The sequence below is a fragment of the Staurois parvus genome, unplaced genomic scaffold (genome assembly GCF_062004578.1).
Source record: "Staurois parvus isolate SC_StPar_1 unplaced genomic scaffold, SC_StPar_1.0 ptg000131l, whole genome shotgun sequence".
Taxonomy (NCBI): Eukaryota; Metazoa; Chordata; class Amphibia; order Anura; family Ranidae; genus Staurois; species Staurois parvus.
In genome coordinates this window covers 4,385,952-4,929,771 of record NW_028317927.1, presented here as the reverse complement: position 1 = coordinate 4,929,771, position 543,820 = coordinate 4,385,952, and the positions used below count along the sequence as shown (strand labels likewise).

At 41.7% G+C, this 543,820-nt stretch overlaps 7 protein-coding genes, 2 long non-coding RNA genes and 2 pseudogenes across 11 annotated transcripts; 4 read left to right on the top strand and 7 right to left on the bottom strand.

The window, feature by feature from the left end:
* Positions 1 to 15,593: 15,593 nt before the first annotated feature.
* Positions 15,594 to 22,584, bottom strand: LOC149466349 (putative serine/threonine-protein kinase DDB_G0277449; annotated as a pseudogene).
* Positions 22,585 to 26,788: 4,204 nt separating this feature from the next.
* Positions 26,789 to 31,027, bottom strand: LOC149466348 (serine/threonine-protein kinase SBK1-like). The gene is made up of 3 exons (XM_089672640.1): positions 30,910 to 31,027; positions 29,856 to 30,058; positions 26,789 to 27,490 (listed from the first exon to the last, which is right to left on the bottom strand). The coding sequence occupies exons 1-3, from the start codon at positions 31,025 to 31,027 to the stop codon at positions 26,789 to 26,791; spliced, it is 1,023 nt and encodes a 340-aa protein (XP_089528766.1).
* Positions 31,028 to 71,232: 40,205 nt separating this feature from the next.
* On the bottom strand, positions 71,233 to 78,219 carry LOC149466347 (putative serine/threonine-protein kinase DDB_G0277449; annotated as a pseudogene).
* Positions 78,220 to 82,558: 4,339 nt separating this feature from the next.
* LOC149466346 (serine/threonine-protein kinase SBK1-like) lies at positions 82,559 to 85,178 on the bottom strand. Its single transcript, XM_089672639.1, has 3 exons — positions 85,061 to 85,178; positions 84,007 to 84,209; positions 82,559 to 83,260 (listed from the first exon to the last, which is right to left on the bottom strand). Exons 1-3 carry the CDS (start codon positions 85,176 to 85,178, stop codon positions 82,559 to 82,561), a joined length of 1,023 nt encoding a protein of 340 aa, XP_089528765.1.
* Positions 85,179 to 94,708: 9,530 nt separating this feature from the next.
* On the top strand, positions 94,709 to 117,626 carry CCDC195 (coiled-coil domain containing 195). The gene is made up of 3 exons (XM_089672646.1): positions 94,709 to 94,952; positions 107,936 to 108,200; positions 116,944 to 117,626. The coding sequence occupies exons 1-3, from the start codon at positions 94,709 to 94,711 to the stop codon at positions 117,074 to 117,076; spliced, it is 642 nt and encodes a 213-aa protein (XP_089528772.1). The 3' UTR covers positions 117,077 to 117,626.
* An 11,999-nt stretch (positions 117,627 to 129,625) lies between these two features.
* LOC149466344 (putative guanylate cyclase soluble subunit beta-2) lies at positions 129,626 to 212,386 on the bottom strand. Of its 2 annotated transcripts, none has more exons than XM_089672574.1 (16): positions 211,481 to 212,386; positions 206,759 to 206,832; positions 199,746 to 199,840; positions 189,797 to 189,957; positions 188,614 to 188,713; positions 188,097 to 188,269; positions 182,903 to 183,029; positions 182,156 to 182,259; positions 177,513 to 177,729; positions 169,450 to 169,770; positions 144,278 to 144,426; positions 144,007 to 144,153; positions 141,410 to 141,564; positions 138,427 to 138,644; positions 137,447 to 137,548; positions 129,626 to 134,702 (listed from the first exon to the last, which is right to left on the bottom strand). In XM_089672574.1, the coding sequence occupies exons 1-16, from the start codon at positions 211,481 to 211,483 to the stop codon at positions 134,653 to 134,655; spliced, it is 2,196 nt and encodes a 731-aa protein (XP_089528700.1). In that variant the 5' UTR covers positions 211,484 to 212,386; the 3' UTR covers positions 129,626 to 134,652. The 2 variants fall into 2 exon arrangements, with proteins under 2 accessions (XP_089528700.1, XP_089528699.1); XM_089672573.1 differs by having other exon boundaries at positions 129,626 to 134,706; positions 211,481 to 212,383.
* LOC149466343 (uncharacterized) lies at positions 209,035 to 268,593 on the top strand. The gene is made up of 3 exons (XR_016312078.1): positions 209,035 to 209,141; positions 267,191 to 267,267; positions 267,688 to 268,593. It is a non-coding gene; the product is annotated as an uncharacterized LOC149466343 (long non-coding RNA).
* Positions 239,339 to 362,699, bottom strand: XRN1 (5'-3' exoribonuclease 1). Of its 2 annotated transcripts, none has more exons than XM_089672571.1 (43): positions 362,563 to 362,699; positions 350,881 to 351,113; positions 347,143 to 347,240; positions 343,600 to 343,709; positions 343,401 to 343,511; positions 341,609 to 341,694; positions 338,686 to 338,773; positions 338,439 to 338,607; positions 330,938 to 331,005; positions 329,785 to 329,916; positions 314,268 to 314,328; positions 313,850 to 313,952; positions 309,677 to 309,766; positions 299,384 to 299,540; positions 299,184 to 299,303; positions 295,634 to 295,803; positions 293,520 to 293,640; positions 292,304 to 292,402; positions 292,101 to 292,204; positions 289,471 to 289,602; positions 286,999 to 287,161; positions 286,802 to 286,915; positions 284,236 to 284,334; positions 280,241 to 280,356; positions 277,600 to 277,746; positions 273,256 to 273,345; positions 273,043 to 273,178; positions 272,615 to 272,671; positions 272,254 to 272,386; positions 271,991 to 272,060; positions 271,673 to 271,898; positions 270,118 to 270,198; positions 269,618 to 269,704; positions 269,422 to 269,533; positions 267,564 to 267,625; positions 265,516 to 265,614; positions 265,270 to 265,398; positions 263,677 to 263,800; positions 254,445 to 254,620; positions 249,118 to 249,231; positions 248,153 to 248,270; positions 244,867 to 245,009; positions 239,339 to 242,394 (listed from the first exon to the last, which is right to left on the bottom strand). In XM_089672571.1, the coding sequence occupies exons 1-43, from the start codon at positions 362,635 to 362,637 to the stop codon at positions 242,098 to 242,100; spliced, it is 5,220 nt and encodes a 1,739-aa protein (XP_089528697.1). In that variant the 5' UTR covers positions 362,638 to 362,699; the 3' UTR covers positions 239,339 to 242,097. The 2 variants fall into 2 exon arrangements, with proteins under 2 accessions (XP_089528697.1, XP_089528698.1); XM_089672572.1 differs by having other exon boundaries at positions 269,422 to 269,521.
* Positions 362,569 to 374,319, top strand: LOC149466341 (uncharacterized). Its single transcript, XR_016312077.1, has 2 exons — positions 362,569 to 362,798; positions 373,951 to 374,319. It is a non-coding gene; the product is annotated as an uncharacterized LOC149466341 (long non-coding RNA).
* A 161-nt stretch (positions 374,320 to 374,480) lies between these two features.
* Positions 374,481 to 499,859, bottom strand: ATR (ATR checkpoint kinase). The gene is made up of 47 exons (XM_089672570.1): positions 499,693 to 499,859; positions 492,240 to 492,331; positions 490,170 to 490,319; positions 487,189 to 488,072; positions 485,944 to 486,134; positions 485,241 to 485,435; positions 482,005 to 482,207; positions 475,661 to 475,813; positions 473,680 to 473,878; positions 473,178 to 473,425; positions 472,698 to 472,888; positions 470,033 to 470,133; positions 469,487 to 469,658; positions 469,137 to 469,307; positions 468,833 to 469,027; positions 462,130 to 462,315; positions 461,952 to 462,044; positions 460,744 to 460,874; positions 460,515 to 460,658; positions 460,171 to 460,264; positions 459,385 to 459,510; positions 454,888 to 455,094; positions 452,741 to 452,854; positions 450,217 to 450,332; positions 445,508 to 445,628; positions 444,296 to 444,433; positions 442,852 to 443,053; positions 440,775 to 440,956; positions 439,138 to 439,302; positions 438,593 to 438,684; positions 435,888 to 435,979; positions 433,945 to 434,122; positions 433,296 to 433,472; positions 432,064 to 432,223; positions 425,979 to 426,143; positions 422,208 to 422,350; positions 419,233 to 419,330; positions 417,769 to 418,001; positions 412,212 to 412,346; positions 411,405 to 411,611; positions 402,788 to 402,931; positions 400,239 to 400,389; positions 393,519 to 393,675; positions 392,526 to 392,679; positions 388,441 to 388,592; positions 383,571 to 383,676; positions 374,481 to 375,236 (listed from the first exon to the last, which is right to left on the bottom strand). Exons 1-47 carry the CDS (start codon positions 499,752 to 499,754, stop codon positions 375,063 to 375,065), a joined length of 7,944 nt encoding a protein of 2,647 aa, XP_089528696.1. The 5' UTR covers positions 499,755 to 499,859; the 3' UTR covers positions 374,481 to 375,062.
* A 13,333-nt stretch (positions 499,860 to 513,192) lies between these two features.
* LOC149466339 (speedy protein A-like) lies at positions 513,193 to 525,197 on the top strand. The gene is made up of 4 exons (XM_089672645.1): positions 513,193 to 513,327; positions 518,650 to 518,726; positions 524,298 to 524,445; positions 524,965 to 525,197. The coding sequence occupies exons 1-4, from the start codon at positions 513,223 to 513,225 to the stop codon at positions 525,178 to 525,180; spliced, it is 546 nt and encodes a 181-aa protein (XP_089528771.1). The 5' UTR covers positions 513,193 to 513,222; the 3' UTR covers positions 525,181 to 525,197.
* Positions 525,198 to 543,820: the final 18,623 nt, after the last annotated feature.

Below are 543,820 nucleotides of genomic sequence, written 5' to 3'. Positions count from 1 at the left end.
GGGCACCCTGATGCTCCCCCCCCCTTGTGAATGAGTAAGGGGGTACCCCTGCACATTCATTAAAGGGTTACATTCAGTAAAAAAAAAAAAAAGAGACCAGTCTTTTGAAAAATACCTTTAAATTGAACAAAAAAACAAAATTGTTTTTGACAAGTCCTTTAAAAAAAAAAAAAAAAAAAAGAAAAAGCGGACGCCCACTGACCCCTCTGCCACTCGCCACTGCAGTTAGCTCTGCCCAATTGTTTACATCTTGCTGGCAACTGTCAGACCTGTTATATTGCAGCAAGTACTCAGCTGACTGGTATTGGCTTTTGAAAAAAAAAAACAAAGAAAAGCATACATGACCTGTCAAAAGCAGTTTTATTTTTTGTTCAACTATTTTCAAAAGTCTGGAGTCTATTTTTTCAAAATTTACCCCTTACTCATTGCACAAGGGGTGCAGCAGGGTACTCTGATGCTAATGACCCCTCCTGCCAGGGTTGTGGGGAAGAGGCCCTTGTCCCCATCGTCCCCATCCCCCCCTTTCCTGTCAGGCCTGTGTTTTGGTAGGAATTTAGGGGGAACCCCATGCCCCCCCCCATTTTTTGGTGGCGGGGTTCCCCTTAAAGGTCCTACCAGGTCTATAGGCCCTGGTAGGGCTTTTGGGGGGAATCCCATGCACTTTATTTTGAATTTTATTACAGCCGGGTCCCTCCTAACCTTTCTACCAGACCTAAAGGGCCTGGTATGGATTGTGGAAGGGGGGGTGGACCCACAATGTTTATTTCTTTTTTTTTTTTAAATGTAATTTTGTTTTTATTTTGGGGAGAGTTTTCTCACCTCTGTCTTCGGCAGTGTCCAGGAACACACTGCGTAAGGCTGCAGTAGAAGCAAAAGTGTGCAGTGGCGACTGTGCACTAAGAGAGGGGGTTTGGCAGGCGAACAGTTGGTGCTGCCTTCACACCGTAACCTTTAGAGTCATTCTTGATCAGTGCAGGATTGGACCCTGCTCTACAGCTGCTGTTGATCCAGGACTGATTGATTTTGATAAATGTCAGCCGGTCAATGGAGTCTGTGGACAGATGCACCCTTTTATTCGTCACAAAACCTCCAGCAGCACTGAATGTCTGTTCAGAAAGCATGCTGGTTGCAGGACAGGCCAGTAGCTCAATTGCATATTGAGCAACTTCTGGCCAGTGATCCATCCTCAAGTAACCCAGTGGATCCTTAGTTGAAAAGGTTTCCAAGTCTGCTCTTGCCACTAGATAATCCTGCACCATATGATGGAGACGCTGCTGATGGATGCTTAAACAGCCCTAGGTGCTGAGGATGAAATAATTCTTTAAAGGCATTCGTCAGCCGGCCGCCTCACCAGGCAAATTTTGCTACCCCAGTTGCTGAACCGTAAAAAAAAGTACATCAGAATCGGTCAATGTTCAAACATACAGTATCTCACGGAAGTGAATACACCCCTCACATTTTTGTAAATATTTTACTCTATCTTTTCATGTGACAACACTGAAGAAATGACATTTTGCTACAATGTGGAGTAGTGAGTGTACAGCTTGTATAACATGTAAATTTGCTGTCCCCTCAAAATAACTCAACACACAGCCATTAATGTCTAAACCGCTGGCAACAAAAGTGAGTACACCCCTAAGTGACAAGGTCCAAATTGGGCCCGGTTAGCCATTTTCCCTCCCCGGTGTCATGTGACTCGTTAGTGTTACAAGGTCACAGGTGTGTCATTTCTTCAGTGTTGTCACATGAAAAGATATAATAGGATATTTACAAAAATGTGAGGGGTGTACTTACTTCCGTGAGATACTATATACAATACTTTGTAGACACAAACAAAGAAATAAACACTGATTAGGATGTTTTACCAAAGACATGTAGCAGAAAACATTTTGGCCTGAAGAAATTCAAGTTTTTTTATTTTTTTTCTTGGCTATGTTTTATAACAGAATGTGATAAATATTTTTTTTTTCAAAATTCTCTGTCTTTTTTGTATATATATAAAAAAATAAGAAACCCAGTTGTGATAAAACACCACCAACAGAAAGCTCTATTTGTGTGAAACGTGATATAAATTTTATTTGGGTGCAGTGTTGCATGTCCGCACAATTGCCAGTTAAAGTAGTGCAGTTTAGTGCTACATAGCAAAAAATTCCCTGGTCATGAAGAAGGTGAAACCTGGAGCTCAAGTGGTTCAACTGAAGGTCAAAACAGAATGGTACAATCATAATGTCCTCCCTGTGCCTGCTTGGATTTCCTCTGGGTACTCCGTTTTCCTCCCACACTCCAAAGACATGCTCCAGCTTGGCAGGTGCTCAGCATTGGAGTGGAGATCACTGGAGTAATGATGCCTACTATAGAGATTTCCAGTCTGGGGTCAGGTATTGCATATACATAGTTACATTGATCTGAGCTGATGTAAAATACCCGTACTTGGAATTCAGCTCTAGCTACAAAACACCAGAATCAGAGCTGCTACTATACAGTTGCAAGAAAAAGTATGTGAACCCCTTGGGATTACGTAGAGTTTTGCATGAATTGGGCATAAAATGTGCTCTGAACGTCATCTAAGTCACAACAATAGAAGAACACAGTCTGCTGAACATAATACTACACAAACATTAGATGTTGCCATGGTTTAATTGCACATAACATGTAAACATTCACAGTGCAGGGAGGAAAAAGTATGTGAACCTTTGGACTTAATAACTGGTTGACCCTCCTTTGGCAGCAATAACCTCAACCAAACGTTTCCTGTAGTTGCAGATCAGACCTGCACAACGATCTGGAGTCATTTTGGACCACTCCTCTTCACAAAACTGTTTCAGTGCAGCAATATTCTTGGGATGTCTGGTGTGAATCGCTCTCTTAAGGTCATGCCACAGCATTTCAATCGGGTTGAGGTCAGGACTCTGACTGGGCCACTCCAGAAGGTGTATTTTGTGCCGTTGCAGCCATTGTTTTGTTGAATTACTTGTATGCTTTGGGTCATTGTCCTGTTGCATCACCCATCCTCTTCGGAGCTTCACTTGGCGGACAGATGGTTGTACGTTTTCCTGCAAAATGTCTTGATAAACTCTGGAATTCATTTTCCCATCAATGACAACAATCCATCCAGGCCCTGAGGCAGCAAAGCAGCCCCAAACCATGATGCTCCCTCCGCCATGTTTTACAGTGGGGATGAGGTTTTGATGTTGGTGTGCTGTGCCTTTTTTTCTCCACACATAGTGTTGTGTGTTCTTCCCAAACAACTCAATCTTGGTTTCATCTGTCCACAGTATATTTTGTCAGTAGTGCTGTGGAACATCCAGGTGCTCTTTTGCAAACTTCAAACGTGCTGCAATATTCTTTTTGGACAGCAATGGCTTCCTCCGTGGTGTCCTCCCATGTACTCCATTCTTGTTTAATGTTTTCCTTATTGTAGATGTGTCAACAAAAATGTTAGCATGTGCCAGAGATTTCTGTAGGTCTTTAGCTGACACTCTGGGATTCTTCTTTACCTCATGCAGCATTCTGCGCTGTGCTCTTGCAGTCATTTTTACAGGACGACAACGCCTAGGGAGAGTAGCAACAGTGCTAAACTTTCTCCATTTGTAGACAGTCTGTCTTACCGTGGACACATGAACATCAAGGCTTTTGGAGATACTTTTGTAACCCTTTCCAGCTTCATGCAAGTCAACAATTCTTGATCGTAGGTCTTCTGAGAGCTCATTTCTGCTAGGCATGGTTCACATCAGACAGTGCCTCTTGAAACCAGTAAACCCAAAACAGGTGTGTGTTTTTTAAGGGCAGGACAGCTGTCAGCAACACATCCAATATCATCACACTGATTGGAGTCAAGGTTGGCTCACTCCTGGCTCCAATTAGCTCTGGGAGAAGTCATTAAGCTAGGGCCTCACATACTTTTTCCTCCCTGCACTGTGAATGTTTACATGTTATGTGCAATTAAACCATGGCAATATCTAATGTTTGTGTAGTATTATGTTCAGCAGACTGTGTTCTTCTATTGTTGTGACTTAGATGACGTTCAGAGCACATTTTATGCACAATTCATGTAAAACTCCACGTAATCCCAAGGGGTTCACATACTTTTTCTTGCAACTGTAGGTAAAATACCACTTAAGGATAATACTATAAAATGATGAAATAAAACATACTGTAAATAAAAACAAAGATTTGGTAGGAGGAAGCTTTCATGATTTCATTTATTTTCTCTGGAGCAAATTGGCAGTCTCATTTTAATTGCACGGTGTAGTTGTCCTTTCAGTATACCTCTGTCTTTTTTTATTATTACTAGGGGTAAAAATAAACAGCATTTGATTCAGTGGAATACACGAGTCAGCTCTTAATTCAGGCAAAGTGATTGTCGATCCAATACTCGCAATGGGAACTTGCATATGATTCAGTGCTGCAGCCACATTCTGTCCATTATGGGGAAATCTTAGAGCTTCTAGAGGAAAACATTGGGAGATGCTTAGGCTGGCCATAGACGGGTCGTTTATCGGCCGAATTTTTGGCCGATAAATGAAAAATCGGTCGTTGCTGGCAGTGATGCTGCCACCAATGTCCACGTAAAACGGCCATTGTTCGTGGATTTTCCAGCATTATCAATAATACTAAATGAGAAAATCCACGAAAAACGGCCGACGGGTTGGCCCCACTAACGGCGTGAATATCGGCCGATTTTTCCTGCGACGAAAATTCGATCGATAAACGACCCGTCTATTCCCTGCATTAGGGGGAGATTTGCTAAAACGGGGCCACACAGAGTCTGGTATCCAGTCGGCTTGCACGTTTCATTGTCCAGGCTTAACTGAACAAGCAGAAGTTAGAAGCTGATTGGTTACTATGCACAGATACACCAGGTTCTGTGTGGCCCAGTTTTAGTAAATCTCCCCCCTAGAGCTGTGTATTATCTGTGTTACCTGTTAATGTATGCACAAAATTGACAAAGCCGTACTAAATGCAGGTACAATAAACAGATAAAATCTGCACTGAAACAATTTACTATGATCCAAGGAACAGATTAAACTGTGCTATCATGTACTGCATACAAAAGTGACATATTATGTATTATTATGATATGTAATGATAACATTTCATTAACCTCTTCCCTCCCGTTTCGATGTCCCTTTAAAAGGTTCTGCATGCCTTGGGTGCAGGGAGTTTAGGTGACCATGTGACTAGTGCGATAGGCTGTCACAGTGGTCACATGATCGAGAGCCGGTCCTGACCAGTTACTGATCGTTAGTGGAAAATGTCTTTGACAACTTGGTCTCTGTGCTGGGATTGAGCTTTCAGCATAGAAGCATTGGCCACCCAGCGATGCATTTGTGTGGAGTGTGGACATTAACCTCCCTGGCGGTAATCCTGAGTGTGGCTCGGGGTTGATTTATAGTACCAAAAGTGGTAACCCGAGCCACACTCGGGATTACACTGTAGTGCTTGTCCTGCGATCCCCTGATGTCCTCCCGCTGTGTCCTCCGGCCGATGCTGGCATCCGTCTTCCGGGTTCCCTTCCCTGCGAGCGTCGGGACGTAGGGGGGCAGAACCGGCAGGAGATTCAAAAAAGTAAAAACATGACATACACACAATACATTGTAATCTGATAGTATTACATTACTGTATCAAACCATTTCACCTCAGTTTTGTCCCTAGTGCTTTGTCCTGTGCCCTGCCTGCCCTTTTACCGTTCTTTCTGCCTGGAAACTTGAGAACGTCCATGGCATCCAAAAAGCATCCCTTTAGGTCAAAAGCGGTTTTAGACCAGCTAGAAAACAGCGATATTGAATTAGAATCACTTGCAGAATTGAGCGCTAATGATTTGTGGGGAAATTCGTCATCAGACCCTGAAAACGATTCTGTGACAGAGCTCAGTGATGTGTGAACTTGGCTCTCTATTTCAAATTTCAGTGTTTTTGGTTTGATTACATTATTGAATTAAATTTATTATTATATAATCATTTTTTATAATTCAAATTTTTTATTGTATTATAATTTATGATTTTGTGTTTCAAACTTTATCAGGATAATTACTAGAGACTTGTTTGGACAGATTTAAGTGAGTTATTCCTAAGAATTACTGGCCTACAATATAAAACAACAAATTTGCATGCAAAACAATGTACCGCTTTGACATTCAAAAATATTGACATAATTAGACCACCAGGGAGGTTAAAGACCACCCTTTAGCCACTGCAAATATTGTATGTGTTATGCAGATGGCAACAGGTTAAGGAGAATTTATAGTTACAGTTTTTAGACACACTCAAGAGAAAACAAATATTTTTCAGTGTGTGTTGGTGAGAGATTGAAAAACATTGCTTTTATGTCTAATTTAACCTCTTCATGCCGGCCGAACGCAAATGCGCGGCCTCCCGGCATCTGGGCCTAGACGCCGAGCGGCCGCACATTTGCGTTCTGTTAAAAAAAGACATATGTGCCGAGAGCGCGCGCCCTGTGCGCTCCCAGCACACATGGCCGGTACTCACGGATAGGTCCCGATCTCCTCTTTCGATCGGGACCTTTCCCGATCATGTGACCGCCATGATGACGCATCACGGCGGTCACATGGCCCTAAACCCCGCCTCCCGGCTTCTGAAACTCTTAAAGGGCCTGGAGGTACCGGCGTGAAGGGGTTAAAATTTTATATGAACACGGGGGAAGTCATATTTGTTCATTACCTATGCAGAGTCTTCTTCCTGCTTTGCTGTGTTTGTGATTTAGCCTCCATTCACATCCAGTAAGTTCTTATGGAAGTGCTTATACAGGAGTTTTTAATTGGGCATTTTTCAAGCATTATATTTAGGGTTTTACCAATATTGATATCCATATCGGTGCCGATACTAAGCATTTGCAAAAGTACTTGTACTCATGAAAATGCTCCAATACCTAAAACCGATCCTTCTTTGTACGGTGTCATTTGAGCCTATACAGGATCAAGGGCTCAAATCAATTAAGGGCAAAGAATTGCAGGTGGTTTGAAAAGGAATGTAGTGGGATTTTTGTCCGAATCACATGTGATTTCCCTACAGGTGCCGTGCGATTTGAGCCAATTCATTTTGTATCTAATGGCCCCATTGCAGGAATGGAGATGAATAGTCTGTGAACTTTAGTTCTGCTTTAAAATTGTGTTTGCAAGGATGGGGAAATCTAGGTATTGCACGGCCCTGTGGTGCCTATTATTTTACAGGACATTAAAATTAATTTTGGCCAAAATGTAATCTGCCACCTGTCTTTGGTAAATTAAGTGTATGTTAATTGGTTTGCGTGAAAATTATAGTGTCTACAAATGATGATATATAAACTGGAATTATTTTTGTTTTATTATTTTTATTACTAGCAATGGCGGCGATCAGCAAATTAGTGGGACTGTGATAGTATGGCGGGCATTTTGACATTAAGTAACTGACACTAATATGACCAATGACACTAAGACTATGCTAATAAAATGCACTGATACTGTACTAATGACACTGGGCAGGAAAGGGGTTAACATCTGGGGCGATCAAAGGGTTAACTGTATTCCTAACTATATCTGATCTGTGTACTGTGTGCTTTGCAGGGAGACAAAAACCGGCTCATCCCCCCTGTCAATAGAGAGATCTGTGTTGTTTACCAAGGAAGTTCTGATATCCTATTTGTTGCAAAGTGTGCTGGAAAGGGTATATGGCAGTGTTTTCCAGAAAATAGCCGGTGCAGTCTGGGGGCTCCAGCCCATATTAAAAAAAACTGCAGCTTTGTAAAATGTTCATTCATGTTATTGTCATAGCGGTAGGCCATTTGAGCTCCTCAGAAGCCTCGGCTAAAAAACTCCCAGTTAGCAACCCTCATGTCCGGACTGTTGCTAGGATATGAAAACCGTTGGATGATAACTGCCGGCAGTACAGGAGCAAAGACCAACAGTTTTCCTGTGCTAGCAGCAAGGCAGGATGTGGGGGCCCCTGACTGGGGTTTTTCCAGCCAGGCCTCTGAGGGTCCCAAATGGCACAGCAGTGGGTGAGCTCAGCAATGTGAGAGAGAGAGAGAGAGAGAGAGAGAGAGAGCGCAGTGTACAGTCAGGGGGTTCAATGAGGAGAACGTTCTCTCCTGTGATGCTGGGGGCGAGTGTCCATTGATTGGAGCGTTCTAGCAACAGGACAGGATGGGGCACAGCTAAGGCCTACAGGTAAGGCTTCATAACTAATCCCAGTATATCAAAGCTGCGCAGTGTTTTTGATCACACTGGGGCCCATATTGGGGCCCCTTGACATTTTTTATTGAACTAACTCCTTCGGACATAATGTGGCCCTCTTGAAGATGTTGTCTCGGTGGGGCCCCGTGTTTTTTCTGAGTGTGACATGCCTGTCCTAGACTGCCCAGATGTCTGTGTAATGTCCTGTTATGTAATCTGCCTGTCCCTTTATTATGTGACATTTCTCTAATGTATGTATACAATGATAGATTTCACTCTGTATATATGTATATATTTGTCATATTGGGGTCTCAGGGGATGTATTCTGGCTGCAGTGGGCTTGTGAGGAAATGGTTGTGGGTAACCTAGCAACAGGAGTAGCCTGAGATCTGTGTATAAGTGGAGGGCTTGGGGGTACAGGGGTGTACAGTACAGTGAGCTGTCAGGGCTCAGCGATTGGGGTGTATAGGTAGAGTTTTGGAGTTCCGGGGTGTACAGTACAGTGACCCCATCAGGGTTCAGAGATCGGGCTGTGAGGGGAGAACTCTGGGGGTACAGGGATGTACAGTACAACGACCCTATCGGGGCACAGAGATGGGGGTCATAGCAGCACCTGAGTGTGCGGAGGGATGTACAGGACATATAGAAGGATATTTATATGAGGAGATCCAGAGGTGGCCTGAAGTGACAGGAAGAGATCATCTCTTCTTCCTATTGTACATTAGAGGCAGAGGGTGACTACCTCAAATGAAGAGCAGGAGCGGCATGGAGGCCGGGGACAAATAATCAACCCCTCTGATAGCTCCGTGTTCAGAATTTCTGGCTGCAGTGGAAGATGAATGCTGCTGAGTGGATGACAGGTAGCTTACTTGCGATGCTTTGATTTCTATCCTGCTGGCAATGTTGGGCTGGTGTTGGCAACTTGCAAAGCATGGAGAACGCCTCAATTCATGTGAATACAGGGACCCTGCAAATGCTTTTTGATGGCATTTTGTGTGCAATTGTGAAGCACTACAGAAAGGTTCTTTTCATATTCTCTCCCCTCCAGCCCCTTCCAAAAAAACAATTAAAAGACAGGTGTTGTAAGAGCTGCAAAAACACTTCCTAATAATGTAAATGTACACTATAGGTGGTTTCGGGGCGTCCCTCTGAGCTGAAACCCCCAAACCATGTTTGAACATGTTTTCCTGTAAAGTGGGCCCCAACACCTCAAGGGTTCAATGCTCAGGATGTCTCGGGGTACAGGTAGAAGGTGTAATGCTTCCTTTATTCCTCTTTCTGCCAGACTCCACCTGTGTGACCAGTCTCCTGAAGCCTCTTCTCCAAGGTGATTTGTTTGGGAGTCGCAGCGTTAAATGCATGCGTTTCATGTTCTAGAACTATAAACAAAGCTCTGATCCCCGCACAGCAAACAAACATTCAAGCAGAAATTCTAATAACTAGGAGCAGTGTCACACATAGGCCTCATTTTTTCAGCATGTAAAAGCACCTCTATGTTAATCCTGGTTCACACCTCTGCGATTTTCTGTGCATTTTCAGTTTTGCAGAAACGTCGTACAGTCCATTTAACATGGTTTCCCATGGGTCACGTTCACATCTGTGCGTTTTCCACCGGTGCATTGTCTGGAAAGGATCAGGAAGGTTTCTTCCTGCAGCAGGTTGCAGTTTTTGTTCCATAGATTTCAATGGAAATGCAGCAGAAACGCTTTTAAAAACGCCCATAAGACAAAAGACACCTGCCAAAGGCACAAAACACATCAAAAACTCATTAATATGTCACGTGAAAAACATGCAAAATGCATCAACTGCAACCTGTACAGGCGTGAACCCGGCTTTAGGATCCTTCCAGGCACAGCTCAAAAAGATATGGGGCCACACCAGGCTCTAAATGGTCAATTCTCCTCCATAGCAGTCCCTGCACAGCTCCATAGAGCCCCTTTCACATGGGTGTTCCAATCAGGCCCACCTGCCAGTTTTTTAGGCAGACCTGATCGGAAGGTCCATGCAGCCCTATAGACAGGAGGATGTAAACTGACTTGTGTCGGTTTGTAAACCCGCCTACCTTCAGGTCCAGGAAAAAAAAACGGAATAGCACTGCGTTCTTTTCTTTTTTTCCCAACCAGATTGGAGATAGTCTGATGTAAACTGACAGCGCAGTCTGTTTACACCTGGCTGCCCATAGAGTTGACAGGGGTCCACCCTTGTCTGCCGGGCAGAAACTGAAGGAGTACAGGCGTCCAAACAGTGCGGACTTCGCTCCGTGTGAAAGGTGTCTGCAACATAAATCGTCGTGCCTTCTATAAAACCAGGTTTATTACAATAAAGGGTTAGTAATGCTTGTGGTTTCATAGGCAAATCGATGGCTCACCAGGTCTCCATATAGCGTTCTCTATTTGGCTGATCCAGATCGATTCTACTTCCTCAAACTCCTGGGAACACCCCAACAGCTGCTGAAACCTGGGATTGAACCAGGGACCTTTAGACATTCAGTCTAACGCTCTTCCAACTGAGCTATTTCAGCAAATTTAGGGGCGTCAGTTTTATTAGTTCTGTATTAACAAGTTTGCTTGGAGGTGGGATATTGTGGATTTTGGAGAGCTGCACTTCTTTCATTCATTTGTTTCATGTATTTGTCAATAGATTTCTGGACACTTTTGTGTGCAGAGGGAGCTGCAGGTGCTGCATATAACCTGCCATACAAGGGAATATATTTGTAAACGCTGATACTTCTTTACATCAGCTCTTATCCACACATGCATGTCCAACGTATTTTCCCAACACGAGGAGGCATTGGCGTTTCCATGAGTGCGGCCACGTACAGCCATTTACTTGTATGGCTGGCTGCATGTAGCACCTGGAGCAGGAAAGCACCCAGAAATGTACACTAGGTGCATAAAATGCCTACAAAAAGCTGAGTGACTGAACTCTAACGTGTATGTACAGTTTGTATAGTTTTCTTTTTAATTTTAGAGCAGCGGTTCTCAACCTGTGAATCGCGACCCCTTTGGGGGTCGAACAAACCTTTCACACGGTTCGCCTAAGACCATTGGAAAACACATATTTCCGATGGTCTTAGGAACCGAAACACCGCTCCTCTATCCGTCTCCAGGCGGGTCTGCCCACATGCAGAAACGCCCACATACGAGTACCCGGCGCAATGACATCATCGCACCAACCCCATCACATACAGTGCAGGCAATCGCTGACTGTGCAAGCAGCTCGCCATCCTGCCAATGCACTGTATGGGCTGAGCAGCCGTAGCCTGGAAGGAAGTGAGACTCAGGCTGGGTTTGTCCCCTTGGACTTCCTGTTATCTACCGATCCATGGTAACCCATCCTTCCCCTTGCCTCAATTTCATGCCGCCTATGCTACTTGGGCTCAACAAGGTTTGAAGCTTTTTGCGCAGTTATTTGACACTATCTCAGGCTCTGCCCTCCCCTTCTCTCGTATTAGTGAGTGCTACCAACTCCCGCCCCATCACTTCTTAATGGTTCAGCAAGGCATAGATCATATCTCAAGCACATGCCGGAATAGACCAAGAAGATTCCAAACGTCTATGGTGGATATATTGCTGAAGCGGAAAACATTTAAGATCTCGAACATTTATAAACCACTGAATCTATGCCTGTCTAAGTCCCTGTATTCCTCCTCTACCATCTCCACCTCTCCAGATTCAAAATAGCTGCCCCCTGTACAAATCTCCACGACCCACATTGCTAGACAAGTTGTGGTATTGTCCATTCATCTTGGAATTTTAGAAACAACTGGAGACATTCGCTGCTTCTGTCACGGGTTATTGCCCGACACAAGGTCCCTTTCTGCTCATATTTGGCAATTTCCCCTCTACACGCCTGGAGCAGTCCAGACCTCAATTACTAGCTATACAACTCAATAAGGCTTGGCTAGCCACCTGCTTCATGATTGCGCGACGGATCATTCTCAGAAAATGGCTATCCTCCGCTCCGCCTTCAGTTCCTGAGGTCAAGCAAGATCTATTACATCTTCTTCGTAGAGAAAAACTTGACTTAGACTTGTCACTAAAAGCCTTGACGTTGCGGTTCCAGAAAAAATGGGGCCTCTTCATATCAAGGTCTCTTCCCCCTCTGGAGCAGAGCACGTACCTCCAATAGGCCATATGGTTATCCCTATCCACATTCCTCATAACTCTTTTGATTTTACTGTATTGTATATCTCAAGGATGTTTTTAATTGGTGTCAGTCACATGATGGGTCTCCATATAACCAATTCTTTATTACAGGATTGCATAATGGCTCTGCAAATAGGTAACAACATGCGTTCTTCCTGTTTTGTGCTTTCTGTGCCGGGATCCCTTCCTCCGTGGGGAGCTCTCTTTTGTTTGAGCGTCCCCATGCAGGGGAGGAATCTCCAGTTCTTCCGTTTGGGCCTATACTTAAACCCCCCCCCTTTCTTTTCCCCCTTTCCCTTGACTACTAATTATGGTTTGGTATGGTTATAGTAAAGATGCCTTATTAGGCGTGGGTTGCACATGTCTCCATCTCTTCATTATTCTAGGCCACTTCTTGCTACTCCTGTGTCTGACAAGGATCCCACAGAGGCACCGACCACCCTGGGGACCTCTGTCATTCTTCTGGCTTTAGCGGATATGGCTTGGAAGGCCCCACTGGTTCTAGCCTCCCCCCCTTAGTTATCATCTTGTTTATTACTTTGAAACCTGTAATATGCTCATTGAGCTTGATTACATTTTTTTTTTTACCTATTCTTTTGTAAGTTTAGACCACTTCTCTGACTCTGAGTACACTGTTGCATCTACTGTATTGTTGTTTGAAACCCCAATAAAAATATTATTAAAAAAAAAAAAAAAGGGCAGCACTGGGGATCTGAAGACTAGCAAAGGATCAGCCCAGTTGAAGATAGCACTGGACTCATGCATCTACAGCAGTGGTCGGCAAGCCGCGGCTCGCGAGCCACATGCGGCTCTTTACAAACTTAAATGCGGCTCTCCTGTGTGCCGGGCGCCCGCTCCCCTCCCTCCTCTCGGGCGGGCGGGCGGGCGGCCGGCCGCCCCCTCCCCCCCTCCTCTCCTCCTCTCCCCCTCTCCCCTCCCCTCCTCTCGGATGGCCGCCCCCCTCCCTCCTCTCGGGCGTCAGGACTCTGCAGCTGTCAGGATGTAGGCGGGGCAGCCAGGATGTAGGCGGGGCAGCGTGACGAACTCTTCTCCTCTCACAGTCCTCCCTGAAGACCAGAACGGCGCGGGAATACGAGAGGAACGCGCGGAGCAAAGGTAAGTGAATTGACACAGGGGGGACTTACTATATGGGGAATGAATTACTATATGGAGGACTTACTATATGGGGAATGAATTACTATATGGAGGACTTACTATATGGGGAATGAATTACTATATGGGGGACTTACTATATGGGGGACTTACTATATGGGGAATGAATTACTATATGGGGGACTTACTATATGGGGGACTTACTATATGGGGGACTTACTATATGGGGGATGAATTACTATATGGGGGACTTACTATATGGGGAATGAATTACTATATGGGGAATGAATTACTATATGGGGGACTTACTATATGGGGGATGAATTACTATATGGGGGACTTACTATATGGGGAATGAATTACTATATGGGGGACTTACTATATGGGGGACTTACTATATGGGGAATGAATTACTATATGGGGGACTTACTATATGGGGGATGAATTACTATATGGGGAATGAATTACTATGGGGGACTTACTATATGGGGGATTAATTACTATATGGGGGATGAATTACTATATGGGGGATGAATTACTATATGGGGGATGAATTACTATGGGGGGGATGAATTACTATATGGGGGATGAATTACTATATGGAGGATGAATTACTATATGGGGGATGAATTACTATATGGGGGATGAATTACTATGGGGGATGAATTACTATATGGGGGATTAATTACTATATGGGGGATGAATTACTATATGGGGGATGAATTACTATGGGGGATGAATTACTATATGGGAGATGTATTTTCAGTTTTAAAAATGTGGCTCTCAAAATAAATTTCAATCGTGGTTTTGGCGAGATTTGGCTCAGTTGAAAAAAAAGGTTGCCCACCACTGATCTACAGTATATAGCCCGTCATTCATGTCGTCCAGCAATGTGTCATGTCATTCCCGATGAATATTACATAAGTGGTGATCTGCCGACATGGCAAACCACTGCTCCTTCCAATCCTCTCGTTGAAAAGGGATGGGGTTATGTTCCATTGTATAAGTCATCTTTGCTTGATCCCGATAATCCTCCTTTCTAGTACAATTTCTCCTTAGTCTGACAAATTGTCCTTTAGGGACATTCATAAGCCAGGAGGTGTGATGACAATTGTTCAGGGGTATATAACCATTGCGATCTACCGTCTTGAAGAATGTTTTTGTTAGTAGAGGATCCTGTTCCTGCATAATCTCCAAATCTAAAAACTTGATAGTCTTCTCACTTATCACCCAAGTAAGAACAATATTCTTACTGTTAATCTTTTTTCTTTGATCCATGTCAATCACGATGAATGATTCACATAGGTGGTGATCTGCCGACATGGCAAACCACTGCTCCTTCTAATCCTCTCACCCAAAAAGGATGAGGTTGTGTTCCATTGTTTAAATCCAATGTAATTCATGTCGTCCGGCAATGTTCATCCATATCAATCACGATGAATGACGCACATAGGCGGTGATCTGCCGACATGGCAAACCACTGCTCCTTCTAATCCTCTCACCCAAAAAGGATGAGGTTATGTTCCATTGTATAAATCCAACGTCATTCATGTTGTCCAGCAATGTTGATCCATATCAGTCACGATGATTGATGCACATAGGCGGTGATCTGCCGACATGGCAAACCACTGCTCCTTCTAATCCTCTCACCCAAAAATGATGAGGTTGTGTTCCATTGTATAAATCCAACGTCATTCATGTCTTCCGGCAATGTTGATCCATATAAATCACGATGAATGACGCACATAGGCGGTGATCTGCCGACATGGCAAACCACTGCTCCTTCTAATCCTCTCACCCAGAATGGATGAGGTTATGTTCCATTGTATAAATCCAACGTCATTCCTATCATCTAGGAATGTTGATCCACTCACGATGAATGACGCATAAAGGTGTTGATCCGTGGTAAACCAACTGTCCTCTGATCTTCCGGCAGTTTTTTTATCTTGATGTGAATTCAGTTTCATTCATGTTGTCCAGCACTGTCGATCCATGTCAATCATGATGAATGATGCACAAAGGTGGTGATCTGCCTGCTATACACTGTAATAGCCTGCTATAAGCTGACTCTTTGCCCCAGGAAAGCAAAAGTTAGGTCATTCCTGTGACCCACAAGAGAAGTATGGTCTAACCTTGTGGTGATCTGTCCAAAAGAACGTGGCTCAATGCCGATGGTGCGAATGAGCCCTCATTCTTTCATTTCCTCTCCACCATCCTTCTCCATTTTGTGCTTATGAAGCTGAAGCCATCGAACAATCTCTGTTGCTCTTTTGCAATTTTATTTTCTGTATTTCCTGTGTAGGGAATCAGTTCCTTCACATCAATTTGCTGATTTGTGTCGATTTGTGAGCGCAGACTTTCTTCTGGCATCTTCAATGGTGAGGTGGCCTTTCCTTTCTCCAGCTTCTTCCAGTAAATGGTACTGAAGAAGGGATGTTTTCGCAGTTGTTTCACTGCCTGCCGGCGATCGCTCGGATTTATTTCAAGAAGCTATAAAGAAAAAGAAATGAAATTTAGCATACGGTAGATTGTCACTAACAGAAACTGATCAATCAGCCAGTTTAGTGTCGGCTATTTCTTAAAAATAGAAAAAAAAACACCTCAGAATGTCATATTTTAATTCCTTGGTGTAGTTTTCAGTGAAGATATATATGTCTGTTGGAAGGATCAAAGTGAACATTTCTGAACCAGTGAATGAGTTCATCCAAAAGCTCATGGATAGTTCCTCTATTATTCTGACTCCCTGTGTGGTGAATATCTTGCTATACCGTGTGTATATAACACTTCCAGAAGTCGGATGCCCCCTGTGTGCTTTCTTACACCTGGTGATGTACTGGATACTAGAGAACGTTTTGCAAGCTTCTCTCATAAAGAACACTACACTAAGGATCTAAAGCTTTTGCATAATTCTAATTGTAGAGTATACTTACTCTTTCAATGACATCTTGAAGTTCAGGATCCATGTCCCTCGGATAGAAGTGTCTCCTGAATCTGGCTTCACCTGGATGTGCTCCTGTGGCCATTTCGAATAAGATGACACCCAGTGACCAATAGTCAGACATAGCATCACAGGGTTTTCCTTGTAGAACCTGATAAAACAGAGAGTAAGATTAACCATAAAATAAAGCACACGATGAGCTGCACAGAGCAGTAATAATAGTTAACAATGGTTGGTGGGAATGACAGGTCACAGTGGGCCTCCTGTTGTTTTTTAGGTTTTTTGAGTCACCATCATTGTGGCTCTGCTTCTTTCATCTCCAAAATTCTTGTTAGGTTCATAGATATTATAAGATAAAGATGGGAGCAGTAGAGGGGAAAAACAAGGGTGGTGTTATACTTACTTCTGGGGCCATATAGATTGGAGTACCGGCACAAGTAAATACTTTGTCGGATCCAAACACGTCGGCTTCTGAAAGGCCAAAGTCTGCAATTTTGACATGGCCGGAGCTGTCGAGCAGTATATTCTCGGGTTTCAAGTCTCTGTAAAAAAAAAAAAAAAAAAAGGAGAGAGTTAGATTTACAGATCAAATGTTTAAAACCGTAATTCAACCAATACTAATAGTTCAGCTTTCAAGGGGTGCCAGCGGGTTAGATCCCCTTCTAACTTTCTGCACTGCTTTACGAATGGTAAGAAGAACCTCATGACCTTGGCTGTCAGCTTACTGCAGTGTAAGAAACCATATCAAATCACAGTTGGTCATTCTGCAATGCTTCAACATCTTTATTGAAAAGAAGGGAGCAGAAACACTCCGCAGGCTTTCTTCCTGCGTCACCTTTTGCCCTTCTAGTGGGGGCATGATTACGTCCCACTAGAGGGTGATAAGTGTTAGAATTAGGCAGCCTGGGGAGTGTTTCTATCCACGTGTCTTTAATAAAGCCATAGACTCATTTCAGATTGACGGAGTGCACCTCAATATTGTTTCTTCTGCTGGTTTACGGGGATTGATGGGACCCAGAGCAAATTTTGCACCTGTGGCTGGTTTTGCTCAGCTGCTGAATGGGACATGGCACAGTGTTAGAACAGGACATCTACAATTGCAAATGTATGTAATATGGGGAAGTGAGACTCCCTTACTTAGGCTACGTTCACACTAGCGTTGTGTGCAGGCGGCAGAGAGGCCTCGGACAATTCTGCACATTGCAGCACATGGTGCTGTTCTAACGGGAGCGTTAGCGTCGCGGCAAAACGGACGCCCCTGGTCGAGTCAGGAGGCGTTGAAGCCTCCTATTCTAGTCTACGGTGCCGCTCCGCAAACGCCCGGCCGGCGTTTGCGGTGCAGTGGCGACACGGTTGCGGGGCGTTTGCGGAGCGGTAACACCATTCAAACTTCATTATAGGCGTTTGTAACGCTCGGCAAAGCTTAGCAACCTCCGCTAAACCGCGCATGCGGCGTTTGCGGAGCGTTAAAAGATGCTCCGCAAACGCCGGACCAATGCTTGCCAAACGCTATAGGGGCGTTTGGCAAGCGTTGGTAAAAAGAGTCAAGTGTGAACGAGCCCTTAGAGTCACAAAAGCTTCAGCAGCAGGGGACAGAACTGGCCATGGGCAATTCAACCCTTGTACACCCATCCACAACTAAAGTATTGGGTGGTGTTGTACTTTACTGAAGATTAGAAGATATGGAAGATCATGGTGGAGACACTTACCTGTGCATTATTCCTTGGCGGTGCAGATATTGCAGCGCGCAGAGAAGTTCTGCAGCAATAAATCTGTAAAAAAGGAGAAAAGGTCTACGATTATTGCACGTCTCACAGCATAAGTAAACAAATGATTAAGAGGTGATTTCTTCCAAGCCTTGCATGTCATAAGCAGCAATGTATTACTGTGATAATGACAGGCCCTGCTCTTTTCTTGGGTTACTTTGGTTCTTAACCAGGGATTGGATCATAGTCACCTGATCTGTGGTAGCTGACAACCATTGGCTAAGACCTGTGGGGTTGGAACATTGCTTGTGTGGGGTTGAAGATACAGCCTTGCACGCCAAGATAAACTAGAGGATATAACCGGTGTTTGGCAGATATCACATTAGGCTCGTGCTATGCAGGAGAGTGTTAGCAGATCAATGGTGCTACTAAATTTGCTGGTGACCAGTCACTAGGAGTAGCAACTGATCATTAATCAGCTTGGACAAATAGCTCCCTATGCTATACAGTTAGCATGCTTTAGAATCTTGTAGGGATTAGTTGCATCTGATTGAAGGAGTGTGTGATTATGTGAGATTGATGTCTACAAACTGCATTACAGAGTACTTTGCTGACGGCTGAAAAAGGCTAGGCTAGGGGGTAAACGGAAGATGAGTATGTGTATGGGGGGCAGTGAAGGTTCTTTCCTGATAAAGGCTTACTGAGGTGGGTCGGTGTGGGTGATCTTTTAGTTTAAATGAAGAGAGCAATATAGGAATTCATTTTTTTGTTAAATCATACTTATCTAGGTGCGTGCAGCATCAGTCCGATGCAGCATCTGTCTATGGCCGGTTTTAAGGGCGAGCACTCAACAATCACTTGACAGCTGATTGCGGAGTTCTCACTCAGTCATCGCTCACTCCGAACAGAGAGCGGTGACTGTCAGTCAGCGTTTCTGCTCTTCCCCACCCCGCCAACTTAATGGAGCACTGGATTGTGGAGTGGAGGGAGCAACTGGCTCAGGCTCTCAACGGATCGTTGAGCTGGGTGCCGCTCCAGATTTTGGGGCAGATCCTTATTTTAAAGTCGGGATCTTTCCCCAGCCTGGACCGGCTGAGTGACATCAGCCGACAGCAGGCTTCAGCCCGCTGTCAGCTGAAAACGGGTCAAGGAGCTTTGTCTGTACTTCTCCTTTAAGATTCATTCTGTAATTACTATATGCAAATCCTTCATCATGACTGTTAACCCTCACCCTTCTCTTAGGCCATATTAACACCTTGGTGTTCTGGGAAATGCATGAAAAATGTGCTAAGATGCAAATCACACTTGTGGTGCCATTAATTCTTAATGGCACTTCAAATGCGGGTAGCAGTTGTGTGGCCAAACGCACCAAAATGTACATTGCAAAATTGTGAGGCTCGCGGACAAAGAAAAGTACATGAGCTACTTTGGTGCATTTGTCACGCATAAGGCAGCTCACGTAAGTGAATAGGCTGCCCTATGCTGTTGCACGACTAATGTGCAAAAAAAGCCCAAAATAAAAAGGTTGAATGGTGCGGGTATGAATGCAGCCTTAGACGGAATCTTTGTAAGTCTTACCTTATGGTGTTAGTTGGTAATGGAGCAGAAGACTTGATCAGGTCGCGTAGTTCTCCTCCTCTCATGTATTCCATAACAAAGAAGAGATTTTCCTGTAAAAGAAAGAGAAAAATAAGTCGGTTCCAAAAGGTCAAGTGGATGTGAAGTTTGTGTTTTGGTGGAAATGCAGAAATATAGGGATGTCTGGACATGGTAGACGGTTCAGGAGTTTAACGCATCTTCAAACTCAAGAATAAAAATGTCATCTATTTCAGCTTACACCAGTGCTCAGCTATGGAGGCTGTACTAGTGTTCTTCTTTTCAGCATGTCTTCCTTTATTTTCCCCTTGTAATCCTACCACTAATCTACTTCTTGTCCTAGGGTGACTACGCTCACTTACTATTCTCTATGTCTATGGAGGTGCCGTATTGTCATCCTAGGACAATAAGTATGCCTCTCCCCATCCTTAAGAACACCTCTCCCCATCCTCATCTCTATAACATACGGGGAGCTGTGTTGTAGTTCACAGAGGAGAAGTGAGCGGGGCTGATAAGACTGCTTAGGATGACTCAGGACAGCGCTGGAATTCTGACAGGATCACAAGTGTTTTTCTGCACTTATTAAACAGATATAACAACACGCTCTGCTTGATCTATTTAATAGACCAAGTGTGAACAAACAAGAAATGTTCAGTATTGGCTTTCCATCCACTTTAAGACTAAGTTAACGCGATGCTTGGCAGGAACTTTCAATGTATGGTGAACGTCATTCCTCTGTGGGTAAGCAATATATAGAAGCCATTAACATGCAAACATGTTGTGACAGGTTCTATTGAAGTGACTCTATCATGAGAGAAGTTCAAGGACTATACCTGATCCAAGTCAGTGACTCCGACAGCAAAGCCAAAGTAAGAGCAGGACGGCTGGGGAGAACCAGAATTCCCCAAATTCTGCATTGGCAGCCACCATAACTCTCTCATGTCTTAGCCTCTTTGAAGCTGGACCATCCCTCCTTTTTTTCTGGTTTTGGGATTTATTTCTAGGTCTGTGCTGGACTTGGAGTCCAAATGGATAACATGGATGTGATTTGATGAGTGAGTGATTGATAGGAATGTGAAACTTACTTCTGTTTGGAAGGTTCCATAGGCGTGTGTACAAAAGGAACTCCGTCCAACTTTTTCCAGTATCTGTCTCTCTACGAGGACACTTTTCGGTTCTTCTTGCAGTAATTTCCTCTTCTGTACCACCTTGACTGCCAGTTTCTTGTTGGTGGCAGGATGGGATGCCAGGGCGACCTAAAAAACACAGGACACAAATGATTAGAAGCAATTCAGCTCCGGGTTCTGAAAAGGTTACCTCTGGGTCCAGCAGCAACCCCCCCAGCCTGGCTACGATTGTTAGTCTTAGTTTGAAAACAGTTTATAGAACGGGGAGTCAGCAGGATTTTGTGCAAGTTTTCAGTGGTTTTGACTGTTAGTCAGTAACTTCTAGACTGTTAGGGATTGGGGATAGCTTTCAATAGGCTTTTAGCAAGCCGCAGTAGGCTTTTAGCAAATCACAGCCAGCGCTCACTCTGAAGTCTGTATTCAGCGTTCATAAATTGGGGCTAAAGGCTATGAAGCTGTGCAGCCAAACGTTATGCAATCTGCTATATACAGTTTAAATGTACGTCAGCTTATTTCCTTATATACCAAAGGATTTGTAATTCTGTCTTGCATCTTTTTGTGTATTACACCCCCGACAGACAGTACACCACTAAACATGACTTAGTGTGTAAGCCTGGATTCACTCTACTCGCGTTGCATCCATGTAACACAGTAAACGCACTGGAGATGATGTGCGTTGGCATGCTATTTTTTCATCAGTGGTGTAAAATACCAGTATTGTAGCTTTCTTAAAGCACATTGCATTTACATGCATTCTATTCCAGTGTCACCGAGCGCCAACTAATGTATCACACTGGTGTAAACTGGTCCTATGGGGAAAGCATGGATTTCAGCTTGGCATTGAGCAGCACAGCTCAGTGTGTGTAGTGTAAATGGGAAGCGGTAAGGAATAGAGTGGTGTGACCTCCACCTACGACCTACTATTTGCCGACTGGCAATAATAATAACCACTAACTCGCAGTGCATTAAACCCTCTGTTCATAAATCTTTGATTACTTACCTTTCCGTAACTACCTTGACCAAGTATTTTATGAAAGATAAAGCTGTCAAGATTAAAGTCGGCTGGCGGATGCATTTCTAATTTGGTGCCAGGCACATCCCTGACTACCTTGTTGTCATTCTCACCGGCTGCCCGGTTGACTGGTTGTCTGACAGCCTCATCGACGGGCTTGCTAACAGCCTCATCGACTAGCTCGCTGACAACCCCAACAACGGCCTCGTTGGCTGGCTTGCTGACAACTTCAGCGACTCTCTCGCTGACTACCTCGCCGACTATATCGCTGACAACCTGGTGAAATCTATCGCTGACTACCTCGACGAGCTGTTGATCATTCTTGCTTGTCTCATCAGCAGCGATCTTCCTTTTCTTATTTGGAGGTGCAGAGAAAATTGGATCTGATGCTGGCCTCTTGTTATTCCTCTTGGGCAATATGACAGCACATGGTGTTTTGGCCCAACTCGGTGCTTGACCACATCGTCCCTGTTTTGCTGGTCTTTCTTCCTCAGCAGATTGGTTGGATCTGCGCTTCTTTCCTCTGTTCATGGCACTCTCCTCTTTGGAACTCTTTCCCTCTCCAGAATTCTTCCTCCCATCAGAGTTCCCATGTTTGCTTTCCCGATTTTTGGGGAATTGCTGAGGTGTCTCCACCTTCAACCCACTATGTGATAAAGTGGGCTTATCCAAATCATCTACAAAAGGTCTCCCTATGATGGTATTCCAGGTGACCTCCTGTCTGTTCTTATATGGATGATATCGGAAACGTAGTTTTGGCCTGGTCCACTTCATTATAACACGTTATAATGAGATCTCACAGAGCACAAAAAAAGGAGTGTGTTCACTATCACTAGCAGAAGCACACTGACTGTCTGTGGCTGCGCTGCCTGTGGACTGAGTTTCCGTGGTTGCTAGGATACCAACCGGAAACAAAATTCAAATGATTTTTCTGCCAACTGCCGTTTTCCACAGCGAGGCTCCAATTTTTTTGTAGCAGAGTGACAATCACAGAGCTCAGTATTCTGTCCTGGATATATGAAATCCAACACAAAGAGAAATCTGTGTTGCACCTAATACACAGGTATCAGTATCAGTGAGCACCATTGGGGATCAGTGTGCCTGGTTAGAGCCAAACTCAGCCCCGATGTTTGGTGTGTGTAACATGTGTGTAACATGTAACCAAAGACAAACCTTTTTCTCTGGATCATACAGTACAGGACACAGGACTTGTATTCATAGACCATGAGATCTATTTTGGGCAGCCTCAGGTCAGGGGTTGTTTACAAGAATGCCAACTGTCAGTGGTGAGGGGTGAGGGGTTAGATCCACTGTCATATTTGTATTGCTGGCTGTATCCCCATTAGAGAAATGGACTCTCTCTCATGATTTCCATAAAGAGAGATTCATAGAAAATGTTTCATCCCAACTCTTATCATTGCCCACAGCAACCAATCAGCTTGCAGCTTTTATTTTTCCCCACACAGGTTAGAAAATGGAAATGTAAAGGCTAATTGGCTGTGCTCCAGTGAAGACTAATTAATCCCCCCCCCCCCCCCCCCAGTATGTCACAATTCTGAGATATTGACCAATTAACAGATGGAAGGAAATACATCATTTTTAGTGGAAATGTTGGCACATTTTCCATGTGCCAAGTCAACCAAATTCTGTATGCCTATTTAATTAGCGCTTGCTGTGACAACATCATAAAAGTGATTCCTGCCATTTTATTACTTGCTCTTGTGGGGGTGTTGGGGCGCCAGATCCAAGCATGCTTATGTTGGCGCACGGGAACGGTCACTGAAGTATAGCACTTGTCATGTGATTTGGCGCAGCTGGTGCGACACCACATAGAACTTGTCTTATACCATTCCACAATTTAGAGCACGGAATATGCAGCAATATTCTCACCACAAAACCGGCGTATTTCCCCTTTTTTTGTAGTTCTCCCGGTGTGACCCCCTTGAAGATATTGTCTTTGTGGGGGCCAGTGTTTTATCTGAGTGCGACATGCCTGCCCCAGACCATCCAGATGTCTGTGTAATGTCCTGTTATGTAATCAGCCTGTCCTTTTTTTATCTATGTAACCAAGCAACAGGAGATGCCTGAGATCTCTGGATAGGGGGGCTTGGGGGGATTACAGTACAGTGGCTTGTCAGGGCCCAGGAATGGGGTTGTGAAAGGAGACCTGTGGGGGTACACAGGTGTGAACAGCACAGTGACCTGTCAGGGTTCAGGGATTGGGGTGTGAGGGGAGAGCTCTGGGGATACATGGGGTATAGTACAGTGACCTGTGGGACTCACAGATCAGGGTGTGGGGGCAGAACTATATGGGTACAGGGGTGTAAAGTACAGTGACCCTATCGGGGCACTAGTTCTAGTGACACCCCATTTTTTCATCACTTTGAGAGAGTTTCTCTCACTTCGGGTATTGGCTATGGGACAGGAAGTGAAGGGAAATCTCCCTATGGGACACAAATGGCAGAAAAACCACCTGACAGGTGTTCTAACCTTCCCTTACTCTATCTAAAGTGAAAAAAGAAAGTTTTGTCTTAGATTTACTTTAAGGGCTCATTCACATGGGCACTCAGCTCCATACAGCAAGAAGAGGCATTTCTTAGGTTTCCTGCCCCAGTGCTGCGCTGTGTGCAGGCACCCCATACAAAGTGAATGGCCACACATTGGCTGTATGGACTTGCGCAGTTTGACAGGTATGAAGGGCCAGGTGCAGCTCCTGTGCGTCCGGGTGCGTTCACCTTTCAAACTTGGCTGTGCTGGTGAGTCCATACAGCAAACAGCTCAGAACTAGTACATAAAGTAAACAGATGTTACTTGACGAGCGCCTATGTGATTGAGCCCCAAGGTTTACAGTCTTTTCTAGTATATGATGACCCCTCACAGTGCATGTTATGAAGGAAGTAGAGAATCTACTCAGTGGCCCTGCATTGTATGCAGTAAAAAGAAGCTGAGGGGATAAAGGCCGGTGCGAGTATCCTGCGACCCAGGTTGTGGTTTAGAGGACCTTTGGTTAAGTGGGGGTCTTTGTTCAGTCTTCATACGTAGATTTAGGAGACGTTATGGCGGTCAGTTACACTTTCACTGTATTGCTTATATTTGCGGTGACTTGTGTTCTACATGCTGGTTCGATGTATAACCTTCCCAGTGAGGATAAAGGCCTAGTTCACCTTTACCAAAAAAACTAGCTATGTAGATAAAAACAAAGTGTTCAGCTCTGACTAAAGTGAAATAATACCCTTGCTATAGATGTGGGCCATTTATGTACCTTATCTGCACGGGCATGTTTTTTTTGGTAAATGTGAAGTAAGCCTTTAATGACTTGGAATATGCTGGATCTTCACGTAGGTTGCCATTTGACCCTAGGCCAGGCATGGTGTGGTATGGGCTGGTTACCTTTTCCAGAAAATAGCCGGTGCAGTCTGGGGGCTCCAGCCCATATTAAAAAAGACTGCAGCTTTGTAAAATGTTCATTCATGTTATTGTCATATTCTTCTCATACTTATGGACTATGGTTTAAGTCTATATGGACATTTTGTTACTGTTTTTGAAAAATTTCTACTAACCTTTATGTATATTTGAGGAGTTTTTTTTTCACATTGAGATTTGACCTATCCTCAACCTCGATCACTCTTCAGAGGTGTGAGGGTCTTCATAGGGCTCATGGATAATGCATGACATTTTAGGTTAATTTGACCACATATAATGGTTTCTTACACGTATTTATGATTACTGCACTCAGTTTATTCAATTAATTTTTTTCAAATTTTGATCGCCCTTCAGAGGGGTGAGGGTCTTCATAGGGCATATGTATGTAATTATTTAGTGTTTTATTTTCAATTTTTGATCGCTTTTTAGAGGTGCAAAGGTTTCTATAGTGCTCACAAAGTTTTAAGGGTTCACCTAGCACAGTATCCATTTGAATTGGTCTTTTAAGAGACAATATCCTCATATACTTGCAGCTTTGTGACTTCAGTTGATTGGGGATTTGCGCAGTTTACATAAATAATGTATTGTCAACGTTAAAGTGTTACTAAACCCCAGACCCTGCATTCACTATATACGGTCTCCCACAGTACACTAAACATGGAAATCCAATTATTTTAGTAAATATAAACTGCTCATCAGCAGTTAGAGCAGTCTTTTGACTTCTATCAGTGTCCAGCTGAGCACTGATTAAAGCTTGTAGGAGGAGTTTTGCATTTTGCTTTAGGAGGATGCAGAACCCCTGACCTCTGTCTGGACAGTGCTGATTGGCCCTGTTAATCACATGCACTCTCCTAAGAAAAAAAAAAGAACCCTAGTAATACATACCAAACTGAGCATGTGCAGAGTGACTCCGCACAATGTCTTAAGAGGGGGACACTGAAAGAAGGAGAGGATCAGAGAAATCAGGATCAAACTACATTTTTACACAATGCAGAGGATTAACCCCGTAGGTTCCACAGGGAGTATAACAAGCATGCTTTACTGCATATACAGACTGATTTTACTGTTGTGGGTTTTGTAACACTTTTTCAATCTGTGTTGAAGGAGAAATAAGAGGCAGAGCAAAAATAGATGAATTACACGATACAAAAGGTATAACCAGTACTTAGAATTTATTGCATTCTATTCCTGGTGCAGTGATTGCATTGACACTATAGATACAAACGCATGGAGACGGCAACATGAATTGTAGTTGAGGTAGTTGCTTTTCAAAGAGGTAGTGATGAGGCCCGGTGACATCACGGTGCAAAGTCCACATCTCAGAAAAACCTTTGAAATAGTCACAAGATAAATGCTTGTCCCTGTTCCTTCTATCTCACCACTTCAGTAATATTTTTGAGATGACGGTGATGGTTTGAGCTGGGCAGAGAAGCTCTGCAACTATTCTCCTCCTTTTAGGACAATAATTGGGGTCCGTTTAGACTTCAACTTCAGAGCTTAGGTACTGCTGGTCTCTTTCAAAAGAAGCACTGCTGAGATTTTAACTGCAGCAAATTCAAGAGCCGGAATAATTGATAACAATGTATTCAATGTCACCGTGATTTTCTATTATAATTATTTCCTCTTCACTCTCCAGCACAATGACTTCTACCTCACTGTCCTTTGCTGCAATATCCTCCTCTTCCTTCTGCTCCACAAGATCCATGGTTTCTTGGGTGGCAACTTCAAAGTTCCAAGGAAAATGAAGAAAATCTAGAACAACTCTGACTTGGTTCCTGCAGCTGGGGTCTTGGGCAAGAAGTATGTGAAATAAATCTTGAGCCCTCCTGCTGACATTCTCCCAACCACTTGGTGGTGGAACATGGTCAGAGTTGTTCTGCCAGTAAATAAACCTTTGAAACCATAGATCTTGAGCTGAAGCTGTTTCCCATGGATAGTTTCCAGTGAGAAGAACATACAATACAATACCAAGGGCCCAGATGTCAACACTAGGATCCACGACAATTGACTCCCTGTGCTCCAGTTCACAAAGTTCCGGGGACATGAATGTGTTGAGGGGTGCCATTGATGGAACAACTGTACCGGCAAACTGAGTCAGTCCAAAGTCACTTAATTTCACATTATGACATCTCTTGTCCATAAGTAAAATATTGTCCGGCTTTAGGTCCCTATGCACCAGGTTTTTGCTGTGCATATATTCAAGAGCCTGGGTAAGCTGTAGTGCACACCGTTTGACCAGCTTTTCTGGAATTCCCATCTGGAAAAGTTAAAACAATTAATTATATGATATTTGGCTTTAAAATAACACTATTTTACTAAAAAATAATATTCAATAATATCAAATTCAATACAACGTTGGTTACTTTTTAAATCTGCAGATGGAATTCTATGTGAACATCAGTGCAACCGATCTCCAACTACTTCAGCAATAATTGGGCAATGAAGGAAATATGGGAGGTCTAACTGGTTTTAAATTTTACCTCTGGCTTAAACACCAGACTAACCTTTAATATAGAATGGTGAAGGATCACAACCTGTATCATGATTGTTATCTATGTGCCCACTAGGAAGGGAGGTGGGGAAGGAGGGATGTAATCTCTATTTTTGTCTTTCTGCTTTTAAAGACAAAATTAATGGCGAATGCAAATTTTACAGTTGTCACAGAACAAGAGATGAGGGGAAATCATCCAATGGGGACAACTGTTTAAGAGGGGAATTCCCCTAACGTTGTAGACTTCCTACAGTTGTGACCAAAATTATTCAACCCCCAATGCTGTAAAGGGGTTTAGGGACTATAGTGTACATTTGGAATTGTATTCAGAATCAAATCCTACAAGGACGTTGTAACTACCCAAATGCAACTAAAATGACATCAATTGTTTATGTAATACAGTAGTAAATGGTTCTTATGTGGTTTCTTCATTGCCACAATTATTCAACCCCTTAAAGACTACCACTCTGAAGAACAGAGGTTCATACAGGTGCTTTCCATCAGGTATTGAAAACACCTGTGGATGTCACCGAGCAGCAATCAAGCATAATAAGCACCAATTAGGCAGCTTTAAAATGACTGTGATACTCAGCTCCTTCTAGACATTTACTGGTGTGGTTACAAACATGGTGAAGGCAAGAGAATGGTCCAGGAAGACAAGAGAAGAGGTGATTTCTCTTCACAGGAAGGGCAATGGCTATAAGAAGATTGCAAAGATGTTAAACATACCAAGAGACACCTTAGGAAGCATCATTCGCAAATTCAAGGCAAAGGGCACTGTTGAAACGCTACCTGGTCGTGGCAGAAAGAAGATGCTGACTTCGACTGCTGTGCGCTACCTGAAGCGTAGAGTGGAGAGAAGTCCCCGTGTGACTGCTGAGGAACTGAGAAAAGATTTGTCAGATGTGGGTACAGAAGTTTCAGCCCAGACAATAAGACGCACACTGCGTAATGAAGGCCTCCGTGCCAGAACTCCCAGGCGTACCCCCTTGCTGTCTCCAAAGAATAAGAAGAGTCGACTGCAGTATGCCAAAAGCCATGTGGACAAACCACAAAAGTTGTGGGATAGTGTTCTGTGGACTGATGAAACAAAATTAGAACTGTTTGGGCCCATGGATCAACGCTATGTTTGGAGGAGGAAGAACAAGGCCTATGATGAAAAGAACACCTTGCCTACTGTGAAGCATGGTGGAGGGTCAATCATGCTTTGGGGCTGTTTTGCTTCTGCAGGTACAGGGAAGCTTCAGCGTGTGCAAGGTACCATGAATTCTCTTCAGTACCAGGAGATATTGGATGGAAACGTGATGCAGTCCGTCACACACCTGAGGCTTGGGAGACGTTGGACCTTTCAACAGGACAATGATCCCAAGCATACCTCCAAGTCCACTAGAGCATGGTTGCAGAGGAAAGGCTGGAACATTTTGGAGTGGCCATCGCAGTCACCAGACTTAAATCCGATTGAGAACCTCTGGTGGGACTTAAAGAAAGCAGTTGCAGTGCGCAAGCCTAAGAATGTGACTGAACTGGAGGCCTTTGCCCATGAAGAATGGGCGAAGATACCCGTAGATCGCTGCAAGACACTTGTGTCAAGCTATGCTTCACGTTTAAAAGCTGTTATAACTGTAAAAGGATGCTGTACTAAGTACTAAGATTGAATGTCACTTGGGGGTTGAATAAAACTGATAATGCTGTGAGCACAGAAAAGACATTTGTGGTTATTTCATTATAACTGTTATGTTATATTTGTCTGACCTACAAGTGCCTCTTTAATGTAAATGTAAGCAAGATGACTGAATGATCAAAAGCAATGTCAAACTGGCCAAAACACTCAATTTCAGTGGGGGTTGAATAATTTTGGTCACAACTGTACTACCTCCTGTTCCAACTTCTTGATTGGATTAAGGAAAATCTTGCCCAGATGGTGCAGAGAAAATAGCTGACTGGGGATTTTAGCCCTTCCTTAGTGTTCTCCAACCAGGCCAACAATATTTGGTATAAATGCATGCAATATATAGAAAGTATCATCCATGACAAAACACCAGTTTCTATTAATCTCCAGGATCCCTAGGACAAATTTATAGAATTAGCAAGCAAATGCTAAAGTGTCAGCTACTTCATTAGCTTTACTTACCCCTGGCTGGATGATGGAGTGAAGAGATCCAGCAGGTGCCAATTCCTGGCTGATCATATAACAGTCTGAGTTTTCCAGAATTCTCGAATGGGTAGATATTATGCCCTCGTGTCCAGTAGCAAAGAGTGACATGCAAACTTCATGAAGAAAGGCCTCTAGTCTGGTTCGCTCCTTTTTTACCTTTTTTAGGGCAACAAGGCTACCTGTTAAAGAGGAGGGAAAAAAAGTTGATTACAATAAGACTTGGACATCTAAAACTCTGGGTGATGTCCAATACTTGAGCCCATTCATTTTACATAGACTGGATGCTTTTCTTCAAAATGTAGCCATCTTCTCTAGGCCCTCGCTAGCAGTGAGATATGTAGCTGCCCATGCAGCTAGATCTATTGTCCCTTCCCATCTAAATGCCAAGTGTCTAGGTTGTGCATAGTGGACCATCAGTTTATAGTCAAATCTGTTACATACTTAGCTGCCTATGACCCACTATAACTGTGTGTGATCATCATGAATCTGTCATGAGAGAAAAAGGAAGCCTGCTTTTGGTGAGCTCTTCTTCAAAATGCCAATTACCTGGCTGCCATATTGAATCTACCCAATTGAATTTATAGAATCCCTGACCTGGAACCTGTATGCAAATATGTACTTTTGTAAAATATCAAGGCTTGCTCTGTGGCATAACAACCAGTAGCTAGCACTTTCAGGAGGAGTTCAAAAAATGTGGCCTTCATGTTTTACTCATGGCAGGTTGTTAAAGATATGCAAAAGGACCAACTCAAGAAATTGATAACAGGTGGAAAGGCTTTTGTTTTCTGTAGGAACAATGCCAGCTGCCTGAATGGGATTTTGCACTGTTCAACCAGTTTTTATATTTTGTTAGTGCTGAATTAGATCTTTGTGCATCATGGTCTTTTCCCCAAATTTATGCAACAAAAACCCCTACCTCTAATAAGGTCATTTAATCAGTAAAGATGCTAATGTTTGTGCTATCTGTTCTAGATGTTCAAGAGGTCTGCAAATTAGAAATTTTTTTGTAATTATTTAAGAATTCACTTACCCAGTTCCCTGTCAACAGCCATCACAACTTCTCCATAACTACCCTCGCCAAGATGTCCCAGGATTTCGTATCGCTCTTCTCCAATTGTTTCATTCTCACAAGTTAGGTGGGCTGCCATTGTGAATATAGCAATATCAGATGTTCTGTGCAGAAATCGGTATCCAAAAGATCTTGAGGACCCTAAGAAGATATGTGAGGTCCACAAACTATCTTTTGTCTTTTTATAGAGAAGTTGAGCCAGGATTCAAGCCAGGAAACCACAAACCTTCATTAGAATGCAAATTGAGGCATCACTTGAACTTAACCAATCAAGGTGATTCCTTTCTGTTTGTGTCTACAGGTTCAGGTCACAATAGGTAGTAGGGAGTGGGCATGTCTTTATTGTCCCAGGTTTTAGATTGCTAATGTTGAAATGTGGGCCTCTGAGGAAATTTGACATGTTCAAATTAAAACTTGGCGAGATTAGCTCTATGCAAACTGGTGTTGTAGAGGATGTCAACTATTGGTTGGAAATGACCAATTCTCACTACTCTGGTCTTGGTATTAAATATCTTCTGTTCCAATGATTTATTGGAACTTTTAATTTCTTTAAAGTTTCATAAACCATTTTATGACTATAGTGTCACTCCTAATATAGTGTACTACAGAAATCTAAGTAATATCTTGGTCAGAGCTCCAATTAGCCTGTGTACTGCTGGTTTGTTGGGTTGTACAGGGTTTTTATGCAAAACCTTGATATTCTAACAAAAGGTTATTCAAATATATATCTGAATGATTAGGCTTCTACTGATTAGTATCAACACCTCATCCCTACTACAGAACATTTACTAACCATCACACATTTTATAATTTTTATTTTAATGCAATGCTTGAACAAAAATGTACAAATCTAAATAACAAAGTATTGTTCAATGGTGTGTAACAAATATATTAAATAAAATGATCTCCTATACAGTGAGGGAGCCTTGCTCAGTTCTGTAATACTAGAAGTTTTTTTTTTCTTTTTTTAAAATAGAGCAAAACTATTTGGGGGGGGAGGGGGATAGAGTAAGGCTACCTTCACACGTATGCAGGTTGAGTTTCTCCATTGCATTTTGTGTTTTTTGCACCTGTGTTTTTGATGCAATTTTGTTTTATTTTTCTTGTAGCTAGGCAGATTTAAAACTCATCAAAAATGCACTACATGCTTCTATGCAGCACTTCCATTGACATCTATAGAACCAAAAAACTCAACTTTTGGATTCCCAGATAGAAATGATAAACTGACAAATATCCGAACCTTCTTTCACTCTATCCAAAATAAACAAAAGTTTTGCCTTTCAGTTATTTTTAAATTGTGTATACACCTTTGGCTACTTGGTGAAACAAGGGCTTTAGTTTAGCCATTTATAGGCTATTAAATATCTAAATGGTTGCATATATAAGATTATGATTTGCATATTAAGGTTTTTATGTAATTTTTAATTTTTGAAATTAAAATGAGTGGTATTTTGTATTGAAACTGCATGGGTTTGCATGGTTTTATTTCCCAAGATACAATAGATACAAAAGATACTCAGCTGTCAATTGAATTGAGGATTAGATGTGAATGGGAATATCATTCTGCAACTCTTGATTGTTTTGCAGTCTCAGGATAAAATATTAACTTTGTGATAAAGTGTTTAAAAATTGAATTACCCTTAAAGCAGTAAAGTTGATTTTAAAAGCACTGCAGCTAACATTCTGGCCTTTTTTCACCCTATTCAATCTTCTAGTAATACACAGGTCTAACAACAAAAGGTCTCCCCTGTCTTTCCATATCTATTGTTTAATGTTTGTTTACTAGTAAAACCTGGAGATGTAAATGGTAAAGTTCTACTACTTTATATGCATGCTCAGTAGTCCACCCAAGCACAGGGTAGAGCAATCTAATCAACTTTTGATTTAGTTATGTAGTTAAAAAGCTGTCTAGGTATTGTTTGCTAAGAATTGCAGCAAATACAGAACTCCTCCCTTTCTGGGACACACCTAACACAGAAAAGACCACAGTGTTTAGAATCCAATTAGCAATGACAAGGAGGGGGGGGGGGGGCTTTACTAAAACTGGAGCCTGCAAAATCTGGTCCAGCTCTGCATAGAAATCAATCAGCTTCCAGAAACTGAAGTTTGAAGCTGATTGGCTACCATGCACAACTGCACCAGATTTGCACTCTCCAGTTTTTGTAAATCAAACCCAAAATTACAATCTTTTGACCACTAAAAGGCTCCTATATAGTTCATTGGTTTAGCCATCTGCCTGGACTTCATTTTTACTATCATTGCTCTTTTGATAAGATAAAATTCTGGTGCAAAAAAAAGGTAGAGGGCGTGTACACAAAAAATGATATAAATTAAACGATATTAAAAACACTGCCAATGGTGTGTGTGTGTCTATGTGTAGATAGAGAGATATTAATTTCTACATATGGCACATCCTTCCCTCCTTCCCTTGTCTTTATTGCTCTTTGGCACTCCTATCAATCAAGCCTGAAGGTCCTCATTTAGCAATATTTAATTGTTTTCTTTAGACTTGGTAACCTACGTGACCACAAACCCCTTCTTTATGGCACAACATGTCTGTCATCAAGTCCGGAATTTACCATTTACTGGAGCAATGTAGTATGGGGCTTCATGCTAAACCAAGGTAGCAGGTCCACCCCTTTACAGAAAATGTTGCAGGATCTTCGCAAGTAATTAGAATCCTACATATGGGGGCCAAAGTTCATTACCACTAATAGGTTAGCCTTCAAAGTAACTAACACTGGCCATACAAGATTAGAGTTTAGTTTGAAAAGTGTTAGGTTTTGAAAGTTCAGTTGTCTAATGGTTAATGAGACCAAGCTTTTACATTTCTCACAATTCTATCCTACTGAACCATGTCACTGGGAGGGAAAGAGGGTGAATCTCCACAGTTAACACAGAAAGAATAACCTGATATCCTTCCCCCGCACTATATAAACAAACATACACACTGTGGTGTGTATGCAATAACATGAAGCCTTGAACCCAAACTTGTAATGCACATTACTGCATATACTGTAGACCTAGTAAGGGTATGGCTGCAGGGTAAGAAGAGATATACTTTTATTCATATAGTTTTTTTTACAGTGGAAGTAAAGCCATTTTGGTATATTTTACCTACAGATAAGTCTTTAATAAGGCTTACCTGTAGGTACTGTGAATATCTCCTAAATATGTCCTTTAGGAGTTATTTATTGTAGACGCACCGGTGATGTCACTGGTGCACGCTAACTGTGCCCTCAGTGGATGGGGTGCCATCCATTGAGAGAGTTGTGCCGCAGCTGAAACTCCCGTGTGCATGCGCAGGGGTGTAAGGACATCGCGGCTCGGCCGATCAGATGGCCACAGCTTTCAAACCCAGAAGGAAGACCAGGTGAAGATGGAAGCCTTGGGGAGCTGTGACAGCACTCTGCTGGAGGGCTTTGTTTTCCAGCAGGTCTTTCATAATGTGCTAGTATGCATTATGCTTTTAAACTTGCAGGGAGAAGATTTTTTAGAATTGTTTGGGCAGTTTACTACCACTTTAAAAATTGGTGTTAAAAGCCCCAAATAATGTAAATATTTGGCCCATTACTTCACATTGTACTGCATTTGGCATCAGCTAAAAGCTACCCATGGTGATAGCAAGCACGTTAATGCGGTTTGAAATTTATATCCTGTATGCCAACTTCCCACCCAGCAACCTTGGGACCCTCCTGCACAGCCTAATGACTCACCACAAGGAATAGTGAGACCAAAGATGGCGCATTGTGGACACCCTTACACCATTTGCACAGAGGAAGGAGACAGACACAGAGGCATAACAATAAAATACCATTTTATTAAACTAGTCAAATAAGAGGCATCAAACATGAAAAATAAATAAGAATAATAGAACTAAACTGAGCAAATTTTATAGATCTAATTAACCTAAAAAACTGATTGCGCTTACATTAGCAAATTTAAGTTTCCATACCTACACAGATCTTACAATTTGATTGGGAAATTGCAAATTGCACATCTCCTTATTATTTAGGATTTATATAGTGCCAACAGTTTGCTCAGCGCTTTACAATATAACGAGAGACGATACAGCAACAATACAGTTCAATACAAGAGGGTTAGAAGGGCCTGATCCTGGGAGCTTACAATCTATTAATGTTGGTCTCACAAATGTTTAAGAATGTCTCCAAGCTTTGGTTAAAGGGCTGTATGAGGTCTGATTACCTTAAATAACAAAGGAATGTGATTATCTTAGATTGTAAGCTCCAAGGATCAGGCCCTCCTAACCCTCTTGTATTGAACTGTATCGTTGCTGTATTGTCTCCCGTTATATTGTAAAGCGCTGAGCAAACTGTTGGCGCTATATAAATCCTGTATAATAATAATAATTTGGACAAGGCAGACCACTGCTCTCCTTTTCTGTTTGCATGGGGGGTGAGTTGTCGATTGCTTACACACAAGTCCAGTATATAACACACAGCTAGACTGGAAATATTTGTCTCGACTCAGAGCTTGCGTTAAGCATGTGTCTGTGCTGATCATCGGCCATGCCATATAATGGAGGGACCCATGGCTGAAACAGCATCTTTAGTTAAGTATTCTTTTCACATGTCGAGTACAACCCCAAAACCCTAACAAAACACAATTGATGGTTTTAATTCTACCTATAGATCACTTACAACATTTTGGGGCTCAGCATTCTTCCAAATATGCAGCTAGTATAACGAGAACATGTCAAGACAAACTGTGGAAGGCACTATTGCAACTAAATCACAAAGCTAATAGGATACCCCGGAGATTGCTCCTTTAACTGCTTCCACATGCCCACCCTGATAAATTCCCTTTACGAATAATAATGTAGGAAAAAGGGCTTACTAACTTTTGCCTAAAAGTGACTTGTCTAGAAGAATTGCCTAGCCAATGTTAAATCTGTATTGAAGTGGAAATAAAGAGGCAGAAATAGCGAAAGTAGAATTACAAATGGCAGCTAGCTTTTCTATACAAAAAAGATATAAATCAGTACTTAGAATTTATCATATTCTTTACCTGGTGCAGTGACCACAAGACTATATATACAAAATACAGAAGATAGCATTATGAGGAGAGCTCAATCATCTTTTCATGTCAGACTACATAAAAAGAGGTTTAAAAATCACGCAACGCTTTTGGATAGAAATCAGATCCCTATGTATTCTGCAGTGTCATGCAATTACAATGTGGCAAATGTGCCCTATGGTAGCCACACAGCTGCATTTATACCAGATACACAGTGAACAAATTAAAAACAAAAAAAACGCAAGCAAACCTTACATGAAAATATAATTGACAAGGTCAATTTGTGTCAAACAGTTACAGCAACTTCTGTGTGTCATCACTGGGTCACACCTTCTTGCAGCAGTGTATCTGAAAATGTTCTCCCGCATAGTGCTGAATTTGGGGTACTTTGCTTTCCAAGGAGGTAGTGGTGAGGCCCAGCGGCATCACCAACACAAAGTCTGCTTCCAAGAAAGACCTTTGAAATAATTGAAGGTGATGAATTGAATGGACAGAAAGAAGCTCTGCCAACACCTTTAATTTAGGATTAATGGTTGTCTGATCCGGCCAACCTACATGCACGCAGAGACGGCACTAGAGCCATAAAAAAAGGATGAAAATTGCAACCTGAAATTAGTCAGCACACTTGCTCTAAAAATAACTTGAAAGGTAGACTGTCACTTCAGAGCCTATGGAAAAACTTCAGAGCCTATGGAAAAACTGCTGATGGTGTCCAATAGTGATGGGCCAAGCACCCCCGTGTTTAGTTCGCAGTTGAACATTCAAAAGTATTGAATAGAGATGAGCGAAGAAATGAAAAATTCGATTCGACTGATTCGGCGAATTCGTGGACAATATTCGATTCGAGTCGAATAAATTCGCTGTGAATTTAACTTAAAAAAGGGTGTTTCTAGGCTTCAGAGAGACTTAATATTAGTGCAGAACACTGTACCTTTAATTTAAATGCCCTTGGAGTCTGCTGGGGAAGAGAAATAATACTGTCAGTCAGTATGACATGCAGATGAGTGCCGTCGATCTTAGAATCACCGCACACTTCACTCATTTGGGCAGTCACGGGGCCAAAACCAGAGTGTGGAGCCACAGTGTGGCGGTGGAGGCAGCAGCAATGGGAGGCCATACAGCACCCTATGACAAAAATGGAAACCACCAGCAGTGTGAGGAGACCTGAAAGTGGCACATGGCAGAGTGTGGCGATAGAGACAGCAGCAATGGGAGGCCGTACAGGGACCCATGACACACTCTGGACCTGGCAGCAGCATGAGGAGGCGGTACAGGGGCCCATGACAGATTACGGGCCTGGCAGCAGCATGAGGAGTCGGTACAGGGGCCCATGGCAGATTACGGGCCTGGCAGCAGCAATGGGAGGCCGTACAGGGACCCATGACACACTCTGGACCTGGCAGCAGCATGGGGAGGCGGTACAGGGGCCCATGACAGATTACGGGCCTGGCAGCAGCATGAGGAGTCGGTACGGGGGCCCATGACACACTCTGGACCTGGCAGCAGCATGAGGAGGCGGTACAGGGGCGCATGACAGATTACGAGCCTGGCAGCAGCAACTTGGACAGGAGGACGTTCAGCTTCTGCACCGTCGGGTGCGTGCTCGCAAACTGTTGTCTCTTGGAAACGGATTCCAAGAAAGACTGCTGACGGAATCCGTGAAGAGGAGTAGCAGGAGAAGGAGCATCTGAACGAGCGGAATATGCCAACAAGCGACAACAGTGGCCCATGACAGATTACGGGCCTGGCAGCAGCATGAGGAGTCGGTACGGGGGCCCATGGCAGATTACGGGCCTGGCAGCAGCTATGGGAGGCCCGTAATCTGCCAGCACCCTATGACAAAAAATGGAACCCACCAGCAGTGTGAGGAGACCTGAAAGTGGCACATGGCAGAGTGTGGCGATGGAGACAGCAGCAATGGGAGGCCGTACAGGGACCCATGAGAGACTCTGGACCTGGCAGCAGCATGAGGAGGCGGTATAGGGGCCCATGGCAGATTAGGGGCCTGGCAGCAGCTATGGGAGGCCCGTAATCTGCCAGCACCCTATGACAAAAAATGGAACACACCAGCAGTGTGAGGAGACCTGAAAGTGGCACATGGCAGAGTGTGGCGATGGAGGCAGCAGCAATGGGAGGCCGTACAGGGACCCATGAGAGACTCTGGACTTGGCAGCAGCATGAGGAGGCGGTATAGGGGCCCATGGCAGATTAGGGGCCTGGCAGCAGCTATGGGAGGCCCGTAATCTGCCAGCACCCTATGACAAAAAATGGAACACACCAGCAGTGTGAGGAGACCTGAAAGTGGCACATGTTTGGGGCATGATTCATGGCGGATTTAGTCAGTTGTGTCAGGAACTGGTGGTTTGAAATCCAGACTAATCCACGCCTGATTCATTTTCACAAACGTGAGTCTCCCCACACTTTGGGTGGACAGTCGTGTCCTCCGCGGAGTTGCAATACCTCCTGCCGCACTAAACACGCGCTCCGATGCCACGCTACTGGCCGGGCATGACAGCCTTTCAAGGGCAAATTCAGCTAGTTGGGGCCAAAGGTCAAGTTTCGTTGCCCAGTAGTCAAGGGGATTGTCTACCTCGGTTGGCAGGGTGCTGTCCAAGTAGGCCTAAGCCTGTTGTTTGAGGTCCTGCTCCAGGTCCACCTGATGCTGCTGCTGCTGCTGCGGCTGGTTAGTAGTTTCCTCACTGCGCTGGTGAAGAAAGCTACTCATCATCGACTGCAGACTGAGGCAGCCGCTGCTGGTGGAGCTGCCACTGCTCCTACCACCCCACCCCTCCCCTGCTGCCATGGCAGCGGAACACGAGCGCACAGGGCCCACAGTGTCTGAGGATGGACGTTGGCGCAGACAGGCAGAGACCAGCTGACTACATAGGTGTTTTTTATAGTACGTTATTTTGGCCTCCCTCTCAGCAGGTGTGAAAAAGGCCACCATTTTTGAACGGTAGCGAGGGTCCAACAAGGTGGACAGCCAAAAGTCATCCCTCTGTCTGATGGTTATTATTCGGCTGTCGCTACGCAAGCAACCGAGCATGCTATGGGCCATTTGTGCCAAGGAATGCGAGGGACTCCCTGCCTCCATCTCCACAGCATACTGCCACGGTGCGTCTAGGTCCTCTGTCTCCTCTTCCTCCTCCTCTACCAGATGCTCCTGCTCCTCCACTCCTGTCCGCTGAGTGGAAAAACCACCCATTTCACTCAATAATTCCTGAGCACCAATGTCCTCCTCTACCTCCTCCTCTTCTTCCAGTCCTGCCCCCACAGGGGCCATGTGGCGTTGAGATCTGTGCGCCACGTCTACCGCACCCTGACCAGCCATTGTTAACAGCATTTGTTCCAGGACGTGCAACAGAGGAATGACGTCGTTCATCCCATAGTCCTGCCGACTCACGAATAGCGTGGCCTCCTCAAAGGGCCTGAGCAAGCGCAGGTGTCACGCATGAGCTGCCAATGGCTGACATCTAAGTTACACAGGGAGTACCTTTATCTGCTTTTAACATCAGGAAATCTGTGATGGCCTTTTGCTGTTCGTAAAGGCGGTCTAACATATGTAGGGTTGAATTCCACCTTGTTGCAACGTCACAGCATGAGGAGTCGGTATAGGGGCCCATGGCAGATTAGGGGCCTGGCAGCAGTTATGGGAGGCCCATAATCTGCCAGCACCCTATGACAAAAAATGGAACACACCAGCAGTGTGAGGAGACCTGAAAGTGGCACATGGCAGAGTGTGGCGATGGAGACAGCAGCAATGGGAGGCCGTACAGGGACCCATGAGAGACTCTGGACCTGGCAGCAGCATGAGGAGGCGGTATATAGGGGCCTACGGCAGATTAGGGGCCTGGCAGCAGCTATAGGAGGCCCGTAATCTGCCAGCACCCTATGTCAAAAAATTCAACACACCAGCAGTGTGTGAGGAGACCTGAAAGTGGCACATGGCAGAGTGTGGCGATGGAGACAGCAGCAATGGGAGGCCGTACAGGGACCCATGACAGACTCTGGACTTGGCAGCAGCATGAGGAGGCGGTATATAGGGGCTTATGGCAGATTAGGGGCCTGGCAGCAGCTATAGGAGGCCCGTAATCTGCCAGCACCCTATGTCAAAAAATTCAACACACCAGCAGTGTGAGGAGACCTGAAAGTGGCACATGGCAGAGTGTGGCGATGGAGACAGCAGCAATGGGAGGCCGTACAGGGACCCATGACAGACTCTGAACTTGGCAGCAGCATGAGGAGGCGGTATATAGGGGCCCATGGCAGATTAGGGGCCTGGCAGCAGCTATAGGAGGCCCGTAATCTGCCAGCACCCTATGTCAAAAAATTTAACACACCAGCAGTGTGAAGAGACCTGAAAGTGGCACATGGCAGCAGAGTGTGGCGATGGAGACAGCAGCAATGGGAGGCCGTACAGGGACCCATGAGAGACTCTAGACTTGGCAGCAGCATGAGGAGGCGGTATATAGGGGCCCATGGCAGATTAGGGGCCTGGCAGCAGCTATGTGAGGCCCGTAATCTGCCTGCACCCTATGTCAAAAAATTAAACACACCAGCAGTGTGAAGAGACCTGAAAGTGGCACATGGCATGAGAGACTCTGGACCTGGCAGCAGCAGGAGGAGGCGGTATAGGGGCCCATGGCTGATTAGGGGCCTGGCAGCAGCTATGTGAGGCCCGTTATCTTGCAGCACCCTATGTCAAAAAATTTAACACACCAGCAGTGTGAAGAGACCTGAAAGTGGCACATGGCAGCAGAGTGTGGCGATGGAGACAGCAGCAATGGGAGGCCGTACAGGGACCATGACAGACTCTGGACTTGGCAGCAGCATGAGGAGGCGGTATATAGGGGCCCATGGCAGATTAGGGGCCTGGCAGCAGCTATGTGAGGCCCGTTATCTTGCAGCACCCTATGTCAAAAAATTTAACACACCAGCAGTGTGAAGAGACCTGAAAGTGGCACATGGCAGCAGAGTGTGGCGATGGAGACAGCAGCAATGGGAGGCCGTACAGGGACCCATGAGAGACTCTGGACCTGGCAGCAGCAGGAGGAGGTGGTATATAGGGGCCCATGGCAGATTAGGGGCCTGGCAGCAGCTATGTGAGGCCCGTAATCTGCCTGCACCCTATGTCAAAAAATTTAACACACCAGCAGTGTGAAGAGACCTGAAAGTGGCACATGGCAGCAGAGTGTGGCGATGGAGACAGCAGCAATGGGAGGCCGTACAGGGACCATGACAGACTCTGGACTTGGCAGCAGCATGAGGAGGCGGTATATAGGGGCCCATGGCAGATTAGGGGCCTGGCAGCAGCTATGTGAGGCCCGTAATCTGCCTGCACCCTATGTCAAAAAATTTAACACACCAGCAGTGTGAAGAGACCTGAAAGTGGCACATGGCAGCAGAGTGTGGCGATGGAGACAGCAGCAATGGGAGGCCGTACAGGGACCATGACAGACTCTGGACTTGGCAGCAGCATGAGGAGGCGGTATATAGGGGCCCATGGCAGATTAGGGGCCTGGCAGCAGCTATGTGAGGCCCGTTATCTTGCAGCACCCTATGTCAAAAAATTTAACACACCAGCAGTGTGAAGAGACCTGAAAGTGGCACATGGCAGCAGAGTGTGGCGATGGAGACAGCAGCAATGGGAGGCCGTACAGGGACCATGACAGACTCTGGACTTGGCAGCAGCATGAGGAGGCGGTATATAGGGGCCCATGGCAGATTAGGGGCCTGGCAGCAGCTATGTGAGGCCCGTTATCTTGCAGCACCCTATGTCAAAAAATTTAACACACCAGCAGTGTGAAGAGACCTGAAAGTGGCACATGGCAGCAGAGTGTGGCGATGGAGACAGCAGCAATGGGAGGCCGTACAGGGACCATGACAGACTCTGGACTTGGCAGCAGCATGAGGAGGCGGTATATAGGGGCCCATGGCAGATTAGGGGCCTGGCAGCAGCTATGTGAGGCCCGTTATCTTGCAGCACCCTATGTCAAAAAATTTAACACACCAGCAGTGTGAAGAGACCTGAAAGTGGCACATGGCAGCAGAGTGTGGCGATGGAGACAGCAGCAATGGGAGGCCGTACAGGGACCCATGAGAGACTCTGGACCTGGCAGCAGCAGGAGGAGGTGGTATATAGGGGCCCATGGCAGATTAGGGGCCTGGCAGCAGCTATGTGAGGCCCGTAATCTGCCTGCACCCTATGTCAAAAAATTTAACACACCAGCAGTGTGAAGAGACCTGAAAGTGGCACATGGCAGCAGAGTGTGGCGATGGAGACAGCAGCAATGGGAGGCCGTACAGGGACCATGACAGACTCTGGACTTGGCAGCAGCATGAGGAGGCGGTATATAGGGGCCCATGGCAGATTAGGGGCCTGGCAGCAGCTATGTGAGGCCCGTTATCTTGCAGCACCCTATGTCAAAAAATTTAACACACCAGCAGTGTGAAGAGACCTGAAAGTGGCACATGGCAGCAGAGTGTGGCGATGGAGACAGCAGCAATGGGAGGCCGTACAGGGACCCATGAGAGACTCTGGACCTGGCAGCAGCAGGAGGAGGCGGTATATAGGGGCCCATGGCAGATTAGGGGCCTGGCAGCAGCTATGTGAGGCCCGTAATCTGCCTGCACCCTATGTCAAAAAATTTAACACACCAGCAGTGTGAAGAGACCTGAAAGTGGCACATGGCAGCAGAGTGTGGCGATGGAGACAGCAGCAATGGGAGGCCGTACAGGGACCATGACAGACTCTGGACTTGGCAGCAGCATGAGGAGGCGGTATATAGGGGCCCATGGCAGATTAGGGGCCTGGCAGCAGCTATGTGAGGCCCGTTATCTTGCAGCACCCTATGTCAAAAAATTTAACACACCAGCAGTGTGAAGAGACCTGAAAGTGGCACATGGCAGCAGAGTGTGGCGATGGAGACAGCAGCAATGGGAGGCCGTACAGGGACCATGACAGACTCTGGACTTGGCAGCAGCATGAGGAGGCGGTATATAGGGGCCCATGGCAGATTAGGGGCCTGGCAGCAGCTATGTGAGGCCCGTTATCTTGCAGCACCCTATGTCAAAAAATTTAACACACCAGCAGTGTGAAGAGACCTGAAAGTGGCACATGGCAGCAGAGTGTGGCGATGGAGACAGCAGCAATGGGAGGCCGTACAGGGACCATGACAGACTCTGGACTTGGCAGCAGCATGAGGAGGCGGTATATAGGGGCCCATGGCAGATTAGGGGCCTGGCAGCAGCTATGTGAGGCCCGTTATCTTGCAGCACCCTATGTCAAAAAATTTAACACACCAGCAGTGTGAAGAGACCTGAAAGTGGCACATGGCAGCAGAGTGTGGCGATGGAGACAGCAGCAATGGGAGGCCGTACAGGGACCCATGAGAGACTCTGGACCTGGCAGCAGCAGGAGGAGGTGGTATATAGGGGCCCATGGCAGATTAGGGGCCTGGCAGCAGCTATGTGAGGCCCGTAATCTGCCTGCACCCTATGTCAAAAAATTTAACACACCAGCAGTGTGAAGAGACCTGAAAGTGGCACATGGCAGCAGAGTGTGGCGATGGAGACAGCAGCAATGGGAGGCCGTACAGGGACCATGACAGACTCTGGACTTGGCAGCAGCATGAGGAGGCGGTATATAGGGGCCCATGGCAGATTAGGGGCCTGGCAGCAGCTATGTGAGGCCCGTTATCTTGCAGCACCCTATGTCAAAAAATTTAACACACCAGCAGTGTGAAGAGACCTGAAAGTGGCACATGGCAGCAGAGTGTGGCGATGGAGACAGCAGCAATGGGAGGCCGTACAGGGACCCATGAGAGACTCTGGACCTGGCAGCAGCAGGAGGAGGCGGTATATAGGGGCCCATGGCAGATTAGGGGCCTGGCAGCAGCTATGTGAGGCCCGTAATCTGCCTGCACCCTATGTCAAAAAATTTAACACACCAGCAGTGTGAAGAGACCTGAAGTGGCACATGGCAGCAGAGTGTGGCGATGGAGACAGCAGCAATGGGAGGCCGTACAGGGACCATGACAGACTCTGGACTTGGCAGCAGCATGAGGAGGCGGTATATAGGGGCCCATGGCAGATTAGGGGCCTGGCAGCAGCTATGTGAGGCCCGTAATCTGCCTGCACCCTATGTCAAAAAATTTAACACACCAGCAGTGTGAAGAGACCTGAAAGTGGCACATGGCAGCAGAGTGTGGCGATGGAGACAGCAGCAATGGGAGGCCGTACAGGGACCCATGAGAGACTCTAGACTTGGCAGCAGCATGAGGAGGCGGTATATAGGGGCCCATGGCAGATTAGGGGCCTGGCAGCAGCTATGTGAGGCCCGTTATCTTGCAGCACCCTATGTCAAAAAATTTAACACACCAGCAGTGTGAAGAGACCTGAAAGTGGCACATGGCAGCAGAGTGTGGCGATGGAGACAGCAGCAATGGGAGGCCGTACAGGGACCATGACAGACTCTGGACTTGGCAGCAGCATGAGGAGGCGGTATATAGGGGCCCATGGCAGATTAGGGGCCTGGCAGCAGCTATGTGAGGCCCGTTATCTTGCAGCACCCTATGTCAAAAAATTTAACACACCAGCAGTGTGAAGAGACCTGAAAGTGGCACATGGCAGCAGAGTGTGGCGATGGAGACAGCAGCAATGGGAGGCCGTACAGGGACCATGACAGACTCTGGACTTGGCAGCAGCATGAGGAGGCGGTATATAGGGGCCCATGGCAGATTAGGGGCCTGGCAGCAGCTATGTGAGGCCCGTTATCTTGCAGCACCCTATGTCAAAAAATTTAACACACCAGCAGTGTGAAGAGACCTGAAAGTGGCACATGGCAGCAGAGTGTGGCGATGGAGACAGCAGCAATGGGAGGCCGTACAGGGACCCATGAGAGACTCTAGACTTGGCAGCAGCATGAGGAGGCGGTATATAGGGGCCCATGGCAGATTAGGGGCCTGGCAGCAGCTATGTGAGGCCCGTAATCTGCCTGCACCCTATGTCAAAAAATTTAACACACCAGCAGTGTGAAGAGACCTGAAAGTGGCACATGGCAGCAGAGTGTGGCGATGGAGACAGCAGCAATGGGAGGCCGTACAGGGACCCATGAGAGACTCTAGACTTGGCAGCAGCATGAGGAGGCGGTATATAGGGGCCCATGGCAGATTAGGGGCCTGGCAGCAGCTATGTGAGGCCCGTAATCTGCCTGCACCCTATGTCAAAAAATTTAACACACCAGCAGTGTGAAGAGACCTGAAAGTGGCACATGGCAGCAGAGTGTGGCGATGGAGACAGCAGCAATGGGAGGCCGTACAGGGACCATGACAGACTCTGGACTTGGCAGCAGCATGAGGAGGCGGTATATAGGGGCCCATGGCAGATTAGGGGCCTGGCAGCAGCTATGTGAGGCCCGTTATCTTGCAGCACCCTATGTCAAAAAATTTAACACACCAGCAGTGTGAAGAGACCTGAAAGTGGCACATGGCAGCAGAGTGTGGCGATGGAGACAGCAGCAATGGGAGGCCGTACAGGGACCCATGAGAGACTCTAGACTTGGCAGCAGCATGAGGAGGCGGTATATAGGGGCCCATGGCAGATTAGGGGCCTGGCAGCAGCTATGTGAGGCCCGTAATCTGCCTGCACCCTATGTCAAAAAATTTAACACACCAGCAGTGTGAAGAGACCTGAAAGTGGCACATGGCAGCAGAGTGTGGCGATGGAGACAGCAGCAATGGGAGGCCGTACAGGGACCCATGAGAGACTCTAGACTTGGCAGCAGCATGAGGAGGCGGTATATAGGGGCCCATGGCAGATTAGGGGCCTGGCAGCAGCTATGTGAGGCCCGTAATCTGCCTGCACCCTATGTCAAAAAATTTAACACACCAGCAGTGTGAAGAGACCTGAAAGTGGCACATGGCAGCAGAGTGTGGCGATGGAGACAGCAGCAATGGGAGGCCGTACAGGGACCCATGAGAGACTCTAGACTTGGCAGCAGCATGAGGAGGCGGTATATAGGGGCCCATGGCAGATTAGGGGCCTGGCAGCAGCTATGTGAGGCCCGTTATCTTGCAGCACCCTATGTCAAAAAATTTAACACACCAGCAGTGTGAAGAGACCTGAAAGTGGCACATGGCAGCAGAGTGTGGCGATGGAGACAGCAGCAATGGGAGGCCGTACAGGGACCATGACAGACTCTGGACTTGGCAGCAGCATGAGGAGGCGGTATATAGGGGCCCATGGCAGATTAGGGGCCTGGCAGCAGCTATGTGAGGCCCGTTATCTTGCAGCACCCTATGTCAAAAAATTTAACACACCAGCAGTGTGAAGAGACCTGAAAGTGGCACATGGCAGCAGAGTGTGGCGATGGAGACAGCAGCAATGGGAGGCCGTACAGGGACCATGACAGACTCTGGACTTGGCAGCAGCATGAGGAGGCGGTATATAGGGGCCCATGGCAGATTAGGGGCCTGGCAGCAGCTATGTGAGGCCCGTTATCTTGCAGCACCCTATGTCAAAAAATTTAACACACCAGCAGTGTGAAGAGACCTGAAAGTGGCACATGGCAGCAGAGTGTGGCGATGGAGACAGCAGCAATGGGAGGCCGTACAGGGACCCATGAGAGACTCTGGACCTGGCAGCAGCAGGAGGAGGTGGTATATAGGGGCCCATGGCAGATTAGGGGCCTGGCAGCAGCTATGTGAGGCCCGTAATCTGCCTGCACCCTATGTCAAAAAATTTAACACACCAGCAGTGTGAAGAGACCTGAAAGTGGCACATGGCAGCAGAGTGTGGCGATGGAGACAGCAGCAATGGGAGGCCGTACAGGGACCCATGAGAGACTCTGGACCTGGCAGCAGCAGGAGGAGGCGGTATATAGGGGCCTATGGCAGATTAGGGGCCTGGCAGCAGCTATAGGAGGCCCGTAATCTGCCAGCACCCTATGTCAAAAAATTCAACACACCAGCAGTGTGAGGAGACCTGAAAGTGGCACATGTTTGAGGCATGATTCATGGCGGATTTAGTCAGTTGTGTCAGGAACTGGTGGTTTGAAATCCAGACTAATCCACGCCTGATTCATTTTCACAAACGTGAGTCTCTCCACACTTTGGGTGGACAGTCGTGTCCTCCGCGGAGTTACAATACCTCCTGCCGCACTAAACACGCGCTCCGATGCCACGCTACTGGCCGGGCATGACAGCCTTTCAAGGGCAAATTCAGCTAGTTGGGGCCAAAGGTCAAGTTTCGTTGCCCAGTAGTCAAGGGGATTGTCTACCTCGGTTGGCAGGGTGCTGTCCAAGTAGGCCCAAGCCTGTTGTTTGAGCTCCTGCTCCAGGTCCACCTGATGCTGCTGCTGCTGCTGCGGCTGGTTAGTAGTTTCCTCACTGCGCTGGTGAAGAAAGCTACTCATCATCGACTGCAGACTGAGGCAGCCGCTGCTGGTGGAGCTGCCACTGCTCCTACCACCCCACCCCTCCCCTGCTGCCATGCCAGCGGAACGCGAGCGCACAGGGCCCACAGTGTCTGAGGATGGACGTTGGCGCACAAAGGCAGAGACCAACTGACTACATAGGTGGTTTTTATAGTACGTAATTTTGGCCTCCCTCTCAGCAGGTGTGAAAAAGGCCACCATTTTGGACCGGTAGCGAGGGTCCAACAAGGTGGACAGCCAAAAGTCATCCCTCTGTCTGATGGTTATTATTCGGCTGTCGCTACGCAAGCAACCGAGCATGCTATGGGCCATTTGTGCCAAGGAATGCGAGGGACTCCCTGCCTCCATCTCCACAGCATACTGCCACGGTGCGTCTGGGTCCTCTGTCTCCTCCTCCTCCTCCTCTACCAGATGCTCCTGCTCCTCCACTCCTGTCCGCTGAGTGGAAAAACCACCCATTTCACTCAATAATTCCTGAGCACAAATGTCCTCCTCTACCTCCTCCTCTTCTTCCTGTCCTGCCCCCACAGGGGTCATGTGGCGTTGAGATCTGTGCGCCACGTCTACCGCACCCTGACCAGCCATTGTTAACAGCATTTGTTCCAGGACGTGCAACAGAGGAATGACGTCGTTCATCCCATAGTCCTGCCGACTCACGAATAGCGTGGCCTCCTCAAAGGGCCTGAGCAAGCGGCAGGTGTCACGCATGAGCTGCCAATGGCTGACATCTAAGTTACACAGGGGAGTACCTTTATCCGCTTGTAACATCAGGAAATCGGTGATGGCCTTTCGCTGCTCGTAAAGGCGGTCTAACATGTGTAGGGTTGAATTCCACCTTGTTGCAACGTCGCAGATCAGGCGATGCTGTGGAATTCCGTTCTGCCGCTGCAGCTCAATGAGGGTGTTCTTTGCGGTGTAGGAATGGCTGAAATGCATGCACAGTTTACGTGACATTTTAAGGATGTCTTGCAGTGGGATGGTGGATTTTAGGAACCGCTTGACAACCAGATTGAACACGTGAGCCATGCATGGCGCATGGCACAACCTTCCTTGACGCAGAGCAGACACCATGTTCTTTCCGTTGTCAGTCAACATGGTTCCGATTTTTAGTTTGCGCGGAGACAGCCATCTGTCGATTTCTCTGTTCATTACACTCAGCAGTTCCTCCCCTGTGTGACTACGTTCGCCAAGGCATACCAGGTGCAGCACAGCGTGACACCGTTGCGCCCTGCACATGTGATATGCCGGTCGGGTAATGGGACTTGGCACGGGGGTGGCGGCTGAGGACACGGCGGAAAAAGAGGTGGTAGAGGCGGACATGCTTGCTGGACCAAGGACGTGCAAACGTGGAGGCAAAAGCGTCGTGACCTGTCCAAGTTGCTGGTGCGGCTGTGCCGGCACCACGTTCACCCAGTGGGCCGTAAATGACATGTACTGTCCCTGACCGTAGTTACAGCTCCACACGTCGGCGCTGCCGTGCACTTTGGCAGAGACCGACATGCTCAAAGACTGGCCCACCATCTCTTCTACATGTGAATGCAGGGCTGGCACTGCCTTTTGGGCAAAGAAATGACGGCTTGGCACTCTCCACCGCGGCGCGGCACAAGCCATCATTTCTCGGAAAGGTGCTGAGTCCACCAGTTGGAAAGGGAGGGACTGCAGCACCAGCAACTTGGACAGGAGGACGTTCAGCTTTTGCACCGTCGGGTGCGTGCTCGCAAACTGTTGTCTCTTGGATACGGATTCCAAGAAAGACTGTTGACGGAATCCGAGAAGAGGAGTAGCAGGAGAAGGAGCATCTGAACGAGCGGAAGATGCCAATGAGCGACAACTCCCCTCAGCAGAGGTGTTGGAGCCTTGACTGGCTGATAGAGGGCGATTGACGACGTCGGGTGACGGAGCAAGTAACGGAGCGGGTGATGGAGCGGGGGCTGGGGCAGGCAGAACCGCCGTATGTTTATCACGGTTTTCCCAGGCCACCGAATGGTGACGCTGCATATGCTGACGCAACGCTGTAGTCCCAACATGGGCCCCCTGGCCACGCTTGCATTTCTGGCCACATAGTCGACATACGGCTACGTTTACTTCCTCGGGCGGCTTGAGGAAAAATTGCCACACCACCGAGTAGGAAACTTTGCCCCCGCTACTCTTCACTGGCTGACTGCTACTTCCTCCGTGCGCACCGGCACCACTACTGGCCGTGGTGGTAGGCTGCAGTGGAGCTGGTGCTCTACTCCGTGGACGTTTGGCTCCACTGACACTGATGCGACCCTGCTGCTGTCTCCTGGGCAACCCACCGACTGTTTTGCTCGCTGCCAAGCTGCCACCCTCTTCTCCTGATGATGCGGAAGAAATTGCCTGATGACGACGAGGCTGCCAAGTGCGATCAACCTCCTCATCATCAAGTAGGGTCTCCGCCTCACTACTAGCCCCCTCGGCTGCGTCTGGGTCAGGAGACAGACCTGTCTCTAGACCGGCTACCGAGCCACTCTCCTCGCCAGTACTTGTTCGCTTGGCTGCTGAAAAGGCCGATGTCTCCCCCCGTTCCTGACCGCCCTCTGTTAGCTCTTCCTCACTGTACAGTGGGGCTGAGCCCACAGCATGCGATACTTCGCTTGGTGAGGGAACAGCAAAGGACAGGGGCAGGTAGAGGACACGTGATTTCAGTGGGCTTGGTCCCGGGCCATGCCAACTAACGGTTGTGTCTGACGTACCCACCGACCGTTGGCTGTAGGTGTCAGAGGTGACCTGGGAAGAGGAAGACGACCGAGCCAACCAATCAATGACGGCAGGGTTGTCGGTGGAGACACGACCGCTGGATGACACCGGGAGCACTGGCCTCTGGCTGCGAATACTGCTGCCTCGACCCCTTCCTCTGCTGCCACGTCTGCTCGCTCCTAAAACATTGCCTCCTCTGCCACTCCTCTGCATGTTGTCTGACATACTATTTAATTCAACGATTAGGTGTCCCTGAGTAACAATTCTCTGGCACTCAGTAACAATTCTGTCTGTCCCTGAGTATGAATTCTGTGGCCCTGAGTAACAATTGTGTGTCTGTGCAAGTAACAATTCTGTGTCTGTGCAAGTAACAATTTTGTGTCTGTGAGAGTAACAATTCTCTGGCACTCAGTAACAATTCTGTCTGTCCCTGAGTAACAATTCTCTGGCACTCAGTAACAATTCTGTCTGTCCCTGAGTAACAATTCTGTCTGTCCCTGAGTATGAATTCTGTGGCCCTGAGTAAGAATTCTCTGGCACTCAGTAACAATTCTGTCTGTCCCTGAGTATGAATTCTGTGGCCCTGAGTAACAATTGTGTGTCTGTGCAAGTAACAATTCTGTGTCTGTGCAAGTAACAATTTTGTGTCTGTGAGAGTAACAATTCTCTGGCACTCAGTAACAATTCTGTCTGTCCCTGAGTAACAATTCTCTGGCACTCAGTAACAATTCTGTCTGTCCCTGAGTATGAATTCTGTGGCCCTGAGTAACAATTCTGTCTCTGTGCGAGTAACAATTCTGTGTCTGTGCAAGTAACAATTTTGTGTCTGTGAGAGTAACAATTCTCTGGCACTCAGTAACAATTCTGTCTGTCCCTGAGTAACAATTCTCTGGCACTCAGTAACAATTCTGTCTGTCCCTGAGTAACAATTCTCTGGCACTCAGTAACAATTCTGTCTGTCCCTGAGTAACAATTCTCTGGCACTCAGTAACAATTGTGTGTCTGTGCAAGTAACAATTCTGTGTCTGTGCAAGTAACAATTTTGTGTCTGTGAGAGTAACAATTCTCTGGCACTCAGTAACAATTCTGTCTGTCCCTGAGTAACAATTCTCTGGCACTCAGTAACAATTCTGTCTGTCCCTGAGTATGAATTCTGTGGCCCTGAGTAACAATTCTGTCTCTGTGCGAGTAACAATTCTGTGTCTGTGCAAGTAACAATTTTGTGTCTGTGAGAGTAACAATTCTCTGGCACTCAGTAACAATTCTGTCTGTCCCTGAGTAACAATTCTATGGCACTCAGTAACAATTCTGTCTTCCCTGAGTAACAATTCTCTGGCACTCAGTAACAATTCTGTCTGTCCCTGAGTATGAATTCTGTGGCCCTGAGTAACAATTCTGTCTCTGTGCGAGTAACAATTCTGTGTCTGTGCAAGTAACAATTTTGTGTCTGTGAGAGTAACAATTCTCTGGCACTCAGTAACAATTCTGTCTGTCCCTGAGTAACAATTCTCTGGCACTCAGTAACAATTCTGTCTGTCCCTGAGTATGAATTCTGTGGCCCTGAGTAACAATTGTGTGTCTGTGCAAGTAACAATTCTGTGTCTGTGCAAGTAACAATTTTGTGTCTGTGAGAGTAACAATTCTCTGGCACTCAGTAACAATTCTGTCTGTCCCTGAGTAACAATTCTCTGGCACTCAGTAACAATTCTGTCTGTCCCTGAGTATGAATTCTGTGGCCCTGAGTAACAATTCTGTCTCTGTGCGAGTAACAATTCTGTGTCTGTGCAAGTAACAATTTTGTGTCTGTGAGAGTAACAATTCTCTGGCACTCAGTAACAATTCTGTCTGTCCCTGAGTAACAATTCTCTGGCACTCAGTAACAATTCTGTCTGTCCCTGAGTAACAATTCTCTGGCACTCAGTAACAATTCTGTCTGTCCCTGAGTATGAATTCTGTGGCCCTGAGTAACAATTGTGTGTCTGTGCAAGTAACAATTCTGTGTCTGTGCAAGTAACAATTTTGTGTCTGTGAGAGTAACAATTCTCTGGCACTCAGTAACAATTCTGTCTGTCCCTGAGTAACAATTCTCTGGCACTCAGTAACAATTCTGTCTGTCCCTGAGTATGAATTCTGTGGCCCTGAGTAACAATTCTGTCTCTGTGCGAGTAACAATTCTGTGTCTGTGCAAGTAACAATTTTGTGTCTGTGAGAGTAACAATTCTCTGGCACTCAGTAACAATTCTGTCTGTCCCTGAGTAACAATTCTCTGGCACTCAGTAACAATTCTGTCTGTCCCTGAGTAACAATTCTCTGGCACTCAGTAACAATTCTGTCTGTCCCTGAGTAACAATTCTCTGGCACTCAGTAACAATTGTGTGTCTGTGCAAGTAACAATTCTGTGTCTGTGCAAGTAACAATTTTGTGTCTGTGAGAGTAACAATTCTCTGGCACTCAGTAACAATTCTGTCTGTCCCTGAGTAACAATTCTCTGGCACTCAGTAACAATTCTGTCTGTCCCTGAGTATGAATTCTGTGGCCCTGAGTAACAATTGTGTGTCTGTGCAAGTAACAATTCTGTGTCTGTGCAAGTAACAATTTTGTGTCTGTGAGAGTAACAATTCTCTGGCACTCAGTAACAATTCTGTCTGTCCCTGAGTAACAATTCTCTGGCACTCAGTAACAATTCTGTCTGTCCCTGAGTAACAATTCTGTCTGTCCCTGAGTATGAATTCTGTGGCCCTGAGTAAGAATTCTCTGGCACTCAGTAACAATTCTGTCTGTCCCTGAGTATGAATTCTGTGGCCCTGAGTAACAATTGTGTGTCTGTGCAAGTAACAATTCTGTGTCTGTGCAAGTAACAATTTTGTGTCTGTGAGAGTAACAATTCTCTGGCACTCAGTAACAATTCTGTCTGTCCCTGAGTAACAATTCTCTGGCACTCAGTAACAATTCTGTCTGTCCCTGAGTATGAATTCTGTGGCCCTGAGTAACAATTCTGTCTCTGTGCGAGTAACAATTCTGTGTCTGTGCAAGTAACAATTTTGTGTCTGTGAGAGTAACAATTCTCTGGCACTCAGTAACAATTCTGTCTGTCCCTGAGTAAGAATTCTCTGGCACTCAGTAACAATTCTGTCTGTCCCTGAGTAACAATTCTCTGGCACTCAGTAACAATTCTGTCTGTCCCTGAGTAACAATTCTGTCTGTCCCTGAGTATGAATTCTGTGGCCCTGAGTAAGAATTCTCTGGCACTCAGTAACAATTCTGTCTGTCCCTGAGTATGAATTCTGTGGCCCTGAGTAACAATTGTGTGTCTGTGCAAGTAACAATTCTGTGTCTGTGCAAGTAACAATTTTGTGTCTGTGAGAGTAACAATTCTCTGGCACTCAGTAACAATTCTGTCTGTCCCTGAGTAACAATTCTCTGGCACTCAGTAACAATTCTGTCTGTCCCTGAGTAACAATTCTCTGGCACTCAGTAACAATTCTGTCTGTCCCTGAGTAACAATTCTGTCTGTCCCTGAGAATGAATTCTGTGGCCCTGAGTAAGAATTCTCTGGCACTCAGTAACAATTCTGTCTGTCCCTGAGTAACAATTCTCTGGCACTCAGTAACAATTCTGTCTGTCCCTGAGTAAAAATTCTGTGGCCCTAATAACGTTTCTGTGGCCCTAAGTAACAATTCTCTGGCACTGAGTAACAATTCTGTCTGTCCCTGAGTATGAATTCTGTGGCCCTAACTAGCGTTTCTTTGTCCCTAAATAACGATTCTGTGGCCCTCATTAACAAGTCTGTGTCCCTGAGTAATGGTTCTCTGTCCCTAAGTAACTTCTCTCTGTCCCCAATTCTCGTTTCTGTGGCCCTAACTCTGTCCCTGTCCCTAGTACAGAGCGGTCTGCCTCTGTTCAATGACTGCAGGCAAATGAAGATTTCCAAAATGGCCGCTATATATACCTCGACCATTACACAGTGCTGGCTGGCTGGCTGCTGATTGGCTGATGCGATCACATGTCGTTGAGGAATGCATTATGGGGCAGCGCGCCTTGTCTGCGCGCCTTCCCCGACATCCCCGCTCCGTCGCCGCACATGTCAGCCGCCATTTTCGGAAAAATTTCGATTCGCGCGTCCGAATTAGGCTGTTTTTCGGATTCGGCACGAATCGAAATTTTTCCGAAATTCGACTCGAATTCCACTTCGGATACTTCGATTCGCTCATCTCTAGTATTGAACATTCGACCACATACTTCAAACTCAATACAAGTCTGTGGGACTTGAACTTGTAAATTCAAAAGTGTCCATTTTGAAGGCTTATATGCAAGGTATTGGCCAAAAAAGGGGCATGGGGATTTGGGTACTGCCTTGAAGAACATGAACCAGTGAAAAAAGAAAAAAAAAAGAAAGTTTTTAAAGGGCTAGTCATTTTTCATTGCTTAACCTCCCTGGCGGTATTCCCGAGTGTAGCTCGGGGTAACATTTCAGTACCAAAAGCGGTAACCCCGAGCTACACTCGGGAATACCATGCGGCGCTGCTCCGGCATGTGTTCTTCCCTTACCTTACCCTGCGCTCCCACGATGTGTCCCCTGCAGCGTCCCCGGCCATCTCCTCCGGCCGATGCCGGCATCCGGCTTCTGTGTCCTGTCCCTGTGACGTCGGGACGTACGGGCGCCGCCGGCGGCGGGAAATTTAAAAATTTTAAAAAATGTCATTTTTTTTTTTTTACATTTTACACAGTAAAACATTGCTGTTTCAACCTATTTCACATACATTTTGTCCCTAGTGCTTTGTCCTGCGCCCTGCCTGCATTTTGTCTGTTCTTTCTGCCTGGAAACTGAGAAATGTCCATGGCGTCCAAAAAGTGTCCCTTTAGGTCAAAAGCGGTTTAGATCAGCTAGAGAACAGCGATAGTAAATCAGAACCACTTGCAGAATTGAGTGATAATGATTCGTGGGGGAAATTCGTCATCAGAAACTGAAAACGATTTTGCGACTGAGCTCAGCAATGTGCGAACTTGGCGCTCTATTTCACATTTCAGTGTTTTTGGTTTGATTATATTATTGAATTCAATTTTTTATTATTTTTATATTATTTTTATGATTATTTATTAAATTATAATTTATGATTTTGTGTTTCAAATTTTATCATACCCGGGATGTTTACTAGACTCTTGTTCGGACAGATTTCAGTGAGTTTTTCCTAAAAATTACAGCCTACAATAAAAAAAATACATATTTCCATGCAAAAAAATGGTACCGCTTTCAGCACCAAAAATCTGAAATAATCATACCGCCAGGGAGGTTAAAGTATTAAAAAAAAAAAAAAAAAAAAAGGCCTTTAGGCCTGGTAGGGCTTTTAAAGGAAAACCACGCACCTCAATAAATGGTGGAAAAAAGTGTGAGGTCCCCTCCAAATTCCTACCTGACCCTTGATCTGAGCACAGGCCTGGTAGGGTAGGTGCCCCCCCATGGCTTACCAGGCCACTTGACCTCGACATGGAGACAAAGGCCTCTTCCCTACAAACCTGGCCTGGTGGTTTGGGGGGTCTGAGGGCAGGGAGGCTCATTATCTGGGTACCCCTTTAAATTACAGGGCACCCTGATGCTCCCCCCCCTTGTGAATGAGTAAGGGGGTACCCCTGCACATTCATTAAAGGGTTACATTCAGTAAAAAAAAAAAAAAGAGACCAGTCTTTTGAAAAATACCTTTAAATTGAACAAAAAAACAAAATTGTTTTTGACAACTCCTTTAAAAAAAAAAAAAAAAAAAAGAAAAAGCGGACGCCCACTGACCCCTCTGCCACTCGCCACTGCAGTTAGCTCTGCCCAATTGTTTACATCTTGCTGGCAACTGTCAGACCTGTTATATTGCAGCAAGTACTCAGCTGACTGGTATTGGCTTTTGAAAAAAAAAAACAAAGAAAAGCATACATGACCTGTCAAAAGCAGTTTTATTTTTTGTTCAACTATTTTCAAAAGTCTGGAGTCTATTTTTTCAAAATTTACCCCTTACTCATTGCACAAGGGGTGCAGCAGGGTACTCTGATGCTAATGACCCCTCCTGCCAGGGTTGTGGGGAAGAGGCCCTTGTCCCCATCATCCCCATCCCCCCCTTTCCTGTCAGGCCTGTGTTTTGGTAGGAATTTAGGGGGAACCCCATGCCCCCCCATTTTTTGGTGGCGGGGTTCCCCTTAAAGGTCCTACCAGGTCTATAGGCCCTGGTAGGGCTTTTGGGGGGAATCCCATGCACTTTATTTTGAATTTTATTACAGCCGGGTCCCTCCTAACCTTTCTACCAGACCTAAAGGGCCTGGTATGGATTGTGGAAGGGGGGGTGGACCCACAATGTTTATTTCTTTTTTTTTTTTAAATGTAATTTTGTTTTTATTTTGGGGAGAGTTTTCTCACCTCTGTCTTCGGCAGTGTCCAGGAACACACTGCGTAAGGCTGCAGTAGAAGCAAAAGTGTGCAGTGGCGACTGTGCACTAAGAGAGGGGGTTTGGCAGGCGAACAGTTGGTGCTGCCTTCACACCGTAACCTTTAGAGTCATTCTTGATCAGTGCAGGATTGGACCCTGCTCTACAGCTGCTGTTGATCCAGGACTGATTGATTTTGATAAATGTCAGCCGGTCAATGGAGTCTGTGGACAGATGCACCCTTTTATTCGTCACAAAACCTCCAGCAGCACTGAATGTCTGTTCAGAAAGCATGCTGGTTGCAGGACAGGCCAGTAGCTCAATTGCATATTGAGCAACTTCTGGCCAGTGATCCATCCTCAAGTAACCCAGTGGATCCTTAGTTGAAAAGGTTTCCAAGTCTGCTCTTGCCACTAGATAATCCTGCACCATATGATGGAGACGCTGCTGATGGATGCTTAAACAGCCCTAGGTGCTGAGGACGAAATAATTCTTTAAAGGCATTCGTCAGCCGGCCGCCTCACCAGGCAAATTTTGCTACCCCAGTTGCTGAACCGTAAAAAAAAGTACATCAGAATCGGTCAATGTTCAAACATACAGTATCTCACGGAAGTGAATACACCCCTCACATTTTTGTAAATATTTTACTCTATCTTTTCATGTGACAACACTGAAGAAATGACATTTTGCTACAATGTGGAGTAGTGAGTGTACAGCTTGTATAACATGTAAATTTGCTGTCCCCTCAAAATAACTCAACACACAGCCATTAATGTCTAAACCGCTGGCAACAAAAGTGAGTACACCCCTAAGTGACAAGGTCCAAATTGGGCCCGGTTAGCCATTTTCCCTCCCCGGTGTCATGTGACTCGTTAGTGTTACAAGGTCACAGGTGTGTCATTTCTTCAGTGTTGTCACATGAAAAGATATAATAGGATATTTACAAAAATGTGAGGGGTGTACTTACTTCCGTGAGATACTATATACAATACTTTGTAGACACAAACAAAGAAATAAACACTGATTAGGATGTTTTACCAAAGACATGTAGCAGAAAACATTTTGGCCTGAAGAAATTCAAGTTTTTTTATTTTTTTTCTTGGCTATGTTTTATAACAGAATGTGATAAATATTTTTTTTTTCAAAATTCTCTGTCTTTTTTGTATATATATAAAAAAATAAGAAACCCAGTTGTGATAAAACACCACCAACAGAAAGCTCTATTTGTGTGAAACGTGATATAAATTTTATTTGGGTGCAGTGTTGCATGTCCGCACAATTGCCAGTTAAAGTAGTGCAGTTTAGTGCTACATAGCAAAAAATTCCCTGGTCATGAAGAAGGTGAAACCTGGAGCTCAAGTGGTTCAACTGAAGGTCAAAACAGAATGGTACAATCATAATGTCCTCCCTGTGCCTGCTTGGATTTCCTCTGGGTACTCCGTTTTCCTCCCACACTCCAAAGACATGCTCCAGCTTGGCAGGTGCTCAGCATTGGAGTGGAGATCACTGGAGTAATGATGCCTACTATAGAGATTTCCAGTCTGGGGTCAGGTATTGCATATACATAGTTACATTGATCTGAGCTGATGTAAAATACCCGTACTTGGAATTCAGCTCTAGCTACAAAACACCAGAATCAGAGCTGCTACTATACAGTTGCAAGAAAAAGTATGTGAACCCCTTGGGATTACGTAGAGTTTTGCATGAATTGGGCATAAAATGTGCTCTGAACGTCATCTAAGTCACAACAATAGAAGAACACAGTCTGCTGAACATAATACTACACAAACATTAGATGTTGCCATGGTTTAATTGCACATAACATGTAAACATTCACAGTGCAGGGAGGAAAAAGTATGTGAACCTTTGGACTTAATAACTGGTTGACCCTCCTTTGGCAGCAATAACCTCAACCAAACGTTTCCTGTAGTTGCAGATCAGACCTGCACAACGATCTGGAGTCATTTTGGACCACTCCTCTTCACAAAACTGTTTCAGTGCAGCAATATTCTTGGGATGTCTGGTGTGAATCGCTCTCTTAAGGTCATGCCACAGCATTTCAATCGGGTTGAGGTCAGGACTCTGACTGGGCCACTCCAGAAGGTGTATTTTGTGCCGTTGCAGCCATTGTTTTGTTGAATTACTTGTATGCTTTGGGTCATTGTCCTGTTGCATCACCCATCCTCTTCGGAGCTTCACTTGGCGGACAGATGGTTGTACGTTTTCCTGCAAAATGTCTTGATAAACTCTGGAATTCATTTTCCCATCAATGACAACAATCCATCCAGGCCCTGAGGCAGCAAAGCAGCCCCAAACCATGATGCTCCCTCCGCCATGTTTTACAGTGGGGATGAGGTTTTGATGTTGGTGTGCTGTGCCTTTTTTTCTCCACACATAGTGTTGTGTGTTCTTCCCAAACAACTCAATCTTGGTTTCATCTGTCCACAGTATATTTTGTCAGTAGTGCTGTGGAACATCCAGGTGCTCTTTTGCAAACTTCAAACGTGCTGCAATATTCTTTTTGGACAGCAATGGCTTCCTCCGTGGTGTCCTCCCATGTACTCCATTCTTGTTTAATGTTTTCCTTATTGTAGATGTGTCAACAAAAATGTTAGCATGTGCCAGAGATTTCTGTAGGTCTTTAGCTGACACTCTGGGATTCTTCTTTACCTCATGCAGCATTCTGCGCTGTGCTCTTGCAGTCATTTTTACAGGACGACAACGCCTAGGGAGAGTAGCAACAGTGCTAAACTTTCTCCATTTGTAGACAGTCTGTCTTACCGTGGACACATGAACATCAAGGCTTTTGGAGATACTTTTGTAACCCTTTCCAGCTTCATGCAAGTCAACAATTCTTGATCGTAGGTCTTCTGAGAGCTCGTTTCTGCTAGGCATGGTTCACATCAGACAGTGCCTCTTGAAACCAGTAAACCCAAAACAGGTGTGTGTTTTTTAAGGGCAGGACAGCTGTCAGCAACACATCCAATATCATCACACTGATTGGAGTCAAGGTTGGCTCACTCCTGGCTCCAATTAGCTCTGGGAGAAGTCATTAAGCTAGGGCCTCACATACTTTTTCCTCCCTGCACTGTGAATGTTTACATGTTATGTGCAATTAAACCATGGCAATATCTAATGTTTGTGTAGTATTATGTTCAGCAGACTGTGTTCTTCTATTGTTGTGACTTAGATGACGTTCAGAGCACATTTTATGCACAATTCATGTAAAACTCCACGTAATCCCAAGGGGTTCACATACTTTTTCTTGCAACTGTAGGTAAAATACCACTTAAGGATAATACTATAAAATGATGAAATAAAACATACTGTAAATAAAAACAAAGATTTGGTAGGAGGAAGCTTTCATGATTTCATTTATTTTCTCTGGAGCAAATTGGCAGTCTCATTTTAATTGCACGGTGTAGTTGTCCTTTCAGTATACCTCTGTCTTTTTTTATTATTACTAGGGGTAAAAATAAACAGCATTTGATTCAGTGGAATACACGAGTCAGCTCTTAATTCAGGCAAAGTGATTGTCGATCCAATACTCGCAATGGGAACTTGCATATGATTCAGTGCTGCAGCCACATTCTGTCCATTATGGGGAAATCTTAGAGCTTCTAGAGGAAAACATTGGGAGATGCTTAGGCTGGCCATAGACGGGTCGTTTATCGGCCGAATTTTTGGCCGATAAATGAAAAATCGGTCGTTGCTGGCAGTGATGCTGCCACCAATGTCCACGTAAAACGGCCATTGTTCGTGGATTTTCCAGCATTATCAATAATACTAAATGAGAAAATCCACGAAAAACGGCCGACGGGTTGGCCCCACTAACGGCGTGAATATCGGCCGATTTTTCCTGCGACGAAAATTCGATCGATAAACGACCCGTCTATTCCCTGCATTAGGGGGAGATTTGCTAAAACGGGGCCACACAGAGTCTGGTATCCAGTCGGCTTGCACGTTTCATTGTCCAGGCTTAACTGAACAAGCAGAAGTTAGAAGCTGATTGGTTACTATGCACAGATACACCAGGTTCTGTGTGGCCCAGTTTTAGTAAATCTCCCCCCTAGAGCTGTGTATTATCTGTGTTACCTGTTAATGTATGCACAAAATTGACAAAGCCGTACTAAATGCAGGTACAATAAACAGATAAAATCTGCACTGAAACAATTTACTATGATCCAAGGAACAGATTAAACTGTGCTATCATGTACTGCATACAAAAGTGACATATTATGTATTATTATGATATGTAATGATAACATTTCATTAACCTCTTCCCTCCCGTTTCGATGTCCCTTTAAAAGGTTCTGCATGCCTTGGGTGCAGGGAGTTTAGGTGACCATGTGACTAGTGCGATAGGCTGTCACAGTGGTCACATGATCGAGAGCCGGTCCTGACCAGTTACTGATCGTTAGTGGAAAATGTCTTTGACAACTTGGTCTCTGTGCTGGGATTGAGCTTTCAGCATAGAAGCATTGGCCACCCAGCGATGCATTTGTGTGGAGTGTGGACATTAACCTCCCTGGCGGTAATCCTGAGTGTGGCTCGGGGTTGATTTATAGTACCAAAAGTGGTAACCCGAGCCACACTCGGGATTACACTGTAGTGCTTGTCCTGCGATCCCCTGATGTCCTCCCGCTGTGTCCTCCGGCCGATGCTGGCATCCGTCTTCCGGGTTCCCTTCCCTGCGAGCGTCGGGACGTAGGGGGGCAGAACCGGCAGGAGATTCAAAAAAGTAAAAACATGACATACACACAATACATTGTAATCTGATAGTATTACATTACTGTATCAAACCATTTCACCTCAGTTTTGTCCCTAGTGCTTTGTCCTGTGCCCTGCCTGCCCTTTTACCGTTCTTTCTGCCTGGAAACTTGAGAACGTCCATGGCATCCAAAAAGCATCCCTTTAGGTCAAAAGCGGTTTTAGACCAGCTAGAAAACAGCGATATTGAATTAGAATCACTTGCAGAATTGAGCGCTAATGATTTGTGGGGAAATTCGTCATCAGACCCTGAAAACGATTCTGTGACAGAGCTCAGTGATGTGTGAACTTGGCTCTCTATTTCAAATTTCAGTGTTTTTGGTTTGATTACATTATTGAATTAAATTTATTATTATATAATCATTTTTTATAATTCAAATTTTTTATTGTATTATAATTTATGATTTTGTGTTTCAAACTTTATCAGGATAATTACTAGAGACTTGTTTGGACAGATTTAAGTGAGTTATTCCTAAGAATTACTGGCCTACAATATAAAACAACAAATTTGCATGCAAAACAATGTACCGCTTTGACATTCAAAAATATTGACATAATTAGACCACCAGGGAGGTTAAAGACCACCCTTTAGCCACTGCAAATATTGTATGTGTTATGCAGATGGCAACAGGTTAAGGAGAATTTATAGTTACAGTTTTTAGACACACTCAAGAGAAAACAAATATTTTTCAGTGTGTGTTGGTGAGAGATTGAAAAACATTGCTTTTATGTCTAATTTAACCTCTTCATGCCGGCCGAACGCAAATGCGCGGCCTCCCGGCATCTGGGCCTAGACGCCGAGCGGCCGCACATTTGCGTTCTGTTAAAAAAAGACATATGTGCCGAGAGCGCGCGCCCTGTGCGCTCCCAGCACACATGGCCGGTACTCACGGATAGGTCCCGATCTCCTCTTTCGACCGGGACCTTTCCCGATCATGTGACCGCCATGATGACGCATCACGGCGGTCACATGGCCCTAAACCCCGCCTCCCGGCTTCTGAAACTCTTAAAGGGCCTGGAGGTACCGGCGTGAAGGGGTTAAAATTTTATATGAACACGGGGGAAGTCATATTTGTTCATTACCTATGCAGAGTCTTCTTCCTGCTTTGCTGTGTTTGTGATTTAGCCTCCATTCACATCCAGTAAGTTCTTATGGAAGTGCTTATACAGGAGTTTTTAATTGGGCATTTTTCAAGCATTATATTTAGGGTTTTACCAATATTGATATCCATATCGGTGCCGATACTAAGCATTTGCAAAAGTACTTGTACTCATGAAAATGCTCCAATACCTAAAACCGATCCTTCTTTGTACGGTGTCATTTGAGCCTATACAGGATCAAGGGCTCAAATCAATTAAGGGCAAAGAATTGCAGGTGGTTTGAAAAGGAATGTAGTGGGATTTTTGTCCGAATCACATGTGATTTCCCTACAGGTGCCGTGCGATTTGAGCCAATTCATTTTGTATCTAATGGCCCCATTGCAGGAATGGAGATGAATAGTCTGTGAACTTTAGTTCTGCTTTAAAATTGTGTTTGCAAGGATGGGGAAATCTAGGTATTGCACGGCCCTGTGGTGCCTATTATTTTACAGGACATTAAAATTAATTTTGGCCAAAATGTAATCTGCCACCTGTCTTTGGTAAATTAAGTGTATGTTAATTGGTTTGCGTGAAAATTATAGTGTCTACAAATGATGATATATAAACTGGAATTATTTTTGTTTTATTATTTTTATTACTAGCAATGGCGGCGATCAGCAAATTAGTGGGACTGTGATAGTATGGCGGGCATTTTGACATTAAGTAACTGACACTAATATGACCAATGACACTAAGACTATGCTAATAAAATGCACTGATACTGTACTAATGACACTGGGCAGGAAAGGGGTTAACATCTGGGGCGATCAAAGGGTTAACTGTATTCCTAACTATATCTGATCTGTGTACTGTGTGCTTTGCAGGGAGACAAAAACCGGCTCATCCCCCCTGTCAATAGAGAGATCTGTGTTGTTTACCAAGGAAGTTCTGATATCCTATTTGTTGCAAAGTGTGCTGGAAAGGGTATATGGCAGTGTTTTCCAGAAAATAGCCGGTGCAGTCTGGGGGCTCCAGCCCATATTAAAAAAAACTGCAGCTTTGTAAAATGTTCATTCATGTTATTGTCATAGCGGTAGGCCATTTGAGCTCCTCAGAAGCCTCGGCTAAAAAACTCCCAGTTAGCAACCCTCATGTCCGGACTGTTGCTGGGATATGAAAACCGTTGGATGATAACTGCCGGCAGTACAGGAGCAAAGACCAACAGGTTTCCTGTGCTAGCAGCAAGGCAGGATGTGGGGGCCCCTGACTGGGGTTTTTCCAGCCAGGCCTCTGAGGGTCCCAAATGGCACAGCAGTGGGTGAGCTCAGCAATGTGAGAGAGAGAGAGAGAGAGAGAGAGCGCAGTGTACAGTCAGGGGGTTCAATGAGGAGAACGCTCTCTCCTGTGATGCTGGGGGCGAGTGTCCATTGATTGGAGCGTTTTAGCAACAGGACAGGATGGGGCACAGCTAAGGCCTACAGGTAAGGCTTCATAACTAATCCCAGTATATCAAAGCTGCGCAGTGTTTTTGATCACACTGGGGCCCATATTGGGGCCCCTTGACATTTTTTATTGAACTAACTCCTTCGGACATAATGTGGCCCTCTTGAAGATGTTGTCTCGGTGGGGCCCCGTGTTTTTTCTGAGTGTGACATGCCTGTCCTAGACTGCCCAGATGTCTGTGTAATGTCCTGTTATGTAATCCGCCTGTCCCTTTATTATGTGACATTTCTCTAATGTATGTATACAATGATAGATTTCACTCTGTATATATGTATATATTTGTCATATTGGGGTCTCAGGGGATGTATTCTGGCTGCAGTGGGCTTGTGAGGAAATGGTTGTGGGTAACCTAGCAACAGGAGTAGCCTGAGATCTGTGTATAAGTGGAGGGCTTGGGGGTACAGGGGTGTACAGTACAGTGAGCTGTCAGGGCTCAGCGATTGGGGTGTATAGGTAGAGTTTTGGAGTTCCGGGGTGTACAGTACAGTGACCCCATCAGGGCACAGAGATGGGGGTCATAGCAGCACTTGAGTGTGCGGAGGGATGTACAGGACATATAGAAGGATATTTATATGAGGAGATCCAGAGGTGGCCTGAAGTGACAGGAAGAGATCATCTCTTCTTCCTATTGTACATTAGAGGCAGAGGGTGACTACCTCAAATGAAGAGCAGGAGCGGCATGGAGGCCGGGGACAAATAATCAACCCCTCTGATAGCTCCGTGTTCAGAATTTCTGGCTGCAGTGGAAGATGAATGCTGCTGAGTGGATGACAGGTAGCTTACTTGCGATGCTTTGATTTCTATCCTGCTGGCAATGTTGGGCTGGTGTTGGCAACTTGCAAAGCATGGAGAACGCCTCAATTCATGTGAATACAGGGACCCTGCAAATGCTTTTTGATGGCATTTTGTGTGCAATTGTGAAGCACTACAGAAAGGTTCTTTTCATATTCTCTCCCCTCCAGCCCCTTCCAAAAAAACAATTAAAAGACAGGTGTTGTAAGAGCTGCAAAAACACTTCCTAATAATGTAAATGTACACTATAGGTGGTTTCGGGGCGTCCCTCTGAGCTGAAACCCCCAAACCATGTTTGAACATGTTTTCCTGTAAAGTGGGCCCCAACACCTCAAGGGTTCAATGCTCAGGATGTCTCGGGGTACAGGTAGAAGGTGTAATGCTTCCTTTATTCCTCTTTCTGCCAGACTCCACCTGTGTGACCAGTCTCCTGAAGCCTCTTCTCCAAGGTGATTTGTTTGGGAGTCGCAGCGTTAAATGCATGCGTTTCATGTTCTAGAACTATAAACAAAGCTCTGATCCCCGCACAGCAAACAAACATTCAAGCAGAAATTCTAATAACTAGGAGCAGTGTCACACATAGGCCTCATTTTTTCAGCATGTAAAAGCACCTCTATGTTAATCCTGGTTCACACCTCTGCGATTTTCTGTGCATTTTCAGTTTTGCAGAAACGTCGTACAGTCCATTTAACATGGTTTCCCATGGGTCACGTTCACATCTGTGCGTTTTCCACCGGTGCATTGTCTGGAAAGGATCAGGAAGGTTTCTTCCTGCAGCAGGTTGCAGTTTTTGTTCCATAGATTTCAATGGAAATGCAGCAGAAACGCTTTTAAAAACGCCCATAAGACAAAAGACACCTGCCAAAGGCACAAAACACATCAAAAACTCATTAATATGTCACGTGAAAAACATGCAAAATGCATCAACTGCAACCTGTACAGGCGTGAACCTGGCTTTAGGATCCTTCCAGGCACAGCTCAAAAAGATATGGGGCCACACCAGGCTCTAAATGGTCAATTCTCCTCCATAGCAGTCCCTGCACAGCTCCATAGAGCCCCTTTCACATGGGTGTTCCAATCAGGCCCACCTGCCAGTTTTTTAGGCAGACCTGATCGGAAGGTCCATGCAGCCCTATAGACAGGAGGATGTAAACTGACTTGTGTCGGTTTGTAAACCCGCCTACCTTCAGGTCCAGGAAAAAAAAACGGAATAGCACTGCGTTCTTTTCTTTTTTTCCCAACCAGATTGGAGATAGTCTGATGTAAACTGACAGCGCAGTCTGTTTACACCTGGCTGCCCATAGAGTTGACAGGGGTCCACCCTTGTCTGCCGGGCAGAAACTGAAGGAGTACAGGCGTCCAAACAGTGCGGACTTCGCTCCGTGTGAAAGGTGTCTGCAACATAAATCGTCGTGCCTTCTATAAAACTAGGTTTATTACAATAAAGGGTTAGTAATGCTTGTGGTTTCATAGGCAAATCGATGGCTCACCAGGTCTCCATATAGCGTTCTCTATTTGGCTGATCCAGATCGATTCTACTTCCTCAAACTCCTGGGAACACCCCAACAGCTGCTGAAACCTGGGATTGAACCAGGGACCTTTAGACATTCAGTCTAACGCTCTTCCAACTGAGCTATTTCAGCAAATTTAGGGGCGTCAGTTTTATTAGTTCTGTATTAACAAGTTTGCTTGGAGGTGGGATATTGTGGATTTTGGAGAGCTGCACTTCTTTCATTCATTTGTTTCATGTATTTGTCAATAGATTTCTGGACACTTTTGTGTGCAGAGGGAGCTGCAGGTGCTGCATATAACCTGCCATACAAGGGAATATATTTGTAAACGCTGATACTTCTTTACATCAGCTCTTATCCACACATGCATGTCCAACGTATTTTCCCAACACGAGGAGGCATTGGCGTTTCCATGAGTGCGGCCACGTACAGCCATTTACTTGTATGGCTGGCTGCATGTAGCACCTGGAGCAGGAAAGCACCCAGAAATGTACACTAGGTGCATAAAATGCCTACAAAAAGCTGAGTGACTGAACTCTAACGTGTATGTACAGTTTGTATAGTTTTCTTTTTAATTTTAGAGCAGCGGTTCTCAACCTGTGAATCGCGACCCCTTTGGGGGTCGAACAAACCTTTCACACGGTTCGCCTAAGACCATTGGAAAACACATATTTCCGATGGTCTTAGGAACCGAAACACCGCTCCTCTATCCGTCTCCAGGCGGGTCTGCCCACATGCAGAAACGCCCACATACGAGTACCCGGCGCAATGACATCATCGCACCAACCCCATCACATACAGTGCAGGCAATCGCTGACTGTGCAAGCAGCTCGCCATCCTGCCAATGCACTGTATGGGCTGAGCAGCCGTAGCCTGGAAGGAAGTGAGACTCAGGCTGGGTTTGTCCCCTTGGACTTCCTGTTATCTACCGATCCATGGTAACCCATCCTTCCCCTTGCCTCAATTTCATGCCGCCTATGCTACTTGGGCTCAACAAGGTTTGAAGCTTTTTGCGCAGTTATTTGACACTATCTCAGGCTCTGCCCTCCCCTTCTCTCGTATTAGTGAGTGCTACCAACTCCCGCCCCATCACTTCTTAATGGTTCAGCAAGGCATAGATCATATCTCAAGCACATGCCGGAATAGACCAAGAAGATTCCAAACGTCTATGGTGGATATATTGCTGAAGCGGAAAACATTTAAGATCTCGAACATTTATAAACCACTGAATCTATGCCTGTCTAAGTCCCTGTATTCCTCCTCTACCATCTCCACCTCTCCAGATTCAAAATAGCTGCCCCCTGTACAAATCTCCACGACCCACATTGCTAGACAAGTTGTGGTATTGTCCATTCATCTTGGAATTTTAGAAACAACTGGAGACATTCGCTGCTTCTGTCACGGGTTATTGCCCGACACAAGGTCCCTTTCTGCTCATATTTGGCAATTTCCCCTCTACACGCCTGGAGCAGTCCAGACCTCAATTACTAGCTATACAACTCAATAAGGCTTGGCTAGCCACCTGCTTCATGATTGCGCGACGGATCATTCTCAGAAAATGGCTATCCTCCGCTCCGCCTTCAGTTCCTGAGGTCAAGCAAGATCTATTACATCTTCTTCGTAGAGAAAAACTTGACTTAGACTTGTCACTAAAAGCCTTGACGTTGCGGTTCCAGAAAAAATGGGGCCTCTTCATATCAAGGTCTCTTCCCCCTCTGGAGCAGAGCACGTACCTCCAATAGGCCATATGGTTATCCCTATCCACATTCCTCATAACTCTTTTGATTTTACTGTATTGTATATCTCAAGGATGTTTTTAATTGGTGTCAGTCACATGATGGGTCTCCATATAACCAATTCTTTATTACAGGATTGCATAATGGCTCTGCAAATAGGTAACAACATGCGTTCTTCCTGTTTTGTGCTTTCTGTGCCGGGATCCCTTCCTCCGTGGGGAGCTCTCTTTTGTTTGAGCGTCCCCATGCAGGGGAGGAATCTCCAGTTCTTCCGTTTGGGCCTATACTTAAACCCCCCCCCTTTCTTTTCCCCCTTTCCCTTGACTACTAATTATGGTTTGGTATGGTTATAGTAAAGATGCCTTATTAGGCGTGGGTTGCACATGTCTCCATCTCTTCATTATTCTAGGCCACTTCTTGCTACTCCTGTGTCTGACAAGGATCCCACAGAGGCACCGACCACCCTGGGGACCTCTGTCATTCTTCTGGCTTTAGCGGATATGGCTTGGAAGGCCCCACTGGTTCTAGCCTCCCCCCCTTAGTTATCATCTTGTTTATTACTTTGAAACCTGTAATATGCTCATTGAGCTTGATTACATTTTTTTTTTTACCTATTCTTTTGTAAGTTTAGACCACTTCTCTGACTCTGAGTACACTGTTGCATCTACTGTATTGTTGTTTGAAACCCCAATAAAAATATTATTAAAAAAAAAAAAAAAGGGCAGCACTGGGGATCTGAAGACTAGCAAAGGATCAGCCCAGTTGAAGATAGCACTGGACTCATGCATCTACAGCAGTGGTCGGCAAGCCGCGGCTCGCGAGCCACATGCGGCTCTTTACAAACTTAAATGCGGCTCTCCTGTGTGCCGGGCGCCCGCTCCCCTCCCTCCTCTCGGGCGGGCGGGCGGGCGGCCGGCCGCCCCCTCCCCCCCTCCTCTCCTCCTCTCCCCCTCTCCCCTCCCCTCCTCTCGGATGGCCGCCCCCCTCCCTCCTCTCGGGCGTCAGGACTCTGCAGCTGTCAGGATGTAGGCGGGGCAGCCAGGATGTAGGCGGGGCAGCGTGACGAACTCTTCTCCTCTCACAGTCCTCCCTGAAGACCAGAACGGCGCGGGAATACGAGAGGAACGCGCGGAGCAAAGGTAAGTGAATTGACACAGGGGGGACTTACTATATGGGGAATGAATTACTATATGGAGGACTTACTATATGGGGAATGAATTACTATATGGAGGACTTACTATATGGGGAATGAATTACTATATGGGGGACTTACTATATGGGGGACTTACTATATGGGGAATGAATTACTATATGGGGGACTTACTATATGGGGGACTTACTATATGGGGGACTTACTATATGGGGGATGAATTACTATATGGGGGACTTACTATATGGGGAATGAATTACTATATGGGGAATGAATTACTATATGGGGGACTTACTATATGGGGGATGAATTACTATATGGGGGACTTACTATATGGGGAATGAATTACTATATGGGGGACTTACTATATGGGGGACTTACTATATGGGGAATGAATTACTATATGGGGGACTTACTATATGGGGGATGAATTACTATATGGGGAATGAATTACTATGGGGGACTTACTATATGGGGGATTAATTACTATATGGGGGATGAATTACTATATGGGGGATGAATTACTATATGGGGGATGAATTACTATGGGGGGGATGAATTACTATATGGGGGATGAATTACTATATGGAGGATGAATTACTATATGGGGGATGAATTACTATATGGGGGATGAATTACTATGGGGGATGAATTACTATATGGGGGATTAATTACTATATGGGGGATGAATTACTATATGGGGGATGAATTACTATGGGGGATGAATTACTATATGGGAGATGTATTTTCAGTTTTAAAAATGTGGCTCTCAAAATAAATTTCAATCGTGGTTTTGGCGAGATTTGGCTCAGTTGAAAAAAAAGGTTGCCCACCACTGATCTACAGTATATAGCCCGTCATTCATGTCGTCCAGCAATGTGTCATGTCATTCCCGATGAATATTACATAAGTGGTGATCTGCCGACATGGCAAACCACTGCTCCTTCCAATCCTCTCGTTGAAAAGGGATGGGGTTATGTTCCATTGTATAAGTCATCTTTGCTTGATCCCGATAATCCTCCTTTCTAGTACAATTTCTCCTTAGTCTGACAAATTGTCCTTTAAGGACATTCATAAGCCAGGAGGTGTGATGACAATTGTTCAGGGGTATATAACCATTGCGATCTACCGTCTTGAAGAATGTTTTTGTTAGTAGAGGATCCTGTTCCTGCATAATCTCCAAATCTAAAAACTTGATAGTCTTCTCACTTATCACCCAAGTAAGAACAATATTCTTACTGTTAATCTTTTTTCTTTGATCCATGTCAATCACGATGAATGATTCACATAGGTGGTGATCTGCCGACATGGCAAACCACTGCTCCTTCTAATCCTCTCACCCAAAAAGGATGAGGTTGTGTTCCATTGTTTAAATCCAATGTAATTCATGTCGTCCGGCAATGTTCATCCATATCAATCACGATGAATGACGCACATAGGCGGTGATCTGCCGACATGGCAAACCACTGCTCCTTCTAATCCTCTCACCCAAAAAGGATGAGGTTATGTTCCATTGTATAAATCCAACGTCATTCATGTTGTCCAGCAATGTTGATCCATATCAGTCACGATGATTGATGCACATAGGCGGTGATCTGCCGACATGGCAAACCACTGCTCCTTCTAATCCTCTCACCCAAAAATGATGAGGTTGTGTTCCATTGTATAAATCCAACGTCATTCATGTCTTCCGGCAATGTTGATCCATATAAATCACGATGAATGACGCACATAGGCGGTGATCTGCCGACATGGCAAACCACTGCTCCTTCTAATCCTCTCACCCAGAATGGATGAGGTTATGTTCCATTGTATAAATCCAACGTCATTCCTATCATCTAGGAATGTTGATCCACTCACGATGAATGACGCATAAAGGTGTTGATCCGTGGTAAACCAACTGTCCTCTGATCTTCCGGCAGTTTTTTTATCTTGATGTGAATTCAGTTTCATTCATGTTGTCCAGCACTGTCGATCCATGTCAATCATGATGAATGATGCACAAAGGTGGTGATCTGCCTGCTATACACTGTAATAGCCTGCTATAAGCTGACTCTTTGCCCCAGGAAAGCAAAAGTTAGGTCATTCCTGTGACCCACAAGAGAAGTATGGTCTAACCTTGTGGTGATCTGTCCAAAAGAACGTGGCTCAATGCCGATGGTGCGAATGAGCCCTCATTCTTTCATTTCCTCTCCACCATCCTTCTCCATTTTGTGCTTTTGAAGCTGAAGCCATCGAACAATCTCTGTTGCTCTTTTGCAATTTTATTTTCTGTATTTCCTGTGTAGGGAATCAGTTTCTTCACATCAATTTGCTGATTTGTGTCGATTTGTGAGCGCAGACTTTCTTCTGGCATCTTCAATGGTGAGGTGGCCTTTCCTTTCTCCAGCTTCTTCCAGTAAATGGTACTGAAGAAGGGATGTTTTCGCAGTTGTTTCACTGCCTGCCGGCGATCGCTCGGATTTATTTCAAGAAGCTATAAAGAAAAAGAAATGAAATTTAGCATACGGTAGATTGTCACTAACAGAAACTGATCAATCAGCCAGTTTAGTGTCGGCTATTTCTTAAAAATAGAAAAAAAAACACCTCAGAATGTCATATTTTAATTCCTTGGTGTAGTTTTCAGTGAAGATATATATGTCTGTTGGAAGGATCAAAGTGAACATTTCTGAACCAGTGAATGAGTTCATCCAAAAGCTCATGGATAGTTCCTCTATTATTCTGACTCCCTGTGTGGTGAATATCTTGCTATACCGTGTGTATATAACACTTCCAGAAGTCGGATGCCCCCTGTGTGCTTTCTTACACCTGGTGATGTACTGGATACTAGAGAACGTTTTGCAAGCTTCTCTCATAAAGAACACTACACTAAGGATCTAAAGCTTTTGCATAATTCTAATTGTAGAGTATACTTACTCTTTCAATGACATCTTGAAGTTCAGGATCCATGTCCCTCGGATAGAAGTGTCTCCTGAATCTGGCTTCACCTGGATGTGCTCCTGTGGCCATTTCGAATAAGATGACACCCAGTGACCAATAGTCAGACATAGCATCACAGGGTTTTCCTTGTAGAACCTGATAAAACAGAGAGTAAGATTAACCATAAAATAAAGCACACGATGAGCTGCACAGAGCAGTAATAATAGTTAACAATGGTTGGTGGGAATGACAGGTCACAGTGGGCCTCCTGTTGTTTTTTAGGTTTTTTGAGTCACCATCATTGTGGCTCTGCTTCTTTCATCTCCAAAATTCTTGTTAGGTTCATAGATATTATAAGATAAAGATGGGAGCAGTAGAGGGGAAAAACAAGGGTGGTGTTATACTTACTTCTGGGGCCATATAGATTGGAGTACCGGCACAAGTAAATACTTTGTCGGATCCAAACACGTCGGCTTCTGAAAGGCCAAAGTCTGCAATTTTGACATGGCCGGAGCTGTCGAGCAGTATATTCTCGGGTTTCAAGTCTCTGTAAAAAAAAAAAAAAAGGAGAGAGTTAGATTTACAGATCAAATGTTTAAAACCGTAATTCAACCAATACTAATAGTTCAGCTTTCAAGGGGTGCCAGCGGGTTAGATCCCCTTCTAACTTTCTGCACTGCTTTACGAATGGTAAGAAGAACCTCATGACCTTGGCTGTCAGCTTACTGCAGTGTAAGAAACCATATCAAATCACAGTTGGTCATTCTGCAATGCTTCAACATCTTTATTGAAAAGAAGGGAGCAGAAACACTCCGCAGGCTTTCTTCCTGCGTCACCTTTTGCCCTTCTAGTGGGGGCATGATTACGTCCCACTAGAGGGTGATAAGTGTTAGAATTAGGCAGCCTGGGGAGTGTTTCTATCCACGTGTCTTTAATAAAGCCATAGACTCATTTCAGATTGACGGAGTGCACCTCAATATTGTTTCTTCTGCTGGTTTACGGGGATTGATGGGACCCAGAGCAAATTTTGCACCTGTGGCTGGTTTTGCTCAGCTGCTGAATGGGACATGGCACAGTGTTAGAACAGGACATCTACAATTGCAAATGTATGTAATATGGGGAAGTGAGACTCCCTTACTTAGGCTACGTTCACACTAGCGTTGTGTGCAGGCGGCAGAGAGGCCTCGGACAATTCTGCACATTGCAGCACATGGTGCTGTTCTAACGGGAGCGTTAGCGTCGCGGCAAAACGGACGCCCCTGGTCGAGTCAGGAGGCGTTGAAGCCTCCTATTCTAGTCTACGCTGCCGCTCCGCAAACGCCCGGCCGGCGTTTGCGGTGCGGTGGCGACACGGTTGCGGGGCGTTTGCGGAGCGGTAACACCATTCAAACTTCATTATAGGCGTTTGTAACGCTCGGCAAAGCTTAGCAACCTCCGCTAAACCGCGCATGCGGCGTTTGCGGAGCGTTAAAAGATGCTCCGCAAACGCCGGACCAATGCTTGCCAAACGCTATAGGGGCGTTTGGCAAGCGTTGGTAAAAAGAGTCAAGTGTGAACGAGCCCTTAGAGTCACAAAAGCTTCAGCAGCAGGGGACAGAACTGGCCATGGGCAATTCAACCCTTGTACACCCATCCACAACTAAAGTATTGGGTGGTGTTGTACTTTACTGAAGATTAGAAGATATGGAAGATCATGGTGGAGACACTTACCTGTGCATTATTCCTTGGCGGTGCAGATATTGCAGCGCGCAGAGAAGTTCTGCAGCAATAAATCTGTAAAAAAGGAGAAAAGGTCTACGATTATTGCACGTCTCACAGCATAAGTAAACAAATGATTAAGAGGTGATTTCTTCCAAGCCTTGCATGTCATAAGCAGCAATGTATTACTGTGATAATGACAGGCCCTGCTCTTTTCTTGGGTTACTTTGGTTCTTAACCAGGGATTGGATCATAGTCACCTGATCTGTGGTAGCTGACAACCATTGGCTAAGACCTGTGGGGTTGGAACATTGCTTGTGTGGGGTTGAAGATACAGCCTTGCACGCCAAGATAAACTAGAGGATATAACCGGTGTTTGGCAGATATCACATTAGGCTCGTGCTATGCAGGAGAGTGTTAGCAGATCAATGGTGCTACTAAATTTGCTGGTGACCAGTCACTAGGAGTAGCAACTGATCATTAATCAGCTTGGACAAATAGCTCCCTATGCTATACAGTTAGCATGCTTTAGAATCTTGTAGGGATTAGTTGCATCTGATTGAAGGAGTGTGTGATTATGTGAGATTGATGTCTACAAACTGCATTACAGAGTACTTTGCTGACGGCTGAAAAAGGCTAGGCTAGGGGGTAAACGGAAGATGAGTATGTGTATGGGGGGCAGTGAAGGTTCTTTCCTGATAAAGGCTTACTGAGGTGGGTCGGTGTGGGTGATCTTTTAGTTTAAATGAAGAGAGCAATATAGGAATTCATTTTTTTGTTAAATCATACTTATCTAGGTGCGTGCAGCATCAGTCCGATGCAGCATCTGTCTATGGCCGGTTTTAAGGGCGAGCACTCAACAATCACTTGACAGCTGATTGCGGAGTTCTCACTCAGTCATCGCTCACTCCGAACAGAGAGCGGTGACTGTCAGTCAGCGTTTCTGCTCTTCCCCACCCCGCCAACTTAATGGAGCACTGGATTGTGGAGTGGAGGGAGCAACTGGCTCAGGCTCTCAACGGATCGTTGAGCTGGGTGTCGCTCCAGATTTTGGGGCAGATCCTTATTTTAAAGTCGGGATCTTTCCCCAGCCTGGACCGGCTGAGTGACATCAGCCGACAGCAGGCTTCAGCCCGCTGTCAGCTGAAAACGGGTCAAGGAGCTTTGTCTGTACTTCTCCTTTAGGATTCATTCTGTAATTACTATATGCAAATCCTTCATCATGACTGTTAACCCTCACCCTTCGCTTAGGCCATATTAACACCTTGGTGTTCTGGGAAATGCATGAAAAATGTGCTAAGATGCAAATCACACTTGTGGTGCCATTAATTCTTAATGGCACTTCAAATGCGGGTAGCAGTTGTGTGGCCAAACGCACCAAAATGTACATTGCAAAATTGTGAGGCTCGCGGACAAAGAAAAGTACATGAGCTACTTTGGTGCATTTGTCACGCATAAGGCAGCTCACGTAAGTGAATAGGCTGCCCTATGCTGTTGCACGACTAATGTGCAAAAAAAGCCCAAAATAAAAAGGTTGAATGGTGCGGGTATGAATGCAGCCTTAGACGGAATCTTTGTAAGTCTTACCTTATGGTGTTAGTTGGTAATGGAGCAGAAGACTTGATCAGGTCGCGTAGTTCTCCTCCTCTCATGTATTCCATAACAAAGAAGAGATTTTCCTGTAAAAGAAAGAGAAAAATAAGTCGGTTCCAAAAGGTCAAGTGGATGTGAAGTTTGTGTTTTGGTGGAAATGCAGAAATATAGGGATGTCTGGACATGGTAGACGGTTCAGGAGTTTAACGCATCTTCAAACTCAAGAATAAAAATGTCATCTATTTCAGCTTACACCAGTGCTCAGCTATGGAGGCTGTACTAGTGTTCTTCTTTTCAGCATGTCTTCCTTTATTTTCCCCTTGTAATCCTACCACTAATCTACTTCTTGTCCTAGGGTGACTACGCTCACTTACTATTCTCTATGTCTATGGAGGTGCCGTATTGTCATCCTAGGACAATAAGTATGCCTCTCCCCATCCTTAAGAACACCTCTCCCCATCCTCATCTCTATAACATACGGGGAGCTGTGTTGTAGTTCACAGAGGAGAAGTGAGCGGGGCTGATAAGACTGCTTAGGATGACTCAGGACAGCGCTGGAATTCTGACAGGATCACAAGTGTTTTTCTGCACTTATTAAACAGATATAACAACACGCTCTGCTTGATCTATTTAATAGACCAAGTGTGAACAAACAAGAAATGTTCAGTATTGGCTTTCCATCCACTTTAAGACTAAGTTAACGCGATGCTTGGCAGGAACTTTCAATGTATGGTGAACGTCATTCCTCTGTGGGTAAGCAATATATAGAAGCCATTAACATGCAAACATGTTGTGACAGGTTCTATTGAAGTGACTCTATCATGAGAGAAGTTCAAGGACTATACCTGATCCAAGTCAGTGACTCCGACAGCAAAGCCAAAGTAAGAGCAGGACGGCTGGGGAGAACCAGAATTCCCCAAATTCTGCATTGGCAGCCACCATAACTCTCTCATGTCTTAGCCTCTTTGAAGCTGGACCATCCCTCCTTTTTTTCTGGTTTTGGGATTTATTTCTAGGTCTGTGCTGGACTTGGAGTCCAAATGGATAACATGGATGTGATTTGATGAGTGAGTGATTGATAGGAATGTGAAACTTACTTCTGTTTGGAAGGTTCCATAGGCGTGTGTACAAAAGGAACTCCGTCCAACTTTTTCCAGTATCTGTCTCTCTACGAGGACACTTTTCGGTTCTTCTTGCAGTAATTTCCTCTTCTGTACCACCTTGACTGCCAGTTTCTTGTTGGTGGCAGGATGGGATGCCAGGGCGACCTAAAAAACACAGGACACAATTGATTAGAAGCAATTCAGCTCCGGGTTCTGAAAAGGTTACCTCTGGGTCCAGCAGCAACCCCCCCAGCCTGGCTACGATTGTTAGTCTTAGTTTGAAAACAGTTTATAGAACGGGGAGTCAGCAGGATTTTGTGCAAGTTTTCAGTGGTTTTGACTGTTAGTCAGTAACTTCTAGACTGTTAGGGATTGGGGATAGCTTTCAATAGGCTTTTAGCAAGCCGCAGTAGGCTTTTAGCAAATCACAGCCAGCGCTCACTCTGAAGTCTGTATTCAGCGTTCATAAATTGGGGCTAAAGGCTATGAAGCTGTGCAGCCAAACGTTATGCAATCTGCTATATACAGTTTAAATGTACGTCAGCTTATTTCCTTATATACCAAAGGATTTGTAATTCTGTCTTGCATCTTTTTGTGTATTACACCCCCGACAGACAGTACACCACTAAACATGACTTAGTGTGTAAGCCTGGATTCACTCTACTCGCGTTGCATCCATGTAACACAGTAAACGCACTGGAGATGATGTGCGTTGGCATGCTATTTTTTCATCAGTGGTGTAAAATACCAGTATTGTAGCTTTCTTAAAGCACATTGCATTTACATGCATTCTATTCCAGTGTAACCGAGCGCCAACTAATGTATCACACTGGTGTAAACTGGTCCTATGGGGAAAGCATGGATTTCAGCTTGGCATTGAGCAGCACAGCTCAGTGTGTGTAGTGTAAATGGGAAGCGGTAAGGAATAGAGTGGTGTGACCTCCACCTACGACCTACTATTTGCCGACTGGCAATAATAATAACCACTAACTCGCAGTGCATTAAACCCTCTGTTCATAAATCTTTGATTACTTACCTTTCCGTAACTACCTTGACCAAGTATTTTATGAAAGATAAAGCTGTCAAGATTAAAGTCGGCTGGCGGATGCATTTCTAATTTGGTGCCAGGCACATCCCTGACTACCTTGTTGTCATTCTCACCGGCTGCCCGGTTGACTGGTTGTCTGACAGCCTCATCGACGGGCTTGCTAACAGCCTCATCGACTAGCTCGCTGACAACCCCAACAACGGCCTCGTTGGCTGACTTGCTGACAACTTCAGCGACTCTCTCGCTGACTACCTCGCCGACTATATCGCTGACAACCTGGTGAAATCTATCGCTGACTACCTCGACGAGCTGTTGATCATTCTTGCTTGTCTCATCAGCAGCGATCTTCCTTTTCTTATTTGGAGGTGCAGAGAAAATTGGATCTGATGCTGGCCTCTTGTTATTCCTCTTGGGCAATATGACAGCACATGGTGTTTTGGCCCAACTCGGTGCTTGACCACATCGTCCCTGTTTTGCTGGTCTTTCTTCCTCAGCAGATTGGTTGGATCTGCGCTTCTTTCCTCTGTTCATGGCACTCTCCTCTTTGGAACTCTTTCCCTCTCCAGAATTCTTCCTCCCATCAGAGTTCCCATGTTTGCTTTCCCGATTTTTGGGGAATTGCTGAGGTGTCTCCACCTTCAACCCACTATGTGATAAAGTGGGCTTATCCAAATCATCTACAAAAGGTCTCCCTATGATGGTATTCCAGGTGACCTCCTGTCTGTTCTTATATGGATGATATCGGAAACGTAGTTTTGGCCTGGTCCACTTCATTATAACACGTTATAATGAGATCTCACAGAGCACAAAAAAAGGAGTGTGTTCACTATCACTAGCAGAAGCACACTGACTGTCTGTGGCTGCGCTGCCTGTGGACTGAGTTTCCGTGGTTGCTAGGATACCAACCGGAAACAAAATTCAAATGATTTTTCTGCCAACTGCCGTTTTCCACAGCGAGGCTCCAATTTTTTTTTAGCAGAGTGACAATCACAGAGCTCAGTATTCTGTCCTGGATATATGAAATCCAACACAAAGAGAAATCTGTGTTGCACCTAATACACAGGTAAAGCTTAAAGAAGCCTGCTTTTGGGGTCCTTTCCAATGATGTAGGCAGGTGTCAATAGTGCTGCTTGTAACACACTGAAATACATCAACAAGCTAGGTTTGTTTTTTGAATATGGGCTCATTTGTAATGTCTGTGCTATCAGTATCAGTGAGCACCATTGGGGATCAGTGTGCCTGGTTAGAGCCAAACTCAGCCCCGATGTTTGGTGTGTGTAACATGTGTGTAACATGTAACCAAAGACAAACCTTTTTCTCTGGATCATACAGTACAGGACACAGGACTTGTATTCATAGACCATGAGATCTATTTTGGGCAGCCTCAGGTCAGGGGTTGTTTACAAGAATGCCAACTGTCAGTGGTGAGGGGTGAGGGGTTAGATCCACTGTCATATTTGTATTGCTGGCTGTATCCCCATTAGAGAAATGGACTCTCTCTCATGATTTCCATAAAGAGAGATTCATAGAAAATGTTTCATCCCAACTCTTATCATTGCCCACAGCAACCAATCAGCTTGCAGCTTTTATTTTTCCCCACACAGGTTAGAAAATGGAAATGTAAAGGCTAATTGGCTGTGCTCCAGTGAAGACTAATTAATCCCCCCCCCCCCCCCAGTATGTCACAATTCTGAGATATTGACCAATTAACAGATGGAAGGAAATACATCATTTTTAGTGGAAATGTTGGCACATTTTCCATGTGCCAAGTCAACCAAATTCTGTATGCCTATTTAATTAGCGCTTGCTGTGACAACATCATAAAAGTGATTCCTGCCATTTTATTACTTGCTCTTGTGGGGGTGTTGGGGCGCCAGATCCAAGCATGCTTATGTTGGCGCACGGGAACGGTCACTGAAGTATAGCACTTGTCATGTGATTTGGCGCAGCTGGTGCGACACCACATAGAACTTGTCTTATACCATTCCACAATTTAGAGCACGGAATATGCAGCAATATTCTCACCACAAAACCGGCGTATTTCCCCTTTTTTTGTAGTTCTCCCGGTGTGACCCCCTTGAAGATATTGTCTTTGTGGGGGCCAGTGTTTTATCTGAGTGCGACATGCCTGCCCCAGACCATCCAGATGTCTGTGTAATGTCCTGTTATGTAATCAGCCTGTCCTTTTTTTATCTATGTAACCAAGCAACAGGAGATGCCTGAGATCTCTGGATAGGGGGGCTTGGGGGGATTACAGTACAGTGGCTTGTCAGGGCCCAGGAATGGGGTTGTGAAAGGAGACCTGTGGGGGTACACAGGTGTGAACAGCACAGTGACCTGTCAGGGTTCAGGGATTGGGGTGTGAGGGGAGAGCTCTGGGGATACATGGGGTATAGTACAGTGACCTGTGGGACTCACAGATCAGGGTGTGGGGGCAGAACTATATGGGTACAGGGGTGTAAAGTACAGTGACCCTATCGGGGCACTAGTTCTAGTGACACCCCATTTTTTCATCACTTTGAGAGAGTTTCTCTCACTTCGGGTATTGGCTATGGGACAGGAAGTGAAGGGAAATCTCCCTATGGGACACAAATGGCAGAAAAACCACCTGACAGGTGTTCTAACCTTCCCTTACTCTATCTAAAGTGAAAAAAGAAAGTTTTGTCTTAGATTTACTTTAAGGGCTCATTCACATGGGCACTCAGCTCCATACAGCAAGAAGAGGCATTTCTTAGGTTTCCTGCCCCAGTGCTGCGCTGTGTGCAGGCACCCCATACAAAGTGAATGGCCACACATTGGCTGTATGGACTTGCGCAGTTTGACAGGTATGAAGGGCCAGGTGCAGCTCCTGTGCGTCCGGGTGCGTTCACCTTTCAAACTTGGCTGTGCTGGTGAGTCCATACAGCAAACAGCTCAGAACTAGTACATAAAGTAAACAGATGTTACTTGACGAGCGCCTATGTGATTGAGCCCCAAGGTTTACAGTCTTTTCTAGTATATGATGACCCCTCACAGTGCATGTTATGAAGGAAGTAGAGAATCTACTCAGTGGCCCTGCATTGTATGCAGTAAAAAGAAGCTGAGGGGATAAAGGCCGGTGCGAGTATCCTGCGACCCAGGTTGTGGTTTAGAGGACCTTTGGTTAAGTGGGGGTCTTTGTTCAGTCTTCATACGTAGATTTAGGAGACGTTATGGCGGTCAGTTACACTTTCACTGTATTGCTTATATTTGCGGTGACTTGTGTTCTACATGCTGGTTCGATGTATAACCTTCCCAGTGAGGATAAAGGCCTAGTTCACCTTTACCAAAAAAACTAGCTATGTAGATAAAAACAAAGTGTTCAGCTCTGACTAAAGTGAAATAATACCCTTGCTATAGATGTGGGCCATTTATGTACCTTATCTGCACGGGCATGTTTTTTTTGGTAAATGTGAAGTAAGCCTTTAATGACTTGGAATATGCTGGATCTTCACGTAGGTTGCCATTTGACCCTAGGCCAGGCATGGTGTGGTATGGGCTGGTTACCTTTTCCAGAAAATAGCCGGTGCAGTCTGGGGGCTCCAGCCCATATTAAAAAAGACTGCAGCTTTGTAAAATGTTCATTCATGTTATTGTCATATTCTTCTCATACTTATGGACTATGGTTTAAGTCTATATGGACATTTTGTTACTGTTTTTGAAAAATTTCTACTAACCTTTATGTATATTTGAGGAGTTTTTTTTTCACATTGAGATTTGACCTATCCTCAACCTCGATCACTCTTCAGAGGTGTGAGGGTCTTCATAGGGCTCATGGATAATGCATGACATTTTAGGTTAATTTGACCACATATAATGGTTTCTTACACGTATTTATGATTACTGCACTCAGTTTATTCAATTAATTTTTTTCAAATTTTGATCGCCCTTCAGAGGGGTGAGGGTCTTCATAGGGCATATGTATGTAATTATTTAGTGTTTTATTTTCAATTTTTGATCGCTTTTTAGAGGTGCAAAGGTTTCTATAGTGCTCACAAAGTTTTAAGGGTTCACCTAGCACAGTATCCATTTGAATTGGTCTTTTAAGAGACAATATCCTCATATACTTGCAGCTTTGTGACTTCAGTTGATTGGGGATTTGCGCAGTTTACATAAATAATGTATTGTCAACGTTAAAGTGTTACTAAACCCCAGACCCTGCATTCACTATATACGGTCTCCCACAGTACACTAAACATGGAAATCCAATTATTTTAGTAAATATAAACTGCTCATCAGCAGTTAGAGCAGTCTTGTGACTTCTATCAGTGTCCAGCTGAGCACTGATTAAAGCTTGTAGGAGGAGTTTTGCATTTTGCTTTAGGAGGATGCAGAACCCCTGACCTCTGTCTGGACAGTGCTGACTGGCCCTGTTAATCACATGCACTCTCCTAAGAAAAAAAAAAGAACCCTAGTAATACATACCAAACTGAGCATGTGCAGAGTGACTCCGCACAATGTCTTAAGAGGGGGACACTGAAAGAAGGAGAGGATCAGAGAAATCAGGATCAAACTACATTTTTACACAATGCAGAGGATTAACCCCGTAGGTTCCACAGGGAGTATAACAAGCATGCTTTACTGCATATACAGACTGATTTTACTGTTGTGGGTTTTGTAACACTTTTTCAATCTGTGTTGAAGGAGAAATAAGAGGCAGAGCAAAAATAGATGAATTACACGATACAAAAGGTATAACCAGTACTTAGAATTTATTGCATTCTATTCCTGGTGCAGTGATTGCATTGACACTATAGATACAAACGCATGGAGACGGCAACATGAATTGTAGTTGAGGTAGTTGCTTTTCAAAGAGGTAGTGATGAGGCCCGGTGACATCACGGTGCAAAGTCCACATCTCAGAAAAACCTTTGAAATAGTCACAAGATAAATGCTTGTCCCTGTTCCTTCTATCTCACCACTTCAGTAATATTTTTGAGATGACGGTGATGGTTTGAGCTGGGCAGAGAAGCTCTGCAACTATTCTCCTCCTTTTAGGACAATAATTGGGGTCCGTTTAGACTTCAACTTCAGAGCTTAGGTACTGCTGGTCTCTTTCAAAAGAAGCACTGCTGAGATTTTAACTGCAGCAAATTCAAGAGCCGGAATAATTGATAACAATGTATTCAATGTCACCGTGATTTTCTATTATAATTATTTCCTCTTCACTCTCCAGCACAATGACTTCTACCTCACTGTCCTTTGCTGCAATATCCTCCTCTTCCTTCTGCTCCACAAGATCCATGGTTTCTTGGGTGGCAACTTCAAAGTTCCAAGGAAAATGAAGAAAATCTAGAACAACTCTGACTTGGTTCCTGCAGCTGGGGTCTTGGGCAAGAAGTATGTGAAATAAATCTTGAGCCCTCCTGCTGACATTCTCCCAACCACTTGGTGGTGGAACATGGTCAGAGTTGTTCTGCCAGTAAATAAACCTTTGAAACCATAGATCTTGAGCTGAAGCTGTTTCCCATGGATAGTTTCCAGTGAGAAGAACATACAATACAATACCAAGGGCCCAGATGTCAACACTAGGATCCACGACAATTGACTCCCTGTGCTCCAGTTCACAAAGTTCCGGGGACATGAATGTGTTGAGGGGTGCCATTGATGGAACAACTGTACCGGCAAACTGAGTCAGTCCAAAGTCACTTAATTTCACATTATGACATCTCTTGTCCATAAGTAAAATATTGTCCGGCTTTAGGTCCCTATGCACCAGGTTTTTGCTGTGCATATATTCAAGAGCCTGGGTAAGCTGTAGTGCACACCGTTTGACCAGCTTTTCTGGAATTCCCATCTGGAAAAGTTAAAACAATTAATTATATGATATTTGGCTTTAAAATAACACTATTTTACTAAAAAATAATATTCAATAATATCAAATTCAATACAACGTTGGTTACTTTTTAAATCTGCAGATGGAATTCTATGTGAACATCAGTGCAACCGATCTCCAACTACTTCAGCAATAATTGGGCAATGAAGGAAATATGGGAGGTCTAACTGGTTTTAAATTTTACCTCTGGCTTAAACACCAGACTAACCTTTAATATAGAATGGTGAAGGATCACAACCTGTATCATGATTGTTATCTATGTGCCCACTAGGAAGGGAGGTGGGGAAGGAGGGATGTAATCTCTATTTTTGTCTTTCTGCTTTTAAAGACAAAATTAATGGCGAATGCAAATTTTACAGTTGTCACAGAACAAGAGATGAGGGGAAATCATCCAATGGGGACAACTGTTTAAGAGGGGAATTCCCCTAACGTTGTAGACTTCCTACTACCTCCTGTTCCAACTTCTTGATTGGATTAAGGAAAATCTTGCCCAGATGGTGCAGAGAAAATAGCTGACTGGGGATTTTAGCCCTTCCTTAGTGTTCTCCAACCAGGCCAACAATATTTGGTATAAATGCATGCAATATATAGAAAGTATCATCCATGACAAAACACCAGTTTCTATTAATCTCCAGGATCCCTAGGACAAATTTATAGAATTAGCAAGCAAATGCTAAAGTGTCAGCTACTTCATTAGCTTTACTTACCCCTGGCTGGATGATGGAGTGAAGAGATCCAGCAGGTGCCAATTCCCGGCTGATCATATAACAGTCTGAGTTTTCCAGAATTCTCGAATGGGTAGATATTATGCCCTCGTGTCCAGTAGCAAAGAGTGACATGCAAACTTCATGAAGAAAGGCCTCTAGTCTGGTTCGCTCCTTTTTTACCTTTTTTAGGGCAACAAGGCTACCTGTTAAAGAGGAGGGAAAAAAAGTTGATTACAATAAGACTTGGACATCTAAAACTCTGGGTGATGTCCAATACTTGAGCCCATTCATTTTACATAGACTGGATGCTTTTCTTCAAAATGTAGCCATCTTCTCTAGGCCCTCGCTAGCAGTGAGATATGTAGCTGCCCATGCAGCTAGATCTATTGTCCCTTCCCATCTAAATGCCAAGTGTCTAGGTTGTGCATAGTGGACCATCAGTTTATAGTCAAATCTGTTACATACTTAGCTGCCTATGACCCACTATAACTGTGTGTGATCATCATGAATCTGTCATGAGAGAAAAAGGAAGCCTGCTTTTGGTGAGCTCTTCTTCAAAATGCCAATTACCTGGCTGCCATATTGAATCTACCCAATTGAATTTATAGAATCCCTGACCTGGAACCTGTATGCAAATATGTACTTTTGTAAAATATCAAGGCTTGCTCTGTGGCATAACAACCAGTAGCTAGCACTTTCAGGAGGAGTTCAAAAAATGTGGCCTTCATGTTTTACTCATGGCAGGTTGTTAAAGATATGCAAAAGGACCAACTCAAGAAATTGATAACAGGTGGAAAGGCTTTTGTTTTCTGTAGGAACAATGCCAGCTGCCTGAATGGGATTTTGCACTGTTCAACCAGTTTTTATATTTTGTTAGTGCTGAATTAGATCTTTGTGCATCATGGTCTTTTCCCCAAACTTATGCAACAAAAACCCCTACCTCTAATAAGGTCATTTAATCAGTAAAGATGCTAATGTTTGTGCTATCTGTTCTAGATGTTCAAAAGGTCTGCAAATTAGAAATTTTTTTGTAATTATTTAAGAATTCACTTACCCAGTTCCCTGTCAACAGCCATCACAACTTCTCCATAACTACCCTCGCCAAGATGTCCCAGGATTTCGTATCGCTCTTCTCCAATTGTTTCATTCTCACAAGTTAGGTGGGCTGCCATTGTGAATATAGCAATATCAGATGTTCTGTGCAGAAATCGGTATCCAAAAGATCTTGAGGACCCTAAGAAGATATGTGAGGTCCACAAACTATCTTTTGTCTTTTTATAGAGAAGTTGAGCCAGGATTCAAGCCAGGAAACCACAAACCTTCATTAGAATGCAAATTGAGGCATCACTTGAACTTAACCAATCAAGGTGATTCCTTTCTGTTTGTGTCTACAGGTTCAGGTCACAATAGGTAGTAGGGAGTGGGCATGTCTTTATTGTCCCAGGTTTTAGATTGCTAATGTTGAAATGTGGGCCTCTGAGGAAATTTGACATGTTCAAATTAAAACTTGGCGAGATTAGCTCTATGCAAACTGGTGTTGTAGAGGATGTCAACTATTGGTTGGAAATGACCAATTCTCACTACTCTGGTCTTGGTATTAAATATCTTCTGTTCCAATGATTTATTGGAACTTTTAATTTCTTTAAAGTTTCATAAACCATTTTATGACTATAGTGTCACTCCTAATATAGTGTACTACAGAAATCTAAGTAATATCTTGGTCAGAGCTCCAATTAGCCTGTGTACTGCTGGTTTGTTGGGTTGTACAGGGTTTTTATGCAAAACCTTGATATTCTAACAAAAGGTTATTCAAATATATATCTGAATGATTAGGCTTCTACTGATTAGTATCAACACCTCATCCCTACTACAGAACATTTACTAACCATCACACATTTTATAATTTTTATTTTAATGCAATGCTTGAACAAAAATGTACAAATCTAAATAACAAAGTATTGTTCAATGGTGTGTAACAAATATATTAAATAAAATGATCTCCTATACAGTGAGGGAGCCTTGCTCAGTTCTGTAATACTAGAAGTTTTTTTTTTCTTTTTTTAAAATAGAGCAAAACTATTTGGGGGGGGAGGGGGATAGAGTAAGGCTACCTTCACACGTATGCAGGTTGAGTTTCTCCATTGCATTTTGTGTTTTTTGCACCTGTGTTTTTGATGCAATTTTGTTTTATTTTTCTTGTAGCTAGGCAGATTTAAAACTCATCAAAAATGCACTACATGCTTCTATGCAGCACTTCCATTGACATCTATAGAACCAAAAAACTCAACTTTTGGATTCCCAGATAGAAATGATAAACTGACAAATATCCGAACCTTCTTTCACTCTATCCAAAATAAACAAAAGTTTTGCCTTTCAGTTATTTTTAAATTGTGTATACACCTTTGGCTACTTGGTGAAACAAGGGCTTTAGTTTAGCCATTTATAGGCTATTAAATATCTAAATGGTTGCATATATAAGATTATGATTTGCATATTAAGGTTTTTATGTAATTTTTAATTTTTGAAATTAAAATGAGTGGTATTTTGTATTGAAACTGCATGGGTTTGCATGGTTTTATTTCCCAAGATACAATAGATACAAAAGATACTCAGCTGTCAATTGAATTGAGGATTAGATGTGAATGGGAATATCATTCTGCAACTCTTGATTGTTTTGCAGTCTCAGGATAAAATATTAACTTTGTGATAAAGTGTTTAAAAATTGAATTACCCTTAAAGCAGTAAAGTTGATTTTAAAAGCACTGCAGCTAACATTCTGGCCTTTTTTCACCCTATTCAATCTTCTAGTAATACACAGGTCTAACAACAAAAGGTCTCCCCTGTCTTTCCATATCTATTGTTTAATGTTTGTTTACTAGTAAAACCTGGAGATGTAAATGGTAAAGTTCTACTACTTTATATGCATGCTCAGTAGTCCACCCAAGCACAGGGTAGAGCAATCTAATCAACTTTTGATTTAGTTATGTAGTTAAAAAGCTGTCTAGGTATTGTTTGCTAAGAATTGCAGCAAATACAGAACTCCTCCCTTTCTGGGACACACCTAACACAGAAAAGACCACAGTGTTTAGAATCCAATTAGCAATGACAAGGAGGGGGGAGGGGGGGGGGGGGCTTTACTAAAACTGGAGCCTGCAAAATCTGGTCCAGCTCTGCATAGAAATCAATCAGCTTCCAGAAACTGAAGTTTGAAGCTGATTGGCTACCATGCACAACTGCACCAGATTTGCACTCTCCAGTTTTTGTAAATCAAACCCAAAATTACAATCTTTTGACCACTAAAAGGCTCCTATATAGTTCATTGGTTTAGCCATCTGCCTGGACTTCATTTTTACTATCATTGCTCTTTTGATAAGATAAAATTCTGGTGCAAAAAAAAGGTAGAGGGCGTGTACACAAAAAATGATATAAATTAAACGATATTAAAAACACTGCCAATGGTGTGTGTGTGTCTATGTGTAGATAGAGAGATATTAATTTCTACATATGGCACATCCTTTCCTCCTTCCCTTGTCTTTATTGCTCTTTGGCACTCCTATCAATCAAGCCTGAAGGTCCTCATTTAGCAATATTTAATTGTTTTCTTTAGACTTGGTAACCTATGTGACCACAAACCCCTTCTTTATGGCACAACATGTCTGTCATCAAGTCCGGAATTTACCATTTACTGGAGCAATGTAGTATGGGGCTTCATGCTAAACCAAGGTAGCAGGTCCACCCCTTTACAGAAAATGTTGCAGGATCTTCGCAAGTAATTAGAATCCTACATATGGGGGCCAAAGTTCATTACCACTAATAGGTTAGCCTTCAAAGTAACTAACACTGGCCATACAAGATTAGAGTTTAGTTTGAAAAGTGTTAGGTTTTGAAAGTTCAGTTGTCCAATGGTTAATGAGACCAAGCTTTTACATTTCTCACAATTCTATCCTACTGAACCATGTCACTGGGAGGGAAAGAGGGTGAATCTCCACAGTTAACACAGAAAGAATAACCTGATATCCTTCCCCCGCACTATATAAACAAACATACACACTGTGGTGTGTATGCAATAACATGAAGCCTTGAACCCAAACTTGTAATGCACATTACTGCATATACTGTAGACCTAGTAAGGGTATGGCTGCAGGGTAAGAAGAGATATACTTTTATTCATATAGTTTTTTTTACAGTGGAAGTAAAGCCATTTTGGTATATTTTACCTACAGATAAGTCTTTAATAAGGCTTACCTGTAGGTACTGTGAATATCTCCTAAATATGTCCTTTAGGAGTTATTTATTGTAGACGCACCGGTGATGTCACTGGTGCACGCTAACTGTGCCCTCAGTGGATGGGGTGCCATCCATTGAGAGAGTTGTGCCGCAGCTGAAACTCCCGTGTGCATGCGCAGGGGTGTAAGGACATCGCGGCTCGGCCGATCAGATGGCCACAGCTTTCAAACCCAGAAGGAAGACCAGGTGAAGATGGAAGCCTTGGGGAGCTGTGACAGCACTCTGCTGGAGGGCTTTGTTTTCCAGCAGGTCTTTCATAATGTGCTAGTATGCATTATGCTTTTAAACTTGCAGGGAGAAGATTTTTTAGAATTGTTTGGGCAGTTTACTACCACTTTAAAAATTGGTGTTAAAAGCCCCAAATAATGTAAATATTTGGCCCATTACTTCACATTGTACTGCATTTGGCATCAGCTAAAAGCTACCCATGGTGATAGCAAGCACGTTAATGCGGTTTGAAATTTATATCCTGTATGCCAACTTCCCACCCAGCAACCTTGGGACCCTCCTGCACAGCCTAATGACTCACCACAAGGAATAGTGAGACCAAAGATGGCGCATTGTGGACACCCTTACACCATTTGCACAGAGGAAGGAGACAGACACAGAGGCATAACAATAAAATACCATTTTATTAAACTAGTCAAATAAGAGGCATCAAACATGAAAAATAAATAAGAATAATAGAACTAAACTGAGCAAATTTTATAGATCTAATTAACCTAAAAAACTGATTGCGCTTACATTAGCAAATTTAAGTTTCCATACCTACACAGATCTTACAATTTGATTGGGAAATTGCAAATTGCACATCTCCTTATTATTTAGGATTTATATAGTGCCAACAGTTTGCTCAGCGCTTTACAATATAACGAGAGACGATACAGCAACAATACAGTTCAATACAAGAGGGTTAGAAGGGCCTGATCCTGGGAGCTTACAATCTATTAATGTTGGTCTCACAAATGTTTAAGAATGTCTCCAAGCTTTGGTTAAAGGGCTGTATGAGGTCTGATTACCTTAAATAACAAAGGAATGTGATTATCTTAGATTGTAAGCTCCAAGGATCAGGCCCTCCTAACCCTCTTGTATTGAACTGTATCGTTGCTGTATTGTCTCCCGTTATATTGTAAAGCGCTGAGCAAACTGTTGGCGCTATATAAATCCTGTATAATAATAATAATTTGGACAAGGCAGACCACTGCTCTCCTTTTCTGTTTGCATGGGGGGTGAGTTGTCGATTGCTTACACACAAGTCCAGTATATAACACACAGCTAGACTGGAAATATTTGTCTCGACTCAGAGCTTGCGTTAAGCATGTGTCTGTGCTGATCATCGGCCATGCCATATAATGGAGGGACCCATGGCTGAAACAGCATCTTTAGTTAAGTATTCTTTTCACATGTCGAGTACAACCCCAAAACCCTAACAAAACACAATTGATGGTTTTAATTCTACCTATAGATCACTTACAACATTTTGGGGCTCAGCATTCTTCCAAATATGCAGCTAGTATAACGAGAACATGTCAAGACAAACTGTGGAAGGCACTATTGCAACTAAATCACAAAGCTAATAGGATACCCCGGAGATTGCTCCTTTAACTGCTTCCACATGCCCACCCTGATAAATTCCCTTTACGAATAATAATGTAGGAAAAAGGGCTTACTAACTTTTGCCTAAAAGTGACTTGTCTAGAAGAATTGCCTAGCCAATGTTAAATCTGTATTGAAGTGGAAATAAAGAGGCAGAAATAGCGAAAGTAGAATTACAAATGGCAGCTAGCTTTTCTATACAAAAAAGATATAAATCAGTACTTAGAATTTATCATATTCTTTACCTGGTGCAGTGACCACAAGACTATATATACAAAATACAGAAGATAGCATTATGAGGAGAGCTCAATCATCTTTTCATGTCAGACTACATAAAAAGAGGTTTAAAAATCACGCAACGCTTTTGGATAGAAATCAGATCCCTATGTATTCTGCAGTGTCATGCAATTACGATGTGGCAAATGTGCCCTATGGTAGCCACACAGCTGCATTTATACCAGATACACAGTGAACAAATTAAAAAAAAAAAAAACGCAAGCAAACCTTACATGAAAATATAATTGACAAGGTCAATTTGTGTCAAACAGTTACAGCAACTTCTGTGTGTCATCACTGGGTCACACCTTCTTGCAGCAGTGTATCTGAAAATGTTCTCCCGCATAGTGCTGAATTTGGGGTACTTTGCTTTCCAAGGAGGTAGTGGTGAGGCCCAGCGGCATCACCAACACAAAGTCTGCTTCCAAGAAAGACCTTTGAAATAATTGAAGGTGATGAATTGAATGGACAGAAAGAAGCTCTGCCAACACCTTTAATTTAGGATTAATGGTTGTCTGATCCGGCCAACCTACATGCACGCAGAGACGGCACTAGAGCCATAAAAAAAGGATGAAAATTGCAACCTGAAATTAGTCAGCACACTTGCTCTAAAAATAACTTGAAAGGTAGACTTTCACTTCAGAGCCTATGGAAAAACTGCTGATGGTGTCCAATAGTGATGGGCCAAGCACCCCCGTGTTTAGTTCGCAGTTGAACATTCGAAAGTATTGAACATTCGACCACATACTTCAAACTCAATACAAGTCTGTGGGACTTGAACTTGTAAATTCAAAAGTGTCCATTTTGAAGGCTTATATGCAAGGTATTGGCCAAAAAAGGGGCATGGGGATTTGGGTACTGCCTTGAAGAACATGAACCAGTGAAAAAAGAAAAAAAAAAGAAAGTTTTTAAAGGGCTAGTCATTTTTCATTGCTTAACCTCCCTGGCGGTATTCCCGAGTGTAGCTCGGGGTAACATTTCAGTACCAAAAGCGGTAACCCCGAGCTACACTCGGGAATACCATGCGGCGCTGCTCCGGCATGTGTTCTTCCCTTACCTTACCCTGCGCTCCCACGATGTGTCCCCTGCAGCGTCCCCGGCCATCTCCTCCGGCCGATGCCGGCATCCGGCTTCTGTGTCCTGTCCCTGTGACGTCGGGACGTACGGGCGCCGCCGGGGGCGGGAAATTTAAAAATTTTAAAAAATGTCATTTTTTTTTTTTTACATTTTACACAGTAAAACATTGCTGTTTCAACCTATTTCACATACATTTTGTCCCTAGTGCTTTGTCCTGCGCCCTGCCTGCATTTTGTCTGTTCTTTCTGCCTGGAAACTGAGAAATGTCCATGGCGTCCAAAAAGTGTCCCTTTAGGTCAAAAGCGGTTTAGATCAGCTAGAGAACAGCGATAGTAAATCAGAACCACTTGCAGAATTGAGTGATAATGATTCGTGGGGGAAATTCGTCATCAGAAACTGAAAACGATTTTGCGACTGAGCTCAGCAATGTGCGAACTTGGCGCTCTATTTCACATTTCAGTGTTTTTGGTTTGATTATATTATTGAATTCAATTTTTTATTATTTTTATATTATTTTTATGATTATTTATTAAATTATAATTTATGATTTTGTGTTTCAAATTTTATCATACCCGGGATGTTTACTAGACTCTTGTTCGGACAGATTTCAGTGAGTTTTTTCTAAAAATTACAGCCTACAATAAAAAAAATACATATTTCCATGCAAAAAAATGGTACCGCTTTCAGCACCAAAAATCTGAAATAATCATACCGCCAGGGAGGTTAAGACGTAGCAGCAAATAAAGGCATATAAAACAATCCATTCAATTATTATCTGTACCACTGTCTTCCAGAGAAGCCACCAAAATGTTTTGTGATTTCTCTGCACACCTGAAGATGACAAACCTCACTCACTCAGCACTACATGATGCATCTTGGGTTATTTTAAAGAATTTAGTAGGCCAAGTATAGCCTAAAAGAAGAAAGGATTAGCAAGTGTACTTATACAAACAATCAATAAGACATAAACGTTACTCTAAGAGATATGGTTAAAAACCTGCGTTATTCCGACTATCAGCAATTAACAGAACTGAACTGCATTTACCTAGTAACAGGATATAAAGACAGTCCAAAATTGTAAAACTGTCTCCATTTTGTCACGCTGGGCAGAGAATGATGAAAAAGAAAATAAATAATTGGCCGGAAAAGTTGGGGTCCTTAAAGAAAGCGCAACAGTTACGAGAAAACAAAATAATAACTTGTAATATTAGTCTCCTACCAGACCCAGGGCACCCTCTTCTGGGTCTCTGGACACATACTCTGATTCAGTAAAAATCAAGTTCAAGTCAAACAGCAATAGAAGTGTCTGTGACCTCTCTCTATCAATCTTGCCAAGACAGCAACCCTTTTCTTTCCTTAGAAGTGGTGGGAGTGCTCTCTAGTACAGTTTTAGTAATCTAAAGAGGCACTGGATTGTTTCCAAATAAAAAGGAGTTAAGAGAACCCTCTAGGGCAGAACTATTTCATGGAACCAAGAAACAAGAAAAGACAGTTACCAAGAGGCCGCTCACCACAGAAGGCCCTCTTCAAACCCTTAGGCAGTTCCATGTAGGTTTGTGAAAGGATCCGCCCTCACAAGCTAGCACCCAGCAGTAGTAGTCAGAGGTCCTCTCTTGATAGTCAGGGGTCTGCTGATAGTCACAGTCACTTACCACATCCAGCAAATGAAACACACCCCCAGTGCAGGCTCTCAGGATTTAGGTTCCCTCACATATAGCATTGCATAAAGTATAATGGCAGCAGCAGCAGTTTCAGGTCAGCACTCTTCTCCTGGGCAACAAAGCATCTGGTAGCTCCAGAAAACTCTGGAAACACACCACTGTTCCCCCTTCACTACATCTTTGTGGTGATCTCTCCCCTTTCCTCCTTGCAGCCTACACACTACACTTCTCCTTGCTTTGTTGCATTAGTCAATTACTGTCCTCCAGACCCAGCCAGGGTGGCTGTCCCCTTCACTGGAGACACTCTATAGATGAGCATTGCAAAGTGGTGTTCTAAAGGATGGCTGCTCCACTTCTGCATTAATGAATATTTTGTTTAACCCTGTCCACCCTGCAGAAGGATAATACAGCAGAAACAAAGGAAGACATTCAAAAATAGTTATCAGCTACAGTCCAGGTTAAATATCCAATCACAAACATTTGTTGGTAAATGTATAAGAGATCCCAATTAGATTTTGAGGCGCATAGTCAGTAGGTGGTAGATGCTGTCCTTAACAATCTGCAATCCCCATTACGAGGAATTCAAATGTCACAAGTTAGCCTGCAGCCTCTTGTTTGTTTATTCTTACCTCCTGGCTGCTCCTGATTCCTTCACATGTGTGTTTGTCTGTGCTTCTATGGGTGTCGTCTGTTGTCCTCTGGGTTTTATTTCCTTCCCTTCCATCACTTCTTGTCCCGCCTCCTTGTCTGCCTGTCTATATAAGATGTGCTCAGACTAGGCCACTCTGCCTGAGCAACTTCTTGTTGTTGGAGTTCCCATGTGCTTCTGCTGTGAATCCTGTGTTGTCTGTGTACCGACCCCAGCTTCGTTCCTGACCTTGCTTGTTTTCTGCCTGTCCTGACCTCGGCTTGCCCATTGGATTCCCTGTGTCTTCTCCCATTGTACCCTGCTCCCGCTAGTGGTCTCCTCCACCTCAGCTGGGTGTACCTGGGGGCCACGACCTGATCCCAGTCTGCTGCAAGTCCCTCCCCACCATCAGGTGCCCTGGTGAACAAGCAGGCTGGGGCTTAGACTCCGTGCACTGGGGAACCCCAAGCTGTGGATCTATAGAGCTCACTACCATAGATGTTGACATCAAATCTACAAGCAAAAATAGGATTTGGTGCTGGCTAGTTTGAATCTACAAATAACCATGCAAATGTTGCAAGCAAAACTTATATGAAACAATGACCAGATGGCTATTATATAGCTATTAGTGTTAGTAGCAGCAGTATTTTTTTATAATTCTGTGAAATTCGTCCTTTAACGAAAACATTCAATTTACAGTGTAGACTATATAGAAATCATACCATGAATCACAACACGCTGGTGTTCTGTATGCTGAAGTACGTCCGTTGTAACCCAATCTTTAAATACAAAGCCTGCTTGCTTCTGCTGACTGCTTTTTTATTGTAAAGGTGGTAAGTTCGTAAAGCCGTATAGCTATTTAAGGATTAATCAGTCATGGAGGCATTAAAATGAGCTCCTCTGTCAGTTATAGACATTGTAAAGTTTCACGGAAAGCAAAAACCATGCAGGTTTGAATAATTAAAGGCCTCTTGTCTAAACGCTTAATCCAAGCTCACATCCTGCTGAAAGATGACCTAGAGCTGAGCATAGGGCTGCCTGCTATTGTTCAAGTCATCATAAGTAAATAATGCCACAAGCAGTTGATTTGGTGACTCTTGCAGTATCTACTGGGTCACTGCACCATCCTGAGGAATCACCGAACTGGGGAAAAAGGGCATACTGGAGGACTTCCTTCATGGAGGGAGACACGCAACTATTGCAGGTGATCAGAGAAATGCGCTCAGAGATCAACAAGCTAGAAAATGAAAACAAAGAGCTGCGGGGAGAATTGAGCCTAACTGGACACAGCACAGTTAATGCAAAGGAAAGAGAGGTGAGACCCGGAATCACGCGTGAGCAAAGTGAGGAGGTCACATGCAAAGGACTTCTGCGCAGGAATGTCTCCATCGGAACCAATGACATAATTCAAGAACAGACAGGTATTATAACTTATGTCCACTTATATTAACTAGAGACAATACTTCCCTATGGGAAAATGTAAATGATGGTACATCATGACACAAAAGAGCCACAAAATATGTAATTGACCATGTTATATCATACTACCAACAATATAATATTTAAAACCACAATGTGCTAAATAAGGCACTGATCGATTTACACTACATGAGCAGTGTCAGGACATACACAAAGACACAAAATGTCAGGGCAAGCATACACACAATATCATGGCAAACACACAAATGCCTAAATACAATGTCAGGGCAGAAACACACGCATGCACAAGAATCCACATATATGTACAAAGTGTCAGAGCAAATACATACACATTGCCAAGGCAAATACACATATAGTCAGTCTCTGGGCATCCACACATACAGTACAGGTGTACCTTGGTTTACAAACGCCTTGGTTAGCATAATTTTTGGTTTACGAATGAAAATCCATTGAAAATAATGCCTTGGTTTACGAATTTAAAAAACAAAAATCACAATACGAAGTGTATGTCAGTGCCAATTTTTAAATGCAATTGCTGGCTTTTTTTTTCTTCACTATAGCTCACAGAATTAGCTCACAGAATTATCTGTCACTTTCCAGGAGCTCAATGATACTTTGTTTCTTTTGCAAACAAACTAAAAGGAAACATTGTGTCTTTCTTTTAGCTGCAGGGAAAGTGACAGCTGATTCTCTGAGCTATAACGAAGAAAAAAAAAAGACGGTAATTACATTTAAAAACTGGCCTATAGCAACAGCGACTTTTTTTTACTTGTTTCTGACCTCCAGAACGGATTAATTGGTTTTCAATGCATTCCTATAGGAAATCACGTTTCGGTTTACAAATTTTTTGCAATACGAAACGCCCTGAAGAAACGTCCCGAGGTATACCTGTATATACAGTACATAATGTCACGGAAGCCACACATACACTATGAGGTTTATTTACTAAAGGCAAATATACTGTACACTGCAAGTGCACTTGCTCTAGATCTCAGGGGAAGCTCTGCTGTTTTCTATCATCCAACAATATGCAAGCAAAAATATTGTTTTTATTCTCCTTGCATGTGATTGGGTATTCTTTGCAAAGTAACACTTTACCTCATTTACTAAGCTCTGGAGCAAGTGCACTTGCAGTGCACAGTATATTTGCCTTTAGTAAATCAACCCATAACATGTCTGTACCCACAAATACACAGTGTCAGGATAGACACACATACATATACAATGGGGTAGATTTACTTTGTTACTTGTGCAGCTGTGCATGGTAGCCAATCAGCTTCTAACTTCAGCTTGTTCAATTAGCTTTGGCAATAAAACCTGGAAGCTGATTGGTTACTAGGCAAAGCTGCTCCAGATTTTGCATTTGTCATGTTTTAGTAAATATCCCCCACTGTCAGAGCAGATACACATACATATACAGTGCCTAGGCATCTATACATATTCAGTGTCAGGACAGACACTTATACACAGTACTAGAACAGATAAATGCTCTCAGTGCCATGACAAATGTGTGGGTGGGGCTCAATGAGCCCGGTGTATGTACAGGGCCTGTGAACTACTACTCTCACTAACTACGCCAAAGTTGCGGGCGGCACCCATGGTGTGTGTGTGCTGGGTCATTACCCTCTTTCTCCCTGGTGCCTCACTCTACATCAGAGCAGATATTCAGATGAAGAGCAAGCAGCCACTACACCATTAACTTACTACCTTCCCTAGCTAATTACATTCGGGTTTGAGAACCGAATGGGAACCTCAGGTCTACATCCCACCAACAAGCTGTTGTGCTCTATGGGGGAGAGCTGCGGTATGCGAAACTTGCATTTAAAGTGACATTCTGGCCCAAGAGCACAGAAGTAACACTTTCACCCATTGACAACCCATTGCTAACTAACTTCATGGTTAACACTATAACCACCACTACAGGTTAGAGACAGCAACTCACAGGCGCACAGCATTTAGGCTTGGTTCACATCTGTGCGGGTGGTGTCACTGCGGATCTGCACAAAAATCCACACAGAGGAATGTGGACCCACGGGCGGGTGCCATTATTTCTAATGGTATGCCACCCGTACTGGAAATTGCAACCGTACTGGGAAACTTCTTCCCTGCATATCCAGGGGCAAATGAATGGGCTCTTGTGCCCGTAAAAAATGCGGACCTCAGGAACGTGGATATGTGAACCAGGGGTAAGGGACTGAACCACAGAGCATGTCCCAGTCATCTCACTACCAGTGACATGCCAGCAAGTTGCTAATGGATACAGGATAACTCATACACCAACCTGAAATTACATGCTTGTACTACTCCAGAGGCCTCTATACCTCTCACCCATGACTTCCCAGGCTAGGTCCCAAGGTACTCTGTGCTGCAGGGCTGGTCCCACAAATGGGAGAGCCGGGTGCTAGTGAAAGGGCCAAGCATAACACCACTTCAATACCAGAGTGACTGTCACCCTTGCCAAGTCATCCCCTGCTGGTTGGCTGTCTTAAGCAAATGACAAAGTTCCAGCAATATAGCCTACACTAGACAGCAGACCCATGATGGAACTTGTGTGTAGTGCCTACTTTGACCTAAGTCCCCTTAGTTACAAGCCTTGGTTCTTTAGATATGCCATGTATTACACCACTTAAGAGAAAGACTTCAGACCTAGCAATAAACAGGAACTTTACTGAAGTAAGGCAGTTATACCCGAACAATCCTTGTAGGCAATTCTTGTATATATAATCCTTTTACAGAGGTGCTCTAGTGCTCAAAAGGTATCATACCCATGTGGCAGCAAAAAGTCCTCAGAGTCCAGAAAAGGCAGAGTTCATGATTGGGAAGTAATCCACAGGAGGTTTCAAAAGTCCCAGATTCCCAGGCCCACAGGGAACCCCATGTGCCCCCTCCCCCATGGGGGCACCAACTGGCAGAGTAATGGCCTACATCCTGGCAGTGGTTTTCAGCAGAACTCCCTGGGGTACAGGAGCTGTTTTTTACGTGGCTCTGTAGAATTTTGTCGGGAACATCCAGCCAATCAACTCCTCAGATCCACAACACATCTACATTGTAACAACTTCACAGGACAGGCTACCTATTTTACCCAGATAGCTGCAGGACATGGGTCAGCATAAAAAAAAAAATCAACCCTTCTGTAGGCACCTGCCTACAGACATACATACAGTCATTGTGACAGCAGTATGGGGAGAAGTACCAGCTATCACTTTTTAACAAGAGTGTGGCAGTGGGCAGTGTGGGGCTCTGTCCACACAGCCACGTCATTCATTCACAGTGTTTTGTGAATGAATGAACTACAAGTCCCATTTTTTTACCTGCAGAAAAATGTGCATACATTATTTTTGGTCAAAAGGTGAACTTATACTTTAAGCGTGTTGCGGTATATGTTGTTGAAAAGTATGGATGGATTTTCCTGTTTTAGGTCAGCAAGATGAAAGCTGGGATCTAGGCAATTATGGTGGCATGGGTGGGGCACAAGCCACAATATTTCACTTTATCAGGTGTGTGGAATACCTGGAGGGGATACCACACATCTGGAAATGTGGAACATTTACAGTAGCTGGTGAACACTAAGCAGTGGCTTTTCAAGCCAAGAACCACTGGAAGGGTAAGTATATTGCCTCTTTTTCAGCAGGTATGTTAGTATTAAGGAGGGGCCCTGTGTTGCAGATTAATCCAAATACGCTAATGGACCACAAACATTTGGAGTTGGCATTAAAGTGGTTGGAAAGGCTCAATGTTTTGTTTACCTTCATGTATTCTATTAATGTCTTTGGTGATGTCAGTGGTAGTCAGTTCCCCCCAGCGTCATTTACTGTCAGACTGTCTGCCCCACTATTGCAGTCCCATTATGAGTCTCTGATCACTGCCATTAGTAGTATAAAAAAATTTAAAAATTAAAATTACAGTATACAGTGCTGTGAAAAAGTATTTCCTCCCCCCTACCCCTTAAATCAGCCACATTGGAAGGTTTTTTTTAGTAATAACGGCCTGTTTAAGGTCATGCCACAGCATCTCATTCAGATTTAAGTCTGGACTTTGCTCAAAAGTCTTGGAGATAATCAAGATGTTTTAGGAAAATGGGAGATGAGCCTTTGTGTTCTTTTTGGTCAGCAGTGGCTTTTGCCTTGGATGCCATTTTTGCCCAGTCTTTTTCTCACTGTTGAATCATGAACACTGACCTGAGACAAGTGAGGCCTGTAGTTCTTTAGATGTTGTTCTGGGTTCTTTTATGACCTCCTGGATGAGTTGTCATTGTGCTCTTGGGTTCATTTCAGTAGTTTGGCCAGTGGTTCACCACTGTTCCATAATTTCTCCATTTGTGGCCAATGGTTCTCACCCTGTTTTGCGGGAATCCAAAAGCCTTAGAAATGGCTTTGTAACCCTTTCCAGACTGATACATGTCAATTACTTTGTTCCTCATCTGTTCTTGAAATACAATAGATCGCGGCATGATGCGTTTATTTTTTTAGATCTTTTAGCATGCTTTGCTTGTCAGACAGCATCTGTTTAAGTGATTTCTTGATTTTATGTGTTTGGAAGTAATCTGGCCTGGGTGTGGAAAGTGAAATTTAGCTCAGCTTTCCAAAAAATGTGGTTAATCACAGTTCATTCATGATTTAGCAGGGGGGTATAGTGCAGTGTGGTATAGCAAAAAAATGGCCTGGTTATGAAGGGGGCAAAATCTCCCGAAGCTCAAGTGATTAATATCCCTATAAGCCCTGGTTCACACCGAATGCGATTTCAAAGTGGTGCGATTCGGTCCCATTTAAAGCAAGCTTCAAACTAACGATGATATACTATAGACACAGGTGCAATTTCAATGCCATTAACCATCTAGTCTATGAGCGTTAAATCGCACTGCAGTGGTGAAAAAGTAATTCCGAAGCTATTTTTCAAATTGCGCTATTTGAGATCGCACCTAAGACAGTGCCATAGCAATATATTAGATGGAAAAACTAAAGATAAATATAAATAGAAAGAGCAGGAAGCTGCTATCACCTTTCTATATACCTGAATGCGTTTACAATCATAAAAAGAAAAAATGGTGTTGCGCTTACATATACAGTGCCTAAATACACTTAAAAGGCATAATTATTGCATCAATGTAAATCTCAAATGAATTCTAGCAAAAAATGATATACACATCAAAAAAAGACAATATTGTGTGAAAATGTGCAACCAATATATATATATATATATATATATATATATATGTAAGTTTTGCACTGGCTTGCTATCTGATCCTCTTTTTTTTTGGTCTGGGTGGAGGAACCAGGAGCGCTGGTGGGGGACCAAAAGAGAAGAGGATCAGAGCTGCTCTGTGCAAAACCATTGCACAGAGCAGCTGAATGAACTGATCCTAGGAGACACCAGCGGGAAGCTGCATGTGTACAAGCATGATGAGAGCAAGTCCTGGCTGACCCGCTGCTGTACTGGCATGTTGGCTGCTTTTATCATCCTGCCTAAAAGAAGTTTGGATATCAGGATTGGTCATATCAATTGCTCCACAGGGGGTATACCACCACTACTGCTAACCTGGATCTGTATATGCTGATTGGTCATATTGCTATATCTTTTATTGTGAAGGCTTATTGGCCCTTTGGGGTCGCTGCATGAAGGTAAGGGGGCAATCCAGCCGGTGACAGATCCCAATTTGTTTTCACCTATATCACCTGTATTACCGTGGAATTTTCCACTTGTTTGAAGAAATCACAAGGGGACATTTGTTGCTTATTAATATTACATTATTTAGTGGCACATTTGTGGCATTACGTGGCTTAAAAGGTTTTTTGTTTTTTATATTTTATTTTCATTTTTTATATTTATTTATTTATTTTTCAGCACATTGTGATAAAGTGTTGTAACACGTTTTTTGTGTTTGTGTTTACACAAATTAATCTCAATAGGGATTTAATCACATGAGTCATACAATATATTTTGTCACTTATCACATTTTTGTAGCACGTTTATGTGGTAGGACTTTGTGTGGTCCAAAAGTTGTGTTTGGAGTCAGGTTTCATCCTGACAATCTCACTTGAATTTATTCACGTCAGTTGTGACACGGCACTCTTTTCCAGGCATAATTTATGCCATTGATTTATCACTTTATTTGTGACTGATTTAAGGGATGCATGTTTAGTGTCTCACTATTTTCGTCAGTGTGTGATTTGTCGTCTACACACATACAGTATATATATTGGTTGCACATTTTCACATGATATTGTCTTTTTTTGATGTGTATATTATTTTTGGTTAGAATTCATTTGAGATTTATATTTATGCAATAATTATGCCTTTTAAGTGTATTTAGAGTACAAGTGTGCATTCTGATGCACTGCATTATTTTTGCTAGCTGTATTCCAGGATCAGTAAATGATAAATTATCAAAAGGATGATCTACTAAAATATGACACAAATTAAATGAAAGTAAACACCCATCTTGTGTGCAGGGCATAAATAAAAGAAAACTTCCCCTGTCCATGATTTGATGTTTTTTATTGGAAGCCTAGATTTACTTTCCTTCCATTTACCTCACTTTACCCTTTAGTAAATCAGGCACTAAACGCACCATCAGCTTGGAGGGAATAGGATGTGTAAATGTTTACGGTGTTAATCAGGGCTGGTTCAAATTTTTGGTGCACTTTAAATGCATTTTGCGTGTTACCATTGAAGTCTATATAATATGCTTTTTCATGAAAGTGCATCAAAGATGCAGCAAGCATTGCATAGTTACATATAGTTACATAATAAATCAGGTTGAAAAAAGATGCAAGTCCATCCAGTTCACCCAACAGAGAAACAAAAATGCAAACACAACACACACAAATACAAAACCCCCATATATACTTCCCTATACCCACAGTTGATCCAGAGCAGGAGTCTCCAAACTTTGTAAGCAAATGGCCAGTTACTGTACACAGATCCATCATCAGCTGTGTCAGAGGGATACAGCCGGTGACAGATCTCACCATAGTGCAGCCCCGCGGGCACGTGTGAGGCACAATCCGGGAGGATGTCATGTGACGCCCACCCCAATCGACAAGGGTCCTGCTCGGTCATCATTTTGTCATTGGCCGAGCAGGAACTGGTTAAAACTGAACACATTAATGACCCAGGTTCTGTAGTTGATTAAGGTGGTAATTAAACTTAGTGCCTTATCTGCGTTAATTTGCCTCAGAACCGGTGTAGCAACCCTATGGCCAGAACCAGCTTTTCACCAAAAAAGCACAGATATGAAAAGGGCCTAAAATCAAGAATTGCCCTGAGAAACAGCAAAGCAATAGGGGGCAAATGCCAGGACTGAAGCAGCTCACAGATTATGCAATTTTCCTTCCTTCACCATGAGTGGAAAGAAAGAAAATTGCTCGTTTTCCCCATCAACATAGTCAGTGTTGATGGAGGAATCTCTTCCACGGTGCTAACAATAATGGTGTGAACCTCGTGCGCTACTATACTAAATAACTAAACTAAAAAGGAGAAGCTGCCAACATTAAATCATACACTCATGATCCAAACTAAACCAATATCTAAAGGAATGTGGCGCTACTCATAAATCCCAAAAAACACATAGAGTGAATAATAAATGGAAAGTGCCACACTAAACTGACCTCTATATAAAATATAAAAATCGTGCAAGGTGACACGTGAATCAATATAATAAATCTACTGTGAAGGTGAATAATATTCAAGTGGTCACAGTATACTATAATACCTCTATACATATAACTATATAGATGTAACATAAAAGAATGTGCATAAATCCAGTGTATTAAACATGAAAAACAATCATATATTATACCAAATCAAATATAGGATAATATGCCAAAAAATCAAAGTAAAAAAATTCTCAATTGTATGAACCTCACATAAGTACAATATAAATACAAACAAATAAATATATGTGATAACACGTGCAAGTACAGTGCAAGTACCACACTGATTAAATCAAACTATCAACGTTTGATCTGTGCTAAAACAGTCCAATAAGTGGGTGACACCACTACTGCAACTCCAACACATGTGCCAATAAAGTGAAGTGACTCCGGGTGCAGAAAATCGAACCAACGGCTAGATTAGCCTCTCACCTCCAGACTTCGACCCGTGAGGGTCAAAGCGTATAGTGGGATCAAACCCTCAAATCCTTCCAGCACACACTGGTCTCCACTGGTCCGCTCTCCCTGCACACAGATTTCCCTCTCAGGGGGTCAGCAATCAAGCAGCAGCTCCTCTTATGGGGTTTGGGTATGTGCCCGTTTTATAAGCGCTTCAGGGTCCATAGTGCTACTGTGTTCTGCTGCCTGTAAAAACACAATGATCACTACTGACAGCTATAGCCGCTGGCAGTGACTGCATTAAAAAAAATCTGACAGGCTGGTTGAACTGAAGTTGATCGATGGATCGACTTCAGTATAACCAGCTTGCTCATAGATGGATCAAGTCTTAGCCAGTCCCTGCTGAACTGGCCAAGATTCGATCCATTTATGGCCGGCTGGAGCTGAATGTCCCTATACACATATGCACTATGTACAAGGTCATTTATTGTGGAGCTCATGCAGAATAAGTTGATACCAAAAAGTCATCAAAACATCACAAAGCTGCAGCAATCCCGATGCATATCAAAAGAGATTTCCGGCTGACAGCCACTCAGCATGGTGACGTCACGTCATGTGGATGGAGCCTGATGTGAAGTCAACTTATTGTAAGTGCAATATTTTTATTAAATAAATACATTTTTAGAACATACTGCACTATTAGTTTTTATATATTTTATATACCACAGTTGGTGGAGAGTGAGGGTTACAGCGGAGCCATAGGATTGGAGTATCACCATACAGCATGGATGTGTTGTGTGATTGATCCCTTTACGCACTTTTGGCTTTTACTTAAAATTGAAGTCCCAACATTTCCAGTAGGGGTTTACTCACCTGTGATTACCAGAAGTATCCTTTTAAACTTTTGTAACAATACATTTATTAAATTTACTGTGTTTGGAATTCTGTTAAAGTCCCATTTATTTCTTGAATGGTTTAGTTGTAACTTTTGTAGGTTCATTCTCCCCAGATGAATACTTTTAGATGTGACCACATCAATGTGTTGCTTCTTATTTGCACATTAAATTTATGTTGTAACGTATTGCTCATTTTGTAAGCATGTATGTTTGACACATTTGGGTAGATTTGCTGACTAGGACATATTCATCATTGCCTTTCTGTTTTGCTCTTCCACAATCCAGGGGATCTGTGTGTTTGGGATCCATGGACCACAGATGTAATTGAGACATTCATGTTATTATTCCCTGATAACTTACAATGACATGGATTGTAGGCTTTTGTATTTTGTATATATGTGTGTGATAATTACAGCTTTTTTGCAGGTTTATACATTTCTGTTAACACCTATACAGAGGAGGGTGAGCTATAGTATATGTCCTTGGTTGTGTTTTTTAAAAGGATAAGTTCACCAAAAATAATAAATGCACACTTTTATGCAGGTATAAAAAAGTGCATTTATTATTTTTGGTTGCAGGTGTCTGGAAAGCATTGCAGCAGCGACCAGCAGATCGCTGGTGCCATGCAGGTCTCCTGAAGACCTGCCAGTATATCTGCTTGCCCATACAGGAATTACGGGCAAGTATACAGACAGGAAGAATCAATTAACTACCATGGCCGGCGCTCCGCAGCTCCGGGGTAGTTCATTGAGAACTGCAAGCCAACAGCTGCTAAGGCTGTTGGGATTTGTAGTTCATTCACAAAACACTGTCAATGAATGACGCTGCTGTGTGGCAGAGCCCTGCACAGCCGCACTGTTTTTACAGTGACAGCTAGTAGGGGGAACTTCTCCCAGTACTGTTGTCAAGGGGAGGGGGGACAGCAGGCAGTGTCTGTTAGATGATCCACCCTAAAAAAGGGGAACTTATCCTTCGTAGCCTAAGCAGGGGCGGACTAACAACTCATGGGGCAATAGGGGATCATGGAGCCCCTGTGTCCTTGCCTACACTCAATGCACACCCAAAAAAAAGCCTATAAAAGGTACCAGAGGCATTTCATGGGGCTCCCTACTGACCCCGGGCCTTCGAGCAGTGCTCAAATGGTCAGTCCGCCCCTGAGCCTAAGCCTAAGTTTAGTTTTTGTAAAGCCTAGTTTAGCTTCCATTAATGAAATGCGATCTATAAATGGAAGACAGCTGGATATGTGAAGGGTTCTCCTCCTCCATTCATAATAGCTTTTCATTCATGAAAACTATAGTACATTTCTGTGAATAGAGGAGGGGGCAGAAAGGGTGGGCATAGATGGCACTCCTGATGAGTGCATATAACAGATTCCTCAGTTCTTTTAACCCCTGCCACACCAGAGGATTACGGCAGTAGGGGAGGGGGCATCGGAGGTCAGGAGCTCCAGCCAGCAGCACAAGAGACACATCACATGTATTGTAAATAATGTCCCTTGTGCTAAGGATCTTTAATACCTGGTCAATCAGCAGACTTGGGAAGCCTGCTGGTGCATGCAGAGGGTGTGAATAAAAATCTGAGGGTTATTTAAAGCCCAACTGCAGACAAAAATGAAATGTAAATAGTGTATTCTGCATCAATTACCTTGTTTCTTGATTCCAAACCATCCTGCAGGGTCATGGATCAAAGTCACAGTTTCCACTACAAGCCAAGCTAATGTCCTACCTTAGGGACCAGGCATTTTTCCCAGCTCACTATTATTTTGGGCACTGGTCCGCTCACCACCCCAATGAGTTCTCCTGCCTTTTGAGCCTATCAGAAAGGACCCAGCTGCCGTATGTGTCGCTTCCACCAATAGGAGATGTCCACATCATGCAGGCAGTGATGCACCATTAAGCTATGCTTTATATTATGCATTATGATAATGCAGTGTTGTCTATAAGTAGTTATTTGTTATCTACACTAAATGCCAAGAAAATGTACCAGAGTTCTTCTTTTCAACATTAACTTACTGTAATAATGAATTTTTCAAATAAAAGTTCTCTGAATCATACCTGCTATGTGGCCTAGCAATAAAGATGCTCCTCTAGGCACTGGAGCGGTGAAATGAAGACAGCTTAAAGTTAAATATTTATTAAGTTCATTAAATCTCTCATTCATTTGCATTCATGACTTCGATTCCCCAACAGACAATTCCTATTGGCATTATAACATTTTTATTTGACACATTTAATTGACCCACATCATGAAGCAGTCATGTATAATCCTCCCAGGCCATAGCACCTGACCTGACTGCTGCGGGAATGCACAGAGGCAATGCTTCCATGTACAGTATAGTAGCTCTCATGTGGCACACTGCTAAAGCATAGCCTGCTTCCACTCCGTTTGAACTCCACATATATATCAAACTATTCTCAGGTGACAGAGTGTTTAATGTATTAAAAATGATTTCTCTGCATTGGGAATAGATTTCATTATGTGTATGTAGGGTCAATCTGGATAAAAGATCTGCTACAGTTTAAATGCAAAATCCAACTGTAGTTTACTTCAGTCTTGCAAAATCGGTAAACTGAGGATATTTTATGGAATGGCTGCTTATGAAAAAAAGAATGAGTGTATTAGAAAAGCAGAATTTTGCTTTAAAAATGACATCTGGAAAGTCAGCGATTTCCATTTGATGCATTTCTTCATCCCAATAAATAAGGCACTTGGCTCACATTACAAATGTATTCTTTGTTATCAAACTACACTGCAAAGCTCAGCACTTGCATATTTAAATAGTGTGGAGAAAAAATAAATGTGTAAACATTCAGCAGTATACAGAAAGCCTAAAAGTCTAGGAAATAGACAAGGTCAGTAGCAGTGAGCCAGAAAAACAAAATTCCAGGGCATATCATTAAAATCCTAAGGGTGAGCTGTAAAAAATTGGGCCAAATTATAGTGGACCTGATAGTCTGCAGCATCTAAGCCCTGTGTGGTAGCCTCCTCTCCCCAACACCAAAATATTGGAAAAAAGGAGGTATAATACTTACTGTAGACTCAAGCTCTCAGTCTATTCACTTAGGCCTCATGCACACGGAATGTTATAAAAGCACCAGTAGCATTAGCTGCAGAATGCCGCATTACAAATTTGAGTTTTATCACATTTTTTTGTGTTTTTGCATTCATGGTTTTTAGCATATTTCAGCATTTGCAGTTTTTAGCATTTTTTAGCAAAACTATACTCCCACAAAAGCTTGAGGCTCAAAAACACTCAAAAATGCTGGATAGCCATGTTTTACAGCATTTTACAGAGTTTTGTAGCGTTACAGTGTTTTACAGCTAAAAAAATCCTTTTCAAATGTTGCACTTCTGTTTTTTTTCAGCCTGAAAATTCCCCAGCCAAAAAATGCTGATAAAAGCCTATGTGTGCATGGATACACATGGGTGACATCATTCACTGGAACATTTAAAAATCATTCTCATTGTGAGAAAGTACTCCTAAAATTGTTATTTCTGGCAATAGTTTTTTGGGAGATTGCTTTTTTGTTAGGTTCCTGCTGCCAAATGCCATTCATATCCAAACTCCAATGACCAGCGCTCATCATCATTGTCCAAAATAGAAAAACAAATTTTTTTAATATCCAGGAACATACAGTACAAAGAATTAAAAACCTGGTTGACATGTTTCAGTCATACCCAGCCTTGGTCATAACCACATTTTAGCACAATACAGAGCTTCCTTTAATATTCACTCCTATTGCATACAAGGACAGAAGTGGACAAAAATGATGTACAAATCAAGGAGAGCTTGGCTCAGTCAGGGAGAAAAAGGAATTTTATGGTTTACTTTTTTGAAGTTGTGCATCTCATAGCAACTGGATTGGGTACTTGTTTAGACTGGAGCCTTTAGCTGTTCTTTAATGTCAGTACAGATTGTATAGCAAGCACTGGAGAAATTATTAGTATTAAAAGAACAAAATAAATGGTAAATTGAAGCACCAGATTAATCCTTAGAACAACATTTTTCTTTTTTAGGTGCTAAAATGACTGTCCGTCGATATTCTATGTCATCTATGTCATCTCTACACTCTGGTGTTGGCTACTACAAACACAATGCACATATTAAAAGACATTCTAGCAGTGGAACACTGAAGATTAATGGACCTATACAAGACATGGAGTCTGACACTGGAAATCAGCAAGCTATAAACAAAGACACTTCAGAGGAAATGCCACCAGAACGCCTAGTGAACAACATCCCCAAGACAAGATCCTTTCAGGAATATATGCATAAGTGCAGGTAAACAGCAATCTGCTGTGTTATTTATGTAATAAACAAAAGGTAGTTTATATGCATGCTAATGCAGAGAAATAATATAAATGTTGGGTGTAAATTATCTGATTGTTATGTACAGCATATGTATATATACGAATTCTGATGAGAACTAGGAATCAGCAGATTAGTTTGTTTTCAGAAGGCCAAAGGTGCACCCTCTCCTGTGTCACCATGCATGCTGGTTTGATCCAAGTGTGCAAGGTAATAAAACAAGCCATGACTGATCCCATCAGGAAGTTGTCATCTGTACTTAGCCAATCATATGAAGCCAAGGCATGCCCCACCCTAAAGCAGCACTTATGCAGGGGCCTGCATATGTGGACACCTATGATTGGCCAAGTACAGATCACAGTTTCCTGGCAGGATCCCTCAAGTGGGTTCAGACTAAGATTAAAACACACCTGAGCTCATTCCTATTTGAAACCATTGTTTGGTCGTAGGATCAGGCTTGCACATGTCATCATAATTTAATGTTCATGGCTGATTTTATTTATCAGGAATCAGGTCACATCATTGTCAGTACTAAGTAAAATACGATGCCATCAGGGGCGGACTGACCATTTGGAAACTCGGGCACTGCCCGTGGCCCCAGGGTCAGTAGGGGGCCCCATGAGATGCCCCTGGTACCTTTTTCATAGGCTTTTTTGAGTTTGGGCAAGGACACAGGGGCCCCATGATCCCCTCTTGCCCGGGGGCCCCATGAGTTGTCAGTCCGCCCCTGCATGCCATCATTACAAATAATCATTTTTCAGTTTTATATATAAAGTATATTTTACAGTTTTGTATTTTTTCAATATTGACTTCCTTTGCAGCTCTGAACATTCAGTGGCATAATATCTCAGAGCTGCAAAGGAAAATGATTCTGGAAGACATCCCTCTTCAAGGAGGACCTTATCCAATAAAGGACATGTTTGCTGGAACCTACTCCACATGCTATGGTTTATGTCAAAATCAAAAGTACAAGTAGATCCAAAATACCAATAGATATGCTGGCATGCATTGATCAACACAAATGCATTGTAAAATCAAAGTATGTAGGAGCAGTCCACACCAATGCATTTCACTGATGTGCACTGCCCTGTGCTGAAAAATATGTAGAACACACCCTACATTTTTTCAGTGCAAAACTATGCAAAATGTGCATACACATGTAGGCGCACCACAATGCCCATAAATGCATGAGTCATCACAGTATGTTAAAGTTTTCTTTACAAATAAAGCTTATTGACGCTTTAAACATTTTTTTTTTCAAGTATTGCAGCGTAACACAGCATATGAATTCATGTCAACGCAAGTGCATGTATGTGACTTTAACACACAGTTTCCATTGTGAATGGGCACAAAGAGAATGGGCATTTCTAGAAATTTAATTCCTAACTATGAAATTGTGTAGTAATTCAAAGGCCCCATGCACACTACACATTTAGCCCCGGTGCATTGGGTTCTGGTGTTTAGCTATGGGCAGATGGCACCATTGCCCTGTTCAACCCTGCTGCTAGCATTCTTTTAAACTATATGAGAGTCCAACAGCTGCTGAAGCTGGATGGGACTGGGTGGTGCACTCCATTTAGAAGCATGTGTTCCAGGCCTCTGTCCTTGGCCACAAACTATCCTAAATATCCAGTGTGCATGGATCTATTCACACCGGCGTTATCATTTCAGTTCTGTCACATTTTGTGCTAAGAAAAAACTGATAAATACTGATCCAGGTTACATCAGTTTGCACATCTGTCTTTAGTTCAGCTCAGTTTATATCTGTTTACATCCACGAAAACAGAAAAAGACTTTCTATTTTGTATTATTATTTTCTTCCGCAGACATAAATGGACTCTTACGTAAGTGGATGTAAATGAACGCATTATTAGCTTTCCCTTCTGAGCATGCTTGTCCTTGGCTCTCATGTGGCTCTTGTATCTTCAGTGCTTCCCAGGTCATTGGCCTGAAACAAGTATGCAGATACAGTGTTCCTATCGTTAGCTACTGCATACCATGGAGAAGCAGACAACAAACATTTTTAGAAGAAGGCCAACAGCTGCCTACATATTTCTCTCTGTACAGGTTAAAAAAAGGACTTAACCATGTTTACTGGTTTAAGCTGCACTAACTAAACCAAAAAATACTATAAAGGCAGTCATAAAAGAAGAGGATTTAGGAGACTCAATGATCCTTCTCTGTAATGTAGAAAATAAAATTGCTAAATATCAGCAAAAACACCAACATTCTCTAGTGTTAAATGGTGCAGGAGATGAAGTGGAACTGCGAGGCTGTTAAATTGATTATTTGTGCCACCTGTAGCTCCAAGCCCCCAGTGAGAAACAACAGGCAGCTTCGTAGGCCTTTTATCTCTTATTTTAAAATGCTGTTTATTTCAAATACATTTCTGGTGAAACCAAGCGAAAAAATGGTCAGTTGAAATGCAAATGTATGAATCGCAAGTGTTTTCAGGCTAAAAGCAAGAAAAAACTATTTTACTTGCTTAACTAAATTACTTCATGGTGCTTGTGTGGTACCTGCATATTACAATAAGAGGTCATTAGCAAATGGTTCATGTGCTGTAAGTGCCAATAAGGGCTCAGCAGCATATACAAATTTTAATCACTGAATAATAATAGATTAACCCTCTGTTACCAGTTTATTCCATTTGCATAGAAATCAATGTGCTGCATAGAAAACTTTCACAGAACAAAGTTAATTGAATGCTGTTAAGCAATTGAAATTATGTGTAGATGAGCCCATCTTTAGGATATTGGTAATCTTGCTGATGTTCAATTCGCATCAACCTTTTTAATTGGTTCAAAACAACAGTGAGACATTAGAATGGTGAACCTGTGAAGAATAAGATGGAATTATGGAAGCTGCCTTGCTTACTGGTTACTTAAATTGACAGGTAGGGATTATTTAATTTAAAATACCTTGAAATTTAAGTGAAAATCAGGAGATTTGGGCAAAATTTTACAATTTTGGCAAAATGCTTTGGAGTAAATAAGGGAGACAGAATTAAGGTAGTTTTGGTAGTACAATGGGCTTTATATGGCTCATAGGAGGTTACGGGAAGCCTCTTTTGACTATCATGGACCTGATCACTCAATGAACAAAAATATGGTACATGGAGTCCTTTGCAGTGACTGGAGGATTTATTAAAATAAAAAGCACACCAGTACAAGTACAGCAGGTCTCAGCTAAAGACACAATGCTTTAGCAAGAGAGGACCTGTTGTACATGTGCTATTTATCTTCCTGTCCTTCCAGTGTACTTTTACAGCCCTGGCAAGGCTAGTGTACTGTTGACCAGCACTGCATGAATAGATCCTGGATTCTCTGATGGCATTATTGCTTTTTCTTATATCTCAATATCTTGAACCTGTTCTTGTTCCCAGTGACGCTTCATTAGCTCCTTACTTAACTTTTTTTCACACAGAGCATAAAAACAGACAAGGGAAAAGGTAAATAAAACATTTAAAGCAATAGCAAGAAAACATAGCCAGGTGCTTGGCTAGAGACAGACAGCAATTGAAGACACTATATAGGAGATTTACTAAAACTGGTTGACTCAGAATCTTGGGCACCTGTGCATTGTAGCCAATCAGCTTCTAACCTCAGCATGTTCAGTTAAGCTTCAGCAATAAAACCTGGAAGCTGATTGGTTTTTATGCAGAAGTGGACAAGATTCTGAGTCAACCAGGTTTAGTAAATAAACCCCTATGCTGCAGTGCTCTCCGATGTGCTCCCAATGGACTTTGGCTGAATGGAATAACACTACCTCACCTCTCTCCACTAGAGGGAGATGACAAGCAGAGGGAGCTCAAGAGACTAGACCAGTGATCATCATAACTGTGGCCCGGGGGCTTTTATTTGGCCCTTGGAGCATTATTTCCTCCACTGATACTAGCAATAGGGCATAGTTCCCTCCACTGACACCAATGAATAGGCACAATTCCTCCCAATGACACCAATGATGGGACACGATTTCTCCTAATGACACCAACAATAGGGTCCAATGCCACCAATGAAGGGACACAATTCCACCCAATGGCACCAATGATTGGACACAATTTCTCTTAATGACACCAACGGGGCTCACTGACACCAACGATGGGGCATAATTCCTTCCACTTACACCAACAATGGGGCACAATTCCTCCCAATGACACCAAAGATGGTATCATTGTTTTTTCCCATTGACGTCGGGACCTTTTCTACTCTTACTGGCCACAGTCCAACCCCCCTAAATTCTGAAGGACAGTAAACTGGCCCTTTGTTTGGAAAGTTTGGAGACCCCTGGACTAGACGGTTGGCAGCATTGCAGTCTCATTTACACATGTGTGCATAAAAACTGATGAAAAAAAATGTGCAGATGTCACTTGCAGAGACACAAGTTTACATCAGTTTTCTTGCATCCTTCAGTGAGTTCTATACACGTTGCAGATTCCTGTGCAGAAAAGATTTGCACGATACTAGTGTTGTGCTGTGAACAGGACACATAGAGATCAATTGTTTTCTTTATGCCTTGAAGAATGCGTGCAGAAAAATTCATATCTCTGCACATGGTGTGAATGAGGCCTGAATCATGGTAGATGAAATTCGAGAAAGAAACTTTGCTATGGCAGGCTATGGACCATTGGACTAAAATTCCCAATGCAAACCAGGTATAAGGAAAGAGATAGAGTTATAATTTCTCTGGCTGTATATGGAGGAACTGTCTCTTTGCTGTGAGGACACCAAGGTGTGCACATCATTGCTCTTGTCTTTACATCAACCTGCCACAAGCCTGTGGCCGTGTGCTGATGACCGGAATAGATCCAGAAGTGAGATGACATCTCAACAGTGAGACTCCTGTTGTTGTATCACTGGGATTGGTGAGAGGACACTGCTGTCATTAACCTGTGGCCATTAGCAGAGACTGAGCACATACATAGGGACTGGCCATCTAACTAGTAGCATTATTTACTGCATGCAGACTTTACCGGGAGTGTACTCATGTGCACCACCGTAAAGACTGAGCCCTAACGCTAGCTGGCTGAGTAACTAAGGCTAAATACTGCTCCCTCAAACAGCTGCTTCACAAGAACTTTGCCTGCTGTCCATAGTAAGAGGAACATCTTTAGGGAGTTTTACAGTTCTTTGCTGCTATTCATGTAGCGTGCACTCTAAAGTGGATATAGCCTACTGCTTACTGACCTAGGCAACACAAAAATTGTGTGCCCCCCCCCCCCCCATGAGAGAATGAGAGAGTTCAATGGTCAAATGGTCGTGTGTGTGTGTGTGTGTGTGTGTGTATATATATATATATATATACACATGGTCATTGAACTCTCTCTCTCACGATTACATATAGTTCAATGATCATATATATATATATATATTGTTCGATGATTATCAATGACATGGAAATTGTTCAATTTTGGTAATCAATGTTTGTCAGCATTCCCCCCTCTTAGCACACATCCTCCCCAACCCCACTCCAAGCACAAACATGTCTCCCACACACATCCCCCCTCCTGGCTCAAATCCCCCAAACCCTCCTACTAGCACATATTTCCCCCATTCCTCCTCTAGGAAATACCACTGCCCCAAATCCCCATTACACTTCTTAGAAAAGGTGGAGAGGAAAGAGCCAGGAGGAGGTGTGCTGTGGTGTGTTCTCTGGGCTCTCCCTCCTCTCAGAACAGCGCTCTTCCATGAAGCACATGAAGCAGTATCACTGATAGATCGCGGGGGACTATACATACACACACAATATGATTACTGCCACCAAGGGCTGCTCCTCTCTGGGCAGCAGGAAATGTGGGTGGGGGTGGTAATCATACTGTGTGCGTGTACAGTCCCATAAGATCTATCCTGTCTCATGTGCGGCATGGACGATCACTTTTTTAACAAGAGGGAGAGCCCGGAGAACACAACACAATGCACCTCCTCTTGGCTGTTTCCTCTCCGCCACTTCTCCTCTCACTGCTTCAGGCTTTCCCCTGGTCCCAGTACGGGCGGGGGAAGGAGCTCAGCGGCCACTCAGGAAAACTAGGGCACCCCCTCGATCTGGCCAGGTCTGTCTCTCCCTCCAGCAGCAGAAAGCCAGTGGGAGGGAGAGAAACTGGCTTTCAGCTGCTGGAGGGAGAGATACACAGTGCATTGTTCTGCAACTGCCCTCACACCACACCGATCCTCCTGCTGCCCGGGCCACCTACAGAAGTACTGTAGAATAAAAAGGAAGTTGAAAGAAGCCAAATAAAAGGACACTGATTGCTACTCCTCTGATGGCGGCCCTGCATGGGTCAGTCCACTGCTGGTCACCAGGTCCCTTCTTCCAGTGGAGGGGGGGTGTGCCTCCCCCTAAATATTGCCACCGTAGGCAAACGCCTTGTTTGCCTCGTGATAAATATTACACCGCTGGCAGTATTAACTATCATTGTTGTTACTGTTTTCTAATACCATTACTTGTTGCTGAGTTTGTGGACTACCAGGTTTACTGTAATTTAGCTGCATACAACTCCATTCTATGCTGCTATAGCCTAGTAAACATATTATCTAGTGAACTATGAGTGATCTAATCCTTTACTCATTTATGTGCATACTGCTAGTTACTGCAAATGTGACAATATATCAAGTTCATTCACCACTAACCATTCTGATGTTAGCTTTTTTATAGTGAACTGTAGCTTTTTGCTTAATCTGGTGTGTCTGTGGGACTGAGGTTGTTCTCAGAGTCAAGGCAAAAGAACAAAGAACCCAATTTACTCCTGGGGGGTAGCGCTACACAAATACACATATAAAATGAGAAAAAACACAACCATAAAGAACATTAAATGAAATAAAATAAATATACAGTACCTCCTATAAAATACTCTAAATAAAGCAGCTCAACTAGCAAAATGGAGAGTTTTGCTTTGGTTTAACTCTGCCAATAGCAAAATCAGTAACTTCATGGCAAAATTGGATTTCTGTATAGGGTGGACTTAGGCTAGAGTCTTAGCACTGATGTCACGTTGCTGCTGTTGGATACTGAGCAGCAGCATGTTTTGTGAGTCTGTTTTGCCTTTATTGGATTTTGGATACTTTTATTTATGTACTGCTACTACGTTTGGGTCAAATATCTTTTTTTATTTGGACAAATACCAGGGTACAAACATACATGAGGACATGAGAGACTTTCCACAATATGTCACAAAATCAATGACGAGCATACATGAAAATGAGATCAAAGCTGTGCAATGGAAAGACAAGGCATACAGTACCCAAAAACACAGTACAAAATAATGTATCACAAAGATCATCCATGTCTGACGTCCACAGTGATAAAGTCAAACAGCACTTTCCCTGTGATTTGGGTCACAATCTTCCAGCAGTCCTCCAATGCATCCAGAAATCTGCCTTCATACAACTCTGTCACTCTGTCCGGACTCCAGCCCATTCACCAAAAAAGAAGAAATATGCCTCTCATGGTGTAATATTAAAACAAACTTATCTTTTAATAAAAATAGAAGAAAAATTACTCATACATAAAGTGCACTTTCCAATCCAGTGCGCAAGATAGTATCACCTTTTTGAAAGATATAAAACACATGGTCCTCTTAAGAAAAGACGTCAGTATAAGCACATGCAAAGATGGCCAACTTCCTGCTTCCTGATATGTTTCATCACATGATCAGTGGCTTCCTCATAGGACCTACGAGGAACCCAAACCCCCAACTATGGGCAGTGGGGGAACCCTTTGAGCTGAAGAGGATTTGTCTGTATTTTTGGTGGGATTTCGGAGCCCAGGTATGTGCTATGAAAGAGGGCTCCCGGCTTGGGTTTGGCCTTAGAGGCTGAAGCTTTGGAGAAATGAAGGGGGTTGAGTCTTCCAAACTAGGCCTAGGCTTCTTCTGTTGTGGTAAATAATGTAATCATTACCCCCAGTGACATTATTAATGAAGGTGACAAGGGCAGTTCCCTCTAAGAATATGAGCAGCAACTACTTTTTACATGCTTTCTCCACAGCCTAACATTTCAACCAAAGACTTCTCCACTGATAGGTGACTCATACAGGAAATAAAACAGGAGACATTCACTAACCCATCTACACATCAGTGCAGGACTGGCACATATGTCAGTATGAGCTGTAAGTACTCAACAACTGAGGATCAGGGAGGAGGGAAATTGGAACCCTTCTCATGGGTTTATTGCATTCCTATAGTGTTTGAAAAACTAGCATCAAAGCCATACCAGGTATAAAAGCAGTGCCTGCAAGAGAAAATAAGGTTTTGAGGGCCATGCCTGATGTAGCTAAGGAAGGCTCTGAGGAATGTAGAGATTGAAACAGGGAAAAATGTTACAGGTTGTAGGAGTCAGGTCCTTAGAGGGAACACTGCAGGCCTCAGAACTGTTATTAGATTGTGAGCCAGACTGACCTGATACAGCAGGACTACTCCATGTGTGTTTGTGATCTGACATGTTGCACCTCAAGCAGGAACAACCTAACTCAAATATAAGGTAAAACCTTGGATTCTTCCAAATTGGCTGCTTATACTTACCTGCACAGAGCAGGTAAGTATAAATCTTTATTATTTTAACTAAAAAAAATGTTCCTTTAGAAACGCTTTAAGGTGCTATTACGTGGAGTTATTTGAGTTTTTATCATGAATAGATTTCTCCTTCAGCCCACCAATAATTCCATCTGTAAATGCTTGATATTACTGTTGTTATGATAGTAACATGTTTTTTCTTTATTTTAGGGGCAGAGTAAAGGTTGTCACATTTTTGTTACCAATGGATATGCAGGCATATGCTGAAAATCAAAAGACCTTCCAGACTCCAGAAAATCAAAGAGCAAATCACTTGAGCACGATAATTGAAAAGGATCCATGACCTGGTGAATTTTTTAAGACCCTCTGACTCATTCTGATGAGCCGACATTAAAATGATAGCTGGCTCTAGGGTTACATTTTGTACACAGTACTCTGGCAGGCTGCCTTCTCATATGTACAAAACAATTGCTGTGGGTCACTGGTCCTTTGTTATTAGAAACCTGAGGCCGCTGAAAATTGTATTATGTTGTGAACTTACATATAGCTTTTCTTGAATCTAACTTTTCTTCTGTTTCACCAGCTAGTTAATTAAATATACCAGTTGAGCGTACATGGCAAAAGTAGGTCAGGTCTTATAAATATACAGTACATTTCTACATGACGGAGAATATCTGAAAATATAACAAAATATGTAAATTGGACAATGATTAAATATGCTTAACCTAAATTGATATTGAAAGTGGTTCACCTGCAGACCAATAATGTCATGTTTTCTTTTAATGTGCCATTGCTGACTATCTTGCCTAAATGCAAGTTTCTTGTCTGTCGTGATGACTTTTACTAACCCAGAATAAAGTTGGCCATAAAGCCTTTCTAATGAACCCACGCTATATTTGCTTATTGGGTGCTATTTTTGTCCCCTCCCATTCTGCATTCTTCAACTGAAAAATTGAAGGAGTCAGGCATATGATTGTTGACCAAAAAGTGGTTGCATCCGATCATATGCTGTTCAGGTATATTGAGAGACGCTGTCGGCAGCTATCAGAATACAAAAGTCCAGCAGGGGTATTCATCCGTCGACACTGTATAGTGTGGATGGAGGAATCTGTTAGATCTTTATTTCAGTATACCGATACCCTTTTTTATCGGCAACTAGGAGTACCGATACTTTTGGTCATGCACTCGCCTATACCGAATATCGATACTTTGCGGTGCACTTTGTGTACATACAATCTCTTGTTTGTCATACAATAGGAATGGGCGCAAATCACACTGCAAAGAATAGCATACAATTTGAACAGGAATGCGGTGCGATTCCTATCCAAAAAACATGCGTTTTCCCCACCGCTACTGTGTGAACCAAGTCTTCTCATGCGAGAAACCTCTCCGCACCGATCCCATGCTGTAACACAATGAAAAGCCACATCAAAGGTCTGCGGACTTAAAATCTTTTCTCTCTTCTCCTTGCAGGGATTACACTATGAGCTAGACTGCTTCTGATCAGAATCAGAAGCTGTCTAGCCTGCTGCAAGGAGAGAAGAGAAAGCCATGGGGATTTCAAATTCCCAGATCTGTGAAGCTGCTTTTTGTTGTGTAACAACATGGGATCGGTGTAGGGAGGTTTCCTGCACCACTCCTGTGTATATGACAAGCCTGGGTTCACACATTCCTGTTCAAATTGCATGCTATTCTTTGTGTATTGCAGCCATTCATTTTCTATCGGGTATCGGGAACATTTTCAGGAGTACTCGTAAAAATACTCGGTATCGGTGCATCCCTAGTGTACAGGCTGAAAGAAAATTAAAAAACATTGAGCGCATGGCTAACAAAGTGGTTGTAAAGCTCAGTCAAGAAATCTGAACAAAGCACATACTGTGTATCTGTAGTGTTTACTTGTCTTTCTTCAAAGCTGTAAGTGTCCATTTCTCTCATACTTTTATCAGTATGTGTCACTTTTGAAAAGCTGTCCTGACACCAGAGATAAAATGGTGACGGGAGGAAAGCTCAGCACACAGCTTGCCTATTCACACCACAGTTCTGCATGGTTCCTTCGTTCCTGTGTTGTGTGTGTGTGGGGGGGTGTCCCTTTCCTCCAATCAGCTCTCACACACTGTACAAGAGCTCTAACTGCAGCTCCCTGCCCCCTTCTCTGTGCTACTGACAGATGCAGAAGGATTTTATCTAAATTCAGCAATTTTGAAAGGATGTAGAAAGAGAAGACTGCAGATAAACAAGTAAAGCTTATGTGGGAGGATTTGTTTCATGTGTAAGATGTGGAGGATTTATGTATCATCTGAGGCTATTCACTTCACCAGGTATATGAGGGGAGTAACATATAGCAAGATTTGTCTGTGTATCTGTAGGTCAAGGGCACCACATCCCTAATAGTAATAACCATAAAGAATCATGTTTAATGGGAATTTAAAGGTGCCAAATCACGAAAACAAATCCAATTGCATAAAACTCCATATTTATTGACAACAAATCATTAATCATTAAAATCATTACAAAGCTTCCATCCATGTCATGGTGTGGCAGACAGGTGAATCTATTTTTTCCTCAATTTAAATATTTTATTGTTTTGAAATCATCACACCAAATGTACAAAAGCTAATAAAACAGACAGTATACATTATCCATTTCTGTCATAACACTCCCCAGAAAAAAACGTATTCTCTGTGACCTTTTACCCCTCCCCTTACCTATTTCCCCCACCCTTTGATTATGCATTTTTAACTTCATTCTAGAAATCCTGAACCTAGCTATTACTGGTATTATACTGTACTATATTTATCCCCTTTCCCTTCTTTTCCTTATTTCACATATTCTAGGCATACCTCTGAATTTTTAAACTGTACCCACTTTTCCCAACTTGTATGAAATACCTCCATTTTATCTTTCTCCACATGGCAAAGTTCCTCCATTCTATATATCTTCTCCACCCTTTCTACCCAATCCTTTATTTTCAGTGCCTGTTGTTTCTTCCAAAACTTGGGTATCAGTCCCTTTGCTGCATTTAAATAATACAATAATACAGTTTTTTTACATTTTTTAACCGAAAACTTGGTACCAAAAAGAAGGCAAGTCTCAGGATCCTTAGGAATATTTACCTCTGTTATTTCCTGAATTATATTCACTATGCCCTCCCAGTATTCTTGAATTTTGCGACACTCCCACCATAACAACAAATCATTAATCATTAAAATCATTACAAAGCTTCCATCCATGTCATGGTGTGGCACACTGGTGAATCTATTTTTTATCTAGAAATGTAGTCGCTTGATCTCTATATGTTTGGCCATTGTCTTGTCTTACTCAAGAGATATATTGAGTGCTACGTAGATTAGTTCACTATGAAATAGAAAGAAAACAATACATTCTAGGAACATGAGGTCAGTATTACATAGTATAGCAATCAGAATATTGTTATATGCCTACAAACAAAACATCCTACAATGCAATTATAACACTCAATACAATACAATTATATTCAAATGGATGTACTGGAGGGCTGAAAAAACAAAAACAAGGCAAAATTCAAACTTTGTAAATATAATGATTATAGGCAGATTCACAATCTATTCAATAGGTTCCACTCCCCCGAGAAAAGGCAGTTCTAGTAAGCCATATGAGAAACATATGGGTCCTGAGCAACTTCCAAACAAGTATTCTTATTAAATATAGATATAAATCTAACACATTGTAAGGTATTGTAATTTAAATGATAAATATACCGCATACATGAAAGAGGATTATGTACACCTACCCAATATATAAGTAGGTTCTTCCAAGTATCAGTCATTAAGCAATGACTCAGAGTCAGTCACTGAACAGTGACTCATAGGAATATCCTACTAACATCTACAAATAAATGCAAACATATAAATAAAATATATATAGAAAAATAGTACCAAAGCTAACAGTTTAGTGTCAGATGTTGGCTGGGTGGGAGGGACATAAAAGGGCCACTGAGGGCAGCCATTGTACACATGGCTTGTCGATGGACATCTTAAAAGACTACAGGAAGTTTGGTATGCAAAGATCAGTTCTTCAGACTTATGGGACATACAGTATTTCACAGAAGTGAGTACACCCCTCACATTTTTGTAAATATTTTATTATATCTTTTCATGTGACAACACTGAAGAAATGACACTTTGCTACAATGTAAAGTAGTGAGTGTACAGCTTGTGTAACAGTGTAAATTTGCTGTCCCCTCAAAATAACTCAACACACAGCCATTAATGTCTAAACCGCTGGCAACAAAAGTGAGTACACCCATAAGTGAAAATGTCCAAATTGGACCCAAATTGTCAATATTTTGTGTGGACACCATTATTTTCCAGCACTGCCTTAACCTCCTTGGGCATGGAGTTCACCAGAGCTTCACAGGTTGTCACTGGAGTCCTCTTCCACTCCTCCGTGACGACACCACGGAGCTGATGGATGTTAGAGACCTTGCGCTCTTCCACCTGCCATTTGAGGATGCCCCACAGATGATCAATAGGGTTTAGGTCTGGAGATATGCTTGGCCAGTCCATCACCTTTATCCTCAGCATCTTTAGCAAGGCAGTGGTCATCTTGGAGGTGTGTTTGGGGTGGTTATCATGTTGGAATACTGCCCTGCGGCCCAGTCTCCGAAGGGAGGGGATCATGTTCTGCTTAAGTATGTCACAGTACATGTTGGCATTCATGGTTCCCCATAGCTCCCCAGTGCTGGCAGCACTCATGCAGCCCCAGACCATGACACTCCCACCACCATGCTTGACTGTAGGCAAGACATACTTGTCTTTGTACTCCTCACCATGCTTGACACCATCTGAACCAAATAAGTTTATCTTGGTCTCATCAGACCACAGGACATGGTTCCAGTAATCCATATCCTTAGTCTGCTTGTCTTCAGCAAACTGTTTGCGGGCTTTCTTGTGCATCATCTTTAGAAAAGGCTTTCTTCTGCGACGACATGCCATGCGTACCAATTTGATGCAGTGTGCGGAGTATAGTCTGAGCACTGACAGGCTGATCCTCAGAGAGTTCTTTGCCATGAGCTGCCATGTTGAACTTCCAGTGACCAGTATGAGAGAGTGAGAGAGATAACACCAAATTTAACACACCTGCTCCCCCTTCACACCAGAGACCTTGTAACACTAACGAGTCACATGACTCCGGGGAGGGAAAATGGCTAATTGGGCCCAATTCGGACATTTTCACTTATGGGTGTACTCACTTTTGTTGCCAGTGGTTTAGACATTAATGGCTGTGTGTTGAGTTATTTTGAGGGGACAGCAAATTTACACTGTTATACAAGCTGTACACTCACTACTTTACATTGTAGCAAAGTGTCATTCCTTCAGTGTTGTCACATGAAAAGGTATAATAAAATATTTACAAAAATGTGAGGGGTGTACTCACTTCTGTGAGATACTGTATTTTTGTTCACTGAACTGTTGGCTTTGGTACTATTTTTTCTTTATATGTTTGCAATTATTAGCAGATGTTGGTAGGATATCCCTATGAATCACTGTTCAGTGACTGACTCTGGGCCATTGTTTAATGACTTGTCCTGGGTAGAACCTACTTATATATTGGGTAGGTGTACATAATCCTCTTTCATGTAAGCAGTATATTTATCATTTGAATTACCATACCTTACAATGTGTTAGATTTCTATCTATATCTAGTAAGAATACCTGTTTGGAAGTCATTCAGGACCCATATGTCTCTCCTATGGCTTACTAGAACTACCTTTTCTGGGGGGAGTGGAACCTATTGAATAGATTGTGAATCCTCTCATAGGTAATCATTATATTTACAGTTCTTGGGTTTGGCTTGTTTTTGTTTTTTTCAGCTCTCCAGTACGTCTATTTGATTATAATTGTATTGTATTGTTATAATTGCATAGTAGAATGCCTTGTTTTTAGGCATAAACAACTTTGTGATTGCTATACTATGTAATACTGACCTAATTTTGCTAGAATTTATTGTTTTATTTCTATTTCATAGTGTTCTAATCTGTAGAGCACTTAATTTAACTCCTGAGGAAGCCAAGACAATGGTGAAACATGTAGAGATTAAGTGACAACATTTCTATATAAAAAATGGATTCACCTCTCAAGGAGCCACTGAGAGCCTGAGCCAGCCACTCCCTCCCCCTCCACAACCCAGCGCTCCAGTGAGTTCAGGGGGCAGAGCAGTCAGCAGTCACTGACAGTGGCTGTGAGAACTCCGCAATCAGCGGCCATGTGATTGTTGAGTTCTCATGGTTAGAGCCAATAGGGAACAGATGCTGCATCCACCTAGGTTAGTATAAATGGGTGAAAAAAAAGTCCACACTTCTCTTTTAAAAAAAACACACACTGTATTTAATATTTTGCTAAAACAGAGAGTATATAAGAATATAATAGATGTGACTTTACAATCACTTTAAGTATGCAGATTAGGAATTGTGTAGAAAACATAAGCACTTACCTTTTCAGGATCAGTGACTCAAAGTTTTGAAGCAAGACGGTCACTATAATAGCAAAACAAAGAGAATTTTTGAATGAATGTTTAACAATGGTAACCTCCATGTTTTGCTATTATTGTTGATTTTCTAAAAGTGAAATATGGAGCCAGTATATTCAATACAAAGCTGGTACCAAGAGGGTTCTGCACATGCCTTTGTTTTCCAATAAGTGTCCATCGATGCTTCTTGGGAGCCAGCAACCCCAGGCGCTTAATATGCAAATGCAAAGTACCATCTCAGAAGATGTTGTTCTGACACACCATACCTACAATTGACACTCCTCTACTGGTCAGAGAAGCACAGCATATTGCCTTGGAAGTTTCGAGAGGGATGTACAAGAGCTCTGAGTTTGTTTGTTTTTTTAATTTAGGTCAAGAAGAAAAGAAAGCATTGTAGTCTAAATTGTTACCAAGATTTGAGGGCAGTTCTTTTACTTCTTGTGGGTACTCCCAGAATCAGGGTATTGGTAGAAGAAAAACTAGCCAGCTGGAGAGAGTACAGTGCAGTAATGACCTACACACACTCATATGCTCTGCCAACCCATCATGTGTTCTTCTGGCCAGACTTATTTCAAGGCAGATTTCAATTTCCATTAAATGACAATTTTCAGACGTTCATCTCACACATGAAATAAAAGATTTTTATAAATTACTCTCAAATCTTTGATGCGCTGCCTTAGCCAGCAATAACCACGGTGGAAAAAAACAGTTTCTCTAATTTTGTCATTAAATGTCATTAGATCATGGAAACTGGTATTGTTTTCATGTCATTTTCTTATAATGAAGCAATAAAATGGGCAATCATGGATATGAAAAAATGATTGCCTCTTCACGGTCAATAACTTAACCTCTTGTAAGTGTTGAACTGGATCTCATTGCTGTGCTAAAATGTGTCTTGTTTGACCCCAAAGCACCCAGATAGTTTAAAGAGGTATTAAACCCAAAAACAAAAAATTATATATTACAGCTTACCAATTCTTATATGTGATGGCTGCATTAATTTTCTTATTTTACACTTTTTATTTTATTTACACCTGGTAATCAGTAGCCAGTAACATTCATCCCATCTTAGGGTGTTTCCAGGGCCATGGATAAGGGGGTACCACCAGTCCTCCTATATGGGGCCCAGGTGACTGGGTGAATCCGATGTGAGCAGAGAGGGTGATTGGCATGGCGGGGGGGGGGAGGGTAATCACTAGAACCGATCCCCTGTATGGCTCTCTCTGCAGCAGCTGAAAGCTATCTTCTTCTCCTCTCCCTCTTGCTGGCTTTCAGCTGCTGCAGAAAGCCATACACAGGATCAGTTCCAGTAATTGCCCCCTTCCCTGCTGCACCCATCACTTTCCCTGTACACCATATGTTTCCCTCTGCTGCCCAGGCCCCCCGGTGTGCCTCCACCCCCAGAGTACTTCCCTCCACTGCTTTCCACCGGCAGCTGCAAGCACACAATAGGATTCTTCAGGATGTAGAGTGGGGAATAGTCCAGTAAATATGTCACATTTACCAGCCCTTCCTTTCCTGAATGAACACAATGAGTGATTGATACCGATCACTCACTGTGCTCATTCATAACAGATCCAGATAAAACTGGATTTCTTTTGGGGGGGGGCTGTCAGATTGGCTGTTAGGGGCCCCATGGTTTCTAACAGCAGCCCTGGGTGTTTTCACTCAGGACATCATCATTGTCAATCTAGGGAGAGGGTAGTGTTAGATGCACTAGCATATTTAGTTGGACTTGACTAACAAATTAAAGCTAAACTCCAGTTTACACATTTTAAGCAGTTACAGCAAACAGTTTTATCCTTTTAGGATAAAGGTTTTACGTAAATGAATAAAACCTGACCATTGTAAGCACCCATCAGTGTTAGGGCTCTTTCAGGGTGGTGGCTTGGAGGGGTAATAACACAGTGGGCCTTGGTTTTACTGCCCTCCGGCCACCTACCATACTGTCGACACACATCCAACACCTCCTGCATTCAGGGACCCAGATCAGAAGAAGGTCAATCAAATAAAATGATAAATGTTCATCCAACACTAATCAAAGGTTGTGCGGCTCTAACACAAAGCTGGGGAAGCTTGATATAGTCTGCAGTAGGGAGCAAAAAACAAAGCGCACCAACCTTGAGCATTACCTCAGTAAGCAATTCATAAATTTATTGATAAATTATACTCACAAGAGTAGCAGTAAAAAAGGCATATAACATCTAAAACCAAACACAGGGTTAGGAGGAAGAAGGGACCCCCCCCTTCGAAATGCATCAGCTTGACCAAGAGTTCATCTCCCTTCCGGATGGAACTTGCACATGTCTCCTAACCCTGTGTTTGGTTTTGGATGTTATATGCCTTTTTTACTGCTACTCTTGTGAGTATCAATAAACCTACCATATTGTAAAAATACATCCAAACAGGGATCTACACATGTTGTGGCTATGGCATTTTTAACTCAGGGTGCAGAGTTTGACAGATTGCAAAGCTTGACATACACGTCGATTGAATTCAATGGGACCCACAAGCCAAATACTCAGCTCGCAGTTGCAGCATGGTCCCACGTGTAAATTTGCCATTCAGCAATCTAAAAATAAAAACAACAGGCATTCAGAAGGTGGCAGTAGTGCAAGTCTGAAAAAAGCCTTAAATGGTATGTTTCAACCCTCTAACTGCCACTTTTGCTGGACAGCTTGGTTTGTTAAAGCAAGTTGAAAAGCAACAGATTTACTGGCCAGATCAACAGGTGAGAATAAAGGAAAAATCCTTAAAAAGAAAACAAATACACCTAATCTAAGAATTGCTAAGCTGCAATATTATATATTATGTTTTTTGTGTTTGGAACAGGAGCGGACTGACAACACATGGAGCCCCCGGGCAATAGGGGATCATGGGGCCCCTGTGTCCTTGCCCAAACTCAAAAAAGCCTATGAAAAAGGTACCAGGGGCATCTCATGGGGCCCCCTACTGACCCCAGGCCCTCGGGCAGTGCCCGAGTTTCCAAATGGTCAGTCCGCCTCTGGTTTGGAATACTGATTTAACAACTTTTGAACTTTTTTGTAGGCATTTTGCTAAATATGAAAAGTGTTAAAGTGAGGACTTTGTCCAAGGCATGCTATAAATTTAAACCAAATCTGCTGCATGAACTTGTTTAAAAAGCAAAATTCACCATTAGCACTGTTTTAGTAGTTTGCTTCAGTTTGAAGGTGACTCATGCTCCCCTGTAGTTTGTAAAACTCTTTTTCTACAAGTTCTCATCTTTTACTTCAGGTGAAGAAGGGAGGGTAATCAAGTTGACAATTTTATTAGTAAGGAAATCTTGGAAAAAGCCTAGTCAGGAAATCAGGAAAACTGTAAAAGCATATACCTTCTTTTTTCAATAAACATTTCCATTAAAATAAAAATTGTGTAAACGTGTGACAAGAATGAAAAGCAGGCAGATTTATCGAACTGTAGATGAGTCCTTGCAAAATTTGGAACTCACTGATATAACTTGATGCTGGTTCTCAAAAATGATGGATGGGCTCACAACTTATGGTGAGGCGGAGAAAAGGGAAGTAACTAGACAACCGATGACTTTTTTTCTCAAAGTCAGTATTTGCATAACAGAACAGTGGAGTTTTGGGGTTCTAGAGAACTCAAGAGGAGACTGAAATGTATGTGGTGGTCTGAGTTTGCCTACACGTTATTCCCATTGCAAAAAGGCACTATTTATCCAGTACAAAAGTGTACTTTTACATTTCATAGCTGTGACAGTCCATTTATTTATCTTCCACACCAGAACAATGGCATAAAAACAATGCCCATGTTTCTCCTATTACAAAATGTAATAATTCAAGGGTAAAGTGCTGCACCGGTAAAGAAGGGAATGAATGCAGGTTCACCGCACTGTACAGAAGGGGGCAGGTTTTTATTTTCTGTTAAAATAATTGCTACTATGTTGTGGACATTATGTTGGTCTGCTTGACTGTTCTGTGGGCATTGCTGTGAGTTTACGTGACAAAATCTGCCAGAAAATAGGAAGAAGTAGGAAATAAAGAATACTTAATATGCAAGATACATATAGAGTGTTATGAACACAATGAAAAGCACCTTGGAAAAAACATTGCATATTTATCAGCCAATTGTTGCAGTGATCTTTCCTTCCTGGGAATTTGTGCCCCACTGCCCCTACCCAATCAATTGACAGTATGGCCATGCCTTGACTACTGACTTTTGTAAAAGCAAGAACAGAAAGGATTAGCTGTTGCAAGAAAATGAGGCTTGAGCAGGAAATGCAGATTTCCAGTCAAATGATTGCTCCTTGCAGTTGTAAAAATCCCTGTTTATTAGATAATGCAGACTCCCTTAAATAATATTGTTCTTCTGCATGGGTTTCATACAGCAAAGTAGCCACTGCACAAAATGAGTGTCATTCCTTCTGTGTAGGCTCCCCTAATAACAACTAAAGACTTAAGCTGGCCATAGATGGATTTGTTTTCAAACAGTAACCAACAGATTCCTCCATCTACACAACTGAAGTGGATAAAAAGAATTCTCTTCACTGAGACATTGTATTCTGACAGTGGGGATTCTCCCATTGGCTGTATCCATTGATCAAGAAAAAGTTTCCAACAAGCCCATTCATCAGAGGTAGAATGTTACATTAGCGGTGTGCTAGGGGGCTGAGCATCTGCCAATCTGGATCCCAACATTATCCTCAGGATCCCTGCAGATCCTGGACCTGCTCTGTGATGTGCAAACTAAATGCACTCCAGTGATCCACAAGTGAAGTATGGTGAAAAGGGCTTTGGCCATACTTCTCCTTTTAGAGATTGGCCAATCCCCAGGGATGGCAGAGTTTTCCATCCCCCTTGCTGTGTCCCCTTCACTCCCTTTTCTCTTCCCCCTTTTCACTAGCCTTGTTCTAGCACTCTTCTACACTTACTCCTTGTCTTTTCTCCCTTTAAGTAGTGTAGTTACAGTCAATTAATACATTGAAACTTGTCTTGTCCTCTTGAAGGCCACTCCTAGTTTTATATTATTGAATATTTAAAGCAGTTTCAAGTTCTAGTTTAGCATACGTAACAGCTGCCATGATTGGGACGGTCCGGACTCCCTATCAAGTTATGCCTATATCCTTTATGTGCCAATTTGAGAAAGGTTGTATATTATTGTATTGTCTCGTAATTGCTCTGTAGACCTTGTATTGACAATGCACTGCTGAACTGAGTGACTATATGCACGTATCTACATTGCTTATCTGTGTCTGTCAAAACCCTAATAAAATTATTAAACAAGAAAAAGAGCAGCCAAGCTTTAAAGCGTAACTCCACTTTTGTTAAGAAAAAAAAAACATTCCCCTCTAGGTGATCTATGTACATTGCAAGGTTTATAACACACTTTGTTGCAGATTCCTACCTTATGTTATTCTGAAGATAGAGATGTTTGTTTGTCTGTGTCCATGTACAAAATGAATAGGAATGGGACTGGTCCCCAGTTATCAATTAACTGCTGCACTTGCAGGGCTCTAATGAGGAAAATTGCAGGGTCAGCATCCCTTTAGACAGGATTTCCCTTTGGGAATATCTCACCAAAAATTACAATTTGTTGCAGGGGTTGCCTGAAATCTGACTTGTATCTTAGTTCAGACTTCTGGGAAAATCAGCGAGGCAATCACACAAGCAGGAAATTATGTTTCTGTGTACAGAACGCCTCCAGGTAGCCATATTACATTGCATTTTACAGAGAATTCTAGAGCTGCAGATTGAAAAGGAATGGTATTTTTTTTATTAACATTCAATTACAATATGACTTGTGTCACAATAATATACCCAATGTTTGTTTTGTTTTTTAATTTCCATTTTTTCCCACAAAAGTGGAGGCACCCTTTAACACTACCAGTAAGTGGTGGGCCTGTCCCTTCAGGAATGGCCCGGTAATCAGCATGTTAAGGTGCTTGAAGCCCCTGCATGTATGCTCATACATCTTTAAGTTCCTGCATGTTTTATCTGACATTTTCTTTCCTGACAAAGTTGCTTTAAAAATGTTTAACTTCAGCTGTGGTGTTCCAGTTTTTAAACTAGAACCTTCAGCTTGTAGGTTTTGCTTCAACTTTGAATCATAAAGGCCAAATGGAGTGCACATAACGGTTCCTTTAATAACCTCATGCTATTGATATACGTCATACACATTTATGCAGATCAATGCATCTCAACAAACATGGTGTGAATGAATGCTAAGTGGTACGATTTTGTGACCAATCAAATCTTGTCAGACCATTAGATGGTACAATACAAAATATCCTTCATTTTTCGAAATAAAGGTCTGTGACTTTTCCTGCTTTCATCCAAACACATATATTTATAAAAAATCTTTCATTTCAATGCATAGCTTGGTTTAAACACAATGGATAATAATCTTTATGAAAAAAACTGCCTTTAATAAAAGAATGACATATACATATATTATCCACATACTGTATACATAATACACACATAGCATTAGCTAAAAATGTTCCATAAGAAAATATATTTACACTTTGAAATGCTGCACAGAGCTTAGGAATGACACAATAGACAATCAAATAAAGCATATTACTTTATCACACAGCATGGAGGACTAGTCTGCAACATCTCACAATAAACAAGACCAAATTCGAGCAGAATGTTTTATAGGTTTAATTAGTTTGAAATTAAACATGTTAATCCTCTCCAAAATGGTGTAAAATGCATCTTGGGAGCTCATTTTCTTCTGTCAATGAGATGAGATTATGGGTACTACTTTGGCACTATGCGCAAACATAGACCCCTCCAATCACCTATCCAAGTCTGTACCTCTTGAAATTAAATAAATGAATGTCTGATTTTATTTGGCGTTTCTAAGTATATTCCATCATTTGACTATTTTATGATGAACATTTTGAGCAAGTCTGCCCAACAGTAATTAAATCCAGAAACCACACAGTTGTGCAAAAATGGTAGCATAAAGTGTTACTAAACCCACAACAGTAAAATCAGTCTGTATATGCAATAAAGAATGCTTGTAATACTCACTGTGGAACCTAAGGGGTTATTCATCTGCATTGTGTAAAAAGGATGTTTGATTCTGTCTTATCCGATTCTCCTCTTCTTCTACTGTCCCCAATCCATCTGCTGATAGAACAGAGCCTTCAGGCAAGCTGCACATGCTCAGTTTGGTGTGTATTGCTAGAGGGATATTTTTTTTCTTGGGAGTGCATGTGATCAGCACTGGGCCAATCAGCACTGCCCAGACAGAGGGTCAGGAGTTATGCAGGCTCATAGGACAATCAGGGGGAATGAAAACTCCTCCTACAAGCTTTAACCAGTACCCTGCTAAACACCGATAGAAGTCACAAGACTTCTCTAACTGCTGATGAGAAAAGGTATTTAGCAGTTTATATTTACTAAAATAATTGCATTTCCATGTTCCGTGTACTGTGGGAGACGAGCTATAGTGAATGCAAGGTCCTGGGTTTAGTAACACTTTAAACCATATAAGCACATACTTGTAGCACTCTTCTAGTTAGGGTGTTAGGTAAACTTTGTTTCTTTTTTGGCTCCTTTTTAATCAGTGGAGCAGTTGTTGATTGTTTTGGACTGTTCTGTGTTTTACAGACTGCAGGGTTGATTTCTCTTCCCTGCCCTCTGGAAAGTTCTAGAATATAGGAGTGGAGCAAATCAGATGAGCAGTCTAGATATTTATGGAGCCTCAGCCAATCCTTGGGGAGGTGTGTCCAGTAGTTTCAGGCTGAGAGCAGTCTTGTCTTGTCCTGGAGGAGAAGTTCCGAGCCTGAAGGGGATCTGCCCCTCTGGGAAGATTGCTGGTGTTTGCTGCCTGATCACTGAGGCCCCAGCTATGGCATAGCTGAGGGGCCTAATTCTATAATTCTTGCTGAGGTAGGATCTGGTCTGGAGACCTCATGGAAGAGTGCCTGGTGGAAGTTGAAATGAGTTCAGCTGTTCTGATGCATTGTGAGCTTTAACCTCTCCCCACCTGAACGTGTCTGGTGGATACAGGGAGGAGCCATCCAGTGATCCTGTGATATTGTGAGTACTGACTTGAGCTCAAGCTCCTAGTGACTGTGTGCAATTTTCCTGTAGACAAAAGTGTCAATGGTAGCTCTAATTGAGCAGTTCTTTCAAGGTCTACTGTCTATGTCTCCCTTTGCTCTTGGCAAATAGACTGTAGAGAAAAATGTAGGACAGTGAAGTGTGTCTGTTTAGCAATTCTGGAGCATCCCATATCACCCTGCACCCTATCTATGTTTATTCAGCAATAAATACTAAAAAGACATCCCTAGACTGATTTCTTAACCAGAGTGAATGAACTGTTGCTGTGTTCCTGGCTTCCTCCGCACTAGTTTTGGGAAAGAACCAGTTATTTACAGCGGTTCCTTCAGGGGTAGCGCTACATGCTGTATGTCTTCATATGAACAAGTGGGCCTGCTTCCTTTGGTAACCAGACAGTTTTTCAGGCTAGCAAATTAGAATCTGATTGGTTGATATGAGCACCCCTCTATTTTCATCAAGCTTACATTATTTTTATACTTTAATGTATACATCCTTTACCATTTTGAATAGAGTAGGGGAGGGTAAGTTTTTTTTCTGTTTCCCATTTGGACGATTTCCTTTCGATTGTCATCCTGTAGACAGCTGTTATAGGAACAAGTGTCCTCATTAGAAGATTTCTTCTCTGTTCCTGTTCTGATGGCAACTCATTCCTGGTGACACTGGTGGATCAGAAGTAGAGAGAGTGAATCTCTCTGGTGGGGAAAAAAATCCGGACAGAGATCTAACCCCTCACCAGTCTGAATCCAAAGCAAAAGGGTTTTGCCTTTAAATATACTTTAATTCAGGAACCTGACTACTGTATGTCTCTTTTTAAATCTGAAAACTAAAATACTAGAAGATTCCAGAGAAATAAAAATAAATATTTAGCCACTTAAATGGATCCAGTCAAAAAGCAAAACACCAGTGTGAGATGCCTTAGATAGGAGCTTCTAACCCCTTGACCCAATCTGTCCAACTGTCTCCTGCTCTATCCACCTTTAGGCAATCCCTGAAAACCCATCTCTTTAGAGAAGCCTATTCTACCTCCACCTAACAACTGAACTTTTTTCTCCATCAGCTCCACCACAGGTATTACCTTGACTTTCCCATATAGATCGCAAGCTCTATAGAGCAGGGCCCTCTGGTTCCACTTGTACTGAATCATATTATAACTGTACTGTCTGCCTTCATGCTTTAAAGCACTGCACAAACTGTTGGAGCTACATAAGTCCTGATTATTATTATTATTATTATTATTATTATTAATAATAATAAAAATGTGCATATTAATTCCAGGGCAAAGCCAGTACATAGCCCAAAAGTCAGAGAATTGCAGCTTTCATTGCAGGCTTCTAAGTATTTTACTGTAAGACGGATCCTCTTTAAAAGAATTGCACAATCTGGCATACTTTGTTAAGTAGAACTCCTGGTCTTTCTAAATCTCTTGCAGTGGCTTCCTCGGACAATAACAAATCTTCTCCCACTCAGTACTGTATTTATTGAGGTAGGAATTATTTAGAATTTTAACAAATACTTGCCCCTGTAGCTATAGATTGGCTGGTCTTTCCATGATTACTTTTATTGTTATACAGTATATTTCAGTCAGCGGCTTCTACCTGCTGAGCAGATATTTGAAGGTTAAATCTTGGAGTTTGCCATGTATTATTCATTAGGCTTGCACATAATCTAAATAGGAATAGTGAAAAGCCATTTCAGTACTGTCAGTCTGTCAGTGCCCAGCAGACCTGTAATTTGTAATCTCCTCTACCAGCTGTTATCTCACGTTAGCCCAGCTCACAGCAGCAATGGGATACAAGTACACAGCAGCACCCTCTCCCTCACTACTGAAACAATGTTCTTTAAATAGCATTAAGGGAACCTACAGTACCATTTAAGAGTTGGCTGATTTGGACTGTGATTGTAAAAAAAGTACATTTAGACAAGACTCACAGAAAGATCATGTCAAATGATCCACAATACACTAATTTAAATGCAGTTATTACGTAACATTGATCTGACTCGCCAAAATCGTATCCTAATCCTCTGTGGGAATACACCAATAAAGAATAAGATGAATCCTTCACGTCTTCCCTGTTACCCAGATTAGTACCCCTTTATAATTGAACACAGTTATTTTTCAATTTCTAGAACGTTTGTTGTAAAATGTCTCAAAATAGCTCAAAAAGTTTACACTTTAGCCATGAAAGTTTTTAAAACCTATTCTATAAATATCAACATGCAATCGATCTTTGTTGGCCCTTGATTAAAGCTGAACTTCAGATATAAAAAACATATACTTTACTGTATTCAAAATGAATATATTTTTCTAATTGCAAATAGAGTACCTGAATTTGACCTGGTATCAGCATATTGTAGATCTTTTACAGCAATGCCCAGACTGAAGGAGGAAAAATCAGCACAAAGAGATTTGTGCTGCATTGAAAGTAGCATGTTGATAGAAGAGGAGAGCAGGGTGAGAGGGGTGAGCTCATCAGTCTGCTGCTTCTTTCTTGAGTATTCAGTCACAGGGTGCAGATGGTGAGCAGAACCGTTAGTGTTTCTCAACTGCAGAACAGAAAAATCAAGTCTCCTCCCCGCCAGACAGGGATATGCAGTGTGGCACAGTTGTATAAATCTCAGGACTAAATGGTCAGAAATACCAATCCTTTAGCAGGTAAAACAGATCAATATATATGTACTTCTGTTGATCTGAGCAGAATTAAACCTACAAAAAGTTAAAAAATGTTGACATGTCTGATTTTTGTGACAGAACCCTTCTCCCTGCCTTTTAGCATTTACATACACTGAACCATGCAAGTGCAGATCACTGTATATTTACGGCACTACTCTGTGCTGTGAGGATGTGACTGCAACTGTGCGCATGTCTGGAAGTGATGTGATCGCAGCCCTGCCAAGCAAGTGGCCAAAGAATCCAAACCTGGAAATAAAACCAGGAGAATATGGAAGCATCTGTGAAACCTGAGAATGCTGACACTGCAGTGCTGGAGGGGAATGCTTGGCAGGCAAATCAGCCCTAATGTGCCAATATGCTTTGCATACTAGTACATTACAGCATAAAGCTCCCCGTTGGTTCAATTTTTTAAAATATTTTTGCAGAGGTTTAATTCCACTTTAAATTGTTTTCCTGAAGTTCACCTTTAAAAATGTTTACTTCTGTTCACCTAAAATAATACCCTTGATCAAAATACAGGAATATGAGAATGTGGACAAGGTATGCAACATACAAAATACATTCTGTGTGTTTGTTAACATGGTACATAGAAAAAACATTACAGAATCACACAAAAGTGGGATCTGATATGATCATTCTGGGATTCCTGCTTTTCTCTTGATACTTTATTGACTTGACTGTCTTCTACTCGGTGGACATTGCAGAGACTCCCATTACTTCTTTCATTATACACTCTGCCTGTCAAAGACACGTCGTTCTGTCACTCTGATGTAATACAAGCCATCATAACAAAAACTGCTGAAGACAGCTCATAATATTATACCACAGTATAAGCATAATGTGGTCATGCATGAATATTGCTCAACTACCATCATACATTTTCATAGTGTATGGCAGTGATCTAGTGTTACAAGTGTCTCCTTGATCCTTATGATGCTGCTTGGTGGCCATAAACCCATGCTTTTTATGAGACAGATACGCACACAGAAATACAGACTCATATCTCCACGTATATATATCACACAGTGTATATCCAGAATACCATTAGTATATCTTCCAATTTAATAATATTTATCAGTAAACAATGAACCTGAACATTCAACATGGCTGATCAACTTTTAGGTCTCATGCAAACTACAAAAGCTAAAAAACTGCTTTAGAAACGCCGAACAAAAAACGCTTTTTTGCCAATGTTTAGCAATGTTTAGCCTAGTGTGTAAGCTACGTTTAGAAGTTTCAGCATTAAAAAAAGAGAGGGCCGGGAAGCTGGCCACCACCTCCTTAACAACAAATGAGTTAAGGAGTTGATAGCTAAATGTAAAAAAAAAACATTGCCAACAGTAAAAAAATGTGAAAAAAGCGGCATGAGGGTCCTTCCCCCCAATCCCTACCAAGCCCTTATCCAAGCATGGTCAGGAAAGGGGGGATGAGCAAGCGCCCAAAGCAAGGTTGCTTTGGGGCAAGGGGGGTCACCCCCAAAGCACCTTGTCACTGTTAATGAGGACAAGGGCCTCTTCTCACAACCCTGGCTGGTGGTTGTAGGGGTCTGCGGGCAGGGGTCTTATCGCATCTGGAAGCCCTCTTTAAAAAGGGGGGCCCAGATCCCCGCCCCCCAAAAAAGTATAAAAAGTAAATAAAACCACCACACAAGTTTTAAGTCCTTTATTAAAAAAATTAAAAATGTAAAAAAAAAATGTCCCCTGGTGTAGATCCATCATCAATCACGCTGCCTGCCGCCACCACTGACCCAAAAAAAGACCCTCTGGTCCGGAAGAAGGCTTCTACCCTCTGGCAGCTCCACTGTCTGACAGCGCCTAAATAACTAAGGGGCGGGGTCTCCCAGTGACGTCACTGGATGGCCCCGTCCTTTAGTTATTTAAGAGCTGTCAGATGACAGGAGCCTTAGTCAGGACCAGAGGATTTTTTTTCTTTTTTCAGGTTGGCATTGTGATTGATGATGGATCTACACTGGGGGATATTTCTTCCAGATTTCAATAAGCCCCCACAACCAACGGCCAGGGTTGTGGGAAAGAGATCCTTGTCCTCATCAACATGGGGGCAAGGTGCTTTGGGGGAGATCCTCCCACACCATAGCACCCCCCCCCATGTTGAGGGCATGTGGCCTGGTATGGTTCAGGAAGGGGAGCGCTCATTCATTCCCCCTTTTCCTGACCTGCCAGGCTCCATGCTCGGATAAGGGTCTGGTATAGATTCCTCTGTACGTGGGGATCCTCATGCCATTTTTTCATAATTTTTTATTGCAGGCAAATATTTTTTGCATTCAACTGGCAGTGGGGAACCCCGGCTTCCCGGCCCTCTCCTTAACAACCATTGAAAACAAAACTCATTTAGTAGAGTTTAGAATAGTTTAGTAGAATTTAGGAGCTCTCAGCGTGTTTTTTCTACCAAAATGCTGCTGCTCCAGAATGCACTGGCAGAGGGTTTTTTTTTTCTGCCACTAAACCCTTCTGTCAGAAAATGCTGCTTAAAGCCTATGTGTGCATGAACACATAGTATAACATGCAGGGGCATTTAGAGGCACTTAAAAAAAAGTCTGACGTCCAAAACAGCAGCTGTAAAAACGCCTAGTGTGCATGAAGCCTTAAGGATCAACAGTGATGTGCCTTTCTGGACAAAGATATACAGTATAACAACAGAATCAGTAAAAGCAGCCTTTCTCAACCTTTTTTAACATGGAGGTACCCTTGAAAAAACATAGGGAAAGGTTCACAATATATTACTGTGGTAGTCAGAAGAAAGCTCCTTATATTTCTAATAATTGTGAAGATTCGCCCACCCTTTACAGACAGCTAAAAAAACAATGTTCATAGCGGTTACTCATCTGAGAGGCAGAAAAGTTGCTCACTGCTTAATCAACCCCTAGCAACTTCTCGAGGGACCTTTGGGTTCCAGGGAACCCTGATTGAAAAAGGCTGATATAAAGTAAAAAGATAGAAGTGTCTGCACATCTTTTCCTTTGCTGATTATCTTTAGTCTATGGTTATTTAACTGTTGTTATTCTACGTGACATATTGTATATTCACCTCAGGCCCTGTCTTCAAGGAGCTTACAATTAAATGTCTCTATCTCACATGCATACATACATGTACATGAGCTAATATAGACAGGAGCAAATTAACCCTCCAGCATGTCTTTGGTGTGTGGAAGGAAACCAGAGTATCTGGAGGAAACCCAGGCAAGTACAGAGAGAATATGCAAACTTCATGCAGTTAGTTTCCAGGTTGGAATTCGGACTAAGGACCCCAGTGCTGCAAGGCAAGGGTGCTAACTTCTAGGGATTAGCTAAGGTTCGGGCTAGACTCAGTGTGGGGTGGGGAATTCCACAGCTGCAACTTACTGGGCTGAGTTTGAGTTTGGCCCTAACCTTAACTCATACTTGATAATCACTAAGCCACTGTGCTGCTCTGGCCCAAAGTTAATTGCAATTTATAATGAAACAAAATTTAAAAAAACATACTTGTGAGATCTTTGGGCACTTCCTTATTACAGAAAACTGGACTGTCATCATAGTTCATTGGTATTGGAGGACATGAGTTCTGGATGAATTCATCTTGTGTAGCTGCAGAGGAAAACAAACTGCATTACTGCATCTGAGATACCGTATTTGCCAGTGTATAAGACAACTTTTTATACTTAAAAACATACCCCAAAAATCAGGGGTTGTCTTATATGCGGGGTATACAATGTGAACCTTTAGATTGTTTTGGCCAAGCTGGCTCAAAATGAACATCCCTAATCTGTCACTCCGCTGGATGTAATACTGTATGTACGGTAGCTTTGGCTACATACAATATACCGCGCTGAGCCAATCACATCGAGTGATGTATTCTATTAATGAATACAAAGCCTGCTCGGATTTGCAGAGACTGTGACATCAGCCCACCTTTCTTACACAGCCCATCCGAGCAGGCTTTGTATTCATTAATAGAATACATCACTCACCGTTATTGGCTCAGCGCGGTATACTGTATGTATACTGTATGTAGCCGAAGCTATCGTACATACAGTAGTACCTCACATCCAACAGGCTGACAGATTAGTGGGTGTATTTAAAGAAAATGGCTGGTAGACAAGACCCTATCATGGCTCCAGCAAGAAGAAGGAAATATGAACCCAGTTTTTAAACTGAAAGTTGTAATGTATCACAATATGTCATTGATGAACTTGTGATGTCAGAGGATGAACATGATGAGGATTTTGAAAGATTTTAAGTACTGGTAAGTCATAACGATTTTCATTAAAATTATTTAAATCAAATCTGATGTTTTTAAAAGGTGTTGCCTCGGAAGCGGGGTAGTCTTATACGGCGAGTATAGCCCAAAACCTATGTTTTAACTGGAAAATTAAGGGGTCGTCTCATACACCCAGTCGCCTTATACGCTGGCAAATACGGTATTTAGCATTAGAGCTATAAATTACTGCTGTAAATAATTTTACCTTGAGGACAAGCCATTTGTAGGCTCCCCTTGTTGAGGTCATCATGCACAGATTGGGAGGATTCCCTGCCTGAGTCCGTCTCCTTCCCAGGTCTACCTAAAATTTCATTTTCCTGTGCTGTTATGTTTCTCATTAGGAAATAGGTGCACATTTTCCCTTTGCCTTTTACTTCGATTTCCCCCCGTGCTATTATTTCAAATTCTTTATCTCTAAGACATCTAAATTGAGAAAGACACAAAAGACAAGAAACGATTATTTATAGAAGTCTCTAGGGCAGCATTAACTCATCTGTAGAAATGAAAAAAAAAACAATTGTCATATTTTTTTTCTTCCTATATGAAACATTGCTCTTATATTTTCAGTTTACTACCTGGAGAAATTCAGAAGCTCTGCAGAGGTAAACACATAAATATCTGTCATGGTCATGGCAGCTCTTTCTAGTTTACACACTACTTCTAATCTCATGTGCCAAGATCTGCACAGCTGTCTTCCAAGGATGACTGCCAGTAGCTGATAAGTGCACAGAAGGATTTATATTGAAGGACCCTTTAGGTCAGTAAAGCCTACATGGAGAACCAAGAAGACATGTGGCCTTCCTGGTATACTTCTGAGACCTCTAGGTGAAAATAAAATAGAGAAGGAGTGGCCACTAAAATGGGGCACCATATCATCATTAATATCGCTATAACAGTATACCACTGTAGCATTGTCTTTTCTTGTTTGATGATACAAAAGCTCATTTAGTTGTTTGTGTTATTATGGTAGTTACAATTGATTTGTTTTTCCCACATAGCTCCCCTCCCCAACTGACTCTCTTAATAATCCTTAATTTTCTGTTTAAATGTTGCTCTTTTTTTTAATCTATACAAAATATTTATACACACTATATTCTTTAGTTAGTGAATGTGACTTTTGGGGTTTAGAGGTCACCATAACACAGTTGCTGCCACGTAAGCTATCTGAAAACCTTAGCAGGAATGTTTGATCCCAGCAGAATATATTGCTTGTTTTGTCAAACAGTACATCTAATACTGGCAAACCTCCCCTTATTTCATGGTTCTGTATGCTGGTTTCAGTAGTGACAACCAATCCTAAAAAGCTATTCTTCTGTCTGGTCTCCCTCCAGCCTGCCACATCACTGCCCCCCTTGCTGATATCATCATGTACAGTGCAGGACTAGTGGCCACTGACGGTCATGGATTGTACAGGATGACATTGGAGTGCTCATCCTCATTTTGGTGCGGCATTGAAGAGGACTGGAGCACTGACTGTGGAGTAAGGTAAGTTTTATTCCGTTATATCCTCCCCAAGGCAAAAAGAGCATTATATTCTGAAAAACCTGGGTTCAGGTGCAACTTTTATACTTTATTATGAGTTCTGCTTTAACTACAGGCTTACAGGGCAGCACATGTAAGAGTTCAGGTGACCTCTCAACCCATATTTGCAAACTAAACAATCAGCATGTGTATACAATAGTATTAAGGGTCAGAGACCCTCCACAGTAAGTGGATATCACATATAAAATTAGCATAAAAAGATAAGACACACATATATACAAAAACAGCAGACATTAGTGTTCAGTATACAGGGTCTCTAAACTTTAAAACCGTTGTATGCACATGCTATTGGTTGTTGTATCACCAATAAGATAATTATGATGCTGCAGTTTGCTGTTACTGTTTCGTGATGCACATCATATATAGAGTCTATGTGTATAGCAGCTTTTGTGAAATTATAACATATGTCATTCCATACTTTTTTGTTGTGCTGACTAACTCCTTATACAATATATTGTGTTAGTAACACTGGAAAGTGTTGTAAAGAGCCTCTCACACCCCTCCCTACCTTTATGCTATTACCCTTGCCTTCTAATGTTAGAGGGTGATCACTGAAAGTTTCACTTAGGGGCATGAAGTGTAGGTTCCCTCCTCAGAGTGCTCAAGCAATGAAAGAAAAGTGTGTTCTTGTTGCTGTCACACATTGCATCAAAGACCCTGAGCAGATGATACTAACAAACAAGTGGAAGAGAACACATCCTGCATCTACTATTTGTGTTTATTTGTGTTTAAAATTCACCCAGCTGTGGTGGGGTTTTTATTTGCTTGCTATTATCTTAAGTAGAGCTGCAGTCCATAATTCAGTATGTAAAGTGGTTGTAAAGGCTCAAGGTTTTTTTTACCTTCAAGAATTCTATGCATGAAGGTAAAAAACTTTCTGTGTGCAGCAGTGCCCCCAGCCCCATCAATCCTTCCCTGAGCCCCATCGAGATCCAACGATGTGCACAACAGCCTTGGCTGTCCCAGGTCTCTGCCTCCTCATTGGCTGATATAGCAAGCGGGAGCCATTGGCTCCTGCTTCTGTCAATCACAGCCAGTCAGCCAATGAGGAGAGAGGGTGTGGGGCTAAGCCTTGGCTCCGTGTGTGAATGGACACACGGAGCAGCAGGTGCCCTCATAGCAAGCTGCTTGCTATGGGGGCACCCAACAGAAAGGAGGAGCCAGTAGAGCCTGTGGGTGACCCAAGAAGAGGAGGATCCAGAATGCTCTGTGCAAAACCACTGCACACAGCAGGTAATTTTTTTACAAAAACAAAATAAAGAACCTTTAGTATTGCTTTAAGTATATAGCATAATTTACTAACAGCAAGTAGGCTGATCACTTTGCAAGGGAAGTTGCACTTTACAAAGACATTTTCCCCAGAGGTTAGTGAATGTGATGACATTTCACTTTGCAAAGAATACAGTCATGCGCATGAGAATTAAAAAAAAAAAAAAAATTATTTGAACCTGTCTGGCTGATGGCAGTCAGCAAAGCTTCACCTCATTCACTGAGCACTGGGGAAAATTCCCTTGCAAAGCTGAAAGTCTGTTTGCCTTTAGTAAATCGACCCATATGTATTCCACACTATCCCATCAAAATTATCATCCCCTGGTTCATTGCATTTACACCTGCAGCACTGCTATTGCTGTTAGTAAACTATTTACCTGTAGGCTTCTGGGCTGAGGTGAATTTTATTAGGAACACCATGACTCTCCATCCGTGAAGCTGTATTTACTGTATCACCAAACAAGCAATATCGGGGCATCTTTTCACCTACCACTCCAGCTAGCACTGGACCAGTGTGTAGGCCAACTCGTATCTGCAGGCAAGATTGCATACATTATATTAATTGATAGTTGGAATGGATGCAAAAAACAGTGCAGTCATGTAATTCAGTATTTCAAATCATCAGTGTTATATTCATTACTTTTTTGGAAATGTCTTAGTTGTGGCTATCGTGGGGAAGGATTAGAAGTCTTGACAAAGTCTCTTTAAGCAAGCAAAAACATGATGGGCCTGCAATCCCATTGTATATCTGTAACATCAGAGGCCCATAGTTCAGCCGTTTCTGTACTGATTGACAGCGGCTCCTGTCCAGTTCTTTTACTTGTGCAAGGACTTGGCTCATAGTTCTACAGAAGAAAAAGTGTCCTCCTATTTGTACATAGTTTTGGAGTATCCCACTCAATTCCCTATCCCTATCCAAGTTTCCCAAAAATAAAACACAAAAAAGAATTCCCCTGGACTGTCCATTGAGCCAAAGAGTGACAGTGACCGTGTGCCTGGCTGTGGACAAATATTAGGAAAAGAACTCTGGGCATCTGTCAAGTGGCTCCTGTGGGGTATGTGCTACATTAGTGTGTGTATCATGATTTGTGTAACACGGTTTTTGGTCTCAACTAGAGGGTTTTTCCAAGCTCATGTGATCGTCTGCTTAGAGACCATAGTTACCTATAGTAATAATTTTAAGTCAGTTAGAGTAAGCTCCTCTGGATGTTTATTTAGCTACGCAGTACAGAGATCAGGTGTTAGGGTGGTCTGAAATAAGGTGGATGATATCACAAAACTAAAGACCAGTATTTTTGGACTACAGGGCATGTGTATGTTGGATAGGTGCAGCATGGTGTGGCGGCTAAACACACAAAGGTTCAGAGTGCAGTAACCAATATATTGAAGAACTTGCAAACAGTACAACAACCCGGTGTGGGAGCTCACCTGACCGGGAACTTACAGTCAATGCAGAGGAGAGTCAGTGGTAGTAGGCCTGAACTGAAGACAGCTCTTGCCAAGGGGAGTGGAATGCGGCCTAGCTGGTCCAACCAAAAAGGGAGCTTGCTCAAATGCAAAGCATGATAAAGTTTCCCCCAGCAGGGGAAAAAAAATCCTTCCTGATCCCCCAAGAGGCAATCGGATATTGCCTGGATCAACCTTACCCCTAAATATTTGTATCCAGTTGTACTATGTACATTTAGAAAATAATCCAGGCCTTTCTTATAACATTCTACTGAGCTGGCCAGAAACAGCTCTTGAGGAAGTCTATTCCACATTTTCACAACTCTTACTATGAAGAAGCCTTTCCGTATTTGGAGATGAAATCTTATTTCCTCCTGACATAAAGAGTGCCCCCCTTGTCTTCTAGGAAGATCTCAGGGTGAATAACTCTACACCAAGTTCACTATATGGACCACTGATGTATTTATACATGCTGATCATATCCCCCCTAATCTCCTCTTCTCAAGAGAGCATAAATTCAGGTCAGCTAATCTTTCCTCATAGCTGAGCTCCTCGATGCCTCTTATCAGTTTGGTTGCCCTTCTCTGAACTTTCTCCAGTTCCCAAAATGCTTTTTATGAAGTGGTGCCTGAACTGCATATTCCAGATGAGGTCTTAGTAATGATTTGTACAGGGACAAAATGATGTCTCTCTCTCTCTGCGCTCCATACCTCTTTTAATACAAGAAATGATTTTGTGTGCTTCTTTTCCTCTGGATTCCAATCAGTGTGTTCCAGGTTGCCATTCAGTAAATATTAACAAAGGCACAAGCCATCCTGACCTTGCTCAAACTGTGCATGAGTGATTTTTAAAAACCACAATCCAAATGGCATATGTGAGTGTGACCAACATATAAACCTGCCAAATGTCACCTGCTTATCTGATCATTCACAAAAGTCTATTTAGAGATTATCTTTTTACAGATCTTTACAGAAGAGTGCTTATATATGCAGCAATTCACTGATTAGATAAAGTAACACATTTCTGTCAGTATCCAAATAGGAGTTATAACGTAATACAAAATTCACTTTTCAATCATTTACTGCAGGTACCGTGTTCAAAGGGCAGACTCAATTTCTAGTGTTTTGCACTCTGTTAAATAGCATTCAGCAATAGCTAGATTTAGATAGAAGGTGGCTGCAAAGAGGCTGCAGGTGATCAGAGGCAACGAGATGTAGCAATGCCTAAAAAGGTGTGAAAACAAGTATAGTATTGAAACCATGGCAACTGGTTAAGTTACACCATGCTGTTGAAAACCAACATTTAATTTAATGTTAAAGTCAATGAGATCCTTTTAAATGCTGACTTCATTGTCAAATTAAACTTCACCTTGCCAAAGGCCATACTTAAGAGATAGCAAATATTAATTGCAATGAAGGCTCACTGAATACTGGAATAAAAAAATGATGGTCAGATATAGTATGAAGTGAAAAGCACTGAATATCTTGATCATTTTATATCCAAATAAAATATGAAATATTTGCCAAACCTGAATAGGATTTCCTGTGACTGGATTTTTTACTTCTCTTGCCATAAGGATCATTCCTAGGGCAAAATTTGCAACTCTTTCTGCATGAGTAGAAACAGGCACGGGCACACCACCCACTACCATGTAAGCATCTCCTATGGTTTCAACCTATAAAATAATATTTGTTGTTTTTAGAGTTAAAAAGAGATGTAAAGTCAAAAAGAGTGATAGATTGTGGAAACAAGGCAGGTCATATACTGCAATTTTATGTACAATAATGAGAGTGAATTACCTTATATACATCGTGAACTGTTGTTAGTCTGTCAAAGCGGAGATACATGGAATTCAACATGGCCACAATCTGGATGGGTTCACATTGAGCACAAATATTGGTAAACGTTACCACATCACTAAATAATATTGTGCACTCCTTGAATTCACCTGCAACAAAAAATAGCAAAGGAGAAATCTGGTAATAGCCTGAAATAAATTACCAGGAAAATGTGCAGACAGCTGCATAGCTCAAGTTGAAATTTATACGTCAGAGCAGTGACTCATTCCCATATCTTCCCTTCATAACTCTGTTCAAAAGTTGCAATTAAGACTATCAGTCAGCGACAGAGAGTCTGAAAGTTAGTAGCTTCTGCTAGGTTCTCTCTTAGGAAAACTCATAATGCTGTGTGACACCAGTGTCAGATTTGCATTTATTTTAATAGTTATTTCTAAAACAAAGATTTTATATCAATAGGAAACTAAAATAATAAAGCATATGTAAAAGTTATAAACTTTAACAATTTGTGAAATAAAATTGACCAAAATCATTGTTCTTTCCCTTTGTGGAAATACTAAGGCCTTTGTGGTCCTTTTCAAGACCTATGTAGCCTTCAGCCCAAATCAAAGGTCTGCCCAGCCACCTGTGATGACACTTTATTGCCCAAACCAAGAATGTGTTTGCTGAGCTTGGGTCACTGTAAATCCTTGTCACTTTCCTATGTGAATATTGATCCAGGTTCTAGGTTAAAACTTTGACTCTGCCCCCTTTCATTTCTTAAACCCCACTGCTGGCCACCTATAATATAATATTTTATTTGTTATTTTTTGTTATTTTCACAGTTAAGTATATGTGAACCCTAACCTTGTAAAACAACTCATTTGGTTTAAAATAAAAATGGAAGGCAAAACATGTGTGTACATATATAAAAAAAACACTATAAATACATAAAAAAAAGTGATCACATGACCTCTGTTTTCACTCACATCTTTAATCTCTCCCTCTCTACTGGCGCATTCCCCTCCCCTCTGAAGCACGCGCACATAACTTCCATACTTAAAAAACCCTCCTTGGATCCCACCGACCTAAACAACCTTAGACCCATCACTCTGCTGCCATTTACATCCAAACTCCTTTAGCCCTTAGTCTATAATCACCTGAGTTCCCACCTCACTGACAACAACCTCCTTGATCCCCTACAGTCTGGCTTTCGTCCCCTACACTGCACCGAAACTGCCCTACTCAAACTCACCAATGACCTGCTAACCGCCAAAGCTAATGGCCACTACTCAGTGCTCCTACTCCTCGACCTCTCCATGGCTTTCGACACGGTCGACCACCCCCTCCTCCTCAAAAAACTATACTCTCTTGGCCTCAGATACTCCGCTCACTCCTGGCTCTCTTCCTATCTATCACAACGCCTCCATCAGTCCCACCCCGCAAGCCAGAGTACTAGGTGTCATTCTAGACTCCAATCTGTCCTTCCAGCCCCAGGTCCAATCGCTGACAAATTCATGTAGACTCCACCTCCGCAACATCTCCAAAATACTTCCGTTCCTAACCCCAGAAACTACTAAGCAACTCATTCACTCCCTTATTATATCACGACTTGACTACTGTAACTCCCTCCTCACCGGCTTACCTCATCACAGGCTATCCCCGCTTCAGTCTATCCTGAATTCTGCGGCCAGACTCATTCACCTTACTAACCGCTCCGTGTCCGCCACCGCCCTCTGCCAATCCCTCCACTGTCTTCTGATTGCCCAACGCATAAAATACGAATTACTAACACTGACGTACAAAGCGGTCTATAACACTGCCCCAAATTATATACCACCCAAAACGTACTCTCCGCTCCTCACAAGACCTCCTACTCTCTAGTTCCCTGGTCTCCTCCTCCCATGCCCATCTCCAGGACTTCTCCAGGGCTTCCCCCATCCTCTGGAACTCACTACCCCAAGCCATCAGACTGTCACCTACTCTCACCTTTAGGCGCACCGAAAACCCATCTCTTCAGGGAAGCCTACCCCGCCCTCACCTAATTGCCGATCTCCTCCACTCTTCCTACCACTCCATTCCCCACAGCTATTTCCTCCTGTACCACTATCCCCTCCCTCCTAGATTGTAAGCTCCAAGGACCAGGGCCTTTGAACCCCTCGTGTATTGTACTGTATTGTTACTGTACTGACTCGTGTACTGTCTCCCATTATAATGTACAGCGCTGAGCAAACTGTTGGCGCTATATAAATACTGTATAATATTAATAATCTTGATTTCCACTAAAGTTATGGATACATAAATCAGATCTTTGATTTGAAATTAAAATACCTAGTGTTTGACTTTGCACAGATCAATATAGGCCATGTCCTGCCACTAAGATCAGTGGTTCCCAAAGTTCTATAGTCCATGGAGTACTAACTCAAAGATGTGGTGAATCAGTTAAACATGGACAACACTCTTGCAGCCTTTTTTCCCACTCTGCCTTTATTGACTCTTGACACCTTGATGCCACTTTCCTTCAGTGCCTCACATACCTTCGCTCTGTATTTTCAGGCTTCATATTCTTTGATCTGTTACTACTTTTCACCTCTGTTTTGCACTTTTAATTTTAGCACATCCTACTATACATTGATTACTAGGCACCACCTGACATATGTCCTTGGGCCACCAGAAACCTATGGATCACAGTTTATGAAACGGTGCCCCAGATAATATTTATTATAGTAGAATACAATACAATATCAGATCAAATACACATTTATATTGTCAAACATTGCTGTGGTTCAAGGATTGTTTCCATAACCCCAGTTACCATTTACAAGAATCATTTCAGTTGCCGAAGGTAATTGAAATGCTGAACTGCTCCAGCATGCTGAAATCCAGCAGAGCAATTCAAATCAATTTTATCTTTCACAATCTCTTGTTGGTAATCTTTACAAAGATGGTAAAAGAATACTATTATCTCTAGCATGTACAGTCATTACTCGACATGTTATGTGACAGTGTGTGTCAGTATAATGCCTGGTAGGAATGCTGTTCAGAAAATACATACAGTACAGTAATTAACCAATGCTGAGATCTATTTTAAAAATGCTAGTTGATTGGCTGTTATCTACCTTCTGATTCTCTAATTTAGAGCAAGTATGTAAATTTGAAATTCTGATTTTTTTTTTCTGTCTACACAAGCTGCTTGCTTGTTGCGGGTTAGTGACCACAGATAACCAGGTAACGAGCATTTTAAAGGAAGGTCATCTATGGCAGTCTCTATATTTTATAGTGCAGGTTTTTTTAAGATAACAGGGTCATAGTCAAGGTTCCCACTCAGGAGGAAACACACACACACGCAAGCACATATACATTATCTCATAGAAGTGAGTACACCCCACACATTTTTGTAAATATTTTATTATATCATTTCATGTGACAACACTGAAGAAATGGCACTTTGCTATAATGTAAAGTAGTGAGTGTACAGCTTGTATAACAGTGTAAATTTTCCATCCCCTCAAAATAACTCAACACACAGCCATTAATGTCTAAACCGCTGGCAACAAAAGTGAGTACATCTCTAAGTGAAAATGTCTAAATTGGGCCCAAAGTGTCAATATTTTGTGTGGCCACCATTATTTTCCAGCGCTGCCATAACCCTCTTGGGCATGGAGTACACCAGAGCTTCACAGGTTACCAATGGAGTCCTCTTTCACTCCTCCATGACGACATCACAGAGCTGGTGGATGTTAGAGACCTTGCGCTCCTCTTTAGAAAACTGTTTGCGGGCTTTCTTGTGCATCATCTTTAGAAGAGGCTTCCTTCTGGGATGACAGCCATGCAGACCAATTTGATGCAGTGTGCGGAGAATGGTCTGAGCACTGACAGGCTGATCCCCCACCCCTTCAACCTCTGCAGAAATGCTGGCAGCACTCATACATCTATTTCCCAAAGACAACCTCTGGATATGATGCTGAGCACGTGCACTCAACTTCTTTGATCGACCATGGCGAGGCTTGTTCTGAGTGTGACCTGTCCTGTTAAACCGCTGTATAGTCTTGGCCACAGTGCTGCAGCTCAGTTTAAGGGTCTTGGCAATTTTCTTATAGCCTAGGCCATCTTTATGTAGAGCAACAATTCTTTTTTTCAGATCCTCATAGAGTTCTTTGCCATGAGGTGAGATGTTGAACTTCCAGTGACCAGTATGAGAGAGTGAGAGCGATAACACCAAATTTAACACACCTGCTTCCCATTCACACCTGAGACTTTGTAACACTAACGAGTCACATGACACCTGGGAGGGAAAATGGCTAATTTGTCCCAATTCGGACATTTTCACTTAGGGTGTACTCATTTTTGCTGCCAGCGGTTTAGATATTAATGGCGATGTGTTGAGTTATTTTGAGGGGACAGCAAATTTACACTGTTATACAAGCTGTACACTCACTACTTTACATTGTAGCAAAGTGTCATTTCTTCAGTGTTGTCATATGAAAAGATATAATAAAATATTTACAAAAAAAATGTGAGGGGTGTACTCTCTGCAGTGTAACACACAGTAATGTTACCGGAGGACAGCCTCTATTGGAGGGGTGGTAATATATTGTATGACCGTGAAAACCTCTGGCACTGGAAACTGCCTCCTGTACTATCCCTGCCCGCCAGGAACCTTTTCCTTTGCTAAGTCCCTAAGCAGTGGGCATTTCCTTAGTCTGCCACTTATCCAAAAGCACACCCGAATGAAATGGGATCCCTTATATAAAAGCCCCTCATCAAGATGGCTACCTGAACACTCACAGGAACTTGGCATAAAGTCAGACACCTACCTTCCAAGAGATGACTAACAGAGTTCAAAGGGGACAATTTGCCTTTTCCCCTGTAACATTGGTAAAGTGCCATGTACAGGTGGGAAGAATGTCTGCACCTGCCTACAGAGGCTGTGTTAACAGGATTTCATGTAATGTTTACTTCTTTCTTCATGATCGCACTGATCTGAGAGGTGTAACCAATAGCAGTGGCTTTTCAGCAAGCTTACAGGAGTTGATTTACTAAAGGCAAATAGACTGTGCACTTTGCAAGTGCAGTTACACTGCACAAGTTCAGCTGCTCAAGGCTTAGTAAATGATGTAAGGCTTCACGTTACAAAGAATACCCAATCACATGCAAGGAAAATAAAATTAATCTATCTTTTATACAGCAATATTGTTTTTTGTTTAAACATGTGCAATAAAAAAGCATATAGTTACATAGTTACATAGTTAGTCTGGCTGAAAAGAGACAAAAGTCCATCCAGTTCAACCATTAAAAAAAAAAAGTTATAATCCTATACCCACAGTTGATCCAGAGGAAGGCAAAAAAAACCCCAGCAAAGCATGATCCAATTTGCTCCTGCAGGGAAAAAACATCGTTCCTGATCCCCTGAGATAAACTTTACCTATAAATGTTAGTAACCAGTTATATTCTGTGTATCTAAGAAAGAATCCAGGCCTTTTTTAAAGCAATCCACTGAGCTGGCTAGAACCAACTCGCTCACTGTGAAGAAACCTTTCCATGTTTGGAGATTAAATTTATTTTCCTCCAGATGTAAAGAGTGCCCCCTTGTCCTCTGTGATGACCTCAGGGTGAATAGCTCTACACCGAGTTCACTATATGAACCACTGATGTATTTATACATTTTGATCATATCCCCCCTTAATCTCCTCCTTCAGTTCCTCTAATCTTCCCTCATAGCTGAGCTCCTCAATGCCTCTTATCAGTTTAGTTGCCCTTCTTTGTATTTTCTCCAGTTCCCCAATGTTCTTTTTGTGAATTGGTGCCCAAAACTGAACTGCATATTCCAGATGAGGTTTTACTAATGATTTGTACAGGGGTAAAATGATACCTCTCTCTCTGGAGTCTATACCTCTTAATACAAGAGAGGATTTTGCTCCCTTTAGAAACCACAGCTTGGCATTGCATGCTATTATTAAGCTTGTGATCTACCAAAACTCCCAGATCCTTCTCCACCATTGATTCCCTCAGTTGTACTTCCACTAGTATGTATGATGCATGCATATTCTTAGCCCCCAAGTGCATAACCTTACATTTATAAACATTTAAACCTCATTTGCCACATAGTTGCCCAATTAAACAGTGCATTGAGGTTGGCTTGTAAATTGGAGACATCCTGTAAAGATGTTATTCCACTGTACAGCTTGCTGTCATCTGCAAAGACTGAAATGGTATTTTTAATCCCAGACCCTATATTGTTTATAAATATTTTAAAAAGTAAGGGTCCCAACACTGAACCTTGGGGTACACCACTGACAACCCTAGACCATTCAGAGTATGAATCATCAACCACTACTCTTTGAATACGATCTTTTAGCCAGTTTACTATCCATTTACATACAGATTTTTCCAAGCCCGTAGACTTTACCTTACACATTAGCCATGTGTGGGGAACTGTGTCAAACGCTTTTGCAAAATCCAAGTATACCACGTCCACCGCCACCCCTCTGTCCAAGGTTTTGCTCACCTCCTCATAAAAAGAAATCAGATTTGTTCGACAACTTCTGTCCTTCATGAATGCATGCTGTCTGTTGCTTAAACTATTTTTTTCCAGCAAGAATTCATCTATGTGGTCTTTTATTAAAATCTCCAGTATCAACTATAGAAATTAAACTAACAGGTCTATAATTATTTGGTAAAGATTTTGACCCCTTTTTAAAAATTGGCACCACATTGGCCTTACACCAATCTAGTGGTACTATGCCAGTCATTAAAGAGTCCCTACAAATTAGAAACAATGGCTTTGAAATGACAGAGCTCATATTCTCTACAATGCTCATATCCTCAAATAAAAATTAAACATGATTCAATAAAGTGTCCTTTGTGCTTCAATAAAGTCTCTCTGTGCATATAAAGTGTTCAAGTGCTTTCAGTTATTCACAGTACAATGCACAATGCCTTCAAACTTATTAAAGTGTCCATGCTCAAAAAAGTGCTCCATTTCCAACAGTCAGTGCCATAGTATTCCTGAAATCCTCCACCATAAAACACAGAACACTCACCAGATTTATATGACTATCACAGGTGAGTCATACAGCAGTAAGGTGTCCGTTTGTGAACCAGCGGTAATAGATCGCTGCTCAGTTCTCCGGCATTCTCGGAGAACACAGTTCTCCTGTGAATGCAGTTTATGAAGCAGTTCTCCGAACGAAGGGAGAACGATCTCCAAACGCTGGATAACGGTCTACAAACTCTGAAAAACGGCTCATTTTACTATAATCTCGCAAGATTATAGTAAAAGGTCAGTTTACTAAGCAGAGGTAAATTATCTCTGCTTAGTTTTCGGTCCCTCTGATTCTCCAGCTCTGGGCTGGAGAATCTGGAGGGAGAACACAGATCTCCAGAGAAGGGCTGACATGATCTCCTGAGTGTCATAAACTGTGAATGACCAGAGAATAGCTGAGATCTGTTGAATCGCAGCTATTCTCTGTGTCATAAAAGGACACCTTAGTATCATGGATAACCACCATTAGCCTTCTCCTTCTTGGACCAGCTGCACTCTTTCCTTTTAAATGTCTCACACAACATGTAGTAAGAGATGGAGGGAGACTACCATAATGTGAAATCTTTAAAACCTTTTATTTATAAAAACCATTTCCATAATGCCCACTCACATTGCTAGGTGCACCAGGATAAAATGCATGTTACATAATAAACATAGGGATAACACAGATCTGGCTCTAGGCTCTCTCACCGCCACCTTCTCCTGAAATAACTACTTCTGGTGTCACTGTGTGGGATGATGTCCCTTCCTGCCACGTAAAGGTGGGAAGAATGTCTGCACCTGCCTACAGAGGCTGTGTTAACAGGATTTCATGTAATGTTTACTTTTTTCTTCATGATTGCACTAATTTGAGAGGTATAACCAATAGCAGTGACTTTTCTGAAGGCTCACAGTAGTTGATTTACTAAAAGGCACAGACTGTGCACTTTGCAAGTGTAGTTGCACTCCACAATTGCAGCTGCTCCAGGCTTAGTAAATAAGGTAAGGCTTCACTTTACAAAGAATACCCAATCACATGCATGGAAAATAAAAATAAACTCCATTTTTTTTGCACATGATTGAATGATGGAAGTCAACAGAGCTCCCCCTCAATTACTAAGCTCTGAAGCAACTGCACTTGCAGAGTGCAACTGAAGTTGCAAAGTGGAGAGTCTATTTGTCTTTAATAAATCCACCCCATAATCTCTTTCCCTGGTGTGAATGTCCAAGTCTGTTACAATAATCAAATCATATTTGCAGATACATGGGTATTCTTCAATCAGTTTCATTCATAATTAAAGGATGACTCCACTTTCATAAAAATAAAATAATAATATAGCATATACAGATGCTACATAAGCCATATTGTAATTTATTGTTATTAAAAATGGCATTTCCTTTTTAATATGCAGCACTGTAATTTTCTGTAAATGTCAATGAAATATGGGAATGTGGAGGTGCTCTGTACCACACTGGTGTATAGACTGACCCCAGAAATGTCATTTTCTGCTTATGTGATTGGCTCACTGGATTTTCCCAGAAGTCTGAAATAAGTCAAATTTTAGGCACCCCCTGCAATAGAAATTTCAGTTTTGGTGCCATATAAAGCTATTTCCTGGTGCATCACAGCAGTATATACTGGGTTATGGCTTCACCCTTCAACCTGATAGGACTGGTAAACTATAAATTTGAGGAGGATCCATCAAGCAGCATTCTCTTTTTGTCCTCACCATTAGGACTGGACTGTTCCCTTACTGCTCAACTGTCCCAGCCAGGTTCAGCCTTTCCTGGGTGGTAGTCCCTTCTGTCCAGTCTCTAAATAATCTATATGTAGGGAACCACATTCTGGTAATCTGAAGGTCATGTTAATGATGTGACATGGTGGCGCAGGTTCCTAGAATTGTTTCCTCTTTCCAAGATGGTGCCGGCTGGCACATGTGCTGCAGTGGCTTCCAGCATTTCATATATGTTGCAAGGCCTCTGCCTTGCGCATATCCATGTGAATACCTTGATTCACAATGGTGCCCATAGTCACGGTGCATGCATGGTCATGTGGCTCCTGGAGGACCTTTGAGGATTCACTGCCAACTTTATTATCAAACCCACCGTTCCCACTGCTAAGGTTCTGATTTCCTTATTTACTTACAGGTTTGGAACAATGTCCTGCTCATGGAGACCCATTTGTCATTTCCCCATAAGGGGTCTACAACTGTTGTCCTATTTCAGCCTGCACAGTCTACTGTTCCTATCCTCCCTCATGGAAAACGCTGCCCAATCAGATCACCAGATTCCTGTAAGGTAAGGCATTAGGTAAGTAAAAAGCTTGTAGTTTAAATGCTGTCATAACATTGACAACCCTACAAGAACCTCAAGATCATCAGTGTCAATGTGCAAAGAGCCCCTTAGGAGTCAACACAGGTCGCCATCTCAGCGTAGGTTCAGGCAAGGTTGCTTTAGGTCATCATGACACTAGCGTTATACCCAACATTTAGGTTCTTCTGCCACGACACTCCTCATCTCCAATCCATCATGGGCATCCAGCTAGTAATAGATACTGGATCTGCAGAGATAAAGCACTTCCTGAAAAACTAGTGTGCCAGTCCTGCTTTGACAAAGCCACAAAATAAAAGGAGGTGGGTGCAAGAGAGGTGACAACTTTAATTTAGGATTCGGTTAAAGAATCAATTTTTAAAGCCTCTACTCTTTAGTTAGTAGCTCTTATACCCAGTATATCTCTTCAAAGTCAGCCAGCTGCAACGGAGTCAGAGAGTTCCTTAAAAGATGAAGAGGTTATGGGAGCTTCAGGCTTTGACTTTTCTCTAATAGCACCTTTTGCAAAGGCAGTGAAAGGAGTGATCGGTTGGAAGGAAGTGGAGGAGATTCCTCAAAAAGTCAGAAAATATATCCCTTATCTTAAAAAGTAACAGGTGTCATTTCCACTTAAAGAAAAAAATTGTAGCGTTAATTCAGGAGGCAGAAGCCTAAGAAAAATGTATATCAAGAATAGGTTAAGCAAATTGTAGCCCCTGAAGAAGCCAAAGGTTAATCCATTATGTTTTCCTCCTGTAGAAGAACCTTCATTAATGAGACTAGCAAGACATGTTACCTTGGCAATGGAAGATGTGCTCACATTTAAAGAAGCCCTGGACCAGAAAATTTGAAACACACTTATGCAGAATCTGTAGGTGCGTGTAGAACTACAATCACCTTTGAAGCTGTAGGAAGAGCAATATCCAGCTGGACAACTAATATTGAAAGAGCGATTTTTGCTGAGGTGGAGTGAGACAAGATAGTAACAACCCTTTAAGAAGGTGATTTCATAGCAGAGGCCTCAGTAGATGTTAATAGCTGCTCAGTAAGAGCAATATTGTCTACAGTCAAATCAAGGAGGGCGTTATCATTAAAACCTTGGCCAGCAGATCCTGTTTCAAAATCAAATTTGTATAAAATTCCTTATGATGGCTCAAATTTATACAGAAGTCAGCTGGATTCAGTAATTTTAAAGATGATGGGTGGTAGATCAGGCCTTATACCATCAGATAGGAAGTAAAAGAATCAAAAGGGCCCACTATACAGATGCCAGCTCCCAGACAGGTACAGAGAGGCTAAGTCCTATAAACTGAGTAGAGACTACATGAGGAGTTGGAGGGGCACTCTTCTCTATTTAAGCTTCAAAAGTCTATGACCCCTTCCTTTCTGTGAGACATTGATGGAAATTCAAAAGGGGGAAAGCCTCAAATCAGTTTCAACTAACCAAGCTTCCAGATTCTGCAGAAAAATGAATTCTGGTGCAATACATGATTGACTTATTACAGAAACAGCTAATAATGGAAATATCAAACTCCCAGAGGAAGAGGCTATTATTCAATATTATTCCTAGTAAGGAAGAGAACAGGAAATCTATGCTCAGTGCTGCACTTGAAGAAGCTCAACAAGTTCATAGATGTTGAGACTTGCAAAATGGAGTCCCTTCAGTCAATTTGGTTGTCAATAAGTCTGGGAGATTGTATGCTATTTACCTGACAACTACTGGATGTTCCAATTCATAGAGTTTCAAAAATACCTTCCGCTTTGTGATTCATCAGCATCATTACCAGTTCTGAAGTTTTCTGTTTGACCTCTCAACCTCTCCCAGAACATTCACAAAGGTTCTGTAGTCTGTCTGGGGGAAAAAGGTTTAAGGTCACTGACTATGGAAACGGAATCCCTGCCAGCCAGGCAGTGTCTAACTGTCCTGGGGACCTTACTGTCTAGCATTCCCATGATTCGTTTGGTGTAATGGCATACTTGATTATTCCAGTTGTCTTTCCTCCGGCAGTGGGAGGATGTATCACTGTAACAACCAATACATATTTTCAGGTTAATTAAAGCATCTCTTTGGTCGTGGACACACGCAGAGAATCTGAGGATACATTGCCCGATTGTGGTATCAGGATGGAACACAGTTACTTCAGATGCCAGCCTAAAGGGATTGGGTGCTCACTACAGGGATCAAGCCACACGGCCATATTCTGACACTCTGAGTGGCATTCAAAGCAATGGTAGTCTTCAATCTATGACTGGTAGGATTAAGAGTTCTGCTACGTTGAGACAACACGGTGGCGTATATAAAAACAAGGAAGAACAAGGAGTTGAACCTTTGTGATGGATGTTCCTCTATTAATCAACTGGGCTCAAATCAATATGAAAGATCTGAGAGCAGTATACTGTATATTCCAGTGACTCACAATCAGCTGGTTGACTCACTAAGTCGCTGTTTCTTGTTGAACAATGAGTAGTCCTTTAGTCCTTCAGTTTTCAATCAGTTACCCCTGAAGTGGGGACACCCCAAACAGATCTAGTTGTGACTCCCTGGAATTCAATATGTGTCCGATTCTAGCAAGAACTCCATACCTGTTGGTGGACGGAGTGGACTTCTTACACTGTCAATGGAGTTTCCAACTCGGTTACATCTATCTCCCAATGCCCCCGATTTCCAGATTCTTAGCCAAGCTCGGACATATCTCAGTGAAAGGGATTGTGATTATACCATTTTGGCCTCCAATTGAACATCGAGCTGCCAGTGGCACTACCATTGACATTGGACCTACTGTCTCACGGTCAGTTTTTCCATCCAGCTCCCGAGAAATTATATCTGATGGCTTGAAAGGTAAGAGGCTGAGGCTGTTGAACCACAGGTGCTCTTCTGAGGTAATTGCTTCCTTACCTCCTGCTAGAAAGGCCCCGGTAAACAAACCTACTGAAAGATATGGTCAATGTTGCTGGATTTTGTGGCACACAGGACCATGATCAGCTTGGCCTGGACAAAGGCCTGGGGTCAGATAAACTAAAATTACAAGTCTTAGCTTTATCAGCACTTACAGGTATCAAGTGGGCTATAAACCCCTTAGTAAGCCAGTTCCTTAGAGTGCGTATAAAACTAAGACCAAGAAAACCTTTGTTTCCCAAGTGTATGCTTCCATGAAGATGCCCAGTGAGAGGAAAATTACAGAAAGGTGAGTGTACAATTTTCTGTTTTCTCCAGAAGAGAAACAGGTAGGAATATGCAACAACTTTTTTTTAAAGCCATGCAATGTACATTGGTACCCTGGGGGTCAAATAAAGAACCAAGTCAATAGACAAATTGGAAAATGGTTGGTCGCTTCCAACCAAAATTAGAGTATTGCACAACTGAACAATATTTTTTATAACAATGCAGGAAAACAATAAATCAAATAAGGATGTTGGAATCATAATTTAAAACAGCACACGTGACAGTGAAAACACTCCTGGATGCAGATATAAAAAAATCTAATCTTTTTAAAATAACATTGAAAATTTGATGCTGGTGTGGCCAACCAGCATCTTTATAAGAGTGCTGCTGGAAAAGCTGACAAGAAACTAGTTCAGTGATTGACAGAAAAGGGGCACTATGTACCAATTTTAGTGACACCTCTGAAAAAAAACACAGGCTAAAGTGTAATCCAGCAGAATCTGACAATGTTACGCTTGCTCAATTCCTTAAAATTCTCAGCAGATCTTTCATCTCTAAAGTCTTCTGTTGTTAGCACTAACTACATTTTAAATAATTATTATCAATCCTAAACATTCATTTCCCCTGCAGCAGAATCAGTTGTCTGCAAACATTTTACATTTAACATTCTACTTATAAATTAAAATATTCATATATTTCCCTAAATTGCACATTTCCATATTAATGGGCTGTTCTGAAACAGTCTAATTAATATTTCATTAATTAATGACTTCTGGCAACAATGTGTCCATTTATGAGCAAATGTCTTTTAACTAAAGTTAAAGTATTGTAAAGTGATCAGTCAACCATGAAATATATTTTTGCAACAGTATAAATTGTATTGATCTAATTTATTTACCTAATTCACAATCACATCAGGTTTTCATTTCATGTAAATTAGAACTCATTAAAAGCTCTGTTGGTATCTGCAATAAACACATTCTGCCTCTATAAAAAAAAATGGCAGAAGTATACAATTTTTTATCTATAAATATAAACAGTTTCTGGTCACCCTGAATATAAACAGTGTTGGTCACTGTGGATATAAACCAAATACCCCAATGTTCAATATAATGTTGCTTTTTCAATATAAATCCATGTAAATAAACCAAAAAATAAAGTGCTCCAGGATTCTGCTGTCACTACAAGGTCAGCTATCCTTCCTATATTGTGAACCCGTGCCACGCCAAACTTGAATAAGTGGTCAACTTCCTCCATGGTCTGAATAATAAAGCACCTGTCAACCCATATACCTTACCAGATAGACAGGTAATCCAGGCTTGACTCAGACAAAATAAGAAGGCATTCTCATTGCGGATTCGGAGTACTGGTAGCAAGAGTCAAGCCTGGATTACCTATCTGGTAAGGCAGAGGTGTCAAACTGGTGACCCTCCAGCTGTTGCAAAACTACAAGTCCCATCATGCCTCTGCCTTTGGAAGTCATATTTGTAACTGTCAATCTTGCAATGTCTCATGGGACTTTTAGTTTGGCAACAGCTGGAGGGCCACCAGTTTGACACCTGTGTGGTAATGTATATGGGTTGACAGGTGCTTTAATATTAAGACCATGGAGGAAATTGACCACTTATTCAAATTTGGCATGGCACGGGTTAATAATATATGAAGGATAGCTGACCTTGTAGTGGCAACAGAATCCTGGAGCACTTTATTTTTTAGCATGCACCACCTGTTGATTTGGTACTGTGTATAGATTGACAGGTGGCACACTTGATTGATTGCACTGTATGACCACTTTTTGCAGTGTGGCGTGGCACATATTCACTGTGTTTAAAGGAGTGTGGAACATAATGCATTTGTTCATGATTTTGGGCAAGGGGAGGAATCTTATCACTGGATATATAGGTGATCACGGTGATCCTGATTGTGATATACACCAATATCATTTGCATCTAAGGATAATGCACTATGTTTAGTTTATTTGCTTTGAGGTATTATGAATAGAAGAGGACGTATTGGTTTGATGAACACGAAGAATTGATGGAGCACTAAGTACTGGTGGACTATATGAAGATTTATTAGTCTGCATGGCTTTATATTGAAAAAGTAACATTATATTGAACATTGGGGTATTTGGTTTATATCCACAGTGACCGACACTGTTTATATTCAGGGTGACTGGAAACTGTTTATTTATTTATTTCAGGTACTTATACAGCGCTGTCAATTTATGCAGTACTTTACATATATATTGTACATTCACATCAGTCCCTAACCCTCAAGGGGTGTACAATCTAAGGTCCCTAACTCACATTCATATACAAGGGCCAATTTAGACAGGATCCAATTAACCTACCAGCATGTCTTTGGAGTGTGGGAGGAAACCGGAGTACCTGGAGGAAACTCACGCAGGCACAGGGAGAACATGCAAACTCCAGGCAGGAGGTGCCATGGCTGGGATTTTAACCAACGGCCCTGGTACTCCCAGGCGGAAGTGCTAACCATTTAGCCACTGTGCTCTGCCCATGTTTATTGTCTACTTCCAGGGTGGAAGGATATACTGTACGGTCAAAGGGACTATATTTTTTGTAGGTTGGTGTGGTTTATTCTACATATTTTTTATCTATATCTGCAGTGGGACTTCTTTACTAAAAGAGCAGAGACTGTGCATATGTGAATGTTCCCTTTGCAAAATGTATGCTCACTTTACAAAGTAAATGTTAGAAAAGGGAGTGACCCTTTGAATAACCAATCATTTGCAGGGGGGATAAAATACACAAGATTTAGTATTAAAAGTGAACAAAAACTCACCTTATTTACTAATAGCCACTTTGTAAAATGAATATACTGTATACTTTGAGTGCTGGTTCACATATATGCGGATTGGATGTGATTTGAACCAATCCATCCAATTCGCACGACACGTGAAATAACATTGCTTCCTATGGAGTCTGTTCACATACTGTATATCTGGTGCACTGGTGGTGCGCATTCAGTGTGGTTTGAAAAAGAGTCATGTCCAATTTCTGAGCAGTACGGTCAGGTTCAGGTGCAGATTACAGGCTATTGACTTCTATGGCAACCGTTTATAAACCACATATGTGTGAACAGGATAATCCTGAGAGCTAATCCTGTCCTGAACCTGATGTAAACCTGACATGAACTGGTGAACAACTACTGTATCAATTAGTTGTGAAACCTAAGCTTCAGTCCGCACTGCACATGCAGAGAGGTATTTGCCATGAGGCAAATGAGGCATTTGCCTAGGACGGCTTTTTTCAGGGGGCGGCGCCACCCCTGAAAGAGTGAACACACATGGCAAGTGATTGAGTATGGGGACCGTCACCCGGAGAGGCACTGCATGAGCTCTACCAGTGTATTCCACTTGGAAGAAATGTCCGTCCGGGAGAAGACAGTGATAGTCCGATTGTAGCTCATTCTTTCAGTGGACTCATGAAACTGAAAGCTGCTACTGAATACAGCTCACACATCTTCCTCCTATCCACCAAGCCCACTTAAGCCTCCAGTGCAGCGTAGTGCCTTTCCTTGCTCTCTGATCTACGCTACACAAATGTTGTAACCAAACCCTGCTCATGGGAACCTGTGTTACCTGATGCTCACAGACAGGATACCCAGCTTGTGGAGCATACCAATACTATGCAGAGAGGACCAAAATCTTCACCACACCACACCACTGATTTTATAACTTTCTATCACGATCTTTTTATTTACAGTGAAGGAAATAAGTATTTGATTTCCTGCTGCTTTTGAATGTTTGCCCACTCACAAAGAAATGATCAGTCTAAAAATCGAATGGTAGGTGTATTATAAAACTGAGAGACAGAATAGCAACACAAAATTCAAAAGAAATGCATGTCTAACAAATTATGTACTGATTTGCATGTTCATGTGGGAAATAAGTATTTGATCCCTTATCATTCAGCAGGATTTCTGGCTACCAGGTGTCTTTCATACAGGTAACAAGCTGAGATTAGAAGCAGTCTTTTAAAGGGAGTGCTGCTAATCTCATTTTGTTACATGTATATAAGACACTTGTCCGCAGGACTCTCCACCATAGCAAAGACCAAAGAGCTGTCCAAGGATGTCAGGGATGAGATTGTAGACCTACACAAGGCTGGACTGGGCTACCAAACTATCGCCAAGCAGCTTGGTGAAAAGGTGACAACAGTTGGTGCAATCATTCTCAAATGGAAGAAACACAAAACAACTGTCAGTCTCCTTAGGTCTGGTGCACCATGCAAGATCTCACCTCGTGGAGTGCAATGATCATGAGAACAGTGAGGAATCATCCCAGAACTACACGTGAGGATCTTGTCAATGATCTCCAGGCAGCTGGGACCACAGTCATCAAGAAAACAATTGGTAACACACTACGCCGACAAGGATTGAAATCCTGCAGTGCCCGCAAGGTCCCTCTGCTCCAGAAAGCACATGTCCAGGCCCGTCTGAAGTTTGCCACTGAACGTCTGAATGATGCAGAGGAGGACTGGTTGAAAGTGTTGTGGTCAGATGAGACCAAAATCGAGCTCTTTGGCATCATCTCCACTCACCATGTTTGGAGGAGGAGGAGGAATGCTGCCTATGACCCCAAGAACCCAAACCCAACTGTCAAACATGGTGGTGGAAACATTCTGCTTTGTGGGTGTTTTTCTGCTAAGGGGACAGGACAACTGCACCGCATCAAAGGGACGATTGATGGGGCAATGTACCATCAAATCTTGGGTGAGAACCTTCTTCCCTCAGCCAGGGCATTGAAAATGGGTCATGGACGGGTGTTCCAGCATGACAATGACCCAAAACACACGGCCAAGGCAACAAAGGAATGGCTCAAGAAGAAGTACATTAAGGTCCTGGAGTGGCCTAGCCAGTCTCCAGACCTTAATTTGATTGAAAATCTGTGGAGGGAGCTGAAAGTTCGAGTTGCCAAACGTCAGCCACTAAACCTTAATGACTTGGAGAGGATCTGCCAAGAGGAGTGAGCCAAAATCCCTCCTGAGATGTGCGAAAACCTAGTGGCCAACTACAGGAAACGTCTGACCTCTGTGATTGCCAACAAGGGATTTGCCACCAAGTACTAAGTCATGTTTTGTGAAGGGGATCAATTACTTTTTTCCCTCATGAACATGCAAATCAGTGCATAATTTGTTAGACATGCATTTCTTTTGAATTTGTTGTTGCTATTTTGTCTCGGTGTCTCAGTGTTACAATACACCTACCATTCGATTTTTAGACTGATTCTTTCTCTGTGAGTGGGCAAACATTCAAAATCAGCAGGGGATCAAATATTTATTTCCCTCACTGTATTACTCAAAATAAGATTCTGTAGAAATGAACTGCAATCTGGCCAGCGCATTCCATCGGATGGGAAAAGGGTCATACCATTTGGCACTGTCTCCCCTTGCATAGACTAAGAATCCTCTGGCTAGAAAGGGTGCAGATATTAGGAATATCTGGGATAATTTATTCTGCTCAGACCAGAGGGAAAAGAGACATCACCCAGCAAACTATGCAGAAGGTACAGGGTCTGCTGATGGTGAAGAGGGTGATGGCACCAGCTTTATTCTAGGGGGAACAGGGGACAAGGGGACATGCAGCGCCAATGTACTATACATATTATACAGGAGACATAGCTATGTCATCTGTATGATTGATGGGTGACTGACAAACATTGATTGGCACTTTACAACTGAACAATTTCTATATCATGGATAATCTTTATACAATATATATATATATATACAGTATATATATATATGATCATTGAAATATATATAATCGTGAGAGAGTTCAATGATTTTATATATATATATATACATACACACACACACGATCATTGAACTCTGTGGCTCTCTCATGGGGAGGGGGGGGTCATACGATTTTTGTGTTGCCTAGGGCAGCACAAAACCTAAATACACCACTGCGCACATGTGTGAATCAGCTTTTAGTAAATCATCTCTAGAATGTTATGCCACTAACTGATATACACCTATAAAGATTTTACATCTATTGCTTTATTGTGTGGCCACTCCACATCCAGCGCTCCATACTTTGCTCCTGTGTGAGCACAAGCAGCAAAGTAGCTTAACCTTACTTCTGCTCCAGCATGGGGGCAAGGGGGTAACACAATTCTAGAAACCTCACTCGATTGGCACCTTTGAGCTTTAGGATGCTGAATAAGTAGTCATAGGCACAAAGGGGCAGATTTATCAAGTATCCTGTGCCAAACATTGAGGCCAATTAATGCAAATCTCATGCAGAACTGGCAGTGCCTGAATACCAATAGGCTGAGCCTTGACAACCATAATCTTATGCAGAGCCAGTCCTGGATCATTCACAGAGCTGGAAGAATACAGCATACATTTTCAGTAGTGTGACTGTGCTTCATGCCACTTTTTAAGTATAAAACTGGCACATGTTAATAAAATGGTTCATAATGAGATGCTTTATCTTGACATACAAAAATGCTAGTTACTGATTTTATAGGAAACTGTCATGTAAAATATAAACTATAAATTAAACATAAAAGTATTAATATATTAGGTATTTCAATATCGGGTAATTCAAGGTATGTTGTTACCATTTATGTTGTTTTGTTAGTGTACCCCCTCTTTTATTACTTGATTTGAGCAGCAGTTTCTGCAATCTTCTGATGCCTATTTCAAAGGGTTGTACTGAAAGTCATCTAATTTTGTTTCCATTTCACGCTCTTTTGCCTTAGTCTAAATGGGATCAGCATAACTGTGACTTGTTATTTTAGCAGTATTTATTCATTGTGCATTTTCAGGGAGTACTAAAATATGTTTAACTCAAATAAATCCTTCATGAGATACATCAAAATTTTTCATCCGAAATAATGTTCCAGTAAACTGAAGAAGCTGCTTGGATAAACTGAGAAATGTCTTCAATACAGCAAGTCCAGTTGAATGTGACTGCTACCAACTTTGTGAATAGGTACTGGAGCAATGCTAATCTTAACATTACAAGGAATGTGGCTTGAGTTGGTTACATTTATCTTAAGGCTACTTTCACATCTGGGAGTACCCAGGGGAGTAGATAAGGGAGGGTCAGGGGGGTTCAAATGCCCCCCTCCCCAGAGAATCCATTAATACAGCAGCACCTAGGCTAGAGTAGCTTCGGGACTAAGCACTGTGAGAGCCGAACAGCCTGTGTCCTGTCACAGATGCACCATGTCTCCTACCTGTCACTTAAAATACATGCCCCTGGGACTTGGGGGATCCTGGGTGATGTCAGCAGGGAGGGACCTATGAGGAAGCTTTAGGTACCCATTGGTTAAGGAGGTAGAATGGGGCAGTGCTGTCTGCAGTCTTCCGCTGTCATAAGCCAATGGGTATGCAAAGTACACTTTGCCTTAGGGCGCTTGGATGGCAGGGTTGGTAAAGTGCTTCCATTGGCCCTGGTAGTGATCAATTGATCAGTTATCAGCTTGGTGTTTCTTCACACTTTCAGAGCCAATAAGCAGTCCCAAGGTAGAGTCTCATCTAGAGGGATGTCAGGGCTGCTCTCCACTTCAATCAGAGCAGAAGATCACCAGAGGGGTATGATGGTGGGCGGAGCAAACTAGTTCCCCAGGAATCAGCCTCTCATCATCAGCCTGGTGCTGGCTGGAGCTCCATGAGGACCAGAGGAAAGCAGACCTTGTATGTATGAGCCTCTGAGTTAAAGGAGACTACACTCCCTCCCCCTGCTGGTTGTCACTTGCTGATGCCAATCCACCACCTTGCGGTAAGTGTGAGCTGGTGGTCCTCTCTGATCTGTGTACATGTCTGAGTCCTCCCAGTACAATCTGTAACTTTTGGAATTGGGGGTCACCACTGTGTAATGTGTACTAATGAGGGTCGCCCCTGTGTAAGCTCTGATTGTATGCACCCACCTATGTAGTCTGTACCACATGATCATACGTGGGGGTCCCCTCTGATCTCTGTGTAGATAGCATACAACTCATCGCTACAACTCATCCCTGATCAGGTTTGTATGCTTTGCTGTCCTTTGCTAAATTTGGGGTTCCTAATTTGTTATATGGGGCTCTGATACCCTATGAGAACATCTATATGTAGTGCTGCATTGCAGTTGCACTTTTTTTTCTGCACTTTGCCAGAAGGGCAACCTGTGCATTTCAATAAGAAGCCCTATGCATGGCAGAAGCTCATGTACCCTTTTGGCTTCACTGAGGGCTTGCTCACACTATGAAGTGTGTCAAAGAGCGTGTGCTTTTTTGGCCATTCCTACATGTTGCATTTTAGAGAAGCCCTTTACTATCAATGGACTGCCATGTGCATTTGATTCACACAATTGGAGACACGATTTTTAAAATCATAACACACCAAACTGCATGGTGTAGTGTTTCCATGCATTCTGGCAGGCACCAATACACGTGCATTTGTTACATATGTGGAAGTGTCAATTAATGGCACCCATACACATCTGCAAAAGGCAGTGTTTTTTTGTGCGGTGCAAGAAAATGTGCAATTTTACAAGCATTTTCCCACACTGCACCTGGTGTGAACAAGCCTCCACATGGGTGCTGAGCCCTGTACAGAATGAAGAGACGTTGATGTTTTTTGGTGCAGCGCTGAGCTGCATGCATGGAGACACAGCGGTTGTTTGGACGCGCCTGTACTGAGTTTGGAAGGGATGGGTACATGCAGCCTGCATTCAGAGGTACATATCTATCCGTGCAGCTGCTGCATTGCCATTTACTTACATGGACAGCCTGCACACAGCTCAGTGCTGGGAAAGAAATGTGACCCAACAGTTCTTCACGCTGTATGGGGCTCAGCTACCATGTGAATGAATACTTTCATCTTCACTCATTCCACATTTTGAGGGCTCGTGCACATGTGCTTTGGTCTTTGAAGAGCAATCTGTGTTCAGATCCAGAGCCGACGCCAGCAAAAGGTTTCTTCGGCAGCCACCTTAGGGTGCCAGCGGGGAGGGGGGGGTGGTAAGATGCACCTTCACCTGTGTAAGACAAAGATCCTTGTACCGGCCCTGAGTGCAAGTAAATCCCACGGGCTTCCTGAAGAGAATTCAGTGCATTAGCAGCCTAATTTGAGTAGCGGCTCTGATAAGGGAGAAGTCTGCTCTCATGAACCTGAACTCTGCAGTGAAGATCCTCAAGGTGAGGGAGAAGTGAGCACCAAAGTGTTTGTCCAAATAGAAATACAGGAAACACAGGGAGCTGTTAGAAATGCCTGTGCCCCCCTTTAAAAACAGCCATTGTAATGCCACTTATATTCCTGTCCTTTTTAACAGGGTGAATAAAGTAAATTGTGCAGCATAGGTGTTCGCTTACTGTCACCCTGTTGAAAGGACAGGAATATGGGTGGCATTACAATGACTGTTATTAAAGGAGGGAACAAGCACTTCTAGCTCCCACAGCGGATCGCTTTTCAGAGTGTGGTTAAGTGGCTGCTGGCTGGTGTTCAGGAGGTGATCCTGTCACCCCTTGAATGCCTGTTTTTTTTTTTAACAAATGGCAGTATACAGTATAATGGTGTATGGCTTGCAGTTGCAGTGCAGCCCCATTGACTTCGATGGTTTGATAGTCAACATGCCATGTTACACTTCTTGCAGCCATGGCATGTGAACAGCCTCCCTCAGCTGTAATTTAGACCTTAGCTCAGTGGCCAGGGGGCAGTAAAACTGGGGCTCAGCTCACTCTGTACATTACATACACCTCACATCTGTACTCTGTGCATACATACTTCTGATCCCTGTACATAGGCTTACGTTTTAAGCCCCTTCTACTGTTAACTCAGTTTTGCCACACCTGCATGATCCCTCATAATCCTCCTCTGCGTGCCCAAGAGGGGGTCCTGGCAGGTAGTCTGTACAAGGTCTCATGATTTCTAATGGCAGTCCTGCTGATAGGACACTGCAGAGGGAGAGGAGAACTCTGATTCACTGCATTGGCAGCCTGATTTGGCACTGTTCACTGGCAAGAAGAAAGCGCTGGGGGGGAAGTTTGAGAAAATAGAGGTTATTCATAGGACCCACAGGTGGGACAGAATGCTGGTGGGAGCCTACAGAGAGAGCCAGAAGAGACTGGCGAGCAATCGGCCTGCAGTACAGGAGACGTTGTGTTGGGAGAGAGAACTGCAGCAGAGAGTGCTGTGTACAAAACCAGGTGAGGCATGAAGAATGTGAGCCCCCATTCATAGCAATGCGATTTGACAGTTCAAAATCAAATAACAAGTCGCACCCTATTTGTGCCTATGGAAATGTTCAGATCGGTGCAACTCCGACTTTGCAGTGCGGCACTGATTTTGAAAAAGGTTCCTGTACTAATTTTGTCAACTTCATGTGCGACTTGCATAGACATCTGGGCATGAACTTGAACAGATGTCTGGAAATCCGCACATGAAATCGCACTGATCAGCGGCTTTGAAATCATGCCATGCCAGGTTTGAGAGAGAGACCCAGAGGATTGCTGACTATTTCTTGCTTGGTTAGGACAGAATAGGAGAGATTGATCACCCCTCTCACTGTTAGCGCAATTTTGCCAGGTGCACTAATTATTGTCCTCTGAGTGCCCAAGGCTGAACCCCCCCAGGAAAAAAAAAATTATCTACAGCCCTGGGAGTACTGTTGTGTTTTAATGCATTATTGGCGCAACAGCCCATTGACTTGAATGGGCTGCTTGTTGCATTAAAAACAGGCCAAAGAAGCTCAAAGACCAAATTTTGGCACTAAGCCAAGCATATCTGGTGATGCATGTTTTTGTGTGTGGAAAATATATCACAAAATGTGAGAATTCCACCTGCGGTCGGGGTGCCATTAGGAAATAATGGCACCGTAAGCGCATCATGCATTTTAGCATCATTTTTGAATGTTTGTGAAAACCCAGTCAGAAAAGTGCTTTTCTGCCCACATTGCTGCTACTATCAGATGCAAATGGGGCCTAAAAGGCCCTCATTTTTACATACAAAGGCCAAGCCTATCACTGGCTGGCCGAATATTCAACATAACTACTCCACACATTACTTCCTAGATTCATTTAAAGCCAAGTATTAGAAATTTCACACATAATTACTAGAACCAGCTTCCAGGCATAATAGAAACAGTAGCAATAACAGAAACATGTCCGTGGAAGAAATAAGGATGATACGTCTAACTGTGAATCTTTCAAGAACTCATTTATACCACTAACCAATAAATCAGATGCAACATCTTTAATAAAATATTATTTGTAAGGGTAGATAAACAATCCAAAATATATAAGCAAGCACACAGCAAGTATTGAACTCCATTAGCTTCTGAATAAATTATATTAGTGAAGCACCACATTAAATCCTATAGCTGGACAGACCCTTTGCAGACTGAGGCTCCATGTACACAGGACGTTTGGAAAACACTTCTGAATGATGGAAACTGACTGCTGGAAAACGTAGGTTAAAAAACGTCTGTTTAGCCACGTTTACATACCGCGTTTATGAGTGTTTGCGTTTAGAAGCATTTTTTAAGATAACCTCAGGAGACCTTCCAAAATGCTCAGACTGCACTGAAAAACAGTGAAAAATTATCTATTTCAGGCATTTTTAGAGAAATAGAGAGAGCAGAAGCAGAGAGAGCAGTATTTGTTGAGGTTAGCTTTTTTTTGCTTTTTGTTTTCTTTTGTGGTGTTTGGATGTGTTCCAGCTCATTTCTGTGCAGAAATTATTGCAGCAGTGTCTAACATATTTTCTTTCATGCAAAACTTTGCTTTCATGAGATACTTTAGTATGGTGTACCAGGTCCATTTGAGTACCGGGAAAACGCTTTGCATGCATTTTTCATGATGAAAAAAGGCTCTGAACAGCATCTGGAAATGGAAGAGTTTCAAATTTCCAAACGCAAATGCGGTTAGCCACGTTTACACACACTTGCAAGCATTTGGCGTTTGAAACACTGATAAAATCTACTCCTGAACGCAAGTTTGGTGTGTTCAAAAAAACGACTGTAAACGCAACTGCCTGTAAATGACTGTAAACAACATAGTGTACATGGACACATGGGAAAACATTAGGGTGAGTTCAAGGGCTGCTGAAAAAAACGCAGAAAAGCTCCTAAACGTGAGTTTATCAGCTGCAGTGTACATGGAGCCTAACTGTGGAAGTGCCCAAAGCTGCAAGCAGAGGATAACGGATTACTCCCATCACCAGTAGTGCTGCTAATCTTTTTGTCATAAGAAAAACAACAGAGGGCACACCTAAGTGCGGTACAATTTAAATTTTTTAGTAAAAAACACAATGAGTAAAGTGCCTGTCATATGAACTCAGATCACTAAGGCACATATCAGCAGAAGCCATCCAGTCCAGAGACTCTGTGCATTCATTGACTCTGAGATGCTCAGGGAGTCATGTATGCCAGTCAGACAGCTGGAGGAAAGTCCTGTGTGACGTCAGATACTGGAGAGCATGAATGGGGCATGGCTATGCATTTCAAGGCTGCTCTGCCTCTTTATCAAGCTGTGCAACAGATTGAGAAAGTAACAGTAAATACAGTCAGTAAAAATATGTCATTTAAAGTATAATATTATTAGTGTGATTTCAGTTTGGCTGATAAATTCCCTTTAAGTGTGATTATATTGCATGTGGAGTATTTTAGATACATAAAATCAGAATATTATTTATAAGAATACTATTTATAGGCTCTAAATTATACAATAGCGGGTATACCTACCAGCTTCCACTCTCTTGCCCTCTTTTAGCTGGTTGGCCACGTGTTTTGGAAGCATGGCATAGAGAAGAGCTTCAGTCTTCTTCTTTTCTTCTTCTAAGTGTTTGGACAATATCCTCAATTCTTCCTTCTTCCTCTCAAGCTGGTTAGATAACTCCATCTCAGCCAGCCTCTGTTGATTTAGCAAAATGAGGTCCCGCGTGACATCATGTGGTGCTATATCCGAGATGTGCATCTGTCTCTCCTCCAGTTCATGCAAATTACGTAATAGAGGAGAGCACAAATACAACATGCATTCCAGAGACTCCATCCATATCATCTGACCTGAAGAAAAAAAGTATACTGTCAGGATTATTTAGCAAATATTTGGGGATAACTAGGGGAATTAGGAGAAACTGTTTAGAGGGGTATAAACAACCAATACTGTCAATACTATGATGATGTCCAAAAATAGACTTGGGTAAGACTCTTCTCCCCTCCCCGCCCTTTTTTTGTCATTATTCCCTAGTGTTATGGACATTTAATTTTAATAATATTCATTTTTTTATTTATGTCTATATTAATATTGGTAATTATATGTTGATTTTATGTTGAATACTGTATTACATACATTAGTATATACGTCTGATGACATATTGGGGTTTATTTACTAAAGCTGGAGAGTGCAAAATCATACTCCCTTCTGGATAGAAACCAATCAGCTTCTAACCTCAGCTTGTTCAATGAAGCTTTGGCAATGAAACCTGGAAGCTGATTGGTTTCTATGCAGAAGTGAGTCTGATTTTGCACTCTCCAGCTTTAGTAAATAAACCCCATTGTGTTTACCTTTCAGAGCAATCACTCTTGCTGATGGTCAAGAAAGACAATATGGGATTTATATACTAGAACTGGAGCGTGCAAAATCTGGTGCAGCTCTACATAGAAGCCAGTCAGATTCCAATTTTTTTTGTCAAAGCTGACGTTAAAAGCTGGTTGCCTACCATGCACAGCTGATTTTGCACTCTCTAGTTTTGGTAAATCAAGAAGTGACTTTGTCCACGAAACGTGTAGACAAAAGACAGTTATGATCACCTCTCTTAACTGTTACAAATTATGGTTTTGAGGAATTGTGATTTTTTTTCTACCCATGATTGTACATCTAACTTGCTTTATAATAAAAAATATGTTTTTAATAGAACTTCTGAGTATTTGTTTACATATGAGCTCCCAGTTGACAAAGTCCCCTGTCATCTCCCTCTGTTCTTTGGTATATTAATTGGGAAGATGTCCCTGGGATGCCATTCTTTTCTTATGATCTAGTTCCCCCTACTTAATTATATGCTCTTTGGAAAAAAGGGCATTTTTGCAGCCACTTTTAGGGGCGTCAGGCATTTTTTTACAGCTTTCATACACCCCTCAATGTTGTCCTATGTGCCCATGCACACATAGACGTTTAGAAGCTTTTAGTGGCAGGGTCTTTTAAAAGCTGTAAACCCCCCCCCCACTACCAGTGCATCCAGGAGCAGCAGCATTTTGGTAGAGAAAACATGTGTTAACGCTAGGCGCGTTTAGTGCTTGAGTGTTAATTAATTTCAATGGGCAGAATAAATTATTATTGTGCCAATGAAATTAATTAATACCCAAGCGCTTGATGCCTGTAAATGCACCTAAATGCTTGTAAAAGTGTTAGACACTTTTACAAGCATCAGGCATTTTTTTCTGCCAAAACACTGCTGCCAAAAGGAGCAGCGTTTTTAAACCATTCTGTGTGCATGAGGCCTATCTAGTGTGCTTGTATTTTGCTACCTTTTAAATCTGGAATGCCAAGGGTGTCCCCTCTACTTCTACTAGAATTTCCCACATAGGTTTATATTTTGTTCTTTTATGTTTGTTATGCAATTGAATACAATGACTAATGCACTGGTTTATTATATGCTTAAGGCACTCCAATTTGCTATACAGTGGGGCAAAAAAGTATTTAGTCAGTCACCAATTGTGCAAGTTCTCCCACTTAAAAAGATGAGAGAGGCCTGTAATTGGCATCATAGGTAGACCTCAACTATGAGAGACAAAATGAGAAAAAAAATCCAGACAATCACATTTGCTGATTTGGAAAGAATTTATTTGCAAATTATGGTGGAAAATAAGTATTTGGTCAATATCAAAAGTTCATCTCAATACTTTGTTATATATCCTTTGTTGGCAATGACAGAGGTCAAACGTTTCCTGTAAGTCTTCACAAGGTTGTCACACACTGTTGCTGGTATGTTGGCCCATTCCTCCATGCAGATCTCCTCTAGAGCAGTGATGTTTTGGGGCTGTCGCTGGGCAACACGAACTTTCAACTCCCTCCAAAGGTTTTCTATGGGGTTGAGATCTGGAGACTGGCTAGGCCACTCCAGGACCTTGAAATGCTTCTTACGAAGCCACTCCTTCATTGCCCGGGCGGTATGTTCTGGATCATTGTCATGTTGGAAGACCCAGCCATGTTTCATCTTCAATGCCCTTGCTGATGGAAGGAGGTTTGCACTCAAAATCTCACAATACATGACCCCATTCATTCTGTCCTGTACATGGATCAGTCGTCCTGGTCCCTTTGTGGAGAAAAAGCCCCAAAGCATGATGTTGCCACCCCCATGCGTCACAGTAGGTATGGTGTTCTTTGGATGCAACTCAGCATTCTCTCTCCTCCAAACACGACGAGTTGTGTTTCTACCAAACAGTTCTATTTTGGTTTCATCTGACCATATGACATTCTCCCAATCCTCTTCTGGATCATCCAAATGCTCTCTAGAAAACTTCAGACGGGCCCGGACATGTACTGGCTTAAGCAGGGGGACACGTCTGGCACTGCAGGATCTGAGTCCCTGGCGGCGTAGTGTGTTACTGATGGTAGCCTTTGTTACGTTGGCCCCAGCTCTCTGCAGGTCATTCACTAGGTCCCCCCGTGTGGTCCTGGGATTTTTGCTCACCGTTCTTGTGATCATTTTGACCCCACGGGGTGAGATCTTAAGTGGAGCCCCAGATCGAGGGAGATTATCAGTGGTTTTGTATGTCTTCCATTTTCTAATTATTGCTCCCACAGTTGATTTGTTCACACCAAGCTGCTTGCCTATTGCAGATTCAGTCTTCCCAGCCTGGTGCAGGTCTACAATTTTGTTTCTGGTGTCCTTCGACAGCTCTTTGGTCTTCACCATAGTGGAGTTTGGATTGTGACTGTTTGAGGTTGTGTCTTTTATACTGATAACAAGTTCAAACAGGTGCCAGTGATACAGGTAATGAGTGCAGGACAGAGGAGCCTCTTAAAGAAGAAGGTACAGGTCTGTGAGAGCCAGAAATCTTGCTTGTTTGTAGGTGATCAAATACATATTTTCCACCATAATTTGCAAATAAATTCTTTCCAAATCAGCAAATGTGATTGTCTGGATTTTTTTTCTCATTTTGGCTCTCATAGTTGAGGTCTACCTATGATGCCAATTACAGGTGTCTCTCATCTTTTTAAGTGGGAGAACTTGCACAATTGGTGGCTGACTAAATACTTTTTTGCCCCACTGTATGTATTCTTTGTTGCTTAAATTGGGTCCCATTCATTGTTGTGTAGTAAGGATCACAGTATACTGAAGGTAGCTTTTTTGAAAATTTAGAGCTCTTGTCATACCAACATGCATCTTTCCTGTAAGTTATAGAAAATGTGATTAAACCAAGGTACTAAGTCTTTCTGATACAGTGACTCCAAGGCTCAGTTGATTTACTAAAATTGGAGAGTGTAAAATCTGGTGCAGCTCTGCATAGAAATCAGCTTCCAGATGTGTTTGTCAATATTTAACCACTTGCCTACCGGGCACTTTTACCCCCTTCGTGCCCAGGCTAATTTTCAGCATTCAGCACTCTTGCACTTTGAATGACAATTGTGCAGTCATGCAACACTGTACCCATATGAAATTTGTATCATTTCTTTCACAAAACTTTTGGTGGTGGTATTTAATCGCCACTGGGTGTTTTATTTTTTGCACTATAAACAAAAAAAGAACAAAACATTTGAAAAAAAAAGTTTTTCTTTGTTTTTATTATAAAATTTTGCAAACAGGTGTGCATTGATGAGGCTGCACTGATATGCAGCACTGATGGGCACTGATAGGCAGCACTGATGAGGTGGCACGGATAGGTAGCACTGATGGGCACTGATAGGCTCCCCTGATGATGCTGCACTGATATGCAACAGTGATGGGCACTGATAGACGGCACTGATTGCACTGATGGGCGACACTGATGGGCGGCGCTGACTGATGGCACTGCTGGGCTGCACTGCTGGGCACTGATGGGTGGCATTACTAGGCATTGATGGGTGGCACTGCTGGGCACTGGTGAGTGTTACTGCTGGGCACTGGTGGGTGACATTGCTGGGTGGCACTGCAGGACACTGATCATCTGTGCTGATCTGCTCTGGGACAGCTGCCGGTTATCAGCAGTACTTTCCTCACGCTGTGACAGCTTGAGGAAGGTGCTGCCGATAACTGATAAATGTATTTACTCAGTGACCTGCTGTGTCATTGGACACAGCTGATCATGTGGTAAAAGGCTGCTGTGATTGGCCTTTTACCTCATCACATGATCAGCTGTGTCCATAGGAGACAGCGATCACAGAGATTGCCAGGTGCATGCCGCTGGGGGCATGCAGGAGGACATGTTCTGGGAGGACATCCTATGACACCCTCCCAGAACTAGACAACCGCACTGTAGCAGTCATTCGGCTATAGTGCGGTTGGCAAGTGGTTAACTGACCACACAGCTGCCCCAGATTTTGCACTCTCCAGTTTTAGTGAATCAACCCCATTACATCATATTCAAGGACACTCAGGTAAAGGTTTGCTATTGTGTTGCAGCTCCAAAACTTTGTTTCAGGTTATACCCTATCAAATACAACTTGCGATAATCTGGAGAACCTAAACATTTACTGTAGGGTCCCATTTGAGGTTCTGATGAAAAAGTTGCTGCATCAGTGAAAAAAGAAATGCAAAGACCAATCAAAATCATCCCTTTTCTGAGCTTACTGCAGCAAACTTAAAGCTGGCCTCAGAGCAAACAGTTAAATATGCAGTTGGGATACATGACAGGTTTGTAATGATTTCACACTTGTGTGATTAATTCACCTCTGCCACACATCACAGTCAGGGAAGAGTGACAGCACTTTATCTGTTACAGTTTAGTAATATAGTGGTATCACCTCCCCACCTGTAGCCCGCTGATTAAACAGTAAAGCCTCAGCAACACATACAAGGTGGTATCAAAACGTTTTGAGACTAGTTTTGTAACACGTCAACAGTCGGCAGCACAAGGTTGCATGCACAGGGAGCACCGATCTTCATAAATTGGTGTGCCAAAAGATGTCGTCCTGTGTACATTATAAGCTGTGTACAGTTGCAAGAAAAAGTATGTGAACCCCTTGGGATTACGTGGAGTTTTGCATGAATTGGGCATAAAATGTGCTCTGAACGTCATCTAAGTCACAACAATAGAAGAACACAGTCTGCTGAACATAATACTACACAAACATTAGATGTTGCCATGGTTTAATTGCACATAACATGTAAACATTCACAGTGCAGGGAGGAAAAAGTATGTGAGGCCCTAGCTTAATGACTTCTCCCAGAGCTGATTGGAGCCAGGAGTGAGCCAACCTTGACTCCAATCAGGGTGATGATATTGGATGTGTTGCTGACAGCTGTCTTGCCCTTAAAAACACACACCTGTTTTGGGTTTACTGGTTTCAAGAAGCACTGTCTGATGTGAACCATGCCTCGCAGAAAAGAGCTCTCAGAAGACCTAAGATCAAGAATTGTTGACTTGCATGAAGCTGGAAAGGGTTACAAAAGTATTTCCAAAAGCCTTGATGTTCATGTGTCCACGGTAAGACAGACTGTCTACAAATGGAGAAAGTTTAGCACTGTTGCTACTCTCCCTAGACGTGGTTGTCCTGTAAAAATGACTGCAAGAGCACAGCGCAGAATGCTGCATGAGGTAAAGAAGAGTCCCAGAGTGTCAGCTAAAGACCTACAGAAATCTCTGGCACATGCTAACATTTTTGTTGACACATCTACAATAAGGAAAACATTAAACAAGAATGGAGTACATGGGAGGACACCACGGAGGAAGCCATTGCTGTCCAAAAAGAATATTGCAGCACGTTTGAAGTTTTCAAAAGAGCACCTGGATGTTCCACAGCACTACTGGCAAAATATACTGTGGACAGATGAAACCAAGACTGAGTTGTTTGGGAAGAACACACAACACTATGTGTGGAGAAAAAAAGGCACAGCACACTAACATCAAAACCTCATCCCCACTGTAAAACATGGCGGAGGAAGCATCATGGCTTGGGGCTGCTTTGCTGCCTCTGGGCCTGGACAGATTGTTGTCATTGATGGGAAAATTAATTCCAGAGTTTATCAAGACATTTTGCAGGAAAACGTACAACCATCTGTCTGCCAACTGAAGCTCCGCAGAGGATGGGTGATGCAACAGGACAATGACCCAAAGCATACAAGTAATTCAACAAAACAATGGCTGCAACAGCACAGAATACGCCTTCTGGAGTGGCCCAGTCAGAGTCCTGACCTCAACCCGATTGAAATGCTGTGGCATGACCAGGGGTGGACTGACAACTCATGGGGCCCCCAGGCAATAGGGGATCATGGGGCCCCTGTGTCCTTGCCCAAACTCAAAAAAGCCTATGAAAAAGGTACCAGGGGCATCTCATGGGGCCCCCTACTGACCTCGGGCCCTCGAGCAGTGCCCAAGTTTCCAAATGGTCAGTCCGCCCCTGGGCATGACCTTAAGAGAGCGATTCACACCAGACATCCCAAGAATATTGCTACACTGAAACAGTTTTGTAAAGAGGAGTGGTCCAAAATTACTCCAGATCGTTGTGCAGGTCTGATCTGCAACTACAGGAAACGTTTGGTTGAGGTTATTGCTGCCAAAGGAGGGTCAACCAGTTATTAAGTCCAAAGGTTCACATACTTTTTCCTCCCTGCACTGTGAATGTTTACAGGTTATGTGCAATTAAACCATGGCAACATCTAATGTTTGTGTAGTATTATGTTCAGCAGACTGTGTTCTTCTATTGTTGTGACTTAGATGACGTTCAGAGCACATTTTATGCTCAATTTATGCAAAACTCCACGTAATCCCAAGGGGTTCACATACTTTTTCTTGCAACTGTAACTGGTGCTATTCTGACCACATGCCTTACCATGTCTGCTATTACATCATGGATAGCAAGTTAAAACAAAGAGCAAATGTGAAATTCTGCGTTAAACTGGGAAAATCTGCCATAAAGACCTTTGACATGATTCAGCAAGTTTACGGCGATATTGAGTGGCACATGCGCTTCAAAAGCGGAAGGACATCACTCGAAGATGATGAGAGATCAGGAAGACCTTCAACGAGCTCAACTCCAAAAATGCACTCATCCCAAAGATGAAGATCCAGCTCAAAGGTCGCCGTTTTGACAACATTGTGGAGATCCAGCAATTTGCCCAGTTTCATGCAGAATTTCATGTTTGCCCTGTGTTCTAACTTGCTGTCCATGATGAAATAGCAGATGTGGTAATGCACGTGGTCAGAACACCAGTTGCACAGCCCCCGATGTACACAGAACAATATCTTTTGGCACACTGATTTATGAAGGTCAGTGCTCCCTGTAAGTGTGTGTGCAGCCTTGTGCTGCCATCTGTTGGCACGTTACAAAACTAGTCTCTAAATTTTTGATACCATCTCATAAATAAACTATGCATGTAACCAATGATTTTACTGTATGCTTATATTTTAACCTGTCAATGTTATCTTTACATTATACTATATATGAATGCATAGAAAAGTGTAGAATATAAGATCTAACGTTTTCATACATCTACTCAAATGAGAATCATTAAGTAATTGTTGTGGAGATAGAATGAAACAGGCACCTTTTCTAAGGTCACCTTTCAGAATGAAGCTTGGTCACTTTTGGGAAGGAGTGTACAGTATATGTGTGTTGGCATCCACTCATTAATAGCTATATTTTATCTTTATAAGAAAACGAATACCTCTCAATTCCAACATTGGGCGCTGCCTCCACGACTCTGGCATCATCTCTCTCTTTGTTCTTAACACAAATTGACTGTTGATGAACTTTCTAACATTGGTAATGGTCAGCGTGACCTCAGGGTGTACTGTGCTGAAATAGTCATCCACCCGAATGTCCATAGTCTGTAGACCAGGAACAATCCTCTGTATGCTCACCCCAGCCTGCTTCACTCTCAGCTTAAAGAAAAAAGAAGAAAATTCAGTGTTATTAGAGTGAGTAGGATGCATGAAACACCTATCACACTTAATAGGAACGGCTGAAAAGGATTCTGTTCTAAAGATAACCACCTCTGTCAGGTAGGGTGACCATGTACAGGTTTCATAACACTTAAGTTGAATCTGTTTATGATATGCATATGCGGTGCAAAAAAAATGGGTGCTTGTTTTTTTTTCATTTTGGAGAGTTTGGGAAAATGTTGAAACCCGCAAGGTTTTAACTGCTTTCGGCATCTCTGTGAGAGACATTCACTACCTTTATTTGTCACAGTCACCATTGTTCCTGGGACAGAAAATAATGCAGAATTCAAAGTTATACTGGTGTCACTTATACAGCAGATGAAAAGAAAATCCTCCAATTGGGACTGTTCATGTGACAATTTTCTAGGAGAGGATTTTCTCTCACCTAGTAGATATCCACTTGAAGACTGCAATACTTATAAAACGTTGCGGTTTTCAAGTGGTTTACCGGAGTTATGGCTAAAGAAATCAGCCATAACCCTGGTATTTTTTTTCAGCCCACAGTCAGCTTTCTATTGAAAGTAGTCCTAGCGGGTCTTCAGCCTTTGGATCCCTTTCTGTAGCCACGGGATGGAACGCCCCCCCTTCTGCCACTGCCAGTGTTTCTCAGGCTTACTGTTAAAACCAGAGCATCCAATGTTCGCAGCACACATGTGAGATATCGCCACAAACATTAGAACGAGATCAATAATTCTAGTGCTAGACCTCCTCTGTAACTCTAAAAAGGTAACCTGTAAACATGTTTAAAATGTTGCCTTTGGAGAGTTTTAAGTACAATAGTTTTTCGCCATTTCACAAGCACAAACAATTTTAAAGCGTAACATGTTAGGTATCTATTTAATCATCGTAACATCCTCTTTCATATTTTACAAAAACACTTGGGGTATATACTGTAGGTTTTTTTCCAAAAAAATTGCATTTGAAAAACCACAGCGCAAATACCATGTGCCATTTCATTCCCAAGGTCCTTTGCTAAAATATGTATACTGTAAATAATGTTTGGGGGTTATAAGTAATTTTCCAACCACAAATATGGATTTAAACTTGTAAAAAAAACTTCCCAGAAAATGCTTGGTCTTCAAGTAGATATATTGCCTGACTTCCTGTTGTGTCTCCAGGAATGGAAGTAAAGGCAATCTTCCAACTGAATACAAACAGCAGTAATGCTACTGTATTCACTACATAAATCTGAGTCTAATTCTAACTAATAAAATCATCTAAAACAGGGTTTCTCAACCAGGCTTCCACAAGAGGACCCCAAGGGTTCTGCCCTGATCTACCCATCAGTCACAAACAGTGGGTAGATTGCATGTTCACTGCCAACACATGCAGCATTAGGCAGGGAAGCAGCTTTGCTAGCGCTATTTGATTGTTTTTTTTGGACTGTTGTCTGAATGTCACATTCATTTATTTATAGTTATTGTTTCACATGGTTAACACTTATATTTATGGAAGAATTATCTGATTGGACTCTATGACCTTTTCTTTGAATGTCACATTTATTTAGTTATAGATATAGTTTTACAAGTACCTCCTCCTGTTATGGACCAACCAGCGGTAGCCGCTAGCGCTCCACAGACCGTGATTCCCCAGGGTGCGGAGTCTAAGCCCCGACCTGCTTGTTTACCAGGGCCCCTGTTGGTGGGGATGGACTTGGAGCAGGCCCAAACCAGGTCGCGGCCCCTGGGTGCAACCAGCTGCGGTAGAAGCACTTGCCGGTGGTATATAGCAGGTGAGAGCCTGATGTGAGGAGGTGGAGTGAGCAAAGTCAGACAGGCCAGGTCGGTAACGGTGGAGGCAGGACGGTACAAGCGGCAGGCAGAAGAATAAACAGGTCACAGGCCGGGTTTGGTAACGGGAGATCAAACGTGCAGGATTAGGCAGGAGAATGGTCAGACAAGCCAGGGATCAGAGCAGGAGACAGTCAGTGAATCAGGGTCAGGCAGGGTCAGCAACAAGGCAATCTCAGGAAACACAGGATACAGTTAAAGACCATATGGCAACTTGAGCATAGACATAGCCTGTTTAAATAGGGCGCCCTGCGCCCTCATTGGTTCCAGGCGCACGATCGCGAGTGCGCATGCGCAACCACCATTGCAGGCGCCCCTGGTCCTAACTCCCGCATGCTAGTGCGCCCCGGCATACCGCGCATGCGCAGACCCGTGCGCCGCGGTAAAGCCTGGGGTCCCTGACACCTCCACTCCTGTCCATTACAAGTGCTTGTATGTCACATCACCTAGCATGGTCACAAGAGGAGGAGGGGCCAGCAGGAAACAGAACTCCACAAGAGGACTGATCACAGCCGCTTCCCTGCCATGCCCTGCATATGAAGGAAATTGGTACTGTAATGTGCCATGCTGTGTGCTCTGCTCCCATGTAATGTTCCCTGCCCTTATATAATATGCACTTCTCTCATGTAATGTGTCCTGCACTCATGTAATGTGCCCTGCTCCCATGTAATGTGCAGTGCCCTGCCCCCACGTAATGTGCCCTACTTCCACGTTATGTGCCCTGCTCCCATGTAATGTTCCCTGCCCTTATATAATATGCACTTCTTTCATGTAATGTGGAGTGCCCTGCTCCCATGTAATATGCCCTGCCCCCACATAACGTGCCCTGCTCCCATGTAATGTGCCCTGCTCACATGTAATGTGCCCTGCCCTTATATAATATGCACTTCTCTCATGTAATGTGTCCTGCACTCATGTAATGTGCCCTGCTCTCATGTAATGTGCAGTGCCCTGCTCCCATGTAATGTGTCCTGCACTCATGTAATGTGCCCTGCTCCCATGTAATGTACAGTGCCCTGCTCCCATGTAATGTGCCCTGCTCCCATGTAATGTGCAGTGCCCTGCTCCCATGTAATGTGCCCTACTCCCATGCAATGAGCTCTAGTCCCATGCAATGTGCCCTGCCCTCATGCAATGTGCCCTAATCTTCTTATGTAATGTGCCTTGCTCCCACATAATGTGCCCTGCTCCCATGTAATATGCCCTGCCCTCATGCAATGTGCCCTAATCTTCTTATGTAATGTGCCTTGCTCCCACATAATGAGCCCTGCTCTCATTTAATATGCCCTGCTCCCATATAAGCTGCCCTGCTCTCAAGTAATGTGCCCTGAACTCATATAATGTTGTGCCTTGTTCCCATGTAATGTGCACTGCTCCCATGTCAAGTGCCCTACTCCCATGTAATATATCATGCTCTCATGTAATGTGCCCTTCCCCACATAATGTGCCCTGATCCCATGTAATGAGCCCTGTTCCTGTGTGATGTGCCCTGCTGCCATATAATGTGCCCTGCCCTCATGCAATGAGCTCTGGTCCAATGTAATGTGCCCTGCTCCCATATAATATGTATTGCTTACATGTAAAGTACCCTGCTCCCACGTAATGTGTCCTCCTCTCATGTAAAGTGCCCTGCTCCCATGTAATGTACCCAAATCCCACGTAATGTGCCCTGATCCCATGTAATGAGCCCTGCTCCCGTGTATTGTGCCCTACTCCCATGCAATGAGCTCTAGTCCCATGCAATGTGCCCTGTTCCCATGTAATATTCATTGCTTACATGTAAAGTGCCATGCTCCCACGTAATGTGTCCTGCTCTCATGTAATGCACCCTGCCCCTTGTAATGTGCCCTACTTCCATGTAATGTGCCCTGTTCCCATGTAATGTGCCTTATTCCCATGTAAAGTGCCCTGTTCCCACATAATGTATACTGCCCTCATGTAATGTGCCCTGCTCTCATGTAATGCACCCTGCCCCTTGTAATGTGCCCTACTTCCATGTAATGTGCCCTGTTCCCATGTAATGTGCCATGTAAAGTGCCCTGTTCCCACATAATGTATACTGCCCTCATGTAATGTGCCCTGTTCCCACGTAATGTGCCCTTCCCCCACATAATGTGCCCTACTCCCATGTAATCTGCCCTGCTGCCCCCATGAAATGTGCCCTGCTGCCCCCCCTATGTAATGTACCTTTCTGCCATGTACTGTGCCCTTCTGACCCCCTGTACCCTACCCTGCTGCCCCTATACACTGTTTATCTCAAGTAGGACCCAGAATTGCTCATATCTGCAGAAAAAAACTGCACAAATTTCACATTAGATAGGTACATTTTAATATTGATTCCATTTTCAATGCTATTTCTAAAAATAATTGTTATATAAACAGCTCATTGTTCATACCAATGTTCCATGAACTGTAGATGTGAACATTATTTCAGGGGTTCCCTGAGAGCTCAAACATTTTGCCATTGGTTCATCCAAGGTAAAACAGTTGTTAAATCCTGTTTTGAAATGAGTTTAACTGAATGTAAAAAAACTAAATAGCTAATTTTGTCACTTACTTACTAAAGTGTCACTTACCTCTTCATCAAATACTATATGAAAGGGGAGTACATTACAAAATGTTTTAATATCAACCCAGAGGCTCTTCGGATACACTGGAATAAACCCCCTCAACATTTTACCTGTAGAAAAAATAGATTATTTTTGTTAACAATTATGTGTACAGATGTTTGCATCCCAAACTTCCCATGCTAATTAGATGTTAGAATACTGTAATTCAGAATTTACTTGCAATGGGAACACAGGTAGAACATGGTTCCAAGTCAGCCAATAGGCCACGCTATACGCAGCAATAAAGCAAGACAAGATAGTGGAGGTTATTTACTAAACTAGAAAGTGAAAAATCTGGTGCAGCTCTGCATAGAAACCAGTCAGCTTCCAGGTTTTATTGCCAAAGCTTAAGTGAACAAGCCGAAGTTAGAAGCTGATTGACTACCATGCACAGCTGCACCAGATTCTGAGTGCACCACTTTTAGTAATTCTCCCCCATTCTTTATCTACAGATACAAAGTAAAGGCTATCATTTTTGGGTAACTAATATAAGCACAACATATTATTTCACTAGAATCATTTGACTTTTTCAGATAATTTTCCATAAAGTTTTAACATGGCATTTAATGCAATGACTAAAACAAAATAATAATAATAATAAGCTAATGGAAACCACCCTAGTTTTCAAACTCAAATTATTTGTGTTTATCGTAAAGAAACTTTATATCGGGAAATAAATACAGCAATGTAGTACAAGACATATTAAGGCAATACCTCTCCCAAACTGGACAATTCCTCGTATAGTTCCCCAGTGATTCTTCTTTTTAACAGGACACACAGACACTTGGTTTGCTCTGTCTCTAAGTTTGTTAAATGCATTTTCAATGTTTTGTGGATTGACCTGAAAAATTGAAATCAATAAATTATTAGTTATCCAGGGATGCTTGCTGAATATTCTAATGTCAGATTTTGTTCATGCAGCACAGAGGTCACTGCTGAACTACTGAAAAATGTTTCGGCTTTCTGTATGTGGTCTCACCTTCTTGAGAAGTGTAAAAAACAATAATATAGGATCAGAACCCCTGCCGGGTTTTAACTGCTTCATTTCAGTACAATCCATCCAGCACCATGACTTTATAGCCCAAAAATAGGTTACCCAACCAGTCATGATACCACTTTACAGCTTATTCAGAAAAACAGAAAGCTCACCAGCAAAAATTAAAAAAAAAAAAACAGTTGTTCCATTATAAAGAGATTTCATTATAAAGTGTAAAACTGTATAGTGTAAGTAAAAGTGCAAACAAAAAAAATATGTCAACTGATGTTTTAAGGCATCAACACACCCTTTTATCATGTCTGTCTCCCTTGATAAAGCAGGCAGATGAGGACATGTTTATTTTTGCACATCACCTTACATATGAGCAGAACATCAAGGAGGGTTTGAGAGGCACACCTCCGACCACGTATAAAAAACAGTGTAAGGCTAGAGTAGCATATCGTCTGACAATATGATAATACCAAAAATGTAAAACCCCAGGCTATAACCAGCTTAAGGAACAGATGGTACATTTTACACAAATTATTCTTCTAAGATTTCATAAAATGAAAGTTGCTAGTCTGAACAGAATCTGTAGGAGTCTTCCTACTATACCTCAGAAAATCTTTTCCTTTTTGGTATAAAATACATATTTGATTTTTGCTTAGCCTTCTTGTACTAAGAACATACTTTAAATATAAGCGGGTACATATGGTAAAGACAAACAGTGCTCAGAACCTTTGGTAAACACTGGACTGGAAAAAAAAAACATATCTACTCACAAATAACATAAGGAATGGGTCCTTATAATTCGATCCTGTTTTTGGTTTAGACGTTTGGATAATAGCAGGTGATTGAAAAAGGGTAAAGTAGGATATTACCCAGTAAATCATTTTGACTAGTAACATCCCTAACAATCCTAATATCATGATCACTGACGTCATGCATAGGCTAGCAGTCTGACAGCTGTGTATTTTATAGGCCAGGGTGAGTTTCAAGGCTCCAGTCAGGCATGCCTTATTAGTCAAGAAAATCAGTGGATACTTTCCATTTAGCTCTAAATAACATCATTAGGTAAGCATTGGTGCAAGTGCATACAAATATTTACATAGTGATCAAAGTGATTGTTAATAGGGACAGGAGTCAAAGCTAGTGCAACAGTTAGACCCTGTATTACCGTTGTTGACCATTTATTTATTTCAGGTACTTATATAGCGCCATCAATTTGCGCAGTGCTTGACATATATATATTGTACATTCACATCAGTCCCTAACCCTCAAGGGGTGTACAATCTAAGGCCCCTAACTTACATTCATACATATCCATACTAGGGCCAATTTAGACAGGATCTAATTAACCTACCAGCATGTCTTTGGAGTGTAGGAGGAAACTGGAGTACCCAGAGGAAACCCACGCAGACACAGGGAGAACATGCAAACTCCAAGCAGGTGGTGGCATGGTTGGGATTTGAACCAACAACCCTAGTACTGCCAGGTGGAAGTGCTAACCATTTAGCCACTGTGTTGCCCCAAACTCATTAGCAAGGCTCTTCATGATATAATGATAGCCAGAAGGTGAAACCCATGTTGGGAGAGAACAGAACCTAGGATGAGGCTTTTTATTTGTGTTTAAACTTGCAGTTATAACTTGTACTTTGTTTTACATTATGTCTCAGTCTGCTCCATCTGTCTTACACTACTTTGCAGCTCCTGTATACCTTTTGCCTGGACTAGCTAAGGAGGAAGAAGGTTTGGGTTGAGTGGTTGGGAGCAATCACCTGGATCTGTACCTTCAGATCTGTAAATCATAGGTGGGAACAGCATACATACACTTGTGTGGTTTTATGGATATAATCTACAGCTGTAAATCAAGAGTCCATTTATGAGGATTTCTGACACAAACATAGAGCATCTGGAGTAAGTAAACAGTGTTTTTTTATAATCTGAGCAATAAGATTGCGTATAAGGTGGATATGACTTTTGCAGGCTCCAGATTGCTTGCTGAAGCTCTGTAATGACCTTGTGCATTCACATTGCCTTTTATGTTAAGGATATTTATCATTATTAGCTTTTGTATATTAGCTGTAGGAAGTAGTAGTTACAATTGTTGCTAGCATGGTGGTAATAATAGAGAGTTTTTTATGTTTTGAAGGCATGGCTGATCTCTTTACACTGCATCTTTCCAGTACTGCCTGCCACATTTTTTTATTATGATGATTTTGCCTCATTCCTCCATTTTACTTCAAGTCCCAGAACCAAATACTGAAAAAAAAATCAGTGGTGAGATACTGTATGTGTAATAATCCACTGAAGCCTGCCAACATTGACTGTTCCTTTGTTCATAGCCAATGCTGCATTCTCTTCCAAATCCTTTTTTTTTTGCAGCTAGAATGTTGAGCACTCTATACTGCATTGACTTCTCCTTATACATGAGGTGTAATCTGTATTGAACTAAATATAATACTGTTTTCTTTTTCCATTTAAAGGCTCTGTTTAAGGTCATTTGGTCTGGTAATGGATTTTTATGAACTATGCAGCCTAATGAAATCTATTGTGTAACTGATTGCTTTTATTGCCATGAAGAAAACAATGCAATTACACTGAAGCTTGTTTGTGATGGGTCAGAAGCACAAATAGAAAATGAATGGACCCAGGTGCGATAGGTTCTCCACATTGCTCAATTGTTTGTTGTGATTTGAAGCATGTTATAATGTGCACAGAACAACTGTTCAAAGCATCTGCTTCCTGTGTTTTTCCCTACATTACAATAAAAATATACTAACAGATGTATTTTAATTGCTACAGAACTATTCTGCCTGGAAGTGTAATTTACTGTATTTGGCTATAGAAGAGCTATGGAGCCTGAAGGGTTACAAGGTGCATCTGTAGAGGAGTTCAGAATAGATTAGGATACACAAACGTTACCCCCATGGTAATAACCCTGGGCGTGAAAGTCACCATTTGAAGGTAATGTCGTGGGCTCTAATTTAGGAATTCATTTACTTGCCAGTCTTCCCCAAGGTAGAGGGTTAATGCCACTACCCATGCATCCTGCTATGTTACAAATGGCATCACAAATGGGGAGGAACCGCTTTTGGGTGCAAGAGTAAAGAGAAAAAGCAAGACCTCACTGCCTTTAAAGCTACTTGGCATCTGGGCAAAATACCCATGCATCTGTTATGGAGTATGTCTTGGACACAAGCTTAAGGTTCAATACAGAGAGCATCAGCATGAGTGACCTGGATTGCAAGTCTAGGATGCAGCCAACTGTTGGTGGAAACCACTGCTTGGGCTCAATGTATTTTCTGCCAGATGCTGACTTACTGAGAGATGGTGCAGCAGAGAGAGAGGAGGCCAAGGGTGCCACCAAACTATCAGGTTGAGCCTGAGAACATGCCCAACCAGGGATGGAAGAAAGACTCTCCACTGCTCATGTTGCCAGACCCAGAGCAGTAATCACCAGCTGGGAGCGAACCATGATTCTGGACACAGCGCATTACTGAACACCATGAGGAGTTCCTCACACAGAGTGGAACTGGATGATCTCATCCCTGCACTAGAGCATTTGTCTATTTAAAAAAGGAATGTGATTCCAGGCAGAGGAGATTGTGGTTGCAGCTGTTTGCAGTGTAGATTCAAATCACTGGGTTTATAAAATGCATATACCTCTATTTTGGGGGTCTTCTTCTGGTGAATGTGTACTTCACTTACAGTATTCTAGTGATGGGATCCACATCAGGAGATCTTTTTTTTACTTGATGAAAAGTTTTTTGGTTACTTTTTGAGGTGTCAAGATCAATAAATTATCATACATTGGACTATTTTTAGTTAAGCTGTTTTAGATTTTATTGGACACTGGTTGTTCACACAGAGTATTTTATTGTTTATTTAGACTTATTTCATTGGCACTGCAATTGTATTTTTTATTTATATGGTATTTATAGATATTTTCCTATTGTTAGCAGCCTAAACTCCTTCTTATCAACTAGCACACACATATCCTTTATAAATATGAGCAAGAGCATGATGTGAACCAAAACAAGTCTGTTTACATCTGGCCACCCATATTGCCATCATGGGTCAGCCAACATCTTCTGTAAAAATGTGATAAAAAAATAACCACAAAATTCACAGATCCTCTACTGAATGGAGTGGAACACGTCCATTTAAAAAGGACCTTAAAAGTGAGGCCACAACTTAAAACCTGACTTTTGTCTGATTGTTTAGACCTTTGATTATTCAAGTGTATTGTTTGAACTGTGTTTGTACTCTACTTGTCTGTGCTTAAGCCAGCTATAGATGGCTTGAAATTCAGCTGGTTCAGCAGGGACCGGACAAATTTCAATCCATCTAAAGGCAGGATGGTTGTCAAAATATATCTGCCTCGAATGTGTGGATGGGGGAATCAATTCCTCATTGAATCAAATGAATCATGTATGGCCTGCCTTATCCTGAACATTGGCCTGTTATAATTCTGTTATTATCTGCCATTGCTCTGTTTCTGTACCTGTCTGGAACCTGGATTATGTTTGCTTTCACTTGACCATTAGCCTGCCGATTCAGCTACTGCTTTTGCTCTGATCATTCATCTGAGGACTTACACTGCTATGGCATCTGACCTGACCTGTCAGCTGTTGCCCCTGGCAACACAGAGAGTCTACCAAACCCCATGACATTAGGTTTTCTATTTAGCTAATGGTTGCATTTAGTATGAATAAAATATTGCTTACATTGTCAAATGAAAGTCAGGTGTATGACCATATATGCACACTTTCCAAAATCATCTATATTATCTAAAAGTTCTTTTATAGCAGCTACTTATTTTAAGGGGCATTTGCATATCAGAAAGGCTCCATCAAAACCTTTTTTCCAACTGTCCCCATGCCCCAAACCACGTTAGAAGCCCAATGTTGAAACTTAAAATGGACAAACCGGTTTCTTCTGTTGAGAACTTTGCCTGCATTTTGGTGGAACAGTTGACCTCTGGGTGACAAGGAAAACAATGTGTTCTTTTTTCCCAGTTCTCTCTTCTTCATCTGACTGACTAATTATTTCCATAGAAATTTCTGTTTTAAAAAAATCCATTGCTACAGCACCCATGATACCTAAAGGACAGAGGAAAGTAGGAAATTATTTTCCTCATACATACGCTATGAAATCCACATCACATTTCCTTGTAGCCTCTTGAGAGCAGATGTTTGCACTTTACATCATGTGCATTTTAGCTCTTGATTTAAGCCAACAAATAATTCAACTATGTCAATATAATTGTAGGATTTATGTTTGGAGATTATCATTTGGTAGATGTATCTCAGGAATACAAAATGTATATCAAGATTCCTGATCATCTCTAACTAGGAGTAAATGGACTCCAAAGCATGTCTGTAGATACTGTATGCTTATGTCATAAAAAGATTCACAGTGAAAGAGTTTAGACTGAATACCTTACCTGGAACAATATGGCACAGGCCTCTTCTGTCTGAATAATAGTGTAAATGCATTGACCCATCATCATTCATCTCCACCCTGAAGGAAGGAGCATTCATGGCCTGCAGGGAAATACACACATGTAAAATAAGTCATATACACAATACCAATTTTAAGAATGCCATTATTATTTTATAACACTGGATTTAAAAGTGCCAATAGTCTGTGCAACACGTTTGTTAGATTTTGATTCTCCTGAATATTTTCAAGATGATTTTTTTCACCTTAGAGACTCATGCAATATAGAAACCCAGGCAATACTGATCTTTAAATTGTATAATCCTATGCAGATATTTATATGTTCAAGAGGATTAGAAAACATTTGCAATTCGTAGATTCACTTGAGTTTCATTTATATGTTTCAGAGGATAAAAAAAAATTTGCAATTTGTAGGTTCACTTGACTCTCATTTCTACATTTAAGACAATCAGAAAACTTTTGCAAATTATATATTTACCTAACTTTCATTTCTATGTTCAAGAAGACAAGAAAGTATTTGCAATTTGTAGATTCACCCAACTTTCATTTCTATGTTCAAGTGGATGAAAAAAACATAAGCAATCTGTACATTTACCTGACTTCCATTAATAAGTTGAAGAGGATGAAAAAACATTTACAATTTTTAGATCCGTCTGACTTCCAATGGAGTTTGCTCATCAAGAATCATATACCAATATGTGTTCATCTTAGAATGAAGAGCAATCAATTTGTGATGACAGGAACATGACAAAAAAGGATGATGATGGTAGCAGTCACCTATGAGAGATGATGCTGGATGGTAGATTGGGGTCAGGTATAGGGATGAGTAGCAGAGAGGACAGATCTTTTACAGTACTGGTGAATAGAATTAGGTGAGTTTCATGCAAGTAATTACTGTTGGGCTCCCTCATGAGGATACTTTCAATGTATTAAATAAATAGCATTGAAAGCAAAACATTATGACAATATTAAATACACATACTGTACAACAGATATTATATATATTCACAAATAAATACAGTCTATTTGTCTGATACCATGAGGAAAGAAAACCATGAAAACAAGGCTATAAATTGTATATAAAAGGGTCTATGGAATTGTGACTTTGACCTGGCTCTTCATGGCTTGCTATCTTTGGCTTGTATCAGACGTTGATAATATCTCACCTGGTAGGAGAGTGATAGATAGCTGTGTAAGGCATCCAGGTTAGCAATAAATTCATACAGATTTCCACCCAGAGTTCTCAGCATGTGATCATATCCTGACCTTTTGCAGAACTCAAAGAAATACTCTCCAAACTGTTGCAGTACAGCCTCCGGAGAAACATCTAGGGAACAATAGTAAATTGTGTGTCAGCATGCAGTATTGACGATATAGATTTAACAAGAGCTTAAGAGTTTTTCATACCACAGGATAACGTGGCAAAAGTACAGGTGAAGATGGCAAAAATGTTTTTATAAGTAACATGGAAAATATCTGAATACCTTATACAGTAATATATATACAGTCAGGGCCACTTTTAGATATCATGGGGCCCTGTACAGCCTACCTGACAGGGCCCCCACCCCCACCCCCAGAGAAAATATCAAAATTATATTTATGGTAAAAATACACTAAAAACGCTATTAATGGACACAATCCCAAAAAATTCCTGTTAAATCTACATGATAAAACTGTACTGATTTAATAAAAAAAGCTGCGTGTGTAATTGAGGTCTTGGGGCTCATTCACATGGGTGCTGTGGCCTGTAGCGTGTGAATCGGTGGTTTGTTTATGTGGCTGGAGCCGCTTGGAGCTGTTTGCTGTCAATCTATGTTACACTATGCAGACGCTGCAGGTCCTAATGTTACAGGTATATGGGTGCGGGTGTACAGCCCTGCACACAGACAGTGAGCATTCAGGGCCACTTCCCCACACCTGCACACCTGTCAGATTAAAACCCGTGGTCATACAGCTGCTGTGTCCCCATAGTGTAACAGGTGGCTCCAGCCACATGAACAACCCACTCATTCATGCTGTACAGGCCAGAGGACCTGTATGAATGGGGCATTTTTGACAATTTTTCCTCAGCCCATTATTCACTTGCCCTCCTGAGGATTTACCCCCCTTCCTGACCAGGCCATTTTTTGCGTTACGGCACGGACAATTTTAACTGAATTTAACTGACAATTGCGCAGTTATGCAATGCTGCACCCAAATGAAATGTATGTCCCCTTTTTTCACACAAATAGAGCTTTCTTTCAGTGGTATTTGATCGCCTGTGCGGTTTTTATTTTTTGCACTATAAAAAAAGACCGACAATTTTGAGAAAAAAACATTTTTTACTTTTTGATATTAAACAAGTCCAGTAAAAAAATTAAAAAAATCTAATTTCTTCTTAAATTTAGGCCAAAATGTATTCTGCTACATGTCTTTGCTAAAAAATATGTGAAAGTTATAGCAGTTACAAATGGCGGTATAGATACTGGAACTTTTTTTTCTTTTTACTAATAATGGCGGCGATCAGCGACATATAGTGGGACTGCGTCAGGCATTCTGACACTGGGGGGGAACTGACATGGTGTCACTGACATCCCCAGTGACATCAATACAGTGATCAGTAAAAAAAAGCAATGACACTGTACTAATGGCACTGGGCAGGAAGGGGTTAACATCTGGGGCGATCAAAGGGTTAACTGTGTGCTGGGAGTGTCTTACTGGGGGGCGGTGTGTTGGTGCTTCACTATAAGCACACTGCTCTGGATGGCTGTGATGTGCACAGCCATCTAGAGCAGTGTGCCCGAGCCGACAGGGAGGAGGACTGTTAGTAAACAAAGCAGCCCTCCTCCCCGTCGCAGATCCTCGGCAATCACTGGGCCAGGACCTGGCGAATGACAGCCATGGCTGCGAATGGCGGCGCACCCCCTACCCAGAAATGCAAAATCACATATATATGCATGATTTTGCGCACCCCTGCCGCCCTGTAGCAATATATCTTCTATAGGGCAAGCAGTTCATTTCAATGGGCTGCCTAACGTCTGGGTACATGCAAGAATACTGAAGGCATATTATTTTAAAAGTGTGTTGCACCTAACCACACAATAGTGTGGTACCATGAGTTTGGTGGCTGTGAATGCATCTGTGTTTACTAGATGTGTGGAGGTGCAATTAAGTATTCATGGTACCTGCACACATCTGCAGAGGGCATTGCGTTTCTTTGCTGTGCAGAAAATGCATGCGTTTCTGCACCACAAATGGTGTGAACAAGTTCTAAGGGCCGATTCACACTATAGAAACGCAGTCTACATGTGTTCCATATGCATTTTTTATGCGTTTTTAGCATGTTCCGATGGGTTTTGATGCGTTTTTGACGCATTCCAGTGTGTTTTTTATGCATTCTAGTTCATTTTTCCCCTCTTTTTTTCTTCAATTTAATTAGGGACATTTGCATTCTAGTGCATTCCGATGTGTTTTTGATGCATTTTACCACATTCCAGTACAGTTCTGTGCAGAGAAAATGCAGCCTGTTCTACTTTTCTTTCTGCAACTGGAACGCACTGGAACTGCAAGCATTGATATGAACTATGACATTGACAACCAGATAATCTACTTTCTGTGGGTTTTAGATGCACAAAAAACGCAACTGAAATGCATGTAGTGTGAACTAGCCCTAAAGGTTATTATAGGTAAGGGAACGGGACTGACCAGGAATTGTGAATGCAATCAGACTAGTGGTGAGATACAAATAGGAATCTTATAATACTGTGAGATTTGAGCTGTAGGTGATAGGAAATGAGACACATTAACTAGATCAGTAAATAAATAGTTAAATAAAAAGAGTTGAGCAGTGATATATAGGTTTACAGAGGGAACAGGTGATGACAGTGGGGGTGGGGTGGAGGGGGTCAAGTTGTATAAGGAAAGAGAGGTTTGTAGCAGTGAGCAGAAAGGGATCAGCAGTCTGGAGGAAAGGAGAGAAACAAAGTTGCAATTAAATGTAAACTGAAGGAAACTTGAAAGTGTCAAACTTGTGGAGCAGAGCAGGAGCGCCTCTAACATCACAAAACTGAGGACAGGGCACATTATCCTGCTGACAGAGGCCATTACCATCAGGGAATACAGTTTCCATGATGGGGTGTACTTGGTCAACAACAATGTAGTTAGGTGGCACAAGTCAAGATACGTCCATGAATGGCAGGACTCAAGGTTTCCCAGCAGAACATTGCCCAAAGCATCACACTGCCTCCACCAGCTTGCCTTCTTCACATCACATGATGTAACAGAAAATGTGATTCATAAGACTAGGCCTCCTTCTTCCATTGTTCAATAGTCCACTTGTGATGCTCATATGCCCATTGGTGGAGCTTTAGGCTGTGTACACGGGTCATCATGGGCACTCAAATCGGTCTGCAGTGATGCAGTCCCATATGCAACAAACTGAAATGCTCATCTTTCCCCTTTCAACACATCAACTTCAGGGACAACATGTTTACTCACTGCCGAATATATCCCACTGACTTCTGGATGCCATTCATCTTACTGCTCATCCATATGCATCCAAGGCTGGACCGGCATAAGAAAGCAGCCAAGACATATCAGCCCAGATGGCTGGCTCATTGTTCAGTGCTACAGCTTGACAAATTTGGCAAACAGTCTTTGTACTTAGAAGGTTCAAGTTAAGCAAAAAACAAGGAAAAAAGATGCATAGATGTATGGATCACAATGTGTATGTGACATAGTGAATTTATTTATCAAACCTTTCTGAACTCAAGACATCCAATGGTTGTAGCCTGTAATGAAATGTTTGGAAGTCAGTACCAGCTAATAATATTAAAAGCCCAGTGGAAAACTCATGGCTTTTTATCTCTTTATGGTTCTGTAACATGCTTTGTATGATCTGGTACTGATCTGTGTTTGAAAATGCTTTAAAATACCTTTTTCTCTCAGTGAAATGCTTGTTCCCGCTTCTCTGCAGTGCTCTATACTAACATTGCTGAGTATCAGCTACACCAGAGGCATATCTATGGAAAACATCACCTATGTCCAGCGCTGTAATTGTGCTTCTGTCCAAACATCTTACACCAGTATTTTAAATAACTTTACCAGAAAATCAAATAAAACATGCAGGCCTAACTTGGTAATGTTTTATTAACAATATATTCATAACATGAGTGGTTGATACACTAACCCACAGCACTGTATATTGTGTGATAGTGCAGTCACTCCATACTCTGGACAGTTATCTTAGTAATGCTCACATTGCATTGCTGTGAGTGTCACAACCATGTTCTCCCTTGTCTCTGCAGTGTCCATGAATTGGTGAATGGTCACTTCAGAAGCCCTCTTCACATTAGGAGCCCTCTTCACATTATGCTTCCGTCTTTCACATCAGGAGCCTCCTTAACATCAGAATCCTCCATGTTCCCTCACACTAGTGTTCCCAGTACCCCTCTTACATCATTGTCCTCAGAGGCCCCCACACCCCAGTTTCCTTAGTGCCCCACTCACATAATTGTCCTCAGAGCCCCTTCACATCAGTGTCCTCAGAGCCCCACTTACATAATTGAGACCCCTACGCCAGAGTCCTTAGAACTTACCTTACATCAGAAATAAGAAATGTCTCTGATCAATTCCAAATAGCTTTACACATTTGCAGTATATAATCCAGCAGGTGGTAAAGGGGTGTGTCCACACGAATACCAAAAAATCTGAATGAAACTTCTGCACATTGCTATACACCCTTACACATTTCTAGCACACTTTACATAAAAAGAGGGATTTATGGTTCACATACATTGCAATACATGTTTAAGCTTGCCAACTGTGTCAAAGAAATCCCGCCCTGGCCAGTCCATACTCTACTCTACAAAATGCAAACTACTTACCTGTCTATAGCTTACATTGATGAACTTATAGCATCAATATGGGACAGATAAGACACAGTTGTAGGAAAACTATAGACTCAGGTCTGGCCATTGACCTGCGCTGCAATAAAAATAAGTTATTGTATGTCTGTGCTGAAACCCATATAACTTTACATATATATACTGTATAGATACATATGTATATATTCCATCAGGTGCTAAAGGGGTGTGACCACATGAATACCAAAAAATCTGAATCAACCCTCTGTACACTGGTATACATGCTTATACTGAAATATGCTGTAATTTGTATTTTACAGAGTAAGGTAGGGACTGGCCAGAGAGGAATTGCTTTGATGCAATGGACCAGCTTAAGCATGTATTGTAATGTATGAGAACCAAAAATCCCTTATATCAGAGTCTCCTGATCCCCCAAACCCCTTCATATTCCTCAGACCTCCCCTCACTGCAGAAGTTCAGAACACCCTCACATTAGTGTCCTTAGAGCACCCTCTCAGCAGTCCCCTCAGAGCCTCCTCTCATCAGTGTCCTCAGAGCTCCCCTCACATCTGTGTTCTCTAAGCCCCCTCACATCTGTGTCCTCAGAGGCCCTTCACATCAGTGTCCACAGAGCCCCCTCACATCAATTCTCCACAGAACCCCTTCACAGCAGTATCCTCAGAGCCTCCTCACACGAGTGTCCTCAAAGCCTCCTCACACCTGAGTCCTCAGATCCCTTTATATCTGTGTCCTCAGAGCCCTTTCACATCAGTTTATTTACAGCCTCCCTTACATCAAAGTCCTCAGAACTCCCCTGAACTGAAGTACTCAAAGACCCCCCCCCCCACACCAGTGTGCTCGGAGCCCTCTCATGCCAATGGCTCCCTCACATCAGGGTCCTTAGAGCCCCTCTCACATCAGAGTTCCAGAGCCTCCTCACATCAGTGTGCTATCTTCTAATCAGTACAGCAGAAGCAACATGTCAGAGGGCAGGAAGAGGGGCAGGTCTGGACAGATGTGAAATTCCATCCTCTTCTGAATGTTGGGGACAGTGTTGGATGCCACCCGCCCTGGATCAGTGTCATGTGTTTCCATAATGCAGGTGAGCCTGGTGCCTGCGTCATGGACACACATAACACTTGTGCTGCACCAATAAATAGAGGACTCTGGAAAATCCAAGATTTCACAATAAAATAAGGGTGTTTTGTGGGTGTTAGCAGTATTGTTGGGGAGTTCTATAGCATACCCAAGCACCCCCCTGGTGCTGCCTCTCTTCATGTGCCCCCTGGAATCGCCTCTGAGCTACATCCCTCAGTACAAGCTGCTTCAAACAGACTTGTATTGCAGGAGGAGAGGGGTTATGTCAAACCAGACCTGCTACTGAGAGCTGATTACAGAGTGCAGTGGGTTCTAACTGTTGTTTATTGGATTCTACAAACATACAGTCAGGTCCATAAATATTGGGACATCGACACAATTCTAACATTTTTGGCTCTATACACTACCACAATGGATTTGAAATGAAACGAACAAGATGTGCTTTAACTGCAGACTGTCAGCTTTAATTTGAGGGTATTTACATCCAAATCAGGTGAACGGTGTAGGAAGTACAACAGTTTGCATATGTGCCTCCCACTTATTAAGGAACCAAAAGTAATGGGACAGAATAATAATCAGAAATCAAACTTTCACTTTTTAATACTTGGTTGCAAATCCTTTGCAGTCAATTACAGCCTGAAGTCTGGAACGCATAGACATCACCAGACGCTGGGTTTCATCCCTGGTGATGCTCTGCCAGGCCTCTACTGCAACTGTCTTCAGTTCCTGCTTGTTCTTGGGGCATTTTCCCTTCAGTTTTGTCTTCAGCAAGTGAAATGCATGCTCAATCAGATTCAGGTCAGGTGATTGACTTGGCCATTGCATAATATTCCACTTCTTTCCCTTAAAAAACTCTTTGGTTGCTTTTGCAGTCTGCTTTGGGTCATTGTCCATCTGCACTGTGAAGCGGCGTCCAATGAGTTCTGAAGCATTTGGCTGAATATGAGCAGATAATATTCCCTGAAACACTTCAGAATTCATCCTGCTGCTTTTGTCAGCAGTCACATCATCAATAAATACAAGAGAACCAGTTCCATTGGCAGCCATACATGCCCACGCCATGACACTACCACCACCATGCTTCACTGATGAGGTGGTATGCTTAGGATCATGAGCAGTTCCTTTCCTTCTCCATACTCTCTCTTCCCATCACTCTGGTACAAGTTGATCTTGGTCTCATCTGTCCATAGGATGTTGTTCCAGAACTGTGAAGGCTTTTTTAGATGTCGTTTGGCAAACTCTAATCTGGCCTTCCTGTTTTTGAGGCTCACCAATGGTTTACATCTTGTGGTGAACCTTCTGTATTCACTCTGGTGAAGTCTTCTCTTGATTATTGACTTTGACACACATACACCTACCTCCTGGAGAGTGTTCTTGATCTGGCCAACTGTTGTGAAGGGTGTTTTCTTCACCAAGGAAAGAATTCTTCGGTCATCCACCACAGTTGTTTTCCGTGGTCTTCTGGGTCTTTTGGTGTTGCTGAGCTCACCGATGCGTTCCTTCTTTTTAAGAATGTTCCAAACAGTTGTTTTGGCCACGCCTAATGTTTTTGCTATCTCTCTGATGGGTTTGTTTTGTTTTTTCAGCCTAATGATGGCTTGCTTCACTGATAGTGACAGCTCTTTGGATCTCATCTTGAGAGTTGACAGCAACAGATTCCAAATGCAAATAGCACACTTGAAATGAACTCTGGACCTTTTATCTGCTCATTGTAATTGGGATAATGAGGAAATAACACACACCTGGCCATGGAACGGCTAAGAAGCCAATTGTCCCATTACTTTTGGTCCCTTAACAAGTGGGAGGCACATATGCAAACTGTTGTAATTCCTACACCGTTCACCTGATTTGGATGTAATTACCCTCAAATTAAAGCTGACAGTCTGCAGTTAAAGCACATCTTGTTCATTTCATTTCAAATCCATTGTGGTGGTGTATAGAGCCAAAAATGTTAGAATTGTGTTGATGTCCCAATATTTATGGACCTGACTGTAGCTAGGCACGCTGCAGAACTACTATAATGGGAAATTGGAGGTAACACTAAGAATGTAAAGGTTGCTGGTACAATGTATATGAGATTGCATATCTATTCCTGTGATTTCAGATGGGCATTAAAGGAAAACAAACAAATCCTGCAATGCCAGTTTAGCTACGTTGTTTAAAATGTCCTTGTGTTTATAATCCTGGGGAATATATAGGTTTTTTAACAAACTGCCATTTACTCAGTAGTTATCATTCATAGTTAGGCGAGCTGTGATTTGCAGGGGCACTTTAGCCCATTCATTTGAATGGACTGCTGAGCTTCCAAATTGCAGGAAAAAGGTCCCTGCAGCATTTTAGAAATTAAAGCCCACACAGGAACTGCAAGTGCAGTGGGGATTCCAGTGTGGGAATGATTTCCAGTGTACCATTAGGATTAATGGCATCCACACACATCTGCATTTTTCTGGTGGTTGCAGCTGTGGAAACAGGTGCTGTCCCGCAGCAGCAATCACCTGCATAACCTAGTCTAAGGCTAGGTTCACACTTATGCAGTTTGTGTTTGACCCGTGTCTGCATTTCATTTTGCATTGCGTTTTGCATTTTTGCACCTGCGTTTGAGATGCGTTTTGTGGTTCTTTATTTATTTTTGTTGCTTGGCAGATTTAACCCCTTTGCGCATGCGTCTCCCGGCCCTTTAAGAGTTTCAGAAGCCGGAAGGCAGGGCTGGGGTGTGAGTTTGACCTGTGTCTGCATTGCGTTTTGCATTTTTGCAACTGCGATTGAGATGCGTTTTGTGTTTTTTTTATTTTTTTTGTTGCTTGGCAGATTTTAACCCCTTTGTACTGGTGCCTCCTGGCCCTTTAAGAGTTTAAGAAGCCGGGAGGCGGGGCGGGGTTTTCATGTGACCACCATGATTCACTGCATCGGCAGTCACATGATCGGAAAAGGTCCCGATTGCAAGGGGAGATCGGGACCTTTCCGTGAGCCATGGACATATGTGCTGGCTGCGCGATCTCAGCACATATGTATGTTCTAATTATTATTATTATTGTACAGGATAGTTTGCTCAGCGCTTTACATTATGGAGGGAGACAGTATAGTAACAATACAGTTCAATACACGAGGGATTAGAGGGCCCTGCTCCTTGGAGCTTACAATCTAGGCGTAATTGCATGCAAATATGCGGCTGCTCGCTGTCAAGGCCCAGACGCCAAGAGGCCGCATATTTGTGTGCGCTTGGCGTCTAGGGGTTAAAATGCAAAACGTATCAAAAACACAGCAAAAGTGCACTACATGCTTTTCTGCAGCTTTTCCATTGAAGCTTATAGAGCCAAAAACGCAACTTTTTGCATTAAATGAAGTCCCAGACCCTTTCCAAAAAATGCAGAGATGTGAACATGTTCCATAGGAAATCATGTTAAATGGACTGTAATGCGTTTCTGCAAAACGCTGCGGAAAACACTTAGGTGTGAACCTAGGGTTAAAGACTAAGTTCAGCTTTTCCGGAAAATAGCCTATGCAGCAAAAAGGGTCCCAGTAGATGTTACAAAACATGGAAATAATGTTGATTCGTTTTAATGTCATACCTCTCTAGGTCATTTGAGCCCTCCCAGAAGTCTAGATAACAAGGCTTGGGAATTGCTAAATGGGAGTTTTTCAGATGGGCTTCTGGAATCCCCAAATGGCTTACGGGTATGACACAAAGATTAATGAACAGTTTACAAAGCTGCACATTTTTGTACTGGGGCCCTTTGACTGCATAGGCTATTTTCTCAAAAAGGTAAACTTAGCCTTTAAAAAGAGAGACCACATGTGAGGAGATGTCTGTTAATGTCCTAGCATTGGACCTGCTTCAGACATTAAAAGGGGTTCAGTGCCATATGTCTCTTAAATTACATTTCAGCCAGCTAACACATTTACATTTCATTCCATTCTTCCAAAAAAATTAGAAAAACAAATTGAATACAGCAATGTTTTGGCACCCTCATGTTCCCTGATTAGGTGTATATTTATTCCTACTGTGTATATACATGATTGAAATATTGTCAAAGCAGGTAATCATATGCTTCCCTGAGGTACATATTAATCAAGGCATCCCTTTCATCCAATGTCATTCAGTCAGACTGTTTAACTATTACCTCCATTTAATAGAAAATAACGTGAATAAATTGGGTTTTGTATATGCACGTACCCAGCATCTGGCAGGCTTTTTCCACCAACTGCAACGTGATGTCGTCTTTGTAAACCTCGTACGTCATGAAGGTGTCCTGAACTCCAGTTTTTATTCTGTGGAAGGGACACACATAAATCCTGTCAGTAAACAGCCTTAGTACCAGCGCATAACGGAAAACCTCCAGCCGGGCTACAGCAACATCACGCAGTCTGCTGATAATTAAACCGATTTTTCATATGTACAGATACATTGCTGTCTTCATTTCCTGAGCAGCCAGAGAAAATCGGCTGGCTACCTGTAATAAGCTCGGTAAATTTCACTTCTTCCGTTTGTGGAACTAGAACTGCCACTAAATTGTGAGGTAAAATGTGAGTGATGACTTCCTTGTATGTCACACAAATGAATACCTCTTTTTTTTTTTAAGAGCAAAAAAATGGAGGTAAATGCACACTGCATGTATGTGAATTGGGTCTATGAAGGTTCTCATTTGTCCTAGGCATGGAATGGCTAGTAATAGTTAGCCACTACTGGGATTGTAGAACACATTTAGTTGAATGTGACTACTACTACCTGTATATGTGAACTGTTTCCTTGGTGTGTTTTATACACCTTGGCATCAAAATACATCCAGGCAGTGATATCTGTGATATACTGGGGGGGGGGGGGGGCGAGTATTGTTTAAATGAGGGAAGTGAGTGAGCAGTACATAATGGCAGGATAGGGCAGTATATAGCGGCAGGGTCAGTCAGTGAGCAGTATATAGCGGCAGGGTCAGTCAGTGAGCAGTATGTAGTGGCAGGGCAGTCAGTGGACAGTGTGTAGTAGCAGGGCAGTCAGTGGACAGTATGTAGTAGCAGGGCAGTCAGTGAGCAGTATGTAGTGGCAGGGCAGTCAGTGGACAGTGTATAGTGGCAGGGCAGTCAGTGAGCAGTATGTAGTGGCAGGGCAGTCAGTGGACAGTGTGTAGTGGCAGGGCAGTCAGTGGACAGTATGTAGTAGCAGGGCAGTCAGTGGACAGTATGTAGTAGCAGGGCAGTCAGTGAGCAGTATGTAGTGGCAGGGCAGTCAGTGGACAGTGTTTAGTGGCAGGGCAGTCAGTGAGCAGTATGTAGTAGCAGGGCAGTCAGTGGACAATGTGTAGTAGCAGGGCAGTCAGTGGACAGTATGTAGTAGCAGGGAAGTCAGTGGACAGTATGTAGTAGCAGGGCAGTCAGTGAGCAGTATGTAGTGGCAGGGCTGTCAGTGAGTAGTATGCAGCAGCAGGGTCAGTTAGTAAGGAGTATGTAGCGACAGGACAGTCAGTGAACAGTATGTAGTGGCAGGGCTGTCAGTGAGTAGTATGCAGCAGCAGGATCAGTCAGTGAGCAGTATGTAGTGGCAGGGCAGTCAGTGAGTAGTATGTAGTGGCAGGGCAGTTAGTAAACAGCATGTAGTAGCAGGGCAGTCAGTGAACAGTATGTAGTGGTACGGCTGTCAGTGAGCAGTATGTAGTGGCAGGGCAGTTAGTAAACAGCATGTAGTAACAGGGCAGTCAGTGAACAGTATGTAGTGGTAAGGCAGTCAGTAAACAATATGTAGTGGTAGGGCAGTCAGTAAACAGTAGGTTGTGGCAGGGTGGTCAGTGAGCAGTACATAGCAACAGGGTAGGGCACTCAGTGAGTGGTATGCAGCAGCAGGACAGTCAGTGAGCAGTATGTACTGGCAGAGCAGTCAGTGAGTAGTACATAGGGATAGAGTAGGGCAATATGTAGCAGCAGCAGCACATCTTCAGCTGCCACATCAGCCAGTATAATCAGCAGCTGTGAGAGAAGCGAATGAGGTGGCTACACCCCTGTCCTGCCCACTACCTCCAGTAGCCATAGAGAAGCTGCTTAGTGCCCTTGGATTCCGGGTCCAGGATACTCTGCACAGGGTGCAGGGGTCAGCATGAACTCCAAGAAGAGGACAGAGCAGCAAGCAGCCCCAGTTGGGCCCCTCTGCTGACCCAATGCTCAGGCCCAGTACGAGAGGACGGCCTGTACCCTTATCGGTGCCCCTGTCCATGTGCAGGTAATCCGTATACCCCTGTGCAAGCAGTTCCATTGCTGTCAATTGGGACACAGTGAGTGCATGGACACAGCCTCTGCTCCCAATGTGACATCTGTGCAAGTGAATGGATCTAAAAACACCCAGGAGTACGGATTCATACACCCTGTATGAACAAGGCCTAAAGCTGAAACAGGACAGTGTGGGGTCATGTACTTAAGGTGTGTGTTTACCTGCTGGCCAAAAGTTTCTGATAACGTACTCCAAAATGAATACATTTTCAGGCAGCCCTTATGACCATTGCCTACATGTACAATCCTCTCTTTTACAATTCGTACTCAGCTAGTCCTAGCATGCACCTCGTCACTGGGAGTTGGAGTGGTTTCCAGTGCCTCTATCTGTGCAGAGGCACATACTGCATTTGGCCACTGGATGGCACTAAGTATCACAATTCCTATAATATTTAGCACCATCTAGTGGCCAAATGCAGTATTTCCAGTATGAACTCCTGCCAGGGCCATTTTTACATTTTTTAAAAATCATTTTAGGCCTGAAGATTAGTTATAGCCCCCAAACATTTATTTTCTGAAAACAAACATAATAACATTCAGAATAAAATAGTGGTAGTTCTAATTTTATATGTCACGTAATATTTACATAGTGGCACTTAAGTTAATTTTAGGGCACACAAATAAAGACAAATAAAAACAATAAATTACCCAACTTTTGGTGAAATATAATAGATTAAGTTGTGCAGAGGAAGCAGATACCCAACATGTCAAGCTTTAAAATTGTGCACACTCACAAAATGGAGCTAAACTTCAGCATATTTTCCATAGGTGAGTTTTTAAAAGCCCTTACAGATACACACTTTAAAGTTAACTATGTATAATAAGCTAGAATTATTCTTCTTACTTTGGCGTGTGTGGCAATGTGTAATTCATGTATCTAAAGTGATGGGTTTTTTTTTTGCAGGGGTCCCTTATTGTTGCATTTATGTTCATATGTGCCCATACATGGGGAAGGGGCGAGCTAACATTTTTGGGGGGCTTTAAGTGCATGGATGTGTTATTTTTATTTATTCATCTTTTTTTGCTTTCACCAAAACTTTATTTATATCACACATTTATATCAATTCTTTGTGATAGCTTCTTTTTAATCTCACCTGCCTTCCGGTGAAGCTAATGGAGTACAGATCCACTCCAGGGGTCAGAGAAAATGACTGGGCGGCCATGCAGCCGCCAGATCGCTTTCATTAGAAAGATGATAGTTTGTTTATGGAGGGCAGCTGCAGTAAAGATTTACGGTGGTGACAGTAGAAGAGATAAATCAATGAAAAATATTCGATCAGCACAGGAAATAGCCTAATAAAAAATGTTTTCCCATTGGCACAGAACAAATGTACATGTACTTTCAATGGTCGAATTGCTATGATAACATTTTATAAATATAAAGCATAACTTACAGGGTTAATTTGTAGGGTGTGCCACTCTATGAGCTCCACACCCAAAACATTTACAAATGGTAAAGGTGACAGATGAGATAAGCAAGAGTAAAGCTCATGCCTGTATTAAGACAAAGTAAAAACCTCCATAGATATATAAACTAGAGAACAGTATTACAACTTTAATACATTTAGTGATATGACTGTTATATGTTACACTATTTATATTTCTAAATAATATTGAAATAAGGACAATTTTGTGCATGGTCACCTTAAGAATATGTTTAATTGGTTACAAAATACTGGCATAGAATCTTCTGTCTACTGCTGCTATACACACTCTGCTGGGACAATAAAACACACATAATCTGTACAAATGCTCTATTTTCATCCAATAATGAGCTATATTTCTGCATCAACGCAATAATTTCACAGCTCACTGATCATGAGTCATTTATTTGCTGCAAAACTTCCATATGTTTGTTCATAGATATGTATACAATAATTGTTAATTACCCTGCTTAGGATATCCTATAATAATGATCTCTCTATTCCTGGACACATAGTTTAAAACATATAAGAAAATTGTATTATTTATTTTTATATTATTTGTTTAAACGTATAACAAATTGTATTATGTATTTTTAATAAAGGTGATCACGAGGAAAGCATGGATTGTACTTATATTCCAAAAAATGTCCTTAGTGGAATACTGGTGTATTTATGTAACAGTTCATTGTGACAAGTCACTTGTAATGACCTACAGGACACTATGTGGGAGATTTACTAAAACTGGAACCCAAAGAATCTGGTAAAGCTTTTCATGGAATCCAATCAGCTTCTAAATTCAGCTTGTTTTATGAAGCTTTGACAATAACACCTAGTAGCTGGTTGGTTACCATGCACAGCTGCGCCTGATTTTCTGGGCTCCAGTTTTAGTAAATCCTCCCCTATATGTCCTCAATTTGCCAAATATACAGCACTGGTATATTAGTGGTACAATATTCCAAATCTGATCTTGTCCAATGTTTATGGCACAATATACCAGTGAACAATTTTCCAAATACCCTTGTGATCACCTTTACTAAAACATTTTCAGTATACATACCTCATTGACAAATGTTTGGAGGAGTCATATTTGATATATAATGAACAAAGACATAGATATAGTTTTGAGAATACTAATGATAACTGTTGTTATGCTTTTGATATATTTGCCATAATGTGAACTTGAACTGCTTGCCTATATGGTTTGGGCCCTATTCACACTAATGTATAGACTGGTGAGTAAGGACCAACACCTTTTGCCATGTGGTTTAATGTATATGTGATTTGAACATACTCTAAACCAAATGAGATGTGAAGGTATTTGTGGCATTCATTGTGTGGTTAACAGAGTGGAATGCATTCTTGCAAGGTCACCTTCAAGTAGGGTTGCCACCTCATCCCTTTAAAACCGAACACATATTAATTACAGGGGTTTTAAGGCTAACTTAATGCAGATAAGGCATTAGGTGAATGTAATTACTACATTAATCAACTGCAGAACCTGGGTAATTAATATGTGTTCGGTCTTAAAGGGATGAGGTGGCAACCCTACCTTTAAGCAGTTTTTACATAAACAACCCTGTTTACTTTAGCTTTTCTGTATGGCAATGCTAATGTTGAAGTGTGAACAGTACCATTAAATCTAATAGCCAGATATACATAACTAGAACTTTAACTGTAGTGTTACATAAAAGTAAAGTTTGTTATGATACACATTTGTATGTACCTCTAGTTTTACATTTTGGTTATTGTATTTCATATGTAGCTCCACAGCACCATGGTAGTTCATTGAGAACTACAAGCCGACAGAAGGCTGTTGGGACTTGTAGTTCATTCATTCACAGAACTGTGTGAATAAGTGATGCGGCCGTGTGGGCAGAGCCCCGCACAGCCGCACTCTATTCAAAAAGTGACAGCTTGTACAGGGAACTTCTCAACGTGCTGCTGTCATGGAGGGGGTATCGAGTGGTGGCTGCAGCATTGGGAATATGTTACATATTCCACCCTAAAAATGGGTGGAGCATGTAACCTGTTCCCAAAGGTGAACTTATCCTTTAAAGCAGAATTCCAGGATAACCCTAAATACTAAAACTATCCCCTCCCCCTCCTAACCCCTATGCTTACTAACCTGTGTAGGAATACTTACCTATTTTCAGGTCATTCCGGTTTGATCATGTGATCTCCCATTTGTCATCCAGCGCCAACTGCAAGGGAGAGGAGAGAGCACTGGTAATGCCTGGAAGTGTGACATCACTGAAAGGCTTCATTGGCCCATCCATTGTCGGCGCTCTCCACTGGATCCCTGCAGCAGCTACTGTATGCCTGAAATAGGGAAGCTGGATCACATGACTGTATCAGAGTGGCCTGATAATAAGTGATTATATACACCTTTCTTTCACAGGTTAGTAAGCAAAGGTGTTAAGAGAAGGGCAGTTTTAAGATTAGTTAGAATTTCACTTTAATTTTCCTTTATATAGACTGACAGTCAGGTCAGATTCAACCTATATACTTGCACTGAGAAATAAGAGCAATGAACCGAACCTCATGTTTTACGTCTCTGGAGTTATTTTACATACGTTTATCTGAAGAATCCAGAGAGGCAGGTGACAGAGTAGCTGGTCTGTAGTGGATCATCCATAGAAATATACAGTATAGATAATGCACTCCAGAGGGAAAGAGGATGCTCAGATTACTGCAATGCTCTGACAGTCACCAGAACAGAAGTGATGGGAAATCTCCTTAACGGAGACACAGACAGCAATAAAAACTTGACATACACAGGGCTTTATTTCAGAAGAAATGCGGGTGAACGCAACTCCGGCACCTCCAGCACTGAATGTGTGTAATGGAAAGGGGTGGTGGAGTGTGATGGAGGGTCTACTGTTGCTGGGGAGGTCTATTGTTGGGGGATCTATTGTTGGTGGGGGTTATATTGTTGCTGGGGTCCTTTGATGCTGGGAGGATCAGTTGTTGCTGACAGAGATTGAATGATTGAGCATTGGATCTATTGTTGTTGGGCAGATCTATTTTTGTTTGGGTGGGTGTCTATTGTTTCTGGCTGTAGGGGATCTATTTTTATGCTTTTCTTGTTATCATTAACAAACTCCATGCAAATTACTTAGCACCACAAAATAGGCAATGAACAGTGCTGGGAGATGGGTAAGGGGTGGAAAAGGGTACCTACACCGATTCTCTGAGGAAAAAAGCCCTGGACACACTGTGAACCTTTCCTCACGCCAAATAAAACTAAAAAAAACTGACCTGGAGATCCTCAATAATGTAATTCTTAGTTTATAAGCTGGTTGTTACAGGCTTATTTAATAGTGCAATACAATGAGCAATGATTGTAGGATTGTGCATCTAGTTAGTATCACATACCAAATCAAATTTCAGTTTCCTGATCTCAGATCAGTGGAAAGGAGATTCTGGTTGTTTGCTATGGGTTACTCTTTGCATTCAGCGAGTTACAGTCATGTAATGTGCAGTGTACAATACATTGGTCACACACAATCACCTTAATAAGTCCCATGTCTCTTCACCATATTTCTCAATCACCAATGACTTCAGGCAGGTGTTAATGAATCCATACTGGAAGAAAATACATAGAACATTTACACAAGTCATTTAGGTTGGCAAAAATAGACAGGAATGTACCTACATCATGAAATGTGTCGTATAATAATTCATATGAATTAACTGCTGCGTTTCTTGAAACATTCCAGAGCAAAGATGACATTTTTGGTGAAAGCTGTTTAAACACCGATTATTCACCAAGTGTAGTCTTAATTGTGTACAACTCTATTGGCCGTACTGAACCCTAAGGCCTTTACTTCTCTGGACATAAGTACAAATGTGTGTCTATGATTTGTGCTTCCGTTCCCAAGTACATATACTCAGATACTGCATGTATCACATGTGCAACAGAACAGCAACGCCTGCTCCTTAAGTGTGGATTCACACAGGTGCATTGAGAATTGAAGCTCTGTTTTCACAGCTAATTGACAAAGTAGTTGTTCAGCGGTTCATGTCAGGTTTAGATCCGGATCAGGTCAGGATTTTATCCTGTTTACAACTGATGACATGTACGATTCAGAAGGGTTCCCCTAGAAATCAAAGAGACTGAATTTGCATCTGAGCCAGACCACACTGCTCAAAAAACTGGCAGGACTCTTTCAATTCACACTGTATCCACACAGCGTTTGCACTGCATAGATGTGAACAGGCACAATAGAAACCAATGATATTTCATATGTCATGTGAACTAGGTGGGTGCAGTTCAAAACACATCCAATTCACATATATAGTGTATGTGAACCGGATCTAAAGGTTTCCACTCTTTATTTCAGGCAGTCACTGAGAGGCGTCATTGCCCATGATCTAGTACAGTCCAGTGGATGGATGTAATATCTCTTTCAGCTACTTGTTGCTGACTCCTGTCCATCATTCACATGAGCATATTTGTATTTTTGCAAGGTTCTTTCTGGCAGTGCTAGCAGAAGAGCCTGCATAAATTAGGCACCAAAAGTACTCACTTTTAGTTGTGTTTAGATGTACAAAATTGTTATTTCATTCCAATGAATAGCTACACATGTACACAAGTATGCACATAAACTCTGCAGATCTGTGCAGCCCTGTGTAATACTTTTTTCATGCCCAGCTAAATGCATTGTAAATGCAGCTGTATGTATGGGTTCATTGATTACTATAGTGCTCCATTTACATGCACACAAAACTGTACACTGTGAGCATCTAAATTCAGTGTTGGTCCTGCCCGTGTGAATGAGTCCTATTTCTTACTGCTCATCTGGACTTGAATTTGTTTATGAATTATTTCCCTGATCCTGGCTTTAGGCCTGACCCTGATTTCTCAGCTTGTGGATTGCCTGGTTTGGCACTTTCCCTACAATTAGTGTGACTTCTTATCTTAGGTGGTGTAAGTCTATGTGTAAGTCAGCACCTGAATACAAGTCAGCATATCAAGGCTTAATTGAAAGTTGGTTGCTAAAGGTAAGGCATGCAAATAGGACAGTCATATTATCTTTAAAGAGTAACTCCACTTTTGTTGAGAAAAAAAAAATATTTCCTTCTGGGTGATCTATATACATTGTAGGGATTTTAACAAACTTTGTTTCAGATTCCTACCTTCTGTAATTCTGAAGAAATGCCTGTTTGTTTGTCTGTGCCCATGTGCAGAGTGAATCTGTATGGGAGTAGTTTTATATATCGGTCAGCTGCTACACCTGCAGGACTCTGAGTAAATTGGCATGGTCAACAACCCTTTAAGCTGGCCATACATGGGTCGAATTCCGAATTAATTTTTTTTCGAAAATAAGAAATTTTGTGGATTTTGTAATCCAATGGTGCCACCATTGATTTCAAAATTTGACCAGCCAAGCCTTCAGTTTCACTTCATGTTGTTACAGAAAAGAAATTTCATGGCTGGGAATCTTCTTTTCTTTCCAGGTCACGGCTCATTTGCATTTCTTTTTCGATTATATTTCTCACATGATTCTCCCATCATTGATTAGAAATTCGTTTGAAATTCATTCGTTTGATGGCTGCATGAAAATCAGCCATTGTAAAATACAAATGAGAATTCATAATTATGATTTTCAAATGAAAATTCATTTGGAATATGACCCATGTATGGCTTGCATAAGACGTGATTTTCCTTTGGGAGTATCTCACCAAAAATTACATGGTTTTGCAGAGGATGCCCAAAATCTGACTTGTATGTTAGTGCAGACTTCTGGGAAAATCAGTAAGCCAGTCACACAAGCAGGAAATGACATTTCTGGAGGGGCGATCTGTACACAATCTGTGTACAGAATACATCCAGATAGCCATATTTCATGCACTTTACAGAGAATTGCAGCACTGCAGATTGAAAGGGAAAGGTAATTTTTAATAACATTCATTTAGAATATGACTTGTGTTGCAATTGTACATGATATATCTATTTTTTTCACGTGCTAATTTTTTCCCACACATGTGGAGTTACCCTTTAACTATTCCTTTACATGAAATACACCTATGAACAGTTAAATGTATATTTTATAACTATATAATTTGACCATTTATCTAATTTTCACCATTATAATAACCATAATGCTAAATTTCACATTGAGACTTTTATTCATGATCTGACAGAAGGAAGGTGTAAGCATAAAATGATATTGTGGCTTTTAGTAAATTCTGATATAGCTCATCTGGCCAGTCACAGAAGGATTGGAATGTAGAGACAATCATCGACTTGGATGAGACCTGTTGGGGAATACCACCATTATATTCTTTGATGACGTATTGTGGAGCTCAGGGTTGAGTCTGTTCATCTCAGCTAATGAACATCAGATAGAAAATTCTAACCCACTCAATACCTGTTCGCACTGCATACAGATTATATATATTCTCAGGCTTGACCCATATACAGAGGAAACAGAAGAATCACCACACCTAAGGTCTAAGAGTCCAAAATGATGTTTTCCTAATTAAACAGTAGAAAGCCAACACATTGCATAGTTTATTTCTGTTAAACAATAGTGTACCTTTAGTGTACACAGACTTACACTGCACCGGCTACCAGTAGCAGAAATGTGTTGCATGTTAGTTACATACTATACAACTATTGCTGCTTTTCAGTCCAGTCACATTTGGAGATTATACCTAACACAATCCCTGATGAAGTGGAATTGTCTGAGCCCCCAAAGCACGTTGCTTGTTTTCTGCTGATCATTTAAAGAAAAAAAAAAATTTAAAGTCCCTTCTTTATGGGGAGGCTTTATGGGAAGCCTAACAGACGCAATGTAGCTTGATCAATAAGATGGTCTTTTACAACACCAGATACCAATAATAGGAGACCTAGAGCCTCTGCTTGTTTGTATTTTGATACAAATATAATCATATCAAAATCCCATGGGAAAAAATATTTTGTTGTCTTTACTGATGCCCAGACTATCCATTGTTCCCAAAGGGAAATCTTAAGATATTGCTTCAGGCCCACGAAAACAGGGAATATTTAAAACTTTTAAATTGGATGGAGATGATATTTCCCAAACCTGTGCATGCACAGAGGTTCAAGGCTCATGATAGTGAGAGATGGATGCTATGTGTGTGTTTGTTCTAGTACAATACCTTCTAGCCACTTGAATAAACTTTCGAGCAAAGTATCCTTGTACAGAGGTATAGTGTTGTATATTTTATAACCCTGAAAGAATTTTGCTCTATCTTGCATGAACACAGATGGTTTGAGGTCACTTAACAATAATGTTTTTCTGCACCTGAAAACTAATGTTCCCATTAGAGACAAAATGTGTTCAAGAAGAACATCTTGTGTTGGAGAATCTACACCTCAAAGCTATTTTCTAGTCATTTCCATGATCAGGTTTATCATGCAGAGGTGCTTTAGGATAATACCAATTTTACTTTATTTCTACTGGAAAGAAATTATTGGCAGGTATGTCTTAGGAAATCTGCATATGGACCTAGAAGTGCAGGAATCATGCGACATATGATTTCTAAGAACTATACCACACTGCATAATTATCCTGCTTGGTTAATGGCTTCCTGACCACAATGCTCCTTTTCAAGTCCCCAGTGTTGTGAGAAAGTAGATGAACATTGTAGCAGAGCAGTAGGAATGTTCACCTGAGCACAGTCCTACTTATTTAACCCTGCTGTCAAATGGATAAATTAGTCAAAAGGTTATTGTCAAGTTGACCAATACAGTCCAATGCTCTACATTAGATATTGACATCTAAGCTTGAGTACTACCAAAACTGTCTTTTTTTAGTCATGAGTAAACAATGGTAGGCTGGGACACCTCTCTAAAACCTCCATCTGCCCATAGCAGCTCCTAGCTTAAGGGATGTGTTATCCCATCCCTACTTGTATTTCTCTTGTCTCTTTTACATAGAAATAAAATGTAGTTTAATCAGTAAAGGATGTAGCACATAGATGAAATGGGAATGCTGCTACCAAGATGTCAACATCAGAGTCAAAGGGATATACCAAGCTGATCCTTCTTATCACCATCCATCCATGACCATGATGCCATTGCTGAGCATTCTGACCATAATATTAACTAATTAAAAGAGCTACAATGTAAAATGTGTCACCATGCTTCCCTAATAAATCTGCTCCAGCAATGTGACTCTACTCTGTACATTATGCCTGTTGATATATTAGATAGATATGACATTCCTTTGAACAAAAGACACGTCCAATGCTATTAACTTACCATTTTGGGGGTCGTATTTCTTTTGCTATTGCCCAGTTTGAAACCTGAAAATTACAGATGACCGATCCCTCCAGTTAAAAAAATCTTTTGAGTCTTCTTGCCATAAAGTTATCATCAGATACACAGAAAACCATTTCCATTGAAAGTATATAGAAGACACTCCGACACACTAGCAAGGCTGATGATGGTGCTGGTTTTCATAATCCGGGTGAGAACAGGCTCTGCCAAGCATGCACGATTTGGAATCCTCTGATATGAAGCAAAATTAGAGGTATTGTCCAATGCAATTCTTTATCTTCCAGATGAAACTTCTACCATCAGCTAACATCCCAGAGGTCATATGGTAATGAGATGGATCCAGCAGGTTATAGAGAGTTGGGGCTCCTGATGGCAGGGATGGTTTTTGGGGTGACCTTCCAGATGATTAGCATTGGTGGGGAGCTGTGGAAGGCAGTGCTTGTCCTGATTGCCGGGGCTGCTGTCCATGGCTCATGGTGCTGATCCCATCCTCAGCAGCCCGATGTGCATGTGTCTGCAGACACCTCCTGATCCCCTTCACGGTTGTGCTCCTCATTCAATTCCAAGCCATTTATGCAAGTCACAGTCTGCTGGAGAGCTTTGACACACGGATAATAATGTATTCTCCCAGCCTCCTTTCACTGCCAATTGTAATCACAGGCACTAATAATCATTTATTTGTAGGAGCGCCGGCAGCCAGGGCGCTGTAGTAATTGTGATACAGCCGTGCAGGCTTGTATAGATATGCCAAGTGATTACTAGTTATCAGATGGAATACAACGTGCTAAGAAAAACCCATAATCCGTGCTCCTGCTGCTCCTAACAATTCCTCCACCATGTATGACATTGAGGGACTGAGACACATTGAGGTTATGTGCGACTCTTCAGGTCCTGCCAGCATTGCCAATTTTAGGGGAATTGGTGTCACCCACTGAGCCCTCCTTACTGTATCAGCCTCATATTTCCTACTAGCAAGTTTAATTAGAATGTATCATTTCCTAGCAAAGAACTCTATTTAGTATGGCAGAACTGTTCCCTAAAAGGCCAAATAACTAATATGCCAGCAAGAGCAATCTGTCTTCATAATGGCTTCCCCAGGCAGCAATAGCATGTTCCTAATCATTTAGGTAAATGATCTACAGATATCACCCTAATTCAGGTTCCTCTATGTGACCTTTCCAGCTCAGCATGGCTGTTAGAGATGAGCGAATTTCTCAAAAATTCGATTCGGCTGATTTGGCGAATTCCAGTATGAAATTCGATTCGATGCGAATTAATTCGCTACGAATTTAACTTATTAAAAGGGTTTCTAGGCTTCAGAGAGCCTTTAAATTAGTGCAGAACACTGTACCTTTAATTTAAATGCCCTTGGAGATGAAAACAAATGGAAACAAATAGATACAATGTTTCAACTGCTGTATGGAGTGAGTGTCCCAGAACTGTCAGAAATAGTCTATTTCTGACAGTTCTATGACATTCCCTCCATACAGCGGTTTCAACCGCTGTATGGAGTGAATGTCCCAGAACTGTCATAAATAGTCTATTTCTGACAGTTATGGGACATTCACTCCATACAGCGGTTTCAACCGCTGTATGGAGGGAATGTCATAGAACTGTCAGAAATAGACTATTTCTGACAGTTCTGGGACATTACCTCCATACAGCGGTTTCCGGCAAAAAGTGTATGTGCAGAGTTCCTCTATTCTGCAGATACACTTAGAGGAGCTCTGCAGATACACTTAGAGGAGCTCTGCACATACACTTTTTGCCGGCTTGGAATTATTCTTATTTTCATCCTACTTCTTCTTCTTCTTCATCCTCATCCTCTTCTTCTTCTTCTGAGGATGAGGATGAGGATGAAGAAGAAGAAGAAGAAGAAGTAGGATGAAAATAAGATTAATTCCAAGCCGGCAAAAAGTGTATGTGCAGAGCTCCTCTAAGTGTATCTGCAGAGCTCCTCTAAGTGTATCTGCAGAATAGAGGAACTCTGCACATACACTTTTTGCCGGCTTGGAATTATTCTTATTTTCATCCTACTTCTTCTTCTTCATCCTCATCCTCAGAAGAAGAGGATGAGGATGAGGATGAAGAAGAAGAAGAAGAAGAAGTAGGATGAAAATAAGAATAATTCCAAGCCGGCAAAAAGTGTATGTGCAGAGTTCCTCTATTTCTGACAGTTCTCTGACAGCTTCTTCACATGTACAGCGGTTGAAACATCTGTATCCTAAATGGAAACTAATAGATACAATGTTTCAACCGCTAAACATGTGTTCCTTCTGTCAGAGAACTGTCAGAAATAGCGGAGCTCACTGCAGGGACACTTTTGCCGGCTGATCGGGAAATATTCGATTCGCGCACCCGAAGTAGGCAAAATTTCGGATTCGACGCGAATCGAATATTTCCTGAAATTCGACTCGAATTCCGGTTCGCCTGGTTCGATTCGCTCATCTCTAATGGCTGTCATAGCTGTTCTTGTATAAGATCAGGAAAAAGGCACACCTCCCATGGTGCAATAGGAGCTTTTCCTGCTCTGATCCTGCATGAGATGGGTTTTCTGTCTGCTTGATCTAAAGGAGAGATGTGTCACGTGTAAAGGCGACACATTCTGGATTTGCATTGTAGCAGTGGCCCAAGGGCAATGTTTAGTTGGTAAAGGTGTTTTCTGATATGAATATGTACCAGGGGCGGACTGACCATTTGGAAGCTCGGGCACTGCCCGAGGGCCCGGAGTCAGTAGGGGGCCCCATGAGATGCCCCTGGTACCTTTTTTATAGGCTTTTTTGAGTTTGGGCAAGGACACAGGGGCCCCATGATCCCCTCTTGCCCGGGGGCCCCATGAGTTGTCAGTCCGCCCCTGATATGTACTATTTTACTTGTTAAAAATGTCAATTCGGCTTTCTGTAGCAGAAAGTGCAATTTTGAGGAGGGATAGATGATGGTGGGATATGGGGGAGCTATCTTCTGCTTCTGTTGTGGCATTGGAGGATTGGTATTAGACTTCTTTTTTTATTACACATAAAAATAAAGCACCGTCCATTTACGCAGCAATTCACATGCACTCACTTTATTAGGTACACCTTGCTACCCAGGGTGGGCTTCTGCTGCTGTAGCCCATCTGCTTCAAGGTTCAATGTGTTGTGCATTCAGAGATGATACTCTGCATACCTTGGTTGTAACGAGTGGTTTATTTGAGTTACTATTACCTTTATATCATCCCAAACCAGTCTTCCAATTCACCTCTGACCTCAACAAGGTATTTTCGCCCACAAAATTGCCACTCACTGGATATTTTCTCTTTTTCGGACCATTTTCTGTAAACCCTAGAGATGGTTGTGCCCACACAATTGCCACTCACTGGATATTTTCTCTTTTTCGGACCATTTTCTGTAAACCCTAGAGATGGTTGTGCCCACACAATTGCCACTCACTGGATATTTTCTCTTTTTCGGACCATTTTCTGTAAACCCTAGAGATGGTTGTGCATGAAAATCCTAGTAGATCAGCAGTTTTTGAAATACTCAGACCAGCTCGTCTGCCACCAACAACCATGCCACATTCAACGTCACTTAAATTCCCTTTTTTCCCCATTCTGATGCTCAGTGTGAACTTCAGCAAGTCATCTTCATCATGCCTAGATGTCTGAACACATTGTGTTTCTGTCATGTGATTGGCTGAATAGCAATTTGTGTTGCCAAGCAATTAAACAGTTGTACCTAGTGGCCAGTGAGTGTATACTGTACATTCACATCAGTCCCTAACCCTCAAGGAGCATACAATCTGAGGTCCCAAACTCACATTCAGACATACACATGTAAGGGCCAATTTAGACAGGATCCAAACCCACACAGGCACAGAGAGAACATGCAAACTCCAGGCAGGTAGTGTTATGGTTGGGATTCAAGCCAATGACCCTAAGGCTGGCAGGTGGAGATGTTATCCACTGAGCTAAGTGAAACATAGAAGATGGATTTGAGTGTCAGAACTGAAACTAATGTGCTCAGTAGAATGGATTGTAGGGGACACGGGAGGTCAGTCAAATATAGACATTCAGCTCACTTCCCACCATTCTGTTTATTCTTCTATAAATTAAAATACTGACTTTTAAAGTGGAAATTCACCCTCTCAGTCAACACTGACTTTTTCATTTTTAATTCTTATGCTGCTAATATTGGTAAATTGATAGGAATGTTTATCATATTTACTTGTTTTTTTATACAGTTCTTCAGTTACTATCTGGTTTTCATGCCTAGACAAATGATGTAATGCATCCCAGGAATCTTCAGGAGGGGAGGAGGGTTTTTTTCAGCTAAGCACACCCTCCTGTCTGCATGCCTGAGCTAAGGGCAGATGGATGCCAGGAAGTAAATGCTATATGAATCATTTGCCCTTACTCAAGATTGCCACAACCAGATATGCTAGGGGGTTCTTCTGTAAGTGATTTTCCAGAAAAATAAAGCATGAAGACATATATGGATGGGTACATTTGTTTTAAATATTAAAATGAATTAAACAGTGTTTTAATTTGTGATGCTCAGATGCAGTGAAATTCCACTTCATTAAGTAATAAATTATATGTAAAATAAAATCTTTAGAGTAGAATATAGTAAGATAGGGTAGAGTGGAGTACTTGTAGAGAATTTGTAATTGGAGTTCTAAAAATGTAAAGTGAATGTGGAGAATCAATGCATGTACTCTGCAATGCAATCCAACAACAGACTGCTGCCTGAAGATGTATGGTTGTATTGCTCGTGCATTGCACATTTTTTCCGACAAAGGCAGGAAAGAAAGTATTTTCATCCCCCTCTGTCCTATTTTAGGCCCCTTTAATACGGGGCAGATCCAATTTGTTCAGCAAAGTATCTGCCCATTGATCCCTTGCTGAGTAAAGCTGGTGAATGACAGGTCCGTGTCCACTCAGTTTATGCAGAGCTGACACAGATCAAGCCCACTCTGCCCTATGGGCAGCCAGGTGTAAATGGACCAGCTGTCTGTTTAGATCTGACTACCTCCAATCCGATATGCCTACACAGAGGAGAACAGATTCCTTTCTGTTTGTTTTTAGTGGACCAGACCCAAGGTAGGTGGGTATAAATGGACACATGTCCATAGGGATGAATGGACCGTTCAATCAGGTCTGCCTGAAAAACTGACAAACATGTCTAATTGGAATGGTTGTGTGTAAAGGGGCTTTACCCCCAACAACTGGATAAAAACGAATGTTATTTAGCAAGGAACAAACATTCCACGTGAATAATTATGCTACCAAAATGAGTGTTCTGTAAATTGCCTCCAGCATTACACCTGTTTCTTCTTCCTGGAGGCTGACATTTTGCTAAAGCCTAGAGCCCCTGAGAAGCAGTAAATCTTTAGGCTGTTAGCAGATCAGCCTCTACATTTTGGGCAGTGCCAAAAAATAGAGAGCAACTTAACTGTGCAGAGCAGGGTGCATTACTGGATTTAAAATAGAATAGGTACTTATTTTTAATGTTTTACATAACTATACCTGCCAAATGGGCCAGCCTGAAGTGATCTAGCAGGAATTAATTTAAATAAAGTTCCACTTAAAGAGAAAGCAACTGTCTGAAAAGTGAGGGGGACTAGTGAATAGACATGAAGAAAATGACTCGGTAACAATGTCTTATGTGTGTGGCCACCTTCACAAATCCACTAGTTCCTGTAAAGGGGAAGAACAGAGAATACAGTATTATAGCAAAACTATATATTTTTGTAATTAATATATACAAGATGTGACCATTTAATTCTTGAAATGGACCAGTAATAACCCTATCAAACACCTCTGCATTTTTCAAAAGAGGAGATGAAATTTGAAGACAACTTTCTAGTCTTTTGTCAAGATTCAAGGCACCATGTTTGCGGAAATAGTTTTCATTCCCATATCCTCTGTTAGAATCTACGGCACTGTTTTCCTGTTCATGTTCAATTCTTCTGCCATCATTCACACACTCAATCTTTGATCTGAGCATAGGATGGTTCACACTCTGTCCACATTTGCATCCATCCTTTGCGTTTTTGGCTGCCCACTTCTTGCATCATTGTGGACATCTTCCTGACCCTCTTTAAAACACCTATGCCATCCACAAACACTTGATTTCTTTATGGAATGTTCACCATAAACCTGTTGTAACAGAGCTAAAAGTTTCACTCGCAGTTTTGCCAGTTTTCACACAAAATTTGATGTTAATCCACTGCTCCAGATTCCTGTCACTCATTATCCACCACCAGCTTGAGGCATACATGTGTTATTTCTTCTACTACTCCATAAACACTGATTCAACTGGTCTGTGACCTAGGCGAGTGCAAGTTAGAACATTGAAGAACACGCTTGAGTGCGAATGGCTGTATGACTCACCACCATAATGTTACACTATAGGCATTCCAGGAACTAAATTGTCACTGTATATTAGGGATGGACCCATACCCTTTTTTGATCGGCGAGTACAGTATTGATACTGTTGGGTTTACCGAGTACCGTTACATTGTAGTGTGATTCACATCAATGCAAAATGTATGGATGCAAATTGCACTACAAAGAATGACATGACATTTGAACAGGAATTTGATTCCTGTTCAAATTGCATGCGGTTTCCTCTCTGCTCCTGTGTGAACCCAGACTTGTCATCCTCATGACACCAGTGTGCAGAGATGTCAGTTTTTATGCATGCGTTCTGCAAGGGCACAAGGAAACCAATGGTTCTCTATGTGCCCTGTTCACACCACAACACTAGTATCACACAGAGTTTTTCTGCACAGGAACCTGCAACATGTATAAAACTCACTGAAATGCGCATGGAAAATGCTGTAGCCTAGGTTCACACTTATGCAGATTTCAGTGCATCTTTCTGTTTGCAGAAATACATCACTATTTATTAATATGATTTCCTATGGATCTAGTTCACATCTGTGCTAGCAGATGCAGATTTTTGAAAGGGCCAGGGACTTTTTTCCCACAGCAGATTGCGTTTTTGGTGTAAGAGAGTTCAATGGATCCTCACCAAAAATACAAGTGTTGTGTTTTTGATGTTTTGTTATGCATGTTGCATCATGCGCCGGGCGGCCGACTCCTTAATTTATTTAGCAGTGGGGAGCCTTTGGTGGGTGCAAACCTCTTTTTTTGGGGGGGGAGGTCGGCTGATCTACACCGGGGGTGGACAATTTTTTTTTAATAAACTACTTGTCAAAAACAGTTTTTTTACTCACTTTTACCCACTTATTAAAGGGGGCTTTCAGATTCCAATAAGTAACCCCCTGTACCCCCACAACCACTGGGCCATGGTTGTGGGGAAGAGACCTTTGTCTTCATCAACATGGGGACAAGGTGCTTTGGGGAGAAAGCCCCTCCTACCCCAAAGCACCCCCCCCCCATGTTGAGGCCATGTGGCCTGGTATGGTTCATGTGCCAGGCTGCATGCTGAGATAAGGATTTTGGGGGGGTCCATTGCATCCCCCCCTAATTTTAGCATGGGGATCCCCTTAAAATGCATACCAGACCCCAAAGGCCTTATATAGATTAGGTGGGAACCCCATTCTGTTTTTTTTTTGCCTGCAATTTATTCATTTACATTCAGCTGTCAGTAGGGAACCCTGGTGACAGCCAATGACTCATCAGTTGTTAAGGATGCGTTGGCCATCTACTCCTTAACAACCATGTTGTTAACTGGATGCTAGGGACACGGACAGCTGCCCACTCCTTAACAACCATTTTGTTTACTGGTTGTTAAGGATTCTGGTAGCTGCCTGCCACAAAAGGCTCTATACATAAAAAACTCAGTAAAAAAAAAAACACATTAAAAAAATGTGAAAAAAAGCAAACTGCATCTGGAAAATGCATCAACCGCAATATGCATAGATAAGAACCTAGCTGTAAATTTGTGCCTCTGCAAGCAAAATCTTCATGTTTTTTCCATCAGTCTTTCTGCACATATGGGGTGAACGAAGCCTTAAGGCTCATGTCAGGCAAAACATATTTAAAGTGATATTAAACCCTCACTTGTTTGCATAATTATGTTCCTGAATAATAGAATTATACAGTGGGGAAAATAATTATTTGATCCCCTGCAGATTTTGTAAGTTTGCCCACAAAGAAGGGTCTATAATTTCTATTCTAGGTGTATTTTAAATGATAGAAACAAAATATTAACCGGAAATCCAGAAAAAAACACATGATACAAATGGTTTAAATTGAGTTGCAGTTCAGTGAGTAAAATAAAGTATTTGATCACCAAGTAAAATATGGCTTAGTACTTGGTGGAGAAACCCTTGTTGGCAAGCTCAGTGGTAAGACGTTTCTTATAGTTAGTTCAGGTTTGCACAGGGCAGGAGGGATTTACATTATGCCCAGTCTTCTTTACAGATCTTAAAGTTTCTTGGCTGTTGCTTGGCAACTCGGAGTTTCAGCTCCCTCTATAAATTTTCTATAAGATTAAGGTCTGGAGACTGGCTAGGCCACTCCATGACCTTAATGTGCTTCTTCTTGAGCCACTCCTTTGTTGCCTTGGTGGTATGTTTTCAGTCATTATCATGCTGGAAGACCCATCCACAACCCATCTTCAGTGTTCTGGCTGGTTTTCATGCAAGATTTTACAATACATGGCCCTGCCCATTGGCCCCTAAAAGCAGCAAAGTTTGCATGTACCTTTATCAGATAAATAGCCGAAAAGCATAATATTTCCACCTCTGTGCTTAACTGTAGGGATGGTATTCTTAGGGTCATAGTCAGCATTTTTCTTCCTCCAAACACAGCGAGTTGAGTTAATGCCAAATAGCACAATTTTGGTCTCATCTGACCACAGAACTTTCTCCCAATCCTTCTCTGAATCATTTAGATGTTCATTGGCATACTTCAGATGGGCCTGTAAAGGTGCCTTCTTGAGGAGGGGGAACCTTGTGGGCACTGCAGGATTTCAGTTCATGACGGTGTGTTGTGTTACCAATGGTTTGTTTGGTGACTGTGGTCCCAATTGCCTTGAGATCATTCACAAGCTCTTCCCGTGTGGTTCTGGGCTGATCCCTCACTTTTCTCATGATCATCCTTACCCCATGAGGTGAGATCTTGCATGGAGCTCCAGACCAAGGGTGATTGATGGTTATTTTGTATTTCTTCCATTTGCGAATAATTGATCCAACAGTTGTCTCCTCACTTAGCTTCTTGATGATGGTCTTGTAGCCCATTCCTCATGCAGGTCTACAATCTTGTCCCTGGCGTCCCTTTGACAGCTCTTTGATCTTGCCCATGTTTGTGAAGTTTGATTGGAAGAAAGAGATTCTGTGGACAGGTATCTTTTATACTATTGTTGTTAGGAGCACCTTCTTGACAGGACTAATCTGTGTACCAGAATTATTGTTGGCTGGTAGAGGATCAAATACTTATTTTACTCCCTGAAATGCAACTCAATGTATAACATTTGTATCATGTTTTTTCTGGATTTTTGGTCGATATTATGTCTCTAGCATTTAAAAATCACCTATGATAACAATTATAGTCCCTTCATTTCTTTGTAAGTGGGCAAGCTTACAAAATCTGCAGGGGATCAAATAATTATTTTCCACACTGTATGAGGAGTCTAACCTTTTGTTTCCTTTTCACTTCCAAGTTCTTTTTTTATGGCTCAGTTTTCATCATTTTTGGCTGTCTTCTTTGCTGGGTGCCCTCATGAGGGCACCCAGGGCATGAGGGCACCCATGAGTGCGTGCTCACACTTATGGGACTACAGCCATGCATAGGAATGCTGGCTTCACCTGCACTCAGGATGTCCCGCAGCACTGAGGACACTGTAGCACCACCTCCCAGTAGGGAAGAAGGTGGGTGTGCTGTGGAGGCTGGAATGGGCATGTCTGCTGGGAGGAGCATCTGTCAAGCACTCTTCAGCAGTCACTCAAGAACTCAGCGTGCCCTCGAGCAAGCGGGCATGAAATTCAAGGAAAGCGCATGTGCCATAGAGAAAAGCATGTCGGGACCTGTAGTCCTCAATGCTTTGTGATATAACGGCTGAGAAAACGCACAGGCAAACGGAAGCAGCAGGGACATAAACCAGGAAGAGGCTGATATCATTTTGTTTTTAAAAAAAAACATACATGGAAAAGTTTTCGGGCAAAAACAAGCTCATATACAGTTGTGACCAAAATTATTCAACCCCCAATGCTGTAAAGGGGTTTAGGGACTATAGTGTACATTTGGAATTGTATTCAGAATCAAATCCTACAAGGACGTTGTAACTACCCAAATGCAACTAAAATGACATCAATTGTTTATGTAATACAGTAGTAAATGGTTCTTATGTGGTTTCTTCATTGCCACAATTATTCAACCCCTTAAAGACTACCACTCTGAAGAACAGAGGTTCATACAGGTGCTTTCCATCAGGTATTGAAAACACCTGTGGATGTCACCGAGCAGCAATCAAGCATAATAAGCACCAATTAGGCAGCTTTAAAATGACTGTGATACTCAGCTCCTTCTAGACATTTACTGGTGTGGTTACAAACATGGTGAAGGCAAGAGAATGGTCCAGGAAGACAAGAGAAGAGGTGATTTCTCTTCACAGGAAGGGCAATGGCTATAAGAAGATTGCAAAGATGTTAAACATACCAAGAGACACCTTAGGAAGCATCATTCGCAAATTCAAGGCAAAGGGCACTGTTGAAACGCTACCTGGTCGTGGCAGAAAGAAGATGCTGACTTCGACTGCTGTGCGCTACCTGAAGCGTAGAGTGGAGAGAAGTCCCCGTGTGACTGCTGAGGAACTGAGAAAAGATTTGTCAGATGTGGGTACAGAAGTTTCAGCCCAGACAATAAGACGCACACTGCGTAATGAAGGCCTCCGTGCCAGAACTCCCAGGCGTACCCCCTTGCTGTCTCCAAAGAATAAGAAGAGTCGACTGCAGTATGCCAAAAGCCATGTGGACAAACCACAAAAGTTGTGGGATAGTGTTCTGTGGACTGATGAAACAAAATTAGAACTGTTTGGGCCCATGGATCAACGCTATGTTTGGAGGAGGAAGAACAAGGCCTATGATGAAAAGAACACCTTGCCTACTGTGAAGCATGGTGGAGGGTCAATCATGCTTTGGGGCTGTTTTGCTTCTGCAGGTACAGGGAAGCTTCAGCGTGTGCAAGGTACCATGAATTCTCTTCAGTACCAGGAGATATTGGATGGAAACGTGATGCAGTCCGTCACACACCTGAGGCTTGGGAGACGTTGGACCTTTCAACAGGACAATGATCCCAAGCATACCTCCAAGTCCACTAGAGCATGGTTGCAGAGGAAAGGCTGGAACATTTTGGAGTGGCCATCGCAGTCACCAGACTTAAATCCGATTGAGAACCTCTGGTGGGACTTAAAGAAAGCAGTTGCAGTGCGCAAGCCTAAGAATGTGACTGAACTGGAGGCCTTTGCCCATGAAGAATGGGCGAAGATACCCGTAGATCGCTGCAAGACACTTGTGTCAAGCTATGCTTCACGTTTAAAAGCTGTTATAACTGTAAAAGGATGCTGTACTAAGTACTAAGATTGAATGTCACTTGGGGGTTGAATAAAACTGATAATGCTGTGAGCACAGAAAAGACATTTGTGGTTATTTCATTATAACTGTTATGTTATATTTGTCTGACCTACAAGTGCCTCTTTAATGTAAATGTAAGCAAGATGACTGAATGATCAAAAGCAATGTCAAACTGGCCAAAACACTCAATTTCAGTGGGGGTTGAATAATTTTGGTCACAACTGTATAAGATGTTTATACACGTTAAACTTTGAAAAAAAGCTGAGGCTTTAGAACCACTTTAAGGCATTTCATGTACCCCAACAGGTAAACAAGACTTCAATGGTATTTATCGCCATTAAGAAATCCTGGCCAGGCCAGCATAATAAAAATTGCAGTGTCTTTAAGCATCTCTATATATGCTTTGCAGCAGAGTGCGCACTAAATAATCTGGAACAGCCCTGTTCTTGTCCTGCTGGAGGAGTTCCTATCCTCAGGGGCTGCTGCCCCTTTGAGGCAGTTCTGCTGGAGTCTGCTGATGTTCATTAAGGTTTCAGCTATAGCAAAGCTGGGGGCCTATTCCTAATTACCTTTGGAGCCAACTGAGCAGTTTCATCTAAAGATCTGCTCTGCAGAACTCACTGAAGAGTGCCTGGTGAAATATGGAAGGTGTGCCCTGGGGCACTAAGAGCTCTGACCTGAGCTCAGAATCCTAGTGACTGTGTGCTGTTCTACTTCTGGAGTGCCAGTGGTAGCTCTCTCTATCAGACAGCTCTTGACAGTGTCTCAGGCATGACCTTTCCCTTTCTTTTTGTTCCTCTTTGCCCCTTTTGTTTCTAGCTTAAAGACTGTTCAAAGAAGTTCCACCTAGTGAAGTGTGTCCTCTTGTTACAAGTAAGCATTTTTTTTAGCATCCAATTCCATCCCAGCCCCTCCCCTGTTACAAGTTCTACAAGCAATAAATCCAAAAAGGCATCTCCTAGATTATTTAATGGAGCCAGCGTGAATGGAATGTTGCCTGTGTGATTGGTAGCCTTTGCACTGTTTGGGGAAGAACCAGTTAAAATTAGTGGTTCCTGTGGGGTTATCGCTACACCTACAACTCTCTGCACTTAATAAAAGAAAGATATAGAGTATTTGTGATATAATGCTAACTGACATCAAAAGTTACTTTACCATAGACGCTGCAATAATATATTTACCTTTAACACTTATTGGTGCAAAAGGTTTGCTAAAAATAACAGGCAGGTAAATATACAGTATTCTCCAAGGAATAACCTCCAATTTACAATTTAAATAGGCCATATGGCTTTCTATGTGATTTGAAAATACAGACAAAATCAGGGCTGAACTTACCATCAGAGACTTTGGATCAGTGCCTAAGGAAGTAGGGTAACAGCTATATCAAAACTTTGCTATTTGTGCTTTATTTTATTTATTTCTCCTGGCCTCTGCAGGACATTTCCAGTTACCTTCAGCTACAGCCAAATGAAAAGAAGGAGTGCAGAGCTATTGAGAGGAGTCAAAAGGATCTTTATATCTCAAGTAACAATTTTGCTTTGCTTTATTTTTATAAGTTCACATACGAATGGTGGACTTGCAGATAAAGCTGGAAGCCATGCTGTGTCCAAGAGTGCATGCCCATTTACAGATCACTTTACCAAGGCAGTGTGTTTTCTAAGTATAACCTTGAACATAATAGAGTTGTGAGTACACTGTATCTCACCCAGTGTTTAAATTACAGTTTTGGTTTAATAGACATTTACATGTACACAGAGTCAAAGCATCTTCAAAAAGGGCTAGAAAAATAAAATATATAACACAGCACTTGCGCTCAGATATTAAACCACAAAGAAAATAAAATATAATGTAATAAAACAGAATAAAAGCAGCTTGCACATAGGTAGGCAGTGTTACAATATAAAATGAAAAAACTGCAGCGCTAATTATGAAATCATATAAAAGTTAAAATAAAGTCCATGTAAGGATTTCTACTGAGGATCATTTACTGTATTGATGTTATATCACACTGCGCTTGCTGACCGGTTTTATACGGTCAAATTAGTAAGAGGCCAATTTATTTTGGGTGTATGGTGACGGTTTTTGGATCAAAATCTCTTTATGCACCTGGTTCCATTCATTTGGGGACTTATATGGACTTTATTTTGACTTTTATATAATTTCATAATTAGCTCTGCATGTTTTCATTTTATATTAGAAAAATAAAATGCATTTGTTCATAGAGGATATTGTCATGTCACGTAAGAACTCATGTACTCCCTTAACTTTAATGTGCTACACACTGACTGGTTGGACAGCTTTTAGATTTCTTTCGTACCTTCTCATTATAACCTTTTTTGGCTATACTGTCTCAGTGTGTCCTAAGCTTTAATCTATAGAAGCCATAGTTTCTATACACTGCACTGATGGCCACCAAAAAGCCTGAAACAGCTATATGTAGTTTGGAATAAATAGTTCTATATTAGACTATAGTTGCACTATATAGCAGCAGTTCTGGATGGGCATCTGGCTGATGGGGCACAAAGCAATGATTTGCATGGTTCTGCTGACTGTCCTGAAATAATAATAGTAATCCCCTTATTTTTGAGACATGTGAATACCTTCTGTTCTAAGAAGGCTTTACTGTGCTACACACTGATTTGGATGAAGGACTTTTAGATTGCCTCATTTCCTTCTCACCATAACCTGTATAGGATTTTGTTGGGTCCCAAGCCCTACCCCATAGAAACCATAGTTTCCATACACTGCACTGATATTTGCCAAAAAGCAGAAAACAGCTGTATGCCCGTCGGATATTAAGCTATAATTGCACTACACACCAGCAGTTCTGGATGTGCATCTGACTGATGGGGCATAAAGCAAAGATTTGTATGAAACCATCCACTGTCCAAAAATGATCCTCTGATTTCTGCGATATACGATGGGATGAGATATGTGATACTCTTCTGTTCTAGGAAGGTTTTACTGCTCTACACACTTATTTTGTGAAATACTGTGCTGGCCAAGCTGTCATCATATGCTCAATGGTTGTGCACTAAGAGGAGCCATTGTCAGACAATGTTAAGTGAGTTGGAAGAACTATATTAAAATGGGACTGGGAGAGCAACTCATGTCTTCTCAGTAAATATCAGACAAGATTCTACCTGAATCCAAGGCTCAGTTATTTTTCTGGGAATGCAGGGATCAAATATTTTGCTGTAACAGGCCAGTGAGGAAGCAGCTTTTTAGGACAAAAGGAACAACATAAATTAACAAATTGGATTGCTAAGAACTTAGCTGCCAATTTACAAACTGTGGTGCTAGAAGAGACTGGTATAGAAGTCTGATGAGGTGAAGTATGAAAGGATTGATTTTCTTTATCCCCTCAGAGACCCCGGTCTGTGGAGAGATTCCTGGTTTATCAGCAGAATTCTGGGAACACCCCTTGAACAAGGAAATAACGGCAGCTTATGTTCAGAGATGTTCAAAGATTATTAGACATTACTAAGATTATATAGGATACCGAAAAAATAAGGGAGGGGGGGAGCGAGTTTCAAAACTGTAACTTGTAAGTTTCCATCATGAGCTAACTACATGAAACATGACATATACATTTCTTGGTATAAACTGTTTTTTCTAGCTTTCTGAGAATTAGCAGGACCAAGAAAATTTCAGGGTCATGTTATCTTTTGTTTATACATCCTTGAGCAACTAAAACAGTTTAATTAAACTTCTAATATATCTGCAAAAACCAAATTTAATACTTAAAATGGCATACATCAACAAAATGGAGGTTATCTAGATCCTTTCAATCCCCTCTTAGATCATGAATATGATCTCAATTCTTTACCTCATTCACCTTTCTGTACATAGCCAGATAACCTTCATTTGTATTTTGCGGCTTGGTAACTCTAGCAATGCAGTATAATAAGCATTTAAAACATAGATATAAAAATAAAACAAAAAACAATATCATGACTATGCTTACAGCGATACTTTTCATCCATGAAAGGACGGAACGAAATCCTGATCCTAGCCAATCAAAGGACTCCATCCATCTTTTCCTATAGCTCTAGCTTCTTCCATTAAACCATCTACCTGTTCCCTGTGTTGCTTTATTATTTCATAATAATCTGGAACAGTCATTGTGGTATTATATATCCAAGTACAACATTCATAATCCTCTGTCATCTCACACAAACCTGTCAGAGCTGCACTCATGCTTTCAATAGCTAATTCTTGCATCTCCAGCTGTTTTCTAATAGCTCTGGTCTCTGTATTTAGCAACCCTATGTCCTTAGAGTTCCTCTCCAGTATATCATCAATAATGTTTGTGTAATTATTTATTTTGTTCATGAGTGTTATTCCCCATCCTGTATATCATCAATAATGTTTGTGTAATTATTTATTTTGTTCATGAGTGTTATTCCCCATCCTGTATAGGTAGGGAACCATGACCAAACCTTATCACCTGTAGAGAAAAGATCTACCTTTTCTTGTTTGGTTTCCCTTCTCTGTCTCAGAGTTAGTTGGTGTTTGGGGTATGTACTGGCTTTTACCTGGTGTTCCTTTTGGTTTATAGCTGCCATGATTGGCACTAATTGGGCTACACAGCACCAGCCCTGGACATTACTTGGTATCCAAGGGTAACAGATCTTGCCACAACAGATATATGGTATTGTTTCCCAAGGAGATTGGTAATTTTTGTATTGCAGAGCGAAATTCAGGGGAGACAAGTGTGAAATAAAAAAGAAATTTTCCAAACAGTTTTCCCCACATTGTCTTGTATCCCTTCTAACTTTCATTCAGGGCTCTACCATCTACTTGCCAGAGTTTCACAGAAGACGTTCCATCCCTCCTTCCAGGATCAGATATATTTAATTTGCACTGAGAGCACATACCCTTTCCCTTGTGGGAAGTATTCCGCAGTCTAAAACACCAATCGGGGAGTTGAGTGACTCCCAGAGTTGGAAAAGATACTTACATTCCCTGTTATTAACAAAAATATTTTGACTGGAGCAGCCAGAAGAGGAATTTCATATGTGCTAGGATGTAACTTACTACATATCTAACATTTATCATAACCTGACTTTTGAGCATAAGCATATTTAAACTGCATCATCAACATTTTTCCTGAAAAAGGATTGTTCTCTTCAAAACTTCTTTTTGACTTTCTTTCACTTTTGGCTATCTGGGTCTCATTTAAATCTAGTCCTTGACCACAGATACCTTTTATTAGGCCCAAGCCCTCAGGGTGATAAATACAGTTAGTTATGATCCATACTGGCAGGAAAAAGCGCACAGTCAGTGTGCCCAATAGGACCCAGATCTTCAAAGCACGATGAGGGGCAGTAAAGAATGTCATCTTCAGGGTCTTTTTCACTTACTTCACCCACTCTTCTAGGATTTTCCTCTTGTACTTCACCTCCTTTTTCCATCTCGTATTTCTCAGGTGTTTGGTTCACCTTCTTCACTCGACTAGCATGAATCCAGGACTGGGAATTCTCCACCAGAACAGCCGTTCTCCACCAGAACAGCCGTAGTAGGTGGTCCAAAAGAGTAGCCTTGCTTCTTGTCTTTAGTGAGTTGGCGGACCACTACGACATCTCCCACTTGGAAAGGGTGTGTTGGTTCCTGAGAAAATAAAGGAGAGGTGCGAGCAACATTTCTTTCAACCTGATCTAAAGTTTGAATCAATTTTCTCACATATTCTTGTTGTACCAGCTCAAGGTTCCCTCTAACATAAGTGGCTGTCTAGCCCAAGGAGTGGGGAACGGTCTTCCCATTAATATTTCAAAAGGAGATAACCCTGTAGTCTTATTAGGTGTCATTCTTACCTCTGCTAGAATTGCAGGTAACATCTTCTTCCAGTGGGTATAGGTTCTTCCAGTGGCCTTCCTCAACTTATCCTTAATTGTCCTGTTCATCCTTTCTACTATACCCAAACTTTGAGGATGATAGGGAATATGAAATTCCCAATCTATCTTAAGTACCTTTACCAGGTCTTGGCATACCTTGGTCACAAAGGCTGGTCCGTTATCAGAATTTATCTGCAGCAGACATCCCCATCTGGGTATTATCTCCTGTGTAAGAATTCTGACTACAGTCTGCACGTCCTCTTTATTAGTGACAAATGTTTCCACCCATCTGCTAAATATATCCACCATTACCAACAAAAACTCTTGCCTCGGTCCTGTTTTTGGCATGTGGGTAAAATCTATTTGTAACTGGGTGAAAGGTGTAGTTGGGTACACTAGATGCTGGTGTTGTGGTTTCTTTGGGTTCTGTGGATTGTTCCTTATACATGTAATGCACCTGGAAACATATTCTTTCACCAACCTAGATAAACCTGTAAAAATCTTGCAATAATGTTTCACATGTTGTTTTCCATCCTCTATGTCCTAGACCGTGGTACTGTGCAATGAACAATGGGGCACTTGACATGGGAATGCATGGTTTCCCCTCTAAGCACACTAGACCAGAAGCTGGATCTAGTTGTTCTCCAGAACCATTCCAGTCTGCTAGATCGACTTTTGTAGCAAATTTTTGTAAATCTGCATACATCTGGTCATGTGGTGTGGTTGTGACGCCTGAAGTGAGCATAGACATCTGCTCACTGGCCACCTGTTGTAATGCGGCTTCCTTTGCTACCTTATCTCCCAATGCATTTCCGTTGGCAATATGATCTCTGTGATTTGTATGTGCCCTGCAATGAAGAATGGCTAATGTTTTTGGTAACTGTATGGCTTTGAGTAGATCAGATATCAAGGAAGAGTGAGATATGGTTTTGCCATCAGCAATGAATCCTCTTCTCTCCCAAATGACACCAAAATCGTGTACAGCATCATGGGCATACTTGGAGTCTGTGTAAATGTTGACATCCTGTCCTGCAAATAATTGACATGCTCTTGTAAGGGCAATCAGTTTGACTGCCTGGGCTGACTGATATGGAATTGGCTTTGCCTCGAGTATTTTGTCAGGAAGTTGCACAATGGCATATCCTGCATGGTAAGTATTATCATTTGGCCTAGAGCAGGAGCCATCTACAAACACATCTGGTGCCCCATCAAGAGCCACAGCTGACATGTCGGACCTAGGGGAAGTATCTTGCTGTATGTGGGTTATACAATTGTGTTCTGATGCCACTTCATCCTGTTCTCCCTTTAGCCCCAGTAGGGCATTCAAAATTGGAGCAGGGCCTGAATTTGCTGAAGAATATTTAATAATCCAGTTGGGATCAGATAGAAGAATCACTTCATATCCGCTCAACCTTTGTGCTGACATGTGTTGAGTGTGTATGTTTTTCAGTAGTAAGAACACTTGATGCGTGGTGTGTAGGGTAGTTTCATGTCCCAATGTGAAACAAATAGCCATTTCCACCACCATTACACAGAATGGAAAAACTCTGACAAACAAGCATGCCCTGAACCTGAGTTGGCACTACTTTGGAAAAAAAAGCTACAAGGCGGAACTTGCCTCCATGTTCTTGAGCCAGAACCCCCGCCATGGTTGTACAATTTTCCCTAGCATACAGATGAAACATTTTCTTATAGTCAGGTAGTCCAAGACCAGGGGCCATTACGATAGCATTCTTCAGGTACACAAAGGCATCATCCATTTCATTTGACCATATGAGAATGTCAGGTGATTCTGAAAGTGTGGCAGACCTCAGAGTGTGATCATAAAATGAACAATCAGGTATCCATTGGCGATAGTAACCAATCATACCAAGAAAAGTTAGCATGTCCTATTTTGTTTGTGGGCGGGGCAGACCCACGAGAGCCGCAGCTCTTTTGTGACTGACATTCCTTTCACCATGACTTAAAGTAAAACCAAGGTATTCAACCTGTTTTTGTCACCATTGCAGTTTCTTTTTAGAAGCTTTGTGACCATTCCCTGACAACCATTCTAACAGAGACCAACTATCCTCCTGACTGGCCACCTGACTTGAACTACAAATCAATAGGTCATCCACATATTGTAGGAGGACCGAACCATTGGGAGGGGTCCAGGACCTCAGTGTGGTCTGGAGGGCAAGTGAGTAGACTGCAGGCGAAGCTACAAAGCCCTAGGGCATTCTACACCAGCTCATCTGGCGGTTTCGGAACATAAATGCAAATAGCGCCCTCTTCTGGTGGTCCACAGGAAACGAAAAAAATGCATTTGTTAAATCAATCACTGTAAAATATTCTGCATCGGATGGAATGGAGGTGAGGAGTGATGGCACATCAGGCACTATTGGGGCTATTGGAACCATCAAATTATTTATGGCCCTCAAATCTTGTACAAACCTGTAAGAGCCATCTGGCTGTGCTTCCAGAAGCACTTCTTCCTGAACCATGGGGTCCCACTGGTCTTTCTACTATCCCTTCTACCTTTTGGCCTTGGGTTCCTGTGTTTCTTTTTACCTCCCCCATACCTACTCTCCCAGGACTGTAGGAGGCCTATTTCTATGGCACCTGTTAGGATTTAAGCAGGTGGTGAGAGAGCTCAGTCACTAACCAGCACCCTCTGTTTTTTAGGTTTGCTAAGCCCTGTTTGGTTACCCTTGGCAAACAAATCATCTGAGATTACCACCACATTCTTCTGTTTATCATCAACAGCAACATTGCACAGTGCATTACTCAGCTCATTATGGTCACCATCACACGGAACTCTTGTCCCATTGTTTGCTAGGACAGTATCTGATGAGGGATCACATACAGGCCAGCAGTTCCAATGGGACCTTCCCAAAGTTTCACGTTGTGTACTCTAGATTGCAGGTGTCTAACAAAACCCAGACACAGGATTGAATGTTCCGATCCAGAGCTGCAGAGTCCAGAGAAAGCCAAATCTGTAGCTTTCTTTGCCCAGAAACGCTAGTCTGTAATGTCGCATTCACCTTAAATATGAATCCTGTGTCACATTTTCCTATCTTCTCACAGTGACAGGGTCTCGTCCTGTCACAATATAAATATACACACACACATATGTATATATTACAGCTGAGTTGTACCCAGAGGCAATAACTCAATACTTCCTGAACTTATCTAATAAGAGTGTAGCCAATCTGATTCCAGTAAACTGAACTCTGCTTGACTACAATGTGATCATTGTACTGCCAGAAAGTATCTAAATTTGCACTGAGATACTTTAAAGGAAACCTATGCAAGAAAGCTGGAGGCTGCTACTGCTGACCTAATTCTGAAACTCCTAGTTGCCTGTCTATATTTGGCTATAATACATTTAGCCTCTAACCAGAAGCAAGAATGCAAGTATGTTGGGTAAGAAAAGGCAGAACTCATGATTTCCATACTTTTTCTGGGTTAGTAAATTAAGGTACTGACTCAATTCTGTTTCGATTTTTTATGAGTATGGGTTTCTATAATAACCTTAGGCAATGGAGGGGGACATTTGTGATTCAACTTTAGGTTTGATTAGGGGCCTAGACACACTTTTGGGATCGGGTGCCTTGTGGTAAAGAGCACATTACTGCAACACACATTATGTGCGTTAATGTGTTGCATTGCCATTAATTTGAATTGCACCCTAAAGCACTAAGGCAACACAGTTTGCTGAAACAAGCCTCAGTGCATGGCCTTCTACTACCTTGCGTTATGGTGCACTGAATTGGAAAAAAAACCAGAGGTTTTGAGCTGTCTGGATAATCCTTATCTTGGCGTAAATTGCAGGACACATGGTCTTAGACCATGGGTTATGCAACTACCTTCAGTTGACAGGACACTGGCATACAAGACTGGTACGATAGGCCTAGCTTAACCTCATCTATCTCCCAGCAAGCCTCAGATTTGTAGCAGGTAATAATGAGTGAATCATAGGAACAGATGAGTTAGACCTGTGACCTTAAATGTATGCCAAGAAAAAGATTTTACAAATAAGCCAAAAATCCTATTTTCTAAATTTTTTTATTATAGGACACTGCTTAGTCTTAGACCATGGGATGTCCAAAAACAACGCAATGGATGAGTAGGCAACATAGCAAAGCCAACAGGCTCACTTAACAAAAAATGGGCAGAGAGTTCAAAAACTCAGTAGCCTGAAACACTTTATCTACACCTGAGGTGCCATGAACAGGCCAGAGAGGAGGGCAACAAACTGTGGAAATCAAGGATGCCTACTTGCACATCCCCACATTACCAGAGGCTAGGAGTTGCCCTGACTGAAAGAAAGCAATGACTGACCTTACAGACTCCTGTCAAGAATGTTCAGATCCAGAATGGGGCCAATACCTCACTTTGCTTTGTGTTCAGGGAAACCACAGTCTTGCTTGAGGTGGAAATGTGAGCCAGCCTTAGACTTGGACCTGGAGGCCTGAAAAACTAAAGGAACTCTTCCTTTTCACAAGAACTGAAGGTTTGCTTGCAGCAGCTTTTGCGTCTTCCTCTTCTGGGGTAAGAGATTACTCTTACCATCTGTGAATTCCTTGACGTAGGTGTCCAGAGAGTCAGCAAAGAGATGTTCCCCTTCAAAAGGGCATGATCACAAGGTGCTTCTTGCACAGCTGTTCCTCTAATCCACAGGGTCCTTAAAAATTGGAATATCCTTAAAAGGGACCATTAAGGTTTTGCTACAGAAGGAAATTGCTGGGTCCACGACAGTGACTGCCCATTTCTTTAGGAAACCCTCCTTAATAGGGTATTGCTGTACAAAGTGCTATGGTTGGGATGAAAAGTTTTTCAGGATGACAAGTTAGACAGGCTTTAACCACTTCCAGACCGGACACTTTTACCCCCTTCCTGACCAGGGCAATTTTCAGCTTTTAGCGCTATCACACTTTGAATGACAATTGCGCGGTCATGCAACACTGTACCCAAATTAATTTTTTACCATTTTTTTGAGATAGATAAAGCTTTATTTTGGTGGTATTTATTCACCACTGGGATTTGTATTTTTTTTGCTATGTAAATGAAATGTCCAAAAATTTTGAAAAAAAAGTGTTTCTTTTATAAAATTTTGCAAATAAATAATATTTCATCATAAATCTTAGCCAAAATTTATTCCGTTATCTTTCTAGTAAAAAAAAAAAAATCCAAATTAGTTTAGAAGCAAAAATTATAATTTTTAAACATTTTTTTTTACATTTTTATTTTATTTTTTTATATTATTATTTTTTAATTTTATTTCTTTTTTTTTACATACTGTCACCCTAGCAGTACAGTGTCACCATGGTGACACTGTACTACTTGTGAGGGGTGATGATTTTTTTTTTTTTTTTACACTGATTGCTTTTACACCCATATAGGATGTAAAAGCAATCATTTCTCTTTCTCTCTGTGTGCATTCTTGCACTCATTGAGAAGAACTGAGTGAGCTGTGATTGGTCACAGCTTGTCACATGGTACAAGGCTTTTGTGAATAGCCTTGTACCATGTGACCTCTGTGATCATTCACAGATTTCACACATAGTAAGCAATGATGTCAGAAGTGACATCTTGCTTACTACTTTGCATGTGATCACTGATTGGCCAATCAGTGATCACATGATCGGGACCTCGTACAGAGGTCCCGTCCGACGATCGGTGTTTCACTGTGTCCTGAGGACACAGCGGGCACCGGATCGCGGTGCTGCGCGCTCCCAGGGAGCGCGCACAAGCAGGGTGCGGGGAGGCCGTTTATAGACGGCCACCCGACCCTGCAGTGCCACCGTCCGGCCGTTTATATACAATGGCCGGTCGGGAAGTGGTTAAGAGCTTGTGTAAATGGAATATTTTGATAGGCCAAGGCATTTTTTAAGGAACCTAGTATGATGACCCTTGGTCAGGCCAGCACAGGCTACTCCAACGCAAGACATGTGCACATTAAATCTATCTATCTATCTATATATATATATATATACACACACACACACACACACACACACACATATACATACATACATAACCATGCCTGGATATTAAAGCAGCCAGCACAATTTGTTGACTACAGACCCAAATGTGAATATGTAATATAAAGTGCAGAGCTTTAAACTAAAATAGGTGAACAAGTAAAGTAAATGACAAATGAAACTGAAAATTTAGCAGTCCCACAAAAGTCCAGACTTTTTTCTGTAACCAGTAACTATTGGCAGTGGGAGCCCAAAATGTCCAAAGATCGCAGAGGCACTAGCCAGCTACGCATGCATGTTGACAAAATGGCGTACACATGTGCAGTGAATCTCCCTGATATGGAGGCAGCACAGGCACAGTGGTGGCTTTCACCAACACATAGGAAGCAAAGAAAAATGAGGTCGATTTCAAATATTAAATGTGACCACAGGCAACCCCTGCCACCACGTGCCATATTAATCATTCAATGGCCGTAGCAGACAGCACCCTGGACTGACTTAATATGGCAGTCTTGTGGTCCCATCAGCTGAGAACAGATGTTAGGTCCTAAGCCCCATCCAGTTTTTCACTCTCCCTGTAAGCATACCTCCAATAGGGACTCAGGGATGGGGTTCCACCAGCAGATGGACCATGGCCCTGGATCAGTATATAGCCCTGCCGGGAGCAACAATAAAGGCTGGTCTCATATATTCTTCCTGGTGGGCCCCAGGTATGACCCTCCCAAGGCACAGCAGAGAAGTCAACCAGTGTGGAAATGTTTGGATGTGGCTGGCTTGTACTGTGGTCACTAGATGCACCATCCTTATTTTGGAGAGAACTGGATTCACAGCGTTTTACTTTCAGTATCTCATCTTGCAAGTGTTCTGGTTGTTGAGGTGAAATCATCCATATTGTCACTACTAGACTTATTCCAGTGCTCCATTTATTATATGTTTTCATGGCTTTACACCATCTGGCTGTGGGCACTTGCCTTTCTTTTTCCTTTTACTATCCCATATAGACAACTTGGTTTATGCTAGGAGCACCAGTATTTGGAATTTTTTCTCATTGGGTTTTGTGTGTGTGTATATATATATATATATATATATATATATATATATATATATATTACCCACTGTGGAAAGGTGAAAGCCACAGTGGATATGTAGCAGCTAGTAGACTTACTAAATGATAAAAGAAAGGAAAAATAAAATATCAGAAAAGTATGCCTCTCTCAGAACAAAGGAAAGATGTCTGTTCACATAGGTATACTAGCAAAAAAGAAGGGGTTATTCTAGGGCTATCCTTATAAACTTTGTCAGTGCACAACTTGATGGTAGCTGCATAACCCAATGGTCCAACATTAAGACCCAGTATCCTGTAATTTACAATAAGGATAATGCTGCATGCCTGTTTTTTGGTCCGTTTCTGTGCATTGGCAGCTCATTCAAAATAGGCTGCCCTTACGGAAAGCACATTAAGGCTACTCATAGGAACAGAGAATTGTGAATCCAGCCTCAGTTACGGGTCTGCGCTATCAGGTGTGGACAGGACCTGCAGCTAACATTCCTGTGGGTGTGCATGGACTGGAGTCCCCAGGAACTAAAATAGTTCACAGTTAATTCAGCCCTCTAGACTCCATATAAAAACAAAATTCCACTTACTTTAGGTGGAACTGAGTCTTTTAAATACAGATACAGAAACCTTTTCTGAGAATATGTAGGCTGCCATTACTGACCTATTCTTTTAAAATGTTATTTTACCTATCAGCTTACTGCTCCAAGTGATTTAATACATTCTGATTCACTGACCAAGAACAAGTACATAAGTGAAGTACTCGGACTTTACTTCTTAATTCACTTTCTGCATGCTTGACCCTGGTCAGACACTCAAAACTGAAACCTAAGGCAGTCAGACAACTATCATTTTAAAGAAGAATGTCTGAGATGTCTGAGGGAAGCCCTATATTTCGATTAGTGTAGGTTTCTTTTCAAGTGTAAATCTAATCCAATCCAGAATGGGGTTTTTTCTTTAACTCTTGTAGCAAGAAACTGTTTTTATTACCTCCTGTGACATCATCATCAGGCTTTTAATTTTCTTTCACGGGCAGCTGCTTGGAGAAAGGATCAACAGGAGGCCTCACATCAGCTCCTATTATGGCAAGAATGCCCCCAAAACTGTATCTCCAGAAGCCCTTAAAAACCATTAATAGTCAAACTCTATATTGTGTGCTCAGCTCCAAGGTGAGATTTAGGATGACTGTAAAGATGGAGGTGTGACAGAGATTAGGAGAAGCAGTGTTTGCAGGGCAGCAGGGAAGAGCTAGGTAGGGCTGACAGGATTTGATATTTTAGTGAAGGAAGGGCACTGTGTTGTAAACCCACAATAAGAAGTTAACAGCTCACTGGATTTCTTAAACAATGTATTTCTGTGCAGTTTTTTTTATTAGTATATACGAAGGCATACACTTTGATGGGCATCTGGTGATTTAAGAGAATTACTTTTTTTAATAAAATCCCATTTGAGCAAAAAGACAGTTGCGGCCAGAGCAGAGATCCTTTAGAAAGGTTTCAGCAAGGCAGGTTGACGCACAAGAGCTCTGACTGCTTTATGGCAATCACTTCAAAACAAAATAGGTGGAGATTAATTGCAGACAATGTAAGGACGCTCTCTGAGATGAAAATAGTTTGGAAAAACTTAATATGACATACAGTGGTGAAAATAATTATTTGATCCCCTGCAGATTTTGTAAGTTTGCCCACTTACAAAGAAATGAAAGGTCTATAATATTTATCATAGATGTATTTTAAATGATAGAGACAGAATATCAACCAAAAATCCAGAAAAAAACCCATGATACAAATGTTATAAACTAAGGGAGTTCAGTGAGTAAAATAAGTATTTGATCCCCAAGCAAAACATGACTTAGTACTTGGTGGAGAAACCCTTGTTGGCAAGCACAGAGGTAAGACATTTCTTGTAGTTGGTTACGAGGTTTGCACACCTCAGGAGGGATTTTGGTCAACTCTTCTTTACAGATCTTCTCTAAATCCTTAAGGTTTCTTGGCTGTCGCTTGGCAACTCGATGTTTCAGCTCCCTCCATAAATGTTCTATAGGATTAAGGTTTGGAGACTGGCTAGGCCACTATATGACCTTAATGATCTGCTTCTTGAGCCACTCCTTTGTTGCCTTGGCGGTATATTTTGGGTCATTGTCATGCTGGAAGACCCATCCATGGCCCATCTTAAGTTTTCTGGCTGAGGGAAGAAAGTTCTCATCCAAGATTTTACAATATATGGCCCCACCTATTGGCCCCTCAATGCGGCAAAGTTAGCCTGTACCTTTATCAGAGAAACAGCTCCAAACACAGCGAGTCGAGTTAATGCCAAAGAGCTCAATTTTGATCTCAACTGACCACAGCACTTTCTCTCAATCCTTCTCTGAATCATTTAGATGTTCATTGGCAAACTTCAGATGGGCCTGCACATGAGCCTTCTTGAGGAGGGGGCCTTGCAGGCACTGCAGGATTTCAGTCCATAGTGACGTATTGTGTTACCAATGTTTTTTTGGCGACCGAGTTCCCAACTGCCTTGAGATCATTCACAAGCTCCTCCCGTGTAGTTCTGGGCTGACTTGTCTCATGATTATACTTACTCTACGAGTCGAAAACTTGCATGGAGCTCCAGACCAAGGGTGATTGATGGTTATTTTGTATTTCTTCCATTTGTGAATAATCGCTCTAACAGTTGTCTCCTTCTCACCAAGTTTCTTGTTCATGGTCCTATAGCCTATTTCAGCCTTGTGCAGGTCTACAATCTTGTCCCTGACATCCTTTGACAGCTCTTTGGTTTTGCCCATGGTGATGATCAGGTTTGAATGGAAGAAAGATTCTGTGGACATGTATTTTATACACATAACGAGCTGTCATTAGGAGCACCTTCCAAAAGCGATTCTAAAGATTTTTTTTTTTTTAAATAACAAACATGTCTATACTTACCTACTGTGTGCAGTGGTTTTGCACAGAGCACCCTGGATCCTCCTCTTCTTGGGTTCCCCACAGGCTCTCCTGGCCCCTCCCTCCTGTCGGGTGCCTCCACAGCAAGTAACTTGCTATGGGGGCACGCGCTGCTCCGTGTGTCCATTCACACACTGATGCAAGTGTACAATCCTAACGCACACGTTCCTGCGTTAAAAATTGTTGTGCGTATAAGTGGGTGCTGCAGCAACCGTCAGCTGGAACTGAACAGAATCAACAAGGGAGAATGTCACCAGCACACCGAGGATCACCAGTATGGGTCCAAAAGCTTTAATGAAATTTAAAGTTACAGCAAGGCAACATTTCGGAGTCTCGCAGGATCTCTTTATCAGGCATTTGGGCAAACTTACAAAATCTGCAGGGGATCAAATAATTATTTTCCCAACTGTAGCTATTGATTCCAGTTTTCATGAACAACCAAAGTGTGCCAGACTGTACATATTGTATACAGGAAAGTTCTAAAAATATTTTAATTGCTCAGATCATGTGATACAAGTAACTGTTGTGTCATACCATTTATTGATGTTCTATTAATGACCACTGTCCAGGTGACTCAGTGCAATGGAAATATATAAAAATATAAATCAAAGCAAAACATAACATTGCATATACTTTTAATTTAGTTGATGTACAAATTTGCAATCAACATTTTATTTAAAAAAAAAAAATCAAAAACATGTCCATTGTGCAGCACAGCTCCATGCCATGAATCTTGAACTGCACTGCACTGTATATAAAACACACAGATAACAGCACATGCCACTATGAAACACCCTCACGCTGTACTGTAAATACAGTGATAGACACATTTTTAAAAGCTTATAATCTAGGAAAATGAGGACATAAAAATCTTCCCTTTTCATAATAAAATACTGTTCTCTATAAGATCCAATGAAAATTTCCAGTACTTAAAATATAATCAGGGAAAAAAATAAAAGCATTTTGCAGACAAATGTTTGCAAAATTTGAGAAATATGTAGATACACAGTAAGAATGAGTTTATCAACCTATTGGTGGAGGATATTGGGTGGCATGTTGTATCTAGAAAATGAATATACAGAAGAAAAACAAATGAGCCTTACAGCATTGTACAGAGAAGAATGATGTAAAAGGAACACATTAGCAACCAAAGTTATGAGCAGTCAAGAGTTCTCACTGGAGAATAATGATTAAGGTACTACTTATTTCTCTGTGCAGTATGAAAAGCCCATAGTAGAAAATGGTCCTTTTGGCAATACATGACAATTAGAAGCAAACTTATAACAATTATACCCTTATACAGCAGCACTGGTTCATGATACACAACAGCAGATGACAGATGCAACAAAGGTGATTTATAAACAAAGTGGAAAAGTGAACCAGAAACAATCTGGCAGCTTTCCTTAGGCTACCAGGCTGATTGGTTTGCAAATGGTTACCAAATACTGTACAACAAATCCCACGGTATTTTCTAAATGAGAATTTTTGGAAAGGAAGGAACTAATTCACCTGTTGCTAATAGCAGTGTAAACTAAAGAAACAACCATGTGTTAACATAAAAGGATTTCAAACATTAGGATGTTTTAGAAAACAAACAAATGCTCAGTGCATCAATTTTAATTTGTGTGGGTAGAAGGCAGGGAAGGTCTGGCCAACCCATTTTAACAGGTTCCTCTACACAACAAAACAAAAAACGCTGAATATAGTGCAAACCCTTTCCCCCCCAAGCACCTGTAAAATCACTCCATGTTAGGCTAGTGGATTACACTTACCACTCAGCAGAATTCAGCACACTGTAATAAAATGTCAGTCAGCAGAATCAACAATGACTGATGAAGTGAGAGTCTACATAGGCACATGTAGATCTCACACTACCAGCTGTTTTCTGCAAGACATCTGTTTCTGTATGGTCATCCTAAGCCAAGGTCACGATATGGAGACTCTTAAAGGGTATTTCCAATTTTTTAGTCAAATTTGATGAAACCCAACATTTGTTATGTGTTCCGATTCACGCAGCATGCCCAACATTTTAAACATACAAACGCAAGAAGGGCAGCCCCTAAATCTCTAACCCTTTGTATGGACAAAAAGTGTTCAAATCTAGTTAAAATTGATCATGAAAATCTGCCTGCACAGTAAAGACAGGGATAATTATGGCAAATATAGCTGCCCAGCCCCATTACAAAGAGAACTATATAGCGTTTTACTTGCTGGAGTATCTAGAATAGAGTATCTACAAGGCCAGGATTATATCTGTGAGGGTGATTACCGCTGTGAGAATGCACCTGTTCCCACAGCCGCAACCACCCACACAGAAAAACACAGATGTTTGCGGGTGTTAATAATGCTAATAGCACGCCACACTCACTGGAAGTCGCTCCCACACTGAAAACCACACTGCGCGTGTGGTTCCTGTGCGGGCTTCGATTTGTGAAATGCTGCAGGGACCTTTTTCCTGCGTTTCAGGAGGAATGGCAGCCCATTCAAATAAACAGGCTGACATGCCTATGTAAACCGTGGCTAGCAGAGCCACACAGATGTGAACCTAGCCTAAAAGGTAAGATGCAATTTTTTTTTTTTTAAGCGATGCGAATAGGAACATGTGACAAATATGTAGGCGTTATCCCAATTTGGTTGCAAAAAAGTGGAAACACACTTTGTCCGGGAGAACTGTCTGCCCTATATTGCCCATGGACAGTGCATAGCCATTTTTTTTTTTTTTGAAGAACCGCTTAAATAGGTTAATGCTGGAGTGAAGAAATAATTTTCTACAAACCACACATTGATATCAATGTGCAGACTATATAAATCTTCATAAATCCAGTCTGATAACAGAATTGGCCTGTATGATATCAATAACTAGCTTTGGGTGTAATATATTTAAAAAGGACATACAGCTGTGTGGGATGCGCTCTAATTCATGGCAGCCAATCAAAAATAGCATGTGTTTGATCATCCTGGTTAAAACGAAATTGTTTACTATGGCTTAATACACTTGTTTGCACTGTGCGAACTTGATGCAATATCTGGCCTTCAGCAACACAGCTACTACTTAAGTAAGCTGGAATGCTGACAATTTTCTAATCATGGTGAAAAGTAATTAAAATATAATTTTTAATTTAAACAAGAGGCATAAAGTGTACTAGTGTATTAATATGTAAAATAAACAATAAAAATAAGCTCATGATTTAAAACAGTAGACAGCAGCTCACACTGTGTGTACACAGCAATGTTAAGGCGATATTACAGATGAGGGAAATAGACTTGATAACAGTCTGCTTTATTCTGAAGCTTTTGGAACGCTGAAGTTCACGGCTAATTTCCGAGGTTTCCGCCTGCCGCCTGAGCCTGGGGTGGGCTTAGCTCGAGGAGCTGAAGAGCCAGTTGGAGCAGACTTGTCTTTCGTTGGAGGCTGATGGGTTTGTGGAGAAGTCACAGGAACATGAGACCTGTCTGAGGGAAGCTGACTGGCCACATCAGGAATCAGTCTCTGCTCGGCACTTGAATTACCTTGTGAAGAACCTGAGGGCTCTCGGACTTCAGAACTCCTATTACCAGCTGCTCTTTGCTTAGTTACCTTGACAAAAAGACAGTGTTTCATAAGTACACGCAATAGGGTCGATTCACTAAGATGCACAAATAATTTGATGGAAATCACTAAATTTACTAACTGCAATCATTAATTTACCCTGCAGTAATTTCTAATTTTCTCATGAAAATGTTCCAATCATAAACACCCTGGGGTAACACTAGTTTTATTCCATATGAAGTCAATATTTAGCCACTGAAATTCTCCATTTCTGATGAACTGGTATTTTATTTCATAAATCTGCATCACATTTACACCTCAAATGACTCTTTCTGCTCTCTTTGAAAGGCACCTCACAGAACCTCAAAATTATTGCCAGGCAGAAGCTAGTATTATTTTAAGGAGTGATAATATGTAAGAAAAACTTTATTTAGCCTTTTTATTAATTTTAGGGAAATAGTGTTACACAAATATCGTTCAGGTAAAATACTATAATGTGTTAACATAAGGTTTCCCCTTTTGCATTAGCCAATCAAGTCATGTGATGAAAATAACGCAAGGTTGTATCGGCACCAAATACAAACCTTTCAAGTAAAAGGGGCAATGCCGAAAGTGCACGCAATCCACACTGATGTGGCACAGTGACACAGTGGCTTTTCAGGATTAAAACAGGCAGTGAGGAGGTGACGTACTGTATAATCTCTGAGCTGCCTGTCAACTCCCTGCTGAAAAGTAATCCACTGTGGATCACTGTTTAGAGGGGACAGCAAGAGCTGACGTGTTAAAGTGGTTCTAAAGGCAGGTGTTTTTTTCCTTCAGCATTTTTTGGAAAATATCCCCCCCACGGTGTAATTTTAGCAAGTTACTTTTTACACATAGCATGGACGCCCCGAAACACAATCTGCTATGCCTCCTGAGTATGGTGATACCAGGTGTGATACTTTTTCACAACTAAGATGAATAGAGGGGCCCACAATCCAAGAAGCACCTTCAAACAGCATAAGTTGTGCTTCTAATTTCCTGACTACCTATCACATTTTTTGGAGGCCATGGAGCACCAAGACAATGAAAACACCCACAACATGAGCCTATTTTGGAAAGCAAACACTCCAAGGAATGTTCTGAAAGGCATAGTGAGTCTTATAAAAATGTCACTTTTTGCAACCAGTTTTTGGAAAATTCTGGAAAGAAAATGAAAATGTATTTTTTTTATACAAAATTGTCAATGAATATGATAATTCTAACACACATCATAGGTATACTTAGAAATACATCCAAAAACACATTCAGCTACTCTTCACCAGTGTGGTCATACCACATGCATAAGACTGTTTAAACAGCCAAGCCACACAGAGAGGCCCAAAATCCAAGGAGCACTTTCAGGCTTTCTAGGGGCATAAAATAAATCTAAGGGGCAGAAATTAAATCTAAAAAATGCATGCTTTGTCTTTTGAAGACTTAATTTTTTTGTCAAATGTTTTTGGAAAATGCGGAAAGAAAATGAAAATAATTTTTTTTCACAAAGTTGGCAATTTTCTCACACACAGCATGGGCATAGTTAGAATAACACCCCAAAACACATTCTACTCCTCCTCCTGAGTCTGATGATACCACATTGTGAGAGACTTTTTCAGTGTCTGGACTGATTATATATCAGCCATTGTATCGTGTGTATCACACAAATCAACCAATTATGTCAAAACCAATGTACTGTAATGGTCACCTCTATATGAGTGGTCAGGAAATATAGCTTAGTATAGTGTCACCTATAGCAGTCCCAGTTCCTATAAGCTAAGCAAGGCTAGCCTAATGGCATTCTTGAGGGCAGTCGCATACCATGTTCACTAACTAGGAAGTAAAGGAAGCTGAAGAAAGAAACAACAAGAGTTCCCAAAATGACTGGTGTGGTGGTGACTGGCATGGTGCTGGCCACATGCAGTGCAACTGGTGTGGCGGTGATTGCAGACACCTTAACTGGTGTGGCGGTAATTGCAGACACCTTAACTGGTGTGGCGGTGATTGCAGACACTGTAGCTAGTGTGGAGGTGATTGCAGACACTAACTGGTGTGGCGGTGATTGCAGATACTAACTAGTGTGGCGGTGATTGCAGACACTGTAGCTAGTGTGGAGGTGATTGCAGACACTAACTGGTGTGGCGGTGATTGCAGATACTAACTAGTGTGGAGGTGATTGCAGACACTGTAGCTAGTGTGGAGGTGATTGCAGACACTAACTGGTGTGGTGGTGAAAAAAATGTTTAAATATATACTGTCACCATAGCAGTACAGTGTCTGAATTACTCTGGGGGGATGATCAGGAGGTTTGTTTTTTTTACACGGTGATTGCTTTTACAGCCATGATGGCTGTAAAAGCAATAATTTCTCACTCTCCCCAGCTGCATTCCTTCTTCTTCTTCTGATTTTTCATTCAACATGCCTTCAACATTACACACATCAATCATTGGTTTGATGAAATAGTAAACTTTCTTCAATCATTTTCATTTGAGCTTTATTTCTTACCTGCAGTGGTATGAATTGGTTGTGACTCCCAGCAGGCATATGCCCTGGATATGTTCCTTGGTAGTAGGGTTTATTAAGAAGTGGTAAAGGCGGCCGCCAGGGAACACCACTGAAAACATGGGGTGCTGGAGGGATAACATTGGCTATAAAAAAAAGAAAGTTGCATAATTTACACAATGTTGTAATGCATTTGAGTCTTGTGCTTAAAGTGTATCTCCATGTTTGATGAGAAAAGCAATCCTCTTTGGGTAAACTATGTATATTGCAGGGAATTTATCAAACTTTGTTACAGATCTCAATCATTTTCTGCTCTGAATAAAGTTTTGCTTCCTTTGCACACTGAGTCTGAATGGGAGGATTTAATTCATTATAATCACTGTGTGCACTTTCAGTGTTCAAATGAGAAAAGCTGAAGTGTGAGCATCCCTTTAGAGGTAATAAACCCTTGAGGAGACTCTCATCAATGCAGAAATTTCTACAGCAGGGGATACCTAAAATGTGACTAGCATCTTAGTGCAAATTTCTGAGAAAATCAGTAAGCTGATCACCCAAGCAGGAAATTATATTTCTGGTGGTGTTCTGTACACCAACAGTGTATAGAATGCCTCTAGGTTGCCATATTGCATTACATTTCATAGAAAATTACAGCAGCTGCAGACTGATGGCCTAGGGTATAATATGACCTTGTTGTTGTGTAGTAATGAGGAAGGGCTCTTTTCAAGAAAGAGCTGCTAGTTCTGATAGTTAAAGTTCTAGAACAGAGAATTGGGCAGAGAATGCCTTGCAGGACGTAGCCATTATACCCAAAACTCTCATGATGAATCTCACTGTGGGATTTCCTTAGGAAATCTCAGCTGTTGAGAATAAGCTTAAAGAAAAAAGGTTCTTTTCTGGAAGAAAAACCTTTTACAGAGACATACCTAGATTTAGATACAGATACTCAAGGCTGGAAAGCAGATTTTCTTTTTCAAGTTCATCACCCAGCTAAAGGCCGTTGAATCGTTTTTTAGACATTCTCTGAAAGTTGAGAAGGAGATGCATGCTTCATGAGCAAGCGTGTCCAGATAGCCTGTCACATGGATGCTCTAAGTTCTGAGAGGTGGCAAGCAAGCAGAGGATGGGCTGAAAGGCAGTGCAATAAATTGAAAATGGTTGTCTGCTACAGCAAATTGTAGACAATGCTGATGTGGTGGGTAAACAGAAACACGCAGATAGGTATCCACCGATACCTTGCTGACTCCATATACAATTTTGTAATGTGAAGTTATTTGTTGAGGGATTTTAAGTTCAGGATAGGACAGAAACAGTATCTCTGTTGGGTTTTCGTACCATGAGCAGGTTTGAGTAGAATGCTATGAACCTGTCCTGAAGTAGTACTGGTACAACGACTCCCTGGGACAAGAGGAGGTTCAAGACCTTTTGCAAATCAGCCCCTGGACAGTTTTGGGTTGATTGAAAAGAAGCAAGCAGTGAGGAGGTAGAGTTTTGAACTTTATCTTTTATCCTTTGGACACCACCAATTGAACCAACAAGGCCTGTCTGTGATCCAGAGAGATGCAAATTGCAACAGATGTCCACCCACTCTTAGGAGTGAGGACACCCCTTGATTGTGAGGAGGGCTTTGGGGAAGGATTGGTGGCCTTTGTGGGCCAAGTATTGAGCTGAAAAGAAGGGCTGAACTTAGGCTTTGAACTTGAAGCCTGAAAAGAGCATGGGGGTGCTCTAGGTTTCATGGAGCTAGGAGCAACTGAAGAGGACTATTTTGTTACCTTTCTTTCAGGAATTATAACTTTTTCACCCTTGAATTCTTTAATAAATTGGTCAAGTGCCTCACCAAACAGGCTTTTTCCATGAAAAGACATATGTGTGAGGGGTCTCTTACAGACAAGTTATGCTGTCCAAACTTTTAGCCAAAGAATCTTGCATCTATGAACAGAGATAAGAGCCATTCTGGATATCTGTCTCATGATGTCTTCTCGGATACTGACACAGAAAAGAAGAGCAGATGGAAGCTGTTGTAAATCACTCTGCAACATCACGTCCCTGAAGAAGGGGGGGGGGCGGGTCAGGTCATTTGTTCATAGCCCTGATCAAGTTATCTACAGTCTGGCAAACTGAAATAACAGCAAGAGTTGGTTGCAAGGCTTGGCCTACCGACGTAAAGCATCTCAAATTTTCTGTTGCCACAATCTATAAATGACGGAACATCTTCATTGGGTACAGTGTAATGTCTGTCTGTAACAAGGACAACAGGGTCAACCATGGGAATAGCCCACTGCTTTGTAAAAGGAATAGAAAATAAAAAATAAAAATCTCGGGGGGGGGCGAGTGTGTTAAGTAAAAATCATTTTTAGGAGTGACACAGTTGTCATAGATTGTAGATTACATATGTTCATGAACAGGGAATGTTTTGCAAGACTTTTGGATTCCTTTTTGCTATTAAACATGTCCAGCGAAAAAAATGTAAAAATCAAATTTTGTCATAAAAATAGGCCAAAATGTATTCTGCTACATGTCTTTGCTAAAAAAAAAAAAAAAATCCTAATACGTGTAAACAAAATAGTACTTATATCGGGACTGCGGCACAGCGGAGGGCATTGTGACACGGGGGGGATGAACTGACAGGTGTCACTGACATCCCCAGTGACAACAATACAGTGATCATTGCTAATAAAAGCACTGACACTGTATTATTAACACTGGGCAGGAAGGGGTTAACATGTAAGGCAGTCAAAGGGTTAACTGTGTGCTGTTTTTACACTGTGTCCTGTGTTTGTGCTTCACTGTAAGCACACTGCTTTGCATGGCTGTACTATTTTGTTTACATGTATTAGGATTTTTTTTTTTAGCAAAGACATGTAGCAGAATACATTTTGGCCTATTTTTATGATGACATTTGTTTTTTAATTTTTTTTGCTGGACATGTTTAATAGCAAAAAGTGAAAAATATATATATTTTTTTTTTCAAAATTTTCCGTCTTTTTTTTATAGCACAAAAAATAAAAACCGCACAGGCGATCAAATACCACCGAAAGAAAGCTCTATTTGTGGGGAAAAAAAGGGATGTAAATTTCATTTGGGTGCAACGCTGCATGACCGCGCAATTGTCAGTTAAAATTTAGCAGCTCCGTAACACACAAAATGGCCTGGTCTCATTACATATATATATATACACACACACACATAGATAGATATATATATATATATATGTATATATTACTAAGCACTGCTATGGTAAATTGCATAAAATCATCCAAGGAATAAAACATTCGCATTGGGAGCTTACCTGCTGGTTGAGGAAAAACCACTGGCAATGGCCCAGTAGGTACCCCTGTTCCAAGAGGCTGATAATTCGGAAAAAGAGGTGATGGTGTTTGCAAAGGGAAGTTTGCTCCAACCGAACTCTAAAATGAGACAAATTTACAGAATCTTTGAGTAGACCAAAGGCAATATCTACTGTGGCCCCCTGCCCAGGACAGACTTTTATTTGGTTGTAAAAATAAAAATTATTTTTCTTTCACCAAAAAATATCACACTCCTTGCATCTTAATATAGCATACATTAAAAGAGAAATATAGGAATATATTTTTTTTAATCATACTTACCTAGGTGGATGCAGAATTGATCTGATTCTACATCAGTTGCTCACCAGCTCTAAGGGTGAGAACTGAGCGATCAGACACCGCTGATTGCTCAGTTCTCCCTGCCACTCTTAGCAGAGAGCAGTGACTGTCAGTCACTGCTCTCAGCTCTGACCAACTCCCTCCCACCCAGTGCTCACTGGAAAGCTGGGCTGTGGAGGATGAGGGAGCGGCTGGCTCAGGGCCTTAGCGGCTTGCTGAGAGGCTGAGCCAGGTACAAGTCCAGGCTCCTGGGTGGAACCCCGACTTTAACGTCGGGATCTTTTCCCGGCCTAGACCGACAGCAGACTTTAGCCTGTTGTGACTGAACACAGGTCACAGGAGTACAGAACAAACTGCACTCCTGTGATCCACAGGAGAAGTACAGCCAATTAAACTTGGACTGTACTTCTCCTTTAAATGCCGCTTAAGACGCAACGCTCATGAAATAGGTTTACAACAAGCAACAGAACAATCAGGGATCCATCAATACAAACAAACCACAAACATAACTATAGTCAGGGTGGTTTTAAATGTAAAAAAAATTGTTAATCATTTAATGCTCATGTGTTCGCAGTGCTAAAATCCTGAGAAATAATTTAAAGGGAAGAAAGAAAAACAGTGTATTTACCAGTCTCTGCAGTGCATACAAGGCAGCTTTCTCCTTTGCATCATTTTCAGTATGACATGGAGGTCCTTGTATGGCCAAACCATTTGACAGCTTAACTTGACAGAGTGTCAAATTCTGCAACAGACAAAGAATTATACAGATACATCAAACTACTGGGAAAAGACATACAAAGCTGACTTTGATCCAAATGTATTTCTTCTTAATTCTTTATTTATAAAACATAGTTTATTCAATCATGCATAGACAATTTATTTACAGATCATACATAGTTGAAAAAGCAAACAGGCTAAATAAAGAAAAGATGTGTGTACATATGTTTCTATTAATCTGGGCTAGTATTCTATAAAAACATGCTTCAACATTGGAATGGGTAATATTTATTAAATGATTATGCTAAAATTAAAGCATTTAAGAAAATTATCATTTTTTTAAATGGAAATCAAGAATAATATCAAATTGAACTTCTATTCTGATTTCTATCCTATTTTAGAAAACTATTAGCTGTACTTTTTTTTGGCAAAAGGTTACTACAAAATGACAGTTAAGACAAAACATTAGGCTTAACAGCAATGTTAGGCAATGCTACAGTGCCTTGAAAAAGTATTCATACCCCTTGAAATGTTCCACATTTTGTCATGTTGCAACCAAAAACATAAAATGTATTTTATTGGGATTTTATGTGATAGAGCAACACAAAGTGGCACATAATTGTGAAGTGGAAGGAAAATGATAAATGGTTTTCAAAATGTTTTACAAATAAATATGTGAAAAGTGTGGCATGCATTTGTATTCAGCGCCCCGGAGTCAATACTTTATAGAACCACCTTAGGCTGCAATTACAGCTGCAAGACTTTTGGGGATGTCTCTACCAGCTTTGCACATCTACAGAGTGACATTTTTGCTCATTCTTCTCTGCAGAATAGCCCAAGCTCTGTCAGATTGGATGGAGAGTGTCTGTGAACAGCAATTTTCAAGTCTTGCCACAGATTATCAATTTGATTTAGGTCTGGCCATTCTAGCACATGAATATGCTTTGATCTAAACCATTCCATTGTAGCTCTGGCTGTATGTTTAGGGTCGTTGTCCTGCTGGAAGGTGAACCTCCGCCCCAGTCTCAAGTCTTTTGCAGACTCTAAGGTTTTCTTCTAAGATTACGCTGTATTTGGCTCCTTCCATCTGCTCATCAACTCTGACCAGTTTTCCTGTCCCTGCTGGAAAAAAACATCCCCACACTACGATGCTGCCACCACCATGTTTTACGGTGGAGATGGTGTGTTCAGGGTGATGTGCAGTGTTCATTTTCCGCCACACATAGCGTTTTGCTTTTAGGCCAAAAACTTCTATTTTGGTCTCATCTGGCCAGAGCACCTTCTTCCACGTTTGCTGTGTCCCCCACATGGCTTCTTGCAAATAGAACTTCTTATGGCTTTCTCTTTCAACAATAGCTTTCTTCTTGCCAATCTTCCATAAAGGCCAGATTTGTGGAGTGTAGGATTAATAGTTATCCTGTGGACAGATTCCCCCACCTGAGCTGTGGATCTCTGCAGTTCCTCCAAAGTTACCATGAGCCTCTTGGCTGCTTTTCTGATCAATGCTCTCTTTGGCTGGCCTGTCAGTAGAGGTGGAAAGCCATGTCTTGGTAGGTTTGCAGTTGTGCCATACTCTATTTTCGGATGATGGATTGAACAGTGCTCCGTGAGATGTTCAAAGCTTGGGATTTTTTTTTTTGTATAACCTAACTCTGCTTAAACTTCTCCACAACTTTATTCCTGACCTGGCTGGTGTGTTCCTTGGCCTTCATGATGCTGTTTTGTCACGAATGTTCTCTAAAAAACCTCTGAGGGCTTCACAGAACAGCTGTATTTATACTGAGGTTAAATTACACACAAGTGGACTCTAATTTTATAATTAGGTGACTTCTGAAGGCAATTGGTTGCACTAGAATTTAGATTGGGGTATCAGAGTAAAAGGGGGCCTGAATACAAATGCACGCCACACTTTTCAGGTATGTATTTGTAAAAAATGTTTAAAACCATTTATCATTTTCCTTCTACTTCACAATTATGTGCAACTTTGTGTTGGTCTATCACATAAAATCCCAACAATACATTTACGTTTCTGGTTGTAACATAACATGTGGAAAATTTCAAGGGGTATGAACACTTTTTCAAGGCACTGTAGCGATCTCAGTTTCTGAGAATCTTTATGCATGTATTTGTAAATCTTCCTTACAGCTTTCATGTTTTAGCTCAATTTCTGCAAAATATGTAGTGAACGATAAACGGTCAAATTAGTATGGACTCAACTATTGATACAGTGGCATATGACCTGCTACCGATGTCACCCCAGATTGGAGTGCAATATAAAAGCTCTCATTTGAGAAGTTACTCTATGAGCTGAGATTGTGGGAAGGCCTGAACACAATCTGGATTGAAGTAGGGGGTTTCCCCACTAGCTTGATAAGTGATTTTACATTTCTAATGACACACAAAATCGCACCACTGTAGGCTTTTGATGGAACAACTAACAGAATCATATTAACATACAAAGACAATGGAAGAATGCACATTTTTCTGAACCACCCAAGCCTTTTAAACAAGCATTTCAAACAGTATTTCAGCTCAATGCTTCTTTAAAGCCTAACTGGACACAACCAAAAACCTTATGGTGGGAGCCCTTCAAACTGCAAAAATGAACTTCATTAAAGCAAAACTCCATGCTTTATTTTGCAGAGAAATCACTCTGAAAGACACCCCCTGGCATTTCTGTCTGTGGTCATCTCAAAGACAGATAATTCATGCAGCATTTACAGAGGTTGGACAAAATTATGGAAACACCAGGTAAAAGAATGAAATGCATAAATGTGTATCAGTACCCGCAGAGATGCCAGAGGTGGGAAATGAGGCCTGAACTTTGTTCTCCATAATTGACCATAGAGGTTCTGTTATTGAGGTCCGGTGACTGCGGCACCCACGGAAGGTGCACGAGTTATCTCTTGTCAAACCATGATTTGACAACACCAGCTGTGTGAATCGGAGCATTATCATCTTTGTAAATGGTGCTGTCTTTGGGAAACTATGTCTGCACCATGGGCTGCACATGGTCGGCCAAAATTTGTATAGTCGCTGGCTGTGACTCTACCTTTGAAGGTGATGATGGGCCTGCAGAATACCAAGAAACTGCTGCACAAACCATGATTGCACTGCGACCATGCTTTATCATTGACACAAGACAGTCCTGGTTATATACTTGGGATGGTGTTTGCCACGCGTAAAACACGTCCGGGGGTTGGGAATAGTGTGAAGCTTGATTCATCGGACCAGATTACAGTCTTCCATTGATTGACAGTCCACAATTTATGGGTGTTGCATCACTCTCTCCTCTTCTGAGCATTAACATCAGTCACTAGTGGTTTGGCAATTGCAGTTCGCCCATGAATATTTTGCTTATGGAGTTTCCACTGCACAATTTTTCTTATCCCAGCTCACGATCCTGTGCAATGTCCTTTTGTCCCTTTTGGTCAGTTGACCATGTCGACTGCACTTATGCTTATCAGACGATGTTTTCCTGGAAACTGTATATGCCATCATAACCTTTAATAATATACCTCACGACACAGCAAATACATTGGCAACTTCAGTCACAGAGGCACCAGCTAAGCAATCTACAATCTACCCTTTTTGAAATTCAGCAAGCTTTGACATGACTTTGTATTACAAGTAGTGCACGCAGTGTAGGACAAAAGTGAGGCTTCCCACCTGCTAGACAGGTGTCTCAACACATAGAAGCAAGAGTGTTACATCACTTCAGCTTTCAATGCGAAACATGTTGTCACTTTCACACCTGCAAATCATGCTGCTTTTCCATATTTTTGTCCAACCTCTGTACTTCTTGGAATCCATCTGCCCTTAGCTCAGGCATGCATGTGGGAGGGTGTGCTTAGCTTCTCCCTTCTCCCCTCCTGGAACGTTACAGCTTTGCTAGTCCTGCACTGTAAGTGAAGGTAAGTAATATAGCACCTACTGCAACTGCCTAGAGCCAACAAGCTTTAAAAGATAAGTTCACCTTTTAGACAAAAATAATAAATGCACTTTCTTTGCCGGTAAAAAAAAAAGTGCATTTATTATTTTTGTCTACAGGAGCCTGAAAAGCATTGCATCAGTGATCAGTGGATCGCTGATGCCATGTAGGTCTCCTGCAGACCTGTCAGGATATATGCTTGCCGTACGGGATGTACTAGCAAGCAGATATTGTAACAGGAAGCTTCAATGAACTACCATGGCGCTCTGCAGCGCTGTGGTACTTCACTGAAAACTACAATCAGACAGCAGCCAAGGCTGTCGGGACTTGCAGTTCACTCATTTACGGAAGTCCGTGAATGAATGATGAGGCCGTGTGGGCGGAGCCCTGTACAACCGCGCTGTTTTAGAATTTGACAGATAATACAGGAAGACTTCTCCTGTACTATCTGTCAAAGGGGGCGGGGGCAGCTGCTGCGGCTATGGGAACATGTTGCATGTTACACCCTAAAAGCGGGTGGAACATGTAACATTTTCCAAAAGGTGTACTTATCCCTTAAACCTTGCAGTGCAGGGGAACCTACAGTGAGTTTGATTTTTGTTCTGCTAAGGGTTGGGCTTTAGTTATGAATTTTTGGTACTATGACCATAATTAAAATTTACTGTATAAGTGTATCTACAGCCAGAACCATTTTTTTTTAATGTAGCATGGAAGGGTTAGACTTCCTTTCAGGTTTTTTTTTTTATTTATTTATTGCTGCCTGTGTCCCCACTGGTAAATATAAACCCTATCCAGTCCTGACTACCACTGCTCCTGGACAAAAAGTGATATGAAATTAAAACTTTTACACTTCAATCTTGTATTGAAAAAATCTGTTTCAGAAACAACTGTCTAAGAGGGATCCCCTTCTCACTTTGGAAGTTTTTTCTTCATTTCCTGTTGTATCTCCAGGAGAGGCCATGAAGGGACATCTCCCCAATAGGGATGAACTCAGGTTTGGTCTGAACTTGGGTTTGGGCTGAATCAGGAAGGAAATGGTCACTCCTTCCTGCTGTTAATCAACTGAAGCCAGGGGAATTCCTGCTGCATATATATGAAGGGATGGGGATGCTCATTACATTATGTGACCTTATGTGGCCACATGCTCATTCCTAATCCCCAATGGAGCCAAAATGGGGTGGGGGAATCATTTCTGGCTTTTGATTCACTTTAATATTGAATGCAGCATATCCAGTATTTTATTTAAATATACCTTTGAGCATTCATGGAAGTAATGCAGTTGTCAGATACGATGTTCTCTATTTTACCTGTGGTGTTCGCATTAGTGAAAATTCCGGTGCATGCATTCCAACAAGGGAGCAGATACGACAAAGTTCAGAAACTAGCGTGACCAGAGGTTGTGGAAGAAGAGGTGGGCGCTTTATTTCTGGGTTAGGTACATTGAAAAATGGTCCTGCACCCTGTGCTCTGTTCATATGAGCAGCTGCAACAGAACACAGAAATTAACAAATGATTTACCACCCACAAGCTCACAGTGATGCACAAAGAAGACAGCACAGGTAAGTAATGCTCTCATATTTTACTTCAACTCAAATCTCACTTTTACAGCTTGGAAAATGAGAAAAAAAAATAATGTTGATGCACATGATTCAGACACATTTTGTTTTGCATCAAACGTATCCCATGCTTTAGTACACAATTAGCAGAAGACAACATCACTTTGTTTCAGTGCTGCAGCTTCCTGTGCCACCTGCCTGCTCATTTGAAAGTCAGCATCATCACATTAGTATGTCACAGTCCAATAACTAGATAAGAGGACATAGGATGCTCTAAAGTTAAAACAGCATAAAGTGCACCTGCGTGTCTAAGGAATGTAGCAGAGATGAATGAATTACAGGACTGTCTAAACCTTTTGTCAGGTTAAAAAAAAAAAAAAAAAAAAAAAAAAAAAAATCACAGATAGGTATTCCAACAGTCTACTCAGAAGTTTGCCTGGAACTCTTATTTAAGCAATAATCCTGCCACTAATTCCGTTTTTTTTTAAAAAGATGAATGCATTGTTCTATATATCGTTAACTAAACAAGCCTTTATATCAGTGATATACAGTGAGGAACAGAAGTATTTGAACACCCTGCGATTTTGCAAGTTCTCCCACTTAGAAATCATGGAGGGGTCTGAAATTCACATTGTAGGTGCATTCCCACTCTGAGAGACCGAATTAAAAAAAAAATTCAGGAAATCACATTGTATGATTTTTAAAGAATTTATTTGTCTTGCACTGCTGAACATAAGTATTTGAACACCTGAGAAAATCAGTGTTAATATTTTGTACAGAAGCCTTTGTTTGCAATTACAGAGGTCAAATGTTTCCTGTAGTTCTTGACCAGGTTTTCACACACTACAACAGGGATTTTGGCCCACTCCTCCACACAGATCTCCTCTAGATCTGTCAGGTTTCGGGGCTGTCGCTGAGCAACATGGAGTTTCAGCTCCCTCCAAAGATGTTCTATTGGATTTAGGTCTGGAGACTGGCTTCTGGAGATATGCTTCTTACGGAGCCACTCATTGGTTATCCTGGCTGTGTGCTTCGGGTCGTTGTCATGTTGGAACACCCAGCCACGACCCATCTTCAATGCTCTGACTGAGGGAAGGAGGTTGTTGCTCAAAATCTCACAATAAATGGCCCCATTCATCCTCTCCTTAATACAGTGCAGTCGTCCTGTCCCCTTCGCAGAAAAGCACCCCCAAAGCATGATGTTACCACCCCCATGCTTCACAGTAGGGATGGTGTTCTTGGGATGCAACTCATCCTTCTTTTTCCTCCAAACACGATGAGTGAAGTTTAGACCAAAAAGTTCTACTTTGGTCTCATCTGACCACATGACTTTCTCCCATGCCTCCTCTGGATCATCCAGATGGTCATTGGCAAACAGGCGGGCCTGGACATGTGATGACTTGAGCAGGGGAACCTTCCATGCAATGCATGATTTGGAACCATGACGGCGTAGTGTTCTACCGACAGCGACCTTTGAAACTGTGATCCCAGCTCTCTTCATGCCATTGACCAGCTCCTCCCTTGTAGTTCTGGGCTGATTCCTCACCTTTCTTATCATCAGTGATACCCCACGAGGTGAGATCTTGCATGGAGCCCCAGTCCGAGGAAGACTGACCGTCGTCTTTAGCCTCTTCCATTTTCTAAAAATTGCTCCAACAGTTGATCTATTTTCACCAAGCTGCTTGGCAATTGCCCCATAGACCTTTCCAACCTTGTAGAGGTCCACAATTTTGTCTCTGGTGTCTTTTGACAGCTCTTTGGTCTTGCCCATGGTAGTATTTGGCGTCTGACTGACTGTGGGGTGGACAGGTGTCTTTAAAGAGCTCAGACAGGTGCTACTAAGTTAGATTAATGAATGGAGTAGAGTTGGACTTTTTAAAGGCACAGTAACAGGTCTTTGAGAGCCAGAATTCTTGCTGTTTCTTAGGTGTTCAAATACTTATGTTCAGCAGTGCAAGACAAATAAATTCTTTAAAAATCATACAAATGTGATTTCCGGATTTGTTTTTTTTCTACTTCTGTCTCTCAGAGTGGGAATGCACATACAATGTGAATTTCAGACCCCTCCATGATTTCTAAGTGGGAGAACTTGCAAAATCGCAGGGTGTTCAAATACTTCTGTTCCTCACTGTATAAAATAATTGACCCCAGATTTACAACATAAAAATTAAGGGTAGGAGCATATGGATGATTTGTAGTATTGATAGTGTAGATACACCAATAACATTGCCAGTTATTAATCAATAAGAGTAGCTGACCCCTCACTGTGTATGGTGCCACTTACTCTGTGTGTTGACCAAGGTATACTCTAGTGATTTTAATAGTGCAACTGTGCTACAAAAATTGTTCACTAGCTTTACTATGTCAATTAACTAAGGTATTCTGCAACAAACTAAATTTATAGCATAACTGCGCTCTACATGAAAAGCACCTAATTGTAATTTTTAACTCCTTTTATTGCAATCTATTGTGGTACAAAGGAAGTCTTGAAACATTCTAGTTATACTGTCACCTACAGAAAGATCAGACACTGGGGTTGATTTATTAAAACTGCAGAATTCAGGATCTAATGCAGCTGTGCATGGTAGCCAATAAGCTTCTAAGTTCAGCTTGTTCATTTAAGTTTTGACGATAAAACCTGGAAGTTGATTGTTTTTTTTATGCAAAGCTGCACCAGATTTTGCACGTTTCAGTTTTAGTAAATCTTTCCCACTGTCGACAAAAAAACAAAAACCTGTAGGCCAGACCAGGATTTAACCCCTATTACTACCAGCATTTGTAGCAAAGCAGTACCAAGAGCATGATCTAAACAAGGTGTGTGTGGATGAGGGAGTACCTGTGTTCCTCAATGGACTCCAAGAAAAGGATTTTATGATTACTAAAAAAAATCCCATTTTCTTTCCCGTCCATTGAGGAACAATGGCGTTCCAAAATCTTCAAAATCAGTCCAAATAAAGGGTGAACAACAGCAATTTCTAACATGTTCAACTTAACAACAAAAACTGAGGACTGTCAACAGCAGAACTAAAAGGATGTTAATAAAAACTGTAATAAGCCTTCCGATTGCCCCTAAAGCTGAACCTTATTAATACTGTAAGCCAAGAGTATTGAATTACAGTCCACGGAGGTCCGGTCGGTAACATTTTCTTGGAGCAGAGGTCTGAATAACATATTTGTACGATTACACAGATCCATCGCAGCCCCCCCCCCACATTTATATCGCAGTTCCCTTCTTACATCAGTGTAATCAGTTCCCCCCTTAACATCACAGTTACTCCCCCTTCATGTCACAGTCCTCCCATCACAGTCCCCCCTTCTTTATGTCACAGTTCCTCCTTCACATTAATGCGACCCACCCCGTTTGCCACCCCTTCATAGCACTGTTCTGAGTCCCTCTTTATAGCAGTGTCCTGAGCCCATTTTTATAGCAGTATACTGAGCCCCTCTTTATAGCAATGTCCTTACCCCTTTTTATGGCAGTGTCTCATCTCCCCCCTTCCCTTTCACAGCAGAATTTCAGTCCTACCTTACACAGGGCAGGTCTGGACAAAGGGACAGAGCTGTCCGACTTTTCTTGTTAACAAGCTGGTGACTGGTTGCTAGGACTGCCCAGCGTCCTAGCAACCAATCTCCCACTTTCAGCTCCTGCCCTCCGTCCAGAACTGCCATCTCTCCTGCAAGGATCACAGCACGGCAACTCTGCAGAAAGAAGCTGCAGAGGGATGTACGTGGTAGCCGGGTCAGAAAGAAAGACAGACCCTGCTCCTAAATGGCAGGACCTTGACGGTCTGAATGGGACTGTCACTTGGTCCGGATGTGGACCGTGGTCTGCCATTTAATGATGTCTGTTTTAAGCTATATCATATATAGAAACGCATCCTCTGTGCATGTTATTTTTTTTCATTTCTGGTTCTGTGCACCTGTGCTAGATCTGCAGGCGCATGCAAAGTCAAACAGGAGACTAGATCGCAAAAACTACATTTCCCAGGTTTCTCACTCCTGTGCTGTAACTATACAGGATTGATCTTATTACAAGAACAAGCCTCCTGTCCTGCCACTTGTGTATACAGCTTAGGATTCTCTCTATGAAAGAAAGCGGGTGAAAATTGTCCCGCACGCTTCACACAAATTAGAGACTTATGCAATTCAGAAGTGTGCCAAAACCACACCCACGAAAAATCCCTTGAGGAGGAAGTCCCTAGAGTCACATCAGGCAACATATCCCGCCAAAGTCTGATGATATATCTTGCAGAAAATGGATTTTACAGCCTTAAACATCGTAGGAATCACAGGCTCAGGGATGCCCATCTAGAATCTGGCTTCAATATCCATGCTGCCAAAGCAAGCAAGCAGGAATCAGGATGGGTCAGTAGCACCTATGGTGTGTCCGCTAGAAGTCTTACCAGGTTGGCCTATCACATCCGCACAAGTCCATCTTAAGCAATGAATATCCTCTATCTTGATGCTGTAAAGCAGGTGAGAACATTTTTAGGCAACAAAAGGCATAAAACAAGGTTGTTACACAGGTCCTGGAACACCTCCAGGTATAGAGACCATAGTTCCCAGGTCCAGCCACTACCAGTTGAGTAAATATGCCTCCCAAATGTCTATGCCCATAGTGAGACACAGCTGACAAGGCTAAAACACAAAGTTCTGCCCAGGAAAGGATCCCCTCTACCTTTCTTTCTGCAGAAATACTCCTGGTTCTTCCCAGATGACTGATGTACATCATTGCTGTGACATTGTTTGACTGAATCCAGATGAAAAGGCCCTGCAACAGGACAGCCCAATCTCCTGAAGTTCCAGACTAAATTTTTGAGCCACCAAACCAAAGAAAGCCTTGTCGTCAACTGAATCAGCCTGTCCAGAAACCACATTGATGTGTCCCACAATAACAGAATATTGTGTTGCAGATGCCTGGAGCGAAAATGGGCAATAACAACCATTCCAAAGGATGCTACCATCAGCTCTAAGACTCTCATGAAGAAGCTGAGAGTCAAATGGCTTCTAGAATGAAGAAAAGAATCCCAAGTCTGGAGAGTCTGAAGCTTATCCTAAGAAAGGCTCACTATGGCCCGCAACATGTCCAGGGCTAGACCCAGATACTCCAATTGATGAGTTGGTACTCAAGTGCTCTTGCAACTGGTAACATCCTTGAGGAGAGCATTAAGCACTGCTCTACAGAGGAGCTGTTCCTTGAAGGCCATGCAGATCAAACAATTCTAACAATACAGTACCACAGTCTGGCACTTTAGCCAAAGTGCCCTACACGCATGTACTAACAGAAGACACATGCAAGAAATAAGGAAGGAGCCTTCTAGTTAACCATCACAACTGTGTTCAAAGAGCAGAGGGTCAAGGGTGGCAAGTTCCCTTTAAGGGATTTTGCCCAGTCAGATATGGTTTGACAAAGTAAAGTCATGGCCAGAATAGGGTGCAGGGCGGGATATGTCAATAAAAACGTCCTTAAAAGCACACGCATCCACCAGTAGTATAGAAGTCACCTCGTTAATGTGGAACATGGTCAGATTTACAATGGGCATTTCTGAATAAAATCCACACCAAACAGATACCAGGCCAGCAAACACAGCCTATCAGGGCAATTCCAATCCTCGAATAGCAACAGTTGGAAAAAGTCTTAGCAGTCTTAGGGGCCCAATACAATCCAAAGCTGAAAGCATCATCGGCAGAAGTGACAGGCTGATCCACTAGCTGCAGGGTGGTGTGCAACTCATCAATAAAAGACAAAATGGTGTCCTTTAACTTGGGAATAATAGCAGACGTCAACTCCTTAGTGGTAAGCTCATAAGACAAACATTTGAGAAACTCAGAATCAAGAGTATTTTAAGCCGATGGCTCAGAAGCTGCCAAGGCTTGAGGGTAAATCAAATAAAGAATCTGCTGGAAATGGTCGGGGAACATGCTTGTGGCCTTGCAGGACCATCGTAAAAACCACAGTTGAGAGGGCAGAGGACCAAGCTTTACCTAATTGGGCCAAGGAGGACTCTGAAGACAGAAGACATTAACAGAAGAAAGAGGAAAGCATGACTCCAGGCTGTAGATGTCTGCAACATCAATAAATGCTCTGCAAAAAGTTCCTGACCAATTAGTACAATTAGGCACCCAGTACAGCAGGATGGTCTTACCCATGTCTAAATGTACAGGCTCAGGGTAAGACCTCAAGCACTCATGAAACACAGACAGCTGGTAGCAGGTGAGGGTCAGTGATCAGAGGTTCGGATTGTCAGAGGTGACCAAAATCACTGTAGGCAGGCAGAAAGAATAGATCAAATTTCCATTTTGCTCTTTACAAAAACAGCACCAGGGAGAGGCTTCCACGATGCTGTATAGCAAGAAAGAGAGTGCGTGTGGGGGAGGGAGCTTCCAGTGCTTGGCCTAGCCAGCCTATGCCCCAAGTGCATCTTTTGAGACAGGGCAAGCGCAGAGGCAATGCCCATGGCTCTACAGCAGAAAAGTTCTCTGCAGCTAACTTAACCAGAACTGAGCCTGAAAGATTCTCCACACAAAACCCATTGCCTGAAGATCAATTCCAGACACAAACCACAACACCTGGTCAAGTGGGATCTGGATGCGGTACTTCCAAAAGACAGGTTGAGGATAGCCACATCGAAGAGTTGCAAATCAGAAGGGACACCATCAGCAGCCGTGTAGAGATGAGTCTTGAATGAAGAAAAAAAATTTAAATAAAATTGCTACCAAAACACAGATGGTCTTGAGGTAGTCTACAACAGAGCTGAAAAAAGATGTCCATTCTCCTAGGACACCAACAAACAACTGAAGCATGCTGGTGGTAGGAGAGGGTTATACCCTGGACTTGCCTGCACTTTTTTGTTGACCCATGTCCAATCCTCCTATAGGTATAACCTGTATAACCTGAAGGTTTAAGACTTCCAATGTTATGCAACGAACAAAAAAGAAATACCAACCTAAAGAAAAACTAAAGTCAAACTTTGTTATTTAGTTTTGGATAGTGGACTTGGATTAAAACAGCTCTCAGGTTTTTACTGCTATCTGTGTGTCTGTTAAGAAGATTCACCCTCTCTACACCCTGTTCCAAATTATTATGCAAATTATATTTTTCTCATTTACCTAAATAATTGATGTAAATAACAGTCAGCATAATTCTCATGTTATCAACTATTAAGAGTACAATTCACATTTTATTGAACAAACCTCCTCATAACAGTATTTTTTTTAAACATAAACTTACAATACACTGTTCCAAATTATTACGCACAGTAAGTTTCAAAACACTTTATAGGTTGTAAAGAACTGAAAATTGTCATTTGTTGTGTTTGCAGCATATTTACTGAAATCAAAAGCTATTTCAATCAAACTTTTAACAACATTTTAACTTTTTAAACATTTTAACAGGTCACGTTACATTTTAACATAGGACCCCTTATTTGATAGCAGCTTCACAAGTCTTGCATCCACTGAACTTGTGAGTTTTTGGACAGTTTCTGCTTGAATTTGTTTGCAAGATTTCAGAATAGCCTCCCAGAGCTGCTGTTTGGATGTAAACTGCCTCCCACCCTCATATGTCTTTTGCTTGAGGATGCTCCAAAGGTTCTCAATAGGATTGAGGTCAGGGGAGGATGGAGGCCTCACCATGACTTTCTCTCCTTTTATCCCCAAAGCAGCCATTGATGCAGAGGTATTCTTTGCAGCATGAGATGGTGTATTGTCATGCATGAAGATGATTTTATTATGGAAAGCATAGTTCTTCCTTCTGTACCAGGGAAGAAAGTGGTCAGTCATAAACTCCACATACTTTGCAGAGGTCATCTTTACACCTTCGGGGACCCTAAAGTGGCTGACCAGCTCTGTTCCCATGTTTCTGGCCCAAAACATGACTCCACCACCGTCTTGCTGACGTCGCAGCCTTGTTGGAACAAGGTAGCCGTCCACCAACTACTCCATCCATCTGGACCATCCCGGGTTGCACGGCACTCATCAGTGAACAGGACTGTTTGAAAATTAGTCTTAATTTATTTTTCTGCCCAATGCAGCCGTTTCTGCTTGTGAGCATTGGTTAGCGGTGGCCAAATAGAAGGTTTATGCACAGTTGCAAGACTCTGAAGGACTCTACACCTTGATGTCCGTGGGACTCCAGAGACACCAGCAGCTTCAAATATCTGTTTGCTGCTATGTAATGGTATTTTACCAGCTGCTCTCTTGATCCGATGCATGGATCTGGCAGAAATCTTCCTCAATGTGCCTTTATCTGCACGAACCTGTCTGTGCTCTGAATCAGCCACAAATCTCTTAAATGTGCGATGATCACGCTTAAGTTTTCATGAAATATCTAATGTTTTCATACCTCGTCCAAGGCATTGAACTATTTCACTCTTTTCGGCAGCAGAGAAATCCTTTTTCTTCCCCATATTGCTTGAAAATGGTGCTCTGCTTAATAATGTGGAATGCCCTCCTTTAGTAGTTTTTCCTTAAATTGGGCTCACCTGCCAATCTAATTATTACAGGTGTCCGAGATTGTTTTCAGTGATCAAAAGAGCCCTGACACACAATGCCATCCATGAGTTAAACTGAGAAACAAAATATTTAATCTTTGTGACTTAAATAGAATTTGCATAATCATTTGGAACAGGATGTATATCTGTACTGTTCATCAATATCAATGAAAGTGAAAGCTAAAAAAAAAAAAATCCAAAATTTTGTGTTGTCACCAGACCAGGAGACCCTGGTGAAAATAAGGGATTCTCTCTCTTTGGAGGGAATTTCTCTCTTGATTATAGAACAGGAAGTGAAGGGACATCTCCTTAATTGGACAGAGATGGCAAAAAACCTGACAGGAGTTATAACGCTCCCTTATTCCATCCAAACTAAAAGTTTTGCCTTTAGTTCTACTTTAATAGTAATGGTTTGTGGCTCCTATATGAACATCCTGCAATATCGGGAAGATGTTTCTTGACAGCTATTACAACATAATGTGATGACGTACCCATCTGTTTGGTTTGCTTGTGCTGTCCAGGTGTTGTCACAGGATCCTTTCTAAAGTCTTTTTGCTGACTGGAACTGTCATTGGTGTCAATCTTCAATATTTCCTTTAGCATTTGGGTTCCTTTCTAATGGTGTAATAAAAGTACAAAAATACTATATTATTGCAATAATTCGCAATTGTAAAGGCTTTTTCAGATCAATCATATACCGTATTTTTCCCTCCATAAGACAAACTTCCCCCCCCCCAAAAAAAATGGGGGGAAATGTCTGTGTATCTTACGGAGCGAATATGGAGTGGCCGGCCCGGTATTCCCGCTGCCGCCATGTTAGAATACCGGGCTGGCCGCTTGGCTCTTCTGTGCAGCAGAACCTGCTCCTCGGTCCAGCGGTGTCCTCACCGTCTTTTCTCCCCGGCATCTTTAGTGTGGGCACCCGGCTGTGACAGCTTGCAGCTTTACAGCTGGGTGCCCACTGTGCAAGCGTGAGAAGCTTTGTGAATGGTCCAACAGTCTTCTGGGACCTGTCACGTGTCCCAGAAGATGGGGAGGGAGGACAACTCTGAGGAAGTGGGTACCGGTCAAATTCGGGTACCCGCACTCCCCCCCTTCCGCTCCCCAAAAGGTCTGCAGTTTCTGGTCATCTCCTGTACTATGTCCGCAGTCTCTGGTCATCTCCTGTACTATGTCCGCAGTCTCTGGTCATCTCCTGTACTATGTCCGCAGTCTATGGTCATCTCCTGTAGTACGCCCGCAGTCTCTGGTCATCTCCTGTAGTACGCCCGCAGTCTCTGGTCATCTCCTGTAGTACGCCCGCAGTCTCTGGTCATCTCCTGTAGTACGCCCGCAGTCTCTGGTCATCTCCTGTACTGTGTCCGTAGTCTCTGGTCATCTCCTGTAGTACGCCCGCAGTCTCTAGTCAGCTCCTGTAGTTAGCCCGCAGTCTCTAGTCAGCTCCTGTAGAACATCCGCAGTCTCTGGTCATCTCCTGTAGTACGTCCGCAGTTTCTGGTCATCTCCTGTACTATGTCCGTAGTCTCAGGTCATCTCCTGTACTATGTCTGCAGTCTCTGGTCATCTCCTGTACTGTGTCCGTAGTCTCTGGTCATCTCCTGTACTATGTCTGCAGTCTCTGGTCATCTCCTGTACTATGTCTGCAGTCCATTGGTTCAGAATATTTTTTTTCTTGTTTTTCTCCTCTAAAACCTAGGTGTGTCTTATGGAGCAAAAATTACGGTATGTGGGAAACCTTTTTGTGTGTTTCTTATGCAAAGGGGTGGGTGCTATCCCTCTAGTCAATGCAGATCAGAAGAATTTTGAGGTCAGTGGGTAGAACAGCCTGAAGCTGTGTTGTTCAGGTAAAACAAGGGCAGCTATAAATAATTGGGTAGCATTACATGTGCAGGTCCCATCTGAAATGTTCTTTGGTAGGTGTCTGCCGACAATGACTCCAGCCATTTACCACAGGTACACAGATTAGTGGTCTCCTCTCTAAATAAATACAACTATGAGGTTGTAATTTGCAGGAGGTTGAAGTACAATTCTAGTTAACACAAATTGTAAAAGAAGCAGAACATTTGGCATTGGCACATACTAACCATTGCAAAGGACTGTGGTGACAAATGCTCTTCTGTGGTAACATGAACCTCTCTGCTGGGTGTGGCTGGGGTTTGATCCTGTCCAGACAGGTTCAGTGATGCAACAAATTTTTCAAACTCATTGTTTTGCTGAAAGCAAAAAAACACAAAAATCGAAGTAGAACCAATCAGTGACTGCACTTTTACAATGAAATACAATTTCAATTTGATCAAGATTTAAATAATTAATGGTGAGAACAGAAGTACCTTTGCCTCTAAGATGCTGTCACTGCTGTTTATCTGTACCTCATTAGGAAGGTCACTTCTCCTCAAAAGCTTGATTTGTGTTACAGGCTCAGAGATATTCTGCAAAACATACACATCTATAGAATGGCCCATGCTAACATATATACAGTATATGTACATACATGTACATAAATATAAAATGCACTTCACAATGAACTCCAGGCTCTTACATTTTTTAAAAAAAAGTAGCATAACTTAGAGGCACTAGGCTGTAACAGAAACATGCATATAAAAAAAAAAGTGTAACTTACTGGTTTAAAGGCTAAGTTCAATAATATTTTTGCCGGTAAAAAAATGCATTTATTATTTTTTTTCTTAGGCAGCTGTAAAGCATTGCACATGTGGTTAGCAGATCACCGGTGCAATGTCAGGCTCCTGCAGACTAACAGTACACTGCACATGGCCTGACTGAGTTGCTTGACATATGCAGCCAATGAAGAGTACAGTGTGCCGTATTGGAAATAGCTGAGAGGCAATAAGGTCCAAAAGGTGAAGTGGAAAAGGGCAGTTCCTACATCAGGCTTTTGTTGTTTGTAAAGAAGAATACCGCAGGTTTAGCAGGCGAGCAATCTGGCATTGTTTTTATCTGGACTTAAGCTTTAAGAGATGTAATCCCTTGTTAAACCTGCTTTTTCACCACATATTTTTTACCATACAGTTGGCCCTGAACCTACTCTTCTGGGGTCCCCCACCAGTATGCTCTGCTTCTCGTCTTCTGTGTCTGCCCCCATAGCAAGCGGCTTGCTATGGGAGCAGATGTGGGCTTGCTCCCGAGCCAGACTGTTTGTGTCCATAGTCACACACACAGAAAGGCTTGGCTTCACCCCTGCTCCCTCCTCACTGGATTTGATTGACAAAATAAAATAAAAAAGGAGGTTTATACTTACCTGCTCTGTGCATAGGTATAGCACAGAGCATCCCCGAATTTCTTCTTCTGGGTACCACCACCAGTGCTCTCTGTTTCTCCTCTTCTGTGTCTGCCCCCCATAGCAAGTGGGTTACTACGGCAGTAGAAGTGTAGGCTCGCTCCTGACCTGAGCCGTTTGTGTGCATAGACACACACAACATGGCTTGGCCCCGCCTCTCCTTACTGGACCTGACTTGACAGCAGCAGGAGCCAATGGCTTCTTCTGCTAATAATCTGCCCTATGAGACCAGAAAGAAAGAGGATTAATACAGGACTCGGTAAGTATTAGGGAGAGGAGAAAAGCAAACAGGTAGTGAAAGGTTTTTTGTACCCTAATGTAGGTAATGCATTAACAATTTTGTGTCTTCGGAGCAACTTTAAACTCAAATTTAAAGTGACATTGGGCCTAAGACTGAACATTTACCAGGTACCAGTGCACAAAAATAATATGTTCATTTTAAAAAGCACTTTTTTTTTTAAATTAAAACATTGTCTAGGTCATTGGCCTAGTTACCACTCAACACTGGCTTCTTGCACCACTAATGAAAATCCAATTTCATTCAAAGTAATATTAGATAAAGGTCTGGGAGCCCTGCTATAAAATAAGAGCTATGCAATAAAATATATACTTAAATCAGACTTAAGATCGGAAGTTCTGCTTATCCTACTCCACCATCCCTCCCTCCTCCCTGACACTAACGCAAACATTTTATAGCCGGCTTTTTGCAGTCAACATTGCGGCGCTGGTGACACGAAAACCAGCGAAGAACTGGACTGGGTGAGGACAGTGCTGGTTCCCTAGACTGGTAAGTGTGTGTTTATTAAAAGAACGGCAGATACAGTATTTCTAGCTGATGACTTCTAATTTATTTTTTTTAATTAAGATCCTCTTTAGAATTGGTGCGTTTTAGTTTGTGTTCTGTGTAACTAAGTAAAATTTGCACTTTTACCAGGAATGTCAAAAGTTCAAATGTTTTGCCAAAAACTATAAATAGGTTGTGCTGTAAAAAGAAACACTATACTGTACTTGTTTAGTATTAACTCACATGAACAGTCCACAAATGAAATGTGGTTTCTTCCTTTTGACTGGAAATTGTCCTACCTGTTTAGTTAATACATCTTGATGCTGGTTCTCTTGTTTTGAATATTCAAAATCTAGCTTTCCTAGAACAAGTAAAAATAAGTATTACATTTAGAGGTGAATCTCAAAAGTGTGTATTTTACAGATTTCTAAAGAACGTCAAGCAAAGACAAAAACAAGGCACTTTCTTAAAATAAACTTTATATAAAAACAGAGGGGTCAGAAATGATACAATCTAGGTTTGGATTGTCAGAAAAGGAACTTTTTCCCCAAAAGTAAATTCCTTGGTGACTTGAACTAATTGAACAAATTTTCCAACAATCGATTGTGATCGTGAGAAATCAATCATCCCTGCTGAACCGGGCAAACGTCAATCCATCTATGGCCAGCTTACCATAAAAGGAACGCAATGGCTATATGTGTAAACTGCATTCTGGAGTAAAGAAAGGGAATGTTCAGCTACAGTACTCCTGCAAAAGTAATCAGAAGAGGAGAGCAATGGGAAAATCTTTCTGATGAGGAACTGGGACACAGACAACAATAAACATCTAATTTATGATTCCCTCCACTCTAATCAAAACTCTTTGGCTGGAGTTACAATTTAAACACCTCCAATTGCAAAATAGTATGTGATACTATCTACTTCTAAAGAATCTTTACATCTAGATATTAGGACACATGGTGTGGCCAGAACACAGCGTGGGTGTACTGCATACATGACCAGAAGGTGTAGTCCTTTGTAGCACAGTCTCTACCGCCGTTACAAAGTACAGTAGCAGGCCGAAGTAGAAAGAAAACTAATAGCAGCTCAAAAAAGCTCCAGACATAAAAACTAGACATGTTCATTTATACCCTCCACTCCATAGAGGAGAATGGAGGGTCAGATCAGGTCCACCTGAAAAACTGACAGGTGGCCCCAATCGGTCTGCTCATGTGAAAGGGGACTAATAGGTTTTCTGGATGGCTTGGACCTGTCTTAGTTGACTATCTGCCCTTTAGTTGCTAATGATCTGAAAATAAAAAAAATGGATAATAAAAGTATTCTATCAAATGTCTGTACTCATGTTCTGTGGTAACTTTTCTGCAAACAAAATACATACATGCACATTGCAAAATACATACATGCACATTCACAAACTTGTTTTTTTTAACAATAATGTGGTAAAGTACAGGGGTTGGTTTAGGAAGTAAGCAGGGACTGTTCACTTAGCAAAGTGAATATTTACCCTACAAAAGTGAATAGTCAGAGATTGGAAAATAAAGTGCATCTGTGGTCACTTTAATCAACCAAGTCTGCAAAGAATGTTGCTCATGCAATGGCGTGAGTGCCTTTCTGTGCCTCCAGTGGATAGGAGCATGATAGCCTAGGCTCATAGGAAGTGAGGTGAACAATACAAGCTGTCATTCAAAGCAGAAGAGCAGAACCATCTTGAAGGAGGGGAGGACTTTCTGTGAAGGACAGCAGAGCATTGTAGGTGAATACTGTAGAGCTGCTTTTTTACATTTACTACTTCTGGACATTCTTTCTCCATTTATTTTAAAGCGTTCTTCTTTAAACGCCAGTTCACACCACAAAAATGCATTCTGGATATGGTATTGCTTTCAGTTCACACCACACTCTATTATGGGGCAGTTTTGATGCAGTTTGCTATGCTCCAGTATGGTTCTATGCAGAAAAAAATGCAGCATGTTCTATTTTTTTTTCCGCACCGGAAACTGACGGGAACTGACTGCACTGGTGTGAACTAGGGCCATTGGAATACATGGAAAATACCATGCATGCATTTTTGATGAAGAAAAACAACACACTGGACTGCATCGAATGTGAACTAGTCCTAAGTCTGTATATAGTGCAATGAAGTAACAGTTTAATAAATACCTTTTCGTGTGGAATCCGGCTTCTTTTGCTGGCTTTTTGAGGTATTTTCACCAGAACCTGGTTTGTGAAACTGATGGGCATTTTGGCCAAAGTTCTTTTCCTGAGGTAGACACTAAAACATATTTACACAAGAACATTTAAAAGGGATAAAGAGTTAAAGGGCACCAAACTGCATGCTACACTTCTGTCAATGTACCTTGTCATTCACATTTTGTGGCACTTGTGTTTTCCCAGAGGCTTGCAACATCTGCCACACATTGCTGAACTCATCATCTTGTTTATGCTGAAAATGAACACATTATACGCAAGTTATGTTCTGCAACAAAATAAAAACTCACAAAGTTTATAAACGTGTACTTGTGGCATGGAAAATGTTAATTTGATTTCTAATCAAACATATACAATGCCTAAATTTAACACTGTCATTGGAAGTATGCATTACATGAAATATTTAACAGCAGGCTAGATTATTTTAAAAAAAAGTTATGTGAACTTAAAGCAGCCAGACTGCCACTATGGTCAGCCTGGCTACACGAACCAAAGCTGATGTTTGGTTGCTTACAGCAGTGGTTTACAGCACAACAGTGCTCTTTGCATATTTTGAAAAAATATACCCCAAGTACTAGTAAGAAAAAACAGATCACAGAGGAAGATCACGTGAAAATTATGTCTTGCGTGTTCAATAAACTGGATTACCTTCTGCTTCTGATTTCCTGGTGAATAACCTTTGTGTGGTGAACTGGTATTTCCCTGATATTGCTGCTTTCCACTAGGTTGCTAAATTACATAGACAAAAAAAAGTAAATGTTATTAAAATATATTTCAAAATGAACAAAACACACTCTGTCCCATTATAATGATGGATGGCTCTTTTCTGATTACTGATCAACATGTAAAGTATATTTGGGCTAGGTACAAGTGTACATATATAGCATTTAGCAGGAGACATACCTTTATGTGCTTCATTTGGCAAAATGCATGCACCACACTTTATGTAAATTTCTATATATTCATAAGATGTGGCTCATAAATTGCTGCTCTTGCAATAGTATTGTGACATTTTAGACATAGTTGTTACAGTTGTATTAGTATGAAGGCTGAATAATTAATGTTGCAGAAGTGTTTTTGTGTCTGCCAGCCCCCAATGTGTCTAGTCTGGTGCTCCAGAACTGATCTCTAGACAAATTTATTTTTAAAAGGGGCACAACATCTGCAAAGTTTTTATTGCTGTATTCTCATTAAAGGGCATTTCTGCTCATGTCTAAAGCAGTCCACCTCTCCAACAGAGGCACAAAAGATAAATAAAATCTAAAAATAAATATTTGAAAGTACAGTAAAGAAGGGTTAGATACACCGTCCGGTATGTACTGCTTAAAACCAGTACATGGGTGGCACTGAATCCCCAGAAAGGGCACAGTTCCAGGAAAAAAGTGGAGTAGATAAGATTGTTGAGTATTTGCACTAAGCAATCAGATTGCAAATACAGAAGAGTCTTAGAAGCCTTTAATGCTGAAAATAGAAAAAAAGCGAAGGAGCACCACATTTGCAAGTTAGTTTATTGTATATTTTATTGGAAACCATTTTTTTTTAGTACTGTTAGTATTGATTTAAGCCCTGATGAAGGGGGCATCCGCAAGCCCAAATAATGCGTTGGCTATGCCTGTGGAATTTAAGTGGAATATTTAAAGTAATAAATAAGTTTTAGACTCATTTTTGAGTGTGGTGCTCCTTTTACTTCAGATTTATACTGCTGTCTTTGTCCTAACTGTGGGGAATTCCCCTCACTTCGGGTATCAGTGGCGGAGCGACAGTATGTTACCAGAAGTGGAATGAAGGAAATATTCATTCTACTACACACATAAAAGAACCCTAAAACGCTTCACTATCTACAACAAAACAAAAATATTTTTTTTTAGATGGAGCTAGGTTTTAAATGTGCTTTCTGTATACTAACATTTTTGCAAGACAGATGAGGTTTACTTTTCTTTAAGTAAATGTCCTTCTATAGTTGATGGGAGTGACATTTTGCTGGAAGGAGAACTGTCATGAATGAAATTCATAGGCTGCCATTGCTGACCTGTTTCTGAAAACACTACTTTCTTCAGAGGAGTTAGAATTCTACATCTACACACGTATTCCAGCTCAGTAACTCGGAAGGAGTTAAAGTCAGAGGAACAGCAGCACAATTAGGCAACTAGCATTTTCAGAAGGAAACCAGCGATGTCATCTATCTAGTCATCAATGATCTTACCCGTGTGGGAACAAAGAGGGAACGAGGAGAATGGTTGAGGGCACCCAGCTGTCCTTTTTGTGATCCTCCAGCATATAATTCAGAAGAATAAGAAGCATGGTGATTAGTGGACGATTGCGGTTTTACTGTAGCGGTTAACTTCTGCCCTCCATTTTCTGTGCGAACACCATGAGAAAGGTTAATTAAGGCACTGGTTGGCATACGATAACCTTTAGACTGGGAACATCTGTAAGGACAAATGACATTGGACCATAAATGAATAAAGGAACATTGCATTCACAATGCAAAAGTATTAAAAAAATGTTGGTACATCAATACCTTATAATCAAGCCTCCAGGAAATTCTTCATCAAATAATACTTCAAGCAGGACATCTGCATCTCTTTCAGCTGCAAGTATATGAAATTGTAAAATATAATACCCTACATCTAGCAATGGCTATACAATACTGGTGAGTAGCATCAAGAGGATTTGGATTTTCTGCTTAGGATTCAATCCAAACTGGATTTAACTGTATGAACACAGACATCACACAAAACAACAGACAGCATATAACAGTTAGATTTACAATGTCCTACTTACCTCCTTTAATGCCAATAACAGTGCCCCTAAGTCCCACTGGAACAGAAAAGCTGTCCCGCACATTGACAATGCGGTCAAAAAGTCGAAACTCGGCATCTCTGTCTGGAAAAATCCCATGCTGCTGTTCAAGAGGCTGCCAACAGGAACAACAGCACTAAGCATCAAATGGCATAAAACATCTAACAATATGTATCTAAATATAAATAAATTATTTTCACAAATACAAAGAAATGCTAAGAGTTTTGGTAGTAATTTGTTTTGCGTTTTACTAGGTGTTTAAGGTTTGAAGTGAAGTTAAAAACTGTAGCCTGCATCTGATTAAATGTACAATAACATTGCTCTGAGACAGAGAATAGCTTACCCGAAACAATAAATGTGGTTTCACAGTCACTCGAACCTTTTTATTGCTCTTCTTGGTCTGAAAGAGAATTAAAAAATGTGTTACAGCTCCTATTACAGCTGTGTTACAGTTCCTATGAAAAGTATTCCCCTCCCATGGAAGATTTTATTTTTTACCAGTGCCACCCATCAAACACTGAATTGAAGCCAAACTACAAGCAAATCCCAAAAGACTGAGGACGTCCTGTAAATGCAGGGTGTTGTAGGCCCAACTAAACTGCAAGGATGCAAAGAGTGGCCCCAATATCATCATGTTATTGCTCTCTGCCTCACTGAATACTTTTTATAGGAACTGTAAATCACAAAACAATGGACTTGCTCTGACCAGCTGAAATATTAATTTCATGAAACAATCGGAGATCTGTTGTTTCCAAGCATGTTTAGTCCTACCTTACAATTTGCAACCTCCTCTTCAATTTTCTCCACAATGGCAGAATCTAGAATTTGCAAATCACATGACGACCGGGAGAGCATGCTGACAGGATGAGCCTTTAGCCAGGAGACAATCTCCTGAACTTTCTCTGCACTATGCACAAAAAAGCATGTGTTACACTTCAAGGAAGGTAGATTTTAACTGCAGCTCATACACTTTATTTTACTAACCCATTTTCATCCTCTCCTGGCCAGATATCATCCTCATAGAATATATCATCTTGGCTGTTTTTTGAAATGTATGTAAACAATTCAGGATACCTGGGGGGAAAAAGGATACTATCAGTCCACATGGAGAAACAAAATCAATTCTAAAAGTCTAGATCTAAAAATTGCTGCACCACAGATACATCTGTGAAACAGCCTAAAAGTATTAAAAAGTTATAAGGGTGCCCTGAAATGCCTTGAAAAGTGACCCTCTTTCCCCAAAGTGTCAAACCTAACCAAACTGTTTGCAGACAAAGTTAAACCTAACCATTTTTTTTTTAAATCTCCCAGGTATTATAGAAATATTATAGTTTAGAAAAAGCAACAGGTAAAGTGGGAACCTCCCTGCTGCTGTGGAAGAAAGACTACACAAACACAGAGCCACAGAGAACATTAGTAGGGTTAATCCCAAAGAAATGTCCCCATTTAGCTCAAATACGAGAAAAATTGGCAGTTGAAGAGTGGAAATTTAAAGTTTCAAACCTACTATTAAAGTTGAACTCCAGGTTTATATTGACTGTAAATAGTGTGGGCCAAGCTGGCCCAAAATAACTATTTCCTTGACAAATACGTGCGCCTGCTGGAAGCGATGCATAAACTTTATTTAATAACAGGTAATGCAGTATACAGCACTGTGTTCCTGCAGCAGGACAGGGACCTCCGTTCTGTTCCAAGAACAAAATTGAGTCAGACTGAGATTGTGACATCATCTGTGCCTCTCCCCACCTCAGCCAATCCGAGGAAGCCTTGTATTCCTTCATAAAATACAAGGCTTCCTGTGAATGGCTGAGCAGCACTCGGCCCGACTCAACTTTGTTCCAGGAATGACTCAGGAGTGCCTGTCCCACTGCCAGATGACGACATTGTACATGGATGCTGATCCTAAATACAGTTTTGTACAGCTCTCCCAGTGGACATATCCGTTAGTCAAGGAAGTAGTTTGTTTGGGAAGGTCATCGTAAACCTGAAGTTTAAACTTTAGGCTGTGGGTGGTTCTGTCTTCCTGCCCAAAATACTTCAACTGCAAAACTGAAGGAGCCATGGGAAAAATTGTTGGTTTGACAGTGGCTGCACAAAATCAGATACTGCCACTGTTCAGGTTTTCTGACTGCTGCTGGCGACAGCTGTCAGAATACAACAACCCAACAGAAGGGATTCATCCAACCACACGGTTAGCGTGGATGGAGAAATCTGTTACATTTCGTACTGAAAAAAGAAACAAATTAATAGTGTATGGCCTGATTTACAGAGGCAGATGCTATGTCATCTTTAGCAGATAACGTACAGGTAACAGCAGAACAGAATGGACATGCATGTTTTACAATAGTGTACATAGCTCAGGGAGAGTAATCCTTATAAGTACCATCATCCCTATTACAAAAATCAAAGAAAGTACACAAACATTGGACTTTTATGTCATTAAAAGTTTACTGAACAAGAACAATAATGCTCCCTCTACAGCTGACCCATTCTGCCATATGTCACATAATGTGAGCTCTAAAATGCCTACAAATACAGTGACTGTCAAAACAGATAATGATCCTTGCCTATATTGAGAATCTCTGGATTTTCATGTATCTGAAATCTTTCCTTAGGAAATATAATGGAAGGATGGGGCAATTGTAGAGGGAGCATTGTTGTTAAAGGATATGAATGTGCAGGCCAGCCTTATATATTATAAGGAAAACCTTTTAAAGGCCAAGTTCCCCTCTAGCACCATGTTACATCTGTATTTTGAGTGCAACATGGTGCAAACAACCCCACACCCACACCCTCACACCAGGGTTCTTCTCCCTCGCAGCACCTGTCACTTTTAAATTGTGAGATAGAGATCTGTGAGATGAACTACAAGTCCCATCTTCCACAGTGAGAGAGAGACGTGTAGCTCTCAATGTACTTTGAGTGCTGTAATCCATGCATTTGTAGTCCACTGATACGTCCTCCAGCTCAAGGAGGTGGAGGAGTGGGCAAAGAGCTGAAGGAAGAGTTTGCAGAAGCCTGACGTTGCACCATGAGTGCAATAGTTTGCAGGCTCCTGTAAAAAATACTTTTTTTTTCCTGAAAAAAAAAAATACAAATTTTTTTTTAAAGGTGAACTTAGGCTTTAATGAAAAAATATAAATATATGAAATGTTAATATATCTGTATTGCATTGGCAACTGGAAAAAGTCCCACCTTTCTGCATTTTCTATCAGATTTTATTTTTGAAAATGTTTCCCTTTTTCAATATCAAACATACACAAAAAGTACACAACAAACAACAAAAACCAAAACCAAAATTCCTTACCCCCTTTTTTCTGCCCTCTCCTCTCCCTCTTTAATTCCCTTACTAGTCAGTTGATCTGATAAAACGTTAACATCAGCAACACGTTTAATTCATTATTATTTAGTATTCCAAAAGTATTCCAGGGCCATCGATACACTATGTAGAAAAATTGGGAAAGACAGGCCAGCCTATTCTACAAGAACTACCTCTCTGAGAGCGTAAACTAGGTGCATGGAGCATCTATCCATTTTTGGATCCAGTCCCCAAGTGTAGGAGGGTTGGGTGAGACCAGTGGGAAATTAGCTTACGAGCCATAAAAAGTGATCTCATAATGGTGACTACCTGATTGTATTCTACATTGTTAGGGTTTATATACCCTAGGAGACATAGAATGGGATCTGGAGTCAACACAGTATTATAATAAACAGAGTTTATCATATCTATCACATCCTGCCAGTACCAGTGTAGTTTTGGGCACCTCCAAAACAAATGAATAAAGGAGCCAGAAGATTCAGTACATCTTGTGCATTCAGCGTTTGCCTTCCTGCCTATCCTGTGTAGCACTTCTGGGGATCGGTAAGACCTATGTAGGATAAAGAGTTGAGTGACTCTGAGTTGGAGACAATGAAACCAACTGAACATTCTTTATTATTTGATCCCATATGTCTCCTACAGCCATATCAACATCCATCTCCATCCCTGATGAAGTCACGTGGTTCGTGACAATACGCATGGGGAAGAGCCAGGTGATGTCAGAGCTGGAACACTGCTAGCACGGTCAGAGACACTGCATAGTGTATTACAGCTTTTGTCACACTGCGTTTTTTTTACTACTGTAACATGCGAGTGCATTTTTTAATAGACTAAGGTTTTAACAAACATGCTGCAGTATGGTCACTTTATATGGTTGTGAGTTCTACCCACAGAGCCAGGTATACTGCTAAAGGGTTTAATTGGAGGATACAGAGACCATATATGAGAGGCGGATTACCCACAGAGGAGAGGATACTATTTTACCCCCATTAGGAAGGGAGATGCCTGCTTGACCTGCTTTACATACAAGTCTATACATGAAGGTGAGGGTCCACCTATTTAATATGGTCACCGTGGTGATGCACATCATTTAAAGATTTACAGCACCGGGAGGCTTATTCTCCAGTAGGAATACTCTCTTCCCACTAACATTTGTGAATTTTTTCTTTTCCCCTTTGGACTTAAATTGTTGAGTTTTTCACATTTTTGGATTTATTTGTATGTTATGCTTCAGTTTCATTCAGCAGCGCAACACTACACACTGGTTTGACATCTCCAAATTTCTGCCTACATGGGATAAGAAATCTAAGAAGTGAGTTATATAGCAATTGCATGTAGACGTTAGAAAAAGGGCCCTTGTATTATTAGCTTGGAATACACTGTCCAAAGTGGGGGTTAAGAAAAAAAAAAAAAAGGTGTTAGGGGCCAAACTAATGGAATTTCAAAGCATGTCTTAATTGTAGGTATTGGAAGAACCACCTTCAATTCCGACTGTAGTCCATACAAAGCTGCTAATGTTTTCAGCAATCTGTCGGCGTACAACTGCATCAGAGTAACAATCCCAGCACGTTCCCACCTGGACAAACCTTCCAGCTGGGACATTTCAGGGAGTGCTCTATTTGACCATAATAGTGTAAATCTGGTGTGACCCTGAGATACCCAGAGTTTTTTTTAATGGATTGTCAGATGGTATAGATCAGGTACAATGCAGGATAAGTATACTGATTAAAGGGTGGAATAGAAGAGTCCAAAGCCGATAAAGGGCTGCCATTGTGAAATAGAGAACTAAGTATATTATAGGAAGATACATGCAGACCACTTTTTTACCCAGCCTGCAAGATGTTGAAGTTGAGCTGCAGTGCATCTTCTTTCAACACATGCACATTTTAATGTGTGCTTTCCACAGGTAGGCCAATTCTGATCTGTGAAGCAACAGCCCTGAAAGTTTGCACTGCTAAAAGATATTAGAAGATACAATGATGGATGAAGATATTTACTAACTTCCTTACCTCTCTATATATTCACCCAGAAGTTGTTCCACAGCAGAAGAATATGTCCATTCAGTTCCAACTTTCTTGGTATAGCCTGGAACCTCTTCATTCTTTTTAATGAATTTTAAATTCAAGCCTACATTTGCTTTTTGCTCTCCATGGGGACTAGAAGACAGGACACAAGGCTGAATAAAGTGAGCATGTCAATGAATTTCATAGCATTTCTCCTTAAAATTAGCAGTGCAGTGCCTGTGCATTGAGTGTCATAGTTGTATATCATCCAAGGTTCGGCAGACTAACTGCTAGTCTCACCGCATTGGAGTGAGATTTGGTGCTCATTGTTCCCCTTTTTGGATAGGAAACTGTATCTTTGGATCTGCAGTGCAGATCCACTTCTGCTTCATCCATTCTGTGGATCTGCATTTCCTCCACCTCTCCAGCTGTTTTTTGATTATTCTCCCATCATCAGGGAGGCAACTGTGACATGAGGAAGAAAAGCCCTGCATCTACCAAGATGGCTGCCTCTACACGGAGAGGCAGTACAGAACTGCATTTGTCAACCAGGGTTTTGTGGACCCCTAGGGTTCCTCCAGAGTTTGCTAGGGGTTCCTTGAACTGTGACCATTTAGTGATGACTGCATAGTTCTGCAGCATATGCTACTCACCAGAGCCAGCAGAGTGACACCAATGGTCTTCTTAGCTCTTTGTAAGGGTGGCACTATGATCATTAATGTAAGGGTGGAATTCTTCTCACTGACCACCAATTTAAGGAGCGTTCTTTCCAATGACTGCCAATATAAAGTATATTCTTCCCGCTGATCACCAATGTAGGGAGCATTCTCCACCATGACCATCAATGTAAGGGACATTCTTCCCACTGACCACCAAGGTAAGGAGCATTATTTTAACTGACCCTCAATAAATTGGTTTTAACAGAAAAGAAAAACAGCAGAATTTACCTAAAAAATATCTTAAGGGTTTCTCTGGGACAAAAAAAATTGAAAAAGGCTGGTGTAAAACAATCTATGATAAGTCAGTAATGGGGGAACGATCAGCTACAGGGAGCCTATAGACCAGTTGTCTCCAAACTGCAGCCTGAGGGCCAGATGCGGTCCTTTGCTAGCCTTTATCTGACCCTTAGAGCACTTTTCTTCCCAATGATATGAGGCACTATTCCTCCCACTGACACCAACAGTTGGGTAAAATTCCTGTCACTGGTACTAATGATGGGGCATTATTTCCCAACTTGTATCAATGGTGGGGCACTATTCCTCCCACTAGTACCAATGATGGGGCACCATTCGTCCCATTAGTGTAAATGATGAGGCACTATTCCTTCCACTAGTATCAATGATGGGACACTATTCCTCCCACTGACACCAAAAATGGGGCACCATGTCTTCCACTTATACCAATGATGGGGTACTATCCCTCCCACTAGTATCAATGACAGGGCACAACTCCTCCTCCTACTGACCACCAACACTGAGGCCATGTTTGTTTTGACAGATGCTGGGTCCAAGACATTTTCTACCCCCACTGGGCACAAACCCCCCCCCCAAAGTCTGAAGGACAGTAAACTTGCCTTTTGTTTGAAAAGTTTGGACACCCCTGGTTTAAAATATAACTAAACATGAAATTTTATTTTTACTTTTGGACATTGTGGAGATTAGAAAACTTGCTAAGTTTATATTGTTGTCTATGTCAAGGAAATTCACCCTCTCAGTTTGTCATGTTTACCATTACCACTGAAAGTTAAATAAATGAAAAACTTGAATTCTGGGTTGTTATTGCTGAGAAAACTTGCAATGTGGATCCTAGTTTTGGTGACCCTGGTGACAGCCAAGGATGTCCTCACTTTGTAGATATTTCCTCTCACTTCCTGTTTTGACTATGGGAGAGGAAGTAGATGTAAATCTCCCCAATGGCACACATATGGAAAAAATTAAACCAACAGGGCCTATATCCCTCCCTTAGTCTTATCTAAAATGAAAGTTTTGTCTTTAGTTCTACTTTAAGATTTTTCCATCTGAAATTCATCAGCGAATGTTAAAGGCACATTCTGTGCTGCCTGGGTGTGCAGGCAGCCATAAAACTACACTTTCTATCAGCACTGGCATGAGAGAGGTGAGGCGAGTGTTTCCCATGTAGGAATCAAAATCAGTATGTTGTCTTGTAGTCTAGCCACAAACTTCACACGCAGGGCTGACAATGTTGCATTCTATTTCAATGCATTGTTGACAGCACTGTGGGCCAATGAAATGAAGTTTGGTACAGCCTGCATTTCCTGCCAGGATCACCAGGTATCTTTTACAATGAATAGTGGTCTGACAAAAAAAAATAACAGGGGCAATGTACGCATGTCAGCAAGCTCTGGTATGTTTAGAGTTTTGATTTTTTTACCACACTTACAGTTTAAAGATGAGAACAAATGTACATCATACAAACTGAGCTAACACCCCTATATCTACTGTGTCTTCTCGTAAACACAAACAAAAACATAAGCTGCTATATATAAACTAGCAAAATGTAAGTGTTATTAAGGTGAGCTGTAAGTGAAAGCAAAACATTATCAGATAACAGTGAAGTTAATGTCGTACTTAAGAACACAAATGAATAATAGAAAAAAAAATCAATTTTTGTGATTATATTAACTTACTTTCGCTTGGAGCCTCTGCCAATAAAAATGCTTCCTGTAAACCTGGAAACAAGGTATCCATTCACTCCAAGACGACTTGCCAAAACATATCCAGGGTTATATTTTACAGCAAATTTCTAAACAAAAGGCAAACAACATTTAAAAAAAAAAATCAATATATGAGACAACCTAGCAAAATAAAAACTAAAAAAACTACCCACCTATATGATTTTTAAAGTTGAAAGGCCCCAGAGGGTTAATTTCAAATTGTTACACACTAATCTGGGTAAAAATCCCCTGGCTATGAAGACGGAACAGGAAGATATTTTCCCTCCTATATTTTGGTCTTGCCAGCAATTAACAATAGACTAATTCAACTGTATGTTATTAATCAAACATACTTGTTTCCAGTTCCGTGGCATAAAATGGGACATACAGCCACCCAAAACTTTGTAATGATGTACTGAATCCCAGGCAGATTGGCTGGATCATACTAGAATATGTCTAAGAAACATTTATGGCGTGCAAAGCCAAAGCTATTAAATGATTGAGTCCATTCTACCCTATAGCAACCCAGTTTAAGTCATTAATCAATCAGATTATTCCTTAAAGTGGGACTAAACACTCTCAATCAACATGAACTATTTTTAATTCTTATGCTGATAGCAATAATAAATAGGAAGGTATAATATATTTTCTCATTTTAACTTTTTTTTTTTTTTTAATTCTTACATTTCTTTGGTTGCTTTCTTGGTTTCTAGCCTAGGCCAAAGTGATATCATACATCCCATGAGTCTTCATTGACTTTTTCTGTCATCTGGAGGAACAGAGGAGGGGCTTTCTTCCCTAAGTATGCCCTGCTGCTTCCATACTAGAGCTAGGTGCAGATGGATTCCAGGAAGTAAATGCTACATGAATCAAATTTCCTTACTGAAGATTGCTGTGGCTAGAAATGCAATGGGGTGTTTTTCAAAGTGATTTCTCAACATAATCAAGCTCTCCCTAGACCTCCTACATTGAAGCAAAATACATTCTGGCCTCCTGTGGAATCCCTAATCACAGTAGAACCAAAAAAACTATGTCCTTTGAAGGCCAAGCAAGTCAGATGGACTTTGGACAAGCATCAACATCGCACCTGTGTAAGCTTGCGCTCTGCACATCTATATGGACATCAGACCCTTGCAGAACATAAGCTTAAACCATTACAATTGAAGCCTAAAGTTCCAGATATTTCTTATAAGCCTCAATTAAATAGGGGTTTACCTGGTGGTGGAAGAGATTGTTTTGAGGAATCTGACCCAATCTGTCACATTTGACAGATTAAAGGTACTGCCAACACATGATGAACCAGCCAGTTCAAACAGGGACTTAGTGAAGGATTGCAGTTGCCAGGCAGTAGAATTCCTAAAAGATAAGCAGACCTTTTACCAGTCTTGTAGGTTTCCTGTTAAGGTGGGTCACTGGAAGATTCACAGTGAGAATAGACCACTGTTTAATAAATTCCCTCTCAAGGAGGAACAGCTCCAAAACTCTCTCAGGTGGGGTCCAGCACCCTTTAGGGTTCTTCCAGTTCACAGAGGAATACCTTGAATAGCGGGTGTGACCTTCCTCACTGCATCAGGCCACCCACTAAGCATGGGACCTGGAAGCAAGTGGAGATTACTGAAGTACCAGTGTCTACATCAGCGATTTCCAGCTTCCAAGGGCATTAGCCAGGTAAGGTATATATATATATAGTTACATAGATCTAAGCTGGACCAATGTAACTATGTAAATATACACCATGCCTGGAGCTCTTGTTTATCCATATTCCCCTCTAAACAACGTCCAATATGCAGAACCTTTTTTACTCATGTCCAATTTTTGCCGCAGCATGCAATACTAGTGGACCAACTTACCTTTCGCCTGTGGGCGCTAGAGTTCCAGTCTACCCCTAGGTTCAGAGAAAAGGTCATGGCAGTTGTAGAATTTCAGAGGGCCAGTTCACACTACATGCGTTTCAGTTGCTTTTTTTCTGCATCCAAAATGCACAGAAAGTAGGTTATATGGTTGTCGATGTCATAGTTCACATCAGTGCTTGCAGTTCCAGTGTGTTCCAGTTGCAGAACAAAAAGCAGAACATGTTGCATTTTTTCTGCACCGAACTGAACTGGAACGTGGCAAAACGCATCAAAAATGCACCGGAACGCACATGTCCCTATTTAAATTGAAGAAAAAGAGAGGGGAAAAAAAACTGGAGTGCATAAAAAATGCACTGGAACGCATCAAAACCACGCATGCAAAAACGCATCCAGAACGTATCTGGACTGCATTTCTATAGTGTGAACCGGCCCTAAAAGACCCAAGGCTGGAGGCAGAAGCCTGATCCTCCAAATGCAGGGTAGTGTGCACTTCATCAATAAGGTCTGAAACAACCCCTTAAAATTCTGCAGTGATGGCAGGAAACTACGAAGGTCAGTCTCTTCAGGTATAGACTGTAAACTGGAGTTCGAGATTGTCAAAGCAAAGGTAGCATGGCCTGCTCTAGGCTAGGACCCCACCTGTCAGGGTGATTGCTGCTGCGGGACTGCACCTGTTTCTGCAGCCACAAGCACCTGCACAGAAAAACACGCTGCCGCTCAGGAAATCCGTGGGGGTACCATTATTCCTAATGGAACACCCACTCACTGGAAACCGCAGCACAGCTTCCTGCACTGGGAACCACACTGCACTTGCATTTTCAAAAATGGTGCAGGGACTTTTTCCCTGCATTTTCAGGAGGCAAAGCAGCCCTCAAATGAATGGTCTGCCATTCCTGCGAAAAACGCAGCTCGCAGAGCAGCACAAGTATGAACTTAGCCGAAGGCATCGGGAAGCTTAGAGATAGACTCTGAAGGTGATGGTGCAGGAGGACGAACGTCTATGCTCAGTTTCCCCAAGACATTAGGTAAATGTGGCCAAAAAGCCAAAGTGGACATGGATGCCCGTTGATGACAGAGAAAAGGATTCAGCCTCACCTGATGGAGTGGAAGGGTATTGAGATGATTTAGGCTCTATAACTACAGGATTCTAGATTGCAGATATTAGTTCCCTGGGAGGACACCAAGTAACTGCCCCCAGAATCACTAGTGCGAGAGGAATGGACAGGGGGAGTTACACAGAAGATTCCCTGTACAGAGCTCTTAGTCAAATAGTCAGAAGCCAATATTCTCTTAAAAGGATTGAAAGGACAGAAACCTGAACACTGTTATTGCCAAGAGCAAAATTCTGGTCAAGACCCAGCTGAAGGAAGGAGAGGATCTGCCAGATGAATAAACTCCTGGGGTGGAATCCATGAGATTTACACCAAATTAATGCATTCCACAACCATTGATTTACCTTGCGGGAAGAAGATGTCCTAGCTTATAGTATTGTAGGAATCACAGACAGAGATTCCCCAGTCTTTTAGAAACTGGGCTTCAACAGCCATGCTGTAAAGTGGGATCGTAAATTAGATCTTGGGACAGAAGATCCTGGCAATATCCATATAGGGTCTGCCAGGACTGTGCCAGGTCGGTGTACCACATTTGCCTGATGTTGATTTGGAGATAAGACTTCTCTGATGGCCAAATCCCCTGCAGTCTAAGTACATGTGCTTGTGTGGATCCTATTGCTCCCTGCATAATGGAGGAGATGTGCCGACAGCACAATTCCTAACATCTAGCCCGATTTTTGAGGTGCCAATAGACCTAAACGGTAGGACTGGCCACTTCCAATACAGATAAGGAGCTCGGCTTTTGTATCTAAACACATTTTTAACTAAATTAATAATTACAGTTATTAATAAACCTATTGGGAGCTTCCAATATTTGCTATAAATTCTGTGGAAAACACACAGGAAACTATAAACAAAGCTATGAAAAATAACATGGTTACACATCACATGCAAGAAAAATAGAATACATAACAGCAATCCCTTATCAATAAAAACATACATTAAACTGGAGAGCATTCACCACAAAGTAGCGAGTATTACTAAACTGCAACAAACAACTTACATGCTGATTCTGTATTAAGGCATCTAGCTGCGGTTCACAAGGAATGGTAAATAGAACACGGACTCTGTTCTCACTGAGAACATCAGACGAGTCTTGAACCTATAGAAGCGCAGGCAAATCAAGATATATTTAATGAAGTCATAGCATTAATAAATAAAAAAACAAAATAACTAGTGTTGTACTGAAAATAAAAGATGTGTTAAGCCAAGAAGACATTCATTTGCAAGAATGAAAAACTTGTATATTAGCTAGCACAACATTAAAAATACTGTTACAACAAACATATCATTTATTTATTCTCTATATGTTAAAATCACCTAAAGGATAATCATTATCCAAGCCAAAAAACAAAACAAAAAAAAACAACAATATTTTGGCCATACAGAGAAACACACAGCCACCCTTGTAAGTGAAAACTGCTCCCCCAGGTTATCGATTGAGAACTAAAGTACAAGTATAGGTTTCCTGCAAACTGGCTAAAAAATAAATGTGAAGTACTGGTACACAAAAAAAAATATAATATTCATAAATATAGTGAAAACCCACATAAAATGTTTTTGTAAACCGCTCATGAAATGTTGCATACTACAGATCAACAAACATGCTTATCTCAATATGCTAGCATGCAAGTGCAGAAAAGTAAAGGTTGGCAGCATCCAGGTAAAATACAGATGAAAAAGTTGCAAAAAGCTAAAAAGGGCAGACAAAGAGGTGCACAAAGCCAAGCACTTTGGCTGAATGTTTCAAAAAACTGAGGCATTGAGGAAGTAGGGATCCCAACATATTACCTTAAACAGGTAAAAGGGGAATTTAGCAGATTCCTGCGGGCTTACAAACAACATAGGCTTAATTAGGTACTTCAACCTAAGTCCTGGAACAGTACTGCATTTCCCATCCAATTAAATATCACTGAGAAGTCCATATGAGCTATATTTTAGACCAGTGTAAACAGGCATCCATAAACCGATGGGTGTGCAACTGGAAAAAAATCGATGTTTGATACCCTGTTGGTGGGGCCTCCCTGGCTCTTAAATTAAATACCCAAGCTGATATATAGTCAGCCTTTGATTGGGACCACGCTTAGAATATTGAAGTTAGACAGATGACCTATTCAAGCTGAACATATGCCAGCGCACATGACTCCAATAAGAGGCCAGCCACAATTCAAACCAAAGATGAACAATGGAGCATTTTCTGCTCTTCTCAATGTCAGGAAATTCCAATTACACAATTTCTGAGCTGAGGGTAATTATCGATCCTTTTTTGATATCCAGAACACTTGTGAACCCCAATATCTTTGTGGAGAGTGATGCAAATTTGCCATTTTCGTATGTACACCTGGGGCAAGTTTCTGTTCTTACCCCCACTCACTGAGTTTGAGGCACTCTGGACACAAATCCAATCAGTCATGGGCTCTCCCAATTGTATCACATCCTATCTCATCTTCCAGAACCATATTTGCCAACAAACTTCTCTATATGAGAAAAAGAGTTTGAGAACACTTTTATAAATCAACAATTAAACAGGGTCCTACGGATGATCCACATCTATATTCAGCAGGATCCAGCAAATAGGTTTTAAAATCCTTTTGCATTGTTATAGGGTACCCAAAATTCTTCACAAGCTCCTTCCACAGTGCTTACCCCTTTGTTGGAGATGTCAATAAAGAGAAGGGTCCCTACTACATATCTTTTGGTCCTGCCAAGACATTAGGGGCTTCTGAAACCAGGTAAACACCATTTTTCCAATGGACAGTTATCCACATGACGGATAACCTGGCAGCTTTCCTCCGCCATTTGACACCGTTACCAATGAAACAATACAATCTCTATTTCTACATTTACTGAATGTGGCTAAGATGAGCATCTCACTTTATTGGAAACAAAACATACACCAACAAATAAGCCTCTGGTCCTCAAAGGTCAGCAAAATCAATTAAATGCAAGAATTCATGGCAGTTGCTAGCTATAGGGAAGAACAATTTTGCAAGACATGCACGAGGTACTCCTCTACAAATGGAGAACACAAATGGAGATGGGGCAATGCACTATACAGGCTCACCCAGTAGGGAACACAGTTACTGTAGTACCATGTGATCAAAAGTGGGCAAATGCACGGTGTTTGTGATCTGCATGAGGTGACGTTAGGAATACATTCACACCAGCAGCAGACTGCACACCCAGTGTGTGTTCAATGCACTGCAGAAAACTTGTACGGAACGCGGGTTTCCTGCACTGCGTTCTGGTGTGAAAGGGCATTGACTGCAGTCACTCAACAGTCCAGTCATTAACCAGAAACACCAGAGTGTTCATAATCATGTTTGTGGCTCTCTTGAAGATGATAGAGGAGTGTATGTGGAATCACTTAGAAACACTGCTCTTTTGTAATCCTCTTCTTTGTGTAAATGAAATTGACTGTACTAATATATTTTAATAGAATAATATGTGCAGTTCTGATGCTTTACAGGAATGTTTAAATATAAATACTGTTGAGCGAATAATAATTTGCCTCATATTTACCTAAACACACAGAGGTGTAGTGCTATAAAGCTCTAGCAAAAACTCACCTCTCCCATTGACCCATAGTAGGGTATGCCGAGCATAAAGACTGTACTCCCTGGTGAGTACAGCTCTCCAAGTGTCTTAAAATGGGAGAAACCAGAATCAAAGGCGGTTATGTCCTGAAGAGAAAAGCAGAAGTTAATTTGCATTCATAACAACACATACTAATAAAGTGCAAGTTGCTTATTAATACTTTGCTCACCTTCACAACTGCCTGGTATACGAAGGGGAGTACCTGCTTGGACCACTGCTTCTCCAGGTAAACCTCTCCATTTTGTGTTATCTGATACCGACGTCCAGTAAGCAGCTGAGCGTACAACAGCACTGATGTGTCATTGATGACAACTCCTTTTCTTCTTTGGTATCTTATAATAAAAAGCATGAACGGTATTGAAAAAAAGCAATTTGGCTATAATAGCAAAAGTGTGCCTGTTCCAGAACCGGAAAGTTTTTCTCTAATAACTACTGTATGTTCTTATAAATGTGTCAAATTAAAAATCCATTGAAGTTTTCTGTATTACTGTAATGCACTCAAGATACTAAACAGCGATAATTGGGTAGTTTTTTTTCCCATTTTTAACAGAACTTTTTGTTGTAAGCAAGGATTAAAATCATTGGCATACCCCAAACCCAGTAGCTCAGTCAACAGCACCCACACTCTGAGCAATTAGACCATTGTGCTCTGTTAGGCAGCAATCCAGCCCTCTAAAATGCTGCTGGCATAGGTATTTTTACCATTTTATTAACCTCTTCCCATCCAGCCCATGTCGATAAACGGCCAGACGGGAGTGCTGCCGCTGCAGGTGGATGTTTCTAAACATCCCCCTGCATTCATTGCCTGTGCACGTTCCCTGGGTATAGATCGCTGTACAGGACCTCTGTGTGAGGTCCCGATCATGTGATCACTGATTGGCCAACCAGTGATCACATGAATAGTAGTAAACAAGATGTGACTTCCTGACATCATTGCTTATTACTTGTACCATGGTACAACAGCCTTGTACCATGTGACAAGCTGTGACCAATCACAGCTCGCACAGTATTTCTCAATGGCTGCAAGAATGCAGCCATAGAGAAGGAGAGATTATTGCTTTTACAGCCTTTATAGGTGTAAAAGCAATCAGTGTAAAAAAAGAAAAAAAAAAAAATCATCATCACCTCCCACAAGTAGTACAGTGTCACTATGGTGACACTGTACTGCTAAGGTGACAGTATGTTAAAAAAAAAAAAAACATAATAATATAAAAAAAAATTAAATAAAAATTTAAAACATTTTTTTGAAAAATTATAATTTTTGGTTATAAACTAATCTGGGTTTTCTTTTTTTATTAATAAAATGGATGAATACATTTTGGCCAAGATTTATGAAGAAAGATTATGTGCAACATTTTATAAGAAACACTTTTTAAAAACTTTTTTTGGACTTTTTCATTTATATAGCAAAAAAATAAAAACCCAGTGAATAAATACCACCAAAATAACGTTTTAACGGTCTCAAAAAAATGCTAAAAAAGTCATGTGGGTACAGTGTTGCATGACCACGCAATTGTCATTCAAAGTGGGACAGCACTGAAAGCTGAAAATTGGCCTGGACTGGAAGGGGGTGAAAGTGTCCAGACTTGAAGTGGTTAAACAATAAAAAAAAAGCTCACAATTACAGTTGCTGCAGGGGGAAGATTTGGCCTGTCAGGCACTGGAGCCGGAGCAGAGCGCGTGAGTGAGAGTTGCACTGTTGTAGTGATAGTAAAGTTACCAGGGACTACAGGAGTGGAGGAGGGTGAATAAGCATGGCATTGCACTGTTGCATTTGGTGGTGAAATTTCTGAAATTGGCTACATAGCTATGCCTGCAGGGGACATTGCATGGAGGTGGAGCAGTGAGGAAGTGATGTACAGGGAGGTGTGTGCAAGGTGTAATCTGGCATATAGCTACAGTTGGGGGTATTGTGAATGTATGTTGAGCCATAGGGAGCATTGTACAGTGCAGAGAGATAGAGCTGGAATAGCAATGTTCCGGGTATACAGTAATTGGTTAGTGGAGTGGTAGTGTTTGGAACTTGACTTTAAAGAAGCAAGAACTTGACACCTTAGCACTAAGAGCTCCCAGAGAAGCAGAACATGATGTGTAGGTATAGTGGCCACTCTGCAACCGGACTGGCTGATCTAAGCGTTGCAGCCCTTTTAAGGTTGGGGAATCCTGTATCCGTACAAACAACAAAAAAAACAAAGGGCGCAAATGCCTAGTGCATTACCTCCAACACTTTATTATAGATCACAAACCCATTGTGGATAAAAGGGCACCAAAAAATGCAAAAACCGGAAGCCAGCCCTGTAACGAGTTCCATAGGTTGAGATGGATGAAAATATCAGCCTATGTGTCTCAGGGGACAAGCCCCCTTCATCAGATTTAAGGAGTTCATATCTCTGAGAAGATAATGCACTAGGCAATTGCACCCTTTTTATTTATTTATTTATTTTTTTAAGTATTGGGAAGCCTGTGAGAGGAAGTAACATTTATTTGGTCTGCTTATCTACTACTGGCAAAACAAAACCCAGAATAAGGTATGATCTCTAAAGGAAATTCAAAAGTGTAGTGAAAAACCCAAAAACTGAGCTTTTACATTTTTTACATTTACAATACTAATAGCTAGACTTTTTTTTTTTTTTAAACTCACTGTTCTGAGATCCCTTGTACTTCCTTCACCCAGATGTTCCTCTCTTTGTCAGCAAGATAGACTAATTTTGTAGGTGGTACAGCTCCATCAGTGTAAAGCTTCTGAGTTCCAGGAGGTTCTTCCAAATAAAATCTGAAATCAATGGCAGAAAAAAAATATATATAAATAACGTATCTAAATCAAGAAAATTCAAAACCAAAGCCATCATCCCAAAAATCTGTGTTATGATTTTAGGCCTGTGTTTTGCAAACTCTTCTTTGGGGAGCACTAACAAGTCATGCTTTCTACACTATATGTACACCCAAATTTCATATTCTTGACAAGTGCCTGCTGTACCATGTACTTGTATGAAAAAGTATCTGGTTTTCTTTGTATGGTTTTCTTTCTTTGAACTCCCCAGTGTTCCTGCCAGTCCCTCTGCTTTCCCAATAAAAACGGACCACAATGGGCAAGAGAAAACAGTTCGTGGTCAGTTCTCTAGCTATGCTGAGAACTCTGTGAGCTCTCCTCCAATGGTCAGAATTCTGCTGACAGCCCCCCCCCAGCACAGCCATTCTCTTGGAAGATCAGTGTCCTGCTGTTTCTCCTCCCCTAGCTCTTTGCAGTTGAGAACAGAGTGTATGTGATCACTTATAAGAAAGTGGAAAAAAAGTGTATATAATGCTGATTTATAACTATACACAAAGTGTCACGATCGCGGTCTCAGACCCCAGACCTTCTCACCAAACTCGTGACCGAAGGACTAGCCGATCTAAAACTGCGAGGTCACGTGCGTAACAATGCCACACCCAGCTGCACCCTGCACAATGATTTTCCAGCTAATTGGACCACAATCGATGAACCGGCAGCCTGAGCGATTGTTACTGGGTCAGGTTAATTACGCGATTAACCCTTCACACTGCCACCACCTCCTTTTTGTACAGAAAAAGAGGAAACTCGGCAATATCAGCTAAAACACTATAATGGTTGAGATAATCATCTGCATAATACGGTCACCGCAGGCCGATTATGCAGAGAGTTAAACAAACACAGTAGCGTCTCTTTAGAGGCAGGAATTCGTAAATTGCAATAAAGCGCTATATAAACAGTTCAACACTTACAGAAGGAAAGATTTATTACTAAAAAGGTCAAACGGGTGCATTAAAAATATTTACAGAAAGGATGTAACTTAGATATATATATATATATATATATATATATATATATATATATATATATATATATATATATATATATATATATATATATATATAAAAACATACAGAGACCAAACAGCACAACAAAGAGATATCAGAGAGAGGTGAAAGGGTTAAGGTACTTGCCAAAGTCCTGGGTTAGCAGATCCAAGTTTCAGAGTAAAAGGGCACGGGTCTCCCCAGGTGGCATTGATGTTAAAATGGGAGACGTCTTCAACTCCCACTCTTAGGCCTGACAGCCTATTTTGTAGTCCCCAGCAGGGGGTGTCTCTGAAGTCAAGGACCAATACCCCGCTTAGGGCGTGAAGGTAGGGGTGGATACCTCAACTAGAGCCAAAATCTCCCGTAACTCATATTTTGGCCCATAACTTTCCAGCTGCACAAGTGACATTCCACCCGCGGGTAGATTATTATGCAGACATGTCTGAGGATTGATTAGAGATGAAATATGTAATTCTATACTTAACGGTTCACGAGATCTTTTTTTCTGCTTTCCTATGTGACCGAGACAAGGCAAGTGACCCATCAAACTGTTTGCCTGCTCATTGCCCATCTAACGATATGCCTGGTTTTTATGCAAGTCTCTCATATGCCAAGATATGAGACATAGGGGAAAGATGGATTTTAACAAAGGTTATCTGATTATGTCACCTACGCTGAGTTAGGTTTATTAGGTTGGAATCTCTTGAACTCTGGGGAAAGCTTGCTTTATCTCTTCTGAGGTGTTAAATTGCACAGGTTCTTTGGACAGCTAGGCCCTGGCTCAGAGAGGTGTTTTATAGCTCTGGGCTCCCTGCTGGCTCTAGCCTGCCAGTGACCCACAACCAGATGTTGCTGTGGCTGAACAGAGAGGGAAGGGGGAGAATGAGGGACAACATGGAGATTCTTAACAAAATGGCGGACTGCGTCAGTCTCTGGTGCGCACGTTTGCAACACAAAGGTTTTGTCTTTCATTTCTATTTTAAGGCAAAGGTGGGCAACTTCACTTATTTGCACCTTCAGACCATCCTAAAAGCCCAAAACTCAAGAGTGCACTATTATGTTGATATTAACCACAGCTTCTGTATTCAGTCTGTGGCTTAATTCTTCCTGTCCTTTGAACCTTCCCATTGGTTAGTGCATTGGCTAGAGCTGCCTATTCTATGAAACTGAGGACACTTAACAAGGTAACAATAGCCAACAAACTTGCTTTACCTAAAATCATTGCAACAAACCAAGTTTCTATCCTCTACCCAACCACAATTTTTATATACATTGTCTTTGCCCCTGACAAGGCAGGCAAATCCTGGAAGACCTCTTGAAAACTAAAATAACTGTTTAACAAATAATAAGCATTTGGTACAGATCAGTTATACTCCGTAATACATTTGATACTGCAAAGACACAAAAAAGGTTTATCATGATGAATGCAAGAATTGTCAAATATTCACATACTTCACTTCTCCATCTGACACTGCAACAACACGTGCTTCTTCAAGGTGAGGCCAGTTAACAAATACAGATTTCCCAAGAACTGCTGAAGCCACAGATTCCACGTTCTAAAAAAAAAAGGCACATGGGAAAATAAATGCCATTTTAAAAGTCATAAAAATATAACATTCAACATGATTAGGCTGATATACACCACATATACTTACAGTATTATCAGAGTCTTCATCAACCACTATCTCCAATATCATATTTTCTCCTCTACTACTCTGCTGGAAAACCTGCACTCCTGATTTCCTCAAAGAAAACTGACAAAAATAAAATATATATCTTACTGTTAACAAATTTTTAATGATCAAGGCTAAATTTATCACACAAGTAAAAAAAACTCTAGCTATAAACAAGTCTTCATGCAGAGAAAAGACTGGCCGAGAACAACATTGAATAAAGCAGTGGTCACTAAACGGCGGGCCACGGTACGGAACCAAACAAAGGGAAAGTCCCGTCCGGACTGCAGCCACGCCACCCCTGGGTGCCCTCCCTTGGGGCAAGGTGCTGCAGATCAGGACCAAGGGGCGGGAGCTGCCCAAGCCACCATGTCAACAAGTGGGTTGGCCCCACATCAAGTCACAGAGAGCAGAATTCCCCACACACCAACAAGCCAGCAATCACCAGCTTCCTCCCCCCAGTCCCGACCTGCAGCCTCCACACCCCATCCATCGCGAGGACGACATCGGTGGCTGCGTGGGAGGCGCGGAAGAGGACACCCAGCAGCGGCATGGCCGAGGTCTGGACAGGACCCCCACATCTGTGCCACCTTGAGGATGACACTGGTGGCGGGCTTGAGGCCAGGAGAGGACACGCCAGAAGGATTAGTGTCTCTGCCCTGCCTAAGGTACCAGGGGAAGGCTTGCATTAAAAGTGGCTTTGTGTTGTGTTAGGGGTGCTGCGTTGTGTTAGGGGTGCTGTGTTGTGTTAAGGGGCACTGTGTTAGCGGCACTGTTTTGTTAAGGGGGGCAGTGTTGTGTTAAATGGTGCTGTTAGGGATGCTGTGTGTTTTAGGGGTGCTATGTTGTGTTAAGGGGCGCTGTTTTGTTAAGGGGGGCAGTGATGTGAAGGGGAACTGAGGATACTGTGGGACTTCTTTAAAGAGGGGACTGTGATGTAGAGGGGACTACAGTGTGAAAGGTATGCTAAAGATCATAATGTAGCGGGGGGACTGTGATATGGTATAGCTAATGAGAGTTGGACCTCTGCTGGAAGGAAAATTTGCTGACCAAACCTCCGTAAATTTAAATTCAAGACCCCTGCAATAAAGCATTCTTACAAGTCACCCATTAACATATGTGGAATAAGATCATGAGTCTAGCTGATCGATAGCTAAACCACAAGAAATGAAACGCCCATTTTGTTGGGATGACTTACTGTGTGTTTGATGTGCCTTAGAGTTGGGAAGCCACAAAAATACAGTGCGCTTTTGTTTACTTTTGTGATTTTGTTATCAACCATATTCACGTGCCATGCATCCAATGAAATACTCTTAGACCTGCCAAGAAAAGAGGAACAAGATAATAACACTAAATTACCACCTGATCATTGCACCTACAGTTAAATTCATATATATTTGGACACAGGCACAATTTATTTACCAAAACATATTCAGGCTATAGTTATATAATGAATATGGGCTGAAAGTGCACACTCTCAGATTTAATTTGAGGGTATGTACATCCAAATTGGAGGAAGGGTTTAGGAATTACAGCTCTTAAGATTAGCCATCCCCCCTTTTTCAAGGGACCAAAATAATTGGATAATTGAATCAAAAGCAGTTTCATGGCCAGGTGTGGGCTACCCCTTCGTAATTTCTTCATCAATTAAGCAGGCAAAAGGTCTGGAGTTGATTCTAAGTGTGGTATTTGCATTTGGAATCTATTGCTGTGAACCTACATCATGTGTTCAAAGGAGCAGTCCATGCAAGTGAAACAGGCCATTGTAAGGCTACAAAAACGAAAACAAATCCAGCAGAGAGATAGCAGCAATTATGGAGCATTAGGAGTAGCCAAACCAGTTTGGTACATTCTGAGGAAAGAAGAACACACTGGAGAGCTCAGCAACATAAAAAGGCATGGATGTCCATGAAAGACAACAGTGGTAGATGATCGCAGGATCCTCTCTATGGTAAAGAAAAACCTATTCACAACATCCAGACAAGTGAAGGACACTCTCCAGGAGGTGGGCGTATCATTGTAAAAGTCTACAATCAAGAGAAGACTTCACAAGAGCAAATACAGAGGGTTCACCACAAGGTGCAAACCATTCATAAGTCTAAAGAACAGAAAAGCCAGATTAGACTTTGCCAAAAAAAAAATCTAAAAAAGCCAGACCAGTTCTGGAAAAGCATTCTTTAGATTAACCTGTACCAGAATGACGGGAAGAAAAAAGTGTGCCAGTAAAGGATTATCAACAAAATATTAAAAATGAACATTTTATTTATTATTATATTAATCTGTCTAATTACATTTGAGCCCCTGAAAATGGAGGGACTGTGTATAAAAATGGTTGCAGTTCCTAAAATTTATACCTGATATTTATGTTCAACCCCATGAATTAAAGCTGAAAGTCTGCACTTCAAATTAATTTGGATTGTTTCGTTTTAATTTATTCTGATGGCATACAGTGCCAAAAGTATGTCAATTGTGCCAGTGTCCAAATATATATGAATCTAACTATATATGAGCTTGTTGGACATCCTAGTCATAACAAAGATTTTGGGGTCTGTTAGTAGGAAATTGTGCTCATTCAGCCAAAAGAACATTTGTGAGGTCAGGTACTGATGTTGTTTGAGAAGAGCTGACTCACAATTGGGGGTTTTAGTCTTTTTCCAGTTAAAAGGGCTGGGGTCAGGGCTCTATTAAAGGCACATGCAAGTTTCACCAACATAACTAGTTCACAAATGTGAACAGGGGACAGTCATGTTGGAACAGAAAATACTCTTCTCTAAACTTCTGCTACAAGGTTGCAAAAGCAGAAGTGTCCGAAAATGTCTTTGTATATTGTAGGAATAAGAGTATGTTTCACTGGAAACATCTGAACTTAATTTTAGGGGTGTCTACATAATGTCTGAAAACTAGGTGTGATGGCCAGGTGTCCACAAACTTTCAGCAATATAGTATAGGTAATAACACATTTTAAGATAATAACAACGCAAACACGCTACCAGAAGGAAACAGTCAGGTCACAACAAAACGGTTGATAAAACAAAAAGGTATTTACATCTGTAAAGTTTCATCACAATTCGTGAAACATATTCCTATAAATAAAATCCATGGGTTTATGCATTTGTAATAAAAAGGACAATCAAAACCTCTGTTTTAGGAAGGTAGTGTTGTAATGTATAAAAAATTAGAGGGCCTATTTGGCTGCTTTTTAATCCACTTTACAGACCCTAAATGCTTGTACTGTCAGGGTCTAGTAGTATTGTACATTTGTACCTTTGTACATTCTCTGTTCACTCAACTGTATAGTGAGTGCAGTTTTACCTTGCCTGGCAGCGCTCGACGCTCTGAAATTTCTCTGGCCAGGGAGAGCTGTATTGGAAGTCGGCTTCCTTTTCAAACCAGTACATGAAGCATTCACTATGTCTATTGCGCATCTTCTCTTCCTCAATCAGCCGCTTATTACAGGCCTCCATGGCTTCTAGCAGTCGAATCTGCAGGAGAGGAAGATTCACACATACAGTTCTACGTTACAAGGGCATAATAAATATTAACAAGCCTTAATTACCAAAATGTAAAAAATAAGAAAAAAAAAAAATCTGCCTTTCCCCTCCCTACTTCTCCTGTGGGTCACAGGCGTGCACTTAGTTCTGCACTCCTCTGATCCATTTTTAGCCAACAGATGGCTAAAGGCTACTGTCAGCTGATGTTACAGAAGCAGGTCCAGGCTCCGGAGGGATCCCAACGTTAATGTCGATATCCACCCAGAAGCCTGACCGGCAGCTGGCTCAGCCTGGCTCTGAGAGCCTGAGCCAGCTGCTCCTGCCTCCTCAACAGCTCAGCACTCCAGTGACTGACAGATACCAGCTCTCTGCAGACTGAAGACCGAGAACTGGGTGATCTGCAGTCTGATTTCTCAGTTCTCTGTGGAGAGTCAGTGGGGTACAGGTGCAGCTGGGATCAGTGCTGCAGCCATCAAGGTGAGTATAATTTCTTTTTTTTCAGTTCCAAGCTTCTCTTTTAAATCTGTGCTAGAACATGAAAGCAAGAATCTGGTTGGTTGCAAAAAGGAACACAATTCTTTTTTCACACATTCAACACATGAAGCCCAGTAAGCTATGTCAATCAGCAAAGAGCAAATGCCAGGTTGTTTAATACATTTTTATGTTATTTTATTTAGAGACTGCTAGATTTCTCTATAAAACTCATTAAAGTTCTTGATTTAAAATAGTAAACCTCTAACTAAAATCAATGGCCAAGCAGATAATGACACAACTAAGCACCAGACAAGTGTTCCAGCTTAAAGGATAAGTTCACTTTTCATAACATGTTATACCCATGTTCAAAGTGTAACATGTTACGAATGGACCATCCCCCGTTCCCCATTGTGAAAGCTAGCAGGGGATCTTCTCCTACCCGCTAGCTGTCACGATTTAAAACAAAAAACTGCGACCGCGCTGGGCTCCGTCATTCATTCAAGGTGTTCTGTGAATGAATGAACTGCAAGTCCCGACAGACTTTGCAGCTGTCGGTTTGCAGTTGTGAATGAGCTGTGGAGCACCGTGGTAGTTCACTGATTCTTCCGGTCAGTATATCTGCTTGCCCATACATCCCGTACAGGTGTGCAGAACACTTGCATGGCACCAGCTATCTGCTGATTGCTGGTGCAATGCTTTAGAGACTCCAAAAACCAAAAAAATAATTGCGCATTTTGTTACCTGCAATAAAATGTGCATTTATTGTTTTTTGTAAAAAGGTGAACTTATCCTTTAATGATGGAAGTGGAGAACCTGTGGGGGCATTAGAGGATCTGTAGCAACTGTCTATACTGGCAAAAACCCAGTGCTGCTATCAATTGGATCATTTTAATGGAGAAGTAAAGCAAAAGCTATTTTGGCTATACTTCTCCTTTAGGTCACAGGTGTGCACTTCTTTCTGCAATCCTGTGGCCCAATAAATCTCACTGTTGGCTGACATCACTCAGCCAGTCCCGGTCTGCAAAGATCCCGAAGTCCATACTTCTCTTTTAAGAAAAGAAACAGGTAGGACTCTGCTACAAAGTTTGTTAAAATCCTTGAAATGTACATAGATCACACAACAGGGACTGTTTTTTTGTGTTTTAAAGGAGAGTTACTCATTAAAGAAAACCTTGCAACTCAGTAAAAGGGTAACTCCACTTTAATGAAAAAATAGAACACATAAAAAAAAATATAGCATATACAATTGCTACACAAGTCATATTATAATTGTATATGATTAGAAATTATACAAATATAAATTGACTCAACTCCCAAAATTTGTATAACCATAAATACAATGTGTATAATAATGTGCACAACCCCTGGTCACCAAAAAATCCCTTCCTCCACAGGAAGTCCAAAATAAAAATGTTCCTCAGCATCCAACCAAAATCAACATCCTCAATAAATGTCCAAAAATTACTTCTTCATTATTCAAGGCTTATATGTTCTCAATTTATAAATCTTCAAAGTGATGTCTTCTTCGTTTGACGGCACTTACTGATGCGTTTTGTCATTACGTAAAAGTCGTAATGACGAAATGCGTCAGTTGCCAAGTGAAAGTTGTGCAGTGGCCATTTTGGAAGAGGTCCAGTCCATAGATTGTATACAAACGCTGATGTACATCTTACATGTGTAAGCGCTTTTTCACCTAATAAATTTGACTGCCTTGATAAGCTATGAGATGGTTGCCCATTCTTTTTTGATATATGTATTGGGATTGTGACAAAAGTGATAAGAGCGATATTGGTTGGAGAGAATCCCATCTGCTTAAAGCTTGTTTTCTTTGCAATCAAGTAAGGTGCATTGACTGTAAGGTGGTGGAGTATTTTATTATCTCACGTAATTGCTGGTCACTGGTATGGTATTAACGAAGAACTGAGTGTCACGATTTGAAAGTTATGTACAATATCACACTATTTGAAATTCAATTTCTTGGAGGGAATGGTGGTTCATGAGGAAGAATTTTTGTAGGAAAAATTCACGTGCTGAAAATTCATTTTGAGCGAGCGATCTACCCCTAGAGGGTAAGAGTAGGAATTACAGATATCACATCTGGAATGACACCTGGTGGAGTTTTTGCATGTATTCAGCCCTTTTATGTATTATTATTATTATAGAGTAATACATTATATGTAAGTGTTTTGTAGTTTGGTTATCACTATGAGACAAAGGTAATGCACTATGTGCAGTCAATATAAATTGGTTTTTGAGGGTTAAAGAGAAAGAGGAGGACGACGTCACTTTGAAGATTTATAAAACATATAAGCCTTGAAGAATTAAGAAGTCATTTGGGGACATTTATTGAGGACATTTATTTTGGTTGGACGATGAGGAACATTTTTAGTTTTATTATTAGAAATTGCCTTTCCTTATCAATCTGCAGCACTGCAATTTTCTGCAAAATTCAATGCAATATGGCAACTTTGAAGCATTCTTTACAGTTGATGTACAGCACTTTCCCAGAAATGTAATTTCCTGCTTGCATGAATGACTTACTGATTGTTCCAGAAGTCTGCACTAAGATACAAGTCAAATTTTAGACATCCACTGCAGTGGGAATTATATTTTTGGTGAAATACTTCCTAAGGGTGAAATTACTTCTAAAGGGGTGCAGGCACTGCAGCTTTCCACATTAGAATGCTGAAAATGCCTCAACTGATTAGAATGAACACAGACACTCCAGTTCAAGAATAAGAATTCCAAAGACATAGTTGAACACACAGCTTTTTCTTAAGTGTAAGTGGGACTGTCGGAGCATTCACTGACATTATTTTTCGCACTTCTGAAATATATATACACACACTACACACACACCCCAATAGAGATAAAACACATCTAGGAAAAAAGCTTACCTCATCAATAAATGGAATTAATACTACTGCTTCCCACTCTTGCTGTTTTCCATTGAGGTCAGTTTTAAAATCTTGAGGATAATAATCTATTATGGGAGAGTCTTGGCTAATCATTAAGCTCTGTGGAAAAATGCACTTGTTAAAAATATGCATAGCTAAAAAAACTGAAGCCTAGTCTAGGGTTACTAATAAACAGCTACCTGATAGGCCTGTGGCAGCAAATCCTTACTAGCAGCAGGTAAGACAGCAAGCAGCTGCTCAAATGGCATGAAGGCTTTTCCCAAATCAAATTTCAGTTTCAAGTGACTGATGTTCTGAATATCAGATAAGTATGGTGCATAATGGTAGGGGTAATACCTTGAAAAAAAAGGGAAAAATAATAACAGTGATACGTACACAAACAGATAAAAAAAACAGCATATTACAAATAACTGAACTTATTCTTGTTCAATGTTTGAAGATGAACAACATTCAAATCAGTCCAGAGCTTATCCTAAGGCCTCATTCACACAGCCGTAAAAAAAAAAAAATGTACTGATAATATTACACGTGTTTTCTAGAATAAATGTTCCTGTGTAATGATCAGTAAAAAACCTGCGTATAGATGCATTTAAATATGTAGAAAAGCGTACCTGTTCCTAATAATTTATTTTTCCCCTTTGTTTGGGCTTAATTTACATGCTTACAAATGTGTATACATGCATTTATATGTGTAAGCTCGTAAAGCGCATGTTTTTAGAAGCAGATTTTCAGATTCTGTGTTATGGATGTGAAAGCAGTGCATGTTTATGCGCAACTGTGTGAATGGCTCTAATGAAAACAAAGCAGCTGTGTTCAGATCAATAACACAGGTCTGTGACTAAAAAGCTATTTGATTATTTTCATCTAATTTCCAAGTATTTTGGTGTGCTGAAAACAAATAAAATTTTGAAAAAACTCCTAGACGTCATGATTTGCCACAAAATGCAAAATTGTCTTCAAATTTATCAAATGTTTTTAATTTTTGGTATTTTTTTTATATTATGGGTTTTTAACCAAATTTAAAGTCCAAATTACTATTAATTAATTCACATAAGTGCATTTAAGATATAAAATGCCAAACAAACCTTAAAGGGGGTTGTCCGAGTTATGTAAAAAAAATATAGCACTGTAAATTTGATGGTCAGCAATATATACATAAGCTAAGCAAGTTTTAGGGGGAAAAATTTTTTTATTTCTACATTTCCCTAGTTCTCTTCTGGTCCTTTGTTGTTCTTTTCAGGTAAACAATCTCTGCCCCTCCCCCCTGCAAAGGGGGTGAATACAAGTGCTGCTCTGAGTGACATGTCTGACTACTGGGATACTCAGCAGCATGCTGTATGTGTAAGCCTCAGCCCTGAGTCTGTGCTTCTAATGGTAGAAGCGGTTAATCATTCCTGAAGAATCCAGTGGGTGGGATACCAAATACCCTTGTTTTCTGTGTCTATGGGACAGTCGATATAATAGTAGGGGGTTCAGTGAGCGCTAACTAATACAGCAGCTGATACACTAAAAAGGAAAAACCATAAACCTTAAAACTGACAACATAACATAGATAGTGCAGCGCTAAAAAATACATATGACTGCACCAGTGCTTGTAAGGTAGTGCAAAATTCCTTGAATCTTATCAAATAGTATAGGCCACATATGATGTGTGTGGCCTTCCCAAACAAAGATGAAGTAATGGCGTGTACCCCACACGCCTTCACCTCACCATAAAAACACACAATATGAATGCACAATAAAAAGATAGTCCAATAAAAGTCTAGTGATCAAAAAAAGGCCACAGATAAAGTTTTGACAAGATCCCGGTGAGGTATATAGTCCGGCGTTGTGCAGAGTTCAATTTTCTCTTTTAAAGCCTTGACCTTCCTCACAGCACATGGGACGTATTGCTGCATTATAGCCGTGCACACAACACTGCCTAGAACACACTGCTATTTGATAAGATTCAAGGAATTTTGCACTACCTTACAAGCACTGGTGCAGTCATATATATTTTTTAGCGCTGCACTATGTTATGGGACAGTCGAGACCGACAAAATCACCGGACCAAGAAGAGTTGGCAGCCGAGGGTGCTAACAGTCGGTGAAAAAAATGTCCTCCGAGAAACTTTGGTACCTTCCCATAAAGTTCTTCTACCACCTCTCCACATAAAATTGGGAAGGATGAATGCTTCAAATACTTGGTCACCAAGTTTCCAGGCCTGTCGGAGGCAAAATTGAAGGAAGGTGTGTTCGTCGGACCAGACATTAGAAGGCTTATAGTTGATCAAGAGTTTGTCAATACCATGACGGATCCTCAAAAAGAAGGGTGGATTGCATTTAAAGAAGTCGTACAGAAATTTCTAGGCAATAACAAAGATCGTCGGACGAATGCTGAAAGCATTTCAAGCTTTAGGTTGCCTGATAAGTTTGAAAGTGCATTTCCTCCAGCCCCAGCTTGACTACTTTCCTGAAAATTTGGGAGCTGTGAGTGAGGAACAAGGTGAATGATTCCACCAAGACATTAAAGAGATGGAAAAGAGATACCAGGGAAAATGGAGAATTACAATGATGGCAGACTACTGTTGGATGCTTCAGAGAGACATTCCAGATGCTACTCACAAGCGTAAATGCACCAAGAGGAGCCTCACAGGAAGAAGAATTGAGTTTAGTGTGTGTAGGTGAGCTCATTTCAGTTCAAAAAAGGATTTTCATGAAAAAATTGCAATAAAACTTTAATTTTATAAGTCTATTTCCATTTATTTTGAGGTATTGCCTTATTTAACATAGTGACCTAAATTTTCAGGAAACATGATGTCCTATTACAAAATGGAGGTAATTTTCGGATTCAGCGAACCAAAAAACAAAGATTACGTGGAATAACCAAAACAGCTCTTGAAACAAATTTTTTTGCAGACCTGTGTATAATTAATAAACACTTGTACATTCTTTTGTTTTTCCTTGCAGCTGTGTGAATAAAGCCTAATAAATGTACACTATATTGCCAAAAGTACTGGGACGCCTGTATTTACAGGCACGTGAACTTTAAAGGGCATCCCTGTCTTAGACCGTAGGGTTCAATATTGAGCTGGTCCTCCCTTTGCAGCTATAACAACTTCAATTCTTATGTGAAAGCTTTCCACAAGGTTTAGGAGTGTGTCTATGGGAATGTTTCACCACTCTTCCAGAAGCACATTTGTGAGGTCAGGCACTGATGTCGGGCGAGAAGGCATGGCTCGCAGTCTCCGCTCTAATTCATCCTAAAGGTGTTCTATTAGGTTAGGGTCAGGTCAGGCCTGGCCAGGCCAGTTAAGTTCCTCCACCCCAAACTCGCTTATCCATGTCTTTATAGACCTTGCTTTGTGTACTGGTGTGCAGTCATGTTGGAACAGGAAGGGGCCATCCCCAAACTGTTTCCACAAAACTGGGAGCATGAAATTGTCCAAAATGTTATGGTATGCTGGCGCCTTAAGAGTTCCCTTCACTGGAACTCTTAAGTGGAAAGTGGAAAGGGGCCAAGCCCAACCCCTGAAAAATGACCCCACGCCATAATCCCCCCTCCACCAAACTTTACACTTGGCATAATGCATTTAGGCAAATATCCTGGCAACCGCCAAACCCAGACACATTCATCAGACTTCCAGAGAAGCGTGATTCATCAAAACAGAGACCACGTCTCCACTGCTCTAGAGTCCACTTGCAGCGTGCTTTACACCACTGCATCCGATGCTTTGCATTGCACTTGATGATGTAAGGCAGGGATGCAGCTGCTCGGGCATGGAAATCCATGCTCTACGCACTGTTGTTGTGCCAATATGAAGGCCACACAAAATTTGGAGGTCTTTAGCTATTGACTCTGCAGACAGTTGGCGAGTTGCTGTTGTTCCCAGTTGCTTCCATTTTGTTATAATACCACTAACAGTTCACTGTGGAATATTTAGTAGCAAGGAAATTTCACAGATGGACTTATTAAACAGGTGGCAACCTATCATGGTACCACGCTTGAATTCACTGTGCTCCTGAGAGTGACCCATTCTTTCACCAATATTTGTAGAAGCAGTCTGCATAAACAGGTGCTTGATTTTATACACCTGTGGCCATGGAAGTGATTGGAACACCTGAATCCAATGATTTGCAGGGATATCCCAATACTTTTGGCAATATAGTTTATGTTCCATTGCAGGAGCTTAAAAGTATATACTACCCCAACATTTCATATTCCTGATATGTATGTTGTACCATATACTTGTGTTAAAAAGTATCCTGTTCTCTTTTTATTGCTTCCTTTGTGTAACAATACCTGGTGATCCCACCAGTCCCCCGGATTTCCTATTTTAAACTGAACAAACCAGGTCATGGAAGCACATCCATCCCAATGTAGGCCGTTTATTTCTTTGCATTCTCCTTGGGAGCACATTGCCTGTAATCCAATGGTCACACTTGTGCTTACATGCCCTCCCTTCTTCATTAGGCAGGTCAGTGTACTGCCATTTCTCTGCCTCCTGCAGACATGTTCCCCTGCAGCCTCCACCCTCACTCTCCAAGCCCCTTATGCAACTTAAAACAGAAGTGTAGCTGAAAACTGAGGCTATGTGATCACTTATGAAAAAAAAGTAATAAGAATTTCTTTTATACATTGGATATAAAAAGTCTACACACCCCTGTTAAAATGTCAGGTTTCTAAGATGTAAAATATGAGACAAAGATAAATAATTTCAGAACTTTTTCCACCTTTAATGTAGCCTATAAACTTTACAACTCAGTTGATCAACAAACTGAAATCTTTTAGGTGAAGGGAATTAAAAATAAAAAACTAAAATAATATGGTGTGTGTACACGCTTAAACAAATAGTTTGTTGAAGCACTTTTTGATTTTACGACAGCACTCAGTCTTTTTGGGTATGAGTCTATCAGCATGGCACATCTTGACTTGGCAATATTTGCCCACACTTCCTTGCCAAAACATTCCAAATCTGTCAGATTGCGAGGCCATCTCCTGTGCACAGCCCTCTTCAGATCACTCCACAGATTTTGGAACGGATTCAGGTCTGGGCTCTGGCTGGGCCATTCCAAAACTTTAATCTTCTTCTGGTGACACCATTCATTTGTTGATTTGGATGTATGCTTTGGGTCGTCGTCATGCTGAAAGATGAAGTTCCTCTTCAAGTTCAGCTTTCCAGCAGAAGCCTAAAGGTTTTGTGCCAATATTGACTGGTTATTGGAACTGTTCATAATTCCCTCTACCTTGATTAAGGCCCCAGTTCCAGCTCAAGAAAAACAGCCCCAAAGCATGATGCTGCCACCACCATGCTTCACTGTGGGTATGGTGTTCTTTTGGTGATGTGCACTGTTTTTGCGCCAAACATATCTTTTGGAATTATGGCCAAAAAGTTCAACCTTGGTTTCATCAGAACATTTTCCCACATGCTTTTGGGAGACTTTAGATGTGTTTTAGCAGAACTTAGCTGGGCTTGGATGCTTTTTTTCATAAGAAAAGGCTTCAATCTTACCACTCTATACCATAGCCCAGACATATGAAGAATAAGGGAGATTGTTGTCACATGTACCACACAGCCAGTACTTGCCAGATATTCCTACAGTTCCTTTAACCACTTGCCATCCTGAGGATTTACCCCCTTTAATGACCAGGCCTTTTTTTGCTATTCGGCGCTGCACTATTTCAACTGGTAATTGCGCGGTCATGCAATGCTATACCCAAACAAAATTTTACATCCTTTTTTTCACACAAATAGAGCTTTCTCTTGGTGGTATTTGATCACCCGTGCGCTTTTTATTTTTGCGCTATAAACAAAAAGACCAAAAATTTTGGGAAAAAACGATATTTTTTACTTTTGGCTATAAAAAATATATAGTAAACTCAAAGTTAGTCATAAATTTAGTCCAAAATGTATTCTGCTACATGTTTTTGGTAAAAGAAAATCCCAATAAGTATATATTGATTGCTTTGTGTAAAAGTTATTGCATTTATAAACTATGGTATAGATACTGCAATTTATGCCATTTGTTGCTATACAGCGCTGCACTAGTTTAATTGATAATTGCGCGGTCATGCAAAGCTGTACCCAAATTAAATGTATGTCCTTTTTTTTAACACAAATAGGGCTTTCTTTCGGTGGTATTTGATCACCTGTGCGCTTTTTATTTTTTATACTATAAACAAAAAAAGACCGTAAATTAAAAAAAAAAAAACAGCCAATATTTTCTCGTGTCAAAAAAATCCAAAAAAACTCAAATTTCGTCATAAATTTAGGCCAAAATGTATTCTGCTACATGTTTTTGGTAAAAAAAATCCCAATAAGTGTATATTGATTGCTTTGTGTGAAAACTATGGTATAGATAATGGAATTTACACAGCTTTTACTTTCTGACTGACAATTACATTTCTTGAGGTGCTAAAATACCAGGATGGTACAAACACCCCCAAATGACCCCTTTTCGGAAAGTAGACAACCTAAGCTGCCTGCTGAGAGCATTATTGAGTCCATGGAAGATTTATTTTTTTCTACAAGTTTTTGGAAAATTACGTTTTTTTTTTTTTTTTTTACACGAAGTTGTCATTTAAATGATATATTGCTCACACAAGCCATGGGTATATGTGGAATTACACCCCAAAATACATTCTGCTACATCTACTGAGTATGGGAATATCACATGTGAGACTTTAAGGGAGCCTAGCCACATACAGGAGCCTGAAATCCAATGACCACTTTGAAAGCCTGAAGGTGCGTAACTTCCTCATTTCACTTCCTCACTACCTTTCACAGTTTCTGAGGCCATGAAATGCCAGGATAGCACTAAACCCCCCAAAATGACCCCTTTTTGGAAAGTAGACACCCCAAGGAATTTAAAAAGAGCCATGGTGAGTATTTTGCAGAACTCATTTTTTCTCACAAGGTTTTAAAATATAAAAAAAAGAAAACAAAAATATGTTTGTTTTTTTTTCTTCATTTTCCAAAAGCTTGTGGCAATAAACGAGATCTACAAAATACTCAATGCTTCTTATCAAATTCCCTGGGGTGTCTACTTTCCAAAAATGGGTCATTTGGGGGGGTTTGGCGCTGTCCTATCCCAATTTTCAAATGGCGCTGTTTATATCCTGCGAAACTGAAGTGATGAAATGCTCGTAGTTTCTAATTTCTTAGACTATAGAGATGACTGGCACCATTCCAGTCTCCAATCAGCTCTGTTGTCAGGTGGCAGAAACACCGGCTGCATTCTCAGGTTCCCCCGATGGCATAGGACTGCCCGAGAAGGCCATGGAAGACAGCGAGGGGGGGGGCATCTTCTCCCACTGCAATCCTGCAGCTAATTAGCCACTAGGATTGCTTTTACATGAAAGCCTATCGCTGGATGAAAAAAAACGATACCAGGATGATGCTTGCAGCTGCAGGCATCATCCTGGTATAACCACTCAAAGTCCAGTGATGTACCAGGCCGCTGGTGCTAGCTAGTTCACCAAAAGGTAGAGCGCCACTAGTACTGGCACTCTGCTGCATACAAAAGTCATCATACGTTTCTAACATTTCAGCAAACTGGGAATGGGGTCAGGTATGCCTGATCTTAGCAGGGACCTCTTCTCCATCGTCTGAGCTATCTGTCAGGGGGCAGCTGCTGTCTACAGGTCTGCATTCTGAGCTGGATTCTGTCAGTGAGTCTTCCCCTTCGCTCTCACCTGACATGCTCATAATCCTGTAGGCCTCTTCACTAGTGTACCTTGTGTTGGACATTTTGGCCACTAAACGTATAGGTACGTAGTGCGATTCAGGGGAAAAAGAGCACCTGGCTGTCAGGGACTGCTTGAACCACTACAAACAATTTATCGGCAAGTGCTAACAGAGATCAGGCCTGATTCTGCGAACACTGCGGTTTTGTGTGCAATGTACCAAGTGACAGTGACCTACTGACACTGCATTTGCTGGGGGAGAAGGGGAAGGGGGGTAAGAGTAGGAGCTAAACATAGGTGCTAGTAGGTGCCAGGGCTAATCCTGCTAACACTGTGTTTTTGGGAACACTATACTAATGTGAACGCTGGTATAGTGCTGATCTGATCAAAGATATTGATCCGTTCACACACTATACTATCAATGGAGGTTTATTGCAAATGTGAGTGTGTTCCTGGCAATCAAGGGGTTAAATGTGATTACTGGTGTACTAACGGGCAATCCAAAGCTATCTGGGAGGGGCGCTGAAGCCAACGTTATCTAAAGTTGCGAGCCACACTAATACAGTGATCAGCAAAAACATTTTTACACTGTATTAATGACACTGGTGACAGGGCAGTGAAGGGGTTAACTGGGAGGACTGATCAATGGGTTAAATGTGTCCTAACTAATTGTGTGCTGCTTTTACTCACGTTTTGTGCGGTTTCTTCTCTCTCGGGGATGGAACCTGCCCAGAGAGAATATTTTGTCACTTCCTGTCCTGTGTAGCTGTCAACACAGGACAGGATAGGACAGGGATCGATCATCCGACTTGGGCCAGACATCACTGGCCTAAATCGGATTATTGATCCTTCGAGAATCAAATAGGGCCACCCCGCTAATCATGGTTGGCACGTGATTTTGCGCACAGTAGCCGCCCTGCAGCAGAAAATGTACTGTTGCAGAGCCCTAAGCGGTTAATGTTGCTGTAGGCCTCTTGGCAGCCTCCAAGACAAGTTTTCTTCTTGTCTTTTCATCAATTTTGGAGGGACATCCAGTTCTTGGTTTTGTCACTGTTGCGCCATATTTTCTCCACTAGGTGATGACTGTCTTCACTGTGTTCCAGGATATATCTAATGCCTTGGAAATTCTTTTGTACCCTTTTTCTGACTGATATCTTTTAACAATGAGATCCCTCTGATGCTTTGGAAGCGGTCTGCGGACCATAGCTTTTGCTGTAGGATGCAACTAAGAAAATGTCAGGAAAGACCTACTAGAACAGCTGAACTTTATTTGGGAATAATCAGAGGCACTTTGTACTGACTCCTATTTAACAAGATTTTGAATGTGACTGCTTAATTCTGAACACAGCTACATCCCCAGTTATAAGAGGGTGTGCACACTTATGGAGCCACATTTTCTTAGTTTTTTATGTTTACCCCCCCCCCCCCCTAAAAGATTTCAGTTTTTCAATTGAGTTGTACAGTTTACAGGTCACATTAAAGGTGGAAAAAGTTCTGAAATGATTTATCTTTGCCTCATTGTTTTACCATTACAGAAAACTGACATTTTAACAGGGGTGTGTAGACTTTTTATATCCATTGTATATACAGTACACAAAAACACACACAAATATTTTCCTTGCATTTCTATTCTAAACTGAATAGGTTGTGCACCTACCAGATTAGAAGGCATTAGATTACTATAAAAACCAGCTGGACAACTTACTGTACATTTGTATAGTTCTGAGGCTGCATTACAAACAGCACTGCAGCACACTTAAAGTACATCTAAAGGTCAATGTGTGACAGTCTTAACAGGTCCCAAATCCAGTTACTATGTGATATACAAGCCTGGTAAAGTTAAATAAAAAGCCCTTTACCTCCTCTAAGTGAGCCAAAGTTAGGGGTCTGGGTGTGCAGCTTTCAAAGTATGTCCACCTCTTTCAGCACTTAAGGTATGCAAGTGACACTTTTTTGGTGTTGAAAGTTTAGAGCTGAAACTTGTGTACCTAGCACAGTACTGGAACTAAAATGGAAGCTCAACAACCTGTTTATTTTCCTACAGGTTGTATATAAAACTTTCTATACACTGTACAAAACATACAGTATTTTTTTCCAACAGCTGCTACTGACAGTTTAGTATAGTGGAGTAATACTCCTCTCCTGAGAAAACAATGGAAGTTGTCATAGCGAACGCGTCTCCAAAAATGCTAGTTACCTGGCTCTCTCTGCTATCACTTACCCACACCTGTTGAAAGCCAGGAGCTCAAAGACCTGGGAACAGCATGACAACCAGGAAACTAGCATTTTAGGAGGAGATGTTAGAAATGCGGGTGGCCATATTTCTTTAGGTTTTCTTTAACATCAATATACATGTGGGGCTGTTAAATACAAAGTTATAGGTTTGCAAGAAGTAGAGAGCATAGGAAATTTTATTTCAGTTAAAACTAAGAACTTCAGGAGACCCAAAGATGAAAACACTGAACGTTACTTCATTATTTAAACCCATCCTGGCAGAACCCGCTCATTGCATTTTTATAATATGCAAAAACATAATCGCCTTTCACTTCAAAGTGAAATACTCTGCATAGAATATTAGAGAGAGAGTGAATAAGCCCTTCTATAATATAAGGGCGAGCAGAGAAAATGAGAGTTAATCTCTTCATGACTGTGTGCTTCCATCAAGGAGATGAGAGCAGACCAGAGATCTCTACATTCCAATATACTACATATCCATGGAGACTACACTAGGTCTTTTCTCTATGTGTACTAGACACACACATGACTGCAAAAATTGCATAATTCAGAATAAAACTTTTTCTACTCACCAGCTCCAGGATTGGACCCCATGGTAGTAATAGTGCAAAATCCACTGTATAGCCTGGACATAACATTCAGCTTGTTGAGCCAGAAACTCACTAAAAGTGTAATAAAAAAGTACTAATTTCAGATTTACAAATTTCTATAGGTTCATAAATTCTTGTGTTCAAATAATGAAATAGCACAAAACAACAGCACACAGGTTCCCACGGGAGCTGCTAAGCAGACAGACTATCTGGTGGAGCAGACTAATGCCATGTAGAATAAGGTAGGGTTGGATTATAAACATGATGAAGAAGGTAGAGCACAGCAGTGCTCAGCAAACAAACTGCACTGATAACTGAAGATAAAAAAGCGATACGAAGACCAGCACTTGCCCAGGGAACACTCCACATCAATAGCCAGCTAGTTCATCACTAACAAATGTCCAGTGCAATACTGCAGGGAGCCATTGTAAATGCACTATGGCAAGCCCAGAAAGAGCAGCTAGATTCTGCTCCAACTGCTCTCGTTCCATCCACTGGCCTCCTACATCACTGCTGTGTTCTGTAGGATGGAACCACAGTGCTCAGCACCTGAAACTACCAGAAGTGTTGTATATTAGCGTCTAATGGAGGGTGCAGTGCTGGAATGCAGGGGAGGCACAAATTGAAAGCACAACTTTTGTCTGACATTTAAACATTTAATTAGGACCCCTTGGAAATGTCTGACTGGACGGCACTACTTGGGTGGCGTTTCAGTGTTGACATCACGCTGGGTCGTCAGCAGCTCCCTCAGTAAGTTATTACTGTTTTTTCACTTTCACATTGTTTTGTTTTAACTGGATGACTGGCTCTCTTCTACAATAAACATTTATTTTAATTACTACACTATCAGTGGCTTTCTGTTGGCTCCTTAGTGAACTCTGCCTGTCCCAGTGGGAGTTGCCTTTTGCTGCAGCCTAAGAGGAGTGATTTCAGAGCAGAAGTGCATACACCTGGAGAAGATGTGTGCCTGAGAAACATGCAGTGTCTGCTGTACCTGTTACAGCTTATGGTTTGGTAATTGTGCATTTGATTAAGGTACTGGCACTTCGTGTTTTCTTTACACTACAAGGATCTGCTGGATGGTGAAAGATTTTTTTAATCTGAATATATATTTATTACAGGTACTTATAGAGCGCCGCAAATTTACACAGCGCTTTACATATACATATGTATATTTTACATTCATATCAGTCCCTAACCTCAAGGAGCGTACAATCTAAGGTCCCTAACTCACATTCATACATGCACATACTGGGGCCAATTTAAACAGGAGCCAATTAACCAACCAGCATATCTTTGAAGTGTGGGAGGAAATTGGAGTACCTGGAGCAAATAAATTACTTCGATTGAAAGTGGTAGTAAACTTCGTTCTTTAAAAATCTGCTAACAGACAGGGTTTTTGTAACAGAAAAGAGTTTAGAGGTCTAGTCTGTCATAAATGCCCCCCTGCCTGTCAGTGGGTAATGCGATCTAAGCCACGCATGTGCAGCTAAGGCCGCACTTACGTCCCACTCTGCGTGCCGCTGTGGTATGACTCCCGTGCGCATGCGCGGGAGTGATGTCATCGCAGCCTGGCCAATCAAGCAGTTGAAGGTTCAGAACCCAGAAGTAGAGCCTGGTTAGCATGGAGGCGCCTTCGACTCTTTGGGAGCCATGACAGCCCAGGGCTAGAGGTCTCCGTTTACAGGCAAGTCTCTCATAATATACAGTGCATACTACCACATTATGGCCTAAACCTGCAGGGGGACACATTATTTCAGTTTCTCATAGAGACTTTACTACAGCTATAAGAGAGACTTAATGTGTGCCACATTCATTACAATACATTTGCTTAATACACGGCAAAAAGATCCCCACAACACTATGGATTAGATAAAGCACAAAGCAAAGCATATTAAGCTTGTTTTTTAGCTCTGGTTGTCTTAACACAACCTCATACTGAACAGTTTGATATGAAAACAGTCACTGATGTGATGGCACTCTCAATTTTTTTTTTTTTTACAGTGGAACGTCAATTATTTTTTCTGCATTCTTTTTTCTTTAAACTATTAAAAAATGCCAAACTCTACATATCTTCTCCGCACTCCAAGGCTAACCCCAGTTTCTTCCACCATCCAGCACTACTGGCCTTTTTTTTAGGTTGAAAGACAGCATATTTCTACCCATTTCTTGTGAGCTCAGCTTCTCACTGAAATACTCCCCAGGAATGCATTATGCAACCTTGGCTTACGGTACTCCAGTGGCACCCACAACAGCTGAGAAAGAGGAAGGACCTTTGTTACCAGATCTTCTAGAAGATAATAGTGAAAATTATAGGTTTGGGGGTATTGTGAAAAAAAAAAGGTCTAGGGGAACAGGTTTTCAGTAGTGATGGAGGACAGTTGGAGTTCCGAAGGAAGGAGGGAGGGAAGGAAAGGGACGAAGGAAAGGGAAGCAAGGAAGGGACAAAGGAAAGGGAAGCAAGGAAGGGACAAAGGAAAGGGAAGCAAGGAAGGGACAAAGGGAAGGGAAGCAGGGAAGGGACAAAGGGAAGGGAAGCAAGGAAGGGACAAAGGAAAGGGAAGCAAGGAAGGGACAAAGGAAAGGGAAGCAAGGAAGGGACAAAGGAAAGGGAAGCAAGGAAGGGACAAAGGAAAGGGAAGCAAGGAAGGGACAAAGGAAAGGGAAGCAAGGAAGGGACAAAGGAAAGGGAAGCAAGGAAGGGACAAAGGAAAGGGAAGCAAGGAAGGGACAAAGGAAAGGGAAGCAAGGAAGGGACAAAGGAAAGGGAAGCAAGGAAGGGACAAAGGAAAGGGAAGCGAGGAAGGGACAAAGGAAAGGGAAGCGAGGAAGGGACAAAGGAAAGGGAAGCAAGGAAGAACCAAGGAAAGGGAACAAAGGAAGGGACAAAGGAAAGGGAAGATTGTGTGTTAAAATAAAACTGGTCATTATTGCCCAACACTGCCAATAAGATTCAAGCTGTCTTTTTCCAGCTGTCAGAACAGAAGTCACACTTGTGCAAACAGGCAGCGGACACAGTTTTTTTTTTTTAACCCATATTGATAATGCATCTGTGGTACAAATACTATTTTATTTGGCCTTTAACCTCCCTGGCGGTATGATTATTTCAGATTTTTGGTGCTGAAAGCGGTACCATTTTTTTGCATGGAAATATGTATTTTTTTATTGTAGGCTGTAATTTTTAGGAAAAACTCACTGAAATCTGTCCGAACAAGAGTCTAGTAAACATCCCGGGTATGATAAAATTTGAAACACAAAATCATAAATTATAATTTAATAAATAATCATAAAAATATAAAAATAATAAAAAATTTAATTCAATAATATAATCAAACCAAAAACACTGAAATGTGAAATAGAGCGCCAAGTTCGCACATTGCTGAGCTCAGTCGCAAAATCGTTTTCAGTTTCTGATGACGAATTTCCCCCACGAATCATTATCACTCAATTCTGTAAGTGGTTCTGATTTACTATCGCTGTTCTCTAGCTGATCTAAACCGCTTTTGACCTAAAGGGACGCTTTTTGGACGCCATGGACATTTCTCAGTTTCCAGGCAGAAAGAACAGACAAAATGCAGGCAGGGCGCAGGACAAAGCACTAGGGACAATATGTATGTGAAATAGGTTGAAACAGCAATGTTTTACTGTGTAAAATGAAAAAAAAAAAAATGACATTTTTAAAAATTTTTAAATTTCGCGGCGCCCGTACGTCCCGACGTCACAGGGACAGGACACAGAAGCCGGATGCCGGCATCGGCCGGGGGAGATGGCCGGGGACGCTGCAGGGGACACATCGTGGGAGCGCAGGGTAAGGTAAGTGAAGAACACATGCCGGAGCAGTGCCGCAGGGTAAGCCCGAGTGTAGCTCGGGGTTACCGCTTTTGGTACTGAAATGTTACCCCGAGCTACACTCGGGAATACCGCCAAGGAGGTTAAAGAATTGAAAGTACAACAAACATGTTTGATTTTACACTAGGCATAATTTTGCATTTGATTTTGCTCTCCTTGTCATCAGTATGAGTTTGCGTGGTGAGTAAACAACTGTAGCTCAAAGATAACAAATACTCATTGCACTAAAGGTTGAGGAAACAAGTGTTCTGGGTGGGATGGACATTTACTATTTAAGAGTTAAAAAGCAAAACTTCATATACTCACTCTGACACAACCTCCACTCCCATTTTTGTCATGTAATAAGTTCTTTTGTACTGTCGAAACTCAGTCTCAAATATATCATCATCTTCTGCATCCTCATCTAAACCTAATAAATCAGCAAAAAAGCATACACAAATAGGTAATGTATTAAAAAACATGGAAAAAGACCACTTTTTTGTATGGAATTTGAAATTGTAGGTTCCAGTTTTAAAATAATAAAAACAAAGACTATTTGGCTGCAAGCCAGTTTTCAACAGGAACAGTGTTATAATACCACCTAGCAGTCAGAATTAACACTTTACTCAAATGACAAACAAAAATCTGATTGGCTGAAGCATGGCAACAAACACAATTTAATTTAACCATTCATCATATAGGACACAAGATTTAACAAAAAAATAAAAAGGCAGGATTTACGTACATTTAGAATCATCTTCCCCATCGTTTTCTAATGCAATTAGACAGAGAGAGTCATCGACAACCTGAGAAGACAAAAACCCTATTCTTATAAATATACATGTTCTCAAAAAAAAAAAACAAGCATTTAATGCCCTTTTCACTTACATTTGCAACATTTTGGCAGAGCCCGTAAAGTTGCAGAAATCTGTACTTTCTCTGCTCAAATGGACTGATTACCTGTCTGACTCCTCAGGGGTACGCATCTATCTACAGTGCCTTGAAAAAGTATACCCCTTGAAATTTTTCACATTTTGTCATGTTACAACCTAAAACGTAAATGTATTTTATTGGGATTTTATGTGATAGACCAGGGGTAGGCAACCCGAGGCTCTCCAGCGGTTGCAGGACTACAAGTTCCCTCATGCCTCTGCAAGTCATAGCTGTAACTGTCAGTTTTGTAATGTTGCAATGCCTCATGGGAAATGTAGTTCCACAACAGCTAGAGAGCCGCAGGTTGCCTACCCCTGTGATAGACCAACACAAAGTGGCACATAACTGTGAAGCAGAAGGAAAATAAATGGTTTTCAAAATTTTTTACAAATAGATTTCTAAAAAGTGTGGCATGCATTTGTATTCAGCCCCCCTAACCCCACGCCTTCATGATGCTGTTTTGTCAATAATGTTCTCTAACAAACCTCTGAGGGCTTCACAGAACAGCTGGGTTTATACTGAGATTAAATTACACACAAGTGGACTCTATTTACTACTTAGGTGACTTCTGAAGGCAATTGGTTCCACTAGATTTTAGTTAGGGATATCAGAGTAAGAGGGGCTGAATACAAATGCACGCCACACTTTTAAGATATTTATAAAAAAAATTTGAAAACCATTTAGCATTTTCCTTCCGCTTTGTGCTACTTTGTGTTGGTCTATCACATAAAGTCCCAATAAAATACACTTAAAATTTTGGCTGTAACATGACAAAATGTGGAAAATTTCAAGGGATAACAATACTTTTTTCAAGGCACTGTATAAGCAGTTAACTTCTCATGAAATATTTGTATACAAAAAATAATGAAATAGTATACAGAACTTCAGGAACAAAATAGTATTTATTACTGTATTTTTTTCTGTGTGCATATTATAGGAGTGGATAAGTGTATTCAGGCAAAAAAAAATATAAAGTTTTAAAAGAAAACCCAGTATAACCTTAAAAAAAAAAAAAAACTTATAAAAAAGTATACTCCCAACATGCAGGCATCAGGTGAGGTCAGAACATCCACCTGATAGAACTTAATGAATGTGTGAACAAAAGACTAAGTAACAGCCTTGCAAATCTGAGAAACAGAAACCTGATGCTGAAAAGCCCATTAAGCACCAACTAATCTAGTGGAATGTACCTTTGTGGGTCTTGACATTCTTTTTCATCTCTGATGTGCCACTTTATCCTGCCGTTTCACTGTTCATTCATTTGGTGTTTGCCCTCCTCCTCCTCTGTTATCCTTCTTTATTTTTTTCATCACTGGTGGTGGCAAAGCATCCTGACAGCATGGATTTCCCTGGTCGCTAGGAGACAGCCTGTCGTAATGCACATGTGCGGCCAGCACACCATACTGTTAATGCCCACCAAATTTGGATGCATTGTGCCCAATGATGTCAGGCCCCATTGACTGTATTCTTCTGATCAGGCTCATCTGGCAGGTGTGCCTGATCAACAAAATGACCTTGGAATTTTAATTTATGCACTATGGCTATGTCCCTGAACAATGTGGATTACATGTCCATATGGGACATTTTGATTTTGGCAAGATTCTGTGAATATGGAAGCAATTGTATTGTCTGTTTTATTACGTTTACTAGAGCATTTTCGTAGGATCTATGATGTCATACTACCGATGTCATAGATGTGATATCTCTTTAATAAAAGTAGTTTGGACTTTATCTGAAGACCCATGGTGTGCTGGCAAATATTTACTTTGTTTTGTGGGAAAGGGGGACTTTGCCACATCTATCCAAACCACATACAAATCTGAGAGATGGTAGAACAATGTCCTGGGTTACGGTGAAAGGAAGAAACCCCCTTGAGAAGAAAAGAGACCCTGGGTTTCAAAACACTCATATCCTTGTAGCACAAGAAAGGGTTCTTTGTAAGTTAAGGCCACCAACTTAAAAACTCAACTTACAGAAGTGATGACAAGAAAAGCAACACTTCGAGTAAAGATAGACAGCGGAAAATCCCTGATAGGTTCAAAAGGGTGGTCTTTGAAGAATCAGGTTGAGATTCCATGGATTAACTGGGAAAAACCATGTGTCAGACACCCTGTACGAAGGCCCTCAATAGGGAATGAAAGGCATGCTAAAAAAGGACCACTAAGGCTAAGATTTGACCCTTGATGGTACTCAAGATCAAACGTTGATCCACACTAGACTGGAGAAAAGACAAGATTGTTCCCACTAAGAACTTCCTAGGATGGAATACATAGACTCGTATTTCATGTGAGTGAAATACGTTTTCCAAGTATGATGGCAGGCATTGTGATAAGTCAACTTCCTAGCTTTCAAGAGCAAAGGCATGACCAAATCCAACAGGTCCCTGTCCCTCTGGACATGGGCTTTAACAGTCAAACTGTTAAAACCAGTGACTGAGAAGCAGGGTGGTAAACCACTCCTGGGACAGAAAGTTTGGATGATCGAGGAGGGCCCATAGAGAATCTGTGCATAGCCAGACAAGTGGTACATCCTCCTGGGTGACTTTAGCGCAACAAGAATCACTGGGATGCCCTTCACCTTAAATCAAGCAAGGAGCTTCAGAGCTGCATAAGCGTAGATCAGGTTAAAACTGATTGCCCCGAAAGTTAGCAGGTGCCTGGATCTGGAGATAAACCTGCTCAATTTATTGTTGAATCTGGAGACCCACCTGCAAAAAAGGTCTTGAAACAGCTCTGGGTGAAGAGACCATTCTCTGGAGACCTTAGAGCAAAGACACGGATGACTATTTATCGCATACCAGGGATCATGAATCAGTTTGAATACATCAGAATACTTGGAGGTCAGGCTGCCTTATGCTGAAGAGGAAATGCCCTTGAAATGAGTGTTCCAACAAGACAACGACCCCAAACACACCAGTAAACATGCAACATCTTGGTTCCAGACCAACAAGATTGACGTTATGGAGTGGCCAGCCCAATCCCCGGATCTTAATCCAATAGAAAACTTGTGGGGTGACATCAAAAATGCAGTTTCTGAGGCAAAACCTAGAAATAGAGAAGAACTGCGGAATGTAGTCCAATCATCCTGGGCTGGAATACCTGTTCACAGGTGCCAGAAGTTGGTTGACTCCATACAACACAGATATACAGCAGTTCTCAGAAACAGTGCTTATACAACGATGCATTTGTGTGTATGGAAATAAAAGCTATTAGAAGGATTTTGAGCTTTATTCACTTTTTTCAACACACTGCTATTATTTTTGAACACAACTGCATATCCAAAGAGGATCTGCTTTCATGCCTGTCTCTCCCACAGTCAAAGCAGCTGCCACGCCCCCCTGGGCCAGGCCGGCTGTTTTGACCGACAGTGGAAAAGAACAGAGTGGCTGGGTGCAGTACACCGATTATGATTGCCGCAGGAACACAGAGATCAGGAGCAGCACCCACCGGAATGATTTTCTCCACATTATCGAGATGATACACAAGCAGGGTGACTATTTAAAGTGGAAGTAATATTCTCATTGGGTCACTGCTGCTCGCCTCCAGGGGATATGCAATTCAAAAGGTCCTCCAGGGGCTGAAAATACTCCAATATCTGACATCAGATGCCATGTACCCAACTAATGTCTTCCCCTACATCATTTGTTTGTATGATGTCATAAATGCCCACTCCCTTAGCAAACTGGCATAAAGAAAGGCCATATGGAAGGCTGTACAGTCACATAAATGCCATATACAGGTGAAACTAAAAAAATTTGAATATCGTGCAAAAATTCATTTATTTTAGTAATGCAATTTAAAAAATGTGAAACTAATATATGAGATAGACTCATTACATGCAAAGCAAGATAGTTCAAGCCGTGATTTGTCATAATTGTGATGATTATGGCTTACAACTCATGAAAACCCCAAATCCACAATCTCAGAAAATTAGAATATTGTGAAAAGGTGCAATATTCTAGGCTCAAAGTGTCCCATTCTAATCAGTTAATTAAGCCATAACACCTGCAAAGGGTTCCTGAGCCTTTAAATTGTCTCTCAGTCTGGTTCAGTAGGAATCACAATCATGGGAAAGACTGCTGACCTGACAGTTGTGCAGAAAACCATCATTGACAACCTCCTCAAAAGGTAATTGCTAAAGAAGTTGGATGTTCCCAAAGTGCTGTATCAAAGCACATTAATAGAAAGTTAAGTGGAAGGGAAAAGTGTGGAAGAAAAAGGTGCACAAGCAGCAGGGATGACCGCAGCCTGGAGAGGATTGTCAGGAAAAGACCATTCAAAAGTGTTGGGGACTTTCACAAGGAGTGGACTGAGGCTGGAGTCAGTGCATCAAGAGCCACTACACACATACGGATCCTGGACATGCGCTTCAAATGTCGTATTCCTCTTGTCTGTTGCTCAGTGGTCCAAAGTCCTCTTTTCTGATAAGATAAACTTTTACATCTCATTTGGAAACCAAGGACCCAGAATATGGAGGAAGAATGGAGAGGTACACACTGCAAGATGCTTGAAGTCCAGTGTGAAGTTTCCACAGTCTGTGTTGATTTGGGGATCCATGTCATCTGCTGGTGTTGGTCCACTGTGCTTCATTAAGTCCAGGGTCAACGCAGCCGTGTACCAGATTTTGGAGCACTGCATGCTTCCTTCCGCAGACGAGCTTTATGGGGATGCGGCTTTCATTTTCCAGCAGGACTTGGCACCTGCCCACACTGCCAAAAGCACCAAAACCTGGTTCAATGAACGTGGGATTACTGTGCTTGATTAGCCAGCAAACTCGCCTGACCTGAACCCCATAGAAACTCTATGGGGCATTGCCAAGAGAAAGATGAGAGACATGAGACCGAACAATGCAGAAGAGATGAAGGCCGCTATTGAAGCATCCTGGTCTTCCATAACACCTCAGCAGTGCCGCAGGCTAATAGCTTCCATGCCACGCCGCATTGAGGCAGTAATTGCTGCAAAAGGGGCCCAAACCACGTACGGAGTACATATGCATGCTGACCAGAGATTCAGGATGGCCACCAGTGGTGGCTAGATGTCCTGATGCTGTAGCCCCCAGATGTCCAGATGCTGTAGGGGGGCTACAGCATCTCGACATCTAGCCACTGCTGGTGGCCATCCTGAATCTCTGGTCAGTATTGTTTTTTTACATACCTACATTGGAATAAAGTTCATCCATACAATATCACACTATGTGGTGTCCCTTATTGGGCTCTCTTCATGAGTGCCACCCTCCGCAGTGCCTGCCCTAAGAGGTGACCCCGGATGTTGTGATTTACTGATGAACCCCAGAATCCTGTTGCGCTGGTGACTAGATAATAGTGAATGCAGCTTCACCGGAATACGGATGATCTTATGTGTACCTGATGATACAGGAGACCGCCTTTATGTATATTTAATACGCACTTCTGGTGAGTGCGCATTCTGTTCATTAATAATTATCTATCACCTCTGGATCACATATTCACACCATAAGCTGTGACTCTACAGGATCCCCACGTCTCTTTATTTGGACGCTTCATTTGATTGCGATTACCATTAGTGATATCACGTATTGTGCTTTGAAGGACGATTTTGCACACTGCATGTTATATTTGACTACCACTTGCATCTTATTGCTCCTATCCCCAGCGCTGCACCTTTATTGTTTAGATATATTCCTGGAAGGTGCGTTGGTTACCTTTTTGGTGTTCTAGGGGCTCTCTACATATACAAGTTATCTCATTCTCTAGGTAGCGCTCGCTAGACAATTTATTATTCATATTTAAGCTATAGTTATATAATAGATATGGGCTGCAAGAGTACACTCTCAGGTTTAATTTGAGGGTATGTACATCCAAATTGGAGGAAGGGTTTAGGAATTACAGCTCTTAAAGAGTATCCACCACCCTTTTTCAAGGAACCAAAAGTAACTGGACAATTGAATATAATCATAAATAAAATGTTCATCTTTTCCTTCAAAATCTCCTGGGTTGCTTTTGTAGTGTGTTTTGGATCATTGTCCATCTGTGCTGTGAAGCGCCGTCCAATGAACTTTGCTGCATTTGGCTGAATCTGGGTGACAATATATCTCTAAACTGCAGAATTCATCCGGCTGCTTCTGTCACATCATCAATAAACACCAATGACCCAGTGCCACTGGAAGGCATGCATGCCCATGCCATCACACTACCTCCATCGCGTTTTACAGAGGACGTTGTGTGCTTTAGATCATGAGCTGTTCCAAGCCTTCTCCACACTTTCATCTTCCCTTCATTCTGGTACAGATTAATCTTAGTTTCATCTGTCAAAAGCATGCTTTTCCAGAACTGGTCTGGATTTTTTAGGGTTTTTTTGGCAAAGTCTAATCTGGCTTTTCTATTCTTCAGGCTTATGAAAGGTTTCACCTTGTGGTGAACCTTTTGTATTTGCTCTCGTGAAGTCTTCTCTTGATTGTAGACTTTGACAATGATACACCCACCTCCTGGAGAGTGTCCTTCACTTGTCTGGATGTTGTGAATGGGTTTTTCTTTACCATAGCGAGGATCCTGCGATCATCCACCACTGTTGTCTTCCATGGACGTCCAGGCCTATTTATGTTGCTGAGCTCTGCAGTGCGTTCTTCTTTCCTCAGAATTTACCAAACTGTTGATTTGGCCACTCCTAATGTTGCTACCATCTCTCTGATGGATTTTTTTGGTTTTTGAAGCCTTACAATGGCCTGTTTCACTTGCATGGACAGCTGCTTTGAATGCATGATGTAGGTTCACAGCAATAGATTCCAAATGCAAATACCACATTTAGAATCAACTCCAGAACTTTTACCTGCTCAACTGATGAACAAATAACAAAGGATTAGCCCACACCTAGCCGTGAAACAGCTTTTAATTTAATTTCCAATTACTTTTGGTCCCTTGAAAAAGGGGGGATGGCTACTCTTAAGAGCTGTAATTCCTAAACCCTTCCTCCAATTTGGATGTACATACCCTCAAATTAAACCTGAGAGTGTGCACTTTCAGCCCATATTCATTATATAACTATAGCTTGAATATGTTTTAGTAAATACCTGAAAAAAATCCCACCGATGAAGGAGGCCGTTTGGCAATGATCGGTGGTGATGGGGAGGATTCTTCGGAAGAAGAGCCAGGTTCAAGTTTATCAATGCAAGAAATAAAGAGTGGAAAGAAACAAAAGTTACGTTGGAAAAGACATTAGACCAGATGCAGCAAACTCTGGCTGCTCTGTCGCCTAGGACCAAGAAGGAAAAAGGTAAAAAAGGCAAAGTAGGAAAAAAGGCAATGAAATCAACAGAGACATCAATGGTAAGAGAGCAGACAGTATAAGAGAGGGACGCAGCAAGTGAGGAGTCAGAAGATTCAACAGGAGAGATGTAGAGGTAAGTCAGCAGGAGCAGGATAATTCAGAAGAATTCGGTAGGTATCATTTGAGGTCCAGAAAAGACGCAGGAGACGACAAGGGAGCCACCCAAGCTTACCCCTACACCATTGTGGGAAATGATGTGGCGATAAAGCCAATGGAAATTACTGAAGTTAATCGCATTATAAAGGGTTGTCCTGATCCTCAGAGAAAAAACCCCACTGCTGTCATTAACTTCTTCAAAGAGCAACTCAGGGACTACGATGTGCACAACAGGACATGAGGATAATCATCGACGGAATTTTGGGATATGATACGGAATCGGGTTGGATTTAGGCCAACGTGCCTAATATTTCTGATTTTCATGAACCGCTTAAACCGGCTGAAGACTATGAGTGGAGAACTGTTGCGGGATAGGAACAGATGTGGAAGGAGTTAACTGAAGAGATGCAAAGTTTATGGAAAGATAAACAGTCACTAGCTACAGCAGCTGCTTGTAAGCAGGACAGTAAGAAATCAACTACAGAGTTCCTAAAAAGATTTAAGAAGATCTGAAAAGAAGATGCAGCATTAGATCTGACAACGAGGGAATTAGGAATTAAATATAGGCAGGCAGTTATGCAGGGGTTGAAACCGGAGATTTCACTACTGATCAAACAGAGTCGGAGTGGACAAACATGGATGCTAAAACATTTGAAGCCAGAGTAATGGAGAAAGATTCAGCGGGCTGTTTTGATTTTCCTAAAGCAAGTACAAGTTCATTTCCAAGGATTACAGCATTGTGATCCTAGAAATGCCAGACCGAGGGATCACATGGGACAGTTTAGGAGAAAGACCATAGGGCGGGGAAGAGAACGTTTTCAATCCCAGGAATGACCACTTATTTCCTGTGGCCAGCTCGAACATTTTGTTGAAATTAGTGCCCAAATGTGACACCACAGAATCAGAATATATCAAGTGTGTCTTCACAAGCTCTTTCACCACAAGCACATGTCTTCATTCCTGCTGCACAGCCTGCTGTGAAATATCCCCTCCAATGGCAAAATCAACAACAGTAGGGCTGCCCAGAAGGTGTTCCTGTCATGCTCCCCTAGCTCTCTTCTGAATACGCTGAACAACCATTTATCTCTTTTGGTAGGAGGTGTGGTGTTATTTTTCGTAACTGGTACGGCAGCTACCCGTTCATGTTTAAGGTTAGTGTGTTATAAGGGTGCTGTACTGGAGTGTGAACCTTATATGAGAATAACTGGGGTTTTAACCAAAACTTGGGAAACTCCACCGTTAGAGGTGAGCAATCCCTATGGGCGAGGTCACATTGTAAATCATTCTTTTAAGGTCATCCCAAATTGCTGCTCTCATTTTGTTACCTGTATAAAAGACACCTGTTCACAGGTGCAATCAAACAATCAGATTCCAAACTGTCCACCATGGCAAAGACCAAAGAGCTGTTCAAGGATGTCAGGGACAAGATTGTAGACCTACACAAGGCTGGACTGGGCTACCAAACTATCGCCAAGCAGCTTGGTGAAAAGGTGACAACACTTGGTGCAATCATTCGCAAATGGAAGAAACACAAAACTACTGTCAGTCTCCCTAGGTCTGGAGCACCATGCAAGATCTCACCTTGTGGAGTGTCAATGATCATGAGAACAGTGGAATCATCCCAGAACTACACGTGAGGATCTTGTCAATGATCTCCAGGCAGCTGGGACCACAGTCACCAAGAAAACAATTGGTAACACACTACGCCGACAAGGATTGAAATCCTGCAGTGCCCACAAGGTCCCTCTGCTCAAGAAAGCACATGTCCAGGCCCGTCTGAAATTTGACACTAAACATCTGAATGATGCAGAGGAGGACTGGTTGAAAGTGTTGTGGTCAGATGAGACCAAAATCGAGCTCTTTGGCATCAACTCCACTCACCGTATTTGGAGGAGGAGGAATGCTGCCTATGACCCCAAGGACACCATCCCAACTATCAAACATGGTGGTGGAAACATTCTGCTTTGGGGGTGTTTTTCTGCTAAGGGGACAGGACAACTGCACCGCATCAAAGGGACAATGGACGGGGCAATGTACCATTAAATCTTGGGTGAGAACTTTCTTCCCTCAGCCAGGGCATTGAAAATGGGTCATGGATGGGTGTTCCAGTATGACAACAACCCAAAACACATGGCCAAGGCAACAAAGGAGTGGCTCAAGAAAAAGCACATTAAGGTCCTGGAGTGGCCTAGCCAGTCTCTAGACCTTAATTTGATTGAATATCTGTGGAGGGAGCTAAAAGTTTGAGTTGCCAAACATCAGCCACCAAACCTTAATGACTTGGAGAGGATCTGCCAAGAGGAGTGGGCCAAAATCCCTCCTGAGATGTGTGCAAACCTGGTGGCCAACTACAGGAAACGCCTGACCTCTGTGGTTGCCAACAAGGGATTTGCCACCAAATACTAAGTAATGTTTTGTGAAGGGGATCAAATACTAATTTCCCTCATGAACATGCACAGCAGTGCAGAATTTGTTAGACATGCATTTCTTTTGAATTTTTTTTTGCTATTCTGTCTCTCAGTGTTACAATACACCTACCATTCAATTTTTAGACTAATCATTTCTTTGTGAGTGGGCAAACACTGAAAATCAGCCGGGGATCAAATACTTATTTCCTTCACTGTAACTGGTTTATTTTACATGCAAGATGTTTCCTTGGGATTTAAATTCTGTTATCTATGCACACACTTCTTTTCTGGGAATTGCAGAAATTACTACTCTGTTGCATTTTTGTTATGACTAGCTATAGAGTAGTTTACTGAAATATTTTTTATGTATTCTGATTGGTGCTTTATGGAAACCACCTGAAATATGCAGTATTATCATTTATTACTTAAGGCCTGATCAATAATAAAGAAGTTGAATTCTGCATCACACATCTAGTTATTTGTGTCGCATTGTTCCCAAAGTACTTTGAACTGTATGTTTGTTGTATGGAGAAGAGGGCCCTAAATTAATATTCCTAACAATGGAAAGATCCCTGTGGAATTGGTACCATTTGTATGAAAATAGAAAATATGCAAAATACGTGTGCACAAGGTGTCAATGTATGAAAGTGTTTGTTCATCAATGCCAGAAGTCTGCCAAGCAAAATAGGGGAGTTTGAAGCTTTGGAACATGAACAGAACTATGATGTAATTGGTATTGCTGAATCTTGGCTTCATTCTTCACATGACTGGGCCAATAATATTCCTGGCTATGTTCTCTTTCAGAGAGACAGAGTAAATAGGAAAGGTGGTGGTGTCTGTGAGAAGTGATGTCAGAGCGAGTGTGAAAGAGGACCTAGTTGATGGAAGATGAAGTATTATGGGTGGAACTGCACATGGGGTTGCATACTACAAAAGGTAATCACTGGAGTTTGTTATAGGCCTCCAGTGTAATGAGGATGTGGAGACTAAACTCCTCGCATAGATCGAAAGGGCTGGGACAGTGATAATGGGGGATTTTAACTACTCAGAAATTGACTGGAGTAATGGCACTGCAGGAACAGTTAAAGAGCAAACATTTTTAAACCTACTACAGGACAATTTTATGGTACAGTTCATAGAGGCCGCGACTAGGAATGATGTTCTGTTGTACCTGGTAATCTCAAACCAAAATAGCAAGCACATACGGGGAAAAAAAAAGCTCAATTTTAAGAGAGCTAATTTTCCAAGGCTGAGAGCTACGGGCTTGGAAAAATCTGTATATAAATGGGTAGAAAACTGGCTAAAAGATTGTATTCAGAGAGTAGTGGTTAATGATTCATACTCTGACTGGTCTAGGGTTGTCAGTGGTGTACCCCAAGGTTCAGTGTCGGGACCCTTACTTTTTAATATATTTATAAACGATATAGGGTCTGGGATTAAAAATCCCATTTCAGTCTTTGCAGACGACACCAAGCTGTGCAGTGGAATAACGTCCTTACAGGATGTTTCCAACTTACAAGCCAACCTCAATGCACTGTGTAATTGGGCAACTATGTGGCAAATGAGGTTTAATGTTGATAAATGTAAGGTTATGCACTTTGGGGGTAAGAAAATGCATGCATCATAGATACTAGGGGGGTACAACAATCAATGGTGGAGAAGGATCTAGGGGTTCTGGTAGATCATAAGCTTAATAATGGCATGCAATGCCAAGCTGTGGTTTCTAAAGCGAGCAAAATCCTCTCTAGTATTAAAAGAGGTATAGACTCCAGAGAGAGAGATATCATATTACCCCTGTACAAATCATTAGTAACACCTCATCTGGAATATGCAGTTCAGTTTTAGGCACCAATTCACAAAAAGAACATTGGGGAACTGGAAAAAGTACATAGAAGGGCAACTAAACTGATAAGAGGCATGGAGGAGATCAGCTATGAGGAAAGATTAGAGGAACTGGATTTATTCTCTCTTGGGAAGATGAAGGAGGGATATGAGAAACATGTATAAATACATCAGTGGTTCATATAGTGAATTCTGTGTAGAATTATTCACCCTGAGGTCATCACAGAGGAAAAGGTGGCACTCTTTATGTCTGGAAGAAAAGAAAATCTCCAAACACAGAAAGGTTTCTTCACAGTAAGAGCTGTGAAAATGTGGAATAGATTCCCTCAAGAGTTGGTTATGGCCAGCTCAGTGGATTGCTTAAAAAAAAGGCCTGGATTCTTTTTTAGATACACAGAATATAACTGGATACTAACATTTATAGGCAAAGTTGATCCAGGGAATATCTGATTGCCTCTCGGGGGATCAGGAAGGAATTTTGTCCCCTGCAGGAGCAAATTATTTCATGCTTTGCTGGGGTTTTTTTGCCTTTCTCTGGATCAACTGTGGGTGTAGCATTATAACTTTTTTTTTTTTATTGGTTGAACTGGATGGATTTTTGTTTTTTTTCAGCCAGACTAACTATGTAACTATATATGGGCCTAGCTGTATAACTAAACGCATAAAGTGTACACATATACTTTAAGTATAGTAGAGAAAATGAAATCACACACAGCAACGATGTTAGGATTAGAACAGCGACTAAATAGACTTACATATTGTTGCGCAGAAAACACAAGTTTAGACTTTTCCACATTTGCCTGATTAATGTCTTAAAGTGTTACTAAATTCAGAACCCTGTATTCACTATATCTGGTCTCCACACAACATGGAACTGCAATTATTTTAGTAAATATAAAGTGCAAAATACCTTTTATTTCCAGCAGTATATAGCAGTCTTGTGACATCTACAAGCTTTAACCAGTGCTCAGCTGGACACCATTAGGAGGAGTTTTCATTCTCCTCTCACTGTCCTATGAGAATGCAAGACCCCTGACCCTCTCTCTGGACAGTGCTGACTGGCCCTGTACTGATCTCATGCACTCTCACAAAGAAAAGAAAACCTCTCTAGCCATACACATTAAACTTAGCATGTGCAGAGTGACTTCTAGAGCTCTGTATGATCAGCAGATGGAATGGGGACAGAAAAAGGAGGATCACAGAAGACAGGATCAAACAGCCTTTTTACACAATGCGGAGGATTAACCCCTTACTGCATATACAGTGAGTTTACTGTCGTGGGTTTGGTAACACGTTAATGGATATGTCCTTAGCAACTTTCACCCCCCCCCCCCCTCCAGTGTTATAATTCAAATTTACATAATATGCACATCATCAACCCAGTACCGCAGTTCAGGTATCACTTTTTGTAAAAATGCAGGGGAAGAGTTTGGCCCAAAACAGAGGGGACTTAGAAAGTGCCTATGCTTTAACCCTAGAGATTACAATCAGCATGCAATCGAGTACTGACACATTCCCGTTTCATCCTACAATTTGGATGCAGTGTGTAGAGACACTGATTGGAAATAAGGTGGGGTAGTTTGCAATCAGTAAGGAACAACAGAAATGGGCAGGACAATGGCAGGCAATGTGTTTTCCAGGTGAAAGAGGCTTGTTGGAGACTACTTGTTTATGTGTCGCTACAATTTTCTTGACACATCTCTGCGCCCTGTTTTTTTATTTTCTGTATTGCCTGGGCCAGTTGGATCCTTTCCAATCCTTGTGAGGAGCTGCAAGATGTCTTAACCCTTGATGAGCTTCAGGTCATGTCCAAGATGTCAGTTGTATTTCCCCTGGTTTTCAGCCTTGAGGTCTACACCTTAATTTAACAGCAGACACTTGGGTAATGGGATAATGACTTTTGCATATTATTCTAAATGGAATGACATTTTTTTGCAGTGTGTATTTATCCCTGAGGTTCTGTATATTATTTCTCACTTTTTGCAGGCAGTGTTTTTTTTGTTTAAGGAACAAGCATCATTTGGAGTCAGTAATATACATACAAAACTGGCAATTTGTCGACCGGTTTTAGCAATCTCAGCAATTTCTCATTAAACACTTTTTAAAAGAACCCTTCTACATTTAACAGTATACTGAAAAGGAACAAGGCTGATTTAAAAGCAGATATAAATTACCCTCATTTAATCCAGCTAGGATTCATAAAAAATATTAACTTCATAGAGCAGTGAACAGACAGCATATGTAACTTTAGAAGGTGCAACAAGAGTGTTACTTTCCTGGCTATGCCTCTTGAGCACTGTAAGAAAACCATTTTTTTTTTTTTTTAAACAGGAAAAAAAAAAAAAAACAGACAACTGGTGCTCCTAATACAAAGCACAGTTGTGGTATCAGGTGCAACTAAGGGGTTTAATTTACTAAAACTGGAGAGTGCAAAATGTGGTGCAGCTGTACATGGTAGCCAATCAGCTTCTAACTTCAGTTTGTTCAATTAAATTATGAAAAAAAAACAAAAAAATGGAAGCTGATTGGTTTCTATGCAGAGCTTAACCAGACTTTGGGGTTGATTTTGCTAAAACTGGAGTGCAATGTGTCAATTCTTCTTTGTACTAGAAGCACCAGTTGTTTATTTTTTCCTGTTAAAACAAAAACTGTGTTCTTACAGGTCTCAAAACTCCAAGTGAAACAAACACACAGTAGAAGCAGAGAGACTCCTTCCCCTCTTTATCATTCTTTTTATTAATTAATTCCTGCAATTCACAAAATCCTTAAAAAAAAGGCATAGCCAGGAAAGTAACATCCTTGTTGCAACTTAAAAGCTACATATGCGGTATGCTCACTGCTCTATGAACTATCACCACACTGAGAAGTCTTTTTATGCTTTCCTCTTGTTTGCCAAAAAAAATAGACTGAGAGCATGATAAAGCATGGTTGGCTTACAGTGCATAACCTCCCATTCTTAGTCCGATTTCTGCTGTACAAGCGATCACGAAAACATATGAAGCTAGCTTTAATGTAAGTAGACTTGTATAAATGAATACCTAACTACAATAAAGGATACTTTAACATAATCTTGTGTATTGTTAGGTAGAAATGCTATTAAGACAGTGAAACCCATTCACCTCTTTAGCACTGGTAGCATGACATGCATGCTGTGTATTATGTTTCAAGGCACAGCAATTATGATTTACTTATCTTAATTTGCTGCAATCCATGGATTGCTACATAACCTAATTTTCAATTAAGGAGGCTGTTTCAGTTTAGGTTATACCCAATCTGGAAGAAAAAAAATACTTAATAGCTGGTTTAGTATTTTAATGCATTTTTCAGGGTGCTAATAAAACAAGAAAATCATCTGCCTATATAAATAGCACCAGAAGGGGATTTTTCAAATCTGTATATACATAATCATGTCATCAGATTAAGTCAAAAGTTTTGCTGCAGGAAGATAAGCCTATATACTGGGACAGGAGCCAAAAGTTGTACAGAGTTGGCGAATGCTTCATCCCATCATTGTCCAGTTAAACGTTTGGTGAAATTTACCTATATCATAGATGTGAAAAGTTCTGCCTGGATACGTGTGTAAATAATTTTCTCTAAGAGCATAAAATATTTGAATGTTATAAACCAACATCTGGGTAACTACAAGACGACTTTTATAAATAAAAAGACTAATACGACAGACCTTGCTCTTCTTCTTACAGTTTCGAGCTTCTTCAGCAGCTTGGCCTGCAGCCTCATTGAGGTATTTATTGCCCACTTTGCTTTCAAACCATTTTAAGTCAACAAAGACTTCATTGAAGTGCTCTCGGTCGAACTACACACAAAAACAAACCATAAGCGAATGTGGTAGGTTGCAATAAAAGATAAAGTTTATCGAGAAAAATTACATTAAAGCATTATCTTATAATTTTTTTATGTTAAAAATGAAGCTGTTGCAGCAAACATGTATTTTCTAAGTTTGCTACGTAACATTTCCATCACATTAATAAAGAACTGTAAGAACTGTCTGCTAATTACTTTAATCATCTTGTTTTTTCTGCCTTAAACCAGCATATTGATGATGTGTACTCACTGTCCATCGTTAGGGCTCATTGGGGGGAGCTAAAAACGTGCGAAAGAGCGATCGAATACGATCACTTATGCCGTGTTTGGAAGGTAGTAAGTCCATCGAATACAATCCATTCAAGTGAATGTGGAAGCATTGGAAACGCCGCGCAACGGAATGCAATGCACATGTTTGCGGCACAATGGAGCAGCAATTATGGGGTTAAAAAAGGAAGCGAGGAGGCATCACCTCCTCACAGCCTGTCAAAGGCCTCTTAAAAATAATCCAAACACGGATCTCGTTTTAGAAGTGTGATGGTTTAAATGCAACTATAACCCTCGGTCTTTAGTTGTGTACTAATGAATGTCACAGGGTGAGAACCAAAGTAAAATTCAAATGCTTCGCTGCTATGATTTCACACTACTGCTCCCCACTGATTACTGATAGCTGCAGTTTATTACAAAGCCAACCTCCTGTTCCATCTGCTGCCTCCCTGTGTTTACTGTAAACTCAGCTATATATAAATGTTAGGGAACATGCACATGGATCTTTGCAGATGCAAGGGAGGTCCAACATAAAACTTCCAGAGGTTTTCCACACCCAGGGAGCCGCAGGTACAGGCAGTAGAAGATTCACATTTAGGAAATACGACATATGTGCATGTAGTGTGGCAAAACATTGGGAGTTTTACACTAGAGCTCCCTTATATTTGCTAACATCTATGTTCATGTACCCTTAATCAAAACCTACATGACACAATTTTACAATTTTAATATCCAAATACACTTACGGCAGAAAGTTTTGTGAGATATTTCTCAAAGTGGACTAGGTTCAAATACCCATTCTCATTAATGTAACCTGGAGGGAGAAACATAATTCACGTTAGAATGGTGGACCTCTTTAACAACCTTTAGAATGTTATATCATTATTTTGTATTACTTGTTTACAGATATTTCACGACTTTGTTTCACACAACTACAGTGGTACAGTTTTACTTGTACTCATAATACATACATAAACAGAGTTAAATTTTATTATTTCTGTGCGAAAACCTACATCTGCAACTGGTCAAATAGGGATCATCAGTCACCACAGTATTGCACAATATATAATATAGATAAACTATAAAATTAATCAAAACTGTGCAAATGCTTATATTAGAAAATAGACAAAGCAGCAAACACAGTAAGAGAATATCTTCTCTTAATATCAAATCTAGAAGTAAATATCTGGTGTTGTGCTAAAGGACAATAAAGTGATATACATAAAAAATAGTGCATAAATGTGCAACTGTAAATACAGCATTGTTACAGTTTTACATTTGAGCACTTTGTTCACGGTTTAAATTTGTACATTTAAGAACTATTTTTTATTTTTATAGTACTTTAGCGCAACACCAGATATTTACTTATAGATAGAATATAGATTATCCAAACACAAATTCAAATTCAAAAAGTACAGCAATATCTATTGTTTAAAAAATTCAGACCCCCTGATTTAAACCTTTAGGCATCTCCCTCCCACATACAAATTTCTAATGCAAACTGAAGTAGGTTTCATTTGTACAGGCTGGATAACTACATCTGCCTGTGTGCAATTAAAGTATATGTGAATCCTCACCTTGTAAAACAACCCATTCAGTTTAAAAGAGAAATGAAAGGCAAAACATTTGTGTATACATATTGTGTCCTGCCATGGAATAAAAAGAGGCTATGACCCAGGATTCTCATCCAGATAGGTTGAGGGGCTCCAGGGGTGTTGCTTAATGAGAAGGAAACTGTTTTTTCAGTTTCCTCATCAGCTGGTAAAACTTGGTTTGGGACCTGGAACCCAGAGATTTATTAGAGATTTGGGAGGGATGAAATCTCCAGTCCAGGCTGGGTCAGGGTTTTGTAAACAACCAGCACACAGATTGCATAGGTGTGTGCAGTGTATTTTATAGTGACCTGACCATGGTTCTGGGCTCCACCCCGGCAGACAGAGAAGGTCTTTGCCCAGGAGTCAGGAGGACTCCACCTAGGAAAGAGGTGGGAGCCAGAGCAGCAAGGGGCAAGTCCAAGTGTTTGAAAAAGGATGGTCTGTAGGAGACAGACAAGGGCCTGAAAAGTATGTCCAGAACTGCAATAATGTATGTGTAAGCCAGGAGGCTAATGATCCATTGTTTTACAAACCCCTGCAAGGAAAACATGTTGATCTTTTTACTGAACTTTCTTTTTTAAAAAAATTGGGCAAGAAAGACCCTTAAAAGGAAGAAAGCGAGTCCTTAAAGTGGAACTTCACTTATGCTGCTAGCCTAGTAAATAGACAGGAAAGCATATATTTTGTTTTAAACTTTTTTTTTTTTAATTACATTTCTTCAGTTACTTCCTGGTCTCCATGCTTAGGCAAATGCTGTCATACATTCCAGGAGTCTTCAGAAGAGGAGGGAAGGTTTTCAGCTCAGCCTATGCCTGAGCTAAGGGCAGATAGACTTCAAAAAATAAATGATACATGAATCATCTGCCCTAACTCAAGATGACCACAGCCAGAGATGCTAGGGGGTGTTTTTTCAAAATTATTTGAAAAAAGTAAAATAAATTATAAATACCTTTTTTCCCCTTTTTTTTTATAAGCGATCACATAACCTCTGTTCTCAGCTGCATAAGGAGCTTAGAAAGCTGGGGGAGGAGCAGCACGCTGGTCTTCCCAGTGAATGACTGTGCAAGAGGCATGTCAGCACCAGTCTGATCATTAAAGGAAAGCAGGCTGAGCTCCCAACACAGCCAGAACATGGACCAAGCTGTGCTCTCATGCCTATTGTGGTCAGGGGCATATCTACCACAAGCGAAACAAGGTGTTTGCCTTGGGCGGCATTTTTAAGGGGGTTGGCACCATTTTTCAATGGCATATCATCAATAGGTGCAGGGTGTTCACTGAACACAGGCCTCTAACATACACTGCACCAATGGATGATAATGTCAGGCATTACAACTGCAACAGTGGTTAAGTGTCCCCGCATGCAGTGTGTAGTTTGCTGGCCCCGCCCCCTCCTGCACCATCCTTATCCCCTCCCCCCTAAGCTTTGTCGAAGCCTCTTCCTGGTGATCTGCTGTTTCTAAACAACCTCCCTCTCCAAATCTCCACCGTAAACAATAACCCCCCGCCCGTCCTCTGAAGAGGTGAAGCTTTAATAGGAAGAGCTGGAGCCTAAAGAGGAAGGGGTGGAGTTTACAGATGAAAGGCTGGATTTTAACCATTAGCCGCCCGGCCAATGGCCGTTTGGCGGCTTCAGAAGTGTCTCTTCATTCCGGGTGCACGCCATTTGGCGTGCTCTCGCACATGCGCCGTTTGCGCTAATGCAGAGTGGCGCAGCAGTGCGATCTGTCACGGGCCGTGCACCTCGGACACGGCCGATGACAGATCCGAGTACCGACTCCCGTTGCTGGTACCATGTGACCTGCTGTGACCAATCACAGCAGGTCACATGACAGTTGTATACAATGGATGGCTTCATTCATGATGCCATCCATTGTATACTAGTGCCTAGCTGTGAATGGTCACAGCTAATCACATGCACATGTCATGTGATTAGCTGTGACCAAATCACAGCTAAGCACAAAAAAAAAAAAGAAAAAAAAAAAGCTGAATGAATCGATTTCATTCAGCTAAATGCTTGCTTATAGCAAAGTAATTCTTTGCTATAAGCAAATTGTGTAAAAAAAAAAAAAAAAAAATACTGATCACTTCCCCAAAGTAGTACAATGTTACTATGGTAACATTGTACTACTTTGGTCATTGTAAAATATGAAAAAAAATCTTAAAAAAAATAAAAAAAAAGTAATAAAAAATTAAATATAATAAAAAAATTAAAAAAATTAAAAAAAATATATATATATTTTTTTTCATACTGTCACCAGTCAGTGTCCCTGTTCACCGCCATGCCAGTTATATGATGACGCTGTACTGCACTGGTGACAGTATGTAAAAAAAAAAATAGTGAAAATAATTTTTTTAATTTTTTCATTTTCCGAAAAATTATGACAAAAAAATACAATTTCAAAAAACTCGCCATGCCTCTTATAAAGTACGTCGGACTGTCTACTCTGCAAAAAGGGGTCATTTGGAGGATATCTGTACTATTCTGACATTCTTGAACCTCAAGAAATTAGATTGGCTGTCAGTACTTCAGGATTGATCAATATTCAGATCTATGCCATAGTTTGTGAACTCTATAACTTTCCTACAAACTAAAAAATACATCCTAATTTGGGTTATTTTCACCAAAGACATGTAGCAGAATACATCTTGGCCTAAATTTATGAAGAACAATTATTTATTTGTAAACGTTTATAACAGAAACAAAGAAAAATGTGGTTTTTTTCAAAATTTTTGGCCTTTTTTTGGTAATTTAGCAAAAAATAAAAACCCCAGCGGTGATTAAATACCACCAAAAGAAAGCTCTAGTTGTGTGAAGAAAATGATAAAATTTTAGTTTGGGTACAGTGTTGTATGACCACGCAATTGTCATTCAAAGTGTGAGAGCGCTGAAACCTGAAAAATGGCCTAGGCAGGAAGGTGTAAAATTGCACGGTATTGAAACGGTTAAACAGGAAAGAGTGGGACAAAATTTAGATGGGGGAGTGCATGATTTTAGCCATGCCTGGGGAAGCAGAAAACCAAAATAAAATACTGATTGTGGTCACCTTTTAATAGAAAAACAGAGGAACTGGCAGGAACACCAGGGATTGTACACAACAGATAAACGACAAAGAAAAAAGGATACTTTTTCATACAAGTAACATGGTACAGAAGACACATATCAGGAATATAAAATGTTCAGTTTATATTTATTCTTTAAAGTGATATTAAAAGACAATCTTTTTTTTTTTTTTGTTTAAAATAACATACATGTCATACTTACTTGCTGTGTTCAATGGTTTTGAACACAGCAGCCCGGAACCTCCTCTTCTCGGGTCCCTCGCCAGTGCTCCTGCCTCTCTCTCCTGTTGACTGCCCCCACAGCAAGCAGCTTGCTATGGGGCACCCAAGGCTGTTGCTCTGCATGTCTATTCACAAACGGTGCCACGGCTTTGCTCTGCCGCCTCTCTCTCCTCATTGACTCACTGGCTGTGATTGCCAATGGCTCCTGCTGCTTCCTCAGCCAATGAGGAGGGAGCGTCCCCGTAAAAAATGTGTTTTTCTGATTGGGCAATATGGAGAGGTGGGGTGGCAACTACTATCTTGATTCTCCACTTCCACAGCAGTCCCAAGCTTGGACATTGGTCCAAGCTGGACTAAACTAACTATGCAATATAATAGTTACCTCGAATTGAAGTTGTAAGAACCGAAATATGTAGCTTTCATTACTGGCTTTCTTTTTAAAACTGCAAGAAATCCGTATCAGGCCACTTGGGTCTGGAGATGATTACCAATCTAAGTGTGGGTCATTATTAGGCCTTATACATCTGTTTACAAAGTATTTAAGCCCTGTATGCTTTAGAATCTGGTATTGTTGGAGCTCTCCTCTCCTAGCTTTCAGAATTTACTAACCATAGTTAAATAGTTAGTCTGGCTGAAAAAGACAAAAGCCCATCTAGATCAACCACTATGAAAAAAAAAAAAAAAAGGCAAAAAAAAAAACAGCAACGCATAATCCAATGTGTTCCTGCAGGGTAAAAAATTCCTTCCTGATCCCCCGAGAGTCAATCGGTTATCCCCTGGATCAACTTTACCTATAAACGCTAGTATCCAGTTATATTATGTGTATCTAGGAAAGAATCCAGGCCTTTTTTTTTTTTTTTATAGCAATATACTGAGCTGGCCCGAACCAACTCTTAAGGGAGTCTACTCCACATTTTCACCACTCTCACTGTGAATAAACCTTTCCGTATTTGGAAATTAAATCTCATTTCATCCAAAAGTAAAGAGTGCCACCATGTCCTTTGTGATGACCTCAGGGTGAACAACTCTACACCAAGTTCACTATATGAACCGTACATGATCATATCCCCCCTTAATCTCTTCTTCTCAAGAGAGAATAAATTAAATTCCTTTAATCTTTCCTCATAGCTGATCTCCTCCATGCCTTTTATCAGTTTGGTTGCCCTTCTCTGCACTCTCTTTAGTCCCCCAATATTCTTTTTGTGAATTGGTGCCCAAAACGGAACTGCATATTCCAGATGAGGTTTTACTAATGATTTGTACAGGAGTAAAATGATATATCTCTCTCTGGAGTCTATACTTCTTAATACAAGAGAGGATTTTGCTCGCTTTAGAAACAGCAGCTTAGCATTGCATGCCGTTATTAAGCTTGTGATCTACCAAAACCCCCAGATCCTTCTCCACCAATGATTCCCCCAGTTGTACTCTCCCTAGTATGTATGATGCATGCATATTCCTAACGCCCAAGCGCATAACCTTACATTTATCAACATTAAACCTCATTTGCCACATAGTTGCCCAATTGAACAGTGCATTGAGGTCGGCTTGTAAATTGGAGACATCCTGTAAAGATGTTATTCCACTGTACAGCTTGGTGTCATCTGCAAAGACTGAAATGGAATTTTCAATCCCAGACCCTATATCATTTATAAAGATATTAAAAAGTAAAACGTCCCAACACTGAACCTTGGGGTAATCCACTGACAACCCTAGACCATTCAGAGTATGAATAATTATTCACTACTCTCTGAATACGATCTTTTTTTCCAGTTTTCTATCCATTTACATATGGATTTTTGCAAGCCTGCGAGCTTTACCTTACACATTAGCCATGTGTGGGGAACGGTGTCAAATGCTTTTGCAAAATCCAAGTATACCACGTCCACCACCTTCCCTCTGTCTAAGGTTTTTCTCACCTTTTCATAAAAAGAAAACAGTTTTGTTTGACAACTTCTGTCTTTCATGAATCCATGCTGCCAAGAACTCATCCATATGATCTTTTATTAAACTCTCCAGTATCTTCCCAGGTATACAAGTTAAACAGGACTATAATTACTTGGTAAAGATTTTGATCTCTTTTTAAGTATAGGCACATTGGCCTTACGTCAATCCCGTGGCACTGTTCCAGTCATTAAAGTGTCCCTAAAAATTAGAAACAAGGGCTTTGAAATGACAGAGCTCAATATTTTAAGGACCCGTGGGTGTATGCCATCCGGTCCAGGTGCTTTATTCTGTCTAAATATTTCTGGATCATATCAGTTGTGAGCCAATGTGGATCATCTGGGGCTGTGTCAATACCATGCCCATTATGGACAACAGCTCCCCCCACGCTCCTTTGTATACACAGAGCTAAAGAAAGTATTTAATAAATTTGACTTCTTTGTCCCCAGTCACCCACTCTAGATTATTTTGTAAAGGGCCTACATGCTCGGACCTGACCTTTTTACTATTTATATATTTGAAGAATTTTTTGGGGTTGGTCCTGCTATCTTTTTCAATCTGTTGTTCATTTTCAATTTTGTAATGTTTAAACGATGATAGCATTCCTTCATTTTTATATTTTATAAAAGCTCTTTCTTATTTATAGCTTTTTTAACTTTGGCCGTAAGCCACATAAGTTTCATTTTTAGCATTTTAAACTTGTCCATGGGAATATATTTTGCAGTGTGTTCACATATAGTCTTTTTGAAGGACTCCTATTTCTGGCCTGTGCTCATCGATGCCAATATTCCCTTGCAGTCTGTCTTGGAGAGCAGCTCTCAGCCTTGGAAAATTAGTTCTCTTAAAGTTGAGTGTTTTTATTTTCCCCGTATGTGCTTGTTGTTTACAGCTGACGAAAAACAAAATCATGTAATGCTCACTGCTACCCAGATGTTCAGAGCATCATTCCTAGTTGGGGCTTCTATGAACTGTACCATAAAATTGTCCTGTAGTAAAAAATGTTTTGCCTGTTAACTGTTCATGCAGTGCCATTACTCCAGTGAGTTTTTGGGTAATTAAAATCCCCCATTATTATCACACTGTCCCAGCCCTTGCAGTCCTTTGGATTTGTGCAAGGAGCTGAGTCTCCGCCTGCTCATTAACACTGGAAGGCCTATAACACACTCCAATGATTACCTTTGTAGTATACACCCCCATGTGCAGTTCCACCCATAATGCTTCAGCCTCATCACACTCTCCATCAACTAGGTCCTCTTTCACACTCTTTGAGATCACTTAGAGACAGACACCCCCACCTTTCCTTTTTACCCGTGGGATGTAAGGAATATGACAGATATTCACAAAATTATCTTCAACTTGAGCTTGCATCTGCAAACACAGGCCCTTACCAAACAGGAAACATAACAATAACATATTTTCAGAGACATACCTCCAAGTTCTGGTAAGACACTAATATATGTTCTGTACAATAGAGGCAGTGCATCGTGGTTTATATGCAAATGAGGTAGATGAGGAATAAAATCATTGCCCACAAGAAATCCCATTAAAATCCAGTCATCAATTATTCTTTCAATATCATATTCAAAAGAGATCTTGTTCTAAAACAAAGAAAGTGTTTAAATATGTGTAAGAAAATCAGACACTTACTTTTACTACATTTAAAGGACATTACTTACTTTCAGGGATGAAAATTCATAATCAATATATTCTCTCATTAGAGACAAGTGAAGGAGGTGAAATGTAGTTTCTTCTGGTGCAGAAACTCTGGAACACATTAAAAAAATCTGATATACAACTTCGTACATTAAAAATGATTGACATGGATAACTGAACATTATTTTAACAAAACACAACAGTCTTCACACGACAAGATTTTCTACTCTACTTTCACTTTAGGTACGAGAGGGAGAATCTCACTGTTGTAACAGTAAATTTTCATTCAAATGTTGTCAGGAATTACGTCCTGGAATGTTTACAACAATCAACTTTATACTCTGCAGACTTATTCAGTAAAGCAGTGGAAAGGGCAGCAGTAATGTGTGAAGAGCAATAAATGCTGTATATTGTAGCCACATTGGCTAAGAGTGGAATTTGGGAGGTGTTACTACTATGAGTTACTACACTTTGCATAACTCAATTGCTATTAGCAGTGCCTTACTGAATAAGACCAACAATGTCCTATGAAAAATTTAAACAGGAAGCATGTACACTACACATAGAATAATTTAAACATTATTTCAACTGAAATGCACTTAATGGTAAAGCAAAAAGTCATGGATTGTCATTTGAACCTGAAGTATATGAAAGCATTCCATAACACCCCTTACCAAAAACATGCAGGCTGGTAACTTTTTTTTTTTTTTGGAGAAGATTTCTGTAACTACTGTTTTAAAGTGATCCTACCACTTTGGGTAACCATAGTGCTGAAGTGCATCCACCGGGTGCCTGCAAGTGCCTGAGTTAAGTTAGCCATAGATGCTAGGATGAAGTCACTGCTCCTCTGACAATTTTCAACCTGGTTCCTTCTAATCTAATCAACTTTTGTGGAGACAGATGGTGCTGACAGGGATGTCCACAGCTACATTACGGTGTATGGTCAGCTATAGTGTTCAGATCAATAACTTTGTGCACATTGGCGCCCCTTAGTTGATCCCTGCTGTATGCAGGGCCTTAAAGTGGTTCTAAAGACAAAAGGTTTATTCCCTTGATGCGTTCTCTGCATTAAGGTAAAAACCTTCCAATGTATTTGCCTCTCCCCCAGCCATACCTAAGCACTTACTTGAGTTCTCTCTCGATTCAGTGCTGTTCCATATGCAACAGCGCTGCTCCTTTCTTTCTTTCACAGGCTCCTGCAGCTGTCAGTCAAATCCTGTGAGGAAGGAGTGGGGGCATGGCTGAGACGCAGTGTCTGTCTATGAATGCACACAGCCCAGCATGGGAGTGCAACCATACGAGTGCCCCCTCAGAAAATGACTTGCTAAGGGGGCACTGAGAAAAGAGGAGCCGAGAGCACCGGTGGGGGACTCCAGAAGTGGAGGTAGGGGACCGCTCTGTGCATTACTACTGCACAGAGCAGGTAAGTATAACTTGTTGATTATTTTAATATAAAGAAAAGTACGCTTTGACAGGGGACAACGCTTAAAGTGTAAACAATGACCTTCTCTTCTTTGCTCCCTTTCAGTCTGTTAAATACAACACCAAAAAGGGTTTTGTTATATCTGTTCAAGAAGTGCAAAAAACACCAGATGATTTTGTTAGAAATGCAGAAATGTCCTGTGTACACTTCTAGTGTTATTTCAAGGAGTCTAATTATCACTCTTCGCTCGCATGGACTACAGAACATCTATATAATCCTTTCTACAGTTATTCTGTATTCCATAATGAAAGCTAGGAGGGATAAGTGTAGAAAATTTAGTGGTTATTCAAAAACCAATTGGGCAGAGCCCACACAATTCAGTCCAGAAAAAAGCTGTATGTTTATTTTGTCAGTCCCCAACAAGTAATCAGAGCCAAATGCATACTTGCAGATCAACAAGTCTTCTCCATTCTTCCTACATCTTTAAATAAATAAAACACTGGGAAATGTGCATGTATAGCAGAGTTATACTGCATATGTTTTGACATATACTTTAATTTAAGCACAGAGAGAAGTTGAGGCTCAGTTTAGGTTTCAGTACAAGGGACTCCACATGGATCAGTTTCAAGGCTAACAGAGGCACGTGCAGGTAACATGTAATATTTTTTATTTTTCTGCTGAATGAATTATAGCGGATATTCAGAAGACATATATAAATAAAAACCCTGTACAGATGTAATATTGGGGCACCTAGGATGCATCCGTTACAGTGCTATATTAAAATGAATGCAGTCAAGACAGTCTGTCAACATCAATACTACAACCCAAAATCTCTTATTCCGGATGTTGAAGCTGCTGCAGAAATGTTAATATGAGCATGAAGGGTAGAGTGTATTGCCACAGTTTAGGTATGTACAAGTTATAAACAAAGTCTAACCAAAAAATCTGAGCATAACTCTGTTGGAACAGAAAACCACCACTGAATGTACAGAATGTGGGATTATTTGCAACTGCTGTTTTTTAATCGTGAGACAAAGAGATGTAAGCACATTGATACTATAGTTCACAAAGCAGCACCTTCAAGATGAGAAGATGGTAGGTTTCTAAGTATATTTATAAAGACATGCATGCAACATTCACCAAAGATTTATGGCAGGTGGATCTTCCAGATGTGGATGTTTTAAAATTACAGTCATTTATTCAACTGCACTGAATGTTTGGTGAATATCACATTCACTACTTTATAAATATATATAAAAAGATATACAACAAATTCACCATTTAAACCAGCACCATATTTCCACTTAAAGGACAAACAGACCTAAAAACTGGTTAGGCTAATGTTTTATATTGGTGAACTGATAATTTAATAACCAGAATATAGTTTTATAGTAAATGTATATCACACTTCTGATTTGTCTTCATATGCAGCAGAACTTTAATAGTATCACACCCAGAATGAAGACAAAGCTTGTGATGAGAAAACGATCCTATATAAAAAGTTTGCCACAGTGCTCATCTACCTTTTTTGATTCTTCTTTCCACCAAAGCGAACCTCTTCTCTTAGAAGAGAAAAGTGAACTTCATGGCTTGTTAAACCAAGCATTATCTGCAATAAGAACAGTATTTGAAAATTACTAATCGATAAGCATAATATATACAGCTTCACTGTCATTTAAAGTGCCCCATGCACAGTCTATGAAAAGTCAACTAACTACAAATTCTTGACCAGCAGTAAAACTGGTTTAAAACAAGCCATCACTTCTAGATCCTCAAAGTTCACAACAAGGACTCTAAAGTCGTGTTTCAGTCAGTTTGGTTTAGGGTGTGTGCCGCTGTTTGGTGTGAACATGTTCTGCAGTGCATTGTTATAACACACTGCAGTGCCGCTTTTTTTCTTTTAACTTTGTGGCAGGGCAAGGCCATGACACTGTGCAAAATAGCAGTTTAAGCCAGGTTTAGCAGAAAACAGGCACACTAATGGCATAAGTGTGTTCTAGCTTTTTAGGAGAGACAGGATTAGAGTTCAGTGCTCCTCTTAGGAGTAAGAGTGTGTTGCAATGGAGCAGAGAGAGGTGCATGTCTGCACCGTGCTATCAAGTACAGGAGAGGACAGACAGACAGACAGAGAGATGCAGGAAAGACACAGAGCTGACAAAGGTACAGCGTTTGTGCATGAGCACTGGGAGGTGTGATAGATGGTCTGAAGGACCAAGGCACAAGGCCTGAGCAGTAGAGCTGCAAAGAATATTGTTACTTTCCGTATTGATGGTGGAAAGCCCCTGTATGGGAAGCAATTTGATTGTGAACTGCTTTAAATAAAAGTGGGCAGAAAAATCCCTAAAAAGCACACCTGAAGTGGACTGGACTCACTGTTATGTGCTACACATGAGCTAAACAAACCCCAAGTTGTCACAATTTTCATCCAAAGCTATGCGTTGCAAAGTATTAAAGAGTGTTGGATCACATTACACAAAAACAGAACATGTCCTATTTTTTTTTTCAATGGACACCAATGTGGAACTGTACTCACCTACCCTCTAGCAATACAATGTCCAGAAGCTCCCTCGCTGGTAACAACATCTTCGCCGGGTATTCTTTGACTATCTTGATTGTATACGCAAGATAGTTCATCCCTGAAGCTGTTGGAATTGTACACTGAGCTGCACAGGTTCTCCCGGGTGGGGGGCAGGGGTGTTGTTGGTCAATGTCAGGCTCTCTCTGTGGGAGGGGGAAGGGGGAGGGGGAAGGGGGAGGTGGTGTTGATTGGCCTGTGGGGGCAGGCGATTTTTGTGTTGCCAAGGGAAGCACAAAACCTAAATACACTACTGGGCACACACTCCCTACCCAGAACTGCAAAGAGTGTGTGTGTGTGTGTGAGATTTTGTGCAGTCCTGCCGCCCTGTAGCAGTACTTCTACTATAGGGCAGCAGGCAAGCGGTTAAGCTTTAGCTAGTGGTTTAACATTGAGCCCTGGTTCACACTGGATCTGACTCTGAACTTGAAGCCGCACAATTTCAAAGTTGGATGGCAGTGGGACTTCATAGTCATCTGTGCAACTTCATGCACAGAGGTCTATGGAAGTCGAACCCCAATTTGGCAAAAGTAGTGCAGGAACTATTTTCTAATCAGTGAAACTCCGAAGTCAGAGTCACACCATTTAAAACAAACAAACAAAAAAAACACAATTATATTTAAAAAATTTTAAATTGCCTGCGGCTTTTAAACTGTCAAACTACTGCATCTGTAATTGTTTAAACTGCACAGATAGGAATCAGAGAACAAACAAGTCAACTGGCAATAAAATACACATACCAAATCTGCATCTAATCCATAAAGGCAGTGCCTTGTATTTGGATCATGGTCTGGTTTAGTTTTCTCAGACCGTATGAACTCCATGATTTTATGTTCTCCTTCCCCTGGAGTCTGTAAAACAACATTGTAGAGAAATATCAGGAATAGGAGGTAATTATTGGTGTAACACAACAAGTAAATGCAACACACACACACTGACCTCATGACCAGACAAGTATATAGCTACACCTTGCCATGTCTTATCTGTGGAAATCTTCATATTTACAAAATACTTCAGATGCTCATGTAAGCGAGCCATAAATTCAGTTCCTAAAAGGAGCAATGAAATTGGAGAAAATTAATATTTACCACATTTTATTTCCTTCTAAATACAGCAGTGTTTTTAATGCATGAAAGCACTGATTTTATTAAACAATGCGCCAATATCCCATTCTGTATTCTATGTTACTTGTGCAAGTACTGACGCTTGCAAAGAAGAAACAGCTTTATCAAATGGAGACTACATGCTGGCAAAGGTTTGTCCACTAGCCAAACATATCCAACAGCAATCATCTAGGTCAGGGGTGGACAACTGTGTCCTTCCAGCTGTTGGTGAACTACAAGTCCCATCATGCCTCTGCCTTTAGGAGTCATGCTTGTAACTGTCAGTTTTGCAATGCCTCATGGGACTTGTAGTTCGACAACAGCTGGAGGGCCACAGTTGCCCACCCCTGATCTAGGTAGTAAAGTGAATATAATTAAAGAATGTAACAATTAAAGTATATATGTAAAACACTGAGTGTGTACATATACTGTACACAAGAATTACATATACATGCAGCACAAAGCTTATAAATGAATACATATACTTTAGATAATTTTACAATAATGTCCAGTACGTACATATATAGAGCAAAGTCCTCTGACTACCTGGCCCATAGAATTACACTACAAGTTGTAATTGGAAATAAAAAGGACAGTCCCACTAATTTGGTGCACAAGGCTGCTCTGCTCTGTAAAAAAAAAAAAAAAAAATGCTGGTGACCTGGTTTACTGCAATGCCCAGTTCCTGAGCCTAAAAATGTACAGGCCAGGGGAACTTCAAACACCCAGCTCCTCCCATCTAAAAACCTTTTGGGGGCATATATCATAAGTAAATCTCTAATTCTGCATGACCTGATCATTTTCAAATAAAATTATTCATACCTCAGGTCTGGCCCTACATAGGGATATTCAGAAAGCAGTATGCAATGTAATGGCTAGCGTTTTTAAAAGTTGGCCAGCAATGGCAGCTTCCATATTGCTTTCATGGGGTTTTTTTTTTTTTTAAATCGTATGGGTGTTTAAACAGATTTTTGTATGTGACCTCAACGATCTCCCTTTAAACAAATTTTGCTTTCCTTCTGGTCCTTGCTGCCTGTTACAAAGACACTGAGCTGCACAGTCACAGAATATCATGCCTTAGTCCAGAGGGATAGCCAGTATTCTGTATGGCCATGCAGCCTTCCATTTTTTATGGCTGTGCAATGTGCATGCACATCTTTGTAGCAGGAACTGAGAGAGCAGAGGACATAAAAGTGTTACTTAAAGAGGCCCCATAGAGAAAATTGTGAGGGTAGTAGGGACTAAACTCTGATAATGTAGTTGCTTGTGGCCATTGAATACAGAAGAGGGACTCTATGAAAGTTATGCAACCTTTAAAAAATACTTGGCAAAAAAAGCTTAGGAGTCACAATTTGTGCATGAATGTGTCACACAAATGTATTTACAGCACCTATAAAACATATGTAGGTAAGGGGGGTCAGTAGATGCCCTTTTCTGCCACACTTTCACCTTACCCTGTGTAGGCATGGTAGCTTATCCATCCAGCAAAAAGCATGGGTTAGGGAAGCACATTCAGCACACTATCATCCAGCAGAAAACACTAACCTAAAACACAGGCATATTACTGGATGCATTTGGCCAATTTAGAGGTCCTTATTCATTAAAAATGCTAATGCTTACAGAGAAATTGCCATGGTATAAAGGGTAATACTGTGGCATTTAAATTACAGTATTTTTATGTTATACATATTTTGTAATCACCGTGTACTCACTTCTGTGAGATACTGTAACTACAAGGTTGGTGGGTAAGGTATGTGTTTTTGTTGAGGACACAGGAGGTATGCAAAAAGGTTAACAGTCCCTGGAGGTGACTAACATGGAACATTGTTTGGCATTGCTGGATGATTTCTCAAAAGCAGAGGAAACTGCAGTTCAATGTTTCTAAAAGTAAAAAGTAAAATGCACCTAGGGAAAAAGAATCCCTTTACGGTGTTCAATATTTGGGGTATAGTGTTGATGCATCACTAGAGGGGTCAACAGCCGGAGGTCCTGATTGCCCTATACAGATTTTTAGTTAGACCTTATTTAGAATACTGTGTCCAGTTCTGAAGATCTCACTTAAAAAGAGATATTGATCATTTAGAACAAGTAGAGATGGGGCAAAAAAAATAGAAAAACAGTGGCAGAAGCAGCTGCCAAGCCCATCTTCGGCCCAACAATGCCCTCAAGTGAAAAACCAACACCACCTTTGGAAAAAAGAAGGGGGAGGTCAAAGCACCACCTTGTCTTTGCGTAAAACCAGGTAAGGTGGCTTACAGGACAAAGCCGCCAACTGACACTTTCCAAGCAAAAGCATTAGCAACCAGGAAGGAAAGTGAAGCCCCGCAAGGGAGGCCGATGGCAGAGGCCTCGCAAGGGAGGCCGTCGGCAGAGGCCCCGCAAGGGAGACCTGTCTGAAGCCCCCCACTTCCTGCAGTACAAACAGGTAGGAAAACTAAACATGTGCCTGTCACGCATGGAACATAGCAGCTCCCCCTTTGGCAGGAGCCCATTAAACAGCACCTGGATATAATACAGCTGGTGCCACAAACCCAGGCCATATGTAGCTACAAAAGGCCAGACCCAAGTGGCGCTGAGAGGGCATCAGCCCACTGTCACGGAGAAGGGTCGTCATCCTGTTCATCATCAGCAAGAAGCAGCCAGCAGGAATGGGGGCACCAGAGAAAAGAAACCCAAGCTTCCCGCTAGCTAGATCCTGCAACCAGCCCGTCGCCCAGCTTGAGTATTGATAGAAGATCTCTGCAGGAAAAGATCCCCCAAAAAATTTAAAAAAAGCTATAGGACCACAAGTCCCAGCATAGAAAAAAAACACGTCCATACTCCTGAGACACTAGGCAGAATGACGAGTCTTATAGCAGAGAGGGGGTTTTATATCCCAGAGAGGACTGCCCATAGGAGGTGCCAAGTTTTTTTTTCTGTTTAGTGTCCTACTCCTGTAGGTGGGGCTATAAAACCCTGTTTGGTCATGAATACAGAAGAGAAGGCTGCGTCCGTCAATGAACGTAAGAGAAACAGCTTTTTTTTTTTTTTTTTCAGTTTTTATTCTTTAGATTTGTGGCTAGATATAAACAATTTACTTACCATAATGAAGAAGTTGTAGCAAAACACCTAGATAAACAAAAGTACAAACTCCAGACACAATGCACTGCACACCTTGCTCTGTCTATGGATGCATATTGTTTCTGAGGTTTGAGTGTCCACAAAGCTGAAGACACTCTGCTAAACTTAGCATGCAATAGACTTTTTGGAAATCAGCACCTTTCTAAGTAATGAGAGTAGGAAAAGGCAGTATGCTATCCGGATAATACACGACCTATACTCCACAAATTTATTTCATAGAAGCTGGCTATCTTTTTGTAGACCACTGCAATGTTCTTACCAGGAGTAATACAATTGGAGTCAAACCTGGCTTCGGTTGGCAAAACTTCCCCTTTTTCTACTGCCTTCTTTATTTTGTCTTCTGCCTCTTTTGCTGATCTAAATGGCAAAAAGTGGGAAAAATGAGTCATGTGAATAATAAACAAAACATACAGCTCATTTCAAGAACACGGGAAAAAAAGTGAACCATAGAAAACAGAGCTACTAAAATGGTCATCATCTGTAATAGGCTGTGTGTCACACATTCATTGGAAATAAACACAAAAAGAGCATTTTCTATGATACTGGGGTGGATGGTGTGAAGGTACAAATCACTTGATAGGACACCACATTATAATCTTTAGCATTGACAGAAAAAATCTGCTACATAAAAGCATGTAAGAAAAGAATATATATACACACACACACACACTTATATAAATAAAATATATTTTTTTAACCTACAGGTAGTTTAAAGGACAAGACTGTTAGCCAATAATTTTTTATTTTTGCAGTGCACCATGCTGTCAATGGGAGGTGGCTGATTGTAGGGGATATAAGAATGTGCAAAGTAATGTTCTGATAGGTGATGCGATGTTCTTTCACTGACCAATCCGCAGACCACGAACAGGTTTGTGACAAGCTGTGCTGCTAAACAACAGTAAAGAAATGTGAAGTGATCAGCCTAGCTATTGTCCGCTGTATCACACGATTAGCTGTATAGAATTACAATGATTTGGCAGGTAATTGTTCAAATAAACTTATTTTACCTATGGTTTAGTTGGTAGGTGCGGTGGCTGCATTTGTTTACTTTTTTAGGCTCTTTTCCCTCTTATCACAGGTGGTCTGGCCAATAACACACCTCCTGTATTGGAGTGCTCCCACTCTGGATGAAGGAGCACAGGGGCACCTTTGGACAGCAGCACTGTCAGTCTGTAGTAGCAGATTTAGATACACTAACCAAACTGAAGTCATATTTCAGCTCACACGTTTTAGGCAGTTACAATGAGAGCTTTTGGGATAATAAGTTTTACATAAATAAAAGCTGGCCATTGTAAGCACCCGTCAGTGGTAAATATTCTGTCTCAAACCTCCAGTTCCTACATCAGCTTGGTCAGTTAAAAAATAACAGACTTACTAGCAGGATCACCAGGTGGAAATAAAAAAAACCCGAATCCAGCTATCACATCTACAAAATGGTAAGCAGCATTATAATAGTGTTTGCTTTTGGGTTTAATATCTAAAGCAATTACATTAATAAGCGAAAGCACAAAAGTAAAATCATTAACTTTGTTATTTGTAATTATTAACTGCCTCATTCAAATATGCATGTAAAGCATCAACTGCGTGCAAGGAGAAATATTCAAACTTTAGATGAGACAATGGGGGAATTATAGACAACTACCCACCATTATGTTCTGTTGTGTACAGAATGTTCACACAGGAAAAATCAATGCAGTCATCTAGTCCATAGTCTAGAAGACCATAGTCACAAGAAATACAGTTCCTTGAAAATGTATTCACACCCCTTGAAGTTTTCCACATTTTGTCTTGTTACAGCCAAAAACGGAAATGTATTTTATAGAGAATTTATGTGATAGACCAACACAAAGTGGCCCATAATTGTGAAGTGGAAGGAAAATAATTGGTTTTCAACATTTTTCACAAATAAATATCTGAAAAGTGTGGCATGTATTTGTATTCAGCCCCCCGAGCCAATATTATTATTATTATACAGTATTCATACAGCGCCAACAGTTTACTCAGCGCTGTACATTATAATGGGAGACAGTACACGAGACAGTACAGTAACAATACAATACACGAGGGGTTCGAGGGCCCTGCTCCTTGGAGCTTACAATCTAGGAGGGAGGGGAGAGTGGTACAGGAGGAAATAGCTGTGGGGGATGGAGTGGTGGGAAGAGCGGAGGAGATCGGCAATTAAGTGAGGGCGGGGTAGGCTTCTCTGAAGAGATGGGTTTTCAGGGTGCGCCTAAAGGTGAGGAGGGTAGGTGACAGTCTGATGGATTGGGGTAGTGAGTTCCAGAGGCTGGGGGAAGCCCTGGAGAAGTCCTGGAGACATGCATGGGAGGAGACCAGGAACCTAGAGAGTAGGAGGTCTTGTGAGGAGCGGAGAGTGCGTTTTGGGTGGTAGATGGATATCAGGTCGGTCAATACTTTGTAGAACCACCTTTAGCTGCAATTACAGCTGCAAGTCTTTTAGGGACGTCTCTACCAGCTTTGCACATCTAGAGTGACATTTTTGCCCATTCTTCTTTGCAAAATAGCCCAAGCTCTGTCAGATTGTATGGAGAGCGTCTGTGAACAGCAATGTTCAAGTCTTGCCACAGATTCTCAATTGGATTTAGGTCTGGATTTTGACTGGGCCATTCTAACACATGAATATGCTTTGATCTAAACTATTCCATTGTAGCTCTGGCAGCTCTTGCTGGAAGGTTAACCTATGTTCCAGTCTCAGGTCTTCTGCAGACTGTAACAGGTTTTCTTTTAAGATTGTCCTGTATTTGGCTCCATCCATCTTCCAATCAACTCTGACCAGCTTACCTGTCCCTGTTGAAGAAAAGCATCTCCACAACAGGATGCTGCCACCACCATGTTTCACGGTGGGGATGGTGTGTTCAGGGAAATGTGCAGTGTTAGTTTTCCACCACACAGTGTTTTGCTTTCAGGCCACAAAGCTAAATTTTGGTCTCATCTGACCAGAGCACCTTCTTCCACATGCTGTGTCCCCCACACAGCTTCTCGCAAACAGCAAAGGAACTTCTTATGGCTTTCTTTCAACAATGGCTTTCTTCTTGCCACTCTTTCATAAAGGCCAGATTTGTGGAGTGTATGACTCACAGTTGTCCTGTGGACAGATTCTCCCACCTGAGCTGTGGATCTCCGCAGCTACTCCAGTTACCATGGACCTGTTGGCTGCTTCTCCGATTAATGCTCTCCTTGCCCGGCCTGTCAGTGTAGGTGGACGACCATGTCTTGGTAGATTTGCTTGCTTTAAACCTATCCACAACTTTATCCCTGACCTGTCTGGTGTGTTCCTTGGCCTTCATGATGCTGTTTGTTCATTAATGTTCTCTAATAAACCTCTGAGGGATTCACACAACAGTTGTATTTATACTGAGATTAAATTACACACAGGTGGACTCTATTTACTAATTAGGCGATTTCTGAAGGCATTTGGTTCCACTAGATTTTAGTTAGGGGTATCAGAGTAAAGGAGGCTGAATACAAATGCACACCACACTTTTCAGATATTTATTTGTAAAAAATGTTGAAAACCATTTATCATTTTCCTTCCACTTCACAATTATGTGCCACTTTGTGTTGGTCTATCACATAAAATCCCAAAAAAATACATTTATATTTTTGGCTGTAACATGACAAAATGTGGAAAGTTTCAAAGGAGTATGAATACTTATGAAGGCACTGTAGTTGACATAGAATGCATATATCAGGAAAATCCCCATACACTTTACAATAATCTGATTGTACAATCTCCTTTCGATTTACCAACAACTATGTCGTGTAAGTGTCTGTCTGATTGTATACAGATTGACTGGGTAGTGTAGGTAGGTCCTCATGTTGTACAGTTTTGGTGTATCTCAAGGTGATTGATTATACATAGTATGTCAGATTTTAACGTGTATGGAGAGCATGATGTATGTATAAAACTTGTTCCTAAAGGACTCCAAGTTTTGGAATTCAAAAAAAGTTAAACAAGTTAAAAAGTAATAAATACCTAAAACGTCTTCCCCGCTGCTGGTTCATTTTTGCCCTGGGAGCAACACCATCCACAGCCATGAAAAAAACCTTACGTGGCTTGATAATACGGAACAGAACTTCCAAGTAGTGAAATATATCTGCAAATATCTTGTCTTCTGTAATTCGAAAGTGCACATCGTCGTCATTCGGATGAGAGCATTGGTGGATAATGCCATTCATGTCCAAGTACAGATTGTCGAACTCTGGGATCTAGGAGGTGCAACAGTGTCATTTAACATCCACTCATTCATTAAATTTCAAATAAATGTATTATTTGTAGATTATAGTCAAACTAATATAAAAAAACTGGAGAAAAAGAAGGGAGGGGTCCTAACAAGACTTCCTTATTCATTAACCTGCACCAAAAAAAAAAAAAGTTTTTAAATAGGAAATAACTGCTTCACATGCTTCTAGAACAGGTGCAGGAAGTTTTTTGTGGGTTCTTAACTCCTGTGGCATTGGCCTGAAAACCACTACAAAAGGAACATAGATCATTAAAGTATTACCATTGCCCACAATGCATTGCAGAGCAGAAGTGGTGACCCCTAGGAAAGAACCACACCCAAAAAAATTACTTTCCTCCCAAAGTAGGGCATCATGCGCTAAAACTAGGTTGCAACTGTACCCCACTCACAGTATGGAAATACATACTGTAGCCAACAGAGAACATCCAACCTACCATGGAGCCACTTAGTGTCTAGTTCTGTAGGATCTGAATTTGTAGCACTTGGCGTTTGACTCCACAATGAGGAAACAGCTGAATATACGGAGTTTGCAAAGATTTTGTCTGAATAAATAGACTAGAGTGTCTCTACCCAATGCTTCAGCCCCTACCAGTGCCTGAAACTAGCTGGCAGCTCTCCTATGGTATGCAGTACACTAGAAGGCCATAAATTGATCTGGAGATGGCCTTACGTTCCCTGCCCACTCCCTTCAACAAATGTGGCTGGGATTACAGCAGGAAACAGCTGGCTACTGAGCCTTTCTCTGCTACTACTCACAGAGTGGAGGCAAAAAAGCAGAGGGACCATCAAATGCTGGAATTGGAGTGAGTACCACAGGGCTCAACTAAAACCACTACAATTGCAGGGACAGCTTCTTCTCCTCAAATGGAGAAGAGACCTTGAGGCATTAGAAAGGGGAGGGGGGGCCCCCTTTTCCAGGATAAGTATTTGAGATTTCTTAATCCAACAAGCCCCAGCTATACAACCCACCGGGTCCACTATCCCTGAAACATGGGAAAGCATAAAAAACTGCAAACAGCAAGAATACAAAAAAAAAAAAATGATGTTCCTGCTAGGCCAGAAAAACACAGATGCCTGAGGTGACTAGCTGGTGTTGGTTGTTTATAACTGTGGATCATATGCTGTCCTGGAAGATTTCAGTTCTCTTACAACGCTCACAGAATTGAATGGGGAGACTCATCCGGAAGCTTACCTGCCACAAATATATATATATATATATATATATATATATATATTTTTTTTTTTTTTTTTAAACCATTTTGGTTTTTGGCCTAATGCATCCTGAATTTTCGGTTTCCGTTCAGAATTGTAATTTCGGTGCACCACTAGTGAACACTGGACTCTTTCTTGTAGTAAATACTGTATTCTCATCTATAGTGAACACTCTATTCTCGCATATATTTATTATTGCGTTTCTCATATATAGAACACTGTAGTCCCTCATATACTAAACACTGTATTCTACCCAATAGATGACACTATATTTTCTACTATAGGGAATATTAAATTATCTCCTATAGCGAACACGGAATTCTCTTCTATAGGGAAGATTGAATTCTCTCCTATGATGAACACTGGATTCTCTCCTATAGGGAATACGGAATTCCCTAATGGAAAGCTCCTGCAATTCACTCACCCTACGGGTCGATGTGATTGCTATCAAAAAAGTTTTGAGTTAAAAACTTTATTGAAGATTTCTCCAGAGGTTTAAAAAGGGAAAAAAGGACCAAAGCTTTTAGAACCAAAGACAGATCCCAAACTGGACAAGACCTGACGACCGCCGGCCTGGACTTGGAATGAGCCCTGAAAAAATCTGTTATAAAAAGGGATCTTGCTGGAGGGGGATCTGAAGAAAACACTAAGGGCCAAGGCCTGCACCTTTAAAGTGCTAACTGAAAGGCCCTGATCCACATCATCCTGAAAGAAATCTAATACTGCTGGGATAACCGGAGGGCCTCGTCCCTTACCTAGCAACCAGGCGTTGAATTTTTTCCAGACCTTAGCATAAATAGCTCTGGTAACGAGTTTGTGGCAGTTCACTAAAGTCCTTATTACTCTGTCAGAAAACCCCTGAGCTTTCAGGAGTTGCTCTTCAGAAGCCACTCTACCAACCTCAAGGTTCTGACTTGAGGGTGTAGCACAGGACCGAGACCAGATCTTCCCTCTCTGGAAGAAGGAACAGAGAAACCAAGGCCAGGCTCCACAGCAGAGAAAACCATGGCCTCTTCGGCCAGAACGGTGCCACCAGAATGAGGTTAGTCTTTTCTAACAGAAATTTCTGCAGGACTGCTGTAGTTAGCCTCACTGGGGGAAATGCATAACAGAGATTGAACTTCCACGTGCTCGCAAAAGAATCCACACCCAAAGCCTGATCTCGCAGATTTAGGGAGACGAACTGTCTGATTTTCCTGGGAAGAAAGAGATTGGCCTCCAGCATGCCCTATCTGAGAGTGATGGACGTAAACACTACGGGGTTGAGAGACTGTTTGTCGTGGTTTAGAGACCGTTCATCGTGCTTGACCGGATGCCGACTTAGGAAATCCCCTAGGGAATTCAGCACCCCTTTCAGATGAATGGCAGATATCGAACGCAAGTTTTAATCAGCCCAAGATAGAATGCTGTACGCAATTGCTTGAAGAGGAGGGCTTCTCATACCCCCTTGCTTGTTAATGTATGCCACCGTAGCAATATTGCCCAAACGGATCTGCAGGTGACGGTCTAACAGATCTGCCTGGAAGGTATCCAATGCTCACTGGACTGCTAAAAGTTCTCTCTGATTTGAGGATCTCTGAGCTGCTCTGTTGCCTAGATGCTGTCATCGGTTGTAATGATAACCGGCGAAGGAGAGTTCCACTCCAGACCTTTCAGGGTTTTCCCATTCTAGCTTAATGGTATCCACCAGGGAAGTATGGACGGGAAAAGAGTAGTCTTTTTAGCATGTAGACCCTGATACATGAGGTCATGTTTAGATAGGCATACATCCTCCTCCTCAATCTCTAAGGTTTTGTAGATAGCCTTAAGGAGGTCGTCTACATCATCAAGGGACAATTTGTACCTTGAACCTATGGAGGAGCAAACCTCACCATCCTCCTCCTCCGAGCCTGAACCTGCCCATGAGGAAGCAAGGGACCTAGGATCCTCTTCTGGGTCCTCCTTCCCTCTTACTGCTTCTGATACCACCGTACCAGACGACTGGGTCCAAGGCCCCAGCGGTGTCTGCATTCTATCCAGTAGGGATTTAAACGACTGAAAAGTAGATGTCATGTCATCCTTAATGGAGGTGAGGACCTTATGGCAGGCTGTAAATTACACATCCTTAATAAGGCTATCCATACAATTGCGGCATAAAGGCTTTTCCCAAGTTGAACCCAATTTCACTGCACAAACTGCACACTTCTTCTTAGGGGCCTGACTCTGCGTCATGTCCTGCGCTTTAACCTACAACAAGCAAGAACACAATGCAGAAGAAAATCAGCCCCTGCTCCTCATCCAAACACCACTGTGCTGGGGGAGTAAAAAAGGAAGTGTGTCCCACCGTAACCTGCGCTCAGAGACTGGGGAAAGAGAAAACCATTCCAGGCATCAGCAAGAGGGAATCTAAAGTCCCCAAGCCTACCTGGGAGGAGCCAGTGCCTTAAGGAGCAGGGTCCGCTTGCTGAGAGGGGCCAGAGCCTTCCACCATGTCCCTTGTGGTGTGGATCCACAGCCTCTGCTGGGTTTAACACCATACCGGCCGTCCGATCTGATGCCTGTGTGGCTATGGAGACAGGAACCACAAGTTCCCTGTGCCCGTCAATGATGTCACCGCTTAGAGAGCACCTTCTGGAAATCGCAGCTCCCCGCACGCCTGCCTGGCGGTCTCTTCACCCCACTGTGCTCCAGCCGCTGAGCTTCTCCCCGGGGGACGAAGAGGCCACCCTCTGAAACACACCCCTCCCACGTTGCCGCCCACCCGGGGGAGGGGGGTGTCTCGCACAAAAAGACCTGAAGTTCCCCTTTTCTTGGCTAGGGCAGAAGATCCATCACTGGCAGTCCTCCTCCTCTGAGGCCTGGAAGGACACCAGGAGTGCAGCCCCACTCCTCTACAACCAGGAGGGATCGCGCCGGGCAAGAGGAGGTAACAACACAGGAGCCACCAGCACCCCCTGGAGCCTAGGGCTTCCAAAAACAGGTTCCTTTGGACTGTACCCGTTTCTCCGGAGGAACACTAAAAACCTGAGGAGGAAGGGCTGGAGGTCCGCCCTTAAAGTGCTGTGCTTACGTGTTTCCTGTCCCGGAGTGGGGAGCTCTACTTCTCAAGGAAGCTGTCCTGGAAGACGTTTGGAAAAATATTGATTTCTCTCCTATAGTGAACACTGGATTCTCTTCTATAGGGAATATGGATTTCTCTCCTAAACAGAACACTGGATTCTCTTGGAATTCTATAGGGAATATTGATTTCTCTCCTATAGTGTACACTGTATTCTTCCCCATAGATAACACTGGATTCTCTTCTATAGGGACGATTGAATTTTCTCCTATAGTGTACATTCTCTTCTATAGAGAAGATTGAATTCTCTCCTATAGTGAACACAGGATTCTCTTCTATAGGGAATATTGCTGTCTCTCTTATAGTGAACACTGGATTCTCTTCTATAGGGAATACTGAATTCTCTCCTATAGGGAATATTGCTGTCTCTCTTATAGTGAACACTGGATTCTCTTCTATAGGGAATACTGAATTCTCTCCTATAGGGAATATTGCTGTCTCTCTTATAGTGAACACTGGATTCTCTTCTATAGGTGTAAGGAAAAAAAGTCTTAATAACTGGCATCCATTTTGTATAATGCCTCCATTTTAGATGTGTGAACAAGTTAATTTCGTTGTTAGAGTGGGGATCAAAAGTTTGGGCACCCCAGCTAAAAATTTGTATTATTTTGTGCACAAAGAAGCCAAGGAAAGATGGAAAAATCTCCAAAAGGCATCAAATTACAGATTAGACATTCTTATAATATGTCAACAAAAGTTAGATTTTATTTCCATCATTTACACTTTCAAAATAACAGAAAATAAAAAAATGGCGTCTGCAAAAGTTTGGGAACCCTGCAGAGTTAATATCTTGTACTGCCCCCTTTGGCAAGTATCACAGTTTGTAAACGCTTTTTGTAGCCAGCCAAGAGTCTTTCAATTCTTGTTTGAGGTATCTTTGCCCATTCTTCCTTACAAAAGTCTTCCAGTTCTTTGAGATTTCTGGACTGTCTGTCACGCACTGCTCTTTTAAGGTCTATCCATAGATTTTCAATTATGTTGAGGTCAGGAGATTGTGAAGGCCATAGCAAAACCTTCAGTTTACGCCTGTTGATGTAATCCCCCGTGGATTTCGAGGTGTGTTTAGGATCATTATCCATTTGTAGAAGCCATCCTCTCTTTAACTTCAGCTTTTTCACAGATAGCTTCAAGTTAGCATCCAAAATTTGCTGAAATTTTATTGAATCCATTTTTCCTTCTACTCATGAGATGTTCCCTGTGCCACTGGCTGCAACACAACCCCAAAGCATGATTGATCCAACCCCATGCTTAACAGTTGGACAGAGGTTCTTTTCATTAAATTCTGTGCCCCTTCTTCTCCAAACGTACCTTTGCTCATTCCGGCCAAAAAGTTCAATTTTAACCTCATCGGTCCACAGAACTTGTTTCCAAAATGCATCAGGCTTGTCTATATGTTCATTTGCAAAGTTCAAACGATGATTTTTGTGGTGAGGACGTAGAAGAGGTTTTCTTCTGATGACTCTTCCATGAAGACCATATTTGTACAAGTATCTCTTTATAGTGGAATAGTGTACCACAACTCCAGTGTCTGCCACATCTTTCTGGAGGGATCGTGCAGTCAAACGTGGGTTTTGAATTGTTTTTCTCACAATCCTGCGAGCTGTTCTGTCTGATATTTTTCTTGGTCTTCCAGATCTTGCTTTAACTTCCACTGTTCCTGATGACTGCCATTTCTTAATTACATTCCAAACAGAGGATATTGACATCTGAAAATGCTTTGCTATTTTCTTATAGCCTTCTCCAGCTTTGTGAGCGTCAACTATTTTCAGTTTCAGTTTTCTAGACAACTGCTTAGAAGAACCCATGGTGCTGATTGTTGGGGCAAGGTCAGATGAGTCTGGGCATTTAATACCTTTGATCTTGACATCACCTGGTCTTCCCAGACGATGATTGAGAACAATCCATGACACTGGCAGGTCTCAGCTTGGCAAAGGGGGCAGTGCATGCTATAAATTCTGCAGGGTGCCCAAACTTTTGCAGACGCCATTTTTTTGTTTTCTGTTATTTTGAAAGTGTAAATGATGGAAATAAAATCTAACTTTTGTTGACATATTATAAGAATGTCTAATCTGTAATTTGATGCCTTTTGGAGATTTTTCCATCTTTCCTTGGCTTCTTTATGCACATTAATACAAATTTTTAGCTGGGGTGCCCAAACTTTCGATCCCCACTGTACATGTCACTTGTAAAAACGCTTTAGTTTATGAATTCAGTTTCTATTCTGTAGAAACGGAACTGCCTTATATGGTGGTCTTCAGTCATTTGTACTTGCTATCTTTCTGGATAAGAGTACAATATTTCATTAGTCATTTTGACTTTGTAAAAACTGCAAGTACGCATTAAACTTTCAGAGATTTAGCTTGTACACTTCGCTGTCCGGAGCATTATTTCTCCTGAACTCAGAGGCTGGATATATCCGAGGACATATAAAGGGCTACAGACATAGGTTAAACCCTTGCAATAGGGAATATTGCTTTCTCTCCTATAGTGAACACTGGATTCTCTTCTATAGGAACTATTGATTTCTCTCCTTTAGTGAACACTGGATTCTTTCTCGTAGTAAATACTGTATTCTCTTTTATAGTGAACACTCTATTCTCTCATATATTTATTATTGTGTTTCTCATTTATAGAACACTGTAGTCCCTCCTATAGTGAACACTGGATAATAACTGGATTCTCTTCTATAGGGAAGATGGAATTTTCTCCTATATCGAACACTGGATTCTCTTCTATTAGGGAATACTGAATTCTCTCCTATGGTGAACACTTTCTTCTCTTCTATAGGGAAGATTGAATTCTCTCCTGTAGTGAACACTTTCTTCTCTTCTAAAGAGAAGATTGAATTCTCTCCTATAGTGAACACTGGATTATATTCTATAGGGAATATTGATTTCTCTCCTATAGTTAACACTGGATTCTTTCTTGTAGTAAATACTGAATTCTCTTCTATAGTGAACACCCTATTTTCTCATATATCTTTATTGTATTTCTCTTATATAGAACTGTAATCCCTCCTACACTGAACACTGTATTCTCCCCTTTAGATAACACTGGATTCTCTTCTATAAGGAATATTGAATTCTCTCCAATAGTGAATGCTGGATTCTCTTCTATAGAGAAGATTGATTTCTCTCGTATAGTGAACACTGGATTCTCTTCTATAAGGAACATTGATTTCTCTTCTATAGTGAACACTGGATACTCTGCTATAGGGAAGATTGATTTCTCTTTCGTAGTAAACACTGGATTCTCTTCTATAGGAAATACTGAATGCTCTCTTATAGTGAACACTGGATTCTCTTCTATAGGAAATACTGAATGCTCTCCTATAGTGAACATTGTATTCTCCCCTTTAGATAACACTGGATTCTCTTCTATAAGGCATATTGATTTATCTCCTATAGTGAACACAGAGTTCTCATCTATAGGAAAAACTGATTTCTCTCCTATAGTGAACATTGGATTCTCTTCTATATAGAATATTGAATTCTCTCCTATAGTGAACACTGGATACTCTGCTATAGGGAAGATTGATTTATCTTTTGTAGTGAACACTGGATTCTCTTCTATGGGGAATATCGATTTCTCTCCTATAGTGAACATTGGATTCTTTCTTGTTGTAAATACTGTATTATCTTCTATAGTGAACACTCTATTCTCTCATATATTTATTATTGTGATTCTCTTCTATAGGGAATACTGAATGCTCTCCTATAGTGAACACTGGATTCTCTTCTATAAGGAATATTGATTTATCTCTTATAGTGAACACTGGATTATTTTCTGTAAGGGATATTGAATTCTCTCCTATAGTGAACAGTGGATTCTCTTCTATAAGGAATATTGAATTATCTCCTATAGTGAACACTGGATTCTCTTTTATAAGGAATATTGATCTCTCTCCTATAGTGAACACTGGATTCTCTTCTATGGAGAATATCGATTTCTCTCCTATAGTGAACACTGGATTCTTTCTTGTTGTAAATACTGTATTATCTCCTATAGTGAACACTCTATTCTCTCATATATTTATTATTGGGTTTCTCATATACAGTGAAGGAAATAAGTATTTGATCCCCTGCTGATTTTGAATGTTTGCCCACTCACAAAGAAATGATCAGTCTAAAAATCGAATGGTAGGTGTATTGTAACACAGAGACAGAATAGCAACAAAAAATTCGAAAGAAATGCATGTCTAACAAATGATGCACTGATTTGCATGTTCATGAGGGAAATAAGTATTTGATCCCCTATCATTCAGCAGGATTTCTGGCTACCAGGTGTCTTTCATACAGGTAACAAACTAGTGAAAAACAGAAAAGATGAGTAGGGTAAACAAATCTCAGCTTGTTACCTGTATGAAAGTCACCTGGTAGCCAGAAATCCTGCTGAATGATAGGGGATCAAATATTTATCTCCCTCATGAACATGCAAATCAGCGCATAATTTGTTAGACATGGATTTCTTTTGAATTTTTTGATGCTATTCTGTCTCTCAGTGTTACAATACACCTACCGTTCAATTTTTAGATCATTTCTTTGTGAGTGGGCAAACACTCAAAATCAGCAGGGGATCAAATACTGATTTCCTTCACTGTATAGAACACTGTATTCTCCCCTTTAGAAAGCACTGGATTCTCTTCTATAAGGAATATTGATTTCTCTCCAATAGCGAACACTGGATTCTTTTCTATAGGGAATATTGATTTCTCTCCTATAGTGAACACTGGATTCTTTTCTATAGGGAATATTGATTTCTCTCCTATAGTGAACACTGGATTCTTTTCTATAGGGAATATGGATTTCTCTCCTATAGTGAACACTGGATTCTTTTCTATAGAGAATATTGATTTCTCTCCTATAGTGAACACTGGATTCTTTTCTATAGGTAATATTGATGTATCTCTGATAGTGAACACTGGAATCTCTTCTACAGGGAAGAGTGATTTATCTCCTATAGAGAACACTGGATACTTTTCTATAGGGAAGATTATTATTATACGGGATGTATATAGCGCCAACGGTTTGCTCAGCGCTTTACATTATAGTGGGAGACAATACAGTAACAATACCAGAGGGAATTGAGGGCCCTGCTCTTTGGAGCTTACAATCTAGGAGATTGATTTCTCTTCTGTAGTGAACACTGGATTATCTACTATAGGAAATACTGAATGCTCTCCTATAGTACACACTGGATTCTCTTCTCTAAGGAATATTGATTTCTCTCCTATAGTGAACACTGGATTCTTTTCTATAGGGAATATAGATTTCTCTCCTATAGTGAACACTGGATTCTCTTCTATATGAAATACTAAATGCTCTCCTATAGTGAAAACTGTATTCTCTTCTATAAGGAATATTGATTTCTCTCTTATAGTGAACACTGGATTCTTTTCTATAAGGATTATTGAATTCTCTCCTATAGTGAACACTGCATTCTCCTCTATAAGGAATATTGAATGCTCTCCTATAGTGGACACTGAATTCTCTTCTATAGGGAAGATTGATTTCTCTCTTATAGTGAACACTGGATTCTTTTCTATAAGGATTATTGAATTCTCTCACTGCATTCTCCTCTATAAGGAATATTGAATGCTCTCCTATAGTGGACACTGAATTCTCTTCTATATGGAATATTGATCTCTCTCCTATAGTGAACACTGGATTCTCTTCTAAAAGGAATATTGATCTCTCTCCTATAGTGAACACTGTATTCTCTTCTATGAGGAATATTGATCTCTCTCCTATAGTGAACACTGGATTCTCTTCTAAAAGGAATATTGATCTCTCTCCTATAGTGAACACTGGATTCTCTTCTATGAGGAATATTGATCTCTCTCCTATAGTGAACACTGGATTCTCTTCTATGAGGAATATTGATCTCTCTCCTATAGTGAACACTGGATTCTCTTCTATGAGGAATATTGATCTCTCTCCTATAGTGAACACTGGATTCTCTTCTATATGAAATATTGATCTCTCTCCTATAGTGAACACTGGATTCTCTTCTATAAGGAATGTTGATCTCTCTCCTATAGTGAACACTGGATTCTCTTCTATAAGGAATATTGATCTCTCTCCTATAGTGAACACTGGATTCTCTTCTATAAGGAATGTTGATCTCTCTCCTATAGTGAACACTGGATTCTCTTCTATAAGGAATATTGATCTCTCTCCTATAGTGAACACTGGATTCTCTTCTATAAGGAATATTGATCTCTCTCCTATAGTGAACACTGGATTCTCTTCTATAAGGAATATTGATCTCTCTCCTATAGTGAACACTGGATTCTCTTCTATATGAAATATTGATCTCTCTCCTATAGTGAACACTGGATTCTCTTCTATAAGGAATATTGATCTCTCTCCTATAGTGAACACTGGATTCTCTTCTATAAGGAATATTGATCTCTCTCGTATAGTGAACACTGGATTCTCTTCTATAAGGAATATTGATCTCTCTCCTATAGAGAACACTGGATTCTCTTCTATATGGAATATTGATCTCTCTCCTATAGTGAACACTGGATTCTCTTCTATATGGAATATTGATCTCTCTCCTATAGAGAACACTGGATTCTCTCCTATAGTGAACACTGGATTCTCTTCTATATGGAATATTGATCTTTCTCCTATAGTGAACACTGGATTCTCTTCCTTGAGGAATATTGATTTCTCTCCTATAGTGAACACTGGATTCTCTTCTATAAGGAATATTGATCTCTCTCCTATAGAGAACACTGGATTCTCTCCTATAGTGAACACTGGATTCTCTCCTATAGTGAACACTGGATTCTCTCCTATAGGGAACATAGTTCTGATCGTATATCTCTCTCATAGTGAACACTTTATTCTCTCTCAGTGACTGTGAGCCGCAGTGACACCTTTGCCCTTTCAGCCAGTGAGGGAATGCAATGGAGCTGTGTAGCTGACAAGTACTCGCTGTGAGCTCAGTACAGAGTGTACAGGACAGGGAGCACTTGTCAGCCCTGGAACAGCTGTAGGAGGACACACAGCCAGTCATGACACAGACATGTCACAACATGACCCTCCAAGCAGGAAGAAGACGTCACATGTCCGCGTCACTCCACCCTTGGCTTTACCTGATGCTCTTTGACCACCTCGCTGAGGCAGGGGTACCGCTCGGAGATCCAGCGATAGAACTTGGGGACGCCCATCTTGTTACAGTCCGGTAGCAATCAGTCTCTGGCAGCAACAGCACACAACCGTCACATCCGGCGCAATCCGATATCATCAGACTTGTGCAGGCGGAGGGAATAAGACGTCACCGCAACCGGGCCGCCATGATTGGTTTTCTCTGCGCCAGTACATAGTTACCGTATATATATTGAGAGGGAGAGGAGGCTGGAGCACAGCAGGGCCTGCATTGGTGTGTGGATGAATGGAGTGATGGGACAGTATAGCCCGGTCTGGATTGTGGGCTGAAGTTTATTACTTTAGTTTTGGACTGAGTGGAAATGATTGGAACACCTGCCAGGTTCTATCTGCACCCTACTCAGGAGATTCACCTTCTCTGTCCTGTTTACTATTATCACCAAGGGTGAGAGTGAAATATCCCAAGCTTTGGTTTGACACCAGAACAGGAATAGGGGAAATGTTCCAGTGGGGACAAGGAATTTCCTTTCACTTCCTGCTGTGGCTATGAGACAGGAAGTGAAGGAAAGTCTCCCCAAGGGGATGCAAAGGGCAAAAAACCTGCCAGGGGTTATAACCTCCTTTTATCCAAAATGGAAAAAAAAAAGTTTTGCCTATAGTTGTACTTTAAAGTAGTAAAGGCTCAAGGTTTTTTACCTTCATGCGTTCTATGCACAAAGGTAAAAAACCTTCTCTGTGCAGCAGCCCCCCCAATACTAACCTAAGACTCCTCTTGATCCAGTGATGTGCACTGAAGTTGTGGCTATCCCTGGACTCCCTTTCCTCATTGGCTGAAACAGAAGCAGGAGCCATTGGCTCCCACTGCTGTCAATAACAGCCAATGAGAAGAAAGAGGAGGCAGGGCTGAACAATGGCTCTGTGTGTGAACAGACACATGGAGCAGTGGGTGCCCCCATAGTAAGCTTCTTGCTGTGGGGGCACCTGACTGGAGGAAGTGGTCATGAGTGCCGGCAGGGGACCTGAGGATGGTCATGTCTGGATTTGTTGATTGCCAGGAGAATGGTACTTACCTGACTGCATTGTGCCAAGTGTAAAGTTTGGTGGACGGGATTATGGTGAGGGGTTGTTTTTCAGGGGTTGGGCTTGGCCCCTTAGTTCCAGTGAAGAGGAACCCTTAAGGCATCAGCATACCAAGACACTTTGGACAATTTCATGCTCCCAACTTTGTGGGAACAGTTTGGGGATGGCCCCTTCCTGTTCCAACATGACTGCACACCAGTGCCCAAAGCAAGGTCCATAAAGATATGGATGAGCGAGTTTGGGGTGAAGGAACTTGACTGGCCTGTACAGAGTCCTGACCTCAACCCGATAGAACACCTTTGGGATGATTTAGACTGGAGACTGTGAGCCAAACTTTCTCATTCCGACATCACTGCCTGACCTCACAAGTGCACTTCTGGAAGAATGGTCTAACATTCCCATAAATACACTCCTAAACCTTGTGGACAGCCTTCCCAGAAGAGTTGAAGCTGTTATAGCTACAAAGGGTGGGCCAACTCAGTATTGGACCCTACAGACTAAGACTGGGATGCCATTAGATTTCATGTGCGTGTAAAGGCAGGCGGCCCAATACTTTTGGCAACATAGTGTAGCTGGGACTTGCCTGTAGATGAATGTGAGAGCATACCTGGGGCTGGCTTGTGGTCTCATGAGAGAGCATAACCAGGACTGGCATTTGGAACAACATGAAAGCACAACCTGGACTGGCTTGTGGTTTCATGAGAGAGCATAAATAGGACTGGCTTGTAGATCCATGTAAGAGCATAGCTGGGACTGCCTTATAAATATGATTATGATCTCATTTACAAATACACTGCTCAAAAGAATTAAAGGAACACTTTGTAAACACATCAGATCTCAATGGGGAAAAATATCATGCTGGATATCTATACTGATATGGACTGGGTAATGTTTTTTTTCGTTTGATGGAAACGAAAATGATCAACCTACAGAGGACTGAATTCAAAGACAGCCCGAAAATCAAAGTGAAAAAATGATGCAGCAGACTACTCCATTTTGCTGAAATTTCATTGCAGCAATTCAAAATGGTTTTCGGTAGTTTGTATGGCCCCCACGTGCTTGTATGCATGGCTAACAACATCGGAGCATGCTGCTAATGAGACTGCTGATGGTGTCCTGGGGTATTTCCTCCCAGATCTGGACCAGGGCATCCCTGGATAGTCTGAGGTGCAGCCTGGTGGCGTCGGATGGACCAAAACCTGATATCCCAGAGGTGTTCTATTAGATGTAGGTCAGGTGAGCGTGGGGGCCATTCACTGGTATCAGATCCTTCAGGAACTGAATGCATACTCTCACCACATGAGGCCTGGCATTGTTGTGCACCAGGAGGAACCCAGGACCCACTGCAACAGTGTAGGGTCTTTCAATAGGTCCAAGGATTTCATCTCGATACCTAATGGCAGTCAGGGTGCCATTGTCTAGCCTGTAGAGGTCTGTGCGTCCCTCCATGGATATGCCTCCCCAGACCATCACTGACCCACCAACCAAAATGGTCATGCTGAACGATGTTACAGGCAGCATAACACTTTCCTTGGCTTCTCCAGACCCTTTCATGTCAGTCTTGTGCTCAGGGTGAACCTGTTCTCATCTGTGAAAAGCACAGGGTGCCAGTGGCGGACCTGCCAATTCTGTTGTTCAATGGCAAATGCCAATCAAGCTCTATGGTGCTGGGCAGTGAGCACAGGGCCCACTAGAGGACGTCGTGCCCTCAGACCACCCTCATGAAGTCTGATTCTGATTGGTCAGAGACATTCACACCAGTGGCTTGCTGGAGGTCATTTTGTAGGGATCTGGCAGTGCTCATCCTGTTCCTCCTTGCACAATGGAGCAGTTATAGGTCCTGCTGATGAGTTAGGGACCTTCAACAGTCCTGTCCAGTTCTCCTAGAGTAACTGCCTGTCTCCTGGAATCTCCTCCATGCTCTGGAGACTGTGCTGGGAGACACAGCAAACCTTCTGGCAATGGTACGTATTGATGTGCCATCCTTGAGGAGTTGGACTGCCTGTGCAATCTCTGTAGAGTCCAGGTATCGCCTCATGCTACCAGTAGTGACACTGACCCTAGCCAAATACAAAACTAGTGAAAAACAGAAAAAATGAGTAGGGAAAAAAATGTCAGTGGCCTCCACCTGTAAAACCATTCCTGTTTTGGGGGTCGTCTCATTGTTGTCCATCTAGTGCACCTGTTGTTAATTTCATTAACACCAAAGCAGCTGAAACTGATTAACAACCCCCTCTGCTACTTAACTGACCAGATCAACATTCCAGGAGTTTAGTTGACTTAATTATATACTCTGATTAAAAAGTGTTCCTTTAATTTTTTTGAGCAGTGTACAAACCAGTTCAAGCTATACTCCTGTATGGAACTATAGATCACTCCCAGGTATATTCTCAGAACTGAAAGCAAGTCCCAGCTATAGGCTCACGCTTCAAGAAGAACTGGACTGTCCCAACCAACATTATTTTTATTCCTTATGTTGCAAGCATTAGAAAATAAATAGGAAAGTATATTGTATTTACTTGTTTAAAACTGTTTTTTTTATTTCTTCAGTTACTTTCTGGTTTCCAGGCCTAGGCAAATGTCATATTTCCCAGGAGTATTTAGGAGAGGAGGGGTTTTTCTCAGATTAACTCATCCTCTTGCCTGCATGCCTAAACTAAGGGCAGATGAATTCCAGGAATTAAATGCCACATGAATCATCTGCCCATACTCAAAATGGACACCTCCTGAAATATGCAAGGGGTGTGTTTCAATGTGAGTTCTAAGCAAAATAAAGCAGGGATACATGGATGGGTGGATGATTTTGCTTTGAATAATAAAACTGAATTAAACTGGGTTCACATGTGCAGGCTGATTTGCAGTGATATTTTAAAGCCCAGTCCAGTGTGATTCCAATGTGAATTGTTAAAGTGTATGAGATTGGCACCTGAACTGGACTGAAAATTGCACAGGACGTCTTTTCAAGTCGCACTGCGGCCATCCTGCACATATGTGAACGGGCTCCACAGAAAGGCCTTTTGGTTCACATGTCATGCGAATAGGTGCTTGTCAAAACGCATCTAAATTCGCATATATTTGAACCGAGACTAAAGTAGCATTTGTGGTCCTCAGGTGCAGTGCAATTCTGCTTTAAATACATACTTGTTACAAATACACTCTTTTATATGGGACTGCAAGTTGGTCTCAGAGATACTCTTGCATGCATTTACAGGTCCATCCTAGTGGAGAGTGCTGGGTTGTCAGGTAGTTAAATATAAGAAGATAAAAGCTGTCATTGGCTTATAGTTTCATATCAAAACATAGTAGCTTGGCTGTCACATTGGTGCTTTGACTTTAATACTTTCTGAATCATTGGCATGGAAAAATCATACTATTTTTTTTTAACTTCATACATTTCAAATTGTTTGATATTTGATTTTTTTTTTATTTCTGGCAATAAATCACTATACGCTGCTACAAAAAAATATTGTTCCAATATATTGTAAATTAAGCTATACAAGTCTTTATATATTAATATTCACATTCCATTTTAACATCCAGCCACTGTAATGTTCAAAAACTATTAAAAAAAGCTATCTAACTTTCTTTCAACATGGTGACCTACAGATATTCTGTACAATAGCACATATGCACAAACATTCCAGGTAAAAAGGAATTTTGACTTAGCTGTAAATCCAAGAGTACAGTACAGAACACACCCAGATAGTCATAGATCCAGGTTATAGGCTGCTACCTTCAGGTAAATGGACACTGGCAAAGCTTTTGGACATGCCCCTTCCTTGAGCATACCCCTTTAACCCTACCCCTAGTCATGAGACCCTTTTTTGTTTTTAGTAAGCAATCCAAAGGAACAGAGAGGAGGAATCCTGTACTGTACTCTGAATTCACAGGCATGTAAAAACTCCTATAATCCTAAGGCCCCATGTACATGGGACACTTCTGAACGATAGATACTGACTGCTGGAAAACATAGGTTAAAAAACATCAGTTTAGTCATGTTTGCTTAAGTCGTTTATGCGTGTTTGTGTTTAGAAGCGTTTTTTAAAGATAAGCACAGAAGAACCAAATGCTCAGAATGCACTGAAAAGTGGTAAATTAACTATTTCAGACTGTTTCAGAGAAACACAGAGAGTAGAAGCAGAGAGAGCAGTATGTGTTGAGATTAGCTTAGGTGTGAGTTGCTCATTAACATTTCTTTTGTTTCCAAGGGTGGGAAAGGTGTCTGGTGGAGTGAGTCATTAAGGCCACTTGGGAGGTAGTTTGAGGTGTGAATGGTCATTAACATATCTTTTGTTTCCAAGGGTGGGAGAGGTCTGAGGTGTGAATTGGTCATTACAAGCTTGGTAGGAACATCATGTGTTCAGTGTTTTGTCCACTTGAAAACACTTTGCATGCATTTTTCATGATGAAAAAAGGCTCTGGACAGCATCGAGAACAGGAAGAGTTTAAAAAAAATTTCAAGCATTTAAAACGCTGATAAAATCAACTGCTGAATGCAATTTGTCTGCGTTCAAAAAAACAACTATACTCAAATGCCTGCAAACGACTGTAAACGAAGATGTGAACATGGACACATAGGAAAACATTAGGAAGAGTTCAGGGACTGCTGAAAAAACTGCTGAGCAGCTCCTAAATGTGAGTTTATCAGCTGCAGTGTACATGAGCCCTAAATGTACAATACGGGAAAAGGCTAAATATTTATAGACCCTAGGATGTCACCAAACAATGAATTACTAGGGTGGGCAATGTCAACGCAAACAGAATTGTGCCAATGGGCCTAACAAAAGTGAAAAATTGTCTCCTAGAAGTTTTAATATGATGGGTGTTGAAGTCAAACCAGGACTTTTGAGTTTATATAATAAAAGAACAAAACTGTATTTATTTTTTTACATACTCCCCTGCTACATTTATACACTTATCACAGTGTTTAACTAATGCCTGGAAAGCTTTGGCATAGAAAGGTTTGTCAGTACACCTGAACCATCCTAGTGGTTAATTTCGTCATCAGTGCTGACCTCTGAGGAACTATTTTAGGGGTCCAATTTCATGCCTGCTGTGGGCTGAGAACCAACACAGCCGGAATCGTCACTGACAGTCATACAACCATATGGCCACCATTCAATGTCTTACTGCGGCTGAGCGTCTCATCACCGTACCATGCTTGAAGTCTTGTGTAGATATCTGTGGGCTTTACACCTTCGTTCACAAGAAACTTTGCTACATGCTGATCCATGCACACACTAACACTGTTTTCTGTGATAATTAACAGTCTCCAGCCTGGACCACAACATGTGTCGCCTATCAGTAATAGGACACACTTGCCACTTACTACCAAAGGTAGAACCGCCACACTAGAATCCCTTTTTATACCTGTAAAATTAAAAGTCCTGGTTTGATTTGAAAACCCCTTGTATATATGTGTACCAGGCTCTTACAAGACCAATTTGGTGCAATGAGAATCACAGATTTCTTCTCTTCCATTCCTCTACCTTGCGGAGCAGACGAGGAATAATCCACACTGGAAGGAAGGCCTATATTAGCCTGCACAAAAATATGGGACTTTAATGCAGCAAACATATCACACTGTTATTTTGTTATAATATGTACATTTGGTATTGCAATTTCTTTTCTTTTTTGTATCATATGTTATTAGCATTTTGCTTTAGTCATACTGGCATGTTTTGTCGTTTAGATGGATTCCAGGGTGACCCTTGGTTTGGGAATCCAGCACGGGGTATGGATGGTCTCATGGGTTTTGTACCCTTGTGGGTTGTTCTGTGCCCCTGGCGGTGCGGACGGAGCCTTTGCTTTGTCTAGGCGCCTCTAGAGGGCAGTCTCCTGTGCTTGCAGCATCCTATGACTGCCCGGACGTCGTGCGGTGCTGCGCATATGCCCGGCGTGACATCATGGTTATGCACTTTATTCATACATTTTATGAAACACTGGATAAAAGAATGTGAATATTTCACAGTATGGTTTGATATACCACCAATATTATTATAGATGTTGTTCATACACCATAATATTTAGGTTTTCTTTGAATTTTGGGATAATTTATAGCGCGGCTTGATACATTACAATTGTGGAAATCAGGTAAACGTGTCAATAGGATACGTTGCTATCCAGATGTCGAGGAGGTTGATTGAACAATATGAAGTGAGCTATTTTTAATCCTTCTACTGCTAGCAATAATAAATTGATAGGGAAATATACTATACATGTATATAATTGTTTTAAACAGGTTTTTCTACAACATGATGTCATACAGTACCGTGCAATAGTTTTAGGAAGGTGTGAAAAATGCAGTAAATGAAGAATGCTTTCAAAAATAGAAGTGTTAATAATTTATTTTTCTCAATTTACAAAATGGAAAGTAAATGATAAGAAAAATCCAAATCAAATTAATATTTGGTGTGACCACCCTTTGCCTTCAAAACATCAGTTCTCCAATTGTTCTGGGTACACTTGCTCAGTTTTTGAAGGAGCTCAGCAGGCAGGTTGTTCCAAACATCATGGAGAACTAGCAACTGATTTTGTGGATGTAATCATCCTGTCTCTTCATGCAGAGACCATGATGTTGAGATCAGAGCTCTGTGAGGGCCAAGCCATCACTTCCAGGGTTCCTTGTTCTTCATTAAACTGAAGGTAGTCCTTAATGACATTGTCTGCATGTTTGGGGTCGTTAAATTTGGGGCCAATCATACACCTCCCTGATGGTATGGCATGATAGATGCAGTGAAGGAAATAAGTATTTGATCCCCTGCTGATTTTGAATGTTTGCCCATTCACAAAGAAATGATTAGTCTAAAAATCGAATGGTAGGTGTATTGTAACACTAAGAGACAGAATAGCAACAGAAAATTCTAAAGAAATGCATGTCTAACAAATGATGCACTGATTTGCATGTTCATGAGGGAAAGAAGTATTTGATCCCCTATCATTCAACAGGATTTCTGGCTACCAGGTGTCTTTCATACAGGTAACAAGCTGAGATTAGAAGCAGTCTCTTAAAGGGAGTGCTAATCTCATTTTGTTACCTGTATAAAAGACACCTGTCTACAGGAGCAATTAAACAATCAGATTCCAAACTCTACCATGGCAAAAACCAAAGAGCTGTCCAAGGATGTCAGGGACAAGATTGTAGACCTACACAAGGCTGGACTGGGCTACCAAACTATTGCTAGGCAGCTTGGTGAGAAGGTGACAGCAGTTGGTGCAATCATTCGCAAATGGAAGACACACAAAGCAACTGTCGGTCTCCCTAGGTCTGGTGCACCATGCATGATCTCACCTCGTGGAATGTCAATGATCATAAGAACAGTGAGGAATCATCCCAGAACTACACGTGAGGATCATGTCAATGATCTCCTGGCAGCTGGGACCACAGTCACCAAGAAAACAATTGCAGTGCCCACAAGGTCCCTCTGCTCAAGAAAGCACATGTCCAGGCCCGTCTGAAGTTTGCCACTGAATGTCTGAATGATGCAGAGGAGGACTGGTTGAAAGTGTTGTGAGTCAGATGAGACCAAAATCAAGCTCTTGGCATCAACTCAACTCACCGTGTTTGGAGGAGGAATGCTGCCAATGACCCCAAGAACACCATCCCAACTGTCAAACGTGGTGGAAACATTCTGCTTTGGGGGTGTTTTTCTGCTAAGGGGACAGGACAACTGCACCGCATCAACTGGATGATGGACGGGGCAATGTACCATCAAATCTTGGGTGAGAACCTTCTTCCCTCAGCCAGGGCATTGAAAATGGGTAGTGGATGGGTGTTCCAGCATGACAATAACCCAAAACACAAGGCCAAGGCAACAAAGGAGTGGCTCACGAAGAAGCACATTAAGGTCCTGGAGTGGCCTAGCCAGTCTCCAGACCTTAATCCAATTGAAAATCTGTAGAGGGAGCTGAAGGTTCGAGTTGCCAAACGTCAGCCACCAAACTGTAGCCTCCCTAGCGGTCTGATTATGTCCGTATTTCTGTGCTCAAAGCGGTAAATTAGTTTGCATGGAAATATGTTGTTTTTCTTCACATCCAATCACTGGCTAAATCCTGCCGCCTCAACCTCCGTAACATTTCCAAAATCCGCCCTTTCTGACCAATGACACCACAAAAAAACTTATCCACGCCTTGGTTTTATCCCGCCTCGATTACTGCAACTCCCTCCTCACTGGTCTACCGTTATATAGGCTATCCCCCCTTCAGTCTATTATGCATGCTGCTGCTAGACTCATACACCTTACCAACCGATCAGTTGCCCCTCTCTGCCAATCCCTTCACTGGCTTCCACTAACCCAATGTATAAAATTCAAAATACTAACCACAGCTTACAAAGCCATCCATAACACTGCCCCTAGCTACATCACCAACCTCATCCACAGATACCGCCCAAATCGGCCACTCTGCTCCTCCCATGATATCCTCCTCTCTAGCTCCCTCATCACCTCCTCCCATGCTCGCCTCCAGGACTTCTCCAGAGCCTCTCCCATCCTCTGGAACTCCCTACCACAGCATGTCCAGTCAGCCCCCACCCTGTCTGCCTTTAGGCGATCTTTGAAAACTCACTTAAGGGAAGCCTACCCCACCTCCACCTAAGAACTGTACTTGAATCACCTCCGCCAGATCATCCCCCGCAGCTATAACCTTTTGTATCACCTCCCCCTTCCTTTAGATTGTAAGCTTCACGAGCAGGGCCCTCCTATTCCTTCTGTACTGAAAAGTATTGTAATTGTACGGTCTTCAATATATTAGGTAGGTAAAAATAGGTAGGTGATAGGTAAAGTCGATCCAGGGAATATCCAATTGCCTCTCGGGGGATCAGGAAGGAATTTTTTCCCCTGCAGAAGCAAATTGGATCATGATTTGCTGGGTTTTTTGCCTTCCTCTGGATCAACTGTGGGTGTAGGATTATAACTTTTTTTTATGGTTGAACTGGATGGACTTTTGTCTTTTTTCAGCCAGACTATGTAACTGAACAACACTTTGGGGCTATAACAGGTTCCACTGGAAAGCGTGTCTGTGGGATATTGGCCCATTTAGTAAAAAGCACTTGTGATGTCTAGTACTGATGTTGAACGAGAAGGTCTGGCACGCAATAGGCATTTGAGTATATCTCAAAGATTTTCAATAGGGTTGAGGTCAAGGCTCTGTGAAGTCAACTCAGGTTCCCCTACACCAAGATCATCAAACCATATAATTTTGGACCTGACTTTTGGGCACAGTCGCACCCTAAAACTGTCATCACAAGGTTGGAAGCACACAGTTGTTTAATATTTCTTTTTATACTGTAACATTAACAAGAACCTTCACTGGAAACACCTGCACTCAATAATTAGGAGGGGGTGTCACAGTATTTGAGATTATCATATAGTGTAGCCTATGCAGAGCAGAGTTGTGGGAGAGCACCAGCAGCCACCCAATACAGACTTCCTACAGAAAACTACACAAGAGGCAGATATAATCCTGCACAAGGAGAGATAGCAGCAATGCCTGGTTTTTATTACTGGAAGCTCTTGCACAGAGGTAACGGGGGACATTTATCAAAACTGGGACAGAATCCGGAGCAGCTGTGAATGGCAACCAATCAGCTTCTATCTTAAGCTTGTTCAGTTAAGCTTTGAAAATTAAAGACAAAATGGACCTTACATATAAACTGCATTTTTTAACAGTATATTTGCCTTGGTCATTTGGCTTTTTAACATAGTCATGCTAAGTTCTCATGCTGAGAGCATGGCCTACTTACTCTGCAACCTCTCTCCAGTGACCTGCATGTTATCAGGAATCAATGAGCAACTTTGCAGGAAATCTGTCATCAGACTAAACCTTTCTAATGTAGGCAGTGTCTGATGACTTCTATAATACCAGTTGCCTGGCTGACTCTGGTCTTGATACTTTGAGTCATTAGGTTAAACATGCATGTAGCAAGTCAGAACTCAATCTTTTGAGTCACTGATTACAAACACCTAATCAGTGACTCAATTTGTTAATCCAAAGGCTTTAATACTTTTACAGGCAAGTACTTTCAAAATGAGAGTCCTGTAATGGCGGCATATATAAACGAACAGGTGCTGCTTTAGGTTTGTGAGAGGTTTACAACACTATAGAACAAATGGTCTTTATGCACTCTGTGAATATGCAATTATAGAAATTCCAGAACACAACCTACACAGGGAATTTATAGATTAATTTGATCATAATGTTGGATCTCCTGGAATAATTTTGTTTCTGTAAAAATTGAGGTCTCTTGTCTGGTCTGGAGCCCACATCATAACACAGTATGCCCATTTCTCTTGCAGGTCCTATGCCTTCTTTGGACACATATCATCAATTTCAGATTTTACCCTTGGCATAACCTATTGTCAGTCTGTCATTTCAGCATGTCCTTTATCAAAATGGTTTCTGACTGAAGGGTCGGGATTATAACCACCTGTGCAATCTCAAGATCACTAGAGGTTAAAGAAACAAGTCATCTGTTTTTACAGTGTTACTCGCTGCCTATCTGGGCCACCATGATGTTGAAGATTCTGCAGTGTTTTGACTAGCGAGGACACTGACGCTATAGGATCAGGTGATGACCTCTCTAGACATCCTGTAACCTCAGAGAGTATGCCACCAAAAGTGACTTCAATCATTCAATCAATAAAAAATCTTGTACTTTAAAATTTTCCTTGCACATGATTGGGTATTCATTGCAAAAGTTAATTGTCACGTTTTCTAAGCTACGTGGAATTTTGGAAGGTGAACATGATCTACCCCTTTAGTAAATCAGCCTCAATTTATCTGGGAAAATTGGGGAAAAAAAGCATGAAAAATACAATTACCAACATTACCTACTAAACAGAATAACTTTATTCTTGCAAACTCATTTTAATTAGATTTTTTACAGTACAGTTGTAAGAAAATCACAATATAACAATGTTTTTAATCTTTTTGTGGTAAACAGAAAACTGTATACTTAATCACTGCTTAGAACAGCAGGTTTTCATCTATAACATCTATAAACTCCCCACAGGGGTCTTCTCCTTAGAGAAAGTCCAAAAAATGACTCTGAAAGTTATCTCCTATCCCTTAGGAGATTGTAATAAACTATTTAAGAAGAAAAAAAATACAGCTTGGACTATCAAACAAAACAAAGTGGTCTGTTATAAATTAAGAGTCACAAAGCTTCATCTAGGAATTTAGAATGTGGCAACAACCAACACTCCGCAATATTATTGACTGAGGACAACCATCACATTAATAATCAGGCTTCGGCAGGGTGAAAACAGCAAGTGTGTATCTGCACAGATCACCCAAGGTTTAGGGGCTGCTTGGACACAAAAGAGAATTGTTAACTCTTTTCTGCATTGTTGATCAAATTGGTGGTATGTAAAAGCTGACAATGAGTATGTCTGGTTTACAGCAGTAATCACATGTAAGGTGCCCAGCCTAGGTACATTTGGCTCAAAAGGTTTTCGTCAGTAGCTTCTTGAATCAAATAGTGAACATGTCCTTCAATAGACAGTGGAAGGCCTTTGATACGATTCCTAGTCTTTATAACACCTTGCAGCCTCTGTTCAATGTCAAGCACATGGGTTTTAGCCTGAAAACAAAGCGGAAATATTTTTTACTTTGATTTTCCTTTTCAAAAGTCAGGAAGTATGCTTTAAAGTAAACATTACTATTTTATTAAAACCTACAATCTGTGGGAACTAAACAACAATATACACTTAGACTATGTTGTAATCCACATCTGGGAACCAATAACAGCCACCTCCAGGTGCCAGCACATACAGTGCATTCAGAAAGTGCTCAGACCCCCTTCACTTTTTTCAATGTCATGTTGCAGCCTGATACTACAGTTGTTTAAACTCATTTTATTCCTCATTTATCTACACTCAGTACCTCATAATACAAAGCAAAAACAGAATTTCAGAAATGTCTGTAAATGTATTAAATAAAAAAACTGAAATATCACACTGGCTTAAGTATTTAGACCCTTTACAACAACACTTGAAATTTAGCTCCCATTTCTCTTAATAGTTGCTGAGGTGTTTCTACACCTTGCATGGAGTCATCTGTGGTAAATTAAATTGGCTGGATATGATTTAGAAAGGCACACTTTTCTATAAAAGGCCTTACAGCTGACAATGCATATCGATTCTCCATTTTGGTTTTCCTCTGTGCCAGTCCTGGATAAAGTAGTTCAAGCAACTTCCACTAAAGGCCTTATTTCTATTACCTACTTAGCCCAGCAAATTTCATAAATTCCATCTGCCCTCTAGAGTAAAGTGGGAACAGGATATAGGGCCCAGTTCTAACACTGCTTGGGAGGAAATCCTTCAGGCAATCCCTTTTATCTCACTTTCCTCTTCACATAGGTTTACTCAAATTTTTATTTTCCATAAGATTTATCGTACCCTGGAATTTGTGTGTGCTATTGGCTTTAAAGCTGACCCAGTTTTTCCTTGATGTGGTAATCCGGGGTCCTCGATACACCTATTATGGCGTTGCCCAAAACTCCAGAAGTATTGAGCAGAGGTTGTGGGTACTCTTAATGGGTTATTAGATATGAATCTTCCAGTAGATCCTCTTAAATGTCTATAGCAGAGCCATACAAAGCCACATGCAGACAAAGTGAAACACACACAGGGCACACAGTAAAACAGCACACAGTTAACCCTTTGATGGCCCCAGATGTTAACCTCTTCCTGCCCAGTGCCATTAGTACAGTGTCAGTGCTTTTTATTAGCACTGATCAGTGTATTAGTGTCACTGGGCATGTCAGTGACAGTCAGTTCCCGCCCAGTGTCAGAATCCCTGCCGCAAGTCGCTGATCGCTACCCTTACTAGTATAATAAAAAAAATTCCAGTATATATACCACCATTTGTAAACACTATAACTTTCATGTAAACCAATTAAATTACACGTATTGGGATTTTGTTTTTGTTTTAGCAAAGATGTAGCAGAAAACGTTTTGGCCTAAATTTATGACAAAATTAGATTTTTAAAATTTTTTTGCTGGACATGTTTAATAGCAAAACATCAAAAATATAGTTTCTTTCCCTCCAAATTGTCGGTCTTTTTTCGTTTATAGCGCAAAAAATAAAAACCGCACAGGCGATCAAATACCACCAAAAGAAAGCTTGAATTGTGGGAAAAAAAGGACATAAATGTCATTTGGGTGCAGTGTTGCATGACCACGCAATTGCCAGCTAAAGTAACGCAGCACCGTAATGAAAAAAATGGCCTGGTCAGGAATTGCCTGCAGAGTTCAGAGACAGGTTTATTGCAAGCAAAAGATCTTGGGAAGGCTACAAAAAACATTCTGCTGCACTGAAGGTTCCCAAGAGCACAGTGGCCTCCTTAATTCTCAAGTGGAAGAAGTTTAGCACAACCAGGACTCTTCCAAGAGCTGGTCGCCCAGCCAAACTAAGCAACCAGGGCAGAAGGGCCTTAGTAAGAGAGGTGACCAAGAACCCGATAACTGAGCTCCAGAGATCCTCTATGGCAGCGGTTCTCAACCTGGGGGTCGCGACCCCTTTGGGGGTCGAACGACCATTTCCCAGGGGTCGCCTAAGACCATCGGAAAACACATATTTCCGATGGTCTTAGGAACCGAGACACCGCTGCAGTCTCCGGCGATGTGTGGGCGGGATGATACGCTGCTGTCACCTGGCCACACCTCCGGGATCGCTCAGCAGCTCCGCCTCCTCGCCGCTGATTGGCCACCGGAACTGTAGCTCTGGAGAGGCACACAGGCGGCCAATCACCGGCGAGGAGGTGGAGCTTGGAGAGGAGGAGCCGAGCGGCAGCGCGCGTACATCAAAGAAGACCGAGGGAGCTGCCGGAGCGAGTGAAGAGGAGAGCGGCCAGAGAAGGAAGACAGCTGACAGGTAAGTGAGAGAGCGAGCCCAGGCTGGAGCAGGGGTCAGCAAGGTAAGTATCATTGGTGTCAGTGGGAGGAATAGTGCCCCATCATTTGTGTCACTAATACCAACGATGGGGCACTATTCCTCCCCCCACTGACACCAACGATGGGGCACTATTCCTCCCCCCACTGACACCAACGATGGGGCACTATTCCTCCCCCAACTGACACCAACGATGGGGCACTATTCCTCCCCCAACTGACACCAACGATGGGGCACTATTCCTCCCCCCACTGACACCAACGATGTGGCACTATTCCTCCCCCCACTGACACCAACGATGTGGCACTATTCCTCCCCCCACTGACACCAACGATGGGGCACTATTCCTCCCCCCACTGACACCAACGATGGGGCAGTATTCCTCCCCCCACTGACACCAACGATGGGGCAGTATTCCTCCCCCCACTGACACCAACGATGGGGCAGTATTCCTCCCCCCACTGACACCAACGATGGGGCACTATTCCTCCCCCCACTGACACCAACGATGGGGCACTATTCCTCCCCCCACTGACACCAACGATGGGGCACTATTTCCCCCCCCCCTGACCCCAACGATGGGGCACTATTCTCCCCTCCACCACACTGACATCAATGATGGGGCACTATTCCTCCCACTGACACCAATGATGGGGCACTATTCCTCCCCCCACTGACACCAACGATGGGACACTATTTCCCCCCCCCCCTGGCCCCAATGATGGGGCACTATTCTCCCCTCCACCACACTGACATCAATGATGGGGCACTATTCCTCCCACTGACACCAATGATGGGGCACTATTCCTCCCACTGACACCAATGATGTGGCACTATTCCTCCCACTGACACCAATGATGTGGCACTATTCCTCCCACTGACACCAGTGATGGGGCACTACTCCCACTGACACCAGTGATGGGGCACTACTCCCACTGACACCAGTGATGGGGCACTATTCCTCCCACTGACACCAATGATGGGGCACTACTCCCCCCACTGACACCAATGATGGGGCACTACTCCCCCCACTGACACCAATGATGGGGCACTATTCCTCCCACTGACACCAATGATGTGGCACTATTCCTCCCACTGACACCAGTGATGGGGCACTACTCCTCCCACTGACACCAGTGATGGGGCACTACTCCCCCCACTGACACCAGTGATGGAGCACTACTCCCCCCACTGACACCAATGATGGGGCACTACTCCCCCCACTGACACCAATGATGGGGCACTACTCCTCCCACTGACACCAACGATGGGGCACTATTCCTCCCACTGACACCAACGATGGGGCACTATTCCTCCCACTGACACCAACGATGGGGCACTATTCCTCCCACTGATACAAACGATGGGGCACTATTCCTCCCACTGATACAAACGATGGGGCACTATTCCTCCCACTGACACCAACGATGGGGCACTATTCCTCCCACTGACACCAACGATGGGGCACTATTCCTCCCACTGACACCAACGATGGGGCACTATTCCTCCCACTGACACCAACGATGGGGCACTATTCCTCCCACTGACACCAACGATGGGGCACTATTCCTCCCACTGACACCAACGATGGGGCACTATTCCTCCCACTGACACCAACGATGGGGCACTATTCCTCCCACTGACACCAACGTTGGGGCACTATTCCTCCCACTGACACCAACGATGGGGCACTATTCCTCCCACTGACACCAACGATGGGGCACTATTCCTCCCACTGACACCAACGATGGGGCACTATTCCTCCCACTGACACCAACGATGGGGCACTATTCCTCCCACTGACACCAACGATGGGGCACTATTCCTCCCACTGACACCAACGATGGGGCACTATTCCTCCCACTGACACCAACGATGGGGCACTATTCCTCCCACTGACACCAACGATGGGGCACTATTCCTCCCACTGACACCAACGATGGGGCACTATTCCTCCCACTGACACCAACGATGGGGCACTATTCCTCCCACTGACACCAACGATGGGGCACTATTCCTTCCACTGACACCAACGATGGGGCACTATTCCTCCCACTGACACCAACGATGGGGCACTATTCCTCCCACTGACACCAGTGATGGGGCACTATTCCTCCCACTAACACCAGTGATGGGGCACTATTCCTCCCACTGACACCAGTGATGGGGCACTATGCATCCCACTGACATCAGTGATAGGGCACTATTCCTCCCACTGATACCAACAATGGGGCACTATTCATCCCACTGACATCAGTGATGGGGCACTACTCCTTCCACTGACACCAATGACATGGCACTACTCCTCCCACTGCAAAATTACAGTTATGAAGTAGCAATGAAAATAATTTTATGGTTGGGGGTCACCACAACATGAGGAACTGTATTAAGGGGTCGCGGCATTAGAAAGGTTGAGAACCACTGCTCTATGGAGATGGGACAAAGTTCCAGAAAGACAACCATCACTGCAGCTCTCCACCGATCTGGGCTTTATGGCAGAGTGGCTGCCATGAATTTAAACAACTGTAATATCAGGTTGCAACATAAGAAAATTGAAAAAAAGTGAAGGGGATTTAAATACTTTCTGGCTTAAGCAGTGGAAATCAACATAGCCCAATAGACATTTACGAGGATCCACTGGAAGATTCATATCTAATAGTCCATTAAGTGTGCCCACAACCTCTGCCCAATATCTCTGGAGTTTTTGGCAACACCCTAATGGATGTATCAAAGACCCTGAATTACCACATCAAGGACAATCTGGGTCGGCTTTAAAGCCAATAGTACACAGAAATTCCAGGGTACTGTACACCCTATGGAGAATAAAAATTTGGGAAAACCTATGTAAAGAGGAAAGTGAGACGAGGGATTGCCCGAAGGATTTCCTCCCAAACAGTGTTAGAAATGGGCCCTCTATCCTGTTCCCACTTTACTCTAGAGGGCAGATGGAATTTATGAATGGAGCTCTCTAACAGGGCTAAGTAGGTAACAGAAATAAGGCCTTTAGTGGAAGTTGCTTGAACTACTCTATTCAGCACTGGCACCCGGGGGAAATTAAACTGGAAAATCAATATGCATTATGAAAACAGAATGACAGTATGAAACTGTGAGGCCTTTTATAGAGAGGTGTGTGCCTTTCTAAATCATGTCCAATCAACTTAATTTAACACAGATGGACTCCAACCAAGGTGTAGAAATATCTCAGCAACGATTAAGAGAAATGGGAGGCACCTGAGCTAAATTTCAAGTGTTGTTGCAAAGGGTCTGAATACTTATGCCAGTCTTTTTCTTATTTTTAATAAATTCACAGACATTTCTAAAATTCTGTTTTTGCTTTGTGATTATGAGGTACTGAGTGTAGATTAATGAGGGAAAAAAAAATGACTATAACCACATCCCCACCACACTATAGCAGAAATACTGCTACAGGGCGGCAGGGGTGCGCAAAATCATTTATATATATATATACGTGATTTCGCATTTCTAGGTAGCGGGCGTGCGCCCTACCCGCGCTGCCATTCGCGGCTGTCAATTATCGGGTCCCGGACGGCAGTTATTAGGCAGCACCCGGTGATTTCCGACGATCACAGTCCTCCCTCCCTGTCAGCTCGGGCACACTGCTCTTTTTTTTTAGCAAAGATATTTCACAGAATACATTTTGGAATAAATTTATGATGAAATTTGATTTTTTTTTATTTTTTTACTGGACATGTTTAATAGAAAAAAGTCAAAAATATTGTTTTTCCTCAAAATTGTCTTTTTTTTTTTTTTTATAGCACAAAAAATAAAAACCGCACAGGCGATCAAATACCACTGAAAGAAAGCTCAATTCGTAGGGAAAAAAAGGACGTAAATTTCATTTGGGTGCAGCATTGCATGAACGCGCAATCGTCAGTTAAAGTAACGCAGCGCTGTAACGCAAAAAATGGCCTGGTCAGGAAGGGGGGTAAATCCTCAGGAGGGCAAGTGGTTAAACAACTGTGGTATCAGGCTGCAACATAACAAAATTGAAAAAAGTGAAGGGGGTCTGAATACTTTCTAAAAGCACTGTATCTTCGGCTATCTTCAAATTGCTGCAAATATGAAGAACAGGCATCTGACAAACCTGTGCACACAAATGACATCTGACAAATGTTTTTTTAACCCCTTCCCGTTGCCGCATCAGGCCCTTTAACTGGATCGAAATGTCATAAAGGGGAGGTGGGCATTCCAATCATGTGACTGCTGTGATTGGCTGTCACGATTAGAAAGCTCCCAATCGCATGCATTGGGAGCTTTCTGCTACATTAGTTGCTGTTCTGGGTGCATGCAGCGAGCGTGCTCTCAGCACAATATATTATTTAAAAATGGACGCATATATGCGGCTGCTTGGTGTTAAAGCCCACCTATGCACGTCAGTAGGAACAGATTAAGATTTATTCATAAGCATGAACTGTGCAGCCACAATAAAAAATATTCTGGCTATATGTATTATACATTTAGTTCCAAATATATTTGGACACAGGCACAATGTTCATACTTTTGGCTCTGTATGTCACCAGAATAAATTTAAAACAAAACAATCCAAATGAATTTGAAGTGCAGACTTTCAGCTATAACCATTTTTATACACAGTCCCTCCATTTTCAGAGGCTCAAATGTAATTGGACAAATTAATATAATCATAAATACATATATTTTGTTAAGAATCCTTTACTGGCAATGACTGCCTGAAGTCTGGAACCCATGGATATCATCAAAGACTGGGTTTCCTCCTTTCTGATGCTTTGCCAGGCTCTAACTGCAGCTGTCTTCAGTTGTTCTTTGTTTGTGGTTCTTTCTGCCTTTAGTTTTGCCTTCAGCAAGTGAAATGCATGCTCAATTGGGTTGAGATCAGGTGACTGACTCGTCCATTGCAGAATATTCCACTTCTTTTCCTTCAAAAGCTCCCGGGTTGCTTTTGCAGTATGTTTTGGATCATTGTCCATCTGTACTGTGACGCGCCGTCCAATCAACTTAATTTGGCTGAATCTGGGCTGACAGTATATCTCTAAACACTGCAGAAGTCATTCAGCTGCTTCTGTCTTCTGTCACATCATCAAGAAACACCAATGACCTAGTGCCACTGGAAGCCATGCATGTCCATGCCATCACACTGCCTCCACCAAGTTTTACAGGTGACGTTGTGTGCTTTGGATCATGAGCAGTTCCAAGCCTTTTCCACACTTTTTTCTTCCCGTCATTTTGGTACAAATTAATCTTAGTTTAATCCATCCAGAGAATGCTTTTCCAGAACTGGTCTGGATTTTTTAGATTTTTTTTGGCAAAGTCTAATCTGGCTTTGCTATTCTTCAGTCTTATGAATGGTTTGCACCTTGTGGTGAACCCTTTGTATTTGCTCTTGTGAAGTCTTCTCTTGATCCTTGACTGACAATGATACGCCCACCTGCTGGAGAGTGTCCTTCACTTGCATGGATTCGGTTTTTCTTTACCATAGAGAGGATCCTGCGATCATCCACCTCTGTTGATTTGGCCACTCCTAATGTTGCTGCTCTTTGATGGTTTTGTTTAGTTTTTGAAGCCTTACAATGACCTGTTTCACTTGCATGGACAGCTCCTTTGAACGCATGATGTAGGTTCACAGCAATAGATTCCAAATGCAAATACCACACTTAGAATCAACTACAGACCTTTTACCTGCTTAATTGATAAATAAATATCAAAGAAGTAGCCCACACCTGGCCATGAAACAGCTTTTGATTCAATTGTTTAATTACTTTTAGTCCCTTGAAAAAAGAGGGGATGGCTACTCTTAAGAGCTGTAATTCCTAAACCCCTCCTCCAATTTGGATGTACATACCCTCAAATTAAACATGAGAGTGCGCACTTTCAGCCCATATCCATTATATAACTATAACTTGAATATGGTTTGGTAAATACCTGAAAAAAAAACTAAAATAGTTTCAAAATATATATGACCTAACTGTAAATACAGTACATCCCCTGGTACATACATAGACATTTTCAGCTACACAGTACAAACCTTTTCATTGACAACTTCTCCAGTCTCATTAGCTTGAACTTTAGTACCCCCACGAGCAGGTTTGCTCCATTCCACCAAAGGATCATGCAGGAATGGTTTTAGTACACTGGAAAACAATAGTAATGTGCTTTTATATATGTGTTTTAGCAAGAAACATATAAAACAACCCAAAGTGCCTATTTATAAAGTAGCAAACAAGTAAACCACGCCATTTATATTTTCATGTACTGCAGACATTTATAAAATTGTATTTTTGTACATACTGTAAAATCTATTTCTTGGAGTTCTTTGAGGGACAAATGAATCCAGATACAGCCAGGTTATACTGCTGCCCACAGAAAGACTGGACAATGATAAACAGAAAAATAAGCCTAGTATAACCCCTTCTACTGCCAGAATGTCTCAGTTTTGTGGCAAAGCAGTACACATTTACTGGTCTCACACCTATGGAGTGTAAACCTCCCCTCCATTGCAAACTGGAAAAAGGAGGTGGGGGCCTATTTCTGATATCTGGGAAACAATCCTATAGTTTGTTCAGTTGATGTCGATCAACCCTTCGCATGGGCTGGCTCTTCTACTTATTTAACATATTTGTACAGTATTGGTTGTAGCCAAAGGGAGTGTGTGCACCGCCCCAATTGCTTCTAAACCCCCTTGGAAACCGGCCCCTGCCCCCCCCCCCTTCCCCAATATCCATGTATCCTGGGCACCACTTGCCTATCTGCGTGCCTGGGACAAGCATGGTGTGTGCCGCCAGGTGGAAGAGAGGAAGCTGAACGGACATGCTTCTACTCCCCAACTCTTCTTCTTGCTGTCCTGGAAGTGAGTGTAAAGAATCTAAAGCAATGCAACTTGAAATTCACTGGAGCACAGGTGAGACATTCAGGTCTAAAATACTTATTAAAGAGAACCTGTCACCAAAATATCATCATATAGGAGATTTTTTGTCCCCAATGTGATGAAAAAAAAAGGTTAGGTAGAAAAAAAACTGCAAAACATTAAAAAGCTACAACCAAGCACATAAAATCCCCCCCAAAATTTTTGCGGTCCCCCTATATGCACGCATGCATGACTGTAAACACGTGTCAGGGGTGCCCATGCACAAAATGGTTGATTTCAATACACACTAAATATCATTGCGCATGCCAGTGTTAGAACAATAATTCTAGCACCAGAGCTCCTGCGTAATTCTGTAGGGGTTTTTGAAGTGTTTCCTATAGAAAATATAGGGTACTGAAATTTTCTGCCATTTCGCCGGCCCACGCAATTTTAAGGTTTGACATATTGGGCATCTATTTACTTATCTTTTTGTTTTACAAAAAAATTGGGTAGTTTATTGAGTTTGTATGTCCTAAAAATTAACTGTAGTGTATTTTTTACTGAAATGTTGTGCTTCCTAGACCTTTGTGTTATTATTGTGTAAGATAAAAAATTGGAACCACCACTATTCTCTAGGACAGTGTTTCTCAACTGGGGTTCTGCAGCAATCTGTCCGTCACTTACAAGCAGCTAACACGTAAATCACATCCCCTCTGCTTCTTTGCACACAGTTACACAAACAAGTGGCTCTGCTTGCGTAGCTGAGCAGTGCTGCTCCCCGCTGGCCCCTCCTCCACACCTTTCCATCCTGGGTGCTTGTATGTGACAGCACCCAGGATGGACAGGAAGAGAGAATTGGAGGAGAGGCATGGCAGAAGAGTCAGAAGAAGAGGACCTGCTTAGATCTGCAAATGAAATGACCGCTGCCCTGCCATTTACCCTCAAGCTCATGTAAGGTTGCCTGATCCCTTGCGCCATAATTCCATCTAAGGTGCTGTGATCCCTTATGCCCTAATCCCATGTAAGGTGCTCTGATTCCATGCAAGGTCCCCTGTTCCCATGTAAGTATCTGTGATCCCATGTGCCCTAACCCCATGTAAGGTGCTGTGATCCCATGTGCCCTAACCCCATGTAAGGTGCTGTGATCCCATGTGCCTTAACCCCATGTAAGGTGCTGTGATCCCATGTGCCCTAACCCCATGTAAGGTGCTCTGATCCTATGTAATGTGCTGTGATCCCATGTGCCCTGACCCCATGTAAGGTGCTCTGATCCTATGTGCCCTGACCCCAAGTGTCATGATACCATGTAAGGTGCTCTGATCCTATGTGCCATGATCCCAAGTGTTATGATACCATGTAAGGTGCTCTGATCCCATGTGCCCTGATCCCATGTAAGGTCCTCTGATTTCATGTGCCCTGATCACAAGTGAGGTGCTCTGATCCTATGTAATATGCCCTGCTGTGTGTTCCATTATGTGCCCTGCCCACATGTAATGTGCCCTCCTGACCCCCCTGTACTTTCCCCTCCTGACCCCACGTACACTGCTTATCTTAAGTTTGACCCAGAATTGAGCATCCATGCAGAAAAAAGCAAGCACAAGTTTTACAATAAACAGGTGTATTTTAATATTGATTCTATTGTTTAATGTGTTTTAATCAACAGCTTGCTGATCACACCAAGATCTCAAACTTTTTGCAAAGGTCAAAAGGTTGAGAAACCCTGCTCTAGGGTGTCTGCTTTCAGAAAATATATAATGTTTGGGGGTTTATGTAATCTTCAGGCCTAAAATGATTTAAATGTGTGTGCGGAAAACTCAAAAAGAGCTCTGGCACCTAAAGGATTAACCCTTTCCCACTCCATAAGTCATTAGTGTTGTAACACACAATGCAGCATGACTAAGAAATAAATTGGAGGGTGGCCTATGTCCTGAACTGTACTCTAACATATGGAATTTACAGGTAAAGTCAAAATTCTTCTTATGGTACTCGTACAATACAGGACACACACTGAGTATTCATAGACCCTGGGGTGTCCCCCAGCAATGGATGAGAAAGGAGGGCAACAACTAGACAGAAACTGTGCCAACAGGCCCAACAACATAAGGGTCAACAGACTCAACAGAGCGCCACTACAAGAACCTTACGGTCCACAGGCTGCATTCACAGAAGGTTGGATGTTCACTTATTACCCCAAAATCAAAAGTAATGCCATAGTTCAAGTATCATAGATAAGCACAATATAGATATAGAAGTAAATAATCTGTATAAACCTTAACAAAAATATATACTTCAGAGACATAACACTGGGGACAATAAAGTGTCAGCATATGCCACTGCAGGACATATATTTTCAAGTTTCATAAAGGGAAAAGCAGAGGGAGGAGAGGGGTGGGAATGAGGAAAAATAAGTAAAAAGGGATGGGGGGTTGTGGGAGAAGAACAGGGGGGTGTCAAACACAGTTCAATCATGCTGACCAGATTATATCATATTTGGCTGGACAGCCTGTGTTCATATAAAGCAATTGGTATAGAGGAAGTGCAGACCTACCAGCTGAACACCAATTAAAGTAGGAGGGTGGGGCAGTAAGTTTCCATTTGAGTAGGATGTCCCTCTTGGCATAGCAGGATGTGTAGAACAACAGTAGTTTATCATGTTTTGCGATACGGATAGAGTTGTAAAGAACTAGCAACAGAATCAAAGGATCTGCGGTCAATGATACCCTTAGAGCCTTTGTCAACTTGTTTCCAGTACTCAAAGATCTTAGGGCAGCCACACATGTGATGGAAGGTGCCATTGGTATTAAGACAATTGTAACAATTGTTACAGAGTGGAGAAAGAGAAGAATTGATAGGATGCAACCTCTGGGAGGCATAATATATCCTGTGCAAACACTTCAGTTGAGCAAATTTATTCCTAGCAGAGATCATCAATTTTGCATATTGGGCCACTCCTCCTCAGAAAAAGCAGAGATGTCACATTGTCATTCCTGGAAAAGCAAACGTGTCTTAACACCATGGTGAATTGAGAGGTAGGCTTGAGGGGAGGGGCTTGTTAAAACTGGAGAGACTGGAAGGTCCTCAGGAGAGATTCCAGAGAGCTCTGCTGAAGGGCAGGTGCTTGGGAAAATTGAACCCTAGAAGTAGTTGAAGGTACCTAAACAAGTAGTGTTTAGGAAGGTCAAAGTTTGTCTTTAATAAGTCAAAGAATCGGAGTTCTGACGAGAAAATATGTCTAAAATTATGGATACCTGCTCTCTTCCAAATCAAGGGGTCAGGGATGCTAGAAAGGTGAGGGTGCGTGGCACGATCATAAGGAGAGGTATTTAGAGACCAGGGGACAGGAGGTCTATTAGACTCTTGATATCTCCCCTGCTCTTGAAAGCATCTCATCAAACACAGATCTGTCTGATCGGATTCTTTCCTGGCTGTACCGGCCAGGGAAAGACAGCACTGAAATCCTGCAAAATCCTTGTCACTTCTGGCTTCATTCATCACAGAGGAGATCAGAGAATGAATGATTCTATGTCTCCTCTGTGGGCAGCCAACCCGACCGATTACGGAGGTCCCAGGCTGAATGGGAGAGCCTGGGAACAGTGGTGAGCAGTGGAAGGGTTGTTGTAGGAAGGGCTCCGCAACACTGTAAATATGATCACTTTTACAGGAAAGCCAATCGCTGGCTAAAAAAAACTGATGCCAGAATCGTGGCTGCAGTCATGATCCTGGTATAACCGCTTGCTGACCTGGATGTTTATATGCCTGTGCTGGGCAAGAAGCGGTCAAACAAATCATGAAAACATGTTTACAGGCAAAAGAAAGTAATCACGTTGTAAAAGTCCAACACCCACTCAACCCTTTAATGATGAGCTTGCACACTGCAATCTCCTTCAAGAAAAATGTATTTCAAACATCAGTGTTAGTAGGATTACTGGTCCTTTTAAGGTTTTTTTTTTTTTTTTTTTTAAATGTATAAAAGTGTGCCAAGCTCATCATCTACATACAGAAAAAGAAGGTACATTATCATGGATAACATTACAGAGAAGTATGCATTTACCTCATAAGTGGTTCTCTCTGGTCTCTCATCAGTCTCATGGTCACTTCGCAGGCACGTCTGAAAAGACCTTCTGTACCCATAGGACCCATTCCATTAACCATGTTATGTGTCAGCCGGAATGGGACAATTTCTGGAACTTCAAATGTTTCACCCTAATAAAAAACAACTTATCAACATACCACAAGATAATTTATACAAACATTATAATCTTTAGAACTTAGTTTAGAAACAAACTCTAAAGAGTTTATATGAAGCGTCCTACAGAGTACTGGGATCTCTGTCACTGATATGACAGAGGTTTCCATTTAGGCACCAAGCATGCAGACCCCACAGACAAAAGCCCCTTTATTATTTTTTTTTATTTTACTAGAGCTGCTGCCAGAGCAATTGTGCAGTAGGCTGACTGCACAGCAGTATGCAAAGGCAATGTTTTCCTTTCTTTTGTGCCATGCATTGCAAGTGTTCTTTATGTGAATGTACTGTAATGTTTATAGCTCTTCAACTTAACTGGTCACATCCACCAAGGTGTATAAATTAACAAAACCCAGGCACAAAGTACCACTGCGCGTCTACAAATCAGTTCCTTGGGGATGGGAGGACCCCAGATCCTGGGAAGAAGCCCCAAGATTAAGTCATGTCCTCCTTTAGTGCAAACTCAGCCCCCTTCATTAACCAATTCAATACCGGGCAATTTTACACCTTCCTGCCAAGGCCAGTTTTCAGGTTTCAGCGCTCTCACACTTTGAATGACAATTGCGCGGTGCATACAACACTGTACCCAAACTAAAATTTTATCATTTTCTTCACACAACTAGAGCTTTCTTTTGGTGGTATTTAATCACCGCTGGGGTTTTTATTTTTTGCTAAATTAACAAAAAAAGACCAACAATTTTGAAAAAAAAACACATTTTTCTTTGTTTCTGTTATAAAAGTTTACAAATAAATAATTGTTCTTCATAAATTTAGGTCGAGATGTATTCTGCTACATGTCTGGTGAAAATAACCCAAATTAGGATGTATTATTTAGTTTGTAGGAAAGTTATAGAGTTCACAAACTATGGTTTATATCTGAAAATTGATCAATCCTGAAGTACTGACAGCCAATCTAATTTCTTCAGGTCCAAGAATGTCAGAACAGTACAGATATCCCCCAAATGACCCCTTTTTGTAAAGTAGACAGTCCGACGTACTTCATTAGAGGAATGGCGGGTTTTTTGAAGTTGCATTTTTTTTGTCATAATTTTTCGGAAAATGAAAAAATTAAAAAAATTATTTTCACCATTTTTTTTTTTTATACTGTCACCAGTGCAGTACAGCATCATCATATAACTGGCATGGCGGTGATCAGGGACACTGACTGATGACAGTATGAAAAAAGAATATATGTATATTTTTTCTTTATTTTTATTTTTTTTATTATTTTTAATTTTTTATTACTTTTTTTATTTTTTTAAGATTTTTTTTTTTATATTTCACTATGACCAAAGTAGTACAATGATACCATAGTAACATTGTACTACTTTGGGGAATTGATCAGTATTTTTTTTTTTTTTTTTTTTTTTTACACAGTTTGCTTATAGCAAAGAATTACTTTGCTATAAGCAAGCATTTACCTGAATGACATCGATTCATTCAGGGTTTTTTTCTTTTTTTTTTTTTTGTGCTTAGCTGTGATTTGGTCACAGCTAAACACATGACATGTGCATGTGATCGCTGTGACCATTCACAGCTAGACACTAGTATACAATGGATGGCATGAATGAAGCCATACATTGTATACAACTATCATGTAACCTGCTGTGATTGGTCACAGCAGGTCACATGGTACTGGCAACGGGGGCCGGTACTCAGATCTGTCATCGGCCTTGTCCAAGGTACATGGCCGGTGACAGATCGCGCTGCTGCGTGGCTCTGCAAGCGCGAAAACTGCGCATGTGCGGGAGGACGCCAAATGGCGTCCACCCCAGAAATCTAGTGCATTTTTGCGGCCGCCAAAGGCCATTGGCCGGGCGGCAAATGGTTAAATTACTGGGTGTGATACTTGACAGATAAATTACAGCAGGTTGGGCGTAGCATCAGGAGAGGCTTAGTTCCTTCCTGCCAGCCCTGGCATTCTTTTAAAAAGTTATGAATGCTGGGGTGGGAGAAAGATTGACTGATCACTTGATCACTGTAATTGGCTGTCACAGTGCTCACGTGATCAAAGTTGGGTACCAATGGCTATCGATCAGTAGTGGGGACCAAGAGCTGTCTTTCACAGCTAGGTCTCTGTGCTGGGAGCAGGCAGTGAGTGTGCACTCATCATAGAAACACTGGCTGCCCCACAACCAATACACTATATTGCCAAAAGTATTAGGACACCCTTCCAAATCATTGGATTCAGGTGTTCCAATCACCTCCATGGCCACAGGTGTACAAAATGAAACGACTAGGCATGCAGCATGTTTGTACAAACATTTGTAAAAGAATGGGTCGCTATCAGGAGTTCAGTGAATTCAAGCGTGGTACGTGATAAATTGCCACCTGTGCAATAAGTCCATCCATGAAATTTCCTTGCTACTGCAATTATAAGAAAGTGGAAGCAACTGGGAATAACCGCAACTCAGCCACGAAGTGGTAGGCTATGTAAAATGACAGAGCGGGGTCAGTGCATAGTGTGCAGAAGTAGTCAACTGTCTGCCGAGTCACTTGCTAAAGACCTACAAACTTCGTGTGGCCTTCAGATTAGTGCGTAGAGAGTTTCACTGAATGGGTTTCCATAGCTGAGCAGCTGCAACCAAAGCCTTACATCACGAAGTGCGACACAAAGCGTCAGATGCAGTGGTTAAAAGCATGCCCCCCCACTGGACTCTAGAGCAGTGGAGACGTGTTCTCTGAAGTGAAAAATCATGCTTCTCTGTCTGGCAATCCGATGGACATGTCTGGGTTTCATGGAAGCCAGGAGAAGGGTACTTGCCTGACTGCACTGTGCCAAGTGTAAAGTTTGGTGTAGGGGGGATTATGGTGTGGGGTTGTTTTTCAGGGGTTGAACTTGGCTCCTTAGTTCTACTGAAGGGAACTCTTAAGGCATCAACATACCAAGACATTTTGGACAATTTCATGCTCCCAACTTTGAGGTTATAGTTTGGGGATGGCCCCTTCCTGTTCCAACATGACTGCACACCAGTGAAAAAAAACAAGGTCCATAAAAACATGGATGAGCGAGTTTAGGGTGGAGGAACTTGACTAGCCTGCACCTCAACCAGACCTCAACCTAATAGAACACCTTTGGGATGAATTAAAGCGGAGAATGCGAGCCAGGCCTTCTCGTCCAACATCAGTGCCTGAACTCACAAATGCGCTTCTGGAAGAATGGTGAAACATTCCCATAGACACACTCCTAAACCTTGTAGACAACTTTACCAATAGAGTTGTAGCTGTTATAGCTGCAAAGGCTGGGCCAATTCAATATTAAACCCTACGGACAAAGACTGGGATGCCATTAAAGTTTATGTGCATGTAAAGGCAGGCATCCCAATACTTTTGGCAACATAGTGTTTGTGCAGGTGGTAGTAAACTGATTAATCTCAAGTTGAGTCTCAAATACAGGGTCCATGCAAATCACAAAGACACTGATCATAAGCATAGAAAAATGTCTGCATTTTTAAAGTACAGTATATAGGCAGGGCCTTTAAAATGGATATTTGTCCTGGGGTAAAGAGTTTCTATTCACCTGTAAGAATGGATCTTAGACCAGGTTTGAAGGCCTAAATACATACTGTAAATGTTAAGTGCCTCATATAATTAAAAAACATTAATTCTATTGATTTTATTGTTTGTAAATGCCCCTAGTCAGAATACTTTTGCATAGATGCAGAAATGAAATACCCTACTAAATCCCAGTATGCATAATAATCTATAGTAGACTGTAATGTGTTATTCTGTATACAATTAATACTATACCCATATTACTTGCATGACCTGACTATAGAATGGATTGATTCACAAAAAAAAAAAAACACATTCTCACAGTATAACAAAGAAAAAATGTCATTTTCCACGTCATGTAAGTTTAGTTCATGATTTGGTGATTTACACTTGTGTACCTTGTTAAAGAGACAGTTGAAATCTACATGGACACACTCTCCTGTGAGAGAATCAAATAGAATATTCTCTCCATGGCGATCTCCAAGGCCTAAGATATAGCCAACCATAGACATCACAGCTGTGGAGCGGCAGTACGCTGATCTGCTGTTGTACCTAGAAACATTTTTACAGGCAGATTAGAATATCTTCGTAGATTAGTCCCTAAAAACCTTTATATATAGTTAATTTAGAATTCCAGATCAAACAGATTATTTAATGCCCTGGCTCAATTAACACTCAAGTATATTTATAGGTAAGATGATTAAAGTCTCGTATACACAATGAGAATATCGGATGAAAAATAATGCTTTCAGAGCGATCGTCCGATAATCTGATCGTTAATACACAACTTTCGAGAGCCGATCACAACAGTCCATGCAGAATTGTCTAAAGTGACAAGAACAAAATTTTTTTTCGTATGATAACAGAATGAACAATGTTTGTTTAATCAGTGCAGTATTCGCCTGTAAAAAATATTTAAAAAAAAATAAGTGACCAAGCATGCTCGGAAACGAAAGAATACATCATTTTTGAAGTTGTATTCTATCTTAAGAGAATTTTCGTAACTTTAGTAACCTCTCCATTTTTGATATGAGACTAGCATGCAAAAACAAAAAGAAAAACGGACAATCATTCATCCAATATTCTCAGCATGTGTACGAGGCATAACAATGTACAAATACACTTTTCAGTTGTCCTTTGAAGAAGCCATTTATACTATAAAAATATATCTATGAAACAATGGCTAGTGTAGTTTACAATTTAGTACTGGTAAGTATAGAATATATTCCTCTGTAGAAAAACTGAGCCTGGTCGATTGTTTGAACTATAGCAGGAGCCTATTAATGCTATTTTTAGCTTTATTACTCTATATTGCTACAGAGGACTAAACCCTGTAATGAGATAAATGCTGATGACAAATGCATTACACTACATAACATATCCACAAATACCATGATGTTGGATCAGGAAATGTCTTTAAAAACCACTGATGAAATACAGGTGGGTGACGAGGCAGGAGAGTCTCCTTAAATATCTTCAGCTTATCCTGTAAGGGAGCTCCCTTAGGCAACATACACTGGCGAAGTTCTTTCCCGCTCATGTATATGCCTGGGAAAAGAAACAGAGAGGGACATGGCTAGCATCAATGGATTGTTTTGTGATTACTAGCAAAAAGAGCTGTGATGGAAAGATTAATCAAGAAATCATTTTCCTCTGTGTAGTTTAAGCATAATGATATAGGGAAGCTCAGGACTACCCACTACACAAGAAATGCAGACCATGTTTGCAGCTGAGGATGGCACCATCTTTCTGGCAAGTCACTTCAAGATAATGTTAATTACAGATTGTATTATCATTGCTTTACAAAAACACAAACTTCTCTTTAAAGGGAACCCGTCATGGTGATTCATTAGTCTTGGCACTGCAAACTCCATGCTGATAGAGTCACACACTCCCCTCAACCAAACCATAAACCTTAACGTAAGCTATGAAATTAACCAGTTAATGCCTCCTATCAAAACACAACCCTGAAGTGTAAACTTTACGTGACCCTAACATTAATCCAAACTAGTGTTTTTAAATCTTTTTTCAGTCATGGCGCCCTTGAAAAATATTTTCAGTCTCAAGACACTTCAATTTAAGGCTTGGTTCACATTACTGTGTTTTGAGAACGTGTGCCAAATCACACGACAAATGTACTGCTCTTTAGCAAAGACGCAGGGGTGCCATTAAGTCTGAATGGTACCCCCACGCATTAGCAAACACAACGCATTTTAACGTGCGCCAAAGCAGTTCAGCACAATTTAACCACTTCAGTACAGGGCACTTTTACCCCCTTCCTGCCCAGGCCAATTTTCAGCTTTCAGTGCTTTAACTGAAAATTGATTGGTCATGCAACACTGTGCCCAAATTAAAATTTTATCAGAGCTTTCTTTTGGTGGTATTTAATTACCACTGGGGTATTTTATTTTTTGCTAAATTCAAGAAAAAATAGACAAAAATTTTTAAAACAAATTTAGGCAAAGATTTATTTTGCTACATTTCTTTGGTTTAAATAACCCAAATCAGTATTTATTATTTAGTCTGTAGGAAAGTTATAGATTCCACAAACTATGGTATATATCTACTATAGGCGATCTTTGAAAACTCACTTCTTCAGGGAAGCCTACTCCACCTCCACCTAAGAACTGTACGTGAATCACCTCCACCAGATCATCTCCCGCAGCTATTACCTTTTGTATCATCTCCCCCTTCCTTTAAATTGTAAGCTCCACAAGCAGGGCCCTCACATTCCTTCTGTACTGAAATGTATTGTAATTGTACCGTCTCCCTTATGTTGTAAAGTGCTGTGCAAACTGTTGGCGCCATATAAATCCTGTATAATAATAATATGTCTGAAAATCGATCAATCCTGTACCGACAGCCAATCTAATTTCTTGAGGCCCAAAAATGTCAGGACAGTACAGATATCCCTCAAATCACCCCTTCTTGAAAAGTAGACAGTCCGAGGTATTTAGTGAGAGGCATGGTGAGTTTTTTGAAGTTGCATTTTTTTTCTGTCATATTTTTTGGAAAATGAAGAAATTTGAAAAAACTTTTCACAAATTAGTTTTTTACATACTGTCACCAATGCAGTACAGAGGCATCATATAACTGGTGTGGCGGTGATCAGGGACACTGACTGGTGACAGTTCTTTTTTTAACAATTTTTTTTCATGACACACTGTGACCAGAGTAGTATAATGTTACCATAGTAACATTGTACTACTCTGGGGAAGGGATCAGTATTTTCTTTTTTTACACATTATATGATTGCTTATAGCAAAGAATTGTAACTGAATGAAATTGATTCATTCAGGTTTTTTTGTTGTGATTAGCTCTGATTGGCCACAGCTATGTCACATGACACAGATGGGCTGTGATTTGCCCAGTCTTTACATGTGAACACTGTGACCAATCACAGCTAGTGACACAATTGTATACAATGGATTCCATGAAAGGAATGATTGGTTATAGTGGTCACATGGTACTAGCAACGAGCCAGTACACAGATCTGTCATCGGCTGTGTCTAAGGTACACAGCCTGTGACAAATCTTGTCACAGCGCGGCCCCACGGGCAAGCACGAGTCACAATCCAGAAGGACGTCATATGATGCCCACCCAGATTAATGAGAGTCCCACTCAGCCTTCATTGTACTATTGCCCAGGCAAGAACAGGTTAAAAAAAAAAAAAGTTTGGGGCTTCTTTCCCTGTTTTTTTGTGGGTAGGGCAGTTACACAGATGTAAACCAAACGCTCCTTCACTCATGAGGTTGGGTGATGGTAAAACCACACCATTTAGCTGTCGTCTTTTTTTTTTTTTTAACCACCCCCTGCCCACTCCAACTGCTCACCCTTTAGCTGCAACAAAGGCTGTATACATGCTGCGGCAGTGGCAGGGAATATACCCCCAGGTAAATAAGGTCACCCTGCGGCAAGGTGGTGCAGCATTTGGGGGGTTAAAATGGGGGGGAGGGGGGAGAAGGTGACATATTGCCTCTTCACTGCCTGTCAAATGCCTATGAAAACTGAACTGAGCATGGATGGCTTTTCATAGTAGAGCTACATAAATACACACACAAATACATGCATATAACAGTTTTAAAAATTGTAGTACTGTACCTTCACCCACACTTCTGGGTATTGCACTACAAGGTACTGCCCTGTACGGAGAGGCAGAGAGGAAGACACCTCCCCCTTCCCTGCTCTGCACTTCACTGTTCTTACTGCGCTCCTGCTATGCCAAAGCACAATTCAGCAGAGAAGGAGCTCAAACAGCCTTCTTCAAGCAGAAAGCCATGGCACCCCCTGAAGGGGTTAAAATCAGTCTGTAAATGCAGTAAAGCATGCTTGTTATACTCACTGTGGAACCTAAAGGGTTAAACCTCTACATTGTGTTAAAAGGCTGTTTGATCCTGACTTCTCTGATTCTCCCCTTCTTCCAATGTCCCCCTCTTATCTCCTGATAATACATATGGTGTGGAATCACTCTGTACAAGCTCAGTTTTGGTGTGTATTGCTAGAGAGGTTTTTTATTTTCCTGGGAGAGTGCAAGTGATCACCACATGGCCAATCAGCACTGTCCAGACAGAAGTCAGGGTAAGGGGGGAGTAAACTGTAAATATAAAACTAAAATAATGTGGTTGCATAAGTGTACACACCCTCATAACTGGGGATATAGCTGTGTTCAGAATTAAGCACATTCAAAATCATGTTAAATAGGAATCAGTACACACTTGCCATCATTTAAAGTGCCTCTGATTAACCCCCAAATAAAGTTCAGCTGTTCTAGTAGGTCTTTCCGGACATTTTCTTAGTTGCATCCTACAGCAAAAGCCATGGTCCGCAGAGAGCTTCCAAAGCATCAGAGGGATCTCATTGTTAAAAGGTCAGGAAAAGGGTACAAAAGAATTTCCAAGGAATTAGATACAGTATACCATGGAACACAGTGAAGACAGTCATCACGTGGAGAAAATATGGTGCAACAAAGACGAGAAGAAAGCTGGTCTGGGAGGCTGCCAAAAGGCCTACAGCAACATTAAAGGAGCTGCAGGAATATCTGGCAAGTACTGGCTGTGTGGTACATGTGACAACAATCTCCCGTATTCTTCATATGTCTGGGCTATATGAAGAAAAACATCCAAGTCCGGCTAAATTTTGCAAAAACACATCTGAAGTCTGCCAAACGCATGTGGGAAAATGTGTTATGGTCTGATGAAACCAAGGTTGACCTTTTTGGCCATAATTCCAAAAGATATGTTTGGCACAAAAACAACACCGCGCATTACCAAAAGAACACCATACCCACAGTGAAGCATGGTGGTGGCAGCATCATGCTTTGGGGCTGTTTTTCTTCAGCTGGAACTGGGGCCTTAGTCAAGGTAGAGGGAATTACGAACAGTTCCAAATACCAGTCAATATTGGCACAAAACCTTCAGGCTTCTGCTAGAAAACTGAACATGAAAAGGAACTTCATCTTTCAGCATGACAACAGCCCAAAGCATACATCCAAATCAGGAAAGGAATGGCTTCACCAGAAGATGTTTAAAGTTTTGGAATGGCCCAGCCAGAGTCCAGACCTGAATCTGATTGAAAATTTGTGGGGTGATCTAAAGAGGGCTGTGCACAGGAGATGCCCTCGAAATCACAGATTTGGCAAGGAAGAGTTGGCAAATATTGCCAATTCAAGATGTGCAATGCTGATAGACTCATACCCAAAAAGAATGAGTGCTGTAATAACATCAAAAGGTGCTTCAACAAAGTATTCGTTTAAGGGTGTGTACATTTATGCAACCATTTTAGGGTTTTATTTTTACTTCCCTCCACCTAAAAGATTTAAGTTTGTTGTTCAACTGAGTTGTACAGTTTATAGGTTACATTAAAGGTGGAAAAAGTTCTGAAATTATTTATCTTGGTCTCATTTTTTTACATCACAGAAACCCGACATTAAAACGGGTGTGTAGACATTTTCTATATCCATTGTAGTGAATGCAGGGTCCTGGGTTCAATAACACTTTAAGATCACCCTTTAATACAGGTATCTCTAAATTCCAGATTGTAACAGTCATTTTTCCTAAATCTTACCATGAGCTTTACCTCAACCTTAACCCAACCAACAACATTACTACATAGCCAAAGTCAGAACCATGTCAGGCTACAAAAATACTGAGCAGTACAGCAGCCAGGCTGGCACTAAAAACTTTCTGAAATGTTCCAAGATCTACAGATTCAAACTGCTGGGGCTGTTATGATTCTGACTTTACTACCTAAAGTGTGCTTCACTGATTTGGAAAAAATACACAGGTAGTGTTCAGATATTTCATGGTCGTTCATTGTGTTTCACGGTCAATGGCTCATTAGGTAACGAATCAGTATCAGAATGAAATCTCCAGGAGCTGTACCTTTAAAAACAAGTTCACTATGACAGCTCCCAAACAGCTCTCCTCACAGGTTCTAAAGTGATAATAAAGACTAAAAAAAAAGAATTCCTAAAAATGTCCCCCCCCCCTCCTCCTAATTACCATGTATTAAAAAAAAAAAAAAAAAAAAAAAAAAAAAAAAAAGAATCTCTGAGGTTACTATTTCAGTCCAGTCTGGTCACACGATTTTGCCATTTCAGCTACCTTGTGTAAAGAAACACTTGACAACAGCTGCAAATTCCTGAAACCATGACATTATCCACATGCTTGACCCCCCACCCACTGTTGGCGCTCCCTCCTCTCCCAGCTCAATGAACCCGGAGGGAGCCAGAGCTGTGGGATTGTGTGACAAGACCAGACCGGAGAACGATTTTCCTCTGATGATCCAGCCAGTATGTCTGTTGTTTTTCAACATAAAATCTCTCTTACAGTTACAGGGATGAGAAAAACTATTTAATACTGGCAGGGGTGCCTAAAATGATCAGATTTTATTTATGTAAAACCTTTATGCCAAAAAGAAAAAAAAACTGTTTGCTATAATTGATTATAAAGTATCATCTGGAGTTCAGCCAGCTCCAATTTGTTACTGTATTCAAATTTGCTAGTACATCTAACACCCCCCTCCCCCAGTTGAGTGCACGTGCTCAGTGTCATATCCAGAGGTTGTCTTTGGGAAATAGACATATGAGTGCTGCCAGCATTGCTGCAGAGGTTGAAGGGATAGGGGGTCAGCCTGTCAGTGCTCAGACCATACACAACTCACTGCATCAAATTGGTCTGCATGGCTGTCATCCCAGAAGGAAGCCTCTTCTAAAGATGATGCACAAGAAAGCCCGCAAACAGTTTGCTGAAGACAAGCAGACTAAGGACATGGATTACTGGAACCATATCCTGTGGTCTGATGAGACCAAGATAAACTGATTTGGTTCAGATGGTGTCAAGCGTGTGTGGCGGCAACCAGGTGAGTACAAAGACAAGTGTGTCTTGCCTACAGTCAAGCAAGGTGGTGGGAGTGTCATGGTCTGTGGCTGCATGAGTGCTGCCAGCACTGGGGAGCTATGGGGAACCATGAATGCCAACATGTACTGTGACATACTGAAGCAGAGCATGATCCCCTCCCTTCAGAGACTGGGCCGCAGTGAACATGATAACGACCCCAAACACACCTCCAAGATGACCACTGCCTTGCTAAAGGTGATGGACTGGCCAAGCAGGTCTCCAGACCTAAACCCTATTGAGCATCTGTGGGGCATCCTCAAAAGGAAGGTGGAGGAGCGCAAGGTCTCTAACATCCACCAGCTCCGTGATGTCATCATGGAGGAGTGGAAGAGGACTCCAGTGGCAACCTGTGAGGCTCTGGTTAACTTCATGCCCAAGAGGGTTAAGGCAGTGCTGGAAAATAAAGGTGGCCACACAGAATATTGACACTTTGGGCCCAATTTAGACATTTTCACTTAGAGGTGTACTCACTTTTGTTGCCAGCGGTTTAGATATTAATGGCTGTGTGTTGAGTTATTTTGAGGGGGACAGCAAATTTACACTGTTATACAAGCTGTACACTCACTACTTTACATTGTAGCAAAGTGCCATTTCTTCAGTGTTGTCACATGAAAAGATATAACATATTTACAAAAATGTGAGGGTGTACGCACTTCTGCGAGATCCTGTACTTTACGAGTTATCACAACATATAAAGAACCTATCACACTGACCTCTTTCTTTGTACAGTTTGATAAGTATGTTTCTCAATCCTGCTGTGTTATTCACCCATTCTATTATGCCACACTCATCATTCAGTGGGATTACAGCATAGGTTCGGATGTGAAGTTCTCTTCTTCGAGACTCTGCATCTTTTCGCAGGCACTATTGAAACACACACATAAAACACTGGTAATTTGCTACAACTTCCTGAAGGAGTAAAGTGCATTGCATATAAAACAAGTGAAACAAAGGCCTTCAGTGCACCGCACACACAGGAAAGTATTTAGAAATTCTATTCACTCGAATAACAATATCTTCTGAGCATGGGAACCTGTTAAGTTTAAGAAATGTATAAATTTATTTTAAAGTGGTTCTAAAGGCTGAAGGTTTTTTACCTTTATGCATTCTATGCATGGAGGTAAAAAACCTTCGGGCTGCAGTTCCCTCCATACTTACCTGAGCCCCAGCAGAGGCTCTCCCGGGACTCTCTCTCTCTCCTCATCGGCTGACCCCTGTGGCTTCCACAGTGAATCACAGCCAGTGAAAAGGGAGCAGGGAGTGGGACTGAGGAACGTTATGAGTCTATGGGACACACAGACACGGCTCGGGAGCGAGCACACACGAGTGCCCCTAGAGCAAGCAGCCTGTTCTGGGGGCACTCAGCAAGGGGGAGGATTAGGAAGCGCTAGTGGGTAACCCAAGAACAGAATCGCAGCTGCTCTATGCAGAATCACTGCAGAACAAGTAAGTATGACAGGTTTGTTATTTTAAAGAAAAATAGGCTTTAGAACCACTTTAACTTAGTACAGCTTAGTAGCTGAGAACTAGACAGACTTGGACTGCTGTCTGCAATTTAAATATTTAAAATAGCCTGAAAAATAACGTGACATTACTTTAATATTTACTGTTACACATATGGTCTCATGCACACAGGTTTTTTTTTTTGTTAATTCTGCTGGACACCTTTAATCCTGGCAGGAAATAAGCAGCTTAAAAACTGTACCTAAAGCTGATTTTTGCAAACTTGTTTAGGCATTCATTCCACTGGCCAGATTATTAAATTATTCTGGCAATTAAAATGAATGCTCAAGTGTAAACACGCCTAGTGTTTAGGCGCATTTATATGTGTAATGCGCATCAAACTTTTTTTGCTCAAACACTCCTCTCCTGAAAGCGCAAGTAATTTTTTTTTCAGCCTCTAATTCTGGGTTCACACTGAGTACGACTTTGAAATCATGCGCCAGTGCGACGTGAAAGACATTTGCACGACTTCATGCACTAGATGCAATGCAAGTCCTCAAAGATGCAGGAACTACTTTTCAAATTGGTGCGACTCCGACGAAGTCACATCAATTAGAACAGTTCCATTGTCAGTCATAGGGTGTGACTTGTCATGACATAAAAAAGCATCACTTTTTAAGTCACAGTATGCATGAGGCCTGCAAATTCTGCCATCTCAAGTGACACCCAGGTTCAAAATAAATTGCAAAATATTTTTTAAAAGATAAAATTAGTAAATCTAGACAGTAATTTGTTATATCTCCTAGACTGTAAGCTCGAACGAGCAGGGCCCTCTGATTCTTCCTGTATTGAATTGTATTATAACTGTACTGTCTGCCTTCATGTTGTAAAGCACTACGCAAACTGTTGGCGCTATATAAATCCTTTAAAATAACAATAATCATAATCTCACCAAATATATCAGTTCTGAGCTATACAGAAAAACACTAAACACAAGCACAGAGGACCACAGACTTCTGTACAGTAGTAGCAATTCTGCTTACCAATATGTAAAACAGTACACAGAGATACAACTAGTAATATAAACTGAAATGCTCACCGTTGTGTTCCTCAATGCAAAACAATAAAGCAGTATTAAACCTATAAACAAAAATGTAATATATTACAGGTTACCAATCCTTAAAGGTGGAGGCTGCATTTGTTTTCTAATTTTAGGCATTTTCCTTTATTTTCACCTGTTGGTCCAGCCAGTAACACACTTCCTGTCTTATGGTGTCTCCACTCTGGATAGATGTGCAATGGAGACACACCTGGGCAGCAGCAGTATTAATTTGGAGAGTGGGTAGTGTTAGATGCACCAGCAGATTTAGATGGTCTTGGCTAACACATTCAAGCTGAATAGATGACAATTTTAAGCAGTTACAGCAAGTTGTTTTTTTTTTCTTTTATAATAGTCAGCTTTTACAATAAAAGCTGACCATCGTAAGCACCCTTGTCAGTGTTAAATGGTTTGTCTCATCCCCCCAAAGTCCACTTTTGCTGGACAGCTTGATCTAAAGAAATGAAAAATAACAGGTTTACTGGCAGGATCATCACATGAAAATAAAGTGGAAAAAAAGCCTAAAAAAGGAAAAATAATGTGGCCACCACATCCTAGAATTGGTAAACTGCAATATAATACATTTTATTTTTAGATTTAATATAACTTTAAATTATCCTGTACACTCTTGCAGAAACATGTAAGTGATGTATCCTCTCTCTTGTAAACTCTGTTGATGACGCAAACAAAAAGCTACCTGATGTAATTTTAGAGACTTACTTTGTTAATCAGGGAATTGAACTCCATGAGTCTACAGTCTTTCCTGAGATCATCTTTTGGTTTGCACATCATAATGTAGGATTTTCCATCAGATCCTTTCAATGAAATTTTCTTGGGTTTTTGAAGAGATGGTAAGATCTCAACCTATAATAAGCAAAGCTATGACTGTACAGGTTTACGGACATTGATAGGTTATAAAGGATACGTGATTATTTCAAGGAAAAGGCAATTTGAAGCAATGACACTTGACAAAAACAGGATAGTGGAAATTCTACTGCTATTATTTCTGCATGCCTACATACTGACAGAGGAAGAAGATACCAAAAAAGCATAGAAGAGCAACAGCAGAACAAAGACTGTTCAAGTCTGTTCCATTTTTTATTTACATATTTTTTTGTTTCTGTGTTTTTTTGTTTTTGTCTCAGTATAGATCTAGGTTTGTCCCAAGCATGTTTGAATCCACTTACTGTTGACTGACTCACTAACTCTGCTGGAGGGCTATTCCAAGCAACCACTACTCTTTCAGTAAAATAATACTTTCTAAGATTTGTTTTGAACTTTCCTCCTGCTAGTCTGAGGTCATGTCCTCGTGTTCTTGATCTTGGCTTCATATTGAAAATACTGTCGTCTTGAACTTTATTCACCAATTGATGTATTTCAATCATGTTTCCCCTTTCCCTTTCCCTGTACATATAAAGATCCTGAAGTGTCTCCTGATATGTTTTATCTCTCAGACCTTTAACCATTTTTTGTTTTCCATCTCTGGATCAATATCTTTTTGTAAGTGAGGTCTCCATAACTAATCAAACTACAGTGGTACCTCAGTTTACGAAATTAATGCATTCTTCAGGACATTTCGTATTGCGGAAAATTCGTAAACAGAAACGCGATTTCCAATAGGAATGCATTGAAAACCAATTAATCCGTTCCGGAGGTCAGAAAAAAGTAAAAAAAAGTTCTGTTCAAAACGCTTTATGAAGTGCACTTTAAAGGCATACAGTTGTGTCCAAAATTATTCAACCCCCACTGAAATTGAGTGTTTTGGCCAGTTTGACATTGCTTTTGATCATTCAGTCATCTTGCTTACATTTACATTAAAGAGGCACTTGTAGGTCAGACAAATATAACATAACAGTTATAATGAAATAACCACAAATGTCTTTTCTGTGCTCACAGCATTATCAGTTTTATTCAACCCCCAAGTGACATTCAATCTTAGTACTTAGTACAGCATCCTTTTACAGTTATAACAGCTTTTAAACGTGAAGCATAGCTTGACACAAGTGTCTTGCAGCGATCTACGGGTATCTTCGCCCATTCTTCATGGGCAAAGGCCTCCAGTTCAGTCACATTCTTAGGCTTGCGCACTGCAACTGCTTTCTTTAAGTCCCACCAGAGGTTCTCAATCGGATTTAAGTCTGGTGACTGCGATGGCCACTCCAAAATGTTCCAGCCTTTCCTCTGCAACCATGCTCTAGTGGACTTGGAGGTATGCTTGGGATCATTGTCCTGTTGAAAGGTCCAACGTCTCCCAAGCCTCAGGTGTGTGACGGACTGCATCACGTTTCCATCCAATATCTCCTGGTACTGAAGAGAATTCATGGTACCTTGCACACGCTGAAGCTTCCCTGTACCTGCAGAAGCAAAACAGCCCCAAAGCATGATTGACCCTCCACCATGCTTCACAGTAGGCAAGGTGTTCTTTTCATCATAGGCCTTGTTCTTCCTCCTCCAAACATAGCGTTGATCCATGGGCCCAAACAGTTCTAATTTTGTTTCATCAGTCCACAGAACACTATCCCACAACTTTTGTGGTTTGTCCACATGGCTTTTGGCATACTGCAGTCGACTCTTCTTATTCTTTGGAGACAGCAAGGGGGTACGCCTGGGAGTTCTGGCACGGAGGCCTTCATTACGCAGTGTGCGTCTTATTGTCTGGGCTGAAACTTCTGTACCCACATCTGACAAATCTTTTCTCAGTTCCTCAGCAGTCACACGGGGACTTCTCTCCACTCTACGCTTCAGGTAGCGCACAGCAGTCGAAGTCAGCATCTTCTTTCTGCCACGACCAGGTAGCGTTTCAACAGTGCCCTTTGCCTTGAATTTGCGAATGATGCTTCCTAAGGTGTCTCTTGGTATGTTTAACATCTTTGCAATCTTCTTATAGCCATTGCCCTTCCTGTGAAGAGAAATCACCTCTTCTCTTGTCTTCCTGGACCATTCTCTTGCCTTCACCATGTTTGTAACCACACCAGTAAATGTCTAGAAGGAGCTGAGTATCACAGTCATTTTAAAGCTGCCTAATTGGTGCTTATTATGCTTGATTGCTGCTCGGTGACATCCACAGGTGTTTTCAATACCTGATGGAAAGCACCTGTATGAACCTCTGTTCTTCAGAGTGGTAGTCTTTAAGGGGTTGAATAATTGTGGCAATGAAGAAACCACATAAGAACCATTTACTACTGTATTACATAAACAATTGATGTCATTTTAGTTGCATTTGGGTAGTTACAACGTCCTTGTAGGATTTGATTCTGAATACAATTCCAAATGTACACTATAGTCCCTAAACCCCTTTACAGCATTGGGGGTTGAATAATTTTGGACACAACTGTAAATACTGTACAGGGACATGATTAATCAAGCAATAACATTTCAAACATCCAACTTCAACTTTTAAAATATCACACATCAACTTTTAAAACATGGCAAACTTTTCACACATGGTACAGTACACTTCAACTCTACATACTCACACAACGCTCAGCTCTCTACCTTGCATCCTGTGGAAACCTGCTTCGTATTGCGAAAAAAAAACATAAAAAATTTGTAAACCGAGGCATTATTTTCATTCGTAAACTGAAAATTACGTTAACCGAGGCGTTCGTAAACCGAGGTACGACTGTATTCTAAATGAGGTCTAACTAAAGATCTATTTAGGGGGGGCGCATGCTTGGCCACTCCGGGATGACAGCTCGTGAGTGAGAGCTCCATCCCGCCGTCAGCCTAACCACGGCACACACCGGACCCAGACAAACCGCAGCCTCTCCCCAGAGACATAAGGGGATACAGAGGCTCATACCATCCTCCGGACCATGCCCCAACGCCGCAGATCACGAGGGCAGCCAGGGAAGCTGACGAGCTTCTTCCCTGCTCTCAGCCCCTGCATCCAAGATGGCGTCGGCTCTTCTGCTGACAGTCTCCTCACACAAACAGAGGAAGACACAGCGCAGCACACAGACCCCAGGCTCAAGGCACCACTATACCCAGGAGACCCGGGTGAGTCCTCTCCACCCCTGTCTCCTTCTACAAGTAGTCCTGCTAAGTCCAGACCCAGACTGGACATACTATCTGATTCTGCCCTGCAACCTTCTTCTCCTCCTACTATTACTGCTATTTCTACTCCATCCTTAAGATACCCCTTGCCGAGAAAACGTCCTCTTCCAGTTAGCTCTTGCAGCTGGTGAGGCGGGTCTGTAAAGAGGGGTCCCCGGTTACTTCGTCATCGACCTTGATGATCCTTAGTGACTTCAGGATATTTATATACAAATGCGCATTTGATTATGCTCTCTGGTGAGTGCGCATTCTTATCACTTCTGACTGCACAAACACCAGTTTCTGGTTGGAATAAGGATTCATGTTTTCTGACACCGACTACGAACTTATTTATACAACAATTGTCACTTGTATCTGTGATATATTTTGGCGCTGCACTATATTTAAATTTGTCTGTTTGAGGTTTTTTTGGTTACCTGAGTGCCTAGCAGCTTTTTAGTGCGCTCGCAACTACACATTATCTATGTTACTATTGCCTTATTCCATGTCCCCAGCCAAATGGTGGGGTACACATGCTCCAATAATGTATTGTATGACTACAATTTTTATTGAACTGAATGTCATTAGTATAACATTACCCTGTTATTGAAATCTTCAATGAAAACATTTTGAAATAAATAAAGATCTATTTAGGAGAATCAGGACCTCCTTCCTCCTGCTAGTGATCCCTCTAGTGGTAACTAAAGATCTGTATAGGGAAATCAGACTTTCTTTCTTCCTGCTGGTGGACCCTCTAGTGATGCATCTTAGAATTCTATTTGCTTTTCCCATACTATTTGTTTATTTTGCAATCATCTGAAATAAGTACTCCCAAATCTTTTTCTTCTGTAATACTTGCCAACACAGTACCCCCAATATTGCACCCTGTCAAGGGATTCTTTTTCCCTAGGTCCATTATTTTACATTGAGATACATTAAACTGCACTTTCCACTGCCTTGACCAATTTTCCAGCAATACCAAATCATGTTCCATGTTAGACACCTCCAGGGATATCAACCCTTTTGCACACCTTTGTGTCATCAGCATAAAGACTTAACCTCCCTAGTGATCAGATTATGTCAGTATTTCTGTGCTCAAAGCGGTACATTGTTTTCAATGCAAATATGTTGTTTTTTTTATTGTAGGCCTGTAATTCTTAGGAATAACTCACTGAAATCTGTCAAAACAAGAGTCTAGTAAACATCTCGGGTATGATAAAATTTGAACATGAAATCAAATTGTATTATATTATTTTTATGATTATATTATATTTAATTCAATAATGTAATCGAACCAAAAACACTGAAATTTGAAATAGAACGCCAAGTTAGCACATCACTGAGCTTAATCGCAAAATCCTTTTCCGTGTCTGATGACGAATTTCCCCACGAATCATCACTCAATTCTGCAAGTAGTTCTAATTTACTTTCGTTGTTCTCTAGCTGGTCTAAAACCGCTTTTGACTGAAAGGGATGCTTTTTGGATGCCATGGACATTTCTCAGTTTCCAGGCAGAAAGAACAGTAAAAATGCAGGCAGGGCACAGGACAAAGCACTAGGGACAAAATGAATGTAAAATGGTTTGCTACAGTAATGTAATACGATCAGATTTCAGTGTATTATGTGTATGTAAAATTTTGCCATTTTTGAATCTCCTGCCGGTTCTCTCCCCTGTACGTCCCGATGCTCGCAGGGTACAGAAGACGGATGCCGGCATCGGCCGGAGGACATGCCTGGGGACGCAGCGAGAGGACAGCGTGGGACAAGGTAAGCAATCCAGGCATCCCAGAGCAACGCTGCAGTGTAATCCCGAGTGTAGCTCGGGGTTACCGCTTCTGGTACTGAAACTTAACCCCGAGCTACACTCGGGAATACCGCCAGGGGGGGTTAACTTACCCAACAACCCTTTAGTTATATATTTAGAACAGGACCTAGTACAGAGTCTTGTGGTACACCACTAGTGACTGGTCTATGTTACAAATGAAACCCATCTACAACCATTCTCTGTATCTATCCTTTAGCCAGCTGCATATCCACTAAACCACCCAGGGTTAAGTCTTAGATTATACAACTTTTTTTATGAAATCATTTGTGTGTGGTCAAATGCTTTGTGAAATCAAGATAAGCTATGTCCACAGCACCATTCTGGTGCAAAGCATTAGTAATACAGTAATAAATGTCATCAGATTGGTCTGACATGATCTGCACTCAGTAAAGCCATGCTGCTTTGAGTCCATCAAGCTGTGTGCTTTTAGGTGATCCCTTTTTCAGGAGTGATTCCATTAAAGTGACTACAACAGATGTTAAACTCACTGGCCTGTAAATGCCGGTTTCTACCGTGCTACCCTTCTTGTGGATAGGTACAATATTAGCTGTCTGCCAGTCATGGGAAACTTCTCCTTTAACTCTCTTGCTGCCAGGTCCAAAAGCAACAGCTGGGCATTTTACACACAATCCAGTGGCTGCAGTCACCAGGATTGTGTCTAAAAATGACAGGCAGACTCCTGCCTGTCAGGTGGAAGCAGTGAAGCGGCTGCACTGCTGCCTGTTTGCTTCCACAGCCACAGCCTAGGACAAAGGTGCCCCAGACATGTCTGCTATCCTCCCCTTCTTACTGTGACTCGGAAAGTGACCTGTCACCTGAGAACCTGTCACCTAAAAATCATCACATAGAGGACTTTGTGTCCCCAATGTAATGAAAAAAAAAATTTTGAGGCTCCCCACCTCCACATACAAACCTGAATGAAGGTGTTGGGGTCACCTACGTGTGAAAACGTTGATTGTGATACACATTACATATCGCCAGTATGCCAGAGTGAGCACAATAATTCTCGCACAAGATCTCCTCCATAACACTAAACTGATAACCTACAGTGGCTTTTGAAGCGTCGCCTATAGAAAATATATGGTATTGAAATTCGCTATTTCACAGGCATACACAAATTTAAGCACAACCTCGTCTTTTATATTTTACCAACATTTTGGGTAATTTGTTGCGTTTGTTTGCTCTAAAATTCACTGGAATGTGTTTTTTACTGAAAGTTTGCATTTCCTAGATCTGTGCGGTAAAAGTGTGACACGCAAAAAATTGGATCTACCACTATTGAATTTTCTAGGGTGTCTTCTTTCAGAAAATATATAATAAATGGGGGTTTTGTGTAATCTTCAGGCGTAATATTTTTTTTAAACATGAGTGCAAAAAAAAAAAAAATTTGCAAAAACGGCTCTGGCAGCGAAAGGATTAAATGGCATGCTCCTGTGTGGTCCAGCAACTTCCTAGCCTAGACCCAGAGAAAAACACTGCTGTATGCAGCTATACCAGAAGAATGGTGAAGGGCCTCTGAAAAACATGCCAGACACAAAATGCAGAGGCGGCAAACTACTTCCCATCAGGATGTACAAGCAGTCCCCACTTCATGCAGAAGGGTTAACAAAGGCATTATATAACCTCTGGCTACAAGTCCTACAGCCTGCCTGGGTGGGAGGCAGGCTCTGAATGCCCACATGTAATCATTGCTGATGTAGATGAAAGAGAAGGATAGGATTCCTCCTACTCCTCCACAGAACTCCTGTGTTAAGGCAACAGTACATTCTGGCTACCTGTGAAGTTGCTAATAACTGTGTCGAGAGCAGGGGCTAAGAGATGACATCCCTTGAAGAGTAACTGAATTAGACACTCCTTGTACACATAATCAGCACCCTAAATACACAGCCAGAATACACTACATGGTCTGCCTATTAAGATGGATGACTGGTGCATCTAAGGTGGGAATGGACCACTGATTTATAGATTCCCTCTCAAACTGAATGAGTTCCAACACACTCTCAGGTGGGACACAGGAACCTCAGAGAATTTCTAGTCCTCATAGAGGATTGATCCAAATAATGGGTGTAGCAATGTGCTCTTTGCTGCAGTAGGAGATCTAAAAGACCCAAGGCCTGAAATAGGCTGAACCTCCAGATCCATGGTAATATGCACTACATCGATAAGATTTAAAACAAACCTGAATCAACAGCAGGAGACTGGGGTGCCTCAACCTCTATGGGCAGAGTGTTCCAGTATCTGAGCACAAGTAGTCAGTCAGTCCAGAATAGACTTGGAGGTCCCTGTGGATATGGGAAAGGCCTTGGTTACCCTGTAGAGGGCTGAGGCAGACTCAGGGTTCTTGGGGACAGTTCCTTCTGAGCAAGTCAGGTAAATGCCCCCCCTCCCCCCCACCACCACCACTTTCCCAAGCCACTAGGGAAGTAAGGGCTGAGGTCACCCATTGCAATGGGATTGTCCTGTGTGTGTGTCTTAAAGACATGTTGCGTGTGTCTTAAAGACATGTTGCATCTGCACAGTGGTGATGCCACTAGGTTCAGTGTTTCCAAGTAGGTTCAGTATGAGGCAAAGCCTCAAGAACTTTCAAACCCAGGCAGCTGGTGCTAATGAGTTTTCAGGCGCCAAGAGGTGACCTTAGGTGGGCAGTGAAAACACACCATAGAGCGTGGAGCACCACACCAAGCAGATGACATCAGCAGAATCAACAGTGCAAATAGTGAGGTCACTCCTTTTTAGCCTCACTCACTGAGTCTTCAAGAACAAGGTCGCACCTGAGACTGTGCCAAAGCTTTGGACCCAGAAAACCCTTTGTGGATAACACAGTACACTGCTCAATGCCCAAAAATTACAATGAAGGACAGTCCAGGTATAGCCTTCAAAGTAAGTGCTGAAGAAACACTAATCCAGATAGCTGCTACATAGAGACCAGTTCAAGCAATGGAGCAAAATGAATCCTCGTTTGAAGTCACCAAGATAAAAAAACAAAAAAACACAAAACTGAGAAGGTTAGCAAAAATAGACTTTTTTTCAGCAGATCTGAAAAAAAGGCATCCAACATCCTAGGCCTCTTGCAAAAAATTGAGGCATGCTGGATAAAGGAGGGTTTATACAAGGACTAGTTTACAATTTTTATGTTTGCCATTGTCCCCACGTGTTGTAGGCAGCAATATAACTTGTTTCTGAATTCCTGTGCACCTCAATGGATATGAAGAAAATATTTCTTGCTGGGACCTACAACGACTCAAGTAAAACAGTACACTTTTGCAAGCAAAACACTTTTTCGTATATTGGCACACTTTCTTTCCATCTTGTAAATGAGTAACACAGTACTACAATGCAGTCTACAAAACAACAATGGAAGTACCATCAATTAACTTTCATTTATCATACAGATATTTTGTGGACAGATGTTGCAACTACATTTTGGAATTGTTAAAAAAAATAAATTATTAATTAGCTGAATAGCTGTATACTTACAGTATCATCAAAGCCAGCAATATATGCCCAGTGTCCAGGAAAGGGGTCATGGTTGGCATGGTCACGTTTTCCAACAGTGGATGGCAGTGTTGGGATCATAACAGACTGTAGTGGTATTAGAATTTCACTAAATGTTGGCTCCTCCACCAGCTTCTTAAGTAGTCTGAAGTTGCCACTCATGCTTAAAGTACCAGTGTTTCCATCCACCTAAACAGAGCACATATTAAAAAATAGCACCACTTTTTGACATGCATGTACATTACAATGTGGCAATTCATGTAAATGAAATATATTTTATCTATGCAGCAGTAGGGAAGTTTACCCACATAAAACTTGATATTACCAAGAAATACTTTTTGCTTTAGGGAATTACATTCACTGAATCACACGCCATATAAATGTATACCAAAGGGGACCAATACAAGTGCTACCATGGAGAGAAGCTACAGCATTAATGTAACATAACATACACAAGTCAGCTCCTGCTTATTACAGCATCAGCTGGGATCTTTTGTTACTTTGCTTTATTCTTTGAAAATGTATCTTTGAATTGTTTTACATTTTTTATTTCCACTTAATTGCCAAAGATATTCTTGATCCCTAGCAGCCATGTTTCATGAAAGAAGCTAACCCCTTCAGCATATTCTGTGAACTTACAGATTCTTATCCTGATTCAACAAGCTGCAATATAATTTTAGGCCTGCAAAAGTCACCTTTCAAGCAATTTTACTTAATGCACTATATACTGAGATGTCACTTTAAGTGTGCCTTTACAAATCAGGTCCTTTTCTCAACAGAATTACTTACAGGTTTGTTGCAGAGCTCCAGAAGCTTATCTGTAAGTCTTGTGGCATCTCCAATAAATTTCCCAAGTGCTGGCTTCATGTGAATGGCCTTATCGAGTATCTCTTTGCATCGATTCACACGCATTGGATAGGAAGACTGTAGAAATATGGAAACAAAATCAAGCAACCAATATAAAGCAACAAAATAATGCAAGCAATATTCAGTGTTTAAAGTAAATATAATAGTCTATACATTGATTTTAGCATCACAATGTTAGTGGCAGTTCAAGGGTGTAAGTACAAAAGAAAACAGTAAAAACAGAAAGAGAACTGAAAAAATGTGTACCCATCCCTTATAGTGGAAACAGCCACAAATGTTTAAAAAAATAAACACACAGAATGTCTAAAAGTGCACACACCAATTTTTAGAGGCCTTATCATTAGTTGTACAAATATACATAAAGAATTGCTACAACTTCTGTCACTTATTTCATACAGCTTATGTCCATATAGAAGAGATTACACCTTTCTGTACCAGAAATAAATCAAGAGGTGCAAGGAAAGGTGTCCTATTAATGAGATTCCCATTAATGCTTGTTGGATTTGTCTCCCGACAAAATTTAAACGACAAATAAAACATAACAGAATTTTTATTCCTTTTCTAAAATAGAAAAATCTGTACTAAAAGTAAACAGACAGATAAGTTTTAATAAAAGTTTTCTAAAACTAGAAAAGTCTGTACTAGAAGTCAACAAACAGAAAAGTTTTAATAAATCATTGGAGTTTGTAAAGTTCTGAAAAAGAATTCTTTTTTGTGGGGGAAAAAAAAAAAAGTCAGGATGAAATGCGTTGGAGCGCGGCAAACAGAAGTGATGTCAGAGCAGGAAGTGAGTTCCAGAGGTGGTGAGAGATTGAAGCGAGTGCTTTTCACTGCATTCTGGCAGCACTTATTTAAAAGAATACCTTTTATACATTTTTACTTTTGTGAGTGGCATTTTTTCAATAAAGTGGTAATGTCAGTTTTTACTGCACTACTGGAGGCTACTTTCTCTTTTTTCTTATCGTATTGGTACTTTTGAGCCGGATGGAGGAGTGATGCATTAGCACCTACCCCCAGGGATTTGTGGATATTCACAAGCGTTTTATGTCAATCATGAAAACGAGAGGCATAGGAATATGGTGAGTTCCTTCCTAAAGGGAGTAGTTTCTCACACTCATGAGTGATCTCAGCAATTCCTGGTGGATATGTGAAATCAGTTTTTATCGCATTTTATAGACTTTATTTATTTGGAATTTTTGATGCACTATGTTGCTATGTCACTATGGTGGTGTTGAATAACTGATGTATCACAGCACTGCTTTGAAATCTGAGTGTCAGTGGATAAGCACTTCTATTTTAAGTTTATTGTGAATTTGATTACATTATAAGGTAGAGGGAAGTAATAATTAAATTTAGTTATTTTAATGTCTTTTTTTACTTTTGAGTGCTGTCTACTACTTCTGAGCGCAGGGTTGATTTGTGATAATCCTTTTTTATGGTCCATTTTCACAAAAAATACAGTGGTATGGAGAAAAAACAACACACCACTATTAGACAAGATAAAGTAAACCTGTCATAAGAGAACCATGTCTACTTTCCACTGGAAAATTAGGATTGATACTGAAATTCTTTTAATGGAGTCTTTTAAGGAGCACTGGGAATCAAATGCTGTCAGGTTATACTGCGGCCTCCAGAAGGATTGGAAACTGGAAAAGAAAATATTGTAGATCTAAATATAAAGCGTAAGCACAGCACATATGTATATGCCTAATACAAACTTATTACTAAGGCAGTTTGGCTATGTAGTGTGCTCTCTCTATATATTAAAAACTTTTGTTCTAACAGATTGATACACTGTGGAGAAGTTTAAGCATCCTAAATAATAATATATTGTTGATTGCTTAGTGGTGTAGTTAATAGTGGTGTGCAGACCTTTATTGCTAATTACCAAGAAAACGTAGGCCAGCACAGAATAACCCATCCTACTCCTATAATGCCTCAACAAAGCAGTACCAACAGCATGATCATAAACTCAAAGGGGTGGGACTGGTGTTTCAATGGACTCAGTGAAGAGGATTTTATGATTACTACATCTGTCCTGTCTTCTTTCTTGTCCATTGAGGGGCATAGGAGGTCATTTACTGTCAAGACATCCAAAAGCGATCCAACTAAGGAATGGGCAACACAGCAAACAAAACTCTTAACAGGCCAACAAAAAACAGCTCAAGAGAGCTCAGTAGTACCTGAAGGACCTTAACGCCTAAATATTTACCTAGTAAATCTTGGAGAATACGTGAAAAGACCAGGCAGCCTTGCAAATTTGAAAAACCAGTAGCCCAATGCTATAGAGCATACCTACCATAGTTAGGATGTTTACATGCTACTTTGTACATGTGCAAGACAAGAAAAGGTTCTTTGCATCTTTGGTTCTTTGGTGATTGCAACAAGGAACACAAACATATGAGTAAGTGCGGAAAATGGAATATCCCTGAGAGGTACCGTGTAGAGTGAACCAAATTCAGATCCCATGGAGTCAATATCGAGAAAACAGAGCCAGATGGGGGACACCCTGCACAAAAAAAATCCTGATGAAGAATGGGAGGCCAAAGGCCTCTGGACCAAGATCATAGATTTGACCCTTAATGGTGCTGAGGGCCAAATGATGTTCCAGATCAATCTATTAAAAAGGCATGTATGGTCCCACAGAGAATTACTTAGGTGAAAGCCTTGCACATATATATATGGCTTACACAAGCAAAGATTTTGACATTGTATGAATTACAGATTCAGAGATACTCGTGTCCCTCAGAACCTGGGCTTCAACAGCCATGCTGTTAAAACCAGTGACTATGAAGTAGAATGTTAAATCTGTCCCTTTAGAAAGATGATCTGCAAGAGCCCACAAAACATCATGCAGAGGTCTTATCAAGCTAGGAGTACCACATCCACTTGGGCTATTCTGAAGCTATGAGAATTGCCAAAATGCTCTCCATGTTGATCTTGAATAGCAGGCTAGAATCGAGTTTTCAGGGAAGGAAAAGCAGAAATTATGGTGTATTGATCCGAAGGGGTTAACCACAGCATCCACTGCTTGCGCTAGAGGATCCCTACACAAGGAGGAAAACCTGTCCCATTTGTTGTTGAGCCTGGAGGACAGGAGATCTACATTCAGTGCCCCCCTACCTATGGTGCCAGACAAATCAAAGACTGGACTGACTTGTTCCATGAGATGAAACTGGATAAATAGGACTGCCTCAAAGGAGGCTACCCTCAGCCCCAGAACTTTCATGGCAAAGCAAAGAGATGGACTGATGAGTTTAAGAGTGAAGAGCTTGATGTTTCACTTAAAAAAGAAAAATTCAGGCTTGGGCTGTGTCTAGGACTGCACCCAGGTATATGAAGCAATAAATCAGTTCCAGCACAGATTTCTGAAGGTTAAGGATCCATCCAAACCTCTGCAAGGTCTGGATGGTCAGGAGCAGAACCCATGCTGACTGTTACCTAAGCAAGGGTTATCTAGTTATCCCACAATTGCACTGAGACTGGGGACTATGATTGTGGCCATTGCCTTAGTAAACATCTGAAGTGCAAAAGAGAGCACGAATGGCAGAGCAATATAGGAATCGTTGGTGTGCTGGAAAGGTGGTGACACGCAGGTATGTGTCCTCGATGTTCACAGAGGCCAGAAAGTCTCTCTGATGAAAGGAGGTGATAATAGTGGCATCCAAGGCTATGTTGTCTCTTGAAAGGCATGTAAAGTAAGTGCTTCTTTGAAGCAAGTTCCATTGTCCAACACTTTAGGAAAAGTGTCCTCCACATATATAAGGACAGGAGACTCATATGGGAAAGGAGACCTCCAACAAGCTGACCACACTGTACCTCAGTGCAGCAGGCATTTGATACACTATGATCAACGGATCAGCTACCATAGTGATCAAATCCTTTTTAATAGCCTTGGACTAGATCAAAGTCCCAGCTAACACAGGTTTCAAGGCCAGACCTGTCAGAGAGAATAGAGAAATGGAGAGAGCCACCAGCTACTTATCAATGTGGCCCTTAAAGACAGGTGCATCCTCCACCAGAAGGTGGACATTTTAAGATCGGATACTGCTGAATCCATAGGGAATGCAGACCAATTTTTAACCACTTCTCCCCGGGTGGACATGATATGACTTCCTCAGATTAAAGTGGTTATACTGGGATGATGCCTGCAGCTAAAGGCATCATCCCAGTATCAAAATTTTCAGCCAGTGATGCCCTTTCATGTAGAAGTGATAGGAGTTGCTATACAGATACCTCCCTAAACAAAGCATAGGGTTGGCCATGCTTGACGGAGCTAGTGAAGACTCCTAAGGTGGCATAAATTCTAGTAGCAAAGGACATGAGGATTTCTTGCAGCATCAGTAGGCATGTTGCAAAGCAGCAGCAGTGGCCTGTCAGCTGAGAGCACCCAGTATGGCAGGACTGTCCCCTCTATGTCTAAATCAGAAATGTTGCAACCAGGTAGTGGTAAATAAACACAGCTCAGACTACAAAGCAAGACCTCAGGAGCTGACAAAACCAAACTATTGGTAGCAGGTGTAGGGTTAGACAGCCAGAGGTGGCCAGGTCACTATAGCAGCAGTAAGAGACCAAACATTGGAGTTCCATGTAGCTCAGCAAAGCAAAAACAGCACCAGTGGGATGTTGCCTTCTCTCAGCAGATGATGTCAGCGCTTAATCCCCAGTGTTAACCCCTTCTATGGTAAAAATGTCAGTAGCTGGAAATTCAGAAGGTACCCAATGGTGCAAGTAATGAGGGTGCTTCTGGTATTTAGCCCAATTAAGTCCTCAGAAACAGGGCAAGTGTTGCCTTACTGCCAATGATTCCAAACCTAAAAAGCACTTAGCAGCCATCTTACCATAACTGAATCTGTAAAGCACCTAATGTGGAAGTCACTGCCTGAAGGTCACTTCCAGGCAGACTTAGGAAAGGCCAAACTGGATAGCTGCCATGTCAAGACCAGTTCAAGCAGTGACATAGCAGGAATTTTGACTGAAGGAAAAAGCTAGAAAAAAATGGTTACTTTTCTCAGCAAAGCTGGGGAAAAGATGTTCTCCGAGAACACTAGCAAAAAACTGAGACATGCTGGAAATATGAGGGGTTATCCTGGTCTGTCCTAAAATTTTGTTAGTGTCCAATCCTCCTGTAAGGGCCAGGATAGCCTGAAAACATATGAATTCCCGTTTCCCTCAATGGACTAGAAATAAATACTACTTATCTGGATGACTGTGGCTTCAGTGCTTTGAGCCCCTAACTTAAACTAAACACCTAAATCAAAAGTGTCAGAGGAAAGATGGAAATGCTTATGAGTTCCTCATTCTAGGACTGTGATTTACAGTACTGATGCCAGAGGGTCGGTATGAGTTACAGCAAACTAGTATTCACAGAATAAAGAGTCAACCACTGCAGTCTTTGTGTTTCTCTTATAAAGCTATGTAATAAGCCTGTATTAATGGTGTATGTATACAAGGGACCTTTCCTCCCAGTCAACATTACCTTAGACACAGCAGTCATCATCCACATTGCCTGCTGAGGATAAGCCACAAACACTTTTGCCACTATTTCCATCAATACTGCAAACACCTCATCATGAGAGTGACAGATTCTAGAGATTAGCTGAGAGAAGGCAGTCAGGAACTGGTATGGAGCCAAGTAATTTTTATGATCTGTTATAACCTTGTTAATTTTGATCAAATCGTTTTTCATTTGCAGACGATCAGCACGGCCAGCTGAAAATTACAAAGTAAAATTGCACAATAAAACAGCAATTAAAAAAAAAAATACATTACAAAAACAATAAGCATAGTAGTGCCAAATGGCAGCTCCAAAAGCAAACAAAATCTTGACACGTACAAACAGTGAGAGAAAAAAGAAATGAAGCTAATACAGTATTGCATGAAGGTTAAAAACCTTCTGTGTGCAGCAGCTCACCCAGCCCCACCTAATACTTACCTGAGCCCCCTCTCAATCCAGCGATGTGTTCGAAAGCAGCAGCTCTCCCAGGTCTTGCCCTCCTCATTGGCTGAGACAGCAGTGGGAGCCATTGGCGCCCGCAACTGTCAATCACAGCCGATGAGAAGAGAGCAGGGGTTGGTGCCGAATCTCAGTGTGTGTGAATGGACACAGAGCAACAGCCCGCGAGTACCTTGGCACTTGGCAGAAGGGAGGAGCCAGGAGCGCCTTTGGGGGACCTGAGAAGAGGAGGATTGGGCTGCTCTGTTCAAAACCACTGACATATTTATTATTTCTTTTTTTTAATTGCCTTTAATATCAATTTAAAAGTAAGCTGAAAAAAGCAGACTTAATGACTGGATGAGGTAAAAATAAAGGGAAAAAGGCATACAAAGAAAACAAATGTAGACATCACATTTAAGAACTGATAAACTACAATAGTACATTTTTGCTTTTGGGTTTAATACTACTTTAAGGGCCAGTTCACCACCACAAAAACGCACTCCAGATGCATTTTTGCTTACATTTCACAACACACTCCATTCCGGTGCATTTTTGATGCATTTTGCTGTGTTCCAGTACAGTTCTGTGCAGGAAAAATGCAACATGTTCTACATTTTTCTGCACTGGAACTGACTGCACTGGTGTGAACTAAGGCTATTGGAATACATTGAAAATGCTGTGGATGCATTTTTGATGTAGAAAAAAAAATTGCAGTGGACTGCATCTGGTGTGAACCAGCCCTAAACTACTAAACCAGCAAAAAAAGAACTTAGACAGGGCAAACAATAACAAAACAATTACAGCAACAGTTCTTTTACTGCTCCTAGCACTAGCATAGTTTGCCTGCATAGCAAAACTGACAACAGCTGCCACTTTTATTCTAATTGCTCCTGAAGAGAAAACATCAGGATTTGGAAAATGTTAAACCTTATTCACATCAGTCTTTCTTTTTAATTATGTATAAACAATTATTTAAAAATAGTTCATAAAATAAATACATTTTACCTTTTTCCCATTCATAGACTTTAGCTCCAAAGTCAAGCCACAAAGAGAGCATTCGAGGCATTGACTGGTAGATGAATTGGTTTCCATACTGCAAAGACCTAATAAAAGTTGAACTTTAAATTTAGATTTGTAATAAGTAATACAAAATCTATCAAAATAAAAAACTCATGTTGCGAATTCCCTGGAGCACCCAGCACTATGGATTATACTGTATGTTTTAGTTACAAAAGAATGGCATTATGGGTTAAATATCCTGACTACAAGAGGAATGACACTATGATGTATATAAACACATAACAATAGGTGCTCCTCATTACTATTGGTCTGTTGTCATGTGAAAATCTTTAGTGTATGTACAGTATCTCACAGACATTTTTGTAAATATTTTATTATATCTTTTCATGTGACGACACTGAAGAAATGACACTTTTCTACAATGTAAAGTAGTGAGTGTACAGCTTGTATAACAGTGTAAATTTGCCGTCCCCTGAAAATAACTCCAAACACAGCCATTAATGTCTAAACCGCTGGCAAAAAAAGTAAATACACCCCTAAATGAAAATGTCCAAATTAGGCCCAAAGTGTCAATATTTTGTGTGGCCACCATTATTTTCCAGCACTGCCGTAACCCGCTTTCGGCATGGAGTTCACCAGAGCTTCACAGTTTGCCACTGGAGTCCTCTTCCACTCCTCCATGACAACATCACAAAGCTGGTGGATGACACTTGCTGTTTGTTTTTCATAGGCCTATAGGCCCCCTTTTTGTTGTCTCTTATTGAGGACAAGTTTTTTGATTGCAACTTGATGTGTTCATCTCCTATTTCCCGGTGAAGGAACATATGGTTTAAGGTTAACATATTATTTAGGAAGCTAGGCTCCAATGCAGCAAGTGCCATTGTTTAGAAGGATGTTTTCTCAGTCTAGGTATATGACTCTTTTTAGGCCTTTCCTAGTCCCATATTTCTAGCCTCTAGCTTTGTCTCCTAACACGTGGGAATTCATTGCCCTTGAGGATCCTTGCGGGTCCCTTGCCTGCTCTGTGTTCAGTTTTTGCACCCCCATACCTGACCCCTGGAGGTCCTTCTCCCTGCGTTGACCAAGAGGAGGCCCCCCCCAAGTCCTGGGGAGTCCGCCGTTGCCCAGTGCACATTGGTTTATTTTATAAATGTAATTTAAAATATTATATTGTGCTATAACTTTGGCATGTACCTTATTGTCTAAGCATATGCATTCTTTCTAGAAATACTGCTAGCCCCTGAGGAAGCGACGGTGGTCGCGAAACATGTCAGACATTACCTGCACTATCTGAATGTCCCTTACCCCTCTGCAGGATTACACTGTTGGTATTTTCCATAATGTAACCACTTACTGCCATCATTATAACTGGTGTGTTTTGGTATATTCACTGTGGGAGAATTGTAAAATAATATCTTATCAGATACTTTTTAGATAGGATATGTTGTCTAATAAAGGAACATTGATTTTATCTTTTCGAGTACCGAGTCTCTGTGCCTAGAAAGTGTGTTTTCATATTTCCTTTTCCAAACGTGCTAAGAAAAAAAAGTTGCTTGTTCAAACTCTGCTAAAGCTGATCTGCTGGTTTCGGGTACAGAGCTCATGACCCTCTGGTTTGCCTTTGAGGTTTTGCAATACTCGGATTTTCTTCTGAATTCTTTTTTGAACTGAGTTAAAAGTTCTGCAGAGGCCAAGAGTGATATGGATGTGGAGCTCTCAAGAAATATGAAGAATAATTAACATAAAGAGGGGAAAAAAGCAAAAACTAAGCTAAGAATCTGACCCACACAAAAAAATAAGTTTTTCTAGTATCCAGAGCTTGCTTTAGGCAGGGAATACTCCCAAGAAAAGGTTATTTTGTGTCTCTAGAGAACAGTAAAAGTGCCAGCAAATGTACAAAGCAGCCCAGTCATTTCTGAAGAGGGATTGTCTTGGTTGTCATAGATTGAAGATGAATGAAAAAAGCAATATCGTGGCGCCTATAAAAACAAATATAAATGTGTAATATGATTTACCAAGTAATAGTGAATACTGCCATTTTCAGGCAGTAATAGCAGCTGCCCCTACAAAGTGGATAAACACTCAATATAACAAACTGTGAATAAATAGGAGCTTGCTCAATACAATAATTATCATATACTTGCAAAGTGCTCTCCCAACATCATGTGAATAGTTAATTAGTACATGATATACGGAAGTCCAAAAAATTCTTTATAAATGAATGGAAGTCCCATATGAGGGTATCACATAATTCAAAAAAATTCTTCACCACGTGTGAGCAACAGATGAATTTCTCATTCACCTGAAAGTGTTCACCCCCATTTCGGTGGTCAAATAACGCTATGTGGTCAAGTAATATATAGGTTCCCAACTGCAGGCTCTCATGCAATGAACCTCCTGGTTCCCTTTTTATTGGCTCTCCAAAAAAAACAGATGGTATTGACCCCTGTATGGGTGGTCACATGACACTATGAAATCGAATAATGTGTGGATTCTCAACTGTGGGCTCTCACAAGATAAATATCCAAGTGCCCCTTATATGAACGGTGCTCCAGAAAGCTCAAATGAAACGAATAGATTAAAATTGGTCTAAGTGTACTATTTATTAAGAACCATAGTTCAAGTAATAGATAATGCACTCACATATTCAGGTGTCCAAATCCCGGCACCAGTCTGTGCAGCCAGCACTTTGCAAGTATATGATATTTATTGTAATGAGCAAGCACCTATCTATTCACGGTTTGATAGATTGAAGATGACCTTGATGATGGGTTCTCTAACTTGACAGGCAACTTAGTTTTAATGGTTTTCGTGTTAAACTCAAGAGCAGATTTTCTGGAGAACACACTACTGATTGAAACCAGACTATCATTCAAATCTGTACACACATATACCAATTTCATGTCACAACCCCTGATAACACAAAAAAGAACCACAACACATGACAGAAGATGTTTTACCTTCCAAAATGATGAACAATATATCTTATCAGATCACCCTGCTTCTCCATTTTGTTGTCAGTCACCATGGGCATCAGTTTGTCATAGTACTTTGCAAGGTAAAAATGTCCATCCTCCCATTCAGGCAACAAACTGGTAACATCCTATAGCATTAAGAATACTCATGATGATGTATTCAATCAAATATTCAAAAACAACTATATATAATATAATATAAAATAGAATTTTTTTGTAGTCACTGTAAAATCATTTGCTTGGAGTCCAGTTAGAGATATGGGAAGCCTTACCTTCAGGTGATACTGCTACCTATCAGACGGATTAGACATTGGCAAAAAAAAAAAAAAAAGTTAAAGTAGAGCTTCACTCTCTCAATCAACATTGACTATTTTAAAATCTGTATGCTGCTGGCATTAGTAAACATATAGGAAAGCATATCTTGTTTTAAACATTGTTTTACATTTCTTTAGTTACTTCTTAGTTTCCATGCCTAGGTAAACAATATCATACATCTCAGAAGTTTCCAGGAGGGGAGGAGGGGTTTTCTTAGCCAAATACACCCTGCCTGTACGCCTAAGCTAAGAGCATATGGATTCCAGGAATTAAATGCTACATGAATCATTTGCCCTAACACAACATGGCCATTGCCAGAAATACTAGGGAGTCTTTTTCTAAGGGATTTCGCAGCAAAATAAAGCATGGAGACATGAATGGATGGGCAAGTTTGCTGTAAATATTAAACATGAATTAAATTGTGCTTTTGGTTTGTGCTGTCAGATACAGTGTAGTTCCACATTAAGCTAGCCTAAGTCAATCTCTCCTACTACCAGCATGTCTATGTTTTACAGCAAAGCAATACAGACAGCATAATCAAACACAGAGTGGTAGGACCTGTGTCCTTCAAAGGACATGCACTTTGACATGTCCAAGAGCAGCCCAACCGAGGGGTTAGGTTTGAGGTGAAATGCAGAGGCTACCTTAGGCTAGAAGGACGTCCTGGGCCTCAACGCGAATTTGTTCATATGCAAGACCAAAAATATTTTTGTTGCAAAATGAGGCCAATTTATACAATCTCATCACCAAGGTCATAGCTACAGAAAACAACCGTGTGGTTGAGAATACAGACAAGATTGCCTCTAATGGTATTAGAGGCTTGACCTTTGATAGTGCTGAGAGTCCAACGCTGGTTCACATCCTACTGCAGCAAAGATCTGTCTGAAGAGAAGCTCCAGAGGGTGAAAGCCCCTAGACTCACACCAAGTGCTGTTAGATTCCCAGGTCAGCATAACACATCCCTTCAGACAAAGTCCGGAAGTGACGAAACGCGTTAGGGGAGTGCCGTCAAGACGCACGTACGCAGACCAGAAGTGTCGCCGCGGCCATTTTGTTGGTTATCCACACATGGTTTTCTACATTGTTTGGTGGAACTTGCTTAAGAGCCATGGAGCTGAAATGTCTATATGACAGCTAGTGTCTGGAGCTGAAATGTCTATGTTTTAAATTTCTGAGACCATTCTTATCTTTCTGAGGACCTTGGAAAAATGCCTTTGAAGAGAGTATGGAGAATTTCTGATCCATAGTATTGTTAAAGCTTTTCAATACTCACAGAGGGTAATAGTATTTAGTACTATTGTGTGCTGGTTGATGGTGTGCACAGAGTTGCAGTGACCACAGAGTGTTCACAGTTTGATTTGTGTGATTATGCACACTATAAGAAAGCATTTTTGATTTGAATTTATTTATTTACTATATAAACATACATATATATTTTTTTGCACTAAATTGAGAGTTGCACTGGGTGATTATTTTTGTGTATTAAGGTAATGCACTAGATTTCAGTATCTTTTTATTTTGAGGTTCTTACTGGATGGAATAGGAGTCAATCCTTTTATTTGATGAACAAGTTTGAAAATTTGGGACTTCTTGGACTTTTTTGGACATTGTTTGGACTTTCTTTTTGGACACTTTTGGATTTTTGTGATCTTTATTGAACACTTTGTTTTAATTTAGTTTATTTTATTTATTGTAATACATCACAAAAAGGTTATATATATATTACAGAATAACACATCTGCCTGGGCCAATCCAGAAGAAAAAAGTTTGAAGAGAGGTGTACTGATCCCATGGAGCTACCAGAATATCCACTGCTTCCACCAATGGATTCCTACATCTTGCATGCAAACCTGTCCTTCTATGTGCTTATCAGTAGGATCTTTAAAGGATAAGTTCACCGTTCATAAAATGCTGCACCCATATAAAACATGTAATATGTTACGAACAACCTGCCCCATGCACCCGTTTTGACAGCTAGCAGGGGATCTTCTCCCCCCACTAGCTGTCACAATTTTAAAAAAATACAGCTGTGTGGGGCTCTGCCCGCCCCGCTGCATCACTCATTTACAGTGTTCTGTGAATGACAAAACTGCAAGTCCCGGCAGCCTTTGCAGCTGTCAGCTTGTAGTTCTCAATGAATTACCACGGCCCTGTGGAGCACTGTAGTAGTCCACTGATACATCCTGTCATTTCGATGTACGGGCACAGACACACTGACAGGTCTGCCAGAGACATGCATGGCACCAACGATTTGCTGATTGCTGGTGCAATGCTTTAGAGGCTCCAGAAACAAAAAATAATCAATGCACATTTATTGACCTGCAAAAAAATGTGCATTTATTATATTTTGTTAAAATGGCTCCCGCTGCTGTCTCAGCCAATGAGGAGAGGGAATTGTGGGACAGCAGAGGCTGCTGTGCATATTTCTGGATCGGGATGGGGGGGGGGGGGGGGGCTCAGGTGAGTATAAGGGAAGGGCTGTGGGTGGAGCAGCACACAGAAGATTTTTTACTTTCATGCACAGAATGCATGAAGGTGAAAAACCTTCAGCCTTTACAACCACTTTAAGTACTTACAAATCCTAGACAGCTGGTAGCAGGTGAGGATCTATGACTGAACGGTCAGGTGGCTGGAGGTGACCAAAATCACTGTTGACTGGCAGCAGGAATTGATAAAAAAAAATCACCGTTCCATATCTATCTTTGCAACAGGAGCAGCAGTGGGGAGATGCATCCTTGAGACTGTATAGATGGACAAAAAGCACAGTGGGTGTACAACCCTCCACCCAGAGAATGATGTCAGTGCTCAGTTCCACAGTGTTAACCCCTTCCACAGCAGAGCCAGTGGGAAATAGGGAATAATAGCACCCAAATCAAGGATCTCTTGGTGCTCAGTCTGATGGTTCTACTGACAGGGTTTTTCAATGACAGGGCAGATGCACAGGGAATGCCAGTAGCTTTGAACCTGGAAAGTGCTCCACAGCTAATATTTACCAGTCAGGAAAACACCCCCACCTGGAACCCAGGATAGCCCTACAATGTCCAGTCCAGCAGTATCCAGTAGAGTTCAAAAGCCAGGCTGAAGACAACTGCACCTGATAGCTGAACATGGACAGGCAGACATTGAGCTGCAGTGTAGAGAGGAGTAAAGACGAGGTATTCAATTTGCTAGAAAAATCACAGGTTATTCTTTACACCACCAGAATTGAGGAAAAGACTTCCATCATTCAAGGACACTAGCAAAAAAACGGAGATATGGCAGTAAGAATGGTTACCCTGGGATGACTTTCAGTTTTTTTGCCAGTGTCCAGTCCCACTATGAGTGTCAGAAAAACCCAAAGGTTTAAAACTTACTGTATCCCTCAAATGGATTAGAAAGAAAGCAGTCTACTAGATACAAATACTAAACATAATAATAGCAGTATATTTGTTTTGAACTCACTTTATATTTTTTCATCACAGCATTACTTTCAAAGTTAGCTGTCTCCTCCATGAATCGCCCCACAAGTAGCATGGCTCTGCCATGGATAAGCTGCTGTTCACTGCTGTCAGACAGAAACAACTCTGCTCCCTTCTGAAGGACAATGAGGGCCTGATGCACATCACCCTGAAATGTGAAGTGTAAAAAAAAAATAAAAAATAAAAGTTATGTTACATCCCAAACAAGTATACATGAACAGTTTTTGACCTACCATGCCTGTGGCGCCCAGAATGCACAGCGTGAAAGTACAGAAAAAGACAACTGTGTTCACAAACACTAAATTAGTGTGATTCTAAAGGCTTATTTAAGAAAAAAAAAAAGCTGTGTGTAGTTTTTCACAGAGCAGCTTAGATCCTCCTGCTCTTGGATCCCCTGCTGAAACTCCTGACCCCTTCCTTCTGTTGGGTGCCCCCACAGCAAGCAGCTTGCTATGGGGGCATCCGTTGCTCTGTGTGTCCATTCACACATGGAGCTGTGGCTCGGCCCCACCCCCTCTCTCTTCTCACTGGCTGTGATTGACAGCAGTGGGAGCCAATGGCTCCTGCTTCTGTCTCAGCCAATGAGGAGAGGGACGGGGTTAGGTATCGGGGGGGGGGGGGGGGGCTGCTGCTGCACAGAGAAGGTTTTTTAGCTTCTTGCATAGAATGCACAAAGGTAAAAAACCTTGAGCGTTTAGAACTACTTTAACTATAGTAATTTGTTAGCTCCAATTTCTGTATTGGAAATAGAAACTGGAATTTTCTCCTTTTCTAATCATAAGACTCGGGGTCCGGATGGTCTTCCAGGGGAATAGTAGAAGGAACACGGCACTATTATAGCACCTAAACTCCAAAAACTGTTTGCAGCTTGCCTTGAAGCTGGGGAATTACCACCTTCCATGTACCAGGCCTATATAGTCCCAATTACCAAACCTGGGAAAGATGTATGGCAATGTGCCTCATATAGGCCTAGCTCTCTGCTAAACTACGACCTAAAAATCTTGACTAAAGTCCTGGCCACTGGGATAATTTTCCTTCTTTAATTAACAAAGACCAAACGAGCTTCATGCCAGGTAGATCTACAGATACTAGCTCACGCAGGGTTTTTACCCATCTTCAACTCCCTGGTAGTGACTCTGTAACCAGGGTGCTGGAAACCTTAGGTATAGAAAAAGCTTTGGATTCAGTCTCTTGGCACTAACTGACCAAAGTGTTAGAGTGCTATGGCTTTGGCCCTGTCTTTTGCAACTGGTTTAAGCTCCTTTACAAGTCCATGATTGCTAGGATTAAGCTGGGTGTAGCCCATTCCCAGACTAGGCAGGGATGTCCACTCTCCCCTGCCTTGTTAGCGCTTGCCATGGAACCTCTAGCCATTGCCCTACCTCAATCAACTCAGGTTATGGGGATCTGAGTGGGCACAATTGTGGAGAAAGTGGCGCTTTATACAGATGACTGACTGCTATTTCTGCATTACCCTGGCCCTCTCTTTGTGGCTGCCCTTGATATATTATCATACTTTGCCACCTTCTCTGGTCTTCGTGCTAATTGGGAAAAATCTCTTATTGTGCCCATAGACCCAGGGGCCAGGGGGGTGGCTGCTCTGAATCTTCCTCTACAGTGGACGGATTCTATGAAATAGTTTGGCATCATTATCTCTACAAATGTACTTTTGCCGACTTAATTTGGAACCTGCTGTGCAGGCTGTCAGGCACAGGCTGAAAGCCTGGGATAATCTTCCCTTATCCATTATTGTATGTATTAATCTGATAAAAATGAAGATACTTCTGGTTCTTCTTTATGCCTTCCGACATTCCGCTGTTTGGATTCCCAAGCGATTTTTCCTTCAATTTAGTTCCCCTGTCAATCCATTTATATGGCAGTCCCACCCTCCCCGATTTAACAAGAAAATTTTCCAGCTGGACGCAGGGTGGTCTGGACCTACACACAGTTTTTGGCGGCCCTTAATCGCGCACAGTTGGGTTATGTCTGATGACTCCAATGTATCTGTGGTCCTAGAGGCAGCATATTTGGGTTCCCTTGAATCCCTGCACAATCTGCAGATATCGGGGCCCTAGGACCTCTTGTTTCACCCTCACTTTGTCTATGAAGGTTGTAATTAAAGCTTGGCAAACCACTATGTCCCCTGGCTCTTCGGCCTTTGATCAAAGGTCTCCACTCACTCCTTCTTTATGCCACTCAAGAGATATTAAATATTTGAAAGACATTTGTGCGGTGGGTTCTTTGGTCACTTTTGATAGGTTGACAAAGTTATGATTGTCCAAATTCTCTATTCTTCAAGTTTTGAAAACTCCACCATGCCTACTATTCACAATTTGACACCCTGCCACTTCAACTGCTGCAGGACGACCTCGAATCCCTGTTTCATGACGTAGATTTGAAAAAGACCCTATCGGTAACAAACAAGGCTTTATTGCCATCAGTTCATGTAGGGCTTGACCTGCTGCAGTCGAAATGGCGGGAGGATGTGCCGGACCTAGATAGCGAGGACTGGGAGGATGCTTGGGGATACCCATTTACCCAACAGTTCCAACAGTTGTCTCCTTCTCACCAAGCTTCTTGCTGATGGTCTTGTAGCCCATTCAAGCCTTGTGCAGGTCTACAATCTGGTCTCGGACGTCCTTTGACAGCTTTTTGGTCATTTGCCCATGATGGCGAGGTTTGAATGGAATAAAGAGATTCTGTAGACAGGTGTTTTTTTATATGATAACAAATTGTTGTTAGGAGCACCTTCATAAATTGATAGGACTTATCTGTGTAGCAACGAGCACATAGCCAGTCTGTGGGAGCTAAAATTATTGTTGGTTGGTAAGGGATCACTTATTTTACTCACTGAATGGCAGCTCAGTTTATAACATTTGTGTCGTGTTTTTTCTGGATTTTTGGTGGATATTCTGTCTCTATCATTTAAAATACACCTATGATAAAAATTATAAACCAGGAATTTCTTTGTAAGTGGGCAAACTTACAAAACCTGCAGGGGATCAAATAATTTTTCCCATTGTGCATGGATCAAAATTTGGTCGGTTCAGCAGGGACAGACAAATTTTGATCCATGTACAGTATGGGCAAGCTGGTTGTACAGAAGTCAATCTACCAATCAACTTCTGTACAACTGCCCTGTTGGGTTTTTCCTAACCGATCAGTGCCACTGGCTGTAGTCGGCAGCGCTGATCAGTGTATTCTGACAGCGGAGAAGCCTCTCAGTCAGAATACAATAGCTGCCCTAAGGTTTCTGCTTCAGGAATATGGTGGTAATTACAAAGTACATCATTACCACCCTCATCCCAATCCAGTAATATTTTTATCCTGGTGTTTAGGCTATGTAACAGAACCGGACCCAGACTGCACTAGGGTATTTCTGTTAGACTCCCGTTTCCCTGTCCGAATACAGATCCACGGACACCACCGCTGGCCATACAAGACGAGACAGCACAAGGCTTGTATGAAAGACAGGAAATAGACTGCTTTATTTTAACACAGATACAAGACATATACACAGGGCGGGGAAATACACACCCAGACAGGAAACACATCAGCAGGCCGTCCCATCAGGGGGAAGGGCTGCCGGAAACATTACATCATATCCCAAGCAAGACACACAATAGAACAATGAGATGCACCACCTGGCAGTGAACAATGAACAACCCCCACACCAATACACAAACAGTACATCCCATAATAGTTTGCTAGAACAATGGGATGCAGCCGCATGGCAGAGAACAATGAACAACCCCCACAACAATATTAGAACATTTCACCCTGTACCCCTAACAGGCACAGAGTGACTTACACATAATGGAGATATGGGGAGCGGAGACAGGGGTCCCCCCACCCCCAAGTCACTCCCGTCACATATCTCCTCTTTCGGCAGGAGACTAACGCAGGAGTAAATCCCAGACGGATGGACTCCGAAGTTAGTCTGTACTTCCAGTCCCCCAATGCCAGCACCCACACAGTTCCCCAAGCAAATTGTCCCACACAAAGCATTACTCGCCCAGCCAACCTCTGCCTCTCTCGTAGAACATACCCGCCTCCTGGGAGAAGTATGGACTGGTCCTTCTCCCTGAAGTCCTCTCAGCCGCTGGAGAGAAGACAGGGTGGCTGGGCCGGCTCCATCATGCTGTGGGGGATCTGGGCTGACTGCCCAGCATCCCTGGGGTATCCAGGTGGGGGCTGCAGTTTTATCTATTTGACTTGATGGACATCCCCCAGTGTTCGCAAAGTAAGGCAGTCATCCTCTTGTCCCAATGCCAGACACTTTTCTGGGGTTGTGTCAGTGGAGACCGAAGTCCCATCCATGGACATCAGCTCAAGCTGCCGTTGTGAGGTGCCGATTGCATCCTCTTCCTGTAGCTCCTGCGGTGCCGATTGTTGTGGGCAGAGGTCAACAACGCCATGCCCTGGTGCCAGCTCTTCTGCTGCAGGCGTTCCGGCTGGTTCCTCCTCAGCAGAAAAGTCAATCAAACCCCTAGTCTCTGGAACTGGTGTCTGGGGATAGGGATTCACCATCTCCTGTCCGTGGAACTCAGAAGATGTTACCAGTGCTGGGCAGAGTTCAGTAGTGTTTGGCCCTGTTGCCAGCTTTTCTGCTGGAGGCTTACCAAGTTGTTTTTCTTCAGAAGAAGTCTATTAAATCCCCAGTCTCTGGAATTTCCACTGCCGATTCTTGGGCATGCTGCCGAACATGTTTTAGCAGTTGCCTGTATACCCTTTCCAGATGCAGTTCTTTCTTCAGCAGGTATTCCAGATCTGGTTCAAGCTCTGAGATCCCTGTGAGACCGAACATAGCCTCTGTCTTCTCGCAACTCCTCCAGGGTAGATTCTCCTTCATCGCCAAACACAAAAAGATCTGTAAAGCTCTCCCACAGCAATCCAGGGCCACCAAAGTAATTTCCTCAGGAGAGCATTCTGTTATCACCCCTAAATATTCCTGCTCTGTGTACCATTGCAGAGCCTGATATCGGTTGTCCAGCTCTATCTCCTGCTGGACCAGCCTGTCCAACTCAGTCACCCATTGCTCCTGGGGTCGCTCTCCCAGGAATGGCATCCGTAACGTCCGATGGTCCCTGGCCCATTCCCCTGGGGTTGGATAGCACTTGCCCTTGTCCATACCAGCAACCTGGAGGGCTCCTCTCCAAAGCACCTCCCAAATCCGCTGCCTAAGCTCCACGTACTGATCTGTAGACACAGTCCTGGGGTATGTTGCAAGAACTGTCTGCAGCAGCCCTGGGAACTCTGATGCCAGGTCCATATCTCCACTGGGATGACCGACGTCTCATTTCCTGATCTTGAATCCTGGTGGTGGTTTGGACGTGTTCACAGCTTGGAAGCACAATCCCACCGCTGCCACCAATGTAACGGAGCCAGACCCAGACTGCACTAGGGTATTTCCGTTAGACTCCCGTTTCCCTGTCCGAATACAGATCCACGGACACCACCGCTGGCCATACAAGACGAGACAGCACCAGGCTTGTATGAAAGACAGGAAATAGACTGCTTTATTTTAACACAGATACAAGACATATACACAAGGCGGGGAAACACACACCCAAACAGGAAATACATCAGCAGGCCGTCCCAACAGGAAGGGCTGCCGAAAACATTACTTCCCATCCCAAGCAAGACACACAATAGAACAATGGGATGCACCACCTGGCAGTGAACAATGAACAACGCCCACACCAATACACAAACATTATATCACATAATAGTTTGCTAGAACAATGGGATGCAGCGGCATGGCAGAGAACAATGAACAATCCCTACAACAATATTAGAACATTTCACCCTGCACCCCTAACAGGCACAGGGTGACTTACACATAATGGAGATAGGGGGAGCTGAGACAGGGCCCCCCCCCCCCCCCCAAAAAGTCACTCCCATCACAGGCTGTCAAAAAAACAGGGGGATTTTATTACAAAGAAAAAGAAATTCCAAAATAACCCTACTTTTGAATTTAGATTCACACCTTTAAGCTGACAAATACTTAAAACACTGGTGGTAATACTGTTTGTCAATAACAGAAAACATGCCAAAAGTGGGCTTACCTTTGACCAGTGCCACTTCGCACGCTCAACAGTGAGCTCAGGCAGTCTGGTCTCTCCAGCATTGAGAAGGGCATTGTATGCAGCCTGATGATGGCCTGCCTTACGTGCAACTCGGGCACTTTGGAGCCAACATTCCCCAACCATGTCAGTGTAATTAGGTCTGAATAATACAAAACTGTGCTTTAATGTATGTTTTTTTAAGAAGGGTTAGAAACCATGAACAATCATCAACAATTAAGGCAAAAATCTGGGTTAATCAAACAATGTCTAAATACCTAAATAAAAGAGGCATTTTTTTTATTTAAACATTTTTGTTTTTCATGTATTTATTCCCGATCTGTGCAGTAATCCAGCAGAAAACAACTTCTGCACTTTGCCTATTTTTACAGGACCTCCCTGTAATAAAGACTGGTAATTACTGTTCTATCTTGCAGGCACCCTGTGGTGATTGGACTAGCTAAGTTCCACAAACAGTTCTGCTCCCTGCAAAGGCAATTATGTCACCTCTACATTTACGTCTAGGTAATACCTAGTTTTGCAAAGGCATTTTGTGCACATAAAATGTATTTATATCCTTTTTGTCTATCGAAGAATATATTGAAACAAACATGTGTGCACCAACGTTTCAGGTTTAATGGGTTAGTTCACAATTACCAAAAAAGTACAATATGGTGTCCCATAAAGGTATTGCTGTATAGCATGCTACACCTACCTTTCAGCCAGGGCTCCCTTTAAGTTCAAAGACTGAAGGCCAAAATCACATTGAAAAGAAGCTTCTTCTTACAATTTTCTACAGCCTGTGATGGCCCTATTGTATGTACAGAGCAGCCAATGGGACCAGCAACCCTAGTGCCACTGTCCTGTTCTTTCATCCTGCACATGTGCAATGTGTGCTCTCTCCTGTCACAGCTGATCATTGGCTGGTCCCAACAACTGCTCTGTTCCTACAATAACTCAGGGCAAAGCCATCTATATGCATGAGACAATACATTGTGCTTTTGTTTTGTAAAAATGAACTCTTAACACTCGGACTCTGAAAATGCAATTTATAACAAGGTTCCCATTTGTGTTAAGGAAATGTTGAGCAAGATCTATTTTACCACTGCTGGTAGCCTCTTTAGAGTTTATTTATGAATTAATTTATTTTTTTTCATAGATCCTTAGCTTTTGAGGTGCTTTACCACAATAGATTCAGTTCTGTAACCTGCTTCATGAACCGTGGAAGAACTTACCTATTACTGACTGTTAGCAGTGCCCTACGTACTGCCAGAATGGGCTCCCTAGCCCTGTAGGAATTCTGTGTCATTTCCAGTCGTGCCTGCCAGTTGAGAGAATCTGCAGGGGAGTCACCAAGAGATTTATCCAAGAACATCTTCACACTGTGCTCCAGCTCACAAAGCATGTGTAACCTTGAGGAGAAAAAGAAAGTACTCTGTTTGCCACATTATATACTAAAACACGCAAAGCTACCCTGAGGCTGAATATGCATTTGTACATTTTCTTAATTTACCAAGAAATAACTTATACAATATACATTTTGTTATACCCAGCTAGGCAAGATATATGCAGGCACTGTTAAAGTGAATCTGTTTTATTTGTTTTGCTTTGGACAGAGTAGTGTGGAGTTAAAACTTTTAGGGGTTTTTTTGCCATGTGTCCTATTGTGGAGATTTTCATTCACTTCTTGTCCCATAAACAGAAAGTGAAAGGAAATTTCTTTGTAGTAAGGGGAATCCCTCTTTAGACAGCTCAAAATTTTGACTTTACCTTCACTTTCAGTGCCAGAACCAATGCTCACAAGGAAAAATAGAAAGGGTGAGTTTCCCTCCCAATTTGGAAGTCAAGGAATTGTTGCAATTTCACAAAACTGTTGATGTTTACCTTACAATGTACTCATATCCACGTTGGTAGGAGCCTCTCTCAAAGCTGGCAGCTGATAAAGGCACAATCTGCTCTGCTTGCACCACTTTCAGTGTGTCATAGAACCCATCTCTTTCTTTCTTCTTAGCAGACAGAAGCAGCTGCCCAAGTCTGATACTCCAGGTCGTAGAGTTCCTATCTGTTTAAGAGCATCTGCTGCATTATATGTTAACACAAAATGTAATCTAATATTAACTAAACATAACACCACAATAACCACAATCAAATTCTGGGGAGCACCATAAGTTATTCACCAAGTTGAATACTTGAATACAGAGAAGGGCATATTTATAGTTTTCCCCCCAGCCCGCGCCCCCCCCCCCCCCCCCGACCTCTCCATCACAACCAACAACGCCACCATCAGCCCCACCCCGCAAGCCAGAGTACTAGGTGTCATTCTAGACTCCAATCTGTCTTTCCAGCCCCAGATCCAATCGCTGACAAATTCATGCAGACTCCACCTCCGCAACATCTCCAAAATACGCACGTTCCTAACTCCAGAAACTACTAAGCAACTCATCCACTCCCTTATTATATCATGACTTGACTACTGTAACTCCCTCCTCACCGGCCTACCCCAACACAGGCTATCCCCGCTTCAGTCTATCCTGAATTCTGCGGCCAGACTCATCCACCTTACCAACCACTCCATATCTGCCACCCCCCTCTGCCAATCCCTCCACTGGCTTCCGATTGCCCAACGCATAAAATTCAAAATACTAACACTGACATAGAAAGCTGTTCATAACACTGCCCCAAACTACATCACCGACCTGATATCCATCTACCACCCAAAACACACTCTACGCTCCTCACAAGACCTCCTACTCTCTAGTTCCCTGGTCTCCTCCTCCCATGCCCGTCTCCAGGGCTTCCCTCATCTTCTGGAAGTCACTACCCTAATCCATCAGACTGTCACCTACCCTCCTCACCTTTAGGCGCATCCTGAAAACCCATCTCTTCAGAGAAGCCTACCCCGCCCTCACCTAAATGCCGATCTCCTCTGCTCTTCCCACCACTCCATCCCCCACAGCTATCTCCTCCTGTACCACTCTCCCCTCCGTCCTAGATTGTAAGCTCCAAGGAGCAGGGCCTTCGAACCCCTCGTGTATTGTATTGTTACTGTACTGTCTCGTATACTGTCTCCCATTATAATGTACAGCGCTGAGCAAACTATTGGCGCTATATAAATACTGTATAATAATAATAATTTAAGAAACAATAAGGCTGACCATACATTATACAATTTTCCTTTAGATTTACCAAAACCATAGAATATGAGGTCAAACCTAAACACTTTCAATTTCTATACAATCAGGGAGGCCCTTGCATTATACAGTTGAAGGTAAATCTAAAGTAAATTGAATAGGAAAACTGTAAAAAATAAGGCCAGCTTTTATGTGACATTTGCCAAACAAACATTCACTGGATGGGAATCAGAGCACATATGTTTTAAATTACAGAAAATGGTTAATCACCTGTACATGTCTGGTGAATGTAACATTGCTGTTTTACAAATATGCCACTTAAAAGGAAAAGTCTACCTTTTACAAATTATTAAATGAACATCTTTTTGCAGGTAAAAAAAAACATGCAATTATTATTTTTATTACTTGGGAGTCTAGAAAGCATTGCATCAGCAGATCACGGGTGCCATGCAGGACTTCTGCAGGCTTGTCAGTGTATCTGTCTGCTTGTACCTCATATGGTCAGGCAAATACACACTGACAGGAAGAGACAATGAACCACCACAGTGCTTAACAGCACCGCAGTAGTTCATTGAGAATTGCAAGCGGACAGCTGCAATGGATGTTGGGACTTTTAGTTTCCCATTCACAGAACTCTGTAAACCAGTTTTGTAAATAATCTGAATTCAGGAAATGCATATTACATGCTTCTTATACCTGTAGACAAATATTCCTCCACTAGGTCCCACTGTGAGAGTTTCCAAGCTGCCTCCACTCTGTAGGTGTTCAATTCTGCAATCCATTCAGGCCTAGAAAAGTAGTACAATTTTTTTTTTTTTTAAATCTCAACATTCATAACTAACCCTAAATAGAACCATGTATGTAGAGCCACACAGTTGTGCTCAAAAGTTTGCATACCCTGTTAGAAATCATGAAATGTTGGCATGGATACTGAAAATACAACTGATCATGCCAAAAACTGTCTTTAATTTAAGCATAGTGATCATATGAAGCTATTTATTATCACATAGTTGTTTGGCTTCTTTTTAAATAATTGAATCACCAATTGATAATAGAAAACACCCAGATGGCCCTGATCAAAACTTTACATACCCTGGAATGTTTGGCTTTAGTACTGACACACACAGGTTAAAATGGCAATTAAAAAAGTAAATTCCCACATCTGCGGCTTTTTAAATTGCAATTAGTGTCTGTGTATAACACCCCAGTCACATTGGTTGCGACTTGGAAAGCGATTTGCATGCTATGCAACTTGCAAATTGCATGCCAAGTCCCACCCTACTGTCGGCAATTAGAGCGGTCATATCTTTGTGGTTCCGAATTGGTGGGAGCCGCACTGATTTCTAAAGTATTGCATGCACTACGTTTGGTGTGATTTGCATAGACATCTGTGTCAGATGTCTTGCAAATCGCAGCTGAAATCGGCATCTCACCTGACTTTGAAATTGTGCGACTTCACTGTAAGTCACACGATTTCAAAGTTGGGCTTGATGTGACTGGGGGGGGGGGGGTAAAGCCTTGAATATGCTAGTCAATACTGTTTAATCACTTATTAAGAAGTGGAAAATTCCCGCTCTGGAAAAGGCAGTGTGATTGTTTTTAAGGAACACAATACATGATCAAAAATAAGCTGCTAGGTCGAGTTGCCGGAAAGAACCCTTTACTGTGCCACTGCCACAAAAAATCCTGAGGCACGTTCCTCCCTAGCAGTCTGATTATGTCCATATTTCTGTGCTCAAAGCGGTAAATTTTTTTGCATGGAAATATGTATTTTTTTTATTGTAAACCTGTAATTTTTAGGAATAACTCACTGAAATCTGTCCGAACAAGAGTCTAGTAAACATCCCGGGTATGTTACAATTTGAAACACGAAATCATAAATTATAATATAATAAATAATCCTAAAAAATAATATTATATTAATAAATTTAATTCAATAATAAATTCAAACCACTGAAATTTGAAAATATAGCGCCAAAATCACACATCACTGAGCAAAGTCGCAAAATCGTTTTCAGTGTCTGATGATGAATTTCCCCACAAATCATTATCACTCAATTCTGCAAGTGGTTCTAATTTACTATCGCTGTTCTCTAGCTGGTCTAAAACCGCTTTTGACCTAAAGGGATGCTTTTTGGACGCCATGGACGTTTCTCAGTTTCCAGGCAGAAAGAACAGTAAAAATGCAGGCAGGGCACAGAACAAAGCACTCGGGACAAAATGTATGTGAAATGCTTTGATACAGTAATGTTTTACTATGTGATTTTAGTGTATTTAGTGAATTTCACCTTTTGCCATTTTCAAATTTCCTGCCGTTCCGTCCCCGTACGTCCCGACGCTTGCAGGAGACGGAACCCAGATGATAGATGCTGACATCCGCTGGAGGACATTGCCGGGGACACTGTAGGAGGGACATCGCGGGAGCACAGGACAAGGTAAGTGAAGAACAGATCCAGGAGCAGCACTGCATGGTAAGCCCGAGTGTAGCTCGCGGTTACCGCTTGTGGTACTGAAACTTTACCCTTAGCTACACTCGGGAATACTGCCAGGGAGGTTAAGGTGTTGTCGGGCATAATGTAAATGTACTTCGTTGTACCTGTTTATTTGCAGCCATTTGTCCATTCCAGTCTTATATATTTCGGAGATGAAAAGGTTTTTTCACAGACCCACAAAGCAGGGAGCTGAAGTTACACACTCTACTAGATCTCTGAGAGATGACTGAAGGTAAGAGACACAGAGCCCCTGTAACCACACAGTCCCCTCCTAACATCAGAGCCCTACCTTTTGGCTCCAGCAACGCAGCAGAAGGCATGAGATCGAGGAGGCAGACTTCTGTCTTCTCCTGAATGCTAGGGGGTGACCCTGCATGCCACCTACTCTGGAACTGATTGGTGCATTGCCAATGTACAGGTGAGCCAGCCACCATCACCACAGCAATGAATGCATCCTGACCCTAGAGTTTCACTGATTGTTAAGGTACAGGAGACAAACTGATCCAGGTCAAACTGGGTCCCAATCTCATGGCACCCTAGGGGAACCCAGGCACCACCCTGGTTGAGAAGCACTGGTTCTAGTTCAAGATCCTTAGCTGATCAAAACATTTCAGGTATAACTGAAATTTTACTAGTAGAATCTAATTTGTCCATAAACGTTTTTTTAAATAATAAAAAATTCTACTACATAAATTTCCAGTGATGCTTTGATTAAAACATTTTTAAATGGCAACTCCATTCGTCATTACACTAGTCTTTAGTTATTCCCTGCTTATTAGGTTTCATATTGACCAAAAAAAAAAAGCCAGTCAGGGTTTAACAGAAAATAGATTTTTTTTTTGGTTTTAGAGGACATACATTACACAAAGTATTCAGTAGAATTCTTCAACAAGGTACAGTTATACTTACCTGCTGTTTAGCACTCCATTAACTTGAGTTATTACAGTAGACAGCTGACCAAGGCCCAGCATAGATTTCACCACTCCATTATAGTGCACAATCTATAAAAAGAGAAGATAACAAAAGGATTTACATACAGTTCTAATCTTAGGAAATCTACTAGCGAATGAGTATGGAAGCTACCACATTTAATGTAAAAATGTTAGCTGCCTGGCTGTCATGTGTTTCCAAAGATCTCAACATTTTGAGTCACTGACCTGGATTAGATCTGCAGGCCTTCTAACTTCACTCTTTCTTTTCTGGATGTTTGTTTCAGGTCAATGACTCATTTATTAAAGCCAGATATAGCAAAGCAACTGGTATTCTTAAGCTTGCCATACATTGACAAAATTCAGCTGGTTCAACAGGGACTAGCTGAATTCCAAGCAGCATGTGGCCATCCCTGCTCCACAGAAGTCGATTGTTTGATTGATTTCCATCAAAGGAACATACTTCAATGTTAAAGTGTGCAAAATATTGCTCTGTTTGACAGGTAACCTTTGGACTGGAATTACCTCTTCAGGTTTCAGCTGGATTGCTCGGTCATAGCAGGCTGTGGCATCTCTCAACAAACCAATACTTTCATGCTCCAGTATCTGTTCCTTCAGAGTTGCTTCTCTCTTACGAATGGCACTGACCCCAGCTACGCCATCAGGTTCATGCATAGCAGCATACAGTTTCTTATGGGAAAAATATGGCACATATATGCAGTATATTACTAGTCTGTAAAATAACATTTCATAAAGCATCGATGTTCAGTTTGGATTACTGTAAATTAGGGTTGCACCAATACCAATAGCAGTGCCGATACCAAGCATTTGCACGAGTACTCGTACGTACTTGTGCAAATGCTCAGATACCTGAAACCGATAACTTTGCGGTGTGATCTGAGCCCATACAAAAGGAATGGGCTCAAATCGCATTGAAAAGGATGTGATTTGAACAGGAATGTGGTGTGATTCTGGCCCGAATCACATGTGGTTTCCCTGTGGGTGCAGTGTGATGTGCAATGTGATCTGAGCCATTCATTTTGTATCCACAGGGAAACTACATGTGATTCGGACAGGAATCGCACTGCATTCCTATTCAAATCACATGAGATTCTTTGCAGTTCAATTTGAGCCTATTTGTTTTCTATGGGCTCAAATTGCACAGCAAAGGTATCAGTAATTGGTATCAGCAAGTACTTGAGCAAAAGTATTGGTACTTGCAAAAAAAAACAGTATTGGTGCAACCCACTGTAACTATAATTATAGATTTTAGGTCTGCTATCTTAAAGCCACTGATGCAGGCTCCAGCTTGTGACAAATAATGCCGTTGTGACACACTAAGCACAAAATATGTAAATATACAAAAACTGTACTTAAAATCAAAACATATGAATTAATTCAGATCAGAGCCAATGTGCTTCTAATTAAGGCTACACATGCATTACTTTGCATGTAATGTGGCTTTCTTTGCATTCGTGCATCTGCTCTTCCTGTATCCCAACATATTTGGGTTGATTTACTGAAGGCAAATAGACTGTTCACTTTGCAAGTGCTGTTGCACTCTGCAAGGAAACTTGCTCCAGAGTTTAGTAAAGAAGGTGAAGCTTCACTTGGCAAAGAATACCCAAACACTTGGAAAAAAAAAAAAAAAAAAAAAAACTTTTTTTGCTTGCACATGACTGGATGATGGAAGTCAGCGGCGTTTCCCCTCATTTACTAAACTCTGAAAAAAATTCCCTTGCAGAATGCAACTGCTCTTCCAAAGCGAACAGTCAATTTGCCTTTAACAATCAACCCCACTGTAGGTCACCACTGATACAATAGAGTTTGCATTGTATAAGCAGTGCCCTCAATCAAAAGAGGGGCAAACCATATAATATCTTTACGCCTTAGTAGTCTCTATGTTGCCATATAAGCAAATAGTAGATAGAATGAAATGAATGCAACTGCACTCAAGCATAAGCAAACTTCTAATAAGCAGTGTGCTTGTGTGTAACCTAAAGAAGCCTAAGAAAATATACACGAGCACAGTGAAAAACTGAACATTGCACTAGTAATACAACTCTTCAAGGCAGAACCTAGTGCCAATGCTATATCTGGGGGAAAAAACTTACAAGAAACTGACAAGCAGTAAGTTTTCTTAGCAGTGAACATTTTCTCACCTGCAAAAATCCAAGGTGCTCCTGGATTTCTTGTTTTTTCTCCATGATAAAGGATTCAAAATGCATAACAGCTCTGGTGTATGCTTTGGAACGAAATGAAGCTACAGCTAGAGTATCTTGCGGTATAAGCTCTAAAAACTTTGTCACATTTTGGTACTGTACAATGTCCTCCTGAGAGACAACTAATAAAACAGGAAAACAACAATGTAATACAAAAAAATACTACATAAAACTGAGGCAACAAAGCAACCAAAGCAAAAAAAAAAAAAGAAAAAAAAAAAAGGCCCTACATGTGAAGTTCTCATTTCTGGCTTCTCCAGTGTCATGGTCTGTTCACCCATTGCAAGTGGTAAATACTTTTGTACCAGATAACTGTCATTCCTTCCTGTACCCCAAATCTATATAGAAAATATTCTTTTCCCTAGTTATTTGTTCTTTAGGAGATCCAATATCCAATAAAGATACTGCTTTTCCATAGCAGAAAACTTAGGCTACTGCAGTGGATAGTAGTGCAATATTTAAAAAATGTTTTTCTCGTTCGAAAGCCTAATATCTCTCACTAGATACAGCAATTTTTCACACAAGAAATAAACTCAGTTATGTGATTATTTTCAGGTACTAGCAGAAGCTCCCATGCCAAGTAACAACAGTAAAGATGAGCATTACCATTCTTAGGCATTCTATGTGCTAAATCTAATGTGTGTAAAATGTACAGAAATTAAAATATATTACAAATTGTGGGGAAAAACTAATAAGAGGCGAGTATATTTTGCTGTCCGTTTTCACTTGATCAATTAAAGATAGGTGAAAAAAACCTTAAATTTTTGCTAGGTATTATATACGTATATCTAAATAAAATGTGTTCTATTTTGGATGGAATAGAGGAATAGTAATTTATTTCCCCATGTGTGTCATTGGGGAGAGTCCCCATTACTTCCTATCCTAAAGACAAGAAAATGAGAGAAAATATTCCAAAATGAGGAACCCCCCTTCTCTGCTGTCCCCAGAAAAAGTGACCCTGCTGGAAGACTTTTCCTCTATTCTAGTTCTGGCGACAACCTAAAATTTTGGATTTCCCTTGCTTTCCATCCAGGAGACAATGGTCACCAAGAAATACACGGAAAGTAAACCTTCTCAGCAGGAAAACCGCAAAAAAAAAAAAAAGCCATGTAAACCATCCCCCCATCCCCACTCTATCCAAAACTAAAAGAGAAAACTTTAAAGTGAATTAAAAGGTTCATTTTATTTTTTAAAAATAACAAAAACTTGTCATATTTACTTGCTATGCTCCAATTTCCTCCTTCTCTGGTCCCCTGCTTGTGCTCCTTGCTCCTACCCCTTCACCCGTGCCACCAGTCACAAGCCGCTTGCTATGGAGGCACTGCTGCGTGCTCACTCCCTAGCTCTGCTCTATGGATCCATGCACACAGAGCCACAGCTCAGACTGCTTCCCCGCTCTCCCTTCATTGGCTCACTGGCTGTGATTAACATCAAAGGGTCTTTGTGAAGAATCCCCACTTTCAGTTAGATAAGTAACCACTGACAGCATTGATCTTTTTAGCTAAGAAGCAGAAATTGCTCATTGCTCAAAGAGCCCCTAGCAAGCTCTGGAAGAACCCTAGTTGGGAAAGGCTGCTCTAAACCTTCTAATAGGTTTTGACTGACTGGACCTTTCAGCTGAAGCACAGCACTGAAGCATCTTGCATGATTTGGGATCCTCAGATTTGTCAGCATCTTGCCAGAAGACCCATGACATCACCCTCACCTTGGCACCAAGGACAGAAGCTGGGATGTGTAGCCACTATATTTTTACACTTTACTCCTAATGTTTATTTTTTTTAAGGAGAGCATGGCATCCATATGCACTGTATTACTAGCTTGTAAAAAAAAAAAAGAAAAAAATTTCGAACACTTGATTCAAAGTCCACGTTAATATTAACAACTGTAAAGTACAACAAAAGCAAGAAAAAAAATTGAATTAAAAAATGAAGACAGTACCAAATATAAAATGAAAACGCTCAACACAACATTGTCTCTCTTTGCCTACACCAGCTCTAGCAGACAAATACACACTAACCCCTAACTTCTCCACGGCCTCCTGATTTAGTACTGGTCTCAGCCTGAAGTGACTGAAATTTTTCTCTTGACCACTGAGTCAGGTGATCCAGCATTGAAAACACTGTCTGTGTGCTGAGCTGGCTAAGATCAGAGGCATTGTCCTGTAATCGCCGGGCCCAGGAATCTTCATGTTTCAACACTGCCATAATCTCAGCATGAATCTGAAATACATTGTACAAAATATCTACAGTAAATGGAAAAAAAAAAATCACATTTTTAAAATCACAAAAAGTGAATTTCACAATCATATAACTAGCAATGTGGTAATTGATGGGCAGGCTTGTTAGCTCTTTCTTTTAATTTTAAAAGAAATGGACCCTACAATCACTTGTTCTGGTTTTGAACTTTTTCATGCTATGTACAGAATATACAGTGATGGTATACTGTATGCTGCCAATGCTATGGCATTCCAGACTAAGACAAAAATTAGAGGTTTAAAAGGAAATGTTTAGGACTGAAAGTCCAATATAAAGCCCCCTGACAGGGCATTCTTGACAATCAAGAGATGCAAACATTTCCATCTTTTTTCCCAGGGATGGAACAGAAAAAGGGAGGTATGCCTCCTGTTCTAGAATCATATGCCTGCCTCTGCTTTCTTCCAACATGTCAATCACTGTTTGAAGGGAGACAAAAAAGAGCGCAAAAGATTTTAAATGTTGATCTGCTATTGGTCTGAAATCCCTTATGAATCAAATTGCTCCAAAAAGGGGAAAAGTTTTTTTTGACCCCTAAAGGAAATCAGGTAGATCCATGGATCCACATTCTGCAATGTTATGCCTTACAAATATTATTAGCCAGTTATATCTGTGCACTTAGAAGCACATCCATCCCTTTGAGTCAGCTAGAAACACTTCCAAGTTTTTAAGGAAGAATTAAAACTCAAAAAAAAAAAAAATGAAAGAGGGTAGGAATTTTATCTTTTGTGTACACTGTATGATGCATGCACAGCCCAGTTTACACTATCATTTCATTTCTGGAAGGGGTAAGATTATGGGAATGGATCATGTGCGCATGCTCAGAAGCTACATCATCAGTGGCTGCCCCATGACTGCAAACGGTAGCATCGGCAGAGATGGAGGCTGTAAGAGACAGCACAGAGCAAAGCCTGAATCATAGAGCCTTGGAGAAGCGCATACTTTTAAGCTAGGTGTGCAGTAATGTGCAAGTATGCAGCATATTATGTCAAAAGCCCACACAGCGCATACCTCTTTAAAGTAAAGAAGTCTTCCATATCTTTTGTGGTGATCCTAAAGTAAACACTGAGTTGACTAAATAGAACACTTACCACTTACTTAAATTTAAAAGCTATTAATCTTATCCATCCTTAATCCCCTTTTCTGAATAATATTTCAGTACCTATAAAAATACTATAAAATTCCTGAAGAATATTAAGACTGTATTACCTCTTGTTGATCTTCTTTGGTACATCCAAGCAATGCATAAACCAAAATATGCGGTAAAAGATATATGGTCACTTTGAAGTCATGTTTCATCATGATACTGCAGCAGCTGAAGACCTTCCTAGCAAGCTCATGCCTGACCTAACGACCACAATTTTAGAAAAAGGAAAAATAAGTTTAGGTAATAAAAAAAACAAAAAAAAAATGACAATGTGAAAGTGTGCATGTCATACTGGCTTCAGGTTCATAGTAGCTTCAAACCAGCTTTTAGTATAAGCTACAAAACTCAGAACACATGGTAAATATTTAAAGATGAATAGAATATTCTCTTGTCAAAATGTTGCACCAAGGTAAAACCCAATTGAATTTTTAAATAAAGGCAACTATATACACTAAATACTGTGCAGAAAGCAAAACAAACTTACTGCTACAAGAAGTTAAAATGATATTCAAGGCATTTTTTTTAAACAGCATACATGTTATATTTACCTGCTCTGTGCAGTGGTTTTGCACAGAGAAGCCCCACTCCTCCTTTTCTGGGGTCCCCTCACCGGCGCTCTTGGCCCCTTTCTCCTGCCAAGTGTCCATCTACACACAGAACTTTGACCCAGGCCCTACCCCCTCTCTCTCCTCATTGGTTTACTGGCTGTGATTGACAGTAGTGGGAGCCAATGGGGAGTGAAAGTCCCCAAAGAACTGAGGCTCGCATGTACATTGCTGGAAGGCAATGCGGCTCAGGTAAGTTTAAGGGGGGCTGCTAAGTGAAAAAGGTTTTTCACCTTCATGCATAGAATGTATGAAGCTAAAAAACCTTGTGCCTTTACAGCCATTTTAATTTGCTTCCCAGCACATGCATGAACATTTCTCCCGCAGTATTTGGCTGCAGTGAGGGCAGCTGCCTTTGTGAAGATACAGCAGCATCTCTGTGGCAGTCCAAAAGCTTCACAGAAGACCCAAAGCTTTTAACCCCAGCAGCACCAAATTTTAGCAGCAGGAAGATGATAGGGCATCCATGCACACATTTCTACAGGATCCAGCTACCTGCATGACATGGGGCAAACTTTATTACAGATAAGTTAGCTCACCAAAGCTACAGAGAATAGTTTCGTTATGTCTAAACTTCAGCTTTAACTATTTAAAACACAGTTTTGATTTGACATTTTATTTAAAAAGTGTTTACAAAAAATACCAACACACAGTTCAACTCTGTCTTACCTTTGTTATCAAGTATCCAGCCCAGGATGCAGACCAGTCTGCAAAGTTATCACCCAGCTTACTTAGGTAAATGGGTTTCTTTATTCTAGTCCAGTTTATAGCCTTACGGGAACTCTTGTACCTAATGAAATAAAAAATACATTTTGACTTACAAATCTGTTTTTTTTTTTTTTTTTTACAGTACAGAGTATACATGCAGCTACCTTCAAGTGATCGGACACTTTGAACAATAATTAGAAAAAAAAACTGTAGGGACATTTAACCCCTCCTACTCCCGGATACCCTCAGTTTTGTAATAGGAAGATAAATACAGTACAGAAAAAAACTTTAGTTTTTAACCATGGGTTATACAAAGCCAAAAAGCAGTTTAAGGCTAGATTCACACCTATGCAGGTTGTGTTTGAGCCGTTTCTGCATTGCGTTTTTGCCACGTTTTGCTCTTTTTTTTTCTTGTTGCTAGGTAGATTTAACGCTGCAAAAACACAGAAAAAAATGCAATACATGCTTCTCTGCAGCTTTTCTTTTGAAGTCTATAGAGACAAAAACACAGCTTTTTTTTGTGTTCAAAAAAGTCCCTGACCCCTTTCCAAAAAACACACCGGGTGAAAACGCACAAGTGGGAACATGCCCCGTAAGAAATCATGTTAAATGGACTGTACTGTGTTTCTGCAAAACGTAGAATACTGCAGAAATTGCTTAGGTGTGAACCTAGGGTAACTCAGGGGTAGGCAATAAAGAACATTAAAGCAAACAGGTCCAAATAACAAACGGGTCAAGCAGGGAGGCAGAAAAGGCTTGAAGATCCACCTAGTAAACCTTATGAGAAACAGACGCCGGATGTTGAGAAGTCCATTAACAGATTAACAGGGTATTAACTAACAGATCTGGTAGAGAGCACCATACCAGGGTAAAGAAGGACCCTATCCATTAGACCATAGGCTTGACTGAGGACTTTTCTAATCCACTTAGCAATAACAAAAGCAAGCCCCTTCAAAAACCCTTTGGGAAGCACAAAGGACACATCTGATTGCCTAAAGGAGGATGTAGCAGTCACATAGACCTCACAGCACATGCCAGGTCAAAACAGGGGAGAGAAATTTTACTTGGTATGTTCTGGCTCAGAACATAAGGAGGGAAGAACAATGTCTTGGTTGAAGTGAAAGGAAGAAACCACCTTTGGAAGAAAAGAGGTTTAGATCTCAGGACAACCTTGCCCTTGCATTACAATAGGAAAGGCTCTTTACAGAACAAAGCACTAACCCTTTGTGCAATGAGAAAGGCCATATTGTGAGTGAGGTCAAACAAGAGAATCTCTAATAGATTCTGAGGGGTCAAGAGAACCGGGTTAAGGACCCACAGAGTAACAGAGGAATGTAAAAAGGAGACATGTGTGCAACACCCTGCACACACACCTTAAAGTGCGCATCTCAGTGCGCGTGACCAAAGCATATGAGCAGCAACTCCTAAAAGCAGAAAGAAAAGGCGTAAGCCCTTCACTTACAGAGAGGAAACAAGGGATTAAACTCCATCCTAGCTTCCCCCCCCCCCCCCCCCACACACACACACACTGTGAGCATACTCAGGAAGGGGTCTTGAAGAGCAAGGTTTAACTGGCAACAGGCAATGGCCTTGAACCTGTATAGCAAACTGCGGCTAACTCAAAGCAATGCAAAGGCGAGTGCCCATGCAGGATCCATTGCTTGAAGCAACATTAAAGGCTTGCTCCACAACTCCATCCGAGCGGGGTCTGGATTCCCCAAGGCTAAGCCAAAGAGTCACCCAATCAGGAAGCTGCAGAAAGAGTCAGGGTGGCTATGGTTCAGCCAGAATTTTAATAGGAGGTTCATCTTAGGAAAAAAAAAACCTCTCTAGGTGAGAGGTGAGCCATTCTTAGTCACCCCAAAACACTAGCAAAAAACTGAGACTAAATGGGAATCGGAGTGGTTATATTGGGGGGAATCCCCACAATGCTTATTTTTTTTTTTTTCTACACCAGTGTTCAATCACCTGAAGATAGCTGCACATAATTCAAAAGCATTCCCAAAAATGAATGGGGAACTAGGACAAGTTAGGGGCACACTACACCTCTAACACAGTGTCATGCAAAACAGAATCATGAAGAAATGCTGCAGTCAAAAGTGGTTATACCAGACATGAAACTGAATCCACAAACCTAAAGTAGAACTTTGGGCCAAAATTCAAAATGGGTTTACAGGCAGGAATCTGAATGCAGAAAAGACATGCTTTGTCTCTTCTGCATTAAAAAGTTACCTACCTGCCTGTTGGCTCACTGTACAAATTCATGGGAGTGACATCATCCCCACCTGACCAATGAAAGTGGCCGGCAATCGAGACCCAGAAGCCAGCTGTTTGAAGATGTCAGTGGCCGAGCAGGGAGCTCAGGGATGCCACATAACGGAAGCCAAGGTGAGTATAGTTCTGCTTAACACATCAGGGTAGGAATATTTATTTTGTTTAAATAGTGACAGTTGATGTAAGGTGGAACTAAAGATCAGTTGCAACTCGAAGTGAGTAGCCAGGCTTTTATTGCAGAAGACACATACAATGTCTCTTCTGCAATAAAACATACCTACCTGCCTGATCACAGAGATCCCCAGAATGCAATATAAGCTGCGCATGCAGAGCTCAGCTTACAGCAGCTGGCCCAATCCTGTGTGCCAGGGATGACCAGCTCCCTGTGTATGCACAGGTTTGATGTCATCCTGCGCCAACCAATGAAGAGGCCTGAAAACCGGCACACAGTAGAAGATGCAAGGGACCACTGGAAAGGTGAGTATCCCAACCGTTAGTTCCACTTTACTTTAAAGTAGAGCTAAACTCACCAATTTAACAGTTTCTCAAAACAGTTGCATTTGTCGGGCGGTGAGGAGGCTTTATGTCTCCTTGATTTAACCCTGCATTGTGTGTGGTTGCAAAGCAGATCCATGGGTGGTCCCACCAATGGTTGCATTCTGAGACAGCAACACCCTCGGAATGTGATGTGATGTGATGTGCAATTTTTGCTTCAGCTACAAATCACAGTATCATGGCACAGAATGTGTATAATTCTATATGGTTGCATGCCCAGGTTCAGACAGGCTTTTGGTGGGCTCAACTGCCTGGTTTTACTGCCCCTAGCCGCAACGTGTGAATGAAACCTTACAGTCAGAAGTGTGCATATGTTAGCTTTCAAATGAAATGTCAAGCCATCAAATGGATGGAGTCGAGTGCAACACTATGGCAACTACAGATCTAACAGAGGCTATATGGCAACTTCCTTAGATGTAAAGGATAGGAGTGTTTACTTCTTCTTTAAGTCCAATAAAATCTGAAAACTACAGTTACATGGTGAAAATTACCATATTTATTCTTGTGCTAATGTTTTGTGATGTATGAAATGTCATACTCAAAATGAGATAAACATCAAAGCAGACCTAAAATACAATGTCCACTTAGTTGCCAGCCCTGCAACCTTATTTACAAAACACCAGCTTAAAGCAATAATAATTAAAGTGGAACTAATCCCATTAACTTGCTTCGCAAAACAGTTACATGTACAGTGCATCCGGAAAGTATTCACAACACTTAACTTTTGCCACATTTTGTTATGTTACAGCCTTATTCCAAAATGGATTAAATCCATTTTTTTCCTCAACATTCTACAAACAATGTGAAAAAAGTGTGAGAACTGCGCTGAATGAGTGAAAAATAGATCAGATATGAATAAGTACACAAATAAATGGATAATACAAAAATGCTACTACTTCAAAAATTATCAAACAAAACAGTGATCCAGTACCGCATAAATATATAAGTGAAAAATTGTGAACATAAAAAGTGAAAACTGAGTGTGTAGTCCAAAGAGAGTCCGAAAGCTACTTCTCATCCACCAAGCAATTCTTCCAAATCTTCAAACTAAATCACCACGTGAGAAAAGAAAATGATGTTCCCCCTGTGGGGTATACACTTACCAGCAAATGTTGCCCCCCACTCTCATGATTGGCTAAAGAGGCTCAAGCGATATCTCCCGGTGGGCTGACAGATCAATCAGTGCCAATATCAATCCTCTCCTCCAATCTTTATAATCGACTATCCCCAAAAGGTTGACAATGATTCGTATAATTATGCGAATCCAAAATGGTGGCACTTAGGGTGACAGAAGAGTCTCCCCGCCTCTAAATACTCCACACTCAAACCAAATGACCATGCAATATATATATAATTTTTGATTCATCTATATTGCATGGTCATTTGGTCTGAGTGTGGAGTATTTAGAGGAGGGGGAGACTCCTCTGTCACCCTAAGTGCCACCATTTTGGATTCCCATTACTATACGAATCATTGAGTTATTGTCGAACTATCACAGCACAGAAAATTTAAAAGTGGACTTCAGGCTCAAATCAAAAAGCTCAGACACCATGAAAATAATTCTTATTGTCAAAAAACAACAATTATTTTTAGCAAAGTCCTATGAGATTTGAAACTTACACTTACACAAATGAAAATAGAGCTACTTACCTACCTGTTTGCCCCTGCGCAAGCACAGCTCACTGCACATATTCAGCCATTCCGGAACTGATGGAACTCCTGCGCATGCCTGAAGATGTCAGCGGCCAGCAGAAAGTTCCGGGGACAGAGCATCATTGGATTCAAAGTGAGTTCCGCTTTAAGAAAGCTATAGTTTTTCTTTAAGACAAAATGACCATTACCTTGTATTAAGATGGGGTTCCAGTATCTCCTGAATATGTTCTGGAAATCTCTTCCAAAGCCTCCGTCCAGGACAATCAAGCCTTCCCTCTTTGCATTCATAAATAGATAACAACTCCTGCATAAATACAAAACAGGAAATAAGGTAGAGTCAAAATATTTTACAGTTATTGCAAAGTCAAGTGCCTAGGGAAATGGTACTGCCACAAGACAGAAGCAATTTAAAGTAGTACTTATGTATGAAGATTAAAAAAACCTTCTGTAGGCAGCTCCCCCCAGACCCTCTAATACTTAACTCAATCTTGATTCAGTGATGTGCACAGGAGCAGCGGCTCTCCAGGCTGTCTCCCTCCCTCCTCCGTTGCCATCAAGCACAACCAGCGAAGATTGAGCAGGGGGCAGGGCTGAGCCAGGCTCTGTCTGTCTATGGACACACAGAGCAGGCCTCAGAGCAAGCATGCTCATGTACCCTCATAGCAAGCTGCTTGCAATGGGGGCACTTAGCAGGGGGTAAGAATGCCTGAAGATCAGGGTTGCTCTGTGCAAAACCAATGCAGAGAGGAAGTATGACATGTTTGTTATTTAAAAAAAAAAATTTCCTTTTAGTATCGCTTTAGGTGGCCAGCCTCTTGCAGGCAGGGAATTTACTGAGACTAGCTCCCCAATGCACATTAACCATTTGACCTATGGAAGTTTACCCCCCCTTCATGACCAGGCAATTTTTTGTGATACGGAGCTGCGTTATTTTAACTGACAATTGTGCAGTCATGCAACTCTGTAAATAAATTAAATTTATGTAATTGTTTTCCCCACAAATAGAGCTTTCTTTTAGTGATAGTTGATCACCTCTGGTGATTTTTTGCGCAATAAATAAAAAAAACCCAACATTTAAAAAAAAAAAATTCTGCTATAAAGCATATCCAATCAAATAATTTAAAAAATTTTATTTCTTCATAAATTTAGGCCAAAATGTATTCTGCTACATATTTTTGGTCAAAAAAAAAAAAATACCAGTAAGCTTCTTTTGATTGGTTTGCACAAAAGTTCTAGCATCTACAAATGTATTACATATACTGAATTTTTTTTTTTTTTTAATACTAGTAATGGCAGCGATGGGCGACTTATAGAGGGACCGCGATATTGCGGCGGACAGTCTGACACTGATACTTTGTGGGAACCAGTGACATTAAAAATATACACTGTAACTGTATTAAATGCTTCCATGTTGCCCTATAGCAGAAATACTGCTACAGGGAGGCATGGGTGTGCAAAATCATGTATATATATATATATATATATATATATATATATATATATATATATATACACACACACACACACACACTTGATTTTGCAGTTCTGGGCAGGGGACGCGCGCACCCTACCCGTGCCGCCATTTGCAGCCTTGACTGTCAATCACCGGGTCCCAGCCAAGTATCACCAACGGGGGAGAGACCTGTGTATAAACAACACTGGTCTCTCCCCTGTCAGCTTCTGACACTGGCTGGGAAGGGGTTAGACATCTAGGGCAATCAAAGGGTTAAACTGTGTGACTAGCCAGTGTTTGTGTGTGTGCTGTTTTTACTAGGCAACTTGCTAGATTTTATTCCCTGAATAAAATCTAGCAGATCGCCATTGTCATAACACAGCTAGGCAGAGCTATGTTCGGTTATCTCCTCAGTGATCAACAGGTACCGAAGCTCATCCATTGGCTGGCACCTGTTTAATCGGCTTCTGCTGTGTCCAATCACAGCAGAAGCAGCACTCTGGCAGCAGGCGCATGGCCAGAAAAAAAAAAATTTACACAGAGAGTAGTATTTTATTATACAGATTGTGCTTTTACCATTTCATACAAAAGTTAAACAATGCTATGACTTTTAAAGAGTAGAGAAATTAACCTCCCAGCATGCCCTGTAAATTGAAATAAGGTATGCTAAGACTTGAAGCCCCATACTGCCTAGAGAGATACAGGCTTAAAGTGTTACTAAACCCACAACAGTAAAATAATTCTGTATATGCAGTAAAGCATTAAAGCATGCTTGTTTTACTCACTGTGGAACCTAGTGGGTTAATCCTCTGCATTGTGTAAAAACGCTGTGTGAGCCTGACTTCGTTGATCCTCCCCTTCTTCCAGTACCCCCCTCTCATCTCCTAATAAGACATATCGTGTGGAGTCATTCTGCACAACCTCAGTTTGGTGTGTATTGTTAGAAAGTTTTTTTTTTCCTTGAGAGAGTGCATGTGATCAGCACAGGGCCAATCAGTACTGTCCAGACAGAGGTCAGGGGTCCTGCATCCTCCTACAGCAGAATGAAAACTCCTCCGACAAGCTTTAAGGTGCTCTGCTGGACACATAGAAGTCACAAGACTGTTCTAACCACTGATGATAAATAATTAAATTTCCATGTTCTGTGTACTGTGGGAGACCAGATATAGTGAATGCAGGGTCCTGGGTTTAGTAACACTTCAATATATATTAGAATAAAAAAAACAACATACAAAACACACACAGAGATCTTTGTTCACCTGAACAGCATAAGCAGCAGAATCCTGAGCACGGACATTATCAGCATAAGCCAAAAATGCTCTGGTCAACTCTAAGAGCAGCTCATAAGCAAAATTTGGATCTTCAACCCCAGTCTAAAATAAAAAGAAAGGAAATAGGTTTAATACTCAGCCTGCAGTCACACAATATCTACCATTAAAGACCAAATCAAGCCAAATTTGTTTTCGTTCTCAATAGATTCAGGAAAAGTAGATATTTCTCTTAAATAATTACTGCCATTCATGCTCCCTTGGGGAGATTTCACTTCCTGCCCTAGTGACATGTGACTGCAGAATAATACAGTATTTTGAGGTCACCGTGACAGGAAGATGATCATTAACCACTTGATACCGCAAGCAATTTTTAAAATTATCAGACATCAAAAAAAAAAAATCAGCATTAGTTTACTAGAAAATTACTTAGAACCCCCAACCATCATTTATTTTCTGTAAACAGAGGCCCTGGAAAATAAAATGGCTTTTTTTAATATCTGCTCAGCCATTTATCAAACACAAACTTTCTGGAAAAAAATACACTAAAATGAATTGTATTGCACATGAATACCCATTTTTGGTAAAATATAAAAGATGAGGTTGCGTCAAGTAAATAGATACCAAACATGTAAAGACTCAAAATTGTGTGCACCTGAAAAATGTCAACAATCTACAGCACCTAAAATAGTTCAGGTTATACTTTAAATGCCCTATCAGTGTAGAATTATTCATTAATGATTACGTAAGATTTATTGCGCTCACTCTGACATTCACGACAACACCTCACATGTGTGGTGCAATCGCGGTTTACATATGCATGGGGGACCCATGCCACGTTTGCGTGTATGCATGGGGGAAGTGGTGAAGCTTTTTCTTTTTAAATTATATTTATATTATTAAATTTTTTACATTTTTTTTACTTTATTACTATCACAAAAGGACCAACAAGTCCCCATGTGATAATATTTGTCAGGTAACAGGTCCTCTTTATAGAGGCATCAGGGGTCTATTAGACCCCCCAATATCTTCCCTGCACTCCAAAGCAGGTAGGCAAGCACAGATCATGCTTGATTAGCTGCTTCTCTGGCTGTAACTGCCAGGGAATAATAGCTCTGAAACCTGAAGTGATGAAATCATAATTGTTTGCGGCTTCATTCGGCACAAAGGAGATGGAAACAGATGTTCCTTTATCTACTCTTTGTTCACTGATCCTGGCCGTTTACCGCAGTCCTGGGTTCAGAGGATAAAACCCGAAAAAGAGCCCGAAAAATACCACAAGCAGTGGCGGGGGGTAATGTCCCTTGCTGGCTGTAAAATATTACACCAAGATTATGGTTGTAGCTGAGGTTCAAACTTTTCCCTAATTAACTGGAGAAGTGTTTTGCTGCACTCTGTGCTCCGTTAAATAGAACAAGCATGTAAAATTACTGCTGTACTAAAAACATAGAATATGCATTTGCTGAAAATACACCACACTTTCCACTTAATGTGTGCTTACGTCCCAAGACAAGTAAAAGCTATAGTGACAGCAGATTACCATTGAAGCTAAACTCTAGGCTCAACAAATGTGTTCTGAATAGAAAAGCCATGTACAGTATATTTTTTCTTGAATTTTGATCTTCCTTGTGTGTGCCTTTCAAGACCCCCTTTACTTTTCTGCAGGTGCCCTGTAGAGAAATACCTGCTGTGTGGATCCCCTGGTCAGAATCCATCTGTGAACACCCCCTATCTTTGATGGGCAGAATATGTTAATCAGACCTGAAGGAAAACAGTGTCTCTGACAGCTGGTTTCACATTGAGTGTAATGGTACTGATTAAGTTGTCTTTGCCAAAAGGCTTGGGAGATGGATATTCAGGTAAAAGCAGTCAATCAATAACTTTGTTCAAACACTGACCCTTCCAATTAACGACAAGGGAAAGAGGCTACATGGGTGTGATCTGAAAACAAGCTCAGATCACCCATATAATGAATTCTTCATTTTTAACAGAGCACTATTAATTCTATAGTTTTCACTTTTGTGCCCAATGTAATGTAATGTACAGCATAAAAATGACCAAGTATGCCTAGTACATTCAAGTGGTCATCCCAGTTAATCACAACAAATGAATTGGATTTTCTAAGATACGTCACTTACAACAAAGGTAGCGCCTTTGCCTTGTGCATCACTAGTTGAAAAATCCAGCCTTCCAGGATCAATTGCACCCAGCTGTCCAAGGCATTCACCACACAGTAGTCTTGCTTGTGGACTGGCATCCTGGCACCCAATTAACAGTACAGTTACCAGCTGTGAAACAACTGGCTCCACAGTTTCACTATCTGTTGCATACTGCAATAGTTTTTCCTGAAAGAAAAAAGTATTAGGACATAACAATCACACATGAGCTGGAGCAACAGTCAAACTATATTCAATAGCTGACAACAGTGCTTATTTATATGATATCTTTGTTCTAATAAATGTATGTAAGTTGGTAAACTTAGTCAACATTTTAGAAGGCCCAACTCAATCAACCTATTCTACCTCTCAATTATTATTATTATTATTAGAATACAGGATTTATATACAATGGATATAAAAAGTCTACACACCCCTGTTAAAATGTCAGGTTTCTGTGATGTAAAAAAAGGAGACAAAGATAAATAATCTCAGACCTTTTTCCACCTTTAATGAAACCTATAAACTGTACAACAAACTGAAATCTTTTGGGTGGAGGGAAGTAAAAATAAAAAACTAAAAAAATATGGTGGCATAAAAGTAAACACCCATATACCAATACTTTGTTGAAGCGCCTTTTGATTTTATTCCAGCACTCAGTCTTTTTGGGTATGAGTCTATCAGCACGGCACATCTTGATTTAGCAATATTTGCCCACTCTTCCTTGCAAAAACACTCCAAATCTGTCAGATTGCGAGGGCATCTCCTGTGCACAGCCCTTTTCAGATCAACCCACCGATTTGTTATCTGATTCAGGTCTGGGAACTGGCTGGTGTATTCCAAAACTTTAATATTCTTCTGGTGAAGCCATTCCTTTGTTGATTTGGATATATGCTTTGGGTCGTTGTCATGCTGAAAGGTTTTGTGCCAATACTGACTGGTATTTGGAACTGTTCGTAATTCCCTCTACCTTGACTAAGGCCCCAGTTCCAGCTGAAGAAAAACAACCCCAAAGCATGATGCTACCACCACCATGCTTCACTGTGGGTATGGTGTTCTTTTGGTGATGTGCAGTGTTGTTTTTGCACCAAACATACCTTTTGGAATTATGGCCAAAAAAGTTCAACCTTGGTTTCATCAGACCATAACACATTTTCTCACATGCTTTTGGGAGACTTCAGATGTGTTTTTGCTAAATTTATCTGGGTTTGGATGTTTTTCTTCGTAAGAAAAGGCTTCCGTCTTGCCACTCTACCCCACAGCCCAGACATGGAGAATATGGGAGATTGCTGTCATGTGCACCACACAGCCAGTACTTGCCAGATGTTCCTGCAGCTTCTTTAACCGCCTCCCGCCCGCCATATAAGGCAATGACTGGCGCAAGGCGGTTCTCTCATTCTGGGAAGACGTCATATGACGTCCTCCCACTCTAACCGCGCATGCGCAGCTCCAGTAGCGTGGCGATCGGTGGTGCACTGTGTCCCTCACACAGCAGATCACCGATCAAAGGAAAGACCGAAGATGGCGGCTCAGTCATGTGATTAGCTGTGATCCCATGTAAATAGGGACATGCCGGTTATCGGCATTGCTCTCCTCACGAGCTGTCACGCTGACATTACCTCTGAAATTACCCATTTTTGGATAGACAGAGCAAGGTATTTAGCAAGAGGCATAATGAGTTTTTTGAAGTTGTAATGTTTTGTTACAATTTTTGAGAAAATTAAGAAATCAAAAAAAAAAAAAAAAAAGGTAAAAAAAAATAATTCTATAATATATATATATATATATATATATATATACACATACATATATATATATATATATATATATATACACACACACACACAGTTGTGTTCAAAATAATAGCAGTGTGTTGAAAAAAGTGAATAAAGCTCACAATCCTTCTAATAGCTTTTATTTCCATACAAACAAATGCATTGGGAACACTACACATTCTATTCCAAATCAAAACATGAAGAAAAATATATCAAATTTGTGTTGTTACTCTAAAAAAATTGAAGAAAAGTGAATATTAGACTGTTCAAAAAAATAGCAGTGTTTGTATTCTTCTTTACAAACTCAAACATTCACTATATAAACTGAAAAATGTTTGAAGATTTTGCTTTCCTTTGAATCACTTAATTATTATTTAGTTGTATAAGCACTATTTCTGAGAACTGCTGTACATCTGTGTTGCATGGAGTCAACCAACTTCTGGCACCAGTGAACAGGTATTCCAGCCCAGGATGATTGGACTACATTCCACAGTTCTTCTCTATTTCTTGGTTTTGCCTCAGAAACTGCATTTTTGATGTCACCCCACAAGTTTTCTATTGGATTAAGATCCGGGGATTGGGCTGGCCACTCCATAACGTCAATCTTGTTGGTCTGGAACCAAGATGTTGCACGTTTACTGGTGTGTTTGGGGTCGTTGTCTTGGTGGAACACCCATTTCAAGGGCATTTCCTCTTCAGCATAACCTCTTCAAGTATTCTGATGTATTCAAACTGATTCATGATCACTGGTATGCGATAAATAGGCCCAACACCGTAGTATGAGAAACATCCCCATATCATGATGCTTGCGCAACCATGCTTCACTGTCTTCACAGTGTACTGTGGCTTGAATTCAGTGTTTGGGGGTCGTCTGACAAACTGTCTCCGGCCACTAGACCCAAAAAGAACAATCTTACTTTCATCAGCCCACAAAATGTTGCACCATTTCTCTTTAGGCCAGTCAATGTGCTCTTTGGCAAATTGTAACCTCTTCAGCACGTCTTTTTTTCAACAGTGGGACTTTGCGGGGGCTTCTTGCAGATAGCTTGGCTTCACATAGGCGTCTTCTAATTGTAACAGTACTCACAGGTAACTTTAGACCTTCTTTGATCTTCCTGGAGCTGATTGTTGGCTGAGTCCTTGCCATTTTGGCTATTCTTCTATCCATTCGATTGGTAGTTTTTCGCTTTCTTCCACGTCTTTCAGGTTTTCATTTTAAAGCATTTGCGATAATTTTAGCTGAGCAGCCTATCATTTTCTGCACTTCTTTATATGTTTTCTCCTCTCCAATCAACTTTTTAATCAAGGTACGCTGTTCTTCTGAACAATGTCTGGAACGACCCATTTTCCTCAGAATTTCAGAGAGAAATGCACTGTAACCAGCAGTACAACATTTGCTGCCTTCCCTCCTTAAATAAGGGCAATAATTGCCAGCTGTTTTTCAAAGAATGAATGACCTCACTAATAGAACTCCACACTGCTATTATTTTGAACATGCCCCTTTCAATTAGTGATTCAATTACACAGAATCAGCAACATGCATGTCATGACTGTTGGGTCTGTTGGATTTCTATTACTCTACTACACCTGCTAGTAAATTATTTGCCATGTAGAAATATCATTTCTACCAAAAACAGTGATTGATCAGGTTAGTGATGTCTGACTGCTATTATTTTGAACACAACTGTATATATACACACACATACATACACACTTTTTTTTACATATTGTCACCAGTCCAATACAGCGTTATTATATTACTGCTGTGGCGGTGATCAGGGACACTGTCTGCTGACAGTATGTAAAAAAAGAAAAAAACTGGAAAAAAAAATATTATATTTTTTTTCTTTTTTTACTATTTGTTTTTCAACACACTGTGACCAGAGCAATACAATGTTACCATAGTAACATTGTACTACTCTGGGCAAGTGATCAGGATTTTTTGTTTTTTTACACATTATGATTGCGAATACCAATGTATTTCATAGATATTAGCAACCATTGTTACGGACTGAAACTGATTCAGTCTTTTGTTGTGATTAGCTGTGATTGGACAAAGCTAATCACATAATACAGATGGGCTGTGATTGGCCCTATCTGTACTATGTGACTGCTTTGACCAATCACAGCTAACAGCAGAATTTTATACAATGAATGGCATAAAAAGAAGCCCTCCCTTGTATACAATTGTTATGTGATCTGATTGGTCACAGTGGTCAAATGACACTGGCAACGGGCTGGTGTAGTGATCTGTCATCAGCTGTGTTCCGCGGACACAGCCGGTGACAGATCGCACCACTACACAGCCCCATGGCTGCGTGAGTGCCACTTTCTGACAGGATATCATAAGATATCCACTCATAAGGAGGAGCGTCACGTCAATCTGCTATAGGCCGAGAGGGAAGCTGTAAATCAAGTGCACAATTAATGCGTTTCGTTTAAACCTTTAGATATCTAACCATGCTTTGCCAAAATTATACTAATTTAAGTGGATAGTACGTATGCTACTGCTTAAAACTACATGTGTCAGTGTCGGTCTGCTTGAGCTTTTCTGCTAAACACACTGTAAAATGATGGGGCTCCAGTGACCCGTTGACACTTGTGCACAATGGATTTTAAAAAGTCTCACAGGAGAAAGATAAAATATGTTTTCTGTAAAATTAAAAATTACAAGTATAACTTTAGTGAAGACAAAACAGGGCACCTGGTTTTTATAAAGTGTCTCCTTTAAGCTGGTGAGAGCATGAATGCGGACATCAACATTTTCATGCTGAATGGCTTTTATTGATAACTGCAATGCTGTCTGAAGGCCTGTGCTTTTGGTTGTCTCCTGGAGTAAGACAAAAAACACAGAAGATAACAGATCTAATTTATAATACCAAAGCCTTCCAATCATTTATATTAAAAATTCTGCTATTCAACAAACTGTAATCTCTGTCAATCATTTTACGTGAGAGGAACTCTTGAAATAATTTTCAGGGTTCAGGGATACCCTGCTAAACCTATTCAATAGTGGTCAGAGAGAAAAATGCACCTTACATTGGAGGCTAGTGGAAGACTGTCCCCCCTTAGTGGTAGTGGGAAGAATTCCCTCTTTAGACTGGCAGTCAAAATGCCACGCTTACAGACAGCAAAAAAGATTATAGGTTTCATGCGTCTGCTCTGTGAAGTGGCAATTTCCCCTAAACTATGCAGGCACCATCAAATGGGAGGTCAGTTAGCCACAGGTCACAGAACCCTTAACAACCTCTAAAGGAAATAAAGTTTCAAAGAGGTTGCCAATTTACTTTGTTCCTTTTAACTTCACCCAGTACAATCATAAACATAAAAGGCAGGTCCCAACCATACTTGACTTAAAATACAGCAGCAATTTAGAGGATAAGGGACAGCCTGCGGTCCTTGCTGCTGGAACTACCAAGATGTGGACATTCCACAACTACCTTAAAATTCTTGCACAAGCTGTATCTACATTTAAAACTTTAGGACGTACTTTTCTGTATTCCTGAAGAACTTTCTGGATTTGCTTCAGCTCTGGGTGATCCGGCAAGAAATATATCTCATGAAGAAAATCTTGGACAGCATCTCTATTAAATCAAATAATAATATAAAAGGTATTTAACAAAACTGAGGTGTGAGAAAACAAGCTTGCATAACTACAATATCTCACGGATACAAACATATTTACTTACTTAAAAGAAATTCTAGGTTCTAATTATATATTCTAATGTTTTTAACCAGACTCTTGGCCAACTTTGAGATTTAAGTTGACCATGTATACACAAAAATGTATCTTCATAAATGCTTCCAATATAAATAAGGTCGTTTTTAACCTACCTGTTCTCTACTATGAGATAAAAGAACACATCAACTGTTTCCTTTGGTTGGATATGTAGCAGAGGCAGCAAAGCAACTATGACATGGCTGAGAAGGGGGCCAAGGTATGCTTGATCCAGACATCGGACAAACAAGTCCCAAGCTCTAAATTACACAACACAAAAAGGAATAAGCCTTTTAACTATAGATTAGAGAATACATAACACAAATATCATAATTTACAAAGTACCTGCAACAAAGTTCTGGAAATTCCTCTTTATAACGAAGGCCAGTCCTTAAAGTTGTCATCATCTTCACTCGTACAGAGCTGATATGTTTAGGGCCCATTAGTTTCATCAGGGAAACCAAACTGTTCAGAGCCTGATAATCATAAATAGAATATATGTATTTCACACAGTAATTAATGCAGATTTTAAAAAAGGGTCCACACACAGTTTATTATCTTACAAGAGTAACAAATGATAAAAGCCTTACCCATCCTTTTTAGAACTAAGCACCCAAAGAATGCACTTCAGACAAATTTATTTGGAGGACATAGGTAGTAAACACTTCACAGTTTTTTGTTTTGTTTTTTTAATAGCAAAATCCTTTAAAAATCCCAGTGTACAATAAAGACTTCAAAAGTCTAGAAGAAGTAATTTTGTCTTTGTAGTTGACACCTACATGGCCCAATCATCACAAATGATGCTCAGATCCGTCTAGTAAACACTATACCATGTATAGCCCACAAACTGAAATAAGCTTTGACATAGACAACATTAAATGAGATGAGGATGCGGCATGTATGCCATAGCTCTATCATTTACTATATTTACCTAGTACCACTGAGTTTGCTATCCACTTGAAAAGCTAAATGCCAAACTGATAGCGTGTGCTTGCTGATAAAAAGAAAAAAATACTGGCGAGCAGGTATTTCTAAAATATACAGTAAAATAAACAGTATGTTTGAAAGCTCCAACCAGTGAACTGTATAAGCATGTTAAGTAAAATGATTGTAAATGCTCATTTTGTAAAACAACCCATTCAGTTTAAAATAGAAATAAAACGCGTAACATTTGTGTATAGATATAAAAAAAATTATAAATAACGTTTTCTCCCTTTTTGTTTTTTTTCTTTTTTTACAAGTGGTCAAATTCCCTCTGTTCTCAGCTGCATAAGAGCTAAGGGAGGAGAAAACAGCAACACACTGGTCTTCCCAATGAATGGCTGTGCAGAGGGGGACAAAGCTAAAGAGCTGACCACGGTGTGTTCTCCTTCTTACTGTGGTCAGTTTGTAACAGGAAAGCAGAGGGAAAGGCAGGAACACTAGGTATTTCACACAAAGGAAGCAATACTAAGAGAACAGAATACTTTTTCACACAAGTACATGGTACAGCAGGCACATATCAGTAATATGAAATGGTGGGTTTTCATATTCAACAATCAATGTAAAATTACCATCTTTTTGTCTTCAATGCCAATACTGGAACTCAGCAAGTGCATATTGAAGAAAGCAAGAATTCCTAATAGTTTGGGCTGTAGGTAATCAGCCTACAGGGTAAGAAAATAAAGTTTGAAATGTGAAAAATACACAAAGTATCAAGTCTTTTAAAAATACTGTTCAGTATATTCTTACCATTATTTCTGGCTTAGTGATGTTTCTAGGTCCTTGGTAAGGATCATCATTGGATGCAAAGGATGCCAAAATAGACAGTCCATTGAAGACTTGCTGATAGTGCTCACCAAGCCGAAGCAACAGCTCATTGTGCAGACCCTGGTAATCCTGTCTCAGTAAACTGCCCAGTTCAATCTCTGTTTCATTCTGTTCTCAAAAAACACACAAACTGAAACAACTTGTATGAAAATAGAAATATAAATGGATGAGCTGTGCTGGATCACGTAAACATACGTGATCTAGCAATTCCAGGTACTAACAAAACAGAGCTCTGTACAGACAGCATCGATGTGGCTATGTTTTCTCCCTGCAAAGCTGGGAGAAAACCTATCCACACTTATTGGTAAAGAAGCACATATTACACACACTACACATTGTTAGGCACAGAGTTAACTCTTTGATTGCCCCTGGATGTTAACCCTTTCCCAGCCAGTGTCATTAGTACAGTGACAGTGTACCGTATTAACACCGATCACTGTATTAGTGTCACTATTGATGTCAGTTAGTGTCAGCTAGTAGCAGATTGCCCACCAAACTATCACAGTCCCACTATAAGTCGCTGATCACCACCATTACCAGTATAGTGTCATAGCTACCTAAATTCCAGTATTTAAACCATAGCAATACCTTTCACACAAATCATTTTCGCAGGATACACTTTGGCCTAAATTTATGAAGAAATTCGATTTTTTTCATTTTTTTTTATTGAATGTTTTATAACAGAAAGCAGAAAACATCGTTTTTTTTTTTTTTTCAAACTGTTCTCTTTTTTTTCAAAAAAACCCAGTGGTGATCAAATACCACCAAAAGAAAGCTTTATTTGAGTGGAATAAAATTAGATAAATTTCATATGCATACAGTGTTGCATGACCGCACAACTGACAGTTAAAGTAGTGCCAAAAAGCAAAAAAATGTCTTAGTCATGAAGGGGATAAAACCTTCTGGAGCATAAGTGGTTAAACTTTGTAATGGGTTCTTTACTGTTAGTGGTAAGGATGTGGAATTCCAGTTGGTGGTGTCAACAGAGTGTAGACAGATGCAAACAAATCTTAAATGTGTTTCTTAGAGAACATAATGTACAGAGATATTGAAAACGGCGGTGACAAAACACATACAAACACTCAGGATGGACTGGATAGACCAGTGTCTTTATTTAACCAATTATGTAACTGATCCTATGGAAGAACCAATGCATCCACCGTGAAGGCCATCGAGTCCAAAGACCAAGACATTAACCTCTCCACCCTGTGGTTGAATCTTGATGCAAGGAGATCCACATCCAGTGTCCCTCATCTTTGGCAAATATTCTGAAACACTCTGGGGTGAAGTCTCTCAAGTCCAGCTGCTGGCTGCTGAGAAATTCTGATTGCCAATTTTCTACTCCTAGAATGTGTACAACTGACGAAACTGGATTCAGAAGCAGAATCAGGTCCGCTTCCTTCTGAGCTGCGCGACTTCTGGTTTTGCCTTGGCGATTGATGTAAGCCACAGCCAAGGCACTGTCTGACTGGATCTGCGTCGGCAACCCCCAAAAGGCAACTCGTCCACCTCTGAATTTCAGAATGTTGATAGGAAGAGCCAATTCCTGAAGCAACTGGGTTTTCTGTACTGTTACTGTCTCAAAGCACATCCTCCCAGCCCAACAGGCTGGTATCATCCATTGTGATCACCATTAAAATCCAATCAAAGAATGGACTTCCCCACCTCCAGTGCTTGATTGTGTATCTGCAACATTAGGGAATGTCTGGCCCAGCAGACAAGTGCATGGGGTGATCCAGGGAAGACATTTGCTTGTTCTACACAGTCAGAATCCTATGCTACAATGGTCTGGTGTGAATTTGGGCATACAGCACTGCCTTGAAGGAGGTCACCATCAGGCCCCTCATGCAAAACCGCACCAAGGGCTGACAATGGGACTATGGAGTCTTTGCTTGCGATCTTGATAACAGAATTTTTGCTGGCAGGAGAAATACTTGCAACAAGGATGAGTCCAGGATGTGGCTTAGGTACTCCAAATGATGAGTTGGGTGTCAGGGCGGCATTTTGGAGGCATGGGCACAATTACCACCAAGGCCAGAAGCTGGTGGGGGCATGCTGAAAGGCTTGTGCGCATCGCAGATAAGACTACAATTTTAAAGTCATGAATCGGGGAGGAGGTGGAGACTGAAACTCCAGTTTATAGACCTGGGTGACAATATAATGAACCCAAAGGTCTGAATGTTCCGAATTCAATTCAGATGGCCTAGAACGAGGTCAGACAGACGTGCACTGCACTCGAAGAACTGGGGGCATGCTTCACTGTGCAGAACAGACATCACTAAATGACGGACCACGGTCCGGATCTGGACCCAGAAACATTCCTTTCCAGACCACAGCCTCACCAAATAGTTGCCTAAATGTCCTCCCCCGCCGCCGGTTCACTTGCCTGCCACTGCCGCTATTGCCCTCAAGGAAGGGCACAACATTTGAGGCGCAGCAGGGGTGTCCCTTTCATAACATCGCAGCACTCCTGCCTTGCTCCTCCCCTCCCTATACTGTCCTACCATATTCACACAAGATGGGAAGCACAGCAGGTCTGGCCATAGGGAGGGACTTTTCATGTTAGCAAGCGATTGATTGGATGCGGGTTATTGATTGCAAGGCAGCGGGGCGGTCCAAGCAATCATTTACCCGCCTTTAACATTAAAGGTCCCGCCCTATGTCCAGATCTGCTGTGCTTGCCGTCTAGTGTGAATAAGGTAGGACAGTGTGGGAAGGGGGGGTGCTGTGATGTTATGAAAGGGAAAGAAATCTGTAATATGCTGGAAGGACTGTGATGCGGCAATCTGTGACGAGGAGGGGTCAGTTATGAGGGAGGGCTGTGACTGGGGGGGTCTGTGCTCAGGGGTCATGTGATGGAGGGGGATGCGTGATGAGAGGGGAATCTGTGATGGGGGGGGGGGTATGTGATTGAGGGGGGAGTCTGTGATGAGGAGGGGGGGGGTCTGTGATGAGAGGGGAATCTGTGATGGGGGGGGGGGGGTATGTGATTGAGGGGGGAGTCTGTGATGAGGAGGGGAATCTGTGATGGGGGGGTATGTGATTGAGGGGGGAGTCTGTGATGAGGAGGGGGGGGGGGGGTCTGTGAAGAGGAGGGGGGGTGTCTGTGAAGAGGAGGGGGGGGTCTGTGAAGAGGAGGGGGGGGGTCTGTGAAGAGGAGGGGGGTCTGTGAAGAGGAGGGGGGTCTGTGAAGAGGAGGGGGGGGTGCTTTGATGGGAAGGTCTGTGATGGAGCAGTCGGTGATGTGGGGTGAATCTGTGATGGGATGTCAGTGTTGGGTGGGTGGGTCTGTGATGGGGCATTCTGTGATAGGGCGATCTGTGATGTAAAAGGAGGGGATGTGGGTGGGGGGAGGAACTGTGATGTGCACAGGAGGTTGTGATGAAGGATCTGAGTCATAGCACCAACATGACACTCGGACCTCCGCTGGAAGAAAATTTTATTTACCGGACCCCTGTGAATTCTAATTCAGTACCCCTGGTGTAGAAGGTATGGAACCAGACTTATAGTCAGGTCCATAAATATTGTGACATTGACACAATTCTAACATTTTTGGCTCTATACACCACCACAATGGATTTGAAATGAAACAAGATGTGCTTTAACTGCAGACTGTCAGCTTTAATTTGAGGGTATTTACATCCAAATCAGGTGAACGGTGTAGGAATTACAGTAGTTTGCATATGTCCCTCCCACTTTGTAAGGGACCAAAAGTAATGGGACAATTGGCTTCTCAGCTGTTCCATGGCCAGGTGTGTGTTATTCCCTCATTATCCCAATTACAATGAGCAGATAAAAGGTCCAGAGTTAATTTCAAGTGTGCTATTTGCATTTGGAATCTGTTGCTGTCAACTCTCAAGATGAGATCCAAAGAGCTGTCACTATCAGTGGAGCAAGCCATCATTAGGCTGAAAAAACAAAACAAACCCATCAGAGAGATAGCAAAAAGATTAGGCGTGGCCAAAACAACTGTTTGGAACATTCTTAAAAAGAAGGAACGCACCGGTGAGCTCAGCAACACCAAAAGACCCGGAAGACCACGGAAAACAACTGTGGTGGATGACTGAAGAATTCTTTCCCTGGTGAAGAAAACACCCTTCACAACAGTTGGCCAGATCAAGAACACTCTCCAGGAGGTAGGTGTATGTGTGTCAAAGACAACAATCAAGAGAAGACTTCACCAGAGTGAATACAGAGGGTTCACCACAAGATGTAAACCATTGGTGAGCCTCAAAAACAGGAAGGCCAGATTAGAGTTTGCCAAACGACATCTAAAAAAGCCTTCACAGTTCTGGAACAACATCCTATGGACAGATGAGACCAAGATCAACTTGTACCAGAGTGATGGGAAGAGAAGAGTATGGAGAAGGAAAGGAACTGCTCATGATCCTAAGCATACCACCTCATCAGTGAAGCATGGTGGTGGTAGTGTCATGGCGTGGGCATGTATGGCTGCCAATGGAACTGGTTTTCTTGTATTTATTGATGATGTGACTGCTGACAAAAGCAGCAGGATGAATTCTGAAGTGTTTCGGGCAATATTATCTGCTCATATTCAGCCAAATGCTTCACAACTCATTGGACGCCGCTTCACAGTGCAGATGGACAATGACCCAAAGCATACTGCAAAAGCAACCAAAGAGTTCTTTAAGGGAAAGAAGTGGAATGTTATGCAATGGCCAAGTCAATCACCTGACCTGAATCCGATTGAGCATGCATTTCACTTGCTGAAGACAAAACTGAAGGGAAAATGCCCCAAGAACAAGCAGGAACTGAAGAAGGTTGCAGTAGAGGCCTGGCAGAGCATCACCAGGGATGAAACCCAGCGTCTGGTGATGTCTATGTGTTCCAGACTTCAGGCTGTAATTGACTCCAAAGGATTTGCAACCAAGTATTAAAAAGTGAAAGTTTGATTTATGATTATTATTCTGTCCCATTACTTTTGGTCCCTTAACAAGTGGGAGGCACATATGCAAACTGTTGTAATTCCTACACCGGTCACCTGATTTGGATGTAAATACCCTCAAATTAAAGCTGACAGTCTGCAGTTAAAGCACATCTTGTTCGTTTCATTTCAAATCCATTGTGGTGGTGTATAGAGCCAAAAATGTTAGAATTGTGTCAATGTCCCAATATTTATGGACCTGACTGTAGCTGGCTTGGGAGTCCAAGGCTGGCATCCAAATTCCTTTCCTGGAGTGCGCTTGAGAGACAAAAGGAAACTTTCCCCTAAGTAGAGTTTGAGGACTTGCCCACAGGAATCTTAGCCTTGCATTTGCTAGGTTAGAAAGTGCTTTTACTTCCAGGAAGCTGGGCGCTGTTCCCTATTTGTTTTTTATTAGGCCTGTTTAACAGGGGCTTTAGCTTGTATAAGAGCAGTGTGAACAGCAAGCTTTTAACCACTTCAAGTACAGACACTTTTACCCCCTTCCTGCCCAGGCCAATTTTCAGCTTTCAGTGATATCACACTTTGAATGACAATTGCGCGGTCATGCAACACTGCACCCATATGAATTTTTTAGCATTTTTTTAGACAGATAAAGCTTTATTTTGGTGGTATTTATTCACCACTGGGATTTTTATTTTTTTTCGCTATGTAAATGAAATGTCCAAAAATTTTGAAAAAAAGTGTTTTTCTTATAAAATTTTGCAAATAAATAATATTTAATCATAAATCTTGGCCAAAATTTATTCCGTTATCTTTTTAGTAAAAAAAAAAAAAATAACCCAAATTAGTTTATAACCAAAAATTATAATTTTTAAACATTTTTTTACATTATTATGTTTTTTGTTTTTTTTTTACATACGGTCACCCTAGCAGTACAGTGTCACCATGGTGACACTGTACTACTTGTGGGGGGTGATGAAGATTGAAGATTTTTTTTTTTTTTTTACACAGATTGCTTTTACACCCATAAAGGCTGTAAAAGCAATAATTTTTCCTTCTCTCTGGCTGCATTCTTACAGCCATTGAGAACTACTGTGTGAGCTGTGATTGGTCACAGCTTGTCACATGGTACAAGGCTGTTGTGAATGGCCTTGTACCATGTGACCTCTGTGATCATTCAGAGATTTCACACATAGTAAGCAATGATGTCAGAAGTGACATCTTGCTTACTACTCTGCATGTGATCACTGATTGGTCAATTAGTGATCACATGATCGGGACCTCGCATAGAGGTCCCGTACGACGATCGGGTTTCCACTGTGTCCAGAGGACACAGCGGGCACCAGATCTCGGTGCTGCGCACTCCCAGGGAGCATGCACAAGCAGGGGCAGGGAGGCCATTTATAAACGGCCACCCGACCCTGCACTGCCACCGTCCGGCCATTTATATACAATGGTCGGACGGGAGGTAGTTAAAAAGCATTTGCAGAGCTTTCGGTACCATTCAGCTCCAGTTTGTAAATACTGATTACAGATCCTAATACTTAAAGAGAGTTTGCAAAGCACTGATGATTGCTGGGAGTTGGAGGGGTTATAAGAGGTTCCGAACAGCTTTTTTTTTTTGTCAGTCTCCAATTACCTGATGTTACCTGCCTATAACCCAGTGTCCTGTTAATCTGTCCTGTACTGTAGGATCAAGCAACTGAAATATGTAAAATAACAGAGCTACAAACATACCTTTAGATAGTGAAGCGACTTTTCAAGCTCATCCTTGGTGCATGAGCAGACAAGGTGAGAAAAGACGTATTTGAAGTTATTGATCAGGATTTCTCTGCGGTTTACACTGAGCTGTTTGGCAATCGTTCTGATTAAAGCAGAGGCTGCCTGGCTGGCTTTGGCTGCCAGATATGGAAGCAAAAGTTGCAATGATTTCTGCATAAATGAAGAACACATCAGAAATCAAATACAAGCCTCAGTGTCCTGGCATAAAGTGAAACAGAATCAACAGGGAAATGCCATCAAGGAAAGAGGAAGCACTTACATTTAAAAATCGGTTCAAGTCAGGGAAGTCAAATACATTGGCTATTTCAGATAATACATCAAGAGCTGCTTCCCTGTGATGTGCAGCCTCCTGCTTCTGCATCTCACTGCTACTACCTGGTGTGCTGTTCAGAACAATTTGCTGGTTTGTGTGCAGTGACTCCACAAGTAACTAAGGAACATAAAAAAAAAAAAAAAAACAAGACTCAATAATGCGATAATCTTCCACTCATGTCTAATTGCATGAATAAACCCTAATTTATTAGAAAAAGATATTTGATCAGAATGTCAAACAGTATTTGTCAAACCAATGGCTAACAATTTATACATAGTACACAAAAAATAACTCACTTTGCAAACAGGTTTCTTATACTGGCTGAAAAAGTCCTGTAGCCGGACCAACTTTGCTGCTGCTAATGATCGGATTTCTGTGTAAGAAGCACCAGCCACAGATGGGGATTTGGAAAGCAGGCAATGTAACAAGTGTAGTAATGCAAATGGTACCAGGTTTCCTTTAGCAGCTCTGCAAATAATAACCAATACATACATTTATTATGTGCATTCTCAATAAATTCTATACATTACACAGAGAATCCCATACTGTATACAGCTTTCGCACACTAGAACAAGAACATTCTCTGATGTGTCACAATTCTTTCATAAATGGAAGACATGAAAGAAAATGGAACAGAAGGGAAAGAAAATGTATTCTGTGTAATATATTCCATTCGCACATCACTGTTAGGCTGAAATAGTGCCAAGAGAAATCAAAAAGAAAAATTATGGAAGATACATTTTTCTCTTTTCAGCACAACAGTGTCCACTAGGCTCTGTCAGACAGCAGAGCATTTACTCTGCATGTGTACAGAAGATCTCCAAACATATGCAATAGCTTACCTTCCAATATCACCCGTTGTCAGAATCAGCGTGTCTTTTAACTCGTTATTCCTAGACATCTTAGCCTTTGTATAGGCTTCCTTTATCCTTGCAACCAATAGCTGCAGCGCAAAAAAGGGACAAAACCAGTGATCAATGTATTTTCTCTACATTTTGAGAGAACAATTTAAACAACATGTGCACCTCTATGTTGGATTAAAATATAGGAAGAACTTGCATGTTTTAACTCTCTTTGGAGACCTTAGTTGGGGTTGGTGAAGGCATAATGTGCAGGCACATGCATTCAATAGCCTAAATTAAAAGTTTTAAGAAACAACTTCCTGCGCTCAGAATGGGGCCCTCTCCCTATAGCTGCTGACACTTAACCTCCTACCAATGTGAGTCAAATCAATAAATAAATAGCGCTGCACTATTTATTTATAAATTAAAAGTTTGGCGCCAAAACCGATACCGAAAATTCAGAATGCATGTGGCTGAAAAACAAAAATGTATGCGTATGTGGGGGTGAGAAGGCTCAAATTTTTTTTAAACTTTACTTTAATGTGTATTTATTTTTTTACCTCATGATTTTATTGCTACCACATAGGGGACCAATAGTCCCCTATGTGATAGCATATGAGGGACAGGTCCTCTTTGTAGGGGGAGAGGGGGTGGGGGAGCAGTGTGTGCAAAGAGGGGACAGGAAAGGAGCAGTGTATATAGTGAGGAATACAAGAAGGTGGTCACTGCCCCAACTGGCTTTTACAGCAAGGAACATGGACAGGCATTGCATATCAAAAAAAGAAAAGAAAATACCCAGTTCAACTTGCCAGCCAGCTAGCCAACAACCAAATTAACCTGTCTAACAATGTGCATTTAAAAACAGGGGCTTAGTTAGCACACATTTGCAAATACATACGTAAGCCACAGAGCCACATGTTTGTAGAGTTAGGACCACAGAATATTGAGGTGCCGTGACGTGGCTCTGTGGCTTACGTATGTATTTGCAAATTAAAGGAACACTTTGAAAACACATCAGATCTCAATGGGGAAATATATCATGCTGGATATCTATACTGATATGGACTGGGTAATGTGTTAGGAACGTAAGGATGTAAGGATGCCCCATCATTTGATGGAAATGAAAATTATCAACCCACAGAGGACTGAATTCAAAGGCACCCTTTCACATCAAAGTGAAAATTGATGCAGTAGGCTAGTCCATTTTGCTGAAATTTCATTGCAGCAACTCAAAATGGTACTCAGCAGTTTGTATGCCCCCATGTACTTGTATGCATGCCTGACAATGTCGAAGCATAATCCTAATGAGATAACGGATAGTGTTCTGGAGTATTTCCTCCCAGATCTGGGCATCATTGAGCTCCCGGACAGTCTGAGGTGCAACCTGGTGGCATCAGATAAACAGAAACATGATATCCCAGAGGTGTTCTATTGGATTTAGGTCAGGCGAGCGTGGGGGACATTCAATGGTATCAGTTCCTTCATCCACCAGGAATTGGCTGCATACTCTCGCCACATGAGGCCGGGCATTGTCGTGCACTAGGAGGAACCCACTGCACCAGTGTAGGGTCTGACAATGGGTCCAAGGATTTCATCCCCATACCTAATGGCAGTCAGGGTGTCACTGTCTAGCCTGTAGAGGTTTGTGCATCCCTCCATGGATATGCCTCCCCAGACCATCACTGACCCACCCCCAAAACAGTCATGCTGAGTGATGTTACAAGCAGCATAACATTCTCCACGGCTTCTCCAGACCCTTTCACGTCTGTCACATGTGCTCAGGGTGAACCTACTCTCATCTGTGAAAAGTGCAGGGCGCCAGTGGCGAACCTGCCAATTTTGGTGTTCAATTACAAATGCCAATCAAGCTCTATGGTGCCGGGCAGTGAGCACAGGACCCACTAGAGGATGTCAGGCCCTCAGGCCACCCTCATGAAGTCTGTTCCTGATTGCTCAGAGACATTCACACCAGTGGCCTGCTGGAGGTCATTTCGTAGGGCTCTGGCAGTGCTCATCCTGTTCCTCCTTGCACAAAGGAGCAGATACCGGTCCTGCTGATGGGTGAAGGACCTTCTACAGCCCTGTCCAGCTCTCCTAGAGTAACTGCCTGTCTCCTGGAATCTCCTCCATGTTCTTGAGACTGTGCTGGGAGATACAGCAAACCTTCTGGCAATGGCACGTATTGATGTGCCATCCTGGAAGAGTTGGACTGCCTGTGCGACCTCTGTAGAGTCCAGGTATCACCTCATGCTTCCAGTAGTGACACTGACCCAAGCCAAAAGCAAAACTAGTGAAAAAAAGTTAGACAAGGTAAGTAGGGAAAACACCTCTAAAACCATTCCTGTTTTGGGGATCATCTCATTATTGCCCATCTAGTGTACCTGTTGTTGATTTCATTACCACCAAAGCACCTGAAACTGATTAACAACCCCCTCTGCTACTTAACTGACCAGATCAATATCCCAAGAGTTTAAACTGACTTGATGCTATACTCTGATTAAAAAGTGTTTCTTTAATTTTTTGAGCAGTGTATGTTATGAAAACCTGACTACATTAGGAGATACTTTTATTTTTGGAATGCCCATGTTCTATTATAATATGAAACAAAGGAAAAGCTTAATTCTTAGCTCAATATTTGTAGTTTTAAAATTGCACACATCTGTACCTCATTCAGATATCCTTCTTCAAAGTTTGCTGAATCCAAAATATATCTGATATTCCCGCTGAAAGCTATTCTAACATCTTTATCAGGATCTTCCATCAGGTTAAGTAATGCCTCAATCATGGCTCTTAAATCCATTTCATCTTTTTCAACATTCAGATATTTGAACAACTCAGGAATGTTCCTGATGAAAGCTATATAAATAAACAAAAATACATTGATATAGCAACATTGATGATGCTAGTGGGTGGTGTCCCACTCTCCTTAAATTTCCTGATTTGTAACAATTACAATTTGATTATCAAAGTATTAATTCATCACTTAATTTAATGATCTAATGTGGGTATATTAGAAAAACCACATTTAAAGCATTGTGATTATTGTACATCACAGCCATGTGGGATGAGAAGCACAAAATACACATAATACTGTAATACAAAACTGTAATCAAATAAACTAGAAGGTAGCAAGAAGAAGACTCACCCATTTTCACAGAGCTTGGCATGTTCTGGTCCAACAGTAAAAGGAAAGGTTTGAAAACAGAAGCACCAATAACAGAAGGTGCAGGGGGAGGTAAAATAGTCACCCTTAAGTTACTAGATAGCAAATTGCCTTCTGCTTCCATAGCTGAGGTGTGCACATGATGGTCAATTGAAAGGCCAAAAACAAACTTGCTCATTGCATCGGCAAACTCCTTTCTTACCAGCTCAGAGTCATCATTCAAGTGGTCACTAGAAGAAAAACCTAGTAATGAAAATGTGCAATAAAATGGCGATCGTACAAGTACTAATCTTGTATATAATCCGTAAATCATTATAAAAAGTTTAATTTGTTGATCACTGACTATAACCAATGAAAAGGCAGAAGGCAATATACATACAAAACAAAGTTTATTGCTTATATAGGTGTGGGTTGAACTAGATGGACTTTTTTTTTTTAAAGAAAACTAACCATGTAACAAAGAATTGCTATTAATGGTACATACAGCAGAGACTTGGGTATTGGACTGAAGGCCTCTTCATTTACATGGCGCTTTAATAGAGGAAAACCTTTCACACACTGGGCACGGACAATCTCATGTGGACTTTCCAACAGCTGCTGGTAAATGGTTATTCTCCATTCAGGCACTGTTGTTATGGGAAATAACGAAAGAAGAAAAACAAGCTGGGACTGAATTTTAGGAGCTGCAAAAAAGAAAAAGTAAAAACATTTTTGCATGAGAAGATGAAGATAATAATAATAATCAAAATACAAAAAACAACTACTTGTATGAAATTATGTCAGTTAACGGTTACTTGCATTAATGATACAGTTGCTTGATCCACAATTGTCAACCTCTAAACAGGAGCTTCAAATACAAAAGATGATTCTCTGGTTTTAAGTGATAGGTAGTACTGCAGTGTTGTTGCCTAACCCTAAGCTCTCACCCAGCATCTAATAGTGACCTTGATGGAGCCCAACACCTAAGCTCCTAAACAAATACCCTAGAAATATGAACACCTAGCCCCTCTTAGCAATAAACCCGTAATGCTTGGTGCTTAACGCCTAACTTCCAAACCCAACACTTCCTAAAAGACTCTTAAACATCTACCCTCATCATGCAAGCTAGCACTAAGTCTAATTAACCACTTCAACTGTATATACATCTTGTCCAGTAAAAGAAGCCACGGAACCTCTGAAACAGTGCTGACACCATATCTTCACAGTGCCAATTTCGTGGTACTAAAAGAACCTGCATTGCAAAGAAACAGAATAGCTGCTATTCCCTCAACTGGCTCTAGTTTTTTTTTAGTAATAATGGAATGAGAGGTAAAGCTATCAAAAAGGTCCAAATATTCATAATAATAGACAGATATGAACATCCCTACACAGAATAATGGGGGCACATCTCTAGCATGTTCAAACCCCCAATTCCATGAAAAAAATCCCATGCAGTGTTCCCAATTGCCCCCTCACCTCCCACACAAACTGCAAGGGTTAATTGTTCGCTATGTCTGGGGGGATTGAAAAAGAGGCTGTTAAACTTAACTGATACCCAACTCTGGCCAACGCCAGCACCCCGAATCTCAAGTCTGTGGGAGGAGCCTCAATGTCACTGAGCGAAATACAGGGACATTATTCTTGAAATGTAAGTTTTTGGAGGCTGGTATATGACTAAGCTGGTTGGAGCTTACAGAGGGGTTGCAGGGGATTGGTCACAATAATGGAGGGAGCAATGATGGAGGTTGTAAACCCTTACACATGTTTTGTGAATTGAATGGCCTCAGGTGATACACAGAGATGAAACAAATCCTCCTACATAAGTTGCACCTGTTTATGTGCAGTCTTCTCTACATCCATTCAAAGGGCTGAATTTATAAAGCTGACAGTTCAGAAAAAAGTGGGCAGAGAGATGACATTACTCACTACAGAACTCAGTGAGGAGAGCTCTGAGAGCTGATTGGAGGGAGGAGACATATCCCCTTTACATAGATCACAGGAACAGAGCTGAGGCTGTCAATCTGCTGGAGGTCCCTCCCTTGTCACTATTTTTCTCCTGGTGTCAGGAAAACCTGTCAGAAGTGAGTCATGCTGATAACACAGGAATGAAGCAGCAGACAAAAATGAAACTCTGTGATCTTGAGACAAGTACACACTACAGAAGGATATGCATTGTGCATATTTTATGTCTGAGGTTTACAATCACTTTAATCCTGTGCCAGTAGCCATAACAAGCAATTAACCCTTGCAGTGCCGGGGGAGGGGTGATCTAAAAGGATGTTTTTTTTTGTTTTCATGGAGTTGGTATTAACTTTGTATTTAGGGACTAGAAGAGGTAAAAGACAGACAACATAATTCAGATTAATCTACTTGAGGCTCAACATTTTGACAGCTTTGCATTTTTAACTAGTAAATCTTTGCAAATGCTACAATACATGCTTTCAATTAATATACAAACTCTACAACAAAACATGACATTTACTTACAGAAACTCTGAGAAATCTTGAGGCTTAGTGTAATAAGTTTGTGGTCAAATGCTGCCACCTTCAGAGAAGAATGATTTGAAATATCATGAAGCCAAGGCAAGGACATCAGCGCACATAAATCTACAAGTATCTGATCAGGTAACTGGCTTTTCACTGGAAAAGGAAAATATTTAAAGTATCAGAAAAGTGAATTAGCTTTGAAAGTGGTAGCCAAGAGGATTCTACAATGGATGTAAAAAGTCTACACACCCCTGTAAACATGTCAGGTTTCTGTGATATAAAAAAATGATACAAAGATAAATCATTTCAGAACTTTTTCCACCTTTAATGTAACCTATAAACTGCAAAAACGTAACTGAAAAACAAACTGAAATCTTTTAGGGGGGAAGTAAACATAAAAAACTAAAATAATGTGGTTGCATAAGTGTGCACACCCTCTTATAACTGAGCATGTAGCTGTGTTCAGAATTAAGCAATCATATTCAAAATCATGTTAAATAGGAGTCATTACACACCTGCCATCATTTAAAGTGCCTCTGATTAACCCCCAAATAAAGTTCAGCTGTTCTAGTACGTCTTTCCTGACATTTTCTTAGTCGCATCCTACAGCAAAAGCCATGGTCCGCAGAGAGCTTCCAAAGCATCAGAGGGATCTCATTGTTAAAAGGTATCAGTCAGGAGAAGGGTACAAAAGAATTTCCAAGGTATTAGATACAGTATACCATGGAACACAGTGAAGACAGTCATCATCAAGTGGAGAAAATATGGAGCAACAGTGACATTACCAAGAACTGGACATCTCTCCAAAACTGACAAAAAAAAAAAGAGAGAAGAAAGCTGGTCTGGGAGGCTGCCAAGAGGCCTACATCAACATTAAAAGGAGCTGCAGGAATATCTGGTAAGTACTGGCTGTGTGGTACATGTGACAACAATCTCCTGTATTCTTCATATGTCTGGGCTATGGGGTATTTTATGAAGAAAAACATCCAAGCCTGGCTACATTTTGCAAAAACACATCTCCTAAACTAAACAAGTCTCCCAAAGCATGTAGGAAAATGTGTAATGGTCTGATGAAACCAAGGTTGAACTTTTTGGCCATAATTCCAGAAGATATGTTCGGTGCAAAAACAACACCGCACATCACCAAAAGAACACCATACCCACAGTGAAGCATGGTGGTGGCAGCATCATGCTTTGGGTTGTTTTTCTTCAGCTGGAACTGGGGCCTTAGTCAAGGTAGAGGGAATTATGAACAGTTCCAAATACCAGTCAATATTGGCACAAAACCTTCAGGCTTCTGCTAGAAAGCTGAATATGAAGAGAAACTTCATCTTTCAGCATGACAACAACCCAAAGCATACATCCAAATCAACAAACGAATGGCTTCACCAGAAAATAAAGTTTTGAAATGGCCCAGCCAGAGCCCAGACCTCAATCTGATCGGAAATCTGTGGGGTGATCTGAAGAGGGCTGTGCACAGGAGATGTCCTCGCAATCTGAAAGATTTGGAGTGTTTTTGCAAGGAAGATTGGGGAAATATTGCCAAATCAAGATGTGCCATGCTAATAGACTCATACCCAAAAATACTGAGTAGTGTAATAAAATCAAAAGGTGCTTCAACAAAGTATTAGTTTTAGAGATGAGCGAATCGAACCAGGCGAACCGGAATTCGATACGAATTTCAGGAAAAATTCGATTCGCGTCGAATCCGAATATTTGCCTACTTCGGGTGCGCGAATCGGATTTTTCCCGATCAGCTGGCAAAAGTGTCCCTGCAGAGAGCTCCGCTATTTCTGACATTTCTGTGACAGTTCCTTCACATGTACAGCGGTTGAAACATTGTATCTATTAGTTTCCATTTAGGATACAGATGTTTCAACCGCTGTACATGTGAAGAAGCTGTCAGAGAACTGTCAGAAATAGAGGAACTCTGCACATACACTTTTTGCCGGTTTGGAATTCTTATTTTCATCCTACTTCTTCTTCTTCTTCTTCATCCTCATCCTCAGAAGAAGAAGAGGATGAGGATGAAGAAGAAGAAGAAGTAGAAGAAGTAGGATGAAAATAAGAAGAATTCCAAGCCGGCAAAAAGTGTATCTGCAGAGCTCCTCTATTCTGCAGATACACTTAGAGGAGCTCTGCAGATACACTTTTTGTCGGCTTGGAATTAATCTTATTTTCATCCTACTTCTTCTTCTTCATCCTCATCCTCAGAAGAAGAAGAAGAGGATGAGGATGAAGAAGAAGAAGTATGATGAAAATAAGAATAATTCCAAGCCGGCAAAAAGTGTATCTGCAGAGCTCCTCTAAGTGTATCTGCAGAATAGAGGAGCTCTGCAGATACACTTTTTGCCGGCTTGGAATTATTCTTATTTTCATCCTACTTCTTCTTCTTCCTCTTCATCCTCTTCTTCTTCTTCTGAGGATGAGGATGAAGAAGAAGAAGAAGTAGGATGAAAATAAGAATAATTCCAAGCCGGCAAAAAGTGTATCTGCAGAGCTCCTCTATTCTGCAGATACACTTAGAGGAGCTCTGCAGATACACTTTTTGCCGGCTTGGAATTATTCTTATTTTCATCCGACTTCTTCTTCTTCTTCTTCATCCTCATCCTCAGAAGAAGAAGAAGAGGATGAAGAAGAAGTAGAATGAAAATAAGAATAATTCCAAGCCGGCAAAAAGTGTATCTGCAGAGCTCCTCTAAGTGTATCTGCAGAGCTCTGCTATTTCTGACAGTTCTGTGACATTCACTCCATACAGCGGTTGAAACATTGTATCTATTTGTTTCCATAAATGGATCCATTTATGGAAACAAATAGATACAATGTTTCAACCGCTGTATGGAGTGAATGTCCCAGAACTGTCAGAAATAGCCTATTTCTGACAGTTCTGTGACATTCACTCCATACAGCGGTTGAAACCGCTGTATGGAGTGAATGTCACAGAACTGTCAGAAATAGACAGAAACTGTCACAGAACTGTCCTTCTTCTCATCCTTCTCCTTCTTCTCATCCTTCTTCTCATCCTTCTCCTTCTTCTCATCCTTCTCCTTCTTCTCATCCTTCTTCTTCTCATCCTTCTTCTCATCCTTCTCCTTCTCCTTCTTCTCATCCTTCTTCTCCTTCTTCTCATCCTTCTTCTCCTTCTTCTCATCCTTCTTCTCCTTCTTCTCATCCTTCTTCTCCTTCTTCTCATCCTTCTCCTTCTTCTCATCCTTCTCCTTCTTCTCATCCTTCTCCTTCTTCTCATCCTTCTCCTTCTTCTCATCCTTCTCCTTCTCCTTCTTCTCATCCTCCTTCTCCTTCTTCTCATCCTCCTTCTCCTTCTTCTCATCCTTCTTCTCCTTCTTCTCATCCTTCTCCTTCTTCTCATCCTTCTTCTCATCCTTCTCCTTCTTCTCATCCTTCTCCTTCTCCTTCTTCTCATCCTTCTCCTTCTCCTTCTTCTCATCCTTCTCCTTCTCCTTCTTCTCATCCTTCTCCTTCTCCTTCTTCTCATCCTTCTCCTTCTTCTCATCCTTCTCCTTCTTCTCATCCTTCTCCTTCTTCTCATCCTTCTCCTTCTTCTCATCCTTCTCCTTCTTCTCATCCTTCTCCTTCTTCTCATCCTTCTCCTTCTTCTCATCCTTCTCCTTCTTCTCATCCTTCTCCTTCTTCTCATCCTTCTCCTTCTCCTCATCCTTCTCCTTCTTCTCATCCTTCTCCTTCTTCTCATCCTTCTTCTCATCCTTCTCCTTCTCCTCATCCTTCTCCTTCTCCTTCTTCTCATCCTTCTCCTTCTTCTCATCCTTCTCCTTCTTCTCATCCTTCTCCTTCTTCTCATCCTTCTCCTTCTTCTCATCCTTCTCCTTCTTCTCATCCTTCTCCTTCTCATCCTTCTTCTCATCCTTCTCCTTCTTCTCATCCTTCTTCTCATCCTTCTCCTTCTTCTCATCCTTCTCCTTCTTCTCATCCTTCTCCTTCTTCTCATCCTTCTCCTTCTTCTCATCCTTCTCCTTCTCCTCATCCTTCTCCTTCTTCTCATCCTTCTCCTTCTTCTCATCCTTCTTCTCATCCTTCTCCTTCTCCTCATCCTTCTCCTTCTCCTTCTTCTCATCCTTCTCCTTCTTCTCATCCTTCTCCTTCTTCTCATCCTTCTCCTTCTTCTCATCCTTCTCCTTCTTCTCATCCTTCTCCTTCTTCTCATCCTTCTCCTTCTCATCCTTCTTCTCATCCTTCTCCTTCTTCTCATCCTTCTTCTCATCCTTCTCCTTCTTCTCATCCTTCTCCTTCTTCTCATCCTTCTCCTTCTTCTCATCCTTCTCCTTCTTCTCATCCTTCTCCTTCTTCTCATCCTTCTCCTTCTTCTCATCCTTCTTCTTCTCATCCTTCTCCTTCTTCTCATCCTTCTCCTTCTTCTCATCCTTCTCCTTCTTCTCATCCTTCTCCTTCTCCATCTTCTCATCCTTCTCCTTCTTCTCATCCTTCTTCTCCTTCTTCTCATCCTTCTCCTTCTCCTTCTTCTCATCCTTCTCCTTCTCATCCTTCTCCTTCTTCTCATCCTTCTCCTTCTTCTCATCCTTCTCCTTCTTCTCATCCTTCTCCTTCTTCTCATCCTTCTCTCTTCTCATCCTTCTCCTTCTTCTCATCCTTCTCCTTCCTCATCTCCAAGGGCATTTAAATTAAAGGTACAGTGTTCTGCACTAATTTAAAGGCTCTCTGAAGCCTAGAAACCCTTTTTATAAGTTAACTTCGTAGCGAATTAATTCGCATCGAATCAAATTTCTTCCTGAAATTCGGCGAATCAGCCGAATCGAATTTTTGAATAATTCGCTCATCTCTAATTAGTTTAAGGGTGTGCACACTTATGCAACCATATTATTTTAGTTTTTTTATTTTTACTTCACTCCACCTAAAAGATTTCAGTTTGTTGTTCAACGGAGTTGTACAGTTCATAGGTTACATTAAAAGGTGGAAAAAGTTCTGAAATGATTTATCTGTCTCACTTTTTTACATCATAGAAGCCTGACATTAAAACAGGGGTGTGTAGACTTAAAGTTCCTTAAAGGCAGGGACTGATTTGAATGTACAGTATATGTTAAGCACTGTGCAAATTGCTGATGCTCTGTACATACCTGTAATAAATGAGTATAAAAAAAACGACAACTATAGTAAACAGGAAAAATTAGGTAGAAAGTAATATCTCCAGCTGGTGCATTAAATGGAGCAAGGCCTGGAAGACTGTGACCATTAGAACAGCCTTATTGAAGACATCGACTTTCTAGCACAGGCATTAAAAAGCAAATGACAGAACAGAAGCAGAGGGTCATCAAGGGATAGTAAGTGCAAATACATAGGTATGTAGTATACCTAAAATTGTGGAGATGGGAAATCACAAGCAAATGAGTGATAAGCTAAGGAAGAAACAGACAAGCAAGACAAAAGTTGGAAGCAGCAAAAGGCAAACAAACACAAAAAGCCAACAAGGACTAAATTCATTTTAGAAAAAACAAAGGACAATATAGACTGGAGTACAAAGCAACTAGAAAATTTCAGCCAACAAGGTTGCTAAATGGTAAAACGACAAGAGGCTGGGCAAACATTCTTAAATACCTACAAGCAGAGCATAAAAACACAAAGGTGTAAGCAGGGCACAGAAGCGGGAAGACACAAAGCAGTGGCACATGAGGCAAAGTGCTGAAAAAGAAGAAGCTTGGAGAGAATCACCCAGAATATATTAAGCTAGACAAATGCACAAGACACAGGATTAGAGCTATTGCTCACATCCAAAAAGGTACAGAGAGAGCCATCTCAGATCTCAGCCATAGGTTACCGTAGAAAAAGAAAGATTTTTACCAATGTCCCCAGGTCAGAAGAATTCTTTAAATGTAGTGCATGCTGTGAATACTGCCTGTCACTGGGAATTTTGTCAGCTAGTATTAGGCATAAACCTTTTTTTCCACAAGACAGACAAAGATGCAGAAAAAAGCAAGAAGTGGTGCACTGGCAGAAAACCAAAGTTTTGATAGTTTGGGTATTCTAACACACAGTTTTATGGATCTGCAAGAGTGAAATCCACAAATTTCAACCCAAACAAATCCTTGCTGATGCAGAATGTTTATTAGCTGAAAATGTAATATTCATTGACCAGGCACACAGTCAGCCAAAGCTAAACTTCTACTAAAAGGGTTTTAGAGCTCAGCTAATTAAAGGATGCACATATGTAGGTTTAAGAAAGCTGCCCCCTTAAAAATGGGAAGAACACAGAAAAATATAAATGATTAAAAACACCAAAAAATTAAACCTTTCTACTATATATTTGCATAGAAGCAAAGTTCAAGATCATCCCGTGAAAATCTTGTTCTTACCATGCATGTAAAGAAAAGCATCAAAGATCTTCACCAGCTTCATGAAAATGACATCCATACAGCTTCTTTGGTATCCTGAATTAAGAAGCTTCTGGCAAACCTTAATGACTCTCACAATTTCTTCTGGCGCAACCCATGAAAGCTGTGGTTTTATATCTGCCAAATGAGAGCTCTCATGAAGCCCCAAGGCCTTCTGAGTTCCACTGCAATTACAGTTAAAACATTAAAAGTGGTGGGAATAAGAATGCGACAGTAAATACAAAAAAACCAGAGCATATTGTTCTTTGAGTTCCTCCATATGATAAAAAAGGTTAAAGCAGTTGTAAGGCTAGGTTCACACTTGAGCGGGTTTGCGGCCCTCGTCTACGCGGGCACAGCAGCCCATTTACTTGAATGGGTTGCTGTGCCTGCGTTTCCCACAAAAAAAAAAAATTAAAAAAAAAGGTGCATGCACCATTTTCAAAACGCAGCTGCAGGGACATCACCTGGTGCTTTTGCACTGCAGATTGGCCGCGAACCTCCTCTTCTGGGGTCCCCTGTTGGCGCTCCATGTGGCACACAGAGCTTCACTCAGCTCTGCCCCCCATTCTCTGCTCACAGGATTTGGTTGACAGCAGCAGGAGCCTGTGAGAAGAGGGGGAGAGAAAAGCAGCTCTGCTGCAGACGGGCACAGTACTGGATTGAGAGATGGCTCAGGTAAGTATTTAAAGGGGGGTATGAGTTTTTTTTATTTAGCATATTTGCCGATAGGAAAATTTAGCCAATAAAGGTGCCGATACAGGGGGCTGTGTGTACTGTAGAAGTGGGGGGGGGGCATTTAAAAGCAGGAGAGGAGCGGTGTATACAGTGAGCTACTGCTAAATGTCACGGACGGTTTTTAAAAGGAATTACCGGCTTTTTTTAAATCCTTCACTATAGCTCCAAGAAGGAGCAATCATTCACGAAAGGAAACAAGGGGTCACTGAGTAATGTCACTGGGTGACCCCACCCCTTTGTTTTCTTTAGTTGCGGGGAGAATGACAGCTCCTTCTTGGCGATATAGTGAAGGAAAATAAAAAGCCTGTAAATACATTTAAAATCCAGCATTGGCATATAGCGGCAGCCAGTGAGGGAGCCTGAATGTATACACTGCTCCCTCACTGTATACACTGCTCTTCTCCTGCCCCCTCCTTGCACACACTGCCGCCTACCCCCTGCCCCCTACAAAAATGACCTGTCACTCATATACTATCACATAGGGGACTATTGGTCCCCTATGTGATAGCAATAAAAGTTAAAATAAAAATACACATTAAAGTTAAAAAGAAAAAAAAAAAAAAAAAAAAAAAAAACTTGAGCCTCCCCAACCCCACATACAGATATTTCAGTTTTCGGTCACGTGAATTCTGAATTTTCAGTATCGGTTTTCGGCAACAGAATTTTCATTTCGGTGCATCACTAGTTTTTTACCTTAATGCAGAGAATGCATTAAGATAAAAAAAAGTCTGCCTTTAGAACCACTTTAATTAACAGATCACATTCAGTACAGATTTCCTTCAAATGGTCAATCCACCCAAACCTAATCTTTCAGTTTTGTTAGATGCTTGCGGACTGAATAAGATGGTGAGATCTTCATCTCTCGTGACCTCCAGGGCCCGTGTCCCTTTGATATGTTCGCTTACTTTTTAAATATATTCCATGTAATAGGGAACACTGCAGAATGCGAGACTCCTACAGGAGATATAAAACTTCAAGGCACGAAAATCAAGTCCTGGAACTAAGGTGAGTTGACATGAAAAAGACATCTATTAAAATAAGCTAGTGGGTTCATGAGACCACAAGAATCCACCCAAATGAAACAGAATGGGGAGGGCTAATCCTTTAAAGCATTGAAAACCCGCTCATTAATTCAAGCTCAAACATACAGAATGGTAAATACTCAAACATTGACATGAGCTGGGACTGCTTTATAGCAAAAACCTGAATGGACTGCAAATAATTACAAATAAATAGCTACAGTAGTGGTATCATACAGAATTAGATACAGCATGTCTCCTTGGGAAGTCCTGAAATTATTTAGATTTGTAAAAGTAATGTAAAACTGATGTAACAAAGGGATAATGTATGCAGTACATATTAATGGACATTTCTGGCAAGAAAAGCGTGTTTCAAACCATCATTAACAATCATTGCCTATCAGTTATAGAGTGCTGCAAAATAGAGCGTATCAGTACTATAGGCACTTATTTTTTATGTTTTACATAGCAATACCTGCAAAAGGTAACATCAGTTAGTGATTTAGCGGGACTTCATTTTTTGACTAGTTCCGTTCCACTTTAAGTGTCACTACAGGATTTTTCTTTTTAAGTTTTGGATAGAGTGGGGGAGAATTAGAACACTTGTTAGGTTTTACTGCTATGTCCTTGTTAGGGAAATCTCCCCTCTCTATTTGTCTTGTTTACCATTATCATCGAAAGTGAAAGTAAAAGAAAATCCCAAACTTTGGGTTGACACTTGAACAGTAAGAGGGAAATCTTCAAATGGGCACCAGTTCTGATGTCCCTGGTGACATCCCAGGATTTGCTCACGTCGGAAGGATTTCTTCTCACTTCCTGTTTTGGCTACAGGTCAGAAATGTGAAGGAAAATCTCCACAATATGACACAGATGGCAAGTAAAAAAAACCTACAGGGGTTATAACCAGGGGCAGACTAACAACTCATGGGGCCCCCAGGCAATAGGGGATCATGAGGCCCCTGTGTCCTTGCCCAAACTCAAAAAAGCCTATGAAAAAGGTACCAGGGGCCTCTCATGGGGCCCCCTACTGACCCCAGGCCCTCGGGCAGTACCCGAGTTTCCAAATGGTCAGTCCGCCCCTGGTTATAACTCTCCCTTACTCTTTCTAAATTGTTTGCCTTTAGTGGCAATTTAAAGCTCAGTTGAACCCAATGTATTTGTTACTGTATCACAGTCAGACAGCACTAACAATAGATATGCTGCTCTGCTCTTTTAATTTACTTGCTATGTGCTTTGGCAAGGGTTAAAATACCCTGCTCGGCAGCACACAGGAGGGTGGGATCACTCCTCTGAAACTTAACACAGAGGCCTGACATGTCCACTTTCACAATGCATCAATCAAAACAGCTGCTTAGGGAGTTGCACTGGGGCTCATTTTTTCCACAGTTCTCCTTTAATATATATATGTGTTAGCTAATAATATGGAAAACAAAACAAAACTTTGATAATAGAAGTTCTTACTTGAAAGTATCAGGCACAGAAACATGAGCTGTACAAAGAGCAGCAACATGCAGCACTACCGCAATGCCTTCTAAAGAACAGACCACATTGTCTTCAGACACATCTTCTCCTTCCAATGCATGTAACAAAGACAAAAACTGTCGATTTATAGAATTCCACAATGTAGTCTTGGACTTTGCATCCACTGTACTTGTCCTGTTAGAAGCAATACAAAACCCACATGTACTACACTGTTAGAAATATAAACTGCATCGCTAACAAAGAAAGGAAGTTTGAATACTTCAAACACTTTGAATATTTCGTGAAATACCAAGCCTCTCTCAACCTTTTCAACACAGAAGAACCCCTGAAATAACTTTCCGGTCTCAGGGAACCCCTGTCAAGAATTACTATATCTACAACGCATGATACATTTGTGTGATGGTCAGTGGGAAGAATGTTCCTTACACTCGTGGTCATTCGGAAAAATTACCCCCTTACAGAGAGTTAAAACGACCAATGGAGTTAGCCTGGTGTCCAACTTCCTAGATGCCGGACATATACCCCAGACATTGGCTGTGTACCTCAATGATTACTAAGAGAAATTACATTTACTCTCTAAGATAATAATCATCATCATCATTATAATCATCAACATAATCATCACATTCTTAGCTAGCAAAACATGGAAAACAAACCCCAAATAGAACTATAAGGTAATCACCCTGCAGACTGCGTTTGTTTCTTCCGAGGCTTAGCTGTTAAACTTAAACGTGGCCGTTTCTCCTGAACTTCATCACTGCTGCTGCCACCACATTCAGAATCTGTATTTGTGATCTGTACCTCCTGCTGCAGCTGTTCTAAAACTTCCAAGCCTTCTCTTCTCAGCACAGCATACAGTGAAGGGATCAAGTACTAGGTAAGATGGAAAAATGCATCACACAGTCTGTAAAGACTTTGTACAATCCTGACAATTTTGGTAAACAAAGCCCTCCACCACTGCAAATGTCAGCACGGGGTGGGGTTCCGCTTGAATGGCCAGGCTGCGATGCTGCTCCCACACATGCGCAGGGTAGTCATTCAATCGTGGCACACAATAGATGCCATACATGAACTCTGAGATGCGCATGAACAGCTCCATGTACATTACCCCTGACAAGCAGCGGAAGAATTTGTGAAAGAAGAGACCATTAAGGTCTCCTCTGTCATAAAAACCGTGCCTGTCACCTGCTTTTTTTTAAAATGGAGTTTAATAATATTATAACCAATGATACTGAACGCACTTTCTGACATAAAAATAACCACTAAATAAATCATCCGCATAACCTTTTAAAAAAAAAATATGAAAATCAATAATAACGATAATCAACTAGCATGAAATGTCTTAGCAGTAACACTCTGGTTAAACCTTTTAATAATTCAAATGTACTCTCTGAAAGTAGACAACAGAATTCACTTAAAGTGGAACTTCACCCAAAAAGGAAAATTCTGCTTTAAGTACTCCACCTCCCTCCTCTACCGTATTTGGCATGCCATTATTTTGGGCGGAAGGGCTGGTACCTAGTTTTGACAGGTCCTCCTCAATCCTTCCCCACAGTCTTCTCAGACACATTACGGTCGCCGAAGACTGCAGGACCACTCAAAGCACAGTGGGGCTTGAGCATGTGCAGTGGGCAGCCGGTTGTGAAGCCAAAAGTAGTATAGCCAGCTGCCCACAGTTAAGATGCCGGCGCCGGTAAAGGCTATTGAAGAACTAACCAGGGTGAGGATGGTGCTGGAACCCTGGACAAGTAAGTGTCCTTTCAGTAAAAATCAACAAGATTTGCAGCTGATGACATTTAATTTTTTTTCCCATAGGGAAGAACCGCTGTAAAATCAGTCAAATAATGGTGCAAAAAAATTAGATTTCAATTTACAGTCATTTTATATTTTACTGTATTTTTTTTATTTTTACTATACCCTGGCTCACCATATGTTTGTTCTGAGTGCCAAGAATGTCCACGAAAGCTTTACAGATGCAGCAAACCTGCTGATTCCGGACCTCCTTAGCTGATTCATAGCCCAGAGGAACAACAGATAAGAAGTAGTAAACCATATGACAAAATGCTTCTTTTAAAACATCAGACTGAACATCTTTCAGTATTCCACCATCAAACAATGCTGCAAGCTTTGCCAGTGACATGCTAAGATAGACAGGTCCTATGCTTGTGTAGGACTCAGGCTCCAATGAGAATAGCACTTTTACCAGCTTTAATATTGGAGTCTCAAAAAGCAACTGTTCTTCCAAATCCATATCTTTTACACATGCCAACAATCCAAAAAACACAGTGAAGAAAAAATGTGCAGGCTGTTCAGGTGGCCCTCCAAGAGTGATAAGCTCTCTTAGGAAATTCAGTGCCAGACTCTTAAGCTCCGTACCACCATAGTCCAGCAAAGAGCATCCTATTCCCCACAGTATAAGGTTCTGCCTTTGAAAATAAAAAGCAGAGATATCATGGTCATCATTAGCCAGGACCATTAACAATGTGGTCTCCAAAGACTCCACTTGTTGCATGTGATGCAGCTGAAAAGGTGCATCTCTTAGGTTGAACTGGTTTTCCATTGAGCTGCACAAAAACCTGCACACTGTAATAGGCCAGTCCACAGACCTTTCCAGGCTTATTTCATTCAGGTTAATTAGATCTTCTAAGAGATTTAACAAATCATTGCTAAGAATGCCAAAAAGAACAGGACTTTTATTCTTGAAAAGGAAAAGTAAAGAGTAGATGACTCCAGAAATCTTTTTGTGTAAAGCTACACAGCTTGGTGTGGCAGCAATGCGGAGTAGCCTGGTGATTATCCAATTACTGAATCCTAAGAAAAAAAAAAAAAAAAAGAAGCATCAAGCTTTTGAATCTATATATGAAAAAGCTTAGCAGAATTTTTGATGGACACTTTTTTTTTTCTCTACTTTTGTGCTACTTGAGTTTGATACTATTTTGTGTTTCATAATTTATTTTAGGTTGCATAGGTTTTTTTTTAATATAGTTGAGTTATTTGTACTATCAATCACTTTATCATCAATTTACCTTTAAGTGTTGCATGTACCCTTTATTTGTTATTACTTTGCATATATCGATTCCTTGTAAGTCGCCACACTACTTATTAGCATGGACTTCGATAGCACTGTTCAACAGGTAAAAAGTTTTGGGCATAAAATTAGCTAATCTTACATAATTTTGGGGTGCTGAAAACGAAAATGACCCTAAAAAATGTTGATTGGCTCTAGTTTCCATGATATATTCACCCATCTAATGACGTAAGCCATTCAAAATTATGATGCAACTTCAGCTGCATATTGCGCAATTGATACTGGTGACCAATAGAAAATTGCATGTATACTGAGATGATGCAATATTAGCCTTTAATTGCATCACTTCACTGCATAAAAGCTGCAGTATCTGTAGCTGATTGTAGTTCGACAGCGTCTTTACATTTCGTTTTATGCTTATATAGGCTACTCAGTAATGCCTCGAACTTGTGTGAATAAAGCAGATAATTTCTGCTATATCTGCGGTGAAATAACTTTTATCTCACAAAAAAGGAGGATAACAGGAATGATTAAGAAAGCCTACAACTTGTATTTTGGCTGCAAGATAGGAGACCAGGACAAGAGCTGGGCACCACATATATGCTGCAATTCTTGTGGGACGGCACTGGAGCAATGGTTGAATGGAAAAAAGGCATCTATGCCTTTCGCTGTGCCAATGATTTGGAGAGAGCCAACAGATCATGTTAGTAATTGTTACTTTTGTATGGTGCCTCCAATTGTAAAAGGGCTAAATAAGAAGAAAAAGTTATCTGTGCACTATCCAAATATTCCATCGGCAATACGTCCAGTTCCTCATGGAGAGGGGCTACCAATTCCTAAAGCACCAGAATCCTTCGTGGTTGAGTCAAGTGAGGAAGAACCTGAAGCGTGTAGTCACGTGCAGTTGTAAGAGATAGCCCTTTCCTCGAATACAAGAGAAAAGCCAAGAGAAGCAAAACCGACACAAACTGAAGACAAAACTAGTGAGAATCCTAAGTATTAAAATGATTCAACTTAGCTTATGGCTATAATTTTTCTTGGTAATCCTATGCAATATATTATGCCATTTAGGCTTTGTTATGTAGTCAATATCACTTGCTTTATATTTGTGGAAAGACATCGATCTATATAATTATTGTGCATTATGTAGTCATTACGCCTATAGTAGAAAACTTTCCGTTTACAGAAAAACTAGAGCCAATTGACAAATTTCATTGTTATATTTGAACTCAGAATGTGAAATTCATTAAGAAATGGATCCTTTTGTTTCCAAAACTGGCAAAAAATAAAAATTTGTTGAACAGTGTAGTTTCTTTGAGTGATTTACTAAAGCCAAATAGGTTGTTCAATTTGCAAAGAAGTCTTCCCTACAAATTAGTGAAGATCTGTTGATTCCCATTATGCAATCATGTGCAAGCAAAAAAAAAAAAAAAAGTGTTTTTATTTTGCTTGAAAGATATTGGATATCCTTTAAGTCAATGTTCACTGCATTCACTAAGCTGAGTGAAAATTGCCTATTTATCTATGTGTTATAAGCATGAGTTCAAGCAGTTGTCAGAGCAGTAGCTGTCAAACGTCTGGAGACCTCTAAAACCCTCAAACAGGGTAAAGCTTTCCATACATGGTGAGATCCCTCCATTCACACTAAACAGTACACTGCTGTCTAAATACAGAAATGTGATACTCAGCACCTTCACTTTTTCAGTTCAGTTTTGTTGAGCTTGGTTGTGCCAAAAGGGCCTGCATACATGCAAAACACAATTTCTAAAACAATTTGCACAGTACCTTTCAAATTCTGAGCTAACTGAATACACATGCAGAATTTAGTAAGGAAGTATAACCATCAGTTAGAATTTCTTATAGTCAGACTAGCGGCTTACCAATACAGTTGCGATCAGCTTCTTCATTTTGAGCGCTATTCATGGAACTGACAAACATACGTGGAGATGATTTCATGATGTGTTGAATAAAGTCCAGCAACATTACAGAACTTGGCTGAGACTCAATATTTTTGGATAACTCCACAGCCACTGTAAATGCAACACCACAGTTAGTTATCTATTCCAGTCATGTTTCCTTGAGAAAAAAAATGGGATCCAATACTGAGAAACACTGCAGCCTGCAACCCATTATGAACAACAGTTGTTACTACGAGTCTCTTGATTTAAATAAGGAAACTCTAACTCTTGACCTTTTTACAGTTATTGGCAATACGCTTTGATTTTGGCTGATATTCAAAAGGTGGAACAAAAATAACTGAAGCAACACTGCTGTTATGCTAGTCGACTGCATTCAAGTTATCACACTATTATTACTGTGCACCGAGTGTGCATCTATACTTTCTTCCTTATGGATTACTTAAAAAGTCCCACTTAAATATAATTTATCGTTTGCTAAAACTTTATGCTATTGTATTTACTTAAATGGCCCCAATAAATATTTATTCTTTGTTTCAAGTTAAGGAAACTTTTATAGAAGCATAGATGTGGATGGCCAACTACTTGTTTTGCTGCCTGAGCATGCACAGTATTCACTCCTATGGGGCAGTGGGATGGATCCCTTCTCCATGTCTCCATTAAGTGAATAGGGTTCTAATGCTCACAGAATAAGACTCCCTGCCCCACAGAAGTGAATGTGGCTGTGTTTCTGCAAATACGCTGAGCAAGGAAGGCCAGTTGCATATAGGCAGAGCAAGGGAACCTTTAAGCAAAAGCCAGAACTCAGTGGGGGAGAGTGGGTTAAATTAGCATAATGGGCTCCATTCACAAAACTGTATCTACCACTTTAAAGGATAAGTTCACCTTTGGGAACATGTTACATGTTCCACCTGTTTTTAGGGTGGAACACATAACATGTTCCCATAGCCGCAGCCGCCACCCCCCTCCTTCTGACTGATAATGTGGTGAGAAGTCTCCCCATACTATCTGTCAAATTTGAAAACAGCACGGCCATGCGGGGCTCTGCCGACACGGCTGCATCATTCATTCACAGAATGATGCGGCCGTGAATGAATGAACTGCAAGTCCCGACAGCCTTAGTGGCTGTCGTTTTGTAGTTTACAATGAACTACCATGGTTTAAAGTTTTGTTGCATTTTAACGTGTAGATGTTAACCCTACCAGTCTCATACTTACCTGTCCCCAATTTGGTAAGATCTCTGCTGTGCAGCCTCCTTGCTGCCACACATCCACCTGCCAGAACCTTTTTCAACAGGCTTGCACTTGTGTACTCAATCTCCATTCAGCCAAACTGCAAGTTCACATACTTCATGCGGGTGATTTGCTTCAACCGCCAAAGTGGGTTAAAGTGGAAATCTAGGCAATTTCTGTTTTTCTCTCAATCCTTATTTCCATTTTTTCCCCCAAGCTCAGCTTTTTGACATCAGACACCAAAAACAGTCCTCATGTGGTAAAGGTTCCTATGGACTAAAGTGGTAACATTTTAATGAAATGCTGGCAATTCCCTCCATTTGCAGTACAACACAGCACAGACTGTGCAATGGGGACAGAGTACCAGCAGTGCCTCTCCACCCACCCACAGAGACTGCAACTTTAAAATAGGAAGCAGGAAAGTCAGATCAGGTAACCTGATTTTAGAAAACAATTTTATGGTACTTATGCCATTTTTAAAAGTGAAGACTGTTAGTCCAGCAGAAAAAATTTCTGATGCATGCACTCGCTCTTTTTTCTGGTCCCCTGAAATCTACTTGGCAAAACAGTTGTAGTGTGGTGATATCGATTATTCAAACATTTCATGTTGACAGAGGCAGAATAAATAGCAATAAAAATCTTTTTTATTTCCTTGTGCTGGCTATTCCACTAGACCATTCACAATGAATCACCATCTGTGTGCCATACTTGCACTATCAGGGTATAAGTGTATCTGCTGTTCCACACCAAAAAGGATATAAAAATAACTATTAAAATTTACAATAAAGTAGATATTACTTACCAACATGAACATCAGTAAGGATCCGGTCCACAAACTGGCACAAAATCTGCCTTGGCCTCTGAACAACAACATCATAAGATTCAGGATTTGCCCTGAAATAAAAACAGCATAATTAAAATGACTGGATTTATCAGTAGGCTTGTTTGGCCTAAGAATCTGTTTCTATCTGTCCTACAAATCATTAACCAACTATCCTAAAACTACATCACCGATAAAACAGATCAAATAGTGCTAAAGGGCAATTATACTTTTGATGGATAAGCTCATCTTTATGAAAAAAAATGCACATATTTTTCAGGTAAAAAACAGTACATTTATTTATTTTTACAAGGAGTCTGTGGAAAATTGCACCTGCGATCAGTGGATTGTGGATGCAATGTCAGGTTCCTGCGGACTTTTCGTATAGCATTGTGCCCATGCTGCTGTACAGGCTGACAGTTTCAGAGCTGTAGAAAGCGTGAAAGAATTACAAGCACACTGATCAGCACACTCACAGTCCAATGAAACTACATCTACAGCAGTGTAAAAAGGGACTTGTAGTTTGTTCATTCACAGATCCCTGAAAATGAATGATGTGGCTGTGTGGGCGGAGCCCTGCACTTGCGCTGATTTTAAATGTGACAGGGGGGGAAGGGGGGGTAGAGAAACCATCACTTGCTGTGACATCACTTGCTGTGACAGGGAAGGGATGTAATATGTTCAAAAGGTGAACCTATCCTTTAAATAAAAATGGCGATGGTGACTTAAAAGTGTTACTAAACCCAGGACCCCACATTCACTATATCCGGTCTACACACAACATGGAAGTGCAAATATTAGTAAACATAAACTGCTAAATACCTTTACTTATCAGCAGTTAGAGCAGTCTTGTGACTTCTATCAGTGTTCAGCAGAGCACTGGTTGAAGCTTGCAGGAGGAGTTTTCATTCTGCAGAACCCCTGACCCTCTGTCTGGACAGTGCTGATTGGCCCTGTGCTGATCACATGCAATCTCTCAAGAAAAAACAAAACCTCTCTAGCAATACACACTAAACTGAACATGTACAGAGTGACTCCACATATGTCTAATCAGGAGATAAGAGGGGAACACTGGAAGGGGAGGATCAGAGAAGACAGGATCAAAAAGCTTTTTTACACATTGCAGAGGGTTAACCCCTTGTGTTCCATAACAAGCATGCTTTACTGCATATACAGACTGATTTTACTGTTGTGGGTTTAGTAACACTTTAAATATAGAAGTATAGCAGCACTTTAGCATGGTATATTTCTGTTTAATTTACCTATGTCATAGGCCTATGTCTATGGACATTGCTAGTCAGAGGGCTTCTGCTCCAAAAGATACCATACATCCAGTTGTTATAGATCTATGGGTCTGCCTCTGAAAGCAAATACTTACCTGACACTCATCGCAATCCAGTGATGTGCAGAAGAGCTTCAGCTCTCCAGGAACAGTGGAAGCCATTGGCTCCCATTGCTGTCAATCACAGCCAATGAGGAGAGAGAGAGAGTGCGGGGCTGAGCCACAACTCTGTTTGTGAATGGACATGCAGACCAGCAGCTTGGGAGTGAGCATGCTTGGGTGTCCCCATAGCAAGCTGCTTGCTCTGAGGGCACTTGGCAGGAGAAAGGGACCATGAGTACCGGCAGGGGACATGAGAAGAGGAGGATTGGGGCTGCTCTGTGCAAAAACATTACACAGAGCAGGTAAGTATGACATGTTTGTTTTTTAACTTTAAAAAATTGCCTTTAATAGCACTTTAAAGTGTCATTAAAAACACATAATTAAAAACGAACTATAAATGCTGTATTACATGCTGTTCACTCAGTCACTACTGGATTAATTTTTTGTATTCTGCAAAACACTTGGTTGATTCTGCTGCTCTCTATCTCTCCCTTCTGTCCATGTCTCCATTTTGCAGAGCAGCGTTGGCAGCTACTGCACATGCTCAGCTTTCAGTGAGGTTCTATGCTTAGCATTTCCTCCCTATCACCTTTGAACAGCCCATGTGACTACAGAGTCACACATGTGGGCATATACACAGTGGTAAATAACAGTCCACTCCATTCCTTCCCCTCCATTCCCACTAAGCAGCTAAACACAGTGGGGGTGGGATATTACATCTTGATTGATGGAGGCTTTACTCCCTGTTATTCTACACAGGCTGGAGGGGCGTGACACAGCCTGTGACTGGCAGAAATCCACCCACACCATGTTATTGCCAAAAAAAATAATAAAGATTTGATTTCAAATATATATTTGTATAACAATTTAAAACAGTTTATTGATAATAATTATATATTTTTACTTTGTATTCCATAGGCTGTTTTTTTTATTTTCAACATGTGACCAGCAGCAGAGGACTAGAAGATCCTCCTGCTTATGTTTCTGTGCAGACAAGCTGTGAAAAATCTGGGTCATATAACTGCTATATATTGATTAGGAAAAAAGGTACTTAATTTTTTTTATATTAAAATAATTACAGTGCCATCATCCGCATACAGAAAGAGAATAATGTAATTAAACAGTATGTGTTTAGTATCACTTTAAGGTGCAACAAAGACCAGTATCTTTCTTCACAGTAAGGTTAGTATTTTGTGCAGAAGAGGTCAGTAGGTAAAGAAAGTCTGCTGTCCATTCACAGAATGCCTTGCATTCTGTGATCAGAATACAAGGCATTTTGTGAATGGACAAGGGAAGAGAAGAAGTGAAGGGGACAGGATGGATAGGATCTCTCCTTGTTTTGTGAATGGATGACAGGAGAAGAAGAGAGAGAAAGATAACAACAGTATTTCTTCAAAGATTTAAAGCCAGAACTCTCAGTTGCAGCACTGGAAGGGAGTGCTGTGTGTAGTATTTGGTATCAGTGAAGCTGTTATCTGTGCAGTAACCAGCAGGATTCTGGTCATAGCATAGTCATTGTTAGAGGTAAGTATATATGTTTTGTTTCCAAAAATATTTTTTTTCCCCTGGAATAGTGAAAAAGCATTAGGGTTGTGGTTACAGAGGATTTGGTGAGGAAAACAAAAAGAAAAAAAATCTTCTGCTATGCTATCTATGGGGATCATTTTCCAGCAGCTTATGGAAACTAAAAACCCCAAATTCCCCACCATGCACTAGCACGTGCTTTTACTATTAGGCCCAAGCTGTACACCCAAGCCCAAGATTGTGGTGGCTAAGGCCCCTTTCACATGGGCGGACCGATCAGCTTTCCTGTCAGTTTTTTAGGCGGACCCAATGGGATCCTTCATTATCGTCTATGAAGTGGCAGGTGTAAATGGACATGTGTCAGTTTCCACCCACCTACATCCGATTCCATCTGCTAAAAACAGACAGATGGGGATCTGTTCCCAATCTGTATAGAGGCTCTGATGGCAGTTGGGTGTAAACAGACAGGCGGCCCGTTTACATCCGACCACCCATAGAGGACACCGGGCTCTGCATAAACAGAGTGGATATAGACCAGCTTTCTGCTTGCTCAGCAGGGGTCTGCCGACAGATTCCACACTGAGCAAGCAGACTCCCAGAGTTGTATTCCCATGTGGAAGTGCCCTAATTATTATTATTATACAGTATTTATAAAGCGCCAACGGTTCGCTCAGCGCTGTACATTACAATGGGAGACAGTACATGTGACAGAACAATACCAATAGAATGTGATACACGAGGGTTCGAGGGCCCTGCTCCGACCTAATGCATAAGACCTCTTTCACACAGCCGTTTCATATGTCCGTTTTTCATCTGTTCTTTTAAAGATGAAAAACTGACACCCATGTATTTCTATGGACTAGCGGATGTAAACGGATGATCATCTGTTTACATCTGTTAACCTCTTCCCCGCCACCATATAGCAGATATACTGCTACAGGGCGGCAGTGGTGCCCAAAATCATGTAAATATATGTGATTTGGCATTGCTGGATAGGGGGAGCACACCCTACCAGTGCCTGCCATTCGTGGCCGTGGCTGTCAATCACCGGGTCCCGGCCGCTAATTCCCCCCCAGTGCCCGGTGATTGCCAAGGATCGCCGATGGGGAGGAGGGCTTCTTTGTTTACTAACAGTCCTCCTCCCTGTCGGCTCGGACACACTGCTCTGGGTGGCTGTGCACAGAACAGCCATCCAGAGCAGTGTGCTTACAGTGAAGCACATTGACACGGCCCCCTAGCAAAACACTCCCAGCACACAGTTAACCTTTTGATCGCCACTTGTTAACCCATTCCTGCCCAGTGCCATTGCTTTTTTTTTTTAGCACTGATCACTGGTGTCACTGGGGATGTCAGTAACACCAAGTCAGTTCCCCCCAGTGTCAGAATGCCCACCACAGTCCCGGAGTCCCACTATAAGTCAATGGTCGCCGCCATTACTAGTGAAAAAAAATGTTTAATTCCAGTATATATACCGCCATTTGTAAATGCTATAACGTTCATTTAATCCAATTAATTCACACGTATTGGGATTTTTTTTTTTAGCAAAGACATGTAGTACAATACATTTTGGCCTAAATTTATGGCAAAATTTGATATTTACATTTTTTTACTGTACATGTTTAATAGTAACAAGTCAAAAATATTGTTTTTTTTCTCAAAATTGCCTTTTTTTATAGCGCAAAAAATTAAAAAAGCACATGCGATCAAATACCACCGAAAGAAAGCTCAATTTGTGGTAAAAAAAGGAAATAAATTTCATTTGGGTGCACATTACATGACCGTGCAATTGTCAGATAAAGTAATGCAGCGCCATAACGCAAAAAATGGCCTGGTCAGGAAGGGGGATAAAACCTCAGGAGGGCAAGTGGTTAATGTCCGCACCCGTTAACATTTGTTTTTTTTTTTGTTGAATGGAAGAAAACCCATTTTTCTTCCGTTAAAAAAAGGGAAACGGATGCAAAACGAAATGTAAACTGATGAAAAACGGATGTAAACTGAAAAAACGTGACTGAACTGATGAAAAAAAAAAATGAAATGCCCGTGTGAAAGGGGCCTAAGTCAAGAGCTGGAGGACGCCAAACAGTCTAGAATATGCAACACAAGATGCTGGAGACCATTGGGTACTACTGCTTCGTTAGACTGCCACGTACTGCTGCCCTACTCTGTTCTGTGAAGCAGACACACAGGTGTGAACTAGGCATAAAGTTGGCCATACATTATACAATTTCCTTTAGATTCACCTTCAACTATACAATGCAAGGGTCTGCCTGATTGCACACAAACTGAAAGTGGGCAGCAGAGTGGCTAAATGGTTAGCATTTCCATCTAGCACAATTTCAAAACTGGCTTTGATGTGACCGGGGTGTAAAGGACAGTAAACTGGCCCTATGTTTAGAAAGTTTGGAGCCCCCTCCAAGGTTAAGGTTTGACATCATGTTATATGGTTTTGGTAAATCTACAAGAAATTTGTATAATGTATGGCCAGCCTATACAAACCTAGGTGAACTATCCCGACACACACATAACCCCCTGGTACTTTCATCAGGCTAAAGCTACCAAAGGCGACAAGGTGTACAGATAACATGACCCACTAGGGTTGCCACGGCATCACTTTAAACCCAAGCACATACTAATTACACAGGTTCTGAGGATAATTTAATGCACATAAGGCACCAAGTCTGGGTTCACATATATACAGTGCGGTATATCCCATGTGATTCGCATAGGAACTGCACCGTATTCCTGTGCAAATCACATGCGATTTGTGTGCGGTGTGACTGGAGCCATACATTTTGTATGGCTCTAATCGCACTGCATCCGGACCAAAAATGTGCAGGACCCTTTTTTTGGTCCGCACTAGAATCAGATTGCATGGGTATTCACACCTATGCGATCTGATTCTGCACATCGCACAGCGTTTTGCAGACCACTTTCGGGGTGTTGTTAACATACAAACCCGCAGCGGTTCACATGAATGGGGTGCGATTCTGCTGTGGTGTGGAATTTGCACAGAAAACGCTGCGAATTCCGCACCGCATCAGTGTGAACCAGGGCTAAGTAAGTTTAACCAGTTGCCACCCGGCCTATGGCCAAATGGCGGCCAGGCAAATACTTCACCCCTCCGGGAGAACGCAATATGGCGTCCTTCCCAAAACGCGCATGCCCACACTGTGGCGAGATCTGTCACCAGCTGTGTACCTCGGACAAGGCCGATGACAGATCTGTGTACCAGTCCCATTGCCAGTACCATGTGACCTGCTGTGACCAATCACATCGGGTCACATGACAGTTGTATACAATGGATGGCTTCCTTTCATGCCATCCATTGTATACAAGTGTATCTAGCTGGGAATGGTCACAGCAATCACATGCACAGGCTGGGCCGATCACAGCCCATCTGTGTCATGTAATTGGCCTTGACCAATCACAGCTAATCACAACAAAAAAAACCTGAATGAATAAATTTCATTCAGTTAAATGCTTCCTTATAGCAAAGAAATTATTTGCTATAATCAATGAAATTGTGTAACAAAAAAAACAAACAAAACAAAATACTGATCACTTCCCCAAAGTAGTACAATGGTACTATGGTAACATTATACTACTTTGATCATAGTGTAATATGAAAAAAAAATATTAAAGAGAAAAAATTTTATAAAAATCAAAAAAAATTTTTTTTTTTGTACTGTTACCAGTCAGTGTCCCTGATCACCGCCACACCAGTTATATGATGAAGCTGTACTGCACTGGTGACAGTATGTAAAAAAAAAAATAGTGAAAATTTTTTTTAAGTTCATTTTGCAAAAAATAAAAAATTACAACATCAAAAAACCTGCCTCTTATGAAGTACGTCGGTCTGTCTACTTTGCAAAAAGGGTTCATTTGGGGGATATCTGTACTGTTCTTACATTCTTGGACCTCAAGAAATTAGATTGGCTGTCAGTACTTCAGGATTGATCAATATTCAGATATATCCCATAGTTTGTGAACTCTATAACTTTCCTACAGACTAAATAATAAATACTAATGTGGGTTATTTTCACCAAAGACATGTAGCAGAATGCATCTCGGCCTAAATTTATGAAGAACAATTTATTTGCAAACTTTTATAACAGAAACAAAGAAAAACATGTTTTTTTTTTCAAAATCTTCGGCCTTTTTTTTGTTAATTTAGCAAAACCCCAGTGGTGATTAAATACCACCAAAAGAAAGCTCTAGTTGTGTGAAGAAAATGATAACATTTTAGTTTGGGTACAGTGTTGTATGACCGCGCAATTGTCATTCAAAGTGTGAGAGCGCTGAAAGCTGAAAATTGTCCTGGGCAGGAAGGGGGTAAAAGTGCCCGGTATGGAAGAGGTTAATTACCACCGTAATCAGCCTGTGTCATTAATATTTGCTCGGTTTTAAAGGAATGAGGTGGAAACCCTATGACACCCTATGACTGTGAGGCAGTCCAGCCACTGTAGAACTACAGGTCTCAGCATGCCTCGCCAGCCTAGTGTGCTGGACGGTAGTACAGACATTTACCCAGCCAGTTCCCGCAGGGCCGGGATCATAGAGGCCATCTCCAAGCCGGGGTCCGCCGTCATCCTCACTTCTAGCTGACAGGAAAGTTCGCGGCTTCCCAGTCCGAATAATCGTCACATAGCTTGCAGGCTACGGAGGCCGCACGACACCAAATCTCCTCAGGCATCGCGAGAACGCGTTGTATGCTGGGCTGCCAGTATGAAGCGCTTCTCTGCTCTACAGCCAACATGGAGGTCCTCTGTACACTGCCACTTCTGACTGAGCAGAGGGGAGCCTGGGTTGCTGGATTTGGGTAGTGGAGCTTTGGAGGGGGGTTTGTCCCTCTTTTTTCGTTACATTCCAGGTGGCACCCCCCCCCCCGAAATACATAACGTTTTACCATAATAAAAGACACAAAGAATCAAGGCTGCAGTATTTTTATCAGTTTAAAAACAAACACGAAGAAACTTTATTTAAATGAAATAACCAAACACTGGAAAGAAACCTGTTCAGTCCTAAAGCGGAGCTCTGCCCAAAAGGTGAAGTTCTGCTTAAGGCTAGGTTCACATATATGTGGGTGGTGCCGCTGCAGATCCGCACAAAAATCTGTGCATTCAAACCACCTGCACAGAGGAATGAGGACCAGCGAGCGGGTGCCATTAATTCTAATGTTATGCCACCCGCACTGGAAATCGCAACTGTACTGGGAACCGAGGCTGCGTCTTCAGAAGTGCAGGGACTTCTTCCCTGCGTGTCCCGGGGCACGGGAGTCCATTCAAATGAATGAGCTCTCATGCCTGTGCGGAACGCAGATATGTGAACTAGGGGTTAAGGCTCCGTCCCCCGCTCCCCGTTAAGGCATGATCTTCACACATCCATGGCAGAAGCTGCCCTCTGTCACAATTTAAGCCGTTTCCTACCAGGACAATTCTGACATTTTTCCCCTACATGTAAAAATCAGCAGTTTTTTTGCTGGAAAATTACTTCGAACCCCCCAAACATACATTAATATTTTTCGCAGGAGCCCTAGAGAATAAAATGGTGGGTGTTACAATTTTTTATGTCACGCGGTATTGGCGCAGTGGTTTTTCAAACACATTTTAAAAATAAAATATACACTTTAACCACTTGCCAACTGAGCACTTTTACAACCTTCCTGCCCAGGCCAATTTTCAGCTTTCAGTGCTGTTGCACTTTGAATGACAATTGCGTGGTCATGCAACACTGCACCCATATGAAATTTTTATAATTTTTTTCACACAAATAGAACTTTCTCGTGGTGGTATTTAATCGCCACTGGGTGTTTTATTTTTTGCACTATAAATGAGAAAAGAGCAAAACATTTGAGAAAAAAAAGTTTTTCTTTGTTTCTATTAAAAAATGTTGCAAACAGGTAAATGTTCTCCTTCACTGATGTACGTTAATGAGGCTGCACTGACAGGCAGCATTGGTGGGCACTGGTGAGGCGGCACTGATAGCGCTGATGGGCTCTGATGAAGCGGCACTGATGGGCACTGATGAGGAGGCACTGATGATGTTGCACCGATTTTCAGCGATGATGGGCACTAGTAGGCGGCACTGATAGGCAGTACTGATGGGCACTGATGATGCTGTACTGATATTCAGCGATGATGGGCACTGGTAGGCTCCACTGATAGGCAGTACAGACTGGCAGCACTGACTGACAGCACTGACTGGTGGAACTGATGGGCGGCACTGATAATCAGTGCCCTGATTATCATAGCAGATCTCCTCTGTCACATTTGCTACTTATCGGCAGTACTTTCCTCACGCTGTGACAGTGTCATGAAAGTGCTGCCGATAACCAGCAAGTGTATTTACTTTGTGATCTGCTGTGTCATTGGACACAGCTGATAACGTGGTAAAAGGCCGCTGTGATTGGCCTTTTACCTTGTCATGTGATCAGCTCTGTCCATAGGACACAGTGATCACTGACAGTGCAGTGTGTTCTGGGAGGACGTTCATGGACACCCTCCCAGAACTGGAGTACCACGCTGTAGCCATCTTTCAGCTATAGTGCGGTTGGCAAGCGGTTAATGAATTTTATTTCACACAAACACTATATAATACTTATTTTTTTGTTAAAATATAAAAGTTGATGTTACATCGAGTAAATAGATACCTTACATGTCACACTTTAAAATTGCGTACGCCCGTAAAACGTCACGAAACTACAGTACCTAAAAAATCTCCAATGCTTTGAAAGCCTTTACAGGTTACCAGTTTAGAGTCACACAGGAGGCCTGAAGCTAAAATGATTGCTCTTGCTCTGACATTTGCGACCAGGGGCGGACTGACAACTCATGGGGCCCCCGGGCAATAGGGGATCATGGGGCCCCTGTGTCCTTGCCCAAACTCAAACCACACCCAAAAAAGCCTATGAAAGGTACCAGGGGCATCTCATGGGGCCCCCTACTGACCTCGGGCAGTGCCTGAGTACCCGAATGGTCAGCCCGCCCCTGTTTGCGACGATACCTCACAAGTGTGGTGCGATCACCGTTTACATGTAAGCACAGGGTGAGGGGCAACTGTGAAGGTGCTGGCCGCTAACGACCAGGTAAGCAAGGAGCTGAAACTGGAAGTGACATCTTCGTCGTTTCCAGGGTCACAGTGAGGCCGGAACAGTGTCATTTCCTCTCTCTGTGTGTAGTGCCACTGTTGCCGACAGTCACACTGGTCCCGGGCTCTGTGATTGGACAAGTGAGCCCAGGAACTGACCCCCAGAAGTGATCAAGTGGCTGTTCAACCACTCCAATCACTTCTGCTGAACATACAATTGGCAGCAGAAAATTTTGATACTGGGCATCGTCCTGGTATAACCACTTCAACCGGAGGACATGATATGACGTCCTATGGGCAGGAAGTGGTTAAAACAGTATGGCTTTTTTTTTTTTTTTTAAGAAAAAATAAAATAGCAGGGATGTGCCCACACAGCCACATTGCGCATTCACAGGATGAACCACAAGTGAATGGACTACAAGTCCCATCTGTCATCGCAGCAGAAAGCTTGTAGTTCTCAGTGAACTGTGTGGGTGCTGGATAGCGCTCTCCTAGTTCATTGACACTTCCTCCAGCTTTCCAACAGAAAGCCTGTGGCGAGGTATGGGCAGAAAGCTGTAGGCATTGTCTGATGTTGCTCCTGCAATCTGATCATCGTGGGTGCAATGCTCTGCAGGCTCCTGTGTCACTAAACCTACATCATAAAAAACTATCAATAAATGCTGTACTACATGCTGTTCATTCTGCAAAAAAACCTGGCTGATCCTGCTGCTCTCTATCTCCACCTTCTATTCATGTCCACAATTCAGCTGGAGATTTTGCATCTATAGAGGCAACTCTGCCCATGCTCAGTTTTCAGTGAGTTTCTATGCTGAGCATTTCCTATCACATCTGAACAGCACATGTGACTATAGAGTCACACATGTGGGAGTATACACAGTGGTAAATGACAGCCCAATCCCTCCTCCTCCTCCATGACCCACTAACCAGCTAAACAAAATGGGGGTAGGATATTACATGTAGATTAACCTCTTGGAGTTGGTGCCTCCTGGTTCTTTAAGGGGTTTGAGACGCCAGGAGGTGGGTTTAGGGTCATGTGATCATACATCCCATGAGCGGAAAGCTCCAGACCACTGCTTTCAGAAAATAAATACTTTTGGGGGGAGGGTTAAAGTAAATCCTAGCAAAAAAGCATATTTTAACGTGTGTAAAAATTGAAAATATTTCCAAGGTATACTAGTGGGTAAACTGACAGGTGATTGAGGATATATAGCATGACATGTTCAGTAGGTATGGGTTTAGACATGATAGGTATTAAAATGTATGTGAAAAACTTATAGGAAGGAGAAAGCCACCGTGATACACTATAGCTTGAGGTCTGGGCTGGTGGCATGCTGCAAAAATGACAGTTGAACTGTACTGGACGCAGGAAGGAGCAACTTGGAGACACTTGGTAACCTCTCCTGATTGATTTCCAAAAGCAACCTTAATTAGCGAGCAAAACTGAAATTTTAACACCCTATTTTTCCCTCATAACACAACACTACATTAATTTACTCATTTTTTATTCATCATTGGCTAAAAAACACCTTAAGAGGACCCATCTGGGAGAAGACAGCTGGGAAGGTAAGTGACTGTTTCTTCTAAAATCATATTCTGGGATTGCTTTGGGAATGTTTTTTGCTTGGGAAGTATACTTCAGATGAAGATTCATGTATTTTATCATATTTCTGAAACTGGCTAGCATGAGTATATGATTTGGTGGGTGCAAATGATGCAAATGGAGGGATTTGCTATTTGAGTGTAGCTGATTGGGATAGATTCTGATGTATAATGTGATAGATCTGTACAATATATGGGACATATTTAATTCTATAAGGCAATGGTCTCCAAACTGTGTCCCATGGATGCTGCCCTTTGCTTGCCTTTATCCGGTCTTCGGTGCTCTATTCCTCCCATTGATATGAGCTACTATTCTTCCACAGACACCAAGAATGGAGCATAATTCCTACCACCGACACCAAAAATGGGGCACTATTACATAGTTACATAGTTAGTATGGCTGAAAAAAATATGATGTCTCACCAAACCTCATTTACGTTTTAACAGCATCTCCTTTCAATATCAAATATATGATGGCCTTAATCATCAGGGATGGCTCAGGTTATCCTAACCTGTCTTAAATAGGATCTGAACTGTGGAATCTCTGGCCAAAAGTCAGCAGAGGGAATTGGACTAATCTCTAGAATTGCCTGTGGTCTCCCTGCTTCTAATCGTTCCCTAATTAGTGACTTACCATGCCTGTTCGTTTTACGGTATGAATGCAGCCATCTTACATAGTTAGTCTAGCTGAAAAAAGACAAAAGTCCATCCAGTTCAACCATTAAAAAAAAAAGAAGTTATAATCCAACACCCACAGTTGATCCAGAGAAAGGCAAAAAACCCAGCAAAGCACGATCCAATTTGCCCCTTCAGGGGAAATAATTCCTTCCTGATCACCCGAGAGGCAATCAGATATTCCCTGGATTAACTTTACCTATAAATAGTAACCAGTTATATTCTGTGTATCTAAGAAAGAATCTAGCCCTTTTTTAAAGCAATCCACTGAGCTGGCCAGAACCAAATCTTGAGGGAGTCTATTCCACATTTTCACAGCTCTCACTGTGAAGAAACCTTTATGTGTTTTGGGGACTAAATTTCTTTTCCTCCAGACGTAAAGAGTACCCCCTTGTCCTATGTGATGACCTCAGGGTGAATAGCTCTACACCGAGCTTACTATATGAACCACTCAGGGGCGGACTGACCATTTGGGAACTCAGGCACTGCCCGAGGGCCTGGGGTCAGTAGGGGGCCCCATGAGATGCCCCTGGTACCTTTCATAGGCTTTTTTGGGTGTGGTTTGAGTGTAGGTAAGGACACATGGGCCCCATGATCACCTATTGCCTGGGGGCCCCATGAGTTTTCAGTCTGCCCCTGGAACCACTGATGTATTTATACATGTTGATCATATCCCCCCTTAATCTCCTCTTCTCAAGAGAGAACAAATTCAGTTCCTCTAATCTTTCCTCATAGCTGAGCTCTTCCATGCCTCTTATCAGTTTGGTTGCCCTTCTCTGTACTTTCTCCAGTTCTTCAGTTTGGTGCGCAAAATTGAACTGCATATTCCAGATGAGGTGTTACTAATGATTTGAATCCGACTTCATATTATTTCTACTAATTTCAAAGATGGGGCACTGCTTACTCCCACTGATACCGGGACAATTTCTACTCTCACTGGCCACAGTCTAGCCCCCCTAAAGTCTAAAGGACAGTAAACAGGCTCTTTGTTTAGAAAGTTTGGAGACCCCTGCTATGTGGGTTGTCTTATATATAGTGAATTAATTTTGTGCTGTTGTCTGGTCTAAACTGTAAAGTGATGGTTCAGTGCATCCCATAGATGACATATACACTATATTGCCAAAAGTATTGAGACGCCTGCCTTTACATGCTCATGAACTTTTTTGGCATTCCAGTCTTAGTCCGTAGGGTTCAATATTGAGTTGGCCCCTCACTTTGCAGCTATACAGCTTCAACTCTTCTGGGAAGGCTGTCTACAAGGTTTGGAGTGTGTCTATGGGAATGTTTGACCATTCTTCCAGAAGCGCAATTGTGAATTCAGGCACTGATGTCGGACGAGAAGGCCTGGCTCACAGTCTCCGCTCTAATTCATTCCAAAGGTGTTCTATTGGGTTGAGGTCAGGACTCTGAGGTGGAGGAACTTGACTGTCCTGCACAAACTCACTCATCCATGTCTTTATGGACCTTGCTTTGTGCACTGGTGCGCAGTCATATTGGAACAGGAAGGGGCCATCCCCAAACTGTTCCCACAAAGTTGGGAGCATGAAATTGTCCAAAATGTCTTTATGTGCTGACGCCTTAAAAATTCCCTTTCCTGGAACTAAGGGGCCAAGCCTAACCCCTGAAAAACAACCCCACACCATAATCCCCCCTCCATCAAACTTTACACTTGGGAAAATGCAGTCAGGCAAGTAACGTTCTCCTGGCAACTGCCAAACCCAGACACCTCCATAGGATTACCAGACAGAGAAGTGTGATCCATCACTCTAGAGAACACGTCTCCACTGCTCTAGAGTCCAGTGCCGGAATGATTTACACCATTGCATCCGACGCTCTGCATTGCACTTGGTGATATAAGGCTTGGATGCAGTTCCTCTGCCATGGAAACCCATTCCATAAAGCTCTCTATGCACTGTTGTTGTACTAATCTGAAGGCCACATGAAATTTGGAGGTCTTTAGCAATTGACTCTGAGGACAGTTGGCAACTTCTGCTCACTGTGTACTTCAGCATGCACTGACCCCGCTCTGTCATTTAACGTGGCCTACCACTTCGTGGTGGAGTTGCTGTTGTTTCCAGTTTCTTCCACTTTGTTATAATACCACTAACAGTTGACCGTGCAATATTTAGTAGAAAGGACATTTTAGAGATGGACTTATTGCACAGGTGGCAGCCTAACATGGTACCATGCTTGAATTCACTGAGCTCCTGAGAGCGACCCATTCTTTCAAAAATGTTTGTAGAAGAAGTCTGCATGCCTAGGTGCTTGATTTTAAACACCTATGGCCATGGAGGTGATTGGAACACCAGAATCCAATGATTTAGAGGGTGTCCTAATACTTTTGGCTATAGTGTGCAATATACAGTACTGTAAATGAAACTAGCTGGCTCAAATGAATGAGTATATGACAAGGCAGATGCAGATCATGCAAGTGGACGGATTTGCTATTTTAGAGTAGTTGATCTGGAATAATTCTGATATCTAGGGGTTTATTTACTAAAGCTGGAGAGTCCAAAATCAGACTCCCGTCTGCATAGAAACCAATCAGCTTCTAACCTCAGCTTGTTCAATGAAGCTTTGGCAATGAAACCTGGAAGCTGATTGGTTTCTATGCAGAAGGGAGTCTGATTTTGGACTCTCCAGCTTTAGTAAATAAACCCCATAATGTCTAATTTATTTTGTTTAAATGATTTCGGCATTTTTATTTTGTGTAGTGGCCATATCTGTCGTCAATACACTACACTAGTAAGTATATATTTTTGTGTTGATTTTAATAAATCATTTACAGATAATCATCACTATCTGGAGTATTTCTTTTTTGGGTCTATTTGTGATGGGGTGGCCGATATGGTACCTTCTACCAGCCAATTGTTCCAGAATGAAGAATATACCATACATAAGTGCATACTGACCTCTAGCTTCTGGGGTCCATTTCTCTGTTAAGCCTTCGGTTGTTCCTGAATTCTGCTATGTGCATGGGGATTGTACGATACATAAGTGCATACTGACCTCTACATCCTGGGATCCATTTCTCTGGTAAGCCTTTGGTTGTTCCTGAATTTTGTATTGTGCATGGGGATTGAACCATACATAAATGCATGTTGACCTCTAGGTCCTGGGGTTCATTTCTCTGGTAAGCCTTTTGTCCATATGTGTTAGTGGTGATTGAGTTTGACATTCACAGGAGTCTCATTTACGTTGCTGCAACTTACAACCAGTTGAATGAACAAATGAAGTTATGCATGCTTTATTTCACTTATGACAGAATGGTAGAGATATATGCATTAATATTATGATAGAGGAGTGTTACTTCAAGCACTGCAAAATTTATTCATTTTTTTCAATGGAGATTTTATATATCGGTCTAAGTTGATTAATTGTATGTTTTCAGATTGCTTTGATAATGTTTCCACTTGGGATATACACTTTGTTTCTGAGAGTTTATCACATACTGTATATATCTATCTATATATGCACACACATTATAGATAAACTGACTGCAGTGGGTTTAGGAATTTGTTGTTTCCCTTAACTGATTTCTTGGCTCAGTTACATAATTTAATTGTCCAGTCAGACTCCTCAGTGGCCATTAGGATGCTCTGCCTGGAAAGGGCAATGCCTAGTTGGTATAGCATATCATAGTTTCTGCTTCTAAGGCCTCATTCACAGGGGCGTACCTAAGTGTACACCCATGCAAAGGGCCATTTTTGCCTGCACGAGATGCATAAGTGTTCTGTGCATCCACATACAGGAAGTCCCATTGATATCTACTGGGACGCAATGGCTGTATTAACACAGCTGCTGCTACCGTCTGCATGGGTGCAGGTGCATTTCCTCGAAATCACACTGTGTTCAGGGGTTTGTATTCAAACCTGCAAGGATGTCAAATTGTCAAATTGTCAAATTGAGTGGTTGTATGTATGCAACCACCGCATCCCAATAGACATCAATGGGACTACCTGTGTATCCCTGACAGGCAAAAATGGCCTTTCACACTAGTGTATTCTTAAGTATGTCCATGTAATCGAGGCCTAGGAAGGCAAAGTTGAAGGCAAGGGATTACCTAGAAATCACAGGACCCCATATCAAAAACTTGCCCCTGACAGAGACTTAGCATTGGTGATATCAGATACTATCGTTGCATGCTGTATAATGCATCCTGGGAGCTTGTAGCTTGTTAAGTATGTTTTTACTGTTTTATCCTTATTGTTACAAGTGTTGCAGTGAGAGAAACAATTCTATGGCCAACATTCATGGGTAAAACTAAACTGATAATCTATAAGTGATTTTAAAGCACTGCCTAGGGAGAATTTAAGTGCCATAGTTGTTTGCAATTTTACAGGAATCTATTTAGTTGACTCAACCTCACCTTTTATATTTTACCAAAAAAAGGATATATTAGAAGATCTGGACTGCAGGAGCATGTCTCAACCACTGCTACCTGCTGAGTGCTTCACCATCACAGAAAATCAATGGCAGGCCTTCAAGAAACTGCTTGGTAAGATATTTTATTCCTTCGACATCAGTATGTAAAACTTTTAGTTTACATGTACAAGGTTATACAGTTCCTCTGAAAAGCAAACTGTGCTGAAATCACTTTTCAGAGGCATTTGATATGCGGTGGGGAGGTGATATGATGTCACACCAAACCTCATTTAAGTTTTAACAGAATCTCCTTTCAAAATATCTGATGGCCTTAATCACCAGGGATGGCTCAGGTTATCCTCACCTGTCTTAAAGAGGATCTGAACTGTGGAATCTCTGGCCAAAAGTCATGCAGAGGGAATTGGACTAATCTGTAGAATTGGCTGTGGTCTCCCTGCTTCTAATCATTCCCTAATTAGTGACTTACCATGCCTGTTCGTTTTACAGTATGAATGCAGCCATCCCACATAGTTACATAGTTAGTCTAGCTGAAAAAAGACAAAAGTCCATCCAGTTCAACCATTAAAAAAAAAGTTATGATCCTATACCCACAGTTGATCCACAGGAAGGCAAAAAAAACCCCAACAAAGCATGATCCAATTTGCTCCTGCAGGGAAAAAAATTCCTTCCTGATCCCCCGATCAATCAGATATTCCCTGGATCAACCTTACCTATAAATATTAGTATCTAGTTATATTCTGTGTATCTAAGAAAGAATCCAGGTCTTTTTTAAAGCATTCCACTAAGCTTGCCAGAACCACCTGGTCATTGAAGGCCAGCCAACCCATGTTAAGGTTATAGTTGTGGACACAGAGGGCCTTCTCAACAACACCAGCTGCCGTGGAAATTTGGATGGTCGTGTCTGCGTGAATGGAAGACAGGATGAAAACATCCCATTTGTCCTTCCACTTCACTGTGAGCAATTCATCAAGCAGACTTTTTCCCTCTTTCTAAGTCGGGTACTTACTGTACAAGCTGTTGGGGGAAGCCCTGGCGATTAGGTCACACGGTGCCACATGCGCTATTTCCAAGATTGAATAAATGTCTAAATAGTGGCACGCTTGTATAAAATTTGTCCATGTATAAGTGTTACCCTATACGGAAAAAGGGCTCCATGTGACTATCTTTTCCCTCGTGAATCCGACAATTACATGTATAGCCTGTTGCCCTCTCACAGGTCTTATACATTTTGACCCCATATCTGGCACACTTACTGGGGAGAAATTATTTAAATGCAAGGCGGCCAGAAAAACTAATGAGGGACTCATCAACACACATGTTTTTCTAGGGAATATACACATCTGCACATTTTTGGTTAAGGTGATTTATGAGGGGCCGAATTTTGTGAAGCCTATCATATTCAGGGTCACCCCGAGAACGATAGAGTGTATTGTCACTGAAATGCATAAATCGCATTATATTCTCAAATCTATGCCTGGCCATGGCAGCAGAGAACACAGGCATATGATGAATCGGGTCTGTGGTCCAATACAACCTCAATTCACTTTTTTTTAGTAATGCCTATGTTGAGGGGTAGGCCCAAAAAACTTTAAATTTCAAAACTATAATAGGTTTTCATGCAAATGGTCTGGCAAGGTTTGAATTTGGGTTGCCAACGATAAATTGTCGTGCAATTGCTTTGATCCCCAATCAATTTCATACAGATCTTTCGTGAAAAACAGCTCCAAAAAATCAAGGGATTAGTAGTTAAGTTTGCTGTTTCCACCTGAATTCCGGGTTGGGCAGTGAATGGGGGAAGTACAGGGGCTGAAGAATTTTTGAGCTGCCAATCAGGATTTGCAAGCACATCTGGAAGGACACTAGGGGCTCTACGGGCCTGTGTGCAAATTGTTGCTGCGGGACACTACTTGTGCTAGCCACCACACCAGCTTGTACTGTACTTATGGCACTCGACACATCACCAAGTGATACTGCAGTGCTGGTATGTAAAACACCAGGATGTACTAGACCGTTGGTGCTCGCCAGTTCACCAAAAGGTAAAGCAGCACTTGTACTGGCACTCTGCTGCATATGAGAATCATCATGCAATTGTACCACCTCAGCAACCTGGGAACAGGTCGGGTATGCCTGGCCTTAGCAGGGACCTTGACTCCATTGTCTGAGCTCTCTGTCAGAGTGCCACTGCTGTCTACAGGTTCACATTCTGAGGCAGATTCTGTCAGTGAGGCTTCCCCTTTGCTCTCATCTGAAATACTCAGAATCCTGTAGGCCTCTTCACTAGTGTACCTTTTGTTGGACATTTTGGCTACTAAATGTATAGGTACCTAGTGTGATTCATGAGGAAAGGAGCACCTGGCTGTCAGGGACTGCTTGAACCACTATAAAAGAATGTACCTGCAAGTGCTAGCAGAGATCAGGCCTGATCTTGATAACCCTGCAATTTTGTGTGCAATGTATCAAGTGACAGTGATCTACTGATACTCTACGTGCTGGGGGAGAAAGGGGGGGTTAAGCATAGGGACTAAAGGCAGGTGTTGGCAAGTGCCGGGGCTGATCCTGCTAACGCTGTAATGTAAACACAGGCACAGGAAGATCTGTCAGGCACGATCACTCAGCAGATTCATCAAACATCACTGGCCTGAATCTGATTGGTGCAACACCAAATCACAGAACTGCTGGGTCAGCTGGTGCATGTGCTTTCTACCCGCGATCATGGCAGGAGTGCGGATCACATATATATATGTGATTTTGTGTAGTGAGTCCACCCTGTAGCAGTAAAACTGGTAACTGGTTAATAGAGTAAGAGAGTGATAGAGTTAACATCATTTAATCTACACTCACCGACCACTTTATTAGGTACACCTGTTCAATTGCTTACTTGCTTACAAATTGCTAATCAGCCAATCACATGGCAGCAACTCAATGCATTTGGGCATCTAGATGTGGTTAGGACAACTTGCTAAAGTGCAAACCACGCATCAGAAATGGGAAGAAAGGGGATTTAAGTGACTATAAACATAGCATGGTTGTTGGTGCCAGACAGGCTGGACTGAGTATTTCAAAAACTGCTGATCTACTGGGATTTTCATGCACAACCACCTCTAGGGTTTACAAAGAATGGTTCCAAAAAGAGAAAATATCCAGTGAGTGGCAGTTGTATGAATGAAAATGCCTTGTTGACGTCAGAGGTCAGGGGCGAATGGGCAGACTGGTTCAAGATGATGAAAAGGCAGCAGTAACTTATGTCAATATGGAACAAAATCTCTGAGGAATGTTTCCAACACCTTTTTGAATCTATGCCATGAATAATTAAGGCAGTTCTGAAGGCAAAAGGGGGTTCAACCTGGTACTAGCAAGGTGTACCTGATAAAGTAGCCAGTGAGTGTATGTTTTTGCATCATTGTGTGTGTTTGATATAATACTGCATGGCACTGTTTTTTGAGTTTCACTCATTATATATGTGGGAGCACATAGAGTGTGGGCAGCAATAAGAATATTTGTGCAAAAAAGTGGAAGATTTTGAGGGTTGCGTAGGAATTCTTTTTATTTATTTATTTTTTAATAATAACCCATTGCTATATCTCATATAAATGTCTACAATTCTGTAATTTGCACTTATTACAGGACAGAAAAAGATCAAGTATTTCCTTGCCATAGACCGATGCCTTTGGATATCAGACAACGTAAGTCATTTATTTCATGGTAAAGTATTCAGTGTTAAATGTTGTATAATTAGCTAAAAGAACCCACTGGAGTTTACTTATCAATGCTTTCACACAATATTTACATAACTGTCACCAAAGGATTCACATATTTTTAATTGCAACATTGATAAACTTACCTCTGTGTACATGGACTCACACAGGGCACTTTCCACAAGCTTCAGATTTCAAAAGCAATCAATGGGAGCAGTACAACCAATCACTGATAGTTTATATCAATCCAGTAAAATGGATAAGCTTTTCCTTGTAGGTTGTCTTGATCCACTCAATTTTATCTAGTTTAAAAGTTTTTTGAAGCTGCAAAAAATGTACCTTGTACATCTGAGACCTTGTTAAAAAGATCCGGTTTTATGTGCAGCTCCTGTAACACCAAGAAAAGAAATGAGAAGGAAAGGTCAGGGATATAAGTGGCAGAGTAACAATACAGGGGCACAATTCACACTCTGTTAAGCAAAACGTAAGCAAAAATTTTTAAGCACCACTGGAAGTTCTCCCCCCACGTTCTGGGGCACATCACAGGTCCCAGGAGGCTTTGGGATCATTCACACAGCGCACATACACAGTGGGAAACTGGCTGCAGAGCCACATGGAGTCAGAGCCAGCTTCCCACACTAAAACATGCCGGAAGCAGGGACCTGATGACTGGCAAAGAACTAGTCCTGGTGAGGACATCATCTGCATCCCTGGACAGGTAAATGTTCTTTCATTAAAAGTCAGCAACTACAGTATTTATAGCCGCTGACTTTTACCTTTTTTAAACCTGACTGAAGAACAACTTTAACAGTAACCTTCATGGAAGGATTACCAAGTATTATTTCAATGAAAGCAGCAGATATAAAAATACTGAGAACATATGTTTTAATTACAGTAAATTAACCTGTTGAAAACTATTAAGATTTTAGGGCCGGTTCACACTAGCACCACACTACAACCTGCAGTGACTGGTGTGCCCTGTGTAGGAGTAGTGAGATACGATATGATGTGTTGCTACAAACCTTCACACTGTTTCCTTTTTTGTAACTTTTTTTTTAAATGTCAGCAAATGACCATTCATTCAAGTCTCAATTCAGCAGTGCATTGTAATGTATGGTATGCAACATGACCGCTGTGACCAATGCAATCCATTGGTGTAAACTGCCTCTATTTAGAGGGATTCTAAAAGTTCATTTTTTTGGAAAAATAACAAACAAGCTATGCTTACCTACTATGTGTAGTGGTTTTGCACAGAGCAGCCTGTATCCTACTCTTCTCGAGTCCTCCACAGGCTCTCCTGGCCCCTCCCTCCTGTCAGGTGCCCCCACAGCAAGCAGCTTGCTATGGGGGCACCGGCTACTCCGTGTGTCCATTCACACATGGAGCTGCGGCTTGGCTCCCTCTCTCTCCTCATTGGCTGACTGGCTGTGATTGACAGCAGCATGAGCCAATGACTCCCACTTACTGTCTCAGCCAATGAGGAGGCAGAGACCCGGGACAGCCATGGCTCTCCACTCTAATTCATCCCAAAGGTGTTCTATTGGGGTGAGGTCAGGACTCTGTGCAGGTCAGTCAAGTTCATCCACCCCAAACTCGCTCACCTATGTCTTTATGGACCTTGCTTTGTGCACTGGGAGCATGAAATTGTCCAAAATGTCTTGGTATGCTGACGCCTTAAGAGTTCCCTTCACTGGAAAGAGGGGCCAAGCCCAACCCCTTAAAAACAACCCCTCACCATAATCCCCTCCTCCTCCAAACTTTACACTTGGCACAATGCAGTCAGGCAAGTACCGTTCTCCTGGCAACCACCAAACCCAGACACATCCATCGGATTGCCAGACAGAGAAGCATGATTCATCACTCCAGAGAACATGTCTCCATTGCTCTAGAGTCCAGTAGCAGCGTGCTTTACACCGCTGCATCCGATACTTTACATAGCACTTGGTGATGTAAGGCTTGGAGGCAGCTGCTCGGCCATGGAAACCTATTCCATGAAGCTCTCTATGCACTGTTGTTGTGCTAATCTGAAGGCCACACAAAGTTTGGAGTTCTTTAGCTACTGACTTTGCAAACAGTTGGTGACTTCTGTGCACTGTGCACTTCAGCATGCCCTGACCCTGCTCTGTCATTTTACATGGCCTACCACTTCATGGCTGAGTTGCTGTTGTTCCCAGTTGCTTCCACTTTGTTATAATACCACTAACAGTTGGCCACGGAATATTTAGTAGCAAGCAAATTTCATGAATGGACTTATTGTGCATGAGGCAACCTATCACGGTACCACACTTGAATTCACTGAGTTCCTAAGAGTGACCCATTCTTTCAGAAATGTTTGTAGAAGCAGTTTGCATGCCTAGGTGCTTGATTTTATACAGCTGCAGCTATGGAGTTGATTGGAACACCTGAATCCAATGATTTGGAGCAGTGTCCCAATACGTTTAGCAATATAGTGTATATGTAGTGCCTATCAAATAAATAAATTATGTAATACATAAACGTAGTATAAAACTGCTTAATAAAAAATGTCAAAATCACGTGTCAAAAATAGATATAGACACACCCATAAATCAGTTAATTAAAGGTAAGCACATCATCTTCCAATATATAAAGGCGTTGATTTACTAAAACTGGAGAGTGCAAAATCTGGTGCAGCTCTGCATGGTAACTTCAGCTTGTTCAATTAAGCTTTGACAATAAGGCCTCATGCACACAGGATATCTTAAAAATGCTGCTCCTCTTGGCAGCAGCACTTTGGCAGAAAAAATGCCCAAAGCTTGACAAAGTGTCTAATGTTTTTACAAGGGTTTAGGTGCGTTTACAAGCGTCAGTCGCTTGGGTGTTAATTTTAATGGCCAGAATAAATGATTATTCTGGCCAGTAAAATAAATTAACTCTCAAGCCCATATGTGCCTAGCATTAACATGCGATTAGGCGCATTTGTATGTATTTACATGCATTAAACATTTTTTTCTGCCAAAATGATGCTGCTCCTGGATGCACTGGTCCTAGGAATTTTTCCTGTTGGTAAACACTACTGCTACTGAAAGCTTCTAAAAAACCTATGTGTGCATGTACACAGGATCGCAGTAAAAATAAATGCCTGATGCCCCTAAAAGTGGCTGTAGAAATGCCCTGTGTACATGAGACTTTAAACATGATTGGATTTTATGCAGAGCTGCACCAGATTTTTCAAACTTCAGTTTTAGTAAATCAGCCTCAAAGGGTAAAAAACAATGTGACAACCAAGTTAAATATTAAGCTTCCAAGAGCGTCAACCTCCCAAATAGAGGCAGACAATGCATGTATTATAGTGGATGGATGGATCTGTGCCTCAAGTACATTGCCGTCTGATCTGCAAACACTCCCCACACAACAGCCCTTTTGTCTCCTTGCCACTCAGTATCATTACAAGCATGCAGGACAAGATAAGAGTGCTCTCATAATGCAGCATTAGAAGGCTTTATTATGAAATAAAGCAAAGTGCAACATATCATACACCAGTATGCAAAGTGAAAAATAATGTGAAGTCCAAATCCTGGATCCGCAGACAGTGGAAATGAGGCACCGGTCGCCCAAAGGTAAGAGTTAAGCTTACCAGAACTTTAACCTCCCAAGCAAAGGCAGACAGCACATACAGTATATTATAATTCCCAGGGTGAATAGATCTCTCTGTGCATCAAATACACTGCAGCTTGATCCACAGCAATTCCAACATAGCAGCTCTTCACTTGTCTCCTTGCTTTGCTGGGTAAATGCCATTCAGTGACACCAGCATGCAGGGCAAGATCGTGTGCAGGAGTGCAATACACTGCGCTGGTGTGTGACATGAATGAAGTGTCACTTTGTGCAGATAAAGTTGACCAAAAAAGGGAACTTTGTGATGCGCTAAAGCATGCATCACACAGCTCCCTCAACGCAGCTCACTGCAGCTGAAACCGACAGCTGCCCACATAATAGTCCAGAACATTTAGTGTTCAGGTAGCATGAACAGGCCCTAACTGTCTGAATCAAACCAAGGCACCTGACTGCATCATTTGGCTTTGTCATATCTTGACACCTAAGAGGCCAGCATGACATTCATTTTGGCTGTAGTTGTCAGATTTTGGTTCTGTGTGAAGTTAAACATGTGTAGCACTACCCCCTTAGGAGTCGCAAGAGATTTGGGTCCCCTATAGTCCTGCACAGCTAGGCAACATGCATTTTCACATAGACTTGCATCCAGGAGTCAATAACCAGTCCTTGAGCTTTGCTTTTGTGATTTTATTAGGGGATTGTTACTTGGATAGGGTAAGGGGTGTACGGGATGCCCAATGGAACTGTAACTGAGGACAAACCTCCTGAACTATATACAAGTCTTTACATAAAAATCTTCTTCTTGGAGAGCTAGCCAGCATCTCCTGCTGTACCACCCCAGACCCCAGATTTTCCTAATCCAGCTGTTCTGGGTGAATCCCTGAGCAGGCGATCAAGTGCCTGTCACTTTCAAAGAAGATAGTCCTGGGTAGTTGCTAATCTGGTTTCCCACTGGAGTGCTCCTTCCTCTTCCTGCCTGGAGGTGAGCCCCTCTCCCATCTGGGCTCCCTCCCAGGCTCCTGCTCTCCAGCCTCAGTTCCTCATCTTCCACCCCAACTCTCCTCCAACTGAGCAGGCTCAGTTACTCTTAAAGGCTGTCATTGCCCCCTTGCCAAGCTTCCTGTTGGGGATTGGCCAGGATCCTCTAAGAGTGCAGACTAGTCAGTCCTCAGATCCGCCCGTTGCTTCTAGATCTTTCTCCAAAGTCCTATAGCAGGGGGAAATTCCAGAGAGCCAGTCTGCAGAGCCTCTCGGCTCTGAATACAATTTGACCCCTGCTAGTTATTACACCCAGGCTGCTACTCAGGCCTCCTGGCTAACAATTGGAGTCTAGCTCCCCCTAGCTGACTAGGAGAGTACTACACATAAAACATGCCATAAATGTGACTGATAATTACATTTTACAGGTATAGGTCTCTGTGTGCTCATTGGTACGTCTAATATTTATGGCTTAAAGGATAAGTTCACCTTTCATAACATGTTACACCCATATTCAGGGTGTAACATGTTATGAACAGACTAGTCACCGCTCCTCTGTGGCTGTCAGCTTGTAGTTCTGAATGAACTACCACAGCACTGTGGAGCGCTGTGATAGTTCATTGACTCTCTGTCAGTATATTTGCTTGCTCTTACATCCTGTACGAGCAAGCAGATATACTGACAGATTTGCAGGAGACCTGCATGGTACCTGTCATCTGCTGATCACTGGTGCAATGGTTTACAGACTTCTGCAACCAAAAATAGTAAATGCACATTTTTTTACCTGCAAACATTGTGAATTTATTGTTTTTGGCTAAAAGGTGGACTTATCCTTTAATGCCACAGGAAAGAGCCCATATGTACTGCAGATAAAATACAGAAAGTTGTACCACATATGCACTGCACATGAAAGAGGTAAAATATACAGTGCATGTCTGCTACTAATTCCCCTGTGCTCTACTTATCACAATTACAAGAAATGTCCCATGAGCATTTAATGAGATAACATCAGCAAACATTTGAGCCCCAACTGTCTACTTCTTAAGCTGTGTACACACTCTAAGTTTTTATGTTCAAACCAGTGTGCTGAACAAAAAATCCTAACAGATCACAGTACTAACGCAACGATGATAGTGTTTTGATCTCCCCTGCTGTGCCTTTGTGTTCTGCCAGGGAGACTGCTCCTCACCAGGAATTCACTGATCGGCGCTGGCAGCTATTGGCTGCCAGTGCTGATCCGATGCTGGTTTTCCAGCAGGCCTATTTGACAGGAGTCGGTTTGAGACTGACTTCTGTAGAACAGATATCTGTACATACAGGCAGAAAGTCATCCAGTTCCTGCTGAACTGCTTCGGCCACTTTTCGGCCCATGTGTACAAGGCTTTAGGTCCAGCAGAAAAGTGAAAATCCATTTTTCTTAATCAGCCATGAGAACAGAAGGTCATGGTTTTACAAGTGTATTCAATTGCATATTATTTGTCTATTTTAGTACTTGCTCGCGATGGTTGTCATCTACTTTCAGAGAGCTAAACTAGAACACACTGTCCGCAACTTCTTTGCAGCTTTGTAAGTATTTTAGTACTTTTACATACACTAGATGTTTAGGCTTTAAAGACAATTGAATTTTCAGTTTTATTCAAGCCAAAGATCAGAGTAAACATGTAACTTCAGCACTTAGAAATCACAGGGAAGCCTGCCATAAATAGTACAAATGCCATAACCACTGTGCAACTAGGACTGGATAGTTAAAGCGGTACCACCATACTTACAGTATCTCATAGAAGTGAGTACACCCCTCACATTTTTGTAAATATTTTATTGTGTCTTTTCATGTGACAACACTGAAGAAATGACACTTTGCTACAGTGTAAAGTAGTGAGTGTACAGCTTGTATAACAGTGATAAAAGTGAGGGGAGGTTTTTAAAAGTGCATTAACATACAATGAAGCATCAAGATAAAAAGATAAATAAACCAAGCGCTAGGTGTCAGTGAAGGAAGGGATGGCTAGCAGCTGACATAGGAAGTAAACCTCTAAAACTTCAAGTGGTACATAAATGGTAAGAATATGCAGCGCTAAAGATAAATGAGTAAATCCCCAATGCTAAAAAGTCCGATAAATTATGAAGCTTCTAGGTTAACATAACGTATTAACGTGACTTCTGTGATAAATCAGCGTCTGGAAGACTGGAATGTTCGTGACTCTTGTGGTGATAAACTGAGAGTAGATTGCACTAACCGGATACATATGCAAATGAAGCATGGAGTAATTAAGACCTACTCCTAGTACTCTGGAAGTAGGTCACTGGATAGGTAGTTGTCATCTCCAAACTTGCCACTAGGTGTCATATCTCCCAGGACAGGCAAAGGTAGGAAATCCACAGACAGCAGCAGCAGCCAAATGAGGTGTTAACCAGGGATATCAGCCAGCAGAAGAACAGGATATATATAGCCACCTTCAAAAAAGGGGCCCGGGCTCCCTCAGTGAAAGAAAAGGAGCCACAGGCCAGAAGCTGTCTGCCCGTATCCGCCTCCTCTCTCCCGCCGGGAGATCTCCTTCTCTTCCTTCTTCTCCGGCTTTACTTCCGCCTTTCCTGTCTCACTTCCGGGTACGCCCCACTTTCGTCCTTCGAGAGATCTCAGAGAGCTGATCATGTCACTTTCACAGGTCACATGGCCGGGTTCTCAGGGCTTTTTTTTCTTTACCTTAAACTATCTGAGGTTTCTTTTGTAGTTAAATGACTGGCCATGAGCCAACTGGTAACTATACACATCGCCAATGCTCAATCTTCCACCCCACCTAGCCTCCCTCCCACGATAACCCCCTCAACACTCCCCTCCTCTGACCTCGCAACTGCCCTGGCCCCCACCACACTTAACATCCCGCACACTAAAACCCCCCCAACACTCCACTCCTTCGGCCTTGCTACCACTGAAGAGGTTCCTAAGGTCGTCTCAGAAGCCCGCCTCACCACCTGCCCCCTTGACCCTGTCCCCACACAACTCCTCCAGTCACCCTCCTCCTCCATCCTACGCTCCCTCACCCAACATCTTCAATCTCTCCCTCTCTACTGGCGTATTCCCCTCCCCCCTAAAGCACGCGCATATCGCTCCCATACTCAAAAAACCCTCCCTGGACCCCACCGACCTGAACAACCTTAGACCCATCTCCCTGCTGCCATTTACATCCAAACTCCTCGAGCGCTTAGCCTGTAATCGCCTAAGCTCCCACCTCAATGACAACAACCTCCTTGATCCCCTACAGTCTGACTTCCGTCCCCTACACTCCACCGAAACCGCCCTACTCAAAATCACCAACGACCTGCTAACCGCCAAAGCTAATGGCCACTACTCAGTCCTCCTACTCCTCGACCTCTCTGTGGCCTTGCACACAGTTGACCACCCCCTTCTCCTTAAAAATACTATACTCCCTTGGCATCAGAGACCCCTCTCTCTCCTGGCCCTCCTCCTATCTATCCCAGTGCTCCTTCAGTGTTACCTATAACGGTGCCACCTCCCCCTCTATGTTGGGGTCCCCCAAGGCTCTGTCCTTGGGCCCCTTCTCTTCTCCATCTATACCTCCTCCCTTGGCCAACTGATACACTCCCACGGCTTCAACTACCACCTCTACGCCTATGACACGCAAATCTACCTCTCTACCCCTCGCCTCACCCCTTCAGTCTCTGCCCGAATCACCTGCCTACTGAATGACATATCAGACTGGATGTCACTCCACTTCCTCATAATAAACCTTTCCAAAACCAAGCTCCTAGTTTTCCCCCCAGCCCGCTCCCCCCCCATCCTCTCCATCACGACCAATAACGCCACCATCAGTCCCACCCTGCAAGCCAAAGTCCTAGGTGTCACTCTAGACTCCAATCTGTCCTTCCAACCTCATGTCCAATCGCTGGCAAATACATGCAGGCTCCACCTCCACAACATCTCCAAAATACGCTCGTTCCTAACCCCAGACACTACTAAACAACTCATTCACTCCCTTATTATCCCACGACTCAAGTACAGCAACTCCCTCCTCACCGGCTTACCTCATCACAGACTATCCCCGCTTCAGTCTATCCTGAACTCAGCGGCCAGACTCATCCACCTTACCAACCGCTCCGTATCTGCCACCCCCCTCTGTCATTCCCTCCACTGGCTTACGATTGCCCAATGCATAGAATTCAAACTACTAACATTGCCGTACAAAGCTATTCATATTACTGCCCCAAACTACCTCACCGACCTGATATCCAAATACCATCCAACATGTACTCTCTGCTCCTCACAAGACCTCCTACTCTCTAGCTCCCTAGTCTCCTCCTCCCATGCCAGACTCCAGGACTTCTCCAGGACTTCCCCCATCCTCTGGAACTCACTACCCCAATCCATCAGACTGTCACCTACCCTCCTCACCTTTAGGTGCACCCTGAAAACCCATCTCTTCAGAGAAGCCTACCCCGCCCTCACCTAACAGCCGATCTCCTCCACTCCTCCTACCACTCCATCCCCCACAGCCACTTCCTCCTGTACCACTACCCCCTCCCTCCTAGATTGTAAGCTCCAAAGAGCAGGGCTCTCGAACCCCTCATGTATTGTATTGTCACTGCATTATCTCATGTACTGTCCCCCACTATAATGTACTGCGCTGAGCAAACTTTTTGGCGCTATATAAATACTGTATTATAATAATAATAATAATATTAATAATAATATCAACAAGAAAAACTAACCCTACATAGAGGGTCAAAATAGACTTAGAAAAGTGAATCACGATTAACATGCAGTACATTAAGTAAGCAAAGAAAGCTGTGTTTAGCCATATAGAAAAAAAACTTGCAAGGGGCCTAAGTGTGCAGTGTTTGTTTTTTTCCTTAAGCAGTCATTTGCCCACAGTAAAGCCATACAACTATTTTATAACTACAGGTGAAACTCAAAAAATTAGAATATCATGCAAAAGTTAATTTATTTCAGTAATGCAACTTAAAAGGTGAAACTAATATTTATTTATTTCAGGTACTTATATAGCGCTGTCAATTGACGCAGAGCTTGTATATGAGATAGACTCATTACATGTAAAGCAAGATAGTCAAGCCGTGATTTCTCATAATTGTGATGATTATGGCTTACAGCTCATGAAAACCCCAAATCCACAATCTCAGAAAATTAGAATATTGTGAAAAGGTGCAATATTCTAGGCTCAAAGTGTCCCACTCTAATCAACTAATTAAGCCATAACACCTGCAAAGGGTTCCTTAGCCTTTAAATGGTCTCTCAGTCTGGTTCAGTAGGAATCACAATCATGGGAATGACTGCTGACCTGACAGTTGTGCAGAAAACCATCATTGACACCCTCCATAAGGAGGGAAAGCATCAAAAGGTAATTGCAAAAGAAGCTGGATGTTCCCAAAGTGCTGTATCAAAGCACATTAATAGAAAGTTATGTGGAAGAAAAAGGTGCACAAGCAGCAGGGATGACCGCAGCCTGGAGAGGATTGTCAGGAAAAGGCCATTCAAAAGTGTTGGGGACTTTCACAAGGAGTGGACTGAGGCTAGAGTCAGTGCATCAAGAGCCACTACAAACAGACGGAACCTGGACATGGGCTTCAAATGTCATATTCCTCTTGTCAAGCCGCTCATGAACAACAAACAATATCAGATGCGACTTAACTGGGCTAAAGAAAAACAGACCTGGTCTGTTGCTCAGTGGTCCAAAGTCCTCTTTTCTGATGAGAGCAAATTTTGCATCTCATTTGGAAACCAAGGACCCAGAGTATGGAGGAAGAATGGAGAGGCACACACTGCAAGATGCTTGAAGTCCAGTGTGAGGTTTCCACAGTCTGTGTTGATTTGGGGAACCATGTCATCTGCTGGTGTTGGTCCACTGTGCTTCATTAAGTCCACGGTCAACGCAGCCGTCTACCAGGAGATTTTGGAGCACTTCATGCTTCCTTCCGCAGACGAGCTTTATGGGGATGCTGACTTCATATTCCAGCAGGACTTGGCACCTGCCCACACTGCCAAAAGCACCAAAACCTGGTTCAATGACCGTGGGATTACTGTGCTTGATTGGCCAGCAAACTCGCCTGACCTGAACCCCATAGAGAATCTATGGGGCATTGCCAAGAGAAAGATGAGAGACATGAGACTGAACAATGCAGAAGAGCTGGAGGCCGCTATTGAAGCATCCTGGTCTTCCATAACACCTCAGCAGTGCCACAGGCTGATAGCTTCCATGCCACGCCGCATTGAGGAAGTAATTGCTGCAAAAGGGGCCCAAACCAAGTACTGAGTACATATGCATGCTTATACTTTCAGAGGTCCGATATTGTTCTATGTACAATCCTTGTTTTATTGATTGCATGTAATATTCTAATTTTCTGAGATTGTGGATTTGGGGTTTTCATGAGCTGTAAGCCATAATCATCACAATTATGACAAATCACGTTTTGAACTATCTTGTTTTGCATGTAATGAGTCTATCTCATATATTAGTTTCACCTTTTAAGTTGCATTACTGAAATAAATGAACTTTTGCACGATATTCTATATATGCTGGTGACGAGGTGCACTGGATACCCTGGCTGCCATTGTGCTATATGCTGGGTGTCCAGTGCGCCCCTGTACCTTTAAGGAGAGATGGGCTCCCTCAGGCTCATCTGCCCTCAGTCTATACATTTATACATGTGCTTCTACTATTTAGGCTCTCAAAATAAAGAGTTAGAAACTGCAGAATATTGGGGTGCCGTGAAGAGGCTCTGCAGCTTATGCATGTATTTGCAAATGTGTGCTAACTAAACCCCTGTTTTTAACGCATACTGTTACCCATGACAACTCGGTTTGTTTGCAAGCTGGTCAGTAAGTTGAGCTTGGAATTTTACTCTTTTCTCTTTTATTATTTGACATGTGTCACCCTTCCATGTGCTCCTTGCTGTGAAGGCCAGTTATAAATTGGAGCAGTGGCCATATTTTGTACTGCCTTCATTAGTTGCCTTTCCAGTTTTAGGCTGGTTAAAAGGTTAAAAATACCTGGTAATTGCCATTTGGCAATAGGAAGTGCAAACATGCATATTGCAACAAAATTGTACACTGGATATCTATCTACAATATACTTACCTTTTCCATGTTTTCTATCTCTTCAGATATCTTGCAAACCAAATGGAAGAAGATGCATATCACCATCTCTCTATCCTTAATTTTACTCGCTACTCCACCTTTCATGATGACGTGAAGAAGATCTTCAGGAGGATGAACTTCAGAGCATGGGTCAGGCCTGAGGAATGCCAGCAAGTAAGTAAACTAGTCCAAACTCTTATACTGCACCCTAGTGTAATAGGGCAAAGAGACATTGCATGCAGTGTGATCATTCTGAAAATTCAGTTTGCACAAGTATGACAAAATATAATCTCAGGGCACAAATATAATGTGAGAAGTACTAGGTGGGCTATTTTTCCCCAAAGACCAAATTTCACCTTTGGTTCATTATACTGTAATGGGAATGTAAGACAAGTACTGTATCTAGATACTGTATATTGATGACAGGTCCACCTTTATGGTATCTGTTTTTATAAACTAACCCAAAAATTAGCTTTGTACAGAGATGTCACATATAGGATAAGAAAATAACACTACAGATAAAATGAGATCATATACAAATGACAGAAGCTTTTATCTGGCTGTATGTCATATCAGTGCTTGCATGGTTTCTGATTTTACATGTATGTTCTGAACAACTCACTATCCAGAATATTTCAGTCTGCTTCATAATTATTTGTAGTGAAAATATAATTCACTGTTTTTTTGTATCAGGTAATGAAAAATCTTCACCATCGTGTCTGGGAACGAGAGAGGAAGGAGCACCACGGTGAGGCTGTGAAAAGGCAACGAAGAGAGCTGAGACTCCTCAGACCAGGCACAGACTACATCTGTGAGAGGTGTAAGTTGAGGGAGAACTCAGTGGAGGTGCCGGTTCTCTGCAGGTCTATGCTCTGTGTGCTTTTTGGGATGTCCTGCATCTCAATATAAACAGTTTTCCCCACAAACAGGTGTCTGCACATCATTTCTATCATTGTACGTGTGTGTAGACACACATTTACACTTGTCATGTACACGCACACACTTGCATACACCTTTACACCACCTAGTAAAAAATAGGACTATCCAGTTCAACTTGCCAGCCTACCCCAGTCTAATAATGGCTATTGTCGGCAAGGAACATGGATAAGTATAACTTATCAAAAGAGGGGGATAAGAAAGCCAGTTCAAACTGCCAGCCAGTTAGCCAACTATCAAAAACCAAATTAACCTGTCTAAGAACATGCGTTTAAAAACAGGGGTTTTGTTAGCACACATTTGCAAATACATACGTAAGCCACAGAGCCACATCACGGCACCCTGAGTATCTGTGGTCCTAACTCTAAATCTTGAGAGTCCTCAGAGTGGAGGCACATGCATTTAAATGGATAGAAACAAGGGTAGGTGAACCTGAGGCAGCCCACCCCTCATTAAGGTCATGGGAGCGCACCTGACACCCAGCATGTAGCACAACGGCAGCCAGGGTGTCCAATGCACCCACTGAACCTCCAATATTAACATACAAAGAACAATGTATAACTTATCAAAAGAGGGGAATAAGAAAGCCAGTTCAAACTGCCAGCCAGTTAGCTAACTATCAAAAACCAAATTAACCTGTCTAAGAGTGACATATAGACTGGAGAAAAATACAAAAAAAGTAAAAAATTATCAAAAAAACAAAGTGTGTGGTTGTTATAGTTTAACATGTAAGTTCACCTTTAAAAAGACATGAGAGGGAGGTGCTGTGAATGAGTGAGGGGGATTCGGGGGGGGTGAGGTAAATGGAAGGGAGGCACTGTGGCTGGGGTTATAGGTGGGTGGCAGGCACTGTGACGAAGGGGTGGGGTAAATGGGAGGAAGGTACTGTCACAGTGGAATGTGGTAGATGGGAAGAGCTGTGGGGAAGGGGTAGGATGAGATGGCAAGGAAGGGATGAGGAATGCACTTTGAGTGGGGGGTGATGTAGCCAGGTAGGGATGCATTAGGACCCTTAGGTGGCCAAAAGAGTTATGGAGTGAAGTGGGAAGGAGGTGCTGTGCGCAGGACTGGTGAAGTTGTTGCTGGCCAGAGGAATGCACTGTTACCAGGTTAGGGGTGAGCGGAATGAGCTGTGAGCCAGAGGAGGGAAGGTGAAGTGGCAGAGGGAGGTACTGTCAGCATGTGATTGGGGAGGAGGGTGAGGTGGATAGGTAGGGGTACATTGTGAGCCAGGGATGACGTGTTGCTGTAGTGGAGGTGAGGGAAAAATAGATCAGTTAATAAAGTAAGATTTGTATATGTATTGTATGCTATTAGAATAAGATATGTTTCTATAGCATAAGTTAGTAGAATAAGATTTTAGATGGAATAGGCATCACTCACAGGTTCTTATCCTACTCCATGTCCTTTATACTCCCATCTCTAGTGTTTCAGAGACTACAGAGGTGGTGACATAACCACAAAAGAAGCTTTAGATGAAGTAAAATGACAAAAATGTAAAACTTATAGCTTCAGTTTTAGGCTTAGCAAAAATATAAAAAAATAAAAGATATTTTAAAAAGTCTGTGAAAAAATATAGGTAAGTTATAGGATAAGATAGTATTAGTTAGGTTAGGAAGTGGCAGTGTCATGCCTATCCTAAGCTGTGACATTTGATTTTCTGCCATGAGGGGTCTTAATACTGCTAGGAGAGGAGGGGAATAATAAAAAAAATGCTGGTTACTGCATGCCATACACTTTCAAGCTTTTGGAAATTCCATCAAACAGGCACCAGTCCTTCCATATTTTAATTGTACAATGACAGCAAAAAACTTGCTAGGGCTGCCCTACTGTGTACTCACATATTCCAGCTCACTCTGTGAGACTACATTATTTGCTAGTGTCCTTAGGTGATTGCCCTACACTAGTTGGTAATTTTAGGATTAGTAGCCCTCAAAGGACCATATCTGGATCCCACTGTGTGGGGTCAGCCTGTAATGTTTGCTTCAGGCTGTCTGCATTAGGTGCTCACCCTGGTACAAACTACAATGTTTGTAGTTAGCTGCAAAGTGCTACACTGATACAGGATCAGAGTCCATTTCTATGGTCCCCAGGCCCTAAAGACCCCTTTGGGGGTATGCCCAACATGAAAAGCAAAGTCTGAACTTATAGTAGGCCCAGCATCATAGATAATGTAAGACACGGCTTCCCTGTATATTGACTGTGCCTGGCTTTAATAAGATATCCCACAGTGCATAGCACACAATGCCATTTTGTAGGCAGAGGAATAGTGAGTTATTCACTGTATTTTGGTGCCCCCTATTATATTTGTGTCTAACCTTCTCAGCGCCTCCTCAGTACCTCACTAGGGATCCCCTCGCTTGAGAATGGCAGATCACAGACCCAAGGTAGCTGGGACAAAAGGGCTGAATAACGTGCATTCTGCAGATCACCTACAAAAATATTAAACCATCGCTCAGGGTGATGGCTATTCCTTTGTCCCGCAGCAATGTCCTACTATGACACTGCTCCCCTACTCTGACTAGCTCCTTTTTAGGCAAGCACCATGTGGCCTGCATGACAAAAGCAGATTTTTCTGCCACTGTGTTTGAATTCTTTAAAAAATTCCCAGATCTTCTAGAACCTTAGGTTTCCAGAGGCCAAAAATGTGACCCATCCTCCTGCATTATATGAACCTCAAGCTATGACTTCACCCCAAATGCTCTCTGCTGTGGACACACTTATTGATGTTGTGCACACTAGTTTTTGTCTAGCAGCACCAAAACAAGCCGCTATGGGCTCTTACATGCTGACCAAGTCAAACATGACTTTTCCCATACAAATTGTGCACTATGGGACTAGCCCAATCTTGAAACAGCAAGGATTTTAAGAAGAAATTGGCTGTTTTGGTAGTGAATTCTGCTATTTAATTTCTCAATAAACACCTTACAGTTCCTACCAAGAATGTTCGCCCTTTTAAGAATTTTGTTGATAGATGTTTGGAAGCCCTCCTTAAAGCCTCCTTCACTCTTGCAGGTCCAGCCCTGCAACCACATCTCATGGCAAGTCAAAATTCCTATTCTCCCTCTTCCACAGACCCACATTCTTTACTTACGGCCCTTTCAGCGCTCCCTTGCCTCTATCTACAGTAAAAAAATGGATCTTTGGAAAGTCATGATGTGATGGTTGAGCTGGGAGGGGTAGGGAAGGGAGGAAGACCCCGCTCAACCACCACATCATAGCACTTCAGGAATAATTCCTTTAACATCCTTTGAAAACACATATTATTACCTTATAAGTCCTTTTTCAGGAATCCTCCAGGATGGTTACATTAAAGACTATAATGATGTACAGTATACCTAGGGAAGGACCATGGTCTGGAGAATTTTCTGCCTGAAAGCCAGGTCTTGGCTAGAAACCAGGTCAAACCTGTAGTGCCTCACGGAGGTGCACAGTCTATTTGCCTTTATTACAGAAGAGGTTTGTGTTACGGTGCTGCGTTAATTTAACTGACAATTGCGCAGTCATGCAATGCTGCACCAAAATGAAATTTACGTCCTTTTTTTCCCACGAATTGAGATTTCTTTTGGTGGTATTTGATCGCCTGTGCATTTTTTATTTTTTTTGCACTAAAAAAAAAAGTCCGACAATTTTGAGAAACAAAAACAATATTTTGGACTTTTTGCTATAAAACATATCCAGTAAAAAAATTTAAAAATCTAATTTTGTCATAAATTTAGACCAAAATGTATTATGCGACATGTCTTTGTTAAAAAAATCCCAATATGTGTAAATTGATTGGTTTACGTGAAAGGTATAGCGTCTACAAATGGCGGTATAGATACTGGAATTTTGTTTTTATTTTATATTAATAATGGCGGCGATCAGCGACTTATGGTGGCGATCAGAGACTTATTTCGGAACTGCGGGACTGCGGCAGACATTCTGACACTGGGGGGAACTGACTTGGGGTCACTGACATCCCCAGTGACACGAATACAGTGATCAGTGCAAAAAAAAAAAAAGACACTGACACTGTACTAATGGCACTGGGGAGGAAGGGGTTAACAATGAGAGGCAATTAAAAGGTTAACTGTGTGAGGGGAGTGTTTTACTAGGGGGCAGGGGGGTGTGCTTCACAGTAACACACTGATCCGGAAGGCTCTGCTCAGCAATCCGGACCAGTGTGCTCAAACTGACAGGGAGGAGAGCTGCAGTGTAAACACTGCAGCCGTGCTCCCTGTCAGTGATTGCCTGCAATTGCCGGGCTCCAGCGGGTAATCACTGGCCGGGACCTGGTGATTGACACCCGCGGCTGCTATCGGTGGCACGGGTAGGGTGGTCACGCGCCTCCTACCCAAAATGCTAAATCACGTATATATACGTGATTTTGTGCAGCGGTGCCACCCTGCTGCACTATATGTACTGTGGCTGGTCGGCAACTGGTTAAATCAACCACAATGCCTGCAAGCAAGGGCTTTCAGTAACTCTGGATCAGACCTGCACAACCTTCAAGAGGAATTTTTGACCATTCCTCTTTACAAAACAGCTTCAGCTCAGACACACTTGTAGGATTTCTGGTGTGAATGTCTCTCTTGAAGTCATTCCACAGCACCTCTATGGGATTAAGGTCAAGGCTCTGACTAGACCATTTCAGGAGGAGTATTTTGACAGGAGATGACAGGAGATAAAAAAAAGCATGCTGCTGCTACTAAGGGGTCAATTCACTAAAGGTTACCGCATGCGATAACACGGTCACGTGACTCATTCGCATAAATGATTGCATGCGATAATAAGAGTCAATTCATCAAAGTAAAATATCGAATGTGAGGTAAATACCGCACATTTGTTAAAATAGTGAGATAAATACCGCAAAAAAAAAATTAGATAAATCATTAAAGTCAATTCATTAACCGCATCCTGATCGCCCTATAGCAGAACTACTGCTACAGGGCGGCAGGACTGCGCAAATTCATGTATATATATATATGTGATTTTGTATTTCTGCCATTGGCGGCTTTAGCTGTCGACCACCAGGTCCTGGCCGGTGATTCCCCGCCGACACCTGGTGATCACTGATGGGGGAGAGGTCTGTATGTTAACAATACAGATCTCTCCTCTGTCAGCTCCAGCACACTGCTTTGTATTGCAGGGTGCTTACACAGTAAAACACACACAGAACACAGCTAACCCTTTGATCACCCCAGATGTTAACCCCTTCCTGCCCAGTGTCATTAATACAGTGACAGTGCTTTTTATTAGCGCTGATCACTGTATTAGTGTCACTGGGGTTGTCAGTGACAGTCAGTTCCCCCCCAGTGTCAGAATGCTCGCCGCAGTCCCGCTATAAGTCGCTGATGGTCAGTATATATACTGCCATTTGTAGACGCTATAACTTTTATGTAAACCAATTAATTGACATGTTTTAGGATTTTTTTTTTTAGCAAAGACACGTAGCAGAATACATTTTGGCCTAAATTTATGACGGAATTCGATTTTTAAATTTTTTACTGGATATGTTTTATAGCAAAAAGTCAAAAATATTGTTGTTTTTTTTTTTTTTACAAATGTCTGTCTTTTTTTGTTTATAGTACAAAAAATAAAAAACCGCAGAGGCGATCAAATACCACCAAAAGAAAGCTCCATTTGTGCAAAAAAAAGGACATAAATTTCATTTGGGTGCAGCAGTGGTGCATGACCGTGCAATTGTCAGTTAAAGTAACGCAGAGCCATAGCGCAAAAAATGTCCTGGTCAGGAAGAGGGTAAATTCTCTGGAGGGCAAGTGGTTAAAAAACACACACATTTGTAATTTTTCACCAGGTGTTTGCTGGCGGTATCTTCGAAATGTACAAAATAACAATTTGAGGAAAGTGAAAGTGAAAAGTATATAATGTACCAGTGTAAAAATGTTCCCCTCTGAGTTCAGGAATGAAAATAAATTGTAGCATTTTATCAGAGGGAGATCATTTTGTGAATGAAAGCACACTACTATGTTTTCAGTTTCACAGTATTGCTGTGTGCATTCTGGTGCAATGTTAGTCTGCAAAAAAAAAATTGTGAAAAAACACCAAAAATAACACAAAATGAAAATGCTAAATATCGCAAAACATACATATATTACACATTCAGTAAATAACGCACCTTTTTTAACTAAAAAATTAATGTATTTATGTCTTAGTGAATTGATCCCTAAATGTCTTATGCTTGCCATACACGTATTGATTTTTGGACGAGAATATTTGTGTAAAAATTCTTTGCATGTTACATGAATGGTCAAGTGTCATTCAAAAACACTGTCAGAAAAGTTGTATGAGAAAATGTTCTCTTCTGCTCCTTTCCTGTCACTGTGGTTGAAAGCGAACATCAATTTGACCGCACTAACGATTAGAATATTGAACAAACATTCTTAAAATGAACATTTTTGAAAGAAAAATTTGTTTGTGTATGGACAGCATAAGTGTCATTCATCGTATTACATTACAGTCCTGTCTGAAAATCTGAAAAACAGTGTTTTAGGTCTTTTTAAATGTTTTCTTTCTTTGAATAAAAAGTTTGATCTTTGAGTCTGATGATATGCACAAGATTCAATCTCTAATAGTATACTGTATATACTGTACATCTTCTGTCTGTTATTCTCAGAGTGGATTAGATATCTTGTTTCCTAACCATATAGCTGGGTATTTATATCACAGCATAGAGATATTCAAGAATAAATTGTCTTCTCTAAATCTTTACCTATTAGCTAAATTATACACCACACTTTTTTTGAGGTTTTATCTGATTAATCAATTAATCAAAACAATAATTGGCCAAGCAATCGATTATGAAAATAATCATTAGTTGCAGCCCTAATATACTGTGTATCAAATATTCACTGGAGGAATAAACCCATGGAATGCACCCAACCGTTTCTGCCAAAATTTGCTGTAAGTACTATGCTGTATGTACTTTTCACTGATCGAATATTGCAAGGGTGAATCTTAGTAGTACAATAGCAGCTATTTTTCACCTCTGGACGAATATTTGTGGGAATCTTTTGGGCAAATCTTACCTAGCCTACTATGAGGGCAAGGAGGTCTGAGTGGGCACTGCTCTTTTTGCACCCGGAATCTATGCTAATGCCCATCTCTCAAAACTGAAGTATAATATATAGGATGTTATAGGAGCACTATGGGACTCAAACTTTTTATGTTTAAAAAAAATGTTAATCCATGTATAAAATAAAATTACTTTAAAAATACATTTTTAAATTCACAGCATGGATATGCAAACTGATGATCCAGTTGCTATTGCACCCCTGTTAAACTTCTAGATTGTTTGGGGGACAAAGAAACAACTACTTGCCTTTGTATGACCAGTCTTTTTTTTAAGTGTAGCATGATCAGCTTTAAATGCCACATTAGCATGTAAGGTGCCCACAGCCATAGGAGAACATGCCTGAAAACCTCTCTATGAAGAACATAGAATCATAATCATCAGAAAAGATGCTAACTTTAAGAACAAAAACGTTACTAAAAGTGTTACTAAACCCAGGACCCTGCATTCACTATATCTGGTCTCACATCATACACACAACATGGAAGTGCAATTATTTTAGTAAATAAAAACTGCTAAATACCTTTTCTCATCAGCAGTTAGAGCAGTCTTGTGTCTTCTATTACTGTCCAGCCAAGCACTTGCTAAGTTTGTAGGAGGAGTTTTCTTTCTGCTCTAGGAGGATGCAAAACCCCTGGCCTCTGTCTGGACAGTGCTGATTGGCCCTGTGTTGATCACATGCACTCTCCCAAGAAACAAAAACACTCTAGCAATACACACCAAACTGACAATGTGCAGAGTGACTCCACAGATATGTCTTATCATGAGATAAGAGGGGGACACCAGAAGAAGGGGAAGATCAGAGAAGTAAGGATCAAAACAGCGTTTTTACACAATGCAGAGGAGTAACTCCTTAGGTTCCACAGTGAGTATAACAACCCTGTGTTGATCACATGCACTCTCCAAGAAGAAAAAACCCTCTCTAGCAATACACACCAAACTGAGCATGTGCAAATGCCTACAGTTCAGTCTGTCCTAACAGGAGATAAGAGGTGGTCGCTTGAAAAAGGGGAGGAACACAGAAGAAAGGATCAAACAGTGTTTTTACACAATTCAGAGGATTACCCCCTTAGGTTCCACAGTGAGTATAACAAGCATGCTTTACTGCATATACAGACTGATTTTACTGTTGTGGGTTTAGTCATTCTGGCTGATTCACCTCATGCATGCAAGTAACCCTTCTACACAAGGTCATCTTTAAAGAAGACTATACAGTAAAATTAATTTAGGCCTGTGCTAAATCACCCCCTAACTGTATTTCAAATGTGCACCTTCTTTAAAGAAATAACTTTTTGATTATTTACGTACCTTACCTCTATAGTCTGCCCATGATTCTTAGGAGAGGGTGACATCACACTCCTTCCAGCTAGGATCATGTGGAATACACAGAAGCTTACATTTCTTGAGAAGACACTGGAATATCTTCTGGGATTTGGGGTACTTATTATTCCACAGGTGTCACCAAAAGGATAGTGAAATCCTTGGAATGCAGAAGTTGGGGGTGGGGGAATTGAATAATCTAACTTTTTTTTTTACAGATACTGTGCATTTGTAAAGTACCCTATCAATTTTTACATTAGGAGGGAACCAAGAACTAATAGGCAGTCCTTTCCCAGGAAAAGCACAGTCCCCATTCCATGCTCCCCATAAGACAAGAGAAAAAAAACACAATCAAGCGAACACATTACAGGCTTAGTTATTGTATATCACATCATACAGAGAAATATGTTACTCCTTTTACTGCCTCTGTAAAATGACCATCATCCAACTGACTACCTTTTCCTTGCTTCCCTCTAATCAGAGAACAGGACCTCTGTTATAAAAAATGGGAAGAATGGGGCCAAAACTATGTAAGCACTTCTTAGGGTCTGTTCACCACAGCAGGCATGCATTATGGTGGTCATAAAGCATGCACTGGTGTGCAATGTGCATGCATGCTGTGATGCTTTGTTACAGCACAATTCAGTGTTTTTTTTTCTTTTTTAACTTTATTTAAATTTCATTTTAACCCAATGCATGGCTGAGCATGTTAGAACACACTGTGTTGCAATACAGTGTATGCATGCGTTATTTTATCCAACTCAGCGCATTGGTGTGAACAGATACTATAAAAAGGAAGGATTTTTGCCTTGTCTTTGTGTTGGGACTGCTTTGGGCAATGCTGCCCAATGTAGCCCAATGGGCTGATGTGAACGAGCCCTTACATGCTGCTTTTATTAACTGTATGTCCTCATGCACACTGGACATTTTTTACAGCTGCTTTTTTTGGCTTCTGGTGGCATTTTCTACAGCCAGTAAACTCCCCAGCATGTTATCCTATGTGTCCATGCACACATAGGCTTTAATCAGCATTTTTTGGCAGGAGCGTTTTTTGGCTGGAAATAACCCCAGAACTAGTAGGTTTCAAGAGGAGTTTCTAACGCTGATAAAAGCTGAAAGATGCTAAAAAACGTACCTATCCAGCATTTATGAGCATTTTTAAGTCCTCTTGCACACTGGACATTTTCATAACGCTGATAACGTTAACTGTGTAAAGTCACATTAAAAACTTGAGTTTTTCAGCTTTTTTTTTACCATTTTTGCATTAGGGTTTAGCAGCATTTTGCCACTTTTAGCATCATTTTCCTGCGTTTTGTCATGTTTGCGTTTTTTGCGGGGGTTTTTTTGGAGAAAAAAAGTCCAAAAACGCCGGTTTGTGGCGGTTTACCATTATTTACTGCGTTGTGCTGTGTTTTTCAGCGTTTTACCATATTAGAGAATTTTTACAGCTAAAAAACTCTAGAAACTCACTAGTCCTGGGGTTTCTTTCCAGCCAAAAAACATTGATTACAGTCTATGTGTACATGGACACATAGGATAACATGCTGGGGGGGTTACTAGCTGTGGAAAAAAATGTCAAAAAACAAAAACAGCAGCTGTAAATACATCAAGTGTGCATGAGGACTAAGCCTGAAGATTTTGTGGGAGTATAAGTTTGCTAAAAAACACAAACGCTGAAAAACACAAAAAAATGCTAAAAAAAGCTAATGCAAAAACGCTAAAAAATGCAACAAAACTCATGTTTTTAATGCAGCTTTCTACAGCTAACACCACTGGCATTTTTATAACGTATATAGTGTGCATGAGGCCTAATTAATAGCAAAGCAACTATCAATCCCTGAACCAGCACCAGAAGTTCAACATTGTGAAGAGGATGGGGTATTACTGGAGAGGAGATATCTATAGGAATCATCGCCCTGCAAGATTCATTACAGTTATGTGACTGCAGGTGTAGCTAAAAAAATACATTTCAGCTTTAATAAAATGTTGAAGTTTACATCTAGAAATCCTGTCACCAGCTAATTTATTGCAACAAAAATTTCCCTTAGGCTATATATGTAGTTGAATGGATTTTATGCATTTTATTTACCTGTAAAAAAACATCAATTGTCTAGACAAACAAAAGCCCTGGATGTGATGTCAGCAGCTATAGCAGACTCTCTATAGCTGGGGTCAGGGAACCTGTCATTCGCAGGTAGATCTCAACGTTGTCTTAGCCAGTCCTTCCCCTCAGCCTCTGCTGCTTTTACTTCACAGCAGAGTTGAGAGTGGGAGGGAGCATAGTGGACAGAGGGTGGGATTGGGAGCTGCTACAGTTAACCAGCAGGTGATTGGTTGTTAGGAAGCTAGACAGTCCTAGCAACCAATCACCAGCTTGTTAAAATGAAAAGTTAACACCGGCAGCTCCCACCCTCCATCCAGTACTGTGCTGCCTCCCCTCCCACTCTTCGCTCTGCTGTACACCTTACAACAGGTAGGAGGAGGAGGATGGTGTGAAAAAGACACTGCTGAAGAGGAACAGAAGATACTGCTTGGCAGGGCACTACAGAGGGAGGGGGGGGATGTGAAGGGGAAGAGGACATTGCTATGGATGTGGTGGGGTAGAGGACACTACAGAGTGGGGTGATATGAGGGGGGGGGGCAGAGGACACTACAGTGGGGAGGAAGGGGTTGATGCCAAAGGGGCAGAGGACACTGCTATGGGGGTAGGGGGGCCGTGGAGCAGCGGACACTACAGTGGGGGGTGATTTGGAAGGGGCAAAGGACACTGCTATGGAAGTGGGGGGCAGCGGACACTATAATGGGGGGGTGATGTGGAAGGGGCAAAGTTCACTGCTATAGGGGGAGGGGCAGTGGACACTATAGTGGGGGGGGTGATTGAGAGGGGGCAGACGACACTGCTATGGGGGGGGCAGAGGTCATGGCTATAGGGTGGGGCAGTGGGCACTACAGTGGGAGGGGGTGATGCGGAGGGGCAGAGGACACTGCTATGGGGGGGAAGGGGCAGAGAACACTACAGTGGGGGAGGGGGTGATATGGAGGGGGCAGAGGACACTGTTATGGGATGAAATCAAATGGGCAGAGAACACTACAGTGGGGAGGGGGGTAGGTGTGAAGGGGCAGAGGAAATGCCTATGGGGGCAGAGGACAGTACTATGGGGGGGGGCAGAGGGGCAGCGGACACTGCAGTGGGGAAGTGATGTGAAGGGGGCATGGTACACTGCAATGGGGGGGTCAGAGGGTAAGAGGAAACTAAATTGGGGGGATGGTGATGTGAAGGGAGGCAGAGGACACTGTGGTGTTGGGGGGGCAGAGGATATTATTGTGGGGGGGGGTCAAAGGCCACTATTGTGGGGGGTGATATGAAGGGATGTGAAGGGGGGCAGAGTATACTATTGTGACACACTATTTGTTCTTTATGCCATCTTTTTTTGTGGGGCTTGATAGTTTTGTTTTTTTAAAGGGTACTGCCCCCCAAGGGATCTTTCATTTCCTTCATATTGACCAGGTAGACCTCAACCTCTGAAAGGTTGCCTGCCCCGCTCTGTAGTATTCCCCTTAGCTTCTCTCCCAGCAGCTACATAAATGTCATTATGCAAAGGAAACACTGTAAGCAAGCATTTAATACACTTTATTTTTCTATGCTTTTACCTGTAATTTTATGAGCTGGTACAGGATCTCTTTAGGGATTATTAAACCTGAAATTACACTTTGCATTGGTATACAACTCCAGGTACCTAAAAAAAAATATATACGATCAGGCGCTACAAACCACAACCAGGTAAAGCAGCAAGAATCAAGTATGGTGCTTGTACTCATATAGACCCAACTGCAATGTCCCAAACTCTTGCTGCTGACTGTATCAACATAGTTAGTTGTTGAAATAAAGAATAAAAGTCCCCAAAACAGCACATAGAGTCTGGGGAGTGTGCATGACATAACCTTCAGACCTATACCCTACCCAACCAGGTATAACGAAGGAAAGTCTTTTGGAATCATAAAAAAGAATAATGTTAATAATAATCATATTAATCCCTGGTGTTGAGAAAGAAATGATCCCAATGCATACTTCAGCTTATAAATCCAGCAAGGAAGGAGGAATCAATGTGCAACACAATGAAAGGAGTTCAAGAGTGTAATGGAACCATGTCAGATTTATTAATATTAATAAAAACATCACTCTATTGTAAGCAATATCCATATGAGTGTAGTCTTACATCTCGTCCTGGCCCCGTGCTGTTAAGTTAAGGAATATGTATAACCAACATTTTTATATTCCTGATATGTGTCTGCTGTATCATATATTTGTATAAAAACGTATCCTGTTCTCTGTGTATTGCTTCCTTTGTGTGAAATCCCTGGTGTTCCTGTCAGTACCTCTGCTTTCCTATTAAAAACTGACTACACTAGGCATGGGAGCACACATGGTCAGTTCTCTAACTGTGCTGGGAACTCAATGTGCTGTCCTGCAATGATCAGAATTCTGCTGACATCCCCCCCCTTCACATCCATTCACTGTGAAGGTCAGTGTCCTGCTGTTTCTCCTCCCTCCTCTTTCTGTTCTCAGCTGCATAAGCAGCTTAAAGGGTATGTAATCACTCTTTAAACAGGGGGAAAAGGTATTTATGATTTTTTTTATATCTATGTACAAATGGTTTGCCTTTCATTTCTATTTTAAATGGAATGGGTTTGTTTTACAAGATTAGGGTTTACATATACTTTACATATACTTTAAGCTGCTCTGACTTATCTTTAGAGATGGCCAATCTATTAGAATACAGGTCAAACAGTGGAGGCTCAGAGATGAAGCAAAACCAGAAGGAAAAGCGGGATGGCTTGACAAAAAGGCCACACCTGGAAGTGTGTTGCCCTGAAGACCTGAGATACTTTGTGGTTATCCCAGTGACTGTTTGGATCTTCATAATATGTCACTTCCATTCCAGTGAGCGCACCAGTACGATTGTCGCCAGCATCCTGCTTTTCCTTCTGGGTCTTGCTTCATCCTAGAGCCCCCACTTTTTGACCTGTCTCCTAATGGCCTGACCATCCCTAAGGATAAGTCACAGTGGCTTAATTTAGCAGCACAGGCTTACCGGGAAGAGACGTAAGACTACACTCATATGGCTATTCCTTTTGGCAGACTGTTTTTATTAATAAAATCTGACATGTTTCTATTACATTCTTAAACTCCTCTGATTGTGTTGCACCTGGATTCCTCCTTCCTTTTTGGATTTATGAGCTGAAGTAGTATATGGGGATCATTTCCTTATCAACACCAAGGAATATTATTACTATTATCATAATCCTTTTTTTCAAAAGACTTATTCCTTCGTTATACCCGGTTGGGTAGGGTATAGATCTGAAGGTTATATCATGCATACCCCCTAGACTCTATGAGCTGTTTTTGGGACTTAACTCTAGGTGCATATAACTTTTGTTTTCTTATCAAGATCACTAGGATCCACAAATCCCAGGGCACTAAAAAGAGTGGAAAGACATTTGCATATCAGAGCACTATAGGATTAGGGGATCCTTGCAAGCTCAATAGGAAAACTACAGAGCCACACAGATACAGTAGATGACAGGCAGCGACACTTCAATGACTTTTAAGTAACTTCAAATTTGCGTTAAAACTGAATTCTAGGGAAAGGAAAAATGCTTTCTTGCAGTGAGGCTGCTTCCACACTGCAATGATTGTTTAAGTCTAGGGGGACAGAAAAAGCAGTTTTACTTACTCAATCCTTCATTGCTGCAGGCTCCCTCCAGGCTGTAAGACCAGTCCCCAGAGCCTCTCCTCCCCTGCGTTCCAGTGAACGCAGGTCCTCTGACTTCATCAAGTCCACTGCAAAGCCCAAAGCCCTGTACTGGACATGAGGAAGCAGAGGGACAGTCCACTGCTGGAGAGTAGGAGTAGAAGAGGGCACCACTACAGGAGATTAGCAAAACCTAAACACAAGAAAGTATAAAAAAAGAAGTGAGAACAGTATTTTATTTTGAAAAAAGTAATTCTTTATGATACACAGTGCTTTTGTAAGCTAAAGTTCAATTACTGAGGCTTGCATCCATCATATAGATGTAGATGTTTTATACTTTTATACTTTGCACACTGGACATTTTTCTATCTCTTCTAGACATCTTTCCTTCTGCAACGACATTTTGGCAGAAAAATGCTTAACACTTGTACAAAGTTGTAACATGGTTAGGCGCATTTAGCCACCTCAAATGTTTGGGTGTTAATTTATTTCATTGGCCAGAAATATAATTTATTAAAGACAACAAAGAACACAGACATGTGGAAAAACAGTACATGAGGAGTAAGAAAATTTGCCCCAACCAGGTTCTCCATCAAGAAGCAGTAGGACAAGAGCCACAAGAGAAGAAATTAAACAGACATCTTCCTTGCTATAGTAGCAGAGTATAATATAATTTCAAAGGGTAGGCACCGTTGCTGTTGAGGTTTCTCCAAGCCACCATGCCCAGACCTTGACGTGTTGTTTTTGACCTCATCAAGAGGTCCGCTAGCTCAGGTTTAGCAGGTGGGCCTTCCGATGAAACACCAGTAGGCCCAACCCCCTCCTCCTCTGTGAATGAAACAGTAAGGTCTCCTGGGATATGTCACGTAAATATCCTTGGAGGCACAGTGGGCACATTACACGTCACTTAGGCCTATTGAAGTCAGGACCAAACCCTTTTTCTGAAAAAAAGGGTAAATAAAAAAAAAAAGCCATTATACAGGTAGTGGAGCGGAGGAGGGGTGCACAGAAGGCACTTTTGATTTATGGGTGAAAATCTACTTTAAGTATGCCCCCTGTCTCTGCCTCCCACCCACAGCCTCCTGGAACCTCACGAATGTGCAGTGAAGAGCCAGCTCTGAATTCTCAGGAAGTCACAGTTGGCTCCCATATCCAAAATGGTGATACCAGGACCAGCTGTGGGAAGACAGTGCTGGAACCCGGTACTGGTAAGTACCTTGTTTTAAAAAGTCAGAAGACTTTTAGTTAAAAAGAAGACTGAAGGGTTGAGAACTATTGCAACAGCATTTACCAACAGGACATCAATTTTTCAAAGCAAATATGTAAATATTGTTCTTATCTGGAGTTAAACTGGTACTACAGGCTGAAGGTTTTTACCATCATGCATTCTATGCATGGAAGGTAAAAAATCTTCAGTGTGCAGCTCCCCACCATCAGCCGCCTCTAATACTTACCTGTGCCGATCTCGATCCAGGGATGTGCACGAGAGCAGCGGCTCTCCCAGGTCTCTCTCTCCTCATTGGCTGAGACACAGCAGTGTGAACCATTGGCTTTCACTTCTGTCAATGCCAGCCAGTGAGGAGTGAGAGGAGTGAGTGGGGGGACAGGGCAGAGCCGTGCTCTGTGCGTCTTATGGTCACACAGAGGTGGCTTGGGAGAGAGCATGCATGAGTGCCCCCAGAACAAGCATTTTGCTCTGGGTGCACACAGCAGGGAGGAGAAGCTAGGAGCATTGGTGGGTACCCCCAGAACAGGAGGATTGGGGCTGCCCTGTGCAAAAAAATGGCACAGAAAAGGTAAGTATGACGTGTGTTATTTTTATTTTTTATTTTTTAAAGCTTTTTTTTAAAGCTGATCCTTTAGTATCACTTTAAAGAGGTTGTTCACTCTGGCGAAAAAAATAAAAGTCAGTTGCTGAGTTTTAATAAAAAGACACTTACCTGTCCAGGAATCCAGCATCAACCTCACCTGGGCTAGTTCCTCACTAGCCTTCAGGTCCCCGGCGTTGGCATCCTAACTGTGGGCAGCCCACTATGGCAATCAGAGCAGAAGTGGAAGAGGGTATCTGTCAAAACCAACTGCCCCCTCCCCAAAAATGATATGCCAAATATGGTAGAGGAGGGGGAGGAGAACTATTGCAACAGCATTTACCAACAGGACATCAATTTTTCAAAGCAAATATGTAAATATTGTTCTTATCTGGAGTTAAACTGGTACTACAGTTAAACTGGTACTACAGTGAGAGGAGTGAGTGGGGGGACAGGGCAGAGCCGTGCTCTGTGCGTCTTATGGTCACACAGAGGTGGCTTGGGAGAGAGCATGCATGAGTGCCCCCAGAACAAGCAGTTTGCTCTGGGTTATTTTTATTTATTTTTTTTTTTTTAAAGCTTTTTTTTAAAGCTGATCCTTTAGTATCACTTTAAAGAGGTTGTTCACTCTGGCGAAAAAAATAAAAGTCAGTTGCTGAGTTTTAATAAAAAGACACTTACCTGTCCAGAAATCCAGCATCAACCTCACCTGGGCTAGTTCCTCACTAGCCTTCAGGTCCCCGGCGTTGGCATCCTAACTGTGGGCAGCCCACTATGGCAATCAGAGCAGAAGTGGAAGAGGGTATCTGTCAAAACCAACTGCCCCCTCCCCAAAAATGATATGCCAAATATGGTAGAGGAGGGGGAGGAGGACTTAAAACAGGAATTTCCCTTTAGGGTGAAGTTCTGCTTTAAGTTGTAATGATGCTGGAACAGAACATGAAGGAAACCATAATAAAGCATTAATTGCAATTAACCAGACCACATAATGCGAGCCTGGTGCAATTTCACTAAAAACAACTTTCTGTAAAAAGGACACCTTATGTTTTGCTTGTCATTATGGGTTTTACAAGCATGCATTTAGAGGAATTAAATTATTCAGCAGTATCTCCTCCTAGCATGGCATAGCAGCTTACAGTGGGGATAACCAGTGTTGTAGAAGAATATCAGCAGAAGCACCCTTCATATTTCTCTATTTGCCATAAATAGCTGTGCTATTTCTCTTAATTTTGCATATATTCTTAAAGTGTTACCCACAACAGTAAAATCAGTCTGTATAAGCAGTAAAGCATGCTTGTTATATTCATTGTGGAACCTAAGTGGTTAATCCTCTGCATTGTGTAAAAAGGATGTTTGATCCTGTGTTCTCTGATCCTCCCCTTCTTCTACAGTCCAAAATCCATCTGCCGATAGAACAGAGCCTTGAGGGCAAGTTGCACATGCTGAGTTTTTTGTGTATTGCTAAATAGTCTTTTTTATTGGTAGAGTGCAAGTGATCAGCACAAGGCTAATCAGGGCTGTCCATAAAGAGGGTCAGGGGTCCTGCAGCCACATAAGACAATCAGGGGCAATTGAAAACTCCTCCTACAAGCTCTAACTGGTGCTCTGCTGTACACTGATAGAAGCCACATGCAGGGCCGGTGCTTCCACTAGGCAAACTAGGTGGTTGCCTAGGGCGAACTGCCACCTAGGGGTGCATGGACGCAGCACAGGCCGGCACTCTCTCTGTGTGGAATGCCAGCATGACATGAATGATCCTCCAGCTGAGGGGAGGGGTGGCAGAGGGGAGGAAGAAAGGACAGAGGAAGATGCTGAGTGTCTGGGGCCAGTGTAGCAGCTGAGCTGTTGCTCTTTCCAGTGTTCCTCTCAGACTCAGTCCCTTACTGCAAGCCAGCTGACAGCTACTGATCACTGTGGAGTTCCAGCCCTTCACTTCCCATTCATCAGTGGAGGCAGCGATGCGCAGGCGAAGGAAGGTAATGTTTGATTCTGATGTCTCATGTCTGTGTAAGTGTGACCCGGCTGGCTAGCCATCCATCACATATGCAATGTGTCAATGAGTGATGACATCATCACGATCGCACAGCCTGCTCTTCTAGTGCCTGCTGGGCCTGCTGATCTGACCGTGTCAGTGTCGGTGATGGTGTGTTGTGTCAGATCTGTCACTGTGTGGGATCACTCAGCTCAGGTGTTCTCTGTGTGTGTTGTGGGCTTGGCTGCCTGCTGTCACAGTGTTTTATCCCCCCCCTCCATTGCCTGTGGAATTCCAGCCTGGGATCTGTCAGAGTGTGGATCCATCATCTTCCACTCACTGCATCTGTCACCCTGCCACTGCCAGCCACAGATATAGTCCATCCATGACACTGATTTTGTCTTTAATATTTGAGCTGATGGCATCTTATGGTACTTAGTTTTGCAAATTAAAAGAAATGTAGCAGTTTCATGTTTTGTTAATTTAATATTTTTTACTGTTTTTAAACATTTTAATTTTAATTTTTTTTGGGGGGTGTTAGATTTTATATTTACTAAAATAATTGCATGTCCATGATCTGTGTACTGTGGGAGAGCAGATATAGTAAATGCAGGGTGCTGGGTTTAGGGACACTTTAAGTGGAAAATATTGCAGTGTATTAGTTATTTAATACATTTTCTTTTTT

Coding starts and splice junctions, on each gene's coding strand:
- LOC149466348 (XM_089672640.1), bottom strand. CDS start 31,027: ATGGCAGCCCACCTAACTTGTGAGAATGAAACAATTGGAGAAGAGCGA. Junction 30,059..30,909: donor GGCTGTTGACAGGGAACTGG/GTAAGTGAATTC, acceptor CCTCTTTAACAG/GTAGCCTTGTTGCCCTAAAA. Junction 27,491..29,855: donor ACTCCATCATCCAGCCAGGG/GTAAGTAAAGCT, acceptor TAACTTTTCCAG/ATGGGAATTCCAGAAAAGCT.
- LOC149466346 (XM_089672639.1), bottom strand. CDS start 85,178: ATGGCAGCCCACCTAACTTGTGAGAATGAAACAATTGGAGAAGAGCGA. Junction 84,210..85,060: donor GGCTGTTGACAGGGAACTGG/GTAAGTGAATTC, acceptor CCTCTTTAACAG/GTAGCCTTGTTGCCCTAAAA. Junction 83,261..84,006: donor ACTCCATCATCCAGCCAGGG/GTAAGTAAAGCT, acceptor TAACTTTTCCAG/ATGGGAATTCCAGAAAAGCT.
- CCDC195 (XM_089672646.1), top strand. CDS start 94,709: ATGGAGGGAGACACGCAACTATTGCAGGTGATCAGAGAAATGCGCTCA. Junction 94,953..107,935: donor CATAATTCAAGAACAGACAG/GTATTATAACTT, acceptor TTTCTTTTTTAG/GTGCTAAAATGACTGTCCGT. Junction 108,201..116,943: donor GAATATATGCATAAGTGCAG/GTAAACAGCAAT, acceptor TCTTTATTTTAG/GGGCAGAGTAAAGGTTGTCA.
- LOC149466344 (XM_089672573.1), bottom strand. Junction 188,270..188,613: donor CCTGTGCCATATTGTTCCAG/GTAAGGTATTCA, acceptor TCTGTCCTTTAG/GTATCATGGGTGCTGTAGCA. Junction 183,030..188,096: donor GTTCTCAACAGAAGAAACCG/GTTTGTCCATTT, acceptor TCAATTTTTCAG/GTCAATCCACAAAACATTGA.
- XRN1 (XM_089672571.1), bottom strand. CDS start 362,637: ATGGGCGTCCCCAAGTTCTATCGCTGGATCTCCGAGCGGTACCCCTGC. Junction 314,329..329,784: donor ACTGTAAGAAGAAGAGCAAG/GTCTGTCGTATT, acceptor TTGTCTTCTCAG/GTTGTCGATGACTCTCTCTG. Junction 277,747..280,240: donor GGCAGAGGCTCCAAGCGAAA/GTAAGTTAATAT, acceptor CCTGTCTTCTAG/TCCCCATGGAGAGCAAAAAG.
- ATR (XM_089672570.1), bottom strand. CDS start 499,754: ATGACGGCGGACCCCGGCTTGGAGATGGCCTCTATGATCCCGGCCCTG. Junction 469,659..470,032: donor ACAACGGGTGATATTGGAAG/GTAAGCTATTGC, acceptor TATTATTTGCAG/AGCTGCTAAAGGAAACCTGG. Junction 445,629..450,216: donor GAACCCCATCTTAATACAAG/GTAATGGTCATT, acceptor TTATTTCATTAG/GTACAAGAGTTCCCGTAAGG.
- LOC149466339 (XM_089672645.1), top strand. CDS start 513,223: ATGGAGTCAGAGCCAGCTTCCCACACTAAAACATGCCGGAAGCAGGGA. Junction 513,328..518,649: donor TCATCTGCATCCCTGGACAG/GTAAATGTTCTT, acceptor TGTCTATTTTAG/TACTTGCTCGCGATGGTTGT. Junction 518,727..524,297: donor CGCAACTTCTTTGCAGCTTT/GTAAGTATTTTA, acceptor CTATCTCTTCAG/ATATCTTGCAAACCAAATGG.